At 54.2% G+C, this 543,930-nt stretch overlaps 28 protein-coding genes across 108 annotated transcripts in view; 17 read left to right on the forward strand and 11 right to left on the reverse strand.

Moving 5' to 3' along the window:
* The first annotated feature begins 1,906 nt into the window (after positions 1–1,906).
* Positions 1,907–154,536, forward strand: ARHGAP39 (Rho GTPase activating protein 39). 8 transcript variants are annotated; one of them, XM_087447136.1, is made up of 13 exons: positions 1,908–2,054; positions 69,372–69,536; positions 92,017–92,451; positions 117,895–117,978; positions 132,605–132,667; positions 133,025–134,399; positions 136,271–136,832; positions 146,967–147,059; positions 150,415–150,488; positions 151,939–152,138; positions 152,909–153,000; positions 153,376–153,545; positions 153,660–154,535. In XM_087447136.1, exons 2-13 carry the CDS (start codon positions 69,457–69,459, stop codon positions 153,852–153,854), a joined length of 3,423 nt encoding a protein of 1,140 aa, XP_087303262.1. In that variant the 5' UTR covers positions 1,908–2,054; positions 69,372–69,456; the 3' UTR covers positions 153,855–154,535. The 8 variants fall into 8 exon arrangements, with proteins under 8 accessions (XP_087303268.1, XP_087303264.1, XP_087303262.1 ...); XM_087447137.1 differs by lacking the exon at positions 1,908–2,054 and adding an exon at positions 52,133–52,471; XM_087447140.1 differs by lacking the exon at positions 1,908–2,054 and adding an exon at positions 79,960–80,095 and having other exon boundaries at positions 69,491–69,536.
* Positions 154,537–155,755: 1,219 nt separating this feature from the next.
* Positions 155,756–158,791, forward strand: C23H8orf82 (chromosome 23 C8orf82 homolog). The gene is made up of 3 exons (XM_004442993.3): positions 155,756–155,953; positions 156,912–156,960; positions 157,229–158,791. The coding sequence occupies exons 1-3, from the start codon at positions 155,792–155,794 to the stop codon at positions 157,672–157,674; spliced, it is 657 nt and encodes a 218-aa protein (XP_004443050.1). The 5' UTR covers positions 155,756–155,791; the 3' UTR covers positions 157,675–158,791.
* Positions 158,792–158,948: 157 nt separating this feature from the next.
* LRRC24 (leucine rich repeat containing 24) lies at positions 158,949–163,145 on the forward strand. 2 transcript variants are annotated; one of them, XM_087447190.1, is made up of 4 exons: positions 158,949–160,792; positions 160,894–161,172; positions 161,341–161,509; positions 162,224–163,145. In XM_087447190.1, exons 1-4 carry the CDS (start codon positions 160,565–160,567, stop codon positions 163,054–163,056), a joined length of 1,509 nt encoding a protein of 502 aa, XP_087303316.1. In that variant the 5' UTR covers positions 158,949–160,564; the 3' UTR covers positions 163,057–163,145. The 2 variants fall into 2 exon arrangements, with proteins under 2 accessions (XP_087303316.1, XP_087303315.1); XM_087447189.1 differs by having other exon boundaries at positions 158,949–160,732.
* Positions 163,146–163,516: 371 nt separating this feature from the next.
* Positions 163,517–167,531, reverse strand: LRRC14 (leucine rich repeat containing 14). 6 transcript variants are annotated; one of them, XM_014797281.2, is made up of 5 exons: positions 167,088–167,439; positions 166,826–166,871; positions 165,520–165,873; positions 164,755–165,339; positions 163,517–164,656 (listed from the first exon to the last, which is right to left on the reverse strand). In XM_014797281.2, the coding sequence occupies exons 3-5, from the start codon at positions 165,846–165,848 to the stop codon at positions 164,089–164,091; spliced, it is 1,482 nt and encodes a 493-aa protein (XP_014652767.1). In that variant the 5' UTR covers positions 165,849–165,873; positions 166,826–166,871; positions 167,088–167,439; the 3' UTR covers positions 163,517–164,088. The 6 variants fall into 6 exon arrangements, with proteins under 6 accessions (XP_014652767.1, XP_087303346.1, XP_004443052.1 ...); XM_087447220.1 differs by lacking the exons at positions 166,826–166,871; positions 167,088–167,439 and adding an exon at positions 167,509–167,531; XM_004442995.3 differs by lacking the exon at positions 166,826–166,871.
* A 183-nt stretch (positions 167,532–167,714) lies between these two features.
* RECQL4 (RecQ like helicase 4) lies at positions 167,715–174,197 on the forward strand. 3 transcript variants are annotated; one of them, XM_087447134.1, is made up of 23 exons: positions 167,715–167,854; positions 167,919–167,952; positions 168,030–168,121; positions 168,323–168,463; positions 168,767–169,365; positions 169,461–169,560; positions 169,634–169,760; positions 169,882–169,995; positions 170,100–170,231; positions 170,310–170,402; positions 170,482–170,618; positions 171,063–171,146; positions 171,226–171,405; positions 171,484–171,663; positions 171,737–171,878; positions 171,956–172,218; positions 172,291–172,555; positions 172,629–172,758; positions 172,839–173,008; positions 173,080–173,260; positions 173,342–173,492; positions 173,641–173,749; positions 173,841–174,197. In XM_087447134.1, exons 1-23 carry the CDS (start codon positions 167,771–167,773, stop codon positions 173,963–173,965), a joined length of 3,633 nt encoding a protein of 1,210 aa, XP_087303260.1. In that variant the 5' UTR covers positions 167,715–167,770; the 3' UTR covers positions 173,966–174,197. The 3 variants fall into 3 exon arrangements, with proteins under 3 accessions (XP_087303260.1, XP_087303261.1, XP_087303259.1); XM_087447135.1 differs by having other exon boundaries at positions 170,103–170,231; XM_087447133.1 differs by lacking the exons at positions 167,715–167,854; positions 167,919–167,952; positions 168,030–168,121; positions 168,323–168,463; positions 168,767–169,365 and having other exon boundaries at positions 169,442–169,560.
* Positions 174,198–174,279: 82 nt separating this feature from the next.
* Positions 174,280–176,655, reverse strand: SLC33A2 (solute carrier family 33 member 2). Of its 5 annotated transcripts, none has more exons than XM_087447231.1 (5): positions 175,507–176,655; positions 174,968–175,107; positions 174,759–174,883; positions 174,584–174,693; positions 174,280–174,497 (listed from the first exon to the last, which is right to left on the reverse strand). In XM_087447231.1, exons 1-5 carry the CDS (start codon positions 176,186–176,188, stop codon positions 174,418–174,420), a joined length of 1,137 nt encoding a protein of 378 aa, XP_087303357.1. In that variant the 5' UTR covers positions 176,189–176,655; the 3' UTR covers positions 174,280–174,417. The 5 variants fall into 5 exon arrangements, with proteins under 5 accessions (XP_087303357.1, XP_087303358.1, XP_014652798.1 ...); XM_087447232.1 differs by having other exon boundaries at positions 174,584–174,664; positions 174,968–175,115; XM_014797312.2 differs by having other exon boundaries at positions 174,968–175,115.
* Positions 176,656–178,090: 1,435 nt separating this feature from the next.
* Positions 178,091–211,487, reverse strand: PPP1R16A (protein phosphatase 1 regulatory subunit 16A). Of its 19 annotated transcripts, XM_014797309.2 has the most exons (20): positions 188,055–188,398; positions 186,565–186,635; positions 186,340–186,485; positions 185,019–185,122; positions 184,821–184,945; positions 184,605–184,730; positions 184,437–184,533; positions 184,230–184,359; positions 183,874–184,048; positions 180,679–180,828; positions 180,454–180,543; positions 180,270–180,378; positions 179,995–180,128; positions 179,608–179,851; positions 179,387–179,466; positions 179,175–179,311; positions 178,879–179,053; positions 178,616–178,771; positions 178,411–178,523; positions 178,091–178,340 (listed from the first exon to the last, which is right to left on the reverse strand). In XM_014797309.2, exons 1-20 carry the CDS (start codon positions 188,311–188,313, stop codon positions 178,250–178,252), a joined length of 2,712 nt encoding a protein of 903 aa, XP_014652795.2. In that variant the 5' UTR covers positions 188,314–188,398; the 3' UTR covers positions 178,091–178,249. The 19 variants fall into 19 exon arrangements, with proteins under 19 accessions (XP_014652795.2, XP_087303270.1, XP_087303276.1 ...); XM_087447144.1 differs by adding an exon at positions 209,245–211,487 and having other exon boundaries at positions 179,995–180,543; positions 188,055–189,089; XM_087447150.1 differs by having other exon boundaries at positions 180,270–180,543.
* Positions 211,488–211,672: 185 nt separating this feature from the next.
* Positions 211,673–213,804, forward strand: FOXH1 (forkhead box H1). Its single transcript, XM_004443001.2, has 3 exons — positions 211,673–211,930; positions 212,261–212,365; positions 212,465–213,804. Exons 1-3 carry the CDS (start codon positions 211,757–211,759, stop codon positions 213,263–213,265), a joined length of 1,080 nt encoding a protein of 359 aa, XP_004443058.1. The 5' UTR covers positions 211,673–211,756; the 3' UTR covers positions 213,266–213,804.
* Positions 213,800–220,974, reverse strand: KIFC2 (kinesin family member C2). 7 transcript variants are annotated; one of them, XM_087447171.1, is made up of 18 exons: positions 220,558–220,970; positions 220,254–220,332; positions 219,943–220,094; positions 219,697–219,835; positions 219,406–219,530; positions 219,261–219,326; positions 219,045–219,173; positions 218,556–218,633; positions 218,332–218,446; positions 218,147–218,256; positions 217,577–217,685; positions 217,343–217,500; positions 215,482–215,586; positions 215,277–215,398; positions 215,066–215,189; positions 214,818–214,947; positions 214,472–214,728; positions 213,800–214,370 (listed from the first exon to the last, which is right to left on the reverse strand). In XM_087447171.1, the coding sequence occupies exons 1-18, from the start codon at positions 220,909–220,911 to the stop codon at positions 214,116–214,118; spliced, it is 2,607 nt and encodes an 868-aa protein (XP_087303297.1). In that variant the 5' UTR covers positions 220,912–220,970; the 3' UTR covers positions 213,800–214,115. The 7 variants fall into 7 exon arrangements, with proteins under 7 accessions (XP_087303297.1, XP_087303295.1, XP_087303294.1 ...); XM_087447169.1 differs by having other exon boundaries at positions 218,147–218,446; positions 220,558–220,972; XM_087447168.1 differs by having other exon boundaries at positions 219,045–219,326; positions 220,558–220,972.
* A 503-nt stretch (positions 220,975–221,477) lies between these two features.
* On the forward strand, positions 221,478–223,284 carry TMEM276 (transmembrane protein 276). Its single transcript, XM_087447735.1, has 2 exons — positions 221,478–222,325; positions 222,508–223,284. Exons 1-2 carry the CDS (start codon positions 222,233–222,235, stop codon positions 222,991–222,993), a joined length of 579 nt encoding a protein of 192 aa, XP_087303861.1. The 5' UTR covers positions 221,478–222,232; the 3' UTR covers positions 222,994–223,284.
* A 983-nt stretch (positions 223,285–224,267) lies between these two features.
* ZFTRAF1 (zinc finger TRAF-type and ring finger containing 1) lies at positions 224,268–237,402 on the forward strand. Of its 2 annotated transcripts, XM_087447228.1 has the most exons (4): positions 224,273–224,827; positions 233,884–234,122; positions 234,846–235,057; positions 236,677–237,402. In XM_087447228.1, exons 1-4 carry the CDS (start codon positions 224,459–224,461, stop codon positions 237,066–237,068), a joined length of 1,212 nt encoding a protein of 403 aa, XP_087303354.1. In that variant the 5' UTR covers positions 224,273–224,458; the 3' UTR covers positions 237,069–237,402. The 2 variants fall into 2 exon arrangements, with proteins under 2 accessions (XP_087303353.1, XP_087303354.1); XM_087447227.1 differs by lacking the exon at positions 236,677–237,402 and having other exon boundaries at positions 224,268–224,827; positions 234,846–236,300.
* Positions 237,403–241,090: 3,688 nt separating this feature from the next.
* On the forward strand, positions 241,091–254,179 carry TONSL (tonsoku like, DNA repair protein). 6 transcript variants are annotated; one of them, XM_087447129.1, is made up of 26 exons: positions 241,091–241,201; positions 241,294–241,389; positions 241,596–241,738; positions 242,314–242,497; positions 242,872–243,001; positions 243,300–243,471; positions 243,561–243,675; positions 244,242–244,390; positions 244,488–244,640; positions 244,837–244,962; positions 245,089–245,266; positions 246,521–246,576; positions 246,678–246,767; positions 247,051–247,123; positions 247,199–247,362; positions 247,448–247,571; positions 247,712–248,472; positions 248,580–248,656; positions 249,099–249,252; positions 249,334–249,412; positions 249,961–250,262; positions 250,423–250,594; positions 250,910–251,085; positions 251,529–251,602; positions 252,105–252,238; positions 253,741–254,148. In XM_087447129.1, the coding sequence occupies exons 1-26, from the start codon at positions 241,177–241,179 to the stop codon at positions 253,932–253,934; spliced, it is 4,101 nt and encodes a 1,366-aa protein (XP_087303255.1). In that variant the 5' UTR covers positions 241,091–241,176; the 3' UTR covers positions 253,935–254,148. The 6 variants fall into 6 exon arrangements, with proteins under 6 accessions (XP_087303255.1, XP_004443061.2, XP_087303253.1 ...); XM_004443004.3 differs by having other exon boundaries at positions 244,245–244,390; XM_087447127.1 differs by lacking the exon at positions 251,529–251,602 and having other exon boundaries at positions 253,741–254,179.
* Positions 254,180–254,235: 56 nt separating this feature from the next.
* On the forward strand, positions 254,236–259,962 carry VPS28 (VPS28 subunit of ESCRT-I). Of its 5 annotated transcripts, none has more exons than XM_087447239.1 (9): positions 254,236–254,321; positions 255,778–255,844; positions 256,459–256,487; positions 256,606–256,643; positions 256,923–257,012; positions 257,750–257,855; positions 257,980–258,081; positions 258,643–258,696; positions 258,994–259,962. In XM_087447239.1, exons 2-9 carry the CDS (start codon positions 255,808–255,810, stop codon positions 259,528–259,530), a joined length of 993 nt encoding a protein of 330 aa, XP_087303365.1. In that variant the 5' UTR covers positions 254,236–254,321; positions 255,778–255,807; the 3' UTR covers positions 259,531–259,962. The 5 variants fall into 5 exon arrangements, with proteins under 5 accessions (XP_087303365.1, XP_087303366.1, XP_087303362.1 ...); XM_087447240.1 differs by lacking the exon at positions 254,236–254,321 and adding an exon at positions 254,344–254,508; XM_087447236.1 differs by lacking the exon at positions 254,236–254,321 and adding an exon at positions 254,529–255,345 and having other exon boundaries at positions 255,705–255,844.
* Positions 259,963–263,658: 3,696 nt separating this feature from the next.
* Positions 263,659–268,354, forward strand: SLC39A4 (solute carrier family 39 member 4). The gene is made up of 12 exons (XM_087447188.1): positions 263,659–263,886; positions 264,383–264,667; positions 265,218–265,413; positions 265,529–265,671; positions 265,760–265,931; positions 266,310–266,482; positions 266,645–266,782; positions 266,859–266,981; positions 267,175–267,229; positions 267,376–267,528; positions 267,791–267,978; positions 268,065–268,354. Exons 1-12 carry the CDS (start codon positions 263,695–263,697, stop codon positions 268,191–268,193), a joined length of 1,947 nt encoding a protein of 648 aa, XP_087303314.1. The 5' UTR covers positions 263,659–263,694; the 3' UTR covers positions 268,194–268,354.
* Positions 268,355–271,497: 3,143 nt separating this feature from the next.
* On the forward strand, positions 271,498–288,501 carry CPSF1 (cleavage and polyadenylation specific factor 1). Of its 3 annotated transcripts, none has more exons than XM_087447124.1 (38): positions 271,498–271,579; positions 271,667–271,825; positions 280,282–280,309; positions 280,397–280,539; positions 280,686–280,766; positions 280,894–281,045; positions 281,119–281,280; positions 281,442–281,581; positions 281,661–281,771; positions 281,860–281,953; positions 282,106–282,193; positions 282,276–282,398; positions 282,485–282,536; positions 282,617–282,711; positions 282,779–282,853; positions 282,935–283,015; positions 283,088–283,177; positions 283,416–283,526; positions 283,604–283,745; positions 283,840–284,018; positions 284,108–284,244; positions 284,323–284,497; positions 284,571–284,777; positions 284,879–284,968; positions 285,055–285,198; positions 285,281–285,433; positions 286,236–286,352; positions 286,432–286,522; positions 286,593–286,677; positions 286,745–286,886; positions 286,965–287,117; positions 287,191–287,367; positions 287,452–287,518; positions 287,596–287,643; positions 287,723–287,878; positions 287,953–288,082; positions 288,165–288,303; positions 288,386–288,501. In XM_087447124.1, the coding sequence occupies exons 2-38, from the start codon at positions 271,682–271,684 to the stop codon at positions 288,431–288,433; spliced, it is 4,350 nt and encodes a 1,449-aa protein (XP_087303250.1). In that variant the 5' UTR covers positions 271,498–271,579; positions 271,667–271,681; the 3' UTR covers positions 288,434–288,501. The 3 variants fall into 3 exon arrangements, with proteins under 3 accessions (XP_087303250.1, XP_087303251.1, XP_087303252.1); XM_087447125.1 differs by having other exon boundaries at positions 281,134–281,280; XM_087447126.1 differs by lacking the exon at positions 281,119–281,280.
* On the reverse strand, positions 288,485–303,921 carry ADCK5 (aarF domain containing kinase 5). Of its 2 annotated transcripts, none has more exons than XM_014797284.2 (15): positions 303,852–303,921; positions 295,814–295,920; positions 294,744–294,893; positions 291,052–291,127; positions 290,717–290,917; positions 290,493–290,633; positions 290,293–290,406; positions 290,073–290,204; positions 289,921–290,004; positions 289,747–289,828; positions 289,589–289,667; positions 289,403–289,494; positions 289,084–289,336; positions 288,883–288,999; positions 288,485–288,802 (listed from the first exon to the last, which is right to left on the reverse strand). In XM_014797284.2, exons 1-15 carry the CDS (start codon positions 303,861–303,863, stop codon positions 288,697–288,699), a joined length of 1,746 nt encoding a protein of 581 aa, XP_014652770.1. In that variant the 5' UTR covers positions 303,864–303,921; the 3' UTR covers positions 288,485–288,696. The 2 variants fall into 2 exon arrangements, with proteins under 2 accessions (XP_014652770.1, XP_087303306.1); XM_087447180.1 differs by lacking the exon at positions 303,852–303,921 and adding an exon at positions 301,448–301,564.
* Positions 303,922–330,039: 26,118 nt separating this feature from the next.
* SLC52A2 (solute carrier family 52 member 2) lies at positions 330,040–332,722 on the reverse strand. 6 transcript variants are annotated; one of them, XM_087447226.1, is made up of 5 exons: positions 332,419–332,722; positions 331,812–331,961; positions 330,839–331,706; positions 330,619–330,742; positions 330,040–330,511 (listed from the first exon to the last, which is right to left on the reverse strand). In XM_087447226.1, the coding sequence occupies exons 2-5, from the start codon at positions 331,939–331,941 to the stop codon at positions 330,299–330,301; spliced, it is 1,335 nt and encodes a 444-aa protein (XP_087303352.1). In that variant the 5' UTR covers positions 331,942–331,961; positions 332,419–332,722; the 3' UTR covers positions 330,040–330,298. The 6 variants fall into 6 exon arrangements, with proteins under 6 accessions (XP_087303352.1, XP_087303351.1, XP_087303350.1 ...); XM_087447225.1 differs by having other exon boundaries at positions 331,812–332,003; XM_087447224.1 differs by having other exon boundaries at positions 331,812–332,036.
* Positions 332,723–332,890: 168 nt separating this feature from the next.
* Positions 332,891–336,000, forward strand: FBXL6 (F-box and leucine rich repeat protein 6). Of its 6 annotated transcripts, none has more exons than XM_087447192.1 (9): positions 332,897–333,351; positions 333,652–333,810; positions 333,976–334,039; positions 334,346–334,477; positions 334,552–334,659; positions 334,747–334,860; positions 334,910–335,159; positions 335,248–335,494; positions 335,748–336,000. In XM_087447192.1, the coding sequence occupies exons 1-9, from the start codon at positions 332,939–332,941 to the stop codon at positions 335,896–335,898; spliced, it is 1,638 nt and encodes a 545-aa protein (XP_087303318.1). In that variant the 5' UTR covers positions 332,897–332,938; the 3' UTR covers positions 335,899–336,000. The 6 variants fall into 6 exon arrangements, with proteins under 6 accessions (XP_087303321.1, XP_087303317.1, XP_087303319.1 ...); XM_087447194.1 differs by having other exon boundaries at positions 332,898–333,351; positions 334,928–335,159; XM_087447191.1 differs by lacking the exon at positions 333,976–334,039 and having other exon boundaries at positions 332,893–333,421.
* A 355-nt stretch (positions 336,001–336,355) lies between these two features.
* On the forward strand, positions 336,356–338,581 carry CATSPERQ (catsper channel auxiliary subunit theta). Its single transcript, XM_087447091.1, has 6 exons — positions 336,356–336,421; positions 336,513–336,873; positions 337,182–337,276; positions 337,393–337,588; positions 337,904–337,989; positions 338,276–338,581. Exons 1-6 carry the CDS (start codon positions 336,356–336,358, stop codon positions 338,459–338,461), a joined length of 990 nt encoding a protein of 329 aa, XP_087303217.1. The 3' UTR covers positions 338,462–338,581.
* A 17,177-nt stretch (positions 338,582–355,758) lies between these two features.
* Positions 355,759–359,319, forward strand: SCRT1 (scratch family transcriptional repressor 1). Its single transcript, XM_087447259.1, has 2 exons — positions 355,759–356,326; positions 358,373–359,319. Exons 1-2 carry the CDS (start codon positions 356,212–356,214, stop codon positions 359,317–359,319), a joined length of 1,062 nt encoding a protein of 353 aa, XP_087303385.1. The 5' UTR covers positions 355,759–356,211.
* A 3,294-nt stretch (positions 359,320–362,613) lies between these two features.
* Positions 362,614–376,107, forward strand: DGAT1 (diacylglycerol O-acyltransferase 1). 5 transcript variants are annotated; one of them, XM_087447256.1, is made up of 18 exons: positions 362,614–362,879; positions 363,308–363,648; positions 370,289–370,376; positions 373,242–373,282; positions 373,366–373,451; positions 373,535–373,587; positions 373,806–373,911; positions 374,052–374,168; positions 374,269–374,343; positions 374,439–374,542; positions 374,635–374,673; positions 374,744–374,785; positions 374,866–374,910; positions 374,990–375,102; positions 375,182–375,247; positions 375,345–375,432; positions 375,513–375,575; positions 375,683–376,107. In XM_087447256.1, exons 3-18 carry the CDS (start codon positions 370,371–370,373, stop codon positions 375,836–375,838), a joined length of 1,200 nt encoding a protein of 399 aa, XP_087303382.1. In that variant the 5' UTR covers positions 362,614–362,879; positions 363,308–363,648; positions 370,289–370,370; the 3' UTR covers positions 375,839–376,107. The 5 variants fall into 5 exon arrangements, with proteins under 5 accessions (XP_087303382.1, XP_087303384.1, XP_087303381.1 ...); XM_087447255.1 differs by lacking the exon at positions 362,614–362,879 and adding an exon at positions 362,894–363,133; XM_087447258.1 differs by lacking the exon at positions 363,308–363,648.
* A 1,910-nt stretch (positions 376,108–378,017) lies between these two features.
* HSF1 (heat shock transcription factor 1) lies at positions 378,018–400,449 on the reverse strand. Of its 5 annotated transcripts, none has more exons than XM_014797302.2 (14): positions 400,162–400,449; positions 383,990–384,098; positions 383,311–383,447; positions 382,874–382,998; positions 381,211–381,286; positions 381,075–381,136; positions 380,857–380,953; positions 380,637–380,773; positions 380,279–380,548; positions 379,797–379,880; positions 378,881–378,986; positions 378,740–378,805; positions 378,586–378,655; positions 378,018–378,503 (listed from the first exon to the last, which is right to left on the reverse strand). In XM_014797302.2, the coding sequence occupies exons 1-14, from the start codon at positions 400,276–400,278 to the stop codon at positions 378,298–378,300; spliced, it is 1,662 nt and encodes a 553-aa protein (XP_014652788.1). In that variant the 5' UTR covers positions 400,279–400,449; the 3' UTR covers positions 378,018–378,297. The 5 variants fall into 5 exon arrangements, with proteins under 5 accessions (XP_014652788.1, XP_014652787.1, XP_087303380.1 ...); XM_014797301.2 differs by having other exon boundaries at positions 378,586–378,658; XM_087447254.1 differs by lacking the exon at positions 378,740–378,805.
* Positions 400,450–400,654: 205 nt separating this feature from the next.
* Positions 400,655–428,757, forward strand: BOP1 (BOP1 ribosomal biogenesis factor). Of its 3 annotated transcripts, none has more exons than XM_087447250.1 (16): positions 400,655–400,801; positions 402,371–402,577; positions 414,503–414,583; positions 425,873–426,027; positions 426,110–426,227; positions 426,307–426,408; positions 426,477–426,689; positions 426,765–426,926; positions 427,001–427,081; positions 427,152–427,221; positions 427,305–427,437; positions 427,518–427,698; positions 427,782–428,070; positions 428,158–428,242; positions 428,316–428,423; positions 428,510–428,757. In XM_087447250.1, the coding sequence occupies exons 1-16, from the start codon at positions 400,703–400,705 to the stop codon at positions 428,661–428,663; spliced, it is 2,238 nt and encodes a 745-aa protein (XP_087303376.1). In that variant the 5' UTR covers positions 400,655–400,702; the 3' UTR covers positions 428,664–428,757. The 3 variants fall into 3 exon arrangements, with proteins under 3 accessions (XP_087303376.1, XP_087303378.1, XP_087303377.1); XM_087447252.1 differs by having other exon boundaries at positions 427,857–428,070; XM_087447251.1 differs by having other exon boundaries at positions 402,371–402,568.
* On the reverse strand, positions 422,354–424,321 carry SCX (scleraxis bHLH transcription factor). The gene is made up of 2 exons (XM_087447261.1): positions 423,588–424,321; positions 422,354–422,696 (listed from the first exon to the last, which is right to left on the reverse strand). Exons 1-2 carry the CDS (start codon positions 424,149–424,151, stop codon positions 422,658–422,660), a joined length of 603 nt encoding a protein of 200 aa, XP_087303387.1. The 5' UTR covers positions 424,152–424,321; the 3' UTR covers positions 422,354–422,657.
* A 158-nt stretch (positions 428,758–428,915) lies between the features above and the next one.
* On the reverse strand, positions 428,916–522,000 carry MROH1 (maestro heat like repeat family member 1). 5 transcript variants are annotated; one of them, XM_087447244.1, is made up of 43 exons: positions 521,637–521,999; positions 510,841–510,919; positions 509,714–509,859; positions 504,045–504,176; positions 503,397–503,559; positions 503,067–503,165; positions 497,940–498,091; positions 497,213–497,353; positions 496,326–496,418; positions 491,578–491,656; positions 491,157–491,270; positions 473,837–473,910; positions 472,383–472,505; positions 465,979–466,080; positions 465,647–465,794; positions 465,287–465,327; positions 464,857–464,998; positions 464,440–464,492; positions 463,831–463,938; positions 463,353–463,472; positions 462,874–462,996; positions 461,841–461,987; positions 461,714–461,740; positions 460,603–460,725; positions 460,309–460,388; positions 460,078–460,189; positions 459,875–459,970; positions 459,125–459,229; positions 456,243–456,378; positions 456,021–456,133; positions 455,258–455,410; positions 440,458–440,612; positions 437,099–437,264; positions 436,335–436,531; positions 432,561–432,698; positions 431,943–432,057; positions 431,252–431,398; positions 430,813–431,001; positions 430,281–430,436; positions 430,072–430,206; positions 429,885–429,987; positions 429,742–429,807; positions 428,916–429,237 (listed from the first exon to the last, which is right to left on the reverse strand). In XM_087447244.1, exons 2-43 carry the CDS (start codon positions 510,860–510,862, stop codon positions 429,152–429,154), a joined length of 4,920 nt encoding a protein of 1,639 aa, XP_087303370.1. In that variant the 5' UTR covers positions 510,863–510,919; positions 521,637–521,999; the 3' UTR covers positions 428,916–429,151. The 5 variants fall into 5 exon arrangements, with proteins under 5 accessions (XP_087303370.1, XP_087303372.1, XP_087303374.1 ...); XM_087447246.1 differs by lacking the exon at positions 461,714–461,740 and having other exon boundaries at positions 521,637–522,000; XM_087447248.1 differs by lacking the exon at positions 430,813–431,001 and having other exon boundaries at positions 521,637–522,000.
* A 3,152-nt stretch (positions 522,001–525,152) lies between these two features.
* Positions 525,153–529,275, forward strand: LOC101403285 (testis-specific serine/threonine-protein kinase 5-like). Its single transcript, XM_087447092.1, is given in 10 exon segments — positions 525,153–525,162; positions 526,256–526,635; positions 527,005–527,229; positions 527,232–527,500; positions 527,589–527,644; positions 527,951–528,083; positions 528,177–528,292; positions 528,749–528,788; positions 528,790–528,881; positions 528,961–529,275. Coding segments are annotated over 10 exon segments (1,629 nt in total). The 3' UTR covers positions 529,269–529,275.
* Positions 529,276–529,377: 102 nt separating this feature from the next.
* HGH1 (HGH1 cochaperone) lies at positions 529,378–532,441 on the reverse strand. Its single transcript, XM_014797313.2, has 7 exons — positions 531,779–532,441; positions 531,606–531,706; positions 531,413–531,511; positions 531,122–531,213; positions 530,911–531,033; positions 530,647–530,833; positions 529,378–529,587 (listed from the first exon to the last, which is right to left on the reverse strand). Exons 1-6 carry the CDS (start codon positions 532,414–532,416, stop codon positions 530,648–530,650), a joined length of 1,239 nt encoding a protein of 412 aa, XP_014652799.1. The 5' UTR covers positions 532,417–532,441; the 3' UTR covers positions 529,378–529,587; position 530,647.
* A 6,369-nt stretch (positions 532,442–538,810) lies between these two features.
* WDR97 (WD repeat domain 97) overlaps positions 538,811–543,930 on the reverse strand; it is an 8,969-nt gene continuing 3,849 nt past the window's right edge. The window contains exons 11-24 of the mRNA XM_087447272.1: positions 543,752–543,812; positions 543,440–543,589; positions 543,094–543,342; positions 542,883–543,008; positions 542,702–542,785; positions 541,692–541,820; positions 541,413–541,601; positions 541,138–541,332; positions 540,834–541,031; positions 540,625–540,746; positions 540,387–540,549; positions 539,508–539,974; positions 539,349–539,410; positions 538,811–539,244 (exon numbers count right to left, since the gene is read on the reverse strand). Of these exons, the coding sequence (XP_087303398.1) occupies positions 539,042–539,244; positions 539,349–539,410; positions 539,508–539,974; positions 540,387–540,549; positions 540,625–540,746; positions 540,834–541,031; positions 541,138–541,332; positions 541,413–541,601; positions 541,692–541,820; positions 542,702–542,785; positions 542,883–543,008; positions 543,094–543,342; positions 543,440–543,589; positions 543,752–543,812 (2,398 nt within the window). The 3' untranslated portion in view covers positions 538,811–539,041. The remainder of the gene's footprint in view (positions 539,245–539,348; positions 539,411–539,507; positions 539,975–540,386; positions 540,550–540,624; positions 540,747–540,833; positions 541,032–541,137; positions 541,333–541,412; positions 541,602–541,691; positions 541,821–542,701; positions 542,786–542,882; positions 543,009–543,093; positions 543,343–543,439; positions 543,590–543,751; positions 543,813–543,930) is intronic.

The raw sequence follows: 543,930 nt of genomic DNA on the forward strand, positions 1-543,930 counted from the left end.
GAGCAGGGAAACACCGCCTGTACACTTTCAGAAGGGAAGGTGAAGGGCAGGGGATGGATGTGGGTGGGCCTTTGGGTTTGGTGATAAGCAGAGTTTTGGTCTCATCTGTAGGCTCAACTAGAGAGGCCTCAGGAATTCTGATGGCCACTTTGGAGAGTGGGAGCCTTACCCTCCTCAAGAAAAATCACAAGACTGCCAAGGAGTGTGAAGTGCCCATTTAAAGTTTAAAGTGAAGCCAGCCAGCCTGGTTGTGTGATGTTTCTGCAGTAGTCATGATGAAGGAGAATGGTTGAGTTCATCCAGTTTGGGGTTCCTCAGGTGTGTATAATGGAGAGGGAGCTAGAGACAAGAGAGCAGAGACCACCTGTCCACGTGTATGGGAGTGAAGTGTGAGGAAGGGCCAAAAGGGAAGTGCAGGAGTGGTGAGACAGTCCCGATCAGAGAGCTCCAGGAGGTGGGAGCATTACAGCAGTGGAGCACTGAAGGTGTGAGCTGCAGGACAGGAAGTGGAACTCAACTGAAGACTTTTGAAATTGAGCTTTCAGCCCTTTGCAGCTTCTTGTGAGATGGGATCCAGGGTGTGGCCATGGACTGAGTGGTGTGGGCTTCTGTGTTCTGTCCTGGAAGTCTTAGGCAGCTTAGTTCCCATTTTGCTAGAAATGAAAGTCAAATACAACTTCTAGGAATGAATATAGGTAATAATAATTTTAAAAAGCTTGAAGAACAAGCTAAATGCAGATTAGAAAATGCTGCAGAAATTAATAAAAGGAACCTTAACTAAATTGGAGCGGGGAAGGCCTGTAGGGGGAGCTCTCACCCCCATCACACATCCTCAATTACACCAAACGGGAAGAGATGGACGCTTACACCGTCCATGGGAAGTAAAACTACTTCACTACTGTACGAAGATTTCTCTCCCCAACTGGCAACAGCCCAGCCAATGAAAAACACTGCAGATCAGCCAGTGAGAAGCCAGTTGCAGCCCTGAACTGTTACCTTCCCCCGGTGGACTTTCCTTTAGAACAGCCCCTCCCTACTCCCCCTTGTTCTCTACAAAGGCAGCTTCCCTCTTTTGTTCTCTGGATTTTCCTATGGTTTGCCATAGCATGCACATCCTGAATTGCAATTCTTTTGGCTATTCCTGAAGAAACTCGTTTTAATGATAAAATAACTCGCGAATTTGCTTTTTAGGTTGATGATGCTGAAAAGAGCACTAAGAAAGATGAAGCTGAGCAACGACCAAGACTTAAGATGACAAGCGAAAAGATAGAAAATAGAGACACGGAGGCTACAGATTGTCCAATTTATCTAACAAATTACAGGAGAGACTACGAGAATGGAGGAGAGCCAATATTTTAAGAGGGAATGGCTGATAACTTTGCAGAATTGAGGAAAAGTGAAATCTCAAATTAAAGAAGTCCAATATGATTTGAGTAGGTAAAATTACACCAAATCCACACGGGAGACTTATGAAATGTTGACTGCACGCACCAAAGAGGCATGGAAGAATCTCAGGAGCGATCAGATAGGAAAGGCCGGCCAGGCCTGGCCCGCGGGGCCGAATGAGGGTTCACCTGGGGAGGGGGCGCCCCACTCGGCGTGCCCCACCCCTGGCCCAGACGACCTGCGCAGAGTGCGCCCCTCTCCGCCGCCCGTGGGTCGCAGACCGCGCAGGGCCCCCTCGCCCGCCCGTGGGCGGAGCCAGGCAGACCGCTCTCCCGGCTCCCGGCATGCCGCGCGCGCTCCCGGCGGGACTCCGCCTCCCGGCATGCCGCGCGCCCGCGAGCGCGCACGGGGCTGGCGGCGGCGCCTCCTGGCAGAGGCGCCTCCTGGCGGCGGGCGCAGGGCAGCGCGGGGGCGGGGCCGGAGGCGGGGGGTTGCGCTGGTGACGGGAGGACGCGCGGCCGCGGCAAGCTGGGCCGGCGGCGGCGGACGCGGCCGCGGACCGGGCGGGCTGGAGCGGCGGCGGAGGCGAGAGAGCCACAGGCAGCTCAGGCGCGGCGCGCGGGCCGGCATGAGGGGCTGTGGCGGCGCGGCCCGCGCGCAGCCGGCCGGTGAGAGCGCGGGCGGTGGGCGGTGCGGGCCGGGAAGATGGCGGAGAGGCCGGCGCTGCGGTCCACGCCCGGCCTCGCTGAGGCCCCCGGCCCGGCCTCGTGAGGATCCTGGCCGGCGGCGGCCGAGGGGGCGGGCGGGGCCTCGGCCGGCCGGAGAGGGGACGTGGGTGTGCGGGGCCTGGCTGGGCGGGGACGCGGGGCGCGAGGGGCCAAGGCCGCGCGGGGGCGAGGTGTGAGGTGGGTGTGGGGCCCTGGCCCGAGGGTGGTCGTGAGTGCCCGGCCCAGGTGTGGGTGAGTGTGCCCGGCTCTAGGGTGGACGAGTGTGCCCGGTCCAAGGGTGGGCCTGTGTGAGTGTGCCCGGTCCAAGGTTGGGCCTGTGTGAGTGTGCCCGGCCCAAGGGTGGGCGTGAGAGTGAGTGTGCCCGGTCCGAGGGTGGGCGTGAGTGGAGCGCAGGGCCTGAGTGCGGGACGTCGGCGCGGTTTTCCAGCGCAGTCGGGGCGGGGAGGGGCCTGGCTGGGCTTTGTCCGAGGCGCGGGGAGTCGGGACGCGCGTCTCCGGGTGCGGGCCGCGGCCGCCGGCTCCCGCGGACCTGGCCTCTGCAGCAAGGTGGGCTGTGGCACTCGGTGCCTTCCCTTCCCGGTCGCCCTCCCGCAGCTGGAATTTCCTCAGTTGCTCCCCGGTTTCGGGAGTGGTGTGGGCGGAGGCAGAATGTTCCGTGCCGAGGGCTGCGAGCGAGGCGGGCTGTGTATCTTGGGGGTCAGGACGTCTTTTATTTTAAAACATGCAGCCGGCTGCGAGGCCGCGGCAGCTGTGAGTGTTACATGCTGCTCCCACCAGCAGCTGCTGTGGGCGCTGCGCAGCAGTAAGCAGCAAAAATGCGGCGCCCCCCAACCCCCACCGACTTCAGTGTTGTAGGGTTTAACCAAACCTCCAGTGACCTCTACAGAAACCTACAGTTGCAAGGCTTCGTGTTCCTCCCCTGGTGCAGACAATAGGAGATTTGTCTTTGAAGCCAGTGAGGGGAATTGAACCCTGTGCGTCCTGGATGCCTCTGTAAACAGCAGGTGGTTTCCGGTGAGCGGCTCCCCTTTCACAATGAACAAGGTGTGTTTCTCCTTTTTGGGGGAGGGGAAGGAGCTATGATAGGAGCTGTGACTGTAAAGCAAGGAGGCTCATGCCGTAAAGCGTCCTGGGTGCCTGTTTGATGACCCTCAAATGCTTGCCCAGTGAGTGAGCAGAGGCCAGGCAGTCTCCCTGCCTGCACTTTGTCTAGTCAGCTGTCTTGCCAAGAGGCTGGAAAACAGTGGAGAAGAGGGGTTCTGGAGCCTTTGAGTGTGACTCTCTCGTTTACTGGCTTTGTATTTTGTGCCTTTGGTTCCTCATCTGTAAAATGGGAACACTAATAATAGTGGCTTCCTGGGGTGGTTGTGAGGACTCAGTGAATTAAAACTGTAAAATTACACACTTTGTGCCTGGTACATTGTGAATATTCAGAAAAGTTAGGAGTTGTCATCACTGTCAAGATCGGGTTTCCAGGTTGCATTTGCTGGGTCACTGGTTCTTCAGTTGTCCCCTAGCATCACAGTCTTAGTTGACATTAACTTGATGTCTCTGGCTGCCTTTTCTTACACAAGCAAGCTGAGATCATGTTTGGAGAAACAAGTCTTTATAAGGGTAAATGAGGAACAAATCTCGTGTATTTAGATAAATTGTTATATAGAGCTGTTTTTAAAAATATTTTTAGAAAAAGAAAGCTGCTAATGAGCCACTCTAGAATACTGTAGTACTTATTGTCCTTGGGGGTAGGTAGGACTGTTGTTGACAGAAATGAGATTTAGAGCAGCTCTTGGGTAGTTCTCTGTTTGAATCCTTATATTTCTCTTCACAGTGTTATCCTTGTAATAAAAAAGATAACTTACTAACAAACTTAAAGTGACATTGAAGGCATAAGCAACAGAAAGGGAGAACTTGGAGTTACCAGTGCTGTAACATTCTGTCTTGCTAAGCTGTTGGCAGAAATAAGACTTAACTTGCTTCAGAACAAAGTGGAAAAATTCCCCATGTTTCCCAAGGAGATGACTCTCTTTCTCAGATCTAGGGAAAGTATCTTCGACTTACCCTAGATAACCACATCTCATCTCCTTTATCTCTGTGACGCTAAGACTAGGAGGAAACCCTTCCACTTCCACTTTAAGTAGAGTCTTTTGGCATTGGCGGGGTTTAAGGTGAGAGCAAATGGTAACAAAACAGCTTCTGTGAGCAAATTTTAAAATATCTAAAGCTAGATTTAAAAGTGTCCATCCCAGGCTTCTCTCCTGTGTGTGTGCTGGGATGGGCTGTCCTTGAACAATTTAATAACAGCGAATACAGTGTGTTGTTAGGCTTCTACCTGGTTCTTTGGTGCTTTTGAAAAAACGTCCATGTAGGGTTCTCATATTGAGATATCTAGTTTTACTAGCAAAATGCCTTTTGCTGTGCCTGTTCCCTGACCCGTGGTCATTTGGTCATTTGCTGTGGGTTTTATACGTTCCCTTTTTTTTTTTTTTTTAATAAGTTTTTTGTGTGTGTGTGAGGAAGATCAGCCCTGAGCTAACATCCGTGCTAATCCTCCTCTTTTTGCTGAGGAAGACCGGCTCTGAGCTAACATCTATTGCCAATCCTCCTTCTTTTTTTTTTTTGTCCCCCAAAGCCCCAATAGATAGTTGTATGTCATAGTTGCGCATCCTTCCAGTTGCTGTATGTGGGACGCGACCTCAGCATGGCCGGAGAAGCGGTGCGTTGGTGCGTGCCCGGATCCAAACCCGGGACGCCAGTAGCGGAGCGCGAGCACCTAACTGCTAAGCCACGGGGCCGGCCCCTATACGTTCCCTCTTAAAGTTAGCTTTGTGGGTGTCCTGTCTCAGAAGCACAGCCTTGATGTGTAGCCGTGTGTGCAGTGCTGGGCCTAGGAGATGCTTTCTGGTAGAGCTGAACTGGATCATCCGCCCACCTCCAGGTCCCTTCTCCTGTTACCTTCGCATTCCCCCAGGTAAAGTCAGTTATTGGCCGTCTCTGCTGCTTCCTGTACCTGCCTCACTGTCCCTTCTCTTGGCCTCTGGGACTCACCCCTGACGTTCTCTAGCAGCTCTGCCCTGCTCCCCGAGGTTGTGTCTGACCCTGACTCCATCCTCTGGCCACACTGTTCCGCCCTGTGAGACAGACCTCCTTGCCTGGGTCTCCAGTCCTGGCTCACTCCTGCTTGTGCTGTGCTCAGGTCTCAGACTTCCTGGGACTGGCATTTTGCGGGGCTTTGTCTTTCGCTGAAACTTGAGTTGCTCAGCAGTCCCCCTAAATATGGTGGTGACATAAATAAATGAATTTTATCATCATATGTCTGAGAGTCCCGATAACGTGAAGTTGCCTCCCCCCCTTCATAAGCTTGTCACTAAACTGGTAAAGTCATGCTGGTCTTTGACATAGTATGTGTGTTGTGAAAAGAACTCATTGGCCACTATTATGCTCCACTGGGTGGAATTTTTCTTGGTTCAACATTTGGTGTGGCTTTTCCCTACTTTTCTTTGAAGTCTTTGGAATTTTGTGGGAAAACCATAATATTCAGCATTAGGAATATTTTTTCAATATTCTATACAAATGTTTCCCAAGTATCATTAATTCAGTACTTTCTTAATTGAACATCTAATCTATGCTCAGTTAGTTGTGTGTAGATTGTAGCACCATAGGCATGTGGCACACTGTTCTTTCAAGGAGGCTGAAAAGGAGAAAGTCTAAGGCTATGAGCCCATCTAAGATTAATAAGGGCCAAACAGTGCTCCAGACCAGGCCCCCTGCCTGACTTTGTAAATAAAGTTTTACTGAAACACAGCCACCCTCGTTCATTTTTGTATTGTCTGTGGCTGCTTTGGCAAAATTAACTAGTTGCAACAGAGGCTATATGGCCCACAAAGCCTAACCTATTTACTATTTGGCCCATTTATAGAAAAAGTTTGCTCTAGAAATTCAGAGGGGAGATGCTTACAGGGGACTGCAATGTGACAGAAGGCTTCAAGGAAGAGCTGCTCTTTGAGCTGAACCTTCCTGAACAGGAGGTGAGTGGGAGAAGAGTGAGGACATTGCAGCACCACAGACAAAAAGTGTTTGGGTTTTTGGGAGCACAAGCAAGAAGGTGGGTTGTGTGTGGTTTGTGGGGGTTAGAAGGTCGTGTAAGGAATAGGAGGAAATAAGGATTATAATGTGAGGGTCTTTGAATTCAGGTTAAGACTTTAGATTTTAGTTCTCTGGTTAATAGGGAACTACTTCAGGGCTTTATCAGGGGAAGTCCTGATAAAATGGTTTAAGAGCATTTAATTTTGGGACCATCATTTGCTTGGTTGCTACCTGGAAGGTTGGTGTGCTGGGTTCTCCCTCAACCACCACATCCTGTTGCTCCAGGTTCTGCTCATTGTACCTCCTAAGTGGTTACCAAATCCATCCTTCCTCTGTCACCAGGCCCACTGGTCAAGCAGGGCCTGCGCCGTGTCCCTTCTGCATTATGGCCATGCCTCTTGGGTGGACTCCCTCCCCTCTGTCTTCCACACAGCTGCTGAGGTGATGAGTGCAGAGCAGTGGTTCTCATCCAGGGGTGATTTAGCCAGAGACATTTTTGGTTGTCCCAACTAGGAGGGGGTACTATTGGCATTGAAAATTTGGAGGCCTGGGATGCTGCTCAGCATCCTGCAGTGCACAGGATGGCCCCACGCCCAGTATGCCAGGCTAAGGAGGCCAGAGTGTGTCCTGCTGGTTGCTCCCCTGACCTGCATTCCTCCCTGGCTCCCCGTGCCTCCTAGACTGCTCTCCACCGTCTTGCGTGCCCTCGACTCGCACTCTGCTATCCAGTGGTGTTGTAGGGCTCAGAGCGCGAAGAAGCCTGAAGCCCGAGAAAGTGGGTCCTTGGACTCCCGCAGGAAGGAATTCAAGTGGGAGCCACAGAGTAAGACAAAAACAGTTTTATTAAGCAATTAAGCAAGGCTTGGGTAAGGGAAAGGGACGGGCTACAGAGACCCTGGGCTGCCTGGGAAAGCAGAGAGAGCAGCCTCAAGCTGGGTAAAGGGGGATTCTTTTTTTTTTTTTTTTTGTGAGGAGGACTAGCCCTGAGCTAACATCCAATGCCAATCCTCCTCTTTTTTGCTGAGGAAGATTGGCCCTAGGCTAACATCCAACCCCATCTTTCTCTACTTTTTATACGGGACACCGCCACAGCATGGCTTAACAAGCAGTATGTCGGTGCACACCTGGGATCCGAACCTGCGAACCCTGGGCCACCGAAGCGGAGCACGAGCACTTAACTGCTTGCGCCACTGGGCCAGCCCCTCGAGGGGGATTCTTTATGGGACCTCAAAGGGAAGTGGTCGCAGCAGCTGGGGATTGGACCTCAGGATGCAGGATCAATTGGCTGATTGGTTCTGGAGCTGCATGCTTAGTTTGTGGTCCCTCTGCAAACCGAGTGGTTTGCAGCAGGTGTGGGTGGGCTGCTGACTTGCTCTATGTTACAGGATGTGTGGCCGTCTTCAGGCAGATGTGGCTTCCTGTATGTGCAGACTTGTTTCATCTGGGGCCCCACCTAGCCCACCAAGATGCCTGTCTCAGTGACAGCAGCCGAGTGCCACCAGGCCAAGCCCTGCTCCACATTCCCTCCTCCCATCAAAACAAGCAAAGCTCAGGTGGCCCATTCAGGTCCTTCAACCCTTGGTGGAGTCTGCCCCAGCAGGAACCCTAATCCTAATCTCTCCCTTAGCCCAGCAAGTTCTCTTTCTGTCTCTCATGGTGCTCTGAGTTGCGCCAGTGGTCACTGCACAAGCATGAGTTGTCTCCCCTCTGCACTGAGTCTTTGAGGGCAACAGACACATTTGTATTCTCAGTGTCTGGTGACAACATTTTCTTTGCACATTAACATCAGTAAAGATGGGTGGATTTGGTCAGGAGCTGCGTCAGAGAAGGATTGACAGAGTGGCGGAGCGACAGCTTTATTCGTTTCCCCAGTGGCGGAGCGACAGCTTTATTCGTTTCCCCATGTGGCTGCTTCCACCTACTCAGGGCCTCTCATCTCTTGCTTTCCTAAATATACATTTTTTTATTCTCATAGATTTTCTTTATTTTTGCTTCCTGAAAAGCTTTACAATTTTTTTTTTTTTTTTAAAGATTTTATTTATTCATTTTTTTCCCCCCAAAGCCCCAGTAGATAGTTGTATGTCATAGGTTCACATCCTTCTAGTTGCTGTACGTGGGACTCGGCCTCGCGTTGGACGGAGAAGTGGTGCCTCGGGGCGCTCCCGGGATCCGAACCCTGGCCGCCAGCATCAGAGCGCGCGCACTTAACCGCTAAGCCACGGAGCCGGCCCTACAATTTTTTTTGAAGAGGGAATATATTCATGTTGGAAAGTACAGAGGGTGCACGGTGTTGCCTCCTTCTGTCTCTGCCCCTAGGAGCCTGGTACCCTGGAGGTGCCTGCTGTATCTCCCTCTAGAGTAGAGATACTTTGTAACTATGCAAACAAACGTGTGTGTCTGCGTGTGTGTGTATTCTTTTTTCCTACCCTTTCCTTTTCAAAAAGTTTCTGAACCTTGCCTTTTTTAATTAAATATGTTTGGGAAGTCATTCCATATCAGTGCATTTTCCAGTTCATTCTTTTTCGTGGCTGTGTCATTTTTGGCCATATGGAGGTACTATAATTTATCTAAGCAGCTCCTGTGGTGAATATCATATTTTGTGCAGTTACAAATGAGGCTGCAGGTACAGTGTTTTGCATATGTGTGAACTGCATATGTAGGACCCATCCCTAGAAATAGTACCTCTTTCTTTTGCTCTTGTTTTTTAAAGCCTTTACCTCTGCACTTCCTTTGGTCATTTATTTCTCCTAATTATCTGTCTATATATGTTTTTGTGTGTGAGGAAGATTAGCTGAGCTAACATCTGTTGCCAATCCTCCTCTTTTTGCTGAGGAAGGTTTGCCCTGGGCTAACATCCATGCCCATCTTCCTCTACTTTATATGGGACTCCGCCACAGCATGGCTTGATAAGTGGTGCATCATTCTGTGCCCAGGATCTGAACCCGTGAACCCCAGGCCGCTGAAGCGGGGCACACAAACTTAACTGCTACGCCACCAGGCCGGCCCCATCTGTCTGTCTATATTTTAAATGATGTACTGTGGTCAGATTAAATGAGTTTCTTAGTTGGAAATTGGCTCGCCTTTCACGTGTTCTTATAGGTAAAAGTGACTAGGAAAACATATCCACACAAAAACTTGTACGTGAATGTTCACAGCAGCGTTATTCACAAGAGCCAAGAAGTGGAAACAACCCAAGTGTCCATCAACAGATGAATGGATTAAATAAATGTTATATAGTCATACAATGGAATATTATTTGGCAATAAAAAGAAATGAAGTACTAATTCATGTTACAATGTGGATGAACCTTGAAACATTATGCTGAATGATAGAAGCCAGACGCAAAAGTCCACATATTGTATGATTTCGTTTATATGAAATGTCCAGAATAGGCAAATCCATGTAGACAGAAAGTAGATTAGTGGTTGCCAGGGGCTGGAGGGTGACAGCTAAGGGGTATGGGGTTTCTTTTTGTGTAATAAAAATATCCTAAAATTGACTCTGGTGAAGGCTGTGCGTATTCTGATCAGACTAAAAATATACTAAAATTATACACTTTATTTATTTATTTATTTATTTTGTGAGGGAGATCAGCCCTGAGCTAACATCCATGCTAATCCTCCTCTTTTTGCTGAGAAAGACTGGCTCTGAGCTAACATCTATTGCCAATCCTCCTCCTTTTTTCCTTCCTCAAAGCCCCAGTAGATAGTTGTATGTCATAGTTGCACATCCTTCTAGTTGCTGTATGTGGGATGTGGCCTCAGCATGGCCGGAGAAGCGGTGCATTGGTGCGCGCCCGGGATCCGGACCCGGGCCGCCAGTAGCGGAGCATGCGCACTTAACTGCTAAGCCACCGGGCCGGCCCTAAAATTATACACTTTAAATGGGTGAATTGTATGGTCTGTGAATTACATCTCAATAAAGCTGTTAAAAACCAGAGTGACTAGGATTTTTCAGAAGGGAACATTCCAAGGTTGGGGCCTACAGAGGGCCTTGGTGTTGACACAGTCCTGGGCTGTGGTGAGAAGTCCATTGGGCAGCAGGGAGCGAGGCAATAAATCCCTGATCAGTTTCTGAGACGCTGGGTGTAGCTGATGGAAACTGCTCTTAGTGCAGAAGACTTGAGTTAAACTTGGACTCAATCTGTGACTCGCACGGTTGATCACAGATAAATAGCTTAACGTCTGAGCCTCGGCTCTTCTCTGTGGATGAGATGACAATCTGTCCTGTTTGTTTTCCAGGGTGTTGTGAGGCTGAAGTGTGACTGAGTTTCAGAGGATCCTGTACATTTCTAGTGTTATATTTGTATATGGTTTTAAAAAATGAATTTCAACACCAAGAGGCTGACGAGTCAGCGGAGCACGTTTTCTGTCCTCTTGCAGACTGGTCCAAGACAAGACAACCCCCAGTGTATTCGGCTGCAGTGTGAACAGAATTGAGGCATGAACAGAACTGTCACCCCAGCTCGAAGCCCTTGCTGGCAGCCAGGATGCTGGTGCTCAGGCATGAGAGCCCCTCATTCGGCCTCTGCTATTCGAGCCTTTTCCCTTTTGACTGCACTCTGTCTATTCTGCTTCTCCTCCTGGTCCTTTCTTGAAGCTCCTGGAGGCTCCAGCACTGTTCCTAGTGGCTGATACTTCCTACATGGTTGAGCTTTACAGGAATATTGTTCCTTAAGACGCTGCTAGTGGTTTTCTATTATTAGTCCCTTCAGCAACCTTCAGGGATTTCTGTGGTGGCCAGCTTGTTCTTCCTAGCAGTTAGGATTGTGATGAAGCATGTACAATATGAATTTCCCCAGCCCGCAGTCTCACGTTATTTGTGCACCAGATTGTGTGTGTCACTAGTAAAGGTGAAGCAGCTTCTGGGCTCTGGATATTTTCTATTTAATTGCAGTGGTGTTGGCCTTTTATTTTGTATTCAGAATTCAGCTGTTCTATTAGGATTCCTACTTCTTCTGACTGAGAAGCCCAAGAAGTGGCCTCTGGCTCCTAGAAGCTGGTAGGGAGAAGTAACAACTGTGGGTCCCAGAGACCATCATTCGCAGGGATGTGCGGTAGTCACAGACAGCTGTGTAGTAACAATGCGGACATTCCTGCCTGAGGCCACTGGGGCCAGGACTGGCATCCCTCAGGAGTAGAGCTCTTCTCCATTGGTTTGGCAGGACTTGATGTCTGGTTCTGTGTTTGCGAGGCCCATCCGTGTTCATCCCGCTCCCAGTTTCTCCTGTCACCTGCAGTGTGCCAGCCACTTGCAAGTCAGGTGCCGTGAGATAGAGACAGAATAGGCCCCTGGTACGGGACACACGGGAGTGGATTGTGATAACCTCACATGGCTGGCAGTGGTGGAGGTATGCGTGAGGTCTTGGGGAAAACCCTAGGGCAGCTGCTAGCCTAGCCTGAGAGGTACTGAGTTTAGGTAGGCTTTCTGGAAGAGAAGGTGTCTCATCTAGAAAGGATGGGTATCTGTGTCCAGGTCTCTAAGGGTATTAACCAGGGAAAGGAACAGTGTGCCTCAGGTGGAAGGGGCAGCATAAGGCAGGAAACAGCAGGCATGTGGGGGAGCCTTCAGCAGCTCTTTGTGGCTGGGGCATCCAGTGAGGCGGGGATGGCAGAGCAGGAGGTCAGCAAGAGAGTGGGAACGCGTGTTTGCAAAGCTGAGAGCTTGGACTACCTCTCAAAGGGGAGCACCCCTCATCTTGAGTCCCACCTGCTGTGGACAGGATGCAGGTAAGCCCAGCGAGGGGTTTTGCAAGTCTCTTTAGCTCAAGCTTTACCCATTCACTTCCTTTCTGGAACACATCAGAACTTACATGAAGATATTATCCACCCTCGAGCCATTCTATTGTATTTTAAATGGTAGAGTAAATCATTTGCAAGAGTCTAGAGCACGTGCCTGTTGGCGACACTGCACACTGGCTGTGGGGCAGGGGCTCCATCAATGCCTCTCTGAGCCCGGTGTGATGGCCTTCACGGAGGACGAGACGTGTGGCACAGGCCTCATTTCACATCAACTGTGTAGTCCTTAAAGAGTACCAACGTTAGGAATTTACAGACTGGAGTTGGCATGTGCTTGGTGTGTGGAGGGCCCCAGTGGATATTCAGAGAACCTTGGTCGCCCTGATGCTTGGTGACACTGCACACTTTCTCCTGAGTGAGAGACACGTGGGTCGTCAGGGTCTCCAATGCTGAGGGCTGGTAATGCAGAGGTGAGGCCCCTGCCTCCTGAAGCTGAGTCTGGTGCTAGGAACAGACACACAGTTGACAACTGTGGTGTGTCCACTGAAGGATGGGGCTGGGGCTGTGAGAACAAACAGGGTACCCCTTTTAGATGATGGGTCAGGGAAAGACCTCCCTGGGAGTGAGACTGAGTCTGAGGCTGCAGGATCGGATGGAAAGTGGGGAGGCAGATCAGCTCACGTGGCAGCCCTGGGGCAGCAGGGCCCACGGGGCAGGAGCCCAGTGCAGGGTAGGAGATGGGGCAAGGCAGGTGGCCAACCAGACCCCGCTGACCAAGGGAGCCATCAAAGGGCTGACCTGAACTGCTAATCTTTTTGAAGCATCGTCCTGGCTGTTATTTCAGGAGTGAATCAGAGGAGACCAAAGTAGAAACAGGTTCAGATGAGTGAAGAAGGGGCAGAGGCTGAGGGGTCAGCAGAGGTGTCAGGTCGATGGGGCTTGATGGGTTGGATGTGGAGGGTCATGGGAGAGGGAGTCATGGGCCACTGGCAGAGGCACCTGGTCTCAGGCACTGCTGTCCTATTGTCAGTGTATTGTTGTATCAGTACATATCCGAATTCCACTCCTTTTTATTGCTGGATAATATTCCATTATATGACTATACCACATTTTCTTTATCTATTCGTCTGTTGATGGACATTTGAGTTTTCACTTTTTGGCTGTTATGACTAATGCTGCCATTTGTACATATTTGTGAACAAGTGTTTGTACATGTGTTTTCATTTCTTTTGGGTATATACTTAGGAGTGGAGTTGCTGGGTCTTATGTTTATTTTTTGAGGAAATGCCAAAGTGGTTGCACCGTTTTACATTCCTGCCACCAGTGTATAAAGTTTCCAGTTTTTCTGCATCCTCTCTGACACTTGTTATTGTCTGTCTTTTTTATTATAGCCATCCTAGTGAGTGTGAAGTGGTATATTGTGGTTTTGATTTGCATTTCCTTGATGACTAATGATGTTGAGTATCTTTTCATGTGCTTTTTGGCCATTTATGTGTCATCTTTAGAGAAGTGTCTATTCAGATCCTTTGCTCATTTTTTAATTGGGTTATTTATCTTTTTATTACTGTGTTATAAGTGTTCTTCATATATTCTGGATACAAGTGCCTGGGCAGATACATGATTTGCAAATGTATTCTCCCAGTCTGTGGATTGTCTTTTCACTTTCTTGATGGTATTGTTTGCAACACAAAAGTTTTAAATTTCAATGAATTCCAATTTATTTTTTCTTTTGTTGCTTGTACTTTGGTGTTGTAGGTAAGAAACCAATACCCAGTCCAAGGTCATGAAGATTTACTCTTATGTTGTCTTCTAAAAGTTGTATAGTTTTAGCTCTTACACTTACGTTTCTCTTTTTATTCGTTGCTTTATACATTGTTGATCTATACGTTTAGGTCTGTGATCCAGTTTGAGTTAATTTTTGTATATGGTGTGAGGTAGGGGTCCAACTTCGTTCTTTTGCATGTGGATATCCAGCTACCCCAGCACTGTTTGTTGGAAAGACAATTCATTCTTTCCCCATTGAATCGTCTTGGCACCCTTGTTGAAAATCACTTGACTGTAAATTTGAGGGTTTACTTCTCAACTCTGTTCCATTGGTCTATATGTCTATACTTATTCCAGTACCACACTGTCTTTTTTTTTTTTTAATTTTATTTATTTATTTATTTTCCCCCCAAAGCCCCAGTAGATAGTTGTATGTCATAGCTGTACATCCTTCTAGTTGCTGTATGTGGGACACGGCCTCAGCATGGCCGGAGAAGCGGTTCCTTGGTGCGTGCCTGGGATCTGAACCCGGGCTGCCAACAGCAGAGCGAGCGCACTTAACCGCTAAGCCATGGGGCCGGCCCTACACTGTCTTGATTACTGTAGTTTTGTAGTAAGTTTTCAAGTCAGAAAATGTGAGTCTTCCACTGTGTTCTTCTTTTTCAAGATTATTTTGGCTTTTGTGGGTTCTTTGAATTTCCATATGAATTTCTTGTTCAGCTTGTCGGTTTCTGCAAAAAAAGCAAGCTGAATTTTGATAGGGATCTGTTGAATCTATAGATCAATTTGGAGCATTTTGCCATTTTACCAATGTTAAGATGAATATTCCATGAACATGGAATATCTTACCATTAGGTCTTCTTTAATTTCTTTCACTAATGTTTTGTAGTTTTTAGTGTACAAGTCTTGCACTTATTTTGTTAAATTTATTACTAAATAGTTCATTCTTTTTTTGTGTGAGGAGATCAGCCCTGTGCTAACATCTGCCAATCCTCCTTTTTTTTGCTGAGGAAGACTGGCCGTGGGCTAACATCCATGCCCATCTTCCTCCACTTTGTATGGGACGCCACCACAGCATGGCTTGCCAAGCAGTGTGTCGGTGCGCACCCGGGATCCAAACTGGTGAACCCCAGGCCGCCACAGCGGAGCACGTGCACTTAACTGCTTGCGCTACCGGGCCGGCCCCTTCATTCTTTTTAACGTTATTATAAATGGAATTGTTTTCTTAATTTCATTTTCAGGTTTTTCATTGCTAATGTCTTAAAATTTTTTCATTTTTCTACTGGAACAATTGTTCAAGATTTAAAAGGTATTAAAGAGTCCACAGTGAAAAGTCTCTCCCAGTTTCACTGTTTGGCCATCCAGGTTCCCTCCCTGGAGGCAGCCGCTGCCTTAGAATCTTGTTTGTCCTAGGGCCGGCCCTGTGGCTTGGTGGTTAAGTGCGCGCGCTGCGATGCTGGTGGCCCGGGTTCGGATCCCGGGTGCGCATCGAGGCACCACTTCTCCGTTCATCCTGAGGCCGAGTCCCACATACAGCAACTAGAAGGATGTGCAGCTACGACACACAACTATCCACTGGGGCTTTGGGGGGAAAAATAAAATAAATAAAATCTTAAAAAAAAAAAAAAAAAAAAAAAAAAAAAAAGAATCTTGTTTGTCCTAATAGGGACATTCAGTGCATGGATAAGCAAATGCATGTGCATGCTCTCTTTTTCCCCATTGGGTTGATAGTCCTAAGTGAGCAATAAAAATTATGTACTTCAAAAATTTTAGTGCATTCATTTAAAAAAAAATCCTTTCTGAAAATATGGGGAGTGAACAAATGTAACTTCTGTTCCATCCTCTGGTCTGTCAGTTTTCAAGGGGCCAGGAATTCACTAGCTTTTTTGAGTTGTAGGAGGAGGTTAAAAAAAAGGCTACGTGATTTCCCTGATGCACCTCACTGGCATTTTCAGCTTGCTCTGTGGTTTGAGCATTGCCTCCTCTAAGACGCTGTTACTGTTTGTAAAGTCTAGGGAAAATATTTTGAAGATACATGTTGCCTGTTACCATTGTTGTAATCTGATGAGTATGTTCCAGATGTGTTCTGAACACATTCTGTATTTTATGTAATTTATGCCTCTGAACAATCCATGTGATAGGTGCTCTTGGTCCCATTTAATAGATGAGGAAACTCAAGCCAGAGGGCTGTGATTCGCTCAGGTCACACAGCTGGTAGATAGAGCCAGAGTTCAAGTCCAAGTGTCTTGACTCCAGAACTTTCCCTCTTAACCACAGAGTTATACTTCCTGTCATGTCGTGTGGCCTCCCTGACCTCAGGGTGTATACACATTGTTTATTGAGACTTACCGTGTCCAGGCACTATTCTAAGTGCCGTGACACAGGACTAAAGAAAACAGGCCAGTCCTTGTTCTTGCTTTCAGAGGCAGAGGGCAGTGACAAGCAGTAAACATAAACAAGTGACTTCTGTCCTGTGTCAGCAGGCGTCAGTGCCAGGGAGACTGGGAAGTTGGGGCGCAAGTCTCAGGGCTCAGGTGGACCTCATTCACAAAGACAATGAATCTGAGCAAAGAGTTGGAGTAGATGAAGGAGGTAAGTCATATGTAGGGGCAGAGGATTCCGGGTAGAGGGAACAGGCAGTGCAAAGTCCGGAGAGTTGGAGTGAATCTGCTGTGCTTAAAGGACTGCCAAGGGGTCCGAGGAGCTGGGCCAGAGGGTATGGAAGGCAAGTGGGAGGAGGTGAGTGAAAGGGAAGAGCTGAGCAAAAGAGGGGTCCTATGGGGAGTTTGGAGCAGAGGAGTGACACCATCTGACTTGTCTTTAATAGGCTCCCACTGACTGCTGTTGAGAACAGACTGTTGGGGGCAAGGGAGGAAGTGAGGAGCCTAGTTAGGAGGCGACTGCAAAAACCCAGGAGAAGGGGGTGGGTGGCAGTTCAACCCAGGTGGTAACAGTGGTAGTGATAGGATCTTGGAATCTGGAAATATGTATTTTTTTAATTTTTTTCTTCATTTTTCTTTATCTTCTTTATTGAGGTTCTGGATATATTTTGAGGTTAACCGTTAAGATTTCCTGGTGGAATTGCAGGGGCCAGCTCAGGAGTTCAGTTTGGGTATGTTGCATTTGAGAATCTGACATCATGGGGGTTGACAGTCAGGAGAGAGGAGCTGGTGGGAGGAGAATCATAGGTGTGGAGGTGCAATGCAGGTGTTGAGCCTGGGGAGCCCTGGGGGTGGGGTAGGTGAAGGTGGAGCAAGGGCGGGATAATGGGGAGGAAGGAGTGACCTCCATATAATGGGGAGGAGGGGGTGATGCTGACTCCTCATGGGGAGGAGGGAGTGGTCCTGGTGGATCGTGGGGAGGGGGAGTGTTCCTGATGGATCATGGGGAGGAGGGAGTGTTCCTGGTGGATCATGGGGAGGAAGGAGTGTTTCTGATGGATCATGGGGAGGAGTGAGGAGGGGAGGAGGGAGTGGTTCTGGTGGATCACGGGGAGGAGAGACTGGTCCTGGTGGATCGTGGGGAGGAGGGAGTGACCCTGGTGGATCATGGGGAGAAGGAAGTGGTCCTGGTGCATCCTGGGGAGGAGGGACTGGTCCTGGTGGATCATGGGGAGGAGGGAGTGACCCTGGTGGATCATGGGGAGGAGGGAGTGGTCCTGGTGCATCTGGGGGAGGAGGAAGTGGTCTTCAGTATCCTGGGCTGTGAGGTCCGAGAAGCAAGGATGAGGAACTGCCATTGGGCTCAAGGTCAAGGCTGTTGGTGATATGGAAGAGGAGGTTCTGGGGTGTGGGGGTGGAGAGAGCCAAAGCATGTTTGAGTAGGTTTAAGAGAAAATGGGAGAAAAGAAATTGGAGGTGGTGAGTACAGATACCTCTGTCAACGATGTTTGCTGCAAAGGGGCAATTGATGGTTATTTATTCACGTTTTTGTTTTCGTTTTGTTTTGCTGAGGAAGATTCCTCCTGAGCTAACATCTGTTGCAAAGCTTCCTCTATTTTGTATGTAGGTCACTGCCACAGCATGGCTGCTGACGAGTGGTGTAGGTCTGCGCCCGGGAACCGAACCTGAGCTGCTGAAGTGGAGCGCGCCGAACTTAACCACTAGTTAGCCCCTTCGTATGTTTTTTAAGATGCGAGAAATGACAGCCAGTTTACGTGCTGATGAGACTAACCCCTTAGAGAAGAAGAATGATGTAGAAGAGAGACCTTGTGGAGAGTGTGGAGTCATTGAGCACATGGAGGGCAAGAGGGCCAGGCCTGTGCTGTCCACGTGGGCCTGCAGAAGTACTCTCCTGATCCTTTTCTTAGAGAAGTAGGAAGCAGGTTCTCCATGGAAAATGAGGACGGGGGAGGAGATACTGGAGGTATGGGGAGCAGAGAAGGTGTGAAAGGGCGACCAATCATTGAGATGTTGAGATGGCCAGGCAGGAAAAGGAGGCCGGTCACAGTGTTTTCCTCTGGGAGTGCTTAACTGTAGAGGTCTAGATGTGGACATGGAATGGGGGAGCAAGTGCTGGGTTAATCACGGTGTTGGTTTGCCAAGGAAGTGAGGTCTGAGGGATTCCAGGGCATCATGGAGTAAAACGCTTATTCCCCCTTTCAGAAATAAAGAACCTGAGGCCAGATGGTGAGTGGTGAAGCCCACGTTTGTGCTAGTCTGGCTGGAGTGTGGTGTGTGAGGAGGAGCTGGCACTGCGGGACCTGGAGAGCCAGGGTCTCAGGGTGGATTTCAATCTGAGAACTTGGGGCCTTGCAGGGGCTTGGACAGTGGGCAACCTCATCCAATGGACACTTTGGAACACTTTCTGCCTACTGTTGGAAGATGGAGTGTGCATGTGATTGTGTGTGTATGTGTGACTGTGTGTCTCTTTGTGTGTGTGCATTAGTATGTGTGTGTCTGTGTGTGAAGGGGGCTGTGGTGGTCCAGGAGTGCCTGATGGTGGCAGGACCCCCGTGTTGGGACTGGGTGCATTCTGAAGGTGGAGCTGGGAGGGCTCCCTGTTTTCTGGCTGGACTGTGATGTCTGGAAATGGGGGGCTGGTGGTCATCCCAGGGGGCTCCCTGAGGCCTTTGTGCAGGGACAGCAGTGTCCCTCAGAGGTAGAAGAAGAGTTGCAGAACCTTGGGCTCCAGGCTGGCTTGTCAAATGCTGAGCTCATGGATATGAGAGTGGGGAGGTGACTTTGAGCACCGTGCAGCTGGAAACAAAGGCAGCTTGGTTGAATGCAGAGCCTGAAGTGAGATGAGTGTTCCAGTTTGGAACCATGTATAATTGCGATGTTTCAGAAACATCAAGAGTCATGATCCTTCCCACAGTGGGACACTATGCTCTAGAGAGTGGGCTGGCGTGTCCGTGTCTATGTGTGTGTAGATTTGTGTGCACACATAGATGCGTGTGTAGATGGAGATACGCAGAGATGGCCAAAACATACAAAGTGAAAGAAGAAAAAAGGAAAATATACTGGTTCACGATGTATGTGGTAGGACCTCCTTTTTTATTTACTTTTTATTTTTTGTGACGAAGATCAGCCCTGAGCTAACATCCATGCTAATCCTCCTCTTTTTGCTGAGGAAGACTGGCCCTGAGCTGACATCTGTTGCCAATCCTCCTCCTTTTTTTTCTTCCCCAAAGCCCCAGTAGATAGTTGTATGTCATAGTTGCACATCCTTCTAGTTGCTGTATGTGGGACGCGGCCTCAGCATGGCTGGAGAAGCAGTGCGTCGGTGAACGCCCGGGATCCGAACCCGGGCCGCCAGTAGCAGAGCGCGCGCACTTAACCGCTAAGCCATGGGTCCGGCCCAGGACCTCCTTTTTTAAATTGAGAAGAATGTGTGGTTTCACATGTGCTAACGTGTGCATAGACTTTTCTGGAAGGAAACAGGAGACGGTTTGCAGTGGGGTCTCTGCTGGAATCCATAGCTCTGTTCAAACTTTTATTAATTGATTTATTTTTATTTGCAGGGAAGATTTGCTCTAAGCTAACATCTGTTGCCAATCTTCCCCCTTTTTTCTTCCTTCTTCCCCCCTAAAGCCCCAGTACATAGTGTGTATAGTTGTAAGTTCTTCTCTGTGAGCCTCTGCCACAGCATGGCTCCTGACAGAGAGTGGTGTGGTTCCGCGCCCGGGAACCGAACCCCGGGGTGCCGAAGCAGAGCACACCCAACTTGAACCGCTAGGCCATCAGGGCTGGCTCTAAAACTTCTATTTTTTAAAACGATATCCACAGACTAACCTGCTGTTTCCATTTTCTTCTTTATCCTTCTGAGTGAATGCACCCTGGAGATGTGTGAGTTATTCAGAATGGGGGTGGGGTGGGAAAGGGAAGAATCGCCACCTCAGCACTGGTGAGGAATGCCTGGTGGAGGCCTGACAGGGATGGGGCCGTGGCAGGGCCAGAGGTAGATAGGAAAGTAGCCTAAGAACAGCCCAGGCCGAGGTGGTGAGTGGATGGTGCCCAGAGGAGGCTCAGAGCTAGGCCTCTGGTCCCAACATGGTCCGTCGTGGCTTGTGCCTCTCTCCTTAGCAGCTCGCCCAAGACCACACAGCAGGCAGGCCTGGAGCTGACAGGCCAGAGCCCGGCTTTCCGCCCCATGCGGTACTGCCTCTGGGGTAGGATCGCGTGTCTGCTGTAGAAGGGCCACTGGCATCCAGATCTTACTACTTCCAGCTTCACTGTACGATGTGGAGCCGTGGATATTCTGCTCTGTCTGATTGGTGGTTCTCATCTCAGACGGTGTGGTTGTTTTGTAATGTAAATTGTATCATGTTTCTCCCCTGCTTAAAATCCTTTAGTGGCTTTTGTACTTAGGACAAAATTAAGAATCTTAATGTTTTCTCTGAGGCCTGCGACTCTGGAGCCCCCTGTCCCCAGTGCACTCAGCCACCTTGTCCTCTCTCTGATGCTGTGTCCACTCCTCCTCCTCAGTGGGAGGCTCCTGCTAGCTCATGTGGCTCATGCTTTCTCCCCTTTGACGTCTCAGCGAGTCCACCTTAGAGATGAGGCCTTTTCTCAACCAATTTAATGTAGGTCCTTCCTCATAGAACTTGATTCCTTTATAGCACTCACCAGAATTTATAATTGTACACTCATTTCCACTTGTTCCCTGTCTCTCTGTGTCCTTTGGAGTGTAGGGCAGGGGGCGTGTCACTGTTGTTCATCACCATCTGCCCAGAGCCTAGGACAACACTGACACATAAGTGCAAAATAGATATTTTTGGAATGAAGTAATGAATGCATAAGTAGAAAAAGTAAATAGTGGAAGAATTAATGAGATCCATCAGGGATTCCAGCTACTGCCATACATAAAGTTATTTTAATGATGGAAATAAGTGTCACAGCATTCAGAAGTGACAGAGCTTGTTGGGGTGGGTGACTCTAAGCACTGCTTCTTAAAGGGTGGATGGTTTTGGTTAGACAGGAGAGGAGAGAGCCGTAGGTGGGGAACAAGCACCCAGGTAAGAGGGGGAGTTGCCAAGTGGGAGGCATAACTGGGGAACAGTTAGCAAACTTTCTCTTGGAACAGAGTAGAAGTGGGAAAAGAGCCTGGACCGAGATGCTAAGGCAGGCACCCTCTCGAGCTGTGCTGTCACTAGCCTCAGCACTAGCCTCACTTGGCCATCAGCACTGAGACTGAATGTTAAATGTTATTTAATCTTAATTAATTTACATTTAAATAGCCACAGAGGTGAGTGGAAACTGTTTTGAACAGCGCTGTTCCAGAAGATGCTAGTGAAAGGAGTGTCCCTTTATTAGGGGGGCACTGTTGAATATTTATCATGGTTTATCATCATGAGGTGACATCGGCTGGCCTTTTGGGAGGTTCTTGAATCTGGCAGTGGGGGTGAGATGGGTTGGGGAAGGGAAGGCTGAAAGCATGGAGGGTCTTCTGTTACTTAACCAGAGGCTGGCAAGAGGGCATTCAGTCCTGAATGTGCACAAGAGGCCATGAGGCTGTGGGAGCTGGTTGCTGGTGGCTGATGCCGAGGCCCGTGGATGAAATGGGCAGTGGCAGGGACCTGGGAGAGCAGGAGGGGTATGGGAGCATCCCACACCTCTGAGCCTGCGGGGCAGAGCAGTGTCGTACCACGGACAGAAATAGATTCGTGATGCAAGTGTGTGGGGTGATTGGGAAAGAGATCTGGGGAGGAGAGTTCTATTGTGAACACCATCCAGGACAGGTCCACCTGGCATTTGGATTAGAGGTTGTCAGGCAGAGATTTGGGACTTAACTACAGAGAGATTATAGTGGGAACTGTGGGAACAGAACCAGGAGTTCAGTGGATTGAGTGTTGAGGGAAAACAGCCTTGGGATGTCCCGCATTTGGAGGGGCATGAACAGGTGGAGCCTCGAGGCAGTCAGGGAAGGTGGGTGAGATAAACAGACTAGCTCAGTGCCCGGGGGAGGGAGTGTGGTTGGCGAAGTATGACCATCCACAGCTGGAGCATTTAAGCCAGAGAATGAGCCAAGGCCAGAGGATTCATCAGAAGATTGTCTGGAATTCTCTGATCTCTTGGTTTAGACCTCACAAAATATTCTGAAAAGTGTCTTCCGTTTAGACTCATGAACTTTGAACTTTGACTTAGTGATAACACTTGTCTCTCCACACTTAGATCCTAGGGCTGGTGATGATGGGCTGGTGATGATTGAAAAGGAAGCATTCATTAGCCCCAAAGATAGTTTGTTGTAATTGAACAGGACTCAGTGGAAATACAAAGTTGAACTGTGTGATATTGCAGTTTTTGTAGGTTGGAAAAAATGTTGAAAAATGGCAATTCCACATGATTTTATCTATTGTATAAAGAAAGCATTCTTCAAATGAGCAGCTTTGCAGCACATGTAGGGCGTTATGTGTTGTTTCCCTCCCAGCCTTCGCTGTGTTAATCTAGTTATGCTTGTTGCACTTGCCCTGCCTGGGTCAGCGTGTTGCTAGTTATCTGGATATCTGCCCTTTGGCGATAATCATCATATCCCACACTTTTGTCTCCCCTCCTTCCTTTACAAATGTATAAATTATTAATTACTGTCTCTGTTGGGTTTCCTGGGAAGTAGACTCTGAGATGGAGATTTGCAGGAAGTTTACTAAGAGTGCTCTTGGGAACCACATCTGTGGGGAGAGTGAAGGGCCTGGGGTTGGACAGAAGGACAAATTGAAATGTGACACCTTAACGCTATTGAGCCTTCCAATCCATGAACTTAGTATACTCTCAAATCCTCTTAAATTTCTTTCATCAGTACTTTGTACTACTCGGTGTACATATTTTGCCAATTTATCCCTAATATTTATTAAATACTAAAATTTATCCCTATATTAATATTTAATTTTTTAATATATACAATCATTTCGTCTGTGAATAAAGATAGTTTTATTTCTTCCTTTCCAATCTGAGTGCCTTTTATTTCTTTTTCTTGCTTTATTGCACTGCCTAGGACCTCCAGTAAAATGTTATACAAAAGTGGTGAGAGTGGATTTCCTTCCTTTGTTATTGATCAAAAGGAGGGAAACATCCAGTCTTTCACTATTTAGTATTATATATATAGCTATAGGCTTTGTATATATACTCTTTATCAAGTTGAGGTAGTTTCCTTCTATTCTTACTTTGCTTTGAGTTTTTATAAGAATGAATGGTGGATTTTGTTAAATGCTTTTTCTGCTTCTATTCTGATGATCATATTTTTTTTCTTTTTTAGTCTGTTAATATGGTTAATTACACTGATTAATTTTTGAATGTTAAACCAACCTTGCAATCCTGGGATAAATCCCACTTGGGTACGATGTGTTATCCTTTATAGCTGGATTCAATTTGCTAAAATTTTAAAAATTGTAAGGATTTTTTTTTTTTTTTTTTGCTGAGGAAGATTTGCCCTGAGCTAACATCTGTTGCAAATCTTCCTTTATTTTTTTTTTTGTGAGGAAGACCAGCCCTGAGCTAACATCTGATGCCAATCCTCCTCTTTTTTTGCTGAGGAAGACTGACCCTGGGCTAACATCTGTGCCCATCTTCCTCTACTTTATATGGGATGCCACCACAGCATGGCTTAACAAGCGGTGCGTCGGTGCGCACCTGGGATCTGAACTGGCGAACCCCGGGCCGCCGCAGTGGAGCGCGCATACCTAACCGTTTGCACCACCGGGCCAGACCCCAAATCTTCCTCTCTTTTGTATGTGGGTTGCTGCCACAGCATGGCCATCAACCAGCAGTATAGGTCTGCGCCCGGGAACTGAACCCGGGCTTCTGAAGCGGAGTGCGCCAAACTTAACCACTAGGCCACTGGGCTGGCCCAGGATTTTTTAAATCTATGGTCATGAGGGCTAATGGTATGTAGTTTTTTTGTAATGTCTTTGTTTGGTTTTGATATCAGTATAATATTGGCTTCATAAAATGAGTTGACAAATGTTTCTTCTAGAAAGGAGAAGTGGAGGAATTTGTATAGAAATGTTATTTGTCTTGAATGTTTAGTAGAATTCACCAGTGAAACCATCTTGGTCTGGAGTTTTCTTTGTGAGAAGGTTTTTAACTATAAATTCAACTTATTTAATAAATATATTGGCTAGTCAAGTTATCTATTTCCTCATGAGTGACCTTTGGTAGTTTGTGTTGCTCAAGGAATTTGTCTATTTAGTCTAATTTGTTAACTCTAATGGCATAAAGTTGCTAATAGTATTCTCTTATTATCCTTTTAATATCTTAGATATTAATATCTGTAGTGGTATCCCCTTTTTTGTTCCTGAGATTTTGTTAGTTTGTGTCATCTCTTTTTTTTCTGATCAGTGTTGCTAGAGGTTAAACCATTTCATTGATCTTTTCAAATAACTGGCTTTGAGTTTAATCAAGTTCCTCTATTTTTCTGTTTTCTATCTTGTTAATTTCTGCTCTTGATTTCCTTCTGCTTACTTTGAGAGTGGCTTACTTTTGATATTTTGTTCTTTTTTCTAGTTTTTAAGGTGGAAGCTGAGATAATGATTTTAGTTCTTTTATCCTACTTTATTTAATACATTTACCTGTAAAGCACTGCTTTAGCTGCATAGAGCAAATTTTGATTTATTGTATTTTCATTTTCCTTCAGTGTAATATATATTCTTTCCTTTGCCCCTTCTTCTTGGCCGATGTGTTATGTAGCAGTATGTTGTTAAAGTTCTAGATATTTGGAGATATTCCACTCTCTCTCTATTATTGGTTTCTAATTTAATTCTCTTGTGTTCAGAGAAGATAGTCTGTATGATTTTATTACTTGAGACTTTTCGGCCCAGGATATAGCCTATCTTGGTGAATGTCCCTGTGCAATTGAAAAGAATGTGTATTCAGCTGCCGTTGGGTAAAGTGTTTCATAAATGTCCGTTAGTTTAAGTGGCTTGATAGAGTTGCAGTCTTATATATATACTTAGACTAAATTTTGAATTTGTCTCTTACTCCTTTCAGCTCTGTACTTTTTGTTGCTCATGTGTTTTGAAGCTCTTTTGTTAGATGCATATACACATTGAGGATTGTTACATATTCTTAATGAATTGACTCTCTTTATTCCTGGTAATATCTCTCATCCAGAAATCTGCTTTATGTGATAGTATATAGGCTCTTGGCTTTCTCACGATTGGTGTTTGCATGGTGCATGTTTTCCCTCCTGTTACTTTTATCTCTATCTTTACGTTCATAATACCTTCCTTTAATGGCGTTTCCTTGGGTCTTACTTTTTTCTCCAGACTGACAATCTCTTGCCTTTTAATTGGAGTCCTAAGACCATTTGCACTTAATGTCATTGTCAGTATGGTTTGCTTTCTATTTGCCTCATCTCTTTTTTTCCCCTCTCTTTTACTTCATTCTTTCAGATTAATTATTCAGGTTTTACTATACTGTTATCTCCATCGTTGGCTTATTTGCTCTACCTAATTGTTACAGTTTTCAGTGGTTGCTGTAGGGTTGACAATGATGAGAATGTGCCACTTCACACAGAATGAGAGAACCTCCAACAGTGTACCTCTCTTTCCTTCCTCAAGCTCTGTGCCTGCTGTTGTACACTTGACTTTGGCATCTGTTCTAAACCCCTGATGCATTATTATTATTCTGCTATAAGCAGTCAGTTATCTCATAAAGAAATTTTAAAATGAGGAAAAAAGTTTATTTTCTTTCTTATTTGCCATTTCTGGTACTCTTTTACATTTGTATATTCAAGTTTTTATCCAGTATCATTTTCTTTCTGCTTGAGGAAATTAATATTTCTTTTAGTGTAGGTCTCTTGGCAACTAATTCTCTCATTTTTGTTTCTCAGGAAAAAAATCTTTGTCTTCATTTTTGAAGAATATTTTAACTGGACATGGAATTCTAGATTGATAGCTTTTTAGTTTGGGGATTTTTTTTCTTTTTCTTTAGTGTTTTAAAGATGCTGTTCATTTTCTTCCATTGTACATGACTTCTGATGAGTTTTTTCTCATTGGTTTTAATAATGATGAGCCTTGATGTGATTTTTTTTTTTCCTGCTTGGTAATCATTGAGTTTCTTGCCTCTGTAGGTTTTAGTTTTCATGCAATTTGGAAAATTTTTGACCATCTCCTTTTCCACTGTTTTTACTGTCATCTCACTCTATGGGAGGTTCCAGTGATGTATGTTAGGCTGCTTGATGTCCTGTAGGTCACTGAACACTGTTTGTCTTCTCTGTGTGTTAGTTTGGGTAGCTTCTTCTGCTGTCTTCAAGTTCACTGCTCTTTCTTCTCACAGTTTTTAAGGCATGGTCAGTCGCACCCAGTGACTCTTCTAGGCTCAGTGAGTTGTCTGCTTGGGACCCCTGTCCTTGCCCCCTGGTCTGGAAAGTGTCTTCAGACAGAAGCTGGGGGACAACAGGGCTCACGTCGTTTGTTTCCCTTTCCTGTGCTGCCTGTTGTCCAGCATCTGACAAGAGTGCTTCCACATATCTTGTACAATTTCTAGTTTCTGCAGCAGGAGGACGAGCCCAGTCCCGGTCATGACCAGAGCTCTGGCTCTACTGAACAGAAGGCTGTTCCTTAGATTTTTTTAGGTCAATTTTCTGCATGGGAGGTCTTTCGCTGCAGATTACATAAAGATGTGGAGATTAAGCATTGGAGTTTTCGGAGTCTAATGATCAACATTGGTGATTTCACTCTGGGGATTTTCCATGTAGGTGAGAACACAGCACTGGGGTTGGCGGATGTGCTTCCTTTGGGGTGCAGGCTCCTTTTTCGTCATCTCACCACCTCTTTACTGCACAGTTAGAAGTCAGGCATGGTGGTGTGTGTGTATAACTCACTATTTCTAGTTTCTGTGATTTTCTGTTAATACTTTTTGCCTTAATTTCTGTTTTCTCTGTCAGTGATTTTTTCAACTCTGGCTGCACATGAAAATCACCTTGAGAACTTTAAAAATATACTGGACCCTGCCCCCAGCTACTTTTTAAAATCCAATTTTTTTGAAGTCTCCTAGGTGATTTTAAATGAGAATTTCTCTTTTATGTTCATATTCTACACTTGCTTTTGCCCACTTGGCCCTTCACTGACCGTCCGACGTTGTCTTTATTATTGTTGTTGAGTGAAACTTGTTCCACCTTTTAGTATAGAAAGTTTTTTAAACGGTCAGTAATTGAGTTGACCAACATCTTATATTTTCTCAGCTTAGCATTGTTTCCCCTCCAAGCACTTTTCTTTCCGAAATGAATCCTTCAGTAGTTTTTACAATGAGGGTCTACGAGTGCCAAAATCTGATACAACTTTGACTGTTATTTCTTTGTAGATGATTGTCCCAGTTATTTCTGCTACATAACAAATCACCCCACAATGTAGCGGCCAAAAACAATTGCATATTATCACCTCTCATGGTTTCTGTGGGTCAGAAATTCAGGAGCAGCTGAGCATGGGCTCTCGTGCAACTGTGACCTGACAGAAGCTGGGGAGGGTCATCTGCAAACCTCCTCACTTCACTGGGAGGAGCAACCAGGGGGCTGGAGGAGCAGTCCAGGGCCCGGAGGAGCAGCCGGGGCCTGTGAGAACAGCCAGAGGCCTGGAGAAGCTGCCAGGGTGGAGGAGTAGCTGGGAGCCTGGAGGAGCTGCTGGGTTGGAGGAGCAGCTGCGGCCGGAGGAGCTGCTGGGGTAGAGGAGCAGCTGGGAGCCTGGAGGAGCTGCTGGGTTGGAGGAGCAGCTGGGGCCGGAGGAGCTGCTGGGGTGGAGGAGCAGCTGGGAGCCTGGAGGAGCTGGTGGGTTGGAGGAGCAGCTGGGGCCGGAGGAGCTGCTGGGGTGGAGGAGCAGCTGGGAGCCTGGAGGAGCTGCTGGGGTGGAGAAGCAGCTGGGAGCCTGGAGGAGCTGCTAGGGTGGAGAAGCAGCTGGGGCCGGAGGAGCTGCTGGGGTGGAGGAGCAGCTGGGAGCCTGGAGGAGCTGCTGGGGTGGAGGAGGAGCTGGGCTGGAGGAGCAGCTGGTGCTGGCCATCTCCCTGTGGCCTCTCCATCATGGCACCTTGCTGGCTGGACGTTTTACTCAGTGGCCAAAGCATTTGTCCTGAGAGCACGGTAGAGCTGCAGCACCTTTTGTAGCCTGGCCTCAGCGGTTACAGTGTTACTTCTTCCTCATTGTATCCACTAGGAGGGAGTTGGTAAGGTCAGCCACGGTCAAGGAAGGGGGATTAGACTCTGCCATTTTTTAGGACTGGTGTCCAGGAATCCGCTGTCATGTTTTCAAACCACCAGTCTTCTTTCTTTTCTCCGTGGTAGTTTTTAGGACATTTAGTCCTTCATGGCAGTGAGTCTACATGTGGATTTATTTTTAATCACCCTACCTGGTACATGGGTATACTTTTGCTCTGGAAAATCACTGGCCGTTGCCAGTTCGGCTCTGTGTTCTCTTGGAGTCCCCTTCAACTTACAGTGGCTGCCAATCTGTCCTCCCTGGCATGGTGCTTCCCTCTTTGTTTCTCATGAATTCTCATGAATTTCAGTACTGTCCTCTAGTTCACTTACATTTTATAGTCTTTGAATAGGTGTTATTCTTTCCCTCTTCCATCGAGGTTCCTAACCTGACAGTTTAAAGTTATTTTCAGGTTGCTGTTTTGTTTTGTTTTATGAGGAATAACCAGAGTCCCTTTTTGCATACTTAGTGTGCAGACAGCTGTAGGCCAGCTAGCGGGCGACTGTAGGCTGCTGAAAGCCAACATCCTAGGTCTAGTGGAAACGATGAGTAAGGAGCTCGGATGCACAGTGGTACCAGTGGAGAGGACATCCCTGGGGGTCTGTGAGATGAAAATGAGGACAGGTGACAGTGTTTGGCATGCTGCCACCCTCAGCATGATGATTATGGGAGTTTAACATATGGACAGACTGCTTCCCCTCCTGCCTGTACTTACGCATAATTTTCACATTTTAAGAAGGGTCAGAACAAAGGCTTCCAAACTGTCCTCCATCAGGAGGGAGACATGAAAAATGCCATCCTGGCCAGGGGCGCTGGGGTGTTCTGGGCACGTCTGGTCCTGGCGATGCGTGTCTGCAGCGACCGCGACTTACAGGATGCCTGGGCCCATGTTTCTAGGGAGCGGCTCTTGTGAAGAAGTGACACTGTGCCCCCATCCTGGGGCAGTGTTCTGGGCGGGAGCAATGGCATGTGCAAAGGCCCTGAGGGCTTCTGAACCTGGGTACAGGAGAGGAACAGAACTGTTCTCCTCGCAGTATAGATGCAGACACAGGGTCAGAAGCAGTGAAAAGTGTACGTGATGGACGTGGGTCTTCAGCCCAGGTCTTTTGACCTCAGGACCAACCGTTCCCTGACACCTGGACACCTTCTCATGCTTACGCTGATGTGATATTCTGCAGCTTCCAGGGTGGCATTACACCATGTGCAGTTCATCTTGCTGATTCTCCCGTCGTAGCACAGGCATTTGTAGCTCTGGCTGTGAGACTGACAGTCTGAAGCTGTGCAGAGTGAGGCTTAGATCATGCTCCTTGTCACAGAGCCAGACCAGCTGGATGCTGTCTTTGCTTCCTCCTTGGTAAAGTGGGGCTTACAGTTGACCCTTTTTGAAGGAGGCTTAGAGGATGTGGCATGCCCAAGTGCCCATTTCGGGTCCCTGGGCAAGGCATGGCAGCTTGTGACAGGGGACCCATGAGGGACAGAGTCTGATGACGTGGAATTGAGTTGTGAGGCGGGGTCCAGACATTTCACTTTTGGCCTGGGTGCCGGGAGGGGCAGGTATAGGGCAGAGGCGCTAGGTTTGGAGCCTATGGTGGAGATGGTGGCAGAGAGCTGAGCACGCAGGCTGGGCACTTAGAGAAAAGCCAGGTGTGAGGTCACGGATGGGACATGCTTGGCAGAGTTGATACCTCCACGAGCGCTTGTAGAGAGGGAAGGCTTCGGTTGCCAACACTGAGTGATGTGGAGCCCCAGAATGTGTGGTGAAAGCAGGGAGGGAAGCTGCCGAGAGCTGGAGAGCCAGCATTCTTCCTGTAATGTCTTTAACAGCTTTATTGAGGTGTAATTTATATACCACATAATTCACCTATTTTCAGTATAGAAGTCAGTGGTTTTAGTGAATTTACAGAGTTGTGCAATATCACCATATCCAATTTTAGAGCATTTCCATCACCTGAAAAAAATTCTGCCTGTTCATTTCCAGTTGCCCTTTGTTCCTGCTCCCAGCTGGGCAGCAACGCAACTCCTTTCTGTCTCTGCAGGCTTACTTGTTCTGGACATTTTGTGTAAGTGGAATCACACCACATGTGGTCTTTGTGTGTGACTTATTCACTGAAGAGTTACTTTATTGCTCCAGCATCCCGTTGTATGGATATCCACGTTTTGGTTATCCGTTTGGGGTGATGACTGGGTGGTCTCAGGTCTTGGCTTTTAGGAGTAGTGCTGCTGTGAACACTTGCACACAAGTCTTTGTCTGAACGCCTGTTTTCATTTCTCTTGGGTAGATGCCTGGGAGTGGAATTGCTGGACCAATGGTAAATTTATGTTTTAACTTTTTAAGAAACTACCAAATTGTTTTTCCAAAGTGATTGCATCATTTGGCGTGCCCACCAACACTTGTTGTCCATCTTGTTGATAACAGCCGTCCTAGTGGGTGTGAAGTGGCTCTCATTGGGGTTTTGGTTTGTGTGTTCCTGATGACTAGTGTTGGTGAGCATCTTTTCATTTGCTTTTTTTTTTGGTGAGGAAGATTAGCCCTGAGCTAACATCTGTGGCCAGTCCTCCTCTTTTTGCTGAGGAAGATTGGCCTCACGCTAACATCCTTGCCCATCTTCCTCTACTTTATATGGGACGCCTCCACAGCATGGCTTGACAAGTGGTGCGTCAGTGCGCACCCGGGATCCGAACCTACGAACCCCGGGCTGCTAAAGTGGAGTGTGCGCACTTGACCACTACGCCACAGGGCCAGGCCCTCTTTTCATTTGTTTTTTGGCCATGTGTATATCTTCTTTGAAGAAATGTCTATTCAGATTCTTTGCCCAGTTTTTAATTGGCTTGTTTTTCTTGTTGTTACTGAGTTTTTTATATGTTGTGGATACAAATTCTTTATCAGACATGTGATTTGCAGATATTTTCTTCCTGTCTGTGACTGGTCTTTTCACACTCTTAATGGTGTCTTTTGAAGCACAGTTTTGAATTTTGATAAAGTCTATTTTACTAATTTTTTCTTATATCACGTGTGTTTTGAGTGTCGCATCTAAGAGGTCTTGGTCCTTCAGTAATATTAGTGCCAGCCAGTGGCTTGGAAGTTGTGGCGCCTGGTGGAGTGGTGGGGACACAGTCCCCAGTTGCAGGATCATGGGAAGTGAGGAGGTAGAGACCAGGGTCACAGCAAATGCGGGGACACATGGGGGCCAGAACGAAGGTGGTGGCTGGAGGGGCAGAGGATGAGGGCACAGGCTCTCTGAGTCTGAGTTATTATTTTTCATATGGGGAGACTAGGACATGATTAAATACTGAAAGGGGGGAGTCAGTGGAGGGAGAGGTTTAACACACGAGAGCAGTGAGTAACTGATGGCATAAGCTTCCCAAGGAGGAGGAGGAGGAGGAGCAGCTTCTTAGCTTTCTGTTGCTGCGGTGACAAATTACTACAGATTTAGCAGCTCTAGGCAGCATCAGTGTGCCACTCCAGCTCTGTAGCCTGGGTGGTGCTGAGGGAGTTCAGTTCCTTTGGGGTTGGGTTTGTGGCTGAATATGCTGAGGGACCCAGGGTGTGATATTGTGATTTATAATAAACATAAATTTTGGTCTTCTTAAACGGTTCTGGTTCACAGCTCCCAAAACCCTTGGAATTTCCCAGGGGACAAGAGCAATGGGAGCATCTTTTGTTACAATGTTTGGCCTTTTGTCCTCAGTTCCTGAAATTGCTTCAGAGCCATCAAGGTGAAATGGGTGTGTGTTGTTAATGAGGTGACTTTTGAAAAGCCCCTAAAGGTGGAGCCGGTTGCCAGGAGAACCAATCATGTGATTAAAGGGTTGGAACTTTCAGTCCCACCCTCTAGCCTCAGTGGAGGGGAGAAGAGCTGGAGATTGAGCCTAATCACCAATGGCCAGCGATTTAATCAGTCATGCCTACTAATGAAGCCTCCATAAAAACCCAAAAGGATGGAGTTTAGAGACCTTCCGGGTTGGTGAACCAGGATGCATCTGTGTGCTGGGAGGGTGGTACATCCTAGACTCCATGGGAACCTTCTGGACCTTGCCCTCTGTGTCTCTTCATCTGGCCATTGATTTGTATCCTTTAATACCCTTTGTAATAAACCGTTAATCTAGTAAGTAAAAGTGGTTTCCTGAGTTCTGTGAGCTGCGCCAGCAAGGAGGGGATCATGGGAACCTCTGATTTACAGCCAGTTGATCAGAAGCACAGTGACAGCCTGAACTTATGACTGGCAGTCTTGTGGGACTGAGCCCTTAACGTATGGGATCTGACGCTGACTCCAGGTAGATAGAACTGAGTCAGATTTGTGGGACACGGGTCAGTGCTACGAGAGTTGGAGAGTTTTGCCTGACGGTGTGGAGAACACATAGTGAAGAGGGCAAGGGCGTCGGGTGGCAGCAGTCACTGCCGTGATGAGCGGGGGCCGGTGCAGGTGCCTCTCCTGGGCACAGGCAGCAGCTGTGGTCCCTGGTGTCCCCAGGCCTCTGCTCTCCTGCTGCAGGCCCACCCTGGGCACAGCTGGTGGGGGACGGAGCCAGTGTGCCTCTCAGGCCCCCGTAGGATCAGCCTCTGTCTGTGGTAGGAGCCTGGTTCCTGGGTTCAATTCCTAAATAGATGCCCTGGATCTGCTTTCAGAGGAGCCCAAAGGCCATGTCTGAGTGGAAGCCGAGTGTTGCGGAGTCAGGCACTGATGGGTAGGCAGGAGTGAAGCCAGGGAATGTGTGCGCGGCAGAGTCGTCAGGAGGGAAGTCGGCTGTGCTGTGCCGCAAGTGGAGGGGCTGCATGGGTGTGTGTGCGGGCTAGGCGTCTGTTTCCACGTGTGTGCCAGGCGTCTGTTCCTGTGTGCGTGCCAGGCGAGCAGGAGTGGGTAAGCCCAGGAGCTGGCGTGCAGACTAGTGGCCTAATGTGTCCTTCTGGACAGTGCCTTTGATGTGGTTGTTGGTCTTGGGTAGGCACAGGATCTGGGTGGTTTGCTTTGCTTTACTAAGCTCCTTGTCAGCTCAGATCCCTGCACATGGCTTAAAACCAACGTCTTATGTTGTTCCCACTTGACTGTAGGTAGCAGCCAGTCTTATGATGCTTCCCTAAAGAGTTGCTTAGTTGTTGGTTTTCACCTTCATTCAGTAGTTCCCTCCCCCACCTCTTGTTTCTGCTGCCTTAAGGGCCGGGGACCACTGCTCACTGCTGAGGGGCCCTGATGCCGCGGACTGGCCGCCGAGAGCTGGAAGCCGTTGTGGCCTCTCCACCTGAGATCCTGTGGCTGGGAGGAAGCCTTTCAGATACCACCTCCCAGATCACCACTGTGAGAGCTGGTGCCAAGGGAGACCCTGAGGATAACGACCGGCCTAGAGGTCTCCCGAGGCCCTACACACACGGGAGTGGGCTTCCAAGCTGATGAGGAAGGGTGTCTCCATGTATCTGTCTAATTTTTTAAGTTAAATAATATCTTATTAAAAGAATTGTTTTGCATTTTTGTAGTTAATAGAATGGATACAAAGATTACTGAGATAAAAACATATAGTTGAGTGTAAATTTTACTGTTGTAAGTAAAAAAAGAGAAATAAAATAATGCCAACGTAGATGAAGAACGAGATTGTCATGCCGTTTATTCCTGTGCAGTAAGGCCTGATGCAATAACAACTAGAACAAAACGTTTGGAGATGCTCAAGTCGACAACAGTGAAATGAAAAGTTTAGCTAAATTTTTAACAGTATTTTGTGGGTTGTTTATCTGCCCCAACAGGTATTTGTCAGGAAAATATTGTTCTGTCCTGCAATACTTCAACACTTTTTGTTGTTGGTACACCTGTATTGAAATGTTGCTTTGTGAGTTTGCCGTGAAAACTGCCTTCTTTTAGTTACCCTCTGTATGAAACTGAGCAGAGTCACAGCAGAAAAACAAGCAAGTGACAGCTTGTTTGAACTTGTCTGAGGTTAGCAAATCCTTGTGTCGGGGCCCCTCTGATAGGGCATAGATTCCTTGATCTGCCTTTTGGCAAAAATAGTTTTCAGTAGCATGACACTTGTAATATAGTCTGCAAAGAGCAAGTGTTCAGGTATTTCTCACTTAATGTTGATAACCCATCCTGAAAATCAGACATTCTGCATGAAAAGGGTAACCGAGTCTATTTTTCATCATATTAAGTGGGAAAAATTAATAATTCATTGTGTGTCAATCAACCAGTTTCCCAAAACACTGGCAGAACACCTTTACATAAGAAGTAGGCTGGAGAGAAGTCAAGATGGCAGCGTAAGAAGACTCTGAACTCACCTCCTCCTGCGGACACAGCCAATTTACAACTACTCGTGGAAAAATTACCCTGGAGAGAGAACTGAAAACTAGATAAGAGGAACTCCTGCAACAAAGGACAGTCCTAACTGAGGTGGAAGAGGCAGAAACTCCCTTCTGGAGAGGAAAAACGCTGCCTTCACAAGCCACAGCGCCTCACGGCCGCCTGGGAGCAGCCCACAGGTACGCAGCCCTCCCTGGAGGAGCAGGGCCCTGAGCTGGGGAGCGCTCCCACTGTGGGGATTTTGTGGACCCAGCACAATCGAGATGAGTGGCATAATATCTGACTTTGCCTGCTACTAAAACATTGGGGAGTACCCCCAGAAAAGCTGGTTCACAAAGAAATTAAAACCGGCTCTTAAAGGGCCCATGCGCAAACTCACCTGTTTCAGAAAGCAACCTAAAATTACCAGAAAGAAAGGTGCACAGTGCTTTGGTGAAAAGAGACTCACCTGATAGGCTCTGAGTGCATTGCAGTGCGAGGTGAGACCTCTCCAGGGACTGGGACATTGGCGGCGGCCATTGTTGGGGACTGGTGTGGGCGTGCTGACACAGATGCCATTGGAGTTCTCGCTGGGGCCTGCTAGCCCAGCGTCTGCCCTACCCACTAGAGCACTGATTTAATCCAGCTCAGCCAGGGCAGGCAGCCCACCGTAGAGACTGGCCCCACCCAACAACAAGCCCTTAGGCAACTTCTGGGCCTGCATAGATTGGTGACTGGATTCTCTGCAGCCTGGCAGCTGAGCCCACTTCAGTGGGGCAGGGTGTGCACAAGGAGCGGGTGGAGAGTGTGGGGCGGTGGTGGAGTGTGTGGGGCTCCCGCCATGGAGAGACTGGGTCCACTTCAGGAGGTCGGGGTGCGCACATGTGGCTGGACTGTGTTGACTGTGTGTGTGGACCTGTGGGCAGCAGGGCTTGTCAGCTGCAGAAGACTTGTGCTTCTCAAAGACTCACATAGTGGGTTTGCCCCACCTTCCAAAGCCTGAAACAATTGGGTGCTCCCGTGCCTGAGGCCAGCCCCACCCAGCTGCAATCCTCAGAGAGCTGACAAGAGACCTAAAGGCTGGAGGTTTACAGCAATTGTAAGCCCCTGAGCCTAACTACCTGCCATGCTGGGGGCCTACTCACTTAAAAGAAATACTGAAACACAAATGTGGTGTTAGAACTTGCAGCCAACTGTGCTGGGGCTCCCCACACCTGATAAAGAGACTGAAGGGCCCACAACAACTACAAGCAGCTGAGCATTACAACAGCTGGCCAGGAGCATAACTTGGCCTCTCTGGGTGCCTACAGGGAGAGCAAACACGCCACAACAGAAGGACACATGTAGCACACATGGGGACACCCCTGGAAAATTGAGAACTGAGGGAAGCACACTGCAGGCCTCCTATGGCATCACTTATATAAGGTCACCTATCTAAGAGCAGGAGACGTAGCTGACCTACCTAATACATAGACACAAGCACAGGGAAAGAGGCAAAATGAGGAGGCAAAGGAATACATTCCAAGTAAGGGAACAGGACAAAACCCCAGAAAAGGAACTGAGTGAAACAGAAATGAGGAACCTACCTGACAGTTCAAACAAAGAGTGTTAAGGATGCTCACTGATCTGGGGAGAAGAATAGATGAACTCAGTGAGAATGTCAACAAAGAAATGGAAGATATAAAAAAGAACCAATCAGAAATGAAGCATACAATACTGGAAATGAAAAATTCACTAGAGGGATTCAAAAGCAGAATAGAGGATACAGAAGAACGGATCTGCAAGCTGGACGAAAGACTAGAAGAAATTACCCAGCTGAACGGGTAAAAGAGAAAAGAATTAAAAAGAGTGAGGACAGTCTAAGAATCAATAGCTAAGGCTAAGGCTCAATAGCTACTTTAAACGTCAGTGGACCAAATGCTCCAATTAAAAGGCATAGCGTGGCTGATTGGATAAAACAACAAGACCCATATATATGCTGCATACGGGAGACACACTTCAGACCTAAAGACACTCACAAACTGAAAGTGAAGGGATGGAAAAAGATACTCCACACAAATGGCAATGAAAAGAAAGCTGGGGTAGCAGTACTCATATCAGACAAAATAGACTTTAAAACAAAAACTGTGAAAAGAAACAAGGGCACTACATGATGATCAAGGGAACAGTCCAACAAGAGGATATAACACTTGTAAATATCTATGCACCCAATGTAGGAGCACCTAAATATATAAAGCAATTATTAACAGACATAAAAAGAGAAATAGACAGTAACACAATAATAGTAGGGGACTTTGATAACACTCCACTTATACCAACGGATAGATCATCCAAACAGAAGATCAATAAGGAAACGTTGGCCTTAAATGACACACTAGAACAGTTGGACCTAGTAGATATATATAGAGCATTCCATCCAAAAACCAAAGAATACACGTTCTTTTCAAATGTACATGAAACATTCTCCAGGATTGATCACATATTAGGCTACAAAACAAGTCTCCATAAATTTAAGAAGATTGAAATAATACCAAGCATCTTTTCCGACCACAACGGTATGAAACTAGAAATCAACTATAGGAAGAAAATCAGAAAAGCCACAAATACGTGGAGATTAAACAAAATGCTACTGAACAATGATTGGGTCAATGAAGAAATCAAAGGAGAAATCAAAAAATACCTGGAGACAAATGAAAATGAAAATACGACATGCCAGAATTTATGGGATACAGCAAAAGCGGTTCTAAGAGGGAAGTTTATAGCGATGCAGGCCTATCTCAACAAACAAGAAAAATCTCAAATAAACAATCTAACAGTGCACCTAAAGGAACTGGAAAAAGAAGAATAAGCAAAGCCTAAAATCAGTAGAAGAAGGGAAATAATAAAAATCAGAGCTGAAATAAATGAAATAGAGACTAAAAAATCAATAGAAAAAATTAATAAAACCAAGAGCTGGTTCTTTGAAAAGATCAACAAAATTGACAAACCTTTAGCTAGATTCACCAAGAAAAAAAGAGAGAAGGCTCAAATAAGTAAAATCAGAAATGAAAGAGGAGAAATTACAACAGACACCTCATAAACACAAAAGATTATAAGAGAATACTATGAAAAGCTATAGGCCAACCAATTCGACAATCTGGAAGAAATGGATAAATTCCTAGAATCATACAAGCTTCCAAAACTGGATCAAGAAGAAATAGAGAATTTGAATAGACCAATCACCAGTAAGGAGATCGAAACAGTAATCACAAACCTCCCCAAAAATAAAAGTCCAGGACCAGACGGCTTCCCTGGTGAATTCTACCAAACATTCAAAGAAGACTTAATACCTATCCTTCTCAAACTCTTCCAAAAAATTGAGGAGGTGGGGAAGCTCCCTAACTCATTCTACGAAACCGACATTACCCTGATACCAAAACCAGAAAAGGACAACACAAAAAAAGGAAATTACAGGCCAATATCACTGATGAACATCGATGCAAAAATCCTCAACAAAATACTAGCAAATCGCATACAACAATACATTTAAAAGATTATACACCATGATCAAGTGGGATTTATTCCAGGTATGCAGGGATGGTTCAACATTCGCAAATCAATCAACGTAATACACCACATTAATAAAATGAAGAACAAAAATCACATGATCATCTCAATAGATGCAGAGAAAGCATTTGACAAGATACAGCATTCGTTTATGATAAAAACTCTGAATAAAATGGGTATAGAAGGAAAGTACCTCAACATAATAAAGGCCATATATGACAAACCCACAGCTAATATCATCCTCAATGGTGAAAAACTGAAAGCAGTCCCTCTAAGAGCAGGAACCAGACAAGGATGCCCACTGTCACCACTCCTATTTAACATAGTACTGGAAGTCCTAGCCAGAGGAATCAGCCAAGAAAAAGAAATAAAAGGGATCCAAATTCGAAAGGAAGAAGTGAAACTCTATTTGCAGGTGACATGATTTTATATATAGAAAACCCTAAAGAATCCACCAAAAAACTTTTAGAAGTAATAATCGAATATGGTAAAGTTGCAGCATACAAAATCAACATACAAAAATCAGTTGCATTTCTCTTCACTAACAACGAAGTAGCAGAAAGAGAAATTAAGAATACAATCCTATTTACAATTGCAACAAAAAGAATAAAATACCTGGGAATAAATTTAACCAAAGAGGTGAAAGATCTGTACACTGAAAACTATAAAACATTGCTGAAAGAAATCAAAGACGACACAGAGAAATGGAAAGATATTCTGTGCTCTTGGATTGGAAGAATTTACATAGCTAAGATGTCCATACTTCCTAAAGCAATCTATAGATTCAGTGCAATCCCTATCAAAGTTCCAACAACATTTTTCACAGAAATAGAAAAAAGAATCCTACAATTTATATGGAACAACAAAAGACCCCGAATAGCTAAAGGAATCCTGAGAAGAAAGAACAAAGCTGGAGGTATCACACTCCCTGATTTCAAAATATGCTACAAAGCTATAGTAACCAAAACAGCATGGTACTGGCACGAAAACAGACACACAGATCAATGGAATAGAATCAAAAGCCCAGAAATAAACCCACACATCTATGGACGGCTAATCTTTGACAAAGGAGCCAAGAACATACAATGGAGAAAAGAAAGTCTCTTCAACAAATGGTACTGGCAAAACTGGACAGCCACATGCAAAAAAATGAAGGTAGACCCTTACCTTACACCATACACAAAAATTAACTCAAAATGGATTAAAGACTTGAATGTAAGACCTGAAACTATGAAACTTCTAGAAGAAAACATAGGCAGTACGCTCTTCAACATCGGTCTTAGCAACATATTTTCAAGCACCATGTCTGACCGGGCAAGAGAAACAATAGAAAAAATAAACAAATGGGACTACATCAAACTAAAAAGCTTCTGCACAGCAAAGGAAACCATCAACAAAATGAAAAGACAACCTGACAATTGGGAGAAGATATTTGCAAACCATACATTTGATAAGGGATTGATCTCCAAAAAATACAAAGAACTCATGCATCTCAACAACAAAAAAACTAACAACCCAATTAAAAAATGGGCAAAAGACCTGAACAGACATTTCTCCAAAGAAGATATACAGATGGCCAACAGGCACATGAAAAGATGCTCAACATCATTAACTATCAGGGAAATGCAAATCAAAACTACAATGAGATATCACCTCACGCCCGTCAGAATGGCTATAATTAACAAGACAGGAAGCAACATGTGTTGGAGAGGATGTGGAGAGAAGGAAACTCTCATACACTGCTGGTGGGAGTGCAAAGTGGTGCAGCCACTATGGAAAACAGTTTGGAGATTCCTCAAAAAATTAAAGATAGAGCTACCATATGATCCAGCTATTCCACTGCTGGGTATTTATCCAAATAACTTGAAAACACCAATTTGTAAAGATGCATGCACCCCTGTGTTCATTGCAGCGTTATTCACAATAGCCAAGACTTGGAAGCAACCTAAGTGCCCATCAAGGGACGAATGGATAAAGAAGATGTGGTATATATACACAATGGAATACTACTCAGCCATAAGAAACGATGAAATCCAGCCATTTGTGACAACGTGGATGGACATTGAGGGTATTATGCAAAGTGAAATAAGTCAGAGGGAGAAGGTCAAATACCGCATGATCTCCTTCATTAAGTAGTAGATAATAACAACAACAAACACATAGAGACAGAGATTGGATTGGTGGTTACTAGAGGGGGAGAGGTGAGGGAGGAGGGTGAAAGGGATAATTCGGAGCATGTGTGTGGTGATGGGTTGTAATTGGTATTTGGGTGGTGAACATGATGTAATCTATGCAGAAATAGAAGTATAATGATGTACACCTGAAATTTATACAATGTTATAAACCAACGTTACTGCAATAAACAAAAAATTAAAAAAAAAAAAAAAGTAGGCTGTCATGTTAGGATGTAAATCATGGCTTCCTGATTTCCAGACAACTGATATGGGATATTCGCTGTTGCTTTGTCTGTGGAAACACTGAGAGGCCTTTCGGTGTGGGCAGCATCTAAACAGCACATGCCCAGTTGATAATCAGCATACTTTTCAGACGTGTAGATGTAATTATGACTTCTCCCAGCTGGATTTGGAATGCACTTTGAAGTTTTTTTTCTGCATGTTGTTTTGAGGAAGATATTGATTTGGTTTTTTGACATAAATACAAAATTTACCCCTATAACCATTGACTGAAATACATATTGGAAGAATAGTATGATTTATGAACTTTGGAACTATCAAAAACCAGAAGATAATTCTACCAAGAAATGTCAATCAGGAAGATGTCCGTGGAGTGTGCCTCTATTTGTAATATAATTAATGTTAATAGATGGTGTGGTTGAGAAGTTATTTCTTTTGTATTTTGAAATAATTTGTATGGTGGGAATGAAATTTAAATTAATTCAAAAATATTTCTGGGCGCCAGCCTGGTGGTGTAGCAGTTAAGTTCAGGCGCTCCTCTTCAGCGGCCCAGGGTTTGCAGGTTTGGATTCCGGGCGCGGACGGACAGACCGCTTATCAAGCCATGCTGTGGCAGTGTCCCATATAAAGTAGAGGAAGATGGACATGGATGTTAGCCCAGGACCAATCTTCCTCAGCAAAAAGAGGAGGATTGGCATCGGATGTTAGCGCAGGGCTAACCTTCCTCACAAAAAAGAAAAAAATTTCTGGAGTCCAACTCCAATTTTTTATGCTGAAGGTAATTTTTAAAGAAAGCATACTGGCTTTCAGGTAAGGGTGGCAGATTGAACACATGCATACAATTTCACTCTCTCCCAAACACCTGCTAAATGACAGTAAAATGATGTTTAAAAAAGTCAAACTCACATGGATGAGTAAAGTGAGAGAGGAGACAATAGCAATAAAGTTTTGGAAGCTGGGAAACAGATGAATAAGTCATAATTTACTTAACAGATCTGAGAAAGCCAGATTCTATGCTGGCAGTGAGGAAAGCTGAGAACTAATCCTATTTGCACTACAGAATCCTCAAAAGGCTCAAAATTTAGAAGCTGCAGGGACTTTACAGAAGCAAAAGAGAAAGCCACAAAGATGAGCATAAAACAAGAGGCAAACAGGAAGGATCAGGAAGATTTGAAAGAGACTAAATAGAATCTCTAGAAACAAGCAATAGTTGAAATTTTAAAAATTAACCAACAGCTGAATGTCAGATAATACACAGTTGAAGAGAGACTTGGTAAACAAACTGAAAGGAGTTCATTAAGAACACAGCAAATGGGCTGGCCCGGTGGCGCAAGCAGTTAAGTGCGCATGCTCCACTGTGGCGGCCGGGATTCGCCGATTCGGACCTGGGTGCGCACCGAGGCACAGCTTGGCAAGCCATGCTGTGGCGGTGTCCCATATAAAGTGGAGGAAGATGGGCATGGATGTTAGCCCAGGGCCAGTCTTGCTCAGCAAAAAAAGAGGAGGATTGGCAGATGTTAGCACGAGGCTGATCTTCCTCACAAAAAAAAAAAAAGGGAAACAAAAGAACACAGCAAAGAGTTAACAAGATGGAAAATATGACAGTTGATTGAGATGTGGAGGACAGGATGCAAAAGTTTAAGATACATTTGAGGGCCAGCCCGGTGGCGTACTGGTTAAGTGCACACGCTCCGCTACTGGCGGCCCAGGTTCAGATCCTGGGCATGTACCAACACACCGCTTATCAGGCCACGCTGTGGTGGCATCCCATATAAAGTGGAGGAAGATGGGCACAGGTGTTAGCCTAGGGCCAGTCTTGCTCAGCAAAAAGAGGAGGATTGGCAACAGATGTTAGCTCAGGGCTAATCTTCCTCACACACACAAAAAATAATAAGATACATTTGATTTCAGCCCCAAAAGGGAAAATAGAGTGGAGAAGAGGCAATATTCGAAGAGCTATTGGGTAAAAAATATTCTGGAACTGATGAAAGATGTGATGATGGAAACATAGTTTACTTCAAACCAGATGAATAGTGTCCACATTGAGACACATCACAGTGAAACTCCAAGACACCAAAGACCAGGAGATTTTAAAAGCAACCAGAAGAGAGAGATCATCCAGAGTAATGCAACAGTATTGAGGGCTGCCTTCTCGACAGGAACAGAAAGCAGCAGCCAGGGAGGCCATCGGAACACTGTGAGGAGCAGCCATGACCTGGACTTGGCATACAGCAAGATTATCTTTTAAGGACAAGGGTGAAACCAAAACTTTTTCAGATAAACAAAAACAACAAGTTTGCTACCAACAGACCTTCATTAAAGATGCTTCTAGGGCCGGCCCCGTGGCTTGGCGGTTAAGTGCGCGCGCTCCGCTGCTGGCGGCCGAGAGTTCGGATCCGGGGCATGCACCGCCGCACCCCTTCTCCGGCCATGCTGAGGCCGCGTCCCACATACAGCAACTGGAGGGATGTGCACCTATGACATACAACTGTCTACTGGGGCTTTGGGGGAAAAAAAATAAATAAAATCTTTAAAAAAAAAAGATGCTTCTAAAAGACTGCAAGAAGAAGGAAAATCATTTTAAAAGGAAAGAATGAGATGCAAAAAGGAATGGTTAACAAATGATAGACATGTCTCTAAATCTAAGCATTGCACGGAATAATTACTTTGTAGGGTTCAAAAAGACAGACTGAACAACAACAGCGTGGGTTGCAAGATATAGTTGAGAATCTCTCAGAAACTAGAACACAAATTTAGAGTTGGAAAATAGGAGAGAAGAATATTAAACGACCAGTCTGGGAAGCCCAATACCTGGGTAATAAAAGTTTCAGAGACTGGACAGAGGAAACAGCAGTGAGAGAACTCAGTCACCTATGAAGTCATTAAAGAAATGCTGCAGAGCCCACCAAACAGCCAGCGCAGCGTGTGAAAACAGACCCAGCGGCTTGGAGTTCTAGATCACTGAGGACACACAGAAGACTCTAGGAGTTTGCAGAGTGAAAGAGCAGGTCAATTCAAGAATCAAGAATCAGAATGACCTTGGACTTCTTAATAGCAATTCTGGAATTTAGAAGTCCGAGAAGCAGTGAGTTCAAAATTCTGATGGAAAGTGATTTCCAGCATAGTCTACCCATTTACCTCAGACTTTGCCCCATCCTTTCTCTTCCTGGAAGTGACTGAGATGTTCTTTCCCGAGACAAGGTAGTAAATGGGGAGAGCTAATCCACGGGGGATGAGAATAGCGTGCAATGTGTGATGTGTGACAGTGGTGTACCGTGGTAGAATGCACCTGGGTCCTTTAAACCATGTGTGTGGATAGTTTGATTAAAGATGAAAGTGCAAAAAGCTAGCAAGTGTTGTGCATAATTTATTATACCACAGAAGTAAAAGTGAGACTTGACAGTGGCGTGTGTCTGTTTTTACCATCTCCTATTCACAAGGTTTCTGATGTAGTTGCCATCCTGGCATTTGGGAGCCTTTACGCCACCTGCATCATGTGGGGAAATTAGGAGCTGTTCAGAGCTTGGGACTGGTGCATAGAATTCATGCAGCTGCCCTATCTCCTTCCCATGTCTCTTGTTTGACTTTCTGTTCTCCTCCCCTCACCCAGCCCTGAAAACACCACCAACCAGCCCAGGTGACCTGACTGCGAGTTTCTCCCTTTCCCAGTATTATTGCTAATTCTCCACTAAAAGTAGCTGGTACTTCAGCAGTTTGGGGCTGGTATGGGAGGGGTGGGGAGACAGAAGGAACTTTAGATTTTTGGAGAGAAAACAGATGTTAGGAGACATGCAAGAGAGGAATCAAGGACAGCACTGTGGGTACAAAATGAGAAGGGAGCGGGGGTGGGGAGAGAGCCGATGCGCTGGGGAGGTGAGTGGGTGGGGTAAGGGTGGTTTCTGGGAGAAGCTGGGAGTACCTGGTGTCTTCTTAGAATAGCTGGCCACCTTTTAAATAAGAGATTGGAAAGCTTAGCTAAAAAAACTACAACAGGTGGAACAATCTTAATGTAACCTGTGAGGCTTTTCTCATATCTGCCATTGTGTATTAACTGAGTGTGCACAGCTTCCTGACGCAGACTGGGGCACCTTGGTTCTTCTCTGGCTGCGTCTACAGTTTTCTCTCTGTGTCTGGTTCTCAGCGTGTCGCAGTGTTCCTGGTGTGGCTCTTATATGACCCGTCTCTGGTGCTTGTGGCACTTGAGTTGTTGGCTTGAGGTGTCTTGTCAGGCTCTGCCCCACTGTGCATCTCTCGGTTGGGCTGTGGTGACTGTGGCAGACCTTCTTACGGTTTCCCGGCCTCTCTGTTTTCTACCCTTTTCCTCTCTGCTTCCATTTGGATCCAGTCTATTGACTTTTCTTCCAGCGTACTAGCGATGTCTCTGCAGTGCCCATCTGCTGTTAAGCCCATTGGTGGAGTTCCTGGTTTCAGTTTTTATATTTTTTGGCTTTCAAATTTGCATTTGAGCGGTTTCTTTGAATTCTAGTTCTCTGGTGAAATTCTTAATCTTGTTATCTGTTTTCATGAATCCATTAGTCACGTTTATTTTGAAGTCCATGCCTTGTCCCATAAGTTCCAGCTGCATTGGAGGCCCCACTGGAAAGACTCTGAGGTGCAGCCCAGCCACGCAGACGCTCAGCTCCTGCCTGCCTCTTCTGCGTATGCTCAGGCCCAGGTGGTGGGTTGACACGCGTCTCGAGGCCCACTTGAGGAGATTTCCTTCCCCTAGGGTCTCCCAGGGTCTTGGCCCCTTGGATCCTGGCTGTTTAGTAGCATTTCATTGCCTTCAAATAGATCTCTTTAAAAATTTTTTAGGCCGGCCCAGTGGCGCAGTGGTTGGGTTCGTGTGCTCCGCTTTGGCGGCCCAGGGTTTGTGGGTTTGGATCCCAGGCGTGGGCCTATGCACCATTCATCAAGCCATGCTGCAGCGGCATCCCATATGTAAAGTGGGGGAGGGTTGGCACAGATGTTAGCTCAGGGCCAATCTTCCTCACCAAAAAAAAAAAAATTTTTTTTAATTTAGTTTTCTCGTTGTTCTCAGCAGGAGTTTTGGTTGCTGAATGCTCTTCCATCATTGGATGGAAGGTGTCAGGTGGACATCTTAAAGCTGGAATGCGTGTGACCTCTAGGGTCTTCTCACCTCGAGATGCCCCTGAAGGAGCGCCCATTGAGGCAAAGAAAACCATGTGACCAGTGGTGTGGAGGATGTGGGTTAGCGGGCCGCCAAGGGGCCCAGTGATGGATCACAGCTCTGCGGTCTCTGTGAGGATTCCACCAGCTGCCAGTCACTTGCAGTTTCCTCCTGGCCTTTGCTGTGGGAATCGCAGCCCCTGTCTTGAGCCCGCTCTGCCCCCGGAGCAGCAGCTGGGCCACGTGATTTGTGCCAACGCAGTGCGTGTCCTGGAGTAGGAGCCCTCGCCGCTTTGTCCTGTGTCATGAAAACATCTTGTCCTGAGAGGAGCCGCATCGTGGGAAGACCGTGGAGCAGGGCTGCGCTGGTTTGGGCCATCGCGTGGATTGAGGAAGAGAAAACCAGTCCTTGAGATTTGGGTTGTAGGTTACTGTGGCACAGCCTCTTTGGGGGAGATGTGCCCGCTGACTGGTCCTCACAGTCTGCAGAACTGCTGCCCTTTTGTGCGTGTGCCAAGGAGGGAGCTGGTGCCTCAGTGCCCAGGGGTGGCAGCAGGGTGGTGACTGCAGAAGGATTAGTCCAGTCCACATTTCTGATATGACTTCTATGACTAATACAACTTAAACGCTTCAAATTTTGAATGATTCTGCTAGCAAACAGTCCAGACTGTTGAACCCTGGCAGCTGTCATCTCAGTCAAAATAAACCCTTATTTTATAACCAGCCAAACTAGCCTGTCCTGTGTTTGCATGACCCTGGCAGTCTTGCCTTGGTCTGGGGGGCCCTGCAAAGCTTCCTGGGGTCGGAGCCTCGCTAGGGGGCTCTCTCATTGCCCACGTGGTCGTCGTGGTCGCCGCCGGTCAGGATGCAGTGTGAGTTCAGGGCTGGGCAGACGCTGTGCGTCACGAGGAGGCTGTGGACAGCGGAGCTCCAGTCAGCGCCCTAGGACGGGCAGGCTTTCCTGGGGCCAGAGTTTAGGGCCTTGTGCTTGGATGGTAAAGCTGACCTTCACTAGACATGGGACTTCAGTCAGCTTTGCCAGCCCCACAGCAACCCTTTGAGGTTGGTGCCTCCCCATTTCACAGAGGGGATGTGGAGGCAGGAGGGGCAGTGCCTGGCCCTGTGGCTGGTGTGCACGGGGCAGTGCCTGGCCCTGTGGCTGGTGTGCACAGGGCTGTGCTGGGAGCAGGCCAGTCGCCCTGAGCCTGTACTCGCTCTGCGTGCGGGGAGTTGGGGAGGATTGGTTGGGGACTAGAATCAGACGGATTGAAATCTGGAGAAGGTTAGGCTTCAAATGGCAGCCATTATATGGTTCCAGGGAGCTGTGTGACAAAGGTGAGCTCTGAGGGCTGAGTGCAGCAAGGTAATTTAAGGTGGGTAGGCAAAGAGACAACACCAGAGCTGGCTGAAAGTTGTCATATTGACAACTTCATACCTGCCTTTGATTATTGAAGGAGAAAGAAGGTCATAAAAATGATCCTAAGACTTCAGGTTAGCATTCCAAATGGGGAGGAAGCATGTGGGGCAGCCTGATGCTCGCTCGTGCGCCATTGAGGGTTCTTCCAAGGCTGTTTGAAAAGTGGTTGGATGCCTAGATCCTCTCCCTCACTCGCTGAGGTTGACGACTGCCCCTCCCCTGTCCCGGGAGAAGTATGAAATCTTTCCTCCGGAGAGAGGTGACAGAGGTAAGTGGGGACTCTGGCACCAGTGAGGATGGGGTATATGCCCAGGCTTCGGTGGCCAGGCCTTTCCCTCTGCACCAGCTTCTTTGGGGGGGTTCAGCCAGCCAGGAAGAGCTGGAGAAGCTTACCAGGGACCCCAACCATTGGCCTAGCACATGGCACTGACCAGGCATAGATTTGGAGCCAAGCTTCTAACAGGAAGGATGCAGACTAGCTTGCAGGAAGTGGAGGGTGCTCAGGGAGAAGGGCATCGTCATATCTCAGACGGGAGAAGACTTCATCCATGAGACAAGGCAGGATGTTATGAGAATGAACACAGAGCAGAATAAGGACGTGAGAGCAGGATGGAAGACTCGTGAGATGAGCAGGTCAATGAAATGGATGAAATCATCCGAAGAAGAGCAGGAAGACAGAGACAAAATGAGGAACCAGAAAGAACAGTAGAGGCCGGTCTAGGAAGCTCAGCATCACCATAGCAGGAGGAACGAGGGAATGGAGGGTGGCCATCCACAGAATGACCCAGCAAACTCACGAGGGCAGGAGGAGCCCGAACAGGTGTGGGGGGACTCGTCAGCCACCACACGGGAGCAGGGGAACCTTAGAAGCACTTCCGAAACTCTGACAGTGAAATCCGGCCCAGCCAAATAACCTGTCAACTGCCAACGTAGAGGGGGCCAGCCCGGTGGCACAGCGGTTAAGTGCGCACGCTCTGCTTCGGTGGCCCGGGGTTTGCAGGTTTGGATCCCACGCGCACACCATGCGCTGCTTGTCAAGCCATGCTGTGGCGGTGCCCCATATAAAGTAGAGGAAGATGGGCACAGATGTTAGCCTAGGGCCAATCTTCCTCAGCAAAAAGAGGAGGATTGGCATTGGGTGTTAGCTCAGGGCCGGTCTTCCTCACACACACACACACAAAAACTGCCAGTGTAGAAAAAGTATTTTCAGACGTGTACATTTTTAAAAATTGACCTCCCACCTACCCTTTTTCAGGGAAAAAGGTCTTGCAGAGGGAGGGGTGCTCCCAGGATAGCAGGGCCCCAAGGGCAGAAGAGGCAGAGCACCGAGCCCTGCCCGGTGTCCAGCTGGGCACCTCTGTTTGCTGGGACTGCAGGGTTGCCCCCTCCACTGGCTTGTCCCGGGTCCTCTCCACCTTCTGGGTTAGTCGCCTCCACGTGGGTCCACACTTCATTGCGTTTTGGTTACACCGCATTCCATGTGCGCCCAACTGCCTGCCCCACCCCGGTGTGTGCCCTGAACCGAGGGTGTTGCCTCGAGGTTGCAATGGCTCTCCCCCCACCGGTGGCCCTGACCACATGTGTCCTGGTGGCCAGACAAGGCCTGAGCGGGTCAGGCCCGGTGAGGACGGACGTCTGGGCTTGGGGAGGCATTGGAAGACAGTTCTTGAGAGCCCAGTTGCTTTCTAGACCTACATTCAAAGTAGACAGGCTGCTCGTGTGAGAACTTGCAGAGTGTTGGTGGGAAGAGAGGTCACTAGAAAGTGGTGGAAGCCTTTGGAGCAGTCCCTGTGCCCGTATGCATCCCCATGCTGGGGCTGCGACTTGGCCGTGACCTCCAGCAGGCTCCTGCCTGTCAGAGCTCCTGCTCACACCTCTCAGTAAGAAGAGTTTTAGAGTTTTCAGCCAAAATCAGGCCCATACCCCACCACAGTGCCCTCTGCCCACCTCCGTCATGTTGCCTTCCTGTACCAACTCTACCTTCCCAGTGCACACCTGCTGTTAGTTTTCACAGCTTACAAACAAACAGAACAGCTCTTGACCTCTTCCCCCAGGCTACCGCCCTGCGTCCCTGCACCTGGCCTACCTGTGCCTGCTGTCCTTCTCCATCTCTTGATCCCATCCCCTGCTGCCTGTCTCCAGGCCACCATCTCCTCCCTGCCCCTCCAACCCCCCTCAGTCGTCTCTGCCAGTTCATCTCACCCTACTCAGTGCCCAGCCCCCTCAGTGAGCCCATCCACTCGTGCCTGTAAACACACTGATCAGGAAAAGTGGAATTCCTGTTAGGTGCATATTTCTCCTAAATTTGTATCCAAAACTGAGACTGCTTCTGGAACCACAGGTGCCTATGGCTGACTAGCTGCAGGACACAGAGTAAATGCCTTGCACCTCACCTGCTGGAAACCCCTGCTGGTGGCAGCTTCCCCTTCCCCTCAAGAGGGCCTGTCCAGCCCCAGCCTTGGAGGCACATTACCACTGTGTCTCCATCCTTCCCACACCTGCCTGCTGCCCCTGGTTCAGCCTATGCCTGCCCCCTGGGTTGTCGCCTGTGTGCCTCACGGGGCCGACCTGTTAGGGGCTGTGCACGGGGTGCAGTGAAAGGGGAAGCTCCCTGACACGACACCACAGAGACAGGATGCTGTGACCCGCATGCTCTGGACAAGTGGGAGACTCGTACCAGTTACTAAGAAAGAAAGATCCCACAGAGAAGTGAATCGACACTGCTCAGGAGGAGCTGCCTGACTGCGAGGGACAGGGCAACACAGGTGAAATCTTGAGGAGCACGTGCGTCCCGTCCGAGGAGCAGCAGCCCAGTAGTTTAGCAATGGGGAGTATTGGCAGGCGTAGGGAAATGGGACCCTCATGCACACGATGGGGGAGCTGAGATTAGAACAATGCGCAGCAGAGAATTTGGCCCCTGCAGTCACTTGGAAGGCGGGTCTGTGTGTGTGGGCCGGCTGGGTCTGCTGCATCCCTAGGTGCTGGTTCTGTTGTCTGCTTATCCTTTCAGTTCCCAAGAGGCATCTGAAATTTCCCACCATGGCTGTGTCTGTGTCTGCTTTCAGCTTCTGCTCCACCCGTCTGAGGCTGCGGCGTCCTCATTTGTCTTCCGTTTGGTGGCCCTCTGTCGTGGTGGAGTGTCCCTCTCTGTGCATTGCTGCTTCCTGCTGGGCAGGTGTGGGAATCGCCATACCAGCTCTGCGTGTTTCTGCTCGTCTTCCTGTCGCTCACTTCCAGCCCTTCACGCGTCTCCTGCACTCGCGGTTGGGTTTCTTTCACCCCATGAACATTTACTGATGACTGCAGTACGAGGGGCTGCCCTGGATGCTGCCCACCTCGAGGGCTGTGTGACATAAATGGAGCGAGAACCTGGGCGCCCACCACTGAACACTGGGCCGCTGTGCGTCTCCCCAGGTCCCAGGCCCGGCTACGACTCAGGAAGCAGCAGCAGAAGCTCTTTGAGGGAGGATGAGCCCCCTCCTTACTTTCCTGTTGCTTGTGGCCTGGGGTCAGCTTGCTGCGAACCAAGGCCCTTGGAGAAGGGGCAGAATTGGAGACTCCTTCTGCTGTACCCCACCCCCCTTTCCCCTTCTCCCTGCTCCTGACAGCAGCAAGTGTGTGTGCGTGGGGGGGGGGGGGGTGGTGATCAAATAGCTTCAGGAGGGCTCTACTGATCACCAGCTACAGCGCAGCCTTAGCAGCAATAAGGGATCCACTGTCCCTTCATTTGGCCCCTTCATGAGGGCCTTGGCTTCAGGGATGGCTGGATCCAGGCGCCAGGTAGTCTTTCTTCTTTCCCCCATGTTTTATTTCTGCCTCTTTGTGTTTTTCAAGAAGCCTCTCCCCACTGGGGACAAAGTGGCCCCACAGTTGCAGGCCCCGAGCCCCAAGCTGGTGCTCCTAGCAGGTAGGGCGCTGCTTCTCCTGCAGTCAGAGGGGACATCTGGCTGCCTTGGCACTGTGCCCATCCTGTGGGCCAGGGTGTGGGTAGGGCCACTACTCAAACACTTGAAGGGCCCCAGGGAAGGGGGTCTCGTGGAGGATGGGAGGCAAGAGAATCTTAGACGGGGCCGCAGTCCCTGTGGCGCTTGCCGGGCCCAGTGGGAGCAGCGGGAGCTTTGGAGCTTGAGTTCAGACATTGGTCTTTTCAAAATAGTACCTAGGAGTTCTGCCTTGTAAGCCTCGTTTTCTGTCCTGTGAAGTGAGGAGAGACGCAGCTGCCACCTCTTTGGGTGCAGAAGAGGGAAACGGGATGGTTTTTGCACAGCTCTTGCTGGGCATTATACAGTATACAGTAGGCGCTCAGTAAGTGACGCAGCCAGGGCAGGGGTGATGCCGGTTTAGACTCTTAAGTCAGAAGCAGTTTGTGGACGTCTTCATGGGTGCTTTGAAACAGATTAGAATGCAGTTTGGTGTCTGCATTAGAATGGTGTCTGGGGGGGATGTAGCACATCACGCTCTAGTCTGAGCCCAGTGAGTTGGGGGTCCACGCTCCCTTGCCTTCCCCGGACCGCGTAATTACTGATGGGGGTGACTGCTGTTGTACATACAGAAGGCTCTCTCTGTCGTGAGTCACTCTCCCATCAAACCCACAAGCTGGCTGTGCATTGCGCATTGAGTGCAGATAGCCCACCCTGACGGTCGACATTGCTGAGTTCAGTTATTTGTGAAGCTCGGTGGTGTGGCAAGCAGACCAGGTCAGTGTATTGGAGTGACTGCGTGGTTCTAGGTTTCCTTAGAAATCAGCGGGAGCTCTGCGTGGCCGGTCGGCTCCCTCCGAGCAGGTAGCTGTGGCCCTGCCTGTTGGTAGTACATGGTTTTCCTGTCAGCTTTCTGGTCCCCTTGATACCGAGAAGCACCGTGATATTTTATAGCTGCGATGCCTGAGACTGCTGGCTCTGGGAGCACGTCACATATGCTCCTTTTTTCCATCTGGCATGCTGTTTTCATGACCGCAGACGACTGATTTGAAGCCCAGGTCCTTTACCGGGAGGTGTTGTGTTGGTTCTCTCTGCTCATCTGCCCGTTGCATGCATTGTGGGCGGGGACTGTGGCTGAGCAGCTTGTCCTTTGACATTTGGTGAGAACTCGCTTTATGCCCTGATGTGTGGTCAGTTATCAGGAATGTTCCACGGATGGTAGAAAAGAATCTGTGTCCCGTGTGCCCCCGAGATGAAGCCTGGTTAGCTGTGCCGTCTCTTCTTCCTCACAGATGTGAGAACCCCCACTGCACGGTTGGCCGCCCGGTTTCTTGTTCTGTCGGTTTGCTTTCTGCGCCTGGAGCTGTGGGCGAGAGTCACTGCGTCTCCTGGGCCGGTGGAAGGCCTATTTCTAGCAGCGCCTCTGCCCAGCATTCATGGAGCTGCACCAGCTTTCTCTCTGGTCAGTATATCTAGTCTGTTGTTGACTTTTTGAATTTCACATCCTTATGTTTTAAATCTGTCATAAAGCGTATGTCAGTATCTTTAAAACTCTGGTCTGACAATCTTTGTCTTATCTAGACTGCTGGTCCATTTACATTTATTAGGATTATGATGTTTGAATTTATTCCTTACTTTGCGCTCTTTCTGTCTTGTCATTTTGGGACAGATTGCTTTTTTTCTCCTTTCTTAACTTCTTTTGGATTGATTATTTTGTTCTAGTTTCTTTTTTCTCCTCTACTAGATTGGAATTCGTTCACTCAGTTTCCATAGTGGCTGCCCTGGGTATTTTAAAGATTTTATTTATTCATTTTTTTCCCCCCAAAGCCCCAGTAGATAGTTGTACGTCATAGGTCCGCATCCTTCTAGTTGCTGTACGTGGGACTCGGCCCCGGGTTGGACGGAGAAGTGGTGCCTCGGGGCGCGCCCGGGATCCGAACCCGGGCCGCCAGCATCAGAGCGCGCGCACTTAACCGCTAAGCCACGGAGCCGGCCCAGCCCTGGGTATTTTAATATATGGAATTCATTTATCAAAATCTAAGGTTAATCCATACTTTTACTCTCCTCCAAACAGTTCAAAGATCTTAGAACATTGTGAGTCTGATTACTTCCATCCCACCTGTAGGCCTGACCTCTCCCTCTCCCGGCCAGCAGCACCTGCTTCCTTGGGGCAGAGGGGTTGGGACCAGGTTTCCTCGGTGGCCGCAGCCTCGGGGTGTCTGGGAGCAGGTTTATCCCCAGGGCCCATCCAAGGCTGTGTGTTCCCTCCCCTGCCTCTTCAAAGCTGTACAAATGCTCAAGATTGGCTGCTGGCCAGGCCCTCGGATGCCAGGTGGCAAAGGGATTCCTTCATTTCTCCTGTTCCTGGTTTTACTTAGTTTTTGCCCTCTGAGATTCTGAACTGTCTTCCCAACTCATCAGTGGATTTAGAACATTTTAAAAATAGTTTAAAACTCTCATAATATTGTTTGTTTGTTCTCTCTTGGAGGGTTGGTCAAAGCTATGTAGTTCATTATTCTGACAGAAATGTAAGTGTTCACTCCAAAAATGTTTATTTCCGGTCGGTGCTGCGGGCTGGTCTCCTTTGTCAGGGTGGGAGCATGGCTCCTTCTCCTAGGGCACTGTCACCTTTCATGGCCACTCCTAGTTCTCCCGTCGGTCTGGTGGGGCTCGGCCCTTCCAGGAAGTCACTGTCCCTTCTATTGCTGGGATGTGGCAGAAAAGAGCCTCTGACAGTCAGAGGTAATGAAATGTTTCTCGAGCTTATCAGCAGTTTTCTGGAACCTCCAGTGAGTAACTGGAAGGGACCCCCCCAGAAGCAGCGAAGCCCCCTCAGGCCCACTCATGACAGAATGGCGCGGCCCCTGAGGCCCTGCTGCGCCAGGGCCCTGTGCAGACCCCAGAGGATCCGTTACCTGGTGGCTGCTGCACCATCTGTAGGTGTGCCAGGCTCAAATCTTCTGTGTTTTCTGGTTACATGCTTTTCCTAACGTTTTTCTGTCCTGCTTTCCATTGGATAAATAAAATAGTTTCTATTTTGTTTTATTTTCTTCTGATACTTGATTAACATTTCATCATACACTCTCTGTGAGTCCTCCTAACGGAGCCTCTCGTTGCTCTGTTCTCCTCTTGGGCCTGAGAACTGACCCTTCGTGGTTTTGACTGAAAATGTTGTTTTATCCCTTTGAAAACCCTGAACGTGTGGTTTAGCCCGTGGTGAATGTCTTCCCACTTGCTTCCCTGCTCGCTGGCCCTCCCTCCTTGCTCAGTAACATTCGTCAGCAGTTACACTCACGGGGTCTGTGGGTGGGAAGTTGTGCTATTGCTTCTGTGTTGGAAAATGACTTTATTTACTCCTATTTCTGAAAAATAATTTAAGCAACCTTAGAACCCCATGTTGGTTGTCCTCTAAGTTCTGTGGGTTTCATTTTCCCATCACGTGGATGCAGACCTGTGGCTGCTCAAGAAATGCTCCACCTCCCCTCGTCAGTTGCCTCTTCGCTGGGCTCTGTTCAGCTGCGTGGGTTTATCTGATTGTGGGAATTGGCAACCTTTGCATTCGCGAACTGTCTGCTGGCCTTTCAGCCTTAGGGGATGGTGAAGTACTCAGGAGGTAGCAGGCTTACGTTCTAGAACACAGACTTCCTGAGAGTGAATCAGATCACCGGCAGGATGTGAGAGGATGCGCCAGGCTGGCCCTGGGGGTCCCGTGTGAAGGCGGGGAGGATGGTGTGCTTCGGCCTGAGTGCCAGCAAGGGGACTGTGTGAGTGGAACAGGCCAGGGGCCAGCAGGGGCAGGACAGCCTCCTGGCAGATGGCCCCTGTCTGGCGTTTTCTGTCTGGACAAGAAGTATCGGACAGAGGGTGCTGTTTAGTGTCCCAGTTGCTCACCCTCACCAAGGGCACCACCGGTGGCCGTGGGCTATGGGGAATCTGTCACCATCTCCTCCATGTCATAAGTGTGGAAGTTGCTTGTGGAGAGGTCAGGGGCGGGGCCAGGTGCAGGGGTGCCCAGGGTGGAGCATGTCCACCAGGGAATGAGGAGCGGCATGTGGGGAGGGCCATCCTGGACGCCAGCAGGCCTGAAGCCATCGCTCTGGTGAGCGCTGAGGGCTGCCTCCCGTGGCCGGCTCCTCCGTGCAGGAACTGCGCTCACACGCACTCTCACTTATGTGCACACGTGCTCACATACACGGTCAGCACCACCCAGGCTGCACATAGCCAGAGCCGCCGGCCTGGGCAGGTAGGATAGGCGCAGTCCCCTTGGCGCCCGCCCTGCTCTCACCAGGTGGGCCGGCCCACGAAGACAGGCTGGGGGTGCCTGAGCTCGTGCGTGATGAGTAGGTGCAGTGGGACCCTTGTCCGCGTGAGGAGCATTGCCGGCACCAGGAGCAGACTGCAGCTTCCTGGGGCTCGTTCTCCAAACAGACCCCCTCAGGAGCCAGCATAGAGCGTCTTCTGTTCCAGAACTCACATAGGAGGTTGGAATCAAGAACCTTCTCGCCCACTTGTGACCAGAATTTTCCCTTGGAGCCCTGGGGGAAGGGGGGACAGCAGGAGGCCGGGAGGGTGGTTTGGGGGCCCCCTGTAGCATGTTGTGTAGGCACCAGCATCTCGTCCTGCTCTGGGTGTGTCCCTTGCCTGCCAGCTGTCCTGGCCATCCCTCTCAAGGCTCTGAGCAGCAGCACAGGCCAGGTCTGCGCCAGCGAGTGACCCTGGGTCGCCATCTCCTCATCTGTGGGACAGGACTGAGCAGGACCTGCCTCCCGAGGTGGAAGGAAGGACCTAAGCAAGCCCCTCATGGTAAGGGTCCAAGAGGTGGACAAGCCTACAGCTGCTGAGAGCACAGCTGGCGCTGGCAGAGAGCAACTATTGTCGTCAAGTGAATCTTTCACACGTATTTACTGCCCCCGTTGTGCCAGGCACTCTTCAAGAGGCAGGGGCTGGGGGGCACTGAACAGTGAGGGGAACTGTCTCCTCATCCCCTGAGCAAGGGGCAGCAGAAGGGAGGGGAGTGGGCCCTTGGTCTGCGTGACAGCGGGCCACCATGTTCTGTGGCTCAGAGCCCAACTCTGCTGCACTGTGTTGTCTGAGGGGCTCGCACTGGCGGGTGTCTGCCCGTGACCTTGCCAAGGTGCATCTCTGGTGCCTTTCAAGGTAGCGAACCTCCTTCAAGTGAGGGGTCTGCGTGGAGTACTTTGCGGGGACTGGGTCAGGACAAAGCAGGGAATTTACGTATAGGATGGCAACATGACCCTGGGGCCAGGAGCGTCCTTTCCTAGCCTCCCATTAGTTGCTTCTGGAAACAGGCAAAGGTCCTCAATCAGGAAGTTGTGAGGCAAGTTCTTTTAAAGGCCCATAGGAAGTCACTGAGCAGAAGAGAGGGGCAGGGAAGGGGCAGACTCCGCTGTCTCCACAGCGGCCCACAAGAGGCAGGGGAGATGTGCCCTAGGAAACAGCTAAGAATTGGAGAAATACAGGTTTTGAGACTTTTTGAGAGACGTTGTAGTAACCACTAATAGAAAGGAAAACATTCTATTCTTTTGAAAATACGATTTTAAAAATAAGTACAGATGACAAAAACAGAACATAAAACTATGGGAAGGAAACAAAAGCAAGATAAGAGAAATAGCCTGAGCATGAGAAAAATGTTTCAAATCCCACTGTAAAAAGCAAAAGGCTCCCTTCAGATCCCGGGACCAGAGGCAGTCATGCAGCAGGAGGGGTGGGCGGGTGGGTGCAGGCGGGGCTGCCTGTACTGCTCTTTCCTGTGCTTCTGGTTGGCCTGCCATATTTCAGGAGTTTTATTTTCCTCAAGGACCCTCCATTCTCTCCTGGGTCGGGGGCAGGGGTGCCTCTTCTCTTAACCTCCCAGGGTTGGCCCTGTTGGCGGGCGTGTGTCCTGGCCGCATTCTCGCTGGCGCTGGCCTGAGAGGAGGGACAGGGGAGAAGAACCCTCCATAGTCGACCTGAGCTGAGCGGTTCCCTCCTTCCTCCGCCTATCACACTCCTGTGCCACTCTTTCATTCACAAGGAGACTTCTGTTAAGAAATCAGCACGTTATTTCATTCCACTTAGTGTTTGTTGGTTCACTGAGCAAAGGTCTAGGCACTGGGGATGCAGTAGTCAGTAGAAGGTATTATTCTAATTTAGTGTATTTTTAAACAATCACAACGAGATTTAAGTAATGAGAAAAACATTCTCTCCTGCAAAGTGCTGCCAGCACTCTCCTTCCATGATGGAGATCTAGGCCTCCCTCTGTCCTGGTGCCTGAGGTCACTGTGCCACCCCCAGACCCTCCCTCGCTGAAGCCCCCATGTTGCCATGAGGGGCTGAGGCAGTTGGGTGGTGTCTCCCACCACCTGGAGGCTGGGGCGCTCAGCCTGGGGGGGTCCGTGGGCACTGGGAAGGTGAAAGGAATGTTCATGTTTGTGTCAAAGCAGCCTTGCAGCACCAAGAGCTGCTGTCCCCTTGTCACAAAGCCTCTCACGCTGTGCTCCTTTCTCTTGGAGCCCAGTGGGCCGCACCATGCTTTTGGAGGGTTTTGGGAACAAGCCAGGACCCTGGTGTGGGGCTGTTCTCAATCACAGGCCAGCTTCTCTGTTCCAAGCACTGGCATGTGAACATGGGATGGATATTTTGTTTTCTCTAAATGGTCCCACAGGGGCCTCTGGTGTGGTTTGTTAGTGAGGGAAGCCCAGGAAGGTGAAGATTGCCGGAGCACAGCTTTGCTCGTGGTGCGCATGTGAGCAGAACAGGGCCATGAACCCCCGTGGGTCTGTGTGTCCTGACTGCTTGTCCTGGACCCCTCGGGGCCAGTGCTGTCCCCAGAGCGGCAGCTTTCCCGGTGGGTGCTGGAACAGCAGCACCACCTCAATTTTATGCATAAAATTGCATAAAACCTGCAATTTTATGTTGCAGCAAAGTGGCTCCTTTTCTATATGGGGTGTGGCCTGACATGCTTTCCCAGAAAGGTTTGAATCCATGACTTGCTGATGGGATGATCACAGTTTTGGCTGTGATTTGGCCTGTCCTTTGGAGGAGGGGAGTTGATGAGAACAGCTGCTGCAGGAGGCGCGAATGCGGAAATGACAGCCTGTCCTGTTCCCTGAGCGGGGAGAATGGGGCATTGTACCTCCAACTTAGAGCCAGGCTTTCAGAACATATAACTGAGAGGCGTTCATTGTTCAGAACTTGGAGAACTTATTAAAAACAGCATTGAGAATGGAACTTAGGCCTTCTGGAAATGATGGCTGAGTGAAGACTTGTTTATTCTACTTCCCTCCCTGCAACTCACTGAAATGAACAAAAAGAATGAAAAATAGGAAACAAGATTTAGTCTACAATCAATCTAAGGAATAGCCATAGCCAGAGGAGGATGTCAGCCAGCCGGGGAAGAAGAGTGAAAGCCAAAGCCTTGAGCAGGGCGGAGTGTGTGTTTGACACAGAGGATTTTTAGGGACACCGTTGGCGGCATTTACTGGACAGAACAGGGTCTGTGGTTTGGGTGGGCCTTGGGAGGGAGATTAGCTGAAGAAGGAAGACTCAGGCACTCCGCCTGCATTTCCTGCATGATCCAGGTCTTAAGAGTAGAATGGGGAAGAAGGGAAGGGAAACCACAACTCGCTGTGGAGCTGCCGACCTCTGGCAGTTCCTCAGGTCTTGTTATCTGCTGGCTGCTCTCCTGGGATTCAGCTTCCAGCAACAATTTGGATTGTTGCTCGCAGGCAAACAGTCGCCTTGAAGGAGCTGTTGGATGAGGGCCTTCTGTGTGCCAATGGAGCTTGCCTTGCCACCTGCCCACCCGCCTCCCAGCACCAGCTGTGACCAAGGCCCCAGTGGTTGCTCAGAAACTTTGAGGAGACTCTCTTGCTGGAACTAGAGGGAAGAAACTTCTGGTGGTATTCGGGGTGTTGCTGTTTGGGGCACGGAGAGAGCCCACCTGAAAGTGCAGCCAGCCCGAGCAGAGGGTCTGAACGCAGACAGCCTGTCAGGTGAGGGTGCAGGTCTCCCTGTCTTCAATTTGAGTCAGGTTTCTGTCACTTGCAACCAAAAAAATGTCCTAATAGCAGAAACTCATTTCCAGAGAAGAGCATGTAAGAAAATTTGGCAGTAGAGCATTCTGGAACAACATACCTGAGTTCAGCTGCCCTAACTCAGTCGCCTTCCTTATTAAAGATGAGTAGTAATCAGAAGCCAACATGGGACCCTATATAGACACTAAAAGAATGAGAAGAAAAAAGGAAATGAGCACAGTTAAACAGCTGGTGAAGAGAACATTTAGAAGAAGAATTAACCAGGAAACAGAACTTTCTCTGTATACTAAAAAATACAAAATTCAAGGTACATAAATTAGGAGAAAAGAATTCAAAGACAAGACAAGATAGCAGGAGAGAAAGTGAGCTGGCAGAGCTGAGGTAGGAATTTAAAGACAAAAAAACATTACACACATGAGAGCCGCATGAGCAACGGCAGATATCAGGATGGATACTGCTGAAAAAGAATCAGTCACCCAGAGGAGAGGCTCCTTGGGAAGAACATGCTACCTAGAGAAAAATAAACAAAAAGGTGGTCAGAGAGAAGATGCCAGAGCATCAGGGCTGCAGGGAGACCCGATGGGGGCCGTGGTGGGTGTTGGAGTCTGGAGAAGAGGCAGTGTGCAGGGTGTGAGGGGACGAGTAAAGCCGCACCTCCCTGGAGTAAAGGAGAGGCGACTTTGCACATTGAGAGGGTGCATCCTGTTTCTGGAAAAATTGGATACAAAATGGCCAGTACCAGGACAGGACCTGGGAGATTAGCCGAATCCTTTGTACAAGCCCAGCCCACCTCATTCTCTGCTCTGGAAAGCAGTAGAGGTAAGGCATCAAGGTGAGGGAGAGGAAAGTGTCCTCCAGGAAGTCACACTGAGCCGGGGTAACGTTCCTGTGTGGCACGCCCGGCCTCAGGAAGGGGTGCTCCACCTCGCTGAGGTGTGTCTGCTAGGTGTTCCACTCTGCAGCTGTGGAAAGAAGGTCGCGGTGGAGAGTCATGTTCCCCTCCTTGAGGGCAGAGTATCTACCTAGATTTTCCTTTTGCAGAGAGATTTGTCTCTTCTCCCCACTTTACTCACTTATTTGCTCATTTATGTCAGTATGGATTTGTGGCTGTTTATTTTATACTTTGGGTTATAATCTAGTATGACCTTCTCTTTCGCTGAGTTTGATCCAGCTTTGGTCCTCGGGAGCTCTTTCAGTTGTCTCCCTCATCCCTTTGACAGACCCCATCATTGTGGGATTTTGTTGTTGTTTTAGCTCTAACTTACTTTCTGGCTCTACAAGATCCTCCTGGCTCATCATGTCTGTTTCCCGTCTCAGTCATGTCAGCCATTTCTGCAAGGATTCCTGGTTCCTGTTACTGCAGAACGGTGTTAGAGCCGAGATCTGGGCACTGGGTATGCTAGCTGCTATGGGCTGTTGTTGCTTCTAGGCCCTCTGAGCTGACAGAGCCAGGAAATATATTTGTATATATTGACCTATGTATATATATACATACATAAATATTTCTAGATGTAGCCATCTGTATCTATATTACACTAAACTTGAGTTTCTACTGGTCTCTCCTACTCCAATCCATCACCACATGGATCATTGTAGACTCCTCCCCTCGCTTATTTGTAACCTTCTACTCCAACAGCGAGAAACCTGGCTCCCGCCATGTGCCATCCTTTTGCTTAATTGTTTAGTTCCAGGTTACACATGTAGCAGCATCACATTTGTAAACCATACTCCTGGGAACAACTTGATCCGCTAGAGCACATGCTCACAAGCAGTTCCTGGTGCCTTCAGTCTTACAGCCTCCACTCATTTCCACAGTGACTCAGCACATTTTCTCCCACCCCTACCCCGCAGTGAGGTTGTTTCATACATTTGTAATGCAGTTAGATTGTTTTGTAATATGTTGCATTCCATCCTGAGAACCCTTGACCTCCTAAATTATTTTCTTTTAAATTTGTATACATTAAAGTTCACTTTTTTTTGCTATAAAGTTGTTTTGAGAAATGCATAGTGTCAGGTATCCACAATGGTGGTATCATACAGAGTGGTTTTGGCACCCTAAAAAATCCCCTTGCTCACCCATTCAACCTTCCCCCCTCTCCTGAGTCACTGGCAGCCACGATCTTTTTACCATCACTATAGTTTTGCCTTTTCCAGACTATCATATACTTGGAATCATTCAGTGTGTCATCTAGAACAAACATTTCAAGTCCTGAATTATACAGTATGCCAAAGTAAATTCCAGGTGGATTAAGAAATGTATTTATTCAGTAAATGTTTGATTGGTTACTCTGTGTCAAGGATATAGTGGTTAACAAAACAAACATCATCTCTGCCAGCACGGAGCTTACCCTCTAGTGGGGGAGACAAATGAAGTATCACAGTTATAATAATTCATTTGTGTAACTGTACAATACTAGACAAAAGTACTTGGACCGCCACCTATGCACCAGATGGGTAACAGGATCAGATTTACCCTCCCACCTGGAACTAATAAAAAGCTGAACAATATTTATGAAGCCATGGTTTTCTAAACTTTGGGTAAGGGGCAATAAAGTACAGTGATTCCTGTGAGATGAGACTCTACCAAGATGAACGCAATGATTTCCCCAGCTGACTGCATTGGGGGGGGTTCCAGGTTGTGTTGTGAGGTGGCAGAGCCTGGGAGACTCCCCCAGTTCAGGAGGTGGAGCTTAGAGTTTGCAGGAAAGAGTCTCAGAGAGCAGAGAGCTGCAAACAGACAGAGCTTGAAGATGTGTAGAGGGTCTCCCTAAGTTTTCAGCAGAGTGCTGATCAGCATATGGGTATGAGTAAACCAACAGAGGCCAGGGAAAGAATCACCCAGAAGGATTAGAGGGAACGGCGCTCAGAGCTCTCACAACACTGTGAAGAGTGCCTTGTCATCAGGCAGACTGAAAGCCTTCATAATTAACAGGGCATTTGATAGACTACTCAGTGGAGACTAATTAGCCCTAGCATAAATGCTGATCTTGTGCCCCTACCCAAACTTAGAAGCAAAAACCAAAAGTTTCACACTGTTTCCAAGTAACTGTATCCCAAAACAAAGTTCAAGAATATTTATAGGAATACAAAAATATACAGCTTCCAAAAGGATAAAATTTACAATGTCTGGCATCAAATCAAAAATTACCAGGCATGGAAAGAAACAGGAAAATACAACCCACAATGCAGTGTAAAGTCAATCAAAACTGAGGCAAAACTGACTCACATGTTAGATTTAGCAGACAGGTCATTAAAGCAGTTATTATAACTATTTTCCATATGTTCAAAAAGCTAAAGGAAATATTAGGCACATTAGGTAGAGACATAGTGAAGTGTAAAGACAGTGAACTAAAAAAAATCCAAAGTAAACTTCTGGAGTTGAAACTAAGACGTCTGCATGCAGGGGCCGGCCTGGTGGCGCAAGCGGTTAAGTGCACGTGCTCCGCTGCGACGGCCTGGGGTTCACTGGTTCAGATCCCGGGCGTGCACTGACGCACCGCTTGGCAAGCCATGCTGTGGCGGCATCCCATATAAAGTGGAGGAAGGTGGGCATGGATGTTAGCCCACGGCCAGTCTTCCTCAGCAAAAAGAGGATTGGCAGATCTTCCTCACCAAAAAAAAAAAAAAAAAAAGTCTGCATGCAAAACACACTGGATGGGATTAATGGCAGATTAGACATTGCAGAAGAAAAGGTTAGTGAACTTGAAGACAAAGCGGTAAGAACTATCCAAACAAACAAGGAGAGAAAAAGTACTTTTAAATAAACAAAAGCAGAAAAGAGCATGACTGAGCTGTGGGACAACTGGCAGAGGGCTAATATTTGTGTAACTGGAGTTCCAAAAGGGGAAAGGAGGGACAAAAACTATTTGAAGAAATAATAGCTGAAAAGCTTCCAAATTTGGTGAAAACTATAAACCTAGATCAAACAATCTTAACAAACCCTATGCACAAGAAATATGAATAACATTACACAAGGCACATCTTAACTAAATTGCCAAAAACCAGTGGTGAAGAGAAAAGCAGCCAGAAAAAAAAGACATATTACGTTCAGGGGAACAAAGATACAGACACAGCACATTTCTCTGGAAATAATGCAAATGAGGAGACAATGGAGCAGCATGTGCAAGTGCTGAATGAAAATTGTCAAGCTGGAGTTCTATATCAGAGTAAGGATCTTTTTCAAATGAAGGTGAAATAAAGATATTTTCAAATATACAAAAGCTGAAAGAATTTAACACTAACAGACCTTCACTGCAAGAAATGTTGCAGGAAATCCTTCAGGCTGCAGGAAAATGAAACCAGATGGAGATCTGGATTTACACAAAAGGATGAAGAACCCTGGAAATGGTAACTACATAGCTAAACATATAAGATACTTTCTTAATATTTAAAACTCTTCAAAAGATAATTATTTAAATAAAGTAATAACAGTGTAGCAGAGTGGGGGGTTATAACATATATAGAATAAAATATATGACAAAAATGGCACAGAGGCCAGGAGAGGAGAGATGGCAAACTCATATACTTGACATGGTGTAATGTCACATGAAGGCAGACTGTGATGAATTAAATACGGACACTGTAAATCCAAATCATCTACTAAAATAGCAAAACAATGAATTAGGTACAACTGATAAGTCAACAGTGGAGATAAAACTGAATCACATAAAATACTTAATCCCAAAGAAGGCGGAAAAAGGGAACAAAGAACAGATGGGACAAATCAAAACCAAATAGCAGGATAGTCGACTTCAACCCAACTGTGTTGTCAGTCATAAATCTAGATGGTTTAAATGCCCCTATTAAAAGGCAGAAATTGTTAGATTGCATAAAAATGCAGAACCCAAATATATACTTGTTACAAATATAATATAAAGACACAAATAGGTAAACGTAAAAGGAAGGCAAGGGGCCGGCCCCGTGGCCTAGTTGTTAAGTTTGGCGCACTCGACTTTAGCAGCCCGGGGTTCAGTTCCCGGGCACGAACCTACACCACTCTTTGGCGGACATGCTGTGGTGGTGACCCACATACAAAATAGAGGAAGACTGGCACAGATGTTAGCTCAGGGCAAATCTTCCTCAGCAAAAAAACCAAAAAACAAAAAAAGGAAGGCAAGAGACATACAATCCTAACACTAATGGAAAGAAAGCCGGGTTGCTATAAATAACAAACGTACTGATTTCAGAGCAAAGAAAACTTCCAGGTAAAGATATTTCATAGTGATAAAGAGGTGAATTCATCAAGAAGACACTATAAATTTTATACACCTGAAAGCAGAACTGTAAAATACATGTAGCAAAAACTGATAGAACTGCACAGAGAAATAGACACATCCACAGTGATAGTGGGAGCTCTCAATACCACTTTCTCAGAATCGATAGAGCAGAGCGCACAGCAAGTCATATTGGCACCTCAGCCAGCTTGACCTGATTGACATTTAAAGAACACTCTGCCCAATAGCATGTTTTTTCCAGTGCATATGAACTATTTACCAAAGTAGACCATTTTTTCTGCGCCAGAGGTTTTCTGACAAAAATAGAGTTAAATTAGAACCCAATAAAAATATCTGGAAAATCGCTAGCTATTGGGAAAGTAAATATCATACTTCTGTATAATCCATGAGCCAAAGGGGAAATTAGAAGGCTTTTGAACTGGATGAAAAGGGAAATACAGCATATCAAGTTGTGGGGTGTCAGGAGAGCTGTAATCTAAGGGGAATTTTATAATACTGAATACCTAAATTGGATTAAGATTTTAAAAGGTTGCACATCACTGAACTCAACTTTTACCTTAAACTAGAAGAAGCAAATTAATTCCAAAAGAATTCAAAGAAAGGAAATAATACAGATCAAAGTGGAAATTAATCAAAGAAAGCAGGAAAACAATAGAGAAAATTAATGAAGCCAAAAGCTGTCTTTTTTCAAGATTAGTAAAATTGACAAACTTCTGGCCAGACTGGTTAGGTAAAAGAGTGAAAGGATATAAATTACCAATAACAGGAACAAAAGAAATGGCATCACTATAGATTCTAGTGATCTTAAAAGGATAATAAAAGAACAGTATAAGAACTTGATGCCAATAAGTTTGACAATTATATGAAACGGACAAATTCCTTGAAAGACAAAAGCCACTAAAGCTCACTCAAGAAGAAATTTAAAGCCTGGTTCTGTTTCTATTAAATAAATTCAATTTGTGATCAAGAACCTTCCCACAAAGAAAACTGCATGCCCAGATGGCTTCACTGGTGTGTTCTACCAAACATTTGAGGAAGAAATAATAGCAATTCTACACAAACTCCCAGAAAATTGAGGAGGGAATACTTCTCAACTCATTTTATTATGCGTGTATTACCCTGTTACCAAAACCAGACAGAGACATTACAAGAAGAAAAAAGTACACACCAATCTCCCACATGAACATAGATGCAAAAATTCTTAACCAAATTTTAGCAAATCAAATCCAACAATATATAAAAAGGATAATATGGGATTTGTCCAAGGAATCCAGGGTTGTTTTAACATTAGAAAATTATCAATGGACATCAACTATTGTGAAACTAAAAAAGAAAAATCATGTGTCTATTTCAATAGACACAGTAAAAACATTTTACAAAATCCAGCATCCATTCCTAATTTTAAAAGAACTCAGCCCACTGGGAATTCAAAGAAACTTCCTCGACGTGACAAGGGGCATTTATGAAAAACCTACGGCTGACATCATACTTAATAGTGAAACACTGGATGCTTTCCCCCAAGATTAGCAAGTCCACTCTTATGCATTCTATTCAACATCATACTGGAAGTTCTAAGAAACTAGTGCAATCAAGCAAGAAAAAGAGATAAAATGATCCAGACTGGAAAGGAAGAAGTAAAAGTGTTTGTGTTCACTGTTCACATGATCATCTATATAGAAATCCTAGTCCGGAAAAAAAAAAGGGCAATTAGAACTAGTCACTTTGTTTAGCAAGGTTACAGGTACAAGACCAATATGCAAAAACAAGTTACAGACACACCTTGGAGATGTTTCGGGTTCAGTTCCAGATGACCACAACAAAGCAGATATCGCAATAAAGCAAGTCGCATGAACTTTTTGGCTTCCTACTGCATATAAAAGTTATGTTTACACTGTACTGTAGTCTGTTCAGTGTGCAATAGCATTATGTCTAAAAAAACAGTGTACATACCTTAATTTAAAAATACTTTATTGCTTAAAAATGCTAACCATCATCTGAGCCTTCAGCAAGTCATAATCTTTTTGCTGGTGGAGGGTCCTGTAAAAAACACACCTGTGAAGTGCAGTAAAGTACAGCACAATAAAATGAGGTCTGCCTGTGTGTATTTCTGTACTAGCAACAAACAATTGGAAATGGCTTTATATTTTGCTAGCATCAAAAATATGAAATACTTATGGATAAATTTGACTAAATATGTGTAAGATCTGTACACTAAAACCTACAAAACATTGCTGAAAGAAAGTAGACCTAAATAAATGGAGGGATATGACATGTTATAGATTGGAAGATTTGATGCTGTTATGATGTTAGTTTTCTTCATATGGATGTATAGATTCAACACAACTGCAATCAAAATCCCAGCAGGCTTCCCAATTTTGTAGAAGTTGAGAAGCTGGTTCTGAAATTCATATGGAAATGCAAAGGACCTAGAATAATTAAAACAACTTCAAAAGTGAAGAGCAAAGTTGGAGGACTAACAGTACTTGATTTCAGACCCAGGCCATTTGGGGTCACCAAGACCTGGTGTCTGTCCCATATTGAAGAAGGCTTCCTGGAGGAGATGGTGCGTGAGGCACTCTGAAATGCGGAGGGCCTGTCAGGTGCATCGGGAGTAGAGATCTATGCCGACCAGGTGTGAAGGATGGGACAGGAAGTGAAAGGGGGTACACAGGTGGAAGTGGTTGATTTGAGTTGCTTTTCAGCTTATGGTAGATACTTTTTAGTTTTTCAAAATTTGACTACCACTACAGTGTTTTTATTATTTTTTCTTTGTGAGGAAGATTAGCCCTGAGCTAATATCCGTTGCCAATCCTCCTCTTTTTGCTGAGGAAGACTGGCCCTGGGCTAACATCCGTGCCCATCTTCCTCCACGTTATATGGGACACCACCACAGCATGGCCTGACAAGTGGTGAGTCAGTGTGCACCCGGGATCCAAACCTGCAAACCCTGGGCCGCTGAAGCGGAGCACGTGCACTTAACCGCTACGCCACCGGGCCAGCCCTGTGTTTTTATTTTTAAAAAATGTTGAAGCCATACCAGAAGGTTACCTATTTTCTCTCAGACAGACAAGAAATTAGATATACTGGAGTTTCATTTTTTAAAATGGCATTTCCATTAGTCTTCAGCATTTACGTAAATAGTTGTGTGGACATTTGAGTGGCAGAAAGGAGAAGGCTGGGAGCCTGTCCTCCAAGTTGGCCTTCTCCAGCTCGTGAACTGAGCAGCTCAGGTTGGACCTGTGGCGCTACAGTCCGTCTGGGCTTCAGAGAAAAAGTGTCTGCTTGGCCTGCAGTCTCTTCCCCTTGGGCCCCTGGCTGGCTGTGCCTCAACCTGGTGCTTTGAACCTGTTTTATTTCCCCTTAAATAGCACAGTTAGGGTCTGTGGATAGCCTCTTCTAGGGAGGGCCCTGGCCGGAGACCAGCTGGGAGGGGGACAGGAAGCCAGGAGGCCAGCACCCCCAGCAGTGCCCCTGCTCCTTGTTTCTGCAGACTTTTTACTGAAGTGAGGCATGCATGCAGAAAAGTGTAAGAGCACAGGCGTGAAGCTCCATGACCTTTTCTAAACCAGCACTGGTGTGAACGGTGCCTCGCTGGAAGTAGAGCAGCACCACCCCTTGGGCCCCTCCTGTCACTTCCCGGCCCGGAGGCAGCTGCTTCTGATTTCCAGCAGCAGAGGCTGATTTTGCCTGGTTTGCGCTTTATGTAAGGGAATTATCTTGTGTGCATCCAGTCATGTCTGGCTTCTGTCTCTCACACTCTGTTCAGGAGCTTCACCCAGGTTGTTGTGGGTAGACTCTTGCCTGCACTTTGAGTGTCTTCTGGGCAGACCCCTGTGTGCACTTTGAGTGTCCATTCTGCTGTGATGAACATTGGCAGTTTCTCATTTTGGCCGTCATGACCAGGGCTGCTGGGAACACTGTGTGCAGGTCTTGGTGAGCATATGTGTGAGCCTCTGCTGGCCTCCATTGCTAGAGGTGGAAGCCCTGGGTGGTCGGGCCAGGGGTGGATGTGCAGCTTTAGGAAATGCTGCCAACCGTGGTCTGGAGTGGGTTAACCAGTTTTCTGCAGCCCTGGATGAGCCTCCACATCCTTGCCAGCATGTGATAGGTTTTCTTTTCCATTTTCGTCATTTTGATGGGTATACTAGTATCCCATTATGCTTTTAATTAGCATTTCCCTGGTGACTAATGAAGTTGAGCGTATTTCCATGTGTTTATTAGTCATTTAGATATTCTTTTTTGTAAAGTGGGTGTTCAAGTCTTTTGTCCAGTTTTCTATTGGATTATCTGCCTTTTTCTTATTTCTAGGAATTTTTTATATGTTCTGGAACATGTCAGATTAGATACATACATATACACTCACCTATGCATGTGTAATGTACCGTGCATATTTTGCATAGCAAATAGTTTCCCACTCTGGACGTGCCTTTTCACTCATAATGGTGTCTTGATAAACAGAGGTTCTTAATTTTATTATCGTCCAATTTATTAATTTTTCTTTTGTGGTTAGTGGCGTTTTCTGTCTGATTAAGCTATCTGTACCTACGGTAAAGCCCCAAAGATTTTCTTCTACGTTTTTTCTAGAAGCCTATTTTTTTACTTTTGACATTTAGATCTACAGGTTGTCTAGAATTGAGTTTTGTGTATTGGATGAGGTAGGGATCAAGGTTCATTTTTTCCCCACGTGTATGTCTAGTCAACACAACACTATTTTTGAAAAGTCCGCTCTTTGTCATAAATCAGGTGACCCTGCGTGTGCCTCGATTGTTCTTGAGTGTGGCCCTGTGGTGGGTCATGCCGTGCACTTCGTGCCGTGGCCACAGTAGCGCCGGGTGGGTGGTGCTGGCCCTGTTTGGTAGCCAAGGACACTACATCTCGGGGCCTCAGGCAGCTTGCCTGTGGCCAGGTAGGGTGGGCAGGGCTGGGCCCCAGCTGGGGTTCAGGGGCAGGGCTCAGGGAGTGCGGAAACCCCGCTCAGGCCTGGGTGTTCCTCATTCTCGCCAGCGCACTGGGCTGTTATTGGTTCCTGAAGCCAAAGGTGTAATAAGATGTTTTCTGAATTTACATGCTTAGAGATTCTGCTCTCTCACAGGGTGGCGCCTTCCCGACTGACACTGGAGGGGGCATCCCGATGACCTGCTGACATCCGTCCACTTGGTCCTCAGGAAAGGGCTGCGATGTCCCAGACTCAGGACTACGAGTGTGAGAGCCGTCATGCTGGCACGCAGGAGCCTCGGGTCTCAGGGTCTAGCACAAGGTAAGGAGAGGGCTCTGTGTGCTCAGTTTCAGAGGACTAGCAGAGTGGGATGGAGCGTCCTCTTCCTTTGGAGAAGGACTCGTGGCTTGTTAATGAGCGCTATGGCAGGGGGTGAGCCGCTGTCCCGTCATCACGCCGCAGGACTGGGACCACTTTCCTTCAGAGGTGACTTGTGCATACTTCTGCGTTTGACGTCCCCTGGGGAAGCGCAGTCCCCAGGTGTGGCCCCACTTCCTGCCGTAGATGCTTGACCGAGGGAGCAGCTTCTCCTCACGAAGGTGGGCTTTGTTGCCCGGGCTGGACATCCTGCAGGCCTTGTGGCTGAGCCCAGCTCCTTATGGGCCCTCTGGGTATAGATCTGTACTGAGGCAATAGCCATAGTTCGTCATTTTAATTTTTCTAATTTTTAACTTTATTTGGAAATAATTCCACACTAACAGAAAAGTTGTAAAAACAAGACAGTGCACTTGTGTCCCCTTGCCCAGATTCACCCTGGGTGGCCGTGAGGTGCTTCCCCTCCCTCCACACACAGTGCTGTTCTCTGAGTCATCTCGGGATGGGTCATGCCAGTCACAGCCCGGTGTCTGCTCACGTCCCTCAGGACAGTTGTCACCGTGAGGAAATCTGCTGGTGCGAGGCTCCAGTCTCCTCTGCTGCCCTGTCCAGCTCTGGCAGCTGGTTCCCTGTCATCCTTTGTAGCATTTCTTGGCCCCTTTGGCATGCACTCACCCCACCAGCTCACCCCACTGGGCTCACATCTGCTGCATCTAGAACATTTCCACAGCCTTTCTCTGTCTTTTGTGACATTGACACTTTTTAAGGTAATAGTCACCCTTTTTTAAGCAGAGCACTCAGTGTGGGTTTGTCTGATGGTTCCTCAGTGGAACGCCGCAGCGGTGTTGCATCCTTCTGAGGCTCTCTCAGGCCCATGTCCACCTGCTGCTCGTCTGCTGTCCCTGGGCACAACGGCTCCGCCGTCCAACCTCCTCATGGTTTTGGTGTTCTGACTGTTTCTTAGTAGGTCCAGTCTCTCCTGGGATTGGCGCAGAATGCCGACTTCCCAACCCCGGCACTCCTCCCACATCTGCACCCCACAGGAGCAGGACCCTCTTCTCCCTTTTCATGTGTTCACTTGTTCATTCTCGGTGTGGATTCACAAATTCCTTTCTGTTTTACATGCTATGTAGTTCATTCCCGCACTTAATTTCTTTGGTGCTCATGTTGTTACTGAACACCAACACAGGTTTGTTTACCTGCTACATGGGAGGGCAAATAACTGGAACGCTTGTGAAGGAAAAAGGTTTATTATCGAAAGGCAGCCAGATGAGGAAATGGGAGTTAAAACTCAGATCCACCTCCTCGAAGGGAAAAAGGTAGGGGTTTTTATCTGGGGTTTTAGGTAAGGGAGGGGGAGCATGTGGCCTTGGGGGCTGAAGTTCTAAGAGTCCTCTGCACAGGCACAACTGTCTTTCATATTTCTTCACTGCATATCTGCAGATTTGGGGGTTCTATGTGTTGCATGCAGTGGATTTTTAGTCTGTGATGCCTGAAGTTTACAGTCAGTCATTTTAGCTTCTCAGTGCTCCTGCGAGATGCTCAGTCAGGCAGGGGACTGTCAGCAAGTTGCTCTCTTATCAGCAGTCCTCCTGTTCTGCAAGGCAAGCTCAGAAACTGTGGTTACTTTGTTTCCCACGTTACCCTTGTGGGTGCAGGCAGGGCATCACTCTAATCCAGGGAAATGTTAACTCCTTCATTCTTGGTTTCGGTGTTGCTCCAGACTGGGCTGGTGAGTTCCTCCAGGCTGGCTCCTGTCTCCCATGTGCCTGTGATTCTTGGAGCTTTCCTTCCTTCTGGCTTAACAACATGCTCCAGGCATCTTGTGCTGCCCCACCCTGGAGTTAGCTATTTCTCTGAGGAGCCCTGGTTCCTTTTAGGGAAGATGTACTGGAGGACCAGTCTGCGTGTGCGGTGTGTTCATGGCTTCTGCGGTGTGTTGGATTCCTAGCCCTTTAAGCACTGGCAGTCTAGGAAATGTATACACGAATGTGCACGTGAACATATACATGTGTGAACAAAATGCAGGCAGATTAGAAATGCTGAGTTCACACCATTACCTCCAATTCCAGTCCATTCCCATTCCTCAGTCATATCCCCTCTTCCTTGGTGAGAACTCTGCTCCCAAGAGCACCAGTGCATTTACTCATTTGCTGATCTGATAATATGTCCAAAATTGTTTCAGAATTGCTTTTCTCATTCCACTACAAACATGTGTGTATATATATATATATATATACACACGCTAAAAAAAGTTCAGGATTTATTTTCAGACCCCACGCACACTCCACCCAGGAACAGGAACAGCATCTGGCCCTGTGCATACACGTTCCTGAGATTAGTCCTTTTTCCCCTTTGTTGTGGTTGTGATGGTCCCTGAAATACAATTGAGTTCATTTGTTTTAGTTTGAGTTTTTTCCTCTCCTTTTCCATTCTTACTGGTTTAATTTTGTTTTTTAAACATGTAGACCATTCACATGCTTCCAAAAGACAAAAGTATACAAAAGGTATATTCCTAGAATGGCCACTCCTCGCAGACCTTCTCCCAGCCCCACACCCACCTCTTGCGGGTAGGTTTCCTGGTTGATCTCGTGAGTGTCTGTCTGTAGGACCCACTGGATCCTGCCTCTTGGGTCACATAGCTCGTCCTCCTTTGCAACTTCCTGGTCGTGTGTGTACCAGGCTTGGTCCAGCCAGTCTCATGTTGGACATTTAGGCAGCTTCCAGGATTCTGCAGTGAAGAGACTTGTGCTCGTGTAATTTGTGTTGTTGAAAGTGTGTCTTCAGGTGAACCCGGGCAAAGGGTTGCTGGCTTGGAGGTGTTGTCCACCATGTGCCCTCTGTGGTGTCCTGCGTGCTGCGCCTGTCTGCCCACAGCCTCTGCAGGCCACTGCTCAGGCCTCCATGTGGTGCCTGGGGCCAGGGGTCCCATATGGCTGGGGTTGTATGTCTGATGCCAGGGGAAATGGCACGTCTTCCATATGTGACTGACTTTGTGAATTGTCTGTTCTTACCTTTTACCCATTTTTCTATAGTATTTTTTGGTTTTTCTTCCTCAAATTTATATATTAAGAACATGAGCCCTTTATCTGTAATTTGTATTGCAAATATTTAATATTTTCAGCAAATGTATCCAAAAAGCCAAAATCTTTTTTACTTTGCAATTTATTGATCTTTTCTTTTAGTGCATCTAGATTTTCAGTCACCATTAGAAAGTTTTTCCCTTCACCCAGGTTAGGGGCAAAGCACAAAGCTTTCTTATGGTGCTGGTATAGTTTGGTTTTTGTGTTCAGATCCCAGATCCACTGGAGTTTATTCCTATGTGTGATGAGGGATGGGTCTGACTTTTTCATTTTCTGAATGCTATGGAGTGGTCCCAGCACCATGTATTAAAGGCTGCCTATACCCTGGTCTGAGATGTCTGTCCTAGGTTTGCATAAGGAACTCGGTCTGCTTCTGCCCTTCTGGTGATCCCACTGACCTCTGTGCACGTGCCCAGCCACACCCTGACTTACCAGGGCTGCGCAGTGCATCTGTCTGCTGCTCTCTGCCAGCTCTCCTCATGCTGACTCTCCCTACGGTTCATGTGCCGTCATGGGGCACAGGCAGCACCTGGCAGAACACCAGCAGCCAGCTTGTCTTCCCACAACACCCATGCCACTGTGTTCAAAGTTTTCCTCTTACGGACAGTGCCGCAGAGGGCCCTGCAGGTGGTCAGGCCACAGAGCACCTGTGTGTATGATCCTGTACCTGTGGGCGTGGCTGTGCCTCATACTGAGGGCTCCGTGGCAGTTGCAGGGTTGGTGCCTCAAGCCTGCAAAGATGCCAGATGCTCTCCGGAGTGTTCTGCCTGTTCCTCTCACACAGCGTGCCTGCTCCACCAGAGTTTTCGTTTTGGTCAGTGGTCAGTCTGTGGTTTTAGTGTCCATGCCTGATACCTGGGAGATTGAGCGTCTGTGTGTTAGTGGCTCCTCATTTTCCTCCTCTAGGGCTTATCTCGTCCTTTTTCTCTGTTGAATCATTTGTCTTCACCTCTCTGATTGCTGGACTTGCCTGTGTATTCTGGATAGCAGTCCTGTGTTGATTACAAACGTGGAATATTTTGTCTTGGTTTGTGCTCACATTTTCGTGTTGGTTCTGATCTTTGATGAGCAGACGTGTTAAGCTCTGGCGTAGTCTGTCTCACCATCTTTTCTCTGTGCTTTTGTGTCTTAGTCAAGACCTCTTCTGCTAACTGAGCTCGTGAAGCCCTTGTGAACGCTCTGAGGCTTTGCCTTCCGCATGCGTCACTGTGCGCCTGCCAGGGCACTCTTCCACGTGGCAGGCGGTCGCCTCCCCAGTTTGCGATGCCATCTCTCCCCCGAGGGTGCGGATCTGCGAGGGGCTCTCTGTGCTGTCCAGGCGTCCATGCTTGAGCTCACTGCCTTCCTCGGCCTCCTCCCAGGTCTTGATACCTACCCCTCCAGTCCTTTTCAGAAACGCCTCAGCTCTCATTGGTCGTTTGTTCTTCTGTATGGCGTTCATCTGCCCCTTACTCAGAAAAGATGTCCTGTTGGCATTCTGACTGGTGGTGTGTTGAGATTACAGGCTAATTCTGGGAGAAACGCCAGCTGGCCGGCTGTGGGGAAGCTAGTGCTCTGGCCCCTGATGGAGGCCTCCTCCTTGGGGCTGTCAGGTCCATCATTCACCCCGTGGAGATCGTGTGCCCTGGTTGCATGTTCCCAGGACCATGCCTTGCTATTGTCTTGCTCCTGTGACACCGTCTCTTGTCCTCGGTCTCACTCTCTCACGTCCTTTCCCTGAGGTCTTAATGCCTCTGTCATCCTCGGTGCTCAGAGCGCTGGTCTTGCCAGGTGCGGAAAGTGATTGTGCTGCTCTGGGTTGTCCAGTTGCTTCTCTGTCTCCTTTGGGAGTGATGGTAAAACCAGAGTTTCTGTGGTTTCTTGGCTCTGATAGTGCACCGAGGTGTGAGAAGCATCAGCTCTGCTGTCGCTCTTAGGGAAGGACTGTGGCTGCCCTGGTCGTGGCTGAGAACCCCAGTCTGTTTGTCAGTCTCACTGCGGTGTTGTGCCAACCCCGTGCCTGACCATCCCCCTCACCGCATCCCCCACCCCCGTCGCTCCGGGACATCGTGAGAGGAGTTGCTGATGCCGCTGGGCAGGCTCAGGAAGGCACAGGTGCAAGTGTCCTGGGGCTCTGAGTTGCAACTGAGATGGTTTGTTGGGGATCGCTTGGGCCAAGGCCGGGAGGAGAAGGCCGGGAGGGCAGTGCCCAGCTGGCGGAGGGTGTGCATGCTTCTCCCTGTGCCCACGGGCCGCAGGTGGCCAAGCAGGCTCAGGCTAGACCTCTAGGTCCAGAAGGAAGAAAGGACGTCACGGTCAGTCCAGCGGTCTCTGCCAAAGCCTACGGCAGCACGTAGACATCGGCAGAACAGACGAGGCCCGTGGGTTGTGGAGCACCACGCTGGGTGTCTCCTCTGTCGTGCTTCATGACCAGTTTTCAGTAGGTACCAGCTTCCTGTTTCCTGAAACATGGAAACTTCTCTGTGTGCTGAGCACCACCCGGCTGTGGGCAGGGCCGTGTGCGTGCTGCCTTCACCTTCCCAGGCAGTGCTCATGGCTCTGCCCAAGGTTCCGCACATGCCACCCTCCTGCCCTTTTGGGGGATGACCAAGCCCAGGCCCCAAGTTAGGAACTGGGGCATGGCACCAAGCAGAGTCCCCCAGTTGGAGGGAGCAGAGGGGATTGCCCTCTGGGCAGGGCTGTTGGGGAGGGAGACTCAGCATCGCATGGCTGTCCTGGCAGGAGGAGGGCAGATGGCAGATGCTCGCAGGGGCAGTGAGGCCGGTGGTGCGAGAAGGGTGCAGAGGGCCCATGAGGGCCCCACTGCTTCTTCCGTGGGGACTTTGTGGGCTCTCCACCGGTCCTGAGGTTTTGCTGTTAGGCTGCTGTCTCCGTGGATGAATCCGTGCAGTGGGGAGAATGGGTGTGGTGTCTGCTGGGGTCTGGGACTTGGAGTCTTTATGGTCACACCAGCTGCCTTTAGGGAGTAGGAGAAGGACAAGACAGCAGCCGTGCAAAAGGATGTTGTCCAGGGAACACTGTGGCCTGTCAGATGATGGGGTGATGGGAATTCAGGACAGAGGAGGACAGACTGTTCATGTAAAATCTAAGGAGAAGTGAGGTCTCTGTCAAACACTGACATTCCGTAGAAGGGTGGAAGAGACCATGAGGGCCCTGCTGGCCCCATAAACCACGAACTTTGCAGGCAAGAAGGGGGCAAAGAGAAGAGCAGGGGCTGCCAGGGGCACTGAGGCAGGCATGCGCGTATCTGGGGCTGATGCTGAGGAGGGTCCACGGCCCGGAAGGGACCCTGGTGTGGGGGTGGCCAGCGGGGGCAGCCATGGGCTCAGCATTTGCCAACGCCCCAGCACCCACTCAGGCCGTGGCCAACTCAGACTGGAGGCCAGATGTCATTCCTGCCCCATCAGCCTCTGGAGCACATGCTCCATTCCTGGACAGCAGCCGTCCTTCAGGAAGTGTTGGACCTCTGCTCCCCTAGCCTCCTCTCTGCTTCTCGTGGCAAGCGCCCCACCCCACTGCCCCTGTACCTGCTGGGCTCCCCTCCAATGGCAATCCTTTTTTTAATCGAGATATAATTCACATAGCAAAAACTCACCCTTAAAAGTGTACAGTCAGTATTTTTAGTACATTCACAAGGTTGTACAAAAATGTCCAGAACATTTTTAGCACCCCACAAAGAAACCCCTTTCCCTTAGCAGCCACTCCCTTCCCCCTCCCCCAGCCCCTGGCAACCTCTCATCTACTTTCTCTCTGTGGATTTTTCTGTTCTGGACCATTTAAATAAACAGAATCACAAAATAGATGGTCTTTTGTGACCAGCTTTTTTCACTCAGCATAATGTTTTCATGGTTCATCCATGTTGTAGCCTATGTCAGGGCTTCCTTTTTATGGCTGAATGGTATTCCATTGTGTGGGTATACCACATTTTGTTTATCCGTTCATCAGGTATCAGACACTTGGGTTGTTTCCACTTTTTGGCTGTTATAAATAATGCTGCTGTGAACATTCATGTACGAGTTTCTGCGTGGATACGTGTTTCCATTTCTCTTGGGTATTTACCTAGATGCGGAATTGCTGTGTCAGATGGTAACTCTATGTTTAACTTCTGGAGGAAATGCCAAACTCTTTTCTAAAGTAGATGTACCGTTTTACATTCCCACCAGCAGTACATAAGGGTTCCAATTTCTCCACATCCTCTCCAACACTTGTTGTTATGGTTTTTAAAAAATTATGATTATAGCCATACTAGCAGGTGTGACATGGTCTTCCATGTGGTTTGATTTGCGTTTCCCTGATGACTAGTGATGTTGAGCACCTTTTTATGTGCTTTTTGGCTCTTTGTATATTTTCTTTGGAGAAATGTGTATTCAGGTTTTTTTGCCCATTATTTAATTGCGTTATTTGTCTTTTTATTATTGAGTTGTAAGAGTTCTTTATATATTCTGGATACAAGTCCCTTATCAGCTATATGATTTGCAAATATGTTCTCCCATTCAGTGGTTGTCTTTTCACTTTCTTTTTTTTTATTGAAGTATAGTTGACATACAATATTATATTAGTTTCAGGTGTACCACATAGTGATTCAACATTTATATACATTACGAAATGATCACCACAACGTCTAGTAACCATCTGTTGTGGTGCAAAGTTATTACAATATTACTGACTAAATTCCCTATGCTGTACATTACATCCCCATGACTTACTTATTTTTTAATTGGAAGTATGTACCTCTTAATCCCCTTCACCTATTTCTCCCATTCCCCATCCCCCTCCCCTGTGGTGACCACCAGTTTGTTCTATGTACCTGTGAGTTTGTTTCTGTTTTGTTTTGTTTTTTAGATTCCACATATAAATAAAATCATACGATATTTGTCTTTCTCTGTCTGACTTATTTCAGTTAGCATAATACTCTCCAGGTCCATCCATGTTGTTGCAGATGGTAAGATTTCATTCTTTTTTGTGGTTGAATTACACTCTGTTGTATATATACCACATCTTCTTTATCAGTTCATCTATCGGTGGACACTTAGGTTGCTTCCATACCTTGGCTATCGTAAATAAAGCTGCAGTGAATGTAAGGGTGCATTTGTCTCTTCAAGTTAGTGTTTTTGTGTTCTTTGGGTAAATACCCAGAAGTAGAATTGCTGGATCATATGGTAGTTCTATTTTTAATTTTTTGAGGTACCGACATACTGTTTTCTATAGTGGCTGCACCAATTTACATTCCCACCAACAGTGCACAAAGGGTTCCCTTTTCTCCACATTCTCACCAACGCTTGTTATTTCTTGTCTTTTTGATAATAGCCATTCTAACAGGTGTGAGCTGATGTCTCATTGTGGTTTTGATTTGTATTTCCCTGATAGTTAGTGATATTGAGCATCTTTTCGTGTGTCTGTTGGCCATCCGTATGTCTTCTTTGGAAAAGTGTCTGTTCAGGTCCTCTGCCCATTTTTTTAATCCGATTGCTTGTTTTTTTGATAGTGAGTTGTATGAGTTCTTTATATATTTTGGGTATTAACCCCTTATTGGATATATGATTTGCGAGTATTTTCTCCCATTCAGTAGGTTGTCTTTTCATTTTGATGATGGCTTCCTTTGCTGTGCAGAAGCTTTTAGTTTGATGTAGTCCCACTTGTTTATTTTTGCTTTTGTTGCCTTTGCCTGAGGAGATAGATCCAAAAACATATTGCTAATAGTGATGTCAAAGAGCTCACTGTCGGGCCGGCCCTGTGGTGTAGCGGTTAAGTGCGTGCGTTCCGCTGCTGATGGCCCGGGTTCAGATCCCAGGCGCGCACCAACGCACCGCTTGTTGGGCCATGCTGTGGCGGCGTCCCACATAAAGTGGAGGAAGATTGGCATGGATGTTAAGTCAGGGCCCATCTTCCTCAGCAAAAAGAGGAGGATTGGCATGGGTGTGAGCTCAGGGCTGATCTTCCTCACACACAAAAAAAAGAGAGAGCTTATTGCCTATGTTTTCTTCTAGAAGTTTTATGGTTTCAGGTCTTTTCACTTTCTTAGAGCACAGAATTTTTAAATTTTGATCAAATCCAATTTGTCTATTTTTCTTTTGTTGCTTGTGCTTTTGGTGTCAAATCTAGGAATCCATGGCAATATCCAAGGTCATGGAGATTTACCCCTGTGTTTTCTTCTAAGAGTTTTATAGTTTTAGCTCTTACATATTTAGGCCTTGATCTCTCTTGAGTTAACTTTTGTATATGGTATGAGGTAGGGGTCCAGCTTCATTCTTTTGCATGTGGATCTCCAGCTGTCCCAGCACCATTTGTTGAAGAGTCTGTCCTTTCTCCAGTGAATGGCCGTGCACCCTTGTTGTAAGAATCTGGAAGGCAAAAAATGCATTTGGTCACGCTTGTGTCCCTCTCACCTGGTAAGTTGCCTGGCATGTACTTGACACTCATTAAGTTCGTTCAGGAAGTATTTATTTGAACAGATCATTGTCTGCAAGTAAACGTCTCCAAGAATTGGGGAAAACAGGAAGGTCTCTTTATGTTGACTTTAGTATACACCACACCCAGCAGACGGAAGAGCTGGGGCCAGGATGGCTGCAGACCAGTCTGCAGCCCTCAGGTGTCGCCCCACCGCCTCAGTCTGAGCCTGGGAAATGGCCGTCATCTTATATCCTTCCACCAGTATCACCAAATGACTTATTTTTTCCTTCCCAAGTCGTTTTAAATACTGTTGCCAAATACGTCTTTCTCAGTCTCGGCTCCGATGGTGTCCGTGGGCTGCTGCCATCTGTCTGTCACTTGTAGTGTCCCAACCCCTCCTCCCAGCAGCAGAGCCCCCAGGGCAGTTTCAGCAGTTTCTCTGCTACACACCTTGTTGCCAAGTGTCCTTGCACTGTGCAGTCCCCACTGACTGAGTGCCGGGCATGGACAGCACTGACCCCAGAGATGAGGTGCGTCTTCTCCCATCTGCACAAAGTCCGCTCTCCCGACCTGCCCAGTGGGAGTCTGGGTGGAGGAGCTGACCGCCAGCCCACCCCAGCTCTGCTCAATCCCCGCCTTGCTCTGCGCAGCGTCCCCAGGCTCCCCATCCTACATGCATTCTCTGTTTCTTAGTTTCTCGAGAGTCTTGGTTCAATGCCATACCCCAGGAGGTACCCAGAACATTCTTCTGAAAAAGTGGGGGTCCTGCCCACGCACACACAGGAGCACGCTAAAAAGGGAGCAAACACTATTCTTTGTTCAGAGAGACTTATAACCATTAAATTCATTTGAAAGTGTATTTAAAGCAAAAGTAATAATTGGTGTTGCTTCTTTAGGGCTTAGAGTGTTCAGTTCAGGGCTTTCGGGGCTTCTCTGCTCGAACAGGCCTCCTTTCGGGAGTGTCAGGACTGCGTTCTGGTCAAACCCAATGCTGTGAGCCAGGAGAGAAGAGCAGCGTGGCTGTGTGAGGAGGTGAGGTTCGGGGGGCCCATCGTGGGGCAGCTGCCTGTGGGAGGCCGTGGGTGCCTCACTTCCTTCCTGTGGGGAGCGCCAGAGGTGCAGCACATTGGCTGAGCCGTTGGTGCCCCGTCTCCCAGCCACTGGTCGCCTGCAGCCTCTCTGCCCCCGCTCAGGGGTCCATGTCCCCCCCTCCCCTCCCGTCTCCTGGCCCTTGGGGAACACACCCGACCTGCCCATGGGGCGGGCTTCTGCCCTGCCTTCCTGAAGCCTCCATCCTTGCTCCCCATAGGCCAGCCTGAGTGAGATCATGTCAGGCCTGTCCAGAACCTTTCAGTGGCTTCCCTCTTCACCCGAGCGAGACCCACAGCTCCTGCCCTGACCCGCATGCCTCTGCCTATAGGTGCCTTCTTTGGGGTCACCTGACTTTGTCCCTGCACTCCCTTTTCTTCCTGCAGTGGAGAGAGCCCTTGGTCAGCCAACCTGTCTTCTTCGAAGCCCCAGCAGATCCCTTTCCTGTTCTTTAGCCCATGCAGATCAGTGCCTCCAAGCATGGGGCTGCCACCCCTTAGGGTCCTGATGTCCGCTTGGTGAGAGAAAGGAGGCGCCCATGGGAGGGGCTCCATGGGCCGGGGCTGCCAGCTCTCCCGTGAGCAGAGCCTGGCAGGTCAGGAAGCTGACAGCGGGAGCCGTGAGCTTTACTGGACGTGCACTCCATCCCTGAGGTGGCCTGGTGAAATGACCCGACTCCCAGGTTTAGAAGTTTGCTCCATCCTCATGTCGAGAATGGGCAGCCAGCAAGCAGCCGGGTGATCCAGGCAGGAGAAGACAGGAGTTGAGGGGCTCAGTGCTGCGCCGGGAGGCAGCTCCCAGCAGGGAAGGGGGTGCACATTCAGGACGGAGTGGGGAAGCAGGGCTGGTGTCATTCCACTCAGTGTGCCTGGGCAGTTGGGAAGCCGATTTTGGCATGAGTGACAGGTCAATGGTCATGGAGGCTGGACCTGGGAGGGGCATCCTTGGGGGACAACGAGGACCCCAGGGCACACAGGGGGGCCTGCTGTGCCGCCTTCTGCAGAAACTGGCCTTGCCAAGGTCACTAGTGGTCAGAAGCCACATGTGACCTAAGGGGCCCCAGAGATGGCCACGCCCCAGCAACACTGCTGATGGGTCTGCCTCCTCCTCACCTTCCGGGACACCTCTCCTGGCCTCTGTGCCTTGTGCCATCTGGTGCCTAGAACATCTGCCCAGTCCTTCTCTTCCTTCTACAGATGACCAAAATGTGGTGGGGAGTGGTCACGGGCAGGCACAGAGCCCAGACGGCCTCCCCTGAGAGCAGCCCAGTGCGACTGCAGGTGGAGGAAGGTGGGAGGGGTGCAGCTTGCAGAGAGGTGGGCTGGTTCCCCGATTACGTCGAGTGCCTCCCTGTGCCAGGCGCTTAGGATGTCACAGTCCTGGGTTGAGACTCAGAGCAACAACGCCCAGAGAGGCAGTGATCCCCTAGAGGGGCACTCGATGGGGCTCCGGGAGCCGGCACTGTGTACCTGTCAGTCTCCTGGAGCCCGAAGGTTTCATTGATGGGAGTGTGACAGAGAGGGAGTGGAATCAGGGTGAGGGGCCAAACCGTGCACTGAGGGACTCAAGGGGAAGCCACTGTTAAGGGAATCCCCGCCACCCCTTGGGTTCTCCGTGAGGCAGTCATTAAGATGTTCACAGAGGGGAGGGGGTGAGAGAGAGAGGTGAGGCTTGGGAATGCTGATCATTTTGTGTTGTACCATGGACAGTGTGGTGGGGCCTGGAGTGGCTCCTGCAGAGGTGTTGCACCATGCTGCCCATCCTCCCGTCACAGGGTTTCCTCCAGTAGCACTTAACAGTCCTGCTACAGGAGCACAGAAGGACATGGGGCTAATCCAGGGCTAGAGGTTAAACACACAAGGAAACAAGGCGTAATGAGTAAGGCTCAGCAGGAACAGGCCCATAAAGATGCCAGTATTGGAATTATCAGACACAAAGTAGCTGTTTTTAAAGAAATAAGCTTGCACATGTGTGCAGAGAATGGGAAACCCTAAAGAATGACAACAGAGATTTGGAAAAGAACTGGCAGATTAAACACAGCCAAAGAGAGAATTAATGAAGTAGAAAGAAGAACTTGGCCGGCCCCGTGGCTTAGCGGTTGGGTACGTGCGCTCCGCTGCTGGCGGCCCACGTTTGGATCCCGGGCGCACACCGACGCACCGCTTCTCTGGCCATGCTGAGGCCGCATCCCACATACAGCAACTAGAAGGATGTGCAACTATGACATACAACTATCTACTGAGGCTTTGGGGGGAAAATAAATAAATAAAAAAATTAAAAAAAAAAAAAAAGAAGAACTGAAGAAATAATCTGGTAAGCAGCAGAAGAGACAGAAATGTGACGTATGAGCAACATGGAGGCCCAGGGGCTCCTGTGACAAGTGTGACGAACCTTCTACGGGAGTTCCAGAAAGAGGCAAGGAGTTGGGGGAGGGGTGGTATTTGAAAAGATGATGGTGGAAATTTTTCCAGAATTATTTAAAGATATCAACCCTCAGATCCAAGAGTCCCCCAAATCCTTCATTTCAATAATTAAAAATGAACCCAGGACAACAATACATTAAAAAGATCATACACCATGATCAAGTGGGATTTATACCAGAGACACAGGGATGGTTCAACATCCGCAAATCAATCAACGTGATACATCACATCAACAAAACAAAGAATAAAAACCACATGATCATCTCAATAGACGCAGAGAAGGCATTTGACAAGATACAACATCCATTTATGATAAAAACTCTCAATAAAATGGGAATAGAAGGAAAGTACCTCAACATAATAAAGGCCATATATGACAAACCCACAGCTAACATCATACTCAACGGGGAAAGACTGAAAGCCATTCCTCTGAGAAGAGGAACGAGGCAGGGCTGCCCACTCTCACCACGCCTGTTCAACATAGTACTGGAGGTTTTGGCCAGAGCAATTAGGCAAGAAAAAGGAATAAAAGGAATCCAAATAGGTAATGAAGAAGTGAAACTCTCACTATTTGCAGATGACATGATTGTATATATAGAAAACCCTAAAGAATCTGTTGGAAAACTATTAGAAACAATCAACAACTACAGCAAAGTTGCAGGGTACAAAATCAATCTACAAAAATCAGTTGCATTTCTATATGCTAATAATGAACTAACAGAAAGAGAGCTCAAAAAGATAATACCATTTACAATTGCATCAAAAAGAATAAAATACCTAGGAATAAATCTTACCAAGGAGGTGAAGGATCTATACAATGAGAACTACAAGACATTCTTGAGGGAAATCCATGATGACATAAAGAAATGGAAAGATATCCCATGCACGTGGATTGGAAGAATAAACATAGTTAAAATGTCTATATTACCTAAAGCAATCTACAGATTCAATGCAATCCCAATCAGAATCCCAATGACATTCTTCACAGAAATAGAAAAAAGAATACTAAAATTTATATGGGGCAACAAAAGACCCCGAATAGCTAAAGAAATCCTAAAGAAAAAGAACAAAGCAGGAGGCATCACAATTCCTGACTTCAAAACATACTACAAAGCAATAGTAATCAAAACAGCATGGTACTGGTACAAAAACAGACACACAGATCAATGGAACAGAATTGAAAGCCCAGAACTAAAACCACACATATACGGACAGCTAATTTTCGACAAAGGTGCTAAGAACATGCAATGGAGAAAGGAAAGTCTCTTCAATAAATGGTGTTGGGAAAACTGGACAGCCACATGCAAAAGAATGAAAGTGGACCATGTGCTATCGCCATTCACAAAAATTAACTCAAAATGGATCAAAGACCTGAAGGTGAGACCTGAAACTATAAAACTCATAGAAGAAAATATAGGCAACACACTATTTGACATTGGTTTTAAAGGAATCTTTTCGGATGACATGCCTACCCAGACTAGGGAAACTAAAGAAAAAATAAACAAGTGGGACTTTATCAGATTAAAGAGCTTTTATAAGACAAATGAAACCAGAATCAAGATGAACAAACAACCAACCAGCTGGGAGAGAATATTTGCAAAACATACATCTGACAAGGGGTTGATCTCCATAATATATAAAGAACTCACACAATTGAACAACAAAAAAACAAACAACCCGATCAAAAAATGGGCAGAGGAAATGAACAGACACTTCTCCAAGGAAGATATACAGATGGCCAATAGGCACATGAAAAGATGCTCAACATCACTAATCATCAGGGAAATGCAAATCAAAACAACACTAAGACACCACCTCACGCCTGTTAGAATGGCTATAATCACCAAGACAAAAAACAACAAATGTTGGAGAGGATGTGGAGAAACAGGAACCCTCATACACAGCTGGTGGGAATGCAAATTGGTGCAGCCTCTATGGAAAACGGTATGGAGATTCCTCAAAGAATTAAAAATAGAGATGCCAGGGCCGGCTCTGTGGCTTGGCGGTTAAGTGCGTGCGCTCTGATGCTGGCGACCCGGGTTCGGATCCCGGGAGCGCCCCGAGGCACCACTTCTCCCTCCAACACGAGGCCGGGTCCCACGTACAGCAACTAGAAGGATGTGAACCTATGACATACAACTGTCTACTGGGGCTTTGGGGGGAAAAAACTGAATAAATAAAATCTTTAAAAAAAAAAAAAAAAAAAAAAAAAAAAAAATAGAGATGCCCTATGATCCAGTCATCCCACTACTGGGAATCTATCCAACGCACCTGAAATCAACAATCCAAAGAGGCTTATGCACCCCTATGTTCATTGCAGCATTATTCACCATAGCCAAGAAGTGGAAGCAACCTAAGTGTCCCTCGACTGACGATTGGATTAAGAAAATGTGGTATATATATACAATGGAATACTACTCAGCCATAAAAAAAGACAAAATCGTCCCATTTGCAACAACATGGATGGGCCTGGAGCGTATTATGTTAAGTGAAATAAGCCAGAAAGAGAAAGACAAACACTGTATGATCTCACTCATATGTGGAATATAAACCAACACATGGACAGAGAAAACTGGACTGTGGTTACCAGGGCAGTGGGGGTGGGGGGTAGGCACAAGGGGTGAAGGGAGTCATATATGTGGTGATGGACAAACAAAAATGTACAACCCAAAATTTCACAATGTTAGAAACCATTAAAACATCAATTAAAAAAAAAAAAAAATGAACCCAGGGGCTGACCCCGTGGCCTAGTGGTTAAGTTTGGTGCGCTCTGCTTTGGCAGCTCGGTTTTGGTTCTCGGACGTGGACCTACACCACTCGTTCGTGACCACACCATGGCAGCAACCCACATACAAAATAGAGGCAGACTGACACAGATGTTACCTCAGGGCTAGTCTTCCTGAGCAAAAAAAAGAGCAAGATTGGCAATTGATGTTGGCTCAGGACCAATCTTCCTCAGCCCAAAAAAAAAAAAAATTAACCCCCACCTGAATCCGTATCATAGTAAACTACAGAAAACATAGGAGAATTATTCATTCCAACCATTTATCTGCCAAATTGTTTGTTTTCTACATAGATAATCAACGTTATATCATATGCAAATGACAATAGGTTTGTTCCTTGTTTATTCACAAGTGAATCTACAGTAAATTATTACAGTCAATAAGAAAATTTAGCAAAATTGCTTATAAAAATAATATACAAAATAAATTGCATTTCTGTACACCAACAACAATCAGAAAATTATTTATAAAATTAATGATGCAAAAATTGAAACATAACAGGCAGGCCAGGATGTAGAGTAACAGGCAGTGCTGTGTGCGGCTCGAGAAAGCACGTCGACGACCTCTGGACAGTTGCTGTCCACGCCTGGGGCCCAGCATCCCACTTCTGCAGTTTACTATACATGCTGCCAGAGTTCACATACAGATTTTCCTTGACTTAGGATGGGGTTACATCTGATAAACCCATCGTTAAGTTGAAAATGTGTTGAATACACCTAACCTTCAAAACATAGCTTAGCCTCACGCTACCTGAGTGCTCAGAACACTTAGAGTAGCCTGCAGTTGGGCAAAATCCTCTAATACAAAGCCTATTTTATAATGAAGTGTTGAGTATCTCATGTAATGTGTTGAATACCATTCTGAAAGTGAGAAACAGAACGGTTGTATGGGTACAGAGGGTTGTAAGTGTGTCGGTTGTCTACCCTCATGATCGCGGAGCTGACTGGGAGCTGTGGCTCGCTGCCGCTGCCCAGCATCACGAGAGAGCATCGTACCACGTATCGCTAGCCCAGGAAAAGATCAAAATTCAAACTTCGAAGTGTGGTTTCTACTGACTGCGTATAACTTTCTCACCATCGTAAAGTAGAAAAATTGTTAAGTCGAACTTTTATAGGTTGGGGACCATCTGTATAAGGACGTTCACAGCAGAATTGTGAGAAATAGCCCCACAGAGCAAACAACTCAAATGTCAGCAGTAGAACTGATGAGTCCAGTGCGGCAGGTTTATCCTGTGCACTGCTGTGCACCGTGAGCTGGAGCACGCTGCAGCTGCACAGACCAGCATCACTGAGTTTCAGCTGAAAATGAAAGAAGCAGAACAAAATTATGCAGTTTTCTTGCATGAATATATGATTAAAAAATAGACACACCTAAACTAATTTGTTTACAGTTATCTTCAAAGATGGTAAAACTATGAAAGCAAGGAAGTGGTTGCCTTAAAACTCAGGGTAGTGGTCTCCTCGAGGTGGACGGAGTGTGAAGTGGGGACGTCTAGGGTGCTGCCTTGTTTTATTTCTGGAGGAGTGATTGCTATACAAATGTCAAAACGTAATTGTTCATTATACTTACTTTTGTGTTCTATACATTTTTCTGTATGTGTTATATGTCATGATTTTATTTTTAAAGGAGTAAATATACCATTTACAATAGCAAGTGTGTGTTTGTGTATGAAACCTAGGACTAAATCTGACAAAAGATGTACATACCCTTTAAAGAAGACCTAAATGAGTGGATACACCATCGTTTGAGTGGAAGACTAAGTCATCAGAAAGACGTCTCTATTCTCCTGGAGTAGGTCCAGAGAAGGTGCCAACTGTGTTTATGCACGTTGACAAGCTGATTCTAAAATCCAGGAGAAAAAGCAAGGGTCAAGAATAGCCACACAATGTGCCTGAAGAAGCAGAGAAGTGGGGACTTGGCACAGCTGTCGTGGTTAAGACAATGTGGTGCTAGTCGCAGATGGATTGACCAACAGAGCCAGGAGAGAGCTCCAATGTAGGTGCCCCGACACTGTCCTTCATGGAGGGATGGATGCTGCGTAACAGACTGTCCTGAGACCCCTGGGTGTCCACGTGAGGAAAATGAAATTTCACATGGTAAATAAATGAATCCAGCTAGATTAATGACTTCAATATGAGAGGCCAAGTTATAAAACTTTGTCAAGTCAATTTATTGGAGAATATTTTTGCCCTAGAAATAGGGACTATTTCTTAAACAAGGTAGAAGAGAAATCGTGAAGAAAAAGATTTATAAGTTCAACTATATTAAAATTAAAAACTTCTTTTCATCAAAAGGCAAAAGGCACCATAAAGAGAGTGAAAAGACAAGCCACAAATAGGAGAGAGATTTGTAACACACACTGCCAAGAGGGATTACTATTGAGAATATATGTGTTTTAAAAATACAATTCCTGCAAACTAGTAAGAAAAAAGATTTTAATGGGCACAAGTCACATGTTTCTAGTAAATGAGAAATATAAATGGCTCAGGAATATGAGAAAGATGCTTGACCTCATTAATAATCAGGAAAAATTTAAAACCACATACATGGGAATTCATTATACTAATCTATTTTTGTGTGTGCTTGAAAATTTCCGTTATAAGATTTGAAAAAAATTAGGTAAGTAAAAAAGGGAGAAAAATGTAAAATTGTGCCAAATTCCATTACTCCTAGATAACCCCTTTTAATATTGGCTTTACCTTTCTAGCATTTTCCTACACAAATATATACATATAAACACTTATGTTAAGGCTTTTTTTTTTTTAAGGCTATATAAATTTGTTTAATTATTAATTGTGAAAGTCCATCCCTGTCATTAAGTCTGGATTCACATTAAAACACACCCCCCCCAGGGAAAGACTGTTGATCACACACACCCCTACACACAGGGAAAGACCATTGATCACACCCCTACCCAGGGAGATACCATTGACTTCACACCCCCAGGGAGATATCATTGATCACAGTCCCCTCCCACAGGGAGATAACATTGGCCACACCCCCAGAGAGAAGCCCTTGATCACACATCCCACAGGGAGATACCATTGATCACACCCCCCCCACACACACACAGGGAGATAACATTGACCACACCCCCACAGGGAGATACCATTGCCCACACACCCCCAGGGAGAGACTATTGATCACACACCCCCCCCAGGGAGATACCATTGACCATACACCCCCAGGGAGAGACCGTTGATCACACACCCCATATGGAGATACCATTGATCACATCCCCCCCCATAGGGAGATACCATTGATCACACCCCCCTCCCCCCACAGAGAGATACCATTGATCACACCCCACAGGGAGATACCATTGATCAACTATCCCCCAGGGAGACACTATCAATCACATGTCCCCCAGGGAGAGACTGTTGATCACATATCCCTAGGGAGGGACAATTGGCTGCACTCCTGAGGGATGTGCTGCACAGGGCAATAGAAAGTGTGCAGACATGTGATGGAAACATTGTGCACTAAATCTTTAGTATTTTAAAGATGGACACTGAAAGTCTTGTTATATGCCACAGTTGAAAAATGCACTGTATGGAAGATAATGTACCTGTTAATTTTTGTCTCATTATAAAAGTAATCTGTGAAAATTATAGAAAACTTGGAAAATACAGAAAAGTGGAAAGAACAAAAGTTACTACCATGATGCCACCACCCATAGCAGCCACTGCTACCATGACAAACTCTTTATTATACAATACTTAGGGTAGAATTCCAACTAATAAATGTAGAAGGGGTGATGGAAGCCGATAATCAGTATTTAGCCGACACCACAGTAATGATTGTTTCTGGCAAGAGTCATCAGTGGATGCTAAAATAGTGGGTGCAAGTGTGATGAGAAACAGGATATCTACACAAAACATCCCCCACCAGACGCGTCCTAATCACCAGGAGAAAGAGCAGCAGTGTGGTGGTGGGGAGGCCTGGGGTGCCGCCACCTGCTGTGGGACAGAGCCCCCTGCCCCCAGACGCTGTCCTGCGTGCTTCTGCCAGACGCGTGCAGAGCCTCCCCAGCTTGATCCCTGCACATCTTCTATGGGGTAGTAACGTGGGGAATCAGGACGAAGGCTGTTTTTTGAACTTTTCGTAAACCTGAAATTATTTCCGTTATGGACTGATCATGTCCCCCCCAAAATTCATGTTGAAACCCTCCCCTCATGTGATGGTATTTGGAGGTGGGGCCTGTGGGTGATTAGGTCCTGAGGGTGGGGCCCCATGAGGGGATTAGTGCCCTTAGAGTGGTGAACTCGCTGCCGGCTCTGCTCTCCACTGCATGAGGACACAGAGATGGTGCCGCCCCGCCTGCAGCCTGGAAGAGGGCCACACCAGGACCTGACCTGCTGCACCCTGAACTCAGACTCCAGCCTCCAGAACTGTGAGATGTAAATGTCTGTTGTTCATAAGCCACCCGGTCTGTGGTGTTCTGTTACAGCAGCCTGCATGTATCAAAACAAAAAGTTAAAAATGTGAAAATAAAAGGGTATGATTAGTAGTACCAAAAGTGGCACAGTTCCGTCAAAGATGGGAAAGTGCTGTTTGTGGAGGCCTCACTGGCTTGAGCAGGAGTGTGGGCCGGCCTGCAGTCACAGGCTGAGTGTTAGAGGGAGCCAGGTGGGAGGGTGGCAGGCAAGCAGTCGAGAGTAAAGAGTGAAGAATGGGGTGCCCTGGTCGTCAGTGAGGAATGTGTCTGTTTGGGAAGGGCCCGTGCTGGGCAAACAGGACAGGTCGCTCCCTGCACTGGATCCTGTGGGGTGGGGTGGGGTCTCCACATTGCCCACGTGTGGGATCAGGGGCACGCCCAGCCAACACCCCAGCTTCCTGCTTTCCTGGAGCAGCCACATCAAGCAGAGCGCCCTCTTACCCTGGGCACCGCTCGTGCTCCTGGGACACATGGTCCCCAGCCCCCTCCTCCTCACTGCCTCCCTCGCCTGTTCCTGGCTTCCCTTTGCTTCTGAGGCGAGCTGGGCAGAGTTGTCTCCTCGACCTCTCCATCCCTTCTCTCATAAACCCTGCTGCTTCTCAGGGTCGGCTGGGCCCCACGGGTGGATCCTGTGTTGGCATTTTCTGCCCCAGCCTTCAGGATCCCCAGGGTACGCCCTTCTCTCTCTGCTCCTCCCTCATCTCCTGCCCTCTCCATGGCGGCATGTGCCATCCACGTTCTCCAACTCACTGTGCCCCTCAAAGCCCCCCACAGCAGAGCCCCATCCCATAAGGCGGCCCTCCCCACATCTTCTGCCCCGCCAGGCCTGCTCCGTTTCATGTTCTCCTCCTGCCTGGCCTCACTGCGCTGTGCTGAGCGCCCACACTTAGGCGCTGGCTGAGACACGGGCCCAGAACTCTACTGGCCCTCCCCGAGGGCTCCTGGAAGGGTCGGCCAATCCAGAAAGAGGCCCCAGAGCCTGCAGGGCTGCTGCGGTGGGTACCACTGCTGGGAATGGACAGTGAGTGATGGGGGCTGGGCGTGCCTTCTCTCCTCCTAAACGGGCAGCTGGCCCTGAACAGGTCTGATATCAAAGAGTAGGGTGAGGTCCTCAGAGAATGAGCACCTATATGAGGAAGGCCATCAGCATCCACCCGCCCACCCTCTGCCAAGCCCACCTGTGCTCCCACGTGGAAGACCCTGGGCTTGGAGCAGAGGGTGAGGAGTGGGGCGGGGGAGAGCCACAGGCCACCCCTCCTCTCCAAGCCCCTGGAATTAATGCTCTTTGTCCTGGAAACCAGACTTCTGACCATCTCAGGGGTGGTGAGAACCAGGCCCATTGCAGGATTTCGGAACAGCAGGCAGGCAGACAGACGGACAGATGCAGAGTATCCATGCTGCAGAGCAGTTTGACATTTAAAGGATTGTTATTTGCGTGGACACTTGGAAGCAGAATAAAAATATACCAGATGTCAGCTGGACCACACCCTGATATCAAACATATCAGCATTAAAATGGCCTTGTTCTACATAGACTTAATTTACATTGTTTTCGAAGTTATCTTTTTAATTAAAAAAAACTTAACCAGGATGGAAGCCATAGCCTGGGCGGGGGGCGGTGTGGGCCGGGGGTTGGCTCTGGGGTCCCCTAGGAGGAAACTTTGTCTGCCGGCCCCAGTGCAGAGACGGTGGCCACCGTTCCTGCTGCATACAGACTGGTGGTGGTGGCCCGTGGTAACCGGGCAGGCTGAGAGCCACCAGGGCTCCAGGAGGACAGGGTGGGGCCAGGAGGAGTGTGGACAGCACGCGTGGTCCAGCCCCTCTGAGGTGGGAAACCGGAGCCCCATGCTCCCCTCCACATGGGGCCTGCTAAGAGGGGCCAGGCCCAAGACCCCCCAGAGAGCGCCCAGGGGCTGGGCACTAATGAGCATTTAGAAAATCAGAGGTGGAACTTGGGTTTGGGTTGTTTTTATTTTGTAGTGACAGGATTGCTTGCTTTTGAAGCTGTGGGATGTGAGAAAGGGTCTGATGCTGGATGCGGGGTATGCCACCTGGTGGCTCAGGAGGCAGGGCACGTCACCTAAGGGACAGGGCTGCTCCCTGGGGTGGGGGCCAGGCCCGGGGTTGGGGCCACCACTTCTCCCTGCCAGCCCCCCACCCTGGTCCTGGGCCACCCAGGCCGAAGCACCACCCTAGGCTAATGCCGTCTTCTCTTTCTCAGGCTGGAGTGGGTGGAGATCATTGAGCCGCGCACCCGCGAGCGCATGTATGCCAACTTGGTCACAGGTGAGTGCGTGTGGGACCCGCCCGCCGGCGTCCGCATCAAGCGCACCAGCGAGAATCAGTGGTGGGAGCTCTTCGACCCCAACACGTCCCGCTTCTACTACTACAACGCCACCACCCAGCGCACCGTGTGGCACCGGCCGCAGGACTGCGACATCATCCCCCTGGCCAAGCTACAGACTCTGAAGCAGAACACCGAGTCCCCCCGTGCCTCAGCAGAGAACAGCCCCGGGCGGGGCAGCAGCGTCAGCCGCGATGGCAGCACCAGCTCCTCCCTGGAGCCGGAGCTAGACGCCCCCGAGAAGGCGCAGGAGCCTCCAGGGAGGGCGAGCCGGCAGGCCGTGTTTGGGGCTGTGAAGGAGGAGAGCAGCAGGTGAGGCGGGCGGGGCGGGCAGGGCGGGCAGGGGTCAGGCAGGCAGACCTGGGGCATCGGGCGGGGCCTGATTGCCTGTGCCAGCCACCACCATTGTCCGTAATTGCTCTCCTCTCCATTTGGCAAGAGCCTTCAGTGATGAGGGTTTCGTGTCTCCGCCGTCGCTCTCTGACACCAAAATCTGCCTCTCTGCCAGGCGGCCTCTGGTGGGGACAGTGAGTGAGGGCCCCTCTCCTCTCCTTTCCCAGACGGGGCTGTCAGGAGGCATCTGGGGCTGGAGGTTTTCTGGCTAAAAACCCGTGCAATTGACTGGTCTGCATGCTGTGGGAAGTGCAGACGTGGCGTCACTACCCACTAGAGGCAGCCCCAGAAAGTACATTGCCGTGGAGGGGAAGTGCCTTCCCCTAGCAAAGCCGTGTCCCAAGCAGACGAAGCCTGTTGTTCGTAGGAGGCGGATCCTCAGGGATCTGAGGGACGGGCGCCAGCACAGATGCCAAGCATCCCCTGCCCAAACTTGATGGATCTCTCTAGTGCCCCGGGAGGGAGGTGCTCTTGTCATCCCTGTTTTACAAGTAAAGGATCAAGGTGGTTAGGCAGCGGGGCACAGTGGCCAGGTCCTGCGCCCTGAGCTCCAGGGAGACCCTGGGACCCTGCCCTGTTGCTGAGGATGTGTCTGCCCTGTCTACCAGCCGCCATGGCTGTGTGCAGAGGTGACACGTGTTCCCATCCATACTGGTGAGCAATGAGGTGGTGGTGGACACCTGGCCTCCCTCCTCCTGTTTTTTGTTTTTGTTTTTGTTTTTATAATTTTATTTATTTATTTTTCCCCCAAAGCCCCAGTAGATAGTTGTATGTCATAGCTGCACATCCTTCTAGCCACTGCATGTGGGACGCGGCCCCAGCATGGCCGGAGAAGCGGCACGTCGGTGCGCGCCCGTGATCCGAACCCGGGCCACCAGTAGCGGAGTGCGCACACTTAACTGCTAAGCCATGGGGCCGGCCCTCCCTCCTCCTGTTAACTGCATGCACTTCTGGACATCTTCTCCTAGCACTTGTACACCCGCCTCATACTTTCAGTGGTGACACTGACCGGAGCCCACACCCTGGTGCCTGCACCCCAGGTGCCCCACACCCCAAGTGCCTGCACCCCGGGTGCCCGTACCCAGCAGACACTGCTTCAGGCCCCAGAGTAGACCCCGGACCCAGTACCCAAGGAGCCAAGTCCAGAAGGAATGGCTGGACGGTAATGTGTCAGGACAGTGTGTGTCCTGGTGAAAACCACGTGGGGTCTGTTTTGTTTCTATGAGGACGACGTCCCCGTGAAGGGGCCCAGAATGGAAACAGGCCCAGTGGCGGTCATCAGCAGGGGTTGGAAGCACCATTCTGTGCACACAGTCTGGTGGGTGTGCAGGCAGCTTTGGGGTGCATTTTGGGGCTGGATAGCTGGCTGTGGTGCTCCTGCAAGGGAAGACAGGACACATATAGGGGTCAGATCAGTGTGGATGCTGGACACACGCTAGGGGTCGGAGGCCAAAGAGGCAGTGGCTGGGCAGGTCTGTGTGGGCTTGGAGGGGACATTTGAGAGTCACACGCAGAAAGCGGAGCTTCCATTGCTGGGAGCCAAGGAGCCCCAGGGATGAGCAGGGAGGAGAAAGCAAATGGGTGAGTGGGCTGGGAATTAATGTCTTTAGAAACAGCCTCCCATCTCTGGTCTCCTGGAGCCCACAGGCTCGCCTGTTTTCTCTTACCCAGCAGGCCTGACAGCCTTGGGGCTCAGATAACGTCTCGTTTTTATTGGATTGTGATGCTTTTGAATTCTTTGTTGGTTGCTGACTCACCTCTGTAATTAGGTGAAGGGATTGGATTCTTTCTAGGATTCTGTTGACAAATGTGTGCGTCACCCCCTCTCTGTCTTCTAGGCCTGGAGAAGCGACGGCCCTTCTCTGCCCTGGGCCCTCTACCCTCCAGCCAGAGCCACACTGTTTGGGGGCGGGAGTGTCCTCTTTCCAGAAGTGTCTGGGATGTTCTGTGGGATTACTGGGTCAGTTTGGGATCAGGTTTCCACAAGAATCGCTGTGTGGATTTGGATTAGAACTGTGTTGAACTTATGAATCAGCGTGGGGGAAACGGACATCTTGAGTGTATTGTCTTCTCCCATGTATGAAGATTGTGCATTTTATACTTTCTCCACAAAGGCCTTGCATATTTCTTTAAGGTTTATTTCAAGGTACTTTATAAATTTTATAGCTCTGGCTTTTGTAAGTTACATCTCTTTTTAAAGTCCTCTTCCTGATTGTTACTAGTGTAAAACCATTGATTTTTATGTTAGTCTTGTTTTTTACACTTTTGTTGAGCTCTCATTAATCTCATTAAAGATTCGTTGTCCATCTCTTGGATTGCCTGTGATGCTGGCCAGCCGTCCCATGCTGGCCAGGACTTTCAGAACGAGGCTGAACCAAGGAGGGCCAGCACCCTCGTCTTGTCCTAATGCTCAGGCTACAGTCCTGCTGTCCCTGTAATGCTGTGATACTGTCTGTCAGCTTGGAAAGTCCTCTTCTGTTGTAGGCTTTTTTAGCATGAACGGATGTCATGTTGTATGGCGTATATTTTCTAAGTCTGTTGATGTCCATGTTGTGGGTTGAATTGTGTCCCCCAAAAAAGATATGTTGAAGTCCTAATCCTCAGTACCTGTGACTGTGACCTTATTTGGAAATAGGGTCTTTGCAGATAGAATTAGTTGAGATGAGGTCACACTGGAGTAGGATGGGCCCTAATCCAGTAGGACTGGTGTCCTTATAAGAAGACAGAGAACGCCCATGAAGACAGAGGCAGAGATTGGAGCAATTTATGCACAAGCCAAGGGACGCCCAAGGATTGCCAGCACCACCAGAACCTGGAGAGAGGCCTGGAACAGAGTCGCCCTCAGAGCCTCCAGGAGGAACCAGCCCTGCCCACACCTGGATTTTGGACTTCTGACCTCTAGAACTGTGAGAGAATGAATTTCTGCTGTTTTAAGACTCCCAGTTTGTGGGACTTAATTGGCATTTTTTAAAGTTATTATTATCCTATATTTCTTGCATTCCTGAGATACTTGGTCTATGTAATTTTTTAAATATATTCAGATTGCTAATATTTTATTTAGGATTTTTTTTCCTCGTTGATAAGTGAAATGGTTCTGTGTTGGGCTGGTTTTCACATCAGTGCTGGGAGCATTTCCTCTGAAACATGATCTGTTCCTGGGTCCAGGCCTGTAGCTTGTGTGAATAGGTTTTTAACTTTCCACACAAACTGATTCAGTTTCCTTAAAGGTGGCAGGGATATTCGGGTCTTTTAATATCTTAAATCCAGTTTTATAAAATGTCTTTCTACTGAATGGTCCATTTCTCTAAGTTTACAGAGGAACTGGCGGAAGGCTGTCCGTGGTGTCCCTCCCGGTTTGAAACGCTCTCCTCGTGTGTAGGCTGCTCCCCACGACAGCTGCTGTGCTCATTCTCTTGGGCAGCTTTATGAGGGACTTTCTATGGCTCATCAGTCTTCAAAGATCAACGTCTGCTGTAGTGAGCCTCTCTTGTATCTTTGCCCTTTTCTTTATATGACTTTATTTTCTCATTCCTTTTCTCACTTATTGTGTTGGAAGCTTAACTCATTCACTTTTACTGTTTCTTTTTAAATGAACTCTGGGAAACTAGACTTTTGGCGGTGAACACGATTCAGTCTACACAGAAGTTGAAATACAATGATGTGCACCTGAAATTTATATAATATTATAAACCAATGTGACCTCAATAAAATAAATTTTAAAAAGTAACATGAACTTTTTTTTTTTTTTTTTATAATTTTATTTTTCCCCCAAAGCCCCAGTAGATAGTTGTATGTCATAGCTGCACATCCTTCTAGTTGCTGTATGTGGGACGCGGCCTCAGCATGGCCAGAGAAGCAGTGCGTCTGTGCGCGCCCGGGATCCGAACCCAGGCCGCCTGCATCGGAGCGCACGCACTTAACCGCTAAGCCACGGGGCCGGCCCACATGAACTTTTGAGTTCATAAATTTCCCTCAACATACTCCTTTAGTTTTATTACACAACTTTTGGTATGTAAAATTTTCATTGTTGTTCGATTTTAAATATTTTCTAATTTTAATTATGATTTCTTCTTTGACTCATTTGTAACATAGAAATGTCTTAATTTCCAAAACTTTAGGTTATTTTTCATTCTTGTTGTTGATTGCCACCTTAATTTCAGTTTGGTCAGAAAGCATGATTTTTTGGGGGGGGACTTGCTTTATGGCCTAAATCCTGAATTTTTGTAAATGATTTTATGACTGCTTCAAAAATAATTTCTATTCTCTGTTTGTTAGATGTAGAGTTCTCTGTATGTGCATTAGATCGAATCTACTGTTATATTGATCGAGTTTCTTACTAATTTTTTGTCTGCCTGATCTAGTGATTCTGAGAGAGAAAGTCTCCCACAGGAATGGTGGAATCTGTCTGTTTCTCCTGTAAATCCGTCCATTGCTGCTTCCTCTGTGTTGAAGCTGTAGATTGGTTGTACATACGTTTAGAATTGTTATGTTTTCCTGGTGCATTTTTCCTTTTGCCCTTATGGGGTAATGCTTTTTACCCCTCATGATGTTTTTGCCTTGAAATCTGCTTTGTTTGATACTAACATAGCGCCACTATTTCACTTGGATTAGTATTTGCCCAAACTATAGTCCTTTATCCTTAATACTTTGGGTGTGTTTCTTATAAATAGTGTATAGCTGTGTTGTTCGTTTTTCATCCCTTCTGAGCACCTGCCTCTGTTGGGCAGGTTGGCTGCAGTCGTGTACAGTGTTTTCCATCCACACTTGCTGGAATCTGCAGATGCAGAACCCATGGGGATGGAGGGCCGACTGTGTATTTACTGAGATCACTGAGGCAGCGAAAGGACATCATTTACCATCCTTTCATGGGTACCCTTCCTCCCTTGTCTGGGCCCACACCACTTACACGCCATTGTCTAATGTGTGTCTTGCTACTGGAGTGTGTTCTTGTGAAGGTGGGATGCTGTTCCCAGGCTGCGTCCCTGCTGTTCCGTGTGCTTTACGTTAACCTCTCGCCCACAGGACATCCCTGCCCCTCTGGGAGCCTGGCTGGGGTGTCCTGGGCTTTGTGCTGCACCAGGAGAGGCCAGCAGGGCGGCCCCCAGCGCTAGGCTTTACCCAGCCGATCCCATCGGTCCTTGGTGTAATGTTCATTTCTTGTTTGCCGTTGATCTTGACTGTCTCCTGAGCTTGGCAGCCTTTTGAGTTTTCTCTGACATAAATTGCCTGCTTATATTTTTCTACTGGAGCTGCTGGCTCACTTTCCTGTTAGTTTGCAGGAGTTTCTGGTAAATTCCAGATGTCAATTCCTTGTTGGTTTCAGGCGTTATGAGTATCTTCTCCTGCTCTGCCTCCTGTCTGCTGACTGGTCCCTGGTGTCCTTGATTTTGATGCAGCCAAGTTTATTGGGTTTTTTGCTGTGTGGTTTATGTTTTTAATGTTTTGTTTAAAAGATTGTTCCTTGGCCTAGGCCCCAGGATATTCCCTTACGTGCCTTGTGTTAACTGAGGCCTCAGTCTGTCTGGAGCCACCTTTGTGTGGGGCCAGGAGGAAGGCACTTTTCATCTCCTAAACTGTCCACCTTTGCCCAGCAATGGGTGTGCCGCTTCACCCATGCTCACTTTATCCCCCAAACCACACTCGAGCCTGCGCTGTTGCCCAGTGGCCATCCGTCTGTCCCCACAGCAGCACCACCCAAGCCCTTAGTGTGTCACATGTTTGGAGGGAAGTCTCCCTTTCTCCTCTTTGTGTTTAAGACTGTCGTAGCTAGTTGTGGACTTTTATTCTATTATGTAAATTTTAGAGTTCAAGTTCCTCAGAAAATTCAAGGGGAATTTGCATTGGATTCATTGACTTTCATTTTGAGGAGTGCTGACCCCTCTATCACACTAGCTCGTCCCCTGTGAGTGCTGGCTCATGTGTTCACACCGCCTCTTGGATGCTCACGAGGTCTCTGCAGTCTTTAGTTCTCCGCTATTTTACGATTTCTGTTGCTGGTGTGAATAGTTCCTAATTTTGTGTTATCTTATTGTTGGCTATTACTATTATAGAGAAATATCGGGCTCCCTTTCTTTTATTTATTTATTTATTTATTTTTGCCTTCTACTAGATTAAGTAGGTTTTATTTTATTTTCCCCTCCTTTGGTCAGGAAGTTATGTATCTTATTATTCTGTGAGATTTTTCTTCAGTGGTTATACTTAAAATATTCATGGGCCTGTTTGACTTGGGTGGTCTAGTGGTTAAGATTCTGTGCTCTCACCGCCATGCCCCAGGTTCATGTCCTGCTCAGGAAACCACACCACCCCTCTGTCAGTTGTCACACTGTGGCGGCTGCATGTTGCTGTGATGCTGAAAGCTATGCCACTGGGATTTCAAATACCAGCAGGGTCACCCTTGGTGGACAGGTGTCAGCAGAGCTTCCAGACTAAGACAGACTAGGAAGAAGGACCTGTCTACCCACGTCTGAAAAATTGGCCATGAAAACCCTGTGAATAGCAGCGGAGCATCGTCTGATACAGGCTGGAAGGGGAGAGGATGGCGCAGGAAGACCTGGCAGGGGTCAACCATCTTTGCTGTCCACAGGGGCGCTAGGAGTCGGGATTGACTCAAAGGCACTAACAACAAATGTTTGACCTGTCAGGCATCTGAAGCAGTTTCTGCCTTTCTCCTGCCGAGCAGGGCGCCTGCAGTGTGACTCCATTCTGGTCCAGTGTGGGTTTCTGCCCGAGGCCACACAGTTCTAAGCTGTGGGCGTCTTTCTTCCTGTTCAGATGGCGCTTGTGTAGATTTGCCCACGTTTTATGTTTCTTTGCTCGTGGTTCCTTCTTACTTTGTTCTTCTTCAGGTGGTTCTTTCCTTTCTCCTCTGAAAAAATCTGTTAATGGTAAATTTGCTCTCTTGGTCAGAAAATATACCACGTTTTTCTCTCATTTTTGAGAGTGAGCTGAGTCCAGCGCTTGTTGGCCAGGACATCGGCCCCATCTCCCCTCCCCAGGGCTGGCCTTCCGCCTGGGACTGCTCTGGCTCATGACCAGCCACCACCTATGTTTGTGGCAGGTAAGAGCGATTCTGCTGAGAGGATTCACGTAATTTACAGAATGGAGCATCATCTACTAAAAATCTCCTTGGTTTTAACGAGCAACAGCTGTCATCGAGCTCACAGAGGTATTTTCTCTCTGTGTGCCAGGTTTGCACAAGTAGAGCCATCCTTTTCCCTGGCAGTTGTGCCACAGGACACACATGAACACACACATACACAGTGCACACACGCATGCACACACATGTGCTCTCACATACAACATCCAATGAATCGCTGGTAAGGTGCCTCAGTTTAGGATGCAAGTCAGGTTGGGTGCAGTTGGACTTGACTGCCTGAGTTGGGTACCTTTTGGAAAGGGCTGGGAGTCCTCCCAGGCTGGGAGTCCAGGTGAGGAGGAGCTCTGGCCTGGAGGATCCAGGCGTGGCTCCTCTCTGTGGCCCCTGCACGGTGCCGGGCAGGCGTGGCTGCCCGGGGCCTGGGAGGCGCAGTCTGCAGGTCTCCAAAGTCTCCTCTCCAAAGTGCTGACCTTCCGTCCTGGGGCAGGTCTGGGCCCTGCTCCCCAAAGAAGGGCCTTAGTCGGGTCGCCAGCTCTGCTCGGCCCTGCCCCCGAGGGTCGCCACACTGAGCAACTCGGCCACCCCTGACCCTACTCAGGAGTTTTTTGTTTTAATTTTCAAGAGTGTGGGGTTTATTTAACTTCTGTGATTTATTCTAATAATTATATTGTATCCAAGGAATAGAGTCTAAAATTTCTGCTTTTTAAAATTTATTGTGCTTCTTTGTTATATAAGTAATGATCCAATTTGAAAATATTTTGTGGACACTTGAAAAATAGTTTTCTCAGTTTAAGAGTATGAAATTCCATGTTCATTTGTGGCTTTCACTGTATCAACTACTTATTCTTATATTTTCCTTTTTATGTCGCAGTCTGGGCCTTGAGTCCCCACAGGACGCCTCTCTCTGCCATGTGGGTTTAGCTCTGCATGTTTCTGTCCTGCATTAACCAACGTGTCTGAGTGAACCATGTTATGTCTTCCACATTGACATGCCCTTTGCCGTCAGAAAACCCTTTCCCGTGAGGCCCTGTTGCTGTTCCCGATCATACTGTTTACTTGTTAGTGTGGTAGGGTTTTCCTGACTTCTTCCTCGTAGCCACCTAGTAGCTTTAGTTAGGGCTCCCAGGAACATCACAGTGCTGGATTTACCATTAGGCCTTGTAATGTAGGAGACTCAGAGCCCACCCAAGTTAGATGCAGGGCCGGGGCCCACCCTCTGCCACCACTTGTGTGCTCCTGGTGTCTTGTGTTGCAGTACTTGCTGATCCTCTTCACTTGCTCCGTTCACGTGGTGTGTGTGTCACTTTTGCCACAGTTTGAATGGTATATGTCTTTGTGTGTGTGTGTGTGTGTGAGGAAGATCAGCCCTGAGCTAACATCTGCCAATCCTCCTCTTTTTTTTTTTTTTTTTTTCTGCTGAGGAAGACTGGCCGCGGACTAACATCCATGCCCATCTTCCTCCACTTTATATGGGACGCCGCCACAGCATGGCTTGCCAAGCAGTGCGTCAGTGCACGCCCGGGATCCGAACTGGCGAACCCCGGGCCGCCGCAGCGGAGTGCGTGCACTTAACTGCTTGCGCCACCTGGCCGGCCCCGGTGTATGTCTTTTTGTATTCAAGGATATCATTAAAAAATTTTTAGTCTTATTGAAAACAAAGAATTTTGTGCTTTTTAATCTTTTTTTCACTAATTTACTGAGATTCTAACAACCTGTGCCCCATCCATCTCTCTCATTGAGGTTTTTCTTACATATGTGCCCTTAATGAACAGATCAAGCCATATGAAATCAGTAATATTTAACCTTTTTCTAACCTACAAAAACAGCACTCTCATCTTGTTCCGCTGAACATGTTCTGAAAGCTTCTGTTAAGTGTGCTGATTTTCTAAAGCACTTTCCTCCAGTGATCCTGGTCCTTCTTGCTCCTCTCCAGGGTGGTTATCATCGTGTCTTCCCCACGGGAGATTCACTTAGCCTCTGTGTTCGGGAGTGTAGGCGGGCGCCTGGTTGTGGTATCTGCTTACACGACAGATCTGAGCCCTGCTCCCTCTCACTTCCTGTGACAGTGTGCGTGAGTAACAGGCAGAGTTTCTGAGCGCCTTTCTCTCCCTGTGGGGTCTATAGGTTTGTCTCCCTTATCTTCTGACTTCATTGGCTTTGTCTGTTTTTGTTTGTTTAACTTTGATTGTTCCCAAGAGGAAAATGAGGCTAATTCAGTGTCCAGCACGTGGGCAAACTGGCTGAATTTGCTGTGTGCTGGCCCTGTCCTGGTGGGAACTGGCAGGGCGAGATGGGGTAGACCCCTGCCGAGCAGGGCGGCACAGGCCTCCCACAGCCCCCTGTGGTCTCTGTCAGGTGGGGGTGCAGGAAGCCAATCCTGAGGGAGACAGAGGCCCACATGTGTGTCTCCCCATTTCCCCTTCCTGGCTGGGGCCTCCTGTCAGGGCGCTTCCCATCCCTCCTCCAGCCTGATTTCCAGACAGGGAAGTTTGGGGAGGGGATGGTCACTGGGTACTGTGTCTCAAGGCTGAGGTGAGGGGCGGTAGTGTCAGGCTTGCAGTTTGTGAGGGGTGTGGAGTGGGAAGAAGCTCTACGTAGCTCTTAGGCAGAAAAGCCTGTTTTGGGAGAACAGGCCCCCAACCCCCATGGCTCCTCAGCAGAGCAGCAGGTTGCGGCATGAGGGACAAGACCTCTGATAGGACTGGGCAGGACTGGACTGGGGGTGACCAGCTGCCTCCACCCTCCCCACCCACACACCGTGGAGGCAGCAAGCAGAGGCTGCCTGAGTCCAAGTTTCCATCTGACCTTTGGGCGGGCACCCTGTGCAGGGTCGGCCTGGTGGCACAAAGGCAGCATTCAGGCCACAGCAGGACTCGGCCTCTGCCCAGGAGCCGCTGCCGCATTGCCAGCAACTCCGGGGCCAGACTGAGGCCTGCTCTCTGCTGCCATCCCTACCACAGTGCCTATCCCCTGCCTGCCCCCTCCCCTGCATCCTTCCAGGTCACTGGTCTCCTACCCCGACAGGGGCAGCCTGCGTCTGGCACAGGGTGGCGCTGGACTGGCTGACGGAGCTCCTTGGGACAGAGCGTGGTTGAGGCAGAGGGGCCCCAGGGCTCTGGGTCCTGCAGGTCCGGGGCCAGCCCCCACCCACTGGGTCCTTGACCTAGGTTTTGTTGGGATTTCCAGTTCAGTTCTTTTTTTTTTTTGGTGAGGAAGACTGGCCCTGGGCTAACATCCGTGCCCATCTTCCTCCACTTTATATGGGACACCGCCACAGCATGGCCTGACAAGCGATGAGTTGGTGCACACCTGGATCTGAACCGGTGAACCCCGGGCTGCCGCAGCGGAGCGCACGCACTTAGCCACTTGCACCATGGGGCCGGCCCCTACAGTTCAGTTTTTGAAGGGACGCCCCACCCACCCAGAGGGACAGAAACAACCCCCTCAACAGCTTTGCTTCCTCAGGGCAAGGGCTTTGCGTGAGGCAGGTGTGGGTTTTTTTTTCAAATTGGAAGTAGCTTTACTGTCCATCCCCCCAATTATGAAGATATAAATTTTCACAAAAAACCTTAAAGTAGTAGAAGAAAGTATAAAGAAAAGAGAAAATCCTCCTGCTTCATTTTTTTCCTGCCTCCCTGCTTCACAGAGGGGAAATCGACAGGCAGCACCACCCATGTGTAAAGCATCTTGATAGGTTTGGTGCATGTGTACACCCATGAAACCACCACAAGCACGACAGTGCACATCTCCATCACCCTGACAGTTTCCTTGGCCCTCCCTTGTCCCCCCAGCCCCTCTCTGTACTGCCCCCCATTCCCAAGGAACCAGTGATCTGCCATCTGCCACTTTGGATTAGTTTGCATTTTGTAGGATTTTATATAGATGGGATCAAACAGTATGTCCTCTTTTTTGCCGTCTTTCACTCCACATAAGTGTTTTGACAAGTTTTCACATATGTCAGTAATTTATTCCTTTTTCACTGCTGAGTAGTATTCCATTTTATGGACCTGTCTCCTTATGGGCCTTTGGGTTGCTTCCAAGTTTGGCTCTTACAAATAAAACAGCTGTGAACATTCATGTAAAATCTTTGTACAGACATATGCTTGGATTTCTCACAGGTAAATACCCATGAGTATTTTGCAGCTCTATAGTTAGGTGCATAAACACCTACAATTGTTGGGGGTTTTTTTAATTAATTATTATTATTATTTTTGTGTGTGTGAGGAAGATTGGCCCAGAGCTAACATCTGGTGCCAGTCCTCCTCTTTTTGCTAGAGGAAGATTGTTGCTGAGCTAACATCTGTGCTCATCTTCCTCAATTTTATATGTTGGACACCACCACGGCATGGCTTGATGAGCAGGGCATAGGTCCACGCCCAGGATCCAAACCCACAAACCCCGGGCCACCGAAGTGGAGCACACAAACTTAACCACTATGCCACTGGGCCAGCCCCATCGTTTACAGTTGTTATGTCTTCTTGGTGAATTGATCCCTTTATCATTATGAAATGACTCTCTTGATTCCTAGTAATATTCTTTGCTCCAAAATCTACTTACATTAATATAGGCACTCTAGGTTTCTTTTGATTACTGTTGGTGTGGTATCTCTTTTTCCAGCCTTTCACTTTTAACCTATTTCTTTGTTTTTACTTTGATTTTCTTGAGGGCAGCATGTTGTTGGGTCCTGCTTTTTTATCCAATCTGACAGTCTCTGCCTTTTAATTGGGGGTTTTAGACCACTCACATTTAATATGATTATTTCTATGGTTGGGTTTAAATCTGTCATTTTGCTATTTATTTTTTTGTCTCATCTATTCTTTATCTTTTTCTTTTTTTCTTCTTTTGGGTTGAGTTTTTTTTTCCCACTTTATCTCTCTGCTATGTTTTTTTACTCTTTGCTGTGTTTTTAGTGGTTGTTTTGTGGTTGCCAGTATATAGTAACTGATCAGAGTCAACTTTTAGGCGGTGTCATACCACTATATACGTGGTGTAAGAACCTAACATACCCCCAGACAACGTCCTATTGCTGTCGTATATTTTATTTCTGTGTGTTATAAACCTCTTGCTACATTGTTGTTATTTTTGCTTTAAGCAGCCGATTATCTTTTAAAAAGATTTAAATAAAAGGAAAACGTTTTTAACATTAATGCATAGTTACCATTTCCGGTGCTCTTCATTTCTGTTGTAGATTTCTATCTGGTGTCATTCCTTCTGCTTGAAGACTTCACTAAACATTGCTTGTAATGCAAGTCTGCTGGTAATGACTTCTTTTACGTTTATATTTTTTAAAAAGTATTTCACTCTCATTTTTGAAATATGTTTCTACTGGCTCTAGAATTCTAGGTGGACAGGTGTTTCCATTTTGCAGCACCGCTCTCTTCTAGCTTGCATCATTTCTGACGAGAAATCTCATCTTCACTTTGTATTTCTGTGCATAATGGGTCCTTTCACTCTGCTGCTTTTAAGATTTTCTCTGTATTGCTGATTTCAAGCAATTTGTTTATGGTTTGCCTTGATGTAATTTTCTCTGTGTTTCTTGTGCTTGGGGTTCATTGAGCTTCTTGGACCTGTAGGTTTATAGTTTTCATCAAGTTTGGGAAATTTTCAGTCATTTTTTCCCTCAGCTGTCTTTTTGTGGATCCCCATCAGGATTCAACCACATGTATGTTAGGCCACTCGAAGTTGTCCCACAGCTCACTAATGCTCTTGGGTTTTCTTCTTCTTTATTTTCTTTTTCTTCCTTCCTTTCTTTCCTTTTAATCTTTGTTTTCTCTGTGTTTCATTTTAGCTACTTTCTTTGCTGTGCTTTCAAATTCCTAGTCTTTTCTTCTGTAATGAATCCGTCCTGGTGTGTTTCTCATTTCAGACGTTGTGGCGTTCCTCTCCAGAACTTTGATTTAGGTCTTTTTATTTATCTCATTTCTCTACTTAACATGTTCAGTCTGTTTTCTAGCTTTTGAACATACGGATAGAGAATACAGTTTTAATAACCCTTAAGGTCCTTGTTACTAATTCCATCATCTGTGTCAGTTCCGGGTCAGGTTCAATTGATTGAGTTGTCTCCTCATTACAGTTTGTTTTCAGCAGGAACCTGAATCCTGTGAGGACAAGCCATGTCAGGTCCAAGGGGAGGCTGCTCAAGCAGAGGAAGCACCAGGTGCCAAGTCCTGAGGAGAGAGGGTTCTTAGTGCACTAAGGGAACAGCAGGAAGGCCAGTGTGGCTGCTCAGAGGAACCAAAGGGAGTTGCCATTCCCTGTCATCAAAACCCACTACAGATGCTTATCTGTTATGGCTGTGATGAGATTTTACATGTTTCATCCTTGAGAATGTCTTTTTACACATATAGGTACTGCCAAATACTGGTATCAATCCATGAGCTTATGAATTTGATTGAACATAGTCATCACTTGGAAAGCATTTATCAAATTCTGTTAGATTCCTCTCTTGATTTTTGCCTTTTAGCAAGTCATTACATTGCAGATTCATCACTTCTAACTGAAGGTTCGATGGAAGCTCCTCAATTACACAGTTAAATGGATTTTGAAATGTGGAAATTTCCTTTACACTTGCACTTACATTAAGGTCTGAAAACTCCTGCTGGAACTGTCGTTTGAGCTTGGAAAGTACGTCTGCTGCCAGTTTGTGTGGGAATGGAGATCCTGTGTCTTGCTTTCATGTTTGACAGCGTGGGAAGTGGATAAAGCAGCTTGCTGTGACTCGTGGCTCAGACGTCAGTTGTCGTCAGAGTGACTTCACTGCCACACAAGTTCCTCATATAAGCACTGTTCGCCTTGTAATTTTAGGTTGAATTCATTAAGAAACATTATCAAGTCTGCAAAAAGAAAAACACCCCACATTCATTGTTTGATAATAGTGGTTGAGAGGGGTTTCTCTCATTCAGAAAATTTCAGTCTCAGCCTTGAGTTTTAAAACAATTGCAGTAAAGCTTGTCCACTGTCAAGGTGTTGAAGTGCTGTGTGGCAGGGCAGGGCAGGATACTTAGCTTCTGTTTCCAACAAAAATCCATGGAACTGATGACGGTGAAGTCCACGAGAGTGAATGAGGTTCACTGCGGACACTGCTGTTGCGATAACTGCATCCTATGATAGACTCAGATCTGTTCTGCAAAGTAACTGCTAACGATGATGCAGTAAATAACCCGAGTCTTCAAACACCTTACATTTTCACATGCTTTGTAAATTTTTCAACTAAGCCTTTTCTGATCCACACAAATTCTTAGCATGATCAGTTGTGACCCATCTTAGCAGATTCTGCTTCAGGTTGTACTAAATTACATGTTTTCTCAACTTCTTTGAAAATAATCTCAGTTGTAATTGTTTCACATAGATGATTCATAGAGGCTAATACCTTGGTCACTTCAAACTCAGCATTGACTCCTTGAATAAAATAACAGCAACTGATGGGGCCTGCCTGGTGGTATAGCAGTTAAGTTCACGCACTCCGCTTCAGCAGCTCGGGGTTCGCGGGTTTGGATCCCAGGCGCAGACTGACGCGCCACTTATCAAGCCATGCTGTGGCGGCGTCCCATATAAAGTGGAGGAAGATGGGCACAGATGTTAGCCCAGGGCCAGTCTTCCTCAGCAAAAAGAGGAGGATTGGCAACGGATGTTAGCTCAGGGCTAGTCTTCCTCACCAAAATAAAAAAATTTAAAAAATAACAGCAACTGAACAGTATTAGTAACATCTGTTGACCATCAAGAGCCCAGGAAAACCACTTGAAGCATTTGACTATTGATGTTGCTCTCATTGTCCTCAACTCTTCAAGCAGCAGTTCTTGCCAAAAGGCTAATAGTCTTTAGCAAGTTTATTTTCCCTGGACACGTGATTTTAGCTGTTGAATCAACATGATTTAATTGACTCACCATCAGTGAACAGCTTTCCCTGCTTGGCTAACAAATGAGCCACTTGGGAACTTATGTGGTATAAGAGTCATTTACATTTTGTGAAGTAGTTCTGCTGTGATAAGATTTCCATTTTAGAGTCTCTGTTCCCATCTAAACTTTTCTCTGACTATTGTGCAAGTTGGGAACATTGTGATGAGTGCTTGGTCCAGTGAGGTTGACACGTCTTCTTTAGCAAGGCTGTGTGTCTCTGCATAATGGGCACGGTGCTTTCCGTCTGATCCAGCAATATAGAGCCCACACTCCACCATGCCTTAAAAGCATAACATTCAAGGTCCACTTTTCTCTTTTTATTGTGACGTTATGGGTGTGCACTGGTAATAAAAACATAATAATAAAATGTCACAGAATGATGCTGTGTGTGGCACTCGACACTGTTGAGTTACAGCTGTGTCGCTGCACTTTGCAGTGTGCTGAGCAGCAATGCGAAGGGATGAGAGCACTGCATCTGGTCTTGTCGCAACTATTCCGGTCTGCTGTTTCATGCAAAGCAGCCACAGACAGCATGGAGATGAGTGAACAGGACTGTGTTCCAATAACATGTTACTTATGGACACTGAAATTTGAATCTCTTGTAATTTTCACATTTCACACACAAAAAATTAAAAATATAAAAACCATTCTTAGCTCACAGGCTGTACAAAAACAGGCAGCGGGCTGGACTTGGCTGATAGGCTATAGTTTGCTGACCCCTTACCTAAAGTGAAGTGCAGGCTTTCCATTGTGGACAGCCCAGAGGGCACTGCATGATCTGGCTCAGGCCCCTCTGTACCCCACTCACCACTCCCTGCACCTCAGCACAGGGGCCTACTTTCTGTTCCTGGGGTGTGCCAAACTCTGTCTCGTCTCCTGTTTCCCCCATTCACTGCTCAAACGCCCCTCTCAGAGAGCTGTCCCTGGCCTCCCTCCCTGGGGCTGCTCCCTGTCTGGGTCCTACAGGTGGTTCTGGTTCATTCCGTGGTAGTCTCTACAGAGTGTGAGCTCCATGGGAGCAGCACTGTGTCTGCCTCACCGGCCTCGTGTCCCTGTCCCCAGCCTGGGCTCAGTGTGGAGTTGGTGCTCTGGTTGGTCAGCAGCGGTCTGGAGGAGAGGCGACAGCCCTGGTCACTGGTGGCTGGAGTCGGGAATGGAGTGTCAGACCCCCTAAGGGCCCAGGGAGCTGTGACGCCATCGAGTCCAACAGGAGGAGTCCGGGTGCCTCCAGGATGTTGAGGTGAAGGTCACAGCCCAGCGGTGGAAAGACAGCGTTGGCTTTGGCTTTGAAGAAAGAACTGTGTGTCAGCCTGGTCTGGGCACAAGTGGCAAAGCTGCAGAGAGCATACGGGCTGATGGCTGTAACTGGCCCATGACCAGGGTGCCCTCAGCTTTGAGGACCTCTGTCGTCTTTTGGTGGCCAGTTAGAAGCAAGAGGAGGGACACACTGACTGACGCAGATATAGATATAAGTATAGGTATCTTGTAGATGTGTTTGCATACATCGTTTTTCATATTTCTAGCTTTTTGTTCTATAGCATAATTATACATTTGAAAATATTGACCACCAGCCAATGTTAACATTAGCCATTCATTTATTCAACTTTTTTAAAAAACCAATGACATTTTTATTAGAGAAGCAATGCACATTAGTTGTAGAAAATACATATAATCACATAGAAGAAAATTAAAAAACCCACTTAATGCTGTCTATTATCAATTTTAAAATTCCACAACAGTATCCCCACAGCTGCATTCTCTTTCTCAGTATGAACAACACTGAGCTAATGTGAGCTCCTGTTGCTAGACACATGATTTGTTTCCAGTGTACTTGTTAAATATGAAATTTTTAATTCCTATTTGCTAAATTCTTATATATGTTTGGGTCAATATTTAGCCTTTCTGTTGCATTCTGTAAGCTGTCTAGTCCTCCGCTAGTGCCATATTGTTTTAATTACGTAGCTTTATGTTTGTATCTGATGGTACAAATGATCTATCCCATTATCATTTCTGAATTTTTTCTTATGTTTAATTTTGGGGGTTAACTTTCCAAACATTCTAAGTTCTAAAAACATTCCTTCCTGTTGGAAATATTATTAGAATTACATTAAATTTATTAACTGGTTTAGAGAGAAATTATATCTTTATGATTATTGAGTTTTCCCATCCAAGATTATGTGTTTCTGTGTTATATATTAAATATTTATATTAATATATTTAATATATGTATACCTCAATAAAAGGTATATAAGGGAATTATAAAAAGTAAAAGGTTTTATTCATATTGATCCAACATTTTCCTTGTTAATTTATGCCTAGGACTTTTATTTTATTTTTGTTATCGCTATCATGAAGCGAACTTTGTTTCCAACTAGTTACTGCTAACACAGAAAAGCCATTGATTTCATGTGTTACATAAGTGAACACTACATTACCAGTCTCTCTTAATACTTTTTTTTTATGTGTGTGAGGAAGATTAGCCGTGAGCTAACCTCCAATGCCAATCCTCCTCTTTTTTGCTGAGGAAGATAGGCCCTGGGCTCATATCCGTGCCCATCTTCCTCTGCTTTATATGGGACACTGCCATAGCATGGCTTGACAGCGGTGCATCGGTGCACGCCCAGGATCTGAACCTGCGAACCCCAGGCAGCCAAAGCAGAGCGCACACACTTAACTGCTACGCCACCGGGCTAGCCCCCTCTTAATACTTCTAATAGTTTTCCAGTTGATTCTTTTAGTTTTTCTAGGTTGACAACTAATGATAATTTTATCTCTTTCTTTCAAATATTTAAATCTCTTACTTTTTTTTCTTATTGTGTTGACTAGCATTTCCAAAACTATTACATACTGCTGATGAGAGTACATCTTCTTTCCTGACTTTAATGGGTGTGCTTTCAGCCTTTTACTACTGAATATCATGAAGGCTTTGGGTTTAATATGGATATTCTTGATCAAGTTAAGTAAATTTTCCTCTACTTCTGGGTTACTGAGAGTTTTTTAAATCATTAATAGATATTAATTTGATCACATGCCTTTGAACGTCTCCTGAGATAATCACCTACTTATTCATTTCCCAGATATTGAGTGTCTGTTGTACTCCAAACCCCCACTCTTAAGAAGCTTACCGTCCCCATAAGGGTATTTCTTTTTTTTTTTTTTTTTTTAATTTTTTGTTTATTGCAGTAACATTGGTTTATAACATTGTAAAAATTTCAGGTGTACATCATTGTACTTCTATTGCTGCATAGATTACATCATGTTCACCACCAAAATACTAATTACAACCCATCACCACACACATGTACCAAATTATCCCTTTCACCCTCCTCCCTCCCCCCTTCCCCTCTGGTAACCACCAATCCAATCTCTGTCTCTATGTGTTTGTTTATTGTTGTTATTATCTACTACTTAATGAAGGAAATCATACGGTATTTGACCTTCTCCCTCTGACTTATTTCACTTTGCATTATACCCTCAATGTCCATCCATGATGTCACAAATGGCTGGATTTCATTGTTTCTTATGGCTGAGTAGTATTCCATTGTGTATATATACCACATCTTCTTTATCCATTCGTCCCTTGATGGGCACTTAGGTTGCTTCCAAGTCTTGGCTATTGTGAATAACGCTGCAATGAACACATGGGTGCATGTACCTTTACAAATTGGTGTTTTCAAGTTCTGTGGATAAATACCCAGCAGTGGGATAGCTGGATCATATGGTAGTTCTATCCTTGATTTTTTGAGGAATCTCCATACTGTTTTCCATAGTGGCTGCCCAGTTTGCACTCCCACCAGCAGTGTATGAGAGTTCCCTTCTCTCCACATCCTCTCCAACACATGTTGTTTCCTGTCTTGTTAATTATAGCCATTCTGACGGGCATCAGGTGATATCTCATTGTAGTTTTGATTTGCATTTCCCTGATAGTTAGTGATTTTGAACATCTTTTCATGTGTCTGTTGGCCATCTGTATATCTTCTTTGGAGAAATGTCTGTTCAGGTCTTTTGCCCATTTTTTAATTGGGTTGGTAGTTTTTTTGTTGGAAAGATGCATGAGTTCTTTATATATTTTGGAGATTAAGCCCTTATCAGAAGTATGGTTTGCAAATATCTTCTCCCAATTGTTAGGTTGTCTTTTCGTTTTGTTGATGGTTTCCTTTGCTGTGCAGAAGCTTTTTAGTTTGATGTAGTCCCATTTGTTTATTTTTTCTATTGTTTCTCTTGCCCGGTCAGGCGTGGTGTTTGAGAAGATGTTGCTAAGACTGATGTCGAAGAGCGTACTGCCTATGTTTTCTTCTAGAAGTTTCACAGTTTCAGGTCTTACATTCAAGTCTTTAATCCATTTGGAGTTAATTTTTGTGTATGGTGTAAGGTAAGGGTCTACTTTCATTTTTTTGCATATGGCTATCCAGTTTTCCCAACACCATTTGTTGAAGAGACTTTCTTTTCCCCATTGTATGTTCTTGGCTCCTTTGTCAAAGATTAGCTGTCCATAGATGTGTGGGTTTATTTCTGGGCTTTCGATTCTATTCCATTGATCTGTGTGTCTGTTTTCGTGCCAGTACCATGCTGTTTTGGTTACTACAGCTTTGTAGTATATTTTGAAATCAGGGAGTGTGATACCTCCAGCTTTGTTCTTTCTTCTCAGGATTCCTTTAGCTATTCGGTGTCTTTTGTTGTTCCATATAAATTTTAGGATTCTTTGTTCTATTTCTGTGAAAACTGTTGTTGGAACTTTGATAGGGATTGCATTGAATCTATAGATGGCTTTAGAAAGTATGGACATCTTAACTATGTTAATTCTTCCAATCCAAGAGCACGGAATATCTTTCCATTTCTTTGTGTCTTCTTCAATTTCTTTCAGAAATGTGTTATAGTTTTCGGTGTACAGGTCTTTCACCTCTTTGGTTAAGTTTATTCCTAGGTATTTTATTCTTTTTGTTGCAATTGTAAATGGGATGATATTCTTAATTTCTCTTTCTGCTACTTCGTTGTTAGTGAAGAGAAATGCAACTGATTTTTGTATGTTGATTTTGTATCCTGCAACTTTACCATATTCGTTTATTACTTCTAAAAGTTTTCTGGTGGATTCTTTAGGGTTTTCTATATATAAAATCATGTCATCTGCAAATAGTGACAGTTTCACTTCTTCCTTTCCAATTTGGATCCCTTTTATTTCTTTCTCTTGCCTGATTGCTCTGGCTAGGACTTCCAGTACTATGTTAAATAGGAGTGGTGACAGTGGGCATCCTTGTCTGGTTCCTGTTCTTAGAGGGATGGCTTTCAGTTTTTCACCATTGAGGATGATATTAGCTGTGGGTTTCTCATATATGGTCTTTATTATGTTGAGGTACTTTCCTTCTATACCCATTTTATTCAGAGTTTTTATCATAAATGGATGCTGTATCTTGTCAAATGCTTTCTCTGCATCTATTGAGATGATCACGTGATTTTTATTCTTCATTTTATTAATGTGGTGTATTACGTTGATTGATTTGCGAATGTTAAACCATCCCTGCATCCCTGGGATAAATCCCACTCGATCATGGTGTATAATCTTTTTAACGTATTGTTGTATGCGATTTGCTAGTATTTTATTGAGGATTTTTGCATCGATGTTCATCAGTGATATTGGCCTGTAATTTCCTTTTTTTTTGTTGTCCTTCTCTGGTTTTGGTATCAGGGTAATGTCAGCTTCGTAGAATGAGTTAGGGAGCTTCCCCTCCTCCTCAATTTTTTGGAAGAGTTTGAGAAGGATAGGTATTAAGTCTTCTTTGAATGTTTGGTAGAATTCACCAGGGAAGCCGTCTGGTCCTGGACTTTTATTTTTGGGGAGGTTTGTGATTACTGTTTCGATCTCCTTACTGGTGATTGGTCTATTCAAATTCTCTACTTCTTCTTGATCCAGTTTTGGAAGGTTGTATGATTCTAAGAATTTATCCATTTCTTCCAGATTGTCGAATTGGTTGGCATATAGCTTTTCATAGTATTCTCTTATAATCTTTTGTATTTCTGAGGTGTCTGTTGTAACCTCTCCTCTTTCATTTCTGATTTTACTTATTTGTGCCTTCTCTCTTTTTTTCTTGGTGAGTCTAGCTAAAGGTTTGTCAATTTTGTTGATCTTTTCAAAGAACCAGCTCTTGGTTTTATTAATTTTTTCTATTGTTTTTTTGGTCTCTATTTCTTTATTTCTGATCTGATTTTTATTATTTCCCTTCTTCTACTGATTTTGGGCTTTGTTTGTTCTTCTTTTTCCAGTTCCTTCAGGTGCATTGTTAGATTGTTTATCTGAGATTTTTCTTGTTTGTTGAGATAGGCCTGTATCGCTATAAACTTCCCTCTTAGAACTGCTTTTGCTGTATCCCATAAATTCTGGCATGTCGTATTTTCATTTTCATTTGTCTCCAGGTATTTTTTGATTTCTTCTTTGATTTCTTCGTTAACCCAGTCGTTGTTCAGTAGCATTTTGTTTAATCTCCACGTATTTGTGGCTTTTCTGATTTTCTTCCTATAGTTGATTTCTAGTTTCATACCGTTGTGGTCAGAAAAGATGCTTGGTATTATTTCAATCTTCTTAAATTTATGGAGACTTGTTTTGTGGCCTAATATGTGATCAATCCTGGAGAATGTTCCATGTGCTTTTGAAAAGAACGTGTATTCTTCGGTTTTTGGATGGAATGCTCTGTATATATCTACTAGGTCCATCTGTTGTAGTGTGTCGTTTAAGGCCAATGTTTCCTTATTGATCTTCTGTTTTGATGATATCCATTGGTGTAAGTGGAGTGTTAAAGTCCCCTACTATTATTGTGTTACTGTCTATTTCTGTTTTTATATCTGTTAATAATTGCTTTATATATTTAGGTGCACCTACATTGGGTGCGTAGATATTTACAAGTGTTATATCTTCTTGTTGGATTGTTCCCTTGATCATTATGTAATGCCCTTCTTTGTCTCTTTTTACAGTTTTTGTTTTAAAGTCTGTTTTGTCTGATATGAGTACTGCTACCCCAGCTTTCTTTTCATTGCCATTTGCGTGGAGTATCTTTTTCCATCCCTTCACTTTCAGTTTGTGAGTGTCTTTAGGTCTGAAGTGTGCCTCTTGTATGCAGCATATATATGTGTCTTGTTTTTTTATCCAGTCAGCCACCCTATGCCTTTTAATTGGAGCATTTAGTCCATTGACGTTTAAAGTAGCTATTGATAAGTATGTACTTACTGCCATTTTTTAACTTTTTTTTTTTCTCAGTGTTTTAGTAGTCCTTCTCTGTTCCTTTCTTCTTCTATACAGAATTGATGGTCACTTTAGTTTGACCTCTGTCTGAAAGCTGTACTCTTTAACTCCCCTCCTCCCTCATGTTTTTGATATCATATCTAACCTCTTTGTTGTGCATTTGTATCCATTACGTTCTAATCATGGAAATAGATAATTTTTCCTATTTGTGGTCTTTTCTTTTCCCCTTAAATCAGTCCTTTTAACATTTCTTGTAGCACTGGTTTCTTGGTGACAAACTCCTTTAATTTTTGCTTATCTGGGAAAATTTTGATCTCTCCTTCCATTTTGAATGATAACCTTGCTGGGTAGAGTATTCTTGGCTGTAAGTTTTTTCCTTTTAGCACTTTAAATATATCGTGCCATTCTCTTCTAGCCTGTAAGGTTTCTGCTGAGAAGTCAGCTGATAGCCTTATGGGGTTTCCTTTGTACGTAACTTGACATTCTCTTGCGGCTTTTAGGATTCTCTCTTTATCTTTAATTCTGGACATTTTGATTATGATGTGTCTTCGTGTGGGCCTCTTTGGCTTTATCTTGTTTGGGGCTCTCTGTGCTTCCTGTACCTGGATGTCTGTTTCCTTCCTTAGGTTAGGGAAGTTTTCATCTATTATTTCTTGAAATAGATTCTCTGACCCCTTGTCTCGCTCTTCTCCTTCCGGGACACCTATAACACAGATGTTAGTGCGCTTGATGTTGTCCCAGAGGTCCCTTAGACTGTCCTCAGTCTTTTTAATTATTTTCTCTTTTACCTGTTCACTTCGGGTAATTTCTTCTAGTCTTTCGTCCAGCTCACAGATCCGTTCTTCTGTATCCTCTACTCTGCTTTTGAGTCCCTCTAATGAATTTTTCATTTCCAGTATTGTATTCTTCATTTCTGATTGGTTCTTTTTTATATCTTCCATTTCTTTGTTGACATTCTCACTGAGTTCATCTATTCTTCTCCCCAGATCAGTGAGCATCCTTAACACTCTTAGTTTGAACTCTCTGTTGGGTAGGTTGCTCATTTCTGTTTCACTTAGTTCCTTTTCTGGGGTTTTGTCCTGTTCCCTTACTTGGAATGTATTCTTTTGCCTCTTCATTTTGCCTCTTTCCCTGTGCTTGTGTCTACATATTAGGTAGGTCAGCTACGTCTCCTGCTCTTGGATAGGTGACCTTATGTAAGTGATGCCTTAGGAGGCTTCCAGTGTGCTTCCCTCACTTCTCAATGTTCCAGGGGTGACCCCTATGTGGGCTACGTGTATCCTTCTGCTGTGGCCTGTTTGCTCTCCCTGTAGGCGCCCAGGGAGGCTGAGTTATGCTCCTGGCCAGCTGTTGTAATGCTCAGCTGCTTGTAGTTATTGTGGGCCCTTCAGTCTCTTTATCAGGTGTGGGGAGCCCCAGCACAGTTGGCTGCAAGTTCTAATACCACATTTGTGTTGCAGTATTTCTTTTAAGTGAGTAGGCCCCCACCGTGGCAGGTTGTTAGGCTCAGGGCCTTACAATTGCTGTAAGCCTCTAGCCTATTAGGTCTCTTGTCAGCTCTCTGAGGATTGCAGCTGGGTGGGGCTGGCCTCAGGCACAGGAGCACCCAATTGTTTCAGGTTTTGGAAGGTGGAGCAAACCTCCTATGTGGGTCTTTGAGAAGCACAAGTCTTCTGCGGCTGAGAAGCCCTGCTGCCCACAGGTCCACACACACAGTCAACACAGTCCTGCCCCGTGTGAGCGCCCCGACCTCCCCAAGTGGACCCAGTCTCTCCACGGCGGGAGCCCCACACACTCTGCCACCGCCCCACACTCTCTACCCGCTCCTTGTGCACACCCTGCCCCGCTCAAGTCGGCTCAGTTGCCAGGCTGCAGAGAATCCAGTCACCAATCTATGCAGGCCCACAAGTTGCCTGAGGGCTTGTTGTTGGGTGGGGCCAGTCTCTAGGGTGGGCTGCCTGCCCTGGCTGAGCTGGATTAAATCGGTGATCTAGCGGGTGGGGCAGACCCTGGGCTAGCAGGCCTCAGGGAGAACTCCAATGGTGTCTGTGTCAGCACGCCCACACCAGGCCACAACAATGGCCACCGCCAATGTCCCAGTCCCTGGAGAGGTCTCACCCCTCACCGAGATGCACTCAGGGCCTATTAGGTGAGTCTCTTGTCACCAAAGCACTGTGCACCTTTCTTTCTGGTGATTTTAGGATGCTTCCTGAAACGGGTGAGTTTGCACGCGGGCCCTTTAAGAGCCAGTTTTAGTTTCTTTGTGAACCGGGTTTTCTGGGGGTGCTCCCCAGTGTTTTAGTAGCAAGGACAGTCAGATATTATGCCGCTGGTCTCGATTGTGCTGGGTCCACAAAATGCCCACAGCGGGGGCACTCCCGGCTCAGGGCCCCGCGCCTCCAGGGAGGGCTGCGTACCTGTGAGCTGCTCCAGGCGGCCGTGAAGCTGGCGGCTTGTGAAGGCGGCGTTTTTCCTCTCCGGAAGGGAGTCTCTGCCTCTTCCACCTCAGTTAGGATGGTCCGTTGTTGCAGGAGTTCCTCTTATCCAGTTTTCAGTTCTGTCTCAGGGGTAATTTTTCCACGAGTAGTTGTAAATTGGCTGTGTCCACGGGAGGAGGTGAGTTCAGAGTCTGCTTACGCCGCCATCTTGACTCCACCCCTCTCCCCATAAGGGTATTTCTAACGCTGCTTCCTTCTCAGGTCATCTGGTCATGTCTGGTCGAAGCTATGATTCTCACTAACCCATCGCTATGCCCTTAGAATAGTAGCCCCAGTTCCAGTCATCCAAGCTCCTAAAATCCAGGATCAGGCCCTCAGTGTCCTAGTCTGCCCCCCAACCTCTGAACGGGGCGACAGTGGGGCTGTCCCTCCTGGAGGACAGGTGGGTCTCCAGTCCATTCCATCTAAGCCATGTGTCAAGCACTGCAGGGAGGTGGGCTCAGGGCAGAAGAAATAACCGTTTGATCCGATGAAAGGGACAGCTTTGTGGGCAGGAGCCAGGACACTGGGGTCATTCCTGAGAAAGTGAAAGGGCCACACTCATATTCTTAAAAGTGAAAGACACGTTATTTTAAATGTACCATGTTTTAAAATGATTACACTTAACATTCATGTCTGTTTTTCATTTTGCTATATTTCAGTTCTCCACCACCAGGAGTGTTCCTTGAGAAGGACTATGAGATTTACCGGGATTACAATGCAGATGGCCAACTTCTTCACTACAGGTAGAGCCCACTGTCTCAGCTTGGCCCTGTCTCCTGTCCCCAGGGTGGTTTTCTTGGCAGCTCTTGGATGAGCTGGAGGAGAGTCTGGCTCAGTAGGAAGCAACTAGTTGGATGTGCACAGCGTGCAGGGCCCTGCACTGTCCAGTGGAACCTGAGGAGAGGCTGTTGGGGCCACTGTCCTGGGCCAAGGCCTCCTGGAGTGGCCCCCAGGCTCACGTGGCAGCTTTTGGTCCTGGAAGAATCTTGTCACTGCCTAGTTTGGGGAGACGTGGAGCTCACGGCGCTGCCCCCAGTCCCTGGAGGAGGAGTGAGGTCCTGGGAGGTCCTCAGCATGTGGTATCCCTGGGAGCTCCCAGCTATACGTCGGAGTGCTTCCCAGGTGAAGTCGGGAAGATGGGTGTTAGTCGTAGGGAAAAGGAGCAGACTTTGGTCTCTCTTGGTCTTGGGCTGTCCTTGCAGGATGTTGGAAGGTTCTGGGGATGACCCTCAAGACCCTGGGGTACAGCAGCTATCAGGCTGGGCAAGGGCCATCCCTCAGCCAACTTGTGTGTCTAAGTTTGAGCAGGAGCCTCCTCTCGCAGCTTGGGGTAGCTAGGTGGAGTGCTGTGCCACTGGGAGGCCTGGGTGCCCCCAGCACATACCAACAGGAGTGATACCAGTGGTGGGGAGGAATTTGAAGACCTGAGGGGCCTTTGGTGGTTTGCTCAGACAGTTTAAAGATCAAGCTTGGAAGTGGTAACTTAGATTTGTTGATGAGGAAGGGAATCTGAGCCTACCCGGGGTCCAGCAGTGTGGCTGTGTGACTGGGCATGTTTCATGGCCTCCCTGTGCTTCCAGGTGTGGGCAGCTGACTGGTGGGGCCTGACCACACCACAGCAGGACAGGCCACGTCCCCCGACTTGATGTTCCCCATAGATTGAGCAGTGCTCCAGCAGGCGGCCCATCAAAGGCACCTGCGCCCTGTGGGGTGCTCGTGCCCACCTGGTCTTTGTTGGCCTGGTGCTGCATGACCCTGCCATCTGGGTGCCGCTTGGGCTGGACATGGGAACAGCACGTTGTTGTTTCATGAGTGGAAGTGCTTACCCAGGCAGAGTGGGAAGAACAGAGAGGCTAACGTTTATGGACAGACTAGGGAAGACACTCCCTGTCCCAGGCACTGGAGACGGGGTTTGTGAGGAGGAGGGGAAGCAGGGAGGAGCTTGTCCAGGCCTGGCCCATGCTGCCCGCCAGGGTTGTGCGCTGAGCAGGGCAGGGGCTGGAAGCCTCAGAGGCTGTAGGGCAGGGATGGCAGTGGGGATACAGCCTGGCACACAGCCTGCCCAGCCCAGGCACGGGGGGCATCAGTGGACCTGGTTTGCAGGCAGTCAGAGAACTGGATAGTTCAAGTTGTTTTTCAAACATAACTTCAGACGTATGATTTCTTCTTGTTCCACGTGAGTGTGCCTCTGTGAGTCGCACTTACAAGCTTTAGTGCAGAGGTTTTCCTCTGAAACTCTTGGCGTCAGGTCCAGGGGTCCTCTTGCTCCTTCCAGGTGTCCACACAGAACAGCTGCGTCCCTGAGGAGGTGGCAGCAGAGCAGACTTCCTCCAGCTTTGGTTTTGTGTGCAGTGGTCTCTATTCTTCTTTAGGCCCTGGGAGAGATGCCCTGAGCTGAGTGGAGCCCTCTGTCCCTGCTATCTCCACGCTGCTTCTGCCCTGCCCACCTGACTTCCAGCATCTCCAGAGATAGTGGAAGGTTTTCCTCCTTCCCTCCTGGTTTGAAAGAGTCTGCTGAACAACTGTATCAGGCAGTCATCCCATTTTATTTAGGGATGGGTGGTGTCTCTCTGCCTTGTCTTTCTGCCACCCTAGCAGAGTTGACAGGGAATTAGAGAATAGGTGAGGAGAAGGACAGGCTTCCTGGGTTTGAGGAGCCATAAAGAGACAGAGGTCGAGGGCAGGCCAGGGAGGTGGGACTGGAGGGAAAGCGCAGCCACAGGCAGCGGGGCCATCAGGCCACTCATTGATCCCGGAGGGACAAGCTTAAGAGACTCTGGATGAGAAGCAGACAGCAGGGCCTGGAAACTGGATGTGAGGGTTTGGGAAGGGCTTTCAAGAAAAGGGCAGAGCAGTGGGGTCAGGTGGAAATGCGGGGCATGGGGCTCTGGAAAGAACCCAACGGGGCCCAGCCTGGGGATGAGAGATGACGCTGCCTGCACAGTGAGTGGGTGGGTGATGCCCAGAGGGACAGGGTAAGGGAGATGGCCCATCAGACCAGGAGACTCGCTGGACGCCCATCATGGGTGGGCCCCACTTGGCTGCCAGGCATCTGCTCTCCGTGACTGAGAGCTGTCTCTGGGCCCCTGAGGGCTTGTTTCCCCATCTGTGACACGGAGCCTGTGACTCAGGTGCCCACATAGGCCTCGGACCTGTCTTGAGAATCGAATGAGAGACTTCTGTGGAGGTGCTCCGCACACAGATGTGCTGCAGCACTGGCCTCTGCCCTTCAGCCCAGGGGCGCCGTCTACAGGGCGGAGGGCAGGGCTACAAGTCTTCTTTCCTCCTGCCTCATCCTCGCCCATCTCTGCCCTAACTAGATGGAACTACTTTTGGGTCCTGGAGTAGATGTGTCCTCTGACCAGCAGGCCTCTCATGTGCTCTTGACTCTGCCTGACACTCTCTCCCACCTTCCTCACCCCGCAGCACAGCCTCGATGGCCCACGGCTGACAGGCCAGTGAGGCACCTCCTCAGGCCACAGCTCCCAGCACCCTTCCCCAGGCAGGGATCCTTCTTTATATCGCAGCCCCTGCAGAGGGCCTGGCATGGAGGCTGTGTCACTATCTGCTGAGTGGGGGAAAGATGCACAGAAATAATGGTTCACAATTACGGAGTGTGTCCTGTATATCGGTACTGAGCTAAGGACTTTATTATATGCACATTATGTTATTTAATCATCATAAGAACCAATGAGGACACTGAGACAGAGATGGTAAGTGATTTTCCCAAGCTCTGCCACCAGGCAGCAATGGGCTGGAGTTCACTCCCAGGTTTCTTGGACTCCAAAGCCAGTCTTCAGGGTTTCCTGGCCCTGGCACACTAACTGCCACCCTTCTCTCTGCCTGGCTGGCCCTGGGTGGCAGGCCTGGAGCAGCCTCCAGCAACCAAGAGTAGAATTCCTGGGAATGGGAGCCTGCATTCTGAGCCCTGCTGCCACCTCTTCTTGGGGTGGTGAGGCCAAGCTCCTGGGCAGTGTTATCGACCCCCAGGGTTTGATCCTGGCTGTGCTGAGTGGGCCATGCGCCCAGCACACTGGAGCAGGCTGCCACACAGCCAGCATGGGGGCCCTCTCAGTCTCACCCTTATCTTATGTCACTGACCCTTGATCTTCAAATCCTGTCTCACCCACCCCCAGTAACTGGGACTCGTGGCCTTGTCCAGAAAGGCCCAGTGACAATCAGAGGATGGAGGCAGAGGGACCAAACTACACAACTGGTTTCTTTTTTGTGTGTGTGTGAGAGAGATCAGCCCTGAGCTAACATCCATTGCTAATCCTCCTCTTTTTGCCAAGGAAGACTGGCTCTGAGCTAACATCAATTGCCAATCCTCCTCCTTTTTTTTCCCCAACGCCCCAGTAGATAGCTGTATGTCATGGTTGCACCTCCTTCTAGTTGCTGTATGTGGGACGCGGCCTCAGCATGGCCGGAGAAGCGGTGCGTCGGTGCGCGCCCGGGATCCAAACCCGGGCTGCCAGTAGCGGAGCACGCGCACTTAACCGCTAAGCCACAGGGCCGGCCCACAACTGGTTTCTTGAGACACTTGGGATTTTCACTTTCTGCCATGGTGGATTAACTTATCTGAGACCAGCCTGTACACTGAGAACAAAATAGACAAGATCATCCTGAAGTCATCAGAGATCTACTGAGGAGTGAGGACTTGAGGGCCAACGTGTAGAGATTGGTGCACCTTGGCATGCATGTGACACTGCCTCTCCCTCAGGACAGTCGAGAGGCTGAGAAGCTGAGCAGACCTTTGGGTGGTTCCATGGGGCTAGAGGTCCAAACAGCAGAGTTCAGGAACCATAAAGAAGAGTTCTAGTTAACACTCCATGTTTCCACTTGGACGCCTGAAGGGCTACACCTAGGAATAGGGTGAGCCATAAGTAGACCAGCCCTCAAAACATAAGCCCAACTTCAATCAGCTCAGTCCCAGATGGGGTCCAAGTGATCTGCTCTTACCCCAACTGCCTGCCAGAAAAAGTAGACCCAGGGCCTCAAATTATCTCTACAGTTTTTCATACACAGTCACCAGAATTTTAGTCTAAAATTACCAGAACTGATTAAAAAGAAAAAGAGACAATAGAAACAGGCCCACATGAGATCTATATTTTAGAGTAATCAGACACAGACTTTGATAAATATGACTCATATGTACAAGATATTAAATGGCAATTTTTAAAAATCAAATAATTTCACCAAGAGAGATCACATTCTGGGCCATAAAAACACACCTTAACAAATTTAAAAGACTAGAAATACAATATCTGCTTTCAGACCATGATGGAGTTAAACTAGAAATCAGTAACAGATAGCTGGAAAATCCCCAAAAACTTGGAGATTAAACAACATACTTCTATATAACACATGGGTCAAAGAAAAATCACAAGAGAAATTTTAAAATATTTTGAACTAAATAAAAATGAAAACACAACTTATCAAAATATGTGGGATGCAGCAAAAGCAGTACTTAGAGGGAAATTTATAGCAGAGGATGCATATATTAGAAAAGGAGACAGATCTAAAATCAATCATATAAGCTTTCATTCTCAGAAACTAGAAAAAAAGAGCTAATTAAATTTAAAGTAAGCAGAAGAAAAGAAATAATAAAAATTACAGCAGGAATCAATGAAATTGAAAACAGGAAATCAATAGAGAAAACAAAATGAAAAATGGGTTCTTTGAAATGTTCAATATTTTTGTCTGGATTCTTCCACTCAGTATATTATTTCACTCAGCATAAATATTGTATTCATCCATGTTTTGTGTATCAGTGATTCATTCCTCCTTATTGCTGAGGGAAGATGGCCTGTAGTTCTGTTTCCATTGTGTGATATATCACAGTATATTTATCCACTCACCAATTGATGGACATTTAGGTTGTTTATACGTTTTCACTATTACAAGTAAAATTGATATGAATATTTGTGTACAAGTCTTTGTATGGATATATGCTTTCTTTTCTCTTGGGTAAATATTCAGAAGTAGAATGGTTGGAAGATGTGGTAGCTACGTGTTAAAATTTTTAATAAACTATGAAATTGTTTCCAAAAAAGAAGAAAAGAAATGTTCAATAAAATCAATAAGTCTCTAGCCAGGCTAGGAAAAAAGAAGAGAGGATACAAATTACTGATATCAGAAATGAAAGAGGAGATATCACTACAGATCCTATGGACATTATAAACATAATGAATACTATGAACAACTGTATGCAAACAAATTTGATAACCTAGGTGAAATGAACCAAGTCCTTGAAAGACAATTGCCAAAACTCACACAAGAAGAAGTAGATAATCTGAATAGGCCTATATCGGTTAAAGAAATTGAATCAACAATGAATCATCTTCAAAAACAGAAAGCACCAGGCCCAGTTGAGTTCACTGGTGAATTCTACCAAACATTTATGGAAGAAATCATACCAATTCTCTACAATCTCTTTCAGAAGATAGAAGCAGAGGGGATACTTCCTAATTAATTTTATGAAGTCAGCATTACCCAAATCCCAAAACCAGACAAAGACACTACAAGAAGAGAAAACAGCAGACCAGTCTTTCTCATGAATATAGATGCAAAAATCCTCAACAAAATATTAGCAAATCAAATCCAACAATGTATAAAAGGAATTATAATCCATGACCAAGTGAGATTTATACCAGGTATGCATGGCTGGTTCAACATTTGAAAGTCAATACAATCCATCACATCAAGAAGCCAAAGAAGAACAATCCATGATCATATCAACAGATGCAGAAAAAGCATTTGACAAAATCCAACACCCATTCGTGATAAAAACTCGCAGTAAACTAGGAATAGAGAGGAACTGCCTTAACTTGATGAAGAATATCTACAGAAACCCTACAGCTAATCATACTTAGTGACGAGAAGCTCAAAGCTTTCCCAGTAAGATCAGGAGCAAGGAAAGGATGTCCCTCTCACCACTACTTTTCAACATCAACACATATTGCTAATGTAATAAGACAAAAATAAATAAATAAAAGGTATACAGATTGGGAAGGAAAAAATAAAACTGCCTTTGTTCACAGATGGCATGATTGTCTATGTAGAAAATCCTGAAGAATTGACAAAAAAAACTCCTAAAACTAGTAAGTGATTATACAAGGTTGCAGGATACAAGGCAAATACACAAAAGAATCAACCGCTTTCCTATATACTAGCAATGAACAAGTGGAATTTAAAATTAAAAACAATACGTTTACATTAGCACCAAAAAAAAATGAAACACTTAAGTATAAATCTAACAAAATATGTGCAAAATCTGTATGAGGAAAACTGCAAAACTCGGATGAAAGAGATCAAAGAACTACTAAATAAATGGAGAGAGATTCCATGTTCATGGATAGGAAGACTCAATATTATCAAGATGTCAGTTCTTTTTAGCTTGATCTATAGATTCAATGCAGTCTCACTCAAAATCCCAGCAAGTTATTTTGTGAATATTGACAAAGTGATTCTGAAATGTATATGGAGAGGCAAAAGACCCAGAGTAGCCAACATGATATTCATGGAGAACAAAGTTGGAGGACCAATACTACCTGATTTCAAGACTTATTATAAAGCTACCATAATCAAAACAATGTGGTATTGGCAAAAGAATACACAAATCACCCAGCCCCAGCAGTGGCGGCGCACCCATTGCCCAGGCCCCAGCAGCGGCGACCCCCCAGCGCCCCGGCCCCCCCCAGTGGCAGCAGCACGCCTACACCCCGGCACCAGAGGTGGTGGCTCCCCGGATCCCCAGCCCCAGTGGCGGCAGTGTGCCTGTGTCCTAGCCCCAGAGGTGGTAACCACTCAGTGCCCCAGCCCCACTAGCAGCAGTGGCCTGCCTGTGCCCCGGCACCAGCGGCGGCAGCTCCCTGGAGCCCCGGTGGCAGCAGCGCACACACTGTGGCACCAGCAGTGGCGGCCCCACAGTGCCCCAGCCCCTGTGACAGTGGCATGCCTGCGCCCCAGCGGCTCTGGTGTGCCTGTGCCCCAGTCACAGCAGCTCCAACGCCCTGGCTACAGTGGCTCAGGCCTGACCGCGGCACAGCCCCAACTGCATCAGCTCAACTGTGCCCTGGCCACAGCTCCTTCGGCTCAACCACTCCCCAGCTCCAGCTGCCTCAGCTTGGCCGCTCTCAGGCTCCAGCTGACTTGACACCAGCTACTTCAGGCCAGCCACACTGCAGCTCCAGCTTCTTCAACCCAGCCACACTCCAGCTCCAGCTGTTCCTGTGCTCCAGCTCTAGCTGTATCCACTCAGCCTTGCTGAAGCTCAGCCACACTTCAGCTCCAGCTTCTTTGGCCCACCCACACCTGAGCCCCAGCTGCTTCAGCCTAGCCGTACTTCAGCTCAGCCACGCCTCAGTTCAGCCAGGGGCTGACCAGAGCACCCACAGGTCGAGCCTAGCACAGAATACACAGCTCTTGACCCCCACCCAGTGGTGGCAGGAGGAAACCACAACTAGATATTTTCACTATGAGGAAAAATAAGCCAACATCAACAGTCAGTAGGCAAAAATATATTAAATCTCCATACCAAAAGGAAAATGACAAGCACCAGAAATAAATCTTGAAAGCACAGAAATGTATAACCTGAATGACAGAGAATTCAAAATAGCTATCATAAAAAAGCTCAACGAAATACAAGAAACACAGATAGACAATTCAATGAAATTAGGAATTTCTTCACAAAAGAGATTGAAACTGTAAAGAAAAACCAATCAGAAATCTTAGAGATGAAAAACACAATAAAGACAGGAGATAATAAAGGAGATAAAGGAGATAAAGACAAGTCTGGAAACCTTAAGCATCAGGCTGACAATATGGAGGAAAGAATTAGCAATATTGAGGACAGCAATGCAGAAACGCTCCAAATGGAGGAGGAAAGAGAACTAAGACTAAAAAGAAATGAAGGAACTCTCCGAGAAATATCTGACTCAATTAGGAAATCCAACATAAGGATTATAAGTATTCCAGAGGGAGAAGAGAGGGAAAAAGGAGCAGAGAACTTGTTCAAAGAAATAATAGCTGAGAACTTCCCAAACCTTGGGAAAGAGCTGGAAATACCAGTGAATGAAAGAAATAGATCTCCTAAATATATCAACATGAAAAGACCCTCTCCAAGGCATATAGTAGTAAAGCTGGCAAAAGTGAATGACAAAGAAAAAATATTAAGGGCAGCTAGATAAAAAATAACATACAAAGGAATTCCTATCAGGCTTTCAGCCAATTTCTCGACAGAAACTTTACAGGCTAGGAGAGAGTGGAACAATATATTCAAAATTCTGAAAGACAAAAACTTTCAGCCAAGAATACTCTATCCAGTGAAAATATCCTTAAGATATGATGGAGAAATAACAACTATCCCTGATAAACAAAAGCTAAGGGAGTTCATTGCCACAAGACCCCCACTACAAAAAGTGCTCAAGAAGGCCCTCATCCCTGAGAAAAAAAGAGATAGGGGATACAAAGTTTTGAATAAGGAGGAAAATAGTTCAAAAAATAAACAGAAAAATTACAGCTCTCTAGCAGAATAGATTAGCAAACACTTAATTATAAAACCAAAGAACAAGGGAAGGAAAACACCAAAAATAAATATAACCTCATCGCTTTAAACACAAACTCACAACACAAGATGGACTAAGTCGTGACAATAACTTAGAAGGGGAAGAGGAAAGGAATCGAATCGACATAGTCTGAGGGAATAAGAGGCCATCAAAAAAATGGACTATCACATCCACAAGATTTTTTATACAAACCTCGTGGTAACCACTAACCAGATAATCAGAACAGAGTCACACATTATAAATAAAGAGAAGACAAAGAGAACCTCCATACAGAACTACCAAACTGAACTAGTAGTCCAAAACACACAGGACGAGAAACAAAAGAAATGCAAAAGAACCAGAAAATGAGCGGTAAAATAGCATCATTAAGCCCTCATATATCAATAATTACCCTAAATGTAAATGGGCTGAACTGTACAATCAAAAGACACAGAGTGGTGGGATGGATTAAAAAACAAGACCCAACAATGTGCTGCCTCCAGGAAACACATCTCAGCTCTAAAGACAAACACAGGTTCAGAGTGAAAGGATAAAAGACAATACTCCAAGTTAATGGCAAACAAAAGAAAGCAGGTGTTGCCATACTTATATCAGACAAAGTTGACTTCGAGATAAAGCAGGTAATGAGAGACAAAGAGGGGCAATATATAATGATAAAAGGGATGCTCCACCAAGAAGACATATCACTTATAAATGTATATGCACTCAACACAGGAGCACCAAAGTACATAAAGCAACTATTAACAAACCTAAAAGGAGATATTAACAACAATACAATAATAGTAGGGGATCTTAACACCCTACTTACATTAATGGATAGATCATCTGGACAGAAAGCCTATAAAATAATGGACTTAAATGAAAAACTTGACAAGATGGACTTAATAGATATATAGAGAGCACTCCATCCAAACACAGCAGATTACACATTCTTCTCAAGTGTGCATGGAACATTCTCAAGAATAGACCATATGTTGGGAAATAAGGCATGCCTCTATAAATTTAAGAAGACTGAAATCATAGCAAGCATCTTTTCCAACCATAATGCCATGAAGCTAGAAATCAACTACAAGAAAAAAACTGGGAAAGTGACAAAGATGTGGAAACTAAACAACATGCTACTGAACAACCAATGGATCATTGATGAAATTAAAGGAGAAATCAGATCATATCTGGAGACAAATAAAAATGAAAATACAATGTACCAACTCATATGGGATGCAGCAAAAGCAGTCCTGAGAGGGAAACTCATAGCAATACAGCCCAAATAAGCAACCTAAAACTACGCCTAACAGAATTAGAAAAAGAAGAACAAACAAAGCCCAAAGTCAGCAGAAGAGGGGAAATAATAAAAATCATAGCAGAAATAAGTGAAATCAAAAACCAGAAAAACAGTAGAAAGGATCAGTGAAACAAAGAGCTGGTCCTTTGAGAAGATAAACAAAATTGATAAACCCTTAGCCAGACTCACCAAGAAAAAAAGAGAGAAGGCTCAAATAAATAAAATTAGAAATGAAAAAGGAGAAATTACAATGGACACCACAGAAATACAAAGATTATAAGAGAATACTATGAAAAACTATTTGCCAACAAATTGGACAATCTAGAAGAAATAGATAAATTCTTAGACTCATACAACCTCCCAAAACTGAATCAAGAAGAAATAGAGAACCTGAATAGACAAATCACAAGTAAAGAGATTGAAACAGTAATCAAAAACCTCACAAAAAATAAAAGTCCAGGACCAGATGGCTTCTCTGGAGATTTTTACCAAACATTCAAAGAAGATTTAATACCTATCATTCTCAAACTATTCCAAAAAATAGAGGAAGATGGAATACTTCCAACACATTCTACAAGGCCAACATCACCCTGATACCAAAGCCAGACAAAGACAATACTAAGAAGGAAAACTACAGGCCCATATCCCTGATGAACATAGATGCAAAAATCCTCAAAATATTGGCAAGCCAAATACAGCAATACATTAAAAAGATCATACACCATGATCAAGTGGGATTTATACCAGGGACACAGGGATGGTTCAACATCCGCAAATCAATCAATGTGATACACCACATTAACAAAATGAGGAATAAAAACCATATGATCATCTCAACAGATGCAGAGAAGGCTTTTGACAAGATCCAACATCCATTTATGATAAAAACTCTCAGGGCCGGCCCCATGGCTTAGTGGTTAAGTGCGCGCGCTCCGCTGCTGGCAGCCCAGGTTCAGATCCCGGGCGCGCACCAACGCACCGCTTCTCCATCCATGCTGAGGCCGCGTCCCACATACAGCAACTAGAAGGATGTGCAACTATGACATACAACTATCTACTGGGGCTTTGGGGGAAAAAAATAAATAAAATTATGATAAAAACTCTCAAAAAAATGGGTATAGAAGGAAAGTACCTTAACATAATAAAGGCCATATATGACAAACCCACAACCAACATCATACTCAATGGAGAAAAACTGAAAGCCATCCCTCTGAAAACAGGAACAAGACAAGGGTGCCCACTCTCACCACTCTTATTTAACATAGTACTGGAGGTTCTGGCCAGAGCAATTAGGCAAGAAAAAGGAATAAAAGGAATACAAATAGGCAACGAAGAAGTGAATCTGTTGCTATTTGCAGATGATGTGATCTTATATATAGACAACCCTAAAGAACCCATTGGAAAACTATTAGAAATAATCAACAACTACAGCCAAGTGGCAGGGTACAAAATCAACTTATAGAAATGAGTTGCATTTCTATATGCCAACAGCAAACTAACAGAGAACTCAAGAAGACAATCTCATTTACAATTGCAACCAAAAGAATAAAATATCTAGGAGTAAACTTAACCAAGGAATTGAAAGACCTATACAATGAAAACTATAAGACATTATTGAGTGAAATCAATGATGACATAAATAAATGGGAAAATATTCCATGCACGTGGATTGAAGAATAAACATAGTTAAAATGTCCATAATACCTAAAGCAATCTACAGATTCAGTGCAATCCCAATCAGAATCCCAAGGACATTCTTCATGGAAGTAGAACAAAGAATACTGAAATTCATGTGGAGCAACAAAAGACCCCGAATAGCTAAAGCAATCCTGAGAAAAAAGAACAAGGCTGGAGGCATCACAATCCCTGACTTCAAAACATACTACATGGGGCCCAGCCCCGTGGCACAGTGGTTAAGTGCGCAAGCTCTGCTTCAGCGGCCCAGGGTCTGCAGGTTTGGATCCTGGGTGTGCTCGGACACACTGCTTGTCAAGCATCTACATTATGGTAGATGGCCTTGGGTATGGCAATGACTTTTTAGGTACAACATCAAAGCACAATCCATGAAAGAAATAATTGATAAACTGGACTTCATTAAAATTAAAAACTTCTGCTCTGTGAAAGATAATGTCAAAAGAATGAGAAGACAAATCACAGACTGTGAGAAAATATTTGCAAAAGACATATCTGATGATCTAGGACTATTATCCAAAATATGCAAAGAGGGCCGGCCCCGTGGCTTAGTGGGTAAGTGCGCGCGCTCTGCTGCTGGCGGCCCAGGTTCGGATCCCGGGCGTGCACTGACACACTGCTTCTCTGGCCATGCTGAGGCCGGGTCCCACATACAGCAACTAGAAGGATGTGCAGCTATGACATACAACTGTCTACTGGGGCTTTAGGGGAAAAAATAAATAAATAAAATTATAAAAAAAAAAATACTTTACAAAATATGCAAAGAACTCTTAAAGCTCAACTATAAGAAAACAACTCGATTTTAAAATAGGCTAAAGACCTAAACAGACGCCTCACCAAAGAAGATACACAGATGGCAAATAAGCATATGAAAGATGCTCCACATTATATGTCATCAGGGAAAATGCAAATTAAAACAATTAGATACCACTACACACCTATTAGAATGGCCAAAATACAGAACACTGACAACACTGAATGCTGATGACAATGTGGAGTTACAGGAATTCTCATTCATTGCTGGTGAGAATGCAAAATGTACAGCCACTTTGGAAGACAATTTGGCGGTTTCTTATAAAACTAAACATACTCTTACTATAGGATCCAGCAGTTGTCCTCCTTGGTATTTACCCAAAGGAGATGAAAATTTATGTCCGCATCAAAACCTGCACACAGATGTTTATAGCATCTTTATTCATAAGTGCCAAACCTGGGAACAACCAAGATGTCCTTTAGTAGATGAATGCATAAATAAGCTGTGGTCCATCCAGACAGTGAGATATCATTCAGCACTAAAAAGAAATGAGCTATCAAGCCATGAAAGGAGGACCCTTAAGTGTATATTACTAAGTGAAGAAAGCCAATCTGAAAAGGTTACATACTGTATGATTCCAATTATATGAATCATACTGTACATAGAAATCATACAGTATGTAGCCTTTTCAGATTGGCTTCTTTGGAGGCCAAAGATTTGCTCATTGATTTGGCTTCTATGGAGACAATAAAAAGATCAGTGGTTGCCAGGGGTTGGGGGAAAGAAGGGATGAATAGGAGGAGCACAGAGGACTGTTAGGGCAATGAAAATACTCTGTATAATATCCTAATGATGGATACATGTCATTATATATTTATCCAAACCCATAAAATGTACAACACCAAGAGTGAACCATAATGTACACTAAGAACTTTGGGTGATTATTATGTGTCAATTTAGGTTCATCAGTTGCAGCAAATGTACCACTCTAACGGGGGATGTTGATAATTGGGGAGGCTGTGCATGAGTAGGGGCAGGGGGTTTATGGGAAATCTCTGTACCTTCTTCATAATTTTGCTGTGAACCTAAAAGTACTCTAAAAAACAATGTCAAAGAAAAAAGAATTAAATAGATATTCTAGAACTGAAAAATGTAATAACAACAACTAAGAACTCAATAGATGGGTGTAAGAGCAGATTAAACAGCTGAATACAAAATTAGTAAATTGGGAGGTAGATCAGAAGAAAATATCTATTGTAAAGTGTGGTGAGGCCAGGGGATGGGAAAGACAGAATACGGCGTGAAACCATATGGCACACAGTGAAAAGGACTGTAATTGAAGCCAGAAGGGAGGGGAGAGGAAAGGGGATAACAGTAATATTTGAAAGATAATGGTCAAGAGTTTCCACAAATTATACAGCCACAGACTGAAGAGGTGCTATGGATCCCTAAGCACGTGTGCTGAATACAAAATACAAAATGAATCCTAAAAGCCGCCGGAGGTCACCTGAGGGAGAGAGCAGGTGGTGGAGGTGAGCCCCACTCATCTCTCCTGGACTCTGGGCCCCACCCCTGCCATTGCAGGTGCAGCCCTGGGCCCGGGCGCTGACCCCGGGTGGGCAGAGCAGAGTGGGCGTCAAGTCTGCATATCCTGCCAGCAGCGTCCGGGGTGATGTCACCCATGTCGTCACTGAGCAAGTGAGGCTCAGAAGAGGCCAGGTGTGCAGCGTGGCCCCCCACTGGCTGGAGGGGCCAGGATTCGGCCCCATAACTCCCAGGGGCCGTGGGTGCCCTTAGCCTGCTACAGGCTTTAGCAGGCCTCTCCATCCAGGTGCAGAGTCCTGACTGTGTGAGAGCAGAGTCACGGGGGGTCAGTCAGCCTTTTTGGAGCTCACAGAAGCATCTGTGGTTGAAACCAGGGCCTGACATGCTGGTTCACAGGGGCGTGTCAGCCCACCGCCCAGTAGGGGCAGGGCAGGTACTGAGCCCAGGAGTGAGGCCTGCAGGGAAATGTGCATGTGGAGTCTAGAGTCAGAGAGGCCTCTGGAAGGGCCACCTCCAGTTCTCCGTTACAGAAATGGTGCTGTGCCTGTGCTGTGCTGGGACCAGAGCAGACACACACGGAGAGGGCCTTGCAGGTAGTGTGATGGGCAGCAGGAGAGCCCCCTGGAGGCGCGGGCTGCGGGGCTGAGTCAGGAGGTGTGTGAGGGGAGCTTCCAGGACAAGAGGGCAGCTACTCCAGGCTGCACTGCCCCGGGGTCAGGGGCCTAGCAATTAAGGGTGCGCAGGTCATTTACAGGGAGCCCTCTGGCAAGTACCAGGCCCCTGCAGCCTGCAGCCCCCATTGTCGGGGTGAGGAGGATGCTGGGAAATGACCAGTCCTTCTGGGCCCTGACTCCAGATGCCCATGAGGCCAAAGAGGGTGGGTGATGGGTCCAGGCTGGAGCGGGGCTAGACTTCCACCTCCCCAGGTAACCTGTGCCTGTCCCCCCCAGGACCTCCTCGCTCCGGTGGAACTCAGGCACCAAGGAGCGCATGCTCATCAAAGTTGCCGACCGGGAGCCCGGCTTTCTGTCCCCCCAGGGCAATGGCTACCCACTGGACAGCCAGCCTGGGGGCCGCTCCCGCAGACCCTCAGGTGGGCAGCCCTCGCCCAGCCTGCAGACGTTCACCCCTGATGTGGACGGTTCTATCTTCTTCCCTGAGCGGAGGCCGTCGCCCTTCCTAAAGAGGGCTGATCTGGGGAGCTGCTCCCCACTGCTAGCTCAGCCCCGCAAGCCCGCTGGCGACTCACAGCCCTCCTCCCCGCGCTATGCCTACGAGCCGCCCCTCTACGAAGAGCCCCCTGTGGAGTACCAGGCCCCCATTTACGACGAGCCCCCCATGGACGTGCAGTACGAGGCCGGCGGCGGCTACCAGGCCGGCTCGCCCCAGCGATCTCCAGGCCGCAAACCGCCCCCCTTCCCGCAGTCACCCAAGCAGGCCTCCGCCTCGCCCTACCAGCAGCTGGTGCTCACCAGGCAGAAGTGCCCCGAGCGCTTCCTGAGCCTCGAATACAGCCCCGCAGGCAAGGAGTACGTGCGGCAGCTGGTGTACGTGGAGCAGGCCGGCTCAAGCCCTAAGCTGCGCGCAGGCCCACGCCACAAGTACGGGCCCAATCCTGGGGGTGGGTCACTCTCCCTGCAGCCCAGCCCCTGCCCGCTGCGGGACCAGCACCTGGGGGCCACGTCTGGGGACTACAGCAGCATGCAGGGGCCCGAGCCGCGGCATACCCAGCCACCCACGCCGCTGCCCCAGGCCCAGGACGACACCATGTCCTGGTCCAGCCAGCAGGACACCATGTCCTCGACGGGCTACTCCCCAGGCACGCGCAAGAGGAAGAGCCGGAACCCCTCTCTGTGCCATGCTCCCAGCACCTCATCTGGCGACGGTGCTGGGGACCGCGACCTGCTTGGTGAGCAGCCCCTGGCCGAGGAACGGCCCCCATGTGGGCCCAGCCTGGCCCCGGTGAAGCGCGGAGATGGCAAGGCGGGTGAGGCAGACGGGGCACGGGGCACGGCTGAGCCCTTCTTGGCGCAGGCACGGCTAGCCTGGGAGGCACAGCAGGCCCACTTCCACCTGAAGCAGAGGGGCAGCTGGGACTCCCAGCAGGACGGCTCGGGCTATGAGAGCGACGGGGCCGTGCCACTGCCCATGCCGGGGCCCGTGGTGCGAGCCTTCAGTGAGGACGAGGCTCTGGCCCAGCAGGAGAGCAAGCACTGGCAGAGGGGCGCCTTGGAGAGGCTTGCCTTCCCGCAGATCCTGCTTGAGAAAAGTGTCTCCGTGCAGACCAACCTGGCTTCACCAGAGCCCTACCTCCACCCCTCACAGGTAGGGATGCATGGCTGGCAGGCGAGGTCCCCCGGCAGGGGTGGGGCTGGCATTCACAGTTCCTGACTGGTGTGAGGACAGGCAGCAGATGCCCCTGAGGCTTCCACCAGCACGGGGCTCCCTCACCTGGGCTCCCGGCGAGGCCTATCCAGGTGCTGGCAACTCACCTGGGGGCCAGGGGCTGTGCTCTGATTCCAGGCCAGGCAGGGGAGATAGGCAGGCAGCCCCCCACCCATTGAGCCCCTAAGCCTCTGCTTTCCCATCTGTGAATGGGGCTGTCAGGTGAAGAACTGTGCAGGTAGAGTGTCAGGCGTTCCTCCTGTGGCTCAGAGCCCTTCTTGAGCCAGGCTCCTACACACAGGGAGGCTGGACACCTGGCCTGGATGCACTTAGTGGGCCCCAGGTAGCTCCCAGGACCTCAGGCTGCAGCTGGAGCCAAAGCAGAGGCCCAGCCTAGCGTGTCCTTGCTGGGCAGCACTAGGTGCAAGCATCGGTCAGGCTCTTGGAGCCTGCATGCACCTTCTGTCCAAGTTGTGTGCCGGGAGCTCTGTGCCCTAAGACTTGGTGTGGGCCGATGTCCTAGTTCTCACCTCCTGACCCCTGACCTTTCACTCTAGTCTCCTATATGAAGTCAGGGCTGAGGGGCTGCTCTGGCATCTGCTTGGAGCTGGCAGTGGCCAGAGAGCCTCCCAGTGTCGGACTCCTCATGTTCATCCCAAACCTTACTGAGGAAGACATGTCCAGGGGACTGGTGATCTTGGGCAACCAGCATCCCCCAGGCCGGGCCACCTTAGTGCCCCTCCAGGCTGGAGAGCTCGGAACAGCGTTTCTGTCCATGACTTCTAACACGAGAGGACACAAGACAGATGGGAAGAGGCAGCCTGGGTAGGTGGGAGGTGGAGAGTGAGCATCAAGAACCTGCCCCCCAGACGGAGGGCATGGGAGTCCCCAAGAGCGCTAGGTGAGAAGGGGATGTTAACTGAGTGATAGGCCTTGTGCAGTTACGCTTAGGCCATTAGGCAGTTGGGAAAGGGGCTTGGGGCAACCCCCACTCTTCCCAGCATCATGGGATGGGAGGCCTGTAGCACACAGCCCTTCTCAGGCCCGGTCCTGCCTCCGCAGGGCATCACTCTGCCTGAGATTCCATGTGGGGATCTTTGTTGGGGAAAGTGGGGTGCAGCGACAGGGAAGGGGAGGCATTGTTGAGGACCGAGGGAGACATTTGTGTTTCTTGTCGAACTTTGCGTCTGGGGGTTTCCACATCTTCACGGGGCTGCCCTTCCCATCTGCTTCCCAACCTCGAAGTTCAGTGAACCAGCAGCAGCAAAGCAGCAGCAGCATGGGGCTGGCACCCGGAGTGAGGAGGGCCACATGAGCACCCGTGGGTGCAGCTTCCCCAGCGTCTTTCCACCTGGGGCGACAGCAGCTCGAGAAGCCGATGAAATGCACGTGTGGTTTCCTCCCGCCACCAGGCCCGTGCTGGCCCCCACAACCCTTGGTCTCGGGAGCAGGGAGGGTACCTCCTGGAGATCGAGCCTTCAGGGTAAAGGTTGGAAGAAGGGCCTCTCTGGGTTTCTGCCCCAGCCATTCGAGAGGATGATGCAGGCATGCCTTTATGAGGCAAGTGGAGTAAGATGGGGAGCAAAGCTGGAAGCTCAGGCCTGGCCTCCATCCATGCCAGGGTTGCCCAGCAAAGGTTGCTTTCCTGCCTCCCCTGCCAGCAGGTTACCTGCCTGCCCACCCCACCCCACCCCGCCCGCCTGGCCTTGCTCTTCCAGCAGCCTTGGGCCAGCAGGGAGGCCACCCCTCTCACCTGACTGGGTCATGTGGGGCTCCCAACCCCCCCCTCACAGTCCCTCTATCCTCCCCAGTCCGAGGACCTCGGCACCTGCGCCCAGTTTGAGAGTAGCCGGCAGACCCGCAGCGTGATGCCCAGTGCCAGCTGTGTGTTCCCTACCTTCACGCTGCGCAAGCCGTCCTCAGAGACCGACATTGAGAACTGGGCCTCCAAGCACTTCAACAAGCACACGCAGGGCCTCTTCCGGCGGAGGGTGTCCATCGCCAACATGCTGGCCTGGAGCAGCGAATCCATCAAGAAGCCCATGATCGTGACCAGCGACCGCCACGTGAAGAAGGAGGCCTGCGAGATCTTCAAACTGATCCAGATGTACATGGGTGACCGACGCGCCAAGGCAGACCCACTGCATGTGGCCCTGGAGATCGCCACCAAGGGTTGGAGCGTGCAGGGCCTGCGGGACGAGCTCTACATCCAGCTGTGCCGGCAGACCACTGAGAACTTCCGCCTTGAGAGCCTGGCCCGTGGCTGGGAGCTCATGGCCATCTGCCTGGCCTTCTTCCCGCCCACACCCAAGTTCCACTCCTACCTGGAGGGCTACATCTATCGGCACATGGACCCCGTCAATGACACCAAAGGTAAGGCCCACCACATAGAACCCCTTGGCACCCCGGGTTCTGCCACCAGCTCAGGTAAGGGCTGTGGCGAGAACTTCCTGGCCTGCGCTGGGCGGCACCGCAGGGGCAGCAGGTACGTGGGGGCTGATGCAGCACTTCAAGCAGACACGTATGTCTTCTGAGGGCCACGTTCTGGGTTTCCCCTGGGACATGGGGTCCTTGGGGAGCCCTTACCTCGGCACCAAAGCCCCAAGAAGAGCCGCAGGCAGTCCTGACACAGGGTCCCCAGCCACAGCCAACAGGAAGGTGGCCTGAACAAGGACACATGGCATCCATGTCTTGGCCAGCCAGTGTCCACTCTGCTCTGAGGCCACTGTGGCCATTCGCCCTGCCCACTGAGGGCAGAAGCAAAGAGGCCAAGGGCAGGGAGGCCACAGTCAGCCCGTATGTGCTTATTGCATTTGCTTTCAGCCGTCCTGAGGCCTGGAGGAGTGACTGCCCCAGCCAGCCTCAGGCCATCTGTTGTGGGTGGCGAAGAGACTGTGGGGTCCTGGAGGAGGGCTCCTGAGAGCAGGAAGGAGCATGGTGACCACAGTGTGCATTGCCCAGCACCAGGTCTGGCAAGACCAGCAGGCCATTGGGGTGCTGCAAGCTGAGCTGGCCCTGAGCTGCCCCAAGCAGTCCGAGATTGGGACCAGCACAGGTAGCCACCTGCTACGGCTGCCTAAGGCCAATTGCAGGGCCAGATTCTGCCTGAGGCTCCTGAAGGCCATGTATCAAGTCTGTCTGGGCCCAGGCCCGGCCTGCTGGGAGGAAGACTAGGGACCGTGGTCCTGCCAGCCAGGCGGTGCCCCTGCAGCTGACCCGGCAGCTGGGCAGAGTCCTAGGCTGGGCAGGGTGAGCGTGGGGATAGGGCCATAGGCAGCACTAGGCTGTCCACCACCCTGACAGTTGTGGGTGTCCACAGGGCACAGCCACAGAAGCAGCATCTGGACAAACACATGCACAAATGCACACGCACGCACATGCTCACACACTCCCACACGCCCTCCAGGTCAGACGTGCCGTAGACTGCTCTGCAGGAGTGACTCTCCACCCTGGTCTGGCCAGGACCTTGCCCCAGCCCAGGTGTGGGGGGCAGGGCGTGTGTACACAGTGACGGGGGCTGTGGCTGTGCAGCAGTTGTGGGCCCCAGGGAAGATGCGTCAGCCATTTGGGGGGATGTCATGGAAGCCATGAGATTTTTGCCCAGGCATGCAGTTTTGAAGCAGGATCACTGGACACAGCAGATGGCTCCTCCCACGTGTAGACGCGCGGCCTGGCAGTGGCCTGGGTCTGCCTCGTTCTTCTTGGGCCTTTCCAGGAGCAGGTGGGCCCCCGTTGGCTTCATGGTTCACCTCATCCTCTTCCAAAAAGGCCTCGAAATGTCACTGCCTTGAGCTGGAGGCTTGGAAGTGTGTGCCCACTGCTCAGTCCGCGAGGGCCCAGGGAGTGCTTGCGGAGTGAAAAGGTGAGTGAGCAGTGAATACACAGAGGCTGGAGGCTCGCAGGGCTGTTCCCGCCGGGCATCTGGGGCTTCCACAGGGAGCTTGGGCTTCAGGCCCCATCCAGTAACCAGCAGGTTACTCCCCTTGCCACAGAGGTTTGTGGCACCTTCGTCCTGGGAGCTTGGCTAGCATGTAGGAGGGAAGAGGGGGTCAGCCTGGGCAGCCATGGCTTTGAGATCCCTTCCCCCGCCCCTTGAATGAGGCCAGGTGGTCTCAGAGGGCCGTATGGTCTGCGCCCACAGAGGGACACAGGGTCTACATGGTCCAGCCAGCAGGGGCCTGCATCTAGGCTGTGGGGTCTGGTCTTACATCTGTGGCATGGGGCCGCCCTCCAGCCAGAACCCCGTCCCCAGCCCCAAGAGCCGCTCCTGGGTGGGCATCTGCCACAGGCCCTGTTCGGCACTGAGCCCAGAGGAGAGGCCTCGTGCTCCCTCCCACTGGCCCCTGTCAAGAACGTAGGTGCTGGCCTGGTGGTGGCGGTCCTCATCGCCAACTCCCTGAATGATGGCATCACTCTTTACAGGAGCTTCCTCCAGCTGGGCGCAGGCCTGAGCGTGGGCCTGAGCGGGCTGGCAGCTGGCTTTGCCATCGGCATTGTGGGGGACGCCAGAGTGCGGGGCACTGCCCAGAAGCCTCGGCTATTCGTGGGCATGATCCTCATCCTCATCTTCGCTGAGGTCCTTGGCCTCTATGGTCTCATCGTGGCCCTCATCCTTTCCACAAAGTAGCTCTTCTCTGAGCCCACCAGCTACAGAATATGATGTAAAGACCACTCCCTCCTCATTCCAGAACGAACAGCCTGACACACACGCACGGGGCAGCTGCCCCCCAGTAGTTGGTCTTGTAAATGCACAGTGTCCTAGTGCCCATCATCCGTTGCCCCTGGCCTTGCCCCTGCCCGCCCTGTGCCATGGACATCTGGACCCACTCATCACCCACCCAGGCCCCTGACCAGTGAGGATGCAGGCCCCTGGCCGCCCCCACCCACCTGCTCTAGAGTGCTCTGTGTATAAGAATGAATTAGAGTTGTCATTTTCTTCACTGGATGTTTATTTATAAAGATTTGACCTGTTATGCGTCTGTGGAGCAGCCCTCTGTCTCCCAACTATATAGTAATCTTAGGTAGAATGTTGCCTTGTGGGGTCACCGTTTGCTGAGACCTCTTGGACAGAACCACCCTCCTCCAGCCGTGGCTGCCTGGGCCGCGTGCTGGGCCTGCCGGAGCCTGGTGCTGAGCCGTGCCCAATAAAGTTCTCAGATGTGACTGGAAAAAAAAAAAAAAAAAAGAACATAGGTGCTCACTGTTGATCAGGAAGGCAGGCTCCATCAGCCTAAGAGAGTGTAGCCTGCGCTCAGGAAAAGGAAACTACGGCCTGTTCCAGGAATGCCAGTGAGGGCAGAGCTGAGGCTCACCCTCAATCACGCTGCCTGCCTCAGCTTCAGAGCCTGATTCATCTGCCAGCATGTGTATGACATCTGTGTGGTCACAACCCCAAGGGACCAAGGCGCCATGCAGTGAACCCCGGTTCACATGCCCCCTGCCCCCAGCTTAGCCTCGTCTCACACATGGGCACACTTTGGTGCCAGCCACCAGCAGGAGGGTTTTACAGCTGTCTCCTGGGACCTCGGCGCAAACATTGCAGGGGTGCTTGGCAGTGGACACAACAGACTGCAGCTCGCCTGTCTGCTCTGCAAAGGAGCCCTTTGAAGGCTGCAGACCCTGAGGCATTTCATTCACTGCTCGTGCATTCATGCATCCAACAAGACTTAGTGGCTTCCAGGTAAAGAAGGCAGGTTGAACACATGCATTTACTTGGACTCCACCTTGAACTCCTGCTAAAAGAACAGTGAAGGAATTTTTAAGAGGGAAAAAAAAAACTCACAAGGGAATGTGAAATGGTACCACCACTGTGGAAAACAGTCTGGAAGCTTCTCAAAAAATTAAACATACAATTACCATAGGATCCAGCAATTCCACTTCTGGGTGTATACCCAAAAGAACTGAAAGCAGAAACATGAACAGATATTTGTACATCCCTGTTCATAGCAGCATTATTCACAATAGCCAAGAGGTGGAAACAGCCTAAGTGTTCATCGATGGATGAACAGATAAACAAAATACATATGATGGAATGTTATTCAGCCTAAAGAAGGAAGGAAATTCTGACACATGCTATAACATGGATGAATCTTGAGGACATTATGCTAAGTGAAATAAGCCAGTCACAAAGAGACAAATACTACATGATTCCACTCATTTGAGGTCCCTAGAGTAGTCAAATTCATAGAGACAGAAAATAGAATGGTGGTTGCCATGGGTTAGGGGAGGGAGAAATGGAGAGTTGTTGTTTAATGCATAGTTTCCATTTGGGAAGATGAAACAGTTCTGGAGATGGATGGTGGTAATGGTTGCACAACAATATGGATGTAATTAATGCCACTGAACTGTGAACATAAAAATGATTGGGCCGGCCCTGTGGCTTAGCGGTTAAGTGCATGCGCTCCGCTACTGGCGGCCCGGGTTCGGATCCAAGGCGCACACCGACACACCGCTTCTCCGGCCATGCTGAGGCCGCGTCCCACATACAGCAACTAGAAGGATGTGCAACTGTGACATACAACTATCTACTGGGGCTTTGGAGGGGAAAAAAAAGGAGGATTGGCAATAGATGTTAGCTCAGGGCCGGTCTTCCTCAGCAAAAAGAGGAGGATTAGCATGGATGTTAGCTCAGGGCTGATCTTCCTCACCAAAAAATAAATAAATAAATAAATAAATAAATAAATAAATATTAAAAATGATTAAAATGGTAAATTTATTTTTTCTTTTTTGTGAGGAAGATCAGCCCTGAGCTAACATCTATTGCCAATCCTCCTCCTTTTTTTCCCTTTTTCTCCCCAAAGCCCCAGTAGATAGTTATATGTCACAGTTGCACATCCTTCTAGTTGCTGTATGTGGGACGTGGCCTCAGCATGGCCGGAGAAGCGGTGTGTCGGTGCATGCCCGGGATCCGAACCTGGGCCACCAGCAGCGGAGCGTGCGCACTTAACCGCTGAGCCACAGGGCCGGCCCCCAAAATGGTAAATTTTATGTATATTTTATCACAATGAAAAAAATAAAACCCACAAGGACAAAGAGAATGGAAGGGGAAGAACAGCGATGTTTGGGAAGCTGAAAAGCACGTGGACAAGTATCAGGAACCTGACTTGGCAGACCAAGAAGGGTGCATTCCAAGCAGACGGTGGGAAAACGAAGAAGCTGAAGCAGGTAGTGAACCCTTAAAAGTTCAGTCATGGCTGGAGCCAGCTGCCTCTGGCAATGGTTTGGAAAGGGGGTGACCTTAAAGCTGAAAACAGAAGGGCTAGCTGAAAGTCTGTTTAAGAAACGAAGCAGCTACAGTGGAGGAGGTGAGGGCATAGGTTCTGGACCCAGAGCATCTGGACTCAAATCCCAGCTACATTTTCAAGATAGGCCATATTCTAAGCTATAAAACAAGTCTCAATAAATGTTAAAGAATGTAAATCATAGAAAGTGTGTTCTCTAACCACAACAGAATTAAATTAGCAATCAGTAACACAAAGATATCTGGAAAATCCCTCAGTATTTGGAAACTAAAGAACATCCTACTGAATAACCCATGAGTCAAATAAAAATCAAAAGGGAAATTAGAAAGTACTTTGAAAGGAAAGAAAATGAAAACAAAACATATTAAAATTTGTGGGATGCAGCCAAAGCAGTTCTCAGAGGGAAATTTATAGCACCAAAATGCCTGTATTAGAAAATAAGATCTCAAATCAATGACCTCAGCTTCTACTTGAAGAAACTTAAAAATAAATAAATAAATAAGTTATATCAAAATAAGCAGAAGAAAGGAAATAATGAAGATTATAGAAGAAATCAATAAAAGAACAGAAAAACAAATAGAAAATCAGTGAAACATAAAGCTGATTCTTTGAGAAGATCAATAAAATTAATAAACCTCCAGCCAGTCTGATCAGGACAAAAAGAGAGAAGACATAAATTACCAATATTAAGAATGAGAGATGATATCACTACAGATTCAACAGATGTTAAAATATTAATAAGGAAATATTATGAACAACTTTATGCCAGTAAATTTGAAAATTTAGAGGAATGGACAAATTCCATGAAAGACACAAACTACCAAAGATTACTCAATAAGAAACAGAAAACCAGAAAAGTCATATATCTATTAAAGAAATTGAATTGGTACTTAAAAACCTTCCCAAAAAGGAAAATTCCAGGCCCAAATGGCTTCACTCGTGAATTTTACCAAACATTTCATTGTTTGTGTAGCAATTTTTTACAAACTCATCCACAAAACTGAAGTGGAGGGAGTATTTCCCAATTCACTCTGTACCAAAATTAGAAAAGGACATTACAAAAAAGAACAGCACAGACAGTATCACTCATGAACACAGAAAAATTAACAGTATTTTAGCAAATTGAATCCAATATATTAAAAAGGATAATGCATCTTTTTTTTTTTTATTATTCATTTTTTCCCCCCAAAGCCCCAGTAGACAGTTGTATGTCGTAGGTTCACATCATTCTAGTTGCTGTACGTGGGACTCGGCCTCAGGTTGGACGGAGATGTGGTGCCTCGGGGCGCGCCCGGGATCCGAACCCGGGCCACCAGCATCAGAGCGCGCGCACTCAACCGCCAAGCCATGGAGCCGGCCCGGATAATGCATCTTGAATAAGTGGGGTTTATCTGAGGAATGAAAGGTTGATTTAACATTAAAACATCAATGTAATTTGCCATATCAAAAGAAAACCCACATGATCATCTCAAAAGCATTTGACAAAAGCCAACATTCCATTCCTAAGAAAAACTCTAAACAAACTAGGAATAGAAGGGAACCTCTTCAGCCTGATGAAAGGCATCTATAAAAAGATGTACCCAAAAGAATGAACAGCAGGCACTCAGATACTTATACACCAGTATTCACAGCAGCATTATTCACAGGAGCTGGAAAGTGGAGACAACCCCGGTGTCCATCCACAGAGGGATGGATAAACAAAATGCGGTCCTCCCATACGATGGGATATTTTCAGCCATAGGGAGGAGTGAAGCTCTGATACGTGCTACACCATGGATGAACCTTGAAAAATCATGCTAAGTGAGGGAGGCCAGACAAAAAATGGCAAATATTGTATGATTCAACTTATAGGAAATATCTAAAATAGGCAACTTTATAGAGACAAAAAGTAGATTAGAGGTTACCAGGAGCTAGGGGAGGAGGAATGAGGAGTTATTGCTTAATGGGGACGGGGTTTCTGTTTGTGATGATGAGAGGATTTTGGAAATAGATGTGGTGACAGTTGCACAACATTGTGAAGGTACTTAATGCCCCTGAATTGTACACTTAAAAATAATTAAATGGTGGGGGTCAGTCCCACGGTGTAGCGGTTAACTGCGCACGCTCCACTGCTGGCGGCCCGGGTTCGGATCCCAGGCGCACATTGATGCACCACTTGTCAGGCCATGCTGTGGCAGCATCCCATATGAAGTGGAGGAAGATGGGCACAGATGTTAGCCCAGGGCCAGTCTTTCTCAGCAAAAAGAGGAGGATTGGCGTGGATGTTAGCTCAGGGCTGATCTCCCTCACAAAAAAATGAAATGAGAGATGAAATGAAATGAAAATGAATCTTTATAAAAAAAATAATAATAGGGCCAGCCGCGTGGCTTACCAGTTAAGTGCGCACGCTCCGCTACTGGCGGCCCGGATTCGGATCCCGGGCACGCACCAACGCACTGCTTCTCCGGCCATGCTGAGGCCGCGTCCCACATACAGCAACTAGAAGGATGTGTAACTATGACATACAACTATCTACTGGGGCTTTGGGGGAAAAAAAAGAGGAGGATTGGCAATAGATGTTAGCTCACAGCCGGTCTTCCTCAGCAAAAAAAAAAAAAAAAAGAGGATTAGCATGGATGTTAACTCAGGGCTGATCTTCCTCACAAAAAATAATAATAATAATAATAATAATTAAATGGCTATATCTTTATGTTTATATATTACCACAGTTAAAACCAAAACAGCCTCTAGCCAGCATCATACTTAATGGTAAAAGACTGAATGCTTTCCCCCCAAGATCAGGAACAAGGCAAGGACCTCCAGCCTCAGCGCATCTACTCCACATCATGCTGGAGGGCCTGGCCACTGCCAAGTCATGAAAAAGAACTGAAAGGCATCCAGATTGGAAAGGAAGTGTGCAGTTGTCTTTATTCACAGACAAGATGAAGGTTAGGTAGAGATTTCTTCTATGTAGAAAATCTTATGGGATCTATAAAAATACTATTAGAACTAAGAGAAGTGAGTTTAGCAAGGTTGCAGGATACAAGACCAATATATAAAAATTAATCATGTTTCTATACATTAACAACAAACTATTGGAAATGGGTATTTTTAAAATACCATTTGCAGTAGCATTATAAAATATGATAAACTTAGGGATAAATCTGACAAAATATATATAAGATTTCTACGCCAAAACCTAAGATGTTGCTCAAAGTCAAGAATACCTAAATTAATGGAGAGATATACCGTATTCATGAATCAGAAGACTCAATATTAAGATGTCGCTTCTATCCAAATTGATCTATAGATTCAATCCTAATCAAAATCTTAGTAGGTTTTTTTAATAATTTAGAAATTAACAGGCCAGGCCAGCTCCGTGGCTTAGCGGTTAAGTGCGCACACTCCGCTTCTGGTGGCCCGGGTTCAGATCCCGGACACGCACCAACGCACTGCTTGTCAGGCCATGCTGAGGTGGCATCCCACATACAGCAACTAGAAGGATGTGCAACTAGGACATACAACTATCTACTGGGGCTTTGGGGAGAAAAAGGGAAAAAAAGAAAAAAGAAAAATTAACAGGCTGATTCTAAAATTCATAGAAAAGGCCAAAATACCTTTGAGAAAGAACGGAGTTGGATCAGTGACACTGCCTGACCTCAAGATGCGCTATAAACCTGCAGTGATTGGGGGAAGGTGGTGTTGGCACAAAGAAGCAGAATAGAGAGTCCAAAAACAGACCCAGATGCATATTGTCAGTTAGTTTTCCAGAGACGCAAAGGCAGTTCAGTGAAGAAAGGATAGTGTTTTCCTCAAATGGTGCTGGGTCAGTTGGATATCCAAATGTGAAAAAGATGAGCTTCAACCCATTCTTTATACTATATGCAAAAATTAACTCAAAATGGATCATAAACCAAAATATAAAACCTAAAACTATAAAACTTCTAGAACATAGGAGAAAATCTTTGTCTTCTTGAGTTAGGCAAAGGTTTTTATATGTGACACTAAAAGCACTATCAAAATTAAATCTCCTATTCTTCAAAACTGTTAAGAGAATGAAGAGAAACCAGTTACAGACAAGCAAGGAGAAGGAAGCTAGAGGGATCCATGTGGTGATGGATTAGAGGTGGAGGCATCATTATGGACATATTTGGAGATGCATATACATAGGGGCTAGTATACACATATATCTTCCCTTGCTTTGTCAGCTGAGAGGGCCTGGAAGGAGTGACACCCCAACAGCAGTGAGCACTCCTAACACCCAGGTCTTGGTTTCTAATACCATTTTCCATTAAAAGGAACCAGAGCTCCTTGGAGAATCAGCTGATTCTAGGGCTGGTGTAGGGAATGTACACGTGTAGTGCCGGAAGTGAGGAAGTGCTAGAGAGGGTGAGGGCAGACGACGGAGTTTGTCTCAGCACACGGGAGCCAGCTGAAAGAGCACCGTGTGGCCAAAGCTGGAGCAATGTGCGCAACAAAGTCATGTCGGATCACGACCCGGAGTGTAAATGAATATCTGCAAGTCCGTGCTGACATAAATAAATGACTAGATAGATGGATAGAGATCTCCCGCGCAGAAGAATCACAATAATTCACGCAGATGGTCCACCGTCAGGGGGCTATGCACAGTCACTTCCTTCCAGAGAGTGCAGGATGGAGGAGAACAAAGGGGTCTGCGTCAGCCAGGCTCAGTTATTTTGTGCAGAGTGAGAGGCATGCCCAGATCAGCCCAAGAGGGGAGCCCCGGCACCTTCTCTTGCTCAGCACCTCCTCCAGCACCAGCTCAGGAGCTGAGCCCCCAGAATGCAGCCATTTAGGAAGAAGATGGCTGAGCTGGGGGCTCCTTGGGCCCCCCTCCCCGTGCTTGTATGTCGGTGGAGGGTCATGAGCTGACTGCATCCTGTCCCCACTGCCCAGGGCCTTCCCACCCACCTCCAGCATGAGAAGAGCTGGCTTTCTGGGCAACAGTGCTCAGAAGGGCCCCTGGCACCTCCCCCAGCCACACACGCAACCACACATCTGTATGGTACACACACACCTCCCTGTCCCCAAGAGTATGAGCAGCAAGCGGCTGCTTACAGGATACTCACCCCCACCCCAGCTGGGCATCGGACCAGTGGTCCTGTGAACCCTTGAGGAAGAGGATGTGACAGGGGTGACATCTTCCCAGCTGACTGGGGCAGCCCCCCGCAGGCCCAGGGGCCTCCTTGTGGCCGCCTGGGGACCCATGTGGGCATGTGTTCCTGGCTCTGTGTTCTGTGTCCTCATGGCTCTGTTTGCTCCCCAGTGACACAGCACATGAAAGAGCTCCTGGAAAGGAACACTAAGAAGAAGTCCAAGTTGAGAAAGAAACCCAAGCCTTATGTTGAGGAGCCGGATGGTAGGGCCTCTCCCTGCAGCCCCTGTGCGCTGCGTCTGCACAGCTCTGCTCTCCGGCCTCGGCCGCCTGGCCTCCTCTCTCTAACCGCTTCTGGGCTGGGGTCGGGGGACACTAACCATCAGGGCTGCGGCCTCCTCCTGAGCCAGCTGGAGGCCCGGGGTCACTAACGGGGCTCCTGGGAGAGGCCACACCTGCCCGCCTTTCTCCGTGGAGCTCAGAACAGTTTCCAACTTGCATGCTGGGTTCTCAGTGGGGAGGGGGTTGTGAGGATGGTTGGCCCAGGCCAGCTGGAGGCCACCCAGGTGAGTGTTTGGTGAGGGAGTGCCCCGTGGGCAAGTGCCTGCCCCGCCCCCCCGACCTCCAGTCCGGGCTGCTCCTGGGGCAGGAGGCCGAGCTTCACATTGCTTCCCTGGTGGGGCCCCCAGCACAGCCTGGGGGTTTCCCAACCTCCCCCTCAGCCCCCCATCCCTGCCTCTCTCTGGGCCCTGGCTCAGGACCCCCACCCCCATCCAAGCTCCAGGGAAGCCCTGTTAACCCCAGGCTGTGCCCTCCCTGCTGGGAGATCCAGTTTCCCCATTGCCCACTGCTGTCATGTCAGCTTCCCCTCCTGGCACCAGGGCTTTGGGACCAACTCCTGCCCCACCCCCAGCACTTCCCCCAGTGTTGGTGCCTCCCGTCCCCCACGCTTGCCCACTCCTCTTTCTCTGAGACCACTCAACCTCGGCACCCTTTCCTCTGGGAAGCTCTCTGGCTGCATGCTGTCCTCGGCAGAAGGGGGGCAGCTGCGATCCAGGATTCCCGACCACCCGGGGGCCACTCTCCTCTGGGACAGGAGTGGAAGGAGCTCTGAGCTCCTGCCTGAGCCTGTCCACGAGGGTTGCGTTACAGCAGCAAGGTGGGGCTGGGGCACAGCCAGCAGGCCCCTGTGGCCCCAAGTGGTATTGGGTACAGAGGAGGGAGCTGGACACTGCCCCCCGGGGACCAGCAGGGTCAGTGCCAAGAGGCAGCAGGTTCTGGTCACACCCAACAGCCTTTGAGGCTTATGGCCGGGGCTCAAGGACTCAGGCCCCAGGTGGGCCTGGACCCTGCACAGTGGCACAGAGTGGGAGAGCTGGTCTGTCTGTCCCTCTGTGGGCCGCTGTCTCTCCACCTGTAACACTGGGTACAGGTGCACCATGGCGAGGCCAGAATGGGGCAGTGGGCTCAGAGCAGAGTACCCCCCACTACCATGGGGGTTTCCCTGGGCTGGCCAGGGGCACTGCCTGTCCCCCAGCACTCAGCAGACACCCTACTGTCCTGCCCCAGGAGGCTGTGCCCATGGAGCACCAGGTGCAGAGGTGCCCCAGCTCCCGGGGCTCGGGGCACACACGGCCTCAGTCCTTCGTCTGCCCACAAAAGCTGTGACACCAGCAGCCTCATCTGCTGAGCCCTCACTGGGCCCCACACTCTGAGGTTGGCCCTTTAGGGCACCCCTGAGACAAGTGTTGTCCCTGTCCCCATCCTACAGAAGAGGAAACTAAGGCCTGGAAAGGCTGCCTTGTGGCCACCATCACCAGCTGGAGGCAGCCCCAGGGTCTTCAGATCACAGCCTGTTGAGAGGCCAGATGAGGCCCCAGGAGGCCTCAGGGCATGTCCCTCAGGCCCCGAGACCAGGGATAGGAGGCACTCGCCCCCAGGAGGGGGAAAGTGAGTCCTGGGCTTCTGCCTTGCTGCAAAGCGCTCTCTGGGCTCCTAGTGGTCAGGGTAGGCCTGGGTCCCATTTGCTTAAGCACTGTCCACTCGCCCTAAAACAAGAGGCTGCCCAGAAGGCCACATCGGCCTGTGGCCAGAGATTCCAGGTGCTGTGTCCTGAGCTGGCCGGTAAGAGGCTACAACGGGGATTCTCTGCGAGGGGTCTTTGGCTCCTCGGGGACCTGAAACACATTCTCCAGGGTTTAAACACCTGTGAGAAATATTTGTCTTCATTTGACTACTCTGAGAAAGAACCCCCTTACCAGTTATAATGACAAAACTATTTTGTGATAATTAGAAATGAAGAGGTTTTCATGGACTGAGATCTGTTTGTGTTTTTCATACTGGGGTCCAAGGACATCCACAGAAACTGCTTCCTCTGAAAGAAGACTGGTGTTTGGGTTTGAGACTTGGGTCTAGGGGCTTCCCTCTGGCAGACAGCGGGCAGGCGGGCCCTGCAGGGGCAGAGCCTTGCAGAGAAGGGGCTGGTCTGGAGCCTGGAGGCACCCGTTCAGCCCATCTGCCTGTCCGTCCATTGGTCTGGGGCACCCTGGGCCAGACGGCTCCTCTGGGCTCGGCCTCCCTGTTTGCTCTCTGTATCACTGTTGCATCTCCTTCCCTTCCCTTGCCTGGCCCAGGAAAGATGCGCCACACATTTCAGACCCACCCTGGTGGGGTCTCCTCCCTCCCCTCTCCCCTCTTCCTTCTCCCTTTGGAGAGCTCCCTGGCCAAGGTCCCTGAGGTCCTTGCCCTCGGAATGCTGGCCTGGCCATCCCCCATGACCACCAGCTAGAACTTATGCTGCCAGGGGTGGAGTTTTAGGAAACCCCCTCCATTGAGAAAGAAGACTAGCCCTCTCCTTGCCAGCTTCAGCCCTCAGGCAGAGCCCAAAGGTGGTCCTCCAGCGGCATTGCCCTCCCTGCAACACCCAGGCTCGGGACATGTGGAGTCTCCTCCACACTCGTTCCCTTTCCACCACGGGCCAGGCCCTGGGCCTCCCTCTCTCTGACTCCTGCCCAGGTAGCCCTGACCGAGCAGATGTGGGGCCCTGTGGGCTGAGGCCCACTCCCAGGGCTGCCCAGGGTCCCTGCTGGAGGCAAGGCTGCAGGAGAGCTAGGCCTGCTGTCCAGCCAGCCCCAGGCCCCCTCCTGCAGTGCTGGCCCAGGCAGTGGGCACGAAGCTTCTCCAGGGCTGCTGCATGTGGAAATGACCCTTCTCAGGGTACCCCCAGGTCCCTAGTTGGGAGGCCCTGGGGCCCAGGCCCTGCCCTGTCCTGCCTGTGACTCCTCAGGGGGAACAGGCCTTGTCCTGAGCCTGCCCTTCCTGGTCATGGGGAGGAGTGGGTAGGCTGGCAGAGGGGTTCCTTCCCCAGCCTGGCTCCTCTGGAGGTGAGGGAAGTGCCCCTTGCCTCTACATGTGGGCTTCTACTCTAAAGGACAGCCTGGGAGAATGAGGACCCACGGCCCTGGACAAGGGGTGGGCAGGAGCCTGGCCAGGCCAGCCCAGGCCCCCGGGACTCATGGGAGCTGCCTCTCCTCACCCCTCTTGCTGCTTCCTCTCTTAGTCCCTGGCTGGCCTGCAGCCCCTGCCCACCCCAAGCCGACTGGCACCCATTCTTTTCCAGGAGTGGCGATAAGCACATATGCCAAGTATTGTTACCACAAGCTGCAGAAGGCGGCCCTGACCGGGGCCAAGAAGGTACGAGCTTCTCCCGGGACAGCCGGGGCGGGGTGGGCAGGCTATATCGGTGACTCCTAGACAGGTCCAAAGGGAGTTGAGGACCCTTGGACAGGCAGCTCTCACATCCTGAAGAACGGCCCTGCTCTCTCGAACCCAGCCTGCACATTCGGGTGCGAGGGGGTGCCGGCTTGTGGTGTGGGGGTGCTGCGAGGAGCCCACCTAGATAGATGGCCAGGGAAGGCCTCGGGCAGGGTCTGTACCCCCAGTTCTAGAGCCAGTGCAGGAAAAGAGGTGTGTGGTTGGACCAGGGCATCGGGTCGCCGGCCCAAGTGCAGGTGGGGTGTGCTGTGACAGTGACACCAGCTGCCCCAGGCCTGCCGCTGTCGGTCTGGCGTGGTGAGGTGCAGAGGGCAGGCACGGTCCACGGGCAGGCCGGGAGGCCCTCGCCTTCTGGAAGGCTGCCTTTGGACCCAGAGGAGGCTCAGCCTTGGACTGCAACGCAGACTCAGAAGACCACGGTGTGCCCCCTTGCTCACAGTGGGCTGTCCACCTGGCTGTGGAGATCCGAGGGCCCAGACCCGTCACAGGGCTCCTCTCGGTTCTGGCAGCCAGGGCTGGGCACCACCCCACAGACAGGCGAGCCCGTTCCAGGGTGGGCAGGCAGGGCAGGTGGTCCCAGCAGTGCCCTCCACTAGTTGCTTCCCTGACCCACAGCCGGCTGCTGGGACCTCTTACCATCTGGCAGAGCTTGGCAGCCACAGCCCTTCCCACAGCCTGCACTCTGTGGCCACTCTACAGGACAGAGGCCTCAGTCACACCACACAGCTGGACCTTGTTACCTGGCCTTGTCGGGAGGCGTGTGCCTTGGGCATCCTCCCCGGCCCAGTGCAGCACCCACGGCCCACCCTCTTCCTCCCTTTCAGCATCCCACCCCCACCCAGGAAGCCCCCTAGACCTTCCTGTGCCTGACCCTTCCCCACCTCTGTTGAAAGCAGCTGTGCCCTCACTGTTCCAGAGCCTGGCCACCCCTCCCCACTTTCTCCCCCCACTAATGCATTGCTCCAGCCCTGCCACAGACTTCCAGAAGCCACTGCCTGCACCCACCACCACAGGGTGGTCTCACATGGCTCAGATCCACCAGCCTGGCCGCTCTTGTGGCCCCATGCAGTTCCCAGACTGGCCTGTCCAGGAGTCACTCCCACCTTCCTCCTGCATGACCAACGGGGCCGCTTGAAGCTTCGGGATGCTCTAGGTGGCCCAGCAGAAGGCGCCCCTGGTGACTTGGGGTCAGGACGTTGGGGGAACCCTCAGCTCTGGCTGGGCAGAAGCCTGGAGTTCACAAAGATGAGAGGACAAGGGGAGAGGAGGGGTGGCCAAGCCAGGGCAGCCCTAGGAGGAATGCAGGGGAGGAAGGGCTAGGAGCAGGGCGGCTGGGCCACACAGGGACAGAGCTGGGCTGTCTTTGCAGGGGCTGAAGAAGCCCAACGTGGAGGAGATCCGGCATGCCAAGAATGCCGTGTTCAGCCCGTCCATGTTTGGCAGTGCACTGCAGGAGGTCATGAGCATGCAGAAGGAGCGCTACCCTGACCGGCAGCTGCCCTGGGTACAGACACGGCTGTCTGAGGAGGTGCTAGCCCTCAACGGTGACCAGACGGAAGGCATCTTCAGGTGCCCTGCGACCTGGGCCCTGGGTGTGGGTCCTTGAGTGTCTCCACCATGTGTCTCAGGCAGGCAGGGGCCACTGGACACCAGGCCCACTGGGCCTACCTCCGTGCCCCAGCCTTGGGCAGCAGGGCCAGGAGACTTGTGCCCCAGCCTCAGAGAAGCCTGAGAGGCCAGCATGCAGGCAGGAGGGGCACTCTGGAACAAACAGAAGGGCCAGGCCACTGTTCAGCCAGGAAAGGCAGGGCCTTAGGAGACAGTCAGCAAGTTCGTCACCTGAACTGCAGTATGTCTGAAGCCAGGCAGGAGGGCCAGCGAGGGACAATGCCCCTGCAGAAATGGCCACCAGGGGCCCAGAGGGCACTTGGACACCAGTCCCAGGCGGGGCTTGAGACGTGAGCCTGGAGAGAGACAGCATGCCCCAGCAAACGGTCCTCACCTGGGAATGGGGATGACAGCCCCTGCCCCAGGGGCATGGCACATGGCCAGTCACTTGCAGTCATGACCCACCTACCCAGGCTCTAGAAGCACAGCTGGGGAAACTGAGGCTTCTGGGTTTAGGTCTCAGTGGCCCTACGGAGGAAAGCATCTGCATGGGGGTGGCCAGCAGAGGGACAAGGGGTGGTGGCCTGGGTCCATGGGGCAGGGTCCCCAAGCCACACCTCCCTCCCTGGTGAGAAAGAGGCCAGTTGGGTGGAGAGGGGCCAAGTGGTCCTGATCTCTGACATTGGGCAAGCCAAACTCCTCCTCCCTGAGACCTGCTCTGTGCTCTGCAGAGTCCCTGGGGACATTGACGAGGTGAACGCTCTGAAGCTACAGGTGGACCAGTGGAAAGTGCCTACAGGCCTGGAGGACCCCCATGTCCCTGGTGAGCCCCTAACCCCCTAGGCAGCAGGAGCAGGCCTGGTCCAGGCTGCTCAGACAGTTCAGCTTCCCCTCCCCCCAGTGATGCCATGGCTCCCAGTCCATTCCCAGCACAGACATCCCTCCAGCCTTGCCTGCTCCCAGCAGCTGCACAGACCTCCTCACACACAATGCCCAGGCCTCCAAGATGAGCCCAGGCCCTCAGGTTTTGGCTGGCGCAGCCCACCTAGGCCAGGTGGACCCTTTCCGGTCTGGTCCCCTCCTGGTCACAACCCCTCTCACGCCCTCGGTCGCTGGTCAGGCTGGGCCCCCACCACACCGGGCTCCACCCAAGGGTGCCTGCCCAGCAGGTGGCTGAGCCGCCACGCTGTGCCCACAGCGTCGCTGCTGAAGCTGTGGTACCGGGAGCTGGAGGAGCCTCTGATCCCGCACGAGTTCTACGAGCAGTGCATCGCGCACTACGAGAGCCCCGAGGCCGCCGTGGCCGTGGTGCACGCGCTGCCCCGCATCAACCGCCTGGTGCTCTGCTACCTCATCCGCTTCCTCCAGGTGCGCCCCCGCGCCCCCACCCACGTCTGGACGCGCCCTGTGCCCCGCCCCCGCCTGGCCCCACCCCGAACCCGCCCCACGCCCCGCCCGGGCCCACCAGCCGCTACCCCGCAGGTGTTCGTGCAGCCCGCCAACGTGGCCATCACCAAGATGGACGTCAGCAACCTGGCCATGGTGATGGCGCCCAACTGCCTGCGCTGCCGATCGGACGACCCGCGCGTAATCTTCGAGAACACTCGCAAGGAGATGTCCTTCCTTCGCGTGCTCATCCAGCACCTGGACACCAGCTTCATGGAGGGCGTGCTATAGCACGTGGGCACCGAAGGACCTAGGGTGGGGACAGAGCCGAAGCTCGGGTGCACCCGGGCAGGGGACACGCCGGGAGGGGGGAGGGGACGCCCCAGTCGCGGAGGTAGCATGCCAGGCTCCGCCCATGCCCGCCCCAGCCCTGGAACCCCCATTTCCCCACCCAGGCCCTCGGCGTGAGGGCGCAGCCAGGGCAGAGGAGCTACAGGAAGGGCGCCTCTGGCCCTCCACCTCTTAGCCAGTTCCGTGGGCACCGCCCCGCCCACTGCCGGCCGCGGGTGAGCCCCGAGAAAGTGCCTTCTGTTTCCTGGAGCCAAGTGACACTGCCCCTCCGGGGCCAGCCCCAGAGCACACGCGGCTCCTGCCGGGGTGAGCTGCCTTGCTGGAGCTCCTGCGCTCAGCCTGGTCCTGGCCTGGGCCCTGCCTGGCTGCCCCTCTCCCCTCTTCTGCTCTCTTCATTCTTCTCGGCCGCCTGGCCTGCAGCTTCTGCCCTCCCCAGCCCCTGGCCCCCCCGCCGCCTCCTGCCACCTGTGGCCTCCAGCTTGGTACAGGAGTTGGGGGTTCTAGGGCACTGGGCTATCCACCACTAGAGCCTGGCCCAGAGCCCACAAGCTTTCCCTGGGTGGGGAGGGGCCCCCAAACCAAAGTCCGCTGGGGTGGGGGTCAGGGTTGGGCAGGCGTTCTTGGGGCAGGGTGGGGGAGGGGCGAGAATATTTTTTCTTCGTGTAACTATAAATTCAGAATCTATCCTGCACCCCAACCCGTCTGTGTATAGAGATATAAATAGAGCGAAAGATATAAGAACTAAATTTGCTAATGGCATAGTTTTAACCCAAATGTTATCTCTGAGCCGTCCTCGCCCATTCTCTGTGCAGAGCAAGTTGATATCATTCCTTCATTTTCTTCTCCACTTTCTTGGCTTCTGACCAAAAACCAAACCTGCCCCACCCCATCCGGGACCTGCAGCAGATGAGAGGGAAGGACCCCCGAGCTGGGGGACTAGAGGGGCGCCCACGACCGCCCGTCCTCGAGGCCAGAGCTGGTGGGGAGGTACCTAGACTCAGTTTGTACATTTTCCATTTTGGAATTTTGAGTTCCCATTGTAAAACTTAATTTCTCCCCAGTTTTTATATATATATATTTTTTAGAGTTGAGTTTTTATTTATTATTAAAAGCAAGCCCAGCCCTGCCGAGGCCCGAGTGTCCCCTGGGGTAGCGTCCTCGGTCGAGTGGTCTCGCGGCCTGGGCGGGGGAGGGCCGGCCACAGACTCGCGCTCTGACGCATGGACTCGAGAGATGACAACACTTTGAATAAAGTACATATGGAGTACTTTGTACTTCCGAGCCATGGTCGCCGCCTGTCGCTTCCCGCTCCTTCTGGTCGCTGCGGGCATCTGGGTGGGAGGCCGGGCAGCCCAGCACGGCGGCCAGCCGGCTGCTGCTACGGGCACCGGGCGGACAGGCCAGGCGGGGAGCTGGGGGGCGGCAAGCAGGGCTGCCCCCGGGATGGGGGCGAGGGGCGAGGCGCCGGGGTCGTCCTCGGCACCGCGGTGTCGGCCTGGACCCGCCGGCCGGGGCTTGGGCCTTTTGGACGCGCCCGACCCCCGACTCGGCAGGGCTTCTCGCCGCGTGTCTGTCCGCGTCTGTGTGCGGCTACGGGCTGGACGCGCAGGCGGCCCACGGGCGGTCGCCGGCGCCCCGAACCTCGCCTGGCTCCCCGTTCCTGAGCTCGCCTGCACCCCAGTCTCACGCCCGCACCGCGCCGACGGGCGCCCTGCCCCGGCAGGCCCGGAAAGGAGCGTCGGGGCCGCCGGACCGGCCAGGCGAGCTCCTCAGACCCCGCCGGAACTCAAAGCGCGAGGCCGCGGCCGCCGGAGGACGCGTGTTCTCGCAGCGCCGCCTGCGCGTGACCCTCCGACCGCTTCCGGCTCGGGAGGAGGATGTGGCCGGCGTGCGGGGCGCTCCGGGCCAGGCCTCTGGCCTTGGCGCGGTCTACCGGGACGAGGGCCTGTGGTGGGGGCGCGGGCGTCTCCTACACGCAGGGCCAGCGCCCCGAGCCCCGGACGCGCGAGTACTTTTACTACCTGGATCATCAGGGCCAGGTGGGCTAGGGGGGGCGCCTGTGTAGGCAGGGGAAGGGCCGGAGGCGGGCCCCGAGAGGGACGGGACAGGAGGCGGGCCTCGAGAAGGGACGGGCCGGAGGCGGCCCCGAGAGGGGGCGGGGCGGAGGCGGGCCTCGAGAGGGGACGGGACCGGAGGCGGGCCCCGAGAGGGGACGGGACCGGAGGCGGGCCGCGAGAGGGGACGAGGCCGGGAGGGGCGCCCTTGAGAAGGGAGCGGGCCGGAGGCGGGCCTCGAGAGGGGACGGGCTCGGGAGGGGGGGCCTCGAGAATGGGGCGCGCCGGAGGCGGGCCTCGAGAGGCAACGGGGCCGGGAGGGGGGCCTCGAGAAGGGGGCGGGTCGGAGGCGGGCCGCGAGAGGGGAAGGGGGCGGGAGGGGGGGGGGCCTCGAGAAGGGGGCGGGCTGGAGGCGGGCCGCGAGAGGGAACGGGATGGGAGGCGGGCCCCGACAGGGGACGAGCCGGGAGGGGGGCCTCGAGAAGGGGGCGGGGCCGGAGGGGTGGATGGGGTCTCTTAAGATAAGTGAACCCGACTCTGCTGAGCTGGGGCGCCAGCGCTCTGCACCCCAAGTCCCGCGCCGCCCCGCCTGCTTTGGGAGCCCTGGCAGAGGCATCCGGCATATCCGAGAGGAGGCAAGTCGGGTAGCCTCGCGGAAGAGGTGACACATCTGATTAGAAACGTGAAAGGAGGTGGGAAGAGGCGCGGGAAAGGCATGCCAGCCCAGGGAACCTGTGCGCGAGGAAGTACGGCCCGGGCTGCGGAGCAGATGCGGGAAAGTCGGCAGGGCCCCCAGGTTGACCCACGCGCCTCCCTGCACACGGTGTGCACAGACGGACAACGCAAGCGGGCACAAGCCCGCGCAGGCCTCCCCGCCCTGGTGCCGGCTCCATCAGGCTCCCAGCTGGGACTCATGGGCCACGGCCTGCCCCTCTGTCTGCAGCTTTTCCTGGACGACTCCAAAATGAAGAACTTCATCACCTGCTTCAAAGGTACTGCTGCGCCCTCCTCCCCGCCTTACTTCTCCCTTCGGGAAAGGCCCTGGCGACCTCCACTCCCCGCCCTGCCCGCGGCCGCCCACAGCAGGGGACTGGGCATCCTGCGCTCAAGAGCCCCGCTGTCTAGGGTGAGGCCAGGGCGGGCCTCCGACAGCCGGCGCCAGATCTTGGCGTGGCCCAGGGCGAGCCGCCTGCCTGGGGAAGCAGGGCCCGGGGCCTCAGGCGCCCGGCATGGTGAGCAGCCGCGCCCTTCGCCCCCCAGACCGGCAGTTCCTGGTCACCTTCTTCTCCCGCTTGAGACCCAACCGTAGCGGACGCTACGAGGCCTCCTTCCCCTTCCTCTCGCCCTGCGGAAGGGAGCGCAACTTCCTGCGCTGCGAGGACCGGCCCGTGGTCTTCACGCACCTGCTGGCCGCGCGCCCCGGGCCCCCGCTCCTCTCCTACTGCGGCGGCGGGGAGGCCTTGACGGTGCCCTTCGAGCCCGCGCGCCTGCTGCCCCTGGCCGCCAACGGGCGCCTCTACCACCCGGCGCCGGAGCGCGCGGGCAGCGTGGGCCTAGTGCGCTCGGCCCTGGCCTTCGAGCTCAGCGCCTGCTTCGAGTACGCGCCTGGCGCGCCCGCGCTGCCCTCGCATGTGCGCTGGCAGGGCCGCCGCCTCGCCCTCACCATGGACCTGGCCCCGCTGCTGCTCGCCGCCCCACCGCCCTGAGCGCCTCCCCTGCCCTCGCCCCCCCACGCCCCCCCCCCCCCCCCGGCGCCCCCAGCTGACCGCCCTCCGGGGCTTCCGCAGCTGACCGCGCCCCCGCCCTCCTGACGCCCCCGGCCCGCGTCGCTGCGCACGCGCCACTCGGAGAGCCCGCCGGCCGAGTGCGCGTGCGCGGCGGTGGTGCACCGCGGCCCCGCCCCGTCCGGCGCTGTCCGAGGTGCTGCCGCGGTCGGGGCCCCGACATCCGGGAGGGTCGGGGGTGCGGGCCCTTCCATTCCCTCCCCACACCCCGGGCTTGGGGCGTCCTCCGGTTCGGCACGCGCTCGGGACGCTCCAGTGCGCTTGCGCGAGCGGCGCCCGCCTGTCTCCCGCGCGGCGCTGCTCGGTGGCCGGGGCGCCGGGCTCGGCGGGGGAGCCGCGCCGCGGGAGCGTCAGGTGAGGGGGCGCCCGACCCAAGGTCAGCGGGCGTGGGGGCGGGATGGCGCTGTCCCGGCTCTGCCCCCGGCGCGCACCGAGAAGGGCGTGCGACCTGGCCCGGACCACGCCCTGCCGTGAACCTGCCCCGGACAGGCCCGCGCTGGAGCGAGTGCAGGGGACGCCGTGGGGGTCGAGGCACCCGGCTCGGGCCTCGCACTGCGCTCGAGGGGATGGCAGGGCTTCCTCCCTCTCTCCTCCACCCGCGCACAGATGGGCGCCCCGGAGACAGTGACAGCCATCGCCAAATCCTGTATGTGCCGCCCCGCCCCCTGCCAGCCGGATTAGGGGGTTGTCTGCTTCTGGGTAAAAGGATTTCTGGGCTGGCCTTCCCTGCTTTTCCCACCTGGGTCCTCCTCCCTGCCCAGGCCGGCACTTCTACAGGAATGAGTATCTAGTGGGTGTCCATGTGAGCAGCAGTGCCCTGAGTCCTGAGGAGGAGGCCAAGAACCTCTATTTGAGAGGCCTTGCTGCTGGAGGCTGGGTGGAGGAGCTCTGGGCCAACTCTTTTGCTCCAAGAAATGGATCCCAGGGGCCCAGAGAATGCCCCCATCTTCTTGAGGTTCACACACATCCTAAGACACCTAAGAACTGCCTCCCCCTGGGCCAAAGCTATCTCATTAAAATTTGTGCTGTGCCTACTTTATCTCCAGTGACTAATCACATGAGTTACGATTTAGAGCAAGACTTAGACGAACACCAAGGTCCCTTGATACCGTTCCACATGACTCACTCTTGCCAGCAGGAAGGCCTGATGAACAGGCAGGCGTTCCAAGTGGGGACCATTTGAGGGGGACCGGGAGCTGGGTGACAGCACACCCTCAGCCTCACCATCCCTGGTTCCAGACTGGCTCGTTTCTCAACCCGGGTCTCCACCTTTAAAACTGGACTCATTGCACCTGGTACTAGCCCCAGGCCTTACCCATCTCTCTAGGATCACAGTTGCATGTGTATAAACCCCCGAGACACTGCTCACTCTTTCATAGTCCAAGAGGTCACTGCTCCCAGAGCCTACCTGGGAAACTACACTAAAAACCCAGATCGTGGCCAAGGCTCCCACCTACCCCCAAAAACAGAGACACCTTTCTGGGAGCCAGCATGGAGAACACAGGCCCATGGCTTCAAAACTGACTCTCTCATTGTTTGTCTCGTTCCCCAATTCTCTAACAAGTTCCCTGAGAAAATCCTTAATTCTAGCTAAGCTGTCCCACCCACCCCCACCCCCACCCCCACCCCACCCCCAAGAGGGCAGGAACACAGACTGGACAAAGCTAGGACTTGATTTTCCTGTGGCTAGTGGCTCTGCTGAGACCAGTTCTGCCCAGGTCACAACAGGTGAATCCCAGGGTGGGCAGAGAGCATGAATTCTAGGGATAAAAGGACGAGTGTTAACACTGGGTCAAGTAAGGACAGGGACAGTGGCAGCATGGGGCCGCAGGCCTTGCCCTGGGGGCAAAAAAAGGACCTCTGTTCTAGGCTCTGCCTGACAAGGTCTCATGCCAGTCCCCCCAGAGTGAGGAGTCCATGTGGACAAGGAGACGTGTCTGCCCGGAGCCTGCTCTTCCCCTTCCAGCCCACTTGGCTAACTGGGCCCTGGACCTCACCGCCCACATGTCCCCAAGCCCATACCTTGCACCAACCTCTTGCACCCCAGATCCAGGGAGTGGTCAGTTGCTAGGATGTAGAGGGCAGTGAGACCCAGACATCCACATGCATGAGCAGGAAGCCCCTCACAGTGCCAGGCGGAGGGAGATGGGAAGAGAAGGGGGCTGGGTGGGGTTGGCTCTCCCCGGTGGCCTCTGTGGCAAGACTCTGAGGACATCAGAAATTCTAAGTTGGAATCTAATGCCCCCAATTTTTTTTTTTTTTTTGGTGAGGAAGATCAGCCCTGAGCTAACATCCATGCTAATCCTCCTCTTTCTGCTGAGGAAGACCAGCTCTGAGCTAACATCTATTGCCAATCCTTGTCCTTTTTTTTTTTTTTTTCCCTCCCCAAAGCCCCAGTTGATAGTTGTATGTCATAGTTGCACATTCTTCTAGTTGCTGTATGTGGGACTCGGCCTCAGCATGGCCGGAGAAGTGCGTCAGTGTGTGCCCGGGATCCAAACCCGGGCCGCCAGTAGCGGAGTGCGCACACTTAACCGCCAAGCCACGGGGCTGGCCCCCCCAAATCTTGATGACTGTGTCTTTGTAAAGGAAGGGAATGAACATTTTATTTATCAGTTTCTTAAACTTATGTACAGCTTTTCAAAAATTAGACACAGGGTGTGGGCCTCCATCCGTGTTCTTTGCTGGCTTTCAAATGGTAGGGGCAGGCCTGCCAACCTGTGCTTCCAGAGGTGCATCCCATCCCGGGCCACACTGAAGGGTGGCTGGTAAGGAGACTGCAGCTTCTGGTCCGCAGCCAGTCCCGAGGGAGATGGCCCCGGGGGTGCCTGCACTGGTGCTGCTGTCACTGCTGTCGGTGCCCAGCCTCCCACCCCGCGCCACCGGATGCCCCACCGCCTGCCGCTGCTACAGCACCACGGTGGAGTGCGGCGCCCTGCGGCTGCACATCATCCCGCCTGGAATCCCACCAGGGACACAGGTGGGCACCACGTGGGACCACCAGCCGAGGGCTAGGGGTGCACATGACAGGGAGAAACAGGTGTGTGAGCACTCTGGTGGGTGGATGGGGTGCCTGCCCTAGGGAAGGAGACTCCCTCAGCAGGGTAAACGCCCTCCCTCTCTCCCTCCTTCCGGCCGCAGACGCTGTTCCTGCAGGACAACAGCATCATGCGCCTGGAGCCAGGCGTCCTGGCGCCCCTCACCGCCCTGCGCCATCTCTACCTGCACAACAACAGCCTGCGCACCCTGGAGCCAGGCGCCTTCCACGCACAGCCGCGCCTGCTGGAGCTGGCGCTCACAAGCAACCGGCTGCGCGGCTTGCGGGTTGGCGCTTTCACTGGCCTGGCCCAGCTGCGCGTACTCTACCTGGCTGGTAACCAGCTGGTGCAGCTGCTGGATTTCACCTTCCTGCACTTGCCGGTGAGGGGTTTGGGGGTGGGGTAAGAAGGGGTCCTCCTGTACCACCACCTGCTCTGCCGGGCTGGAGTAGTGAAGGGGAGAAAAGTCAACCCAATCTAGCCTGGTAAGAAGGGGACTTGTCCCCCAGGGCCCCTATCCCTGATGATCTATCTGCTGTCCCTGCTTCAGCGACTGCAGGAGCTGCACCTGCAAGAAAACAGCATTGAGCTGCTGGAGGACAAGGCCCTGGCCGGGCTCTCCTCGCTGGCACTGCTGGACCTCAGCAGGAACCAGCTGGGCACCATCAGCCGTGAGGCCCTGCAGCCCCTGGCCAGCCTGCAGGTCTTGCGCCTCACAGGTACCTCTTTCTGGGGCAAGGGGTCTCATGCAAAGGTATCTTCCTTGGCCAGAGTGGTGGCAGTACGGAGCAGGCCCAGGTGTGGAGAGGGCTCCCATGGCAGTGGTTCTGAGCAGCAGACTGTCGGGCAGCACTCTGGAGGGCCACACCATTACCTGCAGCAATGACAGAAGGCTGCTAGGAATGGGGGTGCTGGTAGGGACACAGCTCAGGGACCCCGCCTAAGCAAGACAGAAAAGGGAGAGGTGTCCGAACAGACTGGACAGGGTTGAGGGGCTTGCACACCTTGGGGCCATCCAGATGGCAGGCAGGCAAAAACTGGAAAGATGAGACCAGAACTGGACGCCTTTCCAGGCGACAGCACCTGAAAACAAGGCTGACAGGATTTGCCAGGTTTTAGTGCCAGTGGGATGTCTATGTGGACACCGACGTTCCCCCAAAATAGTGGAACTTGTTGCAGAGAGAGACTTGAAGAGTGAGGGCTTTCTTAGAGACCAGTGAAGTGAACTGGAATGTGCATCACAGAACTCAAGAGGCAAGGGAAGAGCCTGCCCACACTCCAAGGAGCTTGGGGTCAGAGAAGGGGTGGCAGGGGTCCCCAACTCTGTGGGAGGTGGGCAAGGGGCTCCTGCTCTGCCCAACAGAACCCCAACTGCAGAGGCTGCGTTCTGGGGCCACCCCTGAGCTACCTCCCCACCACTGCTCTGCCTGCAGAGAACCCCTGGCGCTGTGACTGTGCCCTGCACTGGCTGGGAGCCTGGATCAAGGAGGGGGGTCAGCGGCTGCTAAGCTCCAGGGACAAGAAGATCACGTGTGCGGAGCCCCCGCGCCTCGCTCTTCAGAGTCTCTTGGATGTCTCTGGCAGTAGCCTCATCTGCATCCCGCCCTCTGTGCACGTGGAGCCGCTGGAGGTGACAGCCAACCTAGGGGAGGACCTGCGGGTGGCCTGCCAGGCTTCCGGCTACCCGCAGCCCCTGGTGACCTGGAGAAAGGTGGCCCAGCCTCGCGAGGGGCAGCCGCGCGCGCAGGCCCAGCCGGAGGGCGGGTCGCCGGCCCCGGGCGCGCCCGCGGCCTCCGACACAGGCAGCGGCATGCTCTTCCTCGCCAACATCACCCTGGCCCACGCTGGCAAGTACGAGTGCGAGGCCTCCAACGCCGGCGGCGCGGCCCGCGTGCCCTTCCAGCTGCTGGTCAACCTGTCCCGGCCACCGCCGCCGGCCGCGGGCCGCGAGCCCCTGCACGAGGCGGGCAGCCTGGCCTTCCGCGCCCTGGGCCTGGCCACGCAGGCGGCCGTGGCGGCGGCCATCGCGCTCCTGGCTCTCACGGCGCTGCTGCTGGCGGCCCTCATCTGCCGCGGGCGGCGCGGGCCGCGGGCGCCGGGGCCGCCGGGCGAGGGCGCGCTGTTCATCAACGACTATTCGGACGGGCCCTGCACCTTCGCGCAGCTCGAGGAGCTCCGCGGCGAGCGCGGCCACGAGATGTTCGTCATCGACCGCTCCAAGCCGCTCTTCGCCGAGCGCCTGGCCGCCCGCGGGACGCGCTGCTGAGGCCGGCGCGCGCTGATGACGCGCCGCGGAGGGCCGGGCGGGCGGGCTCGCTCGCGCACGCGCCGGTCCGTCAGTAAAGGGTGGAAGCTGCGCAGTGTGCGGCGAGCCTTGTGTGGGCCCTGGGGCGGGGGACCCCGGCTCTGCGGTCCTGGGGTGCAGACGGAGGGTGGCGAGGGAGGCTCCCAGCACCCCCACTGAGGCCCTCCAGGAAAGTCCTCCCAGAGCCATCCCAGCCGCCAGCTCGGCAGGGCCCGACCAGCCCGCCGGCCTCCTGGAGGCTGGAGGCTCCTGGGTCAGCCCACGGGGCAGGGCGACGGGCCACGGATACGCCCGCAGGGACTGCGATGCTGCTAGGGATGCCCGGGAAGGGGAGGGAGCGGCAGACAAAGACAGCTGTTACCCAGTATGCATGCTGGGGTGACAGCAGAGCCGAGGACAAGTCACTCTGATCAATTAGGACAGAAAAAACAGCCACAAACTTAAGTTCCAAACGCACTGCACATTTGTACCTTAAGGACACCCTCTGGGCCCAAAGCCTAGCCGACGGGGGGTCTCCTGGGCCCCAGGGCAGGGAGAACCTTGAGAAGCCCGAGAGTGCATGGGGACCTTACCCTCCTTGAAGCAGGCCCCTGTCCCAACTTCAACCCCAGAACAGTCTGCTCTTGAGAAGGGCCCAAAGGGCTCTCTCTCAGCTCCCAGCTGGGACCCCAAGAACATTCCACAGAGAGGACCAGGATGCTGGAAGGCAGCCAGGTGCGGCTAAACCAAGCAGGGCCCTGCAGGCCCGTAATCCAGCCTCAGGCCCACAGACGGTCAGCCAGTCAGGGGAGCAGATGCAGGGCAAACTGCCCAGAGCGCTGCACAAAGCATGGGGAGGCTCATGGTGCACCCAGAAGCAAGAAAATCAGACACCAGTGTTTTTCTGTCAGGTCTCCAGCAAGGTCCTAGCAAAGGCTCTGCCTACCCAAGTGGGGGAGGAGCCTCCAGCAGCCCTGGACCCCAGGACAGCCTGTCTCACCCAGAGCTCAGAGGTCAAAGGCTAAAGTAGTCTGCAGCTAGGCGCCCATAGATGTCTGTGGTCCAGAGCACATGGGCACGGCCTGTGGTCACCAGCAATTGGTGCAACTCAGCCTCCACACGGGCAAACTTCTCCTCGTTGATGGAGGCCTCCAGCAGGACAGAGGCAGGCGGAGGCCAGGGCAGACCCTCGTAGCAGTCCACAGGAAAGGGGTGCACCACTGTGCGCAGCTCAGCCTGTGCCGCCGAGTCCCGCAAGAGCTCCTTGAGGCCCACCATGGACAGCGGGTTGCCGTAGAGACCGAGGTAGCGGAGGCTGGCACAGCGGGTCAGCACAGGGAGTGTGGCCAGTAGCTGGGTATCAGCGAGCTGGCACTCAGTCAGCTCGAGATGCAGCAGCGTGGCTGCTGCCGCCTGCAACAGACCCTGGAAGGGCTCCAGCTGGCTGCCAGACAGGTCATTGCCACTTAGGTCCAACTTCTTGAGGTGGACAGCATGGGGACTCCGTGCCAGGAAGCGCAGGTCCTCAGGCAGCAGGGCACAGAAGGCCAACTCCAGGCTCTCCAGGGGGCTCTGCAGGGTGCTGCAAGGGACACAAAGGGTCACGAACAGGCAGGGCCAGGGGAAGGTCTCAGGAGGGGAAAGGAGGCGAGGGGCAGGGTAATAGGAGGGCCTGCTCACCTGAGCAGCTGGTCCAGCCGCCCCGAGAGGAGAGAGGAGCCCATGCTGAGCTCCCGAAGACAGGTGAAGCGACCCATCTGGGCCAGAAAGTATCGGAAGTTGTCCTCGCCATCAACGGAGGGCTGCCGTGAGTCCCCGTGCACATAGTGCAGCCGCAGGCTGGCCAGGTGCTGGAAGCGGGCCACATGTGGGATGATGACGGACAGGCCACGTAGCCCCAAGTTGTTGAAGCGCAGGTCCACGCGGCGCAGGCAGCCCGCGTCTAGAAGCTGCAGCAGGGCCACGGTGTTGCGCATGGGCAGGTCCTCAGCTCGCAGGTCCCGGCAGCAGAGCCGCAGTGGGCTGCCTACGCTACTGCGGAGCGCCTCCCGCAAGAACGCATAAGAGGCCCGGTTCACCCGCAGGTCCACACGCACCTCCACAGGAACAGGGGCCAGCCCGGGCTCCGAAGTCCCGCCCTGCTGCTGTGCGATGCATGTGCGGGCCACAGCTGCTGTGCAGTCCCACATGCTCATGGTGCCGGGGTCCTGCTCCACGCCATCGTCCAGGAGGCCCGTCATGTCCAGCACCCTCAGTGCGTGCTTCCTGGGAGCACGGGTGGGCTGAGGCAGGAAACAAGGGAGCAGAGCCCACACCCACTCCCAGACACCTTGGGACAGGAGCATAATGCCTGTTCCTGCACTGAGCCCTTGTACCAGCCTGGAAACTCTTGGGGGACCCTCTTTGCACCCCCCAGGCCTGAGGGCCCCTCAGGCGAGCCCATACCTGCAGAGGGGCTGCGTGCCGGCCTCGGTCTCTGGGATGTGGAGCCGGGCTGTGAGCCCCAGAATCACAGCCTGCATGCTCTCTGTGCTGGGCCGCTCCTGCAGCAGGGCCCGGCTGCAGTGGGCACACTCCTGCAGCAGCTGCTGGAAGCTGAGCAGTGGGAAGGGCCACGTGTGCACCAGCTCGCGCAGCACAACAGTCTTCTTGTCCATGAAGGCCACCTTAAACAGCAGGGGGAAGAGCTCGCGCGGCAGCAGGGGCAGGGCCTGGCAGGCAGCTGGCTGGCACTGGAGTACCTGCCGCGTGCTCAGGAACACAAGCGTGTGCATGGTGCTGGGCCAGGCAGGAGGCCACCTGCAGGGAAGGGCTCTTCAGCAGGGAGGACACCCCAGAACATGGCCTGGCCACAGCCCCGTCCATGCACTGGTAGTGGGAGAGCCCAGCACGGGGCCTGGCGCAGAGCTGGTGCTCAGTGGAGGACCTCATCACCTAAGAGCAAGTGCTAGGTGCCTAGCAATGGGCTGGGCAGAGTAGAAAGGGGAACAAGGCCACCTCCCAGTCCCTGCCCTCTAACAGCATGGGGACGTCTTTAGGGAAACAAAATCATCAAGCAATATGTAAATAGCAAGGCACCAGAAGTGACCAGCTCATCTGGGTATGCTTTTGATGGCTGTTGGTCTGCAAGGGCCCCCGTCTGTACTTCAAGCTTCCCAAATCACAAAGCCACTTATCAAAAATGCTCCCTTCCTGAAAAGTAGAATAAAGCTCAGGCTCCTGCACTAACACAGAAGCAGTAGAGGGGGTGGGATGTTCCTGGGGGCCGGGAGCTGCATCACAGTTCCCTCCCCTCCCCTCCACAGAGGCTCTTGTGGCTCTTAGGTTTGCAGCACAACAAAGAGAAGCTGGAAGGACAAATGCCACTTAATAAACATCAACCAGGTAAAAAGGACCAGCACCCAGGGAACACTGAGTCCAGACAGCTTGAGTAATCCAAGCCCTCAACATGAGCCCCTGTCTTAACTACTATCATCCAGGAGCACTACCAGGCAGGGAGACCCCTGCAGATTTACAGGAAGAGAAAAAACAACTCTCACCCAGGGAGGTTCTTGTCACCTGTCTAAACATCTTCCTCTTCCCTGGAGAACCATGTTGAGAAACCAAGTCTCAAACCCATGGGATTCAGAAGGCCCCAGTCCAGGGATTGCTCAGAAGGGTAGAGGCCGCTGCCAAAGGGACATCCAAGCTGACAAGGGGCACACAGGAGATGCCTGAGGCCACAGGCAGCAGCAACACTTAGCCAACTTACTGTGCACCAGGCACCTCATCCTCAAATCTGCCTCCCGGTCATCCCCCTGAAAACAGATTAGAAAACCTAGATCTAGGCCTCGCCCGCCCAAGGTCACAGCCTGAGTGATGAGCTGAGGCAGGGGGCAGTCTGGCCCCAGAGCTCCTGCTCTCGAGGACCTCATACACAACAAGGCCTTAGGGCACTGGCTCCTGAGAAACCCCGGACGCCAACCCTCGGCCTCGCTCTGCCTGGGGACAAATCTCGCGAGGACGATTCATACCTCGCTGTGACAGGACAGACCAAGCGAACACCTGTCACGAGAGGAAAGGAAAGCAGCCAGTGTGGTCACCGTGGGAGGAGCCTCTGTGCGGTGGCTGCCGCCCCCTCCCGCGGCATGCGGCGCCCGGCGTTTCCCCGAAGACGCCCCCGCCCGCCTCCTCCCGGCCTCAAGCCGCGGGAGGCGCTGAACCCACCGCCCTCCGCCTCCCGGGCGGGCTCTGTCCCTCCAAGACGGCGCGTCGCCCCGCGGCAGAGGCCGCTCAGGCCGGCGCGGGCTCCCGGTCCTTCCCCAGCCCGCGGCCGCCCTGCCCGGGCTCCCGCCCACCTTCCCGGGCGGCGCCGCCCCGAGCGCCGCGCCCGGCTCGTGCGGCCAGGCAGCGCCGGGGGCGCACGCCTCCCTCTCCATCCCCGGCCGCGCTCACCGGGCCCGCAGCCTCTGCCACCGCCGCCGGCCCCGCCCCGCCGTCCGCCGCGCCCCGCCCAGCGCCGCCGCGCGCTGTGATGACGTAGACGCCCCCCATTGGCCTCCCCGCCAGGACCCCGCGGATTGGCTGTCCCGGCCCAGAGGCCGCCGCGCCGCTCCGCCTCCGTCGCCGCCGAGCGCCCCCATTGGCTGGCGGCCGGCGTCGCGCTCGCGGCGGGAGATTCCCGGGGCGCCGGTGCGGGGGGCGCGGCGGGGCGGCCATGGAGCGGCGGCTGGAAGTGCGGGCGCGGTTGCAGGCGTGGGAGCGCGCGTTCCGGCGGCGGCGAGGGCGACGACCGGGCCAGGTGCGGGCTGCCCGGGGACTGGGGGCTGAGGGCGCGGCCCCCGGCTGACGCGCTTCCTTCACAGGAGGACGTGGAGGCGGCGCCCGAGGAGACCCGCGGTGAGCACGCGGGGTGGAGGGGGTGGGGAGCCGGGGGACCCCACCCGACCCGTGACCCCCGAGACCCTCGCCCCCAGCGCTCTACCGGGAGTACCGCGCCCTGAAGGAGGCCCTGGACCAGGCCGGCGGCGTCAGGCCCGAGCAGTCGCTCCCCGCTGCGGCCGAGGAGGTACCCGGGCCCCGACACCCTGGGTCAGCTCTGCACGGCGGAGCCAAGAAAGAGCACAGAACTTGGCAGGAGGACTGGATGGGGTGGAGGAGGGCCAGGCCCTCGCCAAGACTCTGGGGGGCTGAGGAGGGAGGCTGGAGACTTCTCCGCCTCCCACACCAGCCTTTCCTTGGTGCGAGCCACCGCTGTCTCCTCCTGCAGGTCTTAGAGCTCAGCTGCTGGGGGTCCCACCTGAATCGGGCTGCGACCCAAAGTCCCCAGCTGACGCCAGGACCAAGCCCTCGGGCGTCTGTGCAGGACTACGGGAAGAGGCTTAAGGCTAATCTAATGGGGACTCTGCAGGTGAGGGGGAAGGGCTGGGGAGGCAGTGCATCCAATCTGGGTCCAGAACTGCCTCGGCCTAGGAGCAAGATCACCTGACATCTCTTCTTGTCAAGTCTTTCACGCACACACGTGTTTGCACTAGCACACTTGCACGCATGGCTATAGCGTTAACCAGAGCACAATTCCTGAAAGGAGCTCAAGGCCAGCCTGGTGCTGCTCACCTTGCCCCTCCATTGAGGTTGGGGACCTTGGCAGGTTTCAGAGTCCGCAGCAGCCTTGGGGCCTGAGTTCCTGCTTGCTAGTCTGTCCTCCCCCTCCCAGGCTGGGCCAGCCCTGGGCCGCACACCCCGGCCTCCACGAAGACCTTCATCCAAGATGCCCACCTCGCAACTGCCTGATGCAGGGGCTGCCCCCATCTCTCCAGAAAAAGTCAGTGAGGGTCCCCCACAGCCTCCCAGGCCCCAGCTGAGGCCAGGCCGACTCCAGCAGCTGCGGGCGTCCCTGAGCCTGCGGCTGGGCTCCCTGGACCCTAGCTGGCTGCAGCGGTGTCACAGTGAGGCCCCAGACCTTCAGGGGGCTCCTGAGGCCTGCCAGCCTGGCTTGGGTACAGAGGAGTCACAGCCTCTGAGTTCAAGTGTCCCATCCGTCGGTCTCAGCACTGGCCCCGAGGCACCTTTACTGGGCCTAGAGGCTCCAGCCCTACAGGCAGCCAGAGTCCGTGCAGGGAGCCCCCAGCCTGGCAACACTCAAGGCAAAAAGCAAAGGAAGAGTGAGGAGCCAAGGCGGAACCCTGCACAGGCCCAGCAGGACAGCAGCCAAGCAGAACTCCCACCTGGGAGAGCTGGGGCTACAACATATGCAGAAGGGTGTCTAGGGGAGCCTGTGTGGTCACAGCCCCCCAGCAGCCCAGCGGCCCCCAGGTACCGTGGCTTCATGCTCCTAGCAGGGTCACCTTGAGTCAAGCTGGGGGGGTGGGCAGGGCTTTGGGCATGACCCACTTGTGCTTCCCTTCTAGGCCAGCCATCCAGGACAGGAGCAATTATGTGCGGCTCAACATGAAGCGGAAACACTACGCGCGGGGCCCAGCCCTTCGTGGCAGGCTCCTCCGCAAACAGGTGAGACGGCAGCAGGCGCTCCCCTCACCCTTCCTGCTTCTCACCTTGTGACTCTCTTTTGTGGTCCTCACAGGCATGGAGGCAGAAGTGGCAGAAAAAAGGGGAGTGTTTTGGGGGTGGTCAGCCCAGAGCCACAGTCAAGGATTCTTGCTTTCGGTGTGGGCAGCTTGGCCACTGGGCATCACAGTGTACTCACCCAGGTGAGGCCTCTGTCCTGGGTGGGAGGTTGAGCCGACACTGCTTGAAGAGGGTGTTGTGTTCTTTGGGGGGGCACTTGTGGCTCAAGCGAAAGCCCCTACTAACTTGCCACCTCTGGCCCAGCACCTACCCTGGCTCCCCAGAAGGAGGCCGGTGAGGATGAGGGTGACACGCAGACCCTGCCCACGTTGGAGGAAGTAGCCCAGCGGACTGGTACTGCTACTTGCCAACTCCCTGGTGAGTGAAGGGATGGAGAAGATTTTGTAGCCAGTGGCCTTTTTGCTAGAATGATCCCTGCCCAGGTTGGAGCTCCCACACCACCCTCTCCTGTCTGCTTCCAGCAGGTGAGAAAGATAAAGAGCCTGCTGGGCCTAAGCTGCTGATACCCACGGAGCAGCCTGTGCCCGGGGCGCCTTGCCCGCCCCCCACCATGCCGCCACTCTACCCACGGGGGCCCTCTGGGCAGGTGGCAGGTGAGCAGGCCAGCCTAGAGCCTTTACTGAGAGATAGGGGTGATGTGGGTTCACGCTGACTGAGACCTGTGACCACAGAGACACCAGCTGAGGTGTTCCAGGCCCTAGAGCAGCTGGGGCACCGAGCCTTCCGCCCCGGGCAGGAGCACACAGTCATGCGGATCCTGTCTGGTGAGCAAGGCTGCCAGGGGGTGAGGAGGGATTGAAGCCAGGCCACAGAGCGGCGCTACTATCCTTGGGTCTCACATAGGCATGTCTACACTGCTGGTGCTGCCCACGGGTGCCGGCAAGTCCCTGTGCTACCAGCTCCCCGCACTGCTCTATGCCCGGCGAAGCCCCTGCCTCACACTCGTCATCTCTCCCCTGTTGTCACTCATGGACGACCAGGTAGGCAGACAGGGCCCTCCGGCATGTGCAGAAGGCAGGCGCCCACAGCTCCTCTGATCCCCTTGGGCTGCTGCTGCTTGCCCCATCCCCACCTGGGGGCTGCAAGGAGCCCGGCTCTTCTCCGCCTGCCAGCTCTGTCCACAGGCGTAGCAGTGGCCCAAAGGCAATAGGCATGCGGGTGGCCAGACCCAGGACCACCCCCAAGAGAAGCAGTGCTAGGAAGTGGGGGACATCCCCACAAGGGCCTGTGTACTCTTGGTGCTCCTGAGCCAAGGACCACAGGTGGCTCTGAACGCTCAGTCGTACGACCCAGGATCTGTGTTTTTCCCACAGAAGGCTTGGGGTGGAGACGGTGGTAGCTCTTGGGCAGAGCAACCCTGAGTGGCATTTGGGGAAGGGCCAGGGCTGGCAGGCCTGCGATAGGCTGTGCTCCTGTATCTGCAGGTGTCTGGCCTGCCCCCGGGCCTGAAGGCAGCCTGCATCCACTCGGGCATGACCAGGAAGCAGCAGGACTCTGCCCTGCAGAAGGTGAGGGGCCTCCACAGGCCAAGACAGGTGGGAGCAGCGGGCAGCACCTGGGAGGTGCTCCTGACCCTGCTGTCCTCAGGTCCGGGCAGCCCAGGTGCACGTGCTGATGCTGTCGCCTGAGGCACTGGCTGGGGCTGGGGCAGGGGGCCCTGCCTGCCTCACTCAGCTGCCCCCGGTTGCCTTTGCCTGCATCGATGAAGCCCACTGCCTCTCTCAGTGGTCCCACAACTTCCGGCCCTCTTACCTGCGAGTCTGCAAGGTGAGCCTTGTCTGGGGTACAGGTGAGGATGCCCAGGCAGGTGAGTTGGGTGTTCTCACTGCTCCCTCTCCCACACAGGTGCTACGGGAGCACATGGGCGTGCGCTGCTTCCTGGGTCTCACAGCCACAGCCACACGCAGCACTGCCCGGGACGTGGCCTGGCACTTGGGTGTGGCCGAGGAGCCTGTCCTCAGGCTGCCAGTCACCATCCCCACCAACCTGCACCTCTCTGTTTCCATGGACAGAGACCCAGACCAGGTAGGTGTGCACACTGGGGCCCAGCAGAGGCTCCACCTCCTGACTGCCCACGCTGACCAACATCCCCCCCAAGGCTTTGGTGACACTGCTGCAGAGTGACCGCTTTCGTGCCCTGGACTCTGTCATCGTCTACTGTAATAGGCGAGAGGACACTGAGCGTATCGCTGCACTGCTCCGCACCTGCCTGCTTGAGGCCTGGGCCTCAGGGCCCGGAGGTGAGGTGGTGGCAGGACCATACCCCACAGACCCGTCTGGCACATGCCCCACCTGACTCTGTGCATTTTCCCTGCAGGCAGAGCCCCAGAGGCTGTGGCTGAAGCCTACCACGCTGGCATGTGCAGCCGGGAGCGGCGGCGGGTGCAGCAGGCCTTCATGGAGGGCCGGCTGCGGGTGGTGGTGGCCACAGTGGCCTTTGGGATGGGGCTGGACCGGCCAGACGTGCGGGCCGTGCTGCACCTAGGGCTGCCCCCGAGCTTCGAGAGCTACGTGCAGGCCGTGGGCCGGGCGGGGCGTGACGGGCAGCCTGCACAGTGCCACCTCTTCCTACAGCCCCAGGTAGGTACCCACCCCTCTCGAGCTCCCCCACCCCAGCCAGTGCCACAGCCCACGTTCATGGCTGTTTCTCAGGGCGAGGATCTGCGGGAGCTGCGCAGACACGTGCACGCCAACGCCACTGACTTCCTCGCTGTGAAGAAGCTGGTGCAGCGCGCGTTCCCACCCTGCCCCTGCGCCCAGTGGTCCCCAGAGCAGGAGGGGGGCCACAGTGAGGAGAGGGGCTCGGCCAGGGCCCCTGTGGCCATGTCTGCACAGGAGGCCACAGCCCGGTGCCTGGGCCATGACCGGGCACTCCTGGTACAGCCAACGGTGCAGGCCCTGGACATGCCTGAGGAGGGTGAGGAACCAAGAGCAGGAGGGGGGAGTGTCCCCATGTCCCCACATCCCCTGAGTTCCGCTCTGCCTCCTAGCCATTGAGACCCTGCTGTGCTACCTGGAGCTGCACCCACGGCGCTGGCTGAAGCTGCTGGCACCCACCTATGCCCACTGCCACCTGCGCTGCCCGGGGGACCCCACCCAGCTCCAGGCCCTGGCCTGCAGGTGAGCACACCTGCCACCCAGGCTAGGAACAGGAACAAACGACTGGGGCTGCCGATCACACGTCCCTTTTCCTGACACAGGTGTCCCCCACTGGCTGTGTACTTTGCCCGGCAGCCACCAGAGAACACAGGTGGGAACAGTAGCTCTGTGGAGTTTGACATGGTCCAGCTGGCAGACTCAATGGGCTGGGAGCTGGCCCCTGTGCGACAGGCTCTCCGGCAGCTGCAGTGGGACCCAGAGCCCAGGACAGGTGCACCTTGCCCCCAGCCCTGCTTGTCACCTGCCTGCCCACCTGCCCGTGTCTCATACGCTCTCTGGTAGGTGCACCTCGGGCCACGGGGGTGCTGGTGGAGTTCAGGGAGCTGGCCTTCCACCTACACAGCCCCGGGGACCTGACCGCCCAGGAGAGGGACCAGATCTGTGACTTCCTATACAGCCGTGTGCAGGCCCGAGAGCGGGAAGCCCTGGCCTGTCTGCGCCGCTCCTTCCAGGCCTTTCACAGGTGCAGGAGAGGGTGGGCAGGGCCTGGGGCCGCCCCACCCTCCCCCAGGTGGGCAGCGCTGACAGGTCTCTCCCATGGCAGCGTAGCTTTCCCCAGCTGCGGGCCGTGCCTGGAGCAGCCCGACGAGGAGCGCAGTGCCAGGCTCAAGGCCCTGCTCAGCCACTACTTTGAGGAAGAGGAAGCAGGAGAGGGGCTGGGAGGCATGGAGGACCCAGAACTGGGGCAGGCCAGGGTGAGTGCCAGCCCTCCTGTGGGACTGCAGAAGCCATGCGCCCGGGGCGGTTAGGCAGTGGTGTGTGCACACCCCACCTCCTGCCCTGCACCGCCATGGGCTGTGTGGACGCAGTGCCGCAGAAGCTGCAACGTGCCCCCACCCGCAGCTTCAGGACTGGGAGGACCAGGTCCGCCGAGACATCCGCCACCTCCTGTCCTCATGGCCAGAGCAGCAGTTCTCGGGCAGGGCCGTGGCCCGCATCTTCCACGGCATTGGTGAGGGCCTGGGAGGCTTGGCCGGGACACAGACAGAGCTGGGGGCTGGACTGGTGGAGTTCTCAGAGCCGTGTCTTCTGGTCCACCGCAGGAAGCCCCTGCTACCCAGCCCAAGTGTACGGGCGGGACCGGCGCTTCTGGAGAAAGTACCTACACCTGAGCTTCCATGCCCTGGCACACCTGGCCACAGAAGAGATCCTGCTGTGGGGCCGCTGACCACCCTGCGGATGAAGAGCCCTGGTTCCCCCACATCACAGACACAGGCATGAGCTGTGCTGCATGGCCACGGTGTGGAGGAGGATTCTGGTGCAGCAGCTCATCAAGGCAAAGGCACCAGGACGTCAACGGCCAGGACAGTGACTGACCACCCTGGACAAAGCCCCTTGCCAGGGGGCGAGGGGTGGGGCAAGGAGACCCTAAAATGCAGAATAAAAGATGTTCGAGTCGTTTTTAGAGACTCTCCTTTCCAGCGGCACAGTACCCACAGTCGAAGGACAGCTTTGCACATCACACATCCCAGACACAGCCAGGCCACGGGCGCACTCGGCTTTATTAACCAGTCCAGCTGCCCAGCTCAGGCCAGGGTGCTGGGGGCCAGGCCCAGGTACACAATGGGCGTGGCTGAGAGAGCAAGGAGGAGGGAGAAGCAGAGGTGCAGCCCCAGGCCGTCAGCCAGGGCTCCGGCGAGCGTGCCCAGTAGCAGCTTCCCCAGCAGCTCCAGAGTGGCCAGGAGGCTGTAGTGTGTGGCCTGGGGGTGGGGGGATCAGGATCAGGTCAGGACCTGATTGCACCCCAGCCCTGCGGCCCCTTGGCATCCCAGTCACACCCCCTCACCTTCAGGGCACCGGATGCCAACTGGCTGCAGCGCATCATCAGGGTGAAGGTGGCGGTTGTGACCAGGCCTCCCAGGAAGTGCTGCAGACACAGGCTCAGCAAGGCTGCCCCTGGGAGGGCTGAGGTCAGCAGGGCCCAGGACTTCGGGCTTCTCCCCCCAGGGCTAGCCCCTCACCTCTCAGTACCGTGCTGGGGTCTAGCCTGGCCCCTGGGGTGTCCAGGTGGAAGAGGAGGGCAGTCTGGCAGGCCATGCCCCCGAGACGGAACCGAAGCACTGACCTCAGCAGGGGCAGCGGCTGCCTGGGGTGGGGAGATTGGGCAGGTCGGGGCATGCAGCAGGTCAGGGGGTGAGCAAGTGGGCAAGGCAGGGTGGGGAAGGCTCACCAGTGCCTGGCCAGCAGCGCCCCACCCAGGGACGAGCCAGCAATGGAACAGGCCACGGCGCCCACACCATTCCACAGCCCCAGCTCCGGGCTGGAGATGCCATGGTCCAGCAAGAGAAGCGGGAACAGGCTGCCGGCGCCCTGCTCACCTGTGGGGATACTGTGAGCAGAGGCAGCCCACTTCCCTTCTCCACCTGGGGCCTCAGTCATGCTCCCCCAGCCAGGCCCCTGCCCTGTCTCTGTCCTGGGCCACAAATGCAGGGAGACAGCGGAGATTGGGCATTGGCCAAGCTCAGGGTCAGCATGAAGCAGCTCCAGAAAGAACCAAGGGGTTGTGGCTGGAGCTCAGAGTGGCCACAGAGTTGCAGCTGAAGAAGGATGAAAGGCGAGGCCCAGCTGCAAAGCTGGGCTGGGCCTGCAGGTCACACTCCAGAAAGAGGGCAGCCCCACAAGTGGGTTCCAGGGTGGGCTCCTGGGGACCCACCTGGAGCTCCCCCAGGCTCCCACCCCTGCTGTGGCCTGACTCAAGGCCTCACTCACCCAGCTTGTAAGTGAGCACAAAGCCCGCTGTCCACAGGGTCCCAGGAACGGCCAGCAAGTCCTGCAGAAGGTGCAGGGTGTGTGGGGAGGGTTCTGAGGGCTGAGGTGCAGGCTGTTGCTGCAGGACGGGCGCACCCCAGGCCAGGGCAGCAGCCAGCCAATAGGTGGCAGCCAGGAACAGAAAGAGCAGAGGCCAGGAGAGGGTGGGCACAAGAGCCAGCAGCCCCCCCCCAGCCAGTACCGCCCCCAGCTTGTAAGCGACCACCTGCACCGTGTTGCCGGGGCCAAGCTCAGCTGACTCCAGGAGCTGCACGGCCAGCGTGTCCAGAGCCACATCCTGCACAGCCGCACCCAGGTTCAGCAACAAAAGCAGCCCCGCCACAGTGACGGGCAGCCCGGCCTGGCCAGCTTCGGCAGGAGGCAGGGCTGCCAGCAGCCCACACACCAGGCCCAGGGCGGCCGTGCTGAGCGTCAGCCAGGCCCTCGGGGAGCCCCGCGTGTCCACCAGCGGGGCCCACAGCAGCTTGAACAGCCATGGCGCGTACAGCACCTTAGCTAGCCCCACGCGTGTCAGGGAGAGGCCGCGAGCCCGCAGCAGCACGGGCAGCAGGCCGGACTGCAGCCCGTAGGGCAGGCCCTGCACCAGGTAGAGACCGGCCAGCGGCAGCAGCTTCCCACGCATGGCCGGAGAGCGGGCCCAGGGCCAGCGCCGAGGCCGGGCGGCCAGGCTGGAGTGGGATCAGAGTGGGGGCCGCGTAGGCCGGTCCGGTCAGGGATCACACGGAGGCATGGCTTTTGGGCTGGGCTGGGCGGGATCCCGGCCGGGCCGGGCAGCGTCCACACTCGTGCCCTCGTTCCGGGCCGTCGGTCCCGGTCCCGAAGAACCGCCACCCGGCCTCCGCTCAGCGCGGGCGCGCTGCGGCCATAGAGCGTCCGAGCGGGCCAGAGCGCCGGACGGCCGCCCGCGGGCGCCCCCAGTGGCCAACCTGGGTGCGGCCGGCCAGCTCGGGCACCGGCAGGAGTCCTTCGCAACCCGCAGCTCTGGTCCCTCCCAGGGTCATCAGATCCGGCCCCCAGACACCCTGGACACAGATGCGGCGCCCAGGCCCCCCAGACTCAGACCCTAACTCTCCAGAAGTGCTTCCTGGTGTCTTACCTGGAGCTTGATTGCTGCAGCGTCGGCCGGGTCCCTCCAGCTTTCCCCAGGGAGGAGCTGGCCTCTTAAGGTTCAGGGTCCACTACTGCAGACTTCTGCCACTCACCTAGCTGTGCTTGTGGTTTCAGCGCCCTCCCAAGCCAGTGGCCACAAAGGACCATGGAAGGCAGAAGGTTTGTGTGAAAGGTCAGGGCCCAGGCTTGGCCAGAATTCAGGCAGGTGCTGCCTGCGATGCCTTCTAGTGTCCAGTGACAAGGCCAGGAGAGTCTGACCAACAGGCCCCTGCCGACTCCAGCTGGCCCTGCCAGGGGCCCATCCAAGGGGAAGCGCAAGCCAATGTGGGGTCTCATGTGGTCTCTCCTCCTGCCCAGAGCTGCACACCGTGGGCCCCCGAGGCCCAAAAGAGGAAGGAGTGAAGCACAGACCGTGGTTAAGAACCACCTCCGGAGCAGACAGAGCTGGAGCCTTGGCCAGTACTGCCTCCAAGCCTCTGGGTCCCTGCAGCTGGCCCAACCCCTATACCAACCAGCAGGAACTTGAGCCAATGCACTCCCTCAGCTGCTGAAACCACTTTGAGTGGGCTTCCTATCACTTCCACATATTTGGGGGGCCCAAGTTTCCTGATCTATAAATGGGGGCTACCATGCCTACCTCAGAGGACTGCTTGGGCAGCAACCCACCAGTGTCTGACATGCACACAGTAGCTGCTCATCCCCGCGTTCCCATGGGGAGGACACACAGCTGCCCACCCATCCCCAGCCTGGGTCCTCCAGCCCAGCTCTCCCCAGACGCCTCTTCCTCAGCATCTTACCTCCCCTCTTCCCTGGCTCCTGCTCTCGTGCGCCCCAGCTCAAGAGGGGTCTCTCAGCCCAAGGCCTGCATGTGCACTAGGATGTCACACACACCACACACTTCAAACACAACATCGGCAAAGTGAAATCCATTTGTTCTTCCTCCCCTCCCCGCTCTGGGCACGGCTGCTCCTCCAGCAGCCTCAGGTGGCAGCACCACCATCGTCTACCCACTTAACAGGAAAACCAAGACATCCTCCTTGAGCCCCCACTGTGACTCTGTGTCCACTGCTCACCCCACCCAGCCAACTCCATCCTCCAGCTAACATGTTCCCTGTGCTGCCCCTGAGGAGGTGCAGGTGGCCAGGTGCTTTCCTTCATACCTCTCACTCTTCCTAATTCTTCTGTGAATATTTGTGGTCTCTGCCCCAAGACCAGGGACCACTGTGGAGACCCAGCCCACGGGAGGCTCTGCATCTGTAAGGTCACCTCCTATGGAAGCCCTCCTCGACCACTCCTCCTGAAGGCAGACGAGTGTTCCGCTCAGGGCTGGGTCCTCAGGCCTGCACAGACCCTGGCACAGAAAAGCAGTCAGAAGTGGACAGGTGGGGGAAGCACATACAGGTGTGCACACAACTTCTAGTCAGGCTATCTCACAGCTTTATTAGGGGCCTACAGAGAGGCAGGGGCCCAGCCCCACAGGCTGCAGGAGGAGACACCCAGGGTCCTGGCCATGGTCAGTCTAGGGTTGGCCCTGCCACACCACCCTGGCCGGGCCTGGGCCCCAGAGGGGTCCTCAGGAGTAGTCTCTGGTGAACTTGGCGTGGAACTGGCTCAGCTTCTCCAGCAGGGACCGCAGCTTCTCCATGGGGGGCAGAATGGTCATCCTAAAAGGGAAAGGAAGGTAAGTGAAGGGGGTGAAGCCCGCGAGGAGACCCTGCGCAGGCCAGGCCTCACCGGAAGTGGTAGGTGCCTTCCCGCTGCCCAAAGCCGCTCCCAGGCACCACGCAGATGCCCGTCTCCTCCAGAAGGCGCAAACAAAAGAACATGTCCGGAGCCAGGCCCAGCTCCTGGGGGCGGTCAGAGCGGGCGGGGCGGTCAGGATGGCGCGCCCCAGACCCCGCCCCCCGGAGACCCCGCCCCCTGCCCGCCTGCGCCAGACCTGAGCGCGCTGGACCGCGCGCGGTGGCAGCTGCACGCGGGGGAAGGAGTACATGGCGCCCTGCACCGGGTTGCAGTGGATGCCGGGAGCCTCGTTGAAGACTTGCTCCGTGAGCTTGGCCTTGGCCGCCAGCTCGGCCAGCACAGCCTGCCTCTCCTGCGGCCACGGAGGGAGGGCCCATTAGGCCGGGCCGGGGGCGTAGTGCTCCCGCAGCCCCAGCCCGCCCACTTTGTCGTCCTGACCCCTCAGCTCCTGCGGCTCACCGCCTGGAACTGGGCGAAGGAGGGGTCAGAGGGCGCGGGCGGGCTGACCACCATGTGTAGCAGGGCCTGGCCTGGCACAGGCGGGCACAGCCGCACGCTCATCAGCTTCTGCATCTGCTGCTGCACCGCGGCGTCCATGTTCACCACCTCCACGTAGCCGGCGCGGAACCCGCACCTACGAAGGGAGGGCGGGCGTCGAGGCAGGGCCAGGAAGAGGCGGCCGGCCTAGCGGGCGAAGGGAGCCAGGCGGCGGCCGGGGTCCGCGAGCCCCCGCCCGCCCCCCGGCCCGCACGCACTCGCCCATGTAGCCCTTGGAGACCGAATGGAAGGAGGCGAGCTCCTGCTGCGCCGCGTACGGCGGCCCCAGCTCCGTGAGCACCTTCTTGAACGAGTGGAACTGCGAGCCCTCGGCGTACACGTTGTCCTGGTACACCTGGACGGGCGGCCGGGCGTCACGAGGGCACCCGCCCCTGCCCTCCTTCCCCCTCTACGCGCACCCTGCCGGCACCTCATCAGCCATCAGGAAGAGCCGCTCTTCGAAGGCGAAGCGGATCACGGCCTCGATGCACTCGCGGGGCTGCACCTGCCCTGGGGCACGGGGGATGCGGCACGTCAGCCGACGGCGCCCTGCTCTCTGCGGGGCGGGGCGGAGCGGGGCAGGCTGACCGGGCGCGGCGGGCGGGGCGCACGTCCGGGCCAGCGCCGTGGGGCGGGGGAGGGGCGGCGCACCAGTGGGGTTGCCGGGGTTGATAACGCAGAGCGCGCGCGGGTAGCAGTGGTCACGCGCCTGGCGCAGTGCGCGCCGCAGCTCGGACACGTCGAGCGCCCAGGCGCGCTCCTCGTCCAGGTAGTAGTCCACCTGCACGGCGTTGAGCTCGGCCAGCGTGGCCGAGTACAGCGGGTACTGAGGGATGGGGATGAGCACGCCCGTGCGCGTGCGACCCTCGCCGGCCACCAACAACTTCAGCACTGTCTGTGGGCGGGATGGGGAGGCGGGGTTGGCGGGGCCAGGGGCTACACCCGTTCCCCGCCCTGGGCGTCGCCGTGCCAAGACGAGCTGGACCGGCCCAGCCACGCTCAAAGAGCCTGGTGTCCTCCTTCCTGGCCCCGGCCTACCACGATGGCGTCGCTGGCCCCTGTGGACAGGAAGATGTTGCTGGGGTCCGCGGGAATGCCTCCGTCGCGCCGCTCGATGTACCGTGCCACATCCTCGCGGATCAGCTGAATGCCGGAGCTGATGCTGTAGGCCCCTGGGCCGGGGTGGAGCAGGACGAGGTGGGAGGACACGTCAGGCCCCCTTCCCGCGGGCGAGCCCGCCCCTCCCCGGAACAGCCTCCCTCCAGCTCCTGCTTCTCCCTGGGGCTTGGGATGGCTCTGGCACTGGCACTTACCCAGGCTGTGGCCCCCGCACGCCTGCAAGATGCGCTCTGCCCTTCTCTTGGCATCCTCGGGGAAGTCGGGGCTGTTCAGGAGATCGGGGTGGATGCAGAGTGCCAGGACCTGGGAGGAGCGAGTGCTGAGGCCACGGCACATGGCCTGATGGGGGAGGGGTGCCAGGGCAGTGCTGAGCCTCACCTGGCGCAGGAAGGTGATGGGTTTCTGCCCCATGGCCTGTGCATCCCCGATGTTGGCACGGATGACCTCAGTGAAGGGCTTCTTTATGCCCTGGGAGGGAGGGGGTACAAGCAGTGAGAATGGGCCTTATCACTCCTGCAGGCCGCTGTCCCCTGTGACACTGGGGATGGGACCTACTCAGCTGCCCAAGTGCAGCCTGGAGGGTAGCGGGGCCCAGGGCCATACCTGGCACAGCTCCTGCTCCAGCTCCAGGGCACGCAGCACAATGGGGCCTCGTACCGCATACTCCACCCTCCGCACACACGGGTTCATGGTGTCCAGCGTCAAGACCTTCTCCTTCAGCCTGTTCATGGCAGCCTGGCTCTGGTCACCTGCCTTCAAGGCCATGACCCTGCTCAGACCAGGCAGGAAGGAGGCTCAGGAGGCAGCAGGGTCCAGCAGGGGGGATGAGGGAAGCTGGGTCCAGGCTCAGTGGGCCAGGCTGGGAAGGGGGGGCCTGGGTCAGGGACTCAAGGTAAGAGGGCCTGGTCTTCACTGCAGCCTGCTGGCCCCACTGAAAGGGACAGAAAAGCTGAAGGAGGAGCTGGTGCCACCCCGCCCCGCCCCACCGCTCTGGGCACAGTTCTTCCCCAGGCAGCCATAGGGAGTGGGTGAGGAGGCAGGCGGAGCTTGGGGCAAGGCCCAACGCCCGCCCAGTGTCCCCATGACAGGGGAGCAGGAGACCCACATGGGGGGTAGGGACAGACGGAAGGTCCAAGAAGCTGTGAGGGACTGGGCCCAGGGGAGGGGAGGGCCTGAGTGCCTGGGCCAAAGGGCCCTCAGGGGTTGGCAGAGCTGGGCAAGGCTGAACCCCAGGGGAAAATGGAGCCTGGGACCTCTGGCAATTTACCCCAGCAGGGCTTGGCCAAGGCCTAGCCCTCTCGGACCCCCCCATCTTTGCTTGGCCAGCAGACCTGTCTCCCAGGTAACCGGGCCAGGCCTTAGGAATGCTGGGGTGTCGGGGGAGGGGAGTGAGGTGCTCAGACACAGGGTTCCATCGGGCCCTTCCTGGGCTGGCGGCATGACCTGGAGGCTGCAAGAGCCCTGTGATTGGACCTTGGTCCCCGGTCAGTGCTGCACGGCGGGAGTCTCTGGGTTGGGGTGTTGGGGGAGGGAGCACGGCAGCTCTGGGCCCTTGAAGGGCCCTCGGACACCTCAGCTGCTCTGGGCTGCTGCTGTGCCACGCCAGCCTGAGGCTGACCTTGGGGCACACCACAGGCCAGGTGACGTAAGCTCCCCATCCCTGTTGCTCCTGATTGGTGGAGAGAGGGGGAAACTAGCCGAGATAGGCCCTAGGGCCCCACCTCCACAGGCCCTGCAGGGAGCTGATAGGCCCCGCCCAGGAGTGGCTACCTCCAGCCGCCAGCATCTGACTCTGAGCTGGACCGCGGGCATGGGCAGCTGGTCAGGCCTAAGAGGAGCCTTGGCTCCTCGGCTCCTGCTGGCTGGAGAGAAAACAGAAGCCCAGGCGGCTGGTTCGCCTCTCACCTGGCACCTCTCAGCTACACCGCCACCTTGGCCTCCCAGCTGCAGGCCTGCCCCTCTGGCCCCCAGGCTGGAGCACAGGTTAATATGGGCCCAGCCCCAGGCAGAGCCAGCCCCCACCGGCCCCCTGGCAGCAGGGCCCAAGTGGCAGCTGTAGTGGCAGGTGGACCTTGGGCAGCTGCACTGTTCCACACACTAAATTTAACCAGCAGCCTACCCCCAGCCCTCCCCTAGCCCTGCTGATGACACGCCCCAATCACCCATGCTCGGGAAGGGTGGGCCATGCAGGCACTGGGCTGACTGCGTCGGCGTCCACTGGAGAGGAGAAGGTGACCAGAGCCCATGACACCCACTGCTGGTGGTCATGCAAAGCCGCCTGCCACAGACAGATGAGCTGGCAGTGCCCTCAGCCCTCCCACGTGGGGCCCCTAAGGGGCCCCTGTCACCCTGACACAGCGTGCCCAACCAGCCCAGAGCCTGAGAGGCCAATTGCTGGCCCCCTTTGCCAGCCCAGACGGAAGCTGGCAGCCAGGCCCCAGGATCGAGGCTGCATGCCAGGAACAGGGGACCTGCCCCCCCAGGGAGGCTTCTGATGCTAGCCTTGTACTGCTTTGCTTCTCTGGCTCTGGCCCAAGAGTTTCATGGAAAACACCCCCTCCCTTTCTAAGCCAGGATCCCTGCCACTCGGCATGAACACCCGGAGCCCTGGCCCCCAAGGAGCGCCCTTCCAAAGCTCTCTGCTCCCCTCAGGAAAGCAAAGAGTTACAGAGGAGCCTCCAGGAAGCTGGGAAGGCAGGGAGACAAGGTGTAGTAAGGCTTCTTGCCCTGTGGCCGTGGGCCTCACTCCTATGCAGGAGCCGGGCCACCAGAAGCAAGCCCCGGCGCACACCTACAGGCCTCAGACAGGTGCCCACAGGGACTGGCGCGCCCAGGCCCAGCAGCACAACAGCTCCCCACCGTGGGGACAGCGTCCCAGCTGAGACACACAAAGAGGCAGATGACAGAACAGGCCTTTATCAATAGTCACAGGATTAAACTAGGTCTCTGCAGCCAGGCACCCCCAAGTATGGCTTCTGCACGGGTCCATCCCTGAGCAAGGAGGCTGACATCCTGGATGGGGGAAGCCGGGAGGTCCCACACTGGCTGCCTGCCCACAGCAGCACCAAGACACACACTGGGGTCTTCAGAGCAGGGGCTCTAAGGCAGCCTCTGGCTGGGCCTGGCAGCAGGACCCCTGCCACCCTGAGCTCCAGCCCCTCACATGAGCAAGCAGCACGGCCTCTTCTCCATGGGGGCCTCCTCGGAGGGAGCTGTGAGCTTGAGCAGGGGTGGGTCTTCACCAGCCCTGGAGCCACACTCGGGCTGGGGGGTCTCAGTGTCCGCAGGGAGGCCAGACTCAGGGGCCTCAGGTCCCTCGGGTGGGGGACGCTGCAGCTTAGCAGCTGCTCGCTCACGCTTGAGCTCTGCCAGGGTGTGGTGAGCCTTGGCCCGGGCCAGAGCGTCGGGGGCAGTGCTTTCCAGGGGGCTCAGCTGGTAGGAGATACTCCGGTCCAGCCTCTTGGAGTACAGGTGCCGCCCAGGGGGGGCCCCCACTCGGCCATTGTGCAGCCTGGCCACCTCGGGATCCTCCTCCTGTTGGGGAGCGCAGGCCCCAGAGGCAGTCAGGAGAGCCTCTGTGGCCTCCCCTGGCTGCATGGTAGTCGAAGGGCAGACACGAGGGTGGGGACAGCAGCTGACCCCTATGGGGCACTAGCCAGGTATACGAGTGCAGGGTCACCGGTCCCACCAGCTCCTGGGGCGGGCAGGGGAAGAACTGAGGCACCAATGTTAGGTCACCGCCCTCTCCACGCGGAGATGGTGAAGCCCAGGCCGGCAGCTGTGCTGGGCGGGGCTCACCTGGGGGTGCTGGGGGTGCGGCAGCCGGAGCTCCACGTCTGTCAAGCCGTCCTCATCCTCCTCCAGCGGCTCTGCACTGGTGGGCGGCGGCTGTTGCCACACGATGGCCTCCTGGGCATGTTCCTTGCGGTACAGGCTGGTGCGCTGGGTCAGGCTCACCCGCCTCACCACCTTCCTGCGGGAGGGGAGGGTCAGGGTGGGAGGAGAATGCCGCCCGCCCCGCGGACTCCGCCCCCAACTCCAGCTGGCACCTCGGCCTACGGGCTGACATCAGCTAGGGAAAACCCAGGGCAATGCAGGTGGGGCGGGGCCTGGGCGGCCATGACCCAGCTCTGGGCAGACCGCAGGGTGCTCACCCCCGGCTGCCCGCGCTGGAGGTGCGTCGGCGCAGCAGAGAGCGCTGGCGGCCCTGGGCACGCAGGAGCGCGTCGTGCTTGTGTTTCAGCTCCAGCAGCTTGGCCCGCACCTCCTCGTCCCCGCATACGTCTGTGGAGAGGTGGGCGAGGGTCACGGGCGCCCTCTTGCCAGTGCCCTACACGGGGAGGAGGCGGCCCTCAGCTCACCAAGCGGCGTCTCGTCCATCAGAGACTTCCCGTTCAGGTCGGCCCCGTGCGCCACGAGCAGCTCCACCAGGTGCACCTGTGGGCCGACGAGCCCAGACTGCTGAAGGCTCCAGAGCCGCCCGCGGAGCCCGCCTATCCCGGCCCCAGCTGCCCCCGCCCCGCGCTCACCTGGCCCCAGTAGGCCGCAGCATGCAGCGGCTGCCAGCCGTCGCGGTCCTTGGCGCTCAGGCTGGCCCGGTGTTCCAGCAGCAGGGCAGCCGCCTCGCTGAACCCGTTGGCGGCAGCGATGTGTAGCTGCAGGCAAACCGCGGAGCCCTGAGTCCCGGCCCGTGCCCCTCCAGCAGCAACCTCCCCTGCCTGCCTCCTGCAGGCCCACGTCCTCACCAGCGTGGCCCCGTGGTCCTGGGGCGTGTCGAGGTCGGCCCCCGTCCGCAGCAGGCTCCGGATGTTGTCCAGCATGTGCAGCTCAGGCAAGGCCCGGGCCGCCTCGATGCTGTCCTGGGTGATGCCTGCAGGGCACCAGGCTTAGAACTAGCACCCCCGCACCACCCCTGGCGGGCAGGCAGGTGGGGTCGCACTCACCTCCATTGGCCATGGCCGTCTCCAGGCAGTCCAGTGTCTGCTCATCCTCACACAGGTCATAGGGCATGTTCCCGTCACTGTTGACCGCCAAAAGGTCAGCACCACTGCAGGAAAGATGGACAGAGGTGCTGGCCACAGGACCCTTCTCCTCTCAGGGAGGCCCCCAGTCTCCTCACAGAGGTCCATCCTCTGGGGAGGCCTCAGCCTGGGGCTGATGTGGAGGAGGTTCAGGCCCCAGCTGCTGCTGGAAGAGGCTGCCCCTCAGCCCACCCTGGTTCCTATCCTCAGACCAGGTAGGCTGTCCTGCAGTCTCCACCCATGTCTGAGCTCCAGGTTCCTGGCACCTGTCTGCCGCTATGAACATGCACAATGGGCCCACCTGCCAGGAGGGGGTGCCAGGCCTCTGGGGGCCCCAGGGAGCAGAAGGTGGTGGGAGGAGGAGAGTCTGGGTGCCCAGAGAGCCCCACAGAGCTGCAGGGAGCAGGGCTCCAGCAGGAGCACTGCCCAGGGGGAGACAGGAAGCTGAAGGGAGCCCAGAACACAAGGGTGGGTGCCCACTGTGGAGAGGAATGGAGCGGGGCTAGGAGCTGCCTGTGCACACCCGCCTTCCTGCCCCAGGACTCTGCACTCTCACCCCTTCCCACTCCAAGGCATGTGTGTGTGAAGGGGAGGGGCTGCCATCCACCTATACACCCACCATCAACGCCTGGACCAATCCAAGGACAGCCTGAGCCCCTGACCATCTGTCCCACTAGAGTCATCAGAGTTGAGGAGACATGGGGGGATCCCGGGTCATGGTAAATCCAGTCACCCTTCCCATTCACCAAGGCGAGTGTCCAGGAGCCCTGCCTGCTCCTCCCTCCTCCTCGTTCAAGTCCCCACCTGGGTCCAGGTACCCCCTCCCTCCTTGCCAATTCCTCCCTCATCACTTTGACCAGAATAGCATTTCTCTGTGCAGACCCTGGGGAGGCTGGGAGGCCAGAGCTGGAGGCCAAGGAGTTCCCAAACTCTTAATGGCACTTGGCAGAAGGATGTACCCAGGTGAGCAGCCTGGTGGGCAGACAACCACACTGCCCTGAGCACACGCTCGTTCCCTTGGGCCACAGCGTGTGCAGCCTCTGCCCAGGCCCTGCTCTCCATGCCAGGTAAATGGGGACACAAGAGGCCAAGGGGCCAGGCACACTTCCCTCACGGGAGACACCTGGGCTGCGTCTCAGCATGTACTCCCCTCTGTAAGGAAGGCCCTGCCTCCCCCTGACCCAGCTGCAGCCCCTCCCTGACACAGATGCCCACACTGGCCACGCCTAGTCTCAGGGCCTACCGGGCAATGAGCAGCTCCACCAGATGCAGGTGGCCACAGGTGGCCGCAGCATGCAGGGGTGTCCAGCACTCACTATCACGGGCGTTGACCTTGGCCCCAGCCTCCAGGAGCTGCTGCACCATCTCCCGGAAGTCATCGATGCAGCTCTGTAAACCACGCAGCCTGAGCGCCAGAGCCTCAGGCCAGTGTCCCTTCCTCTCCCCTTCCACCCTGAGCATGCCTGACCTGGTGCAGGGCTGTCAGGCCATCCTCGTTGGCCAGGTCAGGGCTGACCCCACTCTCAAGGAAGTGGCGGACTGCAAGAAGTGGGGAGCTGTGGTCAGGGCGCAGGGCAAGAAGTCCTGCCACAGGCCAGCACTGTCCTGGCCAGACCCCTGTACCCGAGGGCACATGGGCTGACTGCTGTGCTGCAGTGGGGGAGCAGAGAAGAGTGAGGAAGACAGTGGTACAGGTGGCAGGAGGGACCCCAGACCCAGAGCAAGGGCTCAGGGGCCAGGGTGCTGGGCATCTGTCTGCCCCAAGAGGGGTACACACAGCAGCCCTCTGCCTCTAGACCCCAGCAGGATCCACCCTTCCCAAATCATAACATTCCAACTCTCAGACTCCCAGAATAGGCCCCTCCTGTGTGAGAGCAGTCCCCACTGGGCTCCAGACTGTCCCACTCGGGCCTAGGTACTGGCACCCACCCCCAACCTTCCCCACTGGCAGACTGCTCCACCCCCACACATGCCCCTTCCCTGGTACCTGTAGCACCTCCCCCACCAGCCCAGAGCAGGCTCCCTGATGCAATGCAGCCTCGAGTGTGGCCCCAAGGCACCCAGGCCTGCCCCCTCCAGGGTCTCCAGGAGCAGAGCTGGTCCCTGCATTCACTCTTCAGTGGTCCCATCTTGGGCCCAGGCTCTGGTCAAGGTCCCCTGGGACCTCCTTAATGACTTGGCCTTCCTTGGCCATGCTCAGCAGGCAACATGAAGACACACCCTCTTTCCTACAGTTCCTTGTGCCTTGGCCTGCGGCACACCCACCACACCCTCCTCCACTTCCCCTGCCTCCAGGCCCTGCCCACCCTCCACACCCTCTGCACCCCAGCCTCTGCAGCAGAGGCCCCTGCCCTGGAGGGAGTCAGGAAGAGCCCTCGAGAGCCTCTGGGGGAAAGCAGAAGGGCTGTGAGCACTGGGGCACAGGGGAGGAACGGGGAGCCAGCCCAAAGCTCAGGCCTCTCATCCAGCGGGAAGGTTCTGATGGGGAGGGAGAAGTGAAAGAGCCCAGGGCAGGCGTCAAGGGGGTGCCTGTGTGGGGCCCTGCTCCCTGCGCTCTGACCTGCTGAGGTGGGTGGTCCTGTCCTCCTCTACAGAGGTGGAGACTCAGGACCCAACTCTCCTGAGCATCACCGAGCACCCTGGCAAGAAGCGGCCAAGACTCTAGCCAACTTCCAGCCTCCCACTGCACCAAGCCCTGGGTGCTTCTCCAGGCTCGTGTGGGCCCACACCAAGCCCCTGCCTGCCCCGTCAGCTTCACCCCCACAACAGGACCTCCTGCGTGCTTCCCCATCACAGGCTGGCCTCGGAGCTGCCCACCACGAGGCAGGGGCCTGCAGCTGAGGAAGCCAGGCCAGACCCTGGGCCCCCATGGATGGGGCTGTTCTCGTGAGGCCTGCACCAAGGTGAGAGGAACAGGGCTGTCGGCCATGCACTGCCCTGGGGCTCAGCCACACTCACCTTCCTCCAAGTCATTTCGGGCAGCAGCCTCCAGAAGGGTGACACTGGGAGGGAAGAGGACCCGCTTCTGCGTCCTGCCGCCGGCCGCCTCCTTCTGCAGCTGCTCCCTGTGGCCCTTCTTGCCCTGGGCCTCCTTCTCAGCCTGGGCCCACATCTTCACCTGCTGGGCCCGTCGCTTCTGGGCATGCTTCAGCCGCTCCTGCGTGCTCATCCTGCCCACCATGGGCATCTCTGCCAGCAGCTCCAGGTGCTCGGCCATGGCGGGGGCCGCCTGCCAGGGGGGATGCTTGGGGCACCAGACGGGGGAATGCAGGGGCCAGGCCGGGCCTGAGGGGCAGGGCAGCTGGCTGGACTGGCACCCTCGGGGGCATCCCCTCCCCAAGGTTCGGTGCCCTCTGCCCCTGGCAAGGCTGGGTCAGGTGGCCCCACGCCGTGACCAGGCCCTAGGCAGAAAGGACAGCGAGGGATGGAACCAGCAGCCTGCCTCTCAGGAGCCCCAGCACCGCAGCCGCTCAACAGGCAGGGCCTCGCCTCCCTCTTGGGGTCAGGGTGCACAGCCTGCGGGAAGCAGCCGGGACCTGGCCAGCCTCAGTCCAGGGTCTGAAGCTAATTACCCAGATAACAAAACTGCAGCTTCCTGGCACCTAGCCGAGGGGGAAGAGAGGGCCGAGCAATGGGCAGAGGCCTCTGGTGCCTAGAAGCCCCCCACCTTCCAGGCCTCAGGAGCCTGGGCGGGGCCTGGAAGCAGCCATGGCCTGGCCCTTCCTTCGATCTCCTCCCGCTGCCTTCCAGGGTCAGTGCATGGGTGCTAATGAGGAGGTGTGGCCAGAGGGCGGGCTCAGCGGCCAGAGAGAGGCCAGGGCAGGGCGTGTGCTCAGAGTCCTGGGGTCCCAGCCCCGCCGTGCCCAGGGGTGAGGCTCTCCAAGCAGCGAGGGCACTGAGGGCACAGCGGGCCTGCCAACTGCGTCTTCAGGAGGGCCTCCCCTTCGCAGGAGTCGGCGGTCAAGCTGCAGACAGCAGGTGGCTCCCACTGGCCTGAGGAGGAGGAATGAGGAAGCACATCAAGGCCGCTCCCGGGTGAGGCAGGCCGGGCTCCCAGCAGCCAGCAGGTGAGGTCAGGGCCCTGCCCTGTGTGAGGCCCACCCGCTGTCCACAGCAAGCACTGCTGGACACCAATTCGGGCAGAGGGGAGGAGGGCTTTCTCTGCCCCATTCGGGCTCACACACTCAGTGTTTTCAGAAAGGGCTGCCACAAGCTGTGCAACTGAGAGAAGGCAGCAGGGAGGACCGCACTGCCAGCTTGAGGTGGGCCTTCCCCATGAGGCTGCCCCTCCAGGCCAAGGCGTCGGCCTCTGGGAGTTGTTCTCTGCAGCTTCTCAAGTCCCAGGCTCTGGCCCTGTCCCCACAGCATCACTGACCCGTCTGCCCCAGGTGAGGCCAAGCAAGGTCACCTTCTCCTTGGGATCTCCCAGAACTGCCCTGAGGGCTGTGCAGGCTACAACCTTCCCAAGGCCAGGCCCTGCCTCCTGGGCCTCAGGCCTCCCTGCTTCTCAGCTGCTGAGGGCAGAGGGCACAGCCTGTCCTTACCAGCACCCAGTTCCTACCCACCCAGCATCTGGGCCTCTCCCTCACCGCCTTCCTGGCTCAGGCTGGTCAATGCCCTGGCCATCCTTGAGCTGCAGTAAAAGCCTTGGTTGTGTGCACACAGGCACAGATGGCCTGCCTGGCTTAGGATCTATCAGGACAGGCAGGCAGGCAGCTCGGTAGGCACATAGCCCCCATACCCACTACAGCTCGTCCTGCCCAGCACCCCTGGTGTGGTCACAGGACACTCCTCAGGAGGCCCTGGCCATACTCCAACCAGAAGGTGCCCACCCACACCTCAGCTTGCTCATCAGAAGCCCCCATTCTCACTCAGCCAGGCCTCGTGGCCATCTAGGTACTGACCCAGCCTTCCTCTGGCCAGGCTTGTTCTCAGGGGTCTCAGTGAGTGCTCCCTTCTTTCTGGAGGGGAACTGTCCTGGGCCAGATCAAATTACATCAAGTCCCTCCTGCTTTGGGACCCCCAATGTACCTGGGAGCTTCACTTGACACGTCTGACCTGCCTGGACTTGCCCTGTGCTTTGGTTGTCCACTCTGCCAGCCTGGCCTCAGAGGCTTCCTGGGGATAGGGTGAGACCAGCAAGGCCCAGGAAAGAGCTTTCCAGGCAGCACTCGTGCTCCAGGCAGCCTGCCCCCAGCTGGCCACCTCCGCAGACTGCTGGGGCCAGGGCAGACACACACTGTCAGACACCCTGCCTGGCCCCGGAGTCCTGCCTCTGCCTTCCGAGACAAACCTTCCCCACGCCCAGACAGGCCGAGGGCCAGGTCCTGCAGGCACCCTGCCAGCTCTGCACCATGAGGGTGAGGTGGGTCCCAGACCACACCCAGAGCATGCCACAGCCCTCACGCCCCTCCTTCCCTGCTGGCCACTCACAGCTCCCTTCATGCTCCCCCAAGGGAGCTGGCGTGGCACCCCTCCCCAACACACACACACATACACCCCCTGCAAGGTGGGACCTTCTCTCAGTCTGTGGGCCTGCCGGGGAAGCTGACCTGAACCGCCCACCCCAAGAAATGATGAGCAAAGAGCTGGGCCCCCAGTCTCCAAAAGGGGAAGGGACCTGAAGAGAATGCCACCCCCCCACCTTGTCCATGAGGGAGGTGGCCCCCCAAGGCCCAAAGCTCCCCAGCAGGGTGGGCACAAAGGGTCTCAGGGACCAGTTTCACTTCTCCAAGATGGGTGCCAGCATCAGAGCCACCACTTAATTTTGTCAAGTTTAACAAGATTTAGATGTCATCTAACCTATCATTTCACAGAAGAGATTCTGATGCCCACATCTGATAGAAAACCACCTAGAATAGCAACCGGCTTCTCCAGTTGAATGCATGTTGTCTTTTGGTCTTCTCATTCTGAAGGCCATCCATGAAAATTCATCACAGAGCAGATCTGGAGAGCCTCAACCCCTGGCCCGCCCCTCTGCCTGCATGGGGAAGAGAGGACAGAGGCGGGGCCACAGACCAGGCCCCTCTAGCCCCCACACCAGGAGCACACACAGAGGACTCCGGTCTCCTGGTCTGGGCTGTGGCAGCCTACACAGGCGCTCAGCCTCCAACTCTGATAAGCCACCTTCTTGAAGCCCCGGTGCCCTCTGGACCCCTATACAGTGCTGCTTGCTGGGAGCTGCCTGAGGGCAGTCTCTATGTGAACTTAGGCAGGTCCTTGGGTGGCCCTAACGGCCTCCTCTGAGAGAAAGGAGGTGCCTAAGGTGACCTTAAGGAGTTCCAGGGCCCCACTGCAGTAGGCGCCCCATCCTAGGACAGTCTCCACTGGGGGAGCTGCAGTGCCCATGAAGGCCAGGAGAGCTCGTGGAGTCCCACCAAATGGCCACCACACCACACCCAGGCCGAGGGGGGCTAAGCAGGGCGGCTCCCACCTCAGTCCACAAATCCTCCCCCAAGCCTCCCTGGAATGTCAGAGATAATCTGGGCAATTTTTTCCAGTTTTCAGCTCCATGCCCAGGCAAGTGCACAGAATTGCGGGACCGAAGTGGGAGGAGCCTCCTGGAAGGAGAGTGGCCACTGCCCCCATTCTCTCAGCCCACACCACCGGGCCATCCCCACAGACTGCTGAGAGCACTGCTGGACACCTGGCCTTGGGGACGGGAGGCCCAGTGCCCAGACCCTGGCCCAATGTGGACAGATCCCATGCGGGCCTAAGTGCCTTAGCAGCCCCTCCACATCCACTACCACACCCCTCCTCCAGCAGGTCCCTGTCATCATCCCCATTTTCCACGTGGGGAAACTGAAGCCATACCTAAATCCAGAGTCCCCTATTAACCCCTCCATCATCCTGCCTCTCATGCCCACTCACAGCAGCTGTGTGAGAATTAGGGGTGCTGCGACAAGAGCCCAGAGCCCACGAGGGGCAGTAAGTGTCACTCTACTGGCCCAGAGACAGGGAGGAAGAGATGAAGGGGCCTGCCTTCCCTCTGGTTCTAGGGGCTTCACACCCCTGTCGTGCTGGGCTTGTTGGAGTCAGTTCCTATAACTTGCAATCAAAAGAGTTGGTTTTTGTTGTGAGGAAGATTAGCTCTGAGCTAACATCCATGCCAAGCCTCCTCTTCTTGCTGAAGAAGACTGGCCCTGAGCTAACATCCATGCCCATCTTCCTCCACTTTATGTGGTACGCTGCCACAGCACGGCCTGATGAGTGGTGCGACAGTGCACGCCTGGGATCTGAACCCGGGCCGCCAGCAGCAGAGCACGCGCACTTAACCGCTAAGCCACGGGGCAGGCCCCCAAAAGAGTTGGTTTTATCTGAGGCATTATCTATAATAGCAAAAAATGGGCAACTACCTAGATGCCCTCCCTCTGGGATGAGTAGCGGGGGTCCTCATTCCATAGAATAACACACAGACACATCCATTAACAGGATGAGGTCATCTAGATGTCGTGAGCGAGGGCCTGTGAGGAGTTCACAGAAACTCCAATGCAGAGCTGACACCGTCCTGGTGGAAGGTGGGCTGTCATGGACACACGCTGGTTTACTTGCACAAGCAGGGAAGGCGTGGGGGCGGGGACTGTGACGCGGGACTCATGGGGCAGCAAGGGCACGCAGCCAGGGGACATGCTTAACCTCCTTTGAGGGCGGACCCCTGTACCCATCCCACGCTCTCACCCACCCCCACCCCAGCTTGGCTCACCTTGGAATTTTGTCAACACGGCGTGTCCTGACCCCTGCAGGCACAAATGCCCCACAGTGGCTTCTCGGGCAGGCAGAGGCCAGACACCAGATGCCGAGGGCACTGCTGTCCCAGCCTGTCCCTTCCACTAGAGGACAAGTGTGCTGAGGGCACGCTCCCTGCCCGTCTCCTCAGCCATGTGCCGGCACCTGGAAGAGGGCCCTTCGGTCAGTGTTTGTGAAGGGCCAAGGGGGCAAGGCCAGGTGCAGCTCAGTGCAGCCAAGGAGTGGATGTGCTCAGGCCCGAGGTGCCCTGTGGGGCACATCCAGTCAGGGAAGGAGCCAGGCACCTGGAGACCCTCCAACATGACAAGTGCAGCACCAGGCTGTGAAGACGTGGCCTGCTTCACAACGGGCACTTGACTGGCATGCATGCTCTGGTCACTCAACAAGCTCTCCTCACTCCCCTGCTCTACCTGGCTCTGCTCTGGGGACAGGGTCGTGGGACAGGAGGGCCAAGAGGACAGGCCCTGCCCTCAGCAGAGGAGGCTGAACTTTACCCAGGTGGAGCCATGCCCCGCGCGCTCTGTGCTCTCAATCCCACCCCGTGCATGGGGTCCATCCACTCCAAGGTTTGTGGTTCTAAGTTTTTGGCCCTTGGCAGAGTAACAGTCCACTACGTGACCATACCCCCATTGATGCAGCCTTCTACCTTTGAGGGCCCGGGGCAGTTCCGGCCTGGGCCTGTGATGGACAGGCCACTGTGAAGGCCCTGTACGCAGACCCTGGTGCACACCACTCAACCACAGGCTATGTGATACGAATCACCAGATGCTGCAACTGCTTTCCAAAGGGGTTGTACCAATTCACCTCCCAACAGCAGTGGAGGAAGGTTCCAATTGTTTTATGTATCTACTTGTTTTATATAAAACGTTCTTTTTGTCAATCTGGTGTAAGGGCAGTGGTACATCCCTACGGTCAATTTGCATTTCTCGGAGCATTAACCAGGCGAGGCATCGTCCCAAAGATAGTATCTTCTAAAAGCATGATAGTTTGCATCATATTTAGGTCTGTAATTCACCGGGAGCTGATGTTTCTGTATGGTGTGAAGGAGGGGTCTGTGATTTTAAAATATGCCCACAAATTATTTGATACTCCTCCCTTCAAAAGATGAAGGCTAATTCCCCTCATCTTAAGTGTGGGCTGCACTTTGTGACTCGCTTATAATGAACAGAGCATGGCAAAAGTCACAGCGTGTGATGCCCAAGATCAAGATGTGAATGAAAGCCACTGTGACTTCTCCCTGCTCTCTCTTAGATCACTCCCGTTGGGGGAAGCCAATGCTAGGTCACAAGGACACTCAAGCAGCCCTGTGGAGAGAGCCTCACGGCAGGGAACTGAGGCCTCCCACCAACAGCCATGAGGGAGCCATCCGGGAAGCAGGCCCTCCAGTCCCAGTCGAGCCTTCAGATGATGTGTGACTGCAACCACATGGGAGACCCCGAACCAGAACCATCTGGCCAAGGCGCTCCTGGATTGCTGACCCACAGAGACCGTGAGATAACAAATGTTGTTTTAAGCCACTACATTTGGGGGCAATTTGTTACACAGTTAATACATAACTAGTACAGGCTCCAATTTAATTTTTCTTCCATATTGATATCCAATTGTCCCAGCACCATTTATATAAAAGCTGCTTCTCTCCACACTGTTCTACAGCGCCACCTTGGTAAAAAATCAAGTTCCCATATATGTGTGAGCCTGTTCTAGACTCTCAACTCTGTTCTTTGGTCCATTTGCCAATCCCTAAGCCTGTACCACAATGTCCTACCCACTGTGGCTTTATAACAAATCTATCTGTCTCCCAGCCCTCTTTGGGGGGCTAACTCCTACTCATCTTCTTGTCTCAGCTTCCTTTCTGAACTTTCACATAAGGCCTGTGTCCTTTCTCAGGAATCTCAATACTCCCTAAACTTCCCTTAGCATAACACTTAGCAGTAGAACCATATGAAATTGAACTTATTCCACAGTTTTTGACCTACAAAAATGAAATTTCATTTGGGTCAGTTACAACTGCCTAGCTGACAATCCTGTGAGGGAGGGAGAGCCAAGACATTGGCAGGTTTACGCACATCACACTTCCAGCCTGCTCAGCACCTGGGGCAGAGCAGGCACTGGAGATCTGTGTGGACCACATGAGGGAGGGACGGCCTGCGAACTCCACCGCCTGTGAGGGGCTGGAAAATCTGGGAAGGCCTCTTCCCAGAACTCAGGGGGATCCAAATATCCCTCCTCAATTTCCTTTCCCTTTGCCACCCAGTTCCTAATAAATCTAATAAACTAACTCACAGCAAGGTGTCAGAAGCCTAGCTGTCCTAATGACAGAAGCCACGCAGCCAGAGGCATCTGCATTTGAAAAGAGACTCACTGAGCACTGAAGATAAAAGCCAGCCCTTGGCAAGGAGAGAGAAAGGACAGAGGGCTTCCAGTGGCCCTGGATGACACCTTCCTAGAGGCGGGGGCAAAGGCTCTGCTTTCCGAGCATTGCCACATCATCATATTGCCACATTGTGACATTTAGCCTCATTTGGCCTCGTGACTCTAATGGGCCATGATCCCACTGCGTAGATTTGGAAATTAAGGTCTGTCAAGTACAACAGTGTCAAAACCAAAATAACAAAAGCGGGTTTTGGAGAGGACAGTGTTGTAACCCTGGGTCTGCTCTGACTCAAAACTCACTCCCCCACACAGACAATGCCCCTCGGTCTTGGGGGAGCAGTCATAAGCGGACCTGGGGACCTGCCAGCAGCACAGGGCCCTGGGAATTACGGAAGGAAGAAGCACTTGGGCCACACAGCCTTAGAACAACAGACATGCGGGGTCTAGATGACCACTGAGCACCCACACGTACCCACACTGAGACCCCCTAGGACGAGAACTAGAGGGGCGACGGAAAGGAAGAGAGTCCACGGTTGGTTTAAAAATTCCTAGAGGGCCGGCCCCGTGGCTTAGCGGTTAAGTGCGCGTGCTCCGCTGCTGGCGGCCCGGGTTCGGATCCCAGGCGTGCACCGACGCACCACTTCTCCGGCCATGCTGAGGCCGCGTCCCACATACAGCAACTAGAAGAAAGTGCAGCTATGACATACAACTATCTACTGGGGCTTTGGGGGAAAAAATAAATAAAATTAAAAAAATAAATAAATAAATAAAAATAAAAATTCCTAGAAGTTGGAGGGAAGAATAGCAGGAGCCACAGAGCAGAGACGACTGCACAGGGGAGGTGTCCAGGAATGACTGAGGTCAGAATAATTCAAGGACATGATAAAGAGGACTGGTCACACAAACACAGCAGAATCCCCGTGAACTTGAAGCCAGCCAAGAATGCTGTTCTTCTAGGGGTGCAGGAGTTGGGACACTGGACCACAGGTGAGGAAACATAGTTTGCACATGTCATCTGGCTCTGCAGACAGAAAGACTGATATGGTCTCCAACTTCTGCACCACAGGACTGTGAACTATGGTACAGAATAGAATGTAACTCTATCAACCACGTAGCGTAAAAGTGAAGGCATATTCTACCTTCGGGTATATAAGCAAAAGGACTAAAAACTGGGACTCAGATCCTTGCATATCCATGTTCACAGCAGCATTATTCACAACAGCTAGAAAGCGGAAACAACTCAGATGTCCACTGACAGACAAACAGAGAAACAAAGTGGGGTCTATACATACAATGAATGGAATGTTCAGCCCTAAAAAGGAATGAAATTCTGATACATGCTACAAATGTATCAGACAAAAGGACACATATTGTATGATTCCACTTCTATGAGGCACCTAGAGACAGAAAGTAGAATGGTGGTTGCCAGGGGCTGGGGGAGAGAGAATGGGAACTGTTTAATGGGGACAGAGTTTCTGTTTCAGGTGATTAAAAAGTTCTGGAAATGGATAGTGATGATGGTTGCACAACACTGTGAATGTACTTAATGCCACTGAATTGTACCTAAAAATGGTTACAATGGTAAATTTTATATGATGCACATTTTACCACAATTAAAAGAAAAAAAAGTAAAGGCATAGGTGACAGGGGGAGGAAGGGGAGGAAAGGATGCAAGGCCACACCTCCCCCAGAGAAGCAGGGCCAGGCCCGGGGTCGACCGCTGAGCAGGGACGCAGGTTTGCCCAGGCAGTGGGGAAGTGCCCAAGTGGCCTGTTTTCAATAATCACACGACTGGTGGTAAAACTGGTATTTTTACCCCAAGACTATTACAGACTTATTGTGAGATGTAGCAGATAAGTAATTCATACTTAGTACTTGTAATACCACAATTCTATCATCCAGGGTCACTGAGAACCAGGATTCTTGGTACAGGAGAGAAAAGATACAAACATAAGAGCAAGGAGGTGAAGTAAAATTCCTGTAGTCCTAGATTTGAACTGCAAGTATCAATAAAAATTTGTAATGTTATTTAATTTAAAACAAACTTCCTTCCTACTTCTGTCCACTGAAAAGACCTAGAAACAATGACCAACCCAGCAGCAACAAGCACTCCAAAAGCCCAGGGTGAAATCTCCAAAGGCTTTTTCCCTCATAAACATCCTTGGAGACACGACTGATTCCAGGCCTGGGGTAGGAAATGTCCAAGATTAACCTGGAACCTCTTTTTTTTTGTGAGGAAGATCAGCACTGAGCTAACATCCATGCCAATTCTCCTCTTTTTGCTGAGGAAGACTGGCCCTGAGCTAACATCCGTGCCCATCTTCCTCCAATTTATGTAGGACACCGCCACAGCATGGCCTGACAAGCGGTGCATCGGTGCGTGCCCGGGATCCGAACCCAGGCTGCCAGCAGTGGAGCACACACACTTAACCACTACGCCACGGGGCCAGCCCCTAACCTGGAACCTCTTGTCACACCAGACAGCAAGAGAGCCATCAAAGACTACGGGGGCCATGTCAGAGCTGCCAAACATGGTGCAGATGAAACCAAGATGACAACTGCGATGGCCTGAAACATAGCAAATCTATATATATTCATATCCCTGAGTTCACAACAATACTGAAAACACGAGACAAAAACCTCACTGCTAGGGAATACTAACCCATTATTTTGAAAACTGAAAAATAAGAAAGAATTGATCATTAACACTGCTTTTCCTATATGAACTGTATCAAATACCTGATGTGGTAAATTTTTATCAATCACAAAAAGAGAGACTACTGGACATTGTGCTACACAATGGAAGAACAACCACTGCCTATAAACCAGTCTTCCTAAAAAATAAAAAAATTTGGCAGCCCCTTGGCATAGCAGTTAAGTGCACACACTCCGCTGCTGGCGGCCCAGGTTTGGACCCCGGGCACGCACCGACGCATCGCTTGTCAGGCCGTGCTGTGGCGGTGTCCCACATAAAGTGGAGGAAGATGGGCATGGATGTTAGCCCAGGGCCAGTTTTCCTCAGCAAAAAGAGGAGGACTGGCATGGATGTTAGCTCAAGGATGATCTTCCTCACAAAAAAAAAAATTAATTAAAAAAAAATAGCGGCCGCCCCATGGCTTAGCGGTTAAGTGCATGCGCTCTGCTACTGGCAGCCTGGGTTCGGATCCCGGGCACGCACCGACACACCGCTTGTCTGGCCATGCTAAGGCAGCATCCCACATATAGCAACTAAGAAGGATGTGCAACTATGACATACAACTATCTACTGGGGCTTTGGGGAGAAAAAGGGAAAAAAAGGAGGAGGATTGGCAATAGATGTTAGCTCAGGGCCGGTCTTTCTCAGCAAAAAAAAGAGGAGGATTAGCACGGATGTTAGCTCAGGGCTGGTCTTCCTCACAAAAACAATAAAAATAAAAATAAATAAAAAAATAAAAATAAAAATAATTAGAATCTGATCAAGGCTTGATTCAACTACCAATTTATATGAAATACATGGGATAGAGAACAGGTTAAATGACACCACAGAAATGTAATCAGAAAAAAACATAATGTGGGAAACCATAAAAACCAAGTGAGGGCCGGCCCTGTGGCTTGGTGGTTAAGTGCGCGCGCTGCGATGCTGGTGGCCCGGGTTCGGATCCCGGGTGCGCATCGAGGCACCACTTCTCCGTTTATCCTGAGGCCGAGTCCCGCATGCAGCAACTAGAAGGATGTGCAGCTACGACATACAACTATCCGCTGGGGCTTTGGGGGGAAAAAATAAAATAAATAAAATCTTAAAAAAAAAAAAAAAAAAACCAAGTGACTTAGGTGTTTCTTCAGAAAATAAACTGAATAGGAAAAAAAATGATGGTTGGGAACTTATATATATTTAAAGAGGCTTAACAGACATTTGCAATGCGTGGACCTTTTTTAAATCCATATTCAAACAAATCATAGAAATATAACAGTGAAATTTATGAAACAACTGGATATTTGAACACTGATTATATTAAGAAATTACAGATAATTTGTTTAGGTATACTAATGGTATTATGGTAATATATCTTTGAAAGTATTGCTTTTAGGGCCGGCCCCGTGGCTTAGTGGTTAAGTGCGCGCGCTCCGCTGCTGGCAGCCCGGGTTCCGATCCTGGGCGCACACCGACGCACCGCTTCCCCGGCCATGCTGAGGCCGCGTCCCACATACAGCAACTAGAAGGATGTGCAACTATGACATACAACTATCTACTGGGGCTTTGGGGAAAGAAAAGGAGGAGGACTGGCAATAGATGTTAGCTCAGGGCCAGTCTTCTTTGGCAAAAAGAGGAGGATTAGCATGGATGTTAGCTCAGGACTGATCTTCCTCACAAAAAAAAAAAAAAGAAAGAAAGAAAGTATTGCTTTTAGAAATACATACAAAAATATTTACAGAGTGAATGATATATTTGAGATTTGCTTCAAAATAATATAAAAGATACAAATGAAACAAAACTGGCATGAGTTAATAACTGTTAAAGTTGGTGGGGAATATATGGGGATCATTATATTATTCTGTCTACTTGTATAGATGTTTGAAATTTTCCATTAATAAAAAGCTAAAAAAAAAAAAAAAATTCATTCACCAAGATAGACCATGTGCTACAACATAATACAAGATTCAATAAGTTTACAAGGAATGAAAGTACACAGTATGTTCACTGACCACAACGGAATGAAATTAGGAATCAATAACAAAAAAAATCTGGAAAAATTCCCAAATATTTGGAAACTTAAACGCATACTTCTAAATAACCTACAGGCTAAGGAAGAAATCAAAATGGAAATTAGAACACATTTTGAACTGAACGAAAATGAAAACGTAACATATCAAAACATGTGAGATGCAGTTAAAGCAGTGCTTAGAAGGAAATTTCTGGGCCGGCCCTGTGGCTTGGTGGTTGAGTGCGCGCGCTGCGATGCTGGTGGCCCGGGTTCGGATCCCGGGTGCGCATCGAGGCACCACTTCTCCGTTCATCCTGAGGCCGAGTCCCACATACAGCAACTAGAAGGATGTGCAGCTACGACACACAACTATCCACTGGGGCTTTGGGGGGAAAAATAAAATAAATAAAATCTTTAAAAAAAAAAAAAAAAAAAAAAAGAAGGAAATTTCTACCTTTGAATGCTTAAGTAAGATGAAAGGTCAAATCAATGACCTAAGCTTCCAATTTAAGAAGCTAGAAAAAGAGGAGAAAATTAAACCCAAAGTAAGTAAAAGGAAATACTAATAAGAGCAGAAAATAATGAATAGAAAATAAACAAATAGAGAAAAATACTGAAACTAAAAGATGTTTCTTTGAAAATATTGATAAAATTGATAAACTGTTGCTAAACTGATCAAGAAAAAAGACAAAAATTACCAATATCATGAATGAAAAAGGAGACATCACTACAGATCCTACAGACCATTAAAAGGATAAAAATGGGAATGTTCTGAACAATTTACTCAACAATTTAGGTCAGGGGTCAACAAACTACAGCCTGTGGACTAAATTTGGCCCACCATCTGTTTTCGTAAATAAATAAAGTTTTTTTTTACAATACAGCCATGCTCATTTGTTTATGTATTGTCTCTGGCTGTCTTGTGCGACAATAACAGAGTTGAGTAGCTGCAACAGAGACCACGTGGCCTGAAAAGCCTAAATAATTTACTATTTGGCCCTTTATAGAAAAAAACTGCTATGCTTGACAAATAAATGGGCAAATTAGCCAAATGAAACAAATTATCAAAAGGAGCTCAAGAAGAAATAGAAAACCTGAATAGCCCTATATCTATTAAAGAAATTAAACCTGCAGTTAAAAACTTTCCCACAAAGAAACTCCAGGCCCAGATGGCTTCACTGGTAAGCTACACCAAACATTTAAAGAAGAAAAAATAGGTGCCAACCCCATGGCCTAGTGGTTAAGTTTGGTGCACTCCACTTCAGTGGCCCAGGTTCAGTTCCCGGGCGCAGACCTACACCACATGTCAGCAGCCGTGCTATGGCGGAAACCCATATAAAAATAGAGGAAGACTGGCACCAAGGTTAGCTCAGGGCAAATCTTCCTCAAACGAAGAAAAGAAAAAGAAGAAGATTGGCAACAAATGTTATCTCAGGGTGAATCTTCCTCAGCAAAAAGAACCAAAAAAAAAAAGAAAGAAAGAAAGAAAAGAAAAAATACCAAATGTACAAAAGCGCTTTCTGAAAATAGAAGAGGAAGAAACACATCCCAACTCATTTTATGAGGCCAGTATTACCCTTACTCCAAAACCAAAGACTTGACAAGAATACTACAGACTGATTTCTTCATGAATAGTTGCAAAAATCCTTTTAAAAATATTATCAAATTGAATCCAGCAATATATAAGAAGGATAATACATCAATACCAAGTGGGGTTTATTCAAGAATGCAAGGTTGGTTTAACGTTTTAAAAATCAACATAGTTTACTATTTAAAAAATACAATCAAATCAATAGAAGCAGAAAAAGCATCTGGCAAAATTCAACATCCACTCATGATAAAATAAATAAATAAAACTTAGAATACTAGAAATAGAAGGAAAATTCCTCAACCTATAAAGAGTATCTCCAAAAAACCTACAAGTAAATCATGCCTAATGGGATGATTCCTTCCCCCTAGGATTAAGAATAAGGTAAGGAAATCTACTCTCACCACTTGTATTCAACACTGTACTAGAGGTCCTAGCCAGCGCACTAAGGTAAGAAATAAGCTTACAGATTGGAAAGGAAGATGTAAAACTCTTTAGATGCAGAAGGCATGTAGAAAGACATGTAGAAAATCCTTAGGAATCTACAATAGGGCTACTAGAATAAACAAGCATGGCTGGCAAGGTTGTAGGATGCAAGGACAATATGTCAAAATCAACTGGATGTCTCTGTACTGGCAACAAACAACTGGAAAATGTAAAATGTTAAATATCATTTACAAAATTAGTATCACAAAGCATGGAATACTTTGATACCCCTTCAAAAGGCAGAGCCTAAGCCTCTTCCCCTTGAGTATGGGTGGACTTAGTTACTCACTTCCAACAAATAGGAAAAAAAGCAGAAATGATGAGACATGACTTAAAAGACTAGGTTATAAAAGGCAATGCAGCCTCTTGCTTTCTCTCTCTTGGGTCACTGGGGCTTGTAGACATTAGCTGCCCTGCTGTGAGACACTGAAGCAGTCTACAGAAAGGCCCACGAGTGAGGAACTGAGGCCTCCTGCCAACAGCCGCCTGAGGGAGCCACTTAGTAAACAGAGGCTTCAGCCACCGCCCAGCCCTCAGAGGGTGCAGCCCTGGCTGATGATCCTAACCCAACCACACCGGACCCTGAACCAGAGCCATGCAGCCAAGCTAGCTCTGAATTCCTGACCCACAGCAACTGTGAGATAATAAATGTTCATTGTTTTAAGTCACTATACTTTAGGGTAATTTGTTATACAGCAATAGATATACAGCAATAGATAATTAATACAGAGACCTAAATAAATGGAGAAATATACCATGTTCTATACTATTAAAACGTCAATTCTCCCCCAAATAGAACTATAGCTTCAATACAATCCCAACCAAAATCTCAGTGAGCCTTTTTGTAGAAATTAACAAGCTAATTCTAAAATTTATATAGAAGTGCATAACATCTTGAAGAGCCAAACTGACTTGAAAAAGAGAAACCAAGTTGGAGAATTTACACTACTTGATCTCAAGACATTATGAAGCTACCATAATCAAATCTGTGGGATATTAGCATAAGATCAAAGAATAGAATAGAGAATCCAGAAACAGGCCCACACATATACTGTCAATTGATTTTCAACAAGGGTGTTAAGGTAATACAAGAGGGAGATGAGGGTCTTCAAAAAATGATGCTGCAGAGCCGGCCCAGTGGCGTGGTGGTTAAGTTTGTGCATTCCATTTCGGCGGCCCGGGGTTCACCAGGTCGGATGCTGGACGCGGACCTACTCACTGCTCATCAAGCCATGCTGAGGCGGCATCCCACATAGAAGAACTGGAAGGACCTACAACTAAGATATACAACTATGTAGTGGGGCTTTGGTGAGAAAAAAAGAAAAAGAGGAAGATTAGCAACAGATGTTAGCTCAGGACCAATCTTCCTCAAACAAAAAATGGTGCTGGTACAAGTGGATATCCACATGGAAAACAATGATCCTTGACCTGTACTCACACTGTAAGAGGAAGCACAAAACACAAGGGAACAAAACTGACAAACTGGACTTCATCAAAATTAAAAGTGTTTGCTGTTCAAGACATCGGTAACTAAAAGGCAAGCCATAGAACATATTTGCGATACAAATATCTGGCAAAGGACTTGCATCCTGAATAATATAAAGAAGGCTTAAAACTTGATAAGATAAACAACTCATTTTTTTAAGGGCAAGAGATTTGAACAGACACTTCACAAAAGAAAATATACAAATGACCAATAAAATAAGCACAAGAAAAGATGCTCAACACCATTAATTATTAGGGAAATGCAAATTAAAGCCACAATGAGCTCCCACTACACACCTATGAGACTGGGTAGACTTTAATTTTATTTATTTTTTCCCCCAAAGCCCCAATAGATAGTTGTATGTCCACAGTTGCACATCCTTCTAGTTCCTGTATGTGGGACTCGGCCTCAGCATGGCCGGAGAACCGGTGTGTCGGTGCACGCCCGGGATCCGAACCCGGGCCGCCAGCATCGGAGCACGCGCACTTAACCGCTAAGCCACGGGGCCGGCCCTGAGACTGGACAGACTTTAAAAGGACAACACTGAGTTAAAGAGAATATGGAACAACTGCGAATGTAAAATGATACCATCATTTTGGAAAATAGTTGGCACTTTCTTATAAACACACACTTCAACACATTATTTCTATCATTTCAACCCAAGAGAAATAAAGCATATGCCCACACAAAGACTTCTATGCATGAATGCTCACAGCAGCTTTATTCATAATAGCCAAAAAATGGAAAGAACCAAAATGTCTATCAGCAGGTATATGTATAGATTAAATAGCGGTCTGTCTACATGATGGAATACCAAACCACCCAGCAAGAAAAAGAGAATGAACTAGTGAGAAACGCAACAATTCGGATTTCCTAAACACTACATCTGCGAAAGAAGTCGGACACAAAAGTATCCGTTCAGTATGATTCCACTTATGTGAAATTCTATAAAAGGGACAGTGAATCTATAGAAATAGAAAGCAGACCAGTGGTTGCCTGGGGCCGGGTGGAGGGAGGACTGACCACAGAAGGGAGCAAGAGAACTTCTGTTCTACATCTGAGTTATGGGGGTGTTTACAAGGATGCACACATCTATCAAAACCACCAACCTGTATACTTACAATAGGTGCATTTTTTGTATGTAAATGACACCTTAATAAAGTTTCATGCAAAAAAATAAAAATGTACAATCCAAAGTTTTACCCTGGCCTCTAAACCCTGCATAGCTGGCCCCTGCGTATTATCTCCTCCCATACCTCCCTCTCCACTTCCCACTCAGCCCAGGCCTGCTTCCTGCTTCCTGCAACTCAGACACCTGCGGCTCCTGTACCAGAGGGGCAGGGAGCCGAGCTCTGGAACCACACTCCAAGTTTGAAGGGGCAGTGAACTGAGGGGACTGGTCAAGCTTCTTGGCCTCTTTTGCCTCAGTTTCCTCATCTGTAAATGGAATGATAATAGTACCTTCTTTACGAGGTTCTCATGAGAACTCAGTGAGTTAATACGCACAGCGCTTTGGGCGTCTAGCACAGGGGTCAGCCTGCCGTCTGTTTTCGTATGGCCCATAAGTTAAGAATGGCTTTTACATTTTTTAACGACTGGGAAAAAAATAAAAATAATAATATTTTGTGACACATGAAAATGCTATGAAATTCAAAATTCAGGTGTATAAATAAAGTTTTGTTGAAACACAGCACATGCACTTACATATTATCTGTGGCTGCTTTTCCACAAAACGGCAGAGTTTGAGTAATAGTGACAGAGACCACACGGCCTGCAAAGCCTGAAACATTTACTATCTGGCCCTTCACAGAAAAGTTCATGACCCCTGGTGTGTCACAAGTTTGTCTCATGCTGTCATCTTCATCATTACTCCTACTTTGCATTAGCTATTCCCTCCGTCTGGAAGGTTCTTCCACCAGATCTTAGGATAGCTCACTCCTTCTTATAACTCAGATAGCAATTTATTTATTTATTTTTTTTTATTTATTTTTTTTTTTTAAAGATTTTATTTATTTTATTTTTTCCCCCCAAAGCCCCAGTGGGTAGTTGTACGTCGTAGCTGCACATCCTTCTAGTTGCTGTATGTGGGACTCGGCCTCAGGATGAACGGAGAAGTGGTGCCTCGATGCACACCCGGGATCCGAACCCGGGCCACCAGCATCGCAGCGCGCGCACTTAACCACCAAGCCACGGGGCCGGCCCTCAGATAGCAATTTATTTTTTATTTTTTTTTTTTTTTTTAAAGATTTTATTTATTCAGCTTTTTCCCCCCAAAGCCCCAGTAGATAGTTGCATGTCATAGGTTCACATCCTTCTAGTTGCTGTACGCGGGACTCGGCCTCGCGTTGGACGGAGAAGTGGTGCCTCGGGGCGCCCCCGGGATCCGAACCCGGGCCGCCAGCATCAGAGCGCACGCACCTAACCGCCAAGCCACGGAGCCGGCCCTCAGATAGCAATTTAAACGTTACCTCCTCAGAGGGCTTCTGTGGCCACCTTGTCACTCTCCTATCTCTTCACTCTGCTTTAATTTTTGACATGCCATTTACTATTTCCTTCCCTGCTCTATCCTCAGAGCTGAGCCCAGTGCCTGACTCGCAGGAAGTTCTCAATAACTGGAAAAACAAATGGGCTCCTGGCATTGGGGGAACAGCACAGAAGGTGACAGAAGAGACTCTGAGCTTGTGGCTGAGCTGGTCCAACGGAAAGGATCATCGCTAAGCTGTGTGTGCAACTGTGGCAGGGCCGGGCTGGGCACTGGGATGCAGAGCTGGCAATGGTGAAGCCCAACCCGAGCTCCACCCAGAGGATACACGGGAGGTCCATCAGCAACAACAAGGCTCTACCCAATGCCCTGCCCGCACAGGAGGGACATTCAAACCCACTTGGCCAGTGAGGAGGGCTCGGCAGGAGACTGAATCTTCATCTGAGTCCCGGAGGCTCCCAGGGGGTCATCTGCCTCTGCACCATCCTCCCCTCCTTCTAAAACAGGAGGAGGTTCTAGGTGGGTGGGGGGTGAAATTTATACAGCATGTCACACAAAATCAACAAAATAGCACTGGTCAGATCAAAGAATGGCCAAGGTCTCAGGAAATCCTGGCATAGCAGGATGGGGCTGAGAGTGGAGAAGAGGACTCAAGCCACTTGGCGGTACCACTACTCAACTCTCCACCTCCACTCCACACTCAGCTCTCTTCCACCTGCCTGAGACCTCGAAGCTATCAGTCACTCCTATGCCCGAGTCCACAACCTCTCTGGATCTCCGCTGACCATGCCATTCAAGCCAGCTCCTCCTCCGACACACACCCGTCTCCTTCACGTTGAAATTCCTTTATAGACTTGTCTGCAGGCCCTGTCTCCGTGGCCCCACCTCCACTGCACTCCTCTGCAGCACCAATCTGTCCAATCTTTGTGTTTGTCATGGCCATGAAGGAAGAACACAGCCCAGAATCCAACATCCACTGTCAGGCCTCACTGCACCTGCCCTCACAGGGTTCCCAGCAGGTGAGCATGTGCTCTTCCTCCAGGGGGCCCTCTCCCCTGGGTGTCTGAGGACTAGATTTTCCTGGCCCTCTCTGTCCTTTCTCAGCCTGCTGTGCTGGGAGGCCCTGCCCAAGGCCACAGAGCTTGGAAGGGGTGAGGGGAGATGCGCTCTCTCCCTTCCACCACCATGCAGGGGTTCAGTATGGCGGTGGCATGACACACACATGGAAAAGTAGTCAGGGGTGGGGTCAGGGGGCAGCAAATAGGACTTTGTCTGAAAAGACAGGTGAGTGTTATCCTGAAGTCTGTGAGAAAGGATGGCAAGGAAGAGAGCACAAGAATCAGACTTTCATTTCAGAGCCATCACTCCGGCTAAGGTGAGAAGGAAGAAGGCAGGGGCAGAGATAGAGCAAAGAAGACCAGCCGGGGCAACTGCCGTGACCCCGGAGGGAATGAGGAGCCACAGAAGCAGGCTACTTGGCAGAAGGGATGGACAGGAAGGGCCAGGATCAGGGATATTTGGGAGAAAGTTTTGAGAGAGCCTGGAAGTGAGGGAAGAGCCTGGAATTGCCACCAGATGTCTTGCTTTGGCTAACGGGTAGACTGTGGCAGAGGTGCTTGGGTGTGGCAATCTTAGAGCAGATATGGTGTGCTGGGTCACCAGAGGCTCCCCTGAGACTGAGGTTCAAAAACTGCATGCAGTGGAGAAGGCTGTTGGTAGAGACCAGAGATTCAGAAATCCCTAGAACACAGACCCCAACAATGAGCCCACAGATACAGGAGCCCCCTTCCTAGGTGCCTGCCAGCCCAGGCAACGTTCTAGAGAGCGCAGAATCCAGGCACATCCCAAGCGGGTGAGGGATGAGGCCAGGACGGGCCAGTGGAGAGCCAGGAAAGGAGGCTCCAGCCAAGAGGGAGGAAATCCAGCGCAGGCATCAGGAGGGAAAAAAGGACCTTCTAAAGCTTCCCCATCCCAGCTCTGAGCAAGAGCTTGGGGGAGAGGGGAGGGCAGGGGCAGGCAGCTGGCCGCTCAGAGTGCCACACATCCATCACAATAAGGGGCACAGAGCCAGCCTCTGTGCAGGCTCCTTCAGGCATCCACCAGCCCCTTAGCAACTCGGCCCCAGGCTAGGGCTCCCCTTTGGGGCCCCTGAAGGGAACTAGGCAGCACACCCAGAGACACAGAGGGCCCTTCACACTTGTCCCAGGGAAACCCCAATCCTGCAGGAGAGAGCACCTGGAGGAGGAAAGACACCCAGGAGGGCTCACTGCTGGGCCAAGACCAGGACTGAGAAGAGCAACGTGGTATCCCTACCACCACCTCCACCCCCAAGTTAAGGATCCAGGAAGAAGAGGAAGGCCCAGAACTTTGGGGAGGGCCAGCCTTTCTCTAGCTTCCCAAAACTTGGAATGACTCCATACACGCCTCCCTCCTGCACCCATGGAAACTAATCCCACAGTGGCCTCAGCCTCGGCTCCAGGACAGCAAGGGGCCCAAGCCAGTCGTGGATACCCCCTCGCAGGCCCGGAGCACCTCTGCACCAACACAGAGCCAGGCACTTTCAACACGTTAGTCAGTACTTCTCACCCTGACCTCACTCTGTGAGGCGGAGCCCAGGATCCCCACATTACAAGTAAAGTCACTTGAACCCCTGAAAGTTTAAGGAATTTGTCCCAGAGAGGCTCCAGTTTCTCCTCTGGCCCAACTCCAAAGCCCACACAAAGCCTGGGCAAGTCCCTTCTCTGCAGGCCTTAATTCCGTGGGCGGAAAATGGAGATAATTCTAGCGCTGCCTACCTGACAAACAAGCTGCAAGAATGAAAACAATTCCACATACAGGTAAAATGTGAAAAGTGCTACTGGTGGCCTTCACAGGCTGCCACCACTAGAAGCCGTGTGTGACCCTTAGCACCTGCCTCCCTGGGCCTCATCCACCAGTGCCCAAGTGGGGCCTGGAGACACTTCTGCCCTGGCCTCCCTGTGTGCTGGCCAGATATGTTTCCTGAGGACTTCGCCATCTGGCCCCGGGCCTCCTCTCACTCTCATCCGGATCTAATCTCCCTCTTTTCCTCCCTCTCTCTCAGCTCAGCTCCGCCCACTCACCACCCACAGGGCCCGGCCTCCTCCCCCACCCCCGCCCCGGGACCCGGCCTCCTCTCTCCTGAGCCCCGGCCTCCACTCCCCCCTGGGGCCCGGCCTCCTCTCTCCCCGCCCGGGGCCCGGCCTCCTCTCTCCTGAGCCCCGGCCTCCTCTCCCCCCGGGTCCTGGCCTCCTCTCCCGCTGCAGCCCCCGGAAGTCGCGCCTCACCTTCCGCCTCGCGCAGGCCGCCACCGCGCAGTCGATCGGATCCCGTGGGCTGGTCAGTCGGCCCCGCGCTACTCCGGGAGCCGTGGGGGCGGGCCCCGCACCCGGCCCTTGCCATGGCAACGCTATACTTCCGGCCCGCGAGGCCCGGGGCCGGAAGCCGGGGCGCCCCGTGGAGCCGGGGGCGGGGCTGAGCTGCCCGGGGGCGGGGCCTGCCCCGAGTCTCTGGTGGACCGCTGCGGCTGGCTGCGGACCGGGGAGTGTGAGCTTCTCTTTGGCAAGGACATCCTCGGCGTGGGTGGGGCCTGGGTGGGACGGGAAGGGCAAGGAGTCAAAAGACTCCCAGGAAGGTGGTCATCTATTTATGCTGGGCTTTTAAGGAAAGGTCGGAGTTCATGCGACAGAGCAGAGGCATCACGGGCAGAGGGAACAGCATTCGCAAAGGTGGAAGGACCTGGTGCATTGGGACAATGGGAAGCAGCTGAGATGGTGGTTTAGGAGGGCAGGGGGTAGAGTGTGGTCAGACATGAGTAGTCAGTCAGGACACAAGGAGCCTTGAATGCCAAACCAAGGAGTTGGGCTTTATCTCGGAAGCAAAGGAGGACTAGTGGAGGAGAGGGGTGACTTAAGACTTGTAGGAGAGAAAGACCTCCTTGCTAAGGGAAGGAGGCCATAGGTAGTAACAGCCTGGTGAGACAAAAGGACCCCCTCAACTAGAGCCCTGGGAATGGACAGGAGTTCAGAAGGTGACATAGGAGTCCAGAGGAAGCCAGGTGAAGTCTGAAGGGAGAGTGAGATATTGGGGGGAGCAGTGTGGTACCCCACATACATCATCCATCTCAGCCCAAGGCTTCCTCCTCCAGTGCACCCATCCTTCATTCCTTCCCTCAGTGCCTCAGTGTGAGCTGGACACCCACTGTACGCTGTGGATTTTCAACCCTTTTAAGGGTATTGGGGGGGCTGCATAATAAAAGCTGAATTCTTGGAGTAAAGTGATATAAAGTGTGTCCCTGTGCTCCTGTGGCCTCTCTTGGGTCTGGGGGCCCTGGTACCAGTATCAACCACCACTGCTAGTGCCCTGGGCCTGATACCCCCTTGGGCAAACTTGTGGCGGGGGCTGGTTGACATGACACACATCTGGGCTTTGGGGCAGGGTACAGAGCACAGGCCTTGACTGACTTGAGGGGCAGGGCCACAGATCAGGTGGCCAGAGAGGAGAAGGTGAGGGGACAGAAGAAGGTCTGGGAGTTAGGAGCACCGGTGAGTCTCAGGACAGCTGCCAGAGGCATTTTTCTTGGACCACACCTTTAGGCCAGGTGCTCTGCCTGCTAAAGCCCTCAGAGGCTCTGGCCAGGCCTGAACAGAGGGTGCTGGCCCCACAGGCCTCCCCAGCCTGAGCCTCCATTCCTTCTCCTAGAGTGTCCCTCCTCCACTCAGGCCAGCTTCCACCTGCCTGGGGAGCATCTGCCTCCTTCTAAACTAAGCCGTAGGGCCTTAGCTGCCAGGGAAGCCCTGCCTGTGCACCCACACATAACACACCTGCACTCTGTCCCACCCAGGGCAAAGCCAGGTAGTCCTCACATGACCTATGGGGCTGTATCCTCAAGTCCTGGCCCCGAGAGGTGTCCAGTAAACACTTACAGCTAGAAGACCTCTTCCTCCATGCACACCCATACAGGGGCACTGCCCAAGTGCCCCCAAGGAACAAGGGGCATCCTCCCTGGGGGCAACCTCCAGAGCATCTGGACCCAGAGGACCAGAAGAGGAGGAGGGAGGCAAGCCCACCTCGAGGCAGTCCTCTGAGGCCGGCTCACTCAGGGCCAGTGAGGTGCACAGTGAGTAATGAGGGCTGGTTAGCTCCCAAGATCCACTGTTGACAGGTACCAAGGAGGGAAGCAGCCTCCAGGGCCTGCGGACCCTGCTGGGGCCCTGCAGCAGCCCCTGGGAAAAATCCCTTGAGTCAACTGTGCCCCTCTTTTGTTCCTGAGGTTTTCTCCAGGAAGCCCTCCCAGACCACCACTCAGGTCCTGCTCAGCCTTGAACTCTCCGAAGACCCCACCCCTTCTTGGCAACTCAGCTTGGACAAATCACTCTCAGGTGGGTTAACTGGGAGCCTGAGACTGAACCGAGACAGAAAGGATAAAGTAACCCTGGGTCATGGGCTTCTTCCAAGGGCTTTTCCTTCCAGGTCGTAGGGGGTGCTGAAGGCAGTCCAGGGGTAAGGAATGAGGCCTGAGTGGCCGCCTGCAGCCCCCACTGGAATCTTCCCTGCCCCTCCCTTTCAGATTAACTGAAATCTGCTAATTGTGGCAGCCCTCTGCATGCTCCCCTCCCCCACCGCCGTATTCCTCCCTCCCTTTGCCTCCCCTCCCCTCCCCCTTCCATCCGAATGATAAAGGGCCCGGCCCGCCTGCCCCCGCCCGGCCTCAGGCCCTGGCCCTTCCTCGCCACACTGCCCCAGTGCCCTGCGCCCTCCACGGGCCAGGCCTCTGCCCACGTTGTCGGCCTCCCCTGCATGGGGCCCTGCAGCAACCCAGGCCTGGGGCTCCCCGGGGCGGAGTCGCCCTCCCAGCCCCCCAAGAGAAGGAAGAAGAGATACCTGCGGCATGACAAGCCCCCCTACACCTACTTGGCCATGATTGCCCTGGTGATCCAGGCCGCACCCTCCCGCAGGCTGAAGCTGGCCCAGGTGAGAGGGTCCCCCACTCTCTTCACACTCCGAGGTCGCACCCTTCCCTAGACCCATCTCCCGCCTACTCCCAGGCTCAGGGTCGGGCCTCCACCCCCACCTGGCCCTACCCAGCTATGCCAGCGGGGCCAGTCCCGGCCTGGGCACCCGGGGAGAGGGCTGAGGCGCTCAGGCAGGACCCTTTCCGGTGAGGTGCTCCCTTCTCCCTCAGGTTCAGAGGTGTTCTGGGGGGGCGGCGCCGGGGCGCCCTTAGGCCCGGCTGTGGGGGAGGGGCGGCTGCCCCCTCCGCGCCCCGGCTTACGGCGCCTGCCCGCCGCCCCATGGTTTCAGATCATCCGTCAGGTCCAGGCCGTGTTCCCCTTCTTCAGGGACGACTACGAGGGCTGGAAGGACTCCATCCGCCACAACCTCTCCTCCAACCGATGCTTCCGCAAGGTGGGGCAGGGCGAGGGTCGGAGCCGGGGGGCGGGGCGGGGGCAGTAATCCCGAGTATCCGGGGTCGCGCGGCCCCACCCAAGCCTGCCCCCCCACCAGGTGCCCAAGGATCCTGCGAAGCCCCAGGCCAAGGGCAACTTCTGGGCGGTCGACGTGAGCCTGATTCCCGCCGAGGCGCTGCGGCTGCAGAACACGGCCCTGTGCCGGCGCTGGCAGAGCAGGGGCGCGCGGGGGGCCTTCGCCAAGGACCTGGGCCCGTACGTGCTGCACGGCCGGCCCTACCGGCCGCCCAGTCCCCAGCCTCCGCCCAGCGAGGGCTTCAGCATAAAGTCTCTCCTAGGGGATCCCGGGGAAGGGGCGCCACGGAGCAGCCCAGGTCTGGCGGGCTCGGCGGGCAGTGGAGAGGTGGTGCCCACTCAGCCCCTGCTCTCTGAGAGGCCTCTGTGGCCCCCCTACCCCCTGCCTGGGCCCATGAGAGCAGAGAGGGAGACTTCCCAGGGGGGAACCAGCAGGCCCTCACCCCTCTCCCCTGAGCGCAGAGCCTGGCCTCTCCACTTACTGCAAGGTACCTCAGACCCTGGGGGACTGTCCAGTGGGGGTCACAGGGCCTCACTTTGGGGGCAGCTTCCCACCTCCTACTTGCCCATCTACACTCCCAACGTGGTAATGCCCTTGGCTCCACTACCACCCACCTCCTGCCCCCGGTGCCCACCCTCAACCAGCCCAGCCTACTGGGGGGTGGCCCCTAAAACCCACGGCCCCCCAGGGCTGCTCTGGGATCTAGATGCTCTCTTCCAGGGGGTGCCACCCAACAAGAGCATCTACGATGTGTGGGTTAGCAACCCCCGGGACCTGGCTACCCCCACCCCAAGCTGGCTACTCTCCTGGTACAGCCTGTGAGGCTCCCAGGGCAGGGGCTGCTCTCCTCTCCCACCCCCTCCTGCCGCCCTTGGCTTGTTGGCTTGTTGAGGGGAAACCGAGGCCAAGAGGACCAAGAGGTGTCTGGCCACAGCAGCCTTGAAACACCAGACACCAGCCAGGCTGAGAGTCCACAATGTTTACTGGACTGCCTCACGAAGGGTTGTGGCCCAGATGGGCAGCACCCTGGCCCTGACAGCCAGTCATGCCTCTCCTACCCCCAGAGGCACGGCTGGAAGGAGCAGGGCTCTGCTTGGAGTAGCCCTTCCTCTCTCCTTCCAGGTCCCACCTTCTCTGACCCTCTGTCCATCCGTCCATCCATCACCATCTGTCACCTCCCCTCCCTGGCTCTGGGCTGGGGGAGAACCTAATAGTGGCTCCAGCCTGAAGTGTTGTCCTCCCTCAACTGCCTGGCAAGGAGATAGCACCTTTTTCGGGAAAGGGGATGGGGGATAGGGTCCCTACAGTGGTTTTGGTGGTGGTAGTGGGAAAAGCACAGTAAAGGAACACACAACGTTTTAGCGGCAAGTCTGATTTTTGGGGGCTGAGTGGTGACTGTGGTGACTCGGGTAACACTGGGCCGCGATCTGCGTCCCGTCCCGCGGCTCTAGGATCCCCTGCTGTGTGCGCGATAACAACAAATGGTGATAAAGAGGGAGCTCAGGGACTGGGGGGCAATCATTTCTCAGGCTTAACACTCCTTCTCTCGGGGAGGGGCAACTCTGGAAGTTAGGGGGTGCAGTTGGCCCCCGAGGTCAAGAAGGTTGTGGGGGTGTAGGGACTTTGCTGCCTCGGCCCGCAGAGGCGCGACCCCAGACTCCCTGCGCAGGACTTAAGAAGGCAGGTCCTCCAGTGGTGCGAGGGCCGAGCTGGCGCCGCAGTCCCGGCCGGAGCTTGGAGGGCTCCCGGGGGGCGGCGTGGGGGTGCAGGGGGTCCCGGTGAGTGGTGTGTCGGTGCTGAGCGAGGAGGGCGTCCCGGAGGGCGGGGCCCTGCGGCGCCGGGCCGGCCCCAACTCCACTTGGCCCACTCGCTCGGCGAACTTCAGCGAGCACACGGTCTCGCCCAGGTCCTCGGGCCGCGTGGAGATCTGCGGGGGAGCAGCGCTAGTGGGCGAGCCCCGAGTGGGCGGCGCCTAGCGTGCAGGCCGCCCCCCCTTGGCCCTGTGTCCCGCCCCACGCCCGCGCCCACCTGCAGCAGCAGCACGGCGGTGGCGCCGGGGCCGAGCGCGGGCTGCAGCAGGCGCGTGAGCTGCGAATCGCGGAAGGGCACGTGTGGCCGGCGGGCCCGCAGCGCAGCCATCACGCCTCCCAGCGCCAACAGCGAGCGGTTGATGGTCCGGGCCTCCCGGAGACGCTGGGCGCCGTCCTGGTCTCCCCGCAACGCGCCGGCCGCCCCCGCCTTCCAGGCACGCTCGGATCCTGCCAGGTCCACCAGGTGCAGCGTGCCTGCAGGAGCGAGCGAGCCCGACGTGGAGGGCGCCCCGGTCTCGGGTGCAGCGAGGCCCCCCGCAGGGCTCAGGCGCAGTCCGTAGTACCTGCGGGGCCCGCACCGCGCGGTGGGGACGCTGCGCGCAGCGTTAGCGTGACCAGGGCGTGCGAACGGGAGCTATGCTGGTTCATGGCGGTGGCGGCGGTGGCCCGGTTGCTCCTCCCCAGTCTCAGCATCTGGAGGGCGGAGCGACAGGACTCGCCTGCAGCAGGCTCTTGCTGCAGGGTCTGCGCCCCCAGGTAGGAGAAGAGGGCGGGGCCTCGGAGGGCTGCGCGGCCCACCTGGCAGCCTTACCTGGTGCAGCATCTCCAGGTTGGGCACGTCCCAGTAGGTGAGGCCAGTCACCTGGATCCCCCCCTGGCCTGCTGGTCCCTGCCTCACGGCCAGGCGCTCAGGAGGCCCTGGGGCTAGGAGGTCCCTGGTGAGAAAAGGGAGGGCTTTGGTCGGGGGTTCTCGGGGAGCCGGAAGCGCCAGGGGCCAGGGGCAGGGAGGAGGCTGTGCCGACCTGACAGCCTCGTTGTAGATCTCCACCATGCTGAGAGTCACGCGGTGCTGCCCTCCGGTCCCCATCTCCCGGAACAGTGACTGCAGCGCCCTAGGAGCTATGCCAGGGTCCTCAGGTGGGCCCTGGGAACGGGACGGGGTGCCACATGGGGCTCACATCCCAGTCCCTGGCCCCAGGAGCCACCCGGAGTGCCCCCCTTTCCCACCTCCATGCTGTAGGTCTTCCCGGTCCCTGTCTGACCATAGGTGAAAATGCAGACGCTGTAGCCTCGAAGGCAGGACAGCACAGCCGGCTCCAGCTCCCTGAAGACCTAGAAGTAAGAGAGGTGTGAGGGGTGGGGCAAGGTGTGAACAGAGCTCGATTCCCCTGGGAAAATGGCTCTAGGGGAGCATCGGGGAAGAGTGGATCTCCCCACAGACAGAAGAGGCTCCCTGGAGAAGGTGGCATTTGCCAGGCAAAGAAGGGAAAAGGAAGAGGTGATGCAGAGTACTGGAGAGGCCGGGGGCGTGGCAGTCAAGAGTCCAGACAGTGGGCTGGAGCACCAGGTTCAGACCCTGGGTGTGACGGGACGCCAGTCACTCATCGTCCTTCACATGAGGTTTCCCTCTGTGACGTGAGGACTGCAGTCACCCATTGTCAGGGTTGAGGGGAACATGTGCCGAGAGACCAGAGCAGTGCTTGGCACACAAAGGATGAGCCCAGAAGGGCCCCGGGGTTCAAAAGACGGGGCCAGCCAGGATCGCTGAAACCTGGGCCCTGGGAGGGTGCAGAGAGACAGCTTAGGGGGACATGGGGCTGGGACTGGACGCCAACAGCAGCCTTCTGAGCAATGACATGGCCAGCTTTCCTGCCCAGGTGGCTGGTAACTGAGTGGACTGTCAGTCCTGCTGGAAGTGTTGGCTGCTGGCCATGATGGCAGAATCCAGAATAGCCAGTGAGATCACTAAGAGTCCACGACTGGGAGGAAGCACTGGGGGTGACCATGGTGGCAGGACTGTGGCGCCACTGCAGAGATGGGGAACACAGGTAAGGGGGCTCGGTGACAGGTGCCTTTGGTTCTTCCATTCAGACATATTGAATTGGAGGGCCCTGTCCAGAAGAGCTGCCCACAAGGCAGTGGATACGGGGGGGCCCTTGTAGGGCTGCAATTTGGGACAGTGGCTGACGCCGGGGTGGTGTGTAGGATAAACAGAGAGGTGAGTGGAAAACAGCTGTGGTACTCCAGGAAGCGGAGCAGGGCGCCCCAGCCACCCGCTACACACTCTTGTCACACTGTTCCTGTGAGGCCAGCACGGGTCTGAGTCTCGGCCAGCTCTGTCCCTTACCTCATTCCCTCCCAGTCCTGAGCCTCTGTTTCCTCAGCCATGGAAGCTCTAGCAGCAAAGATTGTGTGTGACCAAGAGAGCATGTGTGAAGCAAGTTGGTGGGGGTCTGGGGCTTGAGACTCCACTTTTCCGCTGGGTCTGGCAGGAAAGGGGCAGAGGAAGGAGAGCGGGATCTGCAGGGCAGCGGGAGAGCACTGAGGGCCAGAAGCTCGCCCACTCACCCGTGCCCTCCACTGCCCACCTTGGCCACTAAGCCAGGAGGGGTGCCTGCCCCCACAGCTAGGCGACTCGGGACCCCCGGCTGGGGGAGTGGGCAGCCACTGAAGCCCAGGGAAGGAGATCACAGCACTGTTCCCACTGGAGCAGCACCCAAGCCATGCTCCGCAGCAGGCTCTGCGCGAGCAGTAACCCTCACCTCAGCAGAGTTTGTTTTCTTTAGTTTCTTCATAAAAAATTATTTTTGAAAATGTTAACCTTCCTGCCTAAACCAGAAGATCTGTTTTCCCTAGGCCTGCAGAGCTTGGTGGGGGGACACAGAGGAACAACGCTGGAAAGAAAAGAGGTGCCCAGCTAGTCTGCCAGTCCTGCCTCCCAGAACCCCGGCTCCTTTCTCTTCCTCGCTGGAGTCCAGCCACTCTCCCACCTGGGAGGACTGACAGACAAAAAGGAGAACCCGGAGCCTCTCTGGATTCCGGGGGACCCTGAGGGAGGGTGAGCACAGGTGCAAGGGCAGAGTATCACCTCCTCCTGGCTGGCGTCTGCAGGGAAGACCCAGTCCAGGCGGAAGCAATTTTGGCGCCCTCGATAGCAGGTGGTGACAGTGCCACCTGGGCCGGGCTCCGAGCTCACCAGGCTGGAGGGTGTCCCTGGCCTCAGCCGACACAGCACGCGGATATTTCCTGCGGTGAAGATCAGGTTGGGGTCCACTTCCACCCGCCTGCCCCCCCACTCCTCTGCACCCCAAGCCTGCCATACCCTTGAGCTCTAGCAGCCGCCCGGGGCATCCAGTTGGGGACCTCTGCTGCTCCTCAGGGAGCTGAGTCCCAGCCTCTCCGGCTGACAGTGCCCCCAGGGCCCAGGATACCTGGGGGAACAGGGATGTGAAGAAGGCAGAGAGGAACAGCCGAGGAAGGACCTGGGGGTGGCGTGAGGTGCTGAGAGCAACGTGGAGCTACCATGTGACCACCTAGATGTGGTGATCCACAATTTTCAGTGGCTTCAGGCTCCTGAGGACAGTCATTCTATGGACCTGGGGTAGAGCCCAGAAATCGGAGAACCACGGACAAGGACATCATCTGTCTCCTCTGGGCTCTTGGGAATCCTGAGAGATTCACTGTCTCCCCAGTTTGCACAGGACAAAAAAGGCCCAGAGATGACACGGCACTCAGGGTCACATAGCTGTTCTGCTTCCAGAGCCTACAACCTCTATCAGAGCAGGCAACTGCTGGGCTAGGAAAGGAAAAAGAGCAGGGGCTCCCCCAAAAGAAGGACAGTGATGGGGCTGCCCAGAGAGCTTGTGCTAGAGAGGGAGCAGGTGGTCCTGACCTGGCCTCGGGCCTCGCTCAACGAACCCTGACAGCTCTGGGTAAAGCTGCTGACCAGTCCTCGGAGGTCCCCGCAGCCCTGACGCAGGCTCACCATGCGTGCCCGGAGTCCTGGCAGGGGAAAGTTGTTGAGGGAAAGCCCAGACCCCATGGCCTTTCCATGAGCCCCCCAGCCCCAGGGCTTACCTGCCAGCTGCCCATGCATCTGCTGCAGCTCCCTTCTGCAGTTCTGCTCAGTCTCCTGCTGGAGCTGCCGGAGGGCCCCCCGAAGGCCCTGCAACTGCACCTCCTGCACCCCTAGCTGCCCCACCCGACCACCCGTTATGGAGGAAAGGGCACTTAACAGGCCCCACCTTAGATGCCCACCTCCCAGTGCCCCAGCCTTCCCAACCCCTGGGCCCAGTGTCCACCTGGACTCGGAGAGCTTCTGTGGTGTTCTGGGTCTCCTGAAGCCGGCTCTGGAGCTCCACTAGTGCCTCTGCCTCATCCTGCAGGAGGAATGGGAGGCAGGTGACCAATCGGGAGGGGCACTCCAGCAGCCCCATTTCACAGGCGGGGAAGGCAAGTCAAGAGGAGCAGGCAGAACCATGCCTCCTAACTCCACGCAGAGTTTCTTTCCCCAGGACCCTCTGCTCTTCTGGGAATCAGTCACTTGGAAGAGCCACAGGGCAGGGTGGAGGAATTCTCCCATAGGCATCGGTCTCCTTGACGGGGCTGCCCTGCACAGACCATCCCAGGGCCTATCCAGAGTCCTGGGCCCCAGCCTTGACAGGCTCGAGAGGACCTGCTACCTCTGTTCCAGCAGGCAGGAGATTCTGAGGAAGCCTGGCCTGTGTTGCTGGAGGCCAGTGTGCAGGAGCCCCAGACTGCAGGGATGTAGCAGCTACAGAGCAGGGTACCTGGGGGGTCCTGGGGGGTGGGCCGGGACCCCAGTGCAGCAGGAGGTGCCGAGTGAGACTCAGACTCTGCTTCAGGGCCTCATTCTCCAGAGTCAGGTGCTGAACCCTCTTCTCTGAGTCTGTGGTCCCCTGGTGGAGAGAGAAGCTCTCAGGAGTCACCTGAAACTCTGGGCCTCCTCTCCTGTCCCCCTCTTGAACCACCCAGGGCAGCCTCACCACTCCCAGGCGCAGTCGGCCCAGCTCCTCCTCCTGCAGTTCTAGCTGCTGCTTCAGCTCTTCCAGCTGGGGAGGAGGAGGGGGAACAGGGTGGAGCACCTCCTTCCTGTCCCCCCCAGTCCCTGCTGCCCCCTGGGCCCCTCACCTGTCCAAGGATGAGCTGTTCCAGCCGCTGCCAAGCTCTCTGGTCCTCCTCCAACTGAGGGGGCTGCTGGCCCTGGGCCTCACCCCTCCGTGAAAGGGAAGGGCTTTCTTCTTGGGATGGGGATCCTGGGGTGGGGCAGACCCAGTTAGGACTGATGAAGTCTCTGGCCTAAAAGACACGGCACCTCGGCAGCAGGGCTGGGCTTGGGATCTCACACTCCAGGCCGCTCAGGCTCTGGTGGGCTTCACTCCCTCAACACACTCACTTTTCAATTCACTACTCCCTACGCACCAGCAGGAGTTGGGGGCTGCACTCCCGAGGCTGGCTGAATCCCCTGGGGCAGGGCCTGCCTCCCCCTGGGGCTCCGAATCCATGCCAGGAGGGCCACGAGCTGACCGGTCACCGTCAACAGTAGGGGAACATCACCGGGCTGTGAAGGAGATAAGAAGCAGGCAGAGAAGACAAAGGAGCAGGGACGTGGGGGCCAGGACCAGGGAGAGAACAGGTTCCCGGAGAAGGACTCGCAGCCCCGCTCACCTTGCTCAGGTCAGGAGGATTCCCGCAGCTCTCTTCCGCCCCCAGCTGGGCCGAGAGAAACTCCGCAAGACGCACGAGAGCCTCTTCCAGGGAGACCTCGACGGGGCGGCCCTCGGGTCCCCGGGCCGGCCCATCCTCAGACTCGGAGCAGCCTGCGAGGCCAGGTGGTGGGAAGGGGCGGCGTGCTGGGTCACGTGTTGGAAACTAGGCCACAAGATGACTCATACCAGGCCCTCCCTCCCTCTCCTGTACGGCGTGGTTCCCTCTTGGCCCCGGGGACGCAGCGCTCCCGACGCACCGACAACACCTACCAACCAGGCCGGTCAGCTCGGTCCACAGTTCTGCCGTGGGCTGGTGGGGGCGGCGGCGACCCCTGGGCTTGCGGGCCCCCTAGGAAGCAAGGGGAGCCCCTGAGGCGAGGCCAGGCAGCCTGCGGGGCTCCCTCCGGGAACTGGACCACAGGAGCTGGGGCTGAGGTCTCTGGTCCCAACACCAGAACAGAGACAGGGTCCTCGCCACGGCTCCCTCCCCAGCGTCAGCGCCCCACGCTGCGCGGGCCCGAAAAGCCGCTCTGAGAAAGGGGTCGCCGGCCGCGCTGCGCCCGCCCCCGCTCACCTGGGCGGGGTCCCCGGGATCGGCGGCTGCCACCGCCCCGCCATCCCTGCGGAAGAGGCTGTAGAAGATGTAGATAAGCAACGAGTAAAAAGCGTACATGGGAGCGCGGGGCGGCAGAGGGCCCCACTTCGCGCCGCCCCGCGTCCCCGCGCACCGACCCGGCACCCGCACGCCGCACCGCCGCTGCGCATGCTCCAGGCGGCCGCCCCCACGGCCCGGCTCCGTGGGCGGAGGGCTCGCGCCCGAGGAAGGGGGTGCCACGATCAGGTGTCCCCGGGGCCCCGCGGACACCTGCCCCGCGCCCCCACCTCTACTTCCCGAAAATCTGGGGCTGAGAGTGCCCACGGCCCCCATACCCCCTCTCCTCGGAGTCCCTCTCAGCCCTCGGTGGAGGCCCCACAGCTCCCGCCCTTAGAGCTGTGGGCCCACGGGTGTCCAACCTCCACTCCCCGCGCAGCCCCCGCCCCTCACGGCCCCGCCCCTCCTCTTACAGACCCGCCCCTCCCATCAGCCCCCTCCTCTTACAGCCCCGCCCCTCCTCCCAGACCCGTCCTCTTACAGCCCCTCCCTCCCCGCCCCTCCTCTTACAGCCCCGCCCCTTCCTTCACAGCCCCTCCCTTACAGCCCCTCTCCTCCTCTCATAGCCCCCTCCTCTTACAGCCCCTCCCCTCCCCTCCCCTCATAGCCCCGTCCTCTTACAGACCCGCCCTCTCATCACAGTCCCCTGCTCTCATAGCCTTGCCCCTCCCCTCACAGCCGTCTCCCCTACCCCCAAAGCCCCCTCCTCTTACAGCCCCGTCGTTCTCCTCAAAGCCCCTTCCGTCACAGCCCCCCGCCTCCCTCATAGCCCCCTCCTCTTACAGCCCCCCCTCCTCACAGCCCTGCCCCGCCCCTCTTAGATCTTCGTCCCTCCCCTCACAGCCCTGCCCAGACCCGCTCCCCTCACAGACCCTTCCTCAGACCCGTCCCTCCTCTCACCACAGATCCCTCCAAACCACTGAACTAATACACCCGTATCCTCGTTAATAGCCTCCTCTTCCTAGTCCCCGCCCCTGTTTTACAACCCCATCTCGCTCTCCTAGAACGCCCCCTCCGCCCAGGCCCCGCCCCCTGCCGCTCTAGCCTCCGCTCCTCTCGTTGGTTCGCGCCGGAGCTCCGCGGGCCGGGCACGGAGGCGGGGGGGCAGCGGGCGGCGCGGTGGGCACATTCCGGCCTTTCGCTCGCCGTTACGTCCGGGACGCGCAGCTCCGCCTCCCCTGAGGGCCTGCGTCGTCGCTCCTTCCAGGCCGAGGACGGCGCCTCCCCGAGCGCAGGGCCCAGGTGGAGTGGGCTTGTGCGCACCCCGCGCCCCTCTCCCCGGGACCCGGCGCCCCGACTTTGGTTCCAGGGCCCCAGGGCTCACGCCCACCCAGCCCAGGCCCCGCGCCGCCTTCTCCTTTCTTTTCCTGGCCGAATTAGGTTTTTCTTCCCCACAGTTGTGTCCAGTGGCCTCAGGGCTGCCGAAAGTTTCGGATGAGCCTATCCCAACATTTAGAAATGTGGCTCTGGAACCTGGAAGTCCTGGAGAGTCGCCCTTAGGGCTCCAGATCGCCGGCTTCTGCGTTCTTTCTTCCTCTCCAAAGCTAAGGATCCTCAAACTCACTGTCTCCTCAAACTCACTACCGCCCGAAGTGCCATGGCCCCCAAGCCGTGGGGTGAGTGGAGCACGGCCCTGTCTCACCTGGCGCTGGGAGTGGTGTCTCTGCATGCAGCCGTGAGTACTGCCCAGGTGAGTACGCTGGGTCAGGCAGGGGCATATCCCACTCCCAAACCCCAGGGACCTAGCTAGTTACCTGGATCAGGGAGAGGGTGAGTCTGGGGGCCAGGCTTCCATGAGACCCCCAGACCCTTCCCTGCTTAAAGAAAGGCTCTGACCTCTTTTTCCCACATCTCCTTTCTCTGTGTTGACAGGCAAGTCGAGGGGCTGCTGCTGGCTTCCTGCTCCAGGCCTTGGCTGCCGCCACCATGCTGGCCCCAGGACTGGGCACAGATGAAGACTGTCTTGCTGGAGCCTGGGTAGCCACTGTCATTGGCCTACCCCTTCTTGCCTTCGATTTCCACTGGGTGAATGGGGACCGCTCCTCCGCCAACCTGCTCCTGGGAGGAGGCATGGTGCTGGCAGTGGCAGGTGACCACCTTAGCGCTGAGGGCCGCTCTGTGGCTGGTCAGGCAGTGGTGCTGGTGGTCGCAGTGACCATCCTCATTGTGGCTGTTTTCACGACCAACACTTATGGAATGTGGGGGGGTGCGATGCTGGGTGCTGCAGGCCTCCTGAGCCGGGTGGAGGAGGACAGACTGCTGCTGCTGCCAAAGGAGGATGTCTGTCGAGGGGCCCTGGCCGTGGGCAGTTGGGCCTACCACCGGGCTCTGCACACACAGCGCCTGCAGTGGGAGTGACAGCAAGGCAGGGCTTCTGCCCTGACTATCACCTCCCTCTCCCACCAGCCTGCTCCTGGGGCCTCCTCCCCTAGGGATAGACTGTCCTTTCTCCCCAAGTGGGCTTGCTGTAGGGTGACCCATCAGAGAGCAGAGTCTGGGCGCTGCCCCTTCTCTGGCTGAGTGTGGGGACTTGCGCAGACCAGAATGAAGGGGTCTTAGGCATGTTTTGGGGCCTGACTCTGGGCAGGCCATGGTCATGGATCCAGAGAGAGGCCTGGTCTCCAATAAACCTTGGGGATTCAGCAGAAATGTGGAATCTGCCCATTCTTAAGAGGGATTGAGGGGTCCTCCGGGGAGCTTCCTAAGGCTCCTAGAGCAGCAGCTGATTTCTCGGAGCGAAGGAAGGGAATGCGCTGGAACCAGCCACGGGGCCTCCCCCAGCCTGGCCTCCTGCTGGTATCTTTGTCAGGAGAGCCCCTGGACTGAGAAGACATACTCCTGGGCCCTTGCTCTCCTGGGACATAGTGGGGTTCTGAATATCCTTGCACGGCCTGGCAGGTGGCCCTCTAGGGCAGTGACCTTCACGGGCTGCTGCCTGGGGTGGAAGCAGGGGAGGGCTGTACCACAGCTGCTTCCAGAAACGCACATCTCCCCGTTGCTGACTCGACCTCTACCTGTTTGCCCTCTGGCCTGTGCAACGCAAGTCCTGATTTCCTAAGACCCTTACTTTCCTCAGTGGACCCTTCTTCAGCTCCCAACCCCAGGATTAGGAAACGGGATTGGCCAGAGCAGTGGGTTAGATTCGGGGTCCAGAGTCCTCCCGCGGGGAGTCCGGGCGCTTGAGTCCTGTGGAAGCACATCTGGTCCCGCACAGGAGGGAAAGGGGTGGCCCCCGGGGTTTGTCGCTCCGGGAGCCACGCTAGAGCCCCGCGCACGCAAGCCCGAGTGTCGGTGGACAAAGGCGCACGCACACCCCGACGTGGGGTCCAGCGCTGCCCCCCGTCCCCGGTGACCCGCGACGTGTGGGCCGCGCCCTAGACGGCCGGAAGCGCCGCCCTCGCCCCGACCCCAGGCGCGCGCCCCTCCGCGGATCGCCCTGGGCCCCGCCCCCTCCCTGCCCACTTTCTGCAGGGGCGGGCCTTCGGGAGCTCTCGAGTGCCCATTGGCTCTGGCCGCAGCACTGTCTCGCCCCGAGCGGCGCCCCCACTGGTCCCGCGCTGCTCACGTGACAGGGAGAACGAGGGGGCGGTGGCGGCGGCGGGGGTGGGGGAGCGCGCAGCGAAAACAAAGATGGCGGCTGCGCCGGGGTTGGTGGCCGCGGCGGCTGCGGGGCGACGCGCGGGCCGGACCCTCTGAGGCGGCAGCGCAGGGAGCGGGGCTGCGGGATCGCGGCTGCGGCGAGAGGGCGGCGGGAGCGCGCGGCGCCCCTAACCTCCAGGCGCGGAAGCGCGCCTGCACCCGCCCGCCGGGCCGGCTGGCCTCGATGTCCGGCGCCGAGGAGGCCGGCGGGGGCGGCCCGGCCGCGGGGCCCGCAGGCGCTGTGCCGGCCGGGGCTGGGGCCGGGGTCGGTGTCGGGGCCGGGCCCGGGGCGGCCGCGGGGCCGGCGGTGGCGCTGGGCGAGGCGGCGGGGCCCGGGATCCCGGACGAGGCGGGCCTGGCGGGCGCCCGGCAGCTGCAGGAGGCGGCCGGCGACCCCGACGCGCCGCCCAAGAAGCGGCTGCGGGCGGCCGAGGCGGCCGAGGCGGCGGCGGCGGCGGCGGCGGCGGCGGGCAGCGGGAAGCTGGAGGAGCGGCTCTACTCGGTGCTGTGCTGCACCGTCTGCCTGGACCTGCCCAAGGCCTCCGTGTACCAGGTAGGGCCGCCGGCCCGACCCCGACCCGGCCCCAGCCCGCCGCGGCCGGCCCCGCGCCGCGTTTCCTCGCAGGCCGGCGGGCCGGCCGGGCCGGGGCCGGGACTCCACGCCCGTTCGGAAGCTCCTCGTTCTTCTCCTCTCAGACTGTGTTGTTTTCTGCGCGGAATCTCCTTCTTTCTTGTTCTGGCTGTCCTTATTTCCCGATCCGAATCTCACCTCTCCCACTTAGATCCTGTTTCTCTTTCCAGCTGCCCCCTCCTCATCACTCCCCCCCACCCTCTCAGACTGACTGCACAGAAAGCTGAGGACGGATGCCCACGCTCTTCCCACCTCAGAGCCTGCTGTCGTCATTCCCGAGCTCCCTGGGCTCCGGGACCCCCCCCCCCGCACCCCCCCCCCCCCCCGATCTTTTTACTCAAGAGATCTTCTCTATTCTTTTGGTAGCCACACCCCCAAAGCCTGTCCTCACTCTCCTCGTGTACCCCTTCTACCTCCCCCGGGAAAGAATCCACTTCGCTTTGTCTGTTTCTTTCTGGAAAAACATTGGGAAGGGAGGGTATCGCCTCTTTTCCCTCCTTGGTCTCTTTCTTTCATTCCTAGTCTGGATGAACCACCTGCCTCCAGCCTCACAGTATGGGTTCCTTCTCCAGCCCCAGCCAGACCCAGTCCCTTCTGGACATGCTATGCCTCTGGCTAGGGTCCCCTCATCCTGTCTCACCCATGCCAGGCGTGGCTTCCTAGGCTGCCAACACTCCAGGAGGTCTGTCCACCCTCCTTCCCCCATTTGAGGATCTAGCATGGAGGCTGAACTCAGAGTCCTTAACAAGCTCAGGACCATCAGAGAGGGTACCAAGCCCAGGTGGGTCTCACATGTGCACCACGTTGCAGCAGGGGTCCCAGGCTGGCCCCAGAGTCATTGTACAGTGTCCTACTTTCTTTGTCTGTTTCTCTCCACCTTAACCTCCACCCCACTTCTGATACCCCCTGCCCCCAGGGAGGGGGTGCTCCTTTGAGGAATGAAACGGGTTTCCTATCCTTTTCTTTGCACTTACAGGATCTGGACGTGGCTGATGAGGTGTTGTTTCCCTTTTTCTGCTCAAACTGGGGGCTGTGGGTGAGAGGGCCATTTTTTGTAGTAAGCAGTGTGGGGCTAGTCTGAGTTGTCATTTTCTCAACCTCTGAATCTTTAAATCCATCCCACTCTGGCAGGTTGCTTGGGAGGACCCCAGTGTGCCCGCGTAATGGAGGGAGAAAAGAAAAGGCATTGACAGGGAGGTGGGTTGCGTTCTTTGGGGAGAGGGTGCTGGTTCTCAATCCACTTTCCTGGACTTTGGGAAGCTCCTGGCCAGAGCCCCTAGCTCAGGAATACCAGAGGCCTTCTGGCCCAGTACCAGCTGGCGGAGCACTTCCCATAAACCCCTCAGCCTTGGGGGTGCCTCTCAGGACTTGTCCTCTCTCTGGCCCCTTTTTTCTTTGCCCACCACCTTTTGATACTCCCAGATGGAAGAACTCTTCCTTCCTCGGGCCTTGAGTGAGAACCCAGGAAGCCAAGCCAGTGGTGGAGGGAGTCCCAGGGGAATTCAGGGGTCTCCTTGTCTTTCCTTCTGTGAATGGGCTGGAGCTGGACCTGGCATAACGATAGGCCACTTGGTGCTGGCTCCTGGTCCACTCAGCACAGAGAGCCTCAGCTCTGCCTCTGGCCAGAGCCGCTGGTGACTGGACCTCTGAGCCTGGCTGGTTCAAACCGGCCTGCACTGTGCTGGGAGCTGAGTTTTGTCTCGGCAGCCAGAGGCAGATAGCTGAGCAGCTGTGATGGAGAGTGAAGGCACTGGGGCCACCCTGACCTGTGGCCCTCTCCATGGCCTAGGGGGCTCTGATTCCTGGGAACAGGCCCACCGAGCATGGAGAGCCCACTGACGCTGAGCTGCAGGCTCTGGCACTGAACCCCTGCTCCTCCTTCTTTCTTCCCAAGTGACACCTGGGCCTTGGTAGAGAGTTGTTTTCCTCTCATCTCTAGAGGCCCGGAGAAAGCTCTGGAATGTGTGATCAGTGCGAGAGCCTTGGCCCTAGAAGGGTTGATTGGAGCCCCTCCATGGGTCAGAACTCGCTTTGGCTGCTGTAAGACCAGCCATGGGATGGGCAGCACATCAGGCATGGATGCACAGCAGTGCCTGTGCTGGAGGCTGGGGTGTGAGGGGCCTGAGGGAGGGGCTGGGGGAAGGAGGGTGGCTCCTGCCGCTTGCAGCATTCCACTTCACCCTCACAGCGACCCTGAATGGGGACATTGAGGACAGGTTGGGACAAGCCTGGAGGCATGGGCCATTGCCTGGTTGGCGTCAGAGCTGGTTTTGCTCCCAGGAGGATCTGGTCACAGATGACATGGGCCCCACACACATTGCCTCAAGATGGGTGGGCATAGAGCCTTTTTCATGTCCCTGGTCAGGGCCCACTGTTGGCTGTCACCTCTTGGCCTGGGCTCAGCCCCACCACTTCTGCTGGCCATCTCTGGTGGGCTAGTCTCAAGCACGTTTCACTCTGTTCCTACTGGCAACATTTTTCCTAACACCACCGGGATGCATGGCTTGGGGCTGGCACCAGCCCCACTGTTCATCTAGGGGCTTTCTCAGATGGTGCCCAGCTCTGGGGTGAGGAGAAGAGCCGGTGACCATGCTGAGCCCTGTGTGCTGTGTCTGGCACTGAGCTGCAGGAGACAACTCCATGGGCTTCTGGAGTTAGCTGGGTGCACGGTAACTCGAGAGCTTGCTCTCTGGCCACCAAACCCCACCTCCGTGGCACTAGAGAAACCTTGGTAGTGGCGAGAGCTCGCCTCAAGCAGATGTGGGCTGCATGGGTGGGCTTGTCCACCTGCTCCTGAGTCTGAGTCCCTGGCCCTGCAGGGCTGGCTCCCCTATCTGCCCGGCACACCTGGGTTTGGAAACGCTCTGGGGTCAGACCAAGGCACTCATACACGTGGTTCTCTCTATGGTCTGTGTTAGGACAGGGCAGGGCAGGTACAGTAGATGCTGGCTGGCTTTGATGTTCTGCAGGGGTAGGAGGACTGGAGGTGCATCAGGAATACTCACGTAGGAGCTCCATGCAGGAGCAGGCGACGGGCACCTTGTGCCAGCACGTGCTCTGGATGCAGCCTGTGGCCCCAGGGCAATGTGACCATGCTCCTCTGCCCATGAGAGTGCCTTCTCTGGGGGAAACACAGCCTCAGTGGTGCCTGGAGTGGCGCACCTCCCTGACCTGCCTCCTGGTCTCTCCCCTAGCCCTTCACATGAGGCCCAGTGTGTCCTCCATAAGACAGACCTGGGGCCAGCCCACTGGTGTAGAGGTTAAGTTCTGCGTGCTCCGCTTCAGTGGCCCAGGTTTGGTTCCTGGGTGAGGACCTACACCACTCAGCGGCCATGCTGTGGCGGCGACCTACATACAAAATAGAGGAAGATTGACACAGATGTTAGCTCAGGGCAAATCTTCCTTAGCAGAAAAAGAAAAAGACAGACCTGGGCCTGCTGACATGAGCCGAGGCCCTGAACCGTGGACTGGCGTCTGGAGGGAGGGGCTGCACAGCTCCCCCACCCCTCACCGGCCAGAAGAGCTCCTCGTGACCCCCTGACCCCGTCAGGATGAAGGAGTAGTCAGGGGGCCCTTGTCATGGGATATGGCCCCAACTGGCCTTCTGGCCCCTGTGCCCACCACTCCCAGCCTCAGACCTGGGCCTTGCCAGCAGTGTGCCCTGCTTCTCCAGCCCATTGCTCCTGTGCCCCTTCTGCCTGGGTGCCCTCTCCCTGTCCCTGCTCACTTCTGCTCTTCCTCATGGGCCCACTGAGGCAGTGCTCCCACGCTGAGAAGAGGCCCTCTTCTCTCTCTGCTACAGGGTGCCGGTTCCTCCCCACCTGACTGGGGCACTGCCGCTGTCTGCCCTGTGGGAGTGGTAGGTATGGCCTGCTGCGCCTCCCACTCCTAAGGCCTCCTGTTTCTGCTAGGACTCAGCTCAGGCCCTGGCCCAAGGGGACTGGTTACCTGACTCGCGGTCACGCTGGTGAAAGGCCCAGGAAGCAGGGGTGGCTCCATCTCTAGGTGGGCCCTGGCCAGTGTGGGCACAGGTCTCGGGAGCCTCCAAGCACACCGTTTCAGCGGCCGTCAGCGTGGCCAGTGCCACAGGCTCTGTCCAAGGTGATATTTAAGGAACCCCTGGTGGGGCTGCCCACCCACATAGCTTGGGTTCCTTTTCCCCAGCTCCCAGACTGTGGCTAGTTCGTGGTTTGAGGTGAGAAAGGTAGCAGAAAGGACTGAAAATATGTCTGCTTAGGCATCCAGAACGAGGGCAGAGAGGAGAAAGCTTCTGGACTCTGGCTAGATAAGAAGTTGTGTTGTGTGGTGGTGATCTGTCGTCTGAGTTACCTTTCGATCCAGGCAGCACTTAGGTTCTGAGTAACAGCCTGACTCTGCGGGATTGACTGCTTCCCGCCCGAGTCCTGGCTCTCAGGGTGGCATGCCATTGGGAACTGCTGGCCCAGGACTTCAAACCCGAAATCTGGTGGAAGGTTGGAGTCCTGGCTTCACCTGAAACAGCCGTGTGACTTGGACATTGCGCAGTCCCTTCGAGGCCCCGTAACTGGAGAGGTTGAGGGGACCTTGTGCCGAGCTTATGGGGGTATGGAGTGCCCTGAGGCCCTGCTGGTCCTGGGGAGGGCAGACCTCCAGCTGGGCTGAGCAGCACTTTTGGGGTTGGTACCCTCAACTGTGCTTTGGAGGATGGGCTGCTCACGTGGGCCTGGGTGCTGAGCCTTCCTCTGGTGGGAAAGAGTGGATATGGGGGGATCCCAGAGTTTGGGAGGACCATGCACTCCAGGCTTAAAAGAGGGCCTAAAAGGCCTACTCACCAAGGGCTTGGTTCTCAAAAGTTGTGTATGAGGGGGCGTTTTCTAAGACCTGCTTGCCAGGGATCAGGGCTCTTTCTCATGAGTCTGGACGGTCCATTCAGCTTCCCCTTAGCCCAGAGGAGAATCTGGCTCAGATGGAGGCCCCGGGCATACGCAGCTGGTGCATGTGAGCTGCCTGTGGCCAGGCAGAGGGAGGAGCTGCTGGGTGGTGTCCTGGGGGGACAGGTACAAATGCCTGCTTCTGGGCCATTTGCAGAGGGGCTTGGGGGTAGGCCCCCCAGGGGCGAGGGAGGGGCTTTTGCTGAAATCATAGGCCTGTGCCTGGAGTCCCTTCTGAGGGCTCTGCAGGTGGGGGCCGTGTGAGGGGCTGGCCGGCCTCTGCTGCATGATGACCACGGGCGTGGGTGTTTGTTTTGTGCCCACCGTGTGCTGGGGGCCAAGCCATGCTGCCGTATGTGTTGTCTATCCTGCCTCCCAGCACGTGACGAGGCCAGTCCTCTTCTGGTTGCCTTTTGTGCCTGAGGAAATCGAAGCCCAGAGAGGGAAGTGACCAGCCTAGGGTTATGCTGCTGGTGATCTGTGGGCCGGTTCTAAGCCAGCATCTGTCCTGGGAGGGTCTGGGAGGCCCTACGTTGTCCTGGGTTGTGGGACCTCTCTCCCTGCCCCTCCCTACCATCAAGGTCTTCCTGGCAGGTGGCGGGAAGGCATCCTGGCCTGGGCGCTGCAGGAGCTGCTTCTTGGGGCACCCAGGCTCTTGGCGGCTTGGCCCTAGCATATCGAGTGGGGCACTCTGAGCTGCCCTGGCTGGTGCTGTCCATTATAGGCTTGGCGTGCAGCCGGCGCTGTGCAGAGTCCTCTGGGGCCTGGCTTCTGGCTGGGCAGATTGGGGCAGGTGTGGTCCAGCCTGGCCACTGTGGAGGCCGAGTCTGTGCTGCCCTGTGGCAAAGCCTGAGTGCAGAGTTGGGGTCTTGCTCAGGAGGCCAAGAGGGGCCTGGATGGTGGGGAGGGCTCTGGAGCATGGTGTGGACAGACCTGCTATGGACAGACCACCTGGGCTGGGTGTTGGCTGGGCCCGGGCCAGCCACCTGGTATCCACCCAGAGAGCATCCCTTGGGTAGCTGGTGAGGGGCTGGCTGCGTGTGGACATGGGCTTGTCCTTGGCCAGGCCAGCAGTGCTCTGAAGTATCTTGCTGGCTTGCCGTGCTCCCACTCAGAGCTGAGCTGTTGGGGTCGAAGGGACAGTGACCCCACCTTCCCCCAGAGCCTACAGGCTCTCCCAGAAGGCCTAGAGGAGGGCAGGGTCAGCACTGCCTCCCTGTGGTGCCGTATCATCTGAGCCTGTGTTGGGTCTGGGGGCTCTGGGAGGAAGGGGGCAGGGGCTGGTTGGGGAGCTCGGGTGTTGCTGCAGCCCCCAGGCTCTAACGAGAGGCCTGCCACGAGGGTGTACAGGCAGGCTCTCTGCTCCAGAGCAGTGAGCTCTCAGGGCGGTGCTGGGAGGTAAGTGGTTACACGCTTGGCAGCCTCATTGTCCCTCAGGAGTCCCAGGACTCCATCCTCAGTCTCACTCTCAGGTCCACACCCTGACTGGGCCACCCAGAGACAGAAGAGAAACCAGGTGGGTGGGGCCCAGCAGGCCACTCTGCTCAGGGAGGGGCCCTGAGGTGACTGCAGGGCTGGGCCCTGCCCGGGCAGCCTCTCACCAGGAGGCATCTTGCACTAGAGCTGGCCACACAGAGGCGTGGGGCCCCCAGCTGGGGGGAGTCTTGGTGTTAGCATCCTCCAGGCCCTGGGAAGGTCTTGGTGTCCTGCCGGGCTTCCTCACTGGGGGTGCTGGGCAGCCGTTGGGGCTTCGTGGAGCGTGGTGCCCCAACTCTTGGCCTCACTTCCAAGGGGCACCCTGAGGTTTCCTCCTCCCATGAACAAGTGGTCACGTCAGCATGTGCTGCTTCCCTCCCAGCATCTGGAAGCTGCAGCGATCCTCTCCCTGGGGCTGTGGCGTGGCAAAGCTGGGCCTCTGTTGGGTCAGGCCCTTGGCAGGGACTGTGAGAGGGGTTGTGACCCTGGCCCCTGGTCCGTGCCTCTCAAGGGGTGGCAGCGGCCAGTGGCGTCTGTGTCCCCCTGCCCTCCTCTCCACTCACTGCATCTCTGGCTTCTCCACTGACCCCTAGGGGTGGACAAGACAGACCTCTTGTCCACCCTGCTCCTCCTGTGGGCAGGCCTCACCTCGTCCTGACTGCTCCTGGGACCAGCCTCACTCCCCACCCCCAGCCAGCCCTTGTGCCCAGAACTGGTGCTGGCCGGCCCTTGTCAGACCCAGTTCCTCTAGTCTGAGCCCAGCCAGCTCTCCTTCATCTTGCACATTTGATTTTTGACCTGACTTGGAAATTGGGATTTGAGTGCAAATAATCTTTGGTGTTTGTGTGGACATGGATTCTGTGAATGAGGCTTTTGTCCTGGCTCCCCTGCCCCCACTGTCAGTCCTCAGCATGTAGGTCCCATCACTCACTAGACCCCAGGCCCAGGCCTCGGTGCTCAGAGCTCGCTCAGCCTCCTGCTGCTTCTCAGCTCAGGATGCACAGACCCCTGAAGCGCTGGGATGGCAGCTGGCATTTACTGAGGACTCCACATTGGCGAGCGAGCCCAGGCAGTGGCTCCAGAGTGCCTCTCTGCCCCACTGCATCTCCCTCTCAAAAGGTTCCTGGACCCCAAGGGAAGCCTGTGGCCCACTGGCTATCTGGAGGTTTGCCAGGGCTGGCGAGCCGAGGCCAGCCGCTAGAGAGGCCTTTGAAAGCGCTGCCTGCCTGTTCATCTTCAGCCGGCTGTGGGGCAGTCTTTCCACATGGAAATCCAGCTAGCCCTTGATGGGCCCCCAGTGCAAAGCTCAGCCCAAGGCCCTTACACCTCTGCCCTCAACATTCCCCAGGCACTGTGAGACCACACTTGCCCCTTCTCATCTGCACCAGCCTCACAGGCCAGGCCTGAGGGGAGCTGTGTCAGCCCCAGGAGGACACTCAGCCCCAGTCTTAGCTGTTGTACCTCCTGATTTCTTTGTGAGCCTTTCTTCTCCCAACACTGTGAGTCCCTGGAGGGCCCAGCCCACAGCCCACCCTGTATGTCTCTTGATGGTACCAAGTGGGTGCTCAGGAGGTGTGTGTGGAGCCAGCAAGAGACCCAAGATAGGCGTTGAGCTGGCAGCCGGCTATACACACGTGCAAGGACCCCAGCGAGAGGGCAGGTTGCTGAAAGGCAGTGTCCAGGTCTCAGATCTGTGGGTTCAGAAAGGGAGGGGGCCTGGGTCCCCTTGACCCAACCCGGCAATACGTCCTGCATGCAGCCCCTGTTCCCGCATCCCCCAGGCACACACTGTGCCCATGTACCCTTTTCCCCTCCCGCAGGCACACACTGTGCCCGTGCACCCGTGTCCCGAGCCAACTTGGCCTCCCTCCTACCACAGCCTTGAGCCACCAGCTCTTGGGAAGGCCCCTGCAGGTAGCCAGCCCTACTGGGTGGGTGGCAGCTGCCCTCTCACCTGTGCTGGCCAAGGAGGGCTGGAGTGGAAGGTCTGGGCTGGGGGTCAATCTGAGCCAGGTCCCCAGCCCCCAGCCTGAACTGGCCTTCTGAAGGCCAGGGAGAGGGCACACCTGCATTGGCATGAGGAGAAGCATCTACTGCTCCACTTAACACCTGATAGCTAAGCACCACTGCTGTGCTCGGCTGAGAGCCAGTGTGTAGGCGTCCCGAAACAGGGCCAGTAGGGACTCTTGGGAGAATCCCTGGCCCCTGGGATGGGAAAAGGCCAGGCTCCAAGCCCCTGTATGGCCAGGCCAGTCACCAGCGGGCCTGCCTCAGTGAAGAGCCATAACCTCTGCAAGCTGATGAGGGCCGCCCTTGAGACACCCACGTCTTCACAGGGGCCCAGGTGGCTGTGTCCTTGCAGTGCTCCAGGATAAAGGCCTGTCCCTCCTGTGTAGTGGCCCTCTGTGTTTACTAAACACCAGCATGCCTGCTCCTCTCCTCGCTGGCAGCCCCTCCTACAGCTGGAGTCCCTCAGGATGGCTGCCGGCCTGGCCCTAGCTGGAGCCGGCGGGGCAGGGTGCGGCGGGCAGCATGAGCGTGTGTGCAAGTCCCACAGGTCTGTGAGCTTCATCTCCCTTTCCTTCTTCGCAGTGTACTAACGGTCACTTGATGTGCGCTGGCTGTTTTATCCACCTACTAGCAGATGCCCGGCTGAAGGAGGAGCAGGCTACGTGCCCCAACTGTCGCTGTGAGATCAGTAAGAGCCTCTGCTGCCGCAACCTGGCTGTGGAGAAAGCCGTGAGCGAGCTGCCCTCCGAGTGTGGCTTCTGCCTGCGCCAGTTTCCCCGCTCCCTCCTGGAGAGGCATCAGAAAGAAGAGTGCCAGGACAGGTAATCACCTGGCTGAGCTGGAGGCCACTCTGGTGTGGGCGAGGCCCCAGTGTGTGGGATGCTCTGGCTGGTCCTGGTTGCCCAGGCCTCGGGTTCCACACACGCAGCCCACCGACAACCTCGTAGGACTGAGCCAGTGTGAAGCTGCTCGGGGCCCAGGCCCTGGAGGGGGGTGGCCCCACAGAGGGTAGGGGGCTTGGATCTGCACCCAGTGGGTGTCTGGACATCATCCTGGCTCTCTAGGGTTCTCTATGGCTGTGTGGTGGCTTCTTCCAGGCTGTCCTTGGCATCCCTGGGCCCAGGAGAGCATGGCCAGCTCAGGAGCTCTGGGAGCTCCCTGTGAGGCCGCATTGGCACCCCAACCCAACCCTGGCTGGTCGACACTGCCACCTGTGGTGGGGCCAGGCCACTGAGCCTTGTCTGGAGTGAAGCTGTTTAGGGTCCAGGACCATGATCAATAGCCACTATTGCCAAGCAGGAGAAAGTCCCCATAGCAGTGAGTGTAGGTGGCATGTGCATTCACATCTCGCATGTGCTCTTCCTCTCTCTGGCTCTCAGACATGCTCTGACCCCTTCCTGGGGGCCGGCACACGGCGAATGTGTCCTTCAGTGAGTCGTTCGTGTATGAGCAGGGCTGGGCGGAGGCCCATCTTTGGAGGACCACTGGGCACAGCCACCTCCCCAGGGCACAGGCCATGACCACAGTGCTCACCTCCTCTTCAGGGTGACCCAGTGCAAGTACAAGCGCATCGGCTGCCCCTGGCATGGCCCCTTCCACGAGCTGACGGTGCATGAGGCCGCATGTGCCCACCCAACCAAGACAGGCAACGAGCTGATGGAGATCCTGGATGAGATGGACCAGAGCCATCGCAGGGAGATGCAGCTCTACAACAGCGTCTTCAGCCTGCTCAGCTTCGAGAAGATCGGCTACACAGGTGAGGCCCCACCCACCACACACCGCCCACTGCACGCCGCACGGCTAGGGGACCGGGAAATCAACAGGCTCTGGGCAGTGGGCACAGGTCGCGCCGGACTGCTGGGCTCTGGACAAGCTCCTGGGAACGGGAGGATACCTCGGGGGAGAAGACAGGCCGGAGGCCAAGCAGGGGAGTGGCTGGGGCAGGACCCCGGAGACACCTGCATGGCTCTCACAGAGGCCCCTTCCATCCCTCCTCCCCACCCCAGCCCTGCCCCACCAGCCAGCAGTGTCCTCACTGCATGGGGCTGCACAGCCCTGGGAAAGTTGGGGTCTAACCAGAAAGTGAGTGTGTCTGGGGGACCCCAGGAGCTGGGGGCCTGCCCTGCAGAGCCAGGGGCAAGAAGAGCACTTGTCACATCGGGTCCTACCTGCGGGAGGTCACTGCAGTGGCTACGGGCCTCCTGAGGCCAGCAAGAAGATGCTCAGGGCCAGGGCTCCAGAACGAGTCGAGGGTGCCCAGCTCAGAATGCAGAGCTGAGAGTGGACACCCAGGGCTGGGCAGGCTGGACCACGCCCAGGCCCACTGGATCTCTTGGGCTCTCCGGGCCACTGCCACTGCCTTTGGACATGCTGGGGAGCAGGAGCCAGGCCAGAGCCTGGTCCAGACACAGAGAACAGCCAGAAGCACCTGCTGATGCTGGGGCCACTCAGGGAGACTCCAGCCCTCTACTGCCCAGCCCACGCCAGGCGGCCGGCTCAGTGCGTCAAGGGCGGTGATGGGCAGCCAGTCACACCGTGCTGCCTGGACTGGGCCTGACTGGGTGTGGGCCTGCTCAGGCCTGAGCGGCTGAGGGCCCAGGGGCCTCGGCAGCAGAAGGCCATGGCCCCCGGTTAATTGCAGCTTCAGCCGCCCTGGTGGGTGCCATGGCACAAACAGTCCAGGTCAGGCTTCAAGGGTCCAGGCAGGCCAAAGTGTTGTGACTGCAGCGGTGGTGGGCAGAGAGCCCTGTCCACTCAGGAAGGACTGGCCACCTTCATGGAGGGACTTGCCAGCCACGGGCCACTGGGAGGACTTTGTGACGGCAGAGTCACCCATTGACTGACCCGCCCGGCAGATGGCCAGCAGAGCCCAGCACTGGGCCACACGCCGGCGCTCTGCCTTGCGGCCCAATGTAGGCTCCAGTGCCATGAGCCAGCCTGCCCGCCGGCTTTTCTGGCAGCTCTGTATGGGAAACAATAAAGTGCACTTGTTCTCAGAACTGCATCCTGTCTGTGTGTCTGCTTACCCACGCCCCTGGGGCGGGGCCTCTCCCTCTGCCGAACGGGCCCTGGGGGAGGGTGAGGAGGGAGGCCAGTGGGGGTTGGGGCTGGCTGCTCACTTCCCGCAGCCTCTGGGCTCCTCACAGCTAACGCGTGTTACTTCTGTTTATAGTTGTTTCCCCAAAGCTTGTGTGCGCCTCCATTTGCCATAATTGCGTTTGATTTGCGTTGTGACAAGTAGAGCACGCTGTGTCCTGGTAAGTTGCCTTCCTCCCTGGCTGAGCCTGTGTCCTCGGCCGGCCGGTCGGGAAGGCGCCGCCACCTGGCCCTGCCCACGCTGACTGCCGGGTCTTCCCGGCCTGTCTGTCTCCACAGAGGTCCAGTTCCGGCCGTACCGCACCGATGACTTCATCACGCGCCTGTACTACGAGACGCCGCGGTTCACGGTGCTGAACCAGACGTGGGTCCTGAAGGCGCGCGTGAACGACTCGGAGCGCAACCCCAACCTGTCCTGCAAGCGCACGCTCTCCTTCCAGCTCCTCCTCAAGAGCAAGGTCACGGCACCCTTGGAGTGCTCCTTCCTGCTGCTCAAGGGCCCTTACGACGACGTGAAGATCAGCCCCGTCATCTATCACTTCGTCTTCACCAACGAGAGCAACGAGACGGACTATGTGCCACTGCCCATCGTCGACTCCGTGGAGTGCAACAAGCTGCTGGCCGCCAAGAACATCAACCTGCGGCTCTTCCTGTTCCAGATACAGAAGTAGGCGGCGCGCCGTGCTGCCCACACCCACCCGCCAGTGGCTTCACTGTGCTCTCTGACCATTTTAGTGAAGGAGGAAGGAACAGAAGTGAATGTTGGGAAAGTCTGCATGTGTGTGCGATGGTGTGAGCGCTCTGCCTCGCCCTCCGCCCGGCCCTCCGCCCGGCCCTCTGCCCCGCCTCCCCTCTCCTGGCACCGAGACTGGGCCACTTGCAGAGGAGACGGCGGCTCAGGGAGCCCCAGCACAGCGAGGTGCACTGCCTGCTCTGGGCCGGGCTCAGGCGAGCTGACTTCAGACGGCATATTTGATTGCAATTAAAAAGGCACCTTGTTTGCTATTTTCTGTCTTGTTGGAGGGGAAGGCGCGGCTGTGAGTGGACAGCCTGGGAGCTTTGGTTTGGCCTGTGGGTCAGAGCCTACCCATCCCTGTTACTGCACCTCCATGTGCCCCCAGGAGAGACTCGGAGATGCTGCCCCCTCCGTCCCAGGCCAGGTCTGGGGGGTGGTAAGGGTCAGGGGTCTCGCAGCAGCCCCAGCGCACCACCCCCCCAGCCACTCCAGGGAGGCAGGACTTGGCCACCAGGGCTCAGCAGATGTTTCGGAATGCAGGGTGAAATTCTGTTTCTTCCCAGGAAAAAAATTAAACTCTTTACAGGCTCTTCTGTAAGGTATACACATTTAGCGAGAGAGAATCTATGTTCTGTATTGAGCCTGGAGAGCACAGCGTCCCCAGGCTGTGAGGGAAGCTCTGGGGGCCGCTGGTGGTGAATGAGCCTGGCTGGGTGAGGGTCCAGGTGGGCCGGCCACCCTTTGCTGTTCTCAGGGACCGGCTGCTGGCCCTGCGTCCTGAGGTCTGCTCCAGAGGTCAGTGCTTGGGCAGCCTGGTTTCTCACCTGAAGGAGGTGGGCTCTTCCCAGCCTTGACTTTGCAGCCCCAGCCCCAGGACTGCAGTGAGCAGGCCTGGTGTGTGGGCCTCACAGTGTGGGAAGGAGCCTTGCCTGGAGGAGCCCAGGACCCTTGGAACTTCTGGGAAGGGGAGAGCTTAGCCACCACTCCCCTTACTTAGGAGACGTGACTCTTCTGCAATAGCTTTTCATTGCTTCAATACCAAAGAACCGTTTCCTTTGCCCCTGTCCAGGCCCACCCCATGCCTCAGAGCAGCAGCCCCCACCACCTGCCCACTGCCAGCCTGGCCTCTCCAGTGCCTGGGCCCTGCAGGCTCAGCAGGTAGGGCAGCCCTGGCAGCAAGAAGAGAGCTGCGGGCCTGGCCTGTCTCTGGGGGCTTCTTTTGGCCCTCAAGTCAGGGGCTGAGAAATGAGGGGAAGGAGCTGTAGGATAGAACAGGAGCCTCACCCTAGTTCCTAGTGGCCAAGGCGGCCCTCCGAGTCAGTTCTCCCCCAGGGCAGCTCCCCAGGTTCTTCTGAGAAGCCTATTTGGCTTTCTGTTTCCAGCCCAGGGCATGGGGCTCGCAGGGTATTCCCTTCTGCAAGGCTGACTCTGCCTGGCCACTGAGGGGACCAGGAGGCGCTATGCTTAGTTTTCTGCTCTCTACAGAGGAAGACTCCACCCCAGCGCCCAGCACATCCTTGGGGGCAGCGATCTCTGACCTAGAGACAGTGTGGCGTGAGTCCCACTGCCCTCAGGGCTGCCCCCAGCTGATGGGCACAGAGGATGACATTCAGGTACACACATATCAGGTCTCGTGTGTAGAGGATGGCACATGTCACTGCATCTTGGTGTCTCTCGGGGATCAACACCTTCTCTGTAGAGTTTCTTAATTTCAAAGTGACCGTGTTGTGAGGGGAGCCGCGGCGGGGCTGGCTTGCCCAGTCTGTGTGCGTTTGGGTACCTGTGTGAGGGATTGAGTCAGCAGAAGGGTGGGCCCCTGGCGGCTCTCCTGGGATGGGGCAGGGTGGGAGGCAGCAGATTTCTGTGTGTAGATGAAGCTATGTGGTTCCCAAAGCGGGTTGGGCAGGGCGCCACAAGAAGGGAGAAGCCAGGGCTGGCTGAGGCCCCTTGGCTCTGCCTCCTCAGTCCTGGGGCTAGCAGCCTTGCATGTGTGGGGTAGGGGGCACGAGGGGCTGGGCTCTGGGGCACCAGGGTCAGTACTTCCGGCAGCCCAAGGGTGTGTGTTGGAGCTGGGTGGCAACCAGGCGAGGCCCTCTCTCTAGGAGTGTGGGTGTGTAGGGGTGCCTGAAAGGACTGCTAATACATCCCAGCATCGCCATCCCCAGCACAGCCCTGCCCTGTAACCGTCACCTCAGCAGCTGAGCCTTGCAGCCTGGTGGAGCCAGGCACCCTGGGAGATTGTAGTGCGTCTCGGCCGCAACTGGGGGCTGGTGCCACAAACCTCTCTGCGGCATCTCACTGCAGGTCACTGATTCACTGGGGGATGTCCCATCAGTGTTGTTAGAAAGGAGAAGACACCAGTGGTCTGTCTCCAGGACCCCATGCCATCTTGGCATCCTGACCTGGAGGAGGTGGGGGTGCACCCTCAGCAGATGTGGGGGGAGGCTTGGGGCACAAGCCAAGCCGGGTCCCCTCTCCTCCTTCCTCACCCCCATTCCCCTGTGAGCATTACATCTCTCAGATCACCCAAAATGAGACATTTACAAAAATAATAAAAATAATTTTTTAAAGAGCGGAGCAAGAGGTGTTTTTACCACTGTCAGAAATGACTCACACGTCACTTTTGTGGTCTGCGTTCTCTTTGGATATTTTCTGTGTGTAACTACAGTTTAAAAAAAGTTCCAAACCATGTTTTGTCTGTGTTTCCTTATGAGAAGACAGCCTCACGGATGGGCTTTCCTGGGTTCTGCTAGCTGCCCAGCCAGGGGTCAGCTGCTGCCCCCGCTGGCCCCCAGCCTGTGGCCTCCCCACCCTCCAGCCCCTGCTCAGCATCACCTCATATACACATCCCTGTCTGATCAGTGGGGAAACTGAGGCATACAGAAGTTGGGTGCTCTCAAGGGGAATACGGCCCCCAGGACCTGGGCTGTCCTGTGAATGCTGGCGCTGGAGGGCGAGCCAGGTCAGCTGGGGAGGCTTCCTCCCGTTCAGCTGAGCCAGTCTCTGCATCCCTGGCCTTGCTCCCCCACCCCGCCTCCACCGTCGCCCCTCGCTGTGCCCCGCACACCTTACCGCCAAGCAGCCGCCTTGGCTTCAGGGCCTCCCTGTCCTGCGTCCTGCGCCCCACACCCCTGACTAGGGGCCAGGCAGAGCACCTCACCCTCCAAGAGAAGAGGACGGCCACCCGGGTCCAACTTCCCACCTCCTGCAGCTTCTCGGGTTCGGCCTTGCCCCGACCCCTGTGGCCGGGCACTGGCCCTGGGCAGCCTTCCCTGGACCCATGGACCCATGGACCCATGGACCCATCCGCCCCCACGTCACTCCCTCCCCAACAGCCTGGCTGTGCATCCACTGGCTGAGTTTACCCCACTGGTCTGTTTCCATTTCCACAGAAAACAAATGCGTCCATCTCCCAGGGCTTCCAGCCTCCTCTGGGGCCTTTGAACGCGGCCAGTGCCTGGCTCCCAGGCCTGGCGGGGCGTGCTGTGCGCGGCCCTTACGTGGGGCCGGGGTGCGCGACGTCCGCCAGGCCCCGCAGGTGAGCGGTCTGCGCTACGGGACCCCGGGCCTGGATCCGGCCCCTCCGCCAGCAGCACCGGCCTCGAGTCCCAGAGGTGCCGGCTGCCGGACTCGCGGGTTCCGCGGTTCCGTGGGAGGGGGCAGCTGGTGCCGCCTCCTCTTACACGAGGGCAGCGCGTTCCGCAGGTAAAGTCGCACGTGCAGGTAGGTTTCTTGAGGGGAGGGGGTGTCAGCAGCAGCACGGGGCTAGAGCCCAGGAGACCTCCCCCAGGGCGGCTGAGGGGCCGGGGTGGGGGGCGGTTCAGCTCCCTGGGCCGCCCCGGGAGTCCGGGGAGGCGGGCGCCAGCCAAACTACAGCTCCCAGGATGCTTCGGGCGGATGGACTACACTTCCCGGGATGCTCCGCGGCCCGCGGGGGCGAGACTGGGCCTGCGCGCGGGCACTGGGGGCGGGGCCTGGAGCGGAGCCGCAGTGGTGGCGCGGGAGCGCGGGAAGTCTGGATCCTCGTGTGCGGCGGATGGAGTATGAGCCTGGACCGCGAGCTTCGCCGTGAGTTCCCCGGCCCAGCGCGGGGGCCGGGAGCGGGCCTGGCCCCCTAGGTAGAGGGGCTCAGCCTCTCGGCCTCGTTCCTCTCTTTGTAGAGCTGAGCAAGGCCAAGGCCAAGGCCCAGAGGAGCGGGCAACTACGGGAGGAGGCCGCCCTCTGCCACCAGCTGGGGGAGCTCCTGGCCAGCCATGGTGCGTGCTCCGCGCCGGGCCCGGGGTGGGGTCCGGGGCTGGGGGGGCCGGGAGAGCGAGGGGGGCAGCCGGGAGGGCCGTGGGGGCTGTGGGGCCGGAAGGGACAGGGGACTGGGAGCCTTGCTGAGCGCGCCACCCAGGGCCGGCCGCCGCCCCGCTTGCCCTCGCGGCCCCTGGCAGACTGCCCTGCCCGCCCGCCCGCCCAGGCCGCTACGCGGAGGCCCTGCGGGAGCATCAGCAGGAGCTGCAGCTCCTGGAGAGCGCCGACGACCCCCTGGGCTGCGCCGTGGCCCACCGCAAGATCGGAGAGCGGCTGGCGGAGATGGAGGACTACTCAGCTGCCCTGCAGGTGGGCGGTGCCCCGCCAGCACCCACTCTGGCCACACCCCGCTTTTGTGGGCCGCACTTTGTGGGGGTCTCTTTCTGAGAAGGGAGGCACAGTGTCCACTGTCCGGGCCTCTGGCCACATGGGGACACCCTGCAAGGCAACCTCACTTTCAGAGAGCCTCGTGCCAGGGAATGGTAGGTCAGTCCTTAAGTGGACACACACAGCCTCTCCTAGGAGCCTGGCCCCAGAAACCATTACCAAATGTATTATTTGAGCTGCGTTTGTGGGCCGGCTTGGGGGGTCGGGACCCACTGTCCACACAGAGCCTGCCCTGCAGCAGCCGAGCTAACTCCTACCCATTGTCCCTCCTCTATGATGACACTAGCTGGCTGGAGTGTGGAGCTACTGTCCCCACAGGCAGCCCTTGGCATAGAGGAGATGGGGTGTGCGTAGTTTGGCTTTGGCCTGCTCTGGGGGGTGGTTTGAGGAGCAGGGGGCTCTCCTGGGCAAGAGTAGGGACGCCCTGGAGTTGGGGGACATGGAAGGTTTGCTTGAAGTGGGGTTTGGCTCACAGCAGCCATTCCTCTGCACCCTAGCACCAGCACCGCTACCTGGAGCTAGCCCATTCCCTGTCCAACCATATTGAGCTGCAGAGGGCCTGGGCTACCATTGGCCGCACCCACCTGGACATCTATGACCACCAGCAGACACAGGATGCCTTGCTGCAGGCACAGACTGCCTTTGAGAAAAGTTTGGCTATCGTGGACGACAAGCTGCAGGGTGAGTGCCCTCAGGGGCATGGCCTTCCCCACCATCTGCCCCCAAAACTGCAGGCAGAGGAGGCTGCAGCCTCCCTGCCGACCCTGCCTGCGTGGCAGGTTCCACCTGCCTGAGCCCTCCCTTTGTGAGACCGAGATCTGTCCTTAGAAGCCCTGCTATGAGAGGATGCATGGCCTGTGCTCATTGCAACGTGGCATCTGGTGATTGTCTGCTTTTTGTTTTTCCACACTCTGTTTGCAGCAGGACCCTTGGCACCTACAGTGAGAGGTGGGAGGAGGGGTGGGGGAGAGGCTGGACGGGCCTTGGACAGGGCCCAAAGCTGGAGACTCCAAGTGGGTATGAGGCACTGAGTATCTGGAGGGTGCATCTTCCAGGGACATTGGCCAAGCGAGAACTGAGCGAGATGAGGACCCGACTCTACCTCAACCTGGGCCTCACCTTCGAGAGCCTGCAGCAGATGACCCTGTGCAATGACTACTTCAAGAAGAGCATCTTTCTCGCTGAGTAAGGCCCCCCACTCGGTCCCAAGAGGGAGCTGAGTCCCTGTTCCTGGTGGAAGTAGCTGGGGAATGGGCAGCTGAAAGGGCAGGCTGGCTGGACCTCACCCCCGCCCCGTCCGTTTCCCATTAGCAGAGGAGCCCTGGCATGTGTGTGCTGCATGCTGGGGGGTGCAGTAGGCCTGGCGTGGCAGGGCTGGAATCCTGAGTGGCATCAGCAGCTGCTCGTCGGTGCTTCGGGTGCCACTCTGCCATCCCAAAGTGGGAGTGCCCCAGGTACTCTGAGCGCCTGTCACCACCCGCAGGCAGAACCACCTCTATGAGGACCTGTTCCGTGCCCGCTACAACCTGGGCGCCATCCACTGGCGCAGAGGGCAGCACTCCCAGGCCATGCGCTGCCTGGAGGGGGCCCGGGAGTGCGCACACATCATGAAGAAGGGGTTCATGGAGAGCGAGTGCTGCCTGCTCATCTCACAGGTGCCAGTTCTCAGTGGCTCTGGGCTCAGCCCCGGGGAGGCCTTGGGCCTTGGGGAGTCTGCAAGCCTCACCTTTCCTCACCCCCCCAGGTCCTCCAAGACCTGGGGGATTTTTTGGCTGCTAAAAGAACCCTGAAAAAGGCCTACAGGCTGGGCTCCCAGAAGCCTTTGCAGAAGGCAATGATCTGCCGGACCCTCAAGTATGGTGAGCCTGGAAGGGGTCCCAAGGAGCTGAACCACCCTGGGAAGGGGTAGAGAGGGCTCCCCTCCCTCGGCAGAGGAGGCCCAGGCACATGTCCTTGGGGAGGTGGCAGCGTCAGTATGGGACATCTTCCTGGCCCCCCATTTCCTGTTGGGAGGAGACCCCCACTTCTCTGAGCCAAAGCATAGCCTGTTGGAGGGGCACTGAAGGTGGTAAGGAGATTGGCTGGGTGTTTAGGTATGAGTCAGTGTCTTCATTGGCAAGCTGGAGATAGAAGTCGTCCCTGCCTAATGGGTGAGAGAGTGGGTGGCGCCCGCAGCCGGGAGGACTAATGAGTGTCATTCGCCAGTGCCCCACCTTTGCCGTCAGCCAGGCACTGCTCAAGTTATTTGTTAGTTCTTCTAATCCTCGCAGCCCCATGAGGTAGAGTCTCCTATACCCCCTCTTACCGACTGGTGAGCAGAGGCCCGGACAGGGTGGGTGGCTGCCTAAGGGCACACGGCTAACAGGTGGCAGAGCCGGGTCAGAGCCCCGTGCTGTGCCACACCCTCCCACAAGGCTCTTACCAGCAGTGCTGGCGGTTGTCCAGCTGCAGCAGCAGCTGGAGGAGTCCGAGGGCAGTGATCCTCAGGGTGCCATGGGCATCTGTGAGCAGCTGGGGGACCTGTTCTCCAAGGCAGGCGACTTCCCCAAGGCGGCTGAGGCCTACCAGAAGCAGGTGCACACCCCTGCCTGGGGTGGGAGGAGATGGGTGACGATTCTCAGGGCCGGCAATGTGTGGAGCGGCACTGGCCTCACGGTTGCTGCCTCCTCAGCTGCATTTCGCGGAGCTGCTAAGCAGGCCGGGGCCCGAGTTGGCCGTCATCCACGTGTCCTTGGCTGCCACCTTGGGAGACATGAAGGACCACCGCCAGGCCGTGCACCACTATGAGGAGGAGCTGAGGCTACAGGATGGCAATGCTCTAGAGGTGAGAGGTGATGGCACCCAGCTCCGCCCAGCACACGGAGGGTCTCTGTGTTCGTCCCCACAGCTCTTGCACTTCCTTCCCGGGGCTGCTATCCTCCTGCTTCGTGTGGGCAACATAGGGGAGCTAGTGCCATGGCTATGGCTGGCTAGATGTGGGACAGCAGCCACAGAGCTTATCCTTCCTCCTCCCACTCCAGGAGGCCAAGACCTGGTTGAACATTGCGCTGTCCCGAGAAGAGGCTGGCGATGCCTATGAGCTGCTGGCGCCATGCTTCCAGAAGGCTCTCAGCTGTGCCCAACAGGCTCAGCAGCCCCAGCTGCAGGTGTGGGAGCTCACCCGCCTGCCCTGCGACCCCAAGCACAGCCTGCCCATCCCCTCGTTCCCCTTCTCCCCGCTCGGGGTGGTTAGCATCCCCGGGGTCCTGAGCTGCTTGTACCCTGCTCCTCAGAGGCAGGTCTTGCAGCACCTCCACACCGTGCAGCTGAGGCTGCAGCCCCAGGAGGCCACTAGCACTGAAGCCAGATTGCAGGAGCTGAGTGTGGCCAAAGATGAGGACAAGGACGAGGAGGAGGAAGAGGGGGATGACAACGCCCTGGAGACCAGTGAGGTGGAACTCTCAGAGAGCGGTGAGGCCCAAACACTACCTTGGTCGCCGTGCTGGCTGCCCCTGGCATTTCCTCCCTGATGCCTGCTCTGAGCCGAGCCCTGGACTGGGGCTGGTGAGGGTGGGGCCCTTGAGGGACCTGCTCATAGGCTTGTGACAGGAGGAGACAGCCCTACACAGGAAAGGTGACCAGTGCTGGTGAAGCAGATGGAGATGGGGCGCATGCAAGGAGCCTGGGGCAGCCCTGGAAACTTCCAGGGGGGGCTGGTGATGGGAAGCTGTGGGCATCCGCTGGGGGAGGTGGCGCAGAGTCAGACCTGGGGATACAGCACCGTGGGAGGGCTGGGGCTCAGGGCAGGCAAGGCAGGAGCAGAGACTTCCTGAAACCCTCGAGAGCCGAGAGCCATTGCAGTTTCCCCTGGAGGCCAGCATGGTCAGCCTTGTGGAAGGTGGCCAAGAGGGACAGGCTGGGGAGGGCTTGGACTGAAGTCATCTCGGGGCAGAGGGGAGAAGGGCAGGAGGGCGGGAGGAGTCGGCTGGTTTCTGGCTGAGCGGCGAGGGTGGGGACCCCTCCTTGAGGCCAGGAGGAGTAAGTTCAGTTTTGAACTTGAGGGGTCTCCAGAACCTCTCGGTGAGTGGCCAGGGTCCATGGGAAGTTCGGGCCGTGCCTTGGAGGGGCATCAGGCTGCATGTTGCTGGTGTGGGTGCAGGGAGCCATGGGAGGAGTGGCGAGAGAGAACCAAAGACAGGTTTAGGCACTGCTGTTCAAGACAGTCCCAGTAAAAGGAGCCTGTGGAGGAGAAGAAGGTTCTAGAAAGGGTCAGAGGCATAGGAGGGAGCAGAGAACAAGAGCAGAGGTGAAGAGTGGGGGTTGGGCAAAGAGCAGGTGGGAAGAGGTGGACGCAGATGAGAAGGCCAGGAGTGTGCAGGTTGAGGGTGCCTGGGTTCAAGCGACAAGCTAGTTTTAACGTGTGATGTGATTGACAAGGACACTTCCCAGGAGAGGGACGGCAGAGGTCAGGGATGGGGGTAGACTGACCCACAGAGCAGGGTCTGGGTGTAGGGTGAAAGGTCAGCACACGATGGACAGGGAATCAGGTGGGCAGAAAGGTCGGGGGTGTGTCCCCCATGGGCAGAGGAACTATGGGCAGAGGTGACCATAGGCAGGGCTGGGAGTGGGCTAGGAGCCAGCGCTGGGCCCTTGCCCTCTAGGCCTGGGAGGGCAGGGGGCAGAGGGCTTGGCTTACCTGGGGTGGTGGGCTCGGCTCTGTTCCAGAGGATGAGGTGGATGAGGAGCTGCAGGGCTGCCTGGGTCGGCGAAGAATGACCGAGGTGAGGACAGCGGGGTGAGTATGTGTCCCCCTCCTGGGGTCACCAGCACTGCCTGGTCGCCTCACACCTCTGCTCCCCATCCTGGGGTGGCTGTCCCACAGTGGAGTCGGCGCAATGACGTCGGGGAGACCATGCTGCACCGAGCCTGCATTGAGGGCCAGCTGGGCCGTGTCCAGGACCTCGTGAGGCAGGTGAGCCCGCCACCCTGTTCCAGCCACCCTGCGAGCTCCTGCAGGGGCTTTCCGATGGGATACACTATCTCCCCGGGGACAGGGCTGGACCTGGGGGCTGGAGGGAGCACCGTGGCTGCTGGCCCTGCGCAAGCCCCTGAGGGCTCCCTTCACTCTCATGGGACCAGGGCCAGGCTGGGCTGGGGAATGGACCCATGGGGCCCACTCCGGGCCCTGAGACCGAGGGCCTGAAGGCCTCAGAGCCCTGGGGTGAGGCCAGGCTCTTTCCTGTCCTCCGTCACAGGGCCACCCCCTGAACCCTCGGGACTACTGTGGCTGGACACCCCTGCACGAGGCCTGCAACTACGGGCACTTGGGTGAGCATGAGACAGCACACGGTGGGAGGGTCCGAGAAGAGCTCTGGGAGCTGACTCACGTCCCCTGACCCACAGACATCGTCCGCTTCCTGCTGGACCATGGGGCTGCAGTAGATGACCCTGGTGGCCAGGGCTGTGAGGGCATCACTCCCCTGCACGATGCCCTCAACTGCGGCCACTTCGAGGTGGCTGAGCTGCTCATCGAGCGAGGGGCATCAGTCACCCTCCGAACCAGGAAGGTGAGCGAGGGCTCGGGCCAGGCGGGTGTGGGCCGTGGTCAGTGAGCCTGCTCCTGCCAGCCCTGCTCAGCTGGGTGCCACACAGGGCCACAGCCCGCTGGAGACGCTGCAGCAGTGGGTGAAGCTGTATTTCAAGGATCTGGACAGCGAGACACGAGAGAAGGCTGGCGCCATGGAGAGGCTACTCCGAGCGGCCTCCTTGCGCCAAGGCAAGCAGGGACCTCCTGCCCCTAGGGACATTGCTCCCTAGGCTGAGGGGCCCCTGGGCCCTGACTCTAAGGGGCATTTTAGCCTGGGTGGGGGGGATGGTGACGGGCCCTGCCTCATGGTTGGTTCTGTCTCCCCACAGCTCCTGACAGCTCCCCAGCTCCCCAGACCCTCCTAAGTAACCATCTGTTTGACCCTGAGACCTCTCCTCCCTCGAGTCCCTGCTCAGGACCCCCAGAGGCCTCTCAGGCCAGTGTCAGGGTCTCCCAGGGGCAGGCAGTGCCAGCTTTGGCCAGGCCTCGGAGGAGCAGGCACAAGCTGGCCAGCAGTAGCAGCTCAGAGGGCGAGGACAGTACAGGCCCCCCCAGGCCGACCCAGAAGAGGCCCCGGCACTCTACCCCAGCACAACAGGCCAAGGCCCGGATGCCTGGCCCCACCAGTGACAGGGAGGCAGCTGCAGCGAGTTCTGGCCAGGCAGCCTATGTGGCAGCCATCCGAGGCATGGGCAGTGCCCAGAGCTGCCGCCAGGGGCCTGGTCCACCTCGGGGCCCAGGCGAAGCTCCCATCCCCTGGGCAGCGCTCATCCCCGAGGAGGAGTGCTTGGCTGGGGACTGGCTGGAAGATGACTCCCTGCTGACCCACGGCCACTGGGGCAGCCGCCCTCCCCGCCCCCAGGGCAGAGGGGACGGTACCAGGCACAGTGTCTTGAGATCAGGCAGAGACGAGAGCCCTGTCAGGCTGCGGGCTCAGGCCAGGCAGAGCCAGCTGCCCCATCTCAAGAGTTGGAGTGCACTGGCTGGGGCAGGTGGAGACCACAGCTCTGCTGCAGAGCCCCCACGGAGCCCGGATGTCCCCAGGGCCTTGGGGCCCAGCGGAGAGAACCCTGCAGCAGGCCAGCCCTCGGTGGGTGCTCAAACCTGGAGCAGAGCTGGCTCCCTGGCTTAGGGTAGGTGGGGGTGAAGGGCTCTGTCTCACCTGACTCAGCCTGTCTCTCCCTGCACCCCCACCAGGGTCCAGTCCTGCCCGCTCCCATCCGGGTTCGAGTTCGAGTTCAGGATAATCTTTTTCTCATCCCCGTCCCACACAGGTAAGGTGTCACCTGCCCTCTCTCAGGTGGGACACGTGCTCCCTCTGGCCCCTGTGGGCTCTGTGCCAGGGGGTGGCACCAAAGAACCCTCGTGTTTGTGCATCAGGTGGGACATGTGACCTGGCTCACTTTGACTGGATGTCTCATCCCTGCTGGCCCGGGGGCCCTGGTAGCTGGGTTGAGGCTACAGGCCAAAGTAAGGCATAAGCAGGGCCTGGAGTGGTCAGGTCAGGCACCGGGGTCCTAGGAACTGCCTGGAGGAGCTGGAGGTGTGCCAGGCTTCAGGGGCCACTGGCATGTCCCAAGCAGGGGCGGGGGAGGGGAAGGAGCCAGACAAGGGAGCTGTCAACCCACAGCAGGGTTGGCAGGACCCGGAGCCTTTCCTCAGTATGTGCAGGAAGCTGGCTGTGTCCAGGGCTCAGCATACTCTCTGTCCCCACAGCAGGGAGGCCTACTCTGTGGCCTGGCTGGCCGAACAGGCCGCCCAGCGCTACTACCAGGCCTGTGGGCTGCTACCGCGGCTTACTCTACAAAAGGAGGGGGCCCTCCTGGCCCCGCAGGACCCCATCCCCGACGTGCTGCAGAGCAATGAGGAGGTGAGTAGCAGGCCGGGCACTGAGCTTGGGTGTGCCCTGGCACTGGCGGCCCTGGGGCTGTGTGGCAATGGTGCTTTCCAGGTGTTGGCTGAAGTGACTTCTTGGGACCTCCCCCCACTGACCGACCGCTACCGCAGGGCCTGCCAGAGCCTGGAGCAAGGTAGGGGCCCAGGAGGACCCTCGGCCTGGGCAGAGGGGCTGGGTGTGCAGGATCCACCTCCTCATGCCACTCGCAGGTGTCCACCCAGGCTCCCTTCTACCACACCTGTCTTCAGGTGTTCCTTCCCCACCCAGTGCCCACACATGTGGACGGCGGGTGGGGGAAGATGGCTCTGTCTGGAGGGGGAACTGCAGAGAGCCACCAGAGCCGTGGAGGCTGGCCGCGGGTGGGAAGTGTGGCATGGCTGGGAGCGCCAGGGAAGCTTCCAAGAAAGCTAGCCTCAGGGACTGTGAAGTGTGGGCGTGGCTCTTGGGGGTCAGGGCCCTGCTGGGGAGGGCCTGATGGGGAAGGGATGGGTCAGCCCCATCCACCGGCCATGCACGGGGCTCACAGCATGCTGGGTCCACAGGCTTGTGGGAGTGGGCCCTGCAGAAGCTCCAGTGGGTGCCCCGGGGCTCCTGAGTAAGGAGCAGCCGCCTGGTGTGCCATCCTGGATTCACGGGGCAGAACAGGCACTCTGGCCCTGGTGACACCACAACCCCCTCCAGGGGAGCACCAGCAGGTGTTGCAGGCCGTGGAGCGCCACGGCTCAGGCCCCTTGTTCAGCGCCTGCTCCCTGGCCCTGGGCCAGGCCCAGCTCACACCCCTGCTGCGGGCCCTCAAGCTGCACGCGGCACTCCGGGAGCTGCGCCTGGCAGGGAACCGGCTGGGGGACGGATGTGCCGCTGAGCTGCTGGCTGCCCTGGGCACTGTGCCCAGCCTGACCCTCCTCGACCTGTCCTCTAATCACCTGGGCCCTGAAGGCCTGCGCCAGCTTGCCACGGGCCTCCTGGGGCACACCACCTTGCAGGTAGAGGCACAGGGAACAGCGGGCTGGCACTAGGGCGGTGTCAGGACGTTCACGTTCCTCCGGTCATTGGGTGGAGAGGTGTGGTTGGGAGTGCTGGCCACTGCCCAGCTCTGGCACAGCAAGGAGACCAGATCCTTTGGGGGCCCTGTGTCTTCGGCAGAACTTGGAGGAGCTGGATTTAAGCATGAATCCCCTTGGCAATGGCTGTGGCCAGGCGCTGGCCTCTGTCCTACGGTCCTGCCCCTCACTCAGCACCCTGCACCTCCAGGCCTGTGGCTTTGGCCCCAGCGTCTTCCTGAGCCACCAGATGGCCCTGGGCAGTGCCTTCCAAGGTACATTTGCTCCCTGGCCCCAGGATTCCAGTTGCCATCAGGAGGGCATGCCCAGGGGTTGAGAGAGGTAGTCAGTGGGGGTGGTCAGGGGACTCAGAAATGGTGGGGAGAAGCTGGGCTCAGGCGTCTGGCCCTGCCCCCTCCCCAGCTGGGAGACCCTGGGCAAGAGCTGCCTCCGTTTCCTTGTGCACAGAATCCCAGGGCTTCCCCTGACAGCTTCCCCAGAGGGCTATGAAGGTTTAGGGCCCAGGATTACGCAGCAGGGCTGGGGTGGTGGCCACCTGTGGCTGACAGAGGTTCTGGGCCCCGGTGCAGATGCCAAGCGCCTGAAGACGCTGTCCCTGTCCTACAACATGCTGGGCACCTCCGCCCTTGCCCAGGCCCTGCAGAGCCTGCCCACCCACACCCTCCTGCGCCTGGAGCTCAACTCCGTGGCAGCCAGCAAGAGTGACACAGGCCTCATGGAGCCCGTGGTCAGATACCTAACTAAGGTATGCAGTTAGGGAGGGGCGCCAAGCCAAGGAACCCTGGCCAAAGGTCCCGCAGTTGAAGCCTGGGGGCAGGGGGCTGGCAGGAGGGTTGCGGGGTAGGAAAGAGCAGCTGTTGGGGAAGCTTACTGTAGAGCTGCCTGGCAGGTCCCAAGGGGCACACCAGACTCTCTCCTGGGGGCTCTTCCAGGCAGGACTGAGTCCCCGTGATTTTCATGTCACAGTGTGCAAAGTGTGACTTGCACCAGAAGGAGAGGTGTTTCCTTCTGATCTGCAAATTCAGGGGACGCTGCTCCCCTCTGGTGCCTCAGGAGTCGGGCAGTCTTTGCCCCCTCGTTCCCAAGGAAAAGGGAAGGTGTCTGGGATATGGGGCCTCCACTGGGAGAACAGCAGGGAGGGCAGGGTCCCCACTCAGTCCAGCCCCCCTGGACCTCTGCTCTATCTAGGAAGGCTGTGCTCTGGTGCACTTGAGTCTGTCTGCAAACCACCTGGGTGACAAGGCAGTGAGAGACCTGAGCAGGTAACGCCACCCTGCTTGTGCCTCCACTGCCTGCTCTCAAGGCCCAGGAGCTGGGTCAGGCAGGGAAGGACCACAGAGGTGGTGCCAGCTCCTTCCCCAAGTGTGCCCCAAGACCTGGCTCCTTCCAGCTTCTCCGCTGCCTGTGGGCCGGCCCTCCTCATGTTTCTCTCTTCCCACAGTCCCGTGGCTCTTGAGAGCCTTTCCCTCCGGGGTATCCTTTCCTGTCACTCTTTGTGCAACAGTCCACACAAGGGCCACTGCTCTCATGACTGTCCAGCATCAGCTGGCTCTCGGGAGTGTTAGGGATGCCCAAGCCAGGCAGGCACACCCAGGCCTGGCCCCTGTGGTCCTGGCACATGTCCTTGCCTGGCTGGGGCTGGGGCCTGCTAGGCCTAGCCTGTGGCTCCCAGAGCTGTGGGCTTGCCTAGGGCAGCTTTACCTAGTGGAGGGGGGCCTCCCTCCCTGGAAGCTGACCCTCATGCTTCTTCCTTCATTGTCTCAGATGTCTCCCTCTGTGCCCCTCGCTCATCTCACTGGACCTATCTGCCAACCCCGAGATCGGCTGTGCTGGCCTGGAGGAGCTCCTGTCTGTCCTCCAGGAGCGGCCCCGAGGCCTCAGCTTCCTCAGCCTGTCAGGTGAGCTTTAGGTGTGTTGGCCACAGCTGCCACACCAGGGCTGGTGACACCTCTCTCCTCAGAGACCTGCCTGAGTCCCAGGTGTTTCCTCTGAAGGGACTATCACTGCCACCAGCCAGACAGCAAGGGTGACACAGTGGGGGACAGTGACCAGCGTGACTGGAAGGGGGTGTGAGCCCAGCTCCTGAAAGGATAGGGTAGGAGGAGCATGAGGTCTCTGCCTCTGGTATATTCGGCCTGACCCTTGGCCATGGCTGGGGGGATCCCTATCCGCAGGGACTTTTTCATTGCCATTGGCAAGAGGAGGGAGCTCAAAGGCAGGGTGGTGAAAGCTACCACCAAGGGACCTTCCCACTTGGAAGGGGCTGCTCTGACCCTACCTTCCCTGCCTCTGGCCTGACTTAGCTTGTTCTCATTCTGGCCACATCTGGGCACAGTACCCCACCAGAGCTGTTGAGGATGACCTCCGGGGTACATTTGGTGAACTGGCCACCCAGCAGCCTGGCACGTCCAACTGGGGCCTGGAACAGGAGAGTACCAAAGCCTGGTGCTCTCCTCTCCCAGGAGGACAAGGGCTGGGAGTGGGTATGCACGTGGGGAACCCCTGGGTTCTTCCTCTCCTTAGTCCCCACCCCACAGGGCCGGGCTGGCTCCTCTAGGAAGGCCTCCCTGAAGGCAGGCTGGTGGGAGACCAGCACTCAGCTGAGGGGCTGCTCCCCAGACACCTGGCTTCCTGGCATCTGCACCCTCTCACCAAGCTCTCTGGGGTCCTGAGCCCACAGGGCACTTTGGCCTCTCTGAGGATCAAGCCTTGGCAGCTTAGTGTCCTCCTGAGACTCAGGCAGCCTTTTTTTTTTTTTTTTTTTTTTTGTGAGGAAGATCATCAGCTCTGAGCTAACATCTGCCAATCTTCCTCTTCTTGCTGAGGATGACTGGCCCTGGGCTAACATCCGTGCCCATCTTCCTCCACTTTATATGGGACGCTGCCATCCTCCACTTTATATGGGATGCTGCCACAGCATGGCCTGACAAGTGGTGCGTTGGTGAGCACCCAGGATCCGAACCTGCGAACCCTGGGCTCCCCTGTGTGGAGCGCGTGCACCTAACCACTTGCGCCACCAGGGCGGCCCCTCAGGCAGCCCTATTGTGTCCATTTTATGGATGGAGAAACCCAGTTGTCATCATAGACAGTCAGAGGCACAGGTGTGAATGCCGTTTATTTTAGGCGATCTCCCTCCTGCCTGACCACTGTGGAAGGTGCCCATGGTCCCAGGCAGCCCCTCTGGGAGAGCACTCCTTCCTAGACTGTTATCAGGCCTCTCCTGGGCTTCTGCCCACGCACCTCGTTGGAGCCCTTGGGGCCTCAGGGGAGGTGTTTCTTCCCGAGGACCAGACTGGTGAAGAGAGAGGGACACAGGCTTGGGAGTCCCCTGGGGCCTGCCTGAACACCATGGGCTCCTGCAGGCTGGCCCAACTGAGGCCTGCTCCTGCCCCTTCTGCAGGCTGTGCCGTCCAGGGCCCCCTGGGCCTGCGCCTCTGGGACAAGATCACTGCGCAGCTACAGGAGCTGCAGCTGTGCAGCAGACGCCTCTCCGCCGAGGACCGGGACGCCCTGCGCCAGCTGCTGCCCAGCCAGCAGGGCCCCGGCGCCTGCACCGTGGACCGCGGCCCCAAGCTCTTCTTCAGGCGCCTCTGACGGTGCCGCCCCGCCCCCCTCCTCCACGAAGCCCTAATAAACCAGCGCGGCTGCTGCTGCAAGGCCGAAAGCGGATGTCCGCTTTGCCGTAGGGAAGCTGAGAGCCCAATGCAATTGCGGGCCGATCCGGCCACCTAGGTGCTAAGGGCCAGGGGACCCACCACGGGCCGAGTACCCGCTCTCCGCGTCGGGGGAGTGGCGGGAGGCCCGGGCGGGACCGCCCCCGGCGCGCGCAGGCGCAGACCTGAGAGGGCGTGCCGAAGGGGGAGAAGCGCTGACGGGGGTTGGGGGGAGGCGCGCGCAGGCGAGGACGAGCCGGGGAAAGCCGATGGCGGGAGATGTGCGCAGGCGCAGGCGCCATCTCCGGGACCCGCCGAGCCCGCACAGGTACTTTGGCTCCGGGCGGGCGGGAGGGGGAAGCGACTCTGGCCTAGGCCCGCGGCCGTCCCCGCGCCGCAGAAGGCTCCCCATTTCGTGCCCGGGACCCCGGATCTCCTGGTTCTGCCCGGGGGTTGGCGCTTGCGAGCGAGGCCTCGTTGCGGCGGTTGCTCGGGCCTGGCCGCCCCGCCCGCAGGTAGCGCGGCCCCGCCGTCCCCCGAGTGCGCCTCGCGCGGCGGCCTGGCGGGCGTCCCCTGGGGGCGCGCTGGACCTCTGGTGCGTGTGTTCCAGGGACATGCGTCCTTATAGCCGAATGGAACCCGCCGTGGGGCTGCCCAGAGTCCTTATTCCTCCTTCAGACCCGTCCGACCGGGCTCCCTCCTCCTCGGCCTCCGGGAAGGCTGCCGGGTCGTGTCCGCGACTGCACCCGGGGAGCACCTGTCGCCGCACCTGCCTCGGACACGGCCCTTCCCTGTCCGAGACGCGCCGTTCCAGCCCCGCGCGCTGGGCGCCCGGGCCTCCGGCCTGGCTGCTTTATCTCTTTTATCTTCGTTCATCCCTTAATCGTCCCCTGTGTGAGACTATCCTCCCCCACGGTGTCGCCGGCCCAGCACTGCCAGCTTGGGCCTCTCTCTCTTGGCCTCCAGCTGCCTCAGCACGCCTCTGGGTTGTCCGGGGAGCCCCTTAAACCCAACACACCCGAACCAGGGTGCGCTCTGCTGCACACCTGCCTGCCCTGGAAACCTGCTCCCGTTCCCGTCTCTTCCATCTGGCCTCCTGGCGGTCATGGTACCATTGGGCTAAAAACAGGGCTGTCATTCTTGGCTCCTGTTTAATTTCCACCCTATTTCAGGATCCCTCAGTGGGTCTGGTGGTTCGTCTTCAAAGCATGTCTGGAACTGGCACCAGCCACCCATCGACTTCCTGACTGGCAGGACCCTCCCAGGGGCCTCTTGCTACCGGGCTTTCTCAGCTCCCTGCCTGGTTGGGAGTCCGAAGAGCTTGTCTTCAACCCTCCAGTAGCTGGAGCTGCGTTAGTATGAAACCCAGGCTCCTCCTGACCTGCAGGAGCTGCAGGCTTTAGTCCTGCCTGCCTCTCCATTCTCGTTCCCCAGGAAGCCCTCACTCAGAAAGCCCCCGGCCCCCAGCTTGTCTGTTCCTCCAAATTCGTGGGATGTGTGCTGTTCACTCTGTGCAAATGCTCCTCCCCATCCGATAGCTGCCACCTCGCCTCCTCTTCTTTCTGGTCACCTGCCTGCCCTGACCATGCCCTACGCACCGCTCTGTTTTCTTGCACCCACTCCTGACAGCCTCCGGGGTGGGATGGGTATTTCCACCAGGCCACACAGTGCCCTGTGTGTTCACTGCTGTTTCTCTTCCTGCGGCGGGCAGGGAGGCTCCTTGTGAGGTCTGGTGCTCAGGGGTTCGGGGTCACCTTTGAGCCAGCGCTGGCTCTGCTCCCCAGGTCTCTGCTGTTGCTGCCTGAGCCTGCAGGATGTTTCATGGGATTCCAGCCACTCCGGGTGTGGGAGGTGAGTGTGGGCCAAGCTGGGCCAGGGACCCGAAGGGCCCAGGCTTTCAACCCCTGCTGCAGAGGCTGCCGGGAGCAGTAGCCAGGGATTGGGGGACGTCTATAAGCATCCCCCCCAAACAGCCTAAGGGTATGGCCCAGGGCTGGTGCAGTTTAATGCTGGGGCCCAGAGACCTCCTCCAGGTGGGGCTGGCTGGGCATAGAGATGACAGCGTTAGTGCAGCTGGATCCTCAGGGGCTCTGGGCATCCCAGAGTCACCAAGCCAGGAGAAAGGTCACAAAGCATGTGACACACGTTGTTTCTGCCCCTTAAGCAAGGTGTGGTCCCCCTGCTGTACAGTGAGGGGGCCGAGGGACAGTGGTGGGATGAGGGACTGGGCCTGGCTTATGGCCCCCTGGCCCCAGAGGCAAGTCTTCTGCTCAGGTCCCCCCAGAAACTGATGAGGGGCTGAGAGTGGAATTCCCATCCTCTAGCTCCCTCTGGGCTGTTGGGGACAGCACAGGGAGAGGCCTCGGGAGGGGTGCTGAAATGGGACTGGGGCCAGGGCAGGTGGACAGGTCCATCAGGGGTTGCCTTATGGCTAGCCTGCCAGCTTTCTGCCTCCTCTGTTGCAGCCTCTGGAAACAAGCCCGAGCTGTACGAGGTGAGTGGCTGACGCCGCCTGGCTGGCATTGGCCAACGGCAAATGCACATGTGAGCCTCCCCAGGGCCCTGCAGCCACCCTGGTGCCACTGGCTGACACACTGCCCCCTCTCTGACAGGAAGTGAAGCTGTACAAGAATGCCCGGGAGCGGGAGAAGTGAGTCCAGGACCCGGGCTGCCCACCCCAGTGCACACCCCCATGCCTGCTCACCTCTCCCAACCCCAAACCCCCCCCACAACCAAGGGTCAGGAGGACATGGTGTCAGGCTGGGGAAGTGGTGCTGCAGTGCCGTGGAGCCTCTGGGGGGGACAGGATGAAGGAGGCAGACTGTATACAGAGCTGCCATGGCTGTGCCTAGGCGGCTGCACCCCAGGCTCTGAGGGCCTTGGTTTCTCTGCCTCGGCGGTTGCAGTCCAATAAACACACTCTCCTTAGGTATGACAACATGGCGGAGCTGTTCGCAGTTGTGAAGACGATGCAGGCCCTGGAGAAGGCATACATCAAGGACTGTGTCACCCCCAACGAGTGAGAGTCTCTTGTCCCCATGGCATCGATGGCACTCATCCCTGGAAGCTTGTTTCTGCCCTCCAGAGCCTGGGTGCTTAGTAGGAAGCAGGAGCAAGGGTCTGAGGCCTGAGCTGGGGGTCAGTGTGGGCCTCTGCTTCCTCCATCAGGCTGTGAGTGTGCCCACTTCTCTGGGGCCTGCCCAGCACAAGGATGGTGCCCCTGGGTGCTAGTGGCCTAAGGGTTGTCTCAACTGGGGAAGGCCTGGCAGCAGTACTGAGGTGTCCCAGGGGAGAGGTGTGCCTATCACCCTGGTGCAGGGGTTCCGTTCCAGCCCTGCTCCCCTGGGCACTGATGTCCTCATCAATGAGAGGGCTTCAGAAGGTAAGCAGGAGGGTCAGGGAGGCCAGTCTGTGAGGTGGTGCTGGCCAGGCCTGGCGCCCAGGAGGTACGCAGTGGCATAGGCCTGCCCCATAGGACCATGAGCTATTGACGTGGAGGCACGGTCGACATTCTAGGAGAGTGGGCACGAGGGGCTGGCCAGGCCCCTGCCCAGTGCTGGGCTTGGGGCCGACGATCCAGGCCTGGTCCCGTGTGGCAGCCATATCTTGCATTTCCTTCTCATCTAGGGCTCTTTCCTTGTATAGACCCACCAGATTTCCCCTAATGGCCCATCTCTGACCCATCAGCTAGCCCTCCATGAGAGCTGCCCTGTGTCTGGATGGCCCGAGGGAGAACAGCATGTGCCGTCTTTCTAGGTACACGGCGGCCTGCTCCCGGCTTCTGGTCCAGTACAAAGCCGCCTTCCGGCAGGTTCAGGGCTCAGAGATCAGCTCCATTGATGAGTTTTGCCGCAAGTTCCGTGTGAGTGAGCTGCCTCTCCACCCTGAGGGGTGGGAGCTGGGAGGTGTGGGTGCTGTTGGGATGGGGCCTGGCCAGCACAGGGCCCGCTGCCCTGCGAGGCTCAGCACCACATGCCCTCCCTCAGCTGGACTGCCCGCTCGCCATGGAGAGGATCAAGGAGGACCGGCCCATCACCATCAAGGACGACAAGGGCAACCTCAACCGCTGCATAGCGGATGTTGTCTCGGTGCGCCCCATGGCCTCCCGGGCCCTGCGGGGAGGCAGGAGGGCCGATGCTGCCCGCTGTGGTCACACGTGCACAGAGTCCTGGGGCTTTCAGGGCCGTGCAGCATTTGGACTCATTGAGTGGGGGCCCCTGTAGCTGGGGGTGAGAGGTGGACAGGCCCTTCTCCCTGGGCAGCGTCCAGGAAGCCCCCCCGAGGCCCCTCCCCAGCCTGAGACCCATGTGGAACATGCCCAGCCTCAGTGCAGCCAGGGCTCCCACACACCCACAGCCCCAGGAGGCCCCGCCAAAGCAGGGCCAGGAACAGCAGTGGCCCCCACATCTGCGGGCCAAGTGGCATGTGGGGGAGCACCAGGCTGCAGAGATGGTGTGCAGGAGGAGGCCCAAGGGACCGGACAGTGGAGGCTGAGGAGGGAGAGGATGGCTTCCTGAGGCCAGAGGGTCTGGGCGAGGGCTGACCTGGGCTCACCCCTGCAGAGGAGCCAGGCTTGTGGGCTACAAGTGGTCTCCATCCTCAGACCCTGGGGTGGGTTCATGTTGCCTCCTTCATACGCTCGCCCCCAGCTCTTCATCACAGTGATGGACAAGCTGCGCTTGGAGATCCGGGCCATGGATGAGGTATGGCTCCTGGGTTGAGTGGGGTGGGGGTGGGGACTTGGACCACCAGTGGTGGTGGGGCAGGGGGGCAGGCTTCGCACACAGCAGGGGATGGGGGGTGGTTCCAGCGTAGCATCGTGTCTTCAGATCCAGCCTGACCTACGGGAGCTAATGGAGACTATGCACCGTATGAGCCACCTGCCCCCCGACTTTGAGGGCCGCCAGACAGTCAGCCAGTGGTGAGTGTCCCCCTGGCTGAGCTGCCCTGCGCCCTCACAGCCCTGCAAGCCCACACACCCTGGCACTGTGCTCCTACAGGCTGCAGACCCTGAGCGGCATGTCAGCATCCGACGAGCTGGACGACTCCCAGGTGCGCCAGATGCTCTTCGACCTGGAGTCGGCCTACAACGCCTTCAACCGCTTCCTGCACGCCTGAGCGTGCAGCCTCCTGCCCCAGCTGTGCATGGAGGAGGGGACACTCGGGGGCCCGTTGGAGGGCCTCAGCCTCCCACGATGGTTCCTGCTTCCCTCGGACGCCCGACCCCCTGGACAGTCCACGCAACTCCTACTGCCCATAGCAGCCCCATCTGTGTGTCCATCCATGGTGTCTTGACCCCAGAAGCCACTCTCCCCTTTCCCACAATAAAGGTGCTTTCTGACCTCTTTGCTGCTGTGGGTGGCTCTCTCCCCAGGCCTGCCCTGCATGTCTGCCCTCTGGGCCTCAGGTGGGATCCTGCCATCCTGGAGCACACAGGCTCTAAGCACACAGCCAGTTCATCAGAGAAGGGCCTGAGTGCCAATTTAGGGGCCACAGCCTTCCTGGTGGGCACTGCCTGGGCAAGCGAGGGCAAATGAGCCTTCACCTGGACCAGGTGTGGCTTGAATCTGACCACAGAGGAGGCTGCCAGCCATACCTGCCTCCCCCAGCCCTCATCTGAGAAGTCTAGGCAGCTTGGGGGCCCAGCTGGCTGGAGGCAGAGGTCACTGTGCTGCCTCAGGTTTAGAAGTGTGGCCACAGCCCCACCAGCATCTCCTCGCCCTGGGGGACACTGCAGGCCAACACAGGGCTTCTAACCTTTCGCAGCAGAGCTCTGCCTTTGTTTTTTTTTTTTTTAAAGATTTTATTTATTGCCCCCAAAGCCCCAGTAGATAGTTGTATGTCACAGCTGCACACCCTTCTAGTCGCTGTATGTGGGACTCGGCCCCAGGATGGACAGAGAAGTGGTGCCTCGATGCGCACCCGGGATCCGAACCCGGGCCGCCAGCGTCGCAGCGCGCGCACTTAACCACCAAGCCACAGGGCCGGCCCGAGCTCTGCCTTTGTACAGTGGCTTGTTGGAGCCCAGTAGATAACTCATGATGGGGGCAGTTGGTCCTCCTGCCTGCCACCAAGGGTCCTTGCCCAGGAGCAAGGCCTGGCCAGTGGATGCCACAGAGCCCCTGGGCCAGCCTTGCCTGAGGCCTGGTGAGGGAAGCAACAGGCTGCGTGGTGGGGACACGGGTGTGCAAAGGCCAACACTGGTTCATTTCTCAGTGTTTACTCTGCACCTGCTATGAGGCAGGCGCTGTGAGCACTGAAGGCAGCCCTGCCCTGTGGTGTCCACGTCCTTGTCCCTGTCCTCGCAGGCAGACAGCAGCAAACCACAAGACCAAAGCTCTGGACTCAAAGATGTGTTGCTTCACGTTTTAGCAACTCTGGCATTGGGTTTGGCGACATGCCAGAGTTTAATTGTAGCATTTTCTCATTCTCAGTGGTGCTTCTTGATATCTATGGGGTCTAGAAGCACGAGGCAAGGCGTGTGGCATTTCAGGTGGTGATAAACGAGGTTGGAGGCCACTAGTGGGGAGGTGCCGCTTCATGTGGGCTGGTCAGGGCCAGCTGGCGGACTCTGAACAGAACAAGGAGGGAGCCAGGCTCTGCAGCGGGAGCAGGGAAGGAGGAGGGGAGGCGGGTGGTGCTTAGAGCAGAGGCATGCCCCCATCTCACTTGGGTCTTATGGGGGAAAGAGCAGAGACAGAGCGACTGGTGGGGGGTGGCTAGGGCCGGCCAGGCGGGTGATGACGGACCGTCAGGTTCTGGGTGTGGACTGTGCTGCGAGTTGCACCCACAGGGTTTGTTGCTAGGCTGGATGTGGTAGAGGGTGAGAACTCCAGGATTACACCCAGGCTTGGTGCCTGAGCAGCTGAACGGTTAGAGGAGCTCTGGCTGAAATGTGCACGGGGAGAGCAGGGGCTCTGGGAGGCTGTAGCCAGAGCTCTGCTTGCACAGGTTGAGTTGGGCTTGCCTCTCAGGCAGTCAAGGGGAGCTGTCAAGTGGGTGGCTGGACATCGGAGGTTGGAGTTGGAGAGAGAAGTGTGCAGGACGAAAGCTTGGTGTCTCTGGGGTGAAAGCCTGCGATCATGGGTGCCAGGAATTCTACTCGAGGTCCAAGGACTGGCACTGCCATGCTTTGAGGTTGGAGATAGAAAGGTTAGCAAAGGAGCCAAAGAAGGGGCAGCCAGGACCAGGGTAGGAGACCCAGGGGGTCCAAGGCAGACTGAGCCAAGGCGAAACACCAGTAGGTCTGGCCTTTGGGGATCTCCATGACCTTGATGAGAGTAGGGGGAGGTGGGGCTTCAGGGGAGCCTGGAGAGGCCGCCAGAGCCAGAGCCGCAAGCGGTGCTGTCAAGGGCTGAAGGGGCAGGGCACCAGGGAGGGTTCTTTTTGGTCTATTTTTATTTTTTTATTGCAATAAAATATATAAAACATAAAATTCGCCATTGTAAACATTTCTAAGTTCAGTGGCATTAAGTACATTAACAATCTTGTGCAGCCATCACCACCATCCATCTCCAGTATTCTTTATCTTCCCAAACTGAATCTCTGTCCCCATTAAACAACAACTCCCCATCCTCCCCACCCCCAGCTCCTGGCAGCCACCATTCTACCTTCTGTCCCAAGATTGACTCCACTAGGGACCTCATATGAGAGGGATCATACAATATGCGTCTCTTTGTGGCAGGCTTATTTCACTTAGCATGTCTTCAAGGTTCATCCATGTTGTAGCATGTATCAGAATTTCCTTCCTGTTTAAGGCTGAATAATATTCCATTGTATGTATGTACCACATTTTGTTTATCCATCCATCCGTAGATGGACACTCGGGTTGTTTCTGTGTTGGCTATTGTGAATGCTGCTGTGAACACAAGTGTACGTTTTAAGACAGGAGTGACTGCAGTGTGCTTGTTGGCTGACAGAATGATGCAGGAGGGGTCTGGGGACACAGGATAGGGTGCAGCACCCAGAGGACAACCCCAGCACCAGGCAGGGGGCAGGGAGATGTACAGGGGAGCTAGTGACTCTCTCTGGCTGCTCTGGGCTAGGAAGGAGGGCATCAGCTGGGAGAGGTGGGGCGACATGAGGCAGAGGAATGTGGGCCAGCACTGAGGTCCACTGAGGCCTGAGGGACTGCCCAGGGGAGTGCCAGCCATGTGCCAGGCCCTCAAGGGCTCAGGCGGTTCTGCTACTCGGCTAGGGACCTGGCTGGGGACTTGGGAAGGCCGGGTAGATGCCTGGCTGAGACCTTTGCCCGGAAGCTAACAGGCCCTTGAGCAGTGGGTGGCCTGAGGCAGCAGCCTAGTCCCAGGTTCCAGCTCCAGCCAGCCCAGCGGTCCTGACGCAGTGGGGAGGGAAAAGGCCAGTTAGGGCTCACAGTTTGAAGAACTGTGTGAGGGGGTGCCTGAATCTCTCCATCTTTCCTCCTCGTTGACCCAGGGGGTCCAGGAATCATCTGAATCCCAGCAGCCTCTTCCCATCCCCTCCCCTGCCCCAGCTCCCCCTTAGGACGCACAGATGTCACACCTTGGTGCTGTCCAGCATGTGTGTGGGTGGGGTGCGCAGGAGAAGCACTTGACTCCAGGCCCAGGACACTGTCCTCAGCCTGATGCCCTGCCCTGGGCGCCACAGGACACTGGGGACAGAGTCCTCAGACCTAGGTTCCCCACCCCAACCACACCCCACCCCATAGCACAGTGTTATTGTAGTGACTCTATGTAATATCCATGCTCAGGGCCAGGGGTCACTGAACCAAGTGCGGAAGGGCCACCCACACGCTCCCTCCAGCAGGCAAGGCTGCCCTGAGACCCAGGTGTTGGTGTCGGCTGGCTCCCTGAGGTCTGCCCCTTACCCCAGACTGCCAGCTAAGCAGAGATAAGGCCAACGGGTTCAAAGGCCGGAGAGAGAACCAGCGGGGAGGGGCACAGGGCAGAGCTGGGAGCAACAGCCCTCCCCCACGCCCCTGAGCCTAGAGCCTGGGATCCTACAGCCACACTTCCTCCTGCCCGCAGAGCCCCTCACCAAGTTGGGGAGGAGGGGAGCAGAGGACCCAGGCTCCCGTTTGTCCATGTACGGGCTTCAGTCCAGGACCTAGGAGGGGAGGGCCCCACATCCCCACCAACTGGGACCTCAAAGGCTCGGGGGGATAGGGGGTGGGGTTGTCTAAACTGCCTGAGCCAGGGAGACCCTACTGGGAAGGGGCTAGGAGGGGAGTGAGGCAAGGGTGTCCCGGGGGGGGCTCTCAGGCGGATTGCTGGGGATGGGGTCTGTGTGAGACTGTGGGGGTATCTATGTACCTCTGCCCCAGGCCCCCGTGCTTGGGGGCAGTCCCTAGAGAGGGCTGCAGGAGGCAACACCCCAGACCCTTGGGGAGCCAGGGGGGAGCCCTGCCCGGCAGCTCTAGGGGATAGCAGGCAGGCTAGCAGATGCCCAGGCTACCCTGTCCAGGGGAAGGGGCCCAGCCCTTGTCCCCCACAGGCAGCGGCTCCTCGCTGTGGGGAGGATCTGCCACTGGAATGGTTAACCTACGACGACGCCTTCAGCAGCCAATCACAGAGCCCTGCAGGAAATACCTGGGAGAGATCCTCATGCCTGGGCCGGGCGGGTCCGAGCCCAGCCTCAGTCCAGCCCCAGGCAGCCTGCGCCCACAGCCAGGCCTGGTGTGCACAGGCTCCCCAGTGCACCAAGTGCGCGGGGGCCTCAGCATGGCAGGCCTGGTCCAGCTCAAGTCGGGGCTGCTGCTGGCTGTGCTGGTGGTGACCGCGATGGCAGCTCAGCCTGCCCTTCTGCTGACCTTGCTGTCCTCAGGCCAGGGTGCTCTGGACCAGGTGGCACTGGGCGGCCTGTTAAATACACTGGCGGCCCGTGTGCACTGCGCAGATGGGCCGTGTGGAAAGGTAACAGCCCCACCCGACAGGTCCCCCAGCCCTGGCCCGCTCCACCCCGAGGGCCGGCAGCAAAGGGCCCTGGGCAAACTCCAGGAGGCGGGCCGAGGCCGGATGGCCGACCGCCTGAGCGACCTGGCTCTGCCTGCAGGCCCGAACCCACCCTCCTCTGCTCCTATTCAGACATGCCTGTGCTCCTTGGGGTAGGGGTCTGTACTGGGGGCACACAGCTCCAAAACCAACCCCCCCACCCCACCCGCCCACCTCGCAGTCCCCAGGCCATCAAATTGGCAGTGGCTCCAGGAAGAAACCACCACAGGATGGGAGGACCACTGCCTGGGGCCCCTGTGTGTGTGCACTCCTGGAATTGACAGTGGGGAGGGGATGGCAAGGGGAGTGCGTGGGTGTGGGAGGGAGAAGGTGGCGATTGGTGTGTGTGGCCCCTGCAAGAAGTGGGCAGCTCCTCAGCCACAGGCGCCTGGCCCTGCCCGCCTGTCTCTGCCCACAGTGCCTGTCTGTAGATGACGCCCTGGCCTTGGGCAGGCCTGAGAAGCCAGGGCCCTCTCGGGCGTCAGTCCTGGAGCCTGGGCACATCGCCCGTCTCAGTGCTGCTGCTGCCCTCTACCTCAGCGACCCCGAGGGCACATGTGCAGACATCCGGGCCGGCCGCTGGGCTTCCCGCGCCGACCACCTCCTGGCCCTGCTTGAGGGCCCCGAGGCCCTGACCCCAGGCCTGAGCAGGCTGCTGCAGAGGATTCAGGTCCAGGCCATTGGCCAGTCCACTGCAAAGGAGGTGAGTGCCCAGGCAGGCTGGCCGGGGGAGTAGGTGAAGAGGACTCGAGGGGGATCCAAGGAGAGGGGACACCACTTAGGGGGTCAGGCCTGCCTGCGGAGGGCAGAACATTGGAAAAGCCTTCCTGGGCACCTGGGAGAGTCTGGGGACACACTGGAGAGATTGGGCTGGGCTGGGAGATCACAAATGGATACTCACCACCCAGTGGGGCAGGGGCTACAGGAGCCTTGGGACTGGGGGCTCACCAGGGACAGGGGCTGAGAAGGCTCCAGGAGCGACAGGGAGGAGCCCAGGAGGCAAGGCGGAGGTCTGGACCAATTGGGCCAGGGAGGGGAAGGGCTATGGTCCCAGGAAGGGGATCCAGGGAGGGGAGAGGCGGGCCCAGGTCTCCAGGAGCAGGAAGAGGTGGTGCTCGGAGGTGGCCGGGCCGGGGCCCTGTCGAGGCAGATCCTGGGGTCAGTGGCATCCAGGTGGCACTAGGGGTGATGGCAGAGCTGGAGGCCAGGAAGGCCACACTGTGGGCAAGGCTGAGGCCCAGCTCCTCCCCTAGGCCTGTGTGGACCTGCCTCAGCTGCTGGAGGAGGCCGCAGGGGCGGGGGCTCCCGGCAGCCCAGGCCCAGTGCTAGCCGTCCTGCTGGACCATATCAGGAGCGGATCCTGCATCCAGGCCCTGCCGACCCCCGAGTACTTTGTGGACTTTGTGTTCCGGCAGCACAGCAGCGAGAGTCCCAACATCACACTGGCTGGTGAGGCCTGGGCTGGGCCACAGAGTGGGGGCGCCCTGAGCCCCCAGCCTCCATGTCCCTGAGAAGGGCAGGGCTGGAGCCCATGCAGGTTTTGTGATTCAGTTCTCCCCGCCAGAGCTGGAGGCCTTGATGCAGCACCTGGGGATAGGTGAGACCCATGAAGACGACGATGACCACAGTCATCTGGGAAAAGGGGCCAACTACCAGGGCCCTGTGCGCCTTGCCACCCCCAACAGCAGCTCCAGCACGTGGGACACAGTGAGCAACCCATGTGCCATAGTCCTAGGGAGAGGTGGGGTCCTACTGGTCTGCTCAGGTTCCAGACCCCCTGTCCTGCCACCCCCAGGTATGTCTGAGTGCCAGGGATGTGATGGCTGTGTATGGACTGTCCGAGGAGGCTGGTGTGACCCCAGAGGCCTGGGCCCAGCTGAGCCCTGCCCTGCTCCAGCAGCAACTGAGTGGGGCCTGCAGCCTTCAGCCAGAGTCCTCCACCCAGGACCAGCTCAGCCAGGCGGAGAGTGAGTGCCCACCTCCCCCGCTGTACCTGCCTGGTTGTGCCCAGGGGTGCTGGCAACATGGAGGTGGGGCTGCACAAGGAAGAGGAAGTGGCCGCTGGGCTGGGGGAGGGGTGGGGAGAGCTGGGCCAGGGCTGGTGGGAGAGAGGCATCAGAGGAGAGGGGTCACAGAAATGTGGGGGGCCTGGAAGGGAAGAGGATGTAACTTTGAGGCCAGAGGGTTAGCATGAGCAGAGGTCTGGTCGGAACCTGGCCACCTGCAGCCCTGGTGAGCTCCTGCTCACTCCTGGACCCCACTTGGACACCTTCCCCTGGGAAGCAGTGGGAAGGGCTCAGGGTGAGAGGGAAGCTCTCACCTCAGCCCCCACCACCCGCCTCCAGAGTACCTGTATGGTTCGCTGGCCACACTGATCATCTGCCTCTGCGCGATTTTCGGTCTCCTGCTTCTGACCTGTGCCTGCTGCAGCACTGCGACCCACTACGTCATCCAAACCTTCCTGAGCCTGGCCGTGGGTGCGCTCACCGGTGATGCCCTCCTGCACCTGACGCCCAAGGTTGGCCACAGCCAGGACCCTCCCTCCCCCACTAGAGACTCCCCTACACAGCCCTCCTTCAAGGCCCACCCCTCTGGGGCCCTTCTCTGCCCGATAACTCTTCTCTCCTTGTCTGGGGGGAGGAGGCCTGAGGCACAGGCCCAGTGTCCCCTGCTCCCCCAGGTGCTTGGGCTGCACTCGCACGATGGGGAGAGCCTGGACCCACAGCCCACCTGGCGCCTGGTGGCCATGCTCGGCGGCCTCTATGCCTTCTTCCTGTTCGAGAACGTCTTCAACCTCTTGCTGCCCTCACACCCGGAGGTCAGGAGCGTGCGGGCTGGACGCGGTGGGTGGACAGGGCAGAGGCATGGCGGGCCCTGAGCCATTGTCCCCGCAGGACCCGAAGGACGGGCCCTGCAGCCACGGCCACGGCGGCCACAGCCACGGCGTGTCCCTGCCGCTGGCGCCGAGTGAGCTCCGGCCACCCAAGCAGCCCCACGAGGGCTCTCGTGCTGACCTGGTGAGCCAGCCCCGCCCCGACGTCCCTACCCAACGCAGACTCCCCTCCAAAAGGACCTCTTCTTGCGCCTACACCTCCACCCCGGAGTCCAGGGCTTCTGCCCCTGGCCTCTGATGCTGATCTGGGGACCCAGCCCCGCCGCCCCCCTCCTCACCTCCCCGCCCAGGGGCTCATCCACATGGACCCCCTCCAGGTAGCGGAGGAGATCCCGGAGCTGCTGAGCCAGGAACCCCGGAGACTGAGCCCAGGTGAGCCCTGAGGGAGGACCCGGAAGGGCCAGGAGCTAGGGATTCGGTGCCCGGCGCAGGCGCGGGCGCGGGCCGGGGGCGCGGAGGTGGGGGGCGCGAAAGTAGGGGACCAGGCCGACGCCGGCCCACGCCCGCCACGCCCGCAGGGCTAAGGCTGCTGCCCTATATGATCACGCTGGGCGACGCCGTGCACAACTTCGCCGACGGGCTGGCCGTGGGCGCCGCCTTCGCATCTTCCTGGAAGACCGGGCTGGCCACCTCGCTGGCCGTGTTCTGCCACGAGCTGCCGCACGAGCTGGGTGAGGGCGCGGGGGCTGGCCGGGAGGGGGGCGGGGCTACACGGGGCGGGGGCGGGGCCTGCCGGGCCCCGGTGTGCGTGGTCGGCGGGGGAGGGGCGGGACGTGCCGGGCGGGGGCAGGGCCTGTCTGTGGACGTGGGCGGGGCCTTCCCGAGGGGCGGGGCTTCCTGGGCGGGGCCTGTCTGGGATGCTGTCGGCAGGGGAGGGGACTGGCTGCCTGGGGTGGGTGGGGATATCGGCCTGACCCCGCCCTCCCGCCCCAGGAGACTTCGCGGCCTTGCTGCAGGCCGGGCTGTCCGTGCGCCGGGCGCTGCTGCTGAACTTGGCCTCGGCGCTCACGGCCTTCGTCGGCCTCTACGTGGCGCTCGCGGTCGGCGTGGACGAGAACAGCGAGGCCTGGATCCTGGCAGTAGCCACCGGCCTGTTCCTCTACGTGGCGCTCTGCGACATGGTCAGGGCGGAGGGCGGGAGGGGGCCACCCTGGGCGGGAGCCGAGCAGGCGCTCTCGGCCGGCCGCTGACCCAGTGCCCACCTCAGCTCCCGGCCATGCTGAACATGCGGGACCGGCGACCCTGGCTCCTCTTCCTGCTGCACAACGTGGGCCTGCTGGGCGGCTGGACCGTCCTGCTGCTGCTCTCGCTGTATGAGGACAACATCACTTTCTGATAGCCCCCGCCCCATTCGCTGGCCCTGAGCTATCTCAGCCCCTTGGACCTGCCAGCCACACCCGAACATACAGGCAGGTACCTGGAGAACCCCACGCCTTTGAGAGTCTCCCTTCCCCATGCCTCGACACCCACCTTCAATAAAGACATTCTTGCCTTAGAGCCCAGCCTGCTTTCCTTGCTGGGAGGGAAGGATCTCCCACCAAGAAAGGCGGGTGAGTAGGGCGGTACCTCTTTCCCCATGGCAGTGCCTGGGGCCCTGATGAGGAGCCAGGATCACTGTGCTCAGGGACATCCAGGCAGCCAGCTCCGGTCTCCTCCTCTGTAATGTGGAGACCCTGCCTGGGGAGCGAAGTCAGAGAAATTGGCCAGGGTCTGTGGGCAGCAGGTGGGACCTGGTCTCCAATCAGGAGTCAAACTCATTTACTTATAGCAGAAAACCCAAACAACCAGCAGTGCCTACAGATGAGGGCTTATTTCTCTTATGAAAACCAGGCCTGGAGATAATCAGACCAGAGTCTGGGGCAGCCTGTGGTCAGTGGGGCCCAGGCCTCTTCTGACTCTGCTCCACTATCCTCAGCAGAGGCGTCCATACTCAGAGTCCCCTTGCAATAGTCTTCTAGGGCTAGCACAGCCCACCACAAACCGGGTGCCTTGAAACAACACAAATTGATTGTCACAGTTCTGGAGGTGTCAGCAGACCGTGTGCTCTTCTGAACTCTCTAGGAAAGAATCTGTTAACATGAGTCTTTGTGTGTGTGAGGAAGATCAGCCCTGAGCTAACATCCATGCTAATCCTCCTCTTTTTGCTGAGGAAGACTGGCCCTGGGCTAACATCTGTGCCCATCTCCTCCACTTTATATGGGACGCCGCCACAGCATGGCCTGACAAGCGGTGCGTCAGTGTGTGCCCAGGATCTGAACCCGGGCTGCCAGCAGCAGAGTGCATGCACTTAACTGCTACGCCACAGGGCTGGCCCCTGTTACATGAGTCTTCACTGGCTTTTGGCCGCCCCAGGTGTTCCATGGCTTGTGGCAGCATAACTCCAGTCTCTGCCTCTGTCTTCACATGACCTTCTCTCTTGTGTCTGTCTCTTTTCCTCTTCTTATAAGGACACCAGTCAAATTGGATTACTGGCTCACCCTACCCTGGTATGACCTCATCTTGTTCCAAGTAAAGTCACATTCTGAGTTACTTGGGGTTAAGTCTTCAACATGTCTTTTTTGGGGCCACAATTCAATCCATAACACCCTTCATGGTCCAAAATGGCTGCCAGAGTTCTAACCACGAAATGTACCCTCTAGGTAGCAGAAAAGAGGTAGGAAGAAAGAGCAAAAGGAGTAAGGGGCTCAGGGGAGCTCAGATTCAGCCTGTCACTCACCCAATACCACTGGCACAAGAGCAGGAGAGTGAAAGTCAGTCTTATGTTATGCTCCATGGGTTCACTTATGCTGGAGGGAGGTTGGTGCCACCTGCCAGGAATCAGAGGCAAACTGGGCAGTAAGGACCATGTCTGAGAGCTCCCTGGCCTGGCACAGGTAGCCAGATGCCCCAGCCTCTCCAAGAGATATTGATTCTTCAAGAACTTTCACCAACATCGGAAAAGAAGTCTGGGAATTACCACCTCCCTCCTCAACCCAGCCCAGAATACTGAACCTGCAGAAACGGCCTCCTAGTATGGGAAGAAGGTGCAGAAAACCAATGGATTCCAGCACAGTGCTGCCCCAGGGGAACATCAAGAGTGTGGCCTGCACTATAGTGTCCACTAGGCACGAGACCCAAGCTGCAGGGGCTGACAGAGCTGTGATGTGGGTGACATGACAGTGCCCATCTGACATGGATGCCAAGAGTTTGTGTTCTGGCCTGGGCCCCAGCTCTGCCCTTGCTGCCTCCTCCAGCACATTCTCACAGTCTTGTCTACAGTTTTTCTAATGACTTGTAAGGGGGTTGGTGTGGCTCAGGGGTCACATACCAGGCTGGGCATCCAAGTGGCCCCTTTGTCCACCACTCAAGGGTCCAGACTCAGAGCCCTGTTGCTGACATGAGCAAGTGGGCGGATGTGGATATAACATAACCACGTTTCTATGCCATTTTCTTGGGTGTGACTATACTTTCTTACTTGTTTTATTTCTTATGATTCTGTTTCTAAGTCACAGGCCTGTCCAGGGTACCTAGAGCAAGTCCTTGCTGCCAACTTAAAAAGCAATTCACCTGTTATTTTATCTCAAAATGAGTTTATTTGAGAATAGCCAAAAGAATAGACATGCATACTACCGCAAACCATAGGCAAATCCAGAAAACAAAGAGGGGAGCTGCCTTTATAGAGAAAAAGGGGGAGGAAGAGGGGCTGTTCTAAAGGAAAGTTCCCTGGGGGAAAGCAGCAGTTCAGGGCGGCAACGGCTTCTCATTGGCGGGGCTGTTGCCGGCTGGGGAGAGAAATCTTCTTTCACAGTCAAGTAGTTGTACTTCCTGTGGGAGATGCAGGCTCCTCTCTTCCTGTTTGGTGTGATTGACGATGTGTGATGGGGGTGAGAGCTCCCCCTACAGGCCTTCTCCCGTCAAATTTAGTTAACGTTCTTTTTATTAATTTCCACGGTTTGTGTCCCAGGCCTGTCCAGGGTACGTAGGGCGAGTCCCTGCCAAGTGAGGAGCGGTCCGCTTTGCTGTGCGTGGTCCTGCCTCCAGGGTCCTCAAGGTGGACAACGGTGCCAGGCCCGGAGGGGGGAGCAGTGAGCAAGACCGGCGGAAACCGCTGCCCTGGGGAGAGGGGCTCCGGTCCTCGCAGAGGCGAGGACCAGCAAACACGTGGCCGCCGGGGACGTGCTCAGCGCGCGAGTTTGGTGGCGGGGGTCGCTCTGCGGAGGAACACTGAGCAGAGATGGACACGTCGTCTCTCCAGGAAGCTTCCTCAGCTCTTGCCGCGGGCGTCACTTGGCGCGTGGTCGTGTCTCTTCCCTCCCGGCCCCCCGCTGGCTCGCCCGGCTCACGGGCGCCAGCACCTGCCACGGCGCCTCGAACACGGGGCCCCCATCCTGGGTTAGGCAGGGGACTCACCCCGGGGTCCTGGGGCGAGGAGGGGCCCCTGGCCCAGCCGGCCCTGAGCCGCCGACCGTCTGCTCGGCGTCCAGCCCGCCGCTGCGTTCCCCCGGCAGCGGGACCGCTGGGTTTCGAGCGAGCTCGGGATCCGGTGCTCTGGACGCGGAGCGGGGAGCGGAGCCGCGGCGTCGCCTCGCCCGGCCAGCAGGGGCCGCTGGCGCCCCGCAGGCGCTGCGCCGCGGCGGCGCTGCGCAGGCGCAGGAGCCCGGAACCTTGGCGCTCAGCTTCCGGGCTCGGCCGGGCCGTGTTCGCCGCGGTCTCGGTCCCCCGCGAGCCGGCTGCAGCTGCCAGGTGGGGGCGGGCGGCGCGTGGCCAGGGGGCGGCGGGACGGGGTCGTGCCGGCGGCCGCGCTCATCTTGTCCTTCCGGCCCCGCGGAGCCCGGGCTCGGCGCCATGTACGCCGTGTACAAGCAGGCGCATCCGCCCACCGGCCTCGAGTTCTCCATGTACTGCAACTTCTTCAACAACAGCGAGCGCAACCTCGTGGTGGCCGGGACCTCGCAGCTCTACGTGTACCGCCTCAACCGCGACGCCGAGGTAGGCCTCCGCCCCGGCCCCGCCGCCAGGTCTAGGCGCAGAGGCGCGGCCCCCGCGCTCGGCGGGGCGCCCGGAGCCCGCGCTGCTCGCCGCCGCGGTGTCCCGCCTCTCCCCGCTCCCGGTGGGCACGGCCCCCCGCCCCGGTGCCTCGCAGGTGCTCGTTTGTTTTGCCCGCAAATTACATGGACACCTCGGTGTGCTAGGTAGTGGGAATACAGTGGCGAACAAAACCTGCAGAAACGTGGGACGGGAGAACGTCCACTAAAGAAACACACTCCTGTAAACACACTTGTAGATTGCACCAGGTGCCGCTGAGGAAATGGAGGAGGGAATGAAGGAGGCGGTGTGTTTCCAGCTGGCTGATCAGGAGAGCCTCCGGAGGCCGAGTTGGCGTTTGACAGGGGAAGAACATTCCTGGCAAAAGGAACAAGGCTGGGTCTAATGTGGGGACAGACTATTGGCAGGAGTTTTAGTAAAGTGTGATGAACCCATCAACAGAGGAAAAGCAGGGGTGCTTTGGCCGTTGGAGGGGTGGGAGTTGGTCCAGGAAGGCTTCTTGCAAGAGGCGGCTTTTTATTTGTTCCTAAAGGGGAGGTAAGGTTTAGCCAGGCACAGGATGGGGGAGTGGAGGGTGTTCCAGGCAGAGGGAACAGCCTGTGCACAGGCCAGAAGCTTTGAGGGCAGGGAGGGCATGCAAACTTGGACTGAGGTGTAGAGTGGAAGTGGGGTGGGGGGAAGGATTATTGTCCACAGAACAGGGAGGAGTCACAGAAGAGTTTGGAGTAGGGGCTGATGCAGCAGGCAGATGGGGTTGGAGGGGCAACCAGAAGGAGGCCAACGTTCCTGGGTACCCACCCCAGGACACATGTGTTTGTTTTTGCGTTAAATGTGTGTACTGCTGTACTAATACGTACATGATAAAATCAGCAAAATAGAAAAGGTGGAATATCATAGTGAGAGCTTTGTGGCTAAATACGTGTCATTAAAAAAAATCTTCGTTTAAGCTTTTGCAGTACAGCAGTTTGGAGGTCAGTACTTGGCTTTTGTCAAAATTTCATTCGAAACTGAAAAGGAGATCTTGCAAACACGTACCGACAGCCCCACGTTGAATGAGAGCATCTTTGATGTATTTCCTGAACCTGAGGCTGGTTTTTTAGTCTCATCTTCCTATAAAGTTTCCTCTTCCCTGATGCCAGCCAACTTTTAGAGACAAATTGGAAGTTTTTACATTGTTATGTTTTTTACAAATGGGGTCACAGCCCATTGGAATTCCCTCATTTGTCTTTTCAGCAGAAATGTCTTGGGAGATGTTGGTGAGCACTACAGTCAGACTTGCCCTCGTGGCACTCATGTTCTCGTGGGTGACAGACCACGTGGCCAGTAAAATCATGTACTAGAGGTGAAAGTGCTGTGGAAACCAGCAGAGCAGGAGGAGCAGTGGGGGGCCAGGTGCAGTATTTCACCTTGGGAAGGTGAGATTTGAGCAGGTGAGGAGGAAATGATGGAGAGCCTTGTGGGTGTCGGGCAAAGAGGTTCCAGGCAGAGCGAAGGTCCTAAGGCAGGAGAGGCTGGTGTTCAAGGACAAGCTAAGACGTCATGAGGGAGAGAAGAGTGAGGAGGTGAGAGAGCAGAAGGTCAGAGAGGTAAAAGGGTGGGGGTCGGGCATCAGCATGTCACCCTTTTGGGCCATTGTAGGAACTGAGTGCTTACTCTGAGGCAAATGGGAGTTAAGGTTTTGGCAGAGGAGTGACCTGACCTGACCTGTGTTTTACCAGGGTCACTCTGGTTGCTGTGTTGAAAAGAGACTGTAGGGGGCAGTGTGGGCAGGGAGGCCAGTCAGGAGCAGGAGGCAGTGGAGATGGTGAAAAGCAGTCAGTTTCAGGGCAGACAGGATGTGGGGGAGAGAGGGTGAGGAGCTGATGGCAATACCAAGGTTTTGCCAGGGTCTGAGTTTTGGTCTGAGCACCTGGAGGGGTGGAGTTGCTGTTAGCTTACACAGAGAAGGCTGTGGATGGAATGAGGGATAGGGAGAGGGGATCAGGAGCTCATTTTTGGACGTTGTATTAGTTAATTGTTGCCGCATAACAAGTTACCTGAAAATGTAGAAGCTTAAAACAACAGACAATATCGCACAGTTTCTGAGGGTTGGAAAGCCGGGAGTGGCTTAGCTGGGTGGCTCCTGCTCAGGATCTCGCTTGAGGTTGCAGCCATCCTCTGAAGGCTCCACTGGGGTTGGAGTTTCTGCTTCCAGCTCCCTCCCACGGCTGTTGGAAGGAGGCCTCAGTTCCTCAGCACATGGGCCTCTCCACAGGGCAGCCTCCCCCAGAATGAGGGCTTAGAGACAGACCCACCAGGACAGAAGCCACAGTGTCCTTTGTAACCTCATCTAGAGGTGACACACTGTCACTTCTCCCATCCTGGTTGTGTTGGCAGCCCTGGCCCAGTGAGAGGGGCTGACTTCTGGGAGATGGGAGTTATGGGGGCCCTTGTGGACATTGGCTGCTACAGACAGGTTGAGGTGCTGATTCCACAGCCAGTGGCCATGTTGAGGAGGAGCTGGGAGCAAGAGTGTGGAGTTGAGAAGTGGGATCTTCAGCCTGTGGGTGGTGTGGAGACTCTGAAGCTGGTTGGATCACCCAGAAGACGGCCACCTGGGCTCTGGGGCACCCCAACATTGACGGTTGAGGAGAAGAGAAGAGGCCATTGAGGAGTCGGAGGAGGTGTGGCCAGGGAGGTGGGAGGAAGGGTGGAGTGTGTCCTGGTAGCTGAGGGAAGGCAGCATATCGGGGAAGGACCTGACATGGGGTCCCACGGGGACCCCTTGACACGGGGGTCTCAGGTGAGGCCTGAGACCTGGAGGGCCCTGGTGACTCTTGACAAGGCGATCTGTGGCAGGTGGGGATCTGGGCCTGTAGGGTTAAAGAGCCCAGTGGGGTGGGCCAGCCCTGTGGCTTAGCCATTAACTGCACGCGCTCCGCTACTGGTGGCCCGGGTTCGGATCCCGGGCGCGCACCGACGCACCGCTTGTCAGGCCACGCTGAGGTGGCGTCCCACATACAGCAACTAGAAGGATGTGCAACTATGACATACAACTATCTACTGGGGCTTTGGGGAGACAAAGGGAAAAAAAAAGGAGGAGGATTGGCAATAGATGTTAGCTCAGGGCCAGTCTTCCTCAGCAAAAAGAGGAGGATTGGCATGGATGTTAGCTCAGGGCTGATCTTCCTCACCAAAAAAAAGAGCCCAGTGGAGGAGGAGAATTAGTAACATTGATAGCTCTGGAGGAGGTTTGTGCAAAGGGAAGCAAAGAAATGGCAGGAAAAGAGGTTTTTTTAAAAATGAGTGAGACAGCAGGATGTTTGTGCACCAAAGGGAATGAGCCCCTGGAGCAGGGCGTGCCAGCCACAGCCCACTCCTGCCCCCTGAGATCTAAGGAAGCTTTTTACATCTTTAAAGAGTTGTAAAAAATTCCAAAGAAGGATTCTCAACAGACCAGATGCAGCTGCAAAGTATAAGTCAGATGTTTGCTCTTTGGCCTCTTCCAGGAAAGTTTGCCAACTCTGCACCAGGGAGTCAAGTATGCTGCCGCAGGAGATTGAGATGATGGAGGGAGAGGTGGGGAGGGGTCCCTGAGTGGGTGAGAGCGTTTGGGCTCAGTCCAGTCACTGCTGTGGGACAAGCTCCCTGGGAGCTTCAAGCAGCAGTCATTGCCATGGTCACGCACATCTGTGAGTTGGTGGAGTTTGGACAGGGCACAGCAGGGGCTGTGGGGATGCCTGGCCTCTGCTCTGTGAGGCTGGGCCCCAACTGGGTGCCTTGAGGGCTGGAGGCCAGTGGAGCATGTCTCTCTGCCCCTCTCCTCATGTGGCTAGCTTGGTTTTTCTGGCAGCATGGTGGCCTCGAGGTAGTTGGGCTCCTTACTTGGAGCTCAGGAGACTAAGGGGGAAGCTGCCAGTCATCACAAAGGCCAGACCCTAGGGGCATGGTGTCACTTCTGCCTCAGCCTGACCTTCAGAGCAGCCCTCAGCCCAGATTCGGGAGGGGAGTGATGGCCCTGTCCTGAGGCTGTCTTGCATCTGCCCCAGGGAGTCTAGTGCAGGTGCAGACGGCTGCAGTAGTGAACAGCTCACCCTGGAGGCAGGAGGGAAGCAGAGCTCGTGGGAGCAGATGGCGCGGATGGGCAGCGTGGCTGGTACCTCCATCCTCTGGGTGAGGCAGGAAGCAAGGGCAGCTGAGCGAGAGGAGGGGCGTGCTGCTGTGCCAAGAGCGGAGAAGCTGTGTGTGGGAGGTGGGCAAGGGCATGGCCTGGGGCAGCCATGGTGTGACAGCCAGGCAGCAAGAAAGGCCCCTGTGGCCTTTGGGAGGAAAAAATGTACAGCACTTTATTGAAATTAATTAAAGTTCCAAGTAAATAGAAAATATATCATGGCTATGAATGGGAAGTCTCACTATTGTAGAGATGTCAACCCTCCCTAAATTAACTCATAAATTCATTGTCCTTCCTCTCCAAGTTGCAGTAAGGTTTCTCGTTAGATTTAATAATCTGATTCTCAAATGTACATATGGCAGAGCCAATAATCAAGAATATCCAAGATAAGTTTAAAGATGAACAAGATGGGGCAACTTGCCCTACAGGATTATCAAGAATTATATGTGTGTTTTGAAGCTGCATTATTGGGTACATACAAGACAAATTTAGAATATTTTACTTTTTTTGTGTGTGTGTGAGGAAGATCATCCCTGAGCTAACATCCGTGCTCATCCTTCTCTTTTTGCTGAGGGAGACCGGCTCTGAGCTAACATCTATTGCCAATCCTCCTCCTTTTCTCCCCCAAAGCCCCAGTAGTTAGTTGTATGTCATAGTCGCATATCCTTCTAGTTGCTGTATGTGCGACGCGGCCTTAGCATGGCCGGAGAAGCGGTGCATCGGTGTGCGCCCGGGATCCGAACCCGGGCCGCCAGTAGCAGAGCGCGCGCACTCAACTGCAAAGCCACGGGCCCGGCCCCAAGATAATGTTTTACTTTTGAACTGACGTTTTTGTTATAAAATGTCCCTTTTTATCTCTGATACTTTTTCCTTAAGATCTGCATTGTCCAGTAGTAATGTGTTACCTCAGCTTCCTTTTTTTTTTTTTTTAAGTCCTTGCATGCAATGTCTTTTTAAAATCTGTGTCCTTCTGTTCACAACGACTCAGTACAAATGGTGGGGTGTTGTCGCCCGACAGTGGGTCGTGTCCTCGGGGCAATGGGTTTGTTCACGTGGGATGTAGTTTCTCACATATCGGGTTGAACCACCGTCTTGCTCTGTGACTTTCTGTTGTTCCTTTATTCTTCCTTTTTCTTCCTTTGCAGTGTTTCGGATTAGTCAGGTATTTCATTTCATTTTGTCTTCTCTATTGGTTTTTAGTTGCATCTCTATTATTTTCTAATTAGTTTCATTAGAGATTACCATGGGCCTCCCTGTTTTATCACAGTCTGGCTCAAATGAGTTCTTTTGCCCCAAATGACGCAAAATCCTTGTGACACTTCAGCCCTGTTTACCCCCTACTCTTTATTCTGCTGTCACGCGTTTTACTTCTGCATATGTTATATGCCTGCAAAACGTTATTGTTGTTGTTTTGAGCATTTCAGCTTTACATAATTTCAGACTCAAAGAGGAGTTGCAAGAATAGCACAAAGATTCCCTGTGTCCCTTCACCCAGAGCCCCGAATGTGAACATTTTGCCATTTCTCTGTCTTTCTTTCCTGAACCGGGAGAGTAAGTTACAGACAGGAGATCCCTTGGCTCCTAGAGGTGAGCGTGGCGTGTGCATCCCGACCACACAACAGTCTCCTGTAGAACCACAGAGCAATGATCTGAATCAGGACAGTGACACTGATCTAGGTCCAGGCCGGTCAGACCTGGCCAGTTTGTCCTAATGATATCCTTTGTAGCAAAAGAGGCACCTTGATGTCCCTTTGTGCAATCCCGGGGGTGCTGGCTTGGATGGCTTGGTTAGGGTGGGTAGGCCAGGTTTCCCGCTGTAACGTTATGATTGTTCCTTTGGTGACTAGTAAGTATCTTGTGGGGACTAATTTGGAGGCTGTGTAAACACTGTCTTACTCCTCAAACTTTCCATCTTCTACTTCCAGCATCCGTTGTGTCAGAATCAGAGATGCTGATGATGGCGGCTCCTGGGCTTTTTCTGATCCCGCCATTCCTTCTGTGTCTAGTGGTGGACTTTTCACCGTAAGGAAGAGTTTTCCTCCCTCATTTATTTATTCATTTATTTCCATCGTCACAGGCTCATGGATCCTTAGTTTATTTGGGAGGTTGTAATTGTTTTTTGTCACTGGGTTTTCAGCCTGAAGAACTTCCTTTAGTAATTCTTGTAGAGTGTTTCTCCTGGCCGTGAATTTGCTCCGCTTTTCTTTGAGCACGTCTTTGTTTCAACTTCCTTTCTGAGGGATGTCTTCACCAGGTTTAGAGTTCTAGGTTGACTTTTTACTCTTTCAGCTCCTTAAAGGTGTTATTCTGCTGTCTCTGGCTTGTGTCGTTTCTGTTGAAAAGCAGCTTTTATGAAGGTGGTGTCTCTTTTTTCCCCTGGCCACTTTTAAGATCTTTTTGTCTTTGGTTTTATGTCTTTTGACTGTGATGTGTTTGGTTGTGGTTTTCTTTGTATTTATCCTGCTTCAGGATTTGATGACCTTGAATCTGCAGATTGATGCCTTTCATCAGTTTTGGAAATTTTTTGGTCAGCCTTTCCTCAGTTATGGGTTCAGTCCTTTCCCTCCCTCCTTACTTCGAGGATTCCAATAGTATGTTAGTCCACTTGACTGTGTCCACATGTCTTTTAAAATTTCTTTTGCATTTTCACTCTGTGTCCTGCAGGTATACAGAGTTGCAGTTGGTCTCTGTGTATTGACCTTGCATCTGGCAAGGGGAGAGCAAGTGTCCTGGGCTGGTCTGATCCATTTTACTCCAAGTGCAGTGTTGCTGTAGATTTGTTGTAGATAACCTTTATTCAGTTAAGGAAGTTGTATTTTGGGTTACTAAGAATTTTTATCATGAATGGGTCTAGAATTTTATCAAATGCTTTTTTATATCCATTGAAACAATACATGATTTTTCTTCTTAATTTTGATAGTAAGGTGAATTTTAGCGATGGGCATTCTTGTGGTAAACTAATTTTGCCTTCCTGGAATAACTCAATTTGGTTGTGATATAGTATCTTTTTCACATGTCACTGGGCTCATTTGCAGATATTTTGAGGAGTTTGGTGTAACATCCTGTCCCACCTGCCTGTGTACTGTTGGTGTTGGAGGTGCCATCAGCCTGGGACCAGTGGGTTTTTCTATTTAGTTTTGGTGGTGTTTAGCGTTTTTGAAGTTTGTCATTATTTCTTAAACATTTGGTAGAATTTGTTGGCAAAGTCCTCGGCCTGGAGTTTTCTTTGTTGTGAAATAGGTATTGGAGGTATAAAATGTCTTTTCTGTATCTATTGAGTTAAACATTTGGCTTTTCTCAAGCAGCTCTTTTCAGGATGCTTTCCCCATAGCACAAGTGTATTATTAAAAATGACCTTTTTTTACTCATTAAAACTTTCCTTGCCTTGAAGGAATGACATATAAATGTGTTTGTCAGTTTGTTTTAAATAACTACTTAGTAGCAAAGAACAAACAGCCTCTTATCATCATGAAAAGGTAATGAGACTTGGAGCCCTTGTTTTTCTGTAAAAGAAAAACGAGCAACTGAACGTAGCCAGGGGATAACACCAACCCTCTGCGTGGTGCAGAAGATGGCCACGCTGTCTCCGATTTCATTACCGAAGATGACAGAGGTCTGCAGTTTATCTAACTCAGTCCAGACGTCCTCCTGCCCTGGAGAAGGCACCTGGCCGGACATGGGACAGGGCGAGGGCCACAGCCCTGGTGTTGGTGTCACTCTGTGCCAGCAGGCCCAGTCCTGACTCAGTGGGGCTCCCTCGTTATCAGCCGAGCCGAGGGTTCCTTCTTCATAGCAGTCACTCGTAATTGGCAGCTAGTGACAAGCCTTGGCTCAGGCTGGAAGCCTGTCTTGTAAAGTGCCACCCACGTGGTGGCTGGGCCTAGGGGTGAGTCTGTGGGGGCACAGCCAGGCAGGCATGGGGGTGCACAGAGAGCAGTACACAGAGTTCCCCCAGGGTCGGGGCACGCTGCTGGGGAAGCTGTGTGAGGAGCTTCCTGAGGAGGGGCCCTGTAGCCGGTTGGGGACCTGGGGTGTGAACCTGAGTTTGTGCGTGGGTTGGGCTGGGGTGTGCATGGCTATCTCCAGGAGTGCCTGGTTGCATGCTCCCCACTGCAGTGAGGGTTCGAGCAGGGCTCCTGGTGGCAGGGCTGGCCCTGGGCAGTCTTTTCCCATTGTCCCTCCATGACGTGGGGCTGCTGGTGGCAGCAGCGTGGCCTTTGACTGCCTTCCCTCTTCCTCCCTCCTCCAGGCACTGACCAAGAATGACAGGAGCACAGGTGAGCGCAGGGGTGGCTGCCACGCGCCTGGGGGTGTGGGCGGCTAGCATTTGGCCCCAGACCTGTACCCACTGGCCTCTCCTCCAGAGGGGAAGGCCCACCGGGAGCACCGGGAAAAGCTGGAGCTCGTGGCTTCCTTCTCCTTCTTTGGCAATGTCATGTCCATGGCCAGCGTGCAGCTGGCGGGCGCCAAGCGGGATGCCCTGCTCCTGAGCTTCAAGGACGCCAAGGTGGGTGGTGGGCTTGGAGGTGGGAGCAGGTGGGGGAGTCCTGGCGGGGTGGGGTCCTGGGGCACAGCAGTGGGTTGTGGGCGGTGGTGCTGGGCAGGGCCGTGGTGGGCTGGCTGCAGTTCTGACACCGCTACCCCCACCCCCAGCTGTCAGTGGTGGAGTATGACCCAGGCACCCACGACCTGAAGACCCTGTCTCTGCACTATTTTGAGGAGCCCGAGCTGCGGGTAGGGCCAGGCCGTGCTCCCACCACGCCCCGCCACTGTCCCTCCCTTCCCAGCCCCAGCGCATTGCTCCCCTGCTTCCCCTGGGGTCTCCTGCCCTGTGGCCTGCCTGATGCCCCTCCGCCCCCAGGACGGGTTTGTGCAGAATGTGCACACGCCGCGGGTGCGGGTGGACCCTGACGGACGCTGTGCAGCTATGCTCATCTACGGCACGCGGCTGGTGGTCCTGCCCTTCCGAAGAGAGAGCCTGGCCGAGGAGCATGAGGGGCTCATGGGTGAGGGGTGAGTGCTGGGGTGGGGGAGGGGCTGCCTGCGCCTGACTTCCTTCCTCCCCCCACCCCTTCACCCACTGAAGCCCCTTGCCCACCAGGCAGAGGTCCAGCTTCCTGCCCAGCTACATCATTGATGTGCGGGCCCTGGACGAGAAGCTTCTCAATATTGTCGACCTGCAGTTCCTGCATGGCTACTACGAGCCCACACTGCTCATCCTGTTTGAGCCCAACCAGACCTGGCCTGGGTGAGGCCCCTCTGCTGTGGGCTGCAGCTGTCTCGGCCTGGGGCAGGGCCTGCTCAGGGAAGGGAGGATCTGAGGCAGGTCTCACTGGGGCCAGGACTGGGCTCCCCCGCCCCTAGAGTGCTGTGATTGGCCCCTGGCTGACCCACCTGCTGTGGCCCCAGGCGGGTGGCTGTGCGGCAGGACACGTGTTCCATCGTGGCCATTTCACTGAATATCACGCAGAAGGTCCACCCCGTCATCTGGTCCCTTACCAGCCTGCCCTTCGACTGCACCCAGGCCCTCGCTGTGCCCAAGCCCATAGGTGAGGGCTGCGTGTGTGTGTGGCGGGGGTGGTAGTATGGAAGGTACTGAGCCCCACCCACCAGCATGTCTCCCTCCAGGTGGGGTGGTGGTCTTTGCTGTCAACTCGCTGCTGTACCTGAACCAGAGCGTCCCCCCGTATGGCGTGGCTCTCAACAGCCTCACCACCGGCACCACCGCTTTCCCCTTGCGTGAGTGTGGGTGGGGGCGGGGCCAAGGGGTGGGTCTGGGGGGCGGGGATGGGGGGGGTTGTTGAGTCTGTCTGACTGCCCCGCCCAGGCACCCAGGAGGGCGTGCGGATCACTCTTGACTGTGCCCAGGCGGCCTTCATCTCCTATGACAAGATGGTCATCTCCCTCAAGGGCGGCGAGATGTGAGTTCTCCCTGCCTTCAGTAAGCCCTGCCCCCTCAGCGTTCCCCCCAATGAGCCCTGCCCCCTCAACGTCCCCCCGCAGTGAGCCCTCCCGAGTCAGCGTCCTCCCCCAGTGAGCCCTGCCCCCAGCTCAGCATCCCCCCTCCTTGCAGCTACGTGCTGACCCTCATCACCGATGGCATGCGCAGTGTCCGCGCCTTCCACTTCGACAAGGCCGCTGCCAGCGTCCTCACCACCAGTGTGAGTTGGGACTAGGTGGGGGTCCCTGGGTCTGGGCCTGGCCCTGGCCCCGGCCCTGCCTTCACCGCCCGTCTGCCCTCAGATGGTCACCATGGAGCCCGGGTACCTATTCCTCGGCTCTCGCCTGGGCAACTCCCTCCTTCTCAAGTACACAGAGAAGCTGCAGGAGCCCCCAGCCAGTGCCGTCCGAGAGGCTGCTGATAAGGTGGGTGTCTGGGACCTGTCAGGACACTGCCCCCTTGTGCAGGGGTGGCCTCATAGGGCTGCTCACTGCTCCCTCCTGCCTTGCAGGAAGAGCCTCCCTCAAAGAAGAAGCGAGTGGACTCCACAGTGGGCTGGTCAGGTGAGGGCTGGGGTCGGATGGAGCAGGCTGGGGGGCTGGGTGACCAGGGTGGGCTCAGACGGGCTCTCAATGTACTGCAGGGGGCAAGTCGGTGCCACAGGACGAGGTGGATGAGATTGAAGTGTACGGCAGCGAGGCCCAGTCAGGCACACAGCTGGCCACTTACTCCTTTGAGGTGAGGTTGGGCACAGAGAGGGCACCACCCCCCTGGCCAGCCTGTCTCACCACTGCTGTGCCTGCAGGTGTGCGACAGCATCCTCAACATCGGACCTTGTGCTAACGCGGCCATGGGCGAGCCTGCCTTCCTCTCTGAAGAGGTGCCCGTGGTGGGGGGAGTAGGTGGGCGGTGGTGTTCATGCAGTGGTGGGGTCCTGTCCTCACCCCAGGTCCCTGTGCAGTTTCAGAACAGCCCTGAGCCAGACCTGGAGATTGTGGTGTGCTCCGGCTACGGGAAGAATGGGGCCCTGTCAGTGCTGCAGGTGTGTGGGGGTGGGCGGGGTGGCACTTCCTGGCAGGACCTGGGTGGGCTGACGCCCCCACCGTCATTCTAGAAGAGCATCCGGCCCCAGGTGGTGACAACCTTTGAACTTCCTGGCTGCTATGACATGTGGACAGTCATTGCCCCTGTGCGTAAGGAGCAGGTAGGTACGCCCAGGCTGGTGAGGAGGCCCCAAGGGGGCAGGTGACCCCATGCTCCCCTCCCTGTGGACTGTGTGTGTGGGCGGCCTGGACAGGGCTCTGCTGTGCCAGTTCAGGCAGGTGCGTCTGCTGCCTTGCTCTGGCTTGGCCGTGGGGTCTGTCTGGGTTGAGGGTCTCCTTTCGCTCTCCAAGCACCCCTGGCTGGACAGTGGGGTTCCTGCTCTCTTTCTGCTTTCACAGGAGGAGACCCCCAAGGGTGAGGGGGCAGAGCAGGAGTCCAGTGCCCCCGAAGCAGATGACGATGGGCGAAGACATGGGTTTCTTATTCTGAGCCGAGAAGACTCCACCATGGTGAGGGGTTGGGGCCCAGCAGCCTGGGGCAGGGGTCCCACTGGTGAGGAGTGCACCTCACTGGCTGTGGCCCACAGATCCTGCAGACGGGGCAGGAGATCATGGAGCTGGACACCAGCGGCTTTGCCACACAGGGCCCCACAGTCTTTGCAGGCAACATCGGGGACAATCGCTACATCGTGCAAGTGTCACCACTTGGCATCCGCCTGTTGGAAGGAGGTAGGCCGGGCAGGCGGGTGAGCTGGGGTCTAGCGGTGGTGCACGCTGACCACCCTGTGCTGACTTTCCTGTGCTGACCGTCCTGTGCCCGCAGTGAACCAGCTGCACTTCATCCCCGTGGACCTGGGTTCCCCCATCGTGCAGTGTGCGGTGGCCGACCCGTATGTGGTCATAATGAGTGCTGAGGGCCACGTCACCATGTTCCTGCTCAAGAGCGACTCGTATGGGGGCCGCCACCACCGCTTGGCGCTGCACAAACCCCCACTGCACCACGTAGGCCCCCTTCTCCATCCCTGGGGCTTGGGGCCCATTGTCCCCTCCGCCCCCGCGCCCACTGCTGAGCCCTGCCCCCCTCCCTGCAGCAGTCCAAGGTGATCACGCTCTGCGTGTACCGTGACGTCAGCGGCATGTTCACCACCGAGAGCCGCCTGGGTGGGGCCCGCGATGAGCTGGGGGGCCGCAGTGGCTCCGAGGCAGAGGGCCAGGGCTCAGAGACCAGGTGCGTGGAGGGTCGGGGCACAGGCTGGGGCTGGAGTCCCTGGGGTGGGCTGTGTGTGATGAGTCTGCTGGCCCCCAGCCCTACGGTGGATGATGAGGAGGAGATGCTGTACGGGGACTCGGGCTCCCTCTTCAGCCCCAGCAAGGAGGAGGCACGCAGGAGTAGCCAGCCGCCCGCTGACCGGGACCCCACCCCCTTCCGGGCCGACCCCACCCACTGGTGCCTGCTGGTGCGGGAGAATGGAACCATGGAGGTGGGTGATGCCTTGTGCCCAGCGCAGCCCCCCCCACCCCAACCGCCCCCCACTAACCCCACTCTCCCCGCAGATCTACCAGCTCCCTGACTGGCGGCTGGTGTTCCTGGTGAAGAACTTCCCCGTGGGGCAGCGGGTCCTGGTGGACAGCTCCTTCGGTCAGCCCACCACGCAGGGCGAGGCCCGAAAGGAGGAGGCCACGCGCCAGGGGGAGCTGCCCCTTGTCAAGGAGGTGCTGCTGGTGGCACTGGGGAGCCGCCAGAGCAGGCCCTACCTGCTGGTGAGCGCAGGCCGGTGGTCACCCCCCACACTGACCCTTCCCTGCCCCCCAGTGGCTCCACACTGCCACCATGCCCCTGATGACCCCACACTGTCCCCCAGGTGCACGTGGACCAGGAGCTGCTCATCTACGAGGCCTTCCCCCACGACTCGCAGCTCAGCCAGGGGAACCTCAAAGTCCGCTTTAAGAAGGTGCCGTGGCTGGGCCGAGCTGGGCAGGGGGTGATGCAGAGCAGGGGCAGGAGAGGACTTGGCCCTCATGGCAGCCCCCACCCTAGGTCCCCCACAACATCAACTTCCGTGAGAAGAAGCTAAAGCTGTCCAAGAAAAAGGCAGAAGGTGGCAGCGCCGAGGAGGGCGTTGGGGCCCGTGGCCGCGTGGCACGGTTCCGCTACTTCGAGGACATTTATGGCTACTCGGGGGTAGGCAGGCAGCTTTACGGGAGTCCAGAGTGGGGCAGACAGGGCCTGTTCCTGGCGGCCTCTTCATGGTGCCTGCCCCCAGGTGTTCATCTGTGGCCCCTCACCCCACTGGCTCCTCGTGACTGGCCGGGGGGCCCTGCGGCTACACCCCATGGGCATTGACGGCCCCATTGACTCCTTTGCTCCGTTTCACAATGTCAACTGCCCCCGCGGCTTCCTGTACTTCAACAGACAGGTAGGGAGGCCCCAGGGCTGGTGTTTCCCCACGTGGCCCTGGCCTGGTTCCCTCCGACACTCGCCAGTGCTGCCCGAGGAGGACCAGGTGCTGGGGCCCCACAAGTGAGGCCTTTGATGGCTGGGGATGGGGGGACCCTGGGATCCACCTAGAGGATTGGGGGGTAAACAGAGAGAGGGTGGTGGGGGCCAAGGCCAAGGCGGTGAAACCTGGGGCTTAACACTGGGAAGGTTTGGAGGATGGGGCTGTTGGGAGTGAAGCTACAGCCCACCAGGGCACCTGCCTGGACAGCTGGGGTCCAGTGACTGCTCTGTGGGCTTGGAGAGCAGCTCTGTCCCTTAGGAGCTGTGTGACTCTGGGTGAGGTGCTCACCCTATCTGAGCCTCAGTTTCCTCTTTTTTGACATCACGCTGATAGCAGTGACCCCTTGGGCCACTCTGAGGACTCAGTGGTGATGTGGCAAGTGCTTTGCAAGTGCTCATGCCCTTAGGACTGGGTGAAGGAGAGCAGCTCTGGGCCCTCGCAGGGGCCTTCATCGCCCTCTATGTCTGGCCGTCCCTTACCCTGGCCCAGACTACAGCTGTGGCCAGCATCCCAGCCCTGGGCAAGCCTGGGAGAAGGGACGGGAAGCCCATGAAGCACAGGACAGCAAGCTGTGGCCTCTCTTGGGGCCTCGCCTGGACACAGCAGCCCCTTGCACACCCCTGCTCCAACAGAGCTGAGGGCTCATCCCAGGGAGCCCTTGGAGGCCTGGGTCACCTGTCCTGCCTGATGCCAGGCCTCGTTGACCCGTCCCCCACAGGGCGAACTGAGGATCAGCGTCCTGCCTGCCTACTTGTCCTATGATGCCCCGTGGCCTGTCAGGAAGATCCCACTGCGCTGCACGGCCCATTATGTGGCTTACCACGTGGAGTCCAAGGTCTGACCCCTCCACCAAGGCCAGGGACCTTCTGGTCCTAGCCTCTGGCATGTGACGCCCTCCACTCCCCACCTCCCAGGTGTACGCTGTCGCCACCAGCACCAACACACCGTGCACACGCATCCCACGCATGACAGGCGAGGAGAAGGAGTTTGAGACCATCGAGAGAGGTGCGCGACACCCCAAGTGGGGACCGTTCTTGGGGCGGCCCCACCCTGACTCACTCCTTCGTCCTTGCAGATGACCGGTACATCCACCCCCAGCAGGAGGCCTTCTCCATCCAGCTCATCTCCCCAGTCAGCTGGGAAGCCATCCCCAACGCCAGGTGAGGCTGGGCCCGGGCGGGGGCTGGCGGCTGGCCCAGGGTTGCGTCCTGACCTGGCCTCACACAGGATCGAGCTGGAGGAGTGGGAGCATGTGACGTGCATGAAGACAGTGTCGCTGCGCAGCGAGGAGACCGTGTCAGGCCTCAAGGGCTATGTGGCTGCTGGGACTTGCCTCATGCAAGGGGAGGAGGTCACATGCCGCGGGCGGGTAAGGGCCAGGGCTGGGGGCTGGCAGTGCCCAGCATCCCCTGTGCTGTCCCCGTGTTTCACACCCCCACCCCGGCAGATCCTGATCATGGACGTGATCGAGGTGGTGCCCGAGCCCGGCCAACCCCTGACCAAGAACAAGTTCAAGGTCCTGTATGAGAAAGAGCAGAAGGGGCCTGTGACTGCCCTGTGCCATTGCAATGGCCACCTGGTGTCGGCCATTGGTCAGAAGGTGCGTGTCCCCCACTCCTGCGACCTGAGCATCAGCCTGCCGCCCACCACTCACTGCTCACCCCCTCCCCCAGATCTTCCTGTGGAGCCTACGGGCCAGCGAGCTTACGGGCATGGCCTTCATCGACACCCAGCTCTACATCCACCAGATGATCAGCGTCAAGAACTTCATCCTGGCCGCGGACGTCATGAAGAGCATCTCACTGCTGCGCTACCAGGAGGAGAGCAAGACGCTGAGCCTTGTGTCCCGGGTACCCTGAGGGGCCTGAGGACCGTGTGTGGGGTGGGCGCTGGCCCCATGCTGACCCTGACATTCTTCCCCTCCCTGTCCCCAGGATGCCAAGCCCCTGGAAGTGTACAGTGTGGACTTCATGGTGGACAACGCCCAGCTGGGCTTCCTGGGTGAGTGCGAGGCCTGGGGGCTGGAGTTGCCGAGACTTTTGGGGTGGCTGGGGCTGACTTGGGGCTCTGTTCTCCAGTGTCTGACCGTGACCGCAACCTCATGGTATATATGTACCTGCCAGAAGGTGAGTACTCTCTCTGTCCCTTTGCTGGGCTGGGTGCTGGTGGCTGGGCGGGCAGTGACCTGAGGTCCTTCTGGCCCAGCCAAGGAGAGCTTTGGGGGCATGCGCCTGCTGCGCCGGGCAGACTTCCATGTGGGTGCCCACGTGAACACATTCTGGAGGACCCCGTGCCGGGGGGCTGCTGAGGGGCCCAGCAAGAAGTCGGTTGTGTGGGAGAACAAGCACATCACGTGGTTCGGTGAGTGCCAGGGCAGAATGGGCCGGGGTGTGGTGGGGGGGATCAGTGGGGCTCACAGTGTGCCCCCCCCGCAGCCACACTGGACGGTGGCATTGGGCTCCTGCTGCCCATGCAGGAGAAGACCTACCGGCGTCTGCTGATGTTGCAGAATGCTCTGACCACCATGCTGCCCCACCACGCCGGCCTCAACCCCCGTGCCTTCCGGTGAGCCTACCACCCACCTGTCGGGACACCCGGACTCCCTCAGGTCTGTCCTGACCCTTCACCATCCATGTACCTCCCCCAGGATGCTGCACGTGGACAGGCGCATCCTACAGAATGCTGTGCGTAACGTCCTAGATGGGGAGCTGCTCAACCGCTATCTGTACCTGAGCACTATGGAGCGAGGCGAGCTGGCCAAGAAGATCGGCACCACGCCCGACATCGTGAGCCAGCCCTGCCCCACCCCAGCCTCACCCTGCCCTGCCCTGCCCTCAGCCTGCTCTCACCCACTCCCTCTCCCTGCAGATCCTGGATGACCTGTTGGAGACAGATCGTGTCACTGCCCACTTCTAGACCCCAGATGCTGCCCCCATGCCCCTTTTGTACAAAACACAAGGAAAAAGATTGATTTGATTTGAGAACGTGTGGTCATTCCAAGGTCTCCTGGCCCAGCTGTGGTCAGAGCCCCACGGCGGCCCCCAGCTCCAGGCCACAGTTGCTGCAATGCCCCAGGTCTTATGGTGTCCACACCTCCAGCCCTGGCCAGCTCCATCGGCCTGAGGCTGGGCACACTGCTGGCCCTGGACATGCTCTGTGGTCCTTCTGCCCTGGGCTCCCTAGGTTTCCAGGTACTCATAGAGCCCCTCGGGCTTGGGCATGAGGCCCAGGTGGACCAAGACTCGAACCAGGAGGGCGGTGAGCCGCATCGATAGGGTCTCCAGCCTGGGGTGGGTGAAGGGGTCACAGGTTGGTGGGCAGCAGGCCTTGGCCACCCGCCTGCTGGCCCCCTCCTGTCCACTCACCTCAGGGCCACTTCAAACTTGAACATCTCCCAGACGACCCTGATATGGCGAAGGAGGCTGGCACCACAGACGTTCTGGTATGCTTCGCCCACCAGGCGGCTCCAGCCCCTGACCGCACTGCCCGGAGACAGGGTCAGCCTGGCCCTGCCCTGCCACCCCGCCGCCTGCCCCCACCCCGCCATGCCCCACAGCACATCACACCTCTTGGCCATGAGAAAGTAGCGGTCGACAGGGGCGCCGAGGGTGGCGTTGATGGCGCGCACGGTGTTGATGTTGCGCAGCACAAGCAGCATGGGCCGGGGCAGGGCCTTGAGCACGCCCATGATGTCCTCGAAGTGCTCCCGCGCCATGTCCTGCATGTAGGCTGCCTCCTCACGGCTCAGCAGGTGCGAACGCCACAGCTGCCCCAGGCGCACGGGTCGCTGCATGAGCACCTCAGAGAACAGGAAGTAGTCTGGGGGAGGGCTGAGCCAGGGCTGTGTGCCCTACCTGCCTGTGCACCTGCATGCCCCAGCCTCACCTTGCACCCCAAGTGTGGCTGCATGTGCCTTCATCGCAGCGTCATCCCTCAGAATGATGGCCCGCCACAGCTGGCACAGGGCTGACCGGTCCCTGTGGGGGCCCAGCAGTGAGCCCAGAGCCACCAGGGCAGGAAAGGCCAGCCCCAGGGCGAGCGCCCAGCCCAGACCCCGAGCTCCCAGCTTACTTCTCGTCCAGGAATTGGTACAGCCCGTGGTCCAGCAGCACCAGCTGTGCCTTCCCATCTGGGCCTTTCCGCACCAGAACTGGGGACACAGCACTTAGGGTTATACCACCTTTCCCAACCCCCACCCCTGACCTCTACCTCCTGGGGGCTTTTCCTACCATTGCCAGGGTGGGGGTCAGAGTGGATGAAGCCTGTGTAAAATATTTGTTCTGCAAAAGCCTGGATCAACTTCTCTGCTATCTGGGGAGAGAACAGGACCATGCCGTGTCATCCCATGCACACAGCACACTCACCTCTCCCTCCTCCCCACATCCCATGTACACAGCACTCACGTCCTGCACTGCCAGCCCCATGGTCTTGATGGCCTCCACATCGTTGACCTTGCAGCCCTCACAGAATTCAGCAGTTAGCACGCGCTGGGAGAGAGCAAGAGGCTGAGCTTAGCAGACGTGTGCACCCCCACCCGGGAGGGGGCCCAGCCCACCTTGCTGGACGTGTCCCAGTGCACGCGGGGCACCACGATGTGCTGGAAGTGCTGCAGCTCCCGTGCACAGCGCTCAGCGTTTCGGCCCTCATTCTCGAAGTCCAACTCCTGGGCCAGTGTCCCCTTCAGGTCCTGGGGGCCAGACAGGTAATATGGTGTACAGGTTGCGGGCCAGCCCACGTGTGGCACATGCAGGACGTTGCCTCTGGGCAGCAGTTACCTGGAGGACCCAGCTGAAGCCGAAGCTGGGGTGCATGAACTCGATGAGCCGGAGCAGGAGCTCAAGGGTGTGGATGTCCCCGTCAAAGCGGTCCCTCAGGTCGATGTACTGCACCTACATCGGGCGAGGGTGCAGGGAGCACCTGCAGCTGCCACCACAGCCCCAGAGCCCACTGCAGTGCAAGGCAAGCTCGTGTGTACCTTCACAGCCACGGCCGTGCCATCGTGCAGCTTGGCTCGGTGCACCTGGGCCAGGCTTGCAGCGGCAATTGGCTGGTAGTCAAACTCCTGGAACAGCTTGTGGGGTGGAGCCTGGAAGTCTTCAAGGAACAACTGGTCCACCTGGCAGGAGAGGGTTCTTGGAGAAGCGTGGGGGCCACTGCCGGAGCCCTCCCAGCCTCTGTGATCCCAACAGCAGGGCTCACCTCCTGGAAGCCACGCGTGAGAGCCCTGTCCTCCAGCACACGCAGCGTCCTGATGTACTCAGGGGGCAGCAAGTGGTTGAAGGAGCACAGCCCTTGGCCCAGCTTCACGTAGAGGCCCCCGTTGCTGATGGCCCCGGCCACCAGGGCATTAGCTGCCCTCTGGTGACACGCAGACATCACTTCCAAGTACCCCGGGCTGTTCTGACCACAGGCATGGAGGGAGGGGATGGGGACGGGTGGGTACCTCCTCAGTCCCCCCAACACCCGCCTCCTCCCGGGCGCCCCTGCAGGCTGCAAAGACAGGCCCAGCTATGGCCCAAGGCGCAGGGACAAACCTCTTCCACCCCTTGCAGGATGATGTTCGTGCACCACCAGTAGTCCAGGGAGATCTGTAGGCCAATCCTCAAAGACCTGTCGGCAGAGGCTGCTTTAAGCCCCAGCAGGCACTCATCTCAGATGCTGCTGTCTAGCCCCACCCCTGCCAGCCCCTCAGACCACTGTGAGCACGTGGCAGGGGCTGCCGGGTCCTGGCACAGCCTCTTTACACTCAGGACAGCATTGCCAGCAGGTCAGTCTCAGCTCCTGGTCTGCAGAACAGCCAGCCTGTACCTACACCACTCCTCAGTCCCTGAACACAACACTGACGGACACCCAGGATAGATGGGAAGGGCCAGAACTAGGATGGGGGTCTCGGGCCCTAACAACCAGGCGTGGTTTCTTTTTCATTCTTTTATAACGTTCATTATAAAAAAATCCACTCAAGACCTGGCACAGTTGTGACAGCTGACAAGGTAGCCACTCTGTCACCAGCTCCCATCTGCAGACTGCGCCCTCATTCTGGGGCCCCCTCCACTCCTGCCTTCTCCACATTCAGCGACCTCTCCTGGACTGGGCCCTGCCAGCCCCCCGCAGGTGCCCTCCACACATCTGTGGACAGAAGCCCCCAGGGAGTAGAATCCCAGAGCTGGGACTCAAGTGCTCTCCTGGCTGAGGACCAGGCCCCTTCTGGTGTCGGCAGGGGTCCTCACTCACTCCCCATGCCCCAGGCTACAGACTGGCAGCCCTGGGTCTGGAGAGGGAAGGATCCAGGACCAGAATCCAGGCCTTCAGCGTTGCAGACTGCAGACCCTTGGCCCTTCATGATAGGGATGTGGGCTCCTGCTCCTCAAGACAGAGCCCCAAGAGGACCTGGGGCCACCAGTCCAAGCCAAGCCTCTCCATCCCGCCTCTCAGCTGTATCCCGCTCCAGAAAGACCAACCATGTGATTAGAGTTTTTGGGCTCTGAGCCAAGTGATATAAACCCAACTGGGGATGGAGGTGGGGCTGGAGACAGTTCAGTCATGAGGCCAATGACTCAATCATGCCCACATAATGAAACCCCAACAGAAACTCTGGACACTGAAGCTCAGGGGGCTAATCCAAATGGATTGTCACATCAATGACAGGAGGGTAATGCAACTCTGAGGATGTGGAAACTCTGCCTTTGGGATCCTCCCAGACCTCACCCTGCACATCTCTTCCTTTGGCTGGTTCTGATTTGTATCCTTTTGCTATAATAACACTGTAATCATAAGTGTAGCACTTTCCTGAGTTCTGTGAGTTGTCCTAGGGAGCTGTTAAAACTGAGGGAGTCTGTAGAGACCCCCAATTTGTAGCCAGTGGTTTGAAGTGAGGGAGGCTGCAGGAACCCCAGAACTTGCAGCTGGTGTCAGAAGTCTTAGGCAGACGTGGAGGTCTGGAGGACCAGGATCTGACTTTGAATTTAGCCATGAGAGTCAAGGAGACCCTGGGGGACTGTTCCAGACTGAAGCAGATTAAACATGAACCCTGGACCTGATCCTTGTGCTAAAAAGGTGGTTACTGGGGCACCTGGTGACATACGAATGGGGTCTGAGCATTACAGGAAAATAATAGATGGTTCCTGATTGTGGTTATGGAGAGAACGTCCCTGTTTAGGAAATACACTCAAGGTTTCAGGGATAGTGGAGCATGTTGACAATTTATTTGCAAGTGTTTCAAGCAGAAAAAAGTTCCTTTGTATTCTTGCAACTTTTCTGGACATTTGAAATTGTGTCCCAAAAAACGGGGAAAGCCCACAGAGATTTAAAAAATTAAAATTAGGGGCTGGCCCGGAGGTGTAGCAGTTAAGTGTGCACATGCCACTTCAGCAGCCTGGGGTTCGCAGGTTCGCACCGCTGTCAAGCCATGCTGTGGCGGCGTCCCATATAAAATAGAGGAAGATGGGCACGGACGTTAGCCCAGGGCCAGTCTTCCTCAGCAAAAAGAGGAGGATTGGCAACGGATGTTAGCTTAGGGCTAATCTTCCTCACACAAAAAAAATGACATTAAATAAGGGGTGGGGTGAAGCCAGGGCCCTGATGCAAACCTTCCACCACCCCCAGTCTCTGAGTGCCTGGCACACATGACGTGTTCTGATACCCACTCTCATGCAACAGGACAAGGTGCCAACTCCTCGTGGCGACCTGGTCCTGACTTATTCCCCACTGTGCTCCCTCCTGGGGCCCTGTTACCCAGGACGTGCTGTGTGGCCCTGCAGTCACCCTGCACCCAGCCAGGGATGCTCCATCAGGCTTGCCTGTCCTGCAACTGTTAGGACTTAGAGCTGACAAGAATGTGCAGACTGTTGGGAAAATAATAGTTCTAGCTCCCCTCCCTCCAATCCCAGCTCACCCTCAGAAAGCAAGCTGTGAAAATTCATTTTCCCAGGAGGGAAGGAGAAAAGGCAGACACGCCAAGCCTGCTGCTGGGGTATCTAACAGTGGGAAACGGCAGAAAGTAAGATAAGCCGAGACTTGCCAAGTGTGCATTTCAGAACCAGGCTGCGTGGGGACAGTCCCCACCAGTCTTGCATGGTCCCACACAGTGGAAGGTCATGGAAGAGAAAACAGAGCCAACTCCACGCTCTGCCCTCATCAACCTCGGGGCTATGGAGACTGGACAACCTTGTGGGACACAGGCCACCGCCCAGAACCTGCCCTGGGGTGACTAGGAGTTCCAGGCAAGCCCATCAACTGACCACCCAGGGAGTTGGTGCAGGGGCGCCACCACCACCAGTGAGCTGAGAAGTAATGGGCTTGTTTCATTCTCGAGGCAGGAAGTGGTCAAGCATTCAGCCATCCACCAACCTAGGGCCGCCACTAGCGTAAACCTTAATGAAGTTTCTGGCTAAGTATCTGAAGGTCTTTGCAGTCCTAAGCTTTCCATTGAGAAATCAACCTAGACCGAGAGGCAGCAGGTGCTCAGAGCCAGTGGAATGGGACCACCCCCCAACCCCCGCAGCCTCCTTAACCAAAGTCTCACGTGAGCTCCCTCCCCAGGCAATCGTGTGCACCCCCTAGCTGAACAGTGGGAACGGGTAAACTGAGATTTCATTCACTGCCAAGAGCCGGTTCTCAGGACTTGGTGGCTGTAGGAGTTCCTGGATCTGACCAAGAGGGGGAATGCCTACCCTAGGTGCTCTAACAGGAAGATCACCCCTGTCCCCCAAATCCTGCACTGGGAGACAAAGGAGTATGAAAAGAGCCTTCAGTTTAAGACAGCCTTGATGTTAATATCATATCCAGACATCACCCATCTCTGGTCCAGTCCACTGGGAGGGAAGGTGAGTCGGCAGCCCTCCCCTGAGCCCCAAACCTCTCTGTCTGGATGCCAACTCTCCTTGAGGGGGCAAGAAGGAAGATGAGGAGGAAGAGGCAGCTGCCTGTCTGCCCACCAGCTGGCAGAAGTCCCAGGAGGGGGAGATCTGCCTCTGCCCCTCACAGGTCAAGGTAGATCTCAAGGGTCTGTGGAGGCCGTGTCCAGTATGGATGGCTCACATGCACTATGCCCACGTGGACCCTGCGTTGCTGGGCTGCCCCACCAGGCAGCACAAGAATGCCTGGAAGGCAGCTTGACAGTTCCCAGCAAAACCCTGCAGCCCCTCCCAGCCCCCTCAAGGCCCCACACATCTGAGGGATAGGACTGGGCAGGGAAGAAAGCCAAGCTACGCCACCCAGACCCTCCTACCTGCTAAAGCGCCCAACACCGTCCACCATGAGCCGCAGCCGCCTCCTCTCCTGCGGCTCCGCCATGAAATAGCGGACTCCAAGAAGCAGGGGCCCCCCCACCGCTGTGGCAGAAAGCGCCTTCTTCCACAGGGGCTGGCGTCTCGCGGACCTGGAGGGAGACAGGTGCACAGCCTGGGTTACTTCCCATCTGTCCCTCCCTGCTTGGCCTGGACTCTGCAGGACCCTGCTCCCTCTGGTTGGCCAAAGCCTGGCCAACCCCATGGATGCTACAGCTGCGCTAGGAGCCTCTGCAGGTGACATGGGTTCCAGACACCTGTGTGGTCACTAGAGTGCTCTCTGACCACTGCCTCCAAGTCACCTTGCCTGAGTCCCACAGACCCTGGACACCAGACTCCAAGGGGCCAGTGGATCTAGAAAGTGGCTCCTTGGCTACATGGGAAGCAGCTCAAGGGCAGGACTGTAGAGGGTTACAACAACTGTCCCCCTCGCTGATGGCCCAACTAGACTGCAAGTGTCAGGAAGGCAGAGCCCGGGTAAGAGGCGCAGCTAACACATACTGAATAAGGTGAGAGCTCAAGACAAGGAATCTAGCAGCAGCCCCACACACGCTGAACCCAGTGGGAGCCGAATCCCATGGCAGCCCCAGCATCCAGTCACGTGTCTGCCCCACAGTCACCAAACAGAGAGCGAGCATTCAGCAACTCTCACCCCGAGTTCTGCCAGGCCTGAGTCTTGCCTCTGGCCGCCTTCCCACCTCACTCCCGCCCCATCCTGCCCACAGTCCCACCCTCCTGCGCTCTGCACCCAACACTCTGTTATCTTCAGAGCACACAGCTCTAGCTGCCATCTGCTCATGATGGTGCTGTTGGGGTGTCCCGCCCCTCAAACTCCAGTCCCAGGTCAGGACCCTGGTGGTCGTGGATCCCAGTGCACTGCACCAAGGAGCAAACGCATCCCCTCTTGAGGGTGAGGGTACAGAGAAGGTCCAGCCCCACAGCAGAGGTCATCCATCCCTGCCTGGCGAGCAGCACATGCCCTGCAGGGTGCCTGTGGCTGTGGAGAACTCACCACCTCGCAGGCAGGACCCTGAGGTTTCTCCAGAAGAAGGCAGCAGGGGACGGCCAGGGCTTCGGCCGGCTCTGCAGCAGAGCAGAGTGGAAGTGGCAAAGTTGTGACTGCAAAGTGAGCAACGGCACAGGTCAGACGAGGCAGGAACACGCCCTCTGGTCTTCTGTCTCCCACATCCTCACAGCATGCATCTGAGGGGCAAGCTGTGCCTCCCCTACCCTCCACCCAAATACATCATGGAAGAGTGTCAGTGCTGCCTGGCCTGTGTGTGGGCCCAGCCCACGTGTTGGACTCTGGAATGCAGGACAGTTCCACCTGTTGAGAGCAAGGCTGAGGTCAAAGTATCCCATAAGAGAAGGCTACACACAGTTTGCACCAGGAGCTGCTGCTTCAGACACACCTCAATGGCCATTAGAAATGCCCTGCCTTTGAATGTCCCCGTGGTCCCCGCCCCTGACACTCTACTAGGACCCTGGGACCTATCATTTACTATTTCCTGCTGCTGAGACCACTGACCAGCAGCCTCAGAAAGGCAACCTGCATTTCCAAAGACAACGTCAAGAATGCTTAATCACACAATCAGAAAGATGTCAGACGCTAAGGTGGAAGACGAGATGCAGGAAAAACGGACCTCGTGTAGGTCATTGTTCTAAAAGCAAATGAAGGCACAAGGAATTCCACTTACTAAGACCCCAGAGGTGGAGACTTGGAAAGCTTCTACCTGGAGAAGGGTAGGGAAGGCCGAGTGGAAGATATGCCACAGCCAGCAGGACACGTAGAGAAGCAAAGTACCACGGAGACGCTGCACAACGTGCTGCCTTATTTTAGTGACCGTAGAAACATCACGGCTCTCCTACGCTCACTGGCAACCTTGGTCTCCCAATCTTATTTGAATTATGAGGTCTTAAGAGTTCCTCAGGGGCCGGCCCGGTGGCATAGTGGTTAAGTTTGTGGGCTCGACTTTGGCGGCCTGGGGTTTGCAGGTTCAGATCCTAGGCGTGGACCTACGCACTGCTTATCAGGCCATGCTGTGGCGGCGTCCCACATAAAGTAGAGGAAGATGGGCACAATGTTAGCCCAGGGCCAATCTTCCTCAGCAAAAAGAGGAGGATTGGCAACAGATGTTAGCTCAAGGCTAATCTTCCTCACCAAAAAAAAAAAAAAAAAAAAGAGTTCCTCAACCACAAATACGCCAACTGTAAATTCGTAGTCTTTAGGGAAAAAAGGATTGTGCATACTAAGTCATAACCTGCAGCACAGATGTTAACATTATTATTGTGAACTCTGGGCCAAATAAGGACCTGACTTTCCAAAAACTTTCTGGCCAAAGTGTACAGCCCTGAAGACAATTTCAAGGACTGAAAAACAACACAAAAGTCAAAGGAAAAGGTCCATGACCTACTGTGCCAAGAGGAGAACAAGGGCTGACAGAAAACCTCTGCTCAGCAAGGCCACACACAGCGAGTGCAGATCCTCAAGGAAAGCCCTTGAGAGGCAAGAAAGGCACCACAGGCAGACAGGAGGTGAGGGCCAGCAGCAGGCAGAGACTCGGGGGTCCACAGCTCCAGCCTTCTGTGCAAGAGGGCAGCACAGCGCGCTGCCCACCCTGCTGCCCTTCTGGTCCCCACAACCTGACTTGGCCACGTGTGCAGCAGAAGGGGAGGCCCAGTGAACAGGCACCTGTGACCACAGATGGCGGACAGCTGCTCAGAACATTAGTCAGTGCCTGCAGGATGGCTGGTTCCAGGCTGGGATCCCAACTGCCTCCTACCTTACATCAGACAAGGGTTTGTGACAACAGCAGGTGTACAGGAGGGCGAAGCCCTGCCTGCCCCTACACTGTGCCCTCCCCTAGGTGTAACTCTGCCCAAGCTCCGTCCAGACCCTTCCTGTTCTCTGCGACGAGGTCTCCAGACCCCTCCCTGTACTGCTCACCTGACTCCACATCTCCTACCACACACGCCCACCAAACAAACCCTACCCACGAGGACCAGTGTGACAATGGGTCCTGCGTGCAACCAGAGACCACAGAGGCAGACAGAACCACAGGGCCACCAGGACAGCATAGGGCTCAAGGGAGGAAGGGATCCTGCCACCTGGCAGTGAGCAGGACTTCTACGTGGACACTGGGGAGGGTCTTCTAGGTAGAGGGCACAGCATCAGTGAAGGCGTGAAACCAGGACAGTATAGGGTGTTTCTGAGGAGGAGAAGCCAGGACCGTGTGGCTGGAAACATAATGTGCGCTCAAGAGGGGGAGGGGGGCTGGAAACATATGTGCGCTCAAGAGGGGGAGGGGGGCTGCCCCAGAGGAAAGGGTGGGCAGCAAAGTGAGCTGGACCCAGCCGGTGTCCCAGGGCCCCGGGGGTTCCAGCAGGGAGGGGAGATGTGCTGGGAAGGTCACCCGGGAGGAGGCAGGGGCAAGTATTCAGTCAGAGGGGGCTGGAGCCCTAGGCAGAGCCATGGCCCCAGGGAGGGTGGCTGGGTGACAGAGCCAAGAGGATTCAGGGCAAGCGTGAGGAGCTGAGCAAGATGACCCAAGGCCGGCGCCTGAGAGCCAGGAGCCTCGAGGCCATCCATACCAGCTGCCTGCTCCTCTGGCCAGTGAGGATTCTGTTGTGATTCTGATCTCGGCAAGACCACAAGCCCACTGAATCAGAACTGACAACAGCCACCAGCTGCAAACCACCGCTGCTCAACAGGCCTTATCAGTGACCCTGAGAACACCCCAACAAGCAGATCCAGAGTGTGGGACATTCTCCAAACAATGGCCTGGCCTCTTCAGAAAGTCATTAAGACCCATGAGTTGGGAACTACTGGTGCTGGGCATAGCCATTTATCAATTCTCTCCACTTCCGTAAATATTTGCAATTTTTAATAACAAGAAGTTAAAAAAAAGTTAGGGGAAAAAAAGTGGGAGAACTGTTGTAGATTGGGAGGCTAGACAGACCAACACCAAGTACAAAGCATGAATCTTGACCAGACCTCAATCTGAAAGAAAGCACCTATAACATACATTTCTGGGACAACACACAAATCTGAATACGGACAGCAGACATTAGGGAATTACTGTTAGTATTTTCAGGCATGATAAATTCACCATGATTACGTAAGAGAATGTCCCTGTTTAGGGGATGCACGTTGAAGTATTTAGAGAATATGTGTCAAAATGTCTGTGACTTACTTTCAAATGGTCCAATGACAACAAAATATATACTTTCAAACAGAAATAGAAACAACTAGTGCCAGATAATAACTAATAACGGGTAGATCTAGGTGGTGGGTATCTGGATAATTAAATATCCAGTACCACTCTGTCAACTTGTCCCTATATTTAAATGTTTTCATAATCAAAGGTGCCAGGACAGGGGCATTCTGGAGATGAGGCAGCTGGTGCAGGGCAGGGTCCTCATCTGGAGCGATTCTGCGCCAGGACTTCTGTCTGGAGACACTCTCAGTTGTCACAACTTGGGGGAAGGGGTGCTCCTGCCATCAGGTGGGTGGAGGCCAGGGACGCTGCTCAACACCAGTCAATGTCCAGGATGACCCTACCCTAGAGACTCAGGTAGAGCCGAGGCTGAGAAACCAGGGCAGACTCTGGATCCAGACTTCTGGAGCTGGAACTGGAATCGGGGCTCCAGCACTTCCCAGCCATGCAGCATGGGTAAGTTATTTCCCTCTCTGGGCCTCAGTTTCCCTGTCTAGAAAGTGGGGATCGCTGCACTATTAAAGTGCGGGACAAGCGAACTGACATCTGCAAAGCCCTCGGAGCACTGCCCCGCCCACACATGCACCATGTGAGTGTGTGCAGATGTGCATGCTGAGGTCACCCTGGGGTCAAGGAGCCGCTAGTCTCTGCCAGGCCCTCCTCCTCACTGTGCCAAGCCGTCTGCTGGTCCCCGATGCCCTTACCCTCCTCCCAACAACCCTGCCCCCCTACTTTCAGGAGAGTGAAAGGGCAGCAAAGTAGGATTTGCTGCAAAGTTCCAATGGGGTTCATTGATTCAGAAGCTGCACCACTGCAGGCAAAGAAGGAAAATGGCCAAAGCTGACAACAATAATTATTTTGCGCCATTAGCATTCAGAAGGAAAGGAAAGATCCATGAGTTATTCTAGTCAACATGCCAACGAACTGGAGGAGCAGAGCAAAGGGCCTCACGATGCAGAGGCTGGGAGCACCAGCGCTGAAGCGAGGGCTGGCAAGGAAGGTAACACGCCAAAAGCTCAGGCACAGCTGTGCCAAGACCACGGGCTGAACTCAGCCTCTCACGACCCCGAATGCCCCTGTGAGGGCTGAGCAGGAGGGGGCCGAATGTGTGCTCTGGGTGTGTCTGACCTAGAGAGAGCAGAAGACTGCAGGTGAGGAGAGCTCCCCCAAGAGAGGGTTCGCCCTTCAAGTGCTACCACCTGGAGAAGGCCCACGGTCTCTTAGGGAGACTCCGAGGGGCGCACGGTGAGGACTAACCACCAAAGGAGAAGTGTGCGCAGCCCTGGCCAGGCACCAGCCGGTCAGTGGCCCCTCAGGTTTTCTGGTGGCCCCAGGAGAACAGCACAGAATGTATAGACGGTGCATAACGCAAAGCACTCTTGCGCTGACGGGGTGCCGCGGAGCAGGGCAGAAGCCACTGAGTGCTGAGCCCCACACTGGAGCGAGACAGGCCTGGTCCACACGCCTCACTGCCCTTCACCCTGGGCCTAGGGGCGCTCCCCTGCTCTGACACCTTTCATCTGTGAACAGGAGGTAACAGTGTCCACCTTGCAAGGCTAGAAAGAGGGTACTTCCCTTAGGGCTCAGCACTTGACAGGTACTCAACAAACGTGGACATTTCCTATGGCGGGGACTGTCACACTTACTTTCTCACGTGATCCACAACTAAAACTCCTGGCAAAGCCGGGAGTGGAACACGAGTCTAACTGCTTCCTCAGTTGACCCTGTTTCCATTCCCAAACTGGCCTGCAGTGAAATCCCTCAATGCGGAGGGGTCCTGACAGCCAAAGCAGAGCACATTGTCCCCAAGAGTCATTCATATGCAAGGGTTTCGTGAGAAAAAGCCAAGTCACCTAATGGATAAATAACTTTAAACATCATTTTCATGTTAAAACATACAGTATCTTTACAGAGGAGAATGCTAAATCTGAATTATTCTACACTAAAGCATGAGACCCTGGCTGTGTCCCCAGCCCCCTGACGACTATCCACAACTGTTAGGGGCTCTGTTGGGGAAGCTGAGGCCCAGAGTCCACAGCCTCTGGGCACATGGTCAACACAGTGCCAGGTCCTCTTGTGTACACAGGCTCAGCGTGGATGAGGCCAGGAAAGTAACGGCCAGCCCCTGACCACAGTTCCCAGTAATAGTCTTCTGCTATTTTCTTAGGAACCACCACTGCAGGAGGAGCTTTGGCTGCATTTCGTCATTCCCAGCTCATTTCCCAGCACTGACTCCTCACTCACTTTGTCACTGTTATCTCCGTGACAAAGATCCCTCTGGTAGACGCTGGACAACCCAAGCAAAGCCAGACCCAGGCTCATTCTCCAGGCTGCTGTCCTGCCCGGAATGCCCTTCACCCCACCCTGATTCACACACTCACGACACTCTGTCTCACCACACTCCCCCCAGCCCTGCACCTTGTACATACCTCTCTCACTGTCCTTGTCACACAGGAGTTAGTTTACAGTCTCTGTCTCCTCACCAGACTGAGCGGGGCCCACCCCTCAATCACCTCTGTACTTCTAGGATCTAGCACGGTGCTTTGCTAGATAAAGCAGAAACTCCATGAACGTTTGCTGAATTGAGATAAATGCTGGCTAAGCACAGAACAAATCAGGACCCCACGTGGCCCAGGCGAGGATGCTAGCTGAGCAAGAGGCAAAGGCCACAGTGAGGCAAGAGATGGCAGCAGCCCCTGCAGCAGCCTGGCCCTGGACAGGACTCCAAGGATGAGGCCTCGTGCTGACTACTCCAGAACTCCCACCAGGGCCCACAGGGCTGTTCAAGTGCCTGGGTCCTCCCAGTCTGGAATGTTCAGTGCTCCACAAACTATCCCCATCGCACAGGAGACATTCCCAACGCCCAAAGAGGTTATGTAGCTATAAATGTGGGCCAGAGTCTACAGCCAGACCTTCCAGGAAATAGTCCAGGGTAATTTCTACCACATATATAACCCTAACCACACCCAGAGCTTGAGCACCAGAGCGTGCTGGGAAACAGGCGCAGAGAAGGCTGCGGGTCCCCAGGATATTCTCCCACACACCAGTGCCTTCTCACCAGGATGACCACACACCCGGCTTGCCTGGGACTGTCCCCGTCTACACGTGTTGTCCCAGCACTCCTCTCACTCCCAAAGCCTTCCACTTTGGACAAGATGAGACGGACCTCCTCTACCCTGGCCTCTCATGCTTTCTTAGAGTGTGGGCACAGTCTGTCTGCAGAAACAGAGTGCTCATCTGAAACTCAACTAACAACCCATAAAGCAGCAAAAAAAGAGCTCTGAGTAACACTCAGATATTACAAAGCTCACAAAATTTGTGTGCGCTTTAACACAGAACCATGAGTGTGCCCGCTCATGTTTTAGGCACCAGCTGGGTTGTCTGTTTTTCTAACACCCCGTAGATTAGACACAGATTATAAGGAAGATAAAAGGTCATTACAGACAAACCAGACCAAAGCAGCAAGAAGCAACTGCTGAGTCTCATGATGAGGCCTGAAACAGAAAAACTACAGAAGTGACAAGAACCTGGGCAGTGTAAAGGCAGGGCCTACAGCCCTGTGCACCGCAGCAGGAAAGGAGACCAAGGCACAGAAACATTCTCATGGTGAAGAAGCGAGACACTGGGAATCTGGGCCCAGGAGAGGTGGTCTGGAGACCGTGAATAGGGCACCCTGCCCCTTTCTGTTCCAAGGGTCTGTGACCCTCACAACACCAGTCAGGACCCAGCAGCCTACCGGGCCCGCTCCACGTACTAGTTACAAGCAGCTCCCAGTTAGGGGCTAAAACCTGCCGGTCCACTCCCTAGGCTGCCCGGAGGATGAAGTGACCTGAATATATGAAGAAGCTTTATAAACTGTCAAGTGCTGTACTAAAGGCCAACTCAGTGTCTCTCTGCCTGACCCTTAGACTAACACTGCCTCATCAGCTCAGCTCATACAACACCCCTATGTAAAGGAGCTGCTCCCTGAAAGCCACAAGACCTCATGGAAATTCGTCTGCACTACTGACATCTAAACCTACAAGGCCAGGCTTACTAGGAAAATACAAACTCTACAGAAAACTCCATGTTGAAATGCTGATGAACCCTCTAAAGCTCTGAGGATAGGGCTGGATTCTCGGGCAGGGAGTGGGTAAGATCTGGGTCAATGATTACAACACCGGGTTGGAAGGTGCCCATCCTAACTGCAGAGATGCAACAAAAACACAACTGGAAGGTCAGCTGCATTTTCAGGATCCAAAGCAGCACGAGCTGGGAGGGCAGCGAGGGCCAGGCAGAAGCCGAGGAAGGCCTGACAGAGGGGCTTTGCGAGACCGGGGGCGGGGGGGGGCGCCTCCGAGCGGGGCGCCGGGGTCAGCCCACCAGAGCCCTCCGTGTCCTCAGAAGCGGGCCGGGCGTTAGCTCAGGGTGTCTGAGGCGGGCGGGTGACCGGGGAAGGGTTCTCGAGGGCGCAAGTGAAAGGAAAGGCGGGGAGGCCTCCCGCGCGACTCCGGCACGGTCTGGAGCGGGAAGTCTACGGCAGACCGGGGCCGCGAGAGCGCGAAGCCGGCGCCTGGGACAGGGCAGGGGACGGGGCTCTGGGCGGTGGCCTCGGGGGCACGGTTCCCACCACGGCGAACCCGCTTCTGAGGAGGACAGTCCCTCTGCACCTCCGCACAGGGCCGGGCTTCAGGGAGTCTGAAGGACTGGGCATCCGGGAGCTGAGCCCGGTCCCTTGGGAGCCGGAGGGTCCCTGACGGGCTGGCCCGGGCGTCGCGGGGCGGTGCGAAAGCTCGGGGCTCGGAGCCCGGACGCGGGCGGTGGGGAGCGCCGGGCCGCGCGGCGAAAGCTCACCGGTCGCCACATCTTGCCGCCGCCGCTCCGCTCCCGCGGGGCGCAGGCTGCCGTCGCCCGGCCCAGCAGTCCCCGCGGGTGGAGGCGCAGTGCGCACGCACGCCCCGCCCACGACAGTGGGCGGGGCCTTGAGGCCACGCCCCGAGCTGCCCGCATCCGCGGCGGAGAAGCGCCCCCCAGCGGTCCCCAGCGGCCTAGCTTTAGGGCTGGGACTGCGACCCCGCGGGAGCGGCTGCAGGCCCACTCCGGCGGGCACCTCACGGGTCAGTTCTCACTGCCCCTCAGGGGTCTTCTCCCACAGCTAATGGAAGCCGAGGCTCAGGAAGGTCGGCTCACTCGTTTCCCAGGAGCTCTCAGCATGGGCGGAAGCGGGGAAGGAGACGGGACCCCACTGGGAGGTCAGTGCTGAGAGAGCGGAGCCCAGACCTGTGGGGCTCGCACCTGTGGAGTGGGGAATGGCGGCCTTCAGGCTCAACATTGTCAGAATTGACTCTAGTGGAGCCATTTTAAAATGGAGTCGGAGCTGCCTTTCCAGAGAAATTGCTTTGCTGTCTTGAACGTTGGATGGGGCCAAACCTTTGCACTGGGCCCAAAGGGCAACTGTTTTATAGGCGTCAACTCAAAAGCAAATTCACCTATTTTATCTCTAAATGATCTTATTCCGGAATAGCCAAAAGAATTGCAATTCAGGATGTGCACGCTATGGCAAACCGTAGCCAAATCCAGAAAACAAAGCAGGAGAGCTGCTTTTATAGAGAAAAAGGGGGAGCAGAGAGGCGCTGTTCTAAAGGCAAGTCCAATCCGGGAAAGTAGTACTTCAGGGGGGCAATAGCGTCTCCTTGGCTGACCTGCAGCCTTTCTCATTGGCTGACCTGCAGCCTTTCTCATTGGCTGGGCTGAAGCATTTCTCATTGGCTGGGCTGTGGTGTTTCTCATTGGCTGAGCTGTGGTGTTTCTCATTGGCTGGGCTGCGGTGTTTCTCATTGGCTGAGCTGTGGTGTTTCTCATTGGCTGGGCTGCGGTGTTTCTCATTGGCTGAGCTGCAGCATTTCTCATTGGCTGAGCTGTGGCATTTCTCATTGGCTGGGCTGTTGCCTGGTGGGGACAGAAATCTTCCATCATAGTGAAGAAGTGTTACTTCCAGTTCAAGATGCATCAGTCTCTTCCTGTTTGGTGTGATTGACCATGTGTGATGGGAGTGAGAGCTCCCCCTGCTCCAGTTTAGTTAAGGTTCCTTTTATTGCTACAACATTTTGAGGAGCTGCGAATCTATTTTCCAGTTAGTGATGCTGAGCATCTTTTTTTGCACTTATTTGCTATTTGTGTGTCTTCTTAGGAGAAAAGTCTATTTAATATTTTACCTATTTTTTAATTGGGTTATTTCTTTTTATTGTAGAGCTGTAAGAGTTCTTTGTATATTCTGGGTACAAGTCCCTTATCAGATAGATGATTTGCAAACGTTCTCTCCCATTCCATAAATTGTCCTTTCACTTTCTCCATAATGCCCTTTGAAGTATGAAAGTTTTTAATTTTGGTAAAGTCCAATTTACCTATTTTTCTTTTTATTGCTTTTGCTTTTAGACCGTGAAGATTTACTCCCAAGTTTTTTCCCAAGAATTTCATAGTTTTTTTGTGTGTGTGTGAGGAAGATCAGCCCTGAGCTAACATCCGTGCTAACCCTCCTCTTTTTGCTGAGGGAGACCAGCTCTGAGCTAACATCTATTGCCAATCCTCTTCCTTTTTTTCCCCCAAAGCCCCAGTAGATAGTTGTATGTCATAGTTGCACATCCTGCTAGTTGCTGTGTGTGGGACGTGGCCTCAGCATGACCGGAGAAGTGGTGGGTCGGTGCGCGCCCAGGATCCGAACCCGGGCCGCCAGTAGCGGAGCACACGCACTTAACTGCTAAGCCACAGGGCTGGCCCAAAAATTTCATAGTTTTAACTCTTAAATTTAGGTCTATGATCCATATTTAGTTAATTTTTGTATATGGTGTGATGTAGGGGTCCAACTTCGTTCTTCTGAATGTGAATATCCAGTTGTATAAAATATTATTCTTTCAACATTGAATTGTCTTGGCATCTTATCAAAAATCAATTAACCAGAAATGTAAGAGTTTCATTCTGAGCTGTCAGCTGTATTCCATTGATCTATGTGTCTGTCCTTATGTCAGTACCCAGTACCACCCTGTCTTCATTAGTGTAGCTTTGTAGTAAGTTTTGTAATTGTGAGTGATTCCTCCAGTTTCATTCTTTTTTTTTTTTTTTTGTAAGGAAGATTGGCCCTGAGCTAACATCTGCCAATCCTCCTCTTTCTTTTGCTGAGGAAGACTGGCCCTGGGCTAACATCCGTGCCCATCTTCCTCTATTTTATATGGGATGCTCGGGCCGGCCCCATGGCTTAACGGTTAAGTGCGCGCACTCCGCTGCTGGCGGCCCCGGTTTGGATCCCGGGCGCGCACCAATGCACCGCTTCTCCGGCCATGCTGAGGCCGTCTCCCACATACAGCAACTAGAATGATGTGCAGCTATGACATACAACTATCTACTGGGGCTTTGGGGGGAAAAAATAAATAAATAAAATTATACGGGATGCTGCCACAGCATACCTTGACAAGTGGTGCGTCGGTGTGTGTCCGGGATCCAAACTGGCAAACCCTGGGCCGCCACAGTGGAGTGCGCGCACTTAACTGGTTGTGCCACCAGGCCGGCCCCTCCAACTTCATTCTTTTTAAAGATTGTTTTGGCTATTCTGGGTCTCTTGCATTTTGTTACGAATATTAGGATCAGCTTGTTAATTTCTGCAAAAAACAAAGCAAACTGGAATTTTGGTAGGCGTTGCTTGAATCTGTAGATCAGTTTGGGGAGTATTGCCATATTAACAATATTACGTCTTCTGATCCAGGAACATGGAATGCATTTTCATTTACTTAGGTCTTCTTTTTTTCAAAAATACTTCATAGTTTTCAGTATACAACCGTTGCACTTCTTTTGTTAAATTCATTTCTAAGTATTTTATTCTTTTTGATGCTATTGTAAAATAAATTTCTTTCTTAATTTCCTTTTCAGATTGTTCATTGCTAGTTTACAGAAATACAACTGACTTCTGTATGTTGGTCTTGTATCCTGCAACCTTATTGAACTTGTTTTTTTAGTTCTAATAGATGTTTGTGGATTCTTTATGATTTTCTCTATATAGGATCATGTCATCTGAGAATAGAGATAGTTTTACTACTTCTTTTCCAATCTGGATGGCTTTTATTTCTTTTTCCCGCCTCATTTCCTTGGCCAGGACCTCCAGAACAATGTTGAATAGAAGTAAAGAGCATTCATCCTTGTCGTATTCCTGATCTTAGGAGGAAGCCTTTCAGTCTTTCCTCAATGAGTGTGACAATAGTTGTGGGTTTCTTGTGGATACCCTTTATCAGGTCATCTTCTAATCTTAGTTTGTTGAGTTTTGTTTTTTTTTTTTTTTTACCATTAAAAGGGTGTTAGATTTTGTTAAATGCTGTTTCTGAGTCTGCTGAGATAGCAGGTGGTTCTTGTCCTTTATTTTATTAATGTGGTGTACTATATTGATTGATTTTCATATCTTAAACCAACTTTTCATTCCTGGGATAAATTTCACTTGTTCAGAGTATATTCTCCTTTATTAGATCCTGCTATATTCAGTTTGCTAGTATTTTGTGGAGGATATTTGTGTCTATGATCATAAGGAATGTTGGTCTGTAGTTTTCATGTCTTATGATGTGTTTGTCTGGTTTTGGTAAGATGGTAATATGGCTTCATAGAATGAGTTAGGAAGTATTCCCTCCTCTTCTATTTTTTCGAAGAGTTTGTGAAGTATTAGTGTTAATTCTTATTTAAATATTCAGTAGAATTCACCATTGAAGTCATTTGGGCGTGAACTTTTCCTTGTGGGAAGTTTTTAAATTACTAACTCAACCTCTTCACTTGTTATCGTCTATTCAGATTTTGTTTTTCTTCTTGAATCAGTTCTAGTAGATTGTATCTTTCTTGAAATTTGTCCATTTCATCTAAGTTATCTAATTTTTTGGCATACTGTTGGGTTGAAATCTCAGGAACTTCCCAGGTGTAATCTGAAACTGGTCCCCCATACGTGGAGGGCAGGGAGAGACTGAAGAAAGAGGCAGACCAGTCCAGATTGGTAGGTGGCAGTTTTTATGAGGAAGGGAACTTACTTACAAGGCTTGTTGTGGGGAGCAGCAAGATGAGTAGATCTCTGCACCCGCCCTCCAGAATCTTAAAGTTGATATAGAGGCCTTAACTGGGTTCAGTCACATGTGCTGTCCAGATGGTCTCAACAACACCTTACTCTCTCAAGGCTGTGTCTTTGGGAAGCTTCTAGCATGGGAACAGCAAGTGCAGCGCACATTCCAAGGACAAGGGCGAGGGTGAGTTGCATCCAATGGCCCAGGTCCCACTCACCTGCCAACCAGTGATCATGTCCTCTCAGTTACCTCCTCCAACACATATAGGTGTTCATGATATTTCCTTAGAATCCTTTTGATTTCTGTAAGGTCAGTAGCAAGGTCCCCTTTTTCACTCATGATTTTAGTGATTTGAATCCTCTTTTTTTCTTGGTCAGTCTAGCTAAAAGTTTGTAAATTTTTAAAATCTTTTCAAAGAACCAACTATTGATTTTCTTTATTTCCTATTCTCCGTTTCATTTATTTCTGCTTTAATCTTCTTATTTTTATTTTATTTTATTTTTTATTTATTTTTTTCCCCCCAAAGCCCCAGTAGATAGTTGTATGTCATAGCTGCACATCCTTCTAGTTGCTGTATGTGGGACGCGGCCTCAGCATGGCCAGAGAAGCGGTGCGTCGGTGTGCGCCCGGGATCCAAACCGGGGCTGCCAGCAGCGGAGCGTGCCCACTTAACTGCTAAGCCACAGGACCGTCCCTGCTTTAATCTTTATTATTTCCTCCTTTCTGTTTGTTTCGAGTTTAATTTGCTCTTCTTTTTCTGATGTCTTCATTTGAAAGTTAAAGTTATTGATTTTAGATCTTTTTTTCTTTTTAAATATGGGAGTTTACTGCTGTAAATTTCCCTCTAAACACTGCTGTTACTGCATCCAATAAGCTTTGGTATGTAGTGTATTCATTTTCATTCATCTCAAAGTATTTTCTAATTTCCCTTGTGATTTCTTCTTTGTCCCACTGGTTATTCAGAAGTGTGTTGTTTAGGGGCCGGCCTGGTGGTGCAGCAGCTAAGTGCTCGTGCTCTGCTTCGGTGGCCCAGGGGTTCACCAGTTTGGATCCCGGGTGCACACTAATGCACTGCTTGTTAAGCCATGCTGTGGTGGCATCCCATATAAAGTAGAGGAAGACGGGGATGGATGTTAGCCCAGGGCCAATCTTCCTCAGCAAAAAGAGGAGGATTGGCATCAGATGTTTGCTCAGGGCTAATCTTCCTCACACACACACACACACAAAAAGTGTGTTCTGTTTTTTTTTTTTGTGAGGAAGATCAGTCCTGAGCTAACATCCATGCCAATCCTCCTCTTTTTGCTGAGGAATACCAGCCCTGAGCTAACATCTATTGCCAATCCTCCTCCTTTTTTTCCCCAAAGCCCCAGTAGATAGTTGTATGTCATAGTTGCACTTCCTTCTAGTTGCTGCATGTGGGACGCAGCCTCAGCATGGCCGGAGAAGTGGTGTGTCGGTGCGCGCCCAGGTTCCGAACCCGGGCCGCCAGTAGCGGAGCACGCACACTTAACTGCTAAGCCACGGGGCCGGCCCAAAAGTGTGTTGTTTAATTTCCCCATATTTGTGGATTTCCCAACTTCTGTTATTGATTTCTAATTTATAATTTTTTGTTAATTCTAATTTGTGGTCATAGAATGTGCTTTGTATAATTTCAGTCCTTCTAAATTTATTGAGACTTGTTTTATGGCTTAACATATGGTCTATCCTGGAGAATGTTCCATATGCACCTGAGAGCACTATGTGTTGTGCCATTGTTGGGTGGAGTGTTCTAAAGTTCACATTTATATTTGATTCAGTTTTTTTTTTTTTGAGGAAGATTGGCCCTGAGCTAACATCTGTTGCCAATCTTCCTCTTTTTCTTTTTTCTCCCCAAAGCCCAGTACATAGTTGTATATCCTAGTTATAGGTCTTTCTAATTCTTCTATGTGGGACGCAGCCTCAGCATGGCTTGATGAGCGGTGAGTAGGTCTGTGCCCAGGCTCTGAACCAGTAAAGCCTGGGCTGCTGAAGCAGAACACACGAACTCAACCACTATGCCACCAGGCCGGCCCCTGGAGTGTTCTATAGATATCTGTGTGGTCTGGTTGGATTACAGTGTTGTTCAAATATTCATTTTCTTGTTGATTTCTTTTCTAGTTGTTTTATCCATTATTGTGAGCAGAGTATTAAAATCTACAACCATTCTTCCTGAATTATCTATTTCTCCCTTCAATTCTGTCAGTTTTTGCTGCATGTATTTTAGGCCTCTGTTGTTAAGTGCCTATATGTTTATAATTGTTATTTCTTGATGGATTGACCCTTTAATTACTGTAAAATGTCCTTCTTTGTCTCTAGTAAGAATTTTCGCCTTAAAGTCTATTTTGTCTGATATTAGTATTGCTACTCCAGCTCTCTTTTACTTACTGTTTGCATGGAATATCATTTTCCATCCTTTAACTTTTAACCTAATTGTATCTTTATAATTTTATTTATTTATTTATTTTTCTCCCAAAGCCCCAGTAGATAGTTGTCTGTCATAGTTGCACATCCTTCTAGTTGCTGTATGTGGGACGCGGCCTCAGCATGGCCAGAGAAGCAGTGCGTCGGTGCACGCCCGGGATCCGAACCGGGGCCGCCAGCATCGGAGTGCGAGCACTTAACCGCTAAGCCACGGGGCTGGCCCTCTAATTGTATCTTTGAATCTAAAATGTCTCTTGTAGACAGCATAAAGCTGGATCGTGGTTTTTTTTCTTTTTTGATCCATTCTATCAATCTCTACCTTTTGATTGGAGTGTTTAGTCCATTTACATTTAATGTAATGACTGATTAGGTAAGATTTCCCTCTGCCATTTTGCTATTTGTTTTCTATATGTCTTATGTCTCTTTGTTTCTCTATTCCTTCATTACTGCCTTCTTTTTTGCTAAATAGATATTTTCTAATGTGCCATTTTAATTTTCTTGTCATTTCTTTTACTATGTATTTTTGAGTTATTTTCTTAGTGATTTCCCTGAGGATTAAATTTAACATCTTAATTTACAACAATCTTGTTTATATTAATACCAACCTAATTTCAATAACATATAAAAACTTTTCTCTTATATGTTCACTCCTATATCTCTCCATTCCATCCTTTCTTTTTGTTATTATTGTCATACAAATTACATGTTTATATGTTATAAATCTGTCTACATAGATTTATGATTATTGTTTTATGCAGTTATATTTTAAGTCAGATAGGAAAGGAAAAAGAGTTACAAAGAAAAAAATGCATTAATACTGAGTTTTGTATTTGCCTATGTAGTTACCTGTACTGGTGCTTTTTTTGTTTATGTGGATTCGAGTTACTGTCTAATGTCCTTTCATTTCAGCCTGAAGGACTCCCTTTAGTATTTTGTATAGGGAAGGTCTGTTAGGGACAACTTTTCTCAGTTTGTATTTTTTCATTTTTTTTTTTTAGACATTTATTTATTTATTTGTGAGGAAGATCAGTCCTGAGCTAATATCTGATGCCAATACCCCTCTTTTTGCTGAGGAAGACTGGCCCTGGGCTAACATCCGTGCCCATCTTCCTCCACTTTATATGGGATGCTGCCACAGCATAGCTTGACAAGCAGTGCTTCAGTCTGCGCCCAGGATCTGAACCCCGGGCTGCCACAGCGGAGTGCGCACACTTAACCGCTACGCCACTGGGCCCGCCTCTCAGTCTTTATTTATCTGCAAATGTCTTAATTTCTCCTTCGTATTTGAAGGATAGTTTTGCTGAATATAGAATTTTTGGTCAACAGTTGTTTTCTTTCAGCACTTTTAAAATGTAATCCTAAAACCTCTGGCCTCCGTGCTTTGAGAAATCAGCTGTTGGTCTTATTGAGGATTCCTTGTACATGGTGAGTCTCTTCTCTCTCACTGTTTTTAAGGTTCTCTGTCTTTGACTTTTGACAGTTTGATTATGATCCCTCTAGGTGTGGATCTCTTTGTTTCTCCTACTTGGAGTAAGTAGAGTTTCTTAGATGTATATATTAACGTTTCCATCAAATTTGGGAAGTTTTCAGCCATTAGTTTTTTTGTTTTTTGTTTTCTTTTGTGAGGAGATCAGCCCTGTGCTAACATGTGCCAATCCTCCTCTTTTTGCTGAGGAAGACTGGCCCTGGGCTAACATCCGTGCCCATCCTCCTCCACTTTATATGGAACGCCGCCACAGCATGGCCTGCCAAGCAGTGCGTCGGTGCGCGCCTGGGATCTGAACCGGCGAACCCTGGGCCACCGCAGCGGAGCACGCGCACTTAACCACTTGCGCCACTGGGCCGGCCCCCTCAGCCATTAGTTTTTAAATATTCTTTCTTCTACTTTCTCTACTCTCCTTCTGGGACTCCCATTATGTGTATATTTTGTATGCTTGATGGTGTCCCATAGGCCTCTGAGACTGTTCATTTTTCTTCACTTTTTTTCTTTCTCTTCCTCAGACTGGACAATCTCAATTGACCTATCTTCAAATTTGCTGATTCTTTCTTCTACCAGCTCAAATCGGCTATCAGCCTCTTTACTGACAATAGCTAAAAAACAAACTAAAGATTAACAATCCAGATTCTTCACTATCTCCCATCCAGTAGACACTAGATGTCTATAAACCATTAGTCCATTTACAGAGCTCACCAAATGATCAGACCATGAAACCAAGGCCTACCATTGCTCCATTGCTATTAGTGACAGGGAATAACTTATTGGCCACAAACAAACCAAAAAAACCCCCACAAAATCATTTAAGAGGAAAATTAGAATTAGAAAAATTACAATTAGAAAATCATAAGTCTATTGCCACTTCAGACTCCCCCCTAGCAACCAAGAAAAGATCTGCCTGGGCTGAGTCTATAAAGCACACACTGAGGAAATGTAGTTCACCTAGCTTGGTCAGGTGAACCGCTGGGCATCTTAGTAGAAGACCTCCAAAACTGTGCAGGGAAACTTTCAGAAAAAGGTAAAATCATAGCTCTTATGCAGATATAAAATGAACACATGGCAAAGATTTTATTCGTCATTAATTAATGAGGGATCCAGGAGGGTTATAACTGGTTCAAAGGAGAAGTCTAAGAATCATAAATCTATGCAGAATAAAAGAATGTTGAAATTAACTTATAAATGGATGCAAAACTTGCTTTTTCCACGACTCGGGGAGGGAAATCAATTGAACCTCCCACGGATGGAATTCATTTTCTGGTCTACAAAAAAGAATCTACAAAAAAGAACAGGAACCAACCTTATAAATCAGAGATCTTCTAAATAGGGCATAGCAGGCCGGCCCCGTGGCTTGGTGGTTAAGTGAGCGCGCTCCACTGCTGGCGACCCGGGTTCGGATCCCGGGCTCGCACCGACGCGCTGCTTCTCTGCCCATGCTGAGGCCGCGTCCCACATACAGCAACTAGAAGGATGTGCAGCTATGACACACAACTATCTACTGGGGCTTTGGGGGGCAAAAATAAATAAATAAAATCTTTAAAAAAAAAAAAAATAAATAAATAAATAGGGCATAGCTTTCCTTAGAGACACCAGTAATCTGCTCTGCTTAGTCAAAGTTTTAAATTTTCTTTACATCCCAGGTCCCATCCCCCAAGTGCCCCAGGCTTTCAAACCCCGGGATTCCCAGACCCCCAGTCTCCCTAGAAAGAACCCTATTCCACTCAGTCCCAGACCACATCCCCAGACCCCCAAGCCCCACCCCAGTTACCCCAGTACCTAGTGTAACTGTGGGCCCTCCAGGACCAGTTCAACTGACCCCATCTCTTATCAACAGAGTGATTAAGAATTGCCTTTCGGGGCCGGCCCTGTGGCTTGGTGGTTAAGTGCGCGCGCTGCTATGCTGGCGGCCCGGGTTCGGATCCTGGGTGCGCATCGAGGCACCACTTCTCCGTTCATCCTGAGGCCGAGTCCCACATACAGCAACTAGAAGGATGTGCAGCTACGACACACAACTATCCACTGGGGCTTTGGGGGGAAAAAATAAAATAAATAAAAAATCTTTAAAAAAAAAAAAAAAAAAAAGAATTGCCTTTCAGAAAATATGGAAAGTCACATAGCCAGGGCATGCGCAAAAGAAGAAATTGTGACTTGAAATGACCGCGGAACCAAAGATCCTCCTTCCCACGGAACCCAAGGACTGGGACATGAGCAGAACTTGAAAGTCGGACTCTTATCAGAAGCGAAGAGTCCCTCATTCAGGAGGATCCAGTGTTAAAATTCCTTCCCCACATCATCAAAATGTTTAGCGCCCCATCATAAATGTTTAGAACCCTGTCATAAATGTTTAAAACCTTACCATAAATGCGTGAAGCCCGCCAATCAAAACCTGTCCCACCAATGTTTCCATGTGCCAGCCTGTTCTCCCTAACCTCTAAATTTCACCCCAAATCCTGAATTAAGGAAACAGGTCTAAGGGCACACAGCCCCTGTTCTCCCTGCAGATCCATCTTACAGAATAAAGCTGATCTCATTTCCCAAAGGCTGATGCCATAATTGGCTTGTTTATGTGCGTTGGGCAGAAAACCCCAATTTAGAGGGCAGAGAACCCTCTAAATTCCTCCAGTTCCCTGAATTTTATGGCCTTCAGATCCCTCATTCAAGTCCCCCTAGTTTGCCTCAGCACCAGCTCTGATGGCAACTCCTAAAGACTAGGGGCCAGACCACCTCCCACCTTGCCCAGAGCCCCATGTGGTTCTAGCACATCCAGGGAGAGGAGAGGCCCAGCAATGGCTGAGCTTGGCTGACCACTGGCTCGGTGGGTGGGGAGGAGGGAGATGGTGGCCTTCATTCAGAAAAATAATGAAGTGTGATGTTCCTCATGCTGAGAGTGACATGACACTATGACACTACCTGCTCGGCAAAGGGACCCGGCCAGCCAGGACATCCACACTTAGCAAAGTGGACCCTCAAGAAAGGTGAAGCCCCCCCCACCCCCGCTCTCTGCCAAGGAGACTCAGTGGGAGGGGACCACTGGATCCAGACTCCCAGCACCACACTCACCTCATCACTAACTCCATTCGAGCCCCTGACTCCTTGGAGGACCCCCAGCTGCCTCTCCTTGGGTGTCTCTCTTTCTCGCCCTCTCTGCTCCTCAGGGAGGTTTCCCAGACCCTGGACTTGGTGGATCTGCTTTCTTATCCTCTCTGGATTCTTTTGCCTGGAGTGTGAACACCTTCTCTTCTCTGCCGGCTGTGACTGGCCCTAGAATCAGAGAGCCCTTGTGTTCTCATTTCTTCACATTCTGGATGCCTGACCTAATGTTGGCATGGGGGGTTGATGTGGGTGGCCTGCCTTTCCCAGCGACTTGCATGTAAAGAGTTGGCATGCCATCCTTTTTGGCTACGACACATACCCACTCAGCACTCTCAGAAGGTGCCGTCCACAAAATGATTTTTCAAAGGGAATAGCAAGGCGTGGCTCAGTGGTGTCAAGGAAGGGCCAGGTAGGGAATCTTTTTCAATCTTCTTTCTAATCAGCTTAGTTTCCCCACTGCCCTTGCAAAAGGATAGGAATTTCAACGTTGGTTTGCGGCTTATCTTTCATCAAATTAAAATGCTCATAATGTTATGCAGATGGAGAAGAAGCGTCCCCAGGATGTCCCCTGAGAGCACCCCTGGAGGCCTTCCAGCTGAGGAAGGTCCTGCCTGCTTCCCTGCCTGGCCTGGCTCTAGGTGTTCTTCTTTTTTTTTTTTTTTTTTAAAGATTTTATTTATTTATTTTTTCCCCCCAAAGCCCCAGTAGATAGTTGTATGTCATAGCTGCACATCCTTCTAGTTGCTGTATGTGGGACTCGGCCTCAGGATGGATGGAGAAGTGGTGCCTCGGTGCGCACCCGGGATCCGAACCCGGGCCGCCAGCATTGGAGCGCGTGCACTTAACCACCAAGCCATGGGGCCGGCCCTCTAGGTGTTCTTCTGAGAGGGTCAGATGCCCAGGGAACTCTCCCTTGCAGGTCAGGAGTGAAACCGTCAAACAGTTAGCCATTGATGATTAAGCAGCTAGTAACTATAGGGCATCAGAATTGGCCACCTCAAAATATGTCTCTGCCTGAAAGACACCCCCACTAACTGACCAAAAGAGTTTGGGATGGGAGGCCTGCCCCCAGAACAGGCCATTACCATAGACATCTCCCGGTATCTAGGAGGGTCCTTGCTAAGCCCATTCTTAGTTCTGGTTACCCTTTATAAGTGACATTTACATTTGTGAAGGAAATCTCCATTTGTAAAGGTATCTTCTTCCTGTACCAGGAAGAAGGCGGGGGGATGGCCTTACCTAGAAACTTATCAGAACGGGAGGCGAGGACTTAAATCTGCATGATAACTTACCCATTGTTAACTGTGCTGTTTGGGCAATATGCTCTCTGACTCCCACTAGATTCCTATAGGTAACATCCCCCTGGAGCCGGGGTCACCATGGTAATGGGTGTTTGAGCTGTTTTTTCAGGAATTGAACCCCTTGTCCACTTCAGGCTGGATTGAGACCACCAACCCATCAACTGGCCCCACACAGACATGTGTCCAATAAGCGACTTTTTGATGGCAAGAGGTTTGAACTCCACCCTCAGGGCATGCTAATGCCACCGTTCTGTGAACATGCATCCTACGAAGAGGCGTGAAGGCTGACTACACTTGCGCAGATCATCAATTACCTCATCTCTCCTCACCTCCAATCATTTCAGACCACCTTGCACCCTACTCCCTAAATACCCTGAGTCCCTATTTTGGGGGAAGCAGAGTTGAGATTCATTCTCCTATTTCCACACTTGGCTGCCCTGTGATTAATAAACCCTCACTCTTTGCTGCAATCTCATCATCTCAGTGATTGGCTTTCTGGGTGGCAGGCAAAAACGGACCTGGTGTGGTAACAGGAGCAGGTCAGGGAAGCACCCTGCTAAGGAGCTGGAGGTGGAGGCCTAGGAGAGGGAGGGGCCATGGGGAGTGTGACAGGGAGAGTCACCAAGAGAATGATTGACTTTCCCCCAAGTCAATCATGGGGGTCCACAAGATGGACCAGTGCTGCATGTCCAAAGGTCTTTGCTGTCCCAAATGCTTCTAAGAGGGGACAAGAGAGGGTTTCACCACTCTCTCATCTGTGACAGACAGAAAACAACTCATTTTTGCTTAAACAAGCAAGTAATTGTGGCCCACATAACTTGGAAGTCTAAGGGGGGCGTCTAGCTTCAGGCACAGGTGGATCCAGTTTATCTCAGGATGTTGTCAGGGTTCTGCCCCTCTCTACCTCTAACTCTGCTTGCCTCTGAGGTGCCTTCATTCTCAGGTGTGCTCCCTGAATTGTTTGGGTAGTTTTTATAGCTCTCAGGATGACTGACACCTCCAAGATAGATCTCTTGGTGGACCCTGATTTGCTCCACAGGGGCAGTGCCCTCCAGTTCAGTCACCATGGGCAGGAAGATAGGCACCATGACTGGATCACATGGGTCACCCACGCAGCCACAGGGTTGGGGGCAGGGGTCCTGTGATTAACACCCCACCGGAACCCTAGTGGCCTCTGAGACCCCTGGAAGGTGCAGTAGGGAGAATGAGGCCAGCACTTGAATGGAGGAAGGCCAAGTGTCCCCATGGAGGTAGACAGTGAGCTTCTCCAAGACAAGATGAGCATGGCCAGAGTGGCTGATTCTGGAATTGCTGATGACCTGCACCTGTTACCGCACAAAGGGCACTATCTGCTCACTGCAAGACAAAAGCCAATCATCAAGAGGCAAGATGGTGGAAAAGATAGGGCAGTTTATTACAGCTTGCTAGCAAGGGGGAAGGTGGCCAACTCAGGTCTCAAAGAACCATCTTACAGAACAAAGATTACAGGCCAGTTATATACAGGGCTGGTCTCTGGGTGGGGGAGGCAGCTGGTCTCTGGGTGGGGGCATCCATCTGACCTCCAGGTAGGGGCAGACATCTGGTCTTAGTTCCTGATAGTCTTTGGTTTTACTGGATATGCATCAGAGACTGGAGCAATGCCCTACACCCTGATCTTTTAGTTGTCATTGATGATGGCTATCAGCACGGACTCGCTGCCCAGGGATCATCACATTCCTAAGAAACGCAAGAGAACAAAGTTATCAACTTATTGCAGCTGGGAGGGGCCATAAAATCCACAGAGCATGTTTGGACTAGTTAATCAGAGGTCATTCAAAGTTACAATAGGGTTTCTTTTCTACAATATGGCTTCCCTTATGTCAACCTTGTCTTGAGCCAGTATCAAGTCCCCCTTTTGCTGTTTAATCCCTCAATCTTGAGGGATATCCTGTTGTTCCACCTTATTGAACCAGTCTCTTAGTAAGACTGTGATGGGGGCCGGCCCCGTGGCTTAGCGGTTAAGTGCGCACGCTCCACTGCTGGTGGCCCGGGTTCAGATTCCGGGCGTGCACCGACGCACCGCTTCCCTGGCCATGCTGAGGCGGCATCCCACATACGGCAACTAGAAGGATGTGCAACTAGGACATACAACTATCCACTGGGGCTTGAGGGGGAGAAAAGGAGGAGGATTGGCAATAGATGTTAGCTCAGAGCCAGTCTTCCTCAGCAAAAAGAGGAGGATTAGCATGGCTGTTAGTTCAGGGCTGATCTTCCTCATGAATAAAAAAAAAAAGACCGTGATGCAGGTAGGCTCCCAAAGTTAGGGCTATATTGCATAAGCAAGTAACCAGGTTTTTTTTTTTTTTTTAAATATAATTTTATTTATTTATTTTTCCCCCAAAGCCCCAGTAGATAGTTGTATGTCATAGTTGCACATCCTTCTAGTTGCTGTATGTGGGACGCGGCCTCAGCATGGCCAGAGAAGCGGTGCGTTGGTGCGCGCCCGGGATCCGAACCCGGGCCACCAGCATCGGAGTGTGCGCACTTAACTGCTAAGCCACGGGGCCGGCCCAGTAACCAGGTATTTAATAAGACAAAAAGAAAAACAAAGTTAATGGTGGGAGCAAATTATAAACCAGTTTCTGAGTCCAAGGGGTAGCCAGTCAAAAAGATTTCTAGGGCCGGCCCCGTGGCTTAGCGGTTAAGTGCTCGTGCTCCGCTGCTGTCGGCCCGGGTTCGGATCCCGGGCGTTCACTGCCGCACTGCTTCTCTGGCCATGCTGAGGCCGCGTCCCACGTACAGCAACTAGAAGGATGTGCAACTGTGGCATACAACTATCTACTGGGGCTTTGGGGGAAAAAAAATTAAAAAAAAAAGAAAAAGAAAAAGAAAAAGATTTCTAGGGCCAGCCCCGTGGCTTAGCAGTTAAGTGCACGCGTTCCACTACTGGCGGCCCGGGTTCGGATCCCAGGCGCGCACTGACACACCGCTTCTCCAGCCATGCTGAGGCCGTGTCCCACATACAGCAACTAGAAGGATGTGCAGCTATGACATACAACTATCTACTGGGGCTTTGGGGGAAAAATAAATAAATAAAATTAAAAAAAAAAAAGATTTCTAAATGTCAAAGTCAAAGCATCTTTTGCAGCTAAAATGTCTCTGATAATGTCATTGGGTGTTCAGGTACCTTTCTGAGTGGCTTACACAGCAACAGACATGATCTTCTCTTAAGTTTATATCAAGTCCCCAGCTTCAGTTTGCAAGGTTTCAGGAAAGAAAAAGGCAGGTTCAGTTCTCAATGATTCCAAATGAAAATGATGGAAAAAAAATTGAAAACATTAGTTTGGAGATTTATAGCCAGATATTTCAGGAGACTAGAAGAATTCAGGATCCAGTCCAGTTAACAGATATAAAACAAAAAAAGTCAAAGACAATTAACAGCAACATCCAGAAATGTGTATTATAGTTTCTATTGAAACATAATTTTTCTCTCTAAAATCACCCTCATTTTTTCCAAAAGTAGCCAAATTAAGACTAATTGGTTTGCAAAATAAGTCTAGTTTCAATAAAACTTGATTCAATTATTTACATCAGTGCAGCAAGAATAGCAACTGATCATATAGGCTCTTTTAAATCTGCTTTGCTAGAACTCTTCATAAGGCATCTCAGATTGAACTTTAAAGGCCTCTTGAGGCCAGGAAAGCCAAGCCAAGGATTTTGTCATCAGACTTCACCTGCAATACCTACAGATTTGGGTGAATTCCTCTCTTCTCGAGGTCACCCAAAATATTTTGAGGTTCCTTGCACCTGCCAGGTAAGTGACATTCCTTACTTATCCAGTAAGTGCTGGTTGGAATGCTGAACATAAGGTACCAGGTACCAGGCCAGTATTTCCATGTGGCTTTATTCCATAAAGTCCAATCTTTGTATCTCAAAAGCTGTCTTGTCATATCTGAGTCTGTATGTTTTTCTCAAATATGATGTACCAGTCAAAGCCTTCGTAATATAACCAATGTTTCCTGTTATAAGGAGAACAGATTCATAATGAACTTAAGCAAATAACTATATTGCCATGAAAATAACAATACTCACTCACTAAGAGTTTCCAAATCCTGGAGGGATCAGGTAGGGAGAAAAAGATAAATGTTTCAATTCTTCTTACAAAGTTATAATTTACCAAATTGCTATAAGCCACAGTTAGCTTGAGAGAAAAGAGAAAAAGTTTTCCTTAAATCTGAAAACAAAACATTAAAAAAATCAGCAATATTTCAAACAAAAGTCATAAAAATTATAATCATCCCTTCAGTTCATTCAGTCCAGTATGATCAATTCTTGACCTTAATCTTGTTAGCAGTTGCACATCATCAGTTTCTCAGTTAGAATGCTGTAACTTAGGGGCCGGCCCCGTGGCTTAGCGGTTAAGTGCGCGCACTCCGCTGCTGGCGGCCCGGGTTCGGATCCCAGGCACGCACCGATGCACTGCTTCTCCGGCCATACCGAGGCCACATCCCACATACAGCAACTAGAAGGATGTGTAGCTATGACATACAACTATCTACTGGGGCTTTGGGAGAAAAAAAAAAAAAAAGAATGCTGTAATTTCTTACCCAGTTCAGTGCTATGATCTGAAAGTTTATCAGAAACTTGTATTCTAGGGCCGGCCCTGTGGCTTAGCGGTTAAGTGCGTGTGCTCCGCTGCTGGCGGCCCGGGTTCGGATCCTGGGCGCACACTGACGCACTGCTTCTCCGGCCGTGCTGAGGCCATGTCCCACATACAGCAACTAGAAGGATGTGCAGCTATGACATACAACTATGTACTAGGGCTTTGAGGGGGAAAATAAATAAATAAATAAAATTATAAAAATAAAAAAGAAACCTGTATTCTAGAGTAAGTGCCAGAGTCCTTTCCATGAATGTCTCCAAAGATGAAATATATTTGCAAAAGCATCAGAGTAAAACAACTGTCTTCAAATAACAAAAGACTCAAAAAAGGGCAATTGACAAAGAAATTTGGTTAATTTTGTGACATACAACGCTTTAAAATAATAACCAGAACCAGACTGATAACCAGGACAGATCAGAATTTCAGTAATGTTATACAATTTCAAAAAATATCAATAATATTTCAAAGATTCATTCAAAATATGAATAACATTTCAACTTCAAAAAATAGCAATAGTATTCACCAACACAATATCATAGGTCCCCATGAAACAATGCTTAGCTATCCATTTGACCAAAGATCTTGAAGGCAAACAGAGAGACCCAAATAGTTTAAAAAACTTAGAGAGGGGTCGGCCCAGTGGCATAATGGTTGAGTGCACGAACTCCACTGCTGGCGGCCCGGATTCGGATCCCGGGCATGCACCGACACACTGCTTGTCAGGCCATACTGTGGCGGCGTCCCATATAGAGTGGAGGAAGATGGGCACAGATGTTGGCTCAGGGCCGGTCTTCCTCAGCAAAAAGAGGAGGATTGGCATGGATGGTAGCTCAGGGCTGATCTTCCTCACACACACACACACGCACACACCTAAAATAAATAAATAAATAAATATAAAAAAAATAAAATAAAAAAATAAAAAACTTAGAGAGACCTCAGTCTTTTGAACATAGGAAATTATTTTAACAAAACATAGTTTTTCTGTCCTCTAGGTAGACTTACAAAGTCTACCTTACAAAGGTAAAGAAAAACCTTTTATACCCTCTTTATCAAGTTCAAGAAAATGATCCTTTTAAGAGAAAGAAGACCAAATTTTAATTTTGCACCAGCTTACTTTTGACATTCAAACTCATTTACTTAATTGGATTTAGTTTAATCTTAGCCAACTTGACCATGTATAAAACTCCTCAGGGTTTTAGTTTCACAAACTTTCTGTCACTTACTTTCTACATTCAGAATTTGTCCCATGCCTTCCTTTCTTCCCTTCTAGTACTTTAGAACAAATTTATGTTTCTTAATCAACCAACCAAAATATTTCCATTCTTGGTACCTTCTTTACTGAAAATATACATCTTACTTTCCTTGTATACAGAGCTGTTTTCCTTATTAATTTTTAGTAATTTTAATCATATATATTAATTAGAATTTTTAACCATTATAGCCTTTGTTGTTTTTTTGTTTTTTGTTTTTTTTTTGTGAGGAAGATTAGCCCTGAGCTAACATCCATACCAATCCTCCTCTTTTTGCTGAGGAAGACCAGCCCTGAGCTAACATCTATTGCCAATCCTCCTCCTTTTTTCCCTTTTTCTCCCCAAAGCCCCAGTAGATAGTTGTGTGTCATAGCTGCACATCCTTCTAGTTGCTGTATGTGGGACACCGCCTCAGCATGGATGGACAAGCAGTGCGTTGGTGCATGCCCAGGATCCGAACCCAGGCCACCAGTAGCAGAGCATGCGCACTTAACCGCTAAGCCACGAGGCCGGCCCCTAGACTTTGAATTCTAAGTAAAAACTAAGTAAGCAGTTATAAACTTTCTTTTATGTTAGCATTCTGTGGCTTGACAAATTTATAAACACTTTTCATAATTTCTGGAAACATGTTACTTTATAGTACAATCTTTTAGTAAAACACAAGACATGTTTACTAATAGACCCAGAACACCTTTTAGTTTTTCTGTAATAAGCCAAAAGTAGATAAACTTAGATATGTTTAGCAATAGTGTTTCAGTATTTTATCTTATTTGAAAATTACCCAGATACTCAACAAACTTTTATCATTAACTAAATTTAGCAAAACTGTAAAGTTTTAAGTTACTAAAAGGAATGTGGAAGCTGTTGTTTCAAGTATAAAGACCATAAAATATAATCATTGTACCCAAAAATTCTACTTATTTTCATCTATCTAAATCATTTATTTCCAACAATTGTCAATCAAACCAACAAAATTAAATCAGCTTTCATTTACCAAAGATTAATTTATATCATGTTAACTTGAATGACATTTGGGTTAACTGCATTTAGAAATAATTTTTGTGGGCCGGCCCGGTGGCACATTGGTTAAGTGCGTGCACTCTGCTTCAGCAGCCCAGGGTTCGCGGGTTCGGATCCCAGGCGGATGCTGATGCACTGCTTCTCGAGCCATGCTGTGGCGGCGTCCTACATAAAGAAGAGGAAGATGGGCACGGATGTTAGCCCAAGGCCAATCTTCTTCAGCAAAAAGAGGACGATTGGCATCAGATGTTAGCTCCGGGCTGATCTTCCTCACAAAAAAAAAATAAAAAATAAAATTGTTTAAAAAAAAATAATTTTTGTAAGTGCTTACTTTAAGCTAATTGAATAGAGCTCTTAATTTTGACCACACCATCCAGAGGTAAAATATCACACATATGTAACATACATATAGACACATACACAGAGACTGCACAGCTATTACTGCCATGAATCAGGTAGAGTAATATAAAGCTCCCTAGTTACGAACCCAAATTTTGTTTTAAGCCTTTTCACGAATATTTGTGGAGAAGACACTCGAGATGCTAGATTTTTGCAAGGACGCTCTTTTATTTATTTATTTATTTTCCCCCTCAAAGCCTCAGTAGATAGTCATATGTCATGGTTGCACATCCTTCTAGTTGCTGTATGTGGGACGCAGCCTCCACATGGCCAAAGAAGCGGTACATCGGTGCGCGCCTGGGATCTGAACCCCGGCCACCAGCAGCAGAGCACGCGCACTTAACTGCTAAGCCACCGGCCAGCCCAGCAAGGACGCTCTTATGGCCGTTTTTCTGTCCTTTAACTTTTTTTTTTCCTTCAGTCCTAGGAATTAGTGATGGGCCAGATAACAGTTCCCAGAGAGGCGAGATGATAATTCCTTTTGAGATAAAGGAACTGGGTGGAATTTGAACTGCCTCTAGAGCTGCATTTCCAGTCTTGCAAGGATTTTTTTTTTAAGGACAATTGCTCTTAATTTCTCAGAAATTGGGTTGTAACTAAAATGATATTATAGGTTGATCTACCTGTCTAACTATATCACAAAGGCACAGAGAAACAACTCAAGTTTTCTCCAGGATGGAGTTTCTGGGGGATATTTACCTTGTCAGTTTTTAATGTCTCAATATCTACAAGCATGTATGGCTTAACTATGCACGCAAGAGGCGTCCCCAAAAGAGAGTGCAAAAGGAGTAGCCCTCACAAGATCCAGAAAGTTCACTCTAAAATAATAGCCCAAGAAAGCAAAGGCTTCCACTGCACAGGTGGTAGTGCACTAACAAACAACAAAGGTTGAGACGACAAAGGCCCCCAATGGACTGGGACCCCACATGACCAAAGAGGTCACCAAGCCAAGCTCTCAAGACATAGAACAAGACAAAAAGAGGGGGGAAAACCCTCATCTTATATGCACATTAACAGCTTTAGCTATGCTTTGGGTCTCTTGGAGCCAGACTAGTACCTAGGGGGGAGGTGCCGCAGGGTTGGGGACCGTGTGTGCTTTACAGAGTGCCTCGTTGTTGCACGGACATTTTCTTGAAGTTGGCGGGGGACCTGTGACATCTACCCCATTCCGTGACCTAGCTTATCCTTTCATGGGAGACTTCTTGAGGGGGTGAGCACCGTAATGGCTTTTAGCTGCTTGACCCGTGCCCACCAGTATTGCGGCTCTTTTGGCTTCCACGATGCCCTGTTAGCAATAGCTTCCACTTTATGCACATACTCCATAGGCGGGGCCCTGTGGGAAGCTACTGCGAGCCCGCCCAGACAACAGGCTTGTGGAGCTGCCTGCATCTTGCTCTATGGTTTTCCTTTATGACAAACGACACAAAAAACAGAAACAAGGGAAAATAGCAACCGTCTCTGGGAAGAGAAGGATCAATAAACCAGTGAGTACTCAGTAGCTCATACTGCTTATTTGTAGCTGAAAGTCGCCCAATTCAGCAGAATGCAGCCTAAGGGGTTTCAGGTGGGGATGGAATTAGCGTTTCCCATTGTTTCAGAATTTAGACATCACTGGTCAAAAGCATATTTATGCGGCAGCTAGAATCAGATTGTGAAAATTTCAAGCATCCCCGAAATCAAGACCCTTACAATGAAGGCCCAGCCAAGGCTTTCTTCAAATGGGCAATGTAATTCCCCTGAGGCTGATGGCAGTTTGGTAGGACTATTAGCCACAAACAGGAGTACAACCCGTATTTCTGTCTGACCATCTCTGACCACAAAATGAGGTGCAGTCATATTTTTGTCCAACCATATTTTAACCTGACAGTTATCAAGCCAAGCCCTCAGGACACAAAACAAGCTTGGTAAGATTCTGCTGTTCTTTGCAAACATTTACAGCTTCTGGAAACTTTCCTTCGAAAGGTGGAGCCCTTGACTCTTTAAAGATAAAAGATTTTTCCTTGTTCCTTGGTTTGGAGGCTCAAAAAGAGCCCAAAATGTAATTTTAAATTATCCCAGGTTATCTTGCCAGCTGTTTACAGTTATCCCCATTTTAGGGGGCTTTTCCCAAGCTGGCAGCAACAAACAAGGTCATTTCTTTTTTTTTTTTTTTTAAAGTTTAGTTTTCTTTTTTTTTTTAATTTTTATTTATTTATTTTTTTCCCCCAAAGCCCCAGTAGATAGTTGTATGTCATAGTTGCACATCCTTCTAGTTGCTGTATGTGGGACACGGCCTTAGCATGGCGGGAGAAGCGGTGCATCGGTGCGCGCCTGGGACCCGAACCCAGGCCGCTAGCAACGGAGCATGCGCACTTAACCGCTAAGCCACGGGGCTGGCCCAACAAGGTCATTTCTAAAGAGAGTTTGTTATGATCACCAAGAAACTCAGTCTCCAAACAGCTAATTTTAACAAATAAAACAGACATAGACAAACATGAACAGACACCAAAATCCAATATTCTGGGATTCTAACCCAGAGCTCGGGACTCTAACCCGATACTTTTGAGTGCCCCAGCAGCTGTAACCTTTATATTGTCTCCCACAATCCTAGCGTTGGGACTTTAATGCAGCAACCAAATCTCACTAGTGGGGCCTCTAATCCACTATCCTCGTGAGATATTAGACAATTTTAGGTACAGGCGCATTTTAACAAGGTCACTCACCCAAATCCGAAAGATGTCTGATCCTGGAGTTCTTTACAGACACAGACAAACTAGACACTGGTTCCTAGATTCTGGGTGAAGTCCTATTCCTCTTCCCACTCTGGCAGGGCACCCTATTAACCAGATGGTCCCCCTTCTCAAAAAGGGGACTCTAGATGGAGGGGAAGGAAAGTTCTTGGTGGCGTACCACCGAGGCAACTTACCCTGCTCCAGATGTGAGCCCATCGACCCACCAAAAGTAGCCATTTCTCTTTCCACCATAGGGAGCGTTAGGAGGCACAGGAGAGCAGGGAGGGCAGATCCCCGAGACAAAGAGAGCCTAGGCAGCCACTAGGGACTTACCTGACAGGTTGTCTATCCGAGCTTGGCTGGCCACAAGCAGGACGTAAAGTCCCAGCAGGGTCACCAGATTCCTGTTACCACACAAAGGGCACGATCTGCTTGCTGTGAGACAAAAGCCAGTCATCAAGAGGCAAGATGGTGGGGAAAAAAAGGGCGGTTTATTACAGCTTGCTAGCAAGGGGGAAGGTGGCCGACTTGTGTCTCAAAGAATCATCTTACAGAACAAACACTACAGGCCCGTTATATAGGGGGGTGGTCTCCGGGTGGGGGCAGACATCTGGTCTTAGTTCCTGATAGTCTTTGCTTTTACTGGATATGCATCAGAGACCGGAGCAATGCCCTACACCCTGATCTTTCAGTTGTCCTTGCTGATGGCTGTCAGCGTAGACTCTCTGCCCCGGGGTCATCACATTCCTAAGGAACTCAAGAGAACAAAGTTAGCAACTTAACAGCAGCTGGGAGGGGCCATAAAATCCACAGAGCGTGTCTGGGCTAATCAGAGGTCATTCAACGTCACAATGGGGTTTCTTTTCTACAACATGGCTTCACTTATGTCAACCTTGTCTTGAGCTGGTATCACAACCATTCCCTGGCCAGGGACCCAGCCACAACCACACTCCCCCTTTTCTGGTGCCAGGGAAGCTAGGAGGTCCCTTTGAACTCCATGGAGGGGAGAAAGCCCCTTAAAGGACTGCCGTCCAGTGTCCCCAAGCCAGGCAGTGGGGGTTCTGAGCAGATGCAAATGAAGGGACATGACTGTGCTTTCACTCAGGTGTTGTCACATCTACAACCGCATAGGAACCTACACCTGCCTAGGGATTCCAGTGGGCTGAGAACCACCGGACTGAAGAAAGGTGAAGGCCCTACCTTTAGTCATTCAACCAAAGCCAGGTGAGCCTTGTCCAGGCACTCACCAGCTCTGTCTCCAGTGAAGTGGCCACACCCCTGGAAAGGAGGCTGCACGTGGGGGCCAGGCCCTGGCTAGCCTTTCTGTGGTTTTTAGGAACTGAGGGACCTGCTCCTGGTGGTGAGACAGGCAACAGTGGACCTTGCTCTCACCCAGGGGACTGCCCTCTGGGGACAACATGGTGCCTTAGATCCTACCTCAGAAACTGCCTCCCCTCTGGGGTCTCCTTCAAATTCCCCCCAGCCCTGTGTCTGAGAAGCTTTTGGGCAGGGCTGTGAGCCTCAGAGCGACTGGTCGCCTACTGTCCAGTTGGAGGTGTGGGTGCCCTGAAGAGCCACTGGGGACAGGGCTCAGCTCCAAGGGGCCTGGTGCAGTGGGCTGCCCTGCCTCCCTGGCGACTGGCCTCAGCCCTAGGCAGCCGTGAGTGGGAAGGGTGTGCCAAGTAGCTCTCCTGCAGCGTCTTTTTTCCCGTGTTATTCTGGCCCTGCCCTGTTTCCTAAGGGGCACTGAAAGGCAGGCCCTGGAGACTTCAAATGCCAGTGGGTTCTTCACACAGCCCACCTCCAGCCCTGGTCCCGGGCTCAGGGCCACCTGCCCCTCTCTCCAGGATACTGTGCATGTCCCACAGGGCCTCTCTCCTCTGTGTTCCTCGGGCCTGGCACACCTGACACAAACGCACATGTGGGCCAAGCAGAGGCTCCACGAATACCTTTCATCATCGCCCAATGGGAGGGAGGGCAGGAAGGAACTGGGAGGTGGCTCCACCAACTCCAGCCCCAGGGTGGGCAGGGGAGGGGTGCTGATGTGGGATGAGGGCAGTGTCAGAAGGGAACAGGCGGGCACTGCGAGACCCCTGGCCATGCCTCGTCCTCCTCCCTCAAATCTCTCTCCACTCACCACCACCAAAGGCGGCTTCCTCAGCTCACACCCCACCTGCCAGCTCCCATCCCCAAAAGGCAAGCAGCCATGGCAGGCTGCCTCTTCCCACAACCCTCCTCCTAGTCATCAGCACCCTGGGGGGTAAGGCCTGGCAAGTGGCCTCCTGCCCTCAGGGCTGGGCTGTGTCTGAGCCACTTGGGAGCCCGGCCCAACCCCATGCTTGACGGAACCACAGACCAGAGGCTCTGGTGGTCAGTGCCCAGGGGGAGGGGAGGATGAAAGGCCTTCAAAGGCTCTCATGCAGGCCAAGTCAAGGACAGGTGGCTTCTGTTTAGAAAGGGCATCCAGAGACCAGAACAATTGTGGGAAGGAGCTGAGGCAGCAGGGGCAGAAGCCTCTTCTCCCAGCACCCACACTCCCCGCTCCTTGTGGCTGCAGGGCCCCCCCTGTAGAAGTGGGGCCCTTTGTCTGTGAGAACGAGGTCTCGATGCCAGGCCAGTCCACTGGATCACAGCTCAGGTGTCCTGCCTCCCCTGGGGAGCCTGTATCCCACAGGGGCCTCTGCTTCCTGCCCGCCCACTGCAGCCTCCATCTGAATACCCTCTCCCAAATCCTCACTAGCCCTCCTGCCTACCTCAGGGGCTCATTCCAGTTCCCCTCCAGCCCTTTCTGTGGGAGAACCACCCAGTCCAGGGCAGACCGTGGTCGGTGCTGAGGCCCCACTCCCTGCATACAACGAGCAAAGGTCCAGACTGCTGTCACAGGGCTGGGGCAGGTGAGGGCTGCTCAGGGCAGAGGCCATCTGTCAGCAGCCCAAGGAAAAGGCAGCTGCTGCCATGTCCGCCCGAATAAAGTGTTTGGGGCCTTTGGGGATTTGATCACAGGAGGAGCTAGAAATGAGCCTTGTGGCTCAGGAGGGGGCAATGCTCTTGAGAAGGATCCTGAGATTGGCTGGAACCTTATACCCCAGTCTCTTCTAAGTCCCACTCACCGCACTGAGTCCCTTCTGTGCCTGAACCTTGCAACAAATCTCTGGCGTAAATCCCCTGGCAGGATCCTCCCATAAAGCAGCGGAGAAGCACAGCCATGCTCAGGTCACAAAAGGGGAGACAGCCCTTCCTGCCTGACCCTCATGCCCAGCTGGCTCAGCCCACCCTGAGGCCTCGAGATGCTTGTGGAGCTGTGGCCCCGCCACTCAGCTGGAGATCCCAGATGGGCTGACACTGGGTGGACACCACGCTGTCTCTGACCACCACAGCCTGTGCGGGTCCTTGGCTCAGACTCCAGCCCTGGAAGCTGGCCTTTGCCTCCCTCTGGGCAGGTCTCTGGGGGTGCCGGGGCAGGAGTCCTGGACTCAGAGGGCATGACCCCAGGATCTACGAGAGCAGCTGAGGGTGGCCAGCCCTTGCTGAACAGGTCAGGCCAACGCTCCAGCTCAGGGAAGGTCTATCTGCACCGGGAAAAGTGTTCCTGGGATTAACAACTCCGACTCATGGAATAAAAATGCTTTATTGTGCAAATCCCACACAGGTCCCAGGTCCAGGGCCAAGTCTACAGCTGTAGTCGGGCCCTGGCTCCGTGTCTGCTCTGTGGTCCCTACCCTGGCCTGAAATGCCAGGGTCTCCTGTGGAGTGTCCAGCAGGTATCCATAAGTGTGCCCATGTGTGGGGAGGGCCTTCTTGGGCCGCAGGCACTATGGCAGTCCCAGCCTGAAGATAGGTGGGGCAAAGTCAGGTCCCCACCTGCCCCAGCTCAGGGTCCACACAGGTCAACACAGTCTTTCCCGCTGTGGAACACATGGTAGATGCTGGTGGGAGGGAACATGGTGACAGCACCAAGCATGGAGCCCACCTGGATGGCCACACCAGCTGCCAGCAATGCCGGCCGGCCCCCGCCATGCAGCAAGGAGCTGGTAGCCACCTTCACATAGGAGAACACGCCCAGACACAGCACCCACGACAGCACCTGGGAGGGTGGATGCAGCAGCAGGCTGAGCATGAGATGTCCCAGCTCTGGGGCAAACACCCTCCTCACTCCCACCCTCTTTGCTTCAGTGTCCCCAGTGTACTTACCACAAGGACCACCCCTGCAAAGGTGCCCACCAGGGGTGGGCAGGGGCTCAGGACTGCCAGCGCCATCAGGTAGGCCCCAAACAGCATGCCCAGTAGAGAGAGACTACCCAGTCCTGCCAGTGACCTGCCGAGGGTGAGCAGAAACTCAGGGCTGGCTGCACGAGGACCCAGCCCCCATCCCTAGTTCCACCCCCTGAATGACTTGGGGCCCTATGTGCACCTGCACAGCACACCCATGGCCAGGAAGCAGGCGAGGGGGTTGGCGGCGCTGCCCAGCACCACAGCCAGGTGGTAGGCCAGGCGCCCGTAGGGCAAGCAGGAAAAGCTCTGCACGGCAGGCAACACGCCATTGGTCAGTGCGTTGGTGACGGCCAGCAGGCCCAGCAGGCAGGCACTATGGGTGGAGAGCTGATGGGCCTTAGGGTCTGGGCTGGCAGTGGTGCCCGCTGCCTGGCTCAGTGGCTCCTGCAGCGGCGAGGCCTCTTCCTCCTCCTCCTCCACTCCTGGGGCTCCCATCCGGAGGTCAGGCCCTGGGCCCCCTGTGGGTATGGATGGTGGTGACGGCAGCAGTAGCAGGAGACCTTGGAAGGCAGCAGCCGAAGTGACCAGAAGGGCAGTCAGTGCCCAGAAGAAGGTGCTGGCAGGAAAACGCTCTGGGAAGTAGTGGGGGGGCCCAGGGGTGCCATTGGTGGGGGCTGGCGGGCACTCAAGGCGGCCCACACCCTGCACTAGGGCCAGCAGACAGGGCAGCAAGGAACTGAGGCCCTGACCCAGGAAGAAGGACCGCAAGAAGGGAGGTGGCAGGTGGCTCAGGAAGGGCAGGAAAGTGACATTAGAGGCACAGCAGGCCAGTGCCAGCACCAAGGCCAGCGTTAAGAAGGCCACAGAGTGGAGCTGCCCTGCCACTGGCGCCACGTGGTGCCACAGCAGGGCCAGCAGGGCTGCGCCCACCATGCTCAGCATCTGCACCACCTGGATGGGGGCTCGCTCGCCCTTGCCCGGGGCCAGCCGCCTCCACAGGGTCACCACCAGCAAACCCAGGTTCCCCAAAGCCACAAGCACAGCGAGGTATGAAGGTAGGCTCCAACCTGCAAGGAAAGGAGGCAGCCACGTCAGGGGCAGGATGCTAAGGGACCAAGAGCAGCTGCAACCCACTTTCCCCAGGCACACCTATCCCACACACTCCCACTCACCCTCGGGGAGGTCTTTTACCACCACAGGTAGCTCCACCCAGATCCCATTGATGGCAGCCCAGGAGCCCATGCCGAACAGGGCTACCAGCAGGTGGGTCAGCACCAGACGGCCCAGCGGGGGTGCTGCCATTCAACCCAAGGCTGGGTCCTCTACGACAGGGCAAAGGTCACAGCCAGCTCCTCTTTCCACGCCTAAGTCCAAAGATGCTTCAGCTCTTCTGGGAACTGAAAAACTTCTAGCTTGAAGGAAACACACCCGCACGCAAGATCACAAGGAGGAGACACAGAACCGGAGTCAGAAGAGGACCAGACCGCCAAGACCAGGGAAACGCGGAGTGCCCGGGGGTGGGGGATGGGGAGGAGGAGGGACCAAAACATACCAAGAAGCACCGGCTACCTGTGTCGGAATGACGACACAGGAAGGCGGGCAGACAGAAAAGCAGGAAGCCGTGCCTAAGGCGCCACGGCCCCAGGGCAAGAGCTGATCTTAGGGTCTGAGTTGCAGAGACCACCACCACCCTCACCCCAAAACGGACACGAGGCCAAGGACCCCGGGACAGGGGCACCTCTCAGGCGCCACGCACACCTCTGCGGTTTATGCGCCCACCTTGGAGTGCGGGGCTGCAGCGAGACCCAGGACCGCCGACGCCCCGTCGCGCTCTGAGCGGGTGTGGCCGCAGCGGGCACCGCTCCTCGCTGCGTTAGGTGGGCGGCGGGGAGCCGCGGGGCGAGGGGGTCGCTGCGCCTCCCGGTCCGGCACCCGCACGCTCCCCGACCCGGCGGCGGGCCGGCCACGCTGAGAGGGTACCGCCTCTGGCCCAGGGTCGCGGCCTCAGCCCAGAGCCGGTGGGGCCGGAAGACGCGGCCCGGCTGGAGCGGGGACTCTATTCACTGCGGGACTCCGGGACTCCACTAACCGGCCCACCCCAGGCATGGCCCACCCCCGGAAGTCCCGCCCCGGAAGTCGAGTGCTCAGCCGGCGGGGAGGGGGCCGGCTTGGGGCCTAGACCCCGCCCCTCCGAGGGTACGCCGCGCCCCCGCCTACTCCACGGCGGCTCCGCCGCTTCCGCCGCCGGCCCTCGCCCCTTCCGCTCCTCTGGGCGGGCCCGGCAGCGCGCGGAGTGGTTATGGCTAGCGCGGCTGCCCGGAGGGCCCGGCGCAGAGTCCGGGGAGTGCCGCCGGCCGGGGCGCGGGCCCGCTCGGCCGAGGACTGGTGGTGGGATCGGCTGGCGCCGAGCGGCTCCGGGTACCACCTGCTGCAGGCGGACAGCATGCTGCTGGTGCTGCCCGGCCCGGGGCCCGCCCGCGCCCGCGCGCAGAGGCGCGCCGCCCGCCGCGCTCAGCGGCTGCCTCCCCCCGGGGCCCGCGCCGCGGCAGCCAAGGCCAAACCTAGACCCGCGCCCGCGCCTGCGCCCGCTCCTGCCCCCGAGCTGCAGCAGGGGCCCGACCCGGGCTGGGGCGACCGCCTCCCCTTGGAAATCCTGCTGCAGATTTTCGGGCTGCTGGTGGCGGCCGATGGGCCCATGCCCTTCCTCGGCAGGTACCCCAGGCCCAGCAAGCGCAGCGGCATGGCTCAGGCTGACCCGTTGCCCACCGAGCGGGAAGCTGAGGTGGGGGCAGAGGGCGAAAGCGCCTGAGCGCGCACCCACGCGCGCCAGAGAGCGCAGTCTCAGAGGGGGTTCAGTTGGAGCCCCAAGGACCCGACTTTGAGCTGAGGTGTCCACAGCGTTGTGAGACGTGCGGGGGCAGGTCCCTCCTCTTAGAAAACTCCTTAGCGGCAGCCGGTGTGGGGGGCATCGGCCACGAAAGGCCTGGGCCCTTAGCAGAGATTTTCTCCCAGGGCTGCACGCGTGTGCCGCCGCTGGCACGACGCCGCCTCCCAACCCGCGCTCTGGCACACCGTGACCCTGTCGCCCCCACTGACTGGCCGCCCCACCCTTGGCGGGGCCAAAGCCGAGAAGAAGCTCCTTGCTTCCCTGGAGTGGCTTATGCCCAATCGGTGAGGCGTTCCCTCTTTTCTTTGTCCCCTCACTCCACCTCTGTGGTGTGTGGAAAGCCCCAGGCCCCTTCTTTTCTCCCTGCACCAAGGTGATGGGTGGGGAGGATGTTGACAGAAGGGGCAGTGTGGGAACACTGTGCAGCTCTGCCTCTGCTGTCGGCCCAGGTTCTCACAGCTCCAGAGGCTGACCCTCATCCACTGGAAGTCCCAGGTATACCCCGTGTTGAAGGTGAGAGCTCAAGGCTGCCCTGCATACCAGCCGTGACACTGGGGTTGCCCAGTACTTCCAGGGAGTGGGTCAGGCACCATGGAGCCCAGCACTGCCCCATGGGGATGCTTGCCTGGTTCTCCTTTCCTGTTGTCTCTTCCAGCAGGGAGGTATCAGAGATGGGAGTACCCAGGTGTGCCTGGCATGGGCAGAAAGGAGGTCATAGCTGGGGCAGTAAAGTGGGGTTGGCACCAGCCACTGGTTTCTTTGCCTTGTGGACCACAGCCTGCCCTCCCCCAATTCTAGCTGGCCCTCTGTCTTCCACAGCTGGTTAGCGAGTCCTGTCCTCGGCTCACCTTCCTCAAGCTTTCTGATTGCCACGGTGTGACCCCTGGCACTCTGATCATGCTAGCCAAAGCCTGCCCCCAGCTCCACAGCCTGGACATACAGCACTCCTTGGTGAGCCTTGTGTCCCCAAGAGCCCCAAAGAAGCCTGGGCCGAGGTGACAGGTACTCCTGTGTTGGGTTCCCAGGTGGAGTCTACCGCCGTGGTAAGCTTCTTGGAGGAGGCTGGGCCCCGAATGCGAAAGCTGTGGCTGACCTACAGCTCCCAGACAACAGCCATCTTGGGTGCGCTGCTGGTAGGTTGGTGACGGACAGGAGCAGAGCCAGATGCTGAGGCAGGGGCTGCCTGGCCACTGACCCCCGGTTCTCCCCAACCTCTGCAGGGTAGCTGCTGCCCCCAGCTCCAGGTCCTGGAGGTGAGCACCGGCATCAACCGCAACAGCACTCCCCTCCAGCTGCCTGTTGAGGCCCTGCAGAAAGGCTGCCCCCAGCTACAGGTACCTGACGCCCCGCCTCTCCCACCTGTCACTCCCTCCCCATCTGCAGCCTGGGCCTTGCTCCCAGGTGCTGCGGCTGCTAAACCTGATGTGGCTGCCCAAGCCTTCTGGGCGAGTGGTGACTCCTGGCCCAGGCTTCCCCAGCCTTGAGGAGCTCTGCCTCGCCAGCTCCACCTGCAACTTTGTGAGCAATGAGGTCCTGGGCCGCCTGCTCCATGGCTCCCCTAACCTGCACCTGCTGGATCTTCGTGGCTGTGCCCGCATCACGCCTGCTGGCCTACATGATCTGCCGTGTCAGGGTCAGCTCTCCTTGGGTGGTGGCTGGGCAGGTGGGATTTGGGGACCCTTGCCCACCTTGCAGCTCATGCCCACCTCTCTCACCTCCAGAGCTGGAGCAGCTTCATCTGGGCCTGTATGGCATGTTGGACCGGCTAACTCTAGCTAAGGAGGGCAGCCCCCTTTTGACCCAGAAATGGTGCCACACGCTGCGGGAACTGGACTTGAGTGGCCAGGGTTTCAGCGAGAAGGACCTGGATCAGGCCCTAGCTGCCTTTTCAGGCATCCCTGGGGGCTCACACCCGGCCCTGTGCTCCCTCAACCTCAGGGGCACCCGGGTCACACCAAGCAGTGTCAGGTCAGCACCCCTTCCTCCAGTCCCTTGGAGCCAGTACGGCTTCTCCCCCTATTCTGCCTGGCTCACCAACTCCAGGGGTCCGAAAGGGGAGTGCATACTGGTCAAGCCCCTGCTTGGGGTGGGTCTCGGTGGCTGTGGGTGGCAGAACCAGTTGTGGTGCATGGGGAGAAAGGGCTCCCTAGCCTGGCCCAGCCCTACAGGATCTTCTGGGGGCCAGTGGCTCAACTCCCCATGGCCTGCCCTGCCCCCACAGCTCTGTGATCAGCAGTTGCCCAGGCCTGCTGTACCTCAACCTGGAGTCCTGCCGCTGCCTTCCCCGGGGTCTGAAGCGGGCCTACCGGGGCCCAGAGGAAGTCCAGTGGTGCCTGGAACAGCTGCTCACCAGCCTTCCCTCCCCCAGCTAGGCAGCTCCAGACCCCAGACCCCGTGGTCAGCCAGCCCTGCCTTGCACCCTTTCCCAGTTTTGGATGTTTGAGCACTTTGTTAGAATAAAATGTTTTCAGAAACTCTGTGTGGTCCTTGGGGTGGGGGTGAGGGGACAGGGATCGTACCTAACGGAACCAGTCTGGGCTAGAGCTGGCCCAGAGCCTGTGTGTTGTGCGGTAAGGGGCCTGAGTCTGCCTGTGGCTGTGCCTTGCCTGCTCACTCCTGGGCTTAAATCTTGGATGGAGTGCATGTGTATGTGCACGCACATGGTTGCGCGTGGGTCCCACCCTCAGGGACACTGAGCTGAGCTGTCTCTGGCTGTATGTGAGGCTCTGGCCAGGGCAGAAATGGTGCTGGAAAAGGGGACACCCTGCTCAGCCATGGGGTTTGGTGTGGGGTGCCTGTCTGCAGATTTCTCTCCAGGTTAGGCCTAGAATGTTCCCCCACCCCACCCTTCAGATAAGAACTGTGAACCAGGCTGTACAGGAGGCCTCCGGTGGGGTGGGACTAGGCGTGAAGTGCACACCCACCGCAAGGCCTGGCCAAGGGACCTCCTGGAGAAGGGCCGTGGTCACAGAACGACCCCTTCTAGAACCCGCCGCCCAAAGCTTCTAGAACCCGGGCGCGGCCCAGCCTGGACCTCCACCTGGTGGCGCTCCCCTGCCTGTTTCCCGAGAGGTCCTGCTCCTTCCTGGTCCGCAGCCCTGGAGGCTTTCTTCTCCCAGGTAAGAGCGCGACTGTCGGCAGCGGGCGGTGGCAGCAGACGAGCCGCCCAGTTGACCGCCTGTGCCTGCCTACCCAGGCCCCCAAGGGCCGGATCAGCGGCCTGCCCACGACCTCCAGCGGCAACCCCTTCCAGCTCTGGGCCCTAGGACTCTTCTGCACCGAGCGCCACCTGGCCAAGCGCCTCAAGGACAACAGCTTCTACCCATTCACGCAGCAGCAGCCCAACGGTGCGCGCGGGCGGCGGCCGGGGCTGTGGTCCTGAACAGGGTGGGGCGGGACGCGGGGGCGGGGCCAGAGCCTCGGGTGGGGTCGGGGCCGGGACGCGGGGCGGGGCCTGGGGGCCTAGACGGGGCGGGGCCAGAGCCTGGGCGGGGACGGCCAGGGCCCCTGCAGGCGCAGAACCTGCAGCAGGACGCTGACCACAGTCCCGAGCCCTGCGTGGGGCGGGCTGTTCCGCCCCGAGCCCTGGCACTGCCACCCCCGGCTGCGAGCAGGGGCTGGCTGTCCTCACGCGCCGCCGCCGCGCCGCCCCCAGTCTTCGTGCTCGAATACTACCTGGACACGCTGTGGAAGGGGACGCTGCTCTTCGTCGTCTGCCTCATCCTCGTCAGCTTCGGCTTCGTGAGCCAGGTTTGAGCTCCTGGGCCCGCCCGCCACGGCCTTTCTCCCCTGGGGGCCGGACCCGCCGCTCGGCACCCCCTCCCCGCGCCCCCTGGCCGCTCAGAAGGTCTCCGCGGCGCCCGCAGGTGCAGAAGCAGGAGACTTGGGGCTTCCCCGCGTACGGCGTGGGCGTGGGCCTGTGGCTCATGATCTCGTCGCTGCCGCGGCGCCGCCTGGTGCTGAACCACACGCGCGGCGTGTACCACTTCTCCATCCAGGGCCGCACCGTGTGTCAGGGCCCCATGCACCTGGTCTACGTGCGCCTGGCGCTCAGCTCCGACGGTGACGCACGGGGCTGCCGCGGACCCGGGGAGGGTGTGCAAGGGTAGGGGAAGCCGCTTGGGAATAGAGGGGCGTCCGGCAAGCTGGCCCACTGCCCCGCCCCCTGGAATCCCCGCCCCCTGGTATCTGCGTCTCCTGGAGCACCAGACCCCTGGAGTCCCCGCCCGCTAGAGCCCCCGCCCCCTGGTATCTGCGTCTCCTGGAGTACTAGCCCCCTGGAGTCCCCGCCCCCTGGATTCCCCGTCCCCTGGAATCCCCGCCTCCCGGAGCCCCTTCCCCCGGGACCCCCGGGCTGAGCCTCTTGCCTCTCGCCAGCCTACGGAAGGTGCTTCTTCCAGCTGGTGCTGTGCGGCCACAAGTTGGAGCCGCTGGTGCTGGTGCAGCTGTCAGAGCGCTACGAGGTGGGTCCCGCTCCAGCTCGCCCCGGGGCCCCAGACACGCTCCCCTCCCTGCCTCGATTCAGCTTGATCCGATCACTGCTTAGGGTCTTAAGGTGGGGCCATTTCGCAGGCAGAGGGTGAATACAACGCAGTCGTGGCCCAGGCTTCCGCTGGGAGCCCGCGGAGAGGGCGCCGGGGCTAACGGGCAAGGCTGGAGATGCGGTCTGGCAAGGGAGGGGACGCCTCGGGGGGCGGCGGCGGGGCCTCTGCTGTCCGGGCGAGAGCTGACCGCCACCCGCTCCCCCAGCAAATGGAATACCTGGGCCGTCACATCGCCCGGAAGCTCAACATTAACTACTTCGACTGCCTGGCCACTTCCTACCGGCACGTGGTCCGCCACTGGCCGCTGGGGGCCGCCTTCAGCCCGGGCATCATGCTGCGAAAGACCGGCGCCTACGACAAGCCGGGCTCTCCGTCGGACCTGGACGTGTGACGCTGCGGGCTGGCACCCCACCCTTCCCCCACCCCAGGACTGCATTCTCCCTTCCTCTCCAATCTCCTAACTTCACCCTACCACTGGTCTTCCTCTCGGTAAAGCTGCCTCTTGCTTCCAGCCGGGTCGTTTTCTCTGCGAGGGGCTCCCTCTCCAGGGTCTTCCCCTAGTGCACACCTCCCACGGCTTCGGGAGCAACCCCCTGAGTTTGGGTTGGAAGATGGAGGTGGTGGTGGGAGCGACGATGATAAGCAGCCAGGCCTCTAGGAGGTTTCGCTCATCATGGGACAGGTATGGGATACACTCCCCCTCTTGGCCAGCAGTACTGAACTGGTCCTATCCCGCCTCAGAAGTGCTGACCAGTGAGTTATGTCAGATCTGATTGATCCAGTCTGGGTCAGATACCTGTTACTAGTCCAATCAGCAATGGGATGGGGCACAGCCATGTGTCAAGCCCTGTGTCTGGGGGTGCATCCTGGGCTAGCCACTTCCCAAAGTCCTGCTGCATAGCTCCTAGGGAGTAGGCTGCAGAGCCTTAGGCCAGGGCTCAAGGCCTGCTGGGGGCGGGGGGGGGGGTGCCTGCTGGACCCGCAGTCCTATGTTCCCTTGTCCAGTGGGTATTCCCACCTCCTTGGTGCTGGGAGCTGCTGTGGGAGCAGAGAAGGCAGTAGTGGGTCATGGGGACCCAGGAGGAGTGGCACCTGGCACTATCCTCCTGGCTCTCCTGGTCAGCACTTTCCCTCAGGGCCATGCTGGTGACCCAAGTCTTTGTGCATTGTGCCAGCTGAGTGTCCCTGGAACCAGGACCAGCTGCATAACTTGCAGGGCTCCATGCAAAATGAAAATGCAGAGCCCCTTGTTAAAAAGTTATTAAGAATTTCCAGATGTGGGCCAGCCCCGTGGCTCAGCGGTTAAGTGCGTGCGCTCCGCTGCTGGCGGCCGGGGTTCGGATCCCGGGCACGCACCAACGCACCGCTTCTCCGGCCATGCTGAGGCCGCGTCCCACATACAGCAACTAGAAGGATGTGCAACTATGACATACAGCTATCTACTGGGGCTTTGGGGAGAACAAAAAAAAGGAGGAGGATTGGCAATAGATGTTAGCTCAGAGCTGGTCTTCCTCAGCAAAAAAAGAGGAGGATTAGCATGGATGTTAGCTCAGGGCTGATCTTCCTCACAAAAAAAAATAAATAAAGAATTTCCAGATGGCGATGCTAGAGCATTAAAACAAGTGCAGGCCCTTCTGAGCTTGGGGCACTGTGTGACTGCCCAGGTCATGTGCCCATGAAGCTGGCCCTGCCTGGGTCCATGGCTCGGAGTCACTCACTGGTTGACTCCCAATCTCATTGCTGGCCAAACCCAGTGGGCACACCAGCATCCCTGCCTGTCTCTGGGGCAGAGTCCAGAGGCTGCAGGAATTGCTTTAGGCAATTCCCAGGGAGCAGTTGTTATTCATGGCACAAGTGCTGAGACCCCTGCCCCTCAGAAGATGGGGCCTAAGTTGTCCCCAGAGTGGCAGTGCCCAGTTTTTACCAGGGGGACGGGCTCGAGAGAGTGGGCAGAGCCCGGCAGTGGAGACACTGGGACAGGTTGGGGAACAATGTAGTGGGGGGATGCAGAGGAGGGGTGGGGGTGTGGGCCATGGAGCTAGGCTGGCTGGGTGAGTGCCCGGTGGCTAAGCGAGACCCGGGGCGCCCAGGCTGCCTGTCAGCTTTGGACAGGGGTTAGAAGGGGTTAGAATGCCAGCCCCTCGGGCTCTAGGAGGCTGCTCAGTTCATCAGCAAGGCTTCTGGTTGGGGACACAGTTTCACCCAGGCAGGCAAAGTCCCTGCCCTCCTGGAGCTGATGATCTAAGGGGGACATAGACTGAGGAGCTAAGTTCTATCCTGCCTAAGTGGCTGGAGGAGGGGTGAGGTCCCTCTAGCTAGGGGGTCAGGGAAGGCCTTTCCAAGGATGCAACATTTGAGCTAATACAAGGAGCTGGAGGTCACATGGAGCTCCGGGGGAGAGCATTTGGGGCAGAGGGACAGGAAGTACACAGGGCAGGAAGCAGCCTGAGCTGGATGTCCCTGAGAAGCTACGGGGAGACTGGCTGGTCAGAACGGAGGCGGACATGGAAGGCAGGAGTCAGCGGGAAACCACCGGGGAGTGGTAAGCAGAGATGCAGCATGACCATGGAGGGAGTGGGAAGGGCCAGGAGGTTGCAGGAATGTGCAGGGAGAGAAGGGCAGCTGGGCCCCGAGTCGGGGCAGAGGGGAACACAGAGGATCACTAGCAGGTCTGAGCTACATTTTGAGTTCACAGCAGACAGAATTTGCTGGCAGGCTGGATGCGGGCTGGAAAGGAGAGCAATTCAGGATGAGTCCGGGGTTTCTGGCCTGGCCACTGGGGCTGGGGGTCATCGGAAGGAGAGACTGAGGAATTAGGTGTTCTGAGTTAGGGGAGATTTTGAGAAGGCAGGGAGGCACAGGGGAGAAGCGGGAGGAGCAGGAAGCACAGATCTGGAGCCATCATCCCACGGGAGGTCCCCCAGGCCAAGGCCCTGATATCCTCTGGCAATACAGTGGACAGAGAAGAGCAAGACAAGCCAAGGATGGAGCCCTGGCACCCGACACGCAGAGGGTGGGCAGAAGACAGGCCTGCAGAGGGAGGGGGACCAGAATACTGGAGAAGGAGGGGCAGGAAGCCAAGTCCAGTGAGATGGATGCTCACCAGGAACAGCCTCAGGGAGGGGGACTGAGTTGCTCCGCAGGAGTGGGGTGGGTGGTGGGGGTGGGCGGGTAGTGGGGTTGGGGTTGGGATGGAGAGGATGGGGAAGAGGGGAGGCAAGGAGAGAGCACATGGAGTTTCACTGCCAAGGGCAGAGAGACAAGCTGCTGCTTAAGGGAAGGAGGTCTTGTTTGTTCACTTTTAAAAGCATATTGGTGTGCAGGTGGGAATGGCCCAACCAAGAGGTATTTATCATGAAGCCGGTGAGAGGAGACATTTGCAGGAACAAAGCTCTTGGCTGGGCAGAAGAGGAGGGGATTGGGAACAAAACTGTGATGGGGAGAAGGATCTCTTTGCCCATCCTCCACTTCTTTCTTTTTTTTTCCACCCAAAGCCCCAGTAGATAGTTGTATGTCATAGCTGCACATCCTTCTAGTTGCTGTATGTGGGACGTGGCCTCAGCATGGCCGGAGAAGCGGTGCGTCGCTGCACACCCGGGATCAGAACCCAGGCCGCCAGCAGCGGAGTGTGTGCACTTAACCGCTAAGCCACGGGGCCGGCCCCCTCCACTTATTTCTTAGAAAGGAATCCTCACGTTTAGCTAGGCGTATGGTCTCACAGAAGAAACACTGCATTTCCCAGCTTCTGTTGCAGATAGATATATGTGGTCTTAAGGCTAATTCCTGGCCAGTGCAATGTAAGAATCAGTATGTATAATTTCCAAAAGTGTCCTTAAAGGGTGGAGTTTGCTTATCTTTGCCACATCCTTCTTTCTGTGGTCTGCAATGCATCCGTGATGACTGGAGCTCAAGCAGCCATCTTAGACCATGAAATAGAATGTATGTGTTGGGGATGGCAGAGCAATAAGATGGAACTGTGGAGCCCGATGACTGTGCAGCTGCCCTGCCAATTCTGGATGGTTTATGATGGACTCTATGCAAAAGAGAAAAACTTCTAAGGTTTAAGCTATTGTTGTTTGGAGTTTTCTAACACTTGCAGCCAAGCCCCTGATTCTAAATAAAGTTACTAGCTTTGTGTGTGGGGGTGGTGATGAGGAGGTTTCGAGGAAAAAAGACAGGTGTGAAACAGTCTTCCCAGAGAATGGAAGGGTAGCTGGATGAGGAAAGTACAGCACAATTGTCTGTCAGTGTGCAGAGCCCACTGCCAGATGTGTTATAAAGTTGAAGGACCAGTAAGTATGGTTTTATGTTTTTCTCTAGAAAAGTTTTGCTGCTTGGATGCAGGTATGGGGTAGGTGGATAGGTTGATCTAACAAGGGTTGGGGCTTAGCCAGGAAAATATGATAACAGTGGAGGGGGGGACGAGGGAGTAATTATAATTCTTGACCGTGGGACCCCAGCTGGGAAGGCAGAGAGTGAAGTCAGGAGTCGAGGGGTGAAGGACAAGGGGCTTCGGTTCTCTATTGCTACATAACCCACCACCCTAAACTTAAAGGCTTAAAACAGCATTGATTTACTTGTTCTCACAATTTTGTGGGCTCGTTGGGCTCAGCTGGGCGGTTCCACTCCTCGTGTGTAGCTGGGATAGCTCATGTGGCTGCATCAGCTGGGAGCTCAGCTGGGGCCAGAATGTCCAAGATGACCCCCATTCTCCAGGGCCTCTTTCCAAGGGGTGTCTCATTATTCAGCAGACTATCTTGCTGCTGGTTTCCAAGAGGGAGTGTTACAAGAAGACAAGATCCAATGGGCCACCCTCCCATTAAGCCTCTGCATGTATCACTCATACTAATGTCCCAATGACCAAGCAAGTCACGTGGGCAAGCCCAGAGTCAGTGTGGAAGGGGTCTACCAAGTGCATGAATGCCAAGAGGCTTGTGGGGGCCTTGAATATAAGCAGTCCACCCTCTGGCCCCTCCCAAGATCCCCAATATCTCATCTCATCACCGCACCCAGTTCAGGCCTCAAGTCCAGAATCAGCAGAGCTTTTGAGAGAGAAGGACACAGTTCAACCCATAACAGGCATTTTCACATTTTCCTAGAAATCTCCTTGCCTAGAACTAGTCCACTGGGTGCATTTTTTATCTTCCCAGTGACTATAGGCAGCAGCCTCACTGATTTTTCGGTAACATGGTCCCCTTTCTCCAGCCTCTGCTGACAATCTCCTCAGGCCTCTGCTTGCCACCTGGTCCCAAGGCCAACACACTTGCTTTAGAGGTTTGGTACAGCAGCACCCAACCTCCAGGTACCAACTTCTGTCTCAGTCATCTATTTCTGCGTAAAGCACCCCAAAACTTAGACACATAACAACAACGTATGGTTTCTCCAGTCATGCAGTTGACTGGCTCAGCTGGGTGGTTCTCCTACTCCGTGTGCCGTAGTTGGAGTCACTCTTGTGACTGCATTCAGTTGGGAGGTCACCTGGGGCTGGTCCACCCAATAGGGTCTCCCATCCTACAGAGACACCCCGCATGGCCTCTCCTCAATGGACAGCCCGACTTCTTCATGTCATGGTTGTGGGCCATGGAGGGAGCCTTCCAGAGAGTCAAGCCTCCGAGAGCATGTGTTTACCAAGCCTCTGCTTGTGTCACTCTTGCTGACACCCCATGACAAAGCCCAAGTCATTACAGGGGGGGCCTAAACCTGGTGGGGCATGATTAACAGGGGCCTCCAAGAAAGCAGCAGCCACAGGCAGAGAGGAGAGGTTGGGCCAGGGCCTAAGGTCCTGGTGAGTTTGGGAAGTTGGGATGGGAGGATGAGAGGGGCAAGCAGAGAATGGGGTGCCTGGAATGGAGACTTGGGCTGCAACCCCTGGGATGAATAGGCCCCAGGGGGGACCCCAGGAGGATGTGGTGGGGCAAGGGGTGGATTGGGCTGTTGAAGACAAGAGGCAGGGCTGGATGTATTGTCTCCAAGGATTTTGCAGTTGGCAGAGAGGGTCCAGAGAGCACAGAGAGCCAAGCCCAAAGCATGTCTCCAAGGAGACTGGGGACAGAAGTAAGGAGGGGACATGATGGGGGCAGGAGTGTCAGCTGGCTAGTGTTTGAAGGAGCAGAATGAAGATGGCCCAGCTTGGCTCTCCAGGAAGGAGGGTATTTATAGGGAGTGCCCTTGGGGTGGGTTTCTCTGGGAGGGAGGGTGAGAAGGCTGGGTTGCGTGCAGGGAGGGGTGAGCGGCAGCCCAGGAGGACGGCCTCAGCTGACCCACAGAAGGCCTGAGCTGAGGTAGCCTGTCAGAGTTGTCCTGCTGTGGCCAGAATGCCTCGGCCTCTGTACAGTCATCGATGTGGCCGCCCCAGATGTGGTGCCTCTGCAGCTGTGGCAATCCCTGAGGGCTGCCTGGTGACAGCACCCTCAGCAGCTGGGGCAACAAATTCTCCCAGAAGGGAGAGCAGGTGGTATATCTCCCCATCTGCAGTAGTCCCCGCTTCACGGCTCAGATCCACTTCTTCATAGATGCTCTGGACCACAGTGGGTCGCGGGATCGCACCAGGCACTCATGATCTCCTCTCCATGATCCATTCCTCACTCCCCTCACCCCCTACCACACTTGTTTGCTGCCAGAAGAGGGCAGGGGAGGAGCCATGTGGGCCACCAGGGCACACTCCCTGCCCCCACCCCATCACAGGCCCTGCTCCTCCTCATGGTTAGGTCAGCTCTGCTGCTGGGCGGGTCACTCCTCTTTGGGCCTCTTGGTCCTGAACACAGGAGTCAGAGTGCCCTGGTAGCGGCCATGGCCTTCAGCTCAGTGGGACTATGGCTGTGTCCCCTGGAAGAAGCGGTTGTCCTCTGGGACCAAGATGTCTAAACCCACCAACCCCAGAGCTGCAGGATGAGGAGCCCAAACTCCCAGTGGGTCACTGGGAGGAGAGAGGCGGCCCACGCCTGCTCCCACCCCTTAGTTCCTGGACCCACATGGTCCACCTGCTGGGACAAGACATTTTAGAGCAGTAGGCCCTCCTGGACATATCTTTTGAAGAATACTCTTTAACCCACTACACGGCTCCTTTGGGATTTAGGGCTCTTACCTCTTTCCAGGCCCACAGCATGTGCTCTGCTGTGTTAGGCTGTGACTTTAACTGAGTCACAAGCTTCAAGGCAGGAGGTGGGGACAGACCCTGAGGGCCTTGTGACACCTGGTCTGGAGAGGGAATGGCCCCTGCATCTCTTCAAGGAGAGGATGCTCTTATCAATGGGCAGCACTTCTGCATGCACAGAGGGTTAGGGGGTCTAGAAATTAAAGATGTTCAGGGACATCAACCCAGCCGTCCCTATCCCAAATGTCAGGGCCTCATTCCTTCTCACCCAGAACCTGGTCTTGGCTCTGCAGTCCTCCCTTCACCATAAGTTTAACCTTCTTTGAAATGACCCTCTCAACCCCTGGCAATATTCTTTGTTCAGAACTCTACTTTGTCTAACATGAATGTAGCCACCCCAGCTTTCTTTGGTGTTTATATGGTATATCTTTTCCTTTTATTTTAACCTATGTCTTTATATTTAAGATGGGTTTGTTGTAGGCAGCATATAATTGTGTCCTGCTTTTTTAATACAACCTGACAATCTCTGCTTTTTAATTGGGGTGCTTAGATCATTTATGTTTAACATGATTTGTGATGTAGTTGAGTTTGGATTGACCATCTTGCTGTTTGTTTTCTATGTGTCCCATTTGTTCTTGTTTCCCTTTTCCTCCTTGTCTGCCTTCTTTTGGATTTGTTGAGAATTTTTGTGATTTCTTTTCCTTCTTGGCTTATTAGCTGTAACTCTTGCTGTGCTATTTTAATGCCTTCTTTACTCCTTACAGTATGCATCTTTAGCTTATCACAGCCCACCCTCCAGTGATCTATGCCACTTCACATGTATGGTAAGAACTTGGCCAGAGAGACCTTCCATTTCCCCTCCTGGCCTCTGTGCTATCTTGTCATACATTTACCTCTACATATGCTATAAATCCCACAAACATTGTTACTTTTTATTTAATCAGTTGATTCTCTTTTAAGTAATAAGAAACAAAGTCTTTATATCTACCCACTTAGTTACAATTTCCATACTTTTCATTTCTTTGTGGAGATCTAGATTTTCATCTGGTGTCATTTTCTTTTGTCTGTAGGACTTCCTTTAGGATTTCTTGTAGTGTGGGTTAGCTGGTGATGAATTCTTCCAGCTTTTGTGTGTCTGAAAAGTCTATTTAACCTGCAATTTGAAAGATATTTTCACTGGGTATAGAATTCTCGGTTGATGATGTTTTCTTTCAGCACTTTATTTATTTATTTACTTTTTTGTGAGGAACATCAGCCCTGAGCTAACATCCATGCTAATCCTCCTCTTTTTGCTGAGGAACACTGGCTCTGAGCTAACATCTATTGCCAATCCTCTTCCTTTTTTTCCCCCAAAGCCCCAGCAGATAGTTGTATGTCATAGTTGCACATCCTGCTAGTTGCTGTATGTGGGACGCGGCCTCAGCATGGCCGGAGAAGCGGTGCGTCGGTGCATGCCCAGGATCCGAACCTGGGGCGCCAGTAGCGGGGCACGCGCACTTAACTGCTAAGCCACAGGGCCGGCCCTCTTTCAGCACTTTAAAGAAGTTGCTCCACCATCTGCTAGCTTGTTTTATTTCCATGAGGAATCTGTCCTCCTCATTATCTTTGCTCCTTTATACATAGCATGTGTTGGTTTTTTTCTTCCCTCTGATTGACTTTAATATTTCCTTTTATCATTTGATTATGATGTGCCTTGATGTAGTTTTTGTTTTGTAACATGTGCTTAGGGGTTGGTGACCTTCTTGGATCTATAAGTTTATAATTTTCATCAAAGCTGGAAAATTTTGGGCCATCATATCTACAAATATTTTTTCCAATCCTTCCTCCCTTTCAGGACTCCTGTCACATATGTGTTAGGCAACTTGAAGTTGTGCCACAGCTCACTGACATGCTGCTTCTTTTCCAGGCTTTTTTCTCTCTGTGTTTTACTTTGGATCATTTCTATTGCTATATCTTCAAGTTCACTAATCTTCTGCAATGTCTAATCTACCATTATTTCCATCCTGTGTATTTTTAAAAAAACCTCGGGCATTGTAGTTTTCATTTCTAGAAGTCCAACTTAGGTCTTTTTCATATCTTCTGTGTCTCTCCTTAACATGTTCAATCTTTCCTCTAGCTTCTTTTTTTTTGTGAGGAAGATCAGCCCCGAGCTAACATCTGCCAATCCTCCTCTTTTTGCTGAGGAAGACTGGCCCTGGGCTAACATCCATGCCTATCTTCCTCCACTTTATATGGGATGCTGCCACAGCATGGCTTGACAAGCGGCGTGTCGGTACATGCTCGGTATCTGAACCCTGGGCCGCCGCAGCGGAGCGTGCACACTTAACTGTTACGCCACTGGGCCGGCCCCTCCTTCAGCTTCTTGAACAGCTGGAATATAGTCACAACTGTGTTACTGCCCTTGTCTACTAATTCTATCATCTGTGTCAATTCTGGGTCAGTTTTTTTTTTTTTTTGATGACAAAGGCTGGCCCTGACATAACATCTGTTGCCAACCTTCCTCTTTTTGCTTGAGGAAGATTAGCCCTGAGCTAACATCTGTGCCAGTCTTCCTCTATTTTGTATATGGGACACCACCACAGCATGGCTTGATGAGTGGTGTGTAGGTTTGCACCCAGGATCTGAACCCGTGAACCTCGGGCCGCTGAAGCAGAGCGTGCGAACTTAACCACTATGCCACCAGGTCGGCTCCTGGGTCAGTTTTGATTGTTGATTTTTCTCTTTATTTTGAGTAGTATTTTCCTGGTTCTTTGAATGCCTAGTAATTTTTTCATTGGAGGCCAGTCGTGAATTTTACGTTGTTGGGTTCCAGATAGTTGGGTCTTCCTATAATTAATCCTGAGATTTGTTCTGGGATGCAGTTTAAGTTACTTGGAAACACTACAACCCTTTCAGGTCTTGCTTTTAAGCTTCATTAGGAGGTCCCAGAGCAGTGTTTAGTCTAGAGTTAGTTTTTCCCACTATCGAAGAAAACCCATTTGAACGCTTGACCTGATGCCGTGAATGATGAGGTTTTCCACTCCAGCTGGTGGGATCAGACACTATTCCTGGCCTGTGTGAGCTCCCAGGGTTGTTCCTTCTCACGCCTTCGGGGGTTCTTTTGCCAGACTCCAGAACTTTCCTCACACTCAGTGCTCTGCTGAACACCTGAGGGGACCCTTGGCAGGTCTCAGCTCCTCTGTTCTGCGGACTCTGGCCACGCTGGCCTTCCCAGACACCAAACTCCATCTTTGAACTCGGGGAGTCTGTGTGGGTTGCCCACCTGTGCCACGGCCTGGACACTCTCCAGGCAGTGAACTGGGGCGATCGTAGGGCTCACCCTGTTTGTTTCCTGCCTCCCAGGGGTCACTGTCCTTTGTTGCCTGATGTCCACTGTCTTGAGACCCATTGCTTCATATATTTTGTCCAGCTTTTCAGTTGTTTCAGGTAGGGCAGTAAGTCTGGTCCCCATAACTTCCCTTTGTGCCAGAAGTGGACATCCATTCAGTTTCTTTGGAGCTCAGTACTCTGCTGGTTAAGTTGTGGGCTTGACCCTCAGCTCTCTCTGCCCTCAGGCTGCAGAGATGGGAGCCTCCCTCAGTACATGCCACCAAGGGGCCTTCTGGATTTCAATGGCCAGTCAGTGGCTCTCAGCCTTACCTTAGTCTTTCTTTGGAGCTTCAACAGAGCTGAACAACAGCCATCCCACCCCACTATCTCTATTGGGACCATTAGCCCGGCACTTTCCAAACACCTGGTATGGGGCCCAGCTGGTGTGTTCCCTTCTTGCCATGTGATCCCAGCTCACCAATGGCGAAAGTTTTAACAACTGGACCTTGGCCTTGTGCCCAGGCCTCTCTGTACTCCACCTGCAGCAGTGATGGGTCCTCACTGCCAGCCAGGCTGTGAGCAAGCCTGCCCAAGCCCCTATTGCCTGCCTTCTCGGACCATTCCTGACCCCAAGTCCCACAATCTGGGTTCTCCAAGGAGGCTTGAGGCAGTGGTTGTGCAGGATGTGCCACTGTGATCTACCCTGTGGAGGAAAGAGAGGAAGCAGAAGTGCCAAGGCCATCTGCAACCCCTGCGAGAGCTCTGGAGCCAGATGGCCCGCCAGAGGTTTCCTGCCTCAGGCCAGAATGGCCAGGCCTTTTACTGCTGCATCCCTCAGTCACCGGGTGCAGGCCACCACTGGAAGGCTGGGACGTGGGGCTAGGGGCAAGCCCTGGCACCTCTGACAGCTGAAAGTGTGCACTCTGAGTAGTGGGCTCATGTCCTTCCTTGGAGGGCGATATGGGCAATGAGTCACATGTCCACCACAAAGAAAAGCCCTAGAAGTGCCAGTGGGGGATGGGAAGAAGCCACCTAGAGTTCAGAGGATGACTAGCTGCCCTGGGTGAGGAAGTGTGGTCCTCAAGGGGCCGGGTTCCTGTGAGAGTGAGAAGGCAGAGCAGAGGTGCAAACCTTTCTCTGGGGCAGAACTGGGGAAAGCTGGGTGCAGGAGTTGGGGGGGGCATGCTCCGTGGCCATGGGGGGTGGGGGGTGATGTTCCAGAGCAAATGTTGAAAGTGTGCAACCCTTGGGGAGGTCAGGGAAGGTCCACACTGGATTAGGAATTACCAGGTAGCCAGGCCACCCCACGCCAAGCTTTCATGGCATGCAAGCAGGATGGCAGCCCACTGCCTGCTGCCAGAGCTTCCCCCTGGCGGCCAGGTGGGCCCTGCAATCCTCTGGTCACTCCCTGCCCCTCTTCTTCCTCCTCTCCCCCCAGGGCTCTCTCTCCTGATCCTCCAGCACGCCTCCCCCCCAACCCCCCACACACACTTGTTTCCTTTAAAACTCTCCTGTTTTAAGGAACTGTCCTGTAGGGGGACGCAAGTGTCCTGTGTCTTGATGGGGGGGTCTTGATGGGTGGGGGTTACAAGAGCAAATGCATTTGTTAAAGTGATGGAACTCTACACCTAAGGCGTTTTACTGTATGGAAATTATAGCTCATGCTTAAAATGAAATCAGATCTAGGGGCTGAGCAGGCCAGGCAGTTGGACTCCTTGGAACAAGGCAGGACCTGGGCCCCCTTGGGGCTGCTGGCCTCTCTGATGGCCAGCTGGAGACCCTGGACACAGGAGACTGAGGGGACACCCTCCCTGAAGCAAGAAGGGAGCAGGGCCCAATCACATCTCCCGGTGCCGGTGCCACCAGCTAGGCTGGGCTGACTCAGGGCGGGAGGCGTTGGCTCCCTCACAGACCTCCAGGCCCCTGTGCACACTCACGTCTTTATTTACTAAGAGGAAAGTGGCATTCTGTGACACGACTTCTGGGATTTGGGGGAGGGCAGAAGGGAAACCAGACTGGCCACGAGCTGGTCTTAGGTGACGGTGGTGACAGGTGACTGACTCTGCACTTCTGTGCGTATTTGATATTTTCCATAATAAAATGAAAAAAAAAACCCTGAAATTTGCATTTTGAAGTTTAATTTGCATGTCTTTCCTAGTAAGGTCTCATTTCTTGTGTAGTAAATTGCCTGTTAACCCCTTGGGGGGGTCTCAGCATCTCTATTCTGTAAAGAGTCCATTTATACCAGTTACTCTACAATCAGAACATTAACTGTTGGGACATTTAGTGCAAATACTCTCTACTGCTTTGATGTCTGCTCTTTGTTTTTCCTTGTCCTTTTCAAGTAGACATTTTTAACTGTAGTGTCGTCTCCCTCTCCCTTGTAGCTCTGAAGGTCCCACTCCAGCAGAGACAGGGGCTGCCTCATGCCCTGGTCCCCACGAGCCCCTCCTAGCACATATCGCCTGTTTTGGATTACAGTCCCCAATCCCCTGGAGCCACTCACCTGTAATCTCCGTCACATCCTCAGCCCCATCGCTTGCGTTAGCTCTCCCTTGGGAACCTCGGCTCCCCTCCACCCTGCTCCCTTCCTGCCAGCCTTCTCTGGGGTCTGCTTTCCCTCTCCCCTGGCCTGGAAGTGGGGCACCCACCCCTGTTCCTCACTGTGGCCTGCAGCCCCCTCTCCCTTGCTCTCCCTGAGAGTCCTAGCTGACATGAGCCATCAGCTGCACCAACCACCCACACCAGCCAGCCCTTGCTGTGGGCATCGCCCCCATCGCTGTGTTGGGTCTGAATTCCTGGTGGTCTCAATATTCTCATGGACCACCCCTCAACTCCCTGCCTCTCAGTCTTGACCTCTTTGTCCTGCCAATGGCCTCGTCCTGTGCCCCAATTATGCCCTCGACCCTGTCACCACCAGAACTCCCCCAACCCCCCACCTCCCGCATTCAATTAAACACGCAGTTCTGACCACCACCCCCTTCCCAGCTCACTCCCGAAAACCCTGACTCTGGCATGCCAGAGCCCCCCAGGTGTGTCTTCACCCTTTCCTCACTCAGTTTGGATTCCACAATTACTGCCACCCCTCCCTTGCATGTGTCCTTGATTCAGATGCCCCTTTCAGAATCTCACCTGGCAAAAGCCCAAACCTGGACAAACCCAACCCCTCTGCTTACCCCCATGGCCTCCCTGCTGCTCCTCAAAGACGTACAATCCCGTCTCCTCTGGAATAGAGGCCAAAACCCACAACCGCCTTCCAGGTCTGGTCTCTACCCCCTTCCTCCTCTCTTGCCTCAATTTGTTACTGCTGCCCCCTCATGCACCCACCCCTCTCTGGCCTAGGGCTTCCACCCACATACCTCCCACTGTGGCCTCAGGACCTCTGCAAGGGTTGTTCCCCCAGGTCTGCTGAGTCTCAGTAGCTCTCCACCGCCTATCTCCACCCCAGAGCCTGCCCCTCCTGCTCTCATCATCCAAGCTATCCTCTGGTCTACTCATCTTTCTGGTTAGCATCTGCGTCCTTTGGTGGACTGTGGGCTCTAGGAGCACAGAGGCCAGTGTTGGCTGCCCCCTGCCTGGAACAAGCACTGCAGGGCACAGACGGGTGCTCAATACAAGTCTGTGGGGTGAAGGCAGAAATGGCTCCAGACACACCCATGTCTCCAAGTCCTTGGTTAAATGCACCCACACCAACACCAGCCTGTCCCTGCTGAAGCCCAGAGACAGGTAGACTCTGCTGTGGCCTGGGGGGCAGGACCCCCAGCACTGAGGGGGAGGCTTGAAGGGTGCAGTGATTTTTGAACCCTGAGCTGCAGTGGGGAGGGGCTGCTCAGAGCTGTGAGTCCCATCTCCCAGATGGAAAGTGGGGGTTGAGCCAGAACCAGCAGGTGGGGGGCAGCCTGCTATGCACACAGGACCCCAGCTGGCTTCTAGGAAGGCAAAGTACCCCATCCCCCATTCTGCAGTAGAAGAGAAGGCTAGGGGTGGGGGGGTTGGGCTGCCAAGGAGCCAGACCAAAGCAGGCTCCTAGCCAGGGTGGGATCCTGGCAGCCAGGGAGGGGGATGTCCAGAAGGAGGGGTGAACCCTCTAGGCTAGGCTGGGCTGGGGTGGAGCCCCAATAGGGCAGATGGGGGTGAGAAGGTGAACACAGGGCCCATCGGTGGGCACACACAGGGCTCCTGGCTCTGCTGGGGGCAGGGTGCTGGGGACACAACACTGGGAGTCTCCCCCTTAGAGCCTGGCCTTTTGGCAATGTGGGACCTGCCCAGAACTGTAGATGGCACACCCAGAAGAAGAGGGAGGCAGAGGGACATAGAACCAACACTGCCTCCCCCCATCCCACATGGATAAGGGGCTGAGCCCAGCTGCAACCTGAACCAGGATGGGAGTGTGGAATCCCTAAGGCCCACAGGCTGCGGGGGGCAGTAGGGTGGGGGGCCCGCAGAGAGGCCAAGCACAGTCAGAGCGTAGGCTCCAGTGCTAGAGTGTCCCACAACCAGCTAGGTCTGCTGGAGGACAACATGGCCTTGCCTCGGGATCCCAGTCTCCTCTCTTGCAACAAAGCCCCCCCCCCCCTCCCGTGCCTCCAGCTCTAAACGAGAGAGGAGGGCTGAAACTTTCCAAAAGCCTGAGAATCGCCAGCTGTCCTCCCCCAGCCTCTTTTTGCTGGACCCTGGGAAGGGCACAGCGACCTTGGGACACGGGGGCGGGAGCGTGATGCTGGAAAAGCGGCAGGGCGAGGAGGTCCAAGTAATTGAGCCCGGGCCACATGTGCGCTCCGCACCCGGGGCTGCTGAGGACTGATGGCCAAGGCCTGGACCCAGCTGCCCCTCCCCGCCAGGCGCCCCGAGGGGCTACCGGCTCCACCCAAGCGAGCAGGAGCAAAGCCGGCCCTCGGGAGCGCCTGGCTGTGGGACACATGTGTCTGCGCTCTGACGCCTCGTCCGTCAAGAGGGTTGGGGGCCAAGAGGGTAGGGAAATTGACAGAGAGAGGCAGGGACGTGGACAGCGAGCCGGGGGATGGAGGGACTGAGAGGTTGCATGGAGGGATAGAGAAACGAGGGAAGAGTGAAGGGCGATCGAGGAATGAGACTGAGGAAAGAGACGGAGAGGGATAGAGACAGGGCCAGGAGGACGGTGTAGGGAGTGTGGAAGAATGAGGGAGGGACCAGAGAAACAAAGTACAGGGACAGAGCGAGAGGGTGACTGGGACTAACGGAGAGGACAGGCATGTGGTCGGAGAACAGAGACGGGGGCGGATTGTCCGGGAAGAGGTGGGGAGCGCGGGGTGAAGGGACTGCGCCTGGCACGTCCCGCGGGCGCCCGGAGGGTTCGTCCGGTAATTAGGCCTCGGTCCAGATGGGCCCCCCAGTCCCGCAATCAAAATGCTAATTGGCCCCGCGCCTCCGGCTGCGCCTCGGCCCGGCCCCCCGGGAGGGAGCAGGGACAAGCGGCTCGGCCGAGGGGGATCCCCCGCCCCCGCCCCCACTGCGGGCCTCGCCGGCTGCGACTCTGCGATAAGGGGGCGGCCGCACCCCGCCACCGCCCCTCGAGAGCAACTGCCACGCAAGATGAATATCCCGCCGCTGCCGCTGCCCATGCCGCCGCCACAAAGCGGGCTGTGGTCTCCGCCACGCCCCCCGCGCCGGGCCGGCTCGCCCACACCCGCGCTCGCAGGCACCTGGGCAGAGACTGCAGTGCCGGCCCTCCCCCGCACGCGCGCCCCAGTTGTGGCCCGCCCGCCGCGCGCTCCTGGCTGGTGTCCGCGGGCCCGCCGTGCCGCCCCGCACAAGGTCACCGCGTGCAGCGACCGGTGCACGCGCGCGCGTCTTGCGCGCGCGTCTTGCACGCGCTCCCGGCTTGGCCGCGCCCGGACACTCCCCGGAGCCGCCCCTGCGACCTTGGTCCCCAGCGACGGCGGGCCGCGTGGGGGCGCGCTCCGAGCCTGGTAGCCTGAACCACCGGGCGCGGGCGGGTGAGGGGACAATGGCGGCGCCGGGCCCTAACTGGGGTCATATGTCCCCGCGCACGGCCATTGTGCGGCCCGGAACCCCCCCCCAACGCAGCCCTGCGCCCCGCCATTGGCCGCTGGGCCTGACGTCATGGGTGCTGCAAACTCGGGGCGGGCGGCTGCGGGAAGGGTTATCCGCCTGGTTGCGGGGTCGCCGTGGGGAGCTGCAGCCACGCGGAAGGGCGGAAAACCACCAATGAAGCCGAATTTCTGGATCAAGGGCCTGGCAACCCCTCTCCCCCTCCACACCCCGCTCGCTGCGTCGCCGCTGCGCTCGACATCCGCCCCTTGGGAGAGAGGAGGGGTGGAGGAAGGCCTCTCCAGCGGGCACGGGGTCAGCTCGGGTGACCGAGTGGCAGGGAGACACTGCGGCAACAGGGTGCGCGCAGCGCTTCCACACTGCGCTTTCGCTGCCTCAGCATTCGCTCCTTCGCCTCCCGCCTCCCCCACCCGCCCCCGCAGATCCCTCGCCTCCACATCCGAAAGCTAGGCAGGCCGGACCAGACTGGGGTCCGCCATTCGTTCCTCCCCCAAAGATCCCAAGTCCGGGGCTCGTGAGTCCCATGTCTGTTTCCACCTCTCCCCCCACGCCCGACAATGCCGCGGACCGCTGGGTCTCCATTCCCGGAGCCGCTCGGGGGAACTCCACACACGCGGGGGCCGCGGCATCCCCAAGACCCCTCCCAGGAGTCCCTGGCCGGGGCCTGGCCCAGCGCAGCCATTTCCGCCTGCCTCTGTCCCCTCCCCTCCCTCCCCTCCCGCAGCTCCTGGGCTTTAAAAGCCAGAGGCTCGGCCTGGCCACAGGCAGAGGCGGCCGCGGGCGCAGGAGGCCGGGCCCAGGAGCTGTCCGAGAGCGGAGCCCCGCCCCCGGAGCCCCTGTCCGTCCCTCCCTCCCTCCTTCCCTTGGCCCGCCCTCCTGCGCACCCCTCCCCCCGAGGACCCCCGCCCCCCGCCCGCCGCAGCCGCCGCCGCCACCGCCGCTTGCTCCTGCTGCAGAACAATAAAGCAAGCCTCCCAGGGACCCCCGCCGAGGACCCCCGCCCGGCGACCGAGTCCCCGCGGCCCGCCCCTCGCCGCCCGTACCGGCTAAGCGCGCCCGGTCGCTGGCCGAGGTGCTGGCTGGGCCGGCGCTGGCCGCGGTGCTGAAGCTGCTGGCGCTCTCGCCGCCGCCGCGTTCTCCGGGCCCGGCGCCGCCACCCCCGGGGCCATGGGGGGTCGCTGACTGAGGCTCCGCCGCGGCGGCGGGGGGGAGGGGAAGGGGGCCGCGGAGCCGGGCCAGCCCTGCACCCACTCGCAGCCTCCGGGCCCGGGACGGAGCCGCTCCTCCCCTCCCCACCCCCCGAGCCTCCTCCCCCGCCTGTCCAGGGGCGGCACTGCGGGCTGGGAAGCCGGGACCAGAGGAGAGAAGGAAGGAAGGAAGAGAAAAGAAGAGAAGAGAAGAGAAGGAAGAGACGAGAAGAGAAGAGGAGAGGAGAGGAGAGGAGAGGAGAGGAAAAGGAAGGAGAAGGAAGGAGAAGAGGAGGGATCCTGAGAAGCAGAGGAGGAAACGCAGGGCAGGCAGGCAGGCAGGAGGAGAGAAGACGGCGCTCGAGCGGCAGCATCCGAAGGCCAGAGTGGGGACCCGTGCTGCCTCCACCGCTCCTCGGATGGTGACCGGGCCCCGCCGCGGCCGCAGCCCCCCCGCGCCCCGGCTCCGCAGGCCTGCAGCGCCGGAGCCCCGCAGGAATCATGCCCAGGTCCTTCCTGGTCAAGAAGGTCAAACTTGACACGTTCTCCTCGGCAGACCTCGAGAGCTCCTACGGGCGCGCCCGCAGCGACCTCGGCGTGCGACTGCACGAGACAGGTGCGAGCTGGGCTGAGGCTGGGGTGGTGGCAAGGGGCCCAGGACAATGCTGGAAGGGGTGGAGAGCTAGAGTGTCGGGATGGAGGGGGCAAGGGCCCCAGGAAATAGACTGGAGGGAACCAGACCAGCAGGAGTCAGTGACTGGAGCCGACTGTGGAGGGAGATGGAGATGGGGGGTGGAGAGAGGAGACTGCAGAGGCAGGCCAGAACAGGGCCAAGGCTGGGCAGGGAGAGTATCAATGCAGGAGAGAGGGTGGGAGCAGGGGTCAGGAACAGGAGGTGCCTGAAGGTCCACACTGACCCACACATGATGGGACAGACACAGCCACATGGACAACTGCTGACATGACAGGACCTAGCCATGCATACAGACCCACACCTAGAAACCCGGGCCTGCCTCAGTACCCTCATTTTTTCTTTGGCTACACCCCCCCGGGACCCCCTGCTAGGGCCAGCAGAGGAGTACTGTGAGCTCCAGGGAGTAGGCAGGGGTCCAGTGGGGTCCGCCCTCCTGTCAGGGCAAAGGTACCAGCAGAGGCAGCAGCAGTGTCTTCCCTGAAGCCAGGGTCAGGGAGAAGCATGTGGGCAGGTGGGCTGTGGGCAGGGGAGGTCCAAAGTGCTGGAGGCTGGGGAGGCTCTTTGTCCAAGGGTGTCCAAGTTCAAGGACAACTGTTAGCATGCAGGCAAAGGGGCTGGGAGTGCCAGTGTGGGTTGGCAGAACAGGTATGACCTGCAGGAGCCTGTGTGTGTGCCTATGTGTGCCCATGTGACTGCGTGTGGCCATGTGACTGTGTGCACTGTGTGTGACCCTGTGTGAGTGTGTGCCTGCCTGTGTGCCACTACATGGGACCATGTGACTCTGAGGCCACTGTGCACCCATGTGACTGGCCACCCTAGCTGAGAGTTTGTCCAGGGTGGCTGCATGTGTGACCCTACATGAGTAGGTGGTGTGTGCCAGGATCAGCGTGCGGCCCACTCTGTGAGGGGATTCCACGGTTGAGGGCGGCTGGGAGACTGGGTGTAACCCTGAAGAAACCAGAGCCTGCATGGTGTGGAGTGTGCACTTGTGACTTTGAGGTTGTGAGATCCATCTTTCGTCTTGAGAACAACTGCGTTATCAGCATGAATGATGCTGCCTGCCTGCAGTTTGTCCCTATGAAGGTGTCCCCAGGTGGATGCCCTGGTACTCTCTCCAACGCAGCGTCTCCCTGGTAGCCTATCCTGGGGCTTGGGAAGGCTGCCACAAAGGGTTAGGGCCTGGAGGAAGAGGGCAAATGTGGAACAAGGTAGGATGCAAGGGTGCAGGATGACTGAAGGGAGAGGGGGAAAAGCAGAGTGGATGGAGGGAGATAGGGCTGGAGTGGGAAGGGGGTCAAGTCCAGTGAGGAGTGGGAGACCTGAAAGATGAGAGAGAGGTGCTAGTGAGGGCTAGAGGAGCTGCTGGAGTTAGACGTCTCCAGGGCTTGTTGGGGGACCTAGAGGACCAGAGAGGGGCAGCATCAGGCTGGGCGCGGGTTCTGAGGGCCCGGGGGAAGAGCCAGTGGGAACCCTGAGAGGCAAGAATGGCAGGGTCCCTGGGCGGCCGGTCCTGGCTTTGTGCGCTGCGGGTCTGCAGTGTGTTGCATAATCAGGGAAAACTGCTGAAGTGGGGAGAACCCGAGGGTGGGGGAGGGGGAAGTAAGGGGAGGGGGAGAGGGAGGAGGGAGGAGGGCGAGGGAAGCGTCGCCCTTCCCCCCTGACCTTGAGGCTCCGTGGAATGGGGGGCAGCCGCGCCCTAAGATGTGCCTCTTTTCCCCCCTGCGAGGGTGGGGCGGGCGGGCGGCGGGGCGGAGCCTGGCCGGGCCCTGTCTCATCTCTCCTCTGTTCTCTTCCCCTCCCTGCCTTCTCCATCCTCCCTGCCCCGCGGTCCCTCGGCCCTTCTCCTTTGTCCTTTCCCCCTTCTCTCCTTCCCGGACCCCGGTGTCTCCTGCTGTCCGCTCGTGTGTGTCTCACCCGCTGCCCGGTTCCCCTCCCGCTGTCTGCCCGTCTGTCCGCCTTGGCCCTCAGGATACCTCAACGACTACACGGGGCCCGCTTCCGTCTACGATGGCGACGCCGAGGCGGCCTTGCTCAAAGGGCCGTCCCCGGAGCCCATGTACGCTGCAGCCGTGCGGGGAGAGCTGGGCCCGGCGGCCGCGGGCTCGGCGCCGCCGCCCACCCCGCGCCCGGAGCTGGCCACGGCCGCGGGCGGCTACATCAACGGCGACGCGGCTGTCAGCGAGGGCTACGCGGCTGACGCCTTCTTCATCACCGACGGGCGCTCGCGCCGTAAGGCCACCAACGCCAACGCCGCCGCCGCCCCCTCCACGGCCTCTGCAGCGGCCCCCGACAGCGACGGCGGAGGCGGGGCCGGGGCGGGCGCGCGCGGTGCAGGGTCGGGAGCCAGGGGCCGGGGCGGCGCGCGCTCGGGGGCGGGCACCGAGGCGCGCGCGGGGACCGGGCCCGGCGGCGCAGGGGGCCGGCACGCGTGCGGCGAGTGCGGCAAAACGTACGCCACATCGTCGAACCTGAGCCGCCATAAGCAGACTCACCGCAGCCTGGACAGTCAGCTGGCGAGGCGCTGCCCGACGTGCGGCAAGGTGTACGTGTCCATGCCGGCCATGGCCATGCACCTGCTCACGCACGACCTGCGCCACAAGTGCGGCGTGTGCGGCAAGGCCTTCTCGAGGCCCTGGCTCCTGCAGGGCCACATGCGCTCCCACACCGGCGAGAAGCCCTTCGGCTGCGCGCACTGCGGCAAGGCCTTCGCCGACCGATCCAACCTGCGCGCACACATGCAGACGCACTCGGCCTTCAAGCACTTCCAGTGCAAGCGCTGCAAGAAGAGCTTCGCGCTCAAGTCCTATCTCAACAAGCACTACGAGTCGGCCTGCTTCAAGGGCGGCGCCGGAGGCGGCGGCCCCGCGGCCCCGGCGCCCGCCGCGCCGCCGCAGCTCAGCCCTGTGCAGGCCTAGGGCGGCGGTGCCTCCGCCAGCCGGGTCGGCTCTCAGCAATATGGGCCACCAGGGAAGTCTCCGCCGGCGCCCGGGCGGAGGGGCGGGAGGGCGGGCCCCTCCTCACAGCAATAGGGGGAGGGGGCCCGGCTCCGCCCCGCCTGCCAGGGGCCTTGCCGGCCCCTTCAAGCAATAGGGTCCCGAGGGGAGACCCATCCCGAGCCCCCTTCCTTCCCCTCCAGGGTGCCCCAGGCTTTTTCCCAGCAATAGGGTCCAGGAGACCCGGAACCGAACCTCATCTCCGAGTAAGGTCTCTGAAGACGGGGGTGGGGTGAGGTAGGGAGCGCCCCCCTCCTCCCCCCTCTGTGCCCCTGGATCGCGTCTCAGAGACTCAGGTCTTCCCCACCCCTTCCCAAGCCTTCCAGGGCCAGGCCCGTGGCCTAGACGTCCAGGGAGCCAGCCCCTCCCCGGCAGCAGACTGGAGGAGGAGCAGGAGGGAGGAGGCCTGCAGAAGCGTCCCTACTCCTCAGTCTTCGCTGAAGCCCGGGAGTGTTAGACGCGTTGGGGATCGGGGAGGGGGCGGATGGCGGCACCCCTCTCCCTTGGGTTCCTTCTGGGGCCTCAGTCCGAGCCGCTCTCCTACCCTCGCCTCGCATCCTCTGCCAAATCCGAATTCTTCCGGCCCAGCTTCCCAGGCTCTGTCCTCCATAACGAATAATAATGACGCATATCGAATCGCATGGACTTATCCGACCTCCTCAGACCCCGCTCCTGCCCTGCCCCGGGGCCCCCTCCCTCGTACCCGGGCATTCGGTGTTGGAGGACGGATTCCTGGGGCCCGGCAGGCAGGCCTGGGCACGGCCCTCTATACAGCTCTCCGTATTCGCTTTGCGGGTAAAGCCCCTTGGGGGGATTGCGGATGCGTCGGGTTTCTTTCTTTTTGTATTTGTACGTTTTATTTATGAACGATTGCACTCGGGTCAGGGAAGGGCCGCTCAGGCCCCCATCCTCCCCGCCGACGCCCGGGGCTTGGGAATCCAGGATCACTTTCCCCGCCCCTGAACCCCGCCCCCGCCTGGGCCCCGCCTCCTGGGAGCCTCAGGCCCCGCCTCTCAGACGCCGGCCCCTCCCTCGAGCCCCGGCCCCGCCCCCACTCTGTTGCCAACTTTCGCCCGTCTATGCCAAAGCCTCGGCGGCGACCCCGCCCCAAGGGCCCGCCCCATTGGCCGCCGCCTTTGTGACGTCACTGCATGCAGCCCCAACCCTCCTTCCGTCCCTTCCCGGGGCTGCCCGCTCCCTCTCCCTCTTAGTTAGTCCGATGCCGACTATAGAGCAATAATGCGCACTGCATGCGAAGCTGCCGCCGCCTCTAGAGTTACTGAGAATCAGGTATCCCCTTGCCCTGTCTTCCTCATAGGCCCCTAGATCAGGGACGCTGTGCGTGGCCGGACGCGCAGACTTTCTTCCCCCTTCTCCTCCCTACCCCACCACGGCAGAGCCCGGCGGGTGTAATGGTTCCAGGGGCAGGGGCGAGGTGGTTGCCCCCAAGACCCCTCCTTCAGTCGTCCATCACCCACCGACCGTTCATTGGGCACCTACTACGTGCCAGGCCTGCTGCTGAGTATGCCAGGGACACAGTGACCTGTGGGGGAGGGGGTGGTGCATGTTCGTGAGGGGCCTGGCCGGCTTTGCTGGGCCAGGGACCACGGACAAAGATGCAGAGAGAGGCCGGGTCCCTAGGCCCAACCGTGTACCCCTCACTCCTCCTCACCCCCGCCGGGGTCCAATGCTGGGTGTAGCCAGGCTCTACCTTTGACTGGGCTTGGCCTTCTCAGCTCAGGAGTCACAGACCCAGGGCACCAAGGCCCAGTGCCACCCATACCGACTCCCAGTCCTTCCATCCCCTGGCTACCGCAGCTCTGCAGTGTTAGGCCAGAGTCCCAGGCCAGACACAAAGGTGCACTCTGGAGTGTATGACCTGGCCAGCCCCATCCCCATGGGCACGAAGCCCACTGGTGCCCAGCTGCACCCACAGGGTGGACTGAGGGCCCAGCACAGCAGGGCCCCCATGCAAAACCCCCTACACCTCAGCTCGGGGCCCACACAGCTTCCAAGCTGGGGCCAGCCTGCCCAGCCAGGCACACCCGCATGCACACGCACACACAGGCGCCCCCCTATCCCCCCACCTGTCTACCTACCTAAGGAGAAGGGCCGTGGGCTGGCTAGGGTCTTCCCTTCTCCCCACACCCCACCGCCGTGGAAAGCCATGGGCCCCCTCCTGCCCCCATAACTAAGCAGCACAATAACCGACTTAGCGAATTCAGGTAGAAGAACGATTAGGTAGCACCTATTTTGTACTGACTCTACGAGTAGGGCCCGAGATGCGGGGGCCCTCGGGTGGGGGCTGTGGCCGCCGGCCTGCCCTGCCCCCACCCCGCCTGCGCCCCGCCGCCTTGTACACACTCCCACCCGGAACAGGCCGGGATTTTTACTCGGGCCGCGCCCCTCTTCCGCCCCCGTTTGGGGCTGGGCCGGCCGGACAGACGGACGGACGGACAGACCTACTTCCTAAGCACAATAGCACCAGCTCCCCGGAGCGCCGCACCTCCACGAGGAGAATAAATGCCACTCTTGATAGAACTTGGAGTGTCGGGCTGATGTATCCAGGGCTGGGCCCGCGCTGCAGGGGGCGCTGGTGACATCTGGGGGGCATCTTCCCGGTCCTGTCGCACTCTAGAGGCAGGGCGGGTGCAGGCCCAGCGCTGGGAGTGGCAGCCTGCCCACGCATCCCTGGGGTCACGTCGCTGCTTTTCGCTAGCATTTGCCTGTGTCCCCTTTTGCAAGAGGGCTGTCCTCTTCCACCCAGGTGGGCCGGCTTGGCAGACCAAGCCTCAGGAGCCCCCCCCCGAAGGCAAAGCAGTTGGCATTTCTCCTGGGACAGGTGAATCTTCTCTGTGCCAGGAATTGGGGGAGCTAAGGGACTCCAAGCTGAAGTCAGGCCCAACCCAGGACTGATCTAGAATGTCCAGCACCTCACCCTGGATCCGGACCTACTGGGGCTGTGGGGAGCCTTGCATGCTCCGGTCCCGCCTCCCAGCCATAGGCCCCGCCTCTCCCAGAGGCCCCGCCCCCCCTACGGTACTGAGGCTCTTCCTTATTGGTGCGCTCACAGCCCGTGCCTTCCCATTGGCTCGCAGCCCTGCTCTCCTCGCTCTCAACGCCAGTGCCGGAACCTTGGCTCGCCACCACCTCACCCCCGGCCGGACCGGTCCTCTCTGCTAGTCCCCGCTCCACCCTAGTCGCCTCACTCCTGCTGCTACTTGCCAGCTGACGGCTTGGAGTTGGGACGTGGACACAGGCAGCCGCCTCCAACACGACCCTTCACTCTTCATTGGCTACTGGGCTCAGCCTCTCCAGGCCTACTGGTAGCCTGAGCCGTCAATCTTCTCCTCTGCCCATCGCGTGCCAGGCTGGGCCGGCCCTCTAGTTCTTCGCTCTGTATTGGACTACAGCACGGCCAGAAGGCGCGCAGCCGCACGTGGGCGCCCCTGCGGGGCTTCCCGCACCGCCTTGGAGAGAGGGTGAGGAGGGAGTGGCAGCACCCGTACGTTCGGGGCTCCGGAGGGGACCCTCTCTTTCGTCCGCCCTTCCTGGGGATCAGTTCTCAGAAAGGCCTAGCTCAGTCTGGCAGATGAACAGACGAACGTTCTGGGAGACTGGATAGGAGACGGGGCTGGTCCAGACCCAAGAGGCCGGGCTGCGTTGGCACACGGGAGGGGCTCTCCCACCCAGTCAGGGCGGCCCTTTCAGCAGGCTGCTCGAAGACACCTGCCAGGTAGGGACGCCAGACTGGCATCAGCCCCAGATGGCCCCATGGCAGCAAGAACCTGGGGCCCAGGTGCCATCGTGGAGGTGGTGGAGCAGGGGTGAGCCCGGCAGAAAGGCAGTGGCCAGTCCATAGGAGAAGACACTGACCTTAGGCTGAATCTCTTGGTTTATTTGCTTCCAGAGAGGCGCTCTTCTGGGTCCTGCTCAGCTAATGGGTTCTGCTGCTAGAGGTGTTTCTTGGGTAAACCAGGCCCGAGCCCCCGGTGAACGCTTGCACCCTGAGATCCAGGACGCTCATACTCCATGCCCTGTGCAAGAATCGTGTCAATCGAAAGTGTGACTTGGACTTGCCTGCCTGCGAGTCACACCCTGCGGTTGTTACGGTGGATTAGTTGCTTCATTTAACGACTGGGAGATTGCAAAGACTGTGCAATGCTCTGGGTCCCCACGATCTGGCACCTCAGGCTCGCCACGCCCTTGCAAAACTGGCCCAGACCGGGGAGGCCCTGCAAGTCTGTGGAGGTGGGCAGAAGGGGGGCTGGGTGGAGGGTGCCAGCTGGAACGTGGCTACTGCGGGGGAGCCTGCACCTTCGCCCTACCCCTGCTGGGCCCTGTAGGGGGAGAGTTGGCTGTCCTGGGAGTTTGCGGGCAGGGCAGGTGTCTCGGAGATGCAGGATGGGGCCTTTCTCTTGCTCCATCCTCAGGCCTGGTGCTTGTCTGAACAGCCTGTTAACTTGTAAAGCCTCAAAAGGAGTTTATTCGAGAGTAGCCAAAAGAATTGCAATTCGGGATATGCACATGCTATTTCAACCACAGACAAATCCAGAAAACAAAGGAGGGGATCTGCCTTTCTGGAGAAAGAGGGGGAGTAGGGAACGGCTGTTCTAAATGAGAGGAAGGGCTGTTCTAAATGAGAGTCTACCGGGGAAAGTAGCAGTTCAGGGCGGCACGGCTTCTCATTGGCTGGGCTGTTGCCGGCTGGGGAGGGAAATCTTCCTTCATAGTAAAGTAGTTGTACTTCCTGTCCGAGATGCAGGCTCCTCTCTTCCTGGTTGGTGTAATTGACGATGTGTGATGGGGGTGAGAGCTCCCTCTACAGGCCTTCCCGACTCAGTTTAGTTAACGTTTTCTTTTTTTTTTTTTTTTATAATTTTACTTATTTATTTATTTTCCCCCCAAAGCCCCAGTAGATAGTTGTATGTCATAGCTGCACATCCTTCTAGTTGCTGTATGTGGGACGCGGCCTCAGCGTTGCCAGAGAAGCGGTGCGTCGGTGCGCACCCGGGATCTGAACCCGGGTTGCCAGCAGCATAGCGCGTGCGCCTAACCGCTAAGCCACGGGGCCAGCCCAGTTAAGGTTTCTTTTAATTTCCGCAAACCTAAGCCGAAGAAAAGCAGGCGCCTGCGGTGGTAACCAGAGGGCTCGCGGAGCAACTGTGCCGAGAGATGCGCGCTCGGGCACCAACGCACTGGGTGGTGGGCGAGGCCAGCCCCCACGGACAGGGCCCCGCCAGCCGTGCGCGGCAGCTACTGTAACCGACGAGCCGTTTCATAAATAACCCACATCCCACATTCCTGCGCCTGGGATGAGGAATGACGAAACCCTGTGTTTAGAGAGTGGGACAAGGGCCAGGAAAGCGATCAGGGGAGGAGCGCAACTGCTAGGAAGTCGGGAGTGTTCCGTGGAGAGGCCGAGGCCCGCGGACAGCGTTGTCCGCCACCAGCTGCATGCCCCCGTACTTCCTCCGGCGCGGGGCGACTACGACTCCCAGGGTGCCCCGCGGTCCCTCTCGCCCGCGTCGACCACGACTCCCAGGGTGCCCCGCGCACCGCGACCGCGGGCCAGTTAGCAGCTTCCGGAGCGACGCAATCGGGATTCGTGGCCGACTCGGCGGGCGCGCGGGCTACGGCGGCCGGTAGGGGGCGGCGGCGGCCGTTGGCCAAGGGTCCTGAGGCGGGGCCGCGGGCCTCGGGCTCTGAGAGGCCGGCGGGCCGCGACTCGGCCGCGGGAGCGTGCGGGCTGAGGCCATGGGCGACCGCGGCAGCGCAGGCGGCTCCCGGCGCCGGAGGACAGGGTCGCGGCCCTTGAGCCAGGGCGGCGGCGGGCCCGCGGCTGCAGAAGAGGAGGTGAGGGACGTGGGCGCCGGGGGGGACGCCCCGGCCCCGGACAAGGACAAGGACGGAGACGCCGACGTGGGCAGCGGCCACTGGAATCTGAGGTAGCGGTGCGGCCGACTCCTAACCTCTGACCCTTGACCCGGGCCCCCGCGACCCTCCCCGGTCTCCCGGGCGTGGCCGCAGCAGCGCGGGCTCCGGGTCCAAGAGCCTGGCCCCAGGACCTCGCGTGGACAAGTGTATCCCCTGGGTCCCCGCGGGGAAACAGAGGCTTAGGGGTGGAGGGTAGCCTGCCAAGGTCACCCAGGTGGGGGCGCTGAGGGGGGCCGGCAGCAGCCCAGCTTCCAGACACCCCCGACCCCCGACCCCCGCCCTGCAGGTCCTCCAGTGGATCCTGAGGCTCTTTCTCTGGGTGAGCCAGGAGCCTGGCCTCTAGGCGGGCTGGTTCCAGCCATGCCCAAGTGTCTCCTGTCTGGAAGGAGATGGATGAGATCGGGAGGTTTGTCCCTCCTGATGAAGGGAGGGGAGTCTCTCCCGAGGACTATGAGGGGTGCCTTGGGGGTAGGGAAGGGTCCCAGAGGAGGATGGGCTAGCTGGTGAGGGGGCCCGCAGGAGACTGGACTGTCTGAGGACAGGGGCATGGGACAGTGTGAGAGGCTTTCTGGTTCCTGCAGACTCTTTCAGAGGGGTCTTTACAGGGGTCCCTTCCCTTCCTGGCTCATTCATCCCTCACCCAGTCCTTGGCTGGCCTGGGGTCCTGCTTAACAAATGCCGCTGTAGGGAGAGTTGGGTCCTGTGTTGGGACTCACCCTGGTTGGAGTATAGGAGAGAGGTTTGAAGTAGGCACACCCACAGGTGGGTGCTCCCCTTAGCTGAAGGACTGACAGGAAGGAGTGGGGAGAGCAAGCCGTGGCTGATGGGGAGGACCTGGCCCCCCTGGGCGTTGGCTCCCTCCTCCAAGCTGGCTCCAAGCGATGTCTTTACCACCCTCCAGCTACCCCCTCCCCTTCTGGCCTTCACCCTGGCCCAGGGGCTCTTGAGCACTCTGGCTTTGGGAGCAGCTTCAGAGCTAAAGGTTATCAAGGGAAGTGGGCAATTGGTCAGTTGGTTGGCAAGGATTTGCTCTCTCAGTAAACAAGAACTGAGGCTTTCTTCACCATGCGCTGTGGGGAGGGGGTGGGTGAGGGCAGCTGGGGTACAGGTACTGCAGGACTGTCCCTGCTCTTGGGGTACTCACAGTCCACCTGGGAGATAAGGTAATCTCAGCACCGAGCAAAGGTCAGGCACGGAGTTTGGAGTTCATGAAGGAGTTGGTGCAGGCGCCATGAGGGAGGAGAGTGGTTCTGCTGAGAAGGATGCTTGTTTCCTGTGGGCCTGGGTGGTGCTGAGGGAGGCTGCAAAGGACAGGAGGGTCCTAGAGTCTTCTCTGCTAACTCCCCAAGACACCCTCTTCAGGAGGCAAGGGCATGGCTAGCATGATCTCCATCTTGAGGGGATGGGAACCAGGGTCCTTTGTGTGAGATAGGAAGTGCTGGCTTTGGGCCAAGCTGCCACCCTGGGATGGACAGTCACTTTCCTGCTTTGTGTGGGCCAGGTGTCCAGAAGTCTCTCCTGTGCTCCTGCTAGTTTGGCCCAGTGAGTGGGAGCCCCGTCTGCCCATTCTCGAGGTCTGGACCCCTGGGAAGAGGAGCAGTAGATGGCAGGGATGGGCCTGCCCAGGGCTGGAGGGGAAGCTAGCCATCACCGTCCCTTCCTGGTCTCCAGGATATGCAGACTGTGTGTGTTTGTCCCTCAAGCCCAGATGCCACAGGGTTTGGGGTCCCCTGGGGCTGCCCCCTCCTTGTCATCTCTCCACCTACTTCCCTTCCCCACTGCTTGTGGCCTTTCCTCCCCGTTCCTCCTGCTACCCCTTCCTACACTTCCTGCTCACCTTGGCCTGGGCAGGTTGGTCAGGCTCTGGCTCTAGGTGTGAGCTCATTTCTTCCGGACTGTGGCAAGGTGTAGCTGTGGGGCAGGAAGGAGAGGGCACCCCTTTCTGCTCTTGCCTTGTGGTTCACTCCTTTCAGGTGCTCCACATACTCCCTCATGCCCGGGACGCCTGGGTGCCCTCCGGCCGTCGGTTCATGGGCACTCCAGGTGGGACCTTCTGGTTGCGGGGCTTCCCCAGGGTGTTGTCCCTGTGGTGTCCTCTGTCTCTCCCTCTCTAGCAGGGCCTGAGGATGTGGGGAGCTCACTCAACCACCTTGCCCCCCAGGGCTCGGCCCAGAGGCTGGGTGTGCCGAGGACGGGGACAGCTGGGAGATGAGCTGGCACTCTGCCCTCTCCTTGCTCTGCTTGGCCCTGGAGCTGGACCACGTGGTCCACACTTGGGGGCTGTGCTTCTGGGCGAGCTTCGAACCTTGGCAAGCCTCGGTTTCCCTGTGTGCCCGCCTCCCAGTGCTGATGTGAGGGTTGAGGTGATACATGCGATAAGTTAAAATGGCCCTGCTAGCTCGGTGGGCCTGGGGAGCCGATGTGGGACTGCTGCAGGGCACAGAGGTGTGAGCGGCCCCTGCAGTAAGGGAGAGGGTGACAGACAGCTCTGGGCATGGTGACCAGATCTTGCCTCCATCTACCCTCTGGTCCACTGCTGCTGACTACACTGTCAAGGCTGGAACTTTATAGGTGTTGGTGGACGGTGAGCTTCCTCCCCTGGGTCAGGGCCTCTGACCTGTGGGTGAAGGGGGCTGCCTGGGGTTGGGGGTCTTCAGGAGGCTTGTGGGGAGGGACATGAGAAGTGGGTGTGGATGGGTTGGGGAAGACCTTGGAAACCTGACAGCAGGGATCTGAACGAGCTTTTATAACGTCATTTTGATGTCAGATTTGGAAAACGACGCCCTTTCTCCACTCCTGTTTTCATCGTAGAGATTGCCACAAATAAAGCCAGCATGGTCTTCTTGGTGGCCCAAAGGGGGCAGGGGTCACACTGTTGTGAAACAGTCCTCTGGGTGCGCTGAGCCAGGCGTCACAAGTGCAGACAACAGTTGGCAAGTTGTGGTACGAGGCAGCTTTGGGATGGTTCCAGTGAAAGCAAATGGGCTGAAACTTGGCGGAGGGGGCTGGGGAGGCCCAGTCCAGCAGACTGACCCAGAGACTGTCCTCTCTGGAGAGTTGGACCTTGGACCCCTGCTCACCTTGCGGAGAGGCACGTGCAGAGACTCAGGGAGAAGAGGGCCTTGGGAGGAGATCACAGCCTCACTGCAAGGCCAGGACAGACCTGGAAGGTGGACACAAGGAGGCCAGGCCTGCGACAGGGAGAGGCAGGTGGGCCACGTGCGGTGCAGACCTTGGTCTTGGGAGACAGAGGTCAGACCTGTCGGCAGTGCCCTGGCTATAGTGCTGAGCAGCATCCCTGACCCCTCACCTCCTGGGTGGGGCCGTCCGAGTGCTGACCCCAACAGTAGCCAGGCTTGCCCCTGAGGTGGGGCCAGCCCTGCGAGGGCATCTGATGGGGCCCGCTTTCCTCACCCAGGTGTCTCAAGAGGTGGAGGTGTGTGTCAGCAGGAGGGTAGGGAGGCCCTGGCCTCACCTCTTACAAAACTGGAGGCCTTGCTCAATGCTGTGTAGGGCTTCCTGAGGCAGGGCTGCAGCCTGTGAGTGAGTTGGGGGCCAGGTCTGGGCCTTGCCCCAGCCATGCTGTGGCTACTCTTCCACCTTTGCGTTACTCTGAGGATCAGGCAGGGACACGAGGGTCTGCTTACGTGTCCCCCACCCCAGCACTGGGTGGGAGCATTCACGGGTGGGCACTGAAGGTGCCTCTGCCTGCTTCTGCTGGAGACCTTCCTGCCATCAGGCGCCCAGCCCCTGAGGGAGCTTCTTTGGGCCCCCTCAGCCCAGGCAGGAACACAGCACTTACCCTGTGGTTGAATGGGGACAGGCTATCATTTCTCAAAAACAACTGGAGGGGCCGGCCTGGTGGTGCAAGCGGTTAAGTGCACGTGCTCCGCTGTGGTGTCCCGGGGATCGCCGGTTTGGATCCCGGGCGCGCACCGACGCACTGCTTGGCAAGCCATGCTGTGCCGGCGTCTCACGATCCTGGGCGCGCACCGACGCACCGCTTGGCAGGCCATGCTGTGGCAGCGTCTCATGTAAAGTGGAGGAGGATGGGCACGGATGTTAGCCCAGGGCCAGTCTTCCTCAGCACAAAAAGAGGAGGATTGGCAGATGTTAGCACAGGGCTGATCTTTCTCACCAAAAAAAAAAAAAAAAAACAACAACTGGAGACCACACACGCAGTTGGGGGTCAGGCCCCTGCCCCCAGGAAGGCGCACGTCAGGCCATGTGCTCAGCTGGCCCTTGGCCTGAGGCCCTGTGCCCACTCCGACCTTCGTGGGCCAAGTGTGGGGAGGAGGTGGTTTGAGGTGGGGGCCCCTTGGCTTGCTGGGTGGTGGGATGGGCTGACTGAGCAAGGCAGATTCGCCCCTTGACCCACCTCTGTCCAGCATTGCCGAGTGGGCCCATAGATCCCTGGGGTGGACTCCTGTGAGCCCATCACGGCTCCATAGCCAGTGTGCGTGGCGGCAGCCAGAAGCCTCTGGGAGTGAGGCCAGGCTCCTGGCCTGGGTGCTCCAGCCCCACCTAGCCCTGGCCTGGGCAGGGCCGGCTGTGCTTGCTCCTATCTGTGGCCTGCCCCCCTGCCCACTGTCTGGAGGAGCAGGCCTGAGGGTGGTCCTGAGAAGTTGGCCCTGCCTGGCCCCTCTCTGACTGTAAATGGGTAGTAGGATGATGTATGGGCAGAAGAGAGGGTTGGGGTGGGATACCGATCACGGCTGCTGGACCAGGATGGACTAGAGTTGCTCAGAGTGAGGGGCTGGGGCCTGCCCTGGGCCCTGAGGCTGGCTCCTGAGGAGCTGGGCTTGGCTGCATTCTCAGGTATCTGCCAGGGCCCTGACTTGCCCATGGACTTGGAGGCATGGGCCTGTTTTTAGCCCTGCCTGGGGGCTGGGGTGGGGCCAGCCCTGCTCTGTTGGTGCCTGGTCACGAGGATGCCTGTCTCTTGCCCTGCCAGGTGCCACCGCCTCCAGGATTCTTTGTTCAGCTCTGATAGTGGCTTCAGCAACTACCGTGGCATCTTGAATTGGTGTGTGGTGATGCTGGTGAGTAGGATGGTGTCTGGGAGCAGGTGTCCCTGCGGCGAGGTAGGGTTCAGCCCGAGGGTGGCTTTTGCCTGGGCACAGGCTCTGTCCCCTGGAGGAGAGGGGCCGGAGCTCGTGTGGCTAAGTATGTGGGACACAGGGCTGGTGGAGAGTGAGTTGTGGTGGTGGTCTCTGCAGCAGCCACATACTGGGGCTTTCGTGGGCTACACACTTGACGCTTGTCCCTGTTGAATCCAAGGAGAGGCCTGCAGAGGGTAGTGTGGGAGGCCTTTGTGCTGTGACCTGTGCCTAAGGAACACGGGGGTCTCCCCAGTGGCTTTGCTGGGTGGGTGTGGGAGAACAGAGAGAAGGAATGGACAGTCTGGGTGGCTGGCCCTGGGTTGGTAGGCCATGGGCCTGTGGATGGGGTGCTCTGTGGGCACAGGGCCTCCTTGGCAGCATGTGTGAGTGGTCTTGGGGGTCCAAGAAGAGTTATCTCTGCTGTACCCGAATGGCCCTTGTGGGCGTGGAGCCCTGGGCAGGCCCTGCCTGAGGGGAGCAGGGGTCAGAAGATGGCTGTTGGGCTCAGCAGGCACCCGGCTCCTCTCCCTCAGCCTTGGTCGTAGGCACCCCTCAGCAAGGTGATTAGATGGAGCCCCTGCCTCCACCTGACCTTGTAGCTTGGCTGAGACCCCTGTTTCTGGGTCCTGGTACCTGCTGGCACCTTGTGGGGGTGGGGCCAGCAGCCTTGGTTAGAAGCAGCTGGAGTCCAGGGCTCAAAGGGGCAGGCTGTGGGGTGGGGCAAGGGAAAGGGCCTGACTGGGCCTTGCTGATGTGGTCCGAGGGCTTTGACCCTTGCCTAGACGCATCTGTGGGTGCGGTTCCTGTGGCTACCCATGTGTAAGGGGCCCCAGACACGCCCACACACTCCCTGCCTGTGGTCGGTCCCAGGAAGCTCCCCAGGGAGGTGCAAGGAGACACACAGCCTGGTCAGTAAAAAGCTGGGTGGGCCGGCCCCGTGGCTTAGCAGTTAAGTGCGTGCGCTCCGCTACTGGCGGCCGAGGTTCCGATCCTGGGTGCGCACTGACGCACTGCTGGTCCGGCCATGCTGAGGCGGCGTCCCACATACAGCAACTAGAAGGATGTGCAACTATGACATACAGCTATCTACTGGGGCCTTGGGGAGAAAAAGGGAAAAAAAGGAGGAGGATTGGCAATAGATGTTAGCTTAGGGCCGGTCTTTTTTTATTTTTTTTTTAACTTTTTAATTAATTTATTTAATTTTTATTAATTTTTTTTTTGTGAGGAAGATCAGCCCTGAGCTAACATCCTTGCTAATCCTCCTCTTTTTGCTGAGGAAGACCAGCTCTGAGCTAACATCTATTGCCAGTCCTCCTCCTTTTTTTCCCCCAAAGTCCCAGTAGATAGTTGTATGTCATAGTTGCGCATCCTTCTAGTTGCTGTATGTGGGACGCGGCCTCAGCATGGCCGGACAAGCGGTGCATCAGTGTGCCCCCGGGGTCCAAACCCAGGCCGCCAGTAGCGGAGCGCGCACTTAACCGCTAAGCCACGGGGCCGGCCCAGGGCCGGTCTTCCTCACCAAAGAGAGGAGGATTGGCATGGATGTTAGCTCAGGGCTGATCTTCCTCACAAAAAAAAAAGCTCGCTGGGCAAGCGGACAGTGGGCCAGACACCAGCCCAGCCTCCAGATGGTGTGTCCTTGGTCTCTAGAGGCCATTCCTGGCTCAGCCTGGGTTTGTAAAGAGGCAGCGGTGCTGAGTGAGCCCCCGGCAGCCTAAGCAGTACTGTCTGTTCTTCTGCAACTCACTGGGCCTGACTGGCCCTTTGGCGCAGCCCCAAAGCCTTTCCCCTGCTTCTGGTGCTTCCGCCACCCCTCCCTGCAGGAGACGTGCATCCCGTGCTCGGGGCTGCCGGCTGTGTTCCTTCTGTGGTCTGGACGTTGAGATGGGCACTGCTCATTAGCAGCTCCGGCTCCTGCCTGCTGTGGGCTCTCAGGACAGGCCACGTGTGTCCTGGCAGGAAGCTGGTGGGTCAGGCTTGCGCATGGGGGAGGTCAAGGATCAGGGCCCCTGCATCTCTCAGCTTGTCACCGCCTCATGAAGGCTTCTGTGACCACCCAGGTAAGGGCCCCCACCACAGTCCCCTTGCAGCGTCATTTTCCACAGAACCTACTACGAACCGTGCGCAGAGGCTGACTCGGGGCACTCAGCAGAGTCTGTGCCCCATGGGATAGAGGTGGAGGTCCCTGTCCTGCAGAGGGAAGCCAGGCACCCAGTCCCAGGCTAGAGCCAGGAGCCCCTTTTGATGGAGGCTCTGTCCTTGGAAGCTGTTTGGGGGCCAAGTGCCTGTGCTTGGAGAGCTGCAGGATCAGCTGAGGCGGGGCAGGGGTGTGAGTACTGGGTGACCCAGCCCCTCAAGACTTTGGCCACCTTTTCTTCCCACCATCCCCCAGAGTTTGGACCCTGGGCGCAGGTGGGAAGCTTCCTCAGGCAGGTTTGGGCTTTGGGGTTATCACTCTGGACTTCGGGCCCTCACCAGCTCAGCAGGATGGCCAAGGGCTGCTGGGCAGTGGGTCTTTTTCTGCTGCTGCAGACATAGGCATCTGGCAGGTGCCTGGTGTGGGGGTTGGCTCCCTGTCTCCTTGGAGTGAGGGGGCAATGCTGAGGGACCTCCTATCCCTGCACTGGTGCGGGGCGAGAAGGGTGGTGAGTCTCGGAGCTTGGTGTGGAGGTTGGAAAGGCTGGGCCTACAGGACTGAAGCTGCCGCCTCGACCCAGGGCTTCTGCCCCGACAGGTCCTAGGAGGAGCTGGGGTGGGTGCCCCGTGGCCAAGGCTGATGGACTGTGCCCCTTTTCTCTCTTGCAGATCTTGAGCAATGCACGGTTATTTTTAGAGAACCTCATCAAGTGAGTGTCTTCACCAGGGCCCTGAGGCCCCGCCCCACCTGCTCAGGCTCCCCCATAGGTGCTCATTCACCTTCCATCCCCAGGTATGGCATCCTGGTGGACCCCATCCAGGTGGTGTCTCTGTTCCTGAAAAACCCCTACAGCTGGCCCGCCCTGTGCCTGGTTATTGGTGAGTTGGGTGCAGAGGAGAGCCTTGGGTGGCGACAGGGCTGACGGGGCCCTGAATCTGCCCTCTGGCACTTCTGTCCCCAGTGGCCAATGTCTTTGCCGTGGCTGCATTCCAGGTGGAGAAGCGCCTGGCAGTGGTAAGCAGTGCCCTCATGCCCCATGCCTGGCCCAGAGGTCTGTTCTCCTCACCAGGCCCGGGCTTAGGGCAGGGCGCCAGCCATCCGCTGTTTCAGGCTATGTATGGCTTTCTTGGGAGGGGGTCTCACCCCAGGCCTGGTGGCCCTTCCCCAGGGAGACCCTTTGCCCAGAGAGTGGGGTCCCTGGCTGAGTGCCCTGCTCCCCCAACCCACTGCAGGGTGTGCTGACGGAGCAGACAGGGCTGCTTCTGCATGTGGTCAACCTGGCCACCCTTCTCTGCTTCCCGGCGGCCGTGGCCTTCCTGCTGGAGTCCATCACTCCAGGTGCACCCCCCTATCCCACCCCTGCCCCAGCCTGTCTTGTGGGCTCGCAGGAGAGACCCAGGCCACGGGCTGCCCCTGTGGCCGTGGCTCTCCTGTGAGCAGTGTGGGAGGGCTGTGGCCTGAGCCTGCCTCTCCTGCAGTGGGCTCCATGCTGGCTCTGATGGTGTACACCATCCTCTTCCTCAAGCTTTTCTCTTACCGGGACGTCAACCTGTGGTGCCGAGAGCACAGGGCTGCGAGGGCCAAGGCCAAGGCTGGTAAGGGGCTGCCTGGGGCTGGGGCCACCGAACCTGCCCTGTCTGCCATGGGGCCAGGCCTGGGCAGTGGCATGGCCTCACTCTCCCCTCCTGTTTGTAGCTTCTGCAGGTAAGAAGGCCAACGGGGGAGCTGCCCAGCGCACCGTGAGCTATCCGGACAACCTGACCTACCGTGGTGAGGACCGTGCAGAGGGCTTAGTGCCAAAAGGCAGTGGGGGGACAGTGGGGGCCAGGCCTCTGCCGGTGCAAGCCCCACCCCTCCCATTCCAGATCTGTACTACTTCCTCTTTGCCCCTACTCTGTGTTATGAGCTCAACTTTCCCCGCTCCCCCCGCATCCGAAAGCGCTTCTTGCTGCGGCGGCTCTTTGAGATGGTGAGGCTGGAGGCTGAGGGGGCAGCAAGGGGCTGGGGGGCTGCCAGGCACTGGGGGGGGCTCAACCTGTTACCCTCTGATTTCTCCCCCAGCTGTTCTTCATCCAGCTCCAGGTGGGGCTGATCCAGCAGGTACGTGGGCTGGGCTGGGGTGAGGGGGCTCAGTGTAGCCAAGGAGCTGACGCTGTCCCCTCCTTTGCAGTGGATGGTCCCTACCATCCAGAACTCCATGAAGCCCTTCAAGGTGAGCGGTCAGGCTTTCCTGTAATGGGGGAGTGGGGGTGGGGCACAGCCAAGGGAGCCAGCTGAGCCGTCTCTCTGCAGGATATGGACTACTCACGCATCATTGAGCGCCTCCTGAAGCTGGCGGTGAGCAGCCTGGGCAGGTGGGGAGGGGCATGAGAGGGCAGGGGGGTGTTCTGGAACCTGGCATCCGGCTCCCCCACAGGTCCCCAACCACCTCATCTGGCTCATCTTCTTCTATTGGCTCTTCCACTCCTGCCTGAACGCCGTGGCTGAGCTGATGCAGTTTGGAGACCGGGAGTTCTATCGGGACTGGTGGTGGGTGGCCTTGGGTGTGGGCTGGGGGCTAGGGTGGGTCACGGTGCAGTCTGATCACCTGCTGTCTCCTGACCCCCAGGAACTCTGAGTCCGTCACCTACTTCTGGCAGAACTGGAATATCCCTGTGCACAAGTGGTGTATCAGGTGGGCACGGGTGTGTGTGTGTGTGTGGTGTGTGGGGGGCAGGCAGCTTTGTGTTTGTGGACCTGGGCGCCTGTTGCATGGCCTCTTCCCTCCACAGACACTTCTATAAGCCCATGCTCCGACGGGGCAGCAGCAAGTGGGTAGCCAGGACCGGGGTGTTCCTAGCCTCGGCCTTCTTCCACGAGGTCAGTGCTGTGGGCGTGTCCTGCTTCATCCTGGGGTGGTTGTGGCCCTCAAGATGGCTGACGCTCCTCTCCTACCCCAGTACCTGGTGAGCATCCCCCTGCGCATGTTCCGCCTATGGGCCTTCACAGGCATGATGGCTCAGGTGAGCATCCCCCACCTGGCCTCCTCACCCGCCCTCTTCCCCATGCCCCGGGGAGCAGGCAGCCCTGTGGTCACTATAGCCAACTGACCTTGGTCCCGTGTCCCCAGATCCCACTGGCCTGGATCGTGAGCCGCTTCTTCCGGGGCAACTATGGCAATGCAGCCGTGTGGCTGACACTCATCATCGGGCAGCCAGTGGCCGTGCTCATGTACGTCCATGACTACTACGTGCTCAACCACGAGGCCACGACAGCGGGGGCATGAGCTACTCTGGGGCCAGCCCTCTTCACCGCCACCTTGCCTCGTCTGCCTCACTGCCCATGGCCAGAGCCTGCCGCCGCCTGTGTACTGGGGAGAGGGCCTGGCTGCCCATGCCTCCTCCTGGGATCCAGGAGGCCTCTCTGCCCCTATGGGGTTCCCTCTTGCCCCCTCAGGGATGGCAGATGGGGCATAGGCCAGTTCCAGCGCCCTGGGAATCCATGCTGATCCTGCCCAAGGGTCTGAGGGTGTCAATAAAGTGCTGTCCAGAGTGACCTCCCTCAGCATGCTGGGGGCACAGGGCTGGTGGGAGGTGATGGCCCACACCACATGGGGTCCCCTAGGGTGTGGGGGCAGCTGCTCCCGGGGGCCTGGGAGAAAGGGCCTCTTCCCCCAGGCTGCACTGTGGTGCTCTTGGGAGGGGAATCTGGGTCCCATCGGCCTCCCCCGATGCCCATGCCCCATGCCCTGCTGGGGTGCTGTGCCCTGGGAAAGGCTGCCCAGCTACAGTTGGGCAGGGCATGGCCAGGAGGGGGAGGCAGTGCCCTCAGTGGTGGCATGAGGTGAGGCATGGGTTGGGGGTGAGGTGTGGGGAGTTGGAGGGAGGCACTGGCAGTCAGGCAGACCCCTTGCCCCATGCCATGGCTGACAACCCTCACTGCCTAGAAGGGCTCAGCTGTCAGACTTCCTGTTAGGTCACTGCTGGTTAATCCTATGTGGGGGGCAGGGGCTTTGAAGAGGATGCCTAAGGACCTAGATCAGCAGTCCTGGGCAGGGGTTGGAGGCCAGGGCATGGAAGCTGGTCAAGGATCAGGACCAACTGGTAGAACCAGCTAAGGCTCCATGCGCTGGTGGGCAGAGGCTCTATAACAGGGCTGCAGAGGTCATGGGGGCAGAGTCCATGGGCTCCTGGGGAGCTGGGGCAGCCACATGCTAGGGTGTTCAACTGGCAACTGGGGGTGGGCACAGGGCCTTGGGGTGGAGGTTCTGTGCCCCTTAGATGAGGGGGGCAGCCTGGCCCAATCCTTGCCCGGGATCTCCCTCTCACTGGCCATGGGTGCCTGCCTGAGTGTCAGCGGTCTGCACCTCCTGGGTGCCCCTAGCCTGAGACCTGCCCCTCCCTGGGGCCCAGGAGGATACCCCAGCTCCCTGGGGCTAGAGCCTGCCTGCCCTGCTCAGCCTCTAGCCCTTCTGCATCCTCAATTCTGGCACTTGGCTGGACAGTCCACACAGTGCAGCCTGAGTGTAGCCCTCAGGACACCTTGCTCCCAGACCCTGCTACCTGCTAAGCCTGACAGGGAAGTTGGGGGGCAACCCTGGGCCCCCATTCCCACCTCATCCAAGGTGGGTCAGCTCTCTGGACTGAAAACCCAGAGGCTGTGCCAGGCCAGAGTGTGCCCTGACACAGCTGTAGCCCAAGGTGGGTGTCTGAGAAGGTGCCTGGGTGGTGGTCTCAGAGCTGTGCTGCCACTGCACAGACCAAAATCTGCTCAACCCCAACTCCTCACCTCCTCTAGGCCATGGTGGTGGTGGGGGGAGGGGGGCTACCTGGGGGTGCCTTTGGACCCCAGGGTGGAGGCAGTGTGTCCTTGGCCCCTACCTCCTGGGCAGACACCAGCATGGGCTCTGCTGAGGTTGTTGAGTAGTGGGTGAAATGGGGGCACAGAGCATCAGGCGGCTGCTTTGGCCTGGCTCCTCCTTCCCATACTGTGTTTCCCCTGCCCCTCGTCTGGAAGAGCTCAGCAGCCAGACCCAGAAGGCAAGGCGCACTCCCACCACCTTCCCTTCTTCAGCTAGACCCCCATGGCGCTGAGCCCCTCCCTTACCCCAAAGACAGTCCAGTGCCTTATGAAGGCAGAGTGGAGGTGGCTCTGCCAGGAAGATGCACATGGTGCACCCATCTGTTTCACCTGGTCCCCTAGTGGGAAGATTTTAAGAAGGGGTTTCCTGCAGGGAGGGCTTCCCCTCCCTGGTCCTTTAATAAAGAATGCTGAGCAAACACAGGTCCTATGGAGTCAGGTGGGCAAATGTGTGCTGTGGGCATCTACCCTCCCTCCAAGGAGACCACTGCAGCCCAGACCTCCAGCCCCTTCTGAGACTCCTGCGCCCTGGGGGCCCCTCATCACGCACCCTCACCCACTGCACCACCCCAGGCAGGAGGAAACAGACACGGGGAGGCCACAGGGTAGAGCCTGTCCTTTATAGATCTCTGCCTGTCTCGTCCGTCCGTCTGTCCGTGTATATATCTGTATATCTCTAAGGGGAAAGGGGGACTCTTGTGTAAAAATCCAAAATACAATTCTGACTATGAACACCTGCAATACTGGTCAGTCCAAGTGGGGCAAGGAAGCCCCAAGCCAGCCTGGCACCGGGGGCCACACCCAGCCCCCCGTGCCAGGCTCCCCAAGACCAGCCCTGCACCAGGAGTGGGAGGAGGGCTTGGGCCGGCCCTCCTCCTGGGGCCTCTAGGAGACAGTGGGGTCCTTGGCTTTGGGGGGCTCAGAGCCCGTCAGCAGGGAGATGGTAGGGTCATCTGCGTAGTCATCCCCCTCAGAGAAGTAGGAGCCCTCCCCCAGCTCGAAGAGCACCGGCAGGTCGCTACTCCCCACATCCACGGAGCCCGGGTCCACCAGCAAGAGGGGCTGCGCCGTGTAGTGCACCAGCTGCTTCCCTGGGGGTGGGGGCTGGGTCAGGGTGCTGGCAGGTGGAAACAGGGTGGGGGATGGGGTGGGGGACATGTGGGCTCAGCTCACCTGAGTCAGGGCTGTTGCGCTCTGCCTCAAGAGGCCTGGGGGGCTCCTGGGGAGAGAGGAGCTCCTGGATCTGCTGGGGCAGGAGGGGTACAATGAGGGTTCCTGCTCACCCCCCTCTCCCAGGTCCCCCAATACCCCCACCCCGCCTACGCACGCTGGCCAGGCTGCTGTCAAGGTCGGGCAGGCTCATGTCGGGCACTGTCACCGAGGGGCTGAACAGCTGCAGGGAAGGGAGGGCAGTCAGGCTGTGCCTGTGAGCAGGGCGGGTGCAGGTGCAGCCGGGGGTGAGACTCACATCCAGCAGGGCACTGGTGTCCACACTGAAACCATGGCTCGTAAGCATGGTCTGCAGGTTGTCCAAATTGGAGTCCATGGCGTCCAAGTGGTCACTGAGCTCGGTCCTGGTCAGAGTGAGTGGGGCAGGTGAAGTGGTGCCCCAGGCACCCCCACCCTGATGCCTTCTTGCTGGCACTCACACCCGCCTGCCAGAGAAGGGCTCCCCTTGGCCACACGCACCCTGCTTGGGCTCACAGGAGGCCCTCTGAGGCGGGGCCCCCTTGCACACCCGGCGTGGGTCCAGTGGGGCAGTGTGTGCGTGGATAGGGCTGGGACGCTTAGTCCCTGAGGGGAGTGCTAGCTTATCTTGTCACCGTGAGGCCCTGTAAGGCCTCTGGCAGCACTTTGGGCTGGGCCAAGGCAGCAAGGGAACTTAGGAGGGGTTTCGACCCCAGAAGGGGCTGAGGGCAGTTTTCCAGGTTTGACAACGTCTTGCCTTGGCACTAGAAGACAGTAGGGATGGGGCAAGGGAGCTGTGCTCAGTGTGTGGGGGTCGGCTTCTCCCTCGGGACATGCCGGGGACTGGCAGATGTGACCAAGAAGGCCTTGGGCCATCTGGTGCACCTGGGCCATTGGACAGGTGGCCAGGCTGGCTCCTGGAGGTACCCATGGGGCCCAGCCCCACCCTGAGAGGAAGCTGGTCAGCACCAGTGGCTGTGCCAGGCTGGGAGGCCTGTCTCTGTCAGTCAGTGACTTTGGCACTCTGGCTTGGGCCCCAGAGTCGGGGGGTCCACTCCTCGCTGCAGAGGGCCTGGGATGCCCATTCACCAGGCAGGGCCCAGTGCGCCTGGCCAGGCCAGGATCTGGTCTGCGGCTGGGGAGGGGCCCGAGCTCTGGTGGAGTCCTCCTCCCTCCCCAGTGAGGACAGCGCTAACCCTGGCTGGACTCGGCCATGCAGAGAGGAGGAGGGGCAGGGGAAGAGGCGGGCGACCCCAGACATCTGTGGAGTGCGAGCCAAACTGCAAGATACAAAGACAAGAGCCCCCCGATTGCAGGTGGGAGCTGGGCGGGCTCCATGCCCCCCGCCCTTGCTTGCTCAGCCTCTGGGGCAGGGCCTCTGCTGAGCAGCAGGATAGACACAAGGATCCAGCGACCTGTCGCAGGAGAAGGTGACAGGAGCCAGGCCTGCATGGCCACACACCCTGGGCTTCTGCGGCAACGGGGCTGTGGGACAACCTGGCCAGTGTCCATCTCCTTCTGCAGCCCCAAGCTCTGAGCTCAGCGCCTGGTCTGCAGGCTCATCCCCCAGTAGCCCCTGTGCCCGGAGGCCTGAGGGCCACCCTGTGTCCACCCCTCCAGGACAGTTCTAGCCAGAGGCCCGGCTGTGCTTCCATGGGCTGTGGGGGTTGGCACTCACTTGTCCAGACAGGCCACACTGAGGCACTTCTCGGGGGCAGAGGCAGGTGGGGGCGAGGGGGGGCAGGCCCCTGCTTCCGTGAGGGGCGTAGCCGAGGCGGCAGGGGCAGGCTCGCTCTCCCGCAGAATGGAGTCAATGAGGGCGGTTGGGGACAGGGGGGTCTCCACCACAGAGGGTGGGTGCCCGGGACTAGCCTCCTCCACCCGGGGACTCCGAGAAGGACTTGGGGGCTCCTCCTTGACTCGCACCAGGGGGCTGTCCGACAGGGGCCTGCATGTGGGGGACACAGACATCAGCAGGCACCTCTGCGGGCCCCACCCTTCTCCCAACTCTGTTGGGAGGGTGACGCAGCCCCCACCTCTCATCTATGCTCCCGCCTGGGGAGGCCAAGGGGCTGCTGGGAGCCAGTTCAGTGATGTCAGAAATGATGGGTCCGGAGCTTGCAACAGCATCTGGAGAGTAGAGGCTGGAGCCGCTGTAGGCCGGAGATGGAGCCTGCCACCAAAGGGAGGTGAGCACGTGCGGCGTGTGCCTGCAGCACCCACCTACCCAGGCCGGTCCGCCGCACTGGCGCTCACCGAGTAGGGGCCCGAGCCATGGATGTGCTCCAGGGAGTACTGCCGGCCATACTTGGGCATGGAATGTGCTGAGCTGCTGTCATTCAGCATCAGAGGGCTGTGGGGAAGGGGGCGGTTAGCTGCCTCCCCCGGGCCTCTGTGGCACCCAGTTCACAGCACATAGGAGACGGGGTGGCCCAGGGCCCTGTGCTGAGGGGCAGGCATCCCCAGCACCTCACATCTTTCTCTTCACCCCCAGGATCCGGTTCGACTGCACCAGCGAGATGAGGAACTGGATGAGCTGCAGGGCGGAGAGGCATGGTCAGCCTGGCCGCAGACAGGACCCACCGGGCGCCCCGCCGGCCCACCTCGCACCTTGTTGACGACTTTCTGCTGCTGGGCATGCTTCTGCCGCAGGCTGGCTACCTCCCGCCACAGGGCCTCGTTCTCGCTGCAACAGACCAGGCACGGTCAGCAGGGCTGGCTTCCAGGAGCCCCGGGCTGGGGGCTCCATGGACATTCCACCCTCACGCAGGCAGGTTGTGGGGCTGTGGGTGACCACATATCACCATGAGCCCGGCCGCTGGCCTGTCCCCAACCCAGGTGAGGAGTGGCTGTGTGATGGAATGAGGCCCAGGCCAGTTCCCCTCCCTGCTCAGCTGCACTTCAAGGGGAGGACACACAGAGGTCTCAGGTGGGGGTCAGCTGGGGGCCCCGAGCTGTGCGGCTTCCAGGACAGGGGCTGGGAGCTGAGGTAGGATGCAGGGCAGGGAATGCTGGGTGGCACCCCAGGATCCTGGCTGAGACCTCCTGGGGCCTTCCTGGACACAGTCGAGGCAGCAGACCCTTGAGCGCTGTCCCCCCCAGCCTCCTGCCTGAGAACAGGAGGGAAGGCCAGGGGGACAGTGGCAGCCCAGCTCTTCAGGCTGCAGTGACATATGGGGGTTATCCTGTGCCTTTGGGGGGTTCAGGACCCCTCACTGGGCCTGGGAGTGGCTCAGAAGTGGCCCCAAGGGGTGGGAAGGGCCACCTGAGCACTGTTCTCCCAAGCTGGCAAGCAGGGTTGTAAGCAGGCCATGGTCTGCTCTTTTGGTGGGCTAGCCCTGCTAAGCCCCCCACATGTCCTGACATGGAATTGACCCTCTTGGCCTCACCTTGAGTGGTGCCCATGTCCTGGAAGGCCAAGTTCACCTGGCCCCATCTCCAGGTGTCACATGGCCAGTGACTTTTGCTGGACCCCAATGTGAGGCAAGTTGGGGCCCAGGAGCCTCCTCCATGACATGAGGGTCACGAGGACCCACCCCTTGAGTGGCTTTGAGGCCAGCTTGAGCCGAAAACAGCCACCCCAGGATGGGGTTCCTGAGGTCCCCAAGTGCATGGGAGGAGACCCAAGCCAGCTTTCCAGGGGTCCTGGCTGGGCGGGTGGAGCACAGGGCTGGTTAAGTGGTGGCCATACATGCGCCAGGGGCAGGGGTTCCAGGAAGAACTCAAAATACTTCCTGATCCCCAGGCCTGAGATGGAGGTAAGCAGGAGAGGTGACCCCTGTGTTGAGTGATGCCGGGGGCAGTGGGAGCCAGCAAGAGGGCATGGCACTGTGGAGGGCAGTGAGGAGCACAGCCGCCCTGACCTGCAGGGAGGGCCTGGGGGGCTGGTGCGTGCGCTCAGGAGGCAGCGCTCAGAGCCCGAGGACACGGCCTGTACTCGAAGCCCGGCTCTGCCTGTTGCTGCAGGAACCGGGTCAGACCCCACCTCCCAGGACTTGAGGATGGCCCAGCAGGGGTCTGGGAGGGCGTGCCAAGTCCCAACCTAACTCTGTGTTTGGAGAGTGGAAGGCCTGAAAGCGTCTGTCATAGAAACTGCAGGAGGTGGGGCTGGTGGGAAGAGGCCCCAGGATGGAGTGGCCAGCTCCTGGCTCTGCACCCTTGGCCTGTGTCCCCTCCTGGCTGCTCCCTCCTCTGGCCACTCCCCAGGGGACTTCCTTGTCACACATGCCTCCCTTGCCCAGGCACCCGTCCCACTGGCCACCATGGAACCTACTGCTTCATGGCCAGAAGTTTGGAGTCCATGCTCTCCTGCTTCCCCTTCATCAGCTGCACGTCGGTCAGCAGCTTGGTGACACTGTCCTGGCGAATCTTTATATCTTCATTCTTCAGGGTGGACACCTGGGTCCCCAGAGAGAGCAGTTACTGACATGGTCCCAGGGAAGAGGGGAGGGCCTAGGACACAGTGGAAAGGGCCAAAGGGCTGCCAGTCTGGGGAGGGGCCTTCACTGCAGCGGCTGATGGGGTAATGGGCAAGGGGAGTCCACGATGGACAAGCGGGGAGGGGAGGGCATGTCAGGAAGAGGGTTTGGTGCAGCCAGGCCAGCAGGTGCCTGCTGCGCTGCCCTCGGCAGTGGATGGGCCCAGCAGGACACTGAGTGGATGTGGCTTCCCCTAACAGCCTGGAGGGAGGTCCCGAGGCTGGCTACTCACACTGGTCACTTTTCTCTTGATGTTCTCAAGGAGCTGCTCCTGGCCGCGCAGGAAGCACGGGTGCTGGAACTCAGTGTCGTCCCTCTCTGGTTTGACCAGGCCGCCCTGCTCAATGTGGACCACCTTCCGGAAGCCATCTGCACGTGACGGGGTGGGGGCAGCTCTGCCTCAGGGCCAGGGACCAGACCCTCAACTACAACTTGGCCACTCCCCCACTGGTCGATGAACGGAGGCTCCTCGGGGGGGAGGACTGTGCATGGCATAGCTCCGGTCACGCTCAGCACTGCCTTCTCAGAGCCCCTGCCTGCAGAGGCTGGGTGGTCTCGGTCTAAGGAAAACCCCACATCCTCACACATCACCTCCTCCCCAACACATGTGGCCATGTCCAGCTGGGGCTCTAGGAGCTCTTCCCTGGGGACTTTCAGGTTCAGGCCCACAAGGACCCTTCTCCCCAGGGAAGAGGCACCCCTGCCCCAGGCCCCGAGGTGTGCTGGGCTCCAGGTCATGCCCTTGGCCAACAGAGGGATCAAAACCTGGTGGCTCCATCCTTCACCACGGACAGGGTCAAGGAGCTGGGGTCCCGCTGTCTGTGGTCCACTTTCCAGCACACCCTGGTGGGGCTGACCAGACCCTTGAGGAGGCCCTCTGCCCGCCCCCACCTGGAGAGCAGGGCACTCACACATGTTGAGCTGCCGCACGAAGCTGGCCATGTTGTTGTGCTTGAAGTACTTGGGCAGCACCTCCTTGGCAAACTGGCCCTGGTCGAACACATGGAAGCTGTTCCCACTCTGCAGGAGACATGTGGGCAGAGTTGCATGCAGCTGGCGAGGCAGACGAGCGCCCCCTCCTCGAGTGGTGGGCAGCACACACTCCCACCCTGTGCGGCTGGGGCCACAGGGGACCCAGAGGGGCCAAGGGGAGGCAGAGTTCGCTTCTGGGACCACCAGCCAATGCCTGGTCTCTGCCTCTCAGCTTGTATCCTTGCTGGAGGCCCAGGACTGGGTGATAGGAGCCATGTGGCCAGAGAGAGAGATGAGGGACCTCATCACAGCTGGGGAGCCCCTGTCCAGGGTTCTGGAGGTTCCCGGACGCCAAGTTTACATTCATGAAACACCACAGCACTTCAGGCCCATTCTTTAGGGAATCCCATTTTAGCTTTAAACTGCAAATTTCCCCCAAGAACAGCTAGGACCCCAAATTTATGCAGCCAAGGAAATGGGAACCTAATTTTAGTACTCTGGAGGAAAACACACAGTTGTATTCAGAAATGCAACTTCATTTTTCTTTTGGCATCTGAGATGAGAAATGGAGATTGTAAAAAAATGGCTCCACTACTATTCTTCCATTTCTTTCCTGACTTCAGTCCAAAAGCTACTAGGAGGAGCAATGAAGCAGGCCTCTGTGCTGGCAGGGGCCCTAGTGGCCCAGTGCAGGGTGCCGGAGCAGCGCAGACAGTGTGAGGGGGGTGACTGCAGGGGAAAGCAGTGACAAGACATGGCTACCCTGTGCACCTATTAAGGACACTGGGAGCAGGCTTTCCCCTGTCAGAGTTAAAGACAGGACAGAGAAAAGCCAGAGTGGCCCCTGGGGCTGCACTAGAACTGGAGTGCTGCTTCTCTACATCTAAGTCGATATGAAAACACAAAGACGGAAACGTGAGGCCAGTGGCAACGGTGGAGAAAGGATCTCTGAAAATGTTCTCCTCCAAAGAAGCAGTAAGCAAACTGGCAAAAAATGTTAAATCAACTTTTTCTGAACTCTGAAAACTAACCAAAAGACTGTGGCACTATGGGGAGCATTTCCTGAAGAAGAATGGTTGAATTGCACTAAGATTAGTGAGCTGTGAGGCATTTTAACTCGCCCTCCCCACTTACTCGCCTGTAGCTGTGAAGACCAGCAGCTGAAATCAGGAGAAGAACCAGCACCCCTGCAGCCCCTGGGGTGGGGATGGGGCTGCAGCTCCTTCAAGGCCCTGTTCCCAGAGAAGTATCGTTGGACCCGTCTGAAAGCTCCCTGGAAGATTCCACTTGCAAGGCTATCTTTGTTTGATTTGACCCGAAGCTCTCCCAGTATAAAAAACCTTTTTGCTAGGGATGTTTGTTGAAAACATCTAGAGGCAATTTTTAAACTTTGTGGCTGCCTAAGACAGTAGATAACAATTGGAGCAAACAACAAGCTAATCAGAAAATTTAAAAGGAAGAGCTGGGGAATGAGACATTGAGAGGTGCTTTGAAAGCTCCAAAATATTCCTGGGAATCCAGAAGTCACATGCATGTGTAGGGCTGTGTGCACACTCAGGAAAGACGTGAGAAAGCCCTAATCTCTCACTTCTGGCTGACTCTGAGGCTCTACACAAGTAAGAAGCAGAGGATAAAGTAGAGCCATCAACTGCCTGGCTGAGTGTTGAAGGCACACCCAACACAGACACAGAGTCCCCCACAAAGGCCAGGAGCGTCACTGGTTCCAGGCATTAGAGGACATTTCTGCCCCTTTTACTAACCTGACCACTAAGCTAATCGAGCAAAGACTTCAGTGGCCACAAAAAACAAAAAATACAAACTGTCCAGAATTAGTTCAGAAAAGTCACTAAACAAACAAATAGCAACAATTACAAGAAACAGCAACCAATCCTGGGGAGAGGGGATAATCTGATACCCAGAGTTTAATATATGCCACATTATATTAATCGAAAGTCCAGTTTTCAACAAAAAATTATGCGACATGCAAAGGAACAAAGTATGGCCCATACACAGCAAAAAAGCAATCAATAGATCTGTCCCTAAGGAGGCTCCGATGTCGCACTTACCAAAGGCTTTAAATCAGCTATTTTAAAGATGTTCAAAGAACAAAATGAAACTGCATCTAAAGAAATAAAGGAAAGCATGAGAATATCTCACAGATTAGAGAATAACAATAAATATAGAAATTATGAGCAGATTTGAGCAGGTATAAGAAGAAATCAGCAAACATGAAGACAGGTCAATTAAGATTATCCAGTCTGAGGAACAGAAAGAAAGAAAAATAAAGAAAAATGAACAGAGCTTCAGCGACATGTGGGATACTACCAAACACCAACATAGGCATAATGGGAGTCCCAGAAGGAGAGGAGAGAAAGAGACAGAAAGAATATCTGAAGAAATAATGGCCAAAAACATCCCAAATTTGATGAAAAATATCCAGGAAGCTAAACAAACTCTAAGTAGCACAAACTCAGAGATTCACACCTAGACACTTAAACTGTAGAGAGCAAGAGACCAAGAGAGAACGGACTCATCGTGTACGTGGAATCCTCAGTAAGATTAACAGCTACTTTCTCATCAGAAACCGGCGGGCCCAAAGGCAGTGGGATTACATACTACAGGTGCCAAAAGAAAAAAAGCTGTCAACTGAGAATTCTATATCCAGAAAAACTGTCCTTTGAAAATGCAGGCGCAATTTCCACTTCTGGGATGGCAGTGTGAGGAGGGCCAACGAACCATCCCCAGTGGGACAAGCAAAGCGTATTTAAATCATTTAGTCTCTGAATTGTCCTAAAGGCTTACAACAAATGAAGAAACATTTATTCCAGAAAACCTACTGAAACACTGTAGAACACTGAGTCTGTAGCAAATGAGCCACAACCCGCTCCCTCCAGTTCACCCTGATTGACGCTACACTCTGGGAGGGTACGGCCAAGAGGACGGGGAGTCCTCTCCCTCAGTTTCCCATCTCACTGAGAGGGGAAGACCACCAGCATTTCTCATCCCATCTGACTCCAAGTTGAAGAGGCTACATTACTGGTGATTGCAACCAAAAGGTTGCGGGTCCCCTTATCCACTCTGCCCCCCCCATAGAATGGAGGCTCTACCCCTGGCATGGCAGGCTGAGAATACTGGGGCTCTGACTGCCCTCACCCCAGCTAGCATGGAGGGCAGAGTATCCATGCCGGGAGAGGCAAGCTGAGAACATTCGAGGCTACCGCCCTGCGCAGTACCCAGAGGAAGGGCTCAGAGAATTTGCCCAGAGGAGAGGCAGTCCAAAGGAGAGAGTTCTGAAGCTCTCCCCAAGGGAACTCACTTAATTTGAAAAAGAGTGTGAACAAGTTCAAGCCCAAAGGTGCTCCTGAAAACAACAGCTGCTCCAAATTAAGAGTAACAAGCTAAGCCCTGGTCAGCTGTTCACACAGGAAAGAGTTAAGAGCCCTCCTGGGGTCAGAACAAACCTCAAACACTGACCTCAAAAACTACCACTGCTCAAATTTAACTAGACCAGGCTGCTGAAGAATTTGTGCCCTAGGGCATTGTGAAAAACAATATAACAATCAGGCATTAATTATAGAGCCTAAAGACTGGGTATAATACCATATGAGGCAGTGAATTAACAGAGATCAAAGAAAGAGGAGATAGAGCTGGCCTAGCCAAGTCACAAAACAAGCAAGCAAAAACATCAAAAACCATCACAGGATGAGGAGAATCACCCAGAAGTACTACATTACCTAAAATGTAGTTTTTCAACAAAATTACAAGACATGTAAAGAAACAGTAAGGTGAGACTCACACAGGAGAAAAAAGAGAAAACAACAGAAACTGCCTGTGAGAGGGACATGTCCGACTTAAGCAAAACTTCAGAGAAGTCATTATAAATATGCTCAAAGAACTAAAGGAAATCAAGAAGTAAAAGAAGGCGAGACAACAGTGTTTCATCAAATAGGGAATAACAATAAAGAGATAGGAATCATAAAGAAGAGCCAAATGAAAATTCTGGAGTTAAATGGTACAATAACAGAAATGAAAATTTCACCAGTAGGGCTCAACAGCAGATGTGAACTGGCAGAAGAATGAATCAGCAAACTTGAAAATAGACTGACAGAGATTATGAAAGCTGAAGAAGAGAGAGAAAAGACAATAAAGCAAAATGAATGGAGCCTCAAAGAAATGTGGGACACCTTTAATTGCAATACCATACACATAATAGGAGTACCATAAGAAGAGAAGAAAGAAAAAGGACCAGAACAAATATTCAAAGAAATACGGCCTGAAAACTTCCCAAATTTACTAAAACAAAAATCCATAAACATCATATGTCTCTCCATTTACTCAGATCAACCTAGTTTCCTTTCATAAGTGCTTTTATAGTTTTGGCATACATAGATCCCTGTACATTTTATTAGGTTTATATTTAAGGACTTAACTTTTGTGAGCAACTGTGATATTTAAAAAAAATCCATTTCCTATCATTCATTGCTACTATGCAGAAATACAACAGATTTTTGTGTACTGACTTTGTAGTGACCTTGCAAAACTCGTTCTTTAGTTCTAGGAGTCTTTTTCTAGATTTCTTAGGATTTTCTATGCGGACAACCATGCTATCTGTGAATAAGGGCAGTCTTATTTCTTCCTCTCCAATATATCCGCCTTTAACTTCTTCTTCTTGTCCTAATGTATGGATAGGACTTCCGGCACAACGCTGACAAGAACTGGTGAAAAGAGACATCGTGCCTTTTTCTGATCTTAGGGGAGGCATTCAGTCTCTTACCATGAGTAAGTATGATGTTAGGTGTAGGTTTCTCTGTAGACTCTTTTCTATCAGCCTGAGGAAGTTCTCTGCTATCCCTAGTTTCCTGAGGTTTTTTTTTTTTTTAATATCACGAACATCAAATTTTGTCAAATGCTTTTTCTGCATCAAATAATATAATCATGTGGTTTTTCTTCTTTAGATTGTTAACATGGATTATACTGATTGATTTTAAAATCCAGAACTATCCTTGCATTCTTGGGATAAATCCCATTTGTTGTGACATTATTCTTTTTGTATACTGAATTTGATTTGTTAATATTTTATAGAAGACATTATGAAGGATATTGGCCTGTAGTTTTCTTGGGCTGTTTTTGTCTAATTTTGATATCAGGGTAATGCTTGCCTCGTAAAATGAGTTGCAAAGTGTTTCCTCCTCTGCTTTTCTGGAAAAGACTAGGTATAATTGGTGTTATTTCTTCTTCAAATGTTTCACTTTGCCACTGAAATCATTTGGGCCTGGAGATTTCTTTGGGTGAGTTTTGGCACTTTGTGATTTTCAAGGAGTTGGTCTATTTTATCTAAGTTGCCAAATTTACATGCACAGAGTTGTTCATAGTATTTCCTCATCATCCTCGTACTGTCTGCAGGGTGTGTAGTGATATATCCTCTTTCATTCCTATATTGGTGATTTATGTCTTCTCTTTTTTTCTTTTGTCAGTCTTGCTACAAGTTACTAATTTTGACCTTTTCAAAGAATCAGCTTTTGAATTCATTTATCTTATTTTTTACTGGTTTCAATTGCTTTCTTCTGTCTTTATTATTTCCTTCCTTCTGCTTGCTTTGGGTTTACTTTGCTCTTCTTTTCCTACTCTACTAAGGAGGAAGCTTAGAAGCCATTCTTATTTTCTAATTTAGTCATTTCATGGTATAATTTCTCTCAAGCACTGCTTTAGGTGAATCTCACACATTTTCAGAGAAGAGGTATTTAGGGGACTGGTGGGGAATGTGTGTGGCACAGGAGATGGAGATCCTCTAAGATGGAAGATGAGGGAAGAGAACACGGCTCCTTCCAGGACTGCACCCTTTTATCTTGATGTGGGCACTCCCCAGGCTGCCACTGTGCCTCAGTCTCCCCAGGTGGCATCTATCATCCATCCACATGACTTAAAGCATACCCTGTTTCGTCCTCAGGACAGACTGTTTGCTGAGCTGCACTCCTGCTGACTGGGCATGTCTACAGAGCTGGCCACCAGGAATGCCGCCACCCACCCCTTATTTCTAAAAAGGAAGATATCATCTACATCAAGTTTACCATTTTAAGTACATAGCTTGGGCCGGCCCTGTGGCTTGGTGGTTAAGTGCGCGCGCTGCGATGCTGGTGGCCCGGGTTCGGATCCCGGGTGCGCATCGAGGCACCACTTCTCCGTTCATCCTGAGGCCGAGTCCCGCATACAGCAACTAGAAGGATGTGCAGCTACGACATACAACTATCCACTGGGGCTTTGGGGGGAAAAAATAAAATAAATAAAATCTTTAAAAAAAAAAAAAAAAACAGTACATAGCTTGGCCAGTTTTTGACATAGTTGTTTACCACTACAGGCAAGGATGAGAAAACAATTCCATCACCCCCAAGCTACCCCTGTGTCCCTTTGCAGTCAATCCCCTCCCTCATCCCCAGCAACCACTGATCTGATTTTTGTCCCCAGGGTTTTGCCTTTTCCAGAATGTCATATAAATGGAATCACAGAGCATGTAGCCTTGTGGTACCTTTCACTCAGCATAGGGCCTCTGAGATGCAGCCAGTGTTGCACGGGTAAGCTGTCCGTGCCTCTTAAACGCCAAGCAGTACTCCACTGTAGGGACGCCCCACAGTCTGCTTACCCACTCACTAGCTGACAGACATTTGGACTGTGTCCTGTTTTTGGCTATTATGAGGAAAAGTGCTATGAACATTTGTGTCTGAGTTTTCTCCTTCTAGATGTTTTAGTGTTAGCTCTTATAGTCCATCATTCGTCAGTTTTTGTATATGGTATGAAGTAAAAGGCTCACATTTCTGCTTATGGATGTCAATTACTCCAGCACCATTTGTTGAAAAGATTATTCTTTCTCCATTGAATTATAGTGGCACCTCTGGCAAAAATCAGTTACCCTTAGATGGGTGGGACTATTTCTGGACTCTAGTCTGTTCCATTTATTTATGTTTATAGCTATGACAATATCATTCAGTATGGATTATAGCTTTATAGTAAGTCTTGAAATCAGATAATGTGAGTCTTAGAATGTTGTTCTCCTTAAAAAAAAAAAAGTTTAGCTGTTCTGTGTCTTTTGCTTTTTCATATAAACTCTAGGATCAGCTTATCAATATCTACAAAAATGTTGGCTGGGATTTCATTAGAATTGTGAGGTATCTATTCTCATTTTACCAATATTGAGTCTTCTGTTTATGACCATAGCATTTCTCTCCATTTATTTAGGTCGTCTTTAATTTTTCTCAGCAATGATTTGTAGTTTTCAGTGTATAAATTTTGTATACATTTGCAAGATTTACCCCTGTGGTAACTAGCCTACAGATGGCCCCTAATGATCCCTACCTCCAGGAGTTCACACCTGTGCCATCTCCTCCCATGATGAGGAGGAAAGCTTGTTCTTTGTGACCAACAGCATCCAGCAGACATGATGGTTTTCAAGGACATATTCCAAAAGCCACCTTGGGCTCTTGCTCTCAGAGAGGCAAGCTGACATGTGGTAAGCAGCCCTAAGAAGGAACTAAAGTCTCTTGCCAACAGCCAGCGAGGAACTGAGGGCTGCCAACAACCCCTTGAGTGAACTTGGAAGCAGGTCTCCTATCCCCAGCTGAGTCTTGAGATGCCAGCAACCTCATGAGAGACCTCGAGCCAGAATCAGTTCATGACTCTCAGAAACTGTGAGATGATGTTTACTGTTTTAAGCAGTTAAGTCCGGAGGTAACTGGTTACACAGCAATAGATAATACAACCACCGAATATTTTGTTTTTTGATATTATTGTAAATATTTCCATTTTCAACAGTTCATTGCTAGTGTGTAGAAATATAACTGATTTTTGTACATTGACCTTGAATCTTGTGACCTCACTAAACTCATTGATTAGTTTTTTTGTGTGTGTGTGAGAGGAAGATAAGCCCTGAGCTAACATCCGTGCTAATCCTCCTCTTTTTTGCTGAGGAAGACCGGCTCTGAGCTAACATCTATTGTCAATCCGCCTCCTTTTTTTTTTCCCCAAAGCCCCAGTAGATAGTTGTATGTCATAGCTGCACATCCTTCTAGTTGCTGTATGTGGGACGCGGCCCCAGCATGGCCGGAGAACGGTGCGTCAGTGTGCGCCCGGGATCCGAACCTGGGCAGCCAGTAGCGGAGCGCACGCACTTAACCGCTAAGCCACGGGGCCGGCCCTCACTGATTAGTTCTAATAATCTTTTTTGTAGATTCTTTGGGATTTTCTATATAAATGATAATGTTTTCTATGAATGGAGACAGTTTTATTTCGTACTTGCCAATCTTCATGTCTTTTATTTACTTACTTTTGCCATATTGCCTGACCAGGACACCCAATACATTGTTAATGAGAAGTGGTAGGGCCGGCTCCGTGGCTTAGCGGTTAAGTGCGCGCGCTCTGATGCTGGCGGCCTGGGTTCGGATCCCGGGAGCGCCGGGAGGCACCACTTCTCCGTCCAACGTGAGGCCGAGTCCCACGTACAGCAACTAGAAGGATGTGAACCTATGACATACAACTGTCTGCTGGGGCTTTGGGGGGAAAAAAACTGAATAAATAAAATCTTTAAAAAAAAAAAAAAAAAAAAAAGAAGTGGTAAAAGCAGATATCCTTGCCCCTTTTCCAGCCTTCGGGAGAAAATATTCAGTTTTTCACCATTAAGTACAATGCTAACTGTAGGTTTTTTATAGATGCTTTTTATTAGATTGAGGAATTCCTCTTCCTAGTTTGCTAAACTTTTACCATGAATGGATGGGAATTTTGTCAAATGCTTCTTCTGCCTCTTGAGATGATTACGTGGCTCTTCTCTTTCTCTGCTGGTGTGGTGCATTACACCAACTGCTGAATGCTGACTGCTCTCCTCTCCAGAGCTCTCTGCCGTCTCATGCCCCACACGGTCTCTGAGAAGTCACCATCATTCTCATCTGTGTTCTTCTGTGTGCAGGTTCCTTTATTCTTCTGGCTGCTGTTAGGATCTTCTCTGCACCACTCATTCTCAGCAATGTGACGGGGATGTGCCTTAGTAGGTTTTTTTGTACTTATCCTCCTTAGGAGTCACTTAAATTCTTGGCTCTGTGGGTTTACAGCTTTCAAAAAATTTCAACCATTTTTTTTTTGTGTGTGTGTGTGTGTGTGTGTGAGGAGATCAGCTCTGTGCTAACATCTGCCAATCCTCCTCTTTTTTTGCTGAGGAAGACTGGCCCTGGGCTATCATCCGTGCCCATCTTCCTCCACTTTACATGGGACGCCACCACAGCATGGCCCGCCAAGCAGTGCGTCAGTGCATGCCTGGGATCTGAACCGGCGAACCCCGGGCCGCTGCAGCAGAGCGCGCGCACCCAACCACTTGCGCCACTGGGCCGGCCCTCAACCATTATTTCTAAACAGTCTCCTCCCCTCTTCATTCTCCAACTGTGTGTTAGACCACGTGCTGTTAGCTCTATGAGGCTCTGCTCACGTTTTTCAGTTATTTTTCTCTGTGCATCACTGTGGATAGTTTCTATTGCTATTCTAGTTCAGTGAGCTTTTCTTCTGCAGTTTCTAATCTGCTGTTAATCTCCTCCAATGACTTACAAAAACAAGCTTTTAATTTTAGAATAATTTTAGATTTACAGAAAAATTTGGAAGATACTACAGAGTTCCCATATACCCTACACTCAGTTTCCTTATCATTAACATCTTGCATTATGTATGGTGCACTTGTCACAAGCAGTGAAGCAACAGACTTTATTATTAACTGAAGTCCTTATTTTATTCAGATTTCCTTAGTTTTTACCTAATGTCCTTCTGTTCTAGGACATCATCCAAGATATTACATTTAGTTGTTATGTCTTACTTTCCTCTTGGCTATGAGTCTCTCTTCCTGGTTTCTCATGACCTTGACAGTTTTGAGGAGCACTCATCCAGTTCTTTGTAGACTGTCCCTCAATTTGGATGTGTGTGATGCTTTTTCTCATGATTAGTTGGGGTTATGTAAGTTTTGGAGAGAAGACCACAAAGGTGAAATGCCCTTCTCATCACATCATGCCAGGACACACACTATCAACAAGGCTCATCACTGCTAATGTCGACCCTGAGCACCTGGCTGAGGCCTTGCCTGTCAGGTGTCTCTACTGTACAATCACCCCCCCCCACCCCCCCACCCCCGGCTTTTCCATCCTGTGCTCCTTGGAAGGAAGTCACCATGTGCAGCCCACACTTAAGGGGTGAGGAGTTATGAGTCACCTCCTCGAAGGGGGAGTATCTACAAAAATAATTTGGAATTCTTCTGCATGGGAGACTTGTTTCAGTGACATTTTGTTCAATTTCCTTGCTTTCTATATCTTCCATTTCTCTGTCTTCATGTTTTTGCTTTACTTCCTTGAGCACGTAGAGCATTTTTATAATTGTTTTAATGTCTTTGTGGGCCAATCCCATCACATCTGGGTCTATCATGGTGACTATTCCTTTGTTACAGGTTACATTCTCCTGCCAACTGGCTCATCTATTAGTTCTGACTGGATCCTGGACACAAGGATCTCTACGTTGTGTGTGGGTTTTGCCGCCTTTCTTTCAAGAGTGCTGCACTTTGAGTTCTGGTAGGCAGTTAAGTTTCGTGTGGATCAGCCTGATCCTTTCAAGGCTTGTTTTGAAGTTAGTTTACATTGTATTTGAGGTAGCCTTTTCTCTGGGGCTAATTGAGCCCCACTTCCTAGCTGTGGCTCTTCTGAGGTCTCTGTTGAATGCTCTGTATGTTCAAAGTGATCTCTCTGCTCTGGCTGTGAGAACTCTGATAACTCACGGCCCTATGTGAGCTCTGGTGATTGCTCACCTCATAGCTCCTCGGCAGCTGTTCTCGCCCCAGAAGTTCTTAGGCTGGCTGCATAGGTCTCACCCTATGGACTGGTGAATCAGTACTCAGCCAAAGACCCAGGGGGCTCACGTGCAGACTCCTGGAGCTCTTTCTTGGTGCAGCTCCCTCCTCTCTGGCACCATACCCCGCCAATTCTAGCTGCCTCAGCTTCTCCAAAGTCTGGGCTCCGTTAGGTTCCCCCTTTCCAGACTACAGTTTGAAAACTGCCTCCAGGTAGAAAGCCTGGGCACCTGTGTGGCTCACCTGTCCTTCCTGTTTTCCAATCCTGAACATTGTTCAAGGGTTAAGTTCACGTTGAACATGTCCTGCAAGCCCTACCTTAAGAGCCATTAGGAGTTTCAGAGGGTCGGCTGGTGACTCCATCACAGAATCCAGTTTCATCTCCATACCTCAGTGGTTCAAGCACCCTTCTCTGCTGACCACAGGCAATTCTTGGAAGAGGTCCTAGCTTATCCTTGGATATAACAAAAATCTGTGATTGGAAATATGGGGGGACCAGGGAGAAGTGGCTGCCCAGCTGCTGACTGGTAGGCAACGCCTTTGCCCCCCAAAATGCAGTTTAGTAAATGCCAAGTCTTGCTGTAAATTCAGAACCTGTGGCCATATTTTCTACAGCACTGCAAACAACCTGAAACGTATAAAAAATTCTGCACGTATGTACATTTTTATAGAGACAGGGTCCTTGTCTTTGAATATTTTCTCAAAGGGCTCCATGACCCAAAAGGGTTAACAACCACTATTCCATGAGGGAGCACCTGTACTTTTCAAGTATCTGCCTAGAACACTTTAGTCCCTCATTTTTGTCCCTGGCCAATCCAAAAACTAGTCTCTGTGATGTGCTCTGGTCTCCTGGACATGGCTGGCTGACCAGTCTCTGGGTTCCAGGAACACGGGCTTTAGGAGCAGTGTGTGGCTGGAACCGGTGTTTGAAGTGAGCGCTGGAGCCACGCAGACACAGAAGTGGAGAAACCCAGTCTGAAGAGTAAGGTGACAGGAGGCACAAAGCTGGGTGCAGAAAGGGGAGGCCACTTTGGTCCTCCTCCCCCAGTCCTAGTTTTGTCCTTATCTGAGGGCCACACCATCTGTACTGTTCTCACATCATTTTCTTGTTTCTGCTCAAGTTAGCTTTAGTTAGTTTCTGCAACACAGGCCCCACAACCAACCCTAATCTCTGGCCACTGGCCCCTGCACTCAGATCTCCAGGCCTACAGAACACGTGCCGCTTGGTGACTCTGCTTACTCTGTGGCCATCAGGGTCCAGAGGGAGGAGACTGTGGCGGCAGCTGCCAGTGCTGCCAGGACCAGGTAACATTCAGGGGGCTGGCCTCCTTCCTTTCACAGCCTGAGGCCAGCCTCCCCTCCTCCCTCCAGACCTCGAGGAAAACTTGCAGTCGAAGGTGCAGCCTCTGGGGTCTACTAAGCATGAGGGCTCCAGCCCAGCCCCTTGTGATACTTGATGGGAGGTGTGTACTCATTCCAGGGTGGGTCCTGCAGGCCCCACTGACCCCTCCCTGGTCCTTTAATAAAGAATGCTGAGCAAACACAGGTCCTATGGAGTCAGGTGGGCACACGTGTGCTGTGGGCATCTACCCTCCCTCCAAGGAGACTACTGCAGCCCAGACCTCCAACCCCTTCTGAGACTCCTGCGCCCTGGGCCCCTCCTCACACGCCCTCACCCACTGCACCACCCCAGGCAGGAGGAAACAGACACGGGGAGGCCACAGCGTAGAGCCTGTCCTTTATAGATCTCTGCCTGTCTCGTCCGTCCGTCTGTCCGTGTATATATCTGTATATCTCTAAGGAAGGGAAAAGGGGGACTCTCGTGTAAAAATCCAAAATACAATTCTGACTATGAACACCTACAATACCGGTCAGTCCAAGTGGGGTGCAGGTCTAACTAAGAAAGCAAGTGGGGTGGGGCCAGAGCTTTGACCTGCGGGCAAGGGCGGGGTCTCCTGCTGCACTTTTCTCAGGAAATGTGGAGTGCCTGGCAAAGGCAGAGGGGGCACCAGCCGGGCTACAGTGGACAGCGTGGACTTCAATCTACTCGAACGCTCCTCTAGATCTTACTTCAAGCTTCCTGATGTCTTTGAGACTCAGTTTTCTTATCTATAAAACGGCCATTTGTCACCTCCTTGCACAGTTGTGGATAGAGCAGAACTGATACATGAGAAGGCTTAGCCTCATGATGCACAGAAGGACTGAACAAGGACAGCTGTGCTACCATCTGGCAGCCGTTACTGCAGCCATCCAGGTTCAGGGATGCCCCAGAGCCTCCAGGCCCTGCAGTGCCCCTCACAGCCTGCTACTGTAGTACGGTAACCTGGGGTGCTCCTTCAGCATTTCAGGGCAACTTCCAGATCCTCAAAGGCGGGGCCCAGAGGGCCTGCCGGGTCCTGCTGGCTGGCTGAATGAGCTTGGCAGGCTTGCTGGGCCTTGCCCGGCTCTCAGAGCCAGGGGAGGAGGAGTGGCCCCGCCTGTCGTGGGAGCTCCAGAAAAGGTCCATGGCCAGTTCTGAGGGCCCAGGTGTGACCAGGTCAACTCCTCAGTGGTTTCACAGGGAGGTGGCAACCTAACTGCAGGACTGCTCTGCCCCCAACTCTCCACCTAGACACCCAACCGCTCCAGAGTAACCCTCTGACCACCAGCACTCGTACCAGCCACCTGGAACGGGCCCTGGCCTCAGTGACCTCCAGTTCCTAGGTCTCTGGGATTTCCCCCAGCCCCCACACAACCCTGTTGGGGTCATTCCTGCTCCCAAAGAGAAGAGAATTGCACTGATCAGGCTGGGACTACAGTGAGGCCAGAGAGGCGCTAACCGCCAAAATTTAAGGAGGCCCTCAATCTCAGGGCCTCCAGGTGCAGATGGGCTTAAAATGAAGTGCCTCCTTAAACTGTGCCCCTGGGCACCTCCTGGCCTCACCCAGGCAGGCCTAATTCATGGAGCATCCCAGCGGGCATGGGAGGCAGAGGGAACAGCACAGACTATAGGTCAGGAGAGCTGCGGCGCATCCCCAAGCCACACTCACAGTCACCATAATTCCCTCCCGTGAGCAGTGGGAGCTGCAGTGTCCTGCAGGACCTGTCCGGGGATCAGCTACATCTCTGAAGGCCCTTGCTTATTGAGCTGAAGCACCATACCGAGTGCATCTTTAATTGGAGAAGGGTTTAGAGAGTGGGAAAACCAACACGACTCTCTAGGGGCAGTGACTTGTTGGCGTGGCCCTCAGGCTGGGCAGAGGAAGCACAACGCTGTCTGAACCCGGCCCTACTGGCCAGAGTTTCTGGGTCTGGAAGCGCCCTCCCCAATCAGCCTTGAGAGTCAGCCACCGCACCTCTGACTTCCCCTGGTCCCCTGGGTCAAACGCAGAGGGGTTCTTTTGGCAGAATAGTGGGTGAGAAAATTCCAGCACCAAGAGCACGGACATCAGTCTTCCAAGGCCTCTGAGAGCTGGACTCTGGGCTGTGGGTCTGCACAAGTCCCTGTGTGGACTTTTTTAACAAAGGCCGTGGGGCTTGTGTGGGCATCCTCGAGGCCACAGGCACAGCACCACCTTCTTTCTTGTGCCGGGCAGCTCCACAGCCTCTACCCAACCAGAAAAGGGCTTCCTTTCACCGCTGAGCTAATGCTGTTTCTGTACTCATTGTGAGGGCCACCCCCACTGCTGTGTCCTGCACCAATCACACCCTGCTCAACCGGCGTACAGACCAGGTAGGATCAAACACTTGAGCTCCAGCCAGCTCCCCATCCCCCCAAGGGAGAACACACCAACAGGGCTCATGAGCAGTGTGGCCACTGTGCGTGGAGGCTGTCACAGGCCTGATCATATCCGACTTTCCTGCTCGAAGGCCTTGCCCAGAACACAGGCTGCAGGTCCTGGAGAGTACACTGGTGGCATTTCACACACATGCCTCACACTCTTTCAGCAGAAACAGCAAGAAAATTAAGGGGCAGGAAGGATCAATCTAGTAGGATTAAGCTCGGAATATCCCAGAGGATCTCTGATGCCCCTCCCTGAACTAAGTAAGAGTGTTTCCTGCGAGTTAAGGGGAACGAAAGAGAGGGGACAGGAAGGCTAAACGAAGACGGAAACATGGGGTCATTTCCTTTGGTCAGGAAAGTTCAAGGTCTAGAACAAGGGGATGGTGGTAACACGACAGCCTGTGGGAAAGCACACTGCCCCTCTTTGGGACTTGTGCCCTCCATTAAAGAAACAGGCACTGGGGAACGGAGGATACCCACATGGAGACGTCACTGGGACCAACACAAAGTGTCTCCAATAAGAAGGCTGTGTGATTTCTAGACTCTTTATTCCCAAACGCTCTACAGGCAGAGCAGAGCTTTAGCAGGCAACCCAAGATTGAGAGAACCTGGCCTACAACTCAGGGCAAGCTGCATTTTTCTTTGTTCCTAATGGCTAAAGAGTGTGAAAGGGAAGTACTTAGTAGTTAGTAAGCAGTCTAAGAAAGCGGGAGTTTTGGCCCTCAGGAGATTCAAGCATGTTTGGAGGTGCCCAGAAGCTCTGCACGACCATGGCGGCCTTTCTTCAGGCCACCCATTTGCCAGCCCTGGGCGACGGCTCCGGCCTTCCCCGGACACGACGTCACAGCCAGGATGTGAACAGCAGATTCTGGTCTCCAACTCCAGACACAGTCTCTGATTTACCTCTGCAAACCGGAGCTGTCCGGTCTTGCAGAGTCAGATCATGTAAACCAGCCTGCTGCCAGGCAACTGGAGACAGGGACGTGAATAAAGACGCCCTGTGAGGAATGAAAAACAAAGCCGCTTTTGGGAAACGCAGCTCTGGTATTTGGACACGGGTTCGAGGTCAACCTGAACTTTATGACGTTTTACTTTCTGCTTTCGCTCCCTTTCCTTTTGCACTAGAGCAACGCCCTCCGATTCATGCGCCAAGTCCTGATTTTCCCCGAATAGCTGCCGACCACACCACCCTGGTAACTCATTTGAGAAGACACAGAGGGCCACCTGGGCACAACGTTCGCCAGCGAAACTGGGTGCTGTTCTGAGGACAGACACACTTCCGCAGTTGTCCAGCAGTTAGCAAAAGACCAAAGAAGGAGGAGCCCTCCCTCCTCACCCCAGAGAAACGGCGTGGGCAGGAGCCAACGAAGAGCGGGCCTCGGAAGCTTTTCCTCCGAACACTCCCTCGGGACTCCCCGCCCCCACTCCCGGGCCGGCGAGGCGGGGGCCTGGCCCTGCTCCTCCCCGCGCGTCCCGCCCCGGCCCCTCACCGGGCTCCAGCAGATAAGCGCGTCGGTGTCCGGGTCGCTCACGAGGGTCCACAGCTTGGTCAGGAAGGCCGGGACGTTACTGGGCCCCGCCGCGCCGGGGCCCACGGACAGATCCATACCGGCAAGGCGGGGAAAGGCGGAGGTGGCGACCGCGAATATGTGCCGAGGGCTCGGCTAGCACCGCCGCCACGCCTGCCGCTCGGGCTGCGCCGCCGCCGCCCGCTGCGCACACACAGCCCCGGGGCCCAGCATGGCCGCCGCCATCTTGCGACGGGCACGCTCCCGCCGGCGCCGCCCGCCCGCGTCTCCCCGGCGCGCGCACGCCGCCTCTGCTCCCCACTGGCTCCCCGCCCCGCCCCCGCTGGCCCCGCCCCGTTGGCCCCACCCACGCGCCTGCGCGTGCTGGCCCCGCCCCGCCCCACCAATGAGACCCGGCGGGGTGGGCAGGCCGCACCGTCTGACCTCACGAGCCCCGCCCCCAGGCCCACGCGACCGGGCCGCTGCCGGAAGTGGCGGAGCGGGTCGGGACAGGCCGGGGAGCATGGCGGGCGCGCGGGGTGCGGGGTGTGCGGCGGCGGCTGGAAGGGCGCGGCCCGGGAAGCGGCTGCCCGAGCCGGAGCCGGCGCTGGCGCCGGAGGAGGTGACAGCGGGCTGCGCGGAGCTGGAGCGGGAGCAGGGCGGCGGGGCGGGGGTTGCACGTGGTGGCTTCTCGGCCCTTCGGCCCACGGCAAGCCCGCCCAGCGTGCGGTGGGCCTGGGAATGAGAGGAAGAAAGGGTCGCTTGTCCTTTGCAGCAGGTGGCCTTGTGGGGGGCGTACTGGGCAAAGAGCACCCCCTGTGCGAGAGGCGGCTGGAGTGGGGGCGGGGCGGAAGAACAGTCTGCGCAGGAGAGACAGGAAGGAGAGCTGGTGTCCTGTGCAGCAGCCTTTAAATTATGCATCTTGCTATTAAGAAGATTTGAGCTTGCACCTTATTAAATACTTATATGTTTATACACTGCTAGTATGTTAGATCCACTGTAAAAGTTAATGAAAATATGAGAATAAGAAAGCGTGACTAGAACCCAGTGCCTGCTGCGTTAGTCACATCCTTTTGACTGGACTCATAGCCGCTCCTGCTGTTCAGCTGAACCCCAGCTCGGTTGTGGGGGTGTCGTCAAATCTGGGTCGTAGAAAGTCGTAGAAGGCATGTACAGTCGAGCCCCTCTCAGCGGACTCCACTTAGCTGGATTGTCAGGCTGCCCCTTTGCCTTGTGACCTGTCCCCTTGCTGCTCCCTGTCAGCAGGCAGGTCTGGGCGCCAAGATTGCCTGCTTCCACCACTGGGCTCTGCTCACCAGGAGCACTTGCAGCTGTGTAGCTAACTAGATATTGGAGATAAACAGCAGGAGGGAGTGTATATCAGAGTTGCTTCTATGAAAACTAAGTCGAGTGCTGTGGAATAACTGGTGAGTGCCAGATGTCCAGTTAGGTGAGAGACTTTTAAACTGTTGAGGAACAGTGAAATGTAGGATTCTGCACTCAAATGCTTTCTAAATCTACAAGTTCTTGTTCCACTTTTAAAAGGCAACCACTGGGCCCGCCCACTGTGTTGTGTCCTGTAGAATTAGGGATGTGATGGTGTCTAGTCAGCAGAGCTCTGCTCTAGTCCTACCCTACGAGGGGGTGAATGGGTGTATTCTTGTTTTTAAGTAAAGCTTACATCATTTTTATCACTCTTGAACCGACTGTTACTATTTACTGATCAATTGTTGGTCCTAGTCTGCTTGGATATGGAGGCTTCTACTTCAAGTGGGAAAAGCCCCTCAGGGGTTCTGGTCCTCTCCTGGCCCCAGCCCCTGCCCTATTGCCCTCATAGCTCTGGGGCCTTGAATACCAGGGCGGGGTGCAGAGGGTGGAGAGCAAGTGTTGGTAATGCAATGGAACCGAGCTCTAAGAAGGGGACATTGTTCTTGAAAAGTCCTTCCCCTGTGAGATGCTAGCAATTAAATGTCCCTTCCGAGGGCAGGCAGCTGTGCTGTTGGCAGAGGTGGATGGTGAGGAAGGCCTGGGTTGGGTGGATGGTTTTGGTGGAGGTGGAGCCTTGTGACCTGAGGGCTGTGGCCTTGGAGGCTGGCAACACAGACCTATGGGTCAGTGCATGGTGCTTGGTGGGCAAGGCTGGTGGGTGGGCTGTGGGGTCTGGCTGTCATCAACACTGTGCTCCTTGCAGCCCTCTCTCCTCTGTGACCTCCCGACCTCTCCGCTCGAGGATGGCAGCAATTCTGGCCTCTCTGACAGTGAGGAGAGTGTGTTCTCAGGCCTGGAAGATTCCGGCAGTGACAGTAGCGCAGACACTGCAGCTGAGGAAGAGGATGGGGCCAGCAGTGATGAGAACCATGGCGGGACGGAGAAGACCACTGGGCAGCAGGTGCGGTGGGTGAGTGAGGAGCCTCCAGTGGGCTCTCCCTCTGGATGAAGGTGGCCAGGAAGGGAGGTGCCCGCTGTGCCTTATGCTCTCTGGGGGGCTGCCCCACACTGCTTTCTTCAAGTTTCCTTGGGAACCCTAAGGCCCTTGTGTCTCCTCTGATGTACCTGGGGCACATTTGGGGCTAGGTAGACCTTGTTTGGAGCTGGGGTGCTCCAAGCTCTAGGGCACTGGTTTTCAACTGCAGTTAAGTGCTTTGTTCACAGGAACTCCAAAAATCCACATGCCTGGTCCTCCCCCTCCAGTGATTCTGATGTCACCTCTCCATGGGACTCAGCCCACTTTGCTAGATTCAGTTGTAGGGTGGATTTCTTAGGGCAAAGCCTGAGGTAGAGATTCGCGTGTGGGGGACTGCCTGGAGGGGCTAGCAGGACACACGTGAAGGGGTGGGCAAAGCAGGAGCTCCATTCCACCCCAGCCTGATCCCAGGGTGGGCAGGAGCCCGAGGGGCCCCAGTGGTCGAGGCTTTGGCATCGTATCTGTTGCTGTGATGATGGGGAAGGACGCACTCTGCTCTTGTTTTAAGTGAGAAAAATGAGAGCAAAGCTTAATTTAACTAAGATAAGGCATTTGTTATTTAGAACGTTCTAGAAACAAGTTTATAACTACAGGTGTTTATATTTCTAATGGCCCTGGTGTTCTGGAAGTTATGACCTTGCCTCATACAGATGTCTATTCTCATAATGGAAACGAAAAGGCCGTGCTTGTTTGATCTGTTTACTAGGAAGAAAAGATTTAAAATCAAGTTTAAACCTTCTACACTATTCAAGCTTTTGTTGTAACACTGGTGTGCCCAGAGAGAAGATGATGCGTTAACTGTGTTGACCGTGGTTTGTAGGATTACAGGAAACTATTTTTCCTCCTTTTTTAAACTTTTTGAAATGTCAAATATACCCTCCTCCACAAAAAATTAAATTTTACGTCAACACCGTTGAGTACAGGGTGGAAGTTCCCACTCATGCACTTGTTCCAGTTGGTGACCGCAGTTAATAATCATCTTTCTGGATCTTTTTCCCCTTCTTTTAAAATTAAACATCCACACACATTTAAGTATTTGAATATTTCCTTTAAAAAAAGGATTTTTATCCTTTTTTATAAATAGAATTTTTAAAATAATTTTTAAAAATTAAATAGGGGCCAGCCTTGTGGCATAGTGGTTAAGTTTGTGTGTTCTGCTTCAGTGGCCTGGGGTTCACTGGTTCAAATCCGGAATGCAGACCGACACACCGCTCATCAAGCCATGCTGTGGCAGGTGACCCACATACAAAATAGAGGAAGATGGGCACAGTGTTGGCTCAGAGCCAGTCTTCCTCAGTAAAAAGAACAAGATTGGCAACAGACGTTGGCTCAGGGCCAATCTTCCTCACCAAAAAAAATAAATAAAATAAAAATAAAAATTAATTCTTTTTTTAATAAAAATAATTTTTTTTTTTTTTTTTTTGGTGAGGAAGATTGGCACTGAGCTAATACCTGTGCCCGTCTTCCTCCATTTTTATACATGGGACGCCTGCCATAGCACAGCTTGATAAGCGGTTTGTATTTGTAGGTCTGCGCCCAGGATCCAAAGCCGCAAACCCTGGGCCACCAAAGTGGAGTGTGCAAACTCAACCACTAGGCCACCAGGCCGGCCCCAATAAAAATAATTTTTTATTTAAATTCTCTCAACTAGATAATGTGTACAAGAGGCTGTCTGGTGGAGGCTGGTGGAAGGGGTGCTCACTCCGGACCTGCCATGCTCTTGACCCCTCTGAGCCACTGGGCACATGCTCATCCATCTGGGTTCTTGCTCAGGTTTCTGTGCCCACATAGCTGGGTATTCTTTGCAGTTCTGCCATCTAGGGTCTGCTTGCTGGCCTGTTTAGTGAGGACTGAGGCTGCAGCCCATGAGAGAGTAAATGCCCCATCTTCTCCAGAGGGCGGGGTCAGCCCTTGGCCCTTTGCCCTCTGCCCTCTGCCTTCAGGGATGCCCTCTGAGCCCTCAGTCTGGGGAAGCTGGCCCGGGCCACCTGGGTGGGGGCAGTCCTCAGAGGGCGGTGAGGCTGCCTGTGCTCTGGAGCAGCCTGAGCTGCCCCTCAGTTGAAGCCAGGACCACGGCCCCTCCCTCCTGTGCTGTGCTGGGACAGCTTCGGGACTTCATGAGGTCTCAACTCCCGCCAGTGAGGTGTTTCCTCCTTTCATTTCATGGCCGGGCTCTGAGGGCCCATCCCTGTCTCCTGTGGGCCGTCCTGGACGTGAGTCAAAGCCATGATTCTGCCTTCCACTCGCCACCCTGGGCTGCTGCCTCAGGGCGCTGACGTCTCTGGCTGTTGTACTTTAACAGAGTGGTATGGTCGGCTCCTGTTGGAATATTTTCTGTTCTAAAGCATCTAAATCTCATTACTGCGTTTGAATTCCTCCAGGCAAGAGAGTGAATTGCAGAAGTGGGGTAGTCTCAGCTCCTTAGTGGAAATCCCCGCATCTCCCCTTTTGTTCTACTCATTCCTCCAAAGCCGTCCATGCCTCTCTGCCTGGTTGAGCTGGGTATTCCCTCCACGTCTCCTGTTCACGCCCCTCTCTGGATGACCTGAGCCCCGTTTCCATCACGCAGCCCGGTAGGTGGAAGCGGAGCCAGCAAGCCAGTCACTACTTTTTACGTACTCTCCTGTCTTCCACGAGCGCGGCCACACAAAGCATCCAGGAGTGGGCCCCCATGGCAGCTCTGTCATGCTGTGCATCGGTGGCCCCTGGTTAGGCCTGTTCCTCTGTCATCCTGAAGCCAGTGCAGGGCTGCTTACACATGGAACCTTCCACATTGGGGAGATTCCACTGGGTCAGGGCCCTCTCAGGTCTGCTGGCCCACCTTCACCTGCCACAGCCAGTGGGTTGTCACATGTCACACCATGGAGTCTTCTGCCCAGACATGCCTGCCCCTGGGAGTGGGTCCTCAACCCAAGACCCCCTTCCATTGAGCAGCTTCTAGAATTAGTGTTTCCCCGCCACCATTAGTTGTATGAATCCACGCCAGCAGTGACACATCAGCTGCTGCGCACATCTCTGCCAAGTGTCCCAGCTCTTTAACGGAAAGCCCCAGGGTCCTGTGGCGCCTGGCCATGGCCACGGCTGCCTGTGTGCTCCTGCGAATAATTGGTGGTCTTAGGTGAGCTACTTTGCAAGCGAAAGTGATGTTTGCTTGGGGACTCCCTGAAGAGTGAGATGACATCTGTGACAAGAGAAAACAACCCTACTGTCTTCCACTCCAGCTGCCTCCTTTCTAGGGCCTGGTTCTTACCAGGGCCGCCGCCGAGCACCTTGCCACACAGGTTTCCGCTAACTTCTCTTCTGCTGTGTGCTCCCACTCGTCACTTAGCCAGCTCCCATTTCTGTTTCCTTCATATTCTGTTGGCAAGACTTGTCCGCCATAACCTGTGTTAAGGCTTCCACCACTTCCTACCAAGATGGGTAGGCAGTCACCCCGCTTCTTTACCACTCTGCTTCATGCGTCTGAAGGGCATCCTGCCACGGTGTCAGGCTTATGTGATGTCAAGGACACATGTCCTGAGGCAGTGGCCAGCAGAGATAGGTCCTAATTGTGAGTGTGGCTCCCCAGGGCCTTGCCGCCTGTGGTGGGATGTACCCAGGCCAGAGGCACTAACCAGTTGACAAGGGCGGCTGAGTTACACAGGAGGGAGCCAGTTGGTTTGTTTTGCTCTTCTGGTAGTTACAAGGCTGATAGTTCATTTTCAGGGAGTCCTGCCCTGTAAATCTCTGGATTCCAGGTGTGTTTGCCACAGGCTGTCCCAGATCAGGACTATCCTGCTGAAAGCATTCCACAGATAAGGGTCCTCTTACAGCCAGATGGTCGTTGGCACGTTCTATGGAGACTTCTCTGGGCCTCTGCCTTCCTTTCCCACAGGGAGAGACGGGCCCAGCTGTGGAAGCATTGCCTTCCTGCCTGCCCAGGTACTTAGGGTCGCCCTTGCAGACGTGCCCTTCGTGGGTGGGAGTGGCCCTGTCCAGTACCAGGGCACTCTGGGTACCACTGTGTGGCACACTCCTGCCTCTCACTTTCCACTTCCTCTTGGGCCTTTGGCATCAATTTAAACACGTCCACCATTTTCTTTTTAAGGGGTGTGGGTGATTAAGTGACATACTTGTGACATCTAGGGGTACTGGAGAGCACTCGGGAGCTCCTGAGGGACATCTCTCCTGCCCTGCCCCTGCTTCTCGGTGGGGACAACCACTGTCTCTGGTCCCTGGGTCTCCTCTGGGGTGTTTTCTGTGCATCCAACCTCCTGTATGTGCAGTGTCTGATTGTTTCCTAACGAAGGCGAGCACCCCTGCACGCTGCATTCTGCCGTGGCTCCATCTCTGAGGTTCGTGCACAGCCCTCCTCCGGAGCAGTGTCTGCAGTGCCCGCCTGACCAGCCCCAATGGGTGGGCAGTTGCAATCATCCACTGTTACACGTGGTGCTGTGATCACCTCATTTATGCTAGTTCTCACACGTGCAAGCAGTTCTTGGGATAAATTCCGAGAAGAATTTCCGGGTCGGAGGGTCAGTGCATTTTTAATTGTGGAAGGAAGTCCCAAGTGTCCTTCCCGGAAGCTGTGCCACACTGCACTCCTGCCAGCCATCCTGGGGCGCCTGCTTCCCACTCCCTGCCAACACCGTATGTGGTTGAACTTCTTTATTTTTCCCACTCTGATAAATGGGAAAAAAGGCTTCTTGTTGTTGCTTTATGATTATTTTCTTTCATCAGGAATGAGGTGTCTTTTCCTGTGTTTCTGTGAGAAGTGTTTCAGCTGAATCTGTAAGCATGTGAAGTGCAGAGTGTTCATTACTGTCGTGTTTCGAAGGTCTGGGCTTGGGCTCTGTGAGTTTCGTTCTGTTCCCTCCGCATGGGTTAGAGGATGCCATGTGGACCCTGGACGTCTGCCTCTTCTTAACCTGGGCCTCTCTGCCTGGCTTGGCCTGCATCCCCCGACCCCCAGCCCTGCCCTAGCTCATGGCTGAGGTGGACCCCACTGTTTCTGGGAGTCGGGGATTGCCACAGGCTGACTGCAGGGTCTCGTGAGGTGTCGTCGCGGTGCTGACAGGAGCTGGAGGTTACGCTTCCAGCTTGCTCACCTGGCTGTTGGCAGAAGGAACTCAGGTGAGGAAGAGCACGGTGTATTTGGGGGGCTGGTAAGTGGGTGGGAATGACATGGGCCTAGAAAGGTGGGGGCCGTGTGCTGGTGTCTCCCCCACCCTCCTCCTTGGAGCAGGTTCGTTGTAGGGCCCAGCATGTTCACAGTGAGGCCCAGTGGCTTCAGCCTCCTTGCAGCCAGTGGATTTGCTTGTCCAATTTGATTTTTTGTGTAGTCTTGGGGTGGGGAGCTCCTTGTGCTCCTCTGCTGTACCGATCTCATCTTCTTCCTGGATCAGCTCGCTCCTTTGCCTCCACTCTGAGCACCTGCTCCTGTCTCCAGCCCCTCACTCCAGGTCCCCTCAGGACTGACAGCCCTGTCCCTTGTCCCTGTCCTTCACTGCCTCTTTGACCTGAGTCCCTGTCTAGAGACCAGTCCCCCAGTCACCTGGGCCCACCCTCCAGCTCTTGCTCCTCACCCTCTGACAGCATGTCTGCAAACCTGCCCGGCCAGGGAACCCTCTGCCCAATGGCTGCACCAGCATCACCGAAGGAAGCCGAGTGGAGCCCTGCACTGTGTGCCACCTGCGTGCCAGGTGCCGCTCCTCCACACTCCTCGGCCTTGGCCACACTCCTGCCCCCACCTCTCCCACATCCACCTCCCACCTCACCTTGGCTCTCTGCTGACCAGCCACTCCCTTCCTGCCTCCACTCTCAGGCAGTGGCGTGGCTGCCAGTTCAGGGAGAAAATCGACATCGGAGGAGAATTTCCTTAGGCCTCCCACCCCCGCCATGCCCCCTGCCCCATCTGAGCCCAGGTCCCTGTCCTCCCGTCACCCAGGACCTCTCTCCCTCCCTGCATCCTCCCCAGCAGCACTTTGCAGTGCTTGTAGTGGGCCTTTCTGGTCCCGCAGGAAAGATGATGTTGCCGACATTGTGTCTTCTCTTGATTCCTGGTGTCTAGTGGATTTGTGTACTTGAAGCCATTTTTTCCCTTTTGTGATTATTTAGATCCGTTTCTTCCTACTTGGCCTGTTTGCTTTGGTTCTCTCTATTTATATGGGATGTTTTTCTATTTTGTTTTCTTATTCTTTTGTGCGAAAGTTTCCATTTTCATTAGTTCAGTCTGCTTGCCACCTTCAAGAACGTAACAAAAGACCTAGTAGTAATGCCCAACGTGTAAGGAGCATTTTCCAGATAACTTAAGAGTTCTGCCTGTAGTGTCTGTGTGTGGAGCTTACTGTAAACTCTTGGGCAGGAGGAGCCCACCTGGGGCTCAGCATGGCTCTGGAGCATGGTGGGTGGGGGCTGCCAGGATGTAAGGAAGTGGGCTGTGTGAGTCTTGGGGTCCAGGCCATGGTGCCGCTGTGTACTCTGGGGTCTGGGTGTTGGCGCCATCTGGTGGAGTGTGACCTGGGAACTGTGGATTGTGGGGTACGAAGGATGGGGCATGCCCAGTGATTCTCACTGGCTAGTTAGTAGAGACTACCTCAAGTGCCTGGGCATGTACCAAGGAGCCGTGGACGTGATCCAGCGGCTGGAGTGGGGACGGCCCCTGTGGGGGAGGCAGGCAGCTGTTCCACTGCCCATTCCAGCATCAAACAGCCATTTTGTCACACTCTCATTTCTGGGCATCAGAATTCAGGCAGGGTGTGGTGGTGTTACGTCTGCGTTATCGTAATCAGTGGGATTGGGGGATCCCACAGCCTCCCTCAGCTGGGTTCCACCAGAGAATTAGGCTCTACCGCATGGAGCACCTCAGCTTCTCCTGTGCCCCTCCAGGGTTCTGGTACATTCTGTCCTAGGAGGATCATCACTCACATCACATCCCACATTCTGGGGCTCAGGTGACTGTCCCAAGCGAGAACGGCGGGGGCCTCTTCACTCATGTGTCCAGGCTGGGGTGACCTGAATAGTTGGCACTCGCTTGACATCTCTGTCTACCTGTCTGTCTCCCTCTGTGAGGGCTCAGGGCTCTGAGGGCAAGCATCCAGCATACAAGGCCGAGCTGTAAGGCCTTTATGACCTAGACCTGGAGCATGTACTGTCAGTTTGGGCTGCTTCCCTTGGGCGGGTGAAGCATCCAGAAGCCCATGCAGATTCGGGATGGGGGCACACAGACTCTGCCTCTTGATGGGAGGAAAGTCAAAGATTTGCAGTCATGGTTTAAAACAGCCACAGTCGGGGCCGGCCCCGTGGCTTGGTGGTTAAGTGAGCGCGCTCCACTGCTGGCGACCCGGGTTCGGATCCCGGGCTCGCACCGACGCGCTGCTTCTCCGGCCATGCTGAGGCCGCGTCCCACATACAGCAACTAGAAGGCTGTGCAGCTATGACACACAACTATCTACTGGGGCTTTGGGGGGAAAAAATAAATAAATAAAATCTTTAAAACAGCCACAGTCACATTCCCCCTCCCCTCAGCCCCCTCAGCACTCATCTCGTTGCCATGTCAGCTCTGGCCCCAGCCCCAGGGTCTTGTCTAAATCAGGCCCAGGTGCAGGTGAGGATCCTCAGGCTCCTCCCCACACAGCCAAGTGCAGTAGTGGCACCAAGTCACACATTAAACTTCTGTTCTAAATAGGGAAGCAGGTAGCATGGAGCAGTCACTGGTCCGTGGTGTTCCTGAAATTGGCCAGGCACACACGGCCATTTCCTGGTGCAGTACTGGCTCCTGCTCCTGAGAATGACTGTGCCCCTCCTCTGAGTCACCTTGTTCCCTGAAAAATGAGAGGTGTTTCCGTCTTGTATTTTCTCTGGGCTTCTCAGACCCCACTGGTGTATTTTCTTTAAAAACTGTGTGGGGGGCTGGCCCCGTGGCTTAGCGGTTAAGTGTGCGCGCTCTGCTACTGGCGGCCCGGGTTCGGATCCTGGGCGTGCACCGACGCACCGCTTCTCCGGCCATGCTGAGGCCACATCCCACATACAGCAACTAGAAGGATGTGCAGCTATGACATAACAACTATCTACTGGGGCTTTGGGGAAAAAAAAGGAGGAGGATTGGCAATAGATGTTAGCTCAGGGCTGGTCTTCCTCAGCAAAAAAGAGGAGGATTAGCATGGATTTTAGCTCAGGGCTGATCTTCCTCACAAAAACAAACAAAAAAACCCAAAAAACTGTGTGGGTCTCCTAGGTATCAATATATGTCTTCCCTGTTAGATGAGCCATATGTACAGAGCTCTTTGGAAGCAGCCCTTGTCTCTGTTGGGCTCCCTGGGGCATCTTAGCAGCATTATTGTCCAGTCTGGAGAGTCTGCAGCATGGTATTAGGTTCTTGGAGGCTCCTTTCTGCAGGGGGTCTTGGCTGCATCCCTGGATCCCTGGATCCCTGTTACCAGCAGCAGTCTGGATTTGACGTTTGTTCTGAGATGTCAAGGACCCGCACACAAGCCCGGCTGCATCTCACAGTGACCTTCAGGTGTGGTGGCTGCTCCTCTCCTCCTGCCTTCCAAGTCACTGACAGAACCTTCCTTTTTTTTTTATAATTTTATTTTTTTTCTCCCCAAAGCCCCAGTAGATAGTTGTATGTCATAGCTGCACATCCTTCTAGTTGCTGTATGTGGGATGCGGCCTCAGCATGGCCGGAGAAGCAGTGCGTCGGTGCGTGCCCGGGATCCGGACCTGGGCCGCCAGCAGCGGAGTGCGCGCACTTAACCGCTAAGCCACGGGGCCGGCCCTGACAGAACCTTCTTGTGGGCCGGCCTGACCTGGACCCCACGGAGAAGGCAGTGCAGGGGGTGAAGTTCTAGCTAGGCCAACCCAGTCTGAGCCACCACAGCGGCTGTCACTGTCCTGCTTACCGGAGGAGATGGAGGGGCCCGTGCTGCTGCGTGCCTGGTTGGCGGTGGCAGTGGGGTGTGGCCAGGCTGGGCCTGATGCTGGGCAGGAGTGGGTCTGTTGCAATCATAATAAGATACCATTGTTTGGATACCATCTGAGGCTGTCAGAACCCCCTCGGGATCCCTCCTTTGGTCCTTGTGGTACATTCTGGTCCTGGGGTTGGGCAGAGAAGCAAGCGCGTGTTCCCTTGAGGACCAGGTCCAGAGGCCACCTGGGATTTGGGGACAGGGCCTGGCCCAGCCTCCTGGTGCTGCTTCCTTGTGGCCCTTCCCACAGGCACCCTCCCCTGCTTCTCCTTCACCCGCCCAGAGGCTGTTCCGGGCTGCTGCCCAGCTGTTGGTGCAGCCTCCCTCTCCCTAGTGGCCAGTGCACCCTTCTGTGCCCCTGGCCCTGCCTAGACGCTGGTACCGGACTCCAGTTGCCCACCTCCCACTGCCCTCTTTGCTGACGCCCCACATTCCCTCACGCTGGTGTCCTTGTGCCCCTCACCTCGGGGGTGGCTTGCTGTCCACCAGTTGTCCCTCAGTCCTGCTCTGCCATGGCCTGAGTCATCGCTCTGTGCTGCCCCTGCCGTCTCTCTGGGCTCCTCCACCCCACAGCCTGCACCTCGTCGGCCGCCTGGCTGTGGAGTCGCCAGTTGTGATGTGAGGCTGCACACCCCTCCTAGGAGATGCCCATCCGAGACCCTCGGTTCCCTGGCCTAGGGACTTGCTACAGAGCCCCACTTCCCTTTGGCCTACCTGTGGCCCCCTGAGCAGTCCATGTGAGTGTGTTTAGGGGGGCAGCGCCACGCAGGGTTGAACCAGTCTTGGGGTGTGTGCTCATGGGCTGCGGGCTCTGTGGATCTGGGCAGACCCCACCACCTTGTGTCTGCGCCTGAGAACCAGGAGTCTCGGATGCTAGTGGCCAGGGCTGGGCTGTGTGAGACAGGAGGCGAGGATGGCGGTGTGCCAGGAGCTGCATTCCCACGTTAGCCTTTTCTGTGTTTGATGGTTTTGTGGTCTGCTTTCTTAACTCTGAAGTTTTTTTTTAAAAAATGGCCAAAGCCCGACTACAACAAAGTGTCTCCAGACTTTGAAGGGATGGGGTCTACCCTCTGCTTCTGGGAGGTGGGCTGCGCCCCGCATCGCTGCTGCCCCCTCGCGGCCACCACCTGCCCTGCAGTGTCAAGTCTGGAGGGAGGATGCAGCTCCTCAGTGCCCCGAGGAGGGTTAGATGTCCATCTCTTCTGTGTGGGAACTCACAGCCCCACTGGCCATCACTGCTCGCCTCGCCCAGGGCCTGCCTGCGTCTGGCTCTCCGTGCCTGCACACTGCTGCCTCGGGCCAGCCAGCCATTGCAGGGTAGTGTGAGGTGCATGGAGTTCTGGAGGACAAGGGACATGTCTGTTTTCTCCTGCCAGGACCCCATGACCACGGCCTGTGGCACAGGTGGTGTGGGACTCGTGGGAGTTTAGCACCTGGTGGAGAACATTGGGCAGGCTGGCGCTGTGGGCAGCGGGGGAGCCTAGCCTGAGGGCACCGCTGTGGACCCTGCTGCAAGGAGTGGCCTGCTGGCCGTGGCTTGGCATTGGGGTGCTTGTCAAGGAGACTTACAGACTGCTCAGCCCTGAGGTCCTGCCAGTCCAGGGCCTGGGGCAGGTGTGCCTGCCGGTTGCTGCTGTGGGTGGGCTCCTGCAGGTGAGAATGGGAGGAGAGCTTTGGGCCCTGGGCAGAGGCAGGAGCTTGGGGCGCGCCCTCCACCCGCGCCCCACGCCCGCCAGGCAGTGCTGACCCACTTTCAGCAGGCAAGGCTCCCACAGTGCACAGCACAGGGAGCAGGGGGTGGGGGGAGCCGTGGAAACCGAATTCCGCCTTGTTCCTGGCCTGGAAAAAAACTTAGTCTCCCACCCCTCTTGCACTGAGGGGAAAAACAGGCGAGAGGAAGAGCCGCCTCTCAGGCCCTTGTCTCCTGCCCTGGCAGGGGGAGTGGGCTCTGGGCGGGGCGCCTGCACTCAGGGACTCCTGCTCCCAAGCACTTGACTGCTCCCAGGGGTGAGAGGTGAGGCTGTTTTCCCCATCAGCCCTGGTTCCGGTACACCCGACCCCCCCAAGGGGAGAATCTGTTTTCTAGATGGGGGATGTGAATGCTTCGTGGCACCTGCTCACTGACCTGGTGGGATGGGGTCGGCCTGGGGCTGTGGACGTGGTGGGCAGAGTGGGGGCCTGGGGGCTGTGTCTCCCCAGCATTCTGAGGGTTTAGGGCACCTCTCGGGCCCTTAGTCGGCTGGGCTGGACGTAGCTCGCAGCTGCTGCCGGAGTCTGCAAGGCCTCCGTGGGGTGAGGGTCTTGCCCTCCGAGTGAGTGGGCTGTGGGCGCTATCAGACGGCAGCTGACAGCGAGTGCCATGCGCTTCCCCCAGGTGGACTTGCCCAGGTGTGGGTGACTCCCCAGCCATCACCTGCTGCTGCCGAGTGGCCACCCCCGCCTTGGCCCCTGACCCTGGGCTGCCTCTGGGCCAGGTGGGAGCTGTTGGGCTGGGAATCCTACAGCTGTTTTTTCATTAAGGGCTGCGGAGGTGGCTGGGCCCTTGCTGTTGGCTTTGTTGCTGACTGCTCCTTTTCCAGTCTGGCACCAGGTGTCAGCCCCTCCCTGGGGTCTTCCCCCAGAGCCTGGATATCATGATGGGTCTGGCCCTTGACAGAGGGCCCTGGTGGGGCCCCCCCAAGAGGCCCACTTGGACCTGGGTGTCCCTGGTCTTGTCTTGAGGCCCGGGGCCAGGTTGGAGCTGCTCAGAGATTGGGGTGGTGGGAACCTTGGCCTCAGAGTCGGCAGAAGGGACAATTAGTTCTTCCAAAGCCCCCCACCACCGAGGGGGCCAGGGGACCCTGGGCCTGGGATCTGCCCGAGATCAGAGGGTGTCAGTGTCCTGAGTAATCATCTCCCCTTCTCTCCACAGGCCGAGACTCCTTCCCCAAGGACAGAGGTGGCTCGAGCGCAGGGCGGCGATGAGTATGCAGAAGACAGCTCTGATGAGGAGGTAGGACTGGGGCCATGTGGGGTGGGGGTGGGGGACCTTTCCCAGGTGGGCTGGGTAGCCCTGGCTACCGCTAGGCCTGAGTGGGCGTCCTGGCCCAGGGCCCCACTCCCAGTCTGGAAGAGCGATTTCGGGGTCAGGGACACATGACTGCAGGAGGGTGTGTGTCATCGCCTGGGAGGGAAGGGGCGTTGGGTGTGGCCATGTCTCGGCCTTGGGCCCTGGACCCCTGGGAATGTCTGTGGGGTGGTTGGCCGATGCTGGGGTCCCCCGAGTGCTCTTTGGCGGCTGTGCTCACACTCTGGGTGGGCATGGGGAGGCGGGGGGGCTTTCCTCACACCAGCCGACCTGTGCTGGGCCCCGCGGTTGGCGCGCCTGGGGGCTGCCCTGCCAGGTACTGAGGGCAACACTGCCTGTCAGCCTCCTGCAGGAGACTGCAGGCCCTGGGTGCTCTGCCCTTCCCCCTCCTGCGTCCTCGAGGCGCGGGCCGACGTGGGCCTCAGCAAACCCATTCACCCCTCTCAAGTTTGCGAGTTGGAAGGGAAGAGCTTGGTGTCAGGCGGGGGGTGCTCAGTCTGCGTCCACAGGCCCTGACGGGGGCCCGGGGGGGGAGCGGGTGGAAGCTGAAGGGCTCTGAGCCCCGAGGTGGCTGTGGTGCTTGCCCACCTGTCCTCTCCTTGGTGTGTCCTCTCCTTGCCACCGGGCAAGGCCGTGGCCCCTGTGCCGAGCCCTCCGGTGTGAGCCCCCCAGGTGTGTGTCTCCTTAGGCAATGCCTCCTTGGGGGCTGGAGGCGGTGGCTCTGGTGCGGGGCCTGCAGGGACAGTGGTCCTCGCCCCTCAGGAGCTCTTCCTGCCCCTGTCAGGGGCTGTCCGGGGCCTGGGGAGGCACGCGCCCCCTCCCCTGCTCGTCTTCTACCCCCCACCCCCGCACTCTCTTGGCAGCGGCTGCAGGAGCCTTGGCCGCCCGCCCGATCCGGTCTCTGTGCGTTCAGAGAACAGAGACAAAACAAAATAAATTGGTTTCCTGGCCGGAGCAGCGGGCGCACTCGGCGAGGGGGGGCCAATGCAGCGCGGCTCCCTGCCTGTCTCCCCCCCTCCCAGGGGCTCTGGCTGTCGGCAGCCACATCCTGTCGGCTACTTTTTTATATTTGGTATTTTGAGAAATCGATGATGATTGTAAATTGAGTGCTGAGGCTGGGGGAGGGGCGTTCGGCCTACCCTCGAGGAGATGCTCCTCCTGGCCTGGCCTGTCCCGGAGCTGCTGTGGGGGCTGCTTCCTCTGGCGATGACTATCCCATATGTCAGCCTGAGTGACAGGAGGGAACCGCGATGCCCGCCCGGCCAGCGCTTCTGCCAGCACAGCCGGCCAGCGGCTCGAGGGGGCGGCAGAGCTCAGCTTTCAGGAGCCAGGCCAGGCCCGGCAGATGCTTCCTCTCCCAAGAAGCGCGTGTGCCGAGGGTGCCTGTGCACCGAGGCTGCCGCTGCGTTTCTGCGATCCGAGCAGAGTGGGGTGGGCTTCAGGGAGCAGGCCTGGGAGGCTGGGGTGGAGTGGGTCCCATTGGATGCCCAGACAGACAGGGTGCAGAGTGCGGGGTCCTGAGGTGACTGAGAGGGCATGGAGGGGGCACAGAGGCCTGTACTCCCGAGGGCTGTGCCGTGGTTGGTTGGCACCTATGAGGGGCCACAAGCTGTGAACATCACTCGTGTCGGGGCAGCCCTTTCTCCTGGCAGTGTCTTTGGAGGTGGCCAGTGGTGCCAGGACCCTACTTAGGCTCTGGACAGCTCTCAGCAGCAGGCAGGGGGTCCTGAGGGGGTGTGTACTCCCAGGAGAGAGAGCCTCAGCAGGAATGGAGCTGTGGTGGCCGTGTGGTGGAGTGGAAGTGCCTCCTGGCCTCCCCTTCCCCTGGTCCCTGCCCCACCTGCCCCCCCGCCACCCCCCAGCCAGTCTGGATCTGAGGCCTGGGCTGGGGGACATTGGGGCTTCTGGGCCCTCCGACTGCTGGCCTCTGCTGGGCCTGGCTTTGGGGACCCCCCCACCCCAAACACTGGTGAGGGACGTTCCACCTTCACAGCTTTCTGTTTCCATGCATTTGCTCTCCTCAGTCACTTCCCCCAAATTCACATCCTAAGCTGCAGTAGGGCCAAAGCCTCTTGGATATGCTGCTGGGCCTGCTGGGGTCCTGGCCACCGTGGAGTGCAGGGAGCCCTGAGGACTGGCGAGCTGTCTGCCCCGCCCCCACATGTCCACCTCACCCCTCTCCCAGGGCACCCGGCACCTCACAGACGTGATCTCATCCAGCCTCCAAGACCCCAGGGAGGGGGGGCGGGGCCGGAGCAGGGGGCTGGCGGCCTTCGCATAGCGTCCTCTCCTCTTTGTTTCAAGCAGCTGGGAGAAACTGAGGCTGGCGGTGGGTAGACAAGCACCTCCCAGCAGGTCTGCAGCTGCCGTGTCTGTCTAGGCAGTGTGGTCAGGATGGAGGGTTCAGGGCAGCTGTGAACTCTGGCCAGAGAGGCTGGGAGGAGCCTCCCTGCTCAGCCGCGTCCCAGACCTCATGGGCCTGACACCCTCCTGTCCCCTGCAAGACCTCCGCAGAGACCTGAGACCTCTGCTGGGGTATGGGGCGGGGAGCGGGGCTGCAGCCCTGGCCGGCTCCACAGCGCCCTGGCTTCAGCTGTAACTCAGGATCCCGCAGGGACGGCCCGGGCCTGTCTGTATCCAGAACCCGCGATCCCCTCTGCTCTCTCGCCAAACGCCGTTAATGGCTTCTCCCAGCTACTGAACCGGCAGCTGCCTCCAGCGCTGGCGGCCTCCCGCTCCTCCCGGGGCCGCCCGCCCCCGCCTGTCCTGGCCGCCCTCGAGCTCAGAGCGCTTGCGTCGCTGCTGGCAGCGGGAGCCTGTCGGCTCAGGTTTCCGAGCTGTTTGTGGAGAGCGCCCGGCGCTCAGCCTGCTCGTGTCTCGGCTTCACAGACCGCCCCAGCCTCCCTGGCGGCCTTCCACCCCCGTGGCCAGCCTCCGAATGGGGCCGCTGGCTGGGCTCCTACGGCCCCTCGGGTCTGGTCCCTTGCCAATGGTCTGCCCCCACTGGCCTCACTTGGGAGGGACACTGGTGTGCACTGCTGACCCACAGCCTTGCAGGTGGCCTCAGGGCCTGGTGGGTGTGATGGCTGTGACCGCAGAGTGCCCCTTGGTGCCTTTGCCCAGCTCCACCCTGGGCCAGGCGCACAGTGCTTGGATGGGGGAGACGCCCCTCCTCCCGCCAGGGCGCCCCCGCCCTGTGTAGGCCTGGTGCTTCCCAAGAGCCGCCCTTTGTGTCCGATTTTCCTACTTGGGAGAGGGGATTCCCCTAAGGGGGCAGGGTGGGGGTCGGTGAGGAGGGAGCAGTGGCAGAAGCAGCTGCCCTTACGAGGGGTGTTGTGAGCATGCTGCAACAAAGCAGAGTCTCTTGGGGCCTGGGGGCCCGTGCGGCAGCTGGCTGGTGAAGGTGGGGCTTCTTCAGAGCCATGTTCTCCCTCCGGCTGGGGCACATGGGTAGTGGCGGCCTGGGCGCACTGTGGGGGCTGCTGTGTGCCCACTTGGTGCCAGGTTCCTTGGCAGCAGGAGCCCAGCAGGCGGGTGGGTGGAGGGTGCTGGGACAGCCTCCGGAGGGAGGAGGGGTTTCCCTGGGCTTGGAGGTGTGGCCGGTGGAGCCAGGAGCTGGAAGGGCAGGGTGTGGAGGGCAGGTTCTGTAGGAGAGGTGGGTGGGGGTGCTAGCTGCAGAGTGGGGGCTGGGCACGTATCCCAGGGGCCCCAGGTGGGGGCTGATGTGTGTGGGCAGTGCTTGGGGCTGAGGGGGAGTCCTCCAGAGCAAGCCTTTGGAGGGGGTGAAGTTGGGGACTGGGGGTAGGTGTGGAGCTCCAGGATCAGGCCCAGCTTGAAGCAGCAGCTCTGTCTTTGAATAGCGGGGCCCAGAACAGACCCTTGCCCCGCTCAGCGAGGGTCCCTGAACCTGTGTCCCCTCCAGCACTCCCAAAGGTGTTCCTGGGAGCCCCTGCCTGCAGGAAGCCGTGAGTCGGGGTGCCTCACGTGGGAACGCCCACTGCACCCTGGTCAGCCCCAGGAGAGGGACCAGTGGGTGGGGCTCTGGGGTATCAGAGGACCCGGGAGCATGGGCAGCCTTGGTGCCCTCTCGCCACCCTGTGGACCCCATGGGGGCAGACTTGCTCACCTCCAGCCTTGGAGATACTGGTAGGGGGCCAAGCAGTGGGCTCCGAGGAGCCCTGTGCCTGAACGTGTCTAATGGCTCAGGGGTGGGCCTGGCCAGCAGCTCTCTCTTAGGGGGCCAGACAGACGGAGGTGGGGTGTCTGGGCTGGCCTCTGCAGAGATGCCCTGCTACCTGAGTCAGCAAATGGAAGGGGCAGTCTGATGGAAGAGGTTGGAGAAGGCGGTTCTGAGTTTCCTGCCTGGCCCACCCCAGCCCAGCTGGCTACAGCCAGTGGGCTCTGCTTCTGGCCCTGTCCCCTGCTGGGGTCGTCTCGGCTGGCTTTGGCCTTTGGGGCAGGAAGAGGCTGAGCAGGACCTGGCTCTCTCCCTTTTGGTCTGCCAACCAGCACTCATCCTGCTGGAACCTTCTGTGGGTTCAGCTGCAGCAGGTGAGCCGGGGCGCACAGCCCAGCCTCCTCCTGCCGGGCACTCCGACAGAGATTAAACACCGCGGAGGGGTGAGGAGGGCCGGAGGCTCAGGAAGGCCGAGTGGTGCTCCGAGACAGGCGGGAGCTTCGTGCAGGGGAGCTGAGCGAACACTGCCGGCATTGTAATCGGAGAGGGGCCGGGAAAAGAGAGAGACCGAGCGAGGGCGGCTGACCCCGCGCTCCCGGGGGACAGGTGGGAGAGGCGAACGAGGAGAGAGTGAAGGATTCCAGAGGTGGGCCGGCTTCCTCTCTCGCAGACAGACACGGGAGGGAGGTGGGCAGCGGGCCAGCGCCGTACCTGCAGTTCCAATCTGCGGTCCTGACAGCTGCAGCCACTTTGGGGAGGGGGAGGGGAGCAGAGGGGGCTCATCGAGAGCGGAAAAGTCCCAGCCGACACATCAGCCAGTTGCTGCCTGTGTCGGGTGCAGTCTGGGGGGTGGGGGACCCCTGCCGGTCTCATCCCACAGGCTTGTCCTTGGGGCAAAGTAGCCCCCCAGGAGAGCGTGGCTGGGAGCTGTCTGTGCCTGGCCTGGGCTCCCAGCCCCAAGCACGGTGCCTGACCTGGAGGGGTCTGCGGGCGCTCGCCCCTGAGGGGTCACATGTGCTTCCTGGCAGCCCGCAGGTGCTGCGCAGGGTGGGGGCCGGCTGGCCTGCGGGCGCAGGCGGCCTGGTGATGAATCATGTGGTGCCGCCAGCAGCTCATTCCCCAGACCGGGGACAGGGAGCTGACAGCTGAGGCCGATCGGAGTGTTTCCAGCCCAGCTTGGCGCGCAGAGGCAGCCGCTGGCCCAGGGTGCGTGCCGGCCCCTCCTTCTAGCTGCCTCTCGGGGGTACACTCTCGAGCCCTGGGTCTTTGTCCCTAGGGCTGGTGGAGGGTGAGACGAGCATTCAGAGAAGGAAGCAGGGGCTGCGGTGGGTGGGGAGCACCTGCCATCCCGGCCCGGAGGCTGGGAGTAGCTGAGTGGACTCGTGTGGGGCCTCGGGGCTCAGGCAGGCCCACCACCCCCGGTCTGGTTTGAATTTCTGTAGCGGTGGAGGGTGACGGTGTGCTCCTCCTCCTCCCCTCTGCTTCCTCTGCTGCTGGCTGGCGGGCCAGGCCCTCGGCCGCTGCTGCTACCGGTGCAGCTCAGGGAGCGACCGGGCCTGCTGCCCAGGCCTCAGGCCGGCCAAGCTGCAGCCGCTTTTGGAGTCACAGGCCCAGCAGCGGAGGGCTTGGCCCGCGTGCACCGCGCCCTGCCCGGCCGGGCCCCTGGGGACCGTCCCAGTGGCCTGTCGTCTCCCATTGACTTCCCAGCACCCTCGACCCCTCTCCTCTCCTATGTGGGCTCCAGACAGGGGTCTCCGATCAGTGCCCGTGTCCCTCCTCTCGCCCTGTCTGTCCTCAAGCTCTGAGGGTGTCCCTCCCTCTGCACTCTCTTCTCTCAGGCCTTACGAGGTGCGGTTCCTCCGTCTGCCCCCAACACTGGCCAGGTCACCCTGTGACTGCCACCCAGCATCTTGGGGGGCACCTCCAACCCAGAACCAAGCCTGGAAATGTGAGGCCAGTGGGTGAGGGGCAGGTGGGCCGCGGACTCTCCCCACAGAACTGCACGGAGCCCAGTGGAGCTGGGGCGGCAGGCCTGGAGACCCTGGGGGCACCTGCCTGCCCGGACACCTCCCCCAGGTCGTGTTCTCGTAGCACTGGGGTGCCCAGGAGGGGTGGGGTGCCCTTCTCTGCCCCCAGCTGGACCCCCAGGTCCCCTGCCTGGGTCCTGGCTCCCCAGGCAGGCGGCGGGTTGGGGGTTTCTGCAGTGACCGAGCTTGCCCTCTTCTCCCCTCCCTCTGGCCAGCTGTAGGCTCTTGTAGGATTAAGGTGAGGAAATTTGGTGTTGGGTTTCTCTCAGAATGGAACCTGCCGTTGTGACTTTTTATCCTGTTATGTTTCTATCAGATTGGACACAGCTCCCTCCAGCCCTTAATGGCTCTGGCTTTGAGAATTTCCTCCAAAATTACACCACCGCTTCCTGCTTCATGGTCCCTGGAGCCCATCCATGCAGAGCAGGGGGACAGCTCTGGCCCTGCCCTGTTGGGGTGCCCACGTGGACCTCAGCACCTGGCTGTCCCTCTGGGGGCAGGAGGGCGCATCATTGCAGCCCTGAGCCTGCAATGAGGGCTGAGGGCTCAGGGCTGGCACCTGGTGCTCTCAGCCATTCCCCACCCGGCTGGTGCTGGCGGGAAGTCAGGCTGCCTGCCGGCCCCTGGCTTGGGGGGAGGTGGCCCACACAGGGGCGCTCCACCTTTCTTCTCTGCTGTGCCCGTGGAGCTCACACCACTAAACTATAATTGTCACCTGCAGGATTTTAACGGTCAGCCAGCTGCACACAGCTCGGGGAGGGGGCCTGAATCGCCCTCTTCAGGGGTAGCTAGGGCCTTTGGAAGAGTCGGGTGGGGCACAATGGTAGGCAGCCAGCATCCTCCCGGTGTGGGCAGTGCTGCAAGGGGCCATGTGCAGGGCTGGGGGCAGAGGTATGTGGCCTGTCTCCTCTGACAGCTTGTGCGTGGGGAGCCAGGGCAACCCTGGCAGGGCTGGGCACTGAGGGGTGCATGCAGGCGGCTGCCACCTGGCCCACGCCCTCAGGCCTGGGAACCCACTCTGCCAGGCACGGCCCCTTACTCAGCCTCCCCCATATGTCCACTTTTGGGGGCTCTGTGAGTAAAGGCTGAGGTGCCGAGTCCGGGGCCCTGCATGGTGTGTGCTGTGAGCTCTGCCCTCCTCACCCCTTCAGGTGCGCCTGGGTGCCGGGCAAGACTGCTCCTCCGCTCCAGGGCTGGCTGCGGCCCGCTGGGTCTCGCACCATGTGGCGGGGACTTGCTCTCTCCTTTCCTCACCCTCTGCTCCGCTGGCCGGCCTCCTTCAGTCCCCAGGCCACTGGCCCTGGCAGGAGACACCTTGCTTTGCCTCGGGCCTGGGAGGGATGGCCCTGAGCCCTGGAAGGTGGGAGCCATCTCCAAGAACTGGGGGGCCTCCAGCCCAGGGAGGACAGCATGTGAAGAGACAGCCTGAGGGGTGGGGGTGCGGGCTCAGGGTAGATTCTGAACCGTTCCAGAGGACAGTGTGCTTTCACGTTTGGAAGATAATTGTTTTGGTTTTAATTATACAAAATTTCCAGACTTTATATTATCATATCGAAGACACGAGATGCCAGCACTTAGTGACCAGGAGAAAACCCAGGTAGGAAGCCAGCACGGAAAGTTCCAGTGGGCCTGGGCAAGTGCTGGGGCCAGCTCAGAGTCCTGCCACCGCCTGCCTGTCCATCGGCCCCACTTTTAGCTGGAGGCGGGGCTGGCCTGGTGGGCACCCTCACGGGAGGCCTGTGCCTGAGTCAGGTCCATGGGGGCCTCTCCGTGGATCGCCCAGCGGCATCTGCCTCTAACTTCGAATCGCCGTCTTTCTGTCGCGGTCCTTGCTCTGCAGAGGGGAGGGGCAGTGTCAGGGCCTGGGCTGAGACCCAGCGCCAGCCCGCACCTCTGGGCTTCCCCACTGGGTACTGTCCCTGGTGGAGGGCGCTGAAAGCACCCGCCTTCCACGCTTGCCCCAGCTTCCCGTGCAGTTTGGGGAGGAGAGTACACTGCTGCACAGCCGAAATTGTACAATTAAATTTCCCAGATGTTCAGGCCCCAGGAGCTCGCGCGTGCTGTCTGGAGAGGAAGTGGGGATTGGGAAAAGCCGCGCAGTATTTTCTCCCTGCTTTTCCGGTGCCACCAAGCACAGCAGGAGCTGTAAATCACAGCCGCCAGCGTCTCCCGCAGTGTGGCCGTCTCCCCCAGCCCCCACATCTTCCGCCAGCCCCCTGCCTGCCGACCCCAGCGCCTTGCTGGTGTCAGAGTGGGCAGCCACAGGGGCAGAGGCTGGGGGAGGCACGGCAGGTGCCTGATAAGCCTTAGGCCAGTGGCAGGCGCTGTGGTGGGGCAAAGGGACCCCAGGGGGTCTCCTTCCTGTGGGGGCAGGGTGGGTAGCCAGAGTTGCTTGAACCTACTCTGGTCTGGTCCCCCAGCCTCTCAAAGGTCTGCCCTGCCTTTCTCCCAGACCCCCACCTGGCCCTGGGTGGCCCTCTCTGGTGCCCGTGGGAGACTGTGTCCTGGGGACTCGTGGGGAGAAGGCCCAGCCCTGCCTGCTCCAGCTGCGCCCTCCTTGTGCTCCTTCCTCCCCGGGCGGGGCTGGCGCACTTGGGTTTCAGGTGCTGCTGGGGGGGCTCTGCCCGCCTCTGGCCCCGCCCTCTCCGCGGCAGGTGTGGGTTGCTGGGGTGATTTGGAGGCGGGGCGCCTCCCTTCCCGTGGGTGCCCTGCCGCAGACACTCACCAACTTTCTCTGGTTGCTGAGGCAGAAGGTGCAGATCTGTTTGGGCTGGGCGTTCTCGCCGTCGCGGGCGGGGGTCGGCGGGGGCGGCAGCGGCGGGGGGCTGCCCGCGCGGGCCGCATGGAAGAAGGCGGGCCCCGAGTGGCACGGCTGCCCGTCGCCGCAGGCCTCGCCCACCAGCAGCACGTTGCCCAGGTGCGAGATGTAGCTGGAGGCCAGGCGCAGCGTCTCGATCTTGGAGAGCTTGCGGTCGGCCGGCTCGGTGGGGATGAGCGTGCGCAGCGCCGTGAAGGCCGTGTTCACGCTGTTGGTGCGGTCCCGCTCGCGCGCGTTCGCCGTGTGCCGCTGCCGGGGCTCGCGGCCGGGCCGCCCCGCGGGCCCCGGGCCGCCGCCCCCCGCCCGCCGGCCCCCGGCCCGTCTCCGGGCGCCCTGGAGGCCGCAGCGCGCGGCGTGCACGCGGCAGGGCTTCTCGTCGGAGCCCGAGCTCTCGCTGCCGCGGTCCTCGTCCTCCGACAGCGGGCTCACCTCAGGGTACAGGTAGCGGCCGGGTGGCGCCGAGCGCAGCATGGTGAGGGACGTGGCCGGCGGGCGCGCCGTCAGCTTCGCCTTGCGCAGCGCATGCCGCCGCCAGGCCTCGCGGGCGGGCCTCGCAGGCAGGCGGGCGCCGGGCCGGGCCGGGCTGGAGAGCGCGGGTCTTTGGGCGCCCGCGGTGGCAGCTGCGGCGCCGCGCGCACGTGTGCGTCCCGGGCTGGAGCGGGGCCGCGAGCTGGGCCTTTATAGCGGCGGCGGCCCCTCCCCCCGTCGGCCCGCCCTCCTCCCCGCCTCCCGGCCCCTGGAGGCGCTCGGAGCAGGGGCCCTGCGTCCCTTTGCCTTCTCCCGCCACGCTAAAGGGGCCTGGGCATCTTGCTGTCTCCGGGGAAGCGGGACCCCGTTTGGGTGGTGCTGCGGCTGTGCAGCCCCCTCCCACCCAACCTCAGCACAGGCAGAAGGGTCAAGTGGGACTCATGACCCGGCCTTCTGCCCTGGCATGACCAAGTTAACCCAGCTGCCCTGGCCCCAGTGCATGGCCACACCCTGTCTGTCTCTCCCTCTCCTGTACGCTTGGGCCTTCTGTGCCAGGCGAAGGGGGGAGCACAGAGGAGCATTAAGGGGCTGCAGTTCAGCCCCAAACCCCTCGGCTGCCCCCTCCAGATTTGTCTGTGGTGTTGCCCGGTAGCATGGCCTGTCTGTCCTGCACCTGCCCCCTTCTGGCATTAGCCGTACTCTCCAGGTCTGGCACAAGCTGTGCTCTCTGCGTGGACCCCTCCTTCTCTCTGCCGGCTCATGCTGCCCCCCCTTCTCTGGAGGAAACCTCCCCATTACCCTGCTCTGTGCTCCTGTGGGCCTTCTTCCCCTGGCCACTGGGACCTCCAGGGTCTGTCCAGTTCAGGGATGGCCTTGTAAACTTGGGGGGCACTGGAGACACTCCTCCAAGGCGGAGGAGAAGGGAAGGCATTCCTAGCAGTGGGCAGGGTCACAGGGGGTACTGCTGGGAGGACTGAAGTCAGCAGGTCTTGGGAGGGGCAGATGCAGAAGGGCAGAGCCCGGGGGTCCTGTCCTGCTGCAAGGGGGGCCTCAGGCTCCCAGCTGTGCTCAGTCTCATTGGGGCCCCTCCCCCTGTGGCTACTGTTGCAGGAAGCGGCCGCCTGGGCAGCAGTCTCCATGCTGGGCGGAGGGAGGGTGGTGGCTGGCAGGGGCCCTGACCAGGAATGTGTGTCCGGGAATGTGGCTGCTCTGCCCGCCGGGGGTGGGGTGGGGGGCAGGACCGGGGGGGCTGGGGGGTCCTCGAGCGCCTACAGGGCAGAACGCAGTGGATTCTGCCTCCCCTTGAGTGGGTTGGCAGGGTCTTCCCTGAGTCCCTGCCTGTGGCTACCTACTTTTGCCTAAGGCCCCCACCAGGGGAGGGAGCCCATGGGCGATGAGGTCACCCTTGTCTGTGGCTGCCCAGAGCCCTGGCCAAGGAATCTAGAGGGAGGCTCTGGGGTTGGCACCACTTCAGTGGAAAATGTGAAGGTACAGCTCCGGCGCCTCTGAGGGCTGGGGGGGGTGGGAGGACAGCGCCGGCCGCTGCGCCACGTCCCACTCCAGGGAGAGGCACGTGTCGGGGTGCCTGGTGCTGCCCCGGCTAGCCTCGAGGCCAGTCCCTTTGCTCTCGGCCTCCCTCTGCTGGTCTATGTCTCCTGGGGGGCTTGAAGGGAGGGGTGGGTACAGTGGGTGTCCAGTGCTGACACACTGGCCTGCTGCCCCAGGATGTCCGGAATACGGTGGGCAACGTGCCCCTGGAGTGGTACGATGACTTCCCCCACGTGGGCTACGACCTGGACGGCAGGCGCATCTATAAGCCCCTGCGTACCCGTGACGAGCTGGACCAGTTTCTGGACAAGATGGACGACCCTGACTACTGGTGAGCGGGCTCGGGGCACAGCCTGTGGGGCAAGGCCTGCAGGGTGGGGTGCGAGCACAACTCTGATGGGTGGCCACCCCAGGCGCGTGGTACAGGACCGGATGACGGGTCGCGATGTGCGGCTGACAGACGAGCAGGTGGCCCTAGTGCGGCGGCTGCAGAGGGGCCAGTTTGGGGACATGAGCTTTGACCCGTATGAGGTAAGTGGCAGCAGCTGGCCCCTGGGGTCTGGGGACATGTGCAGGGCCCTGACCCACAGGCCTGTGCTTGTTCCCCCAGCCGTCTGTGGACTTCTTCAGTGGGGACCTCATGATCCACCCGGTGACCAACCGACCTGCCGACAAGCGCAGCTTCATCCCATCCCTGGTGGAGAAGGAGAAGGTGGGTGCAGCCCTGTCCTCCAGGGCGCGGCCCCCTCTCCCTCGCCCTGACCTGGCCTGTGTGTGCAGGTCTCTCGCATGGTGCATGCCATCAAGATGGGCTGGATCCAGCCTCGCCGGCCCCGGCACCCCACCCCCACCTTCTACGACCTGTGGGCCCAGGAGGACCCCAACGCTGTGCTGGGGCGTCATAAGATGCACGTGCCTGCTCCCAAGCTGGCCCTGCCTGGCCACGCCGAGTCCTACAACCCACCTCCTGAGTACCTGCCCAGCGAGGAGGAGGTGGGCCTGGTCTGGGGTAGGGGTCTGGGCTCCAGCTCCCAGCCTCGTGCTCCTGGCTCACCCCTGTCTCCACAGCGCCTGGCGTGGGAGCAGCAGGAGCCGGCTGAGAGGAAGCTCAACTTCCTGCCCCGCAAGTTCCCGAGCCTGCGGGCGGTGCCTGCCTACAGCCGCTTCATCCAGGAGCGCTTCGAGCGCTGCCTCGATCTCTACTTGTGCCCGCGGCAGCGCAAGATGAGGGTATTTGGGGCAGCAGAGCGCCTGGGAAGGGGATGGGGCTGGGAGCCGAGTGACCACATGCTCTCCTGCCCTAGGTGAACGTGGACCCTGAAGACCTCATCCCCAAGCTGCCCCGGCCACGGGACCTGCAGCCTTTCCCCACATGCCAGGCCCTGGTAAGCAGATGGGGTGGGTGGGGGGCGTGCACCTCTCCCTGTCCATCTCCTCACTTCGCCTTCTCTGCAGGTTTACAGGGGTCACGGTGATCTTGTCCGCTGCCTTAGCGTCTCCCCGGGGGGCCAGTGGCTGGCTTCAGGTGGGCCTGAGGTGGGGACAGCCCCAGCAGGGGGTGCTGGGCAGGAGGGCCAGGTGCTGAGGGTCCTTGTCTGCTCTGTCCAGGCTCCGATGACGGCTCAGTGCGGCTCTGGGAGGTGGCCACGGCCCGCTGCATGAGGACCGTGCCTGTGGGGGGCGTGGTGAGGAGCGTGGCCTGGAACCCCAACCCTACTATCTGCCTGGTGGCCATGGCAGTGTAAGTGCGAGGCTGGGGGCGCCTGTGGCAGCAGGGGGCAGCTCTCGGTCTGAGGGACTGCATCTGGCTCTGGCCTGCAGGGAGGACACAGTCCTGCTGCTGAACCCGGCCCTGGGGGACCGGCTGGTGGTGGGCAGCACAGACCAGCTGCTGAGCGGCTTTACCCCACCTGAGGAGCCTGCCCTGCAGCCCACCCACTGGCTGGAAGCCTCAGAGGAGGAGCGCCAGGAGGGCCTGCGGCTGCGCATCCGCCATGGCAAGGTGTGGGGGCCATACAGTGTGGGGACGTGGGGGAGGCTGGTGTGGGGAGCGGGGCCCAGCTCAGCCAACGTCCCCTCCTGCAGCCAGTGACGCAGGTGACCTGGCACGGGCGTGGGGACTACATGGCTGTGGTGCTGGCCACCCCGGGCCACACCCAGGTGCTGATCCACCAGCTGAGCCGGCGCCGTAGCCAGAGCCCCTTCCGCCGCAGCCACGGACAGGTGCAGTGTGTGGCCTTCCACCCCGTGCGGCCCTTTCTGCTCGTGGCCTCCCAGCGCAGCGTCCGCCTCTACCACCTGCTGCGCCAGGAGCTCACCAAGAAGCTGATGCCGAACTGCAAGTGGGTGTCCAGCCTGGCAGTGCACCCCGCAGGTGAGGGCGTGGGGCTGCACCCCACAGGTAGGGCGTGTACCCCATTGGGCATGGCCGTCAGGTCCCTACCACCCTGTCTGCCTGCAGGTGACAACGTCATCTGTGGCAGCTACGACAGCAAGCTAGTGTGGTTTGACCTGGACCTTTCCACCCAGCCATACAGGGTGCTGAGGTGAGGCGCTGGCGTGGGCGGCTGCTCCCCCTTCCCGAGCCTGCTCTCAATCAGGTCCCCCCCCCCCCCCCAGGCACCACAAGAAGGCCCTGCGGGCTGTGGCCTTCCACCCCAGGTACCCACTCTTCGCGTCCGGCTCCGACGATGGCAGCGTCATTGTCTGCCACGGGATGGTGTACAAGTGAGTGAGGACCCCTGCCCACCCTGCCTGCCCCGTGGGGACTGTGCTGCCGGTGTCTTGAGCCCCTCCCTTCCCCTTCTCAACAGTGACCTGCTGCAGAACCCGCTGCTGGTGCCCGTGAAGGTGCTGAGGGGGCACACGCTGGCCCGAGACCTGGGCGTGCTGGACGTGGCCTTCCACCCCACCCAGCCGTGGGTCTTCTCCTCGGGTGCCGACGGCACCATCCGCCTCTTCACCTAGGCTGCCCTGCCCTGCTTCCCCTGGGGCCGGGGAGGGAAGGGGCCAGGGTGTGCGTGTGCTCGGGACCCTCAATAGAGGCATTTGTCCCCACTGACTGGTGCTGTGACCTTGAATCGGGGTTCCTGATGACCTACGCTCACCACAGCCTGGGCCTTCACCTCACTCACTCAGTCTTCCCAGATGGGGGGCTGCTGGGAAGCCCCTGCTTCCCTGTCCCAGAAGGAACGCCACATCATTGCACCCACATCACCTGCTGAGGAGCAAATGGCTTTATTGGCACGAGGTGGGGCGCTGACTTGCCCGGTCCTGCTAGGCCTCCAGCAGCCTCCTCAAGGAGGGCAGGTGTTTGATCCGCAGCGGGGGGGCCCAGGCAGCTCCCCACTCCGCCCCGGGGAAAGGGGCTCCTCAGGGCCCATCTCAGAGGTTTGGGCCCAGACCCGACTTGGGCTGGTATTGCTTGTGGGAACAGCAGCACCATCGGGGGAGCCTCAGGCGAACTTCACCAGGCGGCCCAGAGTCTCGGCAGCCTTCATGCGCACCGCGGGGGCTGGGTCCTGGAGCAGGAGCTGGAGCGCTGGGGGACAGCGAGCTGCTGCCAGGGGTGCCTCTGTGGCCCTTTCAGAACTGACTCTGAGCCCGGGGTTCCCTCCAACACCCCACTAACGAGCTGCGGCTAGGGCTGCTCCCGCCCCTTTGCAGCGCACGGAGCTTGGGGGGGGCCAGGACCCCATGGTGCACCCCCGCCCTGTGCGTGGGGCCGCCCGCTCACCACCCTCCTAAGACAGGCCTCTGCCGGGAGGGCTCAGGAGCCAACGGAAAGATAGTTTTTCCTTTTTTAGTGTTTTTTAAGCTCTTTTGGAACAGTTAAGAAGTTTCCGTGAATTACTAGAGACGATGAGGTCACCAGTGACAGGGAAAAAATCCTTGAAATCCAGGAAAATCACTTAGTCCCCCCTGGTGCCCACAGGGTCAGCAGGGTCCTGTGCAGCCTGGCAGGTTGGGGGGGCGGGGGGGGTGGGCTCTGGGCCCTGACCACGTGGTGGGGGTGCGCGTGCAAGGACTTGGTTGGGGTGCTCACCTGCAGTGAGCTGCTCCAGGTCCACCTGCGGCCGGTGCTCTGGCTCCACATGCAGCACCAGGAACCCTGTGGGCAGGGGTTGGGGTCAGGGTCAGGGTGAGGCACGGGCCGGGGGGGGGGGGGGGGCCGAAGGCGGCACTCACCCGTGAGCATGGGGGCAGCGGCACGGACGTCCTCCCAGCTGCTCTTGAAGTAGAACAGGCTAGTGCTCACCAGGCGGCCCAGCAGGTCTGGGAAGTGGTGCATCTGCAGGGAGGCCATCAGCCCACTGACCGCCACCCCCCCCACCACCACACAGGTGTGCGCCCACCCGTGCGGCCCGCCCCTCACCAGGTGCTTGCAGGTGGTGTTGAGGAATTCACCAAAGTGCAGGCCCTGGCCCTCCTGCAGGTGCTTCTGGAAGGCGGCCGCCAGTTCTTCACACTCCAGGTTGGGGCCACACATGCGCAGGGCAAATCTGCAGGCCTGTGGGCACAACACTGAGTCCCTGAGGCCCTAAGCCTGGCCTGGTCCACACCCCCCTCCCGCTGGCTACTCACACCGGCCACAGGAGCCTGGGGGTCCCGCAGGTGCAGCAGCAGGGGCGCCAGCCCACCAACGACCTGCTCTAGGAAGACGTCCTCGCAGTCCCCGTGGCAGGCCTTGTTGAGATGCCCAAAGAGGCAAATGGATGCAGAACGGAACTCCATCTTGTCCTGGGGGCGGGGGGTGGCAGGTGTCATCCCACGGGGGCCTCCCCAGCCCCGCCCATTAGTCGGCGTCAGGGCCCTTTCCCTATGCCATCCTTCTCCTCTCCATGCCTTGGATGCTGTCCTTGCCTGGCATGGGCTTGGAGGACGGGGATCCCTGGAGCAGTGATGGGGAGGCTGGTGAGAAAAGACCCCTCACGTGGGTTGGGGGAGTGTTGGGGGCCCTCAGCTCCTCTCTAGATGATCTGTCTGTGAGGTGTGGGGTCACAGCTCATGGGACCCAGGGGGCTCAAGGCTCTTGAGGAAGAGGCAGGAGGGCCAGGGAACGGGCTGGGGTGGGGGTGTCAGGCTGTTGGGTGCCCCCACTCCCCACCCAACCTACACTGTCAAAGAAGGGCCGGATGCGGATGGCGACGTGCAGCAGCACAGGGCGCAGGTCCTGGGGCTCCACCAGGCCCAGCAGCCTTGCAAGGCCCGCCATGGCCTCCAGGGCCACCAGGCTGTGCCGGTCGTCCCCGTCGTCCAGCCCGCCGATCATGGCTGTCAGGAGCTGGGGTCCATGCGCCCGCACCTGGGGACGCCCTGCACTCAGCTGTGTCCCCAGGTCACTGAGCCCTGGTGCCTGTCACACGTTGTGGCACAGGACAACCCAGCCCTCACCATGCAGACTTGCCCCTTCCTCATGCCACCACACGCCCAGCTGTCTCCCCGTACATCCCCGCCACCTGCCCCGTGTTTGCCTGGGTTCCTCACCGCTGACCACAGCTGTCCTGTCCATCTCCCATGGACGGGGCCCCAGAGTGGCTGGCTGGCTGGCTCACCTTATCGGGGGAGCTGGAGGCAATGTTGGCTAGGCCGCGGAGCACCAGCCGCCGTACGCCGGCACATGTGTCCTTCTGCCGGGCTACCAGGTTGTTCAGCAGGGACTCCAGAAGCATCAGGTCGTTCACCACATTGCTGTTGAGCAGCTGGAAGCAGAGGTGCTGGGACCACCCACTCCCACTGACCCCCAGGGGCTCGCCCTACCCCAGCCAGCCCAGGCCCAGGGTACCTCCCACTTAGATGTGCAGCAACACTGCCCCCAGCCCCCTCCCCACCACTGTACCACTGGACAGGCCCAGTCCAAGGTTGCTGTGAAGAGTGGACATGGCAAAGGCCAGTTGAGGGTCCCCTGGGCAGAGGCTGGGCTCATGGCCTCCCTTCTTTCTCTTCCCCAACTCCTGACCCCAGCCCCACCCTGGCCCCCACTGCTATGGCCTTGGGCAGGTTTTAGGTATCCTCAACCACAAGAGGCCACCAAGAGAGCCTTAGGGGCCTTGGTTGTCGGCCTGCCCCCACCAAGGGCCCAGCAGTGCTTCAGGCCCGCATAGGTTGCACACAGCTGAGGCCTCCCTTCACCGGGCTCGGGCTGGGTGATGGCTCTGGCTGGGGAGGCCAGCGCCTGCCTGTGGGACAGGACTTCACCCTGCCCTGCTGGTCCTCCAATAGTGCTCCAGAGCAAGTGGTTCCTACCTCGGCCAGGAAGGCTGTGGAGGTGACCCTCTGGATCTCGTACACGCTGCTCTGTATGCACACGAGTGCCTTCATCACCAGGGGCAGCCGGGGGCCCGCAAACTTTGCCATGGCGCTGGGGAAGGAGCCTACATGGTGCAGAGGCTGGGGCCTCGGGCTGCTCCCCAGCCCACCCACGGCCAACTCCCACATGGACCCGAGGGGCACATCCACCTCCCACCCTGTGTGGTCAGAGCCCTCTGGCCCATGAGCTCCTCCACCAGCTGCCAGACCCCGCGTATCCTTCCTCTCAGCTGCGCCCCGACTAGCCCTCCTCCAGGCCTCCATAGAGGGGCCTCCTCTCCCCCCGACAGCACAACCTGAAGCACACAGCTGCCTCCGTGGCCTCCCCACTTTCAAGTGCCAGGCGGAGGCCCCAAGCCGGCCCGCACGGCCCATGCGCCTACTTCCCACGTGGCCCACTGGCTCAGGCAGTTCAGTCCCCTTCATGTGCCACTGGGGGGTCTTCATCTCTGCCTTCCTGTGGGTCCCATGGCTCCTAGACAGTACCTGAACGGGACCTGGCCTATTGGAGCTCAGCCAATGCTGGAGCTGGTGTGCGTGGCGCAGCCTGCTTACCTGGCCAGCCGGGTGACCCCCTCCTCATGCCCTGCTGAGGTCCTGAGCAGCTCCCAGCCTCCCTCCAGCTCCATGCGCTGCACCACATCCTCATTGCCACCTCGGAGCAGCACGGCCTGCAGAGCATCGACTGCAGAGCTGCGGGAACATGCAGCTGTGGGCTCAGCTGGTGGGGGTGGCATGAGGCCAGAGGCTCTGGTGCACCCCTCAGCTCTGCACCCCACACGCATGCACACACACAGCCACGCTCTTGGGAGACGTGTCCCAGGGCTTCCTGGCCTGCGTGCTACCAGCAGCATCCCCTGGGGAGCAGGCTCTGGGTGACCTGCTGGGAGGCCCTCGGGCTCACCCTTCCCCCCGAGCTGGGCCCCTCTACGTGGCTTCTGACTTTCTGGTCTCAGGCTGTGACACTGCACCTGTCCCTCCACTCCCGTGAGGGCACTATCCCCAAGGCCCTCTGTAAGCAGGCAGGGCCCTCTGGAACTTTTAGGGTCACAACCAGCTGCTTTCCACTTGCCTTCAAGACCTTCATTTAATTAAAAAAAAAAGAAAGATGACGAAAATGGAGAAAATGCTTCATAAAAGTGAACCCAGGGGGCAGGTTGAGGGCTGAGTCCTGCCTGGGCCAGGCATGGGGCCCCCTGTCTGCAGGCTGGGTGGAGCAGGGGCCACCGGGCCCCAGACCCAGTGCCCGCACCTGCTCTTCTGGGACCCAGGGCTGCAGTACACAGGCCTCCTGGCTCCTCCTGGCACCTGGCCTGCCGTGTGTGGGCCCAGCCCAGACACTGCCCGGCACCCCAGGGGCCATGTCCACATGGCCTGAACCCCCACACAGCCTGTCCCTCTACCTCAGAAGCCTCGGCTTTCACATGTGCACAGCCATGCCCACCCCAGGAGGCCCCAGAACCCTGCAGGGAGGGGCAGCAGGGAGGGCCCTGCCCCACCCCCAGATCCTCGACTGGACCGCTACGCAAATAAGGAAGAAACACCTGAACATGGCTGAGAGCCAGAGTGGCTGATGGTGAGCATCCAACTCTGTCCACCAGCTCAGCCCGTTGGGGAGTGCCAGGCACAGGCTGTGCCTTGCTGCCCCCTACAGAGCCCTGCAGGCACTTGGCCCTCCCGTCTCCTTGCAGGAAGGGCCAGAGCCGACAGGGCCCAGCCAGAATTTAGTGTCTGCCCCTCTCGCTCGGATAAGCCCTTCCCCAGCTCGGGCAGAGGCACTCAGGGCTCCCAGTGGGCAGCAGCAGGGGCAGACTCCCATGGACGAGGTCTGCGGGGAGAGCATCGGCCCAATACCAGCAGAACCTCTCACCAAAGCCTGTGGCCCAAAGAGATGGCTCGTCAGGATTCTCAGAACCACCCAGGGGAGGGCCTGGGCACGGCACCACGCCTGACCTCTCCCTGGCACGTCGGCCACCTCACACATCAGGCCCCAAGGGCAGAGGACATCCACCCACAGGGTGGTCCACTTGACCTGCCGAGGGGCCACAGCGAGGGCAGAAGCGGCCACCAGGCACATCCTGCCCGGCGCTGGCTGACACATGCTCTCCTGTGACGGACGGCTTGGCTGCTGGGGTGCAGGGGAGTGGTGGGCCCGGGGAATGGGCCTCACACGTGGATCTGGGAGGTGGCAGGGCAGGCAGTGTGTGATAAGCTTGTTTGGGATCCTGTGGTCTTGTGAGACTTCCAGGCCGGTCCACACAGGGAGCAAGGACCCTGTCAGGCCCGAAGGACTGCCACCTGAGGGGCAGGCAGCAGGAGCCGTGGGGACCCGGGAGCTTGGTGGCCCGGAAGGCAGATGCTAGCGGCCTCCCCCCAGGCCAGCAATGTGGACACAGCCCACTGCCCTCACCTTTGGCCCAGCTCCGTCCCCATGGTCACCTCCGGGTGGCGTGAGGACTGTGGGGTTGTCAGCCTACAGGTGGACAGGCTCCCAGCGAGCCCTCACTGAGCGTCCACAGACCGCACCCTCCGGGGCTCCCTCCCCAGAGAGAAAATACTAGAAGGCAGCTCTTGCTGTCCTAGGATCCCTGTGATTCCAGTAGAAGGCCCAGACCCCATGGGGGCTGCCATCCCAGATGTCAGGCAGCCCACACTGACCACAGCCACAGGAAGAACCACAGTGGCAACCGTGGTCAGTGGGCAGATGCCCATGGCGTGCCACTGAGGAGTCCCCCACAGCACAGGCAGGGCCAGGCCCCCGGACCTAGGCCCACGGAGCCACAGCCAGTTCTGGCCGGTTGCTGTGGTCTAAGTGAGGGCCCAGAGCTCCACACCCTGCTCCAGGCCTCGAGGCTCAGCTGAGGCACCACCTGGACCAGAGGCTGCGCTCCAGGGTGACACCAGCACCCTGGGGCTTCTCGACTGGCTTCAAGAGATTGCCAGTGGTGAGGCGCAGGTGTGCAGGAATGTGTGAACAAGCCATGTGAGGAGGGGCCCCTCGCCTGTCCACCCTGCTGCCCGGAATTTTTGTGGATGGGGATTTGCCAGGGTCTGACTTGCCGGCTGACGGCCTCTCTCAGAGCTGAGACCTGTGCCTGCTCTGCCCGTGTCCCAGCTCAGGGCTAGTAGCCCAGGGGTCCCGGGTGGTGGCGTGGGGTCTGTAGCCCCCACAGCTCACAGGCCATGGAGCTGAGTCCCGGCATGCCAGGCTCAGGGCTGGCAGGCCAGTGTCCGCTGGTCTGTTCACATTTTCCACTTGGTCTGCGTGGAGCTGGGCAGGCCCTGGCACACGGCCTCTGCTAGAGTTTACGAGCTGGTCCTGGGGTGGAGCAGCCCTGTGGTGGGGGTGGGGCAAACTGCCACTGTCCCCCCTGCGTCCCCAGCCAAGGGACACATCCGACCCCAGTTGCCTGGGATGGGTGGGGAGGCAGCCCGGGCTCACGGTCAGCCAGCATGTGGCCCAAGGGCGACAGCTTCCTCTGCTCACCCTGTGGCCCCAGGCGGCTGTTTGGAGCCCTGAGGTGCGACCGTGATGGGCCCAGGAATGGCCTCAGAGGCCAGAATGGGCAGGCAGATGTCCAGGCTGCTGAAGCTCTGAGCCCACTGCCCACAGCAAGAGGCTCTACCCTGCCCATCCCTGGTTTCCTGCCCTAGGACCCAGGACCCACTCGGCAGAGACCAGAGGACCCCAGACCCCAGTGAGAGCCGAGGGGAAGGTGCCTGCACAGGCTGATGGCGTGGGGGGCCTGGCATCGAGCTCGCCCTGCAGGGCTGGGGCCGACCCAGGTGAGCAGGCCCCTCAGGGGAGGCAGCGAGGCCACTGCAGAGTTTCTGTCGGAAGGTGGGGGCCTGATTGAGTGCAGAAAGAGCCAGAACTCAGAGCTGAGGGCTGAGGTTGCAAACATAGTATTGTATGCAGGGGCTCACTCCAGGTCCCACCTGCTCCCCAAACCCTCCCCACAGCTCCACCTTCCAAAGAAAGCACCGCTCTGGACCTACCTGAGTGTCCCCACAAGGCCCCTGTGGCCACACGCTGCCCACAGACTTGCAGCCGCCTTACCCAGGGTCCCTATCCCTGACCTGCTGGAGGAGGCGAGAAGGGACGGCCAGGGAGGCCACGCTCCCAGAGGAACAGCTCACCCACGGACGTCGCCAGGGGGAGCTCCTGGACACAAACTCGCTCCTGGGCTAAGCCCCCACCGCCTGGCCGCCCCCACCTGTCCTCTCCCTCACTGCCAGGAGCCGGGCAGCCTTGTGCACACACCAGAGGCACGCACACGCTTGTGCTCACACGATGGTGCTGGGGTCAGCAGACATAGACACGCTTACCTGCAGGGCTCAAAGGTCCTGGGGTCCAGAGCTGAGCTGGCGCTCCTCCTCTCCTTGGCCTGCAGGGTCCGGGGCAGCTGGACGCCCACGGTGCAGCTGACGCGCAGCAGGAGCGCCACAAACAACTGCGGGTAGAGCTCCAGCACCGCGGGCCCAGACGCCGGAGCCAACACGACCTCGCGTAGCGCACAGGTGGCCTGGGGACAGGGGCCACCTCAGGTTCACTCTCCCTCTGGGGCCGTTTCTAAGGAGGCCGGCCACAGCGAAGGCTGGGCCCTGACCCCATGACTCACACTAGCCTGAGGCCCCGTCAGCGTACGCCCCGTGCGCATTGGAGGTCTTGGTTCTGGGAAGGAGCGTGGACAGGAGGAGGGGTGCAGCCCTGCCCAGCTCGGGCTTCTGGGGCAGGAAGCAGGCACAGGGGCAGTGTGGCCGCCTCTGGGACGGGCCTCTGACCATCTGCTCTTGGTGTCTTAGCAGAGAGGAGGAGGAAATTCTCATAGCTGCTTTACTGCCAAAAACGTTGCCAAGCTGGTTTATTTTTTTTCCATAGGATGAAACAGAGCGCTCTCCCTCGTGGACCAACACCTGCGGGGCCTTTACGAGCCTGGGCTCCGAGCTGGCCGGCTCTGGTGCCCCAGTCAGCGGCTGGGTGCCTATGGGGTGGCAACCAGGCCACCTGTGGGGTCCTCCCTCTAGCAGTGACGCAGCCCCTTGCCCAGCCTCCTTGAAAAGCGGGAAGGGAGAATGGGGCCCCCACTCACCGCGAGGGGCAGCAGTGTGGCCACGCGGCTGGGAGAGCTGCTCAGCAGGAAGGCCCGGCTCTCCTTGAACGGGACGTCTCTGCTCATCCTCTCCAGGAGCAGCCCCAGGACCTGTGCAGCGAGGCTGGGCTCCACGGCCAGTGCCCGCCACAGGGTGCAGGTGTGGCTGGAGCAGGGTGGGAGGACAGTCACCTTGAGGCCACTGCCGACCCTGGCTCTACACCCCCAGACCTGTGCCCAGACTCAGCTCCAGACAGACAGGAAATGGCATCCTGTCCTCAGATCTGAACTCACTCCTTTCTCTGACCCTGTGCATCCTTAAACAGGCTACTGAGTGGTGAGCAGGGCTGGTAATCAAGGACAAGGAAAAGGTCTTGGCCATACAGTGGGCCGGGGGTGGGGTGGTGGGAGGGGTCCCCTTGGAGCTGCTGGAAGCAAACACTATGCTTTTCTGGAGGAGGCAGCATCATCCCAGGCCTCGGGAGCACCCACAAATCACTTTTCCAGAGCAGTGAGCAGCACGCGGCCAAAGAGAACCAGGCACACGTGAAGTCGGCTCTGTAAGTGAGGTTCACAGAGCCCGTGGGCAGCGGGTGCTCGGACACAGGGATGCGGCTGTGCTGGATGTGTTCACAGAGAAGTGACAAACATCCAACGGGAACTGGAAATTCTAAAAATAGATACAGCAAATTTGAAAGAGAACCAACACCCCTTTAGAAATGAGACGTGTAATACAATGCTCGGTGGACATATTTGGCACAGCCTGGATACAGCAGAAGAGAGAAACAACGAACTGGAAGATAAATGGCAGAAATTACCCAGATCCTAGCACAGAGAAAGATCACAGTGGAAACTGAGAAGACAGAACAAGAGACGCAGGCGGTGACATGAAGGGTCTAACAGACGTTCAGTGGTGTCCGGGAAGAGAGGAGAGAGAGAGAATCTGAAAAATGTTCAGAACTGACGACAGATACTAACTCACAGGCTCAGGAAGGCAAGCAGCCACCCAGACCCCACCCCCGGGAGTGCGGGTGCCCACAGGGGAACGGCGTGTGTGCATCGGAGGAAAGCCAGCGACCTCCTCTAAAATGGCAGCACTGTTTAGACTTGCAGGAGCCGGAAAACCACCAAGTGCGTCCTACACGCACTAAAAGAAAATACTTGCCAAACTGGAAGTCCAAACTCTACAAAAACAATATTCAAGAAGGACGGCCAAATAAATACACTTTCAGAGAACAGAAGTGGAGAGTTTACCACCAGCACAGCCTCACCAAGGACATCCTGAAGGAGGCCTTGCAGGTAGAAGGGAGTGACGGGGACTGAGACGCAAGAATGAGGAGCAAAGACCTGGTGGCGAATGTGGACAGACACACGTGCACCAGGATGGCGGGACATGCTGCGTGCTGGCAGGGACACTGGGAGGGCGCACGGCTCAGCTGCTGGGGCCCCGTCCACCTGTACCCAGAGCAAGGGCCAGCAAACTTTGGAGATATGTGCCACATGGTCTCCACGCACCGGGCAGCTCTGCTGTGGTGGAGCAAAGCAGGCACAGACTCCGCTGGGCACACGGATGGGTGTGCTGGGCCAATGAAACTGCACTTAGGGACAGTGAAATCGGAATCTCATATGATTTTCACGTCATGAAATATTATTTTGATTTTTTTTAACCATTTATAAATGTAAAACCCATTCTTAGCTCACAGGTTGTACAAAAACAGGTGGTGGTCTGGATTGTGCCAATCCCTGACCTAGGACAATTCCACTCCTATAAATAAAAGTGTAGTGCCCACAGCAGTACCACACACCATGAAGAGAATGACAAGAGTGCCGTGCGCCCCGAAGACAGCGTGTTGTGTCAAAGGAGCCAGAAGAAAATTCTGGGGTTCCATTTACCCCAAGTTCGAGATCAGACAAAACGCATCTCTGGTGACAGCAGTCAGACAGCGGTGACCTTTCAAGGAGTTTCAGCTGAGGGGCGCACAAGAGCCTACTGGGGGCTGGACACCTTCTCTGTCCCCTCTGGGGAGTGGCCACGGCCCGTAGCAGGGGAGTCCGAGGGCCCACTGGGGGCGGGTGCGCTTCTGTGTGTGAGCCATGCCCCCACAGACAGTGAACGAGGGAGGAGGGGAGAGCAGAGCGGTGAGCCTGTGGGCAGGTCCGTGCACCCCCCGCATCAGGGACTCGTGATAATGACGAGCTGGGCAGCAAGCAGAGACGCACACACAAACCAGGAGGCACGGAGGGGGCCGTGCGCAGAGGCCTGTGCTGCCTGCAGGGGCGCTCGCGAGCTCAGCTTCCTCTGAGCACACAGGTGGTGATTTTTAGGACAACCACTAAAAGGACAGAAGCAGAGCGTATGACTACTTCCAAACTAATCAAGTGGCAAAAGTGAAATTAGGAAATAGACCCTGTTAAGTTGAAAAAGAGACAAGAAAGAAGATGAAGAACAAAGAAGAGTGAGCTGGACGCAGACTGAGCCGGGGAATGTGGCCCAACCGCACCAGCAGGGAAGGAGCGCGGGCCCAGAGGAAGGCTGCCAGTGCCGTTGGAGAGAGACGCCGGGCAAGCACTAACCAAAAACGCACCTTCCTGCAAAAGGCATCAGCAAGAGCAGAGGCGCTTCCCCAGGAGAGACGAGACGCCATCAAGTGTAAACTGCGGGCGCCAAACGGCACACCTCCGAGCATCCGAGTCAAAGCAGAGCTGACAGGAGTCACAGGGCAGTGCCTCGCCCTGCACGGGGTCTCCCCACAACGGGGACGGCACAGGAAAGCAGGCCCCCCTCTCTGGAGGTGCCGGGACCATGGCAATGACCACAGATGGCCTCCGCACAGGAGGTCGAGGTGACCCGAGAGGGCTGTGGGGGACGAGAAGTACAGGGACACAGGCCCCAGGCGGGGAGCAGTCCTGCTCTTCAAGGGTCGCTGCAGGGAGCTCGGGAGCTGGGAGTGTGGGTGGGGGGACATGCTGGTGCATGGGGGTCGAGGACCCTTCCCTGGCTCCAAGACGGGGCCCGGCCCCGGGCTCTGCTCACAGATAATGCGACGCCCCGCAGAGAACAAGCCCTGGAGAAGCGGACAGCTGAGCCTGCGAGAGCCACCAAGGGCGCCCACTTACATCTGGGGCTGACAGAGAGCCTGCCGGGCAGCGCCGGGCCCACCCAGGAGAGCATGCCGAGCCACAGCCAGGGCCTGTCTCCCACCCAGCCTAGGGCCCCAGGGACTCGCGACTCCCACCCAGGAGAGCTGGGGTGCAGAGGAGGGCAGAGGCCCTGAGTCTGGTGTCTGGGCTGGGCCTCGGCTTAGAGCCCAGGCAGCCACAGCCCTGTCCACTCCAGCAGGCTGGCGGGCACCAGGTACCTGTCAAAGGGCAGGGGGCTGCCCAGGAGGCTGGACACCACAGCTGCGCGGTGCTGGGAGGCCAGGAGGTACACGCTGTGCTGCGCGGCCTGCAAGATGTGCTCCTCTCGGGTCTCCTGCAGCTTGGAGCGCAGCACGCTCACAATCTCGGGCACCTGCAGGCAGACAGGCCACGGTGGTCAGGCCCTGGGCACACATCCGCGCCAGGAGCTGTCCCATTGTGGCCCAAGCTCAGGGGGCCCTGGGGAGGGCGGCAGGCCATGAGCCCCACTCGCAGGGTCCGTGGGGTGGGAAGTCCTATGAGATCCAGAGCTCCTCACCGCTGGCCCTGACGAAGGGAGAAGGTGGAGCCCGGTGCCCTCAGGGGCCACGGCAGCGAGAAGCTGCAGGACTGGAACAAGGACCCCGACTCCACGTGGAAGTGACATGAGCCCGCGCCGGGCTGCGGGGCGGCGGAGGCAGCGCTGAGGCACCTGCGGGGCAGGGGCTTGTGTGGAGCACAGGGCGCGGGAGGGGAAGGCCGCCGGGATGAGCACAGAGACCGGCAGATCCGATGGTCCCTCGCGGCCCCAGGCAGGGGGACCCAGCCTCCAGCCGCTGGAGGCAGGACACACACGGGCTGCCCACTCCTCCCACACAGCCTTCCGCGCTGAGCAAGGAAACGGTGAGCAGTGGGCTGGGGACCAGGAGGACAGGGAAGGGGAAACGACTCCCAGACTGAGGCTGGATCTGGGCCAGGAGGGGAGGCGCCGTGGCCTTGGGTGGGTTTGCAGGCTGCTGCCGCTGCAGAAGGCACAGGTGGGGCAACGGGGGCAGAAAGGGGCGTGCAGAGCGAGGCTGCAGGCAGCCCATCCCCAGCCTGGGAGTCTCCCAAGCCCACCAGAGTCCAGTGGCCCAGCTCCACAGCCCCTGACCAGCCTCCAGCTGGCAAGCAGACCCTATTCTGGGTCCCCCATGCTCACTGGGAGTGCTGGTCTGACCACAGTGACTCCCCACTGCCAAGGCCACAGAGCTGGAAGACACCGTGGTCTGAGGTGAAAACAGACAACACAGTGTGCTGGCAGGGACACAGTCCCCTGGACAGGGGCAGCTGGTAGATGTGGGCTCCACCAGTCCCCGGGTTCCTGGGCAGGGCTGGCCAAGGAACCCACCTGATGGCCTGGGCAGCAGGAGCGGTGAGAGGGGACTGGCCGTGGCTCCGATGGTGGAAACTTCCAGGCCAGGCCCATGCTTGCTCATGCAGGGGAACGGCTTGCGATGGCGTGGGGGGGACATGGGTGTGGTTCTCAGCTGGGAAGGAGGTGCAGGGGGCTGTGTGCCCGGTGTGGGGTCGCACCTCCCCAGTGCTGCCAGGGGCAGGACAGAGCCCCCGCCTGGGCCTCAGGGAGAGGTGCTGACAATGCCGTTTCTCAAAGGATCTGTAGACATAATGACCTTGTTTTCTTTTTATGACCCCGAGTACAGACAGTGCATTCCATGACTCGGGCACAGCGCCCTCTTCCTAATGACCTGCACCTCTTTGCCCTGCCCTACACTCCCCCTTGTCCCGGCCCAGCTAGGTCTCCCTGATAAGACAGCGGCCACAGGTCTGCAGGATCTCCCTGTGGCCACATTAAATAGTTTCTTCTGTATTCCTCGCTTAGGGGAGTCTTGGCGGTAAGGAGGTGCTGAACTTGGAGAAGTTTTTCCCACACCAGCTGAGCCAGGGTCTTGCTCCTTAGTCCGCCAGCAAAGGACACTCGCGGACAGACCAGCTAGGCTCTTCCCGTCTGTGTTCGCTGCTGAAACGGTACGGACCCATCACTGAGGCGAGCGGAAGGAGCTCCTCTCCATTATCCTGGGCTCCTGGCCATGAGGCGGCAGTGGTCCCCTGAAGGCACGTGGGCCTGGATTACTGCGAGAGGACGCCTTGCGAGAGCACTTGGTCGCTTTCATGGTTATGAGTCCACTTCACTTTCCCATCTCTCCTGCATTAACATTGGTGGGACCAACATTCTTCCAGAAACCTGCCCCTTCCGTGACGGGTTTTAAGTGCCCCAGGAGGCTGTTGCTCACGACAGACTTTATTATTTGTCACGTCTCTTATGTGTACAGTCTTCTCCCGTTTTCACTTTGCATTTTGCTTTTTTGGATGTTGGCTCTGTTCCCATAGCTTGTCTTGTCAGAGGTATTTCTTTCTAACTGTGTCAGGGGGTTTGTCTATCTTTTCTAATATTTTCTTCAACAGCTAGAACCCGCTGGTGTCTGTGAGCAGCCTGAGTCTGTGCTTCTCAAGAACTGGGACAAAGGCGCCCAGGTGGTCGGGCGTGGAGGGGTCTGGGATGGCGTCCACGCCAGGTTGCTGGCTTCCCTGGACTGGTGAGCAGTGTCCTTCCAGTCCCAGGACCGGGGTCTGCATTCCGGCTGCCCACAGTGCAGGGCTCAGCCTGCAGCCTACAGCTTCCGGCCCAGGCCCCCTTTCCCGGTCTGGCGCCCGTGCCCCTGGGCTGTGGCTCCTGTGCTTCACGCAAGCAAGTGGGGGCTCCTGTAGCTTCCTGTCACCCTTGGTCTAGGTCGCTTCCTCACAACAGCTTCACTGAGGTATAACACACACCATATCATTCAACCACCATATAAGTGTACAATTCAGTGGTTTTTAGTATATTCACAGGGCTGTGTAACCATCACCACCATCAATTTTAGAACATTCCCATCACCCCAAAAAGAAACCGCATACCCCATTCCCCCTCCCCCAGGCCCTGGCAACCACTAATCCACTTTCCGTCTCTGTGGATTTGCCGTTCTGGACATTTCATATGAATGGACTCATACACTACGTGGCCTTTGTGACTAGTGTCTTTCACTTTGCCCAATGTTGTCAAGGTGCATCCACGTTGTAGCAGGTGTCAGCACTTCATTCCTTTTTTTTTTTTTTTGGTGAGGAAGATCAGCCCTGAGCTAACATCGGTTGCCAATCCTCCTTTTGCTGAGGAATGTTGGCCCTGGGCTAACATCCGTGCCCATCTTCCTCCACTCCATATGGGACATGGCCACAGCATGGCTTGACAAGTGGTGCATAGGTCTGCGCCCGGGATCTGAACCTGCGAACCCTGGGCTGCTGAAGCGGAGTGTGCGAACTTAACCACTGCACCACTGGGCCCGCCCCAGTGCTTCATTCTTATTGTTGCTGAATAATATTCCATTGTGTAGAGAGATCACATTTTATTTATCCATTTATTAATTGATGGACACTTGGGCTGTTCCCATCGTCTGCCTATTATGGATAACACTGCTATGAGCACTGTGTGTGAGTCTTGGTGTGGATACATTTTTCTTTCTCTTGGGTACCTGCCTAGGAACTGCTGGGTCGTGTGCTGACTCTGGGTCTGACTTTCTGAGGAGCCGCCTGACATTTCTGCAGTGGTGGCTCTGTTTCCCATTCCCACCTGCTTGTTTTAAGTGGAGTCTATCCTTTCCTGTTTCCTTGGCTTCCTCTGCACATTCCCTCCAACCCACGGAAGGACCCTCCCCTACTTTCGACACAGCCGAGGGCAGGAGCCTGCTGTGGGGTCCCGTCCTGCCCTCTGCACCCAGTTTTACAGTGTGCTCTGTTTCACCATCATCGCGTGTTGGGGGGGGAAGCAGGGCTCAGTCCAGTCATACGTCACCTGCGAGGACCACATTTTCTGATTCAATGTTAGAGAAATTCAAAGTCCAACAGTGTCCAGGTGTCTCTAAGAGGTCCCCCTGCCAAGGTCTCTAGGGCAGCAAAGAGAATGGTGGCCTGCCATGACCCCTGTGGAGACAGAAGCTAGCACGCCACGTCACCAGTGAGACAGAGGTGGCGTGTCGCAGACATGCTCCAAGTATGAGCGCAGGCGTGAGGAACACCGTTCCCGCGGGTGTGGGTGGTGAGCACTGTCTGAACCTGAGCTAGGAAGGAGACGGCTCGGCAGCTCTCTTGCACAAAAAGCAGCTCCCTGAGAGCCCGGCACCCAGCTCAGGATGCCGGGCCCCTGGAGAGGAGCCTGGATTGTCAAGAACAGGTGGACCCAAAGCGATAAAACTCCTAGAAGGAAACAGGGGAAAAGCTTCATGACATCAAATTTGGCAATAATTTCTTGGATATAACATCAAAAGCACAGGCAACAATAGGGGCCGGCCCCGTGGCTTAGCGGTTAAGTGTGCGTGCTCCGCTGCTGGCGGCCCGGGTTCGGATCCCGGGCGCGCACAGACGCACCGCTTTTCCGGTCATGCTGAGGCCGCGTCCCACATGCAGCAACTAGAAGGATGTGCAGCTATGACATACAACTATCTACTGGGGCTTCGGGGGGAAAAAAAGAAGGAGGAGGCTTGGCAATAGATGCTAGCTCAGAGCCGGTCTCCCTCAGCAAAGAGGAGGGTTAGCACGGATGTTAGCTCAGGGCTGATCTTCCTCACACACACACAGAAAAAAGCACAGGCAACAAAAGCAAAAATAGACATCTGGGACATCATCAAATACAGAAAATTTTATGCATCAAAGGACACAATCAACAGAGTGAAAAGGCAACCTACAGAATGGGAGAAAATATTTGCAAATCATATATCTGATAAGGGGTTAATATTCAGAATATACAAAGAACTCTCACAACTCAACAACCACAAAAAATCAAATAACCTGATTTAAAAAAAATGAACAAGGGACATGAATACACATTTCTCCAAAGAAGACATACAAATGGCCAACAAGCATATGAAAAGGTGCTCACCATCACACATCATCAGGGAACTGCAAATCAAAACCACAATGAGAGCCAGCCCCGATGGCCTAGTGGTTAAAGTTTGGTGCTCACTGCTTTGGCAGCCTGGGTTTGCTTTCTGGTCATGGAACCTCACCACTCATCTGTCAGTAGCCATGCTGTGGCAGCAGCTCACATAGAAGAACCAGAACAGCTTACAACTAGGATATACAACTATGTACTGGGGCTTTGGGGACGGAAAAAACTCCACAATGAGATTATCACCTCATACCTGTTAGAATGGCTGTTACCAAAAAGATAAGACATAAACACTAGCAAGGATGTGGAGAAGTGGGTGCACTGTTGGTGGGAATGTAAATTGGCACAGCCACTATGGGAAACAGTACAGAGATTCCTCAAAAAATTCAAAATATAAATATCATATGATCCAGCAATCCCACTTCTGGGTATTTATCCAAAAGGACAGAAAACAGGATCTTAAAGAGATATTTCCCTGCCCATGTTCATAGCATTATTCACAATAGTCAATAGGGGAAGCAACCCAAGTGTCCACTGATGGAGGACTGGATAAACCACATGTGCTGTACACCAGGACCACCAGTGGCCACTGTCTCCAGCCTGGTCTGGCCCCTCCACCTGCACAGAGCCACCCCTCAAATCCAACCTGGGGAGCCCCACTGAACGCAAAATATAATCCGACCTTCACCTGGCACACCCTGCCTATCACGGCTGTGCCTTCTGCCACACTCCTGCCATGCTCCCCTCCCAGGTCCTGACTCTGCCAGCAGCTCCACACCCTCGGCCCTGGCCAAGGGCCCTCTGAGGACACAGTTGCCTTCTCCAGGCTACACACCACACTCAGCTCCCTTGGCACACGCCCCTTCCGCCAACGACCTCCCCTCTTCTCCATCAGCAAATCCTGCTCATCCCTCCCTAAGAAGATATTTGTGATATACATATATCCAATAGAGGACTTGTATCCAGAATATATAAAGTAATTCTACAAATGAATAGGAAAAGCACAGACAACTCAGAAGAAAAATGGACAAAAGACCAGCATCCTCACAAAAGAGGACAACCATGGGCACAAGTGTTCAACTTCATGAGCCACCAGGGAAACAAAAATTAAACTTTCCTGTGGGGCCAGCCCTGTGGCTTAGCGGTTGGGTGCACGCGCTCCACTACTGGCGGCCCGGGTTCGGATCCTGGGCGCGCACTGATGCACCGCTTCTCTGGCCATGCTGGGGCTGCGTCCCGCATGCAGCAACTGGAAGGATGTGCAACTATGTCATGCGGCTATCTACTGAAAAAGGGAGGAGGAGGATTGGCAATGGATGTTGGCTCAGAGCCGGTCTTCCTCAGCAAAAAGAGGAGGATTGGCATGGATGTTAGCTCAGGGCTGATCTTCCTCACAAAAAAATAAATAAATAAACAATTCAATTAAATAAAAAAAAAACTTTCATGTGAAGTCATTACATTCCCCTTAGGAAAGGACAGGAAATACGGCTGGCAAGGATGTGGCGTGTCAGTGCCTCACCGCCTGCTGGCGGGAGGTGACTGTCCCCTGCCCGGGCATGCCATCTGGCAGCCCTGGGACAGCCACATGATGGTATGTCCCCAACCAAAATGTGCCCTTGGGTCCAAAGGCCCTGGACTCCGGCAGCACGCCTCGTGACAGCCCAGACCTGGAACTGCCCAGATGTTTACTAAGGCGGGCAGAACCGTGACACATGCACACAAAGGAGTGACATGTGAATGAACGAAGCGCCAGCACAGGCGACAACATGCATGATCTCACACGCTAGTACCAGGAGGGGCCAGACAGAAGGGCACAGATGGTATGATTCCATCTACACAAGGCATGTGGAAATTAACAGAAGAAATCGTAACTAAACTGGAGTCGGGAAGGCCTGCAGGTGGAGCTCTCACCCCCATCACACACCTTCAGTCACACCAACAAGGAAGAGAGAAGCCTGCATCTCAGACGGGAAGTATAACTACTTGACTATGAAGGAAGATTTCTCTCCCCACGTGGCAGCAGCCCAGCCAATGAGAAACACCACAGCTCAGCCAATGAGAAACACCACAGCTCAGCCAATGAGAAACACCACAGCTCAGCCAATGAGAAACACCACAGCTCAGCCAATGAGAAGCCGTTGCCGCCCTGAACTGCTACTTTCCCCCAGGGAACTTTCCTTTAGAACAGCCCCTCCCTGCTCCCTCTTTTTCTCTATAAAAGCAGCTCCCCTCCCTTGTTTTTTGGATTTGTCTATGGTTTGCCATAGCGTGCACATCCCGAACTGGAATTCTTTTGGTTATTCCCAAATAAACTCATTTTGAGATTAAAAAACAGGCAAATTTGCTTTTTAAGTTGACATATGTGGTGTCAGAAGAGTGGGATCCAAATGAGGCAATCCCCCAAGAGACAGTGACCCCAGAATCGAGTGGGGTACCTGCACGGAGCCCCTTGTGCTCATCGTGACTGTGAGGTGTCACCTGCTTTCAGTTTGATGAGTCTCTTCTTGGATTTTGAGCTCCACTCCCTTTGTGTTCTGAGCTCTCAGATTTTATTTGGGATCCAGAGAGGCTTTGTCCTCATGGGGAGGGACTTTGTCCTCCAGGTTCAAGGCGTAGTCCTTGGTGAGTGCTCAGTTCCTTTTGGGGCTCAGGCTTGCTGAAAATCCAGTTTTTCTTTGGTTTTCAGATTCCTTTTGGAAGCAGGGCTGGGAATCCAGCAACTTCCTTTTGTTTTTAGATTCCTTCATGGATCAGGGCTAGGACTCTAGCAGCTTTCTTGGGTTTTCAGAGGAAATTGCAAAAGTGAGAACCCGGTCACCTAAATGTTCTGAGGGAAACCCTTCAGGGGCCCTGGCCGGGTTTATGTTTAAGAACTTTGGGCCCCCGGCATGTGTATTTTTAACTAAGTGGGCCAAACACACCAAAAGCAGCCCAGAATTGCCATGGCCATTATGGGGAACTTGCAATCTCCCCAAACTAGCTTTTCTTAAAACCAAATGGAAAGACCATGGCTCTAAAATTAAGCAAAACAAGTGGTATGTCTATTTTCATTGTTGCCTGGGGGCTTCTGGATACACACAAAGCTCTAAAATTGCCTCACTACAAGATACCTTGTCTAAATCAGCTGAAACAACTGAGAGAGAACAAAATGGCTTCTGAAGCCTTGTGCTCCCCCCTTTCCTCTCTGTCTCAGCTGCCATCTTGTTTGTCTCCCAGACTCCTTGTCTCAGACTCCGCCCCAGCAGCCACCTTGTGCCCAGGCTGCGCCCCTGGTGCCACCTTCCTTTCTCCCTCTCTGTGAAAACCTGCCCCTTTATATCCAGACACTCTGAGGAGTCAAATGCTAACCCTCTAACTACTATTTCTAAGTTAACTGGAGCAAATAAAGAACTAGAAGGAAAAATTCAAAGAGCAATTACCCTAGACTTTTGATACTAGACAAAATGACTCCAAAATAAGCTCTAAAAGGAGACTTACAGCATGCAAATAAAAATCTTTAGTGAAAGACTTTGGCCACCTGAACAAGTAACCTTACCTTAGTCCATCTGCCAGAAATACAGTCTGGATTCAACTATTCCTTTGACTTTTCTACCTGAGATATAACTAAAGTTTTAAAACAAAAGCTATGAGATCTCTATTTATGTCTGTCTGTGTGTCTATGTATGTATGTTATAGAGATGTGATATTTTTCTACCTCTGGATGGTATTGCTAGAATTGATTTGTAAAAGCTCTATTTAATTGGCTTGAAATTAAGTGCTTATAAATTAGGGATTCCTGAATCTCAGAAATATAATAGAAACTAAAACGCTTTTCAATGGGGCCGGCCCTGTGGCTTAGTGGTTAAGTGCGCGCGCTCTGCTGCTGGCGGCCTGGGTTCAGATCCCAGGCGCGCACCGACGCACCGCTTCTCTGGCCCTGCTGAGGCCGCGTCCCATATACAGCAACTAGAAGGATGTGCAACTATGACATACAACTATCTACTGGGGCTTTGGGGGAAAAATAAATAAATAAAATTATAAAAAATAATAATAATAAATAAAATGCTTTTCAAGTTCACGTGATCTAGAATTAACCTTTAGTAAATAAAAGTGAGCTTAACGTTGTTGGTGTAAGTGAAAAACAAGCTTGTCTTCAGAGTTGTTAGTATTGGGTGTAATGCAAATGTGGAACTTTCTGTCTGCCTAGGTTTACTAGTCAAGTGGGCTGATCCTGTCTGTTATAAAATTTGTCACCAAGAAAGTAACTTTGGATGATGATTGGCTATTTAATGTCTAATCCAAGCATGATTGTTAAAAGCAAGTAATTAAAATAAAAGTAAATAAGATCAAAGTTTATATTAAGTTAAACTAAATAATGGATAGTCATTGAATACCTAAATCATTTTCCAAACAAGATAAAATACTAAAACATTAATTACTGAACATAGGTTTATCTTTTGGCTTCCAACTGCAAAGAAACTAAAGATAAATTTGGGTCTGTTAGTAACCATGTCTTGTGCCACACTGAAAGATTGCACTATTCAAAGGGCATATACTCCTAGAAATTATGAAACATATTTATATGTCTGGCTGTCCACAATTGCTTACTTCTTTAGTTTTCACTAGGAATTTGGGATTCTAATAGTTAAGAATTCTAATATGTGTAATTAAAGCTACTAGAAACAAAAAGGGAAACATCTCTGTATACAAGGAAAGTAGGATGTGTGTTTTGGTAAAAGGAGGTATGAGAAATGGAAATGCATTCTGTTGAGGGAAAAGAAAGTAATTTTGTTTTAAAGAGAGGCTGATTATTTTGGAACGGGAAAGAAGAAAAAATAGGACAAAATCTGAAAGTAAAAAGAAAGTTTTAGAAGGTTTATGGAAAGGGATCTTGGGAAAAGAATTTTATGAGTGGTCAGGAGTGGCTAAGATTGGAAGGAATAAATTTTAATATCAAAATAAGCTGATGCAAACTTAAAATTTAGCTTTTTTTTCTGTTAAGAGGGCAAAGTTTTCTTGGGCTATTGGTCAGCTCTTGATAACAGATTGCAAAAGCTTCTTTACCTTCGAGCAATATGCCTAGAAAACAGAGATTTTGTGTTTTGTCAAAATAATTTCCTGTGTTGATTCTATCAGGTATTTAATTACCTAAGAGAACTGAGTCTTCTTGGTATTGGAGGAGTTAAGATTTGCTTACAACTATGTAACCTTTTGTATTTGCCTTAGAAACCTGTTATTGTTACTTTGGTCAAATAGATACTTAAGTATTATTTCATAATGATCTGTGATCCTATTTCTCAAGTGTCCAAACCTTCTGATATTTCTAAGCTTTCCAAAATATTCAAATTCTAAATGACAACTTTTCTACCAGGATGTAACTTTGGAATTTTCCAAGGGGCACCTGGGACATCTCAAAATATTTATTCCCTCTCCTTATAAAAAGAAAGATATTACACTAGTTAGGATTATTTGGTATGTCAAATTACATGAGAAGCATGGTTGAATAAATGATAATAAACCTTTTTAGGTTATATTATTTGGGTGAATGTTACTAAAAAGTGTTCCAGAAATTGTATAAAGTTCCTAAACATCTGATATGTCCTAATATAATGTTATCACCTGTAATTCTAGCTACTATCTGAACGTACAAAAATACCCAAATTTTCTTGTCAATTGTATTTACCCATTGCCTTTAAAAAAAAAAAAAAGTCTTTTGTCAGTTACAGACAGTTACTGTTTTACTCTGATGCTTTTACAAATATGTTTCATTTTCGAACAGACTTATGGAAAAGAGCTTGACCAGTACTCTGGATACAGGTTTTGATAACTTTAAGATCATAACACTGAACTGGGTGGGAATTTCTGGAACTCAAGTGGAGGACTGATAGTTTTAATGTTTAGTTTTCCAGATGTAAAGGACCACTTTTTCTTCTCTCCTTTAAGCTACCTATAACTTACAGCAATTTTGTCAAGTGTATCTTTGCAACAAGGGTTGAAACATTTATCTTTTTCTCTCTACATGATCCCTTAAGTATTCTTTTCATGACAATGTATGTATTTGCATGGGTTCAGTGAAGGTCTGTTCTCCTTGTAACAGGACACCATAGAAAGTATTGGCTACATTACCAAGGCTTTGACTAGACTGTTATATTCAAGAAAGATGTACACAGATCCAGACGTGACCAGACAGCTTTAAGGAACTGCTTGGAAAATCAGCCTAGTACCTTGCTTACAAGGTTCCAGCAAAGCAATCTTAAAAAAGAGCTTATATGGTCAATCACTATTCTTGCTGCATTTATATAAGTAATCAGGCCAAGTTTAATACAAACAAATTAGTTTTACTATGATTATCTTTAATAAATAATGGGGGTTAATAATAATAAAATAGAGAGAGAAATTAATGTTTGCACCTTTGTAGATATTAAATTCTAGTCCTATTAATTGTCTTTAAGGTTTTGTTATACCTATAAGCTCGACTGGATCCTAATTCTTCTAGTTTCCTTAAATGTCTGGCTACAATACTCCAAACTGACATTTCCAATCTTACTACCTTGAAATCTCCTTGGAAGGGGCTGTACCAGGTCCTCCTCACTACCCATATGGCAGCCAAACTTCAGAGACTCAAGCCTTGGGTGCACATCTCACAGCTGAAGAAGGCTCCACCTGACATCTGGTCCTTCACAAACACTGGAGACTCCAGATCACATCGACTAGGAAGAGAGGCAGCTGATATCTGAGGCAGACAGCTCTCCTGAGATGACTGGACCAGGCCTGTACACTCTCTTACCACTGTTGTTTCTTACTTTCTTTTCTTTTTTTTTTTTTTTAATCTTTTTTTTTTTTTAATAATTTTATTTGTTTATTTGTCCCCCAAAGCCCCAGTAGATAGTTGTATGTCATAGTTGCACATCCTTCTAGTTGCTGTATATGGGACGCGGCCTCAGCATGGCCGGACAAGCGGTGCGTTGGTGCGTGCCCGGGATCCAAACCCGGGCTACCAGCAGCGGAGCGCGCGCACTTAACCGCTAAGCCACGGGGCCAGCCCTCTTACTTTATTTTCTCTCTCCCTTTCCTGGAGGGACAATGCCCTTGTCTGCATTTCCCAATCCCTGGCAAAAGGGGGAAACCTCTCTGATTGCTGAATTTCCCATCAGAAACCGCAGTCTGTCCAAGACAGTAATGACCCCTTAGTTCACCCTATAAGTAGTTTCACTGGGATTCTAGATGCTATTGTTTGTCTAAATTGATCTGCTGGCCCATTTTACTGACTCAGGGTGCTAAGCCAGCTTAAACTTGTCCCATGCTTTAATTTGACCCAATCTAGGGAGGAGAAAACAAGATCTTTTGAATATTTTTATGAAAAATTCTGTGGAGCCGCCAATGTAACCCAGGCCATCTGTAAATTTCTTCTTTTTCTTCTGTTTTTTTTTTGTGTGTGTGTGTGAGGAAGACTAGCCCTGAACTAACATCTGATGCCAATCCTCCTCTTTTTTTGCTAAGGAAGATTACCCTGGGCTAACATCTGTGCCCATCTTCCTCTACTTTATATGGGATGCTACCACAGCATGGCTTGACAAGTGGTGCGTCAGTGCGTGCCCGGGATCCGAACCTGCGAACCCCGGGCCACCGAAGCAGTGTGCCCACAATTAACTGCTACACCACCGGGCCAGCCCCTGTAAATTTCTTGATATATCCATGTATTTAGGCAACCTCTTGGTGTGTAACAGCATAGTATCTGAGACTTGGTTATATAATGCTAATGCCTCTATGCCAATGAACAGTCTGGATACTATCATTTATGTGGGGGCCTTATGTACACCCCCATGAAGGTTATGTCTTCATCTGTGGAGGATTCAGTAATGGCCTTTATGCTTGGGCAACTCATTGCCTTGACAGCTGGAGAATACAAGGACAGCGTGCCCTTGCTGTCTTCACTGTCCTGTTCTCTCTGCATAACCAGAGACCTCTCATTGGTCTCTCCCATTAAATCCCCATAGTCACCCTAAATGAGAACTTCTAGGAGGTATATGTGACGTTGGGTTTGCCTCTGTTGGAAGAACTTTCTTCCTGTGGATCAGAGTGAGTGGCAATGAACAAATGATCAGGAATCTCTCCCTGACTCTAGAAGAGCTGGCTGACTCAACAGCCAAAGCAGTTTCAGCTCAGCAATGGTCACTTAACTTATTGGCCAAGGTGGTCTTGGGTAATCATGTAGCCCTCAATTATCTACTCGCTGTGTCTGTGCAGTGGCGAACGCCTCCTGGTGCACATGGATAAGTGCCTCTGGGGAAGTGACAACCCACTTACATGAGGTTAGAGAGCAAGCACAGTGGCTACAACCAATTTCCCCTAACAATCCAGTCTTTTGATTTGTTCAGCTGGTACCTTCAGGTCTGGGCTCCTGGTTTAGGACCATCTGCAAACTGGGCTTATAGTATTGCTCTTAATCTTACTCTGTCTACTTGTTGTGAAGTTCTGTACCTATTGCCTGTTGAAGCTCTGTAGAAATGACGTACCTAATAAGGTGATGCTATCTCAGCACTTCAAGATGATCTCCAAGGCCTTGGAGAAAATAGACTTTAGATGGGAAATGCCTGAGAGTTCTCCCTCCTAACCTTCCGTGTTACTCAATGTGGCTTAAATGGTTTCCAACCACCATGCACTTTCCCTCCAATGTGGGACACGACAACCAGGAAAGGTCCGTCCTGGCACTGAGGGACAAAACCACTATGTGCAGAGAACCTGACTGTTGATCAGTGATGCTTTCAGAGAAAGATCTTTATCAAAAGGGGAAAATGTGAAAGTTAATAAAAGAAACCTTAACTAAATTGGAGTTAGGAAGGCCTATAGAAGGAGCTCTCAGCCCCATCACACACCATCAATAACACCAAACAGGAAGAGAGGTGCCTCCTTCTTCCACAGGAAGTAAAACTTCTTTACTATGAAGGAAGATTTCTCTCTCCACCGGGCAACAGCCCAGCCAATTAGAAACACCACAGCTCAGCCAATGAGAAGCCGTTGCCCCCCTGAACTGCTACTTTCCCAAAGGGTCTTTCCTTTAGAACAGCCCCTCTCTGCTCCCCCTTTTTCTCTACAAAGGCAGCTCCCCTCCTTTGTTCTCTGGATTTGCCTATGGTTTGCTATAGCATGCACATCCCAAGTTGCAATTATTTTGGCTATTCCCAAATAAAGTCCTTTTCAGGATAAAATAAAAGGCAAGCTTGCTTTTTAAGTTGACAGGTACAAACCAGGCCAAGCTCCGTAATGCAGGGAGGTGGGGGCACCCCCTGGGGCATCGACTGGGGGCACAGGGGCTCAGGAGCTGTGGGACGCTCAGCTCCTGCCTGTCTGTGCGAACTCCTTGGGCCCCGTACTTAGGACAAGTCCACTCACTTCTCTGCCGGTATGCTTCACTTCAACACGGAACTTAAAACCTCCCTCCAGGCAAACAGGGACCCTGCCTGCCGTCTGCCTGGAAAGGACTCACGGGCATGCGCTCTAGAAGCCACCTGGTCCTTGGAGCGTCCCTCAGACCTAGAAGGACCAGAGCGCAGGGCCGTGCATTTCAGCTGTGGCTTCACACGCATCTGACAGAGTCGCTGCCAAGGCACGTTTGGGAACAACTATGTGGACAGCCACCTGAGCTTACGCCCAGAGAGGAGGCTGAGGTGATGGGGTAACAGCAGTGCAGCACCTGGGTGTCCTAGGAACAGCCTCTGTGGGCCAGCCCGCTGCAGGACTCTCCATGCAGGCCCTTGGTAACCTCAGGCCTGTGACCTCGCCAAAAACAGGAGCAGGGAGTTCACCCACTGCCCGCCGCCAGCTTGGCACACTTCCACACCTGCATTTCCTTTACATTTCCTTTTCTCCCCTTAATTCCTCAGCAGTTACTTTTGCCAAATTCTAACCTCTGTCTTCAAACAGAAGAGAAAAATTTTCCCTATCAGCCCCACAGGGATAGGGGCAAAGCAGGGGAGGCGAGGGGGAGCTCCAGCTTACCTCTGCTGGCCTAGGTCCCGCTCATAGACACCCCGCCCAGACCAAGCCACACCTGCACCGTGCCCCAGCCCCACGGGCCTCACCTTCTCCAGGAGCATGTTGCCCCGCTCCTTCAGCAGGCTGTTGATCATGACAGTAGCAGCTCGGGAGCAGTTCTTGTCAGGGTCTCCCAGGCTCTCAAACATGGTTAGCAAGAGGCTGATGAGTTGATCTGGCGGGAGGCGCTTCGCAATAATCTAGGAGGACAGTTGTGTCAGGAGAACAGAGAGGGCGGCGTCAGCATCCCTGCCATAACATCCCAGGGGCTGAGCTTCTGGGAAGGGCTGACACCATCTCCTGTCTCACGTCCCTCCTCCAGCCTTCCTTGCCCTCTTCCAGGCCCTGCGCGCCTTCAGGAGCTCCTGCCAGGGTGCCAGGGTGGGATGGCCCACGCGCAGGAGCAACCCCCCAAGACTGGAGCCTGGCTAGGAGCCAGTGGGGTGGGCACCAAATGGAACAACAGCACCTCCCTGGCTTGGGGGCTGTGGGCTAGGGGCAGCTTTCTCAACCCCTTGGAGCCAGGAGCGGAGCTCCTAACCACATCCTCCCTGCTGGGCCCAAGGGAGGAGCCCAGGGAGTGCAGGAGGGTGACGGAGGTAGAGCTGTCAGAGGTAGTCCAGACAGCTCATTCTCTGAATGAAACGTGCCCATGCGCCCCGTCCCTGCACCCCAGGCCCACTGGCCCCATGGTGCGCCCTGTCCCGGCGCCCTGCAGAGCCCACGAAACACACGGTGCTAATGTGAGAGCCCCTCTCTGCTCCAAACAGTGCTGGCCCCCCTTCCCCAGGTGGGTGCTCTGGCAGGGACCTGGGCTATGCTGTGGCAGGTGTGAAGGAGGACAGCAGGGTCGGGGTGCACGAGGCCATCTTTGAGGGTGAGGAGCTGCTCGGCCACATCGTCCCGGTAGTCTCGGGAGAAGCCTGCAGAAGCAGGAGGGAGCATGGAGCTGGGTGGAGGCCTATGCCGGCCACTCGAGGCCCAGACTCTGCTCCTCATCCCTCCAACACCTCTGCCCAGCCAGGAGCTCACCCTCATAGCCCAGCTGGAGGTAGAGCAGGGAGTAGACGCAGCTCACGGCCTCCTGGCGGGTGGCAGGCCACAGGTCCGCACACCGTGGGGAGAAGAGGCCGACAAGGAGGCCCAAGTTGTGGAAGGGCACCAGGGCCTGGAGAGGCAGACAAGAGTTTGCTGTGGGGACTCTGGGGAAGAGGGCCAGAAAGGATGGCTGGGGCCTGAGGATGCCAGGGTTAGTCAGGTGTCACCTGAACCCAGATATGGGCTGGAGTGTGGCCAGGAGGGCAGCCCCCGTCCACACAGCCCTGGGCCCTCCCTGTGGCCAGCATGAGCCCTGGCGAGCTCCTCCCTCTGCAAGGCAGGCTGGCCCATCCCCCCCCACCCCATCGTGTGGGCTCCGTTAGCTCAGCTCTGACCATATCCAGTCTACCTTGGTCCCTAAGAGGGGAGGAGGTGTGCGCAGGCAGAGGGACGATCTGGGGACTAAGAGGGAGCCCCCACAGGCAGCAGAGGGGGTAGGGTTCTACTGATTCAGCTGCGAGAAGTCCCCTTCCCTAGAAGGCAAACCCCCTGTCAGGTGAGGGGACTACATGAGACTCCTTTCATCCTAACTGGGTCCTGGTCCCATCTTTCAGAGCCTTTTCTTCTCTCCTCAAATACTGAGCCTTCCCCACCCTGCGCTAGGCAAATGGTCCTGCACCCTCCTGCCCTGGGCCTTGCGGCATCAGCTACCCACCCTAACACACACCCCCTCGGCCTTCCTGCCTCGCCTGCCCCTCATCGGCCTCCCACGTGTGAGGCCGTCCTGGGGCGCACGGCTCTGCCGAGGGCTCTCCTGCATCTCCTCACCCCCCGAGTCACCAGTGTGGGGGTTTCCAGTGGGAGAGACGGCTGGAGCACAAGACAAAGGACCGCGGGGCCAGCTGCTCTTCCTCTTAAGGAGGCCACGTCAGCGCACAAAGACGAACTCTAGCTGGACGAGGGTTACGTGAAAAATAGGCCACGAAAGAATGTGAGTGGGAAAAGCCCATCTAAGCATGCACAGAAGGCAAAAACCATAGAAAGACACACTGCAGATCTGGCCACATAAAGAATGAAAGATCGAGTACATTAAAAAAAAAAAAAAAAACCACACAAGAGAAAAAGCCTACAACCATCCTGATAGATGACAAATAGATATCTGAAAACATCCAATATCTGTTCCTGATACAAATCCTCGTTAAAACAAATAGATGGATGTTTCCAGAACATAATAAAAAATATACATATATTGCCAATGAAATCTAGCATTGTGCTTAACAGTGAAACTCTGTGTAAAGTCTTGGGACTGCCACCAGTTTTCACCTTGTTCTGGAAGTGCTAGATGACAGAAGGAACTAAGATGCATGAGTGTTGGGAGGGAAAGGCAAAATTATCAGCATTTGTAAATGATATGATCCTATATCTGAAAAATATAACGGAATTACCTAAAAATTCGTTAGAAATAACAAAGGAGGGGCCAGCCCCGTGGCTTAGCGGTTAAGTGCGTGCGCTCTGCTACTGGCGGCCCGGGTTCGGATCCTGAGCACGCACCAATGCACCGCTTGTCCGGCCATGCTGAGGCGGCGTCCCACATACAGCAACTAGAAGGATGTGCAACTATGACATACAAGTATCTACTGGGGCTTTGGGGAGAAAAAGGAAAAAAAAAAAAAAAAAAGGAGGATTGGCAATAGATGTTAGCTCAGGGCCAGTATTCCTCAGCAAAAAGAGGAGGATTGGCACAGATGTTAGCTCAGGGCTGATCTTCCTCACAAAATAAATAAATAAATAACAAAGGAATCTTATCAACCACCCAGTTTCTCTTTTTTTTTTTTTTTAATTTTATTTATTTGTTTTTCCCCCAAAGCCCCAGCAGATAGTTGTATGTCATAGCTGCACATCCTTCTAGTTGCTGTATGTGGGACGCGGCCTCAGCATGGCCGGAGAAGTGGTGTGTTGGTGCGCACCCGGGATCTGAACCCGGGCCGGCAGCAGCAGAGCGCGCGCACTTAACCACTAAGCCACGGGGCCGGCCCCCCAGTTTCTAAGTATCAAAAAAATACATAGTTTTCTTACATACCAGCAATAAGCAATTATTAAATAAAATTGAAGAAACGTTACCCCAACAATGACAACAAAACCTCTAACCCAGAACATGCTACATGCAGCGACTATCCAGTGTTTCTGACGGGTCTGAGGACCTGGATTGGCAAGACCCATTATTAAAAGATGCTATTGCTCAACAAGTCAACCCATCAATTCCATGCAATTCCCATCAAAATTGCAACAGGAATATTTTAGGACTGTGTCAAATTTACCCTAAAATCACCTGGACTAATGGCCTTGTGAGAACAACTGTGAGATTCTGAAAAAGTGTCACAACTCAGTCTCAGCGGACACTCAAGTCATGGCAAGCAACCAGGTCTTGGAACAAGCCCCTCCCCTCCCTCTCCCTCCCCCTCCCCCACAGCACTGGCCTTTTCTACAACATGCCATGCGTGCGGGTCCCCGTCTTTGCCCAGACTGCTTCTTCTGCCTCAAACGTCCTCATTTTCTCCTTTCACACCACATCCCCATCACCCTTCCCTCACTTGGGGAACACATCACACATTAATCCAGGCTAACGCGTGGGCTCCTGAGGACAAGGATCCAGCGGACTCAACTCTGAGGGGCCCTGAGGACAATTCCTGGCTCTGATGGGTCCTCCGTCCACATCTCCAGAAAGAGAACCATGAGCCTCACTAGAATGCAGGATGAGCCAGGGCAGCAGCCAGACGAAGGGTGCTTTGGGACCAGAGTCACGCACAGCGGTCCCCAAGCCACGGGGCCAGTCCCAGGGACAGGGCAGCGGCTGTTTGGGCACCGTGGGTACTCACACTGATGTGCAGGTGCTCCAGGAAGAACCGCAGCAGGCAGGCGCTCAGGCCAAGCGCCCGCACCCGCTCGTGGCCCCTTGGGGACTTGATCCACGGGCTCAGGTGCTGCGGAAGAGGGGGCTTCACACAGGCGCCAGCTTGGGGACAGCCCACGAAACAGGAGCCTATGTGCTATGGTGGGTCAGTGTCCCTGCCAGGCCACCCTTCCCAGCTGCTGGGGCCAGCGGGCCAAGGCAGAGCAGGTCACCGCTGCCACTCACCCTGCCCCCTCACTCTGTCCTGCCGGCCTGGCTCATAGACATGGCTACCCCAGGTGGACCCAGAGTGAGCCAGGCCTACAGAGGGACAGGGTGTTCCTAGAAGCGGGCCGGTCCTGCCCCAGCCCCCTGCAGTGCTGAAAGGGCAGGAAAGGACACAGCATGGCCACCACCTGCCCATTCTGTCATCTCGATGGCCCCAGATGGTCAGGAGCCCACATCAGGGGCACCTGCAGTGTCTCTTCATCCCGGCAGCATGCGATGGTGAGGGGAGCAGAAAACAGGCTCCATCTGGGGTCAGGGCTGCCCCACCTGCACACCTGCTCAGGCAGGAGAGGGTGCCACCCGCCCCCTCACAGACCTCCCACACCAGAAGAGAGCACCAGCTGTCCCTGTGGTGCCCCCATGGCAGGGAGGGCCAGGAGAAACAGGTTGGGGGCTGGGTGCTAGGTGAGGCGCCACCCTCCCAGGGCAGTGCACACCCACTGCACACCTCCACCATGATCTGCAGGCCCTGGGGGGTCATGTTCCGCCGGAGGAGGCTCGTCAGCAGATCCTCAAGGGCGTGCGTGGTGTCCAGGTACAGGGACTGGAAGAAAACCAGGTGCTGGCCCCACTGGTGACCCCACCGCCCACCGTGGCCTTCCCACTGCCCCGCACAGATGCAGGTCTGCAGCGAGGGACACGCGGTGATACCTCCTGGTCGCCATCCTCCCCTTCGGGCCCAGGCACCACGGCCATGACGCTGTGCAGACAGCCGTGGATCATGTCCGACCGTGCCTGCTCCTCCAGCGCTGGCTCCAAGGGGCTGAGCCACAAGTTAAGGGCCGAGGGCCTCTCTAGACCCAGCCGCATCCCTAGCCCAGAGCGCACACACAGACAGGCCGTCACATGCAGACAGGCTCACACGCCCGGAGGAAAGGATACACCAGGTAAGTGCAGGCGAGCATGGCCTTCTTCCGAATGGGTGTTCTCAGGGAGTCTGGGGGCTCTGCCTTGATGAACTCCTGGAGGAGGCAGCCATGTGACTCAGTCCTTGGCCGAAGCACCAGCTTTCCTCGCACTCAGGCATAGGCTTCAAGCCAACTCTGTCCCTCAACCCATGCAGGTGCTGGGGCCCCTTGTGCATGTGCCTCCCAGTCCTCCCCAGGCCCACCTCCCGTCTGCATCAGCGCCCCGGAAGCTGCCCCAGGACCTGGCCAGGCCCCACCCAGCACTCACCATCATCTGTGCCACCAGCTCTGCTTTCCGCGAGAAGTGGAAGGAGCTGGCTTGCGCGCTGCTGCAAATGGCCTGGCTGGCCATGCACACGCTCTGGACGAGGCACAGCTTCAGGGCTGGGTCCTGGAGGGACATGGGGCTGCAGGAGGCCGCCAACACCTGCCCCCAGCACAACTCTGCCCTGGGCGGCGGCCACTGTCTCTCAGCCCATGGGGCTGGGCCCAGAATGGGCGGCTGCCCCAGCAACAGAGGCCAGGCCACACACCCTCTCTTCCCTCTGCAGCCAGAAACATACTCCTCTCTATTCTTAAGGGGCTCTCAGCCAGTCCTCCACCAGCTGTCGTGAAAGCCACATGGCCCAAGAGGGGTCTGTGAAGGAACCCCTAGGGCACTCAGCTCTCTGCCTGTCCCGGGCCAGGAGCTCTTGGGTCAGGGCCCTGGGCAGACGACTGCAGGCAGACGGGCCTCTGGGGGGTCAGGGAAGGGGATGAGGGGAGCTGTCCTGGGGACACAGAGGGCCAGCCCCCCTACTCCAATGGGCTTGGGAAAAGAGACAACTCTCAGAACAGCCCCCCAGCCTACCCCAGGAGCTTCGGAAGGCTCTGGGGAGGGCTCGACTGCTCCCAGAGAGGGGCTTCCAGGTTAGTACCAGAGATTCAAAAAGGAAGGGAAACATGTTAGTGAGGCAGAGGGCCCGGCCACTGTCACTGGCTTCAGAACTCAGCCCTCGCCCAGGCGCTCACTGAGAGGTTCAGCCCCCATGAGCATCAGGGAGCAGAGCCGGGGCAGAGGGGCTGCCACCGAGGCTCCTGTCCCCAGCCTGCGAGCCTGCCACCCAACTGCTCAGAGGTGGCAGAAGTCCCCCTTCTTCCCACCCACCGTCCAGGTTCTGGGCCAGAGCAGGAGCTCCTGGACCCCCATTCTGGCCCCAAAGGGAGGGGCTGCTCCAAAGTAAGTAGGGACAGGCCCTGGAGTGATGTTCCAGAATGCTCTCCCCTGGACCAGGACCAAGAAACCCCAGTGAGCGCGACCCTGGCTTCTGCCCCTGAAGCTCGCAGCCCAGCCGAGAAGAGAGGAAGGCGCAGTGACGCTCAACTCCTACACACTGTACCTTGGTCTCTACTTTTATGCCCAGAACCTGAACAACAAAAAGTGAGAGGAGTTAAAACGCGAGACTCCAGCGTCAGCGCTCCTCCCTCGCCTGCACGGCGCCCCTCCCGGCGCCCCGGGGCGCCCACCTTGGTGTGGAAGCACTGGAACACGTTCCGGAGGATGTCCGACTCAACCTTGGCCAGCACCAGCTCCCGGGGGGCCTGCGCCGCCACATGCCCGTAACAGAGGATCAGCGCGCTCTTCACTTTGTCCACCTCATTCTCACTTCGATCCTGAGAGGCCAGAGAATCGCAGGACTTCAATCACACAGTTAATTACAGCCCCTCAACAGGAAGCCTTGCACTCAAACTCCCAAGTCCCTCGGGAAGAAGGGCAGAGCCCGGCCAGTGGGTGGCGCCACCCCACCCCAGGGAGAGTCCCTCTGCCAGGGACAGCAGGACAGGCCAGGACAGGCTGACCAGGCTCAGGCCTGTGGGGGACCAAGTGGCAGAGAGGAAAGGACCGAGTAGGGGACCAAGGTGGGAGGGGCAAGCAGGAGGAAGAGCTGGGGAGCTGAAAGGCAACAGAAGGGCCCAGAGTTGCGGTCCCTATCCTCACTCAGGTGGCTGCACAGGAGCCCCTCTATCATCGGGGCTTGTCCACACCTACGTGCACAGCAAGGATGGGCTGGCCCTGCATGCCTGGTACAGCCCTGAGATTCTGTAACTGGGACAGGCACTGGGAAACAGAACACTGAGGGACAGGGGAGGGGTGAAGCACGCACTAGTGGTCCACCCCTCCTGAATCAGGCTTCTGCAAAAATGCAGCCTCCACCAGCCACTAGGGGGCTGACGCACAGACCGCCAGTGGGACAGGAGGGAGGTAGTTCCCATCCTTGCTGCCAGGATCCCCTCTCATCGCCCTGGCTGGTAGAGGGCCACATTCGCCTTGTCACCAGCTGGGAGGGTGACCACATGCACCAGCCCCACCCACAAGGGAGTGGAGATTGGGTGCCAGCTTCCTGCCCCACCCCCAGCCTGCAGGGCACCCCGAGCCCAGGAAGCTCCAGGACCCCCCCCACCCCCAGAATCTCAAAACGCAGGGTGCCATGGCTGAGACAAATCACAGGCCAGTCCCACCCCAGACCACCCCCCTCGGGTGTCAGCCTGACCTCTGTACCTTAAAAATGTTGAAAATGCCGATGGATTTCCTGAACACATCCGACCTTACAAAGTCCTCCAGCTGGGCCAGGGTGTCGTCCAGGTGGGAGATGGCACAGATCCCAAAGCAACGGGCAAGGCCCTGGTGAGGCACGCAGGTGCACTCACACGCTGCACGTGCATACCATCGGTGCATGTGCATACATGCGCACACACCACACAGGTACACCTGTGTACACCACGTGTATGCACATATGCACACACACATGCACGCACACATCACATAGGTGCACTTGTGTACACCACATGTATGCACATATGCACACACACATGCACGTACCTATGCACGCACACATCACATAGGTGCACTTGTGTACACCACATGTATGCACACACACACACATGCATGTGCTGGCTGAATGCCTGAAGAGGACGAAGGGTGACCACTGTCAGCCAGCCCGCTGGCATCAGGGCTTCCCATGGGGAAGGTGACAGCACCTCACGCTCAGCCTCCTCCTGGTAGCGGGCCGTCTCCAGCAGTTCCTGCAGACGCTCTCTCACCACCTCCTTCCTCGAGGTGGCGCCCAGGGTGGTTCCTATGCATTTATACAGGAAGTTCTGCAACGAAGCCAAGAATGTGGCTGTGCCCAACTGCCGAGGGGAGGCGCCCAGCACTACCGTGGTGCTGCCCCCGGCAGTGTCCACGCCGCCAACCAGACGTGGGAGGGGTGTCGGACACCCAGGACACCAGCCACTGCAAGGACAGGGTAAGTTCTGAGGAGCCAGGGGTGGTGGCGGGCTCCTGCATCGCCCAGCCATCAGCCACTCTGAGGAGGCTCCCAGGCCTTCTCTTCCTGGCTCTGCCAGGACCGCAAGGGCCACTAGGGACAGGCTTGGCCAGCAAGTGACACAGAATCAGGCCTGGGCACTTGGAGCCTAGCACCACACCCAGAACCCTGGCTGGCTGCCCACACACCTTCTCCTGGGGCGCCTCGCTGTAGCAGGACAGCTGCTTGCACATCTCCAGGCTCAGCTGGCAAATCCACGTGTTGTCAGGCACAACAGTGAGGGTGTCCCGAAGGAACTGCGGGCAGGAGCTACACCAGTGAGGGCTGGGAGCTCGGCTCCCACAGGGCTGGGGAGGGTCCCGGGGCCCAGGGTGTCATGTGCAGTCACCTCAGGGTGATCTTGTGCCATGACTCAGACAGAATGGTCTGTGGATGACCTTCAGGCCCAGGCAGAGCAAACCCTGGGTGGTCAGCCATGCAACAGGCTAAGGGTGCAGACGGCTCTGGGCCAGGCAGGGGACAGGAGAGAAGGCTCTCGTGGCCAGGGCAGCTCAAAAACCCTGTAATTGGCCCTGTCACAGGAGGGTGGGCAATCTGTGAGGGCAGCAGACAGTCCTCATCCCAGAGACACCTGCCTGTCCCTCTGTCCCCCCTCAGGACACCGCCAGATCAAGGCATCACGACCCTGGGAAGGTGCAGCCCCCCTAGCATCTGCTGCCCCAGGCTCTCCCATCTAGCCCAGAAAAGGTCTCCATGCCCAGGACAGGCCACACCCTCAGTCTCCGCTGCCTTCTCACCATCAGCAGCTTTTCCTCCCATTCCTTCTGTGACAGGGTTTCCTCAGTATATTCTGAAATGACCAGTCACCTAGTCAGCCTGGCAGGCAGGCCCATCCCAACAGGCAGGAGTGGACAACAGGCAGGAGTGGAGGGCTGGAGCACCCTCCCAGGTCCCGCCCAGGACCTCCCACCAGGCCCGCCCCATCCTCCAGAGCACAAAGGAAGCCCAGGGCTGTGCCCACATGCCAGGTGCTCCCAACTGACACTCAGCAGGAAGCGCCTTTCCAGCCCTGCTGTCCAGGCATGTTCCTGAACCACAGTGGAGGGCATTTCTTCCAACTTACAAAACTCTAGTCCCCACCGGCCAGCCCTGATGCCAACTGGCAAAAGTGGGGTCAGGGGTGGAGGGGCGGGGCCCACCTCCCAGGGCCTCACCATCTAGGTAGTCCAGCAGCAGGGGGATGGTTGTGGCCCACCGCTGATGCAGCAAAGGGTGGATGTCACGGTGCAGGACATTCAGGAGGCGCAGTGAGGCTGCCCCGCGGCCGTCCCCCAGGTAGGGGTTGGAACACACGGCCTGAGGAAGGCAGAGGTGGGAACTCCACTCGCCCGGAGTGGAGGCAAGAAGCCCCCCTGAGATGCAGCTCCCCAAAACCGCACCAGAGCGCCTGACCAGCCCCCACTGCAAGGCAGCGTCCTTTCTGCGGCTGTGGCAGCGCGAGCACTGGACCCAGGAACAGGCTGGAGGGGAGAGCCCACCCCTCTCCTGATGCCCCCAGAGTGCACTGGCTGCCAGACGGCCACCTGAGTAGAGGGAGGCGATGCGCCAGCAGCTGTGAAAGCCAAGGGCTGAGGTGCTGCTTACCAGAAGCCTCGTGGTTATGGCGTAGGGAGATGGAAGGGTCCCTGGAAAGAGACGGTGGAAATACTCAGAGGGCTGCCCACAGTCACCCTGCCTTCAGCCCTGGGCTGGGCTGGGGGCGGGGAGGGGAGCTAGGTCAGGGGTCAGGGGTTGGGGATGTGGTGGGGTCAGGATCTGGGTCAAGGGATGGGGTGGGTCGGCATCAGGGTCAGGGGTTAGAGATGGGGCGTGGTTGGGATCAGGGTCAGGGGTTAGGGGTGGGGCGTGGTTGGGATTAAGGTTAGGGGTTAGGGGTGGTCGGGATCAGGGTCGGGGTTGGGGATGGAGCTGGGTCAGGGTCGGCAATGGGGCCTCTCCACGTACCCTTGCTGTCATCGTACTGGATGAGGAGGGCATCAGCCCCAGCCTCCCGCCTCTTCTGGGCCAGGTGCACGAGGCTCTTACACAGCGGGGTCAGCGCCCCGGTGAAGCGCAAGGGGGTGAGGAACTCGAGCAGGTAGGGCCAGAGGACCTGAGGGCAAGCGCTGTGCTCTGTGTGGGCCCGGCAGCGCGCCCTGAGGGGCTCCCACCGTAGGCACTGCCAGGCTCGGGAAGTCTGGCCAGCGCTGCGAGGAGGTGGCCCCAAGAGTGCTCCACCACTGTCCCCGCGGGTCGGCAGTCACGGGGGGGCGTGGGCGGGGCGGGCCTGCACTCACGGCGCTCATCCTGTCCACGGTGGTGCTGACCAGGTAGAGCGTGCTGACGCTGACGGCCCGCACGCTGTCGGCCGTGGGGTCCTCGCTGCCGGGGCCTGGCCTCTGAGGCGGGGAAAAGGAAGGAGCACACGTGGGGCGAGCAGCCGCATCGCTCCCCATGCTCCAAGGTTCCCAGTGTCCACGGTCATGGGCTCTGGGCATGAGAACACAGCCTGCATGGAAGCAGGACAGACCCTGCCCGGCCTCCACCGAGGGGACACCTGTCACCTGCCACAGGCAGGAAACACACTCTACACTAAAATCGCCCCAGGAACAGGCTCACCTGGCTTAGTCTAGTCTCCAAAAAAAGGAAACCTTGAGCATTTCCTGTAGGCCACTGACTCTACAAGAAATAACTTCATCCTTGACTTTGGCCACGCTGACATCCGCAGAAATGAGAGGGCCTTTGTGGAAATGATAATCACCCAAGAAAACTGCCATTTTCTACAAGAACAGACTGCAGCCTCAGCAGCCTGCGTAGGCTTGCAGTTCCTCTGGAGACACCGGGTGTCCTCGCGGGTGACACAGGGTCCAAAGCCTGGCTCCCTGGGAAGGTCCCATACAAGGAAACGACTTCTGTTTTCTAAAGGCCCTGTCTGAGCCTTCCATTCATGCTTCGAAACACCAAAAAGCAAACGCTGACCAACAAAGAGAAACTGGCAAAACTGCAATGATTATACGAGACTTTTAACATCTCTCACTTAGAAATCAAAGGTCAAGTAGAAAAAATAGGGATATTTAGGCCTTGAATAACAATTTTTAAAGCATGCTCAGGGGCTGGCCCTGTAGCTCAAGCGGTTAAGTGCGCGCACTCCACTGCAGCAGCCCAGGGTTCGCCGGTTCGGATCCCGGGTGCGCACTGACACACTGCTTGTCGAGCCATGCTGTGGCGGCATCCCATATAAAGTAGAGGAGGATGGGCATGGATGTTAGCTCAGGGCCAAGCTTCCTCAGAAAAAAGAAGATTGGCATCAGATGTTAGCTCAGGGCTGATCTTCCTCACAAAAAAAAAAAAAAAGAAAGAAAGATATTATAGAAGCACTAGAATTAGAGAGAAATAAAAATGGAGAGAAAGAAAAATTTAAAGAAATAAAGGAGAGAAATTCCCCAGAAATAAAAGATAAAAAGAACTCATCTGAAAAGGGTTCACAGAGCTGGAGGTGAGGACAGTTCAAAGTGAGCCCAGAGCATCCTTCTGTGCCAGGAAGTAAGGAAAGGCTCCAGGAATGATGGAAACACACCACAAGGACACAGGAGGCAGCTCAACCAGGACTTCCACTGGCCAAAGTCAGAACAATTTGAACACCAAAACCAATGACAGAAATGGATTATAGACCATCACATAAAGTAGCAACCCGTGAGTCCAAACTGAGATATACATATGAACATAAGAATAGGAAAAGCTCTTTGTTACAACAGAGGGCCAAAAAACAAGTATAGAAAAATTAATGGAGTTAGAAAATCATCAAATGATGGTAAAACTAGTAGGTAGAAGTTTAATTAGCAAATTATCAAAGTTTATACATGTTGTAGTATGTGTTCGTACTTCCCTCCTTTTTAAGGCTAAATAATATTTCATTGTATGGATAGACTATACTTTGTTTATCTATGCATCCATCGATGGACACTTGGGTTGCTTCCACATTGTAGCTATTGTGAATAATGCTGCTATGAACAAAGGTGTACAAATATCTCTTCAAGATCCTGCTTTCAATTCTTTTGGGTATATACCCAGAAGTGAAATTGCTGGATCCTATGGTAATTCCCTGTTTAATTTTTTGAAGATTCACCATACTGTTTCCCATATCACCTGAAGTATTTTACGTTAGGGAACTTGGCTTTTGAGATATTCCCTAAGTGATAAGATTGTTTTGACTGCTTGAGGCACTCACTAAACACCTGCTTTCTTTTTGAGAGCCTGGAATTTTAGTGGCTATGGCTGGCAGAGAGTGCCTACCTCCAATAAAAACCTTGGACTCTGAATCTCAAACCGGCTTCCCTGGGCAGAAACCTTGCACTTGTGTTGCTGCATTTCACTGCGGCAGGAGGGAGAGTTTTCTTTGTGGCCCCTTCTGGGAGAGCACAGGAAATCTGCACGTGGATTGCATTCGTGAGTACAATCGCCTGAGTCCTGCAAGTCCTTCTAGTGAATTACCAAGCATGTAGGTGGTCTTAGGACCTTTGACCCAGAGATATACTACCAAAGCTTACTCAAGAAAAACAGATAACCTAAATAGTCCTTAGTCTATTAAAGAAGTCGAATTCATGGTTAAAAACTTTCCAACAAAGAAACCTCCAGGCCCACATGGCTCCATTGAGAAATTCTACCAAAGATGTAAGGAAAAATGATACCAATTCTTTACAAACTCTTCCAGAAATTAGAAGAGGAGGGAACATGCCCAAACTCACTTAATGAGGCACCAGCATTACCAGTGAAACACATTACATGGATATAGACCAATATCCCTCCTGCAGAGAGGTAAAATCTCTCAACAAAATATCAGCAAATCCAATCCAGCAATATATTAAAAGGATAATAAATCATGACCAAGTGAGGTTTATCTTGGTACTGAAAGGTTCATTCAACATTTAAAAAGCAATTATTTATATCCAAAAGAACTTAAAGCAGGATCTTTAATAATAAAAGACCGAATGTGTTCCCCTTAGATTGGGAATAAACCAAGGACGTCTACTCTCCCTATTTGTATTCAGCATTGTACTGGAGGTTCTAACCAATGCAATAAGGCAAGAAAAAGAAATAAAAGGCATTCAGACTGGAAAGGAAGAGTAGAACTGTCTATTAGAAGAAGACACGTTCTTTGTAGAAAATTCCAAAGAATCTGTAGAAACCAAGGCCACAGGCTACAAGGTCAACATATAAAAATCAATTGTATTTCTATACACTAGTAGAGATTAAATTAACAAAACTATACTATTACAACAGCACTGAAATATAAAATAGTTATAAATCTAACAAAATACGCACAGAATCTATATGCTGAAAATTATAAAATACTGATGAAATAAATCAAAGAAGACCTAAATAAATGTAGAGATATACCATTTTCATGGAATGGAAGATAATATTATGAAGATATCAATTTTTCCCAAATGGTCTACAGATTCAACACAATCCTGATCAAAATTCCAACAAGTTTATTTTTGTAGAAATCAACAAGATGATTCTAAAACTTATATGGACAAGTAAAGGAACTATAATAGCAAACACAATAGAAAAGAAGACTGAAGTTGGAGGACTCACACTAACCGACTTTGAACTTACTATAAAGCTGTAACAAGACAGTGTGTACTGACAAAAGGCCAGACACAGATTAGTGGAACAAAATAGAGTCCATAAAGGCACTTCATTTTTGACAAAGATGCAAAGACAATTCATCAATGTAGAAAGAAGAGTCTTCTCAACATATGGTGCTGGAACAATTGGACATCCGCATGCAAAATAATGAACCTCAACCCATACCTCACATTTAAACAAAAGTTAATTCAAAATGGATCACAGACCTAAATGTAAAAATCTAAAACTTCTAGAAGAAAACATAGGAGAAAATCTTTGTGACCTTGGATTATGCAAGGATTTAGTAGCTAGGACACCAAAAGCATAATCCATAAATAAAAAAACTAATAAGTTGGACTTCTAAAATATTAAAACTTCTGCTCTTTGAAAAACACTGTTAAGAAAATAAAAAGAGGGGCCGGCCCCATGGCGTAGCAGTTAAATGTGCGTGCTCTGCTGCTGGTGGCCCAGGTTCGGATCCCGGGCGTGCACTGATGCACTGCTTGTCAGGCCATGCTGTGGCAGCGCCCCACATAAAGTGGAGGAAGATCGGCACGGATGTCAGTTCAGGACCAATCTTCCTCAGCAAAAAGAGGAGGATTGGCATAGACGTTAGCTCACGGCTGATCTTCCTCACCAAAAAAAAAGAAAAAGAAAAAGACAAGCATGCAACAGACTCGTCAGAAAATATTTACAAACGATAAATCTGAGAAAGAACTTTTACCCAGAATATGTAAAGAACACTCAATACTCAATAATAAGAAAATAAACAATCCAATTTAAGAACAGGCAAAAGATATGAACAGACACTTAATCAAAGAAGATATATGATGGCAAATAAGCACATGAGAAGATAGTCAACATCAATAGTAATGAGTGAAACACAAATTAAACCCACAGTGACATACCACCCTGTTAGAATGGCTTAAGAAACGAACAAACAACGCTGACCAAAAAACCCCCAGTGCTCAGTAGGGTATCAAGCAACAGGAACTCTCATGTATACACTGCTGGTGGAACAGCCACGTTGGAAAATAGTTTGGAAGTTTCTTAAGAAGGTAAACATATACTTTCCATTTGTCCCAGCAATCCTACACCTGGGCATTTACCCACAGTGTGCAAACGTATGCCTCACAGAAACCTGTACCCAAATGGTCATGTTGGCTTTATTCATAATTGCCAAACCTGGAAACAATTTAAAGGTCCTTCTACTGGTGAGTGGATAAACAAACTGTGGTATATCCATACAGTGGAATACTACTCAGCAGTAAAAGCAAACAAATTATGATATATGTGACAACACAGATGACTTCAAACGCAAGATACACATGAAAGAAGTCACACTCAAAGGACACTGCACTGTATGATTCATTAGATGACGTTCTGGAAAAGGTAAACTGCAGGGACAGAAGGCAGATGAGAGTTGCCAGGGCCTCGGGGTGGAGGAGGGGCTGGCTACAAAGAGGCAAAGGGAATTTGGGGGCCTGGAATGTTCTGTGTCCTGATGTGCTGGTGGCTGCATGACTGTGTAAACTTGTCAAAAAGCACCTAACCGTACACTTAAAAGGGTACATTTTACTGTATACAAATTATACTTCAGTAACTCTGACTTTAAAAGAAAGTTGGGGGAAAAGCAAAAAGTACAGATGAAACAGCAAAATGATGATAAACAATAAATAATTCTAATCTGTAACTTACATTTCTCCAGAGACATTCTAGGGGAATCTAAGAACCAGCAAGGCTTTTTGGGTCCCCTTTTCTCTTTCCCAATGCCCTTGTATCTGACTGATTGTTTCAGAATCAGTCGGGGCTCACTGCACCTCTGCGTGCCTTCCCGACGTGACAGCCTTGCTCTGAGCCGGGGATGGAGCCCGTGCACTCGAAGGCGCACAGCAGGGCCTCTGCCACTACTGCTCGTCTCCTTTTGCAGCGAGTCAGGCCAACCACCCCAAGGCCAACTTGTCTCAGAGTGATAAGTCGTTTTTGTTTTTTTAAAAAACATTTTATCATGGATATTTTGAAACATACACAAAAGTAGAAAGACTGATACAACAAACTGCACACATCCATCGTGGCTGCCACCCGCAAGTAGTGCACCAAGCAAGAGGCTCCACACACACAGCTGCTGCTGTTTTCAAAATTACTCTGTTAGATTTCTTCCTATTCAAAATGTTGACAAGAAATTAACAGAATTCATAGTAGAATCTTCTTCATCAAAAGGAATTAAAATTAAAATTCCTACCACGGGAGTCTATTCGTTTTCTAACATTAAAAGAGATCTTCAAATCCCAAAATACTGGGGACTAATAGACTCAGCAGAAGTCTTGATTCTCTTCAGTTCGTGCCTAATGACCCTGAAGCTGCCGTGAAGGTGAAGAGGTTGAAATCGGCCAAACTGACCAGTGGGCCCAACCTCCCTGAGGCCTGCAGGAAAAGCGCTAAGCTGGGCTCCCTCGCCGAGGGCTGACAGTTGCTATTAGAGACAAAGGAACAGACGGCCACTCGCTCTTGCTGAACTCCAGTGTTTCAACATAAATGCAGAGGTCTCATCTAGGGGCACATGAGCGCCCTGTGAAGGGCCACCGCGGTTCTGAGCTGCCCTCGGCAGACAGGCCGGCTCTGTGGACTTCAAGAGACCAGGCCCAGAGCAGGAGGGCCCAAGAGCCACTGTACTCACTCACACGCTCGCAGCAGTGACGTTGAGACCGCCCAGTCATGTCTGTTTATTCTTACCAGTCTACCTTGCTCTCCCTCAAGAAGAAACTGGGATTTGCTTAGCAACTTTTTAAACAAAAAAGCCCCAAAGAGAGCCAAGTGTCTATTCTGCCTCTCCTTTCTGAGTCCTGGGAGCTAAGGAAGTGAGCCACCAGGGTGCAGAGGCCCTGACAGGGACTAGAGAAAGCTGCTTGGCACACAGACCCAGGCCCGGGCATTCACCCACCTTGCTGCCCTCCAGCTGGGGCCAGGCAGCTGCTGACGACCACAGCCCCCAAGAGGTGGGGAAATGCGGGCTCAGGAGGCCGATAGCTCCTGGACCCCAGAACAGGTAGGTGAGGCAGTGCCCCCTTACCTCAGTCTCGGGGGGCAGTGCACACTGCTGCACGATGTACTCAATCATTGCCTCGCCTCCAGGCTGCTCCAGGTAGCCATGGTGGGCCATGGCGCTGATCACCTGTACCACGGCCCGCTTCACCTGACCAGAACCAAGGGAGAGCAGGGAGGGGCCTCAGAGAGAGTTCCTGAACAGTGCTATCATGATCTGGTTGGAACACAGGAATCTTGCCCTTTCCTCTGCCTGCACCTGTGCCTGTAACTACACCTGCACCTATGCTTATAGCCGTGCCTGTACTTGTACCCATACCTGCTCCCACACCTGTGCTTGCACAGGTGCACTTGCATCACACCTACACCTGCACCCACACCCACCTCTGTACCACATCATACCTGCACCCAAAACTGTACCTGCACCCTCACCTGCACCTGTATCTGCACCTATACCCTCACCTGCACCTGACCCATGCCTGTGCCCACCCGCACCCTCTTCACAGCCCCTTGGCTACAGGCAGGCTTCTCGCCAACCTGTGGACGTGCTCACATCCTTAGGGGAAGGCCTCCTCCTCGTGTCCCCAGCATCCCCCTCCTCCCCTAGATGCTAGACTTGCTGCTTCTTTGGCTCCAAACACACCCATGCCCTTTGTCCAGTGCTCAGCCCCACCTTGGGCTGTAAGGCTGCTGATCCTCAGGGTCAGCACCTCTCACGTGCCATCATCCCTGACTCTGTTTCACCCTTCAAGGTGAGGTCCCTGAATCTGCAGTTGTCACCCATACCCTCCTGGGAGTTCTGAGCCTGCTTTCCAGCCCCACTTCAATAATTCCATCTGATGGCTCGAAGACACGGCCAGGTCACTGTGGCCGAAAACACACCCTCTTCCCCAGAGCTCGTGCCTCCTCCAGGAACTCCCGAGGGGCAGGAGACTGAGGTCAGCCATGTGGGTGACCAACCAGGTCTGCATGGCAGAGGCCCCAATCAAGACCCTGGACATAAGGCTGGGGCTTCTCTGGTTGGCTGCACTCCGCGTGCTGTCACATCGCTGCCAGAGGAGTCAAGGCTGCCCAGGACCCCACAGGGAGAGGACACCCGGGAGCTGGAGTCGGGACCCTCCGGGGCCCTGCCCCACGCGCCTTTCCCATGGCTGAGGTCAGTCTTCATCCTTTCCCCGTAACCAACTGTAACTGTGAGGGTGACGGCTCTCGTGAGCTCTGAGAGTCCTTCTAGAGAATTATCAAACCTGAGGGTGGTCTTGGGGATCATTGCCTAACTTCATACCTGGTTAATTGTACGAGGGTAAGATGTGGTGGGCCTGGACACACCACTCCACAGCGTGCCCACTCCTGCGCTCTCCCTCTGCTGTCTAGGTCTGGCTGAGAGGGCAGCTGCCTGGTCAATGGTGGCTTCAGATCCTGGCCAGGCCACACACCTTCTGACTGCTCACGGTGGAGCTCAGGCTGGCCCCACCGATTTACCTTGCTGTTGGTGTCCAGGAGAGGAAGTCGCATGGAGGAGAGAATAAAGGGCTTCTTAACTTCCATCTGAGCAGCTGCAAGAAACGAACAGATGGCTCAGTCCCCCACCGAGACTGAAGCTGGCTGGTGCATCCACCACCACAAGGTCCAAGGCCATGGCGCTAGGGGTCTGGCCCACCATGGCCCTCTACGAGGGGCAGAAGGACAAGAGCACATAGCAAAAGCCCACTCACTTCTCTCCAGGGGACAAATGACTTTTTTCCCAAATAACATTGTTTTACCCAATTAAAAAGTTAGAAGCTTGGTAGTTTAGGGCAGCAGGTAAAAGAGTGGGCTGAGTCAGGGAGACCCAGATTCAAGTGTGGGGGCTGCCTTTAGCAGTATCAGAATCACAGGCAGGCTTGTTACACTCTCCCCTCAGCTCTGCCCCGCAGGGCTGGGTGGGCTCGAGTGTCACTTTTCACACATTCCCAGGAGAGCTGATGCTGCTGGTCTGAGGACACCACTTTGAGAACCAGCAATATAACCCTTTGTTTCCTGATATTTAAATGGGGATAGGGCCAGCCCTGTGGCTTGGTGGTTGAGTGCGCGCGCTCCGCTGCTGGCGGCCAGGGTTCGGATCCCGGGCGCGCACCGACCACCGCTTGTCGGGCCATGCTGAGGCTGCGTCCCACATACAGCGGCTAGAAGGATGTGCAACTACGACGTACAACTATCCACTGGGGCTTTGGGGAAAAAAAATAAATAAATAAAATTTTAAAAATAAATAAATAAATAAATGGGGATAAAAAGTGACTATCAAGAAGTGGTCATGAGATTAATAAAAATAAAATCAAAGACAGAGCATGTACACCGTGCAGGTGCCCTTCGAGGCATACTGGATGTGAGAGTTCTTTTCTTCCAGAGAACAACTCTAGGGGAGAGGTATCGTCATGACCCCATCTCACACAGGGAAGCTGAGGCCCCAGGGCTTCGGAGCAGCAGATGCCAGAGCCACCCGCAGCGATTCAGGCCTGGAGCCCACGCCTCCGCATCCACGGCCCACCCAGTGAGCGGGAGGCAGCACCAGGCCCACCGCCAGCCGCGAGTGTTGGTGTGGGCTCCTGGTAATGGTAACACAAAATAACAGCAGGAGGCACACACCGTACAAGCTGAGAAAATACGGATTCTAGCCTAACCGTGAGACGAACTGCCGCTCTTGTAAGATACTGCGAAGCGTCTTCCCGAGCACAGAACTGGGGAGTATGGAAGACACAGAAAGGCGGTGAAGGAGCACACTGAGGCTCAGGCTTCTGTGAATCAGGGCGGCATGAAAAGGACTGAAAAGCAGCCACCAAGGTGGACGAGATAAATACACAACACAACCAGAGGACTCTTGTCCTCCATACACAGAGAACCCTGACCATCGATAAGAAAAAGAAGGACAAATCAATAGAAAAATGGGCGAAAGACTTGAAGAAGTCCTCGCTGCCAACAGATGTGCAATGCCGTGGACTCCATCACCCGCCAGTCAGGGAGGCCAAGGACAGCTGCCCTGCAGACAAAGGCGAGTCTGGAACAAAGGAGCCACGGCAATTCCATGCAGGGGAAGGCCCTGCGGTGGCGGCGAGCCCTCACCCACGCCCTGGGTGCCACACAGGAGGGCAGGCCCGGCTGAGGGTGCGGCGGGCAGGGCAATGGCGCTGTCTGGCCACCAACTAGGACTCGGCAACCAAAGGAAGCCAATGGCTGCTAATGCCGCCACCCGGAGGGTCACTGAAAACATCCCACTGGGCGAAGAAAGAAGACGGAAACAACGCAGCAGGATGATTTCATCTGCAAAACTTCAGAAACGGGCACAACCACTTTCTCTCCCTGAGGTCATGCGAAAAGCACAAGGGCGGTCGCCGGGAGAGTCTGAAGAGTGGCTGCTGCAGAGGCGCTTGCAGAGGGCAGCTCTGAACTTTTCAGCTCATATTTGTATTTCCCAATAAAAGGTTAGAAAGATTAAAGAATATAAACAAACAACCCGATAAAAAAATGGGCGCAAGCTGCAAGCAGGCCCCGCTCAGGAACGGACGTCAGACCAGGCTCGGGCTCCCACGCCTGAGAACGCGGAACACAGGCTGCCAAGGACTGACATCCATCCAGTTCCACGTCCCTGAGGTTCACAACAACAAACAAAGATGAAAAGTGCAAAGTGAAAAACTGTCATCCTGCTGCCGGGCACTGACGCTTGACGCGGGTGCCTCTCCCTGCAGCCTTTCACGCACTCCTCACGTTTGCTGAGGCCCTTACAACTGCTGAGGATGCAGCACAGAACAAGGCAGGCGGGGCCCTGCCCCAAGCAGCTCATGTCCATAACACAACCAGATAATAAATAAGCTCATCACAAACTGTAATAACGTCATGAAAGGAACCAATGAGAGGCTGAGAGATGACTGACAATGGGGTATCAAGTCTGGAAGGTTAGTTAGGGTCCAGGGGCTTTTCTGAACAAGGGACATTGAGGCTAAGAACCAAAGGAAGAGAAGGAGCTGGCCGCAGAGTGCACAGGTGGAGGTGCCTGATGTGACTGAGGAGAGAGGGGCCCACTGCGGTTGGAGCAAGGCTGGGGGACACTGGCAGGAAGAGGAGAGGCCGTGGTGAAGAGCAGGCACTCGGCTCTTGCTGCAGTGGATGACCCAGAATGATCAACACCAAGACATTCTAGTAAAATTATTGGACTCAATAGAAAAAGAAAAAACCTTTTGGACAACTGAAAACAAAAACAAAACAAACAAATTAAAAAAAAACACATAAGGCATATAAGAGGATAGAAAATTAGATTATTATCAGATTTCGACAGCAAGGATTTATGCCAGGAAGGGCAATCAGATAAATACAGGATGCCCAGTTAAATTTGAATTTCAGATAAACAACAAAGAATTTTTCAGTACAAGAACATCCCATGCAATATTTGGGGCATCCCATTTGTTTGTTTTTGTTACATCTGGCAACTCCATACTGGAAGAAAATGGAGTAACATGAGATACTCGAGGAAATTTGAACCAAGAATTTTACAGCCAACAAAACTGACCATTAAGTATAAAGCACAAATAAACTATTACCAACAAGCAAGAAATCAAGGAATATGTTCCCATGAGCCTTCCTGTGGAATCCACTAGAGAACGTGCTTCAGACAACCAGAGGAGCAGAGACATGGGCCTCAGGAGGGAGCCAAGCGTCCTACCAACGGTCACCTGTAGAGCGAGGACTAAATGAGAACTGAGAAGGGGAGGACAGCACGTGCTGGCCACCTGCTCAGACAAGGCCGACAGAGCACAGCTATTAAACAAGGGAGAGGGCCGGCTCCGTGGCTTAGTGGTTAAGTGTGCGCGCTCTGATGCTGGCGGCCCGGGTTCGGATCCCGGAAGCGCCCCGAGGCACCACTTCTCCGTCCAACGTAAGGCCGAGTCCCACGTACAGCAACTAGAAGGATGTGAACCTATGACATACAACTATCTACTGGGGCTTTGGGGGGAAAAAACTGAATAAATAAAATCTTTAAAAAAACAAAAAAAACAAAAAAAACAAGGGAGAACAGGGAAAGACATGCAAAATATTTTTCATGGTTTTAGTCATTTTATTGGTGGTGGCAGCATTAGTGTTACTCTAGTGTTATCTTGTGTGTGTAAGAGGAGATAAAACGAGTAAGTGTGGGATGATCTAATTCTATCAACCTTGAGAACCAGATCTCAGTGAGGAAGAACAAACACAGATGTAAGAGGAAAGAATACAAGTCAAAGCTGTGCAGTCTGTGTTGAACTAGAAACATCAGTATGAACTCACAAGGTATCCTTTTATCTATCCATCTATCTATCTATCCATCTTTCTTTCTGTCCCCCTATCCACCCATCCATCCATCCGTCTATCCATCTGCTGATAGATATTTCCTAGCTCTGTTTACTGAAAAGGCCCAGAAACGGTGACCACCTAGAAGTAACAAACACCCCTAGCAACAGATTGTCATCATGAAAGACAATTTCTCACTAAAGGAAACTAGGGCTTTTTGGAGAAATGGCTGATTCCAGGTCTGGGGCAAGAGATATATAAGATGAGCCTAGGGCATTGGCTGTCAAAGACTGCTGAAGTCATGTCAAAGGACTCAGAACTTGAAGAGGCTCCTACGAGCCAAGATGATACTTTGAGCTTCAACAATGGTAATAGTTGCAATGAATTGAAATCCATCAAATATGTTTAAATCCATGAGCCCTTATGATATTCTTTTTTGCACTTTTTTATTGTGAAATTTTTGTTGTACATTATTGTTTATCAGTCACCATATAAGTGTATCCCTCCATCCCTTGTGCCCACCCCCAACCCCCTAGCCCCTGGTAACCACCAAACAGTTCTGTGCATGTGTTGGTTTTTCTTGCACATGTGAGTGAAATCATACCCTGTTTGTCTTTCTCTTTCCGGCTTATTTCACTTAACATAATACTCTCCAGGTCCATCCATCTTGTTGCAAATGGGACGATTTTGTCTGTCTTTATGGCTGAGTAGTATTCCATGGTATATATATACCACATCTTCTTTATCCATTCATCATTAGAGGGATACCTCGGTTGCTTCTATGTCTTGGCTATAGTGAATAATGCTGCGATGAACATAGGGGTGCATAGGCCTCTTTGGATTGTTGATTTCAGGTTCGTTGGGTAGATACCCAGTAGTGGGATAGCTAGATCAGAGGTATTTCTATTTTTAATTTTTTGAAGAATCTCCATACTGTTTTCCACAGAGGCTGCACCAGTTTGCATTCCCACCAGCAGTGGATTAGGGTTCCCATTTCTCCACAGCCTCTCCAGCATTTGTTGCTTTTTGTCTTGATGATTGTAGCCATTCTAATGGGTCTAAGGTGATATCTTAGTGTGGTTTTGATTTGCACTTCCTTGATGACTAGTGATGATGAACGTCTTTTCATGTGCCTATTGGGCATCTGTATATCTTCTTTGGAGAAATGTCTTTTCATTTCCTCTACTCATTTTTTTGATTGGGTTGTTTGTTTTTTTGTTATTCAGTTGTGTGAGTTCTTTATATATTATGGAGATTAATCCCTTGTCAGATATTCAGTTTGCAAACATTTTTTCCCAGCTGGTGGGTTCCCTATTCATTTTGATCCTGGTTTCATTTGCCTTGTAGAAGCTCTTTAATCTGATGAAGTCCCACTTGTTTATTTTTTCTTTTGTTTTCCTCGTCTGAGTAGACATGGAATTCAAGAAGATCCCTTTATGGCTGATGGTGAGTAGTGTACTACCTACATTTTCCTCCAGGAGTTTTGTAGTTTCAGGTCTCACCTTCAGGTCTTTGATCCATTTTGAGTTAATTTTTGTGTATGGTGAAAGAAGGTGGTCTACTTTCATTCTTTTGCAAGTGGCTGTCCAGTTTTCCCAGCACCACTTATTGAAGGGACTTTCCTTTCTCCACTGTATGTCCTTAGCTCCTTTGTCAAAGATTAGCTGCCCATAGATACGAGGTTTTATTTCTGGACTTTCAATTCTGTTCCATTGATCTGTGTGTCTGTTTTTGTACCAGTACCACACTGTTTTAATTACTATCGCTTTGTAGTATGTTTTAAAGTCAGGGATTGTGATGCCTCCAGCCTTGTTCTTCTTTTTCAGGATTGCTTTAGCTGTTCAGGGTCTTTTCTTGCCCCATATGAATGTTAGTATTCTTTGTTCTATTTCTGTGAAGAATGTCCTTGGGATTCTGATAGGGATTGCATTGAATCTGTAGATTGCTTTAGATAGTCTGAACATTTTAACTATGTTTATTCTTCCAATCCAAGTGCATGGAACATTTTTCCATTTCTTTATGTCATCATTGATTTCACTCAATAATGTCTTATAGTTTTCATTGTATAGATCTTTCACTTCCTTCGTTAAATTTACTCCTAGATATTTTATTCTTTTTGTTGCAATTGTAAATGGGATTTTCTTCTTGAATTCTCTTTCTGTTAGTTCGTTGTTGGTATATAGAAATGCAACTGATTTCTGTAAGTTGATGTTGTACCCTGCCACTTGGCTGTAGTTGCTGATTATTTCTAATAGTTTTCCAATGGATTCTTTAGGGTTTTCTATATATAAGATCATGTCATCTGCAAACAGCAAGAGTTTCACTTCTTTGTTGCCTATTTGGATTCCTTTTATTCCTTTTTCTTGCCTAATTGCTCTGGCCAGAACCTCCAGTACCATGTTGAATAAGAGTGACAAGAGTGGGCACCCTTGTCTTGTCCCTGTTTTCAGGGGGATGGCTTTCAGTTTTTCCCCATTGAGTATGATGTTGGCTGTGGGTTTGTCATATATGGCCTTTATTATGTTAAGGTACTTTCCTTCTATATCCATTTTGTTGAAAGTTTTTATCATAAAGGGATGTTAGATCTTGTCAAAAGCCTTCTCTGCATCTATTGAGATGATCATATCGTTTTTATTCCTCGTTTTGTTAATGTGGTGTATCACACTGATTTGCAGATGTTGAACCATCCCTGTGTCCCTGTTATAAATCCCACTTGATCATGGTGTATGATCTTTTTAATGTATTGCTGTATTCAGTTTGCCAATATTTTGTTGAGGATTTTTGCATCTATGTTCATCAGGGATATTGGTCTGTAGTTTTCCTTCTTAGTATTATCTTTGCCTGGCTTTGGTATCAGGGTGATGTTGGCCTCATAGAATGTGTTGGGAAGTGTTTCATCTTCCTCTATTTTTTGGAATAGTTTGAGAAGGATGGGTATTAAGTCTTCTTTGAAAGTTTGGTAAAATTCTCCAGAGAAGCCATCTGGTCCTGGACTTTTATTTTTGGGGAGGTTTTTGATTACTGTTTCAATCTCTTTACTTGTAATTGGTGTATTCAAGTTCTCTATTTCTTCTTGATTCAGTTTCGGGAGGTTGTATGCGTCTAGGAATTTATCCATTTCTTCTAGATTGTCCAATTTGTTGGCATATAGTTTTTTATAGTATTCTCTTATAATCTTTTGTATTTCTGTGGTATCTGTTGTAATTTCTCCTTTTCCATTTCTAATTTTATTTATTTGAGCCTTCTCTCTGTTTTTCTTGGTGAGTCTGGCTAAGGGTTTGTCAATTTTATTTATCTTCTCAAAGGACCAGCTCTTTGTTCCATTGATCCTTTCTACTGTTTTTTTAATTTAAATTTCATTTATTTCTGCTCTGATTTTTACTATTTCCCTCCTTCTGCTGACTTTAGGCTTAGTTTGTTCCTCTTTTTCTAATTCTGTTAGGGGTAGTTTTAGGTTGCTTATTTGGGCTTTTTCTTGTTTGTTAAGGTGGGCTGTATGGCGATGAGTTTCCCTCTCAGGACCGCTTTTGCTGCATCCCGTATGAGTTGGTATGGTGTATTTTCATTTTCATTTGTCTCCAGATACGCTTTGATTTCTCCTTTAATTTCATCAATGATCCATTGGTGGTTTAGTAGCATGTTGTTGAGTCTCCACAGTTTTGTCACTTTCCCGTTTTTTACCTTGTAGTTCATTTTTAACTTCATGGAATTATGGTCTGAAAAGATGCTTGTTATGATTTTAATCTTCTTAAATTTATAGAGGCATGCCTTATTTCCCAACGTATGGTCTATTCTTGAGAATGTTCTATGCACGCTTGAGAAGAATGTATAATCTGCTGTGTTTGGATGGAGTGCTCTGTATATGTCTATTAAGTCCACCTCATCTAGTTTTTCAATTAGGTCCATTGTTTCCTTATTTATTTTCTGTCTGGATGATCTGTCCATTGATGAGAATGGGGCGTTAAGATCCCCTGCTATTATTGTGTTGTTGTTAATATCTCCTTTTAGGTTTGTTAATAGTTGCTTTATGTACCTTGGTCCTCCTGTATTGGGTGCATATACATTAAAAAGTGATATGTCTTCTTGGTGGAGTGTCCCTTTTATCATTATATAATGCCCCTCTTAGTCTCTCATTACCTGTTTTATCTTGAAGTCAACTTTGTCTGATATAAGTATGGCAACACCTGCTTTCTTTTGTTTGCCGTTAGTTTGGAGTATTGTCTTCCATCCTTTCATTCTGAGCCTGTATTTGTCTTTAGTGCTGAGATGGGTTTCCTGGAGGCAGCATATTGTTGGGTCTTGTTTTTTAATCCATCCCACCACTCTGTGTCTTTTGACTGGAGAGTTCAGTTCATTTACATTTAGGGTAATTATTGATATATGGGGGCTTGTTGTTGTTATTTTATCACTCTTTTTCCAGTTCTTTTGCATTCCTTTTGTTTCTTGTCCCATGTGTTTCGGACTACCAATGAAGTTTTGTAGTTCTGTATGGAGGTTCTCTTAGTTTTCTCTTCCTTTATTGTGTGTGATTCTGTTCTGATTATTTGGTTAGTGGTTACCAGGAGGTTTGCATAAAAAATCTCGTGGATGTGACAGTCCATTTTTTGATGGCCTCTTATTCCTTTAGACAAAGTCGATTCAACCCCTTTCCTCTTCCCCTTCTATGTTATTGTTGTCACATCTTATTCCTTCTTGTGTTGTGAGTTCGTGTTTAGCATGATGAGGTTATATTTATGCTTGGTGCTTACCTTCCCTCGATCTTTGGTTTTATAATTAAGTGTTTGCTAATCTAGTCTGGTAGAGGACTGCAATTTTTCTGGTTTTGTAGACCTATTTTCCTCCTCATTCAAAACTTTGAATCCCTTTTCTCTTTTTTTCCTCAGGGATGAGGGCCTTCTTGAGCACTTCTTGTAGCGGGGGTCTTGTGGCAATGAACTCCCTTACCTTTTGTTTATCTGGGACAGTTATTATTTCTCCAACATATCTGAAGGATATTTTTGCTGGATAGAGTATTCTTGGCTGAAATTTTTTGTCCTTCAGAATTTTGAATATATTGTTCCACTCTCTCCTAGCCTGTAAAGTTTCTGTCGAGAAATCGGCTGACAGCCTGATAGGAAATCCTTTGTCTGTTGTTTTTTTTTGTCTAGCTGCCCTTAACATTTTTTCTTTGTCATTGAGTTTTGCCAGCTTTACTACTATGCGCCTTGGAGAGGGTCTTTTCGTGTTGATATATTTAGGAGATCTATTTATTTCATTCACTGGTATTTCCAGCTCCTTCCCCAGGTTTGGGAAGTTCTCAGATATTCTTTCTTTGAACAGGTCTCTGCTCCTTTTTCCCTCTGGAATACGTGTAATCCTTATGTTGGATTTCCTAATTGAGTCGGATATTTCTTGGAGGGTTTCTTCATTTTTTAGTCTTAGTTCTCTTTCCTCCTCCATCTGGAGCATTTCTGCATTGCTGTCCTCAATATTGCTAATTCTTTCCTCCATATTGTCAGCCCTGATGCTTAAGCCTTCCAGATTTGTCTTTATCTCCTCTATTGTGTTTTTCATCTCTAAGATTTCTGATTGGTTTTTTTTTATAGTTTCAATCTCTGTTGTGAAGACACTCCTGATTTCACTGAATTCTCTGTCTGTGTTTTCTTGTACTTCATCAAGCTTTTTTATGATGGCTATTTTGAATTCTCTGTCATTAAGGTTATACATTTCTGTGCTTTCCAGGTTGACTTCTGGGTGCTTGTCATTTTCCTTTTGGTCTGGAGATTTAATATATTTTTGCATGGTGCCTGTTGGTGTTGGCTTACCTTTCCTCATAGTGAAAACATATGGTCGCAGTTTCCTCTTGCTGCCACTGGACGCGGGTCAAGGGCTGTGTATTCTGGCCCACCTCAATCCGTGGGCACTCTTGTCGGCCTCTAGATGATCCGTGGTGTGGCTGAGTGGAGGCGGCTTGGGAGGGAAGCATGGAAACAGCTGGAGCTGGAGCGCAGCTAGGCCGAAGCAGCTGGGGCTCGGGTGCAGGTGGGTTGAAGCAGCTGCAGCTGAAGTGCAGCTGGGCCAAAGAAGCTGGAACTGGAGTGCACTGGGCCAAAGAAGGAGGAGCTGGAGTGCTGCTGGGCCAACGAAGCTGGAACTGGAGCACGCTGGGCTGAAGAAGGAGGAGCTAGAGTGCCGCTCGGCCAAAGAAGCTGAAATTCCTTCCACTTACTCTGGAGGTTCCAGCACTCAGTCGTTGGGTGTACGGTTGCCTGGGTGCCTCATCCGTCCCCTGTGTTGTGTGAATAGCTTCTGTTGGAATACAAACGTCATTTTTGTTGTGTCTTAGAGGGGGAGAGTTTAATGGGAGAAGCTCACTCCACCATGATGCTGACGTCACTATTATGATATTTTTTTTAAAAGAGAAATGGTCAGGGCCAGCCCCGTGGCTTAGCACTTAAGTGCGCGTGCTCCGCTACTGGTGGCCCGGGTTCAGATCCCAGGCGCGCACCGACACACCGCTTCTTCGGCCATGTGGAGGCCGCGTCCCACATACAGCAACTAGAAGGATGTGCAACTATGACATTCAACTATCTACTGGGGCTTTGGGGAAAATAAAGGAGGAGGATTGGCAATAGATGTTAGCTCAGAGCCGGTCTTCCTCAGCAAAAAAGAGGAGGATTAGCATGGATGTTAGCTCGGGGCTGATCTTCTTCACAAAAAAAAAAAAAGAGAGAGAGAGAAATGGTCACCTTTAGAGGATGATAGGGAACAAATCTATTATCTTAAAAACTGATACATAAAGCACAAAGAATCAATGATTGATCCTGCATTCCTTATATGAGCCTTACCTCTGGGGAACTAAACAGTAGATGAGGAATAGCTCTTTATCAAGGTATTCCAACTAACCAATGAAAAAGAAATGACAGATTAGAACATCACTGAACTTGCTCCCAGGCATTGAGCATCAATGCTGCGAAGGTCACAGGAGAGAGAAAACCAGATGTCAGGTGCCTCCCATCATCTTGCCAAAGGGATTAAACCTGAGTCTGACCTTGTCTCTGAATCCAGCTGCCAATTTGTAAGAAATTCAGATGAAAAAGAAACAAGTTGACCAGCACCTTGAGAATGCATCAGCGAAACTCAACTGCTCAAAATTCTAGGGGCCAAATGGCCCAGGTTCTTTCACAGATAAATTAGAAGGGAAGGAAAAGAATGGAGGGGAACCTGTAGTTTAAAAGAGACTTAAATATGGGGAGTGGTTGTTTAATAAGTTCCAAGATTCAGTTTTACAAGAGGAAAAGAGTTCTGGAGATGGTTGCAGAATAATGTGAATGTGCTTACCACTACTGAACTATAGACCTAAAAATGGTTAGGATGGTAAATTTTACGTTATGTACATTTTACAACAATTATAAACAAACAAACAAAACCACCAATGGCAAGGGCCAGCCCCGGTGGCCTAGTGGTTAATTTTGGCATGCTCCGCTTCGGTGGCCCGGGCTCAGTTCCCAGGCATGGACCTACACCACTGGTCAGTGGCCATGCAGTGGTGGCAACCTACGTACAAAATAGAGGAAGATTTGCAACAGATGTTAGCTCAGGGCTAATCTTTCTCAAGCAAAAAGAGGAGAATTGGTGACGGATGTTAGCTCAGGGTCAATCTTCCTCAGCAAAAAGCCCCCAAAAAACAAAACAAAAAAACACCAATGGTAAGCCTCCAAAGAAAGGAGAGACTTTCAATATATACATATCATTTTTTTTAATGGGCATGACTAAACTATGGCACCCGAGGGATGTAAGTTTGGATGATAAAACTATAAAACTACAAGGAAGTGATTACTATAAAGTCAGGACAACTCAGTTCCTTACTGAGGGGTTGAAGGAGTTATGACTCCAACCGTATACAGGGAAGGGGCTTCTAGAGTGACAAGTTCAATTCAAGAGACCTGGTTGTAGATACAGAGGTGTTTGTCTTAGAATAAGTCATTAAGCCACACATTTGTTTTGTGTGGCTTCTGCCTGTGGTTTGTCTTACAATAAAAAGATTTTTTTAATGGAGATGAACAATCTTGAAGAAGAACAGAGTTGAAGGACATACTCTACCAGATTTAAAGATTTACTATAAAGCTACAAGAATTAAGAGAGTATGATATTGGTGCAAGGAGAGCAGAGGAATGGAACAGAGCGCTGAAATATATCTGCTAATATATAACGTTATGGGTTGATTGTGTCCCCCAAAATTCATATGTTGAATTCCTAACCCCTGTACCTCAGAATGCAATTTTATTCGGAAATAGGGTCATCTTAGATGTAATTAGTTAAGTTAGGATGAGGTCACCCTGGAATAGAGCGGGCTTTTAATTCAATCCTACTGTTGTCCTTACAGAAAGGACACAGACAGGCACCCAAGGAGAGGCCTACAGAGATGAAGGTGAAGGCAGAGATCAGGTGGATGTTTCTACATGCCGAGGAGCATCAAGGATTGCCAGCAGCTACCAGAAGCTGGGGGAGGGGCACGGAGATTCTCCCTCACAGCCTCCGAAGGAACCAACCCTGCTGACACCTTGATCTTAGACATCTAGATTCCAGAATCGTGCGACAACACATGTCTGTTGTTGAAGCCACCCAGGTTGTGCTACTTTGTTAAGGCAGCCCTGCCAGACTAAGGCAGATGGTCACCTGACTTTCTACAAAGCACTAAAGCAATTTGGGGGGGGACAGGAAAGTCTTTTCAACAAGTGATGCTGGAACAACTGGATGTCCACATGAAAAGAAAATCACTTTGTCTCCCTACATCTCACACCATACCCCAAAATTAATCAAAAATGAATCATAGAACTAAATGTGGAAGTTCAAACGATAAAGCTTCTAGAAGAAAACAGGAGAATATCTTCACGACTTCTGGAAAGGCAAAGGTTTCTTAGACATAAAGGCACTAACCATAAAAGAATATACATCTCCATCTATATGTATCTGACAAAGAACTCTTAAAAATAACCATAATAACTAACAACCCAATTTAACAATGGGCAAAAGACTTGAACAGGAACCTCCCACACACGAAAAGATATCGGAAGGTCAATAAGCATATGAAAAGATGCTTAACCAATTTACTCACCAGGAAAATTCAAATTAAATCCATGGTGAGACACCACACACACCCACCAAAATGATTAAAATTAAAAAGACAGACAATGTCAAGAGTTGGCAGGGATGTGGGAGCCACTGGAACTCTCATGCATTATAAGTGAGCATGTAAACAGTATGACAGCTGGTAAAACTATCTGGCAGTCTCTGATAATATTGAACATACACCTGTCTTCCTATGGCCCAGTAATTCCACACCCAGAGAAACGGGTGCACATGCCTACGAATTGATTTGTACAAGAATGTTCATAGCAGCTTTCTTCATAATTGCAAATAATTAGAAACAACAAAAACATACTTTAACAGGAAAATAAATTTTTTCTTCACTAAATGTAATGGAATACTACTTGGCAACAAAAAAGGATGAACTGATACACACAACAACATGTATGAATCTCAAAAATATTATGCTTAGTGAAAGAAGACAGACACAAAAGATTACCTACTATAGTGAATTCACTTACATGAAACTGAAGAACAGACAGAATTAATTTATTGTGATAGAAGTCAAAAAAGTTGTTACTTCTTAGGTTAGGGGTGGCTGTTGTCTGAAAATAAGTACAAGGAGACTTTTTGGGTTTTTGGGAACGTTCCACATTTTGATTTGAGTAACAGTCATATGGGTGAACGATGTGTAAAATGTCACCAAGTTGTACACTTGAGATTTGTGCATTTTACTAAAAGTAGTTTATTCTCAATGCTAGAAGACGAAATTCTGGAAAAAAAAATATGACTGGAGGCCAAAAAACTTTAAAAGATTTGATTTAAAAAGTACAGAAGATAGGCAAAGATGATACAACACACACATAACAGGGAGTTCCAAAGAAGAATTTCTGAAGCAGTAGAATATTAAAATACTATGATAAAAAAAATTCATGAGATAAAATAAGATTTGAAACTACATATTGAAAGAGCACTCCGGGCTGGCCCCATGGCTTAGCGGTTAAGTGCACGCGCTCTGCTGCTGGCGGCCCGGGTTCGGATCCCGGGCGCGCACTGACACACCGCTTCTCCGGCCATGCTGAGGCCACGTCCCACGTGCATCAACTAGAAGGATGTGCAGCTATGGCATACAGCTATCTACTGGGGCTTTGGGGGGAAAATAAATAAATAAATAAAATCTTTAAAAAATAAATAAATAAATAAATAAAAATTAAAAAAAAAAAAGAAAGAGCACTCCACATAACCTGGGGAAAAATATCACCCCAGGATAGCCAACAGTGTCAATAAAATTTCTGTATTTAGAATAAAAAAGTAAAAATCCTTGGGGCATTCAGGCAAAAAAGCCCAAATCACTTATAAGGAAAATCAAATTGTCATCAGATATTTCAATAACAATAACTGATGATAGAAGACAATGAAGCAACACACTAAGATACTGAAGGAAAGAAAATCAGAGGCAAGGCTTTGATATACAGCCAATTTGACTGGAATGACCTGATGTCCATCTAACACAAGAAATGGCTCCTGGACCACAGTGCAAAGGAATGAGCACCTTTCCTTTAGGACCAACCATGGAGGAATCCAACCATGGCCCCAACTGTTAATCATATTACACTATTTTCATTCAAAATTTGAGGACTTCTAAAAACAGCAGGGCCGTGGTTCACCCCAAGCTGGTTTTGTATCCTGGATCCACCACCTTGTGCTGATGCGAGGGCTGAGGGTGTTCCCAAACCTCACCAAGCCTTACTATCCTCACCTACAAAGCGGACTCTAATAGTGCCTTCCTGTGGGTGCCCAGGAGGTTTACAGGAGCTCAGACACATGAACAGTGCCTCAGACACAGCTGGCATTTAGGACAGAGCAGCTCCTGTGATGAATACGGCCTGGGATGGGGAGAGGGAGTTCTGATCTAGCTGCCCCCACCAGGGGAAAGGCTGTTTCATCCATCCGGTTGTATACCTTAAAGTTGCATGATGTTATATGTCAATTATATCTCAATAAAGTTGAAAAAAAAAAAGAATAAAATCTGGTTGCCATCAAGGAAAAAAAAATTTCTAAGGACTTCCAATAAATCAACAAGCTAATAATGAATTTCTCATTGTAAGTCAAAATAAATATATTTTTTAATTTTTAAAAACCACAGGGCCGGCCCCGTGGCTTAGCGGTTAAGTGCGCCCGCTCCGCTGCTGGCGGCCCGGGTTCGGATCCCGGGCGCGCACCGACCCACCGCTTCTCCAGCCATGCTGGGGCCACATCCCACATGCGACAACTAGAAGGATGTGCAGCTATGACATACAACTATCTACTGGGGCTTTGGGGGGAAAATAAATAAATAAATAAATAATCTTTAAAAACCACAATGAGACACCACAACACACCCACCAAAGTGGCTAAAACTAAAGACTGACAAGTGTTGGCAAGGATATGAAGCAATGATGCTCACATGTTGCTTTGAGGTAAAAGGTACAGGGTACAAATAGCTACTTTGGAAAATAGAATGGTTTTATCTACCAAAGTTGTGAACATATGCAACCTTATGACTCGAAATTCTACTCCTAGTATACACTCAACTGAATGTGTACAGGAAAAAGGTTAATAGTAGCCTTATGCATAATAGTGAAAAACTGGATGCAGCCATTTACCCATCACCACTAGAATGGAAAGACTATAGTAGATTAATTCACTGGGATACTTCACAGAAAGGAAAATGAATGAACTATACTATATGTATAAATTTCACAAACAGAATATTGAGGGAAAGAAGCCAGATACAAAATAATTCACTCCACAATTCTATTTAAACATGCAAAACAGCAATACCGCCCTCTGCTGTCAGAAGTCAGATCGGGGCTCCCTGTGGGAGGGGCCTGGGGCAGTTTCTGGGTGTCTCAGTGTTCTACTCCTCACAGGGTGGCCGACATAGGGCTCAGTTTGTGATAACTCATGGAGCTGAACAGTTAAAACGTGTGCATTTTCTGTATGTGTGTTATACTTCAGAATAAAAATAATAAAACGTGACAGCTACAGGTGCTGACACTATAAGTGCTCTAAGATATACCAGGGAGTGGAAAAGCATGTTTTGAACTACTATTCAAACATCTACTTCTCTGTGTATACACAAATATATATATGTAAATGGACAGAGAAAGAACTTAGAGGAAAAATGAAACACAGGTGAACCAAAATGACTTCTGAAACATAAATGCAACGGAAGAATTAACAAAGGAAGGCAAGCAAGGTTAATTACTACCTACAAATGTTGAACTTCCGCATGGAAATAAGCATCTCTAACAAAAGGAAATAGCGAATCAACGAGAAAATGAAGGTGAGGCTGCCTTGGGCCTCAGAGCAGGACCAAGAGTTCCATTTCAAACGCTGCTCAGCCACCAGAGGAGCCACGCAGGCAAGTCCCTTTACCTGCCCCGTCCTCGGGTTCCTCATCTGTGAGGCAGGGAGAGTACTGCCATGGTACCCTCACGAGAGGCTGCCTGGGGGCTTTACTTTCTGTCTGACCGCTACCATCCTCTGCGTCTGAGGCGCCCTTCCCCAGGGAGCCAGTGTGCTGACGGCTCCATACTCCTGGCTTCATGGCACAGTTTGGGCCATGGTCCAGGCTGCCACTGTCTTCCCTTGTCTCTGCCCCTTCCCAAGCTGCTGCTTCATCATTCCCAAACTCCATAAGCTGCCGTATGTCCACAGGCACTGTTTGCGACCCGGCACCGACCCATAGCGCAACTCACAGGATAGGGGACAGCACACTTGAGTTAAGAGCCAGAAAGGAAATATTTTAGGTTCCGAGGACCACTGTCCCATATTCTTTGTTTGCCGTTACAGCCCGTTAACATGTAAAAACCACTCTTAGCTCGCGGGCTGCACAAAAGCAGGCTGCAGGCCCCACGTGGCCCATGGCCATTGTTTACTGAACAAGACTCACCAAAAACACAAACTCAGGTGTGAAAAATGTTCAAGCTCATTGCTGATTAAATTAGCCTTTAAAGTAGGAAACCTGAATCCTTGCATCTAATTCTGAGGAAATCATCAGACACGCATATTGAGGGACATTCTACAGAAGAACTGGCCTCAACTCCAATGTGTGCCTTTGACTAGACCCCACAGGGAGAGGCAGCCATAACAGACAACGTGTGGCACGTCTGCGAGACTGAGCCTTCAGTCCAGGGGGCGTGTGGCAAATGCTCGGCCTGGGAGTAGGGGCGCAGCATCCCAGTGTCTGCAGCTCGCTGTCAAAGGCAAATGTCGGTGATGGACATCCGCGGTGGGCAGACGGGTACTATTGCAACTTTTCACAAAGTTTGGAATTTTGCAAAATAGAAAGTTGGGAAAATTTTTTAAAGAATTCAAAGCAAGATGCTCCTTTTCACCTCAAAGATGGACAATATCTGCCTTTTTCAGGAAATGCTCCACACTGGGCACTCACCAGCTGAGTTGATGACGTGCCTCAGGACCTGCAGGGTGCCCACACGGGTCCTCTCATTGTTGGTGTCCAGCTTGGGCAGCAGGAAGGCCAGCAGGCGGTCAGGTGAGCGGCAAGCTACAGGCCAAGCACACATCAAAAATTGTAATGATCTGTCCTTTGCTCCCTGCCTGCACCTTGAAACCTGGGGGCCGAGGAGGATGGATGCTTAGGGCTGCGGCCCTGCCAGACCTCTGCTGTGAGGCCCCTAGAGTCACACATGGGCCCAGACAGAGGTAGACAAAGAGTCCTCCTCACCCCCAACCCACACCCAAAGCTGCCACCATCCCTTATACACAAGCAGTCCCTCAGCCCCCACGGCGAGTGCCGAAACGCGTGTCCACTGATGGCCTCCATGCCTGAGGCCGCCTGGCCGCCTGCTTACCCAGCACAGTGAAGCAGCGCAGCACCTCCTTCTGGTTGCTCATTACCAGGGGGCTTGACGACTCCACAGGCACACAAATCTACTCCAGGGGACAGAGGACAGAGGTCACAGGGGATGGCGCTGCCACCCTGGGCCCAGCAAGGCTGGAGGGAAGGATAGGCGCTCCTCAAGATGCTGGGCCTGAGCAGACTCCCAAGGGCTCTGGGCTTCTACCTCAACCACCACGGCAGGCAGCTGAGCCTCCAGGTGCAGGTCACTCTGGCCTTTTCTCACCTGGCTGCACGGACGCACTCACCCTTGTGAGTCAAGTCTGCTTCAGGGACCTCAGCCCATGCCCTGGCAGCTGGGGGAGGGGAGACAGACAGCAGCACTCACAGCTGGCCCTCACGTGTTAAGGGACAAGAGTCTTGGCTCCTTCCACACTCTGACCTTCCCAGCAGTAGCCAGGAGAATAAATTCCCAAGAGACACTTCTTTATGAGAAAGGAGACAGTTTCCCACTTCCCCTGGGCATACACTCTTGGGCACAGCTGGAAACCACTAATCTCTACAATCTGAATAGTGCTGGAAACCAAAACACCTAGAGTTCATTCGTTCAAATTATTAAAAAAAAAAGAGTTGCATTGGTAAAAGTGAACCTGAGGATGGTGGCAGGTGTATCAGGGCTGCCTTGCATGTTGGGTGACACTGAAGCCCCCCACACTCAGCCAGGGCTGAGCCCCAGGGTGGCATCCTAGTCCTCTCTCACCCCTTAGGGTCAAGGCAAAGGACACTAGCAGGGCTTCTGTGCAAAGGGCCCTAAGGCAACTCCTCAGTAGAGACCATCTTATGAACCAGAAGAGGCGACCAACAGTACAGAGTGTCACCAGAACACAGGCTCCGTCCCAACCTGGACTCTGCCAGTTCTCAGAGAACTGTGAGGAAGCAGGTGAGGTGGAGGTGCTGGCCACAGGGCTCTGCTCCAGGTTCCCAGGTAGCTCCTTGTTATTTCCATTGGAAAGACCTGATCTGGTTGTAAAAGGAACCACAGCTTCCTGCCTGCTGCCTCAGATCGCTCCCGCTGGGGGAAGCCAATGCCACGTCTCGAGGACACTCCAGCAACCCTGTGGAGAGAGCCTCACAGCAGGGAACTGAGGCCTCCCACCAACAACCACGAGGGAGCCATCTGGGAAGCAGGCCCTCCAGCCCCAGTTGAGCCTTTGGATGATGTGTGACTGAGACCACATGGGAGACCCCGAGCCAGAACCATCTGGCTGAGGCGCTCCTAGATTGCTGACCCACAGAGACCGTGAGACATAAACAGTTGCTGTGTTAGGGTGCTCAGTTTTGCAGTCATTGGTTACACAGCATAGATAACTAATGCAAACAGCTAGTCTTCTGGAAGAAAGATAAAATTGGATTCTCACTCCTTCCCTAAAATAAATTCCAGATGGATTCAACAATAAAATGAAAAAGGAAAATGGGAGAATATGAAAAATAACTGCAGAATTCAAAAGGCTTTTCTAAGTATAACAAAACCTGAACTACAACATAAAAGATGGATAAATGATGATCTGAAAATTAAATAATTTTGCATGGCAAAAAAATATCATAAACAGAGCCAAAAATAAAGGATAAAGTAGGAACAAGTATTTATACACATGATACAAGACTATAAATAATTGCTAAAGACCAATATGAAAAACACCTAACACCCAACAGAAAAACAAAAGACACGAAGGGACACCTCAAAGAAAAGGAAATATCACATTTTTCCACCTTTTCAGCTTTTATATATTTATATTTCCCTATTAAACCCATTCTCCACTCCCATCCCCATCCCACAGATAATCATTCTTTGTTTTTACAGTTTTTGCACGTGTGTTGTTTCATGCAATCATTTTTATATTAAGTAAATGATATTGTGCTACACCTTTCATTTCTTCTCACTGTTATATTTTCAGAGTTGTAAACTTTTTCTCCATAGAGATCCTAGGCATTCTTGCTTAAGTTAATTCCCAGATACTTCACAATAAGTTTCTGTTGCTATTGTAAATGGTATCTGTTTGTGCTTCCTAGTTGGTCACTACTGGTGTAGAAAAATGCTGTTTATTTTTATAGGTTCGTCTTGTAACTAGCAACCTTGCTGAACTTATTATTAGTTCTAATGTTTGTGTACTGCTTTGGTTTGTACATGAGTGAATTTATAGATGATGAATCAATCACCCATAAAACAAATATTTATTGAGTGCTTACAAGTGACAGGTGCTATTCTAGGTGCTGAGACATAGCAGTGAACAAAACCAACAAGACCTCGACTGCATGTGGTATCCATTGTAGCGGGGGAGAGGCAAGCAACAAGCAATCAGCTACTGAGTGTATTAAGAGGAGGTCAGCGCCACAGAGAAGAACACAGCAGGGACCAGGACCCGAGGGTGGGTGGTGGGCAACGATGAATGGTAGTCCTGTCCTCTCTCCCAGGCCTTGTGCCTCTCTCATTTCTGTTTTTTTCTATATAGAATTGGCCCCAGACCCCATTAACAGTGCGAGTTAGAACAGGGGGTTCTTCCTGCTCTTGACCCTAGAGGGAATGTGCCTGTTTCCCATGTATCGTGACGTGCACTGAGGGTTTGGGTGAATAAACTTTATCAAGTTACAGAAGTTCCTTCCCAATCCCAGTTGCTAAGAGTTTTAATGATACATAGGTGCTGAACTTCATCAAAAGCTTTTTCTGCCTCAATTGAGATCAGAGGATAGTTTCCCTAATGTATTTCAGTGATGACAGCTTCTCAGTGCTGAACAAGCCCCCTATTCCTGAGCTGAGCCCTACTGTATCTCGTGTTTTGAGAGTATAGTGTTGGACCAGTTAGCTTGACTGTGTACAAGATCCTCACATCTATCCTCATAATTATATACTTAGATATTCCTGTATGGTCCTGACTTGGATTTAGAATCAAGACTAGCCTCACAGAATTAATCAGGCAGCTCCAGATATTTTTCTGATCTCCAAATCCACCTGTATAGGATAGAAATTAATTATTCCTCAAAAGTTTGGTAGAATTGTAGGAATTAATATAAGAATCTTAACTAAGTTGGAGGCTGGAAGGCCTGTAGGGGGAGCTCTCACCCCCATCACACATGTCAATCACACCAACCAGGAAGAGAGGAGCCTGCATCTCAGACGGGAAGTACAACTACTTTACTATGAAGGAAGATTTCTCTTCCCACCTGGCAACAGCCCAGCCAATGAGAAATGCCCCAGCTCAGCCAATGAGAAACACCACAGCCCAGCCAATGAGAAATGTCTCAGCTGAGCCAATGAGAAGCTGTTGCCACCCTGAACTGCTGCTTTCCCCCAGTGAACTTTCTTTAGAACAGCCCCTCCCTACTCGCCTTTCTTCTCTATAAAAGCAGGTGCCCTGTTTTCTTTTCCAAATTTGCCCATGGTTCACCAGTGCAGGCACATGTGGAATTACAATTCTTTTGGCTATTCCCAAGTAAACTCATTTTAACATAAAATAACTGGCGAATTTGCTTCTAAGTTAACAAAACTGAACCTTAAAAGTCTGTGGGTCTTTGGTTTGTTTTAAAGAAGGAAGGTCTTGGAATATTATTTCCCTTTCCTTATTGGTTTCGTCAAGTTATCTATTTCTTCTTGCACCAATTTTGACGTTTTTAATTTTTCTAGAAGTCTATCCATTTCATGCAGTTTTTCAAGTTCTTTACCAAAGAACTTATAACATTTAAATTACTGTCGAATCTCTCTACTGTAGCCCTCCCCTGCTCCTCCCCTGGGACTGAGGATCCCCAGGGGCAGCCTGTATATGCAGCAGGGCCAGTGGGTCTGTGGGGCCAGTCTGACACTGCAGCTGGTGTGGGAGGGGCCGCAGGCCCAGAGGAGCCCCAAGGGAGTAGAGCAAAGAAATAAATCCACACCTCTCTGCTTCTCTTTCCAAAGAGCCACCTGCCCCCACTCTCTCCAGCTTTCTGTTTCTCTTCTCTCTCACTCAGAAAATCCCCTGGACTGGACTCACATCCTCACCGCTCCACCCACCTACCTCCGTTCCCGCCACCTCCCCACTTCTCATCTGACCTGGGGAGGGGGGGGTGCGCGGTTGATAAGCCTCCTCTAAGCCCCTTCTCCAGTAGAGTTCAGGACCTCTCCCCTCGCCCGCCTCCTGCACCCCCTCTGCTGGCTCCTGCTCACGGCTGCCCGGGCCTCTTCTCTGCTCAGCTTGCACTCAGTCCCCTGGGGACCCACACCCAGTGCAGACGCCTCTGCCCTGCTGGCCGCCCGCTTCTGCCACCTCCATGCTGGGGACTCTTGTGTCACACTGCATGAGCCAGTGTTGTACAGAAGACAAAGTGGCTGTATCGCCGAGAGCCGCACCCACACGACTCAGGGAACGCCGGCACTTCAGCCCCACCTGGCTGGACCACCCACCCCTGGCTCTAGCTCCCTGCACCCTCAGCAGGCAACTTCACATGGAGGGCCCCAGCAGAGCAGCACCAGGATCTGCCTCCACCCCGCCCCAACCCCAGCGGTCTCCCCCCACCCTGCCCCCATGGTGCTCCCCCGAAAGTACCCGCCCCCAGCAGCTCTTCCCCATGGCCCCCACCCCCAGTGCACTCCTCCCTCCAGCACGCTGCCCCCAGCATGCTCCCCCCATGGTGCCCCGCCCCCAGTGTGCTTGCCGGGCCCCACCCCCAGCGAGCTGGCCCTGCCCCCAGGTGCACCCTCCCAGCCGCCGACTCCTGCCCCCAGCCTACCTGAGCATGCAGAGCAGCCAGGAGTGAGTCGAGCTGGACCTCCAGCGTGCGGCTGCCCACGCTCACAGCTGCCTCAAGGATCTGGCCCAGGCTCTGCTCAGGGCAGGGAAGAGAGGGGCTGTCAGTCCTACCTCAAGCCCCCAGCCCCACCCCTGGCTGACTGTGGGAGACTCCCAGGGCTCAAAGGAGGAAGTCCTACCTCCACCTCTAGAATTCAGAGGGGAGTGGAGGGATCAGGAAAGGGGACACCAGGTGAGGCTCAGTGGTGCAGGTTCCTGTCCAGTGCAAGGTGGTGGGGAGAAATTTGACCTGATCCCCACTATGAAAATGAATAAGGGAAAACCTTGTTCAAAATGGAGTCAGGAAGCCCTAAAGGGGGAGCTCTCATGCATGTACCACTGTCTCAGCCTAATTTATATATTCCAGCAGGAAAAAGCTTACTCTACATACCTCAGCAGGAGGAAGGAAGATTTTCTCTTTGCCCAGCAACAACCCAGCCAATGAGAAACTGCTACAACCCAGCCAATGAGATGCCACCACAAGCCTGAAGTCTCCTCTCCTCCAACAAACATTTGTTCAGAAACAGCCGTCCCAACTTCTTCCTTTTCTCTATACAAGAACACTCCCCTACTTTGTTCTCTGACTTGCCTATGGTTCACAGTTTGCATGTCCCAAATTGCAATTCCTTGGCTATTCCCAAATAAACTCATTTTGCTGGTAAAATAACTGGCTGTTTTATTTTTAGAGTTGACATCACCCACCACTGAATCTGAACAGCTTTCAGGGCTACTCCCTGCTGGGCGCCTGCACCCTCCCATCTGAGACAGGTCCTCTGAGACTGGACGGTGCACTGAGCTCTGCACAGGCCACAGCACATGGGGATGCACCTTGGACACGTGGAAGGTCTCAGCGTGCTTCTTGTAGAGAGCGAGGACTCCAGGCAGGAGCTTGGGGAGCTGCTCCTCCAGCTTCTCACTGGGCAGCAGGTGGCTCATGGGCCCCAGGGCCTCCACCACGGCAAGCCGGAGCTGAGGGGAGACAGTGACACCGTGTTAATGTCCAAACCAGCTCAGCAACGCTCACAGTCAACACTGGACGGAATGGCAAAGAGCCCGTTCACCAAGACCCCAGGGCAGGATGTGAGCAAACTCAGGTTACCACGTGACCAGGGGGTCCTAAAGGGCCAGGCCAGAGGGGCCGTGTAGGAGACACCCACCCACCAGGCTGTCATCATGCCTCAGCTCTCCCCCCAGGCAGTGCTGGGGCCTCAGGGCAGAGTAGGGTGGGGGCGGGAAGGGGGTGTCCACAGCAACAAGGCCTCAGCAAACAAGCCGCACCTTGTGGGGCCTGCAGGTGAGACCTTGCACAGGCCACCTCCACACCCTGACAAGACCCCCACCTCCTGAATGCAGGGCACCAGGGGTGGGGGCACATGTAGACTCCATGGCTCTATCCCCCTCCTTGCCAAATCCCTCTCCCTGAGAACCTGAAGAACAGGAGAAGAGGCCCAGGTGATTGGAGCAGGACCGCGTGGTCGTGGGCCAGACTTGGGGGTGGGACAGGGTGACCAGCAAGGGGAGGCCACAGGTTCCTAACAGACTGAGCAGGCCATACCTTGGCTTCACGGCTCTGCAGCCATTGGTGAAAGAGGATGTGGTAGGCACTGAAGATGTCGGTAGCGAAGGCATCTTTCCTGACCGTGGGGTCTGGGGCTTGGTCCAGGTTGGCCAGATACTCCAGGGTGCTCTCGCTGAAGTGCTGCAGAGCTATGATGACCCCACAACATGAGCAGCTGTGGGCCACGGCTGCACAGACTTGCTTGCAAAACCCTACATCTGCATGGCTGCCCCTTCTAAAATCCTACAATGGCCTACAAGACGCCCTCCCAACACACTGGCCAAGCGCGAGGCTCCAGGACTCCAGGACTACACTGGGGTGAACAGTGGCCCCCCAAATTCATGTCCTTCCCAGAACCTCAGAATGTGACCTTCTTTGGAAATAGGGTCTTTGCAGATGTAATTAGTCAAGATGAGGTCACAATGGGGTAGGGTGGGCCCTAAATCCAAAACGACTGTCCTTGTAAGCAGAGGAGACACAGACACACAGGGAGAAGATGGTCACGTGACAGCAGAGCCAGAGACTGGAGTGATGCACCGGGAGCCAAGACGCCAAGGATGGATGACCACCTCCAGATGCCAGGGGAGGCATGGCACACAGTCTCCCTCTGAGCCCCTCAAAAGAAACCAACCCTGCCAACACCTGGATCTTGGACTTCTGGCCTCCTAAACTGTCAGAGAAAACATTTCCATTGTCTTAAGCCTCCCAATTTGTGGTACTTTGTTATGGCAACCCTAGGAAACCAGAACAGGTACCAACCTCCCCAAATGCCCTCAGGCCACAGCGCCCAGCCCACTCCAGTCTGCAGTAAGGTAACAGGAGGGGGTACTATGCCCACCTCAGCCCTCACAGATACTTATGCCACATGCTTTGCAAGGGCTGCTGTGCCAGGCACAGCATGGGCCCCCCTAACACGTGCAGGAAGAAGTCCCGGGTGCAAGGAGAGTGGGAAGGGTGCTGAAGGTGGAGAGCGCCAAGCTGAGGTGGGCAGACCCCAAGACAGTGCACTGTGTCTGTGAAGGGGACTTCCAGGTAGGGAAGTCCGGGCTTAGGTACAGACCTGCAGGTGGGCTGCGTAGTGGAAGAGGAGACTGGGAAAGAAAGCCAGAGATGAGGAGGGGAATGGCCAGGAGAGGCATGGGCTTACAGCCAGGCCTCCCAAGGCCAGAGCCCCAGCTGGCCAGCCCAGCGCCCGAGGAGGGGGCTGCACCAGCATGTGAGACCACCTTGGAGGTGACTCCCCCCAGGAATCTGCAGCTTCACTTGACAGAGCCCATTTGCCCCCTGTCCAGGACACCTCTAACCCAGCCCACTTATAAGGCTAAACTCTCTGCTTGGGCTTCCCAGGTCAACAGAAAGAATAAACCTGAATCCTGCATCTATATGAGAGCAACCATGGTTACAAGTTCTCAAGACAGAATTTAAAGAAATTTTAAAAGAAAAGCACTTCCTGGAGCCCATGTAGCGGAAGGTTCCTGTCTCATTGGCCATTCTCTCACTGAGGATAGGGCCTTGGAGGGTCCCGTTCAGGTGGGCTCTGCCCCTCCCCACCCAGCACTGCAGGGCCTTGTCTCCTGTCTGTCACAGGGCTGCTGACATCCAGGCCCCAGGTGCCCTGGGGCAGCGGGAGCCCTCTGACCCCACGCTCTTCCCCCATCCCCCCTGTCCACCCTACTCTTTCGCCTCCTGGAGCTATGCAATCAGGACACAGATCAAACTGACCAGCATTTCTAGGTATTTTGTAGTGGGAAGGTTTTTCAGGATAACAGACCACTATGTGGCCAGAAGCAGAAACCCACTCCCCAATTTGTTATTAGGTTCTAATTTTTAATCAGTTATACACACACATAGAATAAAAGAGCATTTCTCATTCCCCCTCCCCCTCAATTTCCCTTTCTCTAAAAGCAAACACTGGATCTTTCTCTCCATAAATAATGCATCTGCAACATTCCTCACCCATTCCCCCCAAGGCCAGGGCCAGCCCTTTCTGGCCCTCCCTCCAGACCCCGCCGCTGCTCAGAGCCAACCCACTCACTTCACACACAGCTTTGTTTCCAGAGTGAGTGTCTCAGGTGTGAATCTCCTTGGTTCTCCAGGCACAAGGCACTAATGCCACCTCCACTTCTCCTGCCGCACATCCTGGGTCTCCCTTGGCCACAGCACACGGGGCCATACCCCTCCTGACCCTTGCTTCTCAAAGAAAAGTCTTTATTCCACCCTCCAAGGGCACCTGGGCAGGGTTTGAATTCCCAGCTGGCCGTTTCCGCCAGAGCTGTGCTGCGCTCTCCCTTGAGCTGGGGAGAAGCCACAGCAGTTCTATTTCCCCACCCTCCTCTTGGACCATTTTCCCCCACAAAAGCGTCTTGGTGTGGGTAGTGGAGGACCTTTCCATCTGGAATGCTATGTTTGTGGATTATGTCATGACTCCCCCATTCCACTTTCTCTGTTCATTCTTTCTAAGGTGTCTGTTATTTGAATCCTGGCTTCTTGGCCTAGCCTGCTAATTCTTCTCTTTCTCTTCTTTTCTCCATATTTTTGCATTTTTGCTCTATTTTCTGGGGGATTTTCTCAACTTTCTGTTCCAACCTTTCTGTTACCATGTTTTTAATTCTCAAAAGCTCAATTTTATTCTCTGAATGTAGCTTCTTCACAGCAACATGTTCTTGTTTCATGAATGCATCATCTTCTCTTTACAGATTTTCCTTCTTGTCTGTTTTCTTCTCCCAGAACTGTCTGCTTCCCCCAAGTCTTGGGTTTGTTTATCTGGGTGCGGCCCTTCCTATCAGAGACTTTCCTCATGGGCAGTAATTTTTGCCTGCCTGTTGGTGCTGGACAGAGTGGCCAGGCCAACTGTGCACCTGGCTGTCTGGAAACATCAGAGCCGTCTCTGGGGTCTTCTCCCAGTCCTCTCCTGCCTGGCCACAGCGTCTTGTGAATTGGACAAGTGAGAACCTTCCAATGTGCGCTTACTCCTGTTCTCGGCCCAGTGCCGCTGCCATCAGCTGGACCTGAGCCTCCTTCCTACAGTGGACAGATCTACTCAGAACCAGAGGCTGCCTGGAAGGGCAGGAGGCCTCAGCCCTCCCACGGCCCACCCATGCCCCTGATGGGCCAATGTAGACTCCACTGGCCTGATTGAGGCCACTCCAGTGGGCAAGGCTCCTCTCTCCTCCAACTGCAGACACTGAATGTTCTATTTGTGGCAAGGAGTGCACATCTCCACACAAGAGCATCCTATAACAAAGAGTCTGTTGGCTAAACCCACTTGTTTCACACACAAAAGAAAAGAACACAGTAAAAACTGCAGGGGGCTTTAGGCCTGTGAAGAGGAAGGGACCAAGAGTTCTTCAGCACTGCAGGCCCACTTTCTGCTCGGAGCCTCCACAGGTGCAAGGACTGATGCGTGTGCTTCCCAGAGGAGCTGTGCTGGGTCACCAACAACTCAGCACTCTGCTCAGACACCGGCTCTCATTCCCCCTCCAGCCTGGATGCAGCTTGTCCTAGGCTGTCCTCCCCACCCCCACGCTCCCCCTGCCCTGTTTTCAGCGAAGTATTCACCTAAGGTCCACACCCCCACACTCCGCACGGCCCTGGCTCGGTCCCTTCTGTGTCCTGCTCCAGCATTCCCAGCTCAGTGGGAATTCCTGGCTCAGCTGCCCCGTGATCCTGTCACAAATCCTTTCTTAGCCAAAACTAGGTCGAGGAGAGTTTCTATCGTTCAACGCAAGGAGGCTGCCTTCACTCACAGGTGGGAGGAGCCTGCGAGAGGAAGGCACAAAGAGGCCAAGGCGGGGGAAAGGAGAGACGGGAGCGCAGGGGCTGGAGCCCCTCCTGGGCCCCTGAGAGTGGGGTGGGGGGTGGGGAGGAAGACCCTGGACCCAAAGCTATTGTGGGCAGGGTGGGCTGGGCCCAAAGCTCTAGGCCCCTACTACGAAAGCCTCCAGGTGTGGGCGGGGACGGCAGCTTCCCCAGGGTCCCTCTACAACCACCACCCCCGTGTCCGGTGCACCAAGAGGTGGCAGCGGCAGGACAAGGTCAGCTGGCAAAGATCTGACCCCTCAGCTGAGCTTTGTCTGGCCTCCTGCCCCTGCCGGGGTCATGTCACCACGCCCCCGCCGTACCCACGCCCTCACCACGCCCCTCCCACACCGTCACCACGCCTGGTTGTAACCACGCCCCACCACGCCCCTCCCACACCGTCACCACGCCTGGCTGTAACCACGCCCTCACCACGCCCCTCCCACACCGTCACCACGCCCTGCTGTAAACCACGCCCTCACCACGCCCCTCCCACACCGTCACCACGCCTGGCTGTAACCACGCCTCTCCTTTGCCAGCGCCTGGGGTGGAAGCCGAGGACCTCCTAACAGAACCCCTGGGGAGGGCTGGGGATTAACGAGGGTCCAGTCCTCCTGGGGGAACTCCGCCGGCCCAGGTTCCCCCCCTCACAGTGGGGAACTTCCCCCCTCCCGCTCCCTCCCCTCAGTACCACGACCAGCAGTTTGGCAGCTTTCCTGAGACGGTCAGGACACTGGGGGCACAAGGAAGCCGAAGGACACGGGCGGTATGCTGGCTGCTAGGGGAGGCCGAGGCCCCCACACTCCCCGTGTTTCAGGACCCTCAGCTCCTCTTCCAACAGGAACACCCTCCCCTCCCACCAAGGGCCACACCACAAGGCGCTGTCCCCTGCCCAGGCACACAGAGGGTGGAGACACAGAAAGTGGGAGGAGAATGAGTACCCCTTTCAGACAGGCCCAGGGAGTGGTCACTGGAGCGGGTAGAGAAATGGGAATTCACTGCGGCTTTTAAGAAGCCTCTTCCCATCCCCCAACCCCTGCCCCCAAGCATCCAGGGCTCCGGCGACTGTGGTGTAGGGTCGGGGGGTACCCAGCAGCAGAGAGAAGAGCGCAGAGGACAGAGGCCAAGTCTCTGCTTGCAGCAGTGCCCACCCAGCCCACGCCTCTGCAGTCACCCTTCCTCTAACTGTCCTGCCCTCCTCCTGCAGCCTAAAGGAACCACAGCCCCCACAAAGGGGCACTGGAGACACAAGGCCAAGGAATGGGCAGGTAGCACCCAGCCTCTGCCCTGTGGAGACCCCTCCTGCCCTCGGAGACCCCATCTTACCACAGCAGAACACCACCCTCATCGTGTCGTGCTTGGCCATGCCCAGCATGGGCAGCATGGTGTTGAGGATGGACGTCAGGAAGGGCACCATGCCGAACACTGCAAGAGGGGAGCATGTCACGGAGGCCCCACTGCCACCCCACACCCATCCTTCCTGTGCCCCCTGTGCCCCAGGGAGAGGCAGAGGGCACCTGGCCGCACAGCCTTGAGCTCTTTCTGCACAGCCTGGGGCAGGTGGCGAGGAACTGAGGCACCAACAGGCTCTCAGAGGTCCTCACGACTCGCTCAAGAACACAGGTGGAAGGAGGTCAAGGCCAAGCCACCACCTACCGTTGGAAACCGAGAGGTTGGCGAGTGTCTGCACAACAAAATAGTGGGGCAGGACCCCAGGCTGGAACTTGCTCAGCATTTCCTCCATCACTCTGCCGATGAACCGCTTTCCCACGGCCACAAGGACGTTGCTGGCGGCCTGCTGCCAGTCACAAACCAATTCCTGTCCCCCCAGAAAAATCTGAACTCACACCCCAACCAACCAAAGGAGGCAGGACCTCACCCTGAAATCGCTCAAGAGGCAAAAACGAGATACTCTGCCCTCAGTCAGGCCAGCCAAGGACAAGCTGCCTGTTTTCCGGCTCACTGCGAGAAGGAAAGTGCCGCCACTGTGGGCCAGGTCCCATGCTGAGCCCAGCACTGTCCCCAAACACCAAGACATGGTCACCGGAGCCCCTGCACTTGCCCTGAGAGTTTAGGGATTTTGCTCTCTGCTTCAGTCTCCACCTCTGAAATTATGAGGTGACCCTCCCCGCCCCAGGAGGGCAGTCAGTGTGCAGAACCAAGGGACCAGCCCCAAGGCAGCCAGACACAAACCCACATTCCTAACGCACTTGGGTAGAAAGGCCTCGGAAAGAGGGTTCCCTCCCCAAGCCAGGGCCGAGTCTGCCAGGCCAGAGCAGGTGCCTTGGTCAGCACTCCACATACCTTCACCTTGGTCATCTCACTGGAGGCCAGAAGGATGATGGCCCTGGCCATGTCCTTGTCCAGCTCGCTGATGTGACTGCTCACCACCACCTCCATGGCCCTCAGGATCATTGTCCGGTACGGATGCGCCAGCTGAGGAGAGAAACCATTGAGGAAGGTCCCGGAAGGTAAGCCGAGTACCTAGGCACCCTGCCAGTGCCTCTCTCTTTCTCTACAGCAGTTACTCAAAACAAAATCATCCCTCTCTGCCCCACCACGGGAGGAAAGGAACAATCTGACCATTCTTCATGCTCCCAGAAGCTACTTAATGCCTCCCACAAAGAAGGGCCTCAATAAGTGTGTGCAGGGCACCCGCTCTTCAGAAGGGCCAGGAGTGTTCTGCGCAAGACCAACAATAAGCAGATGGTAAGCCGGTGGACTTCTGCCCTCCCAAGTTCCAGGAGGAGCTGCCCCTCGTCCTCAGCTAAGTGGCCCTATCGCAGCATAGTTCTCTGTGACCAGGACTCGCTTGTCTCTCACAGCCCCTCCCCAGCTTATGAACACGCCCAAGTTTCCTAAGGCTTAAATGTAAAATGACAACACTGCCCTGTGCCCCCCTTAGCCATAATCCCACATTCTCCCCCCTGCTCCGGGTGGTCCTGGCCAACCCCATCTCCTGGGTTAACCCTCTACAAGTCCTGCCACTGGCCCCAGCCCCACCTCTGCCCTGACACAGCCCTCTCGTCAGCTTCCTCCCGGCTGTGATCCCACCCAGCATATGTCCTCTTCATCTTAACTGAGGACATGCCCATGACAGCTGAAGTTGCAGTGATAGGTGAGGGGCTGGCTAAGAAAGCAAGGCACTTCACAGTGATGACAGAAAACTCCAGAGATGAGCAGAGCCCAGCCAAGGGAAGGGCTTCATCCTGCCAGAGGTCCCAGGGCAGTCATGGAGACTGGAGGTGAGGCCAAGAAATACGCTGGGAGCCGGGAAAGACCAGGACTGGCCTCTCTCTGAGGACCCCCCACTCCCAGGAACAGGGCATCCAGACAGGGGTGCAGACAAGGGGGGCACACCACCTCAGTGCAGCTGGGGACAGGACAGAGCCCGGGTGAAGGGAAGAAAAGGGGCAAGAAAGAGACGGACTCGGGCTGGTCACACTCTGTGAAAGCAGGGGCACACAGCGGAGGGGGGCTGCTGCTCAGGCCCAAGAAAAAGGCCCTGGAGCGGCTGCCACCAAAGACACCGTGTGACCCTGGGGTGAGAGCCCCCTCCCTGACAAGGCACTACCGAGCTCCCTCTTGCAGAGGCTGTGAGCAGCTGTACTGGGCAGCCGGGTGCCCGCATCTACGCGAACAGCCATCTCAGCAGCACTGTCTGCAGGTGGACACGTCAGTACCGTCCAACGTGGGAGAAACCCCTTGACACCAGCTTGGTGAAGAAAGCCAAGCACGATGTCCGAGCACTATGTGAATGGAATGGATGCCAACTCGGCCTCAGTGTGCAGCAGGTGGACGGAGCTCCGGGCAGCACCTGAGTCAGACCCACTCACTGCGCTCAGCCATGCACGCTGTTCTGAGTTCCGAGCACCAGCGGCTGGCACCAACACATGTCTGCTGAGCGTGTTACACACACCGATCACTCAGCACCGGCCACTGTGGACATCTTGTCTGTTCCTGAAAAAAGCCCACGTGGATCGTATACATCTGTAGGTCTACTAACAGTTCACATGAGACCTGCCGTCGTTTTCTGAGGAAAACCTTCCGTTTTAGGGCCTTTTTCTCAGTATTAAATTTTCCAGGGCCGGCCCCGTGGCTTAGCGGTTAAGTGCGCACTCTCCGCTACTGGCGGCGCGGGTTCGGATCCCGGGCGCACACCGACACACCGCTTGTCTGGCCATGCTGAGGCTGCGTCCCACATACAGCAACTAGAAGGATGTGCAACTATGACATACAAGTATCTACTGGGGCTTTGGGGAGAAAAAGGGGAAAAAAAAAAATTTTCCAGCCATCCTGTGGGGTGGCGAGTCTTTGATGGCAAAGGTGACGGTCACGCTTCCTCTGCACCAGCCCTTGTTTGTGAATGCACACTTCCCTTTCTTTTCAGGCCTCTGCAAGCAGGCTTGTTTGCATTTAAAGTCTAAATTTGATAATAAATTATTATTTCAGATTTTCTTAATTTGGATGCTCTTCCCACGTGGGAAACCAAGCAGTCCTTTGGAAGTCCCTCCTCCCTGGAGCCGAACTGAGTGCCTCCACTGGGCTGTCACTGAGAGAGGCATGGCTGGCTTAGGAGGCATTTTTTCTTTGAAGAGTGAGAGAATTTGGGGGAAAGAATGGAAAATGAATGTAAATTTGTATGATTCTATTTAATCAAAATTCCTGCTAAGTCAGGAAGAACAGCTGTGACAAAGCAGTTGGAATGTTGATTCCCACTTGATTTGGACTCACATTATTTCTGTCTTCTTAAAATACTTCGCTTTCTGGTTCTTGGTCTTGGAAAGACACTGCAAGGTGCATTATATACACATTTTTAGCTTCTTTTGTTTTCTTTTCTCATAGATGAGGATGTTTGGTGGAGGATCTTTGCTTTTTCCCTCAGATAAACAAAAGGGAGAGGTGGAGTTCCTGGGGCTGAGTTCTGCGGGTTCTGCTCACAGCCCGTCAGTCACACTGTGCGGGACACCCTGCCCCTCAGTGCAGTGGGACAAACTGGGTCATCTGGGCCAGTACACCACTGATGGGCTATGTAATTGGAAAACCTAGGTACCCGTGAAAAAAATGCATTCCCTGAAAAATGTGTTGTCGAAATCTGTATCTTTTTAAAAAAACAAAAATTTGGATAGGCACTACTTCTGTTCTAGCATTTGGTCTGAATTTTGTTTTGTTTTATGGCTGTAAGTATTGTATTTTTAAAACCCTACCTCCATTAACAATTGGAAAAGGCCCCACTCAGGAACATCTTTCTTCAAGGAAAGCCTCTTGTTGCTGGAAAGTGAACATGGTAACAAGCCTTTTTAAATAAAAATATACAACTTATATCTGAGGAAAACAAAAATGTCCTAAAAACACAGCTGCTTGGGTTTTTTTTTGCTTTTTTTTATTGTGTTAAAATACACATAATGTAAAGTTTACTATCTTAACCATTTTTAAGTATACAGTTCAGTGATATTAAATACATTCACATTGTTGTGCAACCATTACTATGATTCAACCACATGAGCTCTTTTCATCTTGTGAAACTGAGACTCTGTCCCCATTAAACACTGACTCTCCATCTCTCTCCCCCAGCCCCTGGCCACCACCATTCTACTTTCTGTCCCTAGATTTTGATGACTCTAAGTGTCTCATATACAGTCATGTGCCGCATAACGACATTTTGGTCATCGATGGACCATATATAGGACGGTGGTCTCATAAGATTAGTACCATATGCCCTTGATGTATAGTAGGCTGTACCATCTAGGTTTGTGTTAAGTACTATAGGGGAGGGAGAAATTTTCCTCTGCCCTTCTAGGTTCTTCTGGCTGGTCTAAGAATTAAATTGACATGAGACAGATTAACAGGAGAAAAACAAACACAAGTTTAATCACATGTATACACGGGAGAAACCCAGGAAAACCGAGTAACTCACCAAAATGGCAAAAGCCCTCACCTTAAATACCATCCTCAGCTAAAGACAAAAAAAAGATGTTAGGGGGGCTGGCCCTGTGGTGTGGTGGTGAAGTTCAGCGCACTCCATTTCAGCAGCCTGGGTTCACAGGTTTGGTTCCCGGGCGCAGACCTGCACCACTCATCAGCCATGCTGAGGCAGCAACCCACATACAAAGTAGAGGAAGACTGGCAGCAGATGTTAGCTCAGAGCAAATCTTCCTCACCAAAAAAAAAAAAAAAGATGTTGGAGGTAGGGAGAGTCAGGGACTTCAAAGGGAAGGAAGGCAATTCCCAGGTAGGTGAAAAGGAACAAATATTTGGAAAACAAGTGTTTGGCCACACAGAAACAGAAGAACTCAGAGAGGAGCCCAGCACACAGGCTTGTCTAGATTCCTCCCTGTCTACCACTTATTTCATATTATGCTAAGGTGAGAGCTCACTTCCTGAGACAAGTTTTTTACTCGAATTCTTTTAGGCCGTTAAGGGGGACGTAACAAGAAAAACTTTGAGTCTTTTGTTTCTTAAAAATAATCAGCCTAAAATAATCCTCATGTTAAAGAGACACAATTTAGGGTGGCAAATTTGGTCCCCTTCAGTACACTCTATGATGTTTGCACAATGACAAAATTGCCTAAGACACATTTCTCAGAATGCATCCCTGTCGTTAAACAATGCATGACTATAAGTGAAATCATACAGTATCTGTCTTTTTGTGACTGGCTTATTTCACTTGGCTTAATGTCCTCAAGGTTCATCCATTTTGTAGCATATTGCAGAATTTCCTTCCTTTTAAAGGCTGATTAATATTCTGCTGTTTGCATATACCACATTTTGTTTATCCATTCATCCATTGATGAACGCTTGGGTTGCTTCCATGTTTTGGCTATTGTGAATAACGCTGCTATGAACATGGATGTGCAAATATCTCTTTGAGACCCTGCTTTAAGGGGTATTTTTTGGGTATATACACAGAAGTGGAATTGTGGTAATATGGTAATTCTATTTTTAATTTTTTGAGGAATCTCCATACTGCTGTGCCACTTTATGTTCTAACCAACAGTGCACAAGGGGTCCAATTTCTCCACATCCTCGCCAACACCTGTTTCAGGTTTTTTTATTTTAGCCATCCTAATGGGTGTGAGGTGGTATCTCATTGTAGTTTTGATTTGCATTTCTCTAATGATTAGTGATATTGAGCATCTTTTCATGTGTTCACTGACCATTTGTATATCTTCTTTGGAGAAATGTCTATTCAAGTCCTTTGTCCATTTTAGAATTGGGCTGTTTGGTTTTTCGTTGCTAAGTTTTAGTTGTTCTCTATATATTCTGGATATTAATCTCTCATCAGATATATGATTTGCAAATATTTTCTACCATTCTGTGTGTTGCATTTTTACTCTGTGGATAATATCTTTGATCTACAAATTTTTAAAAATTTTCATGAAGTCCAATTTGTGTATTTTTTCTTTTGTTGCCTATGCCTTTGGTGTCATATCCAAGAAATCATTGCCAAGTCCAATGTCACGGAGATTTTCTTCTACGTTTTATTCTAAAAGTTTTAGTTTAGGGCTTACATTTAGGTCTTTGATCCATTTTCAGTTCATTTTTTTATGTGGTGTGAGGTAAGGCTCCAACTTCATTCTTTTGCATGTGAATATCCAGTTTTCCCAGTACCATTTGTTGTAAAGATTGTCTTTTCCCCATTGAATGATCTTGGCACCCTTGTCGAAAATCATTTGACCATATATGTGAGGGCTTATTTCTGGGCTCTCTGTTCTATTCCATTGGTCTATATGTCTGTCTCTATGCCAGGACCACACTGGTTTGATTACTGTAGCTTTGTAGTAAGTTTCGAAAATCAGGATGTGAGTTCTCCAGCTTTGTTCTTTTTCAGGAATGTTTTGGTTATTCAGGATCCCTTGAGATTCCATGTAAATTTTAGGATGGTTTTCCTATTTCTGCAAAAAACATCACCCCGAAGGGCAGCCTGCCCCCTCCCGCGGCCCACAGCCCCGCCCGCCTCACAGTGGGCATACCTTCCCGTGCTGCTGCAGGTACTCCTCCCAAGCACTGAGCGCCTCCTCTGGCTGCGACTCTCCAAGTGCGCAAAGGGCACTGCACACCTGCTCCTGCACCAGCGGGTCCTTGTCGGTGACGGCGTCCAGCAGGATGGTGGACAGCTCTGCAGCAACAAAGCCCGGCGTGCGTGCTCAGCAGGCGCCGACCCCACCCTGGCCAGCACCCTCAGAGATGGCTCGGACCCAGAGCTGGAGAAGACGCCAGCCCGGAGCTACTCTTGCACATGGGCACCCCCCACCTCACTCGCCAGGGTCTCTGTTGGGACACACTAGCCACCTGAGCACTCTGGCCACCTCTCCCCTGACCTTGTGTCCCAGGGCATTCATGCTTCATGTCTCCCGCCCCGCTGAACAGTGGCTCCCTAAGAGGCAGAGGTTGCAGGCACACCGCCGAGTAGAAAACTGCCCCCAGGTGGCCCTCTGGCCCATGCTCTGCCCTGCCCTTGCAGAGCAGCACCCCAGTCACACCACCTGCTCCTGCAGACTTCTCCTCGTCCCCTGCCCCCACCCACCAACGCCCCACACCTGGAGCCAGGTGTCTCCTGCTCAGCACCCCCGACAGGACCCCATCATCCTCAGTGTCCTGCAAGGTCAAGACACGGCACCTGCAAGCAGTGCTTACAGATCCTCACCCTGGGGACGAAGCTCTGTGGGGCAAGGACGAGTCTCCCTCTCAGCAGACTGCTGGCCCTGGCTGCAAGGGCAGAATGGCCAGCCAGCATGGACGCTGGACTCAGGCTTGTGTAGAAAGGGGTGAAGACACAGGGACCCCTCCCACATGAAGCATGAAGCCCCTGCACCCAGCAAACACCGGCCCCACACCAGACTGTGCCTGTGGCCAAATCCGCCCCCTCTGCTTCAGTATCTGCAGACACAACTACTTCGTTTTCTTTTTTTAAATGAAATCTTAGAGAAAGCGTGTTCACTTGTATGAAGGAAGGTTCCTTCCTTCAAACCACACTCACTCAATGCCATGTGCTCATCTGCGTCCCAAACTCAAAAGCTAGCAGGTGTGATGTTGAGGCCTGCCCGAGAGCCCAGCAGACACCCCACCCTTGGGGGCCCCACCCACCCTGCACACTCACTCTTCACATAGGACTCGGTCATTGCTGTGGTCTCAACTTTCTCTCGCCCACTGTGAACGTGGACAGCTTCTTCTCAAACCTGGAGTAACCAAAAACGCAACATTTAATTCATAAGCTTCCTCAGTTTACTGGCAGTTACTACGCTTGTATAAAACACGCAATTTAAACAAATTTGTTCTGGGGGAATTGTTTCTGCCACATTTTGGCTGAGTCACTCGCCAAAAGGCACCATTCCCATAACAGTTACCAGCTCTCCTCCGCCCCAGCACCTGGCAGCCCTGCCGGCGTGGTGCCAGCCCACCCGGTTGGCCCACGGTGGCCTGGGCAAGTGTGGTTACTGCCTCCACCTACAACATCTTCCTTCACTCTGTGAAGAAGAGAGGGTGTACGTAAGGTCTGTGTTGCCGACGATCTGTGCACAGCAGAGAAACCTCTCCCTGAGGGCCAAAAACAACGGCCTTGACCGCTGCAGACCAGGGCTCCCCAGGCCTGCGAATCCTAGCGCCATATTAAGTGAGCCTCCTAGCGGCAGAGAGAGACTGGACAGGCAGCACAGGCATCCCATGGGCTCGGTGGTGCGTGAACCAACCAACCACACAGCCCAAGGGATTCGAGAGTCGCAACTTCCAAATATCACATGTCTCGAAGCACCACTTACGACAGCTGGACCCAAAGAATAAAGTTCATCAAATATGCAAGTGCCTCCACCTCTCCACCATGTGGTCACACGTTCAGACCTATGTCATACTTTCCAAGGACCTGTAAGGTCAGAGGGGCCGCAGGCCTCAGCGGGGCAGCTGACTGCTTTCTAACACTCGTGTCCTCTATTCACTGGCGATCCCACCGCCTCTTCCTTCCCTTGATCACCTCCCATCCATAAAAAGATGGAGATAACAAAGGAGAGATGCCACGATCTGCCCCCAACCAGGCAGGACATACTCACTTCACTGTGCTCACACGGGGAGGAGGCAAAGTGAGAAACCATGTAACACTTGGGAGGTGGTGGAATTAAAAATAAGTGAGAATTCTAGTTCAAGAAGGCAGACTGCTCTCAAGCATTCACCCATCCCACCGAAACCTCAATGAAATGACAGAAAAGATGCATGTCTTAAAAGAATAAATCCACAAGAAAAGATAAAACTAGCAGACCAGAAATTTCTAGGAATCCCAGGCAGATAGAAAGCAGATAGAGAAGACTCTGGTCTGAAAATGGTGGCATCAGCGAAGTGTTTCTCCTTTCTTCCTGGAAAGCATCTAAAGGTAACAAGGAAAACAAGAAATCAAAACACATATTCCATTTGTGGCAGAGCAAGGAGAAGGCAAAAAATCCCAAACCCCAAAAGGATGAAGAGCTGTCAGGAGGGGCATGAGGTGCGCAGGCAGCAGGTTCCAGAAAGAGCCCACAGCACACCCTTTACAAAGGCAGGGGACACCCTCACGTGGGACCCAAATCCTGAGTTCCCTTAGCACCCTGTCCCTGGGGCAGAGGCTTTGCCCTGTGAAAAGCCATAGCTGCCTATCTCCACTGCCTTGGAAAAAACAAGGGCTAACCCAGCTCAAACTCCACGAAGTTTGGAATGCCCATCATACAAGTGCACATGGCTATGCTCACCCAACTCCAACAGGAGCAAATAAAAATAAATAAGCATAAGAGATGTCAGCTCCAGCCCAGATGGGAGTAAGAGACCAATCTGCCCTCCTGACCAAAACAACTACACAACTGGACAAAACACATGGAATTGTAGTGCTCAGGGTGAGGGACATCAGGAGACAAAGGCCGGGGACCCTGAGACCACTCCAGCTCACTGCCTGGAGGGCGTACCCAGGCTGAGGGGCACTCAGGAGGGCCCAGCAATACACCTGAGCTGAGGAGACGGACTGGGCGAGTCTCAGGAGACCTAGGTCCTGCTGGAGTTTGCAGGACGAGAGAAAACTCCAGAGACCTGCAGAGGGTCCCCTGGTCACTCAGCTGATTTGCTGGGCAGCAGAATAATGTCCCCAAAGATGCTCATGCCTTCATCCCCAGAACCTGTGAATATGTTACTTACATAGCAAAAGGGATTTAGCAGATGAGATTAAGGGTACAGAGCTTGAGGTGGGGGGATTACTCTGGATTATATGAGTGAGACCAGCCTAATCACGTGAGTCCTTAAAAACAGAGAACCTTTCCCACCTAGGTCTGAGAGATGAGAGAAAGAAGAAGGAGGATAAATTCAAAGAGTGGGAAGGACTCAACCCACCATGGCTGGCTTTAAAGACGGAGGAAGGAGGTTCTGAGCCAAGAAATGTGGGTGGCCTATAGAAGCTGGGAATGTACCTCAACTTATAGCCATTAAGAAAACAGGGACTTGAATCCTACAGCCACAAAGAACCAAATTCTGCCAACAACCTGAAAGAGCAGGAAACAAATCCTCCCCATAGTCCCCAGAAAGGAACACAGCCTTGCCGACCCCTAGATTTTAGCCCAAGCAGATCCATGTTAGATTTCTGACCTCAAGAACTTTAAGATAATAAGTGTGTGGTTTAAGCCACTAAGTTTGTGGTAATTTGTTACTGCAGCAATAGAAAACTAATATAAGTGCCATGTTTGAGAAGAAACCACCAAAGGACAGGGGAAGAGCCATCCAAAAGGATTAGCAGAAACAATGTCTAGAGCTCACAGTAAGCTAAGAATGGGCCAGCTCCCAGAAGCTAGAGGGGAAAACATCAAAACTCACAGGGCACTGGGAAGAACACCCAAAAGGGTTTTGCCTCAGTAAAGAAGTAAAATTAGCCCTAAACTAAATTCTATTCTGGTCTCACCTAATAAAGCTAAAAGCATGACGTGAAAGGATCAAACTGTTCCCAAGTAACTTAGCCACATCCCAGAACAAAGCTGAATAATAATAATAGAAATACAAAAATATCCAGCACCAACAAGGTAAAATAACAATGTCTGGCATCCAATAAAAAATTACCAGACATACAAAGAAGCAAGAAAATACAACCCATAATGAGGATGAATCAACCAATACAAACTGACCCAGAAATGACCCAGAGGAAAGAATCAGTAGAAAGGACATTAAACAGTTATCATCACTGTATTTCATATATTCAAGAAACCACAGGAAAGACTGACATGTTAACATAAAGAGGTTAAAGTAAAAGGATGGGAAAAGAAAAACAAGGCTGACACTAGTCATAAAAAAGCTGGAATGACTATATTAATATTAGGCAAAGTAGATTTCAGAGACATAACAATCCTAAATAAACATTTATGCACTTAGTAACAGAGCTTCAAAATACACAAAGCCAAAACTAACAAAAATACAAGGAGAAATAGACAAATCCAAATTATAATAGGGATTTCAATAACACCTCTCTCTCCGTAATTGGTAGAACAAGTGCACAGAAAATCAGTAAGAGCACAGAAGACCTGAACAATACTGTCAACCGACTTGACCTAAGCAGTATTTATAGAATACTACATTCATTAACAATAGAACATACATTCTTTCCATGGAATGGAAATGGAACATTTACCAAGACTGACCATACTCTAGGCCATAAAACAAGTCTCAATAAATTTAAAAGAATTCAACTCATACAAAGTATCTTCTCTGACCACAATGGAATTAAATTAGAAATCAATAAGAGAAAGCTATCTGAGAAATCCCCAAGTATTTAAAAGCTACTTACTATGCTTCAAAATAACACGAGTCAAAAAAGAAATCAAAAGTGAAATTAGAATGCATTTTGAAGTGAATGAAAATGAAAAGACATATCTAAATTTGTGGGAAATTTATGTCACTAAATGTCTGTATTAGAAAAGAAGAATGACATTGTCTTCCATCTTAAGAAACTAGACACTTGAAGCAAAAGAAAGGAAAGAATAAATATCAGTATATAAATCAAAGAAAAAGAAAACAGAGAAAAAAAATCAATGATACCAAAGGCTAGTTATTTGAGAAGATCAATAAATTTGATAACCTCTAGCCTGACTGATCAGGAAACAGAGAGAAGACACAAATGACCAACATCAAGAAGGAGAGGTGACATCACTTCAGATTCTACAGCTATTAGAAGGATGTTAAGAATATATTCTGGGGCCAGCCCCAGCGGCCTAGTGGGTAAGTTTGGTGCACTCCACCTCAGCGGCCCGGGATTCAGTTCCCAGGCATGGACCTACACCACTCATCAGCGGACATCCTGTGGCAGCGGCTCACTACAAAAAGAGGAAAATTGGCAACAGATGTTAGCTTGGGGCAAATTTTCCTCAGCAAAAAAAAAAAAAAAAAAAAAGACTATATTCTGAATAACTTTATGTCAGTAAATTGTACAACTTAAAAGAAATAGACAAATCAATTATACCTCAATAAAAAGTAATAAAAATTTTAAAATAAAAGAAACAGACAAATTCCTTGAAAGACATAAACTACCAAAGCTCACTGAAGAAGAAACAGATAACCTAAATAGCCCTATATCTAATATAGAAATTGAACTTGTAGTTGAAAACTTTCCCACAGAGAAAACTCTAGGTCTAGACAGCTTCCCTGGGGAAATGTATCAAACATTTAAGGAAGAAATAATATCAGGGGCCAGCCCCATGGCGTAGTGGTTAAGTGCACGCACTCCGCTGCTGGCAGCCCGGGGTTTGGATCCCGGGCACGCACTGACACACCCCTTGTTCAGGCCATGCTGTGGCAGTGTCCCATATAAAGTAGAGGCAGATGGGCATGGATGTTAGCCCAGGGCCAGTCTTCCTCAGCAAAAAAAAGGAGGAATGGCAGATGTTAGCTCAGGGCCAATCTTCCTCACAAAAAAAATAAATAAAGGGAACTTCCTCAACCAGATAAAGAGCACCTAAGGGAAACCTATAGGAGCAGTATCCTCAATGGTGAAAGACTAAATGCTGCCCCTGTCAGATGGGGAACAAGGCAAGGATGTCTGCTCTCACCACTTCTATTCACAATCATACTGGAGGGTCTAGCCAGTGCAGTAAGGCAAGAAAAAATAATAAAAGGCATTCAAATTGAAAAAGAAGTAAAACTTTTTATTCACAGGTGATGTAATTATTTATGTAGAAAATCCTACAGAATCTACAACTGACACTAGAATTAATAAGTCAGCTAGCAAGATCACAGGGTATAAAGTCAATATAAAAAAATCAACTGTACTTCTATATACTAACAATAAACAATCAAAAATTCAAAAAGTCATACCATTTGCCAGTGAGTAAAAAAAACAAAGTGAAATATTTAAGGAGAATTTGACAAAAGATGTGTTAGACAATACACTAAAACTATCACACATTGCTGAGAGATATTAAAGAAAACTTAAATAAATGGAGAGATACACTGTGTAAATATCATTTCTAAAAAATATCAATTGGGCCGGCCCCGTGGCTTAGCGGTTAAGTGCGCGCGCTCCGCTGCTGGCGGCCCGGGTTCAGATCCCGGGCGCACACCGACGCACTGCTTCTCCGGCCATGCTGAGGCCGCATCCCACATACAGCAACTAGAAGGATGTGCAGCTATGACATACAACTATCTACTGGGGCTTTGGGGGGAAAATAAATAAATAAAATCTTTGGAAAAAAAAAATCAATTCTTCCCAGATGGATCTACAGATTGAATGCATTCCCAATCAAAATCTCAGCAGGCCTTTTGTAAAAACTGACAGACTTGGGGCCGGCCCCATGGCCTAGTGGTTAAGTTTGGTGCTCTCCACTTTGGCAGCCTGGGTTCAGTTCCCAGGCATGGACCTACACCACTTGGTGGTGGCCATGCTGTGGCAGCAACCCACATACAAAATAGAGGAAGACTGGCACAGATGTTAGGTCAGGGTCAATCTTCCCCAGCAAAAAAAAAAAAAAAAAAAACCTGACAGACTGATTCTAAAAGTCATATGGAAATGCAAAGGACCTAGAATAGCCAAAACAACTCTGAAAAAAAAACAACAAAATTGGAAGACTTACACTACCTGACTTCACAAGACTCTATGGCCAGCTGATTTTCAACAAAGGTACAAAGGCAATTCAGTGGAGAAGGGATAGTCTTTTCCCCAAACAGTACTGAACAACCGGACATCCACGTGCAATAAAATGAGCTTCAGTCCATACCTCACACCACACAAAAACTCAAAATGCTTCACAGACCTAAATGTAAAACTTAAAACTGTAAAGCTTCTGGAAAAAAACATAGAAGAACATCTCCATGACTGACAGAAAAAGCAAAATCTATAAAAGAAAAACTTGATAAACTGAAATTCATCAAAGAACTTCTGCTCTTTGAATACACTGCTAAGGAAATGAAAATAAAACAAGTTTACGCCACTCAGGCGCACCCCTCAGTGACAGACACACTGCAATAAACGTCAGCGTGCCCCCCGCCCCCGTCGCTCTCCTCATCCCACTTCTGCCTTCATACCAGGCAGTAAGTGCCCTGCTCCCACTGAGATCCGATCCCTCACGGCAGCCTCACCTGACGGCCCTGCACTGGCCGCTTCCCCTTCCAAGCCTCCTCCATGCTTAGAGTGCTGACCTCTGTCAAACACAGGTCATCTCACGCACGCCACACCGTTGCTGACCAGTCTTCACTGCGGCCCAGAGAATCAAACTAACACCTGCAACACAGGCTGGCGCAGCCTAGACCCAACCCCCTCTCTGCTTCTTTCTCACCCCTCTGACATTCTAGCGTCGTGGCCTCCTGAAAACCCCCGGCCACGGCTTTGACTCTCAGCACCTTGGATTCTGCTTGCCCTCTGCAAGTACGCCCTGCCCTGCCCTCTCTACCAGGGGCAGTCCTGCTCATTCCTCAAGGCCCATTCCTGTTTCCTTGCCCAGGACACTCCCAAAACCCCAGCAAGTGATAAGTATTCCCGCGGCCCTCTGCTCATACAGTGAACAAAGGCTCAGTACAAAATATTAACAGTTGTATGTTCCAGTCTACCTCCTCCAGGGCACTGTGAGCAGGGAGAAAAGTTTTGGTTTATATCCTTAGTGTGCACAGAGTTTTTTAAAAAACTGTTCATTGAAGGAATAGAATCAAAATCCTCTCATAAGAGTCAATATTGTAAAACTGTCAATCTTCTTTAATCTATAAATATGTGAATCAGGATATTGGAGGGTACCTGACTAAACAGTTCCAAAATTCATATGGAAGGATCAACATACAAGAGTAGTCAATTAAATTTTGAAAAGTATATGAAAACGGGGATTTGTCTTATAATTATGTTCAGAACGTATAAAAAGGCTCCAGTAATTAATACTATGCTATTGTTAAAAGAATAGGTGCACAGGGCCGGCCCTGTGGCTTGGTGGTTAAGTGCGCGCGCTGCGATGCTGGTGGCCCGGGTTCGGATCCCGGGTGCGCATCGAGGCACCACTTCTCCGTTCATCCTGAGGCCGAGTCCCGCATACAGCAACTAGAAGGATGTGCAGCTACGACATACAACTATCCACTGGGGCTTTGGGGGGAAAAAATAAAATAAATAAAATCTTTAAAAAAAAAAAAAAAAAAGAATAGGTGCACAAATCAACAGAACCATATAGAAAGTCCAGAAATAAATGCCGATAAGGAACAAAAGGTGTTTTACAAAAAGGCAGGGTTTTAAATCGTAAAGACAGATCAGCCAATAAATAATGTTGAAACAGCTAGTTAGGCATTTAGGGAAAAAAATTAATCTTCCCTACATCTTTCTTTACCCCAAAATAAATTCTAGATGGATACAGAGTTAAATGTAAAAGTCCTAGGGGAAAATACAGGTAAATATTTTAGTCTTGGAGTAGGAAAAGACCTTCTAAGCCAGATACAAAAACCCACACACTAACAAACACTGCTCTGTTTGACATATAAAAATTTTTAATTTCTGAAAGTCAAAAACATATAAAAATTTTGAAAGCCATATTCATAAACATACACCTAAGCCCACAACCCTACACGCTCACACACCTCAGTCAGTCGCCAGTGGGGCATAAAGTAAATAAAAGACAAAGTGGGACAAATCATTCACACGAGTATGAGGAGAAGCTAACTCATCTAATATTAACACGCCTGGCGCCCGCCACCTACATCAACAGGACAAATAGGGAAACAGGCAAAGGGGCGGACAGCCAACAGACAGGGGACAGCCTGGCCTCTCCATCGAGGCGGGCAGTGTGCAGATGGTTAGTTCAGGATTCCGGCACTGGGTTCTTTTTGCGTCACAAGGGAAAGGCTCAGATGGAGGCCTGGCACAGGGCTGTGCTCCGCTGGCACCGGCTGTCGTTGGTGCTGTGGCCATTGCAAGGTGAGGACAGCCATCAGAGCCTGTGGAGCAGCCACTACAAGCCTGAATGGTCACACTGTGTGATGGGATCACCCACCTTTCGACATCTCTCTACAGACGCCCTCACACGAGTGTACAGAGATCTTTAAAAAAACCACAAATGCCAATCAGGGGTCTGGTTAGATTTTTAAAAAAACAAGCAACGGGAGAAGGTGGTAGGCAGGTAAGCATAAACTGCCGTGCAGAGAGCTGAGCTTGACCGCCCAGTGGAAGGGCCAAGTGTGCACAGCCGAGCAAGGGTTTGGTGAGGCCTCGTCCGCTGCCCCCGCCCCAGGCCAGGAGGTCTGTGTGCTGACCCTCAACACAGAGGGCGATGGCAGCAGACCCTGCTCTCCATGGAGGAGACAGACAGACATGTGAGCACATTGCTGATGGCAAACTGAGGTGAATGCTCCCGTCCCTAGGGGAAGGGTCTGGAAGGCCCCCCTACGTCCTATAGGAAGCGTCTGCTGAGTACTGACTGCCCTTCTGGCACCTCAGAGGCACCATCTCCTTTAATCCACATGGCAGAGCAGGCCTGAGAGTGACACACTGCTAGTTTGCAGCTAGTTAGCGGTGGGCAGGACTCAACCAGGACTGGCTCCCACTGGTTCCACTCCACGCCCACGCTGTGATGCACACTAGGACAGGTCACAGAGGCAAGGTGGACGGGGTCTTCCCTCCCTGCGTTGTACACACTGTAGGTGAGTGAAGCAGCAGCTGCCTCCTTGTCAGTCTGTACTCAGCATTCATTCAACCACATTTAGTAAATGCCCACCAGGCGCCGTCCCAGCCCACAGAGCCCCTAGCTTGAAGGATGCCCATGTGTATTACAGCTGCCACATGACATAGCACAGGCTAAGACAGGTGCTGGGTCAACTGCACTGGGCCTGAAGAGGGTCAGAAGGGGGCATGGAAGGCCAAGGAGGCCACATGAACCATAGCCCAGAAGCAGCCATGAGCCTGTCTGGAGGGTTAGGTGTGCACGGGGAGACCAGGCAGGCAGGATGCCACATGGGGTCACGAGAATGCCCCACCCATGCAGCAGGCCCACAGGACTTTCCTTCCCAGCACAGGAGCCAGAGAAAGAATCAACTTCCAGAGTCACCAACAAGAACCTGGGCTGAAAACCCAGGAAATACAGTTCCACAGCTCCTTGTTCATAATCCCTTGAGAACACTATTTCTCAACATAAGCCATGCCAAGCTGTGTCACTGGGTTTGCAGGCAAACCCACAAAACCGGGTGGCACTCCAGCTCAGTGAAGAAAGCACATTTCTCAGGACATCCAGCAGCCAGCATTCCCTGAGCACTGACCAGGAGTGCACGAGAGCCACAGAAGCTTTCCGTGGCCTCTACCTGGAGGAGATCAAATAGCTCAGCTCAGTGAGGGGGCTCATGAGATCTGGGGCCACTGATCACAGACAAGCAGCACCCCGACTGCTCACCTGGGCCTCAGTGGACCCTGCATCTGAAAACTAAGTGCAGACACCTGCTTCTAGGCACATGGGACAGCTGTGAACATGAGCAAGCACATGTCGCACAGGTTCCACCTCTGATCCACTGGTGTCCCTCAGCAGGCAGCAAACAGCCCTGGGGGAGTGAGAAACAGCGAGATGCAGGTCTGAACAAGCCATGGCTGCATGGACATTGGTTTCAAGATGACCAAGACAGCTCAACTTCAGGTCATTCCACTCTGACACGAAAAAGAGATCAGAGACACCTGACATTGAGCCATGACAGCCCGAAGCCTGGGAATGAAGATACTGTGACAGTAGGATCCCCAGGCCCTGTCTCAACCATGTCACAATCATGCCACTGCTGAAGTGTCCCACGACTGACGATTCCCACAGGGGTCTCCTAGGGCCCAGTGCCCACTGGGCATCTCCATCTGGACCTCTCATCGCCACTCAAACCTGACAGCTCTAACAACTCAACTTCACCCTTGACCTCTCCCGGGTCCCCACCTCACCTGCCTGTTTTTCTGTGTCATCACGCACTCAGCCATCTGGGTCAAAAGTCAGCACCATGCCCTCCTGTTCCTCCATCTCCCTCCTCACATCCTACGGGGACTCGCTGACCATCTTCTTCTCCACCTCTACCACCATCCCCTTCCAAAGTGGTCCCTGCCTCCAGGACTGTCCCCTCAAAGCCAGCCTCCACCCCAAGCCCCCTTGTCCCCCTACCAGACAGCTGCTCCAGCTTACATCCCCAAGGCCACTTGTCTTGCTCCCACACCAGTCCCCTCTGCCCCCCTCCACCCGCTTTGTGCTTGCCGCCCTGCACTTGAGCTTATGGTCGGTCCTGCCCGCATCCTGGCTGGGCCAGCAAAGGGGAACCTCTGTAAGTGTGCACATCGTAACGGCCTGCCTGCGCCCACGGAGCCCTCTCCTCCGGCCCTAACGCTGCACTGCAGCTGTGTTGGCGCTGCAGGAAAATCAGAACCCAAAATCCGGGCCTAGGAGCCCAGGGACGGGGGCCAGCCCGGGCCCAGCACCACCTAGCTCTCACCTTGCCTGGGAGCAGGACTTCCTACGGCCTTCCAGCTGTACGACCTATACTCTATGAGCAGTAATCCTCGTGACTTCGGACAAATTACCTCCCTGCTCTGGATCGCCAGAGGGGAAACGGAAGGAACACAGCGGCCCCGCGCTCTGGGACTCGGGGATTTGCAGAGGAGTGCCGGCGCCCGCCGGGGGAGAGGGGCGCGGACCACACGCCCCAGAGGGATAGGCTCTAGGACGCGGGCCTCCCGATCTCCGGGGCGGTCACACTGGGGTCGCGCACCCCGCGCCGGCGTGCGGAAGCGGTGAGCGGCCGGGCTGCGGGCTTCCCTGCCGGCTGTGACGCGGCTCCCCGGCTCCGCGGGGTGGGCGCACCTGGGCCGGGTAGGGGCGCGCTCGGCCCGCGACGCCCGGCATCCCCCCGCGACGCCCGGCATCCCCCCGCGCCCGCCGGTGACCTCGCGGAGGCGCCCCTGACTCGGCTTCCCGCGTGGCCAGGCCGAGGGGGCGGCCTCAGGCTCTGCGGCCCGGCTTCCCCGAGCGAGGGGCGCCTCCCCGAGCGAGGGCCCCCGCCCCCGCCTGCCGTTTACCTGAAGAGCCACTGCCACCGCGGCCCGGCGCCGCCCTCCTGCCCAGCCGCGGACGGAGTGGGCGGGGCCCGCGATGGGCCCGCCCCCGATGCGCTCCGCCAACCGCGGCCCGGCGCGCGGCAGCTAGGCCCCGCCCCCACATGATCTCTGATCTCATTGGCCGGAGGCGCGTCCCTCTTGCTCGCTCTCTCTCTCCACCCCGCCCACTGAACCCCAGCGAGCCCGAGTGCGCAAACTCCGCCTCGAGCTCAGCCCAGCCCCGGCCGCCCCATGACCGCCGCACCCGACTGTTGGGCGCGCTCTCCCGCTTCCTCCGCGCGGGGCCCGCCCCCTCTCCCACTCTGTTGTGTCCTCACTGGACACGTACACCCCGACGATCCCCGCACACAGACACCGCCCCACACACCGGTCCCCTCGCAAACACATACCTGTCCAGGTACACGCGCGAGGTGGGCCCGACCTGGACACACACGGGCACTGTCATGCCCTCTCTCTCTCACATGTGAACACACACTGAACTTGCAACAAACACCCCAGAGCCCGGGCCACCGACCCCTCCCCTAACAGGTAAACACACATGCACACAGGAGGCCCACATTCAGTCTGCCAACAGGCCATGGGGATCAAGGAGAGCAGGTGTCGGGCAGCCCCCTGGCTTAGCAGTTAAGTGCGTGCGGTCTGTTACTGGAGGCCCAGGTTCGAATCCGGGCGCGCACCGACCACCGCTTCTCCGGCCATGCTGAGGCCACATCCCACATACAGCAACTAGAAGAATGTGCAACTGTGACATACAACTATCTACTAGGGCTTTGGGGAAAAACAAAAAGGAGGAGGATTGGCAATAGATGTTAGCTCAGAGCAGGTCTTCCTCAGCAAAAAGAGGAGGATTAGCATGGATGTTAGCTCAGGGCTGATCTTCCTCACAGAAAAAAAAAAAAAAAAGAAGAGCAGGTCTCTAAGAGGCAGGTAATAAAGCAAGTAAATGGTTCATAAGATGCACGAGGGCCGGCCCCCTGGCTTAGCAGTTGAGTGCGTGCCCTCCGCTACTGGCGACCCAGGTTCTGAACCGGGTGCACACCAACGCACCGCTTGTCCAGCCATGCTGAGGCAGCGTCCCACATACAGCAACTAGCAGGATGTGCAACTATGACATACAACTATCTAGTGGGGCTTTGGGGAGAAAAAGGGGGAAAAAAAAAAAAGGAGGAGGATTGGCATGGATGTTAGCTTAGGGCTGATCTTCCTCACACACACACTCACACACACACAAAACGAAAAAAGACAGACGAAGTGCTGTGAAGGGGCGGAGCTGGAGGACGGGAGGAGGTTCCATGGGGCTGAGAAAGGAAGAAACTGGGAGAGGAGCCAGTGTTCTGGTGAGAGACACTGGCACCTGCAAAGACTCCAAGGCTGAAGTCACCTGGACATGTTTACAGACCAAAAATGAAGGAGTAGTGTTCCAGAAGCTCAGGAAGTGAAAAGAGCAATTTGAGAAGGAAGTGGTCAGCAGCACTAATCCACCTCTTGACAAACGTCTGCGTCTTGCTGCAGGTTGCATCCGTGGAGAGCTGTGGGTGGGAGCTGAGGAGGCAAAGTGGGGGCCCCAAGGTAAACACTGGGGCAGGGTGGCAGCTGAACAGTGTGGAGTCAGGGGGCCCACAGAGAGAAGGGCTTTGGCCTGTTTCTGTTGTAGGGATGGAGCCCAAAAGAGAGGGACAGAACTCAGATGGCAGGGACAGCAAGATGGTCAGCAGATGGGGCCTGGCCCCTCAGGAAGAGCCCCACCCCCGTGACCAGGGGGTTAACCAGGGCATGTGGAAGTTGCCAGGGAGGGAGGCAGGAGGTGTTTTCCTAGCTCACATCTGATGGCTCACTCTCCCCTCCTAAGTTCCCCATGGTCAGCGCCTGGAATGCCCTCCTGGCCCTGCCCCCTCCCCAGCCTCAGCCAGACATCTTCACTCCCCAAACACACAAGCTGCCCTGGCACATGTCACAGCTGTCATTTAACTTTTATTAAATTGTTAATGCCAGTCTCCCATCTGCAACGGTAAGCTCTATGAGAGAAAGGTCCACGTCTGTGATTTGCTCCCAAGTGCTCAGCACCAAGTCCAGCATGTGATGGGTGCTCAACAAATCTCTGTGGCATAGATGGATGATCTAGGGTGCAGAAAAAGAGGAGGGTAAGAAAGATTTTGCAAAGGGAGGGTGAACAGAGCTGGTGACTGTTCTGGAGCCTACCTGTCATCTCTCCGCACAACACTCGCTGGCTACCAGTTGTGTTCTGGCACTACTGGGAGCCAGGAAGGTAAGAGGGGGCACAGGCTCCCAGGCTCCACGGCAGCAGCTCAGCAGCACAGCATCCCTTGGCTGGAGCTACACGGTTTTCCCTTTCACTGCTCCAGCTCTAGACATGGTGCCTCTCCAGCCCTTCTAACACCTGAGTAATAATCCTGCATTAAATTCCCTCTGCCCAGGGCCGGCCCCGTGGCTTAGCGGTTAAGTGCGCGCGCTCCGCTGCTGGCGGCCCAGGTTCGGATCCCAGGCGCGCACTGACGCACCGCTTCTCCGGCCATGCTGAGGCCACGTCCCACATACAGCAACTAGAAGGATGTGCAGCTATGACATACAACTATCTACTGGGGCTTTGGGGGAAAATAAATAAATAAAATTATTAAAAAAAAAAAAATTCCCTCTGCCTGAAGTACCTGGAGTGGTTTCTCTTTTCCCAAGGTCAGCAACAAACCAGTTAGTTTGTCCATATTTTCTATATTCCAGGCAACTTGCCAGACAAGCACTGTGGGTGAGCAAGGGAATATCAAACACAAGCCTTGCTCTCAAGCAGCTCATGGTCCAACAGGGATGAGAAAATGTGTCTTACCAGTTCAAGTCAGAGCAGTCCAAGGCCTTCATTGCAGCGGCACACCACATCCACCATGAATCCCAGTAGGGAACAAATCAAGTCCACAGACACTCACCAAGCCTCCAGCAAGACCCAGGCACTTGTGGGACACTCCCAGGATGGCAGCTCACAGTAGAGAGACCGCATATTTGGTCCTCAATTGCGCCATCCATAAAACGGGCATCACTTGGTTGTGCTCTGATTTGAGATCCTGGGTGTGAACTGCCTACCATGGGACCGGCCCATGGGGTGTGGTCTGTGAATGGAGACAGGACTGCAGGAGGTGGTAGTTGCAACTGCTATGAGTGCTTAGAACAGCGCCTGGCAAACAGCAGCACTCTGTAAATGTTAGCTATTACTCCCCTCCGTAACCGTGCTCACAGAAGACTCCAGGGGCCAGGATAAGGGAGGGGCTGTGTTGGCTCCCCTCTCCTGGAGCTGGAGGGTTTGAGGTGGGCCCAGGCCAGGGGCCCTTGCTTGCCTTGGGGATGTGTCATCAAATCTGTAGAGAGCTCTGGAGGAAAGGCCTCCTGCAGCCTTGGCCCAGGCAGGAGAAGCTTCTAGGCCTCTGCAGAGGAAGGCAGAGTGGCTCCCTCATCATGCCTTTCTTCTGGCTCAGCCTCTATTGCAGCCCACCTGGCTGCATGCTGGTACCCTCTCTAAGAACAAGGGGAGCTACCCTCTCTAAGAACAAGGGGAGCTACGCTCTCTAAGAACAAGGGGAGCGGTTGAAACAGTTATTGGCATACATTGTATTCCTTTTCCTTACCACCTGGGAAACTCTGCTCCCCTTCCTTCCCCTCCCACCAGCTCCCTTACAGGCCTTCTGTGGCCAGCCACACCCAGAGTGGCCCACAGAGGCCTCGCTCTGGCTCTAGCTCTTGGGGGTTCTCACCCCACAGACAGTGCGCCCCACACAGGGTAGGGCTGGTTCCAGCAAGATGTTCTTAGGGCAGGCAGGTCCTGGAGGACAGAACACCCACTTTGAGGGCACAATGCAGGTGCAGCTCTAGAACCCTCCATTCTAGAATCTGCTTCTGCTTTCTCAGAGCCTGCCCTCCTCCATGCCAGTCCACAGCTGTGTTAGCCTCCCACCCGGAGCTCTCAGCCTTGGTCATTTCCCTGCCTCTGTCCCAGTCCCAGAAAGACTTCAGAAACTTGGCTGCAGCCGCAAGGGGGTGCAGGTCCCACCTGGCCTCCTGTGCCCCGTGGCCCCTGCCCCTCTGACACAAGTCGGGCCTCAGCCCTTTCCCCCTCCAAGGCCCTGTGGTGAGCTGGACAGCCCTGCGCTCTTCCGCGGTGCCCTGCCCTCCAGGAAGGGCAGCGGCAGGCGAAAGCTGGACCAGCAAACCCTCATGGAGCAGGTTCGAGAATGCAGGGACAACGGCTACCTGCTCTCCTCCAAGAAGATTGGCTCCGGGGCTTTCTCCAAAGTCTACCTGGCCTACGCCACGCAGGAGTGCATGCAGCACAATTCCAAGCTGGCCTCCGACCCGCAGGGCAAGCGCCATACCATGGTGAGGCAGGCCCGTCTCCTCCCCATGGGCAGAAGGCTCCATGGCCTGCCCTCCAGTCCCACCCAGCAGTTCCTGTCCTAACTTCACTCAGGCACTTCCCAGCTGCTCTGGCTCCCTCCTGGTCCTGCATCCTCCCTGGAGGCCAAGGCTCCTGCAGGCTGACCACTCCCCATTCTCAAACCACTTGAGCACATAGGTGCTTGGGACAGGAGGGAGGGGGAAGGTCAGCATTGCCCCCTGAGGACGCTGCTTACCCAGCCTTACCCCTTCAAGTTCAGCAATGTGCACAAAGGACACAGTGCCTGTCCTGCCACATCCTACGCCAAGGGGCTGTGGTCTGCACACAGTGGCCACTCTCCACCCCTGCAGGTGGCTATCAAGATCGTATCCACCACCAAGGCCCCCGTGGAGTTCTCCCGAAAGTTCCTGCCCCGTGAAATCTCATCACTCAATGCTACCTACAAGCACCTGAATGTGGTGGGCAGAGACAGCCTGTCCCCATCTGGCCCATCCCCTGTGGCCAGCCCTCAGCATGCCTGCTGCCCACCCCTTTCCCCACCTGGGACCATTATGCTCGGGGCCCAACCCCACCCTGAGACTCTGATCCAGTGCACTGGACAGTGTCTCCTTGGGGTGATAGCAGGTGGGTGGGGGTCCGGCAGGTTCAGCTGTACGAGACCTACCAGAACAGCCAGCGCTCCTACTTGGTGCTGGAGCTGGCGGCCCATGGCGACCTGTGGGAGTACATCAACGTGGTGTCAGACTACTGCTGCTGCCCAGGCCTGGAGGAAGAGGAGGCCCGCAGGCTGTCCTGGCAGCTGGTCAGCGCTGTGGCCTACTGCCACAACTTGGGCATCGTGCACCGGTGAGGGTGCCGCCCAGCCCGCCCACCCACCTGCATGGAGATGCCCACCTGAGCCCAGGCCCAGCCCCACCTCCCCTTCCCCATGCAGGGACCTGAAGTGTGAGAACATCCTGCTGGATGACGGAGGCTTCCTAAAGCTGACCGGTGAGCCTGCAGCCTAGCCCCACCCTCATCTCCAGTCTGCCCCAACTCGTGACCTAGCCAGGCCCGCAGCTCTGCAGTGGCCTGCTCGACTTTTGACGCCAGCCTGGCTTGACCTGCAGTCCTCCCAGGAGGCCTACAACCCACCCTTACCCACAGCCTGAGCCCACTGGCCTAACCCCACCCTTGCCCACAGCCACACTTGCAGTCACCCACATGCTCCACATCTGCCCCACAGCCATCCCTCCTGAGCCCATTCTCTCCTACACCCTCACATACTGTAGTGTCCTCCCTGCATACCCTGTACAGACTTTGGCTTCGCCAATGGGTCGGGGCTCAAGAACTCACTGCTGAGCACCTTCTGTGGCTCTGTGGCCTACACAGCCCCGGAGATCCTCATGAGTAAGAAGTACAAGGGGGAGCAGGCCGATCTGTGGAGCCTGTGAGTACCACCCCACGGGCCCCCCCAGGCCTCCGGCCAGAACCCACAGGAGGGTGGGGTAGGGGGCGCACCCTGAGGAGCCCATGCCCCCAGAGGCGTCATCCTCTATGCCATGGTGACCGGGAAGCTACCCTTCAAGGAGCGCCAGCCCCACCACGTGCTGCAACTGATGCGCAGTGGCCCCACCTTCCCGCCAGGCCTATCCCCAGGTGAGCCCCGCCACCCTGTGTCTCTCCGAAGGCCCAGCTCCGTCCTGGAGAGCGGGCAGCAAGAGACCTGGGTCTGGAGAAGGGCCATCCTGTGGGGCGGAGGGAACGGCAGGGGCAAGATTGACCTGGCATCCTCCCCTGAGCCCAGGGTGGGAAACGGAATGTCCGCGTGCTGCGGTGAAGGGGGGCTGGGCTGGGGGAGGACCTGACCCAGGATCGCGGTCAGGAAAGTGGGTGGCTCCACTGAATTCGAACCTGAGCTCTGCACTAGCTCAGGGCAAGCCGCCTCTGTGCCTCAGTCTCCCCGTTGGTGAAACGCGGACGCCCTCCAGCCATTTACGATGACTGAACGGGATGACCCATCCAAGCTGCCAGCATTGTTGGCGGTGATGGGCACGAGCTGAGGGCGGGCGGCGGGAGGCCGCAGCAGCAGCAGCCGTCAGCCCTCGCCCGCACAGTGCCAGGACCTGATCCAAGGTCTGCTCCTGCTGCGCCCGCGCGCGCGCGAGCCTGCAGCAGGTGGCGGCGCACTGCCGGATGCTGCCCGCCGCGCACGCGCTCTTCCGCACCGTGTTCGGCTCCGCGCCAGGTAGGGCCAGATGCCCGGGGGAGAGCAGATCCACGGGCCCTCAGCGCATAGCGGGACCCCCAACTGCGGTCCGTTGCAGAGAAGCCGGCAGAGTACCAGCTCCCAGAGCCCCAGGACGACGCGGAGCACAGCGCGGACTCAGAGCACCCGGCAGCAGGTTGCCTCCCAAGACCGCGCCTCTGGCCCAGCGCACGAACCCCGGGAGGCCTGCCTGAGAGGAGAGGAGATGCGGGCTGTTCCAGGCTGGAACTCTGGAGCACGGCGGCAGCCAGTGGGGAGGTGGGCGCCTCCAGGCAGCTGCTGTCCCTGTGCTCCGCCATCAGGAGTGTGCCTGGGCACTCTGGTCAACCGATAGCAGGTGGGTGGGCGGGAACTGAGGCCAGATAAAGCGTTTATTCTGTGGAGCCAAAGGTGCGGACCTCTCAGTGCAGAAAGAGGGCAGCCGGCGTTGGGGTGCCTAGTGGAGCTCCTTATCCAGGGAAACCCCGAGTCCACATACCTCCATACCAGTTTTAATTGGGGGGAGGGTAAATACAGAAGAGGGAGATACCTGGCACCCAAGAAGCACCCAGCCTCGGCGGGAGAACGCAAGTGGAGCAGACTCCCAGCTTTGGAGGCAGCACCAGGTCTGAGGACATGTGGAGGGGGGCGGTGTTGGGACTTCTCAGGGAGCCAGGCTGCACTCCAGCACCTGGGTGCAAGGGTCCTGTGCAAAAGATGGCACTAGGTGTGATGGGAGGCCTAGGAAGGGAGCACAGTGGAGTGAGGGCCACAGACAGCCTACCGGGCTTGGCTTGGCCCCTGCAGAACTGGCAGGACCACATATGGATCCAGGGGAGAACCAGGTTCTTGGGCCCATAGTGGGCTCCAAGGGAGCAGAGGGTGGTCAGGGGAAAGGCTTGGGCAAAGGGCAAGGCTGCAGGCAATCATGGAGGCTCTCAGCATGATAGGCAAGGGGCTCTGGGGAGCCAAGGCTCAGGGAGCTGAGCAGGGAGAGGATTGCTAGCCGGGAGAGAGGGCATCAGGTCAGTCCAGGACTGAGAAACAGGACTTAAGGAGCTGGCAAGGAGCTGAGGGCAGGGCCAAGGCACAGGTCAAGCGGGAAGCTGAAAAGGATGAAGGCGAGGCACCACCCAGCAAATGCTCCAAGGACAGGCCAGGGAGTGCAGCCCTAGGAGACCCTGGGACAGGTTGTGGCTGGTGAAAGTCTCAAGAGGTCATCCCTTGAGCCTGGATCTCAGGCAGGACAAGCTGAGGGCCCCAGGATGGAGGGCCTTGGGGTGAGACTGGCAGCAAGGGACACTGCTTGCACCTGGGTGCCTGCCTGTGTTCGGACGCCTGCAGCACCCTTGGGACTGGGAAGCTCCAGCTGGCCTCTGAGGCTTGCAATGCTTTGCTGTCCAGCCCCACCACCATGCCTGGGAGCAGGCTCATGGTTCTGCTGGCCATCCCCCTAGAGATACCTGAGAGTCATAGGGCCTCGCCAGCTCTGGCTCCACAGTGCTCCTTTGAGCAACCTGCTTTCTTGCTGGAAGCAACAGGGCACAGGAAGGTGCCCTCAATCCTCCAATGTTTATTGGGCATTCGCCCTACAGCCCTCACCACAGACCTGGAGCTTAAGTGTAACTCTGTTTCTCAGCAGGGCACAGCCTCTGAGCAAGGGGACCCAGAGGCCTGCAGGCGGCTGCGAGAAGGCCTGGTCTGGGAGGCCTGGACTGATGGGCTAGCAAAGGTGGGCCTGGAGTTGATGGCGGGCTGCAGAGACCTCAGGTGGGGGCGGTCCCCTCTGCTTGTGGTTCCGGAGCCAGCTCCCGCTCCTGCTCTTGCTGCTCCTGCTCACACTGCTCTTGTTCCTGGCGATCGAGCTGCTGCAGCTGCTGCTCCACGTCCTCAGGCACCTGCACTTCCAGTAGGTTTTCCATGCCATGCTCTGGCTCATCCCCAATAAGCACCTGCCAGCAGGGGAGGCAGGTGAGCAGTTGGCTGGCACACCATGGACATCCACTCCTCCCCTAAACCCTACACCCACCTGGATGAGTTTCTCACAAGTCACCCGGACAGCGGGCTCTGGCTCCCAGCTGTGCAGCTCACGCAGGATCAGGTAGGCTCCCTGATCCCTCACCTGCTGCCGACCAGGTGCTGTGGCTGTCAGCTGGGAGAGGGCAGAGGTTACCCAGATGCCAGTGTGTTCATGTATGTGTGTTGAGGGGTGGCATTAATGAGGCAGGACCCCTGCTCACCAGCATGATGGCCTCAATGAGCATCTTGCGGATGTGGGGATCAGGCTCTCGCTGCTTGTCTGGCGGCAGGTACTGCAGGTCGACAGGCAGCCCTACGGGGAAATGTGGGAGTCACTGGGTCCCTACACTGGGCCACTAGGCTATACCCTGCCTTTGTAAGCCCCATCTGTGCTCACTGACTCTCTGCTGGAAGGTTTCAGAAAGAGCCCTAATCTGGACACCTCCTCCTCCCTCTTCTCCTACTGGCCTTTCCTACCAGGCCAAACCTGAGGGTCCACCCAAGCCACTTACGCTCCATCTCCTCCTCAGGGAACTCCTCAGGCCCAGCAAGAGGCAGTAGTAAGTAGGGAAGAATATCCACCTCAGGCCCAAGCAACCACTCGTGGTGTCCTGGAGGAAAACAGGGATGAGGGCCAGTCCAGAGGGGCCCGAGTCCACTCTCTTCCCCCCATTCCCTCCCACCACAACGCCCCACACCACTCACGGTGCTCGAAGCAGCAGTTTCGTAGCGTCCCCACCACCCCGGCCCTGCGCACCGAGGAATCTGGGTATTGAGTAAGGGGCAGCAGTTGCTGGACCACGCACCTGGAGGGAAGGATCATTCAGCGCCATCCCTGCTCACTTCCACCCCCTTCCCGCGGACGCCCTGGGCTTCACCTGTCGGGGTCCAGCAGGAAGGAGCGCGCCGCAGGACGCTGGCTGAGGTTGGAGAGCACTGGCCCCAGGTAATGCAGGGGCGCATGGCCGTTGTAGCCGGGCGTGCACAGTGCGCGCACGAGCCGCTCCAGGCCCGGCTCTGCGGCCGCCAGGGCCGCCATCAGCGCGGCACAGGGCGCCGGCTCGCGACTGAGGTTGGCCAGCACGGCGGCCGCCTCCTCAGCCCAGGGCCACTGTGGATCCAACGCGAGGCCCAGCAGGCGGGCAGGCATCCCGGGCTCGGCCGCCAGTAGCCGCTCGTGAAGGCCGGGGTCCGCGGCCAGGTTGACGAGAGCGCGGGCAGCGTCGCGGGCGGGGGCCGGGACCGGGGCCGCCGCCAGCTCGACCAGCGCCCGCAGCAGCGCCACCTGGCCGGCCAGCAGCATACGGCCTGGCCCAGAGCCGGTCAGTGCCAGCACGTGCCGCACCGCCGCCGCCTGCAGGTCCGCCCGCGCCCCGGGCGCCAAGAAGGGCAGCAGCTTCACCACCTCCGCCTCCGGGCCAGCCTCCAGGCCAGCCTCCGGCATCGGCGACCCTGCGGGGGTGACGCCACCAGCCGAAGAGCCCTCGCCCTCCCAGGCCTCCCCGGCCTCCCCCATGCCAACCAGCCCTTCGCAGTCACCCGCGTCCTCCCGGCGGAACGGTGCGCTCAGCCCCGCCCAGCGCCGCCACGTGAGCCGAGGCCCCGCCCACTAGGTTAGCGGAAGCAACCAATCCGAGGCTGCCGACTCCTCGCAAGGGGCGGGACCGGCACGCGGAGGCGGGGCCACGCCCGGGCTGGGGGATTGTGGGACCCGGTGCCCGGCCGGAAGTCGGCGATCTCTCGTGTGTTCCGCGGAGGTGTGGGTCGCCCAAGGACGAACATCGAACTCCCAATAAGGACAATTCTTTGGGGGGACCAGCCAGTGTTAGCAGGCCGACTACATTGGCCCTCTTCCTGGATTGGACAGAGATCCATCTTCAATGGGAGACGCGATCAATTACGTTGATTGACTTTCTAATGTTAAACCAGCCTCGTATTCCTGGCATAATCTCCATTTGGTCATATTTTCATTTTTATATACTGTTGTATTCCATTTGCTAAAATTTTGTTTGGAATTTTTGCATCTGTGATCATGAGGGATACTGGTCTGTAGTTTTCTTGTACCGTCTTTGTCTGGTTTTGGTATGGGGGTAATATTGGCCTCAGAAGGCTTGGACGTTTTGTCTCCTCTTCAATTTTCTGGAAAAGTTTGTAAAACTAGTATTATTTCTTCCCTAAATAGAACTCTCCGGTGAAGCCATCTGAGCCTAAAGTTTTCTTTCTGGGAAGATTTTTCAACTGCAAATTCAATTTCTTTAATAGGTATATGGCTGTTCAGGTTGCCGTTTTCTTCTTGGGTGAGTTTTGGTAGTTTGTGTCTTTCAAGGAATTAGTGCATTTCATCTAAATTGTTGAATCATTGCTATGAAGTTGTTCATAATATTCCCTTATCCTTTTAGTATCTGTAGACTCTGCAGGGATGTCACCTTTCTCCTTCGTGATACTGGTCATTTATCTTTCTCTTTTTGTCCGTCTTGCCAGAGGTTTGTCAGTTTTATTGATCTTCAACAACCATTTTTTGCATTCATTTTCTCTATGGTTTTCTTTTTCTGTTTCATTGATTTCCACTTTGAGTTTACTATTTCCTTTCTTCTGCGTACTTTGAGTTTAATTTGCTGTTTTTTCCTAGTTTCTTAAGGTGGAAGCTGAGGTCATTGATTTGAGGCCTTTCTTCTTTTCCAGTAAGTTTTTTCCCTCATTTATTCCTTGACTCATGAATTATTTGTTACATACTTTACTTTTACATAGGTTTTAAGCCCCTTAATAGATTGATACTTTTTTATGCCATTCACACTGAGGACTAGGACAACGCTTCTAGGGGCAGTGATGCCCAGGAGAGCCACTCACAGGGAACAGCATGCCCTGAAGTCAGTAGGTCATAAGGTCCAAGAGCTAGGATTTGCCCCTCGCTCAAACCCATCGAAAGGGCACCTCATAGCCTCACACCCGACCTAACCTTGCATTGAGGAAGAGGGTGGAGGAGTCCATGGAAGTATCCACCTCTCCAAGGAAACCACATGCTCGGGAGACACAGATCCTGGCCATAAGAGTTGAAAATTTCTCAAGCAATGGAATTGGAATATTATGGATAATCTAGATAAATGATGTTCCCTGGTGGGTACTATTGACTGAGACAAAAATGTGCACCTTCAGGGCCCACTGGTATCCAGAGGACCAACGGGCAAGCCCTTGCTTTGACTGGTTGGAGCAAGTATTTACAGTAATCACCAGGTAGGGAGACTTAAATATTCTGAAGATAAATTAAAAGATCCAAAGTTTTTGGAAGTAATTTCAAAGTTAAAGCAACGTTAAAAGAACTCCTAGACCCTTGACCCAGAAACCTCAGTCAAGTTCCCAAGTTACACCAGTTATCCCAGTAGTGACCTTTTAGCAAAAGGTGTTGTCTGTTTCTTCAGTCTGCTTTAGTCCAGAGCAGCTCTTCAGTCTTTCTGTGACCTTTACACCCTTGACCCAACCCTCTGGCCACTATTTTGTAGCATGTTCCTTGATTTGCATTTGTCTGGTTGCTTCATGATTTAATTCAGATTATATACATTTTTGGCAGGAATACCATGGAGGTGATGCTGGGTTCTTGTCACTGCATCCTATCATGTGGCGCAATGTCAATTAGTCCCAGTACTGGAGATGTTTATTTTGATCACTTAGTTAATGTGGAGTTGCCCAGGCTTCTTCACTGTCGGGTTACTCTTTTTCTCTTTGTAGTTAATAAATATTTTAGGGGAGATACTTTGAGACTGTAAATATCCCATTTGTCATCCACCTTTCAATCACTAGTTTTTGCATGTATTGTTTTTTTCTCTGAATTAATTATTACTATGATAGTTGCCAAATGGTGATTTTCTTTTTCTTTTTTTTTTTATTTATTTTTCTGAGGAAGATTGACCTTGTGCTAACATCTGTTGCCAACCTTCCTCTTTTTCTTTTTTCTCCCCAAAGTCGCAGTACACAGTTATGTATCATAGTTGTAGAGTTGTAGCTCTTCTATGTGGGACCCCGCCTCAGCATGGCTTGACGAGCGGTGAATAGGTCCTTGCCCAGGATCTGAACCAGCGAACCCCCGGCCACCAAAGGGAAACACACGAACTTAACCAGTATGCCACCGGGCCAGCCCCCAAATGGTGATTTTCGAATTTCATCATGTATTGTAGGAAGAAAAGCTTTCTCTTTACCTATTTATGTCAGCCAGGACTCATGGATTCCTATTTTTCTCAAGGAAATATAATACTTTAGTCTCATTGTTTTTGATCCTCAAATTGTCCTCAATTTGGCTAGTGGAAGCCCCTTCAAGGAGGCTCCTGTGTGTTTTTTAAAATAGCTTTATTGAGATATAATCCATATACCATACAAATCACCCACTTAAATTCAATGGCTCTTGGTATCTTACATTATTATTTTTTTTAAATGATAGTAAAATACATATAACAAAATTGGCCATTTTAACCATTTTTAAGTGTACAGTTAGTGGCATTAATTACACTCAATGTTGTGCAACCATCACCACTATATATTTCCAAAACTTTTTCATCACCCCAAACCAAAACACTGTAACCTTTAAGCATTAATTTTCCATCCCCCTCCCCCCACCCCCTAGTGGCCTCTAATCTAATTTCTGTTTCTATAAATTTGCCTACTCTAGGTACCTCAATGGTCACATCTTATGTAGCTATGATACAGTGGCAAAACCAAGGTGTGTGTGTAGTTTTATGCCATTTCATCTCCTGTGTAGATTCTTGGAACCAATCAACATAGAGAACAGTTTCAACACCACAAAGACCTCCCTGTGTTGTGCCTTCTCCTGCTCCCATCCTTAACCCCCAGCAACCACTAATCTGTTCATCTCTATAGTTTTGTCACTTCAGCAATGTGATATACATGGAATCATACAGTATGTGATCTTGTGAGACTGGCTTTTTTCACTCAGCATGATTCTCTGGAGATTCATCCCGGTAGTTGCATGTATCGATAATTTGTTCATTTGTATTGCTGAGGAGTATTCTGTGGTGTGGATGTGCCACAGTCGGCTTAAGCATTCACCTGTTTAAGGACCTCTGTGTCACTTCCGGTTTTTGGCTATTACACATAAAGCTGCTATGGACATTGGTGGACAGGTTTTTGTGTGGACGTTAAGTCTTCATTTCTCTGCGACAAATGCCCAGTAGTACAATTGCTGAGTCATAGGTAGTGGCATGTTTAGTTTTCAAGAAACTGCCAAATCCTTTTCCAGAGTGGACCATTCTACATTCCCACCAGCAATGTGTGGAGACACATTTGCTCCACATCCTCTCCAGCCTATGGTGGTGTCACCTTTTTTTATTTTAGCCATTCTTTTATTTTATTTTGTTTTATTTTATTTTTTTTAAAGATTTTATTTATTTATTTTCCCCCCAAAGCCCCAGTAGATAGTTGTATGTCATAGGTGCACATCTTTCTAGTTGCTGTATGTGGGACGCGGCCTCAGCACGGCCGGAGAAGCGGTGCGCCGGTGCACGCCCGGGATCCGAACCCGGCCCGCCAGCAGCAGAGCGCGCGCACTTAACCGCTAAGCCACGGGGCCGGCCCTTAGCCATTCTTTTAAATTAATTAATTAATTAATTATTATTTTTGTGTGTGTGAGGAAGAGCAGCCCTGAGCTAACATCCATGCCAATCCTCCTGTTTTTGCTGAGGAAGACCGGCCTTGGGCTAACATCTGTGCCCATCTTCCTCCACTCCACATGGGACGCCACCACAGCATGGCCCGACAAGCGGTGCATCAGTGCTCGCCCGGGATCCGAACCCGGGCCGCCAGCAGCGGAGTTGGAGCACCCAACCGCTACGCCACGGGGCCGGCCCGTATTTTAGCCTTTCTTAATTTGCATTTCCCTAATGGCTAATGATGTGGAGCATCTTTTCATGCGCTCATTTGCCATCTGCATCTTCTCTTTGGTGAAATGTCTGTTTCTTTTGCCCATTTTCTAATGGGATTGTTTGGTGTTTACAGTTAATTTTGAAAGTCATTTATATATTCTAGACATGTGTCCTTGGGATGTGTCATTTGCAGATATTTTCTCCCAGTCTGTAGCTTGTCTTTTTATCCTGTTAACAAGGCCTTTTACAGAGGAAATGTTTTAAAATTTGATAAAGTCCAATTTATTGATTTCTTTTCTTTCATATGCCATGCCTTGGGCATCATGTCTAAGAGCTCTTCATCAGTTGCTAGGTCCAGATGATTTCTTATGTTTTCTTCTAAAATTTGTATAGCTTTACATTTAAATATATGATCCACTTTGAGTTTTGTCTTTGATTTTATGCCATAAAAAATTTTAAAAATCAGTAAATATGCCTATCTTTTCCTTCTGAGTGTTCTGAGAAAGTTAATATCTTTTCTAAATTACCTTCTGATATATTTATAGTTTTATTTTCTACATTCCAATCTTCCGATCATCTGAAAGTTACTCTTGCAAATGATGTGAGGAAGGGGTCCAGCTGTGTTTTCTGTCTCCACACTCTGTGCCCGTCACTATTCCTGAGTGCTTTAGACATTGTAATTCATCTCATCCTCACCGCAGCCCTATGAGGAGTCAGCATTATTACCCCCAGTTCATAGGTGGGGACACTGAGGCTTAGAGAACTTAGGTGATTTGCTTAAGGTCACACATTTAGGAAGTGGAGGAAATATATGTATATTTGCTATTTTGACTTCTTCTGTAGTGAAAATCCCATTCTAGCTTTTTATACATTTTTCTATTGGGGTGTGCGACTTTTTAATTGTTATTGATTTGTAGAAGTTCTTTATATATTTTGGAGATGAGCCATTTTTAGTTACATGTATTACAGATATCTCCTCCCACTCTGTGCCCGGACTTTTTACTCTCTTAATGGTATATTTAGATTAATAGATTTCTTAATTTAAAAATAATTATGTTAATATGTATTAATAAATATATTAATGTTTTCTTTTATGATTAATGGGCTTTTTTGACCTGTTTAAACCTGCCTTACTTTCTCACATTTGTATTTTTAAAAGCACTTATAGCTTTTATAATTTAAAACATGAAACACCAGTAGAAGCAGACTACCATGGGCCTCACACTCCTTGTTTTAGCACGCACAGTTCCTTTTATAAAAATGTCAAATCTTCCAGTTCTCCAGGCCTGGCACTTCTGGCCCGTCTTGGCCTAGAAAAGAGCCACCCACTAGGCACTCCCATAACAAGAGCCTCTGCACAGTTTGGGGGTGATGGGGAAGGTGTGGGAGACTAATTCTAACCATAAGACCATTGAGAAGAAAATTCTAAAGTCAGAGGCTGAAAATACTCACAGGAAAGAAATCTCTGCTCAGGGAACCCGACAGAAGGGTACAAAGGGCACTTCACAAAAGCAGTCCTCGTAGCCAATGCACACCTGGGCCCCAGGGGGGCGGTCAGCGCCCCTCGAGGTCTTGGCAGTTAAGAAGGAAGCCGAGGCCCTCTGAGACCCTGCACTTCACAGACAAGGTCGGTTTCCTGGCGACCTTTAGGTTGAAGGGTCCAGAGGATGCTGCCCCTCTGTTGCTTCTTGGGGCCCCTTCATCCATTCTTCTCCCTTCTACCCTCAAGGCAACAAAGTGCCGGTAGACTCCTGGTTTCACCTGCATCAAATGACTGTGGCCCACCCCCGTGGCACCCAGACCCTCCCCTCTCCCTTCCATACCTGGCCACTTGCTGGCCCATTAGTGCCCCCTCCCGTCTTGACCCCATTAATTGACTGATGGATGCCAGCTGAGTGCCTGAGCAGGGATGCGCCCACGCTGTGGGTCCCTCTCTGGGTAGACAGGCCCACCTCACCAGGAACGCTGCTCCACCACGTGTGATCACGCCCCAGATCCTGTCCCCCACCCCCCCACTCCACCATGCCCCCAGCTCCGGCCTTGCACATGTGACTGGCCACTGGCAGGTTCCTGACACACCAGCTGGACCTCCCTGCCCACCCCAGAAGCCGCCAAAGATGGAGTGGCATCCAATTTGCTGACTGCAGCCTCTGGACTTTATTCCAGCCCTGGGCCTTGGCCAGGAGTAAGCAACCGGCTGGAGAGCCACATCCCGACTACATGCTAGAGGGAAGGGGAGGCTGGGGATGGGGCCGGGCGAGGCCGCCAGCCAGCTCAGCTGTAGCTGTCAGGGTCCGTGTCGTCAGGCAGAAAGTATCGCTGCAGGGTGGGCTGCAGAAGCAGTGGGGGCAGTGGACGGGCAGGCCTGGGCCAGCCCTGGGGGAAAGGCTGCAGTTCCACCCGTGGCAGCGGCAGCTTCAGCATCCGGAGGGAGCTGTCGAGGGTACGGCCCGCCCAGAGCCTGGAAAGCATCTGGCCTGGGGGCCAGTAGGACAGTGAGGGCTTGGAGCAGGGTTGATGCCCCATGGGACCCGGGCTGAGGTGGAGGTCAGGGTCTAATCCTACCCCTGTCCCCACTCACCCCTCAGTCTCACTGGAGACCCCTGGACCTTGGCCTCCTGAAGCTGGAGTATAGGGTAGTGCCTAGGGGGTAAGAAGGTAGGTTTGGCTCAGCCTGCCCCTTAGCTGCCCCATGCCGGCCCTGTCCCAGCCTGAGCCAGCAGCCTTGAGGCCCACTCACCGGTGATCCCGGGGCTGTGGCACTACCGTGTTGGGCACCAGTGGGTGCGGGCTTGGGCTCGGGCTCCGGCTCAGGCGCAGGTTCTCGGGCTCCTTGGGCAGGGAGCTCTGTGCCTGCTGCTGCTCACAGAAGAAGTTGAGCGCATCGATTGGCCCCAGGTCCAGCATCTGCGACTGTGACCAGTGCGTCTGCTCCAGTGGTGGTGGCTCGTTGGGCAGTGCAGTCGGCACCGAGGAGCGCAAGTGGGCCCCAGGCAAGGAGCAGAAGTGCAGCAGTGTCTCAGACAGTGCACGTCTGGTCTGACAGACGCGTATCTGTGAGAGCATGTGCTGACCCTGGGACTCAGGGGCGGCCAAGTTTGGCTCCCCAGGCGAGACCACCAGTGAGGGCATCCAGGAGTGAACTGAGGGTATCATGGAGATGTGAACGGGTGCCCCAAAGACCATCGAACTCTGTGACAGGGCCTCCTTGGGAGGAAGGGGAAGAATGGAGGTCTCAGAGACTTTGGGCAGCATCTCTGACAACCTGGCTACAGAAGGCCCCAAGATTTCCATGTGTGGAGGAGGTGGCAAGTCCAGGCCCCCGCCCCGGGCCCAAGGCAGAGGCTGCCCCTCCCCTAATAAGGAGGTCGGAGTAGTGTTGCCCCTGGATCCAAGTCTGAACCCGGCCGCAGACTCCCTTCCTGGGAGGAGCAGGAAGATTTCAAGAGGTGGGGGAGAGGGGCCCATGGCGGACAGACGAGGCACAGAGCTACGGCAAGGCGATGAGCCTGCCAGCCTCACCTGGCTCTCCCCCCCTCCCCCGGACTTGGGGAAAGCCTCGCGAGAAGGCGAGAGGCTCCACTGGCAGGTGGCCCGTCCCACCCCTGCTGGCCCAGACCTGCAGCTGCCAGATCATTTCCTCCAGCTTCTGGCAGCAGCATTTGCGCAGCGTGGCCTTGGAGTCGAGGTCCCGGCCCTGGACCCAGGTCATCATCTCCTTGAACAGGAAGCCCTGCGGGTCCTGAAGGCCTAGCCCGTCCAGCAGCTTCTTGAGCTCAGGCCTGGGAAAGGTGTGGGTGGCTTATCCAGAGGCCTCCCCCGGCTGGCGGGGAGGTGGGGTAGAGAGTGGGCCTCACCGGCAGGAGGCTGGGGAGTAGAGGAAGAAGGACATGAGCTCCAGCACCACCTCACGGGACTCCAGGGAGCAGGCCAGGAGCAGCTGCAGCGCCAGCATCACGAACCGCTTCTGTGTCCCGTCCTGAGTGCAGAGGAGGGCAGCGTGATGGGCGCAGGAGGCCCGGGGCGCCGGCGGGGCGGGGCCGGCGGGGCAAGACTAGGCGCGCACCTCGAGGCTGGGGGGCCGGTCCAGATTGAGCAAGCGCAGGAGGATGCTCTGCAGCCGGCTGCAGAGGTCTCTGCTCAGGTCGGGCAGCAGCCGCAGCAGCGCGAGCAGGATATGCACGCAGTCTGCCCAGGACGCCTCTTCCAGCAGGTCCACGAACAGAGAGGCCAGGCCCTCCACCGTGCCCGCCTCGGGGTATGCCTGCGGGGACCGCATGCTGAGGCCCTGCCCCACCCCCACCTGGCTCCTGCCTCCCCACCCCCATCTCCCCACCTGTGCTTCCCAGGCCTCCCAGACTCCCCCAAACCTCCAGAGTGAAGATGGGGAACAGCTTTTTGAACCAGTTCTGGCAGACGAAAAACTGCAGGAAGCTGGGCAGATGCCCGTAGCGCTCTTCCCAAATTGAGCGGCCGTAGGCGTCCCCGGGGTGGTAGGAGGTCTCAGTCCCGGCAGCAGCATCATCACAGGAGCTCGTGGGCTTCGGGGTCAAGTACTCGGAGCTCTGGGGAGGTCGGGGGGGACAGCTGCAGGCCCTGCCTCTCCCCACCCGCTCCTCCCCGCAGCCCAGCCTGGGGCGCCTACCTGAGCCTCGGGCTCCTCAGGCTCCTCGCGCTGTCTCTGTGGGCTCAGGGAATCTGAGGTCCAGTCCAGATCCAGCTCTTCCTCCTCCTCCTCTTCGTCCCCCAACCACTGGATCTGCTTCTGCTGCCACTCGGCACGGTGTCGTCTGATGCCCCGCGGCAGCCACAGGCTGTCCTGGCTCTCGAGTGGCTGCGGAGGGGACCGCGTGAGTGGCCGCCGCTGGCACTCTGTGGGGACTCGGGCTCTCCTGCAGAGCCCTCCCCGAGCCCTGCCCCTTGCCTTAAGTCTGCGGCGGCTGGTGAGCTGGGCGAGGGCTCCGAGGCGGCCGACCTCCCGGGGCAGCCACATCTGCTGCAGCACCACGGAGTTGGGCACGCAGCCGGGGAAGTGGATGGGCTTCGGCAAGTACTGCAGGTGGAGCACGGCAGGGTGGGCTGAGGGCCTGAACTCCACCCCCTCCCAGAGACCGCCCTGGCAGAGCACCCCGGCCAGCAGCCCAGCGCTGCCCGCCAGGTCTCCAAGAGTTGAACTGGGCTCACACTCCCTGCCCACAACACACAGGCAGAGAGAAACTTCAGAAATCAGGTGGAAGGGCAGTTGGTAAGCCACCAACTGTGGTAACTGAGGAGGGATAGCTGGGCAACGCTGGCGGCTGGGGAACGCTGACACCCCACACGCTCTCCACGGGCCTTAGCCCCCAGCCCTGGGGCAGGGACGTCTATAAGAAGCATGGGGCAGGGGTAGGAGCTTGGAGAGGGGGCTGTTGAGGGCTTGGGTAGATGGTGCAGCAGCTGGAAGGATCAGTGACCCACCTGGGCAGGTGAGAGTGCCAGATATGTGTTGGGGGAGGGGCTGAGGCCTGTCTGGGCATCTGAGGTGGGAGAGTATGGGAAGGTGGCGGATGCAAGGGGCCAGCTCCCGCTGAATTTGCTCCCCTGAAGGGAGGGGACTCTGGTCTCCCAGACAAAGACCATAGGAGACCTGCCCACCCAGCACTTTCACTAGGGAGGGGTTGTGCAGGCCTGACCAGCTGGCAGAGGCTCTGGCTTTGCTCAGTGTCTGCCCTGAGAGTCCCTGGACTGGCAGCCGCCTCCCAGAGTGCAAGGAGTCAGGGCACACACAAAACAGTAGCATCGAAACTGGGCCAGGCGGGGGCGGGGGAGGGCTGCAGGTCGGCATGGCCCTCGGGTCAGGTTTGGACACAAAGGCTTGCAGCACAGAGAAGATGGGGAGCACAAGAAGGGTGCCCCTGGAGGGAGGTGCCTCTGGGGAGACCAAGGGGCTCTCACCTTGTAGGACTGAATAGTGGCGGGAAAGAAGCCCCTGAGGTTGGAGAGAAGCTCCTTGGGCCGCCTCTTCTGCAGCAGGGGGATCTGGGGACAGGACAGTGGCTCAGAGCTGAGCATGGAACCCCGTGCCCTTGCAGCTCTGCCCTTGGGTGGGCAGCACCCACCTGCCTGAGCCCCTCACCCTGTGCTGCAAGTGGGAGGATGGTGGGTCCAGGGCCACAGGCTTTTCCCCATGGAGCCGCTCCGACTGCAGCTGCAGGTCCAGACTGAGGCCCAGGGCACAGCTCAGGGAGGAACGGGCCAGCAGCTGAGGCATGGGAGGAGGAGTCATAGGGTGGGGGGCAGAGATCACAAGGTCAGGGTGGAAGATTGGGAGGGGTGGGAGGCCTCACCTGGGATGCCCTGCTGTGCACCCTCCGGCGGGTGGGTGGGATGGGCAAGGTGATTCGGGGAGGGCGAACAAAGCACTGGCTCAGGGCCCCTAGGCCCTGTGGGGGCAGGGCTGTTGGGGCTTCAGTGCAGACTCCAGCCTGTCTGACACTGGGGGCAGCTCTGGGCAGGGCGCACGCATTCCAGGTCTCTCTCTCCATTGCAAGGGTCACGGTGCTCCACTGCTGGGACTCTCTTTCAGAATGCATGCCCTGGGAGGAAGGGCAGGGCAGATAGGCTGTGCCAGAGGCCCAGGGCCAAGGGACGGGCTGGGGTCAGGGCTGGGGCTGGGGGAGGCCCCACACCCACCAGCAGGCCAGGGCCATAGATCAGACGCAGGTAGTTGTCAAAGGCCACCTGGCGCTGCTGCCAGGAGGGTGGGGGCCGGGCCGCCGGGACCACCAGCCCCAGTCTCAGCTGCCGAAGGTCTCGGTCCCGGGCAACTAGAGCTTCCAAGTCCTGGGGTGGGGGTCAGAGGTCAGCCCATTCTTCCTTGAGCCTTGCCATGTGCTGCCCAGACAACCACAGGCCTGCCCCAGGGACCAAAGGGGAGTGGCCTGAGCCTGGGCAGAGGGCAAGGCTGGGGCATTGGGGTGGTAAGGGGGTCAGGACCCACCCCACCTCCTCCAACACTGGCTGCTGAGGCGCTGCTGTCTGGCGATGGATGAAAGACAAGGCCGTGCTGCAGACAGGGATGAGCACAGATGGGACAGTGGGTGGCATGACCAGTGGGATCAGCAGAGGCTGGGACAAGGACCCAGGGGGTGGCCAGGCCCCTGGCAGAGCACAGCCAACAGCCA

The sequence above is a fragment of the Ceratotherium simum genome, chromosome 23 (assembly GCF_057802395.1).
Source record: "Ceratotherium simum simum isolate JZ-2026a chromosome 23, ASM5780239v1, whole genome shotgun sequence".
NCBI classification, from domain to species: domain Eukaryota; kingdom Metazoa; phylum Chordata; class Mammalia; order Perissodactyla; family Rhinocerotidae; genus Ceratotherium; species Ceratotherium simum.

What these genes read in the sequence shown, in the direction of transcription:
- FBXL6 (XM_087447191.1), top strand. Translation starts at nt 332,939, where the DNA reads ATGGCTAGCGCGGCTGCCCGGAGGGCCCGGCGCAGAGTCCGGGGAGTG. An exon ending in AAGGCTGCCCCCAGCTACAG is followed by an intron (nt 334,861 to 334,909) that starts GTACCTGACGCC and finishes CCCCATCTGCAG; the next exon opens with CCTGGGCCTTGCTCCCAGGT. An exon ending in GTCACACCAAGCAGTGTCAG is followed by an intron (nt 335,495 to 335,747) that starts GTCAGCACCCCT and finishes CTGCCCCCACAG; the next exon opens with CTCTGTGATCAGCAGTTGCC.
- FOXH1 (XM_004443001.2), top strand. Translation starts at nt 211,757, where the DNA reads ATGGGGCCCTGCAGCAACCCAGGCCTGGGGCTCCCCGGGGCGGAGTCG. An exon ending in GCAGGCTGAAGCTGGCCCAG is followed by an intron (nt 211,931 to 212,260) that starts GTGAGAGGGTCC and finishes CCATGGTTTCAG; the next exon opens with ATCATCCGTCAGGTCCAGGC. An exon ending in CCAACCGATGCTTCCGCAAG is followed by an intron (nt 212,366 to 212,464) that starts GTGGGGCAGGGC and finishes CCCCCCCACCAG; the next exon opens with GTGCCCAAGGATCCTGCGAA.
- C23H8orf82 (XM_004442993.3), top strand. Translation starts at nt 155,792, where the DNA reads ATGTGGCCGGCGTGCGGGGCGCTCCGGGCCAGGCCTCTGGCCTTGGCG. An exon ending in ACCTGGATCATCAGGGCCAG is followed by an intron (nt 155,954 to 156,911) that starts GTGGGCTAGGGG and finishes CTCTGTCTGCAG; the next exon opens with CTTTTCCTGGACGACTCCAA. An exon ending in CTTCATCACCTGCTTCAAAG is followed by an intron (nt 156,961 to 157,228) that starts GTACTGCTGCGC and finishes TTCGCCCCCCAG; the next exon opens with ACCGGCAGTTCCTGGTCACC.
- RECQL4 (XM_087447134.1), top strand. Translation starts at nt 167,771, where the DNA reads ATGGAGCGGCGGCTGGAAGTGCGGGCGCGGTTGCAGGCGTGGGAGCGC. An exon ending in TCCCCGCTGCGGCCGAGGAG is followed by an intron (nt 168,122 to 168,322) that starts GTACCCGGGCCC and finishes CTCCTCCTGCAG; the next exon opens with GTCTTAGAGCTCAGCTGCTG. An exon ending in CTGGGCCTCAGGGCCCGGAG is followed by an intron (nt 171,879 to 171,955) that starts GTGAGGTGGTGG and finishes TTTTCCCTGCAG; the next exon opens with GCAGAGCCCCAGAGGCTGTG.
- ARHGAP39 (XM_087447136.1), top strand. Translation starts at nt 69,457, where the DNA reads ATGTCCCAGACTCAGGACTACGAGTGTGAGAGCCGTCATGCTGGCACG. An exon ending in CCTACCTCCACCCCTCACAG is followed by an intron (nt 134,400 to 136,270) that starts GTAGGGATGCAT and finishes TATCCTCCCCAG; the next exon opens with TCCGAGGACCTCGGCACCTG. An exon ending in CCCCGTCAATGACACCAAAG is followed by an intron (nt 136,833 to 146,966) that starts GTAAGGCCCACC and finishes TTTGCTCCCCAG; the next exon opens with TGACACAGCACATGAAAGAG.
- DGAT1 (XM_004443011.3), top strand. Translation starts at nt 365,155, where the DNA reads ATGGGCGACCGCGGCAGCGCAGGCGGCTCCCGGCGCCGGAGGACAGGG. An exon ending in AGCGGCCACTGGAATCTGAG is followed by an intron (nt 365,346 to 370,288) that starts GTAGCGGTGCGG and finishes TTGCCCTGCCAG; the next exon opens with GTGCCACCGCCTCCAGGATT. An exon ending in TGGAGAAGCGCCTGGCAGTG is followed by an intron (nt 373,588 to 373,805) that starts GTAAGCAGTGCC and finishes AACCCACTGCAG; the next exon opens with GGTGTGCTGACGGAGCAGAC.
- HGH1 (XM_014797313.2), bottom strand. Translation starts at nt 532,416, where the DNA reads ATGGGGGAGGCCGGGGAGGCCTGGGAGGGCGAGGGCTCTTCGGCTGGT. An exon ending in TTCCTGCTGGACCCCGACAG is followed by an intron (nt 531,707 to 531,778) that starts GTGAAGCCCAGG and finishes CCTTCCCTCCAG; the next exon opens with GTGCGTGGTCCAGCAACTGC. An exon ending in TCATTGAGGCCATCATGCTG is followed by an intron (nt 531,034 to 531,121) that starts GTGAGCAGGGGT and finishes GCCCTCTCCCAG; the next exon opens with CTGACAGCCACAGCACCTGG.
- KIFC2 (XM_087447167.1), bottom strand. Translation starts at nt 220,911, where the DNA reads ATGGGGGCCGTGGGCACTCTCAGCCCCAGATTTTCGGGAAGTAGAGGT. An exon ending in ATCCTCCTGACCTGAGCAAG is followed by an intron (nt 219,836 to 219,942) that starts GTGAGCGGGGCT and finishes TCTCCTTCACAG; the next exon opens with CCCGGTGATGTTCCCCTACT. An exon ending in ACCTGGAGATGCTGCACCAG is followed by an intron (nt 214,948 to 215,065) that starts GTAAGGCTGCCA and finishes TCCGCCCTCCAG; the next exon opens with ATGCTGAGACTGGGGAGGAG.
- SCRT1 (XM_087447259.1), top strand. Translation starts at nt 356,212, where the DNA reads ATGCCCAGGTCCTTCCTGGTCAAGAAGGTCAAACTTGACACGTTCTCC. An exon ending in CGTGCGACTGCACGAGACAG is followed by an intron (nt 356,327 to 358,372) that starts GTGCGAGCTGGG and finishes CTTGGCCCTCAG; the next exon opens with GATACCTCAACGACTACACG.
- PPP1R16A (XM_087447144.1), bottom strand. Translation starts at nt 188,313, where the DNA reads ATGGCCGAGCACCTGGAGCTGCTGGCAGAGATGCCCATGGTGGGCAGG. An exon ending in CCGAAATGACTTGGAGGAAG is followed by an intron (nt 186,636 to 188,054) that starts GTGAGTGTGGCT and finishes CACTTCTTGCAG; the next exon opens with TCCGCCACTTCCTTGAGAGT. An exon ending in CCTTCGCCCAGTTCCAGGCG is followed by an intron (nt 178,772 to 178,878) that starts GTGAGCCGCAGG and finishes CCGTGGCCGCAG; the next exon opens with GAGAGGCAGGCTGTGCTGGC.
- HSF1 (XM_014797301.2), bottom strand. Translation starts at nt 400,278, where the DNA reads ATGGATCTGTCCGTGGGCCCCGGCGCGGCGGGGCCCAGTAACGTCCCG. An exon ending in CGCTTATCTGCTGGAGCCCG is followed by an intron (nt 384,099 to 400,161) that starts GTGAGGGGCCGG and finishes TGTCTCCTGCAG; the next exon opens with AGTGGGAACAGCTTCCATGT. An exon ending in CATGGCCGAGTCCAGCCAGG is followed by an intron (nt 378,987 to 379,796) that starts GTTAGCGCTGTC and finishes CACTCTGACCAG; the next exon opens with GACCGAGCTCAGTGACCACT.
- SLC39A4 (XM_087447188.1), top strand. Translation starts at nt 263,695, where the DNA reads ATGGCAGGCCTGGTCCAGCTCAAGTCGGGGCTGCTGCTGGCTGTGCTG. An exon ending in GCCAGTCCACTGCAAAGGAG is followed by an intron (nt 264,668 to 265,217) that starts GTGAGTGCCCAG and finishes CTCCTCCCCTAG; the next exon opens with GCCTGTGTGGACCTGCCTCA. An exon ending in TGCTGCCCTCACACCCGGAG is followed by an intron (nt 266,783 to 266,858) that starts GTCAGGAGCGTG and finishes TTGTCCCCGCAG; the next exon opens with GACCCGAAGGACGGGCCCTG.
- ZFTRAF1 (XM_087447227.1), top strand. Translation starts at nt 224,459, where the DNA reads ATGTCCGGCGCCGAGGAGGCCGGCGGGGGCGGCCCGGCCGCGGGGCCC. An exon ending in CCAAGGCCTCCGTGTACCAG is followed by an intron (nt 224,828 to 233,883) that starts GTAGGGCCGCCG and finishes CCTTCTTCGCAG; the next exon opens with TGTACTAACGGTCACTTGAT. An exon ending in AAAGAAGAGTGCCAGGACAG is followed by an intron (nt 234,123 to 234,845) that starts GTAATCACCTGG and finishes CCTCCTCTTCAG; the next exon opens with GGTGACCCAGTGCAAGTACA.
- CATSPERQ (XM_087447091.1), top strand. Translation starts at nt 336,356, where the DNA reads ATGTTCCCCCACCCCACCCTTCAGATAAGAACTGTGAACCAGGCTGTA. An exon ending in TACAGGAGGCCTCCGGTGGG is followed by an intron (nt 336,422 to 336,512) that starts GTGGGACTAGGC and finishes GACCCCTTCTAG; the next exon opens with AACCCGCCGCCCAAAGCTTC. An exon ending in CACGCAGCAGCAGCCCAACG is followed by an intron (nt 336,874 to 337,181) that starts GTGCGCGCGGGC and finishes CGCCGCCCCCAG; the next exon opens with TCTTCGTGCTCGAATACTAC.
- LRRC14 (XM_087447220.1), bottom strand. Translation starts at nt 165,848, where the DNA reads ATGCACACGCTTGTGTTCCTGAGCACGCGGCAGGTACTCCAGTGCCAG. An exon ending in GGCACGCAGCCCCTCTGCAG is followed by an intron (nt 165,340 to 165,519) that starts GTATGGGCTCGC and finishes CCGTGCTCCCAG; the next exon opens with GAAGCACGCACTGAGGGTGC. An exon ending in CGGCTGGACCAGCTGCTCAG is followed by an intron (nt 164,657 to 164,754) that starts GTGAGCAGGCCC and finishes TGTCCCTTGCAG; the next exon opens with CACCCTGCAGAGCCCCCTGG.
- SCX (XM_087447261.1), bottom strand. Translation starts at nt 424,151, where the DNA reads ATGCTGCGCTCGGCGCCACCCGGCCGCTACCTGTACCCTGAGGTGAGC. An exon ending in TCAGCAACCAGAGAAAGTTG is followed by an intron (nt 422,697 to 423,587) that starts GTGAGTGTCTGC and finishes TCCCCTCTGCAG; the next exon opens with AGCAAGGACCGCGACAGAAA.
- MROH1 (XM_087447244.1), bottom strand. Translation starts at nt 510,862, where the DNA reads ATGACCGAGTCCTATGTGAAGA. An exon ending in CCTGCCACAGCATAGCCCAG is followed by an intron (nt 455,411 to 456,020) that starts GTCCCTGCCAGA and finishes CTGTCCTCCTAG; the next exon opens with ATTATTGCGAAGCGCCTCCC. An exon ending in GGGGTCACCCGGCTGGCCAG is followed by an intron (nt 432,058 to 432,560) that starts GTAAGCAGGCTG and finishes CTCCTTCCCCAG; the next exon opens with CGCCATGGCAAAGTTTGCGG.
- SLC52A2 (XM_087447226.1), bottom strand. Translation starts at nt 331,941, where the DNA reads ATGGCAGCACCCCCGCTGGGCCGTCTGGTGCTGACCCACCTGCTGGTA. An exon ending in GGTAAAAGACCTCCCCGAGG is followed by an intron (nt 331,707 to 331,811) that starts GTGAGTGGGAGT and finishes CTTTCCTTGCAG; the next exon opens with GTTGGAGCCTACCTTCATAC. An exon ending in GCCATGGGTGTGCTGTGCAG is followed by an intron (nt 330,743 to 330,838) that starts GTGCACATAGGG and finishes CACCCTCGGCAG; the next exon opens with GTCACTGGCAGGACTGGGTA.
- VPS28 (XM_087447239.1), top strand. Translation starts at nt 255,808, where the DNA reads ATGTTTCATGGGATTCCAGCCACTCCGGGTGTGGGAG. An exon ending in AATGCCCGGGAGCGGGAGAA is followed by an intron (nt 256,644 to 256,922) that starts GTGAGTCCAGGA and finishes CACTCTCCTTAG; the next exon opens with GTATGACAACATGGCGGAGC. An exon ending in AGATCCGGGCCATGGATGAG is followed by an intron (nt 258,697 to 258,993) that starts GTATGGCTCCTG and finishes GTGCTCCTACAG; the next exon opens with GCTGCAGACCCTGAGCGGCA.
- CPSF1 (XM_087447124.1), top strand. Translation starts at nt 271,682, where the DNA reads ATGTACGCCGTGTACAAGCAGGCGCATCCGCCCACCGGCCTCGAGTTC. An exon ending in CTGCCTTCCTCTCTGAAGAG is followed by an intron (nt 282,854 to 282,934) that starts GTGCCCGTGGTG and finishes GTCCCTGTGCAG; the next exon opens with TTTCAGAACAGCCCTGAGCC. An exon ending in CGCCCAGCTGGGCTTCCTGG is followed by an intron (nt 287,519 to 287,595) that starts GTGAGTGCGAGG and finishes TCTGTTCTCCAG; the next exon opens with TGTCTGACCGTGACCGCAAC.
- LRRC24 (XM_087447190.1), top strand. Translation starts at nt 160,565, where the DNA reads ATGGCCCCGGGGGTGCCTGCACTGGTGCTGCTGTCACTGCTGTCGGTG. An exon ending in TCACCTTCCTGCACTTGCCG is followed by an intron (nt 161,173 to 161,340) that starts GTGAGGGGTTTG and finishes TCCCTGCTTCAG; the next exon opens with CGACTGCAGGAGCTGCACCT. An exon ending in GCAGGTCTTGCGCCTCACAG is followed by an intron (nt 161,510 to 162,223) that starts GTACCTCTTTCT and finishes CTCTGCCTGCAG; the next exon opens with AGAACCCCTGGCGCTGTGAC.
- BOP1 (XM_087447250.1), top strand. Translation starts at nt 400,703, where the DNA reads ATGGCGGGCGCGCGGGGTGCGGGGTGTGCGGCGGCGGCTGGAAGGGCG. An exon ending in AAGACAGCTCTGATGAGGAG is followed by an intron (nt 414,584 to 425,872) that starts GTAGGACTGGGG and finishes CTGCTGCCCCAG; the next exon opens with GATGTCCGGAATACGGTGGG. An exon ending in TGCCTGGTGGCCATGGCAGT is followed by an intron (nt 427,438 to 427,517) that starts GTAAGTGCGAGG and finishes TCTGGCCTGCAG; the next exon opens with GGAGGACACAGTCCTGCTGC.
- SLC33A2 (XM_014797312.2), bottom strand. Translation starts at nt 176,188, where the DNA reads ATGCGTGGGAAGCTGCTGCCGCTGGCCGGTCTCTACCTGGTGCAGGGC. An exon ending in TGTGCTCACTTACAAGCTGG is followed by an intron (nt 175,116 to 175,506) that starts GTGAGTGAGGCC and finishes GTATCCCCACAG; the next exon opens with GTGAGCAGGGCGCCGGCAGC. An exon ending in TGGCATCCGGTGCCCTGAAG is followed by an intron (nt 174,498 to 174,583) that starts GTGAGGGGGTGT and finishes CCCCACCCCCAG; the next exon opens with GCCACACACTACAGCCTCCT.
- TMEM276 (XM_087447735.1), top strand. Translation starts at nt 222,233, where the DNA reads ATGGCCCCCAAGCCGTGGGGTGAGTGGAGCACGGCCCTGTCTCACCTG. An exon ending in CAGCCGTGAGTACTGCCCAG is followed by an intron (nt 222,326 to 222,507) that starts GTGAGTACGCTG and finishes CTGTGTTGACAG; the next exon opens with GCAAGTCGAGGGGCTGCTGC.
- TONSL (XM_087447127.1), top strand. Translation starts at nt 241,177, where the DNA reads ATGAGCCTGGACCGCGAGCTTCGCC. An exon ending in TGCTGCAGAGCAATGAGGAG is followed by an intron (nt 249,253 to 249,333) that starts GTGAGTAGCAGG and finishes GGTGCTTTCCAG; the next exon opens with GTGTTGGCTGAAGTGACTTC. An exon ending in CTGCCAGAGCCTGGAGCAAG is followed by an intron (nt 249,413 to 249,960) that starts GTAGGGGCCCAG and finishes AACCCCCTCCAG; the next exon opens with GGGAGCACCAGCAGGTGTTG.
- ADCK5 (XM_014797284.2), bottom strand. An exon ending in TCACGCGTGGCTTCCAGGAG is followed by an intron (nt 290,634 to 290,716) that starts GTGAGCCCTGCT and finishes CTCTCCTGCCAG; the next exon opens with GTGGACCAGTTGTTCCTTGA. An exon ending in ACTGGGACACGTCCAGCAAG is followed by an intron (nt 290,005 to 290,072) that starts GTGGGCTGGGCC and finishes GCTCTCTCCCAG; the next exon opens with CGCGTGCTAACTGCTGAATT.